Source organism: Dermatophagoides farinae, chromosome 4 (assembly GCF_024713945.1).
Source record: "Dermatophagoides farinae isolate YC_2012a chromosome 4, ASM2471394v1, whole genome shotgun sequence".
In the NCBI taxonomy this organism is placed as follows: Eukaryota; Metazoa; Arthropoda; class Arachnida; order Sarcoptiformes; family Pyroglyphidae; genus Dermatophagoides; species Dermatophagoides farinae.
In genome coordinates this window covers 1,888,829-2,384,040 of record NC_134680.1, presented here as the reverse complement: position 1 = coordinate 2,384,040, position 495,212 = coordinate 1,888,829, and the positions used below count along the sequence as shown (strand labels likewise).

The following is a 495,212-nucleotide window of genomic DNA, read 5'->3' as shown; positions in this document are numbered from 1 at the left end:
GACGACATTTTTTCTCATATTTATTATTAGACATAGTATTTGTATAAAGTTGTTTGGCAAAAAAAAAAAAAAAAAAAATACACAAATGAAATGAAAATGGAAACAAAATAAAAATTGATATTCAATTGAATTATCCATGTATCCATTCATCTATGTACCGTATTTTCAAATGAATTTTCTTATTCACAATATTCACAATATTAATATATACACTTGGTCATCCACATCCATCCATGACATTAATGTCCATAACTAATCATCAACATGTTATTTCTTTTGTTTGTTAGTTTGTTTGTTTGTTTGTTTGTTCATACACCCAAACCAACTTGGAGAATTCTTTCTGAATACTACACAAATGGATTTTTTTTTCATTCATTCAAAAAAAAAAGTTGCATCAAAAAATGATGAATAGAACATTTTATATTTACATAGGAATATGTGAAAAAAAAATGCAGAATAATTTCCATTTTTTTTCACATCTCTTTTCATTCATATCAAAGATACATTCGTAAAATAATGGCAAATGAATGAATGAATTGAATGGTGATGAGAAAAAAATTCTTTTTTTTTCTCTCATAAACATATTTCTATTTCTATAGAAAATACGTCGTCTGGATTGAATTGAATGTGATTTGTGAGGAAAATTTCCAGACATCACATATATATCATCATCATCATTCATCAATCAATTTTTATGTGATCATCGGATAAAACAAAACAAACGTAACAAATTCGGGTTATTTTCATATTTATACGTTATGATTAGATTAGATTTGCCCGCTAGTATATAATTTTTTTTGTTTTGTTTTGTTTTTCCTAATGCTAAATGTGGATGTTTATGTTTATCAATCTAAAACAAAAATTGTAGAAAGAATACAAATCAAAATATTTTACATAGAAATCTTCTTGATGATTTCAGAGAAAAAAAAAAATTCAAATTCAATAATAATGATTGTGTATGGTTGTTTGTATGCATTTGTCTGACAAAACAAAAAAAATTGATAATTTTCAATTGAATATTTGAATAAAAAGAAAAAGATTGCTTCTTATTTTTTTTTTTGTTCATTTTCTGTCCAATTTGTTTGTAACAAAAAAAAAAAGAAATTGTTGCCATTGGTGATGATGAAGAATCAGATATCAAGTACCAAATGGTTGTTAATAATAATAATGATGATGATGATGATGAAAAAAACCAACCACATTACGAATTCAAGTGTGCACCTGTATACCGGAAATTTATTTTTTCTTTTTTTTTGAAAATTCACATCCAAAAATAGATAAAACATTGAATGTTTCATTTGTTTTTACTATAAAAAAAAAATTTAATTCAATTTTTGTTCCATTTAAAAAAAAAGAAAAAAAAATTAAAAATTATCATCATGTTTATGTGATGATGGACGATGGAAAAATTCTTTTTCATTTCTTTCGATTCTATCTTTTTTTTATAACCATGTTTGTAATTTTTTTTATTGAAAGCAAAAAAGAAAAAAAAATTCGAAATTACCAACAAAAATTCAATGTACAAAATGAAAACGAAACAAAAAAAAATCCAATAAAAAACAAACCAGATTAGCTTTTGGAACAAAAAGAAAAACCCAGAAAAAAAATGCAGTGGAAAAAAAATTTAAAACTCACAAGTTCATATCCTATATATCATGTATGTATGTCATACAAAATTAATGAATCCAAAAATTGGATGTATCCAACACACACACACAGATATAGCTCCCACCTAAAATATATCGACACAAAAACACACACAACGAATGTAATAAATGAATGGATAAATTCTTTATGAAATAAAATAAAATGATAGATATAAGTTGTAGTAATATGAAGCCATATATTACGTAAACAAACAAAAACGCCCTCAACAACAATAATATGATCTAAATAAGATCCTAATAAAGAGGATATAATAAATGATTCATTGTCATTGATGGGATGTTACATAAATGTACTAATTCAGGTTCCGGTCAACAGTGAAGAAAAAATCGATGATTTTGAATTACAACAACAAAATTAAATTGATTCGTTTAAAAATTGTCTTTGTATGTATGTACGAATATAATAGGTAGCAAAAATAGTTTTGTATCGTTGAATTTCGAAACAAACCAAAGATAAAGAAAAACTCAGCTAGATAGCTAAAATGAATGAAAAAATAAACAAAAGATTGAATGCTATTGAGGATTCAGTTGAATAAACGAAACGAAACGAAAAAAAAATGTTTCCATTACAATCTCAAGAGATTCAATGAGATGTGATGGATAACAAAATAAAAAAAAGATAGTACAAGAAAAAAAAATAAAATAATAAAATAGCAGTGGGGGATGGCGGTGATTCTGTAGGTGTAACATAGGTTAACATATTGAATTTAGCAATAGACAATTTTGGCAAAATAACAAAACAACAATTTGTTCATCAAATTGAAATTCAGCGAAATATATCCAGCCAACGTCGAAGCCTTAATGTATACATCAATCAAGATCTTACCTCACCATTTTACTATTAGTGATGGTAGTGGACAATTTACTTTTTTATATTTATTTTCTTTTTTATTTATTGTTGTTGTTGTTGCTGTTGTTGTTGATTCTGATTTTTATTACATCATTTCTTCCCTCTTTCTTTTCCCTTCACTTCATTCAATTGTTCAAAATGTTCATTTGTAATTGCAATGGTAATGGGATCGGGTCTATAATCAGTTTTTATTATTTTTTTTCATTATTACTAATGATGAAGATGATGTTTGCCATGATTGAATAGATGGATGGTATCTCCCCCCAAAAAAAAATTGAAAGTACATAATGTTTACACACACTTTCATGAATGTGATTGTAATCTGATTATAAAAGGTTATGCCATATATATGAACCTGACAGATTCTTAAATCGATGAGAGTACCATCTTTTTTATTGATCCATTTCTTTGGTTAAATTCTTTTCTTACATCAAAATAAAACAACAACAGTCAAGACAACAATCATTAAGTTGTTGATTATGATTTAATGATGATTCAAAGATTATAACCATTAACATTTTGTTTCCACTATTTTGTATTGAAAGTGGTAACAATTTTTTTGACATTTTCATTATGTTTGAAAACAAAAATATTCTTTACTTTGAAAGTTTTGACCATGAACAAAATTACACATTGATGATAATTATAGTTACAAAAAATCAATAAAACAACAAAATAGTGACAAAAATTATCAAGAATATGAACAATGTAAAAATGTGAAAAAATTCTTAAATGTCGTTCACAGAAAGAGAGAGAAAGAGAGAAAAAATTAAAAAAGAATTCCTAAAAAGTTATGGGCGGTGAAGATGTTTGTTTGATGATCATGATGATGATGATGATGACGAATGATGAATTCTAGATGAAAAATTTTATCATATTTCACACGCACACACCCCTCCACCCAGCCAAAGCGAAAGAGAAAGAGAGAAATAGAGAATAGGAGAGAATAAAAAACCATCATCTACAGATATATATTGTATATATATAGACAATGTCGGCGCAACTTTTTTTGAAATAGTTTAGTGTTACACCTATTCATGGATTAATAATAATGATGATAATAATATATAACGCAATCGCGATAAAAGTACAAACAAGTGGTCAGGTTTTTTTCATCACATTTTTATATAAAGGAATGGTGAAAAAAGAATTCTTTGTTTTTCATTCATTCTACGAATAATCATCGTCATTGAATATAATCGTGGTTGATGAATCGAGAAAAAAAAAATCATCATCATCATTCAAGCCAGAATTTATATCAATGTTTATTCGAATTCAACAACATACAACAACAACAAACAAACAAAAAATTGGTGACCCGATCATATTATTATCGTATCATCATTATCATTAATTGTTAACCGGAATTGTATGTTTTTCTTGTTGTATAATCATTTGATTGAATAGTTAATTTTTAAGAAAATCTAAATTATTATCATCATCAACGAATAATTACATTGATTTTATTGTCTTGATTGTTTGATCGACATATATGTACACTATATATATCATTTGACTTCCGTTTTTTTTTTGAATGCAATAAATAATTCATTTATGATAGCCTTGTGAGGGAAAAAAATTTGAAATAGTGAAAAATATAATAAACAAACAAGCAAAAAAAAACAGTAAGTTTATTTGAATTTCAAGTATCCGATTCTGAATATGTGATCTAAATATAAACGCAAAATGAAAAATGAAAAATGAAAAATTATTTGAATTGAATTGAAATGAATATTCAAGTATATTTATTTTGTTTCTCTGAATTACTATTTATCAATTTCAAGTGTTTTTTTTTCTTTTCGATAATTTTCTATTAGTTCGAATAACCAAAAAAAAAAAAAAAAATTTGCTTTCATTCGTCCATGCCGTCCATCCACAAAAAGTCGATGATGAGAGTTTTTTGTTTCCTTTTTCTCATTTTCAGATGTATTCCAAAATTGAAATGAATATATAATTATGTAAATTTCAGGAGACAAACATTTTTGAAAGAAAATAGTGAACAATAAAAAAGGTTAATGAATATATTATATGATGAATTTGTTTGGTAAGCACAGCAAGGATCAAGTTACTTTTTATTTTATTTTATTTCATTTTTTTTTTGTTGTGAATAATAATGATAATAATAGAAAAATTTGGGAATTTTCATTTAAATAATGACAAATAACCAGGAACTGTATCATTATTTATTTTTTTTGTTGGAATTCAAGCCCTGATTTAATGCCTTTTATTGCCACCCAACCATTCATCATAATCATCATTTTGAAAAATAATGATGACGATGATGATGATATTGGCTACTATAAGGGGTTTTTTTTGAATCATTATCAAATGTATGTTGCAGTTAGGAAGATAGATAGGTAAATGGTACAAATACATTATTATAATTATCACCATGATGATCATTAACATATTTTTTCAATCACATCCATCAATCCAACCATCATGATGATGATCATAGGGATAAAATAGTTGGATTCTGGATTTTTTTTGTGAAGCGAAATTTAAATTTTTTCAATTCGAATTCTTTTTCTTCATCTTTCGTCTTTCTGTCTTGTTTTTCTCCTTGATAACTTTCATTTGTTGAATACAAAGAATGCTTGAAAAATTAATTCAAGAATATTTGTATTTCCAAATTGAATTTCATGATTGTTTGATGATTAGAATCGATTAAACGGGAAGCGGGGTATGAGTGTTTGTTTTTTTTTTTTGTTTGTTATTTTTTTTTGGTATTTTCTGTTTTGAATGGATGACTGAATGAATGAATAAAAAATTTGATCGTTCACAGTGAATTTGATAAAAAAAAATCAAACATTTTTTGCTAAATAAATTTAACTGAATTATTCTGATGAAAGAAATCGTTCGTCCATTCATCCAAATAGTATATCATCAATATGTATTATATAAATAGACATGTTACATATATTATTTGATATTTTTACTTTACTTTATTATCATTCATACATATGGACGTCATCAAAAAAAAAAAAAAAATTTGTCCGTTGATCTCTTCCGATTTCATTTTGAAAATAAATAGATTCAAATCAAGATGACCCATATATTATTATATAGAGCGAAATGTGAATGGGAAAACTGGTGAATTAAAAAAAAAGTTTCCTGTTATACATCATCATAAGAAATTACTTGAATAACTTAATCAATTTATTCCATTAATAGCAATTTAATTTAGAATCAAATCAGATAAAATACATAAGGAAATTGAAATACTTAAAAGTTTCTCTATATATTCCGGAAATTGAATTGAGTGATGAAGATAAAAAACAAGTGAAAGGAAAGAGAACGAGAGAGAGAGAGGGTAGAGAGAGACAGTAACTTTATTCTGATAGTTTTCTGTTATGAGAAAAATTTTTAATTAATTAACATCAAATTCTAATTAATTTCCAATTAGATCATAATCATCATTTTATGCGAAATTGGATATGGCAAATTATTATTCAAATTTTTTTTTCTTTTTGCCAACCCCCAAAACTTTTGTTTTTTCATTAAATGATGGATTTGATGGTCAACATCATCATCATCATATTCTATGGAATATTTATTCCATGGAATATTACACAATCTATAAAAAAAAATTCCGTTTTTTTCAATTTTTAATGAGTTACAGAAGAATAGATGTGTTGGCTATGGGCAATTAATTTTCAATTCTCTCTTTTTTTTCGTTTTGTTATTATCCGATATATGCGAATTTATATATGTTTAACACAATTTGTTGTCCATCCCATCTCATTCTATCCATTTATTTATTTTCGATTACTGCTGCTGCTGCTGCTGTTTATTCACGTTTTATGTTCTCTGGTGATTATTATTATTGTTGTTGGTTGTTTTAATACCAAATTTTATACTGCCTTTCATCATCATCATCATCATCATTATTTCAAACTAAAATAAACTAATGATGAAATATAATATGAATTTTTATTATTATCATCATCATCATCATTATTATCCACACACACACACACACAAACAATACACAAATGACGTAGAAACAACAAAAAAAAAATTCGGAATCATTTTCATCATTATTGGAATATTATTTTCATTTTTTATTATTCATTCATTCATTCAGTTTCATCATAATCATAATAGTAATAATAATAATTTTGATCAAAATGATGATGATTTTTTTTTTGTTATTTTGCTGAAACAAAAACGGTAAAATTTATGTAAATTATTGCCATTTTTTTTCTCCACCTTCTTGAATGTTATTCAATTTCCGTTTGTTATTTATTTATTTTTTTTTCGAAAAAAAATTACCGTTTACCATTTGTATTATTCCGTTGGTTTCATCATCATCATAATACCTTATGGAATAGTGTGAACAATCAACAACAACAACAACAACAATAACAACAACAGAACGAAAAGAAAAGTAGAAAAAAAAATCTTGATGATCCATCCATCCATCCATTCAATGATGATGATCATTAACCATAAATGTTTTTTTTGTTTGTTTGTTTTTTTTCAAAATTGAAATTTTTCATTTTCTTTTCGCTCGGGAACTATTACATAATATTAATTGTTTTTTTTTTCGTTTTCGCCGAATATTTTCAAATTAGATATATAGATTCTGATAATATTATGTGTGCATTTGTGTTTGTGTAGACAAATATTTTATATCGATTGAAAAGATAGATTTTTTTTCCTTTGAAATAATCTTCTGTGAATGACCTGTGATTTTTTTTTCTATTTATTCTTATTATAAAATTTTCATTTTCCTCCCTCTTTCCTTTAGTTTTTTTGTTTGGTCCATGGACACCTACTAGGTTCATTGTTTATTTTTTGTTTTATTCAGACATTTTTCTTATCGTTTTTTTTTAATTTGGTGGTAAAATAAAAAACTAAATAATATACCAGATTAACAATACAGTTAAACGAAATTTACACAAAGGCGAAATGAAAAAATTACCAAAATTCAAACAAAAGAAAACTAAGAATTTTCCTACACCCACCAAGCTATGTGTATTCCCCAAACTCTGTATGTGGTAATCGAACGCTGATTTTTTTTAAAGAAAAAAAAACAACGCCCATCGATATGAATAGAAGTTAGAAAAAAAAATTAAAAATGAATGCATAAAAAAAGAATAAGAGGATTAATGAAATTTAACAAAAGTGTGAATAGACCGGAAGGCAACCGTAACAAAGAAACTTTGATGAATGAAATAAAATGAAATGAAATGAATGGAGGTAGTCACATTAATCCAATTGTAAATCCAAAATGAATCGTAACCTCATTTCTTGGTTTTTTTGGTTTATCTAAGAAAAACAAATAATAATTAAAAAAAAAACAAAAATAAACCAAACTTTAAATTCTAATCTCCAATGCAACACTGTAATACTCAATTTTCAGTAGGAAAAAAAACTAACAAAAAGTTCAGCTACACCCTAAAAAATAATATTATGAAATTGTTAATCAATTTTTCACATTAAAACCTAGTAGACGACGTACAGAGAAAGAAAGTTCAAAAGATGACATTATCATTTAAAATATAAAAATTATGATCTATTCGTATTTGGTGTTTGTTATTATATGTGAGAGAAAAACAAAAAAAAAAATCGACCAAATAAAACAGGAAAATGTTCCAAGAAGTAGTTCATCATCTTGTTCATCATCAATAATTTTCAATTAACTTTTTTTTATTTCTTCTTTCATTACACAATATTTATTAGCTTTCATTCGTAACATACAAACAAACAGGAAAAAAATATGACAAAAAAAACGATGACAAAAGACAGAACTCTCACATTTATTTCTTGCAGACATTAGACATTTTTCAAAAAAAAAAAAAATATCGATTTCGAGTGAAACACACACACACACACACACCAAGAGACAACATTCAAGATTCATCTTACATGTTGTTTATAACCAGTTGTTGTTGTTGTTCAATATTTATTCAATTCAATAATGATTCTTTCAATTCTGGTTTTATTTTTTCTCGTTCTTATTATTCTTTGGTTTAGATATTTTCAAATTTGAATTATTATATACGTGTTTATTATTCATTCATTCATTAATGAAATGTAAAAGGAGAAACCACCATTGTGAATACGATGATCGTCATCAAAATGATAATAACTCATTTTTTTTCTCGAGAAAAAAGCAAAAAAAAAATTTCATATTTTTTTCCATTTATCGTTTGTTGTCTGTGTACTGGTGCGCCCATATTTGTTTATATTATAAATGATTCTTTTTCTTTTGGTTGGCTTGGTTGCTTCGATATTCTTCAATAGTTGGTTGGTTGATTGGTAATATGATTCTTGAAATTGATCCAAAAAAAATAAAAATATCCAAGCATTGAATTGATTGGTTGATTATTGGCATTATTATTTACAGCAACAAAAAATTCTTGAGTTTTTTGTTTTGTTTCACAAGAATTTCAAGCCATCATACTCATATAATCATGACAAAAACAACGAATATGTAATATATGTGTAAGCGATCGATAAATTCATTTTTATATGGAATGAATTTCGATTTCAATTTGAAGTGAAATGAATTGAATTCTGGGTTTCCATTCAATGACGGCAAGAAAATCTTGGTTGGAAATCTAATATTTTTCAAACAGACCAAAAACTTCATGTTCTTTTTGTTCTTGTTGAATGAAGAAAAAATTTTTTAATTTTTATTTCATTTTTTTTTTTTTTTTTTTGGTCATAAAGCTTTTTATCATCATCATAATTTGACACTAATGATATGAACATGAACAAGAGAATTGTGAATCTTTGCAGATAAAACAAATGTGTTTTATTATTTTTTCATAATTTTGTTGGAAAAAAAATTCAGATTCCTGTATTCTTTATCAATCAGTCTGTATGATAAGCAAAAGAATTTCAAACTTGTGAAGAATGAAAAAATTTTTCGTCCGTTGCAGTTGTTGTTGAATTCAGTTATCTGGTTTCTCATTTGTTTGGTTTTTGCTTGGATTACATTAGGTGTGAGTGTATTTATCACATTTTTCGATTATTTATTCTTCATTTTTTATTTTTGGAAAGATTTTTTTTTGCTATCTTTTATTCATCATAATAGACAATCATATACAACAGGATGATTCCATTTGATAAAATGTAAGTTGATTCAATCACAAACACGTCTATCATATTTATCATTTTTCACAGTAAAACGAGAATGCAATACAACAAAAAAAAACTGTGGCGCAGTGCCCAACGTAACCAAACCTTTATTTTAATAAGATTTTTTTTTGTCTATTCAGTCTTTTTTAATCAATTAATCTATACCGCCTATCTATCTATCTATCTATCTAATTGAATAAATATTCTGTGAATACAATTGAATAAACGAAAGAATCATTGAAGGTATAACTTCATCATTATGATGATTTTATCATTGATTTATTGATTTTTCTGCCAAAAAAAAGAAAAAAGAAAAATTCATTCCACCTAAAAGCCAATGAATCTTTATACCTACGGGATATTTCCGTTCCTTTCAATGGTTTTCTTTTATTGGGACATTTATAATTATAATAATGATAATGAAAAAAAAACAATGTCTTCAGGGACCACATATATATTGTCAAATAGCCAAATGGCGTTTGTTTGTATGCGTTAACATCGTATATAAGAAAATATCTATAACAACAACAACAACAACATTTATTCTGGATCAAAAATTGACAATTATTTATTATTAAAGATTCTGTGCATTATTTGTTGTGATCAAAATGTATTTTTTTTTCACACATCATTCCCTTGTTTTTTATTCATCGACTATCATTCAATCTGTTTGATTATAATCATCTGCTGCTGATGATGATGCCTGTTTAAACATTTGTTTGTGAATGTTTTTTTTATATTTAGGTTTGATAAAGAAAACAGATATGTGCCTGGTTTGTTTTGTAAGAATGAGAGGGAGAGAGAGAGAGATAGATAGATAGATAAAAAAAAGTGTGGGGAAAAGGTTCGTTTTGTTTGTTTTTTTCTTTCGTTCCGTTTATCCAATAGATTTCATTACATAACATCTTTGTTTTTATCTTTGGGTTATTTTTTTCACTTTTGATCCAATAATATTGACTCATGTCATACATTACAAACACACATCAAACAGTATAATGTATTGACAAACAAAATTCTTTACATGAACATGTGTCATTGGATCATCGTTTTTTAGTTATCCGGTAATGATAATTTCGGTTTTTGTTGTTGGATATAATAATTTTATTTATTTATCCCATCAATTATATTATTATTAAAGAGGATTATTCTGTCTATATTGTTTATGAAATGAAAATGAATATATAAAAAAAATTAATTAATTTACTAATAGAGATATCACTTTACAAACTTGGTCATTGCAAAAGTTATTTTTTGTTTATTTGTTGCATTCATAAATGATGTTTGTTACCGGATATTGATGACAACTGTGTGTGTTTATAATTGTTTCCAGTCATTTTCATTCATCCATCAATTCTGTACATATATCTATCTTGTGTATATTCCATATATGATGATGATAGATGATTATCGTCATTTGTTAAATACATCTGGTTTTATCACAAAAAAAACGGTTGTCATCACTATGATATTTTTATATATTCATTTTTCTTTATTTCTTTTCACAGAAATTCTTTCTTTTTTTTTGGGGGGGGGGCTTTTAATATATATGTTCCGTTTTAGTATGTAGTCGCTAAATGATATATTTGTTTTCTTGTAGAAAAAAAATGGATTATTGTAATTGAATAATTTGCAATTTTTTTCTCTTTCGTATTTCGGGAATAAAATTGTTTCCACAATGAAAAAATTATTTTCTTTTGCTTATGCTGTAACAGGTGTTTAATTATTTTATATTTTTTTGTATTCAGTAGTGGATGAACACAATTCCAATCAATGAACAAATTATTAATAAAATCAACGAATCAGTGAATGTTGAACACGTGGTTTAGAATTTCGTACAACAACAACAACAACGAAGGACAAACCGAGAATTAATTTAACAATAAAATTTATCGAAAAAATTCTTTATTTGAAATCACAATTATCATCATATACAAAATAAAGATGTATCAATTAAGTATCAACAATAATAATAATAATAATAATAATAAACAAAAACATCAATCAATCATTCCAATGTCATCCAATTATTCTTATCATCATCATTATCATCCGATAACAATGTCCATATTGTTTGTAACATTATTCATTGGATGTTCATTGGCAAATATGTTAACACCATTCTCATCATCATCATCATTGAAACATAAACAACAACAACAACAATTGCCATCATCATCATCATCATCAATTCGTAATAATAATAATGGACAACAACAACAACAACAGCAGCAGCAACAAGCACAAATTTCAGCCGCATCATCATCATTGTTGGTACCACCACCAATGTCGGCATCGTTCATTCCATCACCATTATCATCATCATTATTAGGTTTGTTTGTTTGTTTGTTTTAACATTTCATTTCTGATCAATTTCAATTATTTTTGTTTTTAATATTCTTTTTTTTGTCATTTTTTGGATTTGGTTTATTCTTCAATAATTGTTATATTTTCTTTCGCTTTTGTCGTTTTTATTTATCTTTTTTAATTAATGGTTTTATAATTAATAATAATTTTAGCTGAAAAACGAGCCAATCAGCGAATGCAATATAATTTTGGTCTTGGTAAACGTACACCATATAGATCTGATATGGCTGAAATCATTGAAATCGTTCCATCGTCATCATTGAATTTTTTTGAAAATCCCACATCATCATCAAATATCCAAGATCTACAATCATACTATTACCCAAATATGGCAAATATTGCTAATGATGTAGAATCATCATCATCGACATTATCATCTGCCACCAATCAAGATGGTAATGATTTTGAATTCCGTGTTATACCAGCATTTGCACCGGCATTACAAAAACCATTCATACCAATGTCTGTTTCATTTATTGATTCCACTAAACGTTCACGACCACAACGATTTTCATTTGGACTAGGTAAACGTTCGAAAGAACAGGTTATGTTCAATGATATTATTGATGATGATAATAATGATCAAACAATTGATAATGGTGATGATGTTTTGATGAATGTAGCTGAAAAACGAAAAATACAACCATATGGATTTGGACTTGGTAAACGAATGATAACCAATTATAATGAAAATTATAATAACAAACAAAAAATTAATGGTAAAAAAATTAAAAAACTAACAAATTTCGAAGATTTCATCAAACGTCGTTATTCATTTGGTCTGGGTAAACGTTCCGTTTGAAATGGATATCCTGTCCTAAACAAAACAACTCAAATAATAATCGAAAACAACGATCAAAGTATCGATACAATCATCAAATAGTACAATCGATATCTATAAAAAAAACATTTGAAACAAAAAAAAATATTTTCGATCAAAAACATATTTCAATATTGAATTTTATCATCTCATTTTTTTTGTTTGTTTGTTTTGCAATTTATATTTTCATCATGAAAAAACAAAAATTATACAGAACGAAAAAAAATTGTGAATTCTCATAAAATTGAATAACAAAATCATCTTTTCTTTTTCGATATAGTTGTTGTAGCGGTCAAAATGTTTAACATTCCTTGCTGGTCTCCTTTTCCTCTCATTTTATCATTCTCTCTTTCTCTATTCTTCTTACTATCATTCATTCATTCATTCATTCATTCATTCAATCATTCATCATATTCAACTAATAACGAATAAAATCAATGTTTGATCCCGATAATGATGACGACGATGATGATTATGACGATTACAACGATAAAAGAATGGCAATTTCCATTACCAAACATTGATTTATGAGAAAAAAATTAAATATTTTATAATTTTTTTTGTTTTTTTTGGCTGAAATTATTTTTCAAAAAAAAAAAAAAAAATTCCTTTTTCAATCTATCATCATCATTATCATCATATATTGTGATGGATTTTATGGATGGCGCCACTAATGGTATCGAACACATCGACACACCCACTCACACACACACACTCACAAATACAATATCTATGTTTTTTCTTTGTCTTTATTCTCAAAATAATAATAATAACTAATATATTATGTTATTCTAATAAAATTGTGTAATTTTCGAATATTTCCATAGTTTTATTGGTGTTCGATCAAACAAAATTTTTTTTTTGGTTTTATAAAAAAAGATGAAAAATTCCCAACTTAAATTAAATGGAAAGATTTTTGTTGTTGTTATTTTCCATATATGAAAATGAACGATTCATTTGGATTTGCTGGTCACGTTTTGTTGTATTTTTTTTTTATTCGTTTAAATTTTTCTTTTCTCCAAACAAAAAGAATCGAAACAAATCGATCGATCGATTGTGTGTGTGTGTGTGTGTAAGTATTGTTCCAATGTTCGATGGTATTATTTATATATTATGATTATGATGATAAATGCAAACAAAATGACAAAAAAATTTTTCCTATAACAATAATTTCATGTTTAGATAGTGATGATATATTCCAAGAATTTTCATTTGGTTTCGAACAATGTTTATCATGTTTAACATATCACTATGAGATAACGAGATTGTGGCAAGATTTTCTTGATTTGTCTACGATTCGATTCGATTTGACAACCAAAAAAAAAAAACAAACAAAAACAATCATATCGTTTTCCATTGTCCATTCTATTCATTTTTCGTTTACGTTTTTCTTTTTTGCAGGCTTTTTTTTGTGTCGTACACACTCACAAACATTCCAGTGATAACAAGATTATTAAAATGGACATATGTTTTCAGGAATAAAGACGAAAATTAAATCCAGAAAATTTCGAAATTGTTCCATTCATTATTGATATTCTCATTAAGAACGACGACGTCAAACATACAAAATAATCACATTTTCAATTGAAACATTCCAATCAGGGAATGAATTCAGAACAATGATTTTCGAAAAACTAAACAACAATCATTCATCGGAATAAGAGTTTGTTTTGGAATTTTTCTTTTTTTTCGTTTCTTTTCCAAACATTTAAATCCCATATGTTACATTTCAATTTTAATTTATCCAATTGTCCGCGGACATTATTTTGGCTGCATATTTTTCAAGGCGCACACACACACAATGTTGATTTGTGTGTGAGTGTCTGTGAGTGTGTGTGTGTGTGTGTGTGTGTGGGCGTATTGTACATCTTAATAATAATTTTTGAATTGAATCAGAAATCTAAACGAATGACAAAGAATAAAAAAATGAAACCCACTTATTATTTGAATGAATAGTCATAATAAGAAAAATAAAATCGTTGGTTAGTTATTATTTTTTTATGATGATCAACAGGAGCCATTTATAATGTTTTACTGCTACTACCACCACTAACACCATCACCATGATGATGATGATGGTGATCACCATCATCATCATCATCGTCATTATTATCGTTCACATTTAATCATTCCGCCAGTACATTTATTTTTTTTTTTTTTTGTTGTTATTGATGCAATGTCATTCATAAAAACTACCTCTTTGATTTTAATGATGATGATGATGGTTGTGGTTTTGGCATTAGAACCATGGATTTAAGCTTAAACGATTTTCTTCTGTTTTTGTTATGACTTGTTGGCAATGCTGATGTATATGCGTGTGTGTGTTTATGTGCGTTTGTTGACGATCAAAATGAACAACAACAAATCACGAAACTAAACGAGCCGAATCAAATGTGAATGTAAAATAAAATCTCATATATGATATAAAAATCATCATATCTCAATAAATTACGGTAATATTTAAAAAAAAAAATAATAAATGGTAATTAATGGTGTTTTTTTTTTTTAATTTCAATGTCTTTCTAATTTATTTAATGATGATTTTCCATTGTTTTTTTTTCTCTTAATTATAAGATTTGTCCTCTTGTCATCACAGTATATAAAATGTCGCCATAAAATTTTTTAATGAATAATGTCAATACACACATCGGTCGCCAAATCAACAAAACACATCAACAATAATAAGAATTATGATAACAAACACATTCTACAAGTCTAAAACATTCATTTCCAATCCAATACCATCATCACCATTACCAACAACAATTCGATTAGAAATTGCTATCATAATCAACCGTTTCAATGATCTAAACAACAACGATAAAAACGAGAAAAGAAAAGAGAAAAATTGACACAGCTTATTTGCTGTTTTTTTATTAACTTCTTCTTATTGTATTACTTGTAAGCCATTATCTATTTATATTGGATCCAGATTATTGTCGCATTGAAGTATAGATGATGTTTTTGTTGATGATGATGGTGAAAGTATTAAGGTTGTGAACATTTTATTCTTTTTCCTACAACGAAACGCATCTATCTATCCATCCGAATTTTTTTTTATATTCTTGTATCTCTCTCACTCTCATTATCATCATCATCATCACTAGTCGATTTGATAATTCAATAATTTATTATTCATCATCTATATTAATACATGGATCAAATTGATGGTTATTAATTTAAACAAATTAAATTTTTGATACATAATGAATAATGATAATAATAATAATGTAAACGTTTCTCGTAAACGTTTTACACAATTAAAAAATCCTGATAGAATCATTCGTAAATCAGCGAATACAAAGATTAATGAAACATCATCACGATCATATGGTTCAAATGGTAATAATTGTCAAGAAAAAGATTTGATTAAAATAGTCGTTATCGGTGAATCTGGTTCGGGAAAATCAAATCTTATTCAACGTTTAGTGAATGATCGTTTTGATGAACGTTCACCATCAACAATCGGTATCGATTTTGCACTATTTGAATTTGAATCAAATTCATTATATGATTCGAAACAAAATCAAACTTATCATGCACAAATATGGGATACTGCCGGAATGGAAAGGTTAGTGTTTTGTTTTATTTTGAAAAAACAAAATTGCATTTCGAATAATCGATTTTGAAATTGCTAAAAACACGCCCTACCATTTATGATATGAATTTTCTTTTTTGTTGAATAGATATCGATCATCAATAACGAAAATATTTTATCGTGATGTAAATGGTGCTTTACTTGTATTCGATCTAACTAGACGTGATCATTTTCAGGCATTACCGCGATGGTTACAAGAAATTCGCAGTAATGTACATAAACACCAGACAGATCATTATGATGATGATGATGATGGTGGTGGCGATAGCGATTGTGGTGGTGATAACGGTGATATACCAATCATATTGGTAGGCAATAAAATTGATCTATTCCAAGCACGTGAAATTGATCGTAATGAAGCGATAAAATTTGCTCAAAAATATCATCTTGCTAGCTATGTAGAAACATCGGCAAAAAATTCTACAAACGTACGTGAAGCATTTCAACAATTATTTGGTAATATTTTAGAACAAAAGCAGCTACATTATTATCGGCAACAACAAAAACAACAACAACAACAACAGAATGCAGCTAAAAATTCTAGATCAAAATATTCAACAAAATCTAAATCACAGCAACAAAAATCTCTTATACATCAAAGTTCGATACGATTAACACGTGATCCAAATTATCTTGAACAACGAGCTAGAAATAAGGAGAAGAAAAAATCTGGTTGTAGTTGTTGATCAAAAGAAACAAAATTGTAATTTATTTATATTCTATTTATTTAATTTGTTATTAATTTTCGTTTTTTTTATTTGAAAAAATTTATTCTTTTTTTTCAAAGGCATTGTTCACATAACATCATTGTCATAATTGCACACATTCATCATTATAATATTATTTCAAAATATTTTTAAATAAAAATACAATAATAATAATAATAAGAATTAATTTTTACACTCAATTACACAGTATTTGATTGTGGTGGTTGACCAAATAATTCACGTAACATTAATAATGCCGTATCTTCGGAAAACCAATAATAACCATGTGATGTAATGGCAAATACATATTCATTGACAATTTCAAATGGCCTTTCCTGTAATACATAATCTAAACGACGTCCACGATTTAATTGACCAAAATCCAATGATAAAATTCGATTCAATTCAGTTTCCGTCATATCGGGTTTTATGGCTAATTCGGATAATGAATTTGTTATCGATGTTGATGATGGTAATGATGGCTCTTGTAGCTGTTGTGGCTGTTGATTAACAATTTCCGGTTGTTCTCGTTTTATTTCTATATTATCCATTGATGTGTGAGTTTGTAATTGTACATGCTGCTGTTGTTGTTGAATTTCCGCTGTTGGTTCTTCAACGTGAGCTTTAGCGAAACCATACAATGAATCTAATGCGCCTCGTATTCCGGACATAAATTTCTGTTTCAAATCAGTACCGACTCTTTGTAATGAATCTTTTAGTTCCAGATGGAATCGTTTACGGCCTTTATGATGTGGAACGAGTACTGGTTTAATTTTGGCAAATTCTCGATTAATCAACGGTTCCAAACGATAAGCAATTGGATCATAGGGATGAAATATATTGAAAAATGCCGGACATGTGGGTAAACGAAAATCCGGTGCCAAATCCAAACCACGAATCGTAATGAATGCGGCTAATGGTGAACCCAATGCAAAAAGGCATTCAGGTCTGAAATGAAGTTGTTCAATTTGATTTGAATGTTCAGTATTATGATGATCATCTTGTGATTGTTGTGGCTCGTTACTGGCTGAAGTTGGTGGTGTTTGATATGATAATAAATCGAATAAGATCAACGAACCGAGCGAATGTCCAGCCAAGGCAATTCTACCACCAAAATATGGATTTCGTTGGAGGAAGATCGCAAACAATCGATTAAGTTCATTGGCAACATAATTCAATAGTAATTTCGAATGTACAGGTGATGTATAGAACAATGCATCAAGAATCGTATCGTTTGTGAATGAACGTAACTTTTGAATCGATGGTAAGGTAATCTCACGAAGACGTTCATCCAAAGATTTTGTATGCAATGCTTGATGCCAAGTAACTGGCAATACTTCAACACGACCTTGTTCATGACCATAATGTGTAAGCAATAGATCATGAGTGATCATACGAAAATCATCGACAACATCTTTCAATGGTCGAAAACTGAAATCACAAAATTCACCGATACCATGAACGAAAAAGATTAAATGTGTCACGGACGTGGCCGATTCATCACGTTCCGGTTGTGTTTGAATCATCCATGGTCCACGGTAACAATAACGAGGCTGTGATCCTGGATCAGATGTCATCAATGTTTGCCAACCAGTCGATGGTGATGATTGAACTGGATCATTAAAATAATGATATACGGAATTATGAGCATAGAAAACAACAAATTCCGTATCGGTTAGATCTAATCGACGATTCCATTGATGTGTTAAGAAACAATCTCTATAGATTTTTGAGAATAATTTCAATTATGATAATTATTATGAAATTCATACTAACCGATATGTAGCTTCCAACATTTCGGCAATATATTCCGGATATGGTACATAACGATAGTCGGTTTCACGTTTATAAAACCATGAACAACGAGAAACCATACTTGACGAACCTTGCCAATAAACCGGACAACGTAATCGATCTCGTATGCGAACATCATATCGTGTACCATTCGTAGGAATCAGCTCATCCATACGACATTGTTGAAATGCATTTTCTAATTGATAGCTGTCCAACATTGAAAATGCCTGCCAATCATCGGGATTATTTTCCGGATTTTTTTGATAAAACCAATGATGATCAACTTCTTTATAAGTTTCGGGTTCCGGTGTTGTTGCTGATTGTGGTGTTGGATTTGATAATTCTGATGGTTCAGGTTGCGAAGTTTCAGATTTGAAATATGATTCAATTGACGATTCGACAGTGCTGGTATTCGTAGCAGGTGGACTTTCTTGTGTTTCCTGCATCGTCGTCTGTACATCGACGGTAGACTCTGTGGTGGTTAATAATTGATCATTGGCCAATGTAGCCATCGTCGATTGTGATGGTTGAGAAGCTGGTGCAGGTGATGCCAACATAAATCCAGCTGGTTGTGACCAAGCTAAATTCGTTTGATTCAACAATATGGAATCGGATTGATTCTTGTTCAATGATTCATTCGATTGTTTATTCGGCTGTGCCATAATGAATGCTATATCAATCAAATCTGCATTCACAATTTATAAGGGAAAAAATGATGAGAAATTATCGAAAGATTTTAGGTACTCAGATTCAATAGAAACAATTGAGTTATTATTTAGCCATACAAAATTTATATCCTCAGTGAGTCATAATTTCTTTTTGTATAATAATAATGAAATTTATTTATCATCACAACGGTTACATATAGGTTGAACAAAATTCAAGAAGATATAAAGAGGGAAAAGATAAATTCCTGTATGAATGTAATGAACAAAATAAATGATAAAAAAAAGTATGATGTGATTGTCGTAAATATCAATGTTGATCAGATGAAAATCAAAACAACATATGTAGCCTAAAATTTAGTTATCAATTTGTATGTGGCGATATCTGACGACGAAAATTTTAAATTATTCAGTGAAAGAAATTAAAATTAAAAATCATCATTTTATTTATTTTTTTAATAACAAAATTAATAAATGTATGAGGGAAAATGTTTCCGACAATTCGACGACTGGCCAATTCAAATGTTGGATTTTTCGTTAGACAAGCATTGACTAGATATTTAAAAAAAAAATGAAAAACAATTTAATTAAATTTAAAAAAAATGATAGAATAATTTAACAAATATACCTTGAGTGCGGAATCTTGAATTTTAGATGAAACCGAAAACAATCGATTACGTTGTTCGGCATCCAATAGCATTTGTTTCCAAATTGGTGCTCGTGAAAATGTTCTGCTATGCAAACAGACACACAGCAAACAACGAGCCCTAGTTAATGCTACATTCATTCGTTGTTGGCTACGTACGAAACCAATCGATCCGAAACGGCCTTTGTCGTCAGGGGCTCGAACACAGGATAAGATGACAATATCACATTCTTGTCCCTGAAATGCGTCCACTGTGTCTATCTTGATAATGTTTACCAATTCAGAGCTGAATTGCTCTGATAATTCCGCGATAAGAGCTTGTTTCTGCTCCTGATAGAATGTTATAATACCGATAGAAGCCGGAAGAGGCTGCCATGGTTTATAGCAAATTTTGTCGAGTATTTGACGAAATAGTTTGCATATAAACATCACTTCAGTTGGATTTGATTTAGAACTTTGAGAGCTGGATTCTTGTGAGTCAAGAATGTCGAAAATAAAGTATGGATTAATTGTGACAGAGGTATGAAAACCGCTACCGTTAGCGGTTTCTAATGTGGAATTATAAAATTGTTTCGATGGAAAGGAACAAATATCCTTGTGCATACGAAACTGTTGCGTAAGACGTATGATTGGCGATTGTTTATCACTTTTGATATCACTGAAATACGTGTCGAAACGTTCGAACAAAGAGCGACCATAATTGGCATTTTTAGCCGTACTAGATATGACTGTTGCAGGTAATTGCAATGGATCACCGATCATAATCACTTTTGTTATGGATTCATAAACTAAAGGCATAAGGATTTCTGGCTCTATACATTGTGAGGCTTCATCAATGATGAGACAGTTTATAACGTTATTGCTTATGCGTATTGTTTCTTGTTTAGTGGATCGAAATATGTCAAGTGCTGAATTTTGGCAACTTGACAATGTTGTCAGAATGATGTCAGCATTGGATATGATTTCTTGGCGTACACTGGCACGTTTATAACCGAGTTTCTTTTCTTCTTCGCCAAGAACAGCATCGATCATTGTTTCCAGTTCATATTGGACCAAATCTGTGTGCATTCGTGATTTCATTCCTATTCGTACCATTTTAATCAATCGGCCATGAAGTAATTGTGTTTTCTCAGAAGCTATTCGCAGTCCAATTTCATCGATAGCACCATTGCTTGGCGCACAAATCATGATGCGAAATGGAACCATTTGAAACTTGGTTATTGAGTCAGCCATGATATTCCTGATGATGCCAAGCAATATGTGAGTCTTACCGGTGCCAGGGGGACCTTGTACCATAAGAATTCGGAGTGTTGATGTTGATAAATTGATAAGGTCACATGCTGCTACAATGGCAGCCTGTTGCTTCTCATTATATTGTTTCTGGTTATGTAATGGTTTACACGCCAATGTCATTATTTTATTTTGATTATGACAAAGATTCGGATCTAGACGAATGAGCGATTGAAACGATTGGGATCGATACTGCTCTAAATAGGCAAGCGTTTCGATTAATCGAACAGCAGGTCGCAAATAAAATAACGGCTTGATTATCCATTCTTTGTTTGAAAAACGTGATAACTTTTGATGAAAGGACGAAGTCATGATTACCGAGAAAAACAATCTACCTGTACTATGGCGTCTAGGTATGTCCCATACAGAATTGGCGATGTATCCTATATTTAACAAGTAGGAATCCGAATTGGCATCTCCATTGAGACGAATACTAACAATATGATTAATGAATTTCCGTCTCTTCTCAAAGATTGCTTCACGTGACAATCGACAATCGAATATTACATGGACTAGATGTGAATTATGATTGATGGTTGATGTAAGCAAACTCATGTTGAGATAGTCATTAGGTAATTTTGTAGTCATTTCCTTTTCGATTTGAGCCATCGTATTGATGATGATCATTGCCATGTTTGAATATTTATAATGACTGATGCAATCGTATTGTAATTTAATATCAGATTTTAACAAAGGAATTAGTTCACGACAACTTTGTTCAATACAATGAAAGTAAAATTCTTCACCACTTTGGTCTTGGTTTGACTTAGTAATAAAAACGGTCCAATCAATCGACAATATTGGTAATAACAGAATATTAATGCCATTTTTGAACATTTTATCATTAAATTCATTAAATTCATGGAAAAATGAGAGGAGTTTTTGCTTAGAAGGTCGGGATTCATATCCATAGTTATTTTCCAATTCAAGATCGATCAATAGATAACTCGGCATAGGCATTGATTGACATTTAATGTCAAGTAAATGTCTATAGTGTGATTTTTTAACATTATCATCTGGTTTAAATTCAGATGATAAATCTGGCTTAAATTCATCATCATAATGGTTTTGGTTTGATACAGTATAATTATTATGAGGAATGTAAGAGATGGGATTTGGGTAATCTGGGGTGTCCCACTCATCTCTATTGGTTGTTGCTGTCTTGTTATTTTTCTCAGCGGGAGAAAAAAATTTCTAAATGAAAAGAAAAAATTTACGAAGTATTGTAAACAGATTATAATAATTGTAATTTTTTACATACCAAACAGGTCCAAAAAAATTTATCAATGCTATTCCAAAACATTTCGAGGAACTTTTTAATTTGGTTTTGTTCAATTAATGTGTCGCGTGTCCATATGTCATAAAAAAGTATATGAAATCTAATGATCAATCATCAAAAGTTGTTATATTAACAGAGAATATTGCTTGATTTTGTACTCGTGCGCACATTGCAAAAAGTTTCATCATAGTTTTCGAAGCCAGCGGTTATTGCATTCCACAGGCATATTTTTTTACCATAATTTATTTAGCTATCTTTTATATTTTGACTGAAATCAATGGTCGCTAAAAGGATTTCGGTCATGAGAAGGGCCTTTTGAATTATCGAATAGAATTCGATCCATAAATTGTTGATCAAGAAAAAATTTTTATTGATTAACAAGAAAAAGCTAAAAAAATTAAACATTTATGACGTTCACGTATACAATTATATGTTCAAGAATACATTTCATCATTCATGATTTAAATCAATTATTATTCTCATTGTAGTTATTTTTGTTGGGTTTTTCATACCAACAATGATCCGGTGTCGCTAACAACAATTGAACCAGTCATGTTACGAGCATCATCAGATGCTAAGAATGAAGCTAGATTTGCAATTTCATCAGGTTGTGCTAAGAATTTCAACAAGGTATGATTAATCATAGTATCTGCTAAATCCGTATAGGCTGTAGCTGACATTCCGACCGAACGGAGGAAACCAGTTGCAACAGGTCCGGGGCTAAAATATTTTTTGAAACAAAAACGAAGTTAGTATAAATGACGAAGTGAATAGTCAATAAACTCGCTTACTTAATCGAATTGACTCGGACACCTTTTAGTCCTAGCTCTTTAGCTAATGTTTTGGTAATCATATCCAGTGCTGCTTTCGATGAACTATATACATGTCCATACTAGAACATATTCATGAAATTATTAAGATATTCACAGTAATAAAAAAAATAATCTTACCGGCTTCATAGAAACAATACTTGAAATGTTGATGATATTACCCTTGGATTTCTCCAAATGTATTGCAGCTAATTGACTTAATTGAAGGACAGCACGAACATTTAGAGCGAAAACTTTATCAAAAGCTTCCATCAATTTTTCATCGTTGAGTTCGCGATGAGCTGTACTACCACCGGCATTGTTTACAAGAAAATCCAAACGTCCAAACTTGGAAACAGTTTCATTAATCAATTTGGCTGGCAAAGATTGATCAAGAAGATCACCGACAATTTGCAATGGTTGATGTCCACTTTCAATTTCGATTTTTTTGGCCACCGATTCCAAAGCTGCACCATCACGACCGGTAATTGTTAGTTTAGCACCATATTGTGCAAATTGTACAGCAATTGCAGCACCGATCCCAGAACTGGAACCTGTAACCAGAGCAACTTTACCGCTGAAATCGTATTTTTTACCACTTGATGAAGACATGTTTGTTTTCAATGTATAGTTTTGATTTGATTGTCAAATTGTCTGCTTTAAATTTGATTCATTGTCTATTTATATGTCATGTGCGAAACTATGGTTGACTTTGAGCCGCCGCCTAGACCGATCCACTGGATGGAAATAGTAGACCGGAAGCCCAAATGATATCTGGCCTTCCGAAAATAATCAACTCAACAACGAAAAGAAAAGGATTTTATTTACACAATTTAGTAAGCACACACAAATTATATTAATACACGACGTTTAGCACTTATAATAAAATTATAAGACGTTGTTACTGCAATAATGATGATGATGATCTTAATTGGTGGTTTTATTCCAACTGTCTACCGATCGGGTTTCTACCTCTTTATCGGGATTCGGTAGTGGAGGTTCTTCTTACTCCACACACTTCTTCTTTGACAACAGGTCAAATCTATGACTGTGTCGGCAACGAACTTCTTCATCCGCTTTCTGTCTTACGGATGCTGCTTGCAATGGGAATCTTTGTCTTCTATCTAATTCCCACGCGGTTGTTGGAACACCAATTCTTTCTTCTTCTGAATCACTTCTTACTGTCTTACGTCGTTACTTCACCAATCGTTCGACTCTAATCTCCTTCTGCCTTTTTGACCGACTGCCCCTGATTCTCCGTTTTCCATTCGTTTTTATAATTTCGGCTATGTTGGTTGTCCTTCCATCCTTAATGGTCCTTAGGAGGGAGTATGTCCTCTCCTGCTTTCTACGCGGGGTATCGTTGCTCGATTGTCCATTTGACAATTCTCGACTTCAACCCTGTTTTATGACTGGCCAGATGTGGTCCTTTCCTAATGAATCGTTCTTATCTGGCATTCCAATCCCAAGGTTTCTCTGCCATGGCTCATTTCTTTGGTCCTTGGTTCGTCTTAACAAGCCTGACCAAACGATTTATGGTCAGTTCCATAAAAGGACAATAATCAATTTCAGCCATTCGTCGGTCTTCGGTTCTTTGATCTCGTATCGAATTGGTACAATCGGTTGACAAATCTTGATCGATTCTTGATCGATTTGCAAGCCAATCCTTTATTTTATGGCCACATTCCCACTCCCACGACATAAACAAAAATCTTTTAGGTGCCCAACTGGTCACAAAATGTCGAATTCGGGCACTCCCTGGTCATAAAACTTTGGCAGCTTTCTCACGTGATCTCCTCCAGTCCAAAATCTTGGCTGGTCCCCTTCATAAAGGACGAACATATGTTTCCAACATCACATATATATACTAAGAAAAAAACTTCTTGAATAAGAAAAACGTCCGGATTTAGTGTATTTCAACAGTTACAAGGCTCTTTTGCACTGTGGAAAAATGTCTTGAAAATGTCTTCAAGTTCATATATTGATAAGATGTACAATCATTGATAATAATTGCTACTATGATAAATTCCATACAAATAAACAATAATAAATCGAGTTTAAAGAAGACGATTTGACAAATCATCATATCATCATATCCATTAAAACATGTCTTGTTGATCAAATGGCAAAAAATACGATAAAGTTGCTCTGGTTATAGGTTCCTGTTTAGTTCAATTGATCGGTGCTGCGATTGCTGTACAATTTGCACAATATGTAGCTAAAGTAACAATTATCGGTTGCGATGGTGCAGCTTTGGAATCGGTGGCCAAACAAATCGAAATGTTTGTATCAAATATCTACAATGAGAATAATTGATTTTAATTAAAAATCATGTAATATGTTCTTGAAAAAGAAGTGTATACATGTGATTTTTAATAAAAATTATAATCAATGATTAAAAATTTATTTAGACATAATGAGAAGAAAAAAAAAATTTCTTACAATTCTTTTACAAGCATACTCTTCATTTAGTTGCAACCCATACATGGTATATACTATATAGTAATAATAAATACACACTGAAGATATCAATCCAAAAGTTAAAATTGAATGATAAAATTAATGATGATTATGATAAATAAATTATTGTCGTATAAATTGGTTGCACATCAACATAATTTAATTTATTTATTGTATTTGTGTATGTTTTCGTACTCTTAGTGATTTAATAATGTTTGGAATATTCTTGTTGACTGTTATCATTTTGACGTTTTCGTCAATTTTTCTTTATTTTCGCCATAAATCGAGAATGGCAATTTCGAATCTACAAAATCGTAATATTCCTGTGGGAAAGCAGCCATCATTTTTCAATGCTTTATTGAATAATATACGTATTGAATTGATATCTCAAGAAAACATAAAAAAGATTGGTAAAGTTTATGGATGGGAGATGTTTGGAGGAATAAATTTGACCATTGCTGAACCCGAATTGATTCAATTAATATTGAGCAAAGAATTCACCAATTTTCCTAATAGACGAGTAAGAATTATAATTTGAGAATTTATATTCTAAATGCTAAATTGATTTTTTTTTCGAAGAAACTAAATACCGATGATCCATTCTTTTCTAACTTTCTGTCTACAGTCGAATTGGATAAATGGAAACGTATTCGAGCAATTGTAGCGCCTACATTTGCTACTGGAAAACTTCGCCGAATGAAACCATGTATGGATTCAATTTGTCAGACATTAATCCAGAATATTAATAATGAATTGGCTAATTCGAATGACAGCATATTGAATATTAAACGATTCGCCGGTGCATTCACAATGGACACTGTTCTACAGGTAGCATTTGGTTGTAAAATTGATTCATTAATCGAACCGAATAATCAGATTATCGTTATGGCCAGACGACTATTCAATACGGATTTATCATTGAAAAACATTATTGCATTTGTATTCGCTTTTTTTCTCCCACCATTTTTTTCAAAGATATTCAATATACGGATAAATGGCGATGTAACGGATTTTTTCGGAAAATTTGCAATCGATTTAATTGAACGTAAACGAAAAGAATTTGCAAAGAAAGATTTTTCAAAAGCATCAACATTCCTTGAATTTTTACTTGAAGCTGAACATGAATTGGAAAATCAACAACAGAAAATTGATAATAATACGAATAATAATATTTCATTGGAAAATGGCGATAATGATAAAAAAGCAATCAAATATATGAACAATGATGAAATCATTGCACAATGTGTATTATTCTTTTTGGCCGGTTATGATACGACGGCAACGACAATCACAATGGCGTTATATTATCTTGCCCTGAATCCGGATAAACAACAGCTAGCTTATGAAGAAGTTGAACGAATTGTTTCGGAATTTGAAAATGGTCAACAAAATGATGACAAATTACAATCATTATCATTTGAAACTATAGGTAAAAAATTCGATTATATTAATGGTGTTGTTAATGAAACGTTACGTATGACACCACCGGCGCCATTCACTGAACGTCGTTGTATGAATGATTGTTTGCTTTCCACTGAAGATGGTCAATTTTCGGTTTCGATTCGTAAAGATGATATCATACAGATTCCTATATGGTGTCTACATTATAATGAAGAATATTTTCCTGAATCGGAAAAATTTTGTCCCGAACGATTCGGTCCGGATAATGATCATAAATATCCAAATTATGCCTATCTACCATTCGGATCTGGACCACGAGCTTGTGTTGCCAAAAGTTTAGCATTGATGGAAGCAAAATTAGCATTGATTTGGTTGATTAAAAATTTTAAATTCAATAAATGTGATAAAACCAAAGTAAGTGATGCTGTTTGGTACTTGATTGATGTTTTTTTTCCACTTATCATATTCTTTTTTTTCTATTGCTTTCTTTTGATTAGATTCCAGTTGAATTTTATAATCAAGGCGGTCTTCTTTCTCCACGTGATATCTTTCTAAAAGTTGAAAGACGATAATGTTGATGTTTGTTGCAAATGTGACCTTGATCATATTTTTCTCCTTTCTTCAATCAATAGCGGTTTTTTTTTATATTAAAAAAGCACTTTTATTTTTGGCATATTTATCAAACTTTTATTTATATTTGATTAAATTCGATGACAGCAATGATAATTGTTGCTGTTAAAGTAACTATTTTGAGAATAAAAATCAATGATCATTCATCACCGGAAAAATTTATTTTTACTGTACCTTAAATTCTTTGTTATTAATTATTTCGATCAGTTCTTCTTGTTTCTTCAATTTTTAGGATTCATTGTTTTTCACAAAATCTACTATTTGATTTGAAAATCGAATATCATCACAATACACACACACAAACAAAATGTTTCATGGCTCCATCCATCGGTTATCGAATCAAAATTTGAACCTAATCATCATCACAATAAAACATGCATGTACTCTTATTGATGCCATTCTTGCAAGATTATTCATTATCAAATGATGAAATTTGTTAACAAGAAGATTGATGTGATAATTATTTACCAATGTTTGAGAGGTACTTCTGTTTCCATTTTTTTTGATTGATTGATTGATTGATTCATTGTTCAATATATTCTAAAATATAGGCAAATTAATTATTATTACAAAAAAACAACAACATAATTTGACAACAACAACCAAATTTTGTTTATGATGATGATGATGATCAATGTCTAAAGTTCAGATTCTTGATAAAACGACTACAATCAACGACGAATAGAGGAAAAAACAAATCTTTTTTTTGTGTCAAAAAAAAGATGTTCATTTTATCATTTTCAATGACAATTGATAATGTTCAAAGTATAATCATCAGCATCAACAATCATTCATCAATCGTCGTTGACTTTAGCGATTATCATAACGTAACGATCATTGGTCCAACCAACATAGAAAGAAAGAAAAACTGAAAATGAATTTAGTCATGTTTATTACATTGGTACATTGGTGTGTTTGGCCAAATAAATAAAATCAATATATGATGATGGTACGTATTATGGCTGGTTGTTTGTTTGTTGATTATTTAGCCAACTAGCTGAATAGTGAGAAAAAAAATATCTCTATTGATAATTCATTGATGGCGTCCGATCATCATCATCATCATCATCATTATTATTATTCATTATTCATTATTTGGTTGACAAATGTTGATACATTTGTGTGTGTGTTCGTGTGCGATGTTTAATTTATTTTATTCGCAAAAAAAAAATATATACGATTTTATTGAAAATTAATTTCTTTTTCCGTGTATACTCTTTTCTCTTTTGTTTTGATTTATTCTTTGTTATTGTTTGTTTGTGTGTTGAATAATAATAATAAAAAAAAATGTCGGAATTATCCTGGTCACAACAATTCCTAACACGAAATGGGCCACAATTATTGGCTAATTGGGAAAAATATTACATACGTTTAATCGTATTTATTGATTATGTACCATTATTGGGTCCATTATACAATGCTGGCCATGCATTGAATCTATTATGGTTAATATGGCGTGGATCATTTTTTCCAAATCGAAGACAATTATTAAGACATCGAACATTGAATAATGAAAATATTAATGATGAATTTAATGATAATGTTGGTGATGATGATTATGATGATGATGATGAAAATGATCTGCTGAAAAATCGTGAAAAATATCGTCAAGTTCGTGAACGTGGTCTGACGGCCATCGTAACGGCATTGATCGATATATTCACCATATGTTTAGCATTGGCTGTTATAGCATTCATTTGTGATTGTCTATTACGTATACAAACATTTGCATTCGTAAGACAATTATGCATATTGTTCATTATGATCAATATATTGGCATTAACAATTGGTGCAAAAATTATTGCCGGACAAGCAGTCATCAATGTTACTCGACAATTAGAAGATGTTAATCATGTCGGTATTAGTATGGTTAAATCGGCACATATAACTGCAACAGCAATCGAACGTATTGTTGAAACAACGGAAACAACGACAAATATTTTCGTTCGTACATGTCAATATATTTGGTCAAGAATAGTGTTCTATACGATAAAAACGATAACATTTCCACGACGATCATGGAATTGGTTTATCACACGGATACGATCATTATTTCGTCAATGGATAGCTAATATTAAAATGTTTATCAAACGTAATCTAACATGGATGGCCATGATGAATTTGTTCACATTAGGATTCAGTGGTTGGCTAATGGGTGTAATAAAAAGACGTCGTCTTCGTCAGCATTCAGAGTGAAGATAATTTTGGTACTCCTGTCGTTTTTTTTCGTTACTATTTCGATAATAATATTTAAAACATCAAAAAACCATTCAAATGTGTGTATCGTATATTCATTCATCGAATTTGTTCATTATCAAGATTAATATTTTCGTCTCGTTTCGTTTATTTTGGATGGACAAATAATATTTAATTTTCATATATTCAATACTTGATTCATTTGGGATACATTTTAAAAAATATTCATCATTCATTCAATCATATTGGCAAGACAATTTTTTTTTTTTGATCAAGATTCGTTTCATGATTTATTAATTGGTTCGAATCATCATCATAATATATATCATCATTGGTCTATGGCTTGGAAATTTTATTCTTAAATTCCGGTAAAGTTTCTTATTCGATTTTTTTTATTTAATCTTTATATTTTTTCTCTTTTTCCTAAAGAAAATTTCGGTCTATTGGGCTACGCGATTCGGATTTCGTTTTGGATTTTTTTACTTGCAGGTGCTAGAATGCTGGAATGTTATTGTTGATACAATTTTTTTTTCCTTTTTTTGCTATTGTTGTCTAGCACTGTGTTTCAAGTATCAAACAATCAGATTTTCATATTCTAAATTTTATATTCATGTGTTATAATAAACGTTTTATGATTATCAGATTAATAAAAAAAATTGTTTATTTTGTTGGGTTTTAAATTTTTTTTTTGTTGTTAAATTAAATTTTTAAATTTTGAAACTTGATTATATGTACTAAATGAACGGGATTCAAAGTACTGCTGTGGTAGTGGCAGTTCCAGAAGAAGAAACGAAACTAATTTGTATGCTACTATAATAAACGTTATTCATGTACACATGCATCAAAACAAAAACTCGATATTGGATTTGAATTCAATGTTTTTTTTATCGAAAAAAAATGATAAATATCTAATGTTATGATTTAAATTTGAATCGAATTATTTATTGATTATGAATCTACGTTCAAATCGTTATTATCCATCCGGAGCTGATCATCATTATCATCAATCGACAGCTGTCGAAATTTTCGACAATAATGTTGATCCAAAATTTTCACCTGTAAGATTAACAAAAATGTTTAATTTTTAACTTTAAAAATAATAATAAATTAATTCATATAATCTGATTTAAGCTTCAAACACCACCATATGTTGTCGAAGTACAAACGGCTGGTGGCCAAAATCAAAATTCCTATGATAATAATATTGATTCGAATGTTGATTTGACAAAAAATGAACAACATCCGATGGGACCACCAACATCAACAATTTTAATAGTAACCGAACAAGAAATGAATGAAACAATGGATATTGATACTATTGCAATCGCTGAACAAGTGAATAAAGAATTGGAAACAATGAATATTCAACGACAATTATTTGGTCGTCATATATTACATTGTGGTTCGACAAAAATGTTTAATCTATTACGAAAACCACGACCATGGTCTATGATGTTAAAACATCCGAAACAATATTCGGAAAAAATGCAATCATATTTACGATTGAAAAAATGGTTAGAACTACCGCGACAACAACGACATGATGAACTGATTGCATTGAATGAATGGTATTGTATGTAGTCCCGAATTGTTTGATCATTTTCCATTTGATGATAATTTATTGTTTCTATTTTAGCACATTTGGCTGCCAATCGTGAACAAGAACTTGGACAACCACGCCCATCATTAGATCGTATACGTGGTGAACGAACAAAATTTACACAAATGCAATTGACAATTTTGGAAGAATATTTCAATGAAAATCCATATCTAACATCGGATAAAATAACCGAATTGGTGGAAAAATTGAATCTAGCTCCACCGAAAATTAATGTAAGAAATTTGGTTGAAACAAATTTTTTCTTTAAAAGACCTTTATCATTTTAAACAAACAGGAATGGTTCCATGGACGTCGAAAAAAATGGTGTCAACAGCATAGTGATAATAAAGAGATGATTGAAAATTTTCGAAAGAAAGGACGACAATATCGTAATCGCAGCAAACAGATGGCGTTTAATGATGAACAAGTTGAATTTCTGGAACGAACATTTCAGGAAAATCCATGGTTAGATTATGAACGACGGCGAGATTTAGCTAAGAAATTAGATACAACCGAGCAAAGGATACGAGTGAGTAGTAATCAAAAATTTTAAATTATTTTTTAACCTTTTTTCTCAAATAATTTGACAATTAATATTCATCAATGCACACAACATCATCGAAATGATTAGAATTGGTTCAATACTCGACGAAATAAATTCAAACATGATCAATTATATGTACCAACTAAGTCGGCAACAACCGCAGTGAAATTACCGAAAGAAAAGAAAGCACCAACTAGGATTCAATTGAAACGTGAACAATGTGTCACAACGATACAGGTATGGCCCAATTATTTTTCTCAAAAACTTTTGTTAATGATTTACAATTCTTCATTGCAATGATATGGTATAGAGTTGGTGGCGTGGACATTGTGTTCGGAAAATTTTGCAACAACAATCACCAAAATTTACAATCATTCGTGAACGATTACGTTTTATACGACAAAATTTGGCTGAAAATAGTGATTTAATTCGCCAATTTTTAAATGTTTCAAAATTGATTGAAAAAAATTTTTCCACATTGGATGATCAACAACAACAACAATCAGATGTTGATGATAATCATCAAATGAAAAAAACTAATTCACCCAGTTTAACTATCATTAATGATCAAATACAAAAAGGTTGTCAACTATCTATGCAGATATTCGAAATATTCAATGATTTCGATCGTCAAAAACAACAGGATAAACAGAAAGAAACGGAAAAATTATTACGAAATCGTTTAACAATGATGGGCCGACAGCAACAAACAATGTTGATGGCATTCCAACGACGTAATAACAATATTACTAATAATAATAATAAAAATAATGTTCGACGATCAAATCGGAGATTGGCTAAATGTTCGATGACAAAAAATGATTCTAATAATGTCAATGTTGATGATGGCGGTGATGGTGAAGATGATGTTACAGAAATGCCATCACAATCCAACACATGAAGCATCTATATCTTCATTGATAATGATTTTCCTTTCGTCATCGGATTAAAGTGATATTTTTTTTCTGTCTTTATTTGCAAATTTCATATCATCTTAATTCATTCATTCATTATAATGATTGTTGATTAATTTATTTTATTTACAAATTTTTGTATTTATATTTCTTTCAATTGTCATATATTTTTTTTTTTTTTGTTGTTCTCACCGAAAGGAGCAAGGAAGACAATTTGATGATTTACTAGATTTTCATTTGGAACATTTTTTTTTTTTTTTTTTGATTAAAATTTCAGAAAAATTTTAAATTTTTTTTTTAAATAAATATTTTCAATAAAATAGGTTATAACAATGAATTTGTTATTTAAAACAAAAAAAAAATTAAAAAACAAAATTTCATAGTTGTGAAGACTGTGTATGGGTGTGAGTGTATATTGTACAGTGAAATAATAGTGTGATGTTGTTAATGATGATGATGATGATAATAATGGAACGAAATTTTCGAATATTATTTTTTCGGTAAAAAAGAATTTTTCTCTTGGTACTTGATGATAATGATAATCATACGTAAAGATCATAATGTAAAAATATTATCGTTGACATAAACACACACACACACACAGACACACAATAAGATAGCCAATGGCGACAATGATTATTATGATGATAATGGCTGTTTTGTTTCATTCTTTCTCAATTGATGTTTGATGTGTATTTTTTTTTTTTTGTTTACCAGGAGCATCATAATAAGTGAACAACAAACAGAACAAACAAATGAGACAGAAAAAAAATAAAATAAAAATGTTTGTCCATAATCATCATCATTATGTGATTCGAATGATATTTGTGTTGAGATTTTAAACATTCCAAGAGATGCAAAATATATGAAAAAAAACATTCGAATCATTTACGCTGCAGTTAATGATAATGTCCGATATATGTGGCGATGGCCAATGATAATGATTCTTGTTTGTTTGTTGTCGATTCGATAATGGTGGTGCAATTACAATTTTATTATTCCTTTTTTTTCTGTTGGTCATCTCATAAATAACAATAACGATGATGGCCGATGGCTGATGTTTGAAATTATCATCAATAACGATAATGGGCCCGCAAGGTTCATAAAATTGATTTCCGATATTTATGTGTTTTTAGTGAAATTCTTCGATACGATTCTTTTAGTTTTATGAAATTTTCTTTTTTTGATCATATTTACCGGAATTATTTTTTTTTTTATTAACATTCATCATTTTTTGTGTTCGATAAACATCATATATAATGAAAATTTTTCAAATTCCAAAATTGTTGATATTGTTGTTTTTGTGTATGCCTGAGTGTGTTTGAGATATGATAACCATTCGTGGCCAATCAATTACTAAATACACACACACACACACGCACACACATTCACCATAATATTATCCATTATAACAGAAAAATTATTATGTTGATGAATGAATGAATTATTTAATCTTTGTTTTATTTGAGAATTTCATCAACATCATCATCATCATCATCATGGTTTTTTGATGTAGCAATAATAATGATATATTCATTTCGCGCGTTCATACTGTTATCAAGATGGATTATTACTGTTGAAAGAAACAAAAAAAAAATTCAACAACGAATATAAAAATGGGAGTTGTTGTTTGCATGAACAGAATGGTAAATGATCATCATCATCATTTTTCATAATTCGTTTCAGAATTCTATTATAAGAATGTTTATCACTCATGATGATGATGGCCGTATTCATTTTTTTTTTTTTTTGATGGATTCCAATAATAATAATAATAACAATGATAATGGATATTTTTTTCGGCAATTTTTTTTTTATTTTCGTTCCACCATATTCATAATAATCACAATCATCATCTCATTTGTCGTTTGTTTATTTATTCATTTTTCTTTTTGTTTTGTTTTTGGATGGCCATTTATTTATTTATTTATTTTATCATCATCTTTTCATTATGATTCTGTCATTTTATTTCTTTTTTTTTTTTTGGTTTCCGTTTTTATGGTGATGATTTTAAATTAGAAAAAAGAGAGTGAGAGAGTGAGCATATCTTTTCACATTTAAATGGTGAATATCATCATCATCATCATCACTAAAATGGTGGAAGTGTATCAATGTATGGGTGAATTTCGTGTGAATTTAAAACAAATGAACTAAGTTGGCATAAATAACAACAACAACAACAACAACAACAACAAAAAGAAAACAGGAAAAACAGAAAAGTTTTTTTGTTTTGTTTTTCTTTAGATTCGTGCTTGATTTGACTTTTGTCGAATTTGTTATGTATATTGTCAATGACATTTTTTTTCCTATTCTATTCTACAGAAAAAAACAGCACCAGAAAAAAAACAGAAAAAAATCGGTTCCAGAAACAACAAGGAAACACATAGTAGAAAAGAGTATTTGAATGGAAGAAAATCAAACACCGCAAACAAATATAAACACACACACACACACACATGAAAATGTAGTGAAAAACCGGACAAAAAAAGTTTCGAATGTGATTCCGGTTTGGTTTTTTTTTTTGGAAAAAAAACAATTTGTCTTTGAAAAATTTCGCCAATGCACACATTATTTTTTTTCGTTCTAGCCACAATGATAGTTCGAATGTTATCATTATTATCGGTTTTTTTCATCGATTTCGTAATTCAAATCCATTTGCTTTTCTGGAAGACTTCTTAATTGTAAAATTTCAAGCCCAAAACCAAATCCACATTGGCTATCACATTGATAAATTCATTTCATAACGATATTTAAAAATCAAATTCAAAATATCATCAATCAATCATACATGCTGAACAAATTCTGGATTAAGATAACTAAATCCAAGAAATTCCGTTTGATCCAGATTCATCATGAACAGACGATCGGTAGGTGTAAGATCCGTACGTTCAGATGTAAATTGTTTATCAAAATTGCTAACATCTTTGCGATGTTTAATTTTCGGTTTGAATGGTGGCTGTACTTCACGTTTAGCAATTTTATCCCAATCAATACGACGAAAAAATGGATGTGACCGAACATCTTCTTCACCGGATTCTAGCGAATATCCAAGACGTTTATCTGGATTTTTCACCAATAATGTACGACATATATCTTTTGCTTCTTTAGATAATGATTTTGGATAGGATACACTATGATCAGTAATGGCAGCAAATAATTCTTCTTCATCTTCACCATCGAATGGTGGCTGTCCAACTAACATTTCATATAATAATACACCATATGCCCACCAATCGACCTATTGAATAATAATAATAATAAATAATAAGGAAATGTTACAAATAAAATCAAATTGTAAACAAATCAAAAATAAAAAAGAATCTAAATTCGTAAAAAATATATTCAAAAAACAATAAGTGAAAAAATAAGGTTATGCAAGCCATGCAGAGACAAGAAAAATATATTTTCCATACACCCACACACACACACACTCTCTATTTTTTCATCATTTCCTCATTTCAAAAACAGAAAATGTCAGAATTGGTGAAACCACCAATCACTACACATAAAAAATGGAACAATAAGAAAACAGCAAATTGGTATATCGACAACAAACAAAAAATAATATAAAATTCTGAGAATGAAAAAAAATGCACAAAATATGTAAATTGATGCTTATACTCATACCCACACACACACACACACACACTCACTTAATGCCGTGAAATATAAATGCAAAAAACTATCAAATTTTGCCTACTTGAATATTTTTATTTTGCATCAATTTTTTCTTCCAGATTCTTGAGATTTCAACTTTCGAGCTTTCTCTTTCTCTCTGGCATTCTAAGTAAAATTTGATTCATTCAATATGCTTATATGAAATATCAAGGTCGTCATTTGTTATTGTTGTTTTACATATTTGAAATTTGATGTGTGTTTGTGTGTGTACATTTTGGATGGTAGGTGGTCGGTAATTCATGTATGTGTGTGTTTGAAGGTTATGTAAAAAAAAATATGAATATTACTACAAAATACATACCGATTTACCATATGGTTGATATAGTATAATTTCTGGTGCTATATAATCCGGTGTACCGCAGAATGTTTTTGTACGTTTATCACCAAATATACCTTCTTTACACATACCAAAATCGGCAATTTTTATATGTCCATCTTGATCTAATAATACATTATCAAGTTTTAGATCACGATAAACAATACCTCTTGAATGTAGAAAAAATAGACCGATTGCAATTTCAGCAGCATAAAAAACGGCAATTGGTTCCTTAAATTTACCACATTGTTGTATCTGAAACATTAGATCACCACCATTAACATATTCCATGACAAAATATAAACGATCCATTGTTTGAAAACAAGAATGAAGTTGTACAAGAAATGGTGGTTTATCCGCTAATGCTAGTACACGTTTTTCAACCATTGCACATTCAACATCATCATCTTGTATAATAATATCTTTTTTCAATATTTTCACTGCATATAATTCATCGGTTCCTTTACGTTCGGCCAACATTACTTTACCGAATGAACCTTTTCCAAGTACCATAATATAATTGAAATCTGTTGAACGTATCACATCTTGTTTACTCATATTATGTGGTAGATTTGTTAGTATCGAAGATGAATGATGATCAGTATGTTGTAATGGATGATGATGATGACCAAGATTATTCATGGCAACAGTAACATGGTCTAATGTTGAACAATAACTAATATTATCACCAGTACCAGTATCATTATCACCTTTTTGCCATGATGTTACATTCGATGTAACAGATCGTAGACGCATATCTAATAATACACGAACATCTTCGCCAGCAGCCGGTACAGGTACATTATAATATTCACCTTCTTCTTGTGTTAATAATTTAAACCAACCATCAGCAGGATTTTTCAATAATTCAGACACACCAAATGATAGGGCACCCATAAAATCATTACGTGTTGTGCGATCCCAATCCCATATTTCAATCAACAAACGACGATCTTTATCATCCGATTTGAGATCAAAAACAAGTGTTTCATTCCATTCTGGATTCAATGATGCTTTTATTGTACGTGTTTTCCGTTTTACACTATGACCATTATCAGGCACTAATTTACATTTTACATATGGATCTGATAGACCATTCGGATCCATTGGTATTAGATTACGTGCTTGTTTAATTTCACAAATCAATTTATTCTGTTCATCATTTGAATAGATTTTTAATAATATACGACCACGACGTTCAGTATGATCACAGCCACATAGGTTTGGTACCTAATAATAATAATAAATAATTAATAATTAGTTCCATTCAAAAATTAATCAATTCCAAATATTACCAAATCTTGACATTTTTTATGTACATTCATATCGCATGATTTACATTTAAAACCTTGATGTATTAAACCATATAATAATGATCCACAATGATCACAAAATGCAGGTGATGTATATGTATGTACTTGAAATTGATGTCTAGTACGATCACCACGATCACTTCCTGACCGTTGTTGTTGTTGTTGTTGTTGTTGTCCACCGCGGACCGTAGCCATAAGACCTTTATCAACACCTGGACATTTGAATGCAACAAATTCATGGCAACGTTTATGTACTACATATGAACAGATCTGAAAATAAAATAAATGAATAGATGAATGAATGGTGGATAAATAAACATAAAAATTAAAAAAAACGAAGAGAAAAAATAGATAAAAAAATTGACAAACACACACACAGAAGCATAGCATATACACATATAGACAGTATGTTGACATAAAAATTAATTGAATTTAAATTTAGATTTTTTTTTTGTTTAACAATTTTCATGGATTTCCACATTGATTGAGAATGGATGACGATGATGATGATGATCACGGGTTTCAATGAGTAATCATTGTTGATACATGAACGATCCCAAAAGGGAAATAAATATAGAATAGGAAAACAGTGTTCAAAACGAAAATTCAACTCAATTCTGGAAACTCTAGCAGATCTAAAAAAAAAGAATCAACAAAACCCCAGATCAGACAAGACAGATAAAAAGGATATTTTAGGCTGGCTGGCTAATCTGCATAGAATGATGATGAGAATTTTTTTTCGTAAAAAAAAGTTTCCGAATAAATTTTGTTTTTTCGGTTCGTTTGTGTTTATTCAATAAAAAAAATTTTTTATTCAAATTAGTGGTTGAAGGATTGAATGGAGAAAAAAAATTTCATTTTTTTAGAACATTTTTTTTCTTTCTACCACCAAAAAAATGTCATACTCCAAAATGTGAAAATGTTGACATCAATTTAGTTGATTACATTCAATGAATTCAGCAAAAAAAACTGAAGGAATGTTATCATTATTCTATTGGCCTCATATATCATATGGATTAGTTTTTTGTTCGGATATTTTTTCTGTTGACTGTTGTTGTTATTGTTGTTTTATTTGTTCTGTTTCTCATTAACCGAAAGCCAGTCGATCAATTTTATATTATACAATATGAGCTCGGTACAGGCTCGCCCTGCGGGGCAGAGTTTGGGGCGGCGCCGTTTCGTTGATGATGGTGAAAATTTTCTTTTTTTTCTGGGAGAAAACAAATTTTCACAGAATTTATTATGGCCATTTTTCATCATCAAAATGATAAAGATTGGTGCACTTAATATGAGCAGCATGTGTAATGTATTTGGCTGAATACATTTTTCGATTGGACTCATTTTTAGATTAGTTTGGTTTAGAATGGTTAGTTAAAATAAAGTCATCATTATATTTTCATATCAAAGTTGGACTAAGTCTTGTAGTGTGTTTGCATGGATGAAAAAAAAACAAACACATCCAAATAGAAAACTAGAAAAAATCAACTAGAATTTGTCTTGATTCAAACACACACACATAGAGGATTAGATTTTTTTTATAGTGCTATTCAAACATTCAAAATTCGAATAATTTGTAGGCGTCATCAATAAATAACATAGAATATACCGTTGTGTAATGAATTTTTCATTTAAAAAAATGAAGAGAAAAAACTCATTCATCATCAAAAGGATGAAAGAAAAAAGTCGTTTTTTATTTTCTTCATTTCAAGATTCGCTTCGTTTGATTTTTCATTCAGAAATCTCGATGATGATGATGAAAAAAAAATAACCCACATTATTTTTTTCTATCTATCTCAAAAATTTGTTCCAGAATTCTTGTCCAGAATCTCTCTCTGTGTGTGTGTGTGTGTGTGTGTTTTTTTTTTTTCCTTTTATTTCCACCAACCACATCACATGCAATGGAAAGTGTGTGTGTGTGTGTGTGTGTATGTATGTGATTGTTGTATGTGACGGATTAATTTTTAGCATCTTGGTTGTTCGTTTGATTAAAATTTTGTTTTTTTCTGATCATTTAGATCCCGAATGACGGTGATTAAAATGGAAATAATGTTGACAATAACATGCAAACCAAAAGAGAAAAAAAACTATTTTGTAGTAAAAAAACCAAAAAAAAAAAAAAAAATAGAACAAACAAAAAAAAAACATGTAAAATTCAAAATCCAGTCTGTCCAAGTGGTCTGTATCAACAAAAACAACTAACGAAAACAACAACAACAAAGTTTTAAATGGCCAGAGCATAACTTTTGTTTTTATGATGATTTTTTTCACGTTTATTCATACAGATTCTTTCATAATTCGTATACCATAAATTGTTTTCAAAAAAAAAAATTCTGAAAAACTTTTAATGGATCTCATAATCATTATCCTCATTATCTTCGTCAACAACAACAACAACAACAACTTTGACATCAAACTCAATTTTTAAATATTACAGTTATTCCAATTTAGTAAATGTTTTTCTTTTTTTTCAAAGATCCAATTTGTTGTTGTCGTTTCGAAATCCCATATGTAGATGTTAATTACACACACACACACACAGAACCTTTGGTAACCGAAATTCTCTCAAGTCCATTCATTCATTCATATGAGACATCTGCATTTTTCCGTTGTCATTCAATTCAATAATTCATTCAAATGTCTTTTTTTTTGGCTGTTGTTATTTTGCTGATGATGAATTTTAATTTATTCAAACTAGACGAATGAATAACACGAAAAAGATTCAAGAAAATCAAAACATAAATTCAATTATCTTAGAGTTGTCAGATTGGCCAATGGGTCGAGGAGGACAAAAATTTTCTTATTAAAAAAAACTTACTTAAAAATACAGTTTTACATCGGTTAAAAAATTTTTTTTTTGTTAAGTGAAAAAGTTTTTGAAAGGAAAACATGTCCTCCTGCCTGGTAACCCTGATCATTGGATGTCGAATGTCGAAACAAAATGCCAACAATGTATGTATGAATAAAAATTTTCAATTAGAAGTAAACTTTTTTTTTTGTTTTGAATCAATCGAAAAAAAAACATTTCGGCAGCTGAAGCTGTTCTGTGGATACAATGGCCTATAGACTGTATTGATGGCTATTATTGGTGCTATCCGAGATTCGAACCGAACATAAAACCAAAAAAAAAACAGTGATAGTAATGTAAGAAAAAAAACAAAAGAAATCAATTCTTAAATTGAAATTCTATGAAAAAAAAACATACAATTCGATAATTTAATCTATCGAAGATTTTGGGAAGAAGAAAAAAATGTGAATTAGATTTACACTTGAATGAATGAATCGTTAGATTTTGTTTTTGTTTCCAATTATCAATTGATTACGTTTAATTTTGAAGTTTCTGGAGAATTTAGAGTAAAAAAAAACCCACATCATTATCAACTAACACATGAAAAAAAGTTTAGTACAAAAAAATCAAATCAAATTACCACTGATGTCTAACTATTGAATAAATGAATTAAAATGAATGTCGAAAATTCTTATCAAAAAAAAAAAAAAAAAAAAAAAAAATACAACAAATCGACAAAATTCTCAATTCATTGATAGATTTCATATCAAACTATCAAAAAAATTTAATTTAAATTTTCTCAATTCGGTTTTCTATTCAGAACACATATTGATCCATTGTAAATTGAATGCTCATGAAATTTGATCATCGTCATGGATGCATGAATATTTTTGGTGATTTTTTTTTTGAAAATCAAATGTTTGCCAATGTAAGCAATGTCGAAAATTGTTAGTTGAATTTTTTTGAAAAAAATTTAATTCATTTTTTTTCATTCTTCTGTCCGATTGTTCGTTTTCTATTTTTTCTCACAGTTTTTTTTCCGGAAATAATGTTGACGATGATTTATTTTTTCGCTCTCATATCATCAACGTCTTTTATTCTAAACAAAATCTTTTTCTGCTGAATCAGTTATGTTTCCAAAATGAAAATAATATAATATTAATAGTAACAGGAAATTTGAAAAAAATAACTGTCCGGAAATGAGAATAAAAACATTAAATCGATTGTATCAAATCGATGGAATCGATTGTGACAGAAAATTTTTTTTTTGTAATCACTTCCGATTTATCAATAGATATATAAAATCCTGTTTTAATTTTTTTTTTTTTTGTAAGTTTTTTATTTTCTCTCAGTTTTTTTTTTGCTTCTATTCTATCTTCTAAGAATGTTCCAATATTTTGAAAAGATCCAGATTTGTTTATAATATTAATTATCACTTTCATGGACAAATGAATGACCAATGATATTCTTCAGGAAAAAAAAGAAACCTGGATTCTGATTGTTTAGTAGTATGAACCATTAGTAGATGGAATCAAAAAGTGATATTCACATAAAATTTGGATTTTTTTTTCTGTTTTTGTTTCGTTTTGTTCATCAATGATGTTCAATTTGGTTGATGTTTCTATTCATTCCATTTTTTTTTTTTTTTTTTTGCTTTCATCAATCTTAATTTCACTTTTTTATTTTGTTTTCATGTTCCAAATTTCAAAAATGCAAACAAACAACACCAAACACAATACACATTTATATTTATAGACCAACCACTGTTTGTGAAAATGACACGAATGAAAAAAAAAAATTTTTTTGAGAAAACACCTGCACATTTTATTTTATATTTTTTGAGAAATTGTGTATCAAGTTGCCTATGTTTTTTGTTTTGTGTCTGCCTTTCTGTCAATTTCATTCATATTACATATTCAGTATTCGGCGATATTCTTGAAGTGCACTTGATGTGCAAAGAAAAAATATATAATTAATATTAATAGCTGTTTGCTTGACATGTGTTTGGTATGATTATTTTGATGATGATGGTGGTGGTGGTGGTGTAAAAAACGTCTTCATTTTATTATTTATTTATACAATCAATTTTTTTGTTCATCATTCACATATGAAGAAAAATCTTTTTGTTGTTTCGTTTATTTTTATTTTTTTTTTAAATAGCAATCAACATAAATCAGATAAAAATGATTTTATTATATTCAACAAAATGGAAAAATATAAAAAATTCATATATAATGATCTTCGATAATTTTGTTTCTTGTTAATTAATCATTATCATTAATTTTAATTTAGTTTTTTTTTAGTGGACGATTTTTTAATCAATTTCAGTATTAGATGTTCATAAATAATGTGATCGAAATTCTCTCTTTTTCAACAACAACAACCACCAATAGAAACGATAGAATTGTTTCGGAATCATCAAGAAAAAAAAACACACAAACATAAAACAAACACAAATAACCAGGACAAACAAATAAAAAAAATGAACCAAAAAAAAAACGTTCCTGTATCACTTAATGATGTTTTATTTGTTTTGATTAATGAATCATCGGAGACCACTAAATGAATTTTTTGTTTCAATTTCTTTAGATATATCATATTAACACACACACACCCACACCGACAAACACACATTCAAGAATAAATATGGAAACTATATATGATCCATGAATGGGTCTCTCTCTCTCTCTCTCTCTCTCTCTGACTCTGTGGGTGTGTGTTTATTTGTATTATAATGGATTTTTCTGTCTGATATGGAATCAGTATTGCGTAACTCATATCTTTGTAGTTATTATATAATATTGACAATACAATATTATTCGAACAATGAAAGAATAACGGATTATCAATATTGATTAAATTGAATATAATTTTCATAATAAATTGAATTATTAAAATCATATCAATATCCAATACCACAAACATATGCCAAAAATATATATCATTAATAATGAACAAAGGACGATCTAATGTAAAATACAGTAATACCCCGCTTAACGCGGGGGTTACGTTCCAAAAATTCTGAGCGTTAAGCGAAACAGCGCTAAGCGGGGCTATCTTTACATAATGCATTTTTACCCTTCATATACAATGTAACAATGTAATGCAATGTAGGGTAATTATACAGCGTTATATCGAATCAGCGCTAAACGGGGCAGCGTTAAGCGGGGTATGAGTGTATATATAAAATTTAGACCGTGAAGCTCACATTTCAGGGTAAATTTTTTTGTATTTTTTTTTAAATTTATAAATTCAATTTCATTTATTCATTCATTTCTCTATAATATAGAGTCTATATAGTCATTGCCAGGAGGAAATGATTCATTCATTTTTTTTCATCTAACATATTCATCATTATAGCAACATCATGAGAGTTGGAAGAAAAAAAAAATTCATGATATATATAGAAATGGATTCTAATGATAAATAGATAATAATAATAACAATAGCGATATTCATAATAAAAAATAATATAATAACCCTAATGGACGAACAGAATGAATTTTTGTTTTTCTCTTTTTTGTTCTTATCTCATATATGGAACAAACATTAAATGAATAGGAAATTCAATGAATTTGATTCATTCACGATCAATCAAATTAAACTACAACCAATGACAACGACGATAAACATTATCATTATTTTCATCAAAAAAATAGAAACAAAACAAAAAATATCTAGATTGACAATCATCAATGTCATCATTCTCTATAGGCCATCATTTTTTTTTTTTTAGTTTTGTTTTGTTGGAGACAAAAAAAATGGAAAATAAATCACATTTCAAAGAATGGTGAACAACCAAAAAAAAATTAAAAACGGTCAAACTTTATCAATCATTCATTCAATGAAACAAACAAACAAAAAAATCTTAAACATAACAAAAACGGGAGGAAAAAGCAATCAATTTCTTATAATGATGTCAATGTTAATGATGATTGAAATATATTAGAAACTTAGATTTATCAAAAATTATTACTGGGTGGCAATTGTGATATAGTAAATTATAGTTCAACTATCTGTTTTTGACGAAATCTCAATCTCACTGCTTCATCGCATCATCAAGCAATGAATCAAGTGAATTTTCGAAACTTAACTACTCCCATAGGATACATGTTACTGTTGTGTGTGTGATTGAATGTCTGTATAACAATAACAATAATAACAACAAATATCAGCATGAAAAAAATATGGAAAAAAACCTGATAACACATGAAACAAATGACCAATATGTTTATCGAAACGGACAAACAACAACAAAAAAAACGACAGCAAAAATAGACAGGACACGTTTGTTTTTTCTATTTTTTTTTCTAAAACAACAACAACAACAACAACGACTTAATGAATCAAAAATTACGAAACAATTATTATTATATATGACGACGTGACTTCAAATATTTTCGGAGAGAAAAAGAATGAATTTTTTTTCATCCAAATGCTAGTCATCATCATCATCATCATCATCATGTCCAAATCATATGAGGCTAATAATGCTAAACGGAAGCGAATATTTTTTTATTTTTTTTTTATTTCAATACATCATAAAAATGATGGACAAATTCGTCATTGATCAACTGACCAACATAATCACGACACTACTGTATTTTAACATGTTCATGATAACATTGGAATTTTTTTTTATAATCAAATGTAAACATGATTCAAGTATGGCAATTTGATTTATAAAAAAAATAGTAGTGATGTCCATAATAATGATAATAAAAAAGTGATGTGTGCAAAGCAAATTTATTATTATTATTATTATGGACATCAAACACATGTATTGAACATTTAGAATGTAGATTCTAGAATATAATTTTCTATTACAGATGAAAAAAAAACATCAATTTATTAGATCCGAATTTTTTTTTTAGTAAAGTTTTTTTCCCTTTTATATATACTATATATATAGTTTATTATACAAGTTCACTACAACAATAACTACATGTTTGGGCGACCATAATCATGGTGACAATGGTCATGATAATGTAACAACTTTCATTACTTATATCATTGCTCTTTGTCAGATATGGTAGCGGAAAAAAAAGAAACGACATAAAAGTGGCTAAAAAAAAAAAAAAAGAAAGAGGAATAGTAATAAAACAAAAACAAAAATCAAACTGAAAAAAAAATAAATGAGAAATTACTTTAATGATGATGACACAGAATAGACAGAATGAAAATTATATATTACACACAAACCAACATGATAACAAACACAGAATATTATTATTATTATCATACGAATTCTGTACTGTATACAATAGTTGTAAAAGACACACACACACAGAGAACATTGTACAAAGAATATAAATGGGAGTGGTAATACTTTGACATTCTATCAGAATATTGATTGACAAGTGCATTTTTCTCATGATTGTTTAAAAAAAATGAAATCAATCTTTAGAAAGAAATAAAAAAAAGAATGAAAACAAAATGGCAACAAAATTGTATAATAATAAATAAATCATAAGAATATCAATTGAATGACAATAAATGAGAATGAAAATCAGAAGAATGAAAAAATTCCCACAGGCAGTGATTTATTCGGAAAAAAAACAAAAGAGAAAATTGTTGAGTAAATAAAAAAAAGAAATTATAGAACCCAAAGAAACAAAATGACTATTTGGTATTATTTTGACTATTTTTCTTATTATTACTCAAATTGAAGAAGCCAATTATTTGTCGTTGTTGTTATCGTTATCGTTATTCAAAGAAACACAAAAATGGAAATCCAGAAAAATACAGAAATCAGAATAATGGATTTCATCATGATAGAGATAAATAAACGAAACGCCGGAATAATCAAGTCAATCAATTCATTGATGTATTGAGATTCACTTTGAAATAATGATCAAAATGTTTCAAATTTTTTTTATTTCACTATTATTCGGAACGATTTAATGATGATGATTCAGCAACAATTTAATTTTTAAATGCCATCATCCAATTAGCTAAATTTGGAGGAAAATTCTCGCATTTTTCTTGAAAACAGATTACAGAATAAATTCAATGGATACATTCTATTCCAATGATGAACAATCAAATAATAAAAATAACAATAACGGTGAGTATCTATACTTTTTATTAGATTTCTTCTATGGATTGACTGATGAAATAGATATGCAAATGAATGGAAACAAAACAAGTGAAAACAACAACAACTGAAACTTTTTACTTTCAATTTAGATTAGATTAATAATAACGTAATGAATATGCAGAAAGAAAGAAAAACTATTTATGAATAAAATGATCAAGAAAAACTTCCCTCACCATCACCATCCTTTCAAACAGAGAAAATGTAATTTGATGAATGATTTATTACCATCACCATCATGGGCAACAACTACAACACGGGAAAAATTTTATCCATAAGATTATTAAATAGCTATAGTATAGTATATTGATACGAAAATTCGATATAAAAATAATAAACTTTATGTCCAGATAAAAACATTGTGGACATCTGCTGCTGCTGCTGCTGCTGCTGCAGTGGTGTGTGTGTGTGTGTGTGTGTGTGCAATGTGGTCTACATTGTCAATCACATTAAATAAAAAAAGATAAATATAAATAAAAATTCATTTTTTTTGGCCGTTTCAATGAAATCAGAATATAACATACAAACATTAGAAATTTCTTGGCATTTTCAAAATAATTTTCTGTTTGACTATGTGTGTGCATGTGTGTGTGTGTGCATTTATTGTAATTTTATGGATTAAATTCAAAGAACAGATTCTGTTGTTGTTGTTGTTGTTGACTTTGAGACTATCATCAACATTTTTATCATAATCATGGTTATGAACATAATAATAATAACAATGATGATAAGACGATTAACAATTTCAAATGAAACGAAACATATTGAGAAAAAAGTATGAAAAGAAAATGGAAAAATATTCATCATGATTTTCTCCTTTGTATTAATAATAATTCTCTTCAATGATTAATCTGATTCTGATTCATGTATTGTTATTATACTAGATTGATTTTTATCAATCTACCAATATTATCAATGTATGTTTTTTTTTTTTTGGTTATTGAATAGAATATCATTCTTTGCAAAAAAAAAAAAAAGAAATCATGATAACATAACACAAACAAAAAATGTTGAATACATAAATACCTTGCACAAGAAAAAAAAACAGAAGATGTCTGCAATCATATTGATAAGAAAAATTGTGAGAACATAAAAAAAAACAAGAATAATAAAAAAAATCCTATATCCAATTCCTATCTATATATATATATAAAAATGTTGATCACGTTTTTCATCATTGGAAATTGCCAAAAAAAAAAAAAAAAATAAAAAAAAATTACCCAAAATAAAAGAATCTGAAAAATAATTTTCTTTTCACAAATTTTCGATTGTCTATTAATTCAATAATATATAATAATGGAACAAAAAATAATGAAATTTTATTACAGATGATGATTGAAAATACAAATAATCATTGTGCGTGTGTTTAGACAATGAATGAAAAAAAAAAATCTAGTCCAATCATTATGGAATTGACATTGACACAATCGAATGAATAGTATGGACAAAATGAAAAACATCATTACAATCATATTATGGGTTTGTCCATAAATGAACCAAGAATAATTCATTTATTAATTAAAAACACAATGGACGTAAAGGTTTTTGTTTGTGTTTTCAATTTATACAACGAGAATAAAACAATAATAATAATTGATTGAAAAGAAGGGGTAATCAAAGATTTTATAAATTGAAATTAAAATGAAAAAAAAACTAAGAAAACAAAGAAAATGGAAACGGATAGTTTTTTGACCAGAATAATTCCATATGGAATTCAATTCATGTATGAATGATCCAATCATTAATATGAAAATAAATTGAATGATTCTAATGAAAATAAAATCAATTCGATCTGATTTGGTTGCTTACAATATTCCCGAAAGTATCTTTGAAATGAAAACACACAAACACACATATAGAATTTTATCATTGAAAAATAAATGAACAAAATGATAATATGGAATGAAAAGAAACGCAAAACAAATCAAATCTTCCAAGTGTTTAGAATAATAACAACAACAGCAACAACAATTGGAAATTCAGTAAAAGAGAGAGAGAGAGAGAGAAATACTAGATAAATTGATTAAGAAGCTCAAAGTTCTTCACAAACAAACAAACAAACAAACATAAACATTGGATATAAACAAATATATATACTCACATCTTACATCTATGTGTGTAAAGAGGATTTGTGTGTGTTTTTCTGTTTGTTCCAGAATGTTTCATCATCATGCCAAGAAATACTTTTAAAGAGACATAGATAATATATATATGGAATAGAAAATGCAAAACACTTTTTTATGAAAAAAAATATGATTCATGTCAGTACATACAAAATTCTATATATATATGAATAAACCCATGGAATTTTGTTTATTTTTTTCATATTCTTTTTTTCCGTTTTTGGATGGATTCGATTCACAAATTCTTGAATCAGATTTGATTCAATTTCAACTGTCAATGTATTTTTTGATTTATTTTTTCTGATATGTTTTACAAGTGACAACTAAAAAAAAAAAAAAAAAAATTGTTTCTCTCGTTATGATTCATTGCCATTGGTTTGTTATTCGAATATCAATTTTTGACGTTCATTTTTTATTTTTTAGTTCTGGAAAAATTTTCTGATAAAAAACCATCAAATTCCATAACAAAGACACAACCAAAAAAAAAACTAGAAAAACAAACTGATTGGCTATTTTTGTTTTCGTAATCTAAATAATGGCTGGCTAGCCACACAAATAAACAAACAAAAATCGACAGATTAGATATTCGATTCTGGTGTTTGTGGTTGAAGCGAAAAAAAAATTCCGAAATAACTTGCACAAATATAACATAAATAGATTGGTAAATCTAACGAACTGGAAAAATACTAAAGATTTTGAAACAAAGAGAAAAAATAAAACCAAGAAAACCAGAAAAAAAACAAATCAAATCAAAAAAATCCAAGAATATGATTATATTTCAAAATCGGATCCATTCATAAATGAAGCATATTATAATCCTTAGAATTTCCAATTGATTTTCCATTTTTCATTCTTTTTTTTTGCTGAATTTAAATTTTTTCTTTTGAAACCTATAATTATCACAATGAATGTCATCAAATCAAATTTTTTTTTTGTTTTATTTCTTCACATTTGTTGGCGAGTTCCAGATGCGACACAATTTCTCCCTTTCTCTCTCTCTCTCTCATTTGGCGTGTTTCGATTTGTCGTTGTGTTTGTTTTTTTTTTTATTCACCATCATCTCACAATTCATTCATTCATATTGAATGAAACTCAAATGTTTGAAATGTTGAAAGCAATATCCATTGAACAGAAAAGACATTCAGTCAGACAGTCAAGCAAAGCAAAGAAAAAAATTCATTAAACATCGATGACAGCGATTCGATGAAGAGTGAAAGAAAAGAAAAAAGAAAAAAAAACCAACGAAAAACATAAATGTTTGATGTGTACACACACCCACTCATACACGATATTTTTCTATATATTCTATTATTATTCAAAATATATTTGGCATTCTTTAATGAAATAAAATAGAAAAAAAATCATTGTCATTGATTATGATGATGATGATGAAAATGATGATACAAATGTCAAAAAAAAAAAAATAAATACACAGATATCAACAATCGGGCAAAGGAAAAAAACCAAAGACACAAACACACACACACACACACACACACACTGAATAAACATAAACATTGTAAGAATTTCAAAAACAATGACATAAAAAATGTAGTGAAAAAAAATTCAACAGAAAAAAAATAAAAATAAAAAATAGTCGCACATTTCTTTCTTCGCGCTGGTATTAGTGTTATGGTGTCAAAATTTGTTATTGACAAATAATAATTAATGAATTAATTCTTAGATGGACTAATACTACGTTTTTTCAACAATGATAATGATGTAATATGAGATGTTACAATCGTTATATTCTTTCATCATAATCATCATAATTTTGAAAACTTTGGAAATTTCAATCAATTGACAAAACCATTACATAAGATGCACTATATACAAACAAAGAGACCTGAAAAAAGCAAAGTTTCAAATTACCATGAAAAAAATCATAAACTTTAAAACTTTTTGAATTAAGAAAATGTGAAAAAACAATAGAATTTAGAGAGAGTGAGAGAGAGAAAGAGATATAAAAAAAAAATTAGTATACTAACTTGACATTGAAAGCCTTGTTTACCAAATCCCCAGATAAAATCTTTACAATGTGAACAAAAAGTTGGCTGTTTAAAGAAACGTGGAAGAAATTTATGATCCTGTACAGCGAATATGGTTTTCTTTTTCAATGCACCTTTACGTGCACGTGCTGCTAGACCACGAGAACGTGTGAAACCAGCACCACTACTGATACTACTTCCGCTTCCAGCTGTAAATAATGATTGGCCATCATTTTCTATTGATTGTTGTTGCTGTTGTTGTTGCGTTATTGATGATGATGATATTGAACAAGTGGATGACGATGTTGTCGATGATGTTGATGATGTGAGCATTGTTGAATTAGATCTTGAACGATTATTTTTTGGTGATTTTGTTTCATTTGTAGCAGTGATTATTGTTGTTGGAATCGATGTTGATATTGATGATGATGATGATGGTAGTGGTGGTGGTGGTGGTGGTGGTGGTGAAACACATTGTATTGATTGATTCGATTCAATTGGTGATGATATTTTGTCTTCATTGTTGTTATAATTCGTGTTGGTCGCATTTAAAATTGTTGTCGACGATGATGGTGATGATGACATTTTTGATGAATTCATTTTTGCTGCTAATTAATATAATACACTTGTAGAATTATTATTATCTTCATGGATAAACAATGTTGACGGTGGTAGTAGTGGTGGTATAACGATTATTGAATCATCATCATTAGATAAATTTTTCAATGTTTTTCTATTAATTATTAATTTATTTGTTGAATATTTCTATCATTAGAATCACTGATTTTAAAACATTTAATTTGATCGTATCAATTAAATTGTCCAAAATCATCATCATCGATTAATGATGATGATGATGATGATGATGATGATGATGATGATGATAATTGATGTGAACGACCACAATTTGATTGTATGAATTCATCATCGTTGATGAATTAATGTTGATGTTTAGAATGTTTGTTGTTGTTATTGTTGTTGTTGTTGTTGTCTTTGTCATCGTAGCCACAGTTATAATGTTTTTGTTGTCGTCATATATCTGTTTGAATTTCCATTTATCCTTATTATTTATATATTCGATTTTAGCTTCTGCTCCATGATGATGATGTCGGTTATTTAAAATGCTGCTGCTGCTGCTGATTTTGCTTCAACTGTTGTTGTTGCTGCTTCTATAATCATCTACTAACAGCATATATTCTGAATTGAATATTTCAATCCTTGAACTTTGTATATGATCATTATGATGATGAATAAAAGGAAGTGGAATGATTCTATGATGATGATGATGATATTGCTATTATAATCTAACGGTTTATATGTTGTACAGAATCGATTGCTACCTACAAAATATATACATACTATGCTGCTAGCATATTTTGAATCGAACATATATTATTCTTTATGATGAATTCCACTATTATTCTTGTTGTTGTGGCTGTTTTTTTTCAGTCATTCTTTGAATGAAAAATTTTTTTTTTTTTTGTATTTTTCAAAAAAAAACTTTAATTTTTTCTAATGGCTTAACGACCAACAAATAAAAAAAAAAAAACAAAACCACGCACTTGAATGTTGGCAATTATTATGATATATAGTAACGCACAACGGATCTAATGGATCGATGTAAGTATTCGTGTTTTTTTTTTGGCCAAGAAAAATAACTGTCATGAAAAAAAAGAATCCAAATTAAAACCAATTACAAATGAATTATCAGTGTTAGCTAATGTTTTCAACAAATTCAGTGAATGTAAAAAAGAAGATAAAAATCATTCAATGAATATATGGTGATGATGATCGTGGCCAAAATTAATTTGAACAGAAAAAAAAATTTTCCACGCCCGAATTATTCTGGTTTCCTATCTCTCTCTCGCATTCAGTATACAGGTTTTGTCTTTTCTCTTCGATTTCGATCTTTATTCCAGGTCGTCATTATATTTTTGTGCCGGAATCTCAATTTTTTTTATGACATTCTACTCTTGTAATTTAGCATTGAAATTCTATGAATAAAAGTTTCATAGGCAATGTTTACTTATACAATTCAATCCATCCATTCATTTATTTATTTATTTATTTATTCATTCATTATTGAAAACACTCAAAATAAATGATGAAAATGAGAAAAAAAATGACAAAATTCCGAGAAAATGCAACTCTTTTCTTTTTCTTTATTATTCACACACAGTCACATTCTATTATTATTATTCCAGAATCGATTATTTTTCATGGTTGATTACTAAGTTATGCTCTAGGTAATAGGTGGTAGGAGTGTGTGTGTGTGTGTGTGTGGGTATTGTGATCATAATTATCGAATACTTCATATTCACACAGACACCGTCATTATCATTGTTGTTACTATTGAAAATGACGATAATCATAATGATGATGATGATGATGATGATGATAGAAAAAAAGCTTTTTTTTCATTCATTTATTCATTCAAAATGAAGTGAAATAAAAGAAAATTACTTGAAAACAAAAAGAAATTAGCTAGAATTAATCACACACATTCACAAAAGCAAATGAGCATGAATGGAATTTACGTCATAAAAAGGTCTGAGATACCATTTAAAAAAAAAATAGATATCGTCCTTTTTAATATCATCATCATCATCATCATTATCATTATATTTTTCATTATTATTATTGTTGTTGTTGTTGGTTTAGTCATTTCAAGTCAATATATTCGATGTTATAAATCATATTGAAATATTGGTGTTTTTATTATTTTTCTGGTTATCATCTGCATCTTGTTGAACATTTTCAAACATACCCACACCTATACCATAGATTCCATTGGAAATTGATACAAAATATTTTGAGTTCTATGTACAAAAATCAAGAAAAAAGGAAAATTTCCACATCAAGCTATTGTTTTCCTAATGAATTTTTTTTCATGCCTTTTCAAAGTTTGTAGAAATTTCTCGAATATTTTTTTTAAATTCTGTTCAAGAGATCCTAGATCAGAGATTTTATTTTTATTTTTTGTATTCGGTTTAATATCAAAATAATGGATACAATATGGAGAAAATAGACAACTAGATCACAACAGAAAAAAAGTTTTATGTGGTAAATTTTACGCTCAAATTGTAGCCTTGTCATTGTGTTTTTGTGTCAGTATTGTGTGTGCATCGATGATTGGTCCATTTATTCATGTGAAATTTCGTTTCACAATCTTCTGCATCGCTTAACACGCACATATGAACAAAACAAAACTGAGATCCTGGAACAACTCGAAATGATGATGATGATGAAATGTAATAAAAAAAAGCGAAAAAAACAAATAAAACAACAGAATGAATCCACTGTATAACATTGAAATTAACCCGAGAACCAATATAATATAAAACTAGGAACAACGACAATAATAAGAGAAAAAAAAAACGACAGGAATTTGTTTCATTTATTTTTATGATGACCATTATGAATATGGGTTAATGGTGTATCATGAATGTATGTGTGTGTGTGTGTGTTTGCAACGAAAAAAAAATCCAAAAAATAAAATAATCTGGTCCGAAAAAAAAAATTACCGGACCAAAAAAACAAAAACAACAACAAAAACAAAAACAAAAACGACAAGATAAATCTGAATCGATTTGATCATTAGAAGTTTTATTCTAGCCATAGAATTCGATTCGAATATCCAGGATTATTTCTCACATTTAATTAACCAATAATTACCGCGATTATTGGTAATAATAATTATTATAATAAATTAAAATCTACAGGCCCGTTATGATTCGATATCATCAATAATAATAATAATCATCATCATTAAGAAAACAAAAAATATCGATTGTTATTATATAACGATACAGTAATTTGGGTTACGTTCCAAAATTTTGTACCGTAAAGCGAAACAGCGTTAATCTAGGCACTAGATTCTAGGGTGTTTTACTGTATATTGATTCAAAAAAAAAAGAAATCGAATACCAATTTTTTTGGTTGTTTTTTTCATTTATTTTTGAAAAAAAATTCAATTACACAATGATGAAATTGTTTTGAGCAAACGAAAAAATTGTTTTTTTTTCGTTTCATTGTTCCGTATCATATATGTAGTTAATATTAATACGGTTCCCATTATTGATAAAAAATTGAATCGAAATATAAATTCCTGGCGTATATATCGGGTTCATATTTCGATTAGGTATTTTTTTTTCTTTGAAAAAAAAATAATCAAAAAAAAGAGGAGAGAGATGAAGTTAAATAACTATGGGATGGGATTTTATTCAGGCTAAAAAACAAAACTCCGGAATAAAATGGTCATCTACAACAACAACAAATGGTGTCAAGGTCGTTTGTTCGCATACAAACACACACACACACACACGTATATGAGAATTATAATTATGAATTATTCGAATATCTTTTGGTTATATGGAAAAAAAATTTCCTGTGAAAAAAAATGAAAATAAACGGAACAAAAAAAAAGAAGAAATTTCCTCCGGAAATGATGAATAGTATTCTTTTCAAAGTAAAAACACTCATTTCTCAATTTCATTTTATTAAGAATCTATCTACATACAGATCCAGAACAAGAAGCGATCATGATGAGTAGATAGATGAATGAATAAATAAATAAATAAACATTTTTTTTTATCATGATGATGGATGTATACACACACACACACACACACACGCAAAGACACAATAATTGAATCTAAAAAAAAAATATTAGATTCGAAGCATTGATGATTGTGTGTGTGTTGACTGTCAACGATAATTCGATTGACAAGGTTCTGTGAAAATGTATTTCTTGTATTCATGATGATGATTGCACGCTAAACGACAATAAACATCTTTTAAGAATTTTTTTTTTGAATTTATTGAGATGCGAAAGAGAGAGAGAGAACCAGAAAAAAATGAAATGGTTAATGGTTTGCTATCACCACCAACATCCATGATGATGACAACGATCAAATCTCCATTAAATGATTGATCAAAAAAAATCTGTTTTTTTTGGAGGGCATACAAACACAGTAGAAACGTTCGATTAGAATTTTTTTCTTCTTCAGAATATTCAAAACAAAAAAAAATTTGAATTTAAATTGGAGTTTTTTTACGTTTTGAATTATAACGTTGATGGCATATGTTAATCGACTTCGATGAATGTTTATTTCATTGATTCTTTTCATAAAGATTTTTTTTCTCACTTTCTCCACGGTTGAAATAGTATTTGTATCGATTTATTTTAATGATCATTATCATAGTGAAGTTTTCTGTGTGTTAAAAAGTCTGATTCGATTTTTGTTGTTGTTGTTGTTGTTGTTGATGCTGTTGTAAAGAATCCAAATCGAATTTCAGTGCGGATAATGACTATACATCAATGAATTACCAAAAAAAAGGGAAGAATTTTTATCAAGATAGCAAAAAAAAAAAAGAATAACGGAATCAAGATTGAAACAAATTGACATTATTGGTTGTTGTCATTGACACACAAACACATTATATTCATACCTGAAATCTGATCAAATACTAGCTTGTGAAACTGTGAAATAAAAACGAACAAACAAAAAAAAAATAAATCGATTCTTTAAATGGGGAAAAAAAACTTTTTGGGTTTTTTTGGACAAACTTTTTTTTTTGGAAAAAAAAACTAATCGATCCTTGACAAAAATGAAACAAAATTGAAGCTAGAATGAGATGGAACTGTGGTAAAAGTCAAATAAATTACCATAGCCAATTTTTAAATTATTTTTTTTGTCATTCATCCAGAAAAACCAAAAACGAATTATCATATACAATCATCAAGAACTTTTACCATAAAAAAACAACGAAAATAATTCGACAATTCAGCAAGAATAATCATGTGTTAATCATCATGTGAATGAATGTATGAAAATAGAAATTCTATTAACAATGTGAATTGTAAACAAAGAAAAAAAAATTTCTTTTTTTTTTGCTGTAATAAGATACTGTTAGATCATCATTATTAAATTATGTGTCAACTGTCAATCGTGGTGAATGCGTGGGAGATGATAATTTCTTTTAAAAATTCTTTTGAAATTCTTCTGACCTACTAATGTGTATGTTCATCATTCATTCATTTATTCATTCGATTTTCGATTTCCATTAAACATACACACGCACGCACACACACACACACCAAGTTAATAATTATCGAAGCTTGAGGCTTAAACAAAAGTTTTCCTTATTTTTCCTTTCTAGTCATCATCATCATCAATAAAAATAAAAATAAAAATTCTTTGCCAAAAATAAATTTATTCCGAAATGAAAAAAAAATAAAAATTCCATTCGACAACCAAACGATAATGATGATGATGATGAGGATCGACAAGAAAGAATAATAATTGGAATCTTCTTTGTCATCGTTTTCATCATCCAATTATAATTTCTATTTGATCACAGAAAAATAAAAAGACAATAATGGCCACATGAATTTTTGCCACATATCCATTGAACAATGTAGTTTGTCTGTGGCTGTGGTAACATTGATGATGGTGGTTAGAAAGAAGATATTAAGCCTCTGGGCCTAGTGATGATGGCATAATGTTGGTTCGTGGAATCAATAATAATAATAATAATGATAATAAAGTTTCGAAAATTGAATCAACCAGAATTTATGATTAGACATATAATCAATCGAATAACTTATGAACGGAAGTTTTTTTTTTTTGGAAATTATAGTGAGTTGACATTTTCAAAAAAAAAATGTTTTTTACATTGTCATCTGAGAAAGAGTTTACTTTGGGTTTAAAATGATTGAATTGAATTTAGTGTGTGTGTGTGTGTTGGCAAAAAAAAACCGAGAACAATGGAATCAACTGATAATGTGAATGAGGGATGGGGACTGGAAAATCTATTTTTCAAATTAAATGGATTTCAAAAGAAAAAAAAATTCTGCTTGTTTCCATTCAGATCAATGGAAAATATTTTTCTTTTGGTTCTGTGGATTTTTATCTTTTTCTCTCTAATATTTTACCCAGATTTTATGTGTAGGCGTATCAACTTGATAGCCTGATGGTCCTATGATTGGGGGAGCAAAATGTGTAGTTGAAGCAGCGGCTGGAAAATGGTTCCATGAAGCTGGTGCTGGCGCTGGTGCATGGAATGCCGGAACAGCAGCAGCAGGGGGTGGTGATGCAATTAATTTATCAAAGGCTTGAAATGAAGGTTTAGATAATGGTGCCCATGATGATGTTGATGATACTGGTCCTTTTGGTGCTAATGCAGCCATTGCAGCAGCAGTTTCAGCTGTACGACGATCAACACCGATATCGCCTTCAGGTCGATAACCATGTTCATCAGCTGTATATTTAACCTATGATTGAAAATAAATTAAAATTAAATTCGTAGAACGTGAGGAAGAAGGAAAAAAATCAAAGTCAAACCTGTCGTAGATCACCATTAGCATCGGTATAGCTAAACGAACCGGTAATAACACCATTTTGACTACCTTGTTCCTGTCTGGTTTGACCATCGGCTGTTTGATAACCAAATGCATATGGTAGATAATGTATTGGTTGTTCCAATGGAAACGCTATTATCATAGCAAAACTATTGATGAACAATATTGTGACAAACTAAGTCAAAGAAACCGGAAAAACGAAACAAAAAATAAATTAAACACCAGAATATGATCACAAAATTCACGAACCGATTTCATTTTCGTTTTTTTGTTATTTATGATGATGACGATAAAACACATACACTACACGCAAACACTGACACTGTAAATAATGAAGTTTTGTACGAAACTTTTTTGATGAAAAATATGGACATTTTATAGCCATAGGCTTCTCACCTACAACAACATCATCCTGATGATCAATGGATTGTGGATATGAATGGGGGATATAATCGTTGTTTAGTTAGTTAATAAGGGGGATCAACCCTAAAAAGGCTTGTTTGGAAACGAAAACAAGTGAAAAACGAACGGAGCGACATTGAATTTGTTGTTGTTGATTTACTGAAAATATAACGAGATAAAGAGAAAAAAAAAGTTAGATTTTAATAAATTTTTCAATGGATCCATTTTTGTTTACTATGGGAAAGTTGATGTGATGCATGTGTGTTGTATGTCAGTGAAATGGCCATTTTTTTCATTTGGTCTGTTTGTTTGTTCCATATTAAGCGAATAAACATAAAAATATGTGAATGATGATGAATCATTTTTTTTTCTTCAAAAATTCATTCAAAACATATAATTATTTTTTTTTTTTTTTTTGGAATAGAGCAAAACGATGGAAAATGAATTCGAATAATATAGGGGGCCGAAATAGACATAATAGAATCATTGCAGGTGAGAATAGTCGTATGATGATTGTTATGATTTCCATTTTATCAATTATTTTTTTCGTGGAAAGAATTCGTACTTTTTATTGTTGTTGCTAAATGATGATATGATGATGACCATCATTGATATCATTATTTCAATGTTTTTAGGATAACAATGATTATCATCATCATCATCATGAATAAAATTAAAACCACCTTTTACCATTTTGATTATAATTTTGGCCAAAATAATCATAATCATATTTTTTTTCTCTGTTTTGTAAATTATGATTATTTTAATAATGATGATGATCATCATCATGATAATGAACATCCTTGTGGTATTTTTCTCATCTATAAAAAAACAATTATTTTCCTTCAACAAAAATGTTTTATTTTAAATCATCATCAAAAAAAAATCATCGATTTCACAACTTATCAACCGACCAACACACACACACACACACAGCTCATTCGATTGACAAATATATTCGATCCACAATGATAATGATGATGATGATGCTGATGATTCAATGACATTAATATCTCCGTTATTAATATAATCAAATATTCAAATATATGAAAAATGGTGGAATGTCTCAATAATAATTTTATTTCTTCTAAATTCTAATAAAAAAAAACAACAGTTTCAACAGAGAAATAAAAGAAAAGAATGGCCAAAAAAATAAATAAAGATGCCAAAAACAACAACAAAACAAAACAAAACAAAACACACATATGATCATATATTGTCCTGTCAAATCAATCAATGTTTTTAGTGCCATCTAAACGAAGGAGACGAACAAACGAACGAACGAAAACAATTGTTTCCTTTTTCGGTGATTTTTGTTTTGTTTTTTTTTCATTATTTTTTTTCCCAATAATACACATTAGCCATTGTTGTTGTTGTTATTATGAATATATAATCTACTATTCTATGACGCTAAGGATGTCTGTAAACTGCGGCGAAGCTGAGCCGGCCATTCCTACTTATTTTCAGTACAAACATAACTATTTGGTATGAGCTACTAAGTGTGTGTTGTGTGTGTGTGTGTCTGAGCATGCGGGAAAACTTTTGAATGCCTCTGAACAGTTCGTCCAGCTCAGAAGTAGAAGTCGCTTCCAAAGAAACGCATTCTGTGGTATGTAGCTTTGACAAAGCATTTTTTCATTGTTCTAGCTCCGCACACTTTGCTGCAGATTTTGCATCCCATAGATGGTGCAGTCATTCAATAGAACATAGAAAGAGTTCGAATCGTCGAATTCGAATTTTGATAGCGACCACGTGATTTTCATTTTGTGTGAATGTATATGAGTATTTGATGAGTATGTTTGTATTATTATAAGTATTGAAAAGTGAGTATTGTATTGTTATAGTGATGTCGATTCATGTGATTAACATAATTGACTTATTGCTCAAAGATCTCATGCATTTTCAAAAAAAAAAAAAAAAAAATCGCAAGAAGTTTTTGGTGGTAAATTAATCATCTTTGGGGGAGATTTTCGTCAAATATTTTTGGTGTAGATGCTGCGATCGTTGTTGACCTATTTTGCTGAAGGTCAACAACGATCGCAGCATCTACACCAAAAATATCGTATTCCGCCAACTTATCGATATCGATGAACAATAATAAGTATGCTGTTTGATCGATAAGTTGATGTTGGATTTACGTAACATTTTCAAAGGTGTCAGGTACAATACAAAAGTCATGGCTGAGCCTGCGGTTCCAAACCGAAAGCCGGAAGCAAAACGCCGTGCATAGAAATCCACCGTCAGGCACGAAGCGTTAAAATTGACACCTTTGGCTGGATGCCAAGCAGGGGGGCGGCGCAGCCGTCCCCACCTGCGGGCATCCAGTTATATTGACCGTCAAGGATTGATACCTTTGGCTGGGTACCAAGCAGGGGGGGCGGCGCAGCCGCCACACCTGCGGGTATCCAGCTATATTGACTGTCAGGAGTCAGCCCCGCAGGGCCAGCCTGGGGCAGGCGCGAAGCGCCTGTACCGGGCTGGTAATAATATTATTATTGTATTCAACAACAATGTAAACATCGACATGATATGATGATAATCGTCGGCCTTAACAATCAATAAATTAGATCCCATCCATTGATGATGTTAATCGCATCATCATCATCATTATTATCATTTGAATTTGAATAAATTATTAATTTGAATTTTTTTTTTATTATATTCTTAGGTCAATTTGAATATTATAACGGTCCATCATTCACACCCATCTAGTATACTATGATTATTGTCATTGCCAATTTTATTCACGCCCAATCAATTTACATATATCAAAGGATAATAACAGAAAAGCAACAAAGAAAAAATTGTGATGGATGAAAACATCCAACATAGCCAATCATCTTATCGGATCGAAAACTGTGTGTTCCAAGAAAATTCAATCAAATTCAAATGGGTGGGCTGATTAAATGGCTTTTTTCCGAGGCAAAATTTTCAACAAAAAAAATTTAAACACCTTTTATCGACAACAACAACAGAAAATTTCAAGAAAAAAAAACAGAAATTCTTTTTTTTCATTGTCAAAAAAGTATGATATATCATATAGTTGATCGAAGAAAATATTGAGAAAAAAAACTAAGATGGCCCGCCATATTTTCTCACAATAATCGAACAATGATTGATCGATTTTTTTCATTACTTTTTCATAACTGATTCAAACGGCAAAAATTCTCTTATAGATTTAGCTTCTGAATAGAATGAAATGGATGAATGACTGAGTTAGACCCGAAAAAAATGAAAAAAAAACTTTATTATGTACCGCCAATAAACATTGAAACGAAACGTCATCATCGTCATATCATCATTATTAATGAAAGTGCAAACCTTATTCTTATATTGAAATAACCGAAGAATGAGAAAGAGAAAGAGAGAAAATAAAATCAAAACATTTCCGATCCATTTTTCAATGATGGATATATGATGATAAACTACTTACTATCTTCTTTTTTTTAAAAATCTTGTCATCTGTGTATGTGAATGTGAATGTATACATGTAAGTATAATGATGCGAAACGGATGTTTTCATCGTCATCAAATGTTTTTTTTATTGATTCATTGATTGATGCATAATTCCACTTTGTGTGCGTGTGTGTGTTTGTGTTGGTTAAAAATTGTTCAGGTCACCAACAACTAACAAACGATTCTTCATTTTATTTATTATAAATTTTTTTCGGTTATTGAAAATTAAAATACGGAATCCATCTAAAATAATGATAACCGAACCGGTTTGTGTTTGTTTTTCGGATTCCGTTTGAAACATCGTTTCATTTTGTGCCAAAAACTTTTACAAAACAAACATGAAAATATTTAAAAAAAAACAATTTTATCAACTTAACGAGCCATGGAAAAAAATATTCAACATTCATGATTGCTTTGCCATTCATATTATAGTATTGGGTAAAGAATCTTCATGAATGAATGTTGATTTCAATGGCAAACAATAACATATTTCCATTCCATTACTCTCGATTATACATGTTATTAACATCTACATTTTGGACCAGAATAAAAATCTTTGAAGAAGAAGAAATTTCATTTTCAACTTGGCCATTATCATTATTATTATCGTTTGTTGATTTGACATCGAAAAACCTTTTTTCTTTTTTTTTGGTCATAATAAACAACAACAACAACTGTATAAAATGATGATTACTCGATGGTGGTAATCATCATCATGATCATCATTAGAATGAATGAATGAATAAGACAAGTAATTTGGGCAGACGGAAAAATTCAGGGTTACCTTTTTTTTCTTACTCGTTTCCCATTAGATTGTATGTACACCCACGCACATACATTGTTCCAGAATTTTACCAAAAAAAAAGAAAATTCTAACGGAAATTGACCAAGGGACTTGAGTGATAAATGAAAATAAAATGTTTTTGCAAAAAAATGACCATTCTATCAACAACAAACTTCTCATTCCCTATCTAAACAAATAAGAAATGCACAAAAATGAAATGGTCCATCATCATTATAAACAACATGAATGATAACGAAAAAAAAAAAATTAATTTCAATTATGTTGATGATGATGACAAATTCAATTCCACCACACATACAACTATAACAATGGTATTTAATAATTTAACAATCTAAAATTATTTAGTGGCGAAAATTTTGGTCTTTCGGAATTTTTCTGGGCAGTTCTGAAGATGTAAACATCAATTTATTTCTGGTTCGCCTTGACGATTTATTATCTAAGAATTTAATACTAACGGTTACTAATTACAAGTAATTCAATGAAACGAAAATTTTACCGTTTCGAGTTTTGAAATTCAGCCATCCAATATGGATGTTGTCATTTACAATTAACAATACTATCCATCCGGAAACACACATATTGAAATCCATAGATTTATTTGATGGTTGGTTGACATTGATGGATTACCATACTTATGATTAGGATGATGATGATGATGTATCAATTATACAAATGATCCATTCACTTATTGATTCTAATGAATTTGTTGCGGGTGATGATGATGGTTAATGACATCAAGCATCATCATTGATGGAAATTAAATAATGACACACAAACGTCCACCTACATTAATGACAATTTGTTTTGATGCATACCATAAATAGCAAATTTTAATTTTTCTCGTTCATTCGAATAATTTGATGACAAATCGTTGTTTTTCTTTTGGATTTTTCTAATTCCACTTTCTGTTGTTTAATTTGAATTTTCGATTCATTAACGATTGACAATGTTGTTTATGATTTAAATAATGATAATATATTTTTTTATTAGTTCTCTTTGAATATTTTCTATCGTCATTACCGTATTTTACACTATGATATATATAATAATTTTTAAATGATGATAATCCTCTTTGTGTAAATTTTTTATCATCATGACAGAATATAATTTTTTTTTTGTTTCAATATCAAATTTCAATCAAATCCGATTTTCGAAAAACGTTCTATTCGTTTTTCGACATTGACATTCGAAAAAAAATTTTGCAAAATAAAATCGCGATACAATCGATTCGAACTCTTTTTTTGTTTTGTTTTGTTCTTTTTCCTCTGATCATATATGATATTTCAATGTGATATGTTTCACCAATAATTCAAAAATGATTTCGTGATTATTCATGCTGTGAATATGATTATTTTGAATATACAATAATGATATGTTAAAAGACCATCATCATGAATGAGATGAATACAAACAATGTAACAACGGTAACAATAATATTGATCATTCGATCACGATAAGATTCGAAGGTAAATATTTGATAGATGAAATAGGTATCATGATGAACATTATCATTTTGTGAATAAATTTAATCCAATATTCATTGACATTTATTGAAATCTGTTGCATCAAGTTGACTATAACACTATGACACCATGAGTGGCTGGTTTTTTGTCATGGTCATTCAATGTTGTTTTTCATGTTTGTTTGTTAATATGCTTATATATAAATGTTTTTTCATTGAATAAAATTGTGATGATTATTAAAATCTACAATTGGTAGCAGAGCGTGGTTACGATTGAACATCAACACGTCTCTTGTCTATTTTTCAATTTGTGTTTTTTAATTTTTTTTTTTCGCTCTTCAACATGTCGAATAATAAAGCCAAGAGTGATGGTGATCTTTCTGCAGTATTGCTCCAATTATCGAATGCGATAACGAACATGAATGCAGCGTCAATCAGAACACCAGTTGAGACAGAAACCAAAGTTACTGAAACATTTGTTTTCGGACAAGTGGTGAAGTATGATGGGAGTAATGTCAAAGCTTGGATAAGTACGGTTCGTTCAGCATTCAATGCTTGCGGAAAATCACACTTTCTTGAGAGAGAAATCCAACCGACGGAAGCTGAGTATGCTGAATATTGTCGGTACTTCGGTCTGATGATTTTCACGTTTGCTCCGAAAACAATCGAACTGATCCAACATTGTAAGTCTGTCTTTTCCATATGGACTTACATGGTGAGGTTTGAAAAAGATTCATTCGCATCTTCTGTTCGAAAATTCACCCAGATGTTGAATACATCTTATACTGGTGGTGAACTTAGACAGTGGATCGAGAAATTAAACGCTCGGTTTGAGGACCTCGAGTCCGAGTGGATTACTCTCAACGAAAGTTCACGTTGTGTCATCACAATTGCTTTACTTCCACGTCCGAAGTTTGATCGGTTGGCGGATCGCTTGGCATCCCGTGATAAGGTCACGATGAAAGATATCGTCAATGCGTTTGTGGAAGAAGACGAGAAGGCGAAAGCTGATTTATTGTCGAATAAATCAGTTGACATCTCGATGCCTCAGACGGCAAAAATGGCTACCACAACGAAGAAGTCTCAACGGAAATCGTTTCCTAAGCAGACTAATTTGAAGTGCTCGTATTGTCAAATGACTGGTCATACGGTGGATGACTGCAGAAAAAAATTCTGGGATGATAATCATTCATCATCAACTGCATCATCTAGTACCAATGCTTCATCGAGCAGCAGCAGCAATACTGAAAACAGTCAGCCTAGCAGAAGAATGGCTAAATCAGCTGTTCTCAAGCCTAGTTCATCGGAATTCACTAACATCGATTCCAATTCCTGGGTGTTGAATTGTAGTTCACCAACACATGGCACTGTTGATGAATCCAATCTCATCAATGTTCGATCTGAACATAATGTGTTTACTGATCCTGATGGTAGACCGATCGCGTCCAACAAAATTGGTGATGTCATTTTTCACCGTGATTCGAAACATCAGCTGATACTGAAGAATGTTGCTGTCGGAAAATTCCAATGTAATCTGATCTCAGTCCAGCAATTGTTGGCCGATGGTTTTCATGTCAATTTTGATACTGATTCTACCAATCCAGTTGCACACATCCGCAAGGATGATGTATCGATCACTGCCTACCAGAATTCGAATGGTTTGTGGATTTTCCACCAACGTCCCAAACTGATGTCGTTCAGTCTTCGGCAAAAACGCCTGGACCACTGTGGAAAGAGCACCAGTCAACAGGTCAACCATCGTTTTCCTCATGTCCAGGGGAGCAATGATCGATGTGACAATCATGTGTCTGCTCCATCATCAAAACAACGACCCAAGTCATGTGTGAATGATCAATCGTTTAATCATCTCCATATTGAACTCTGGGAATGTCCATATCCGACTTGTGGTGATTATCAGCTTGGTATGCTTATCGTTGATCATTATTCTCAGTTTTGCTTTAGCATTCCGTTGAAATCAAAATCTGACGCTACCAATGCTTTAATCCGATTCATCCGTCGACGACAAGCTCGGTATCGGAAATCCATTCGTCAAATATCAACCGTTAGTGGTGATCCCTTCGACAATGGTGTAATGCGTTTGTTTTGTTTACAAAATGACATTGATCACATGGTCAATCGCTCATCTCATTCACACAGTGTGTGTACTTCAGTTTGTCACGCTGTTTGTATGCTTGAATCGACCAACACGCCCCACCATCTTTGGGTTGAGACTATGGGAGCCGCCATATATTTGAATAATATATCGGTGAAGGATGGCGATACTTCCCCATATGAATTATTCTTTGGTCGTTCACCATCACAGTATCACTATCGATCGTCAGGTTGTGTCGTCAATCATCAAAAACCATCATCGAAGTGTTTATCAAATCGTATTTACCGTAATAGAAGTGTTGATCATTTGCCATCATCATCTTCATCATCATCATCATCTACATTCATTCGATCTGTCGTTAGTGATAGCGAATTGAATCGTATTGATTCCTTCAATTGTATTGATCGTCATGATCTTGGAAATAGTGAGTGGATTGCAGTTAATCGTAAATCTCGAAAAAAACAATCGTCGTATTATCATTCTCGGAAATGTCTCTAGAACATCAAGGCTGATGCATATTGCTTATTCATTTGTTTGCTCACCTTGTTTGTCTCTCATCTTTGTCATTTACTGTCGTCATACAAATCTTTAATGGTATTGTTTTTGTTTTCTAAACTCATTTCTTAAAAATTGTATCTTAGTGATCTTTAACGTGTCATAGTAAACAGGGGAGATTGTTGCATCAAGTTGACTATAACACTATGACACCATGAGTGGCTGGTTTTTTGTCATGGTCATTCAATGTTGTTTTTCATGTTTGTTTGTTAATATGCTTATATATAAATGTTTTTTCATTGAATAAAATTGTGATGATTATTAAAATCTACAAAATCATCATCAACCACCTACACACGACTTCCTACAAAATCTTAAAGTCTAATTATGAATTTCTTTCTCCCGCTGCTACTGAAAATGATACCGAAAAGTAAGTATGAAAAAGCACTAAATTAAACAGTCATTTATAGTCTAAATTTTCATTAGATCCATACCATCATCGACAGAATGGCCCATGGTCATCGTCATCATCATCAACGATAATGAACTTCATATCCATTTTTGGCTAATAATAGAGAAAAAAAAAATGCACAGGAAGCAAAATACATTTACAAAATGACGTATCATCGTCGAACTTTGAGAATTTCATTTATTGCTAAAAAAAATTTATCGCCTTTAATGGCGTTCACATAAAACTTGATTGTCAAATAACATGAAAATTTGTTCATTTTTTCTATTATTTAAATTCGATTATCCATAATAATGATAATAATCCCTGTTGTTGTTGGATAATGTTTCGGAATCGAGTATATTCAATCATATTCAACATTAATGATGATGATGAAAACTATGAAAAGAAAAATAAATAAAATAAAAAAAATTGAAAAAAAATCAATTCAAGCGTGTTCGGATCCTTAACCCATTCACGACCAAGCGTCACATATAAAATTTTCCACAATAGACCAGCGGCTCATATATGAGCCACAAAATCCTTTTTTTGTTTGGCTATAACTCAGTTTTATTCCGAATGTTTCATACTTTGTGCATTTGAAGAAGAATGCATCTGGGCCAACTGGTCTCTGTTGTTTTTGAGACAAGGTCATGTCAAATACAGACATATCATAAGTCAGTTGTTGAAATTTTTATAGAATATTAATTTGCTCCATGTTTGCTTCACATTATTTAAAAAAAATCAGAACGCAAAAAAAAATTGAATTTAAAATTTAAATTTCTTTTTTTCCTCTTTTAGAATTTTTGTAAAAAAAAGATCCGGCTCATATGTGAGCCATCTGGTCTATTTTGTCAAAGAGCTATCCATAGACCAGTGGCTCAATATCGGGAGGAAAATAACAAGAATTAAATCAGTTTAGAAATCTGATTCTATCTTCAACAAACTCATCGTATAAAAACAAAATGTCGAAACAAACATTAACTGTTTGTATTGAAATTTCTCCCGAACGCAAAAAAAAATTGAATTTAAATTTAAATTTCTTTTTTTCCTCTAGAATTTATCTAGCCAATGGCCACGAAAGATTTATATGGTCGATGAATTTTGTTTTCTTTAGAAATCTATTCTATCTTCAACAAACAAATATTCAACGATAAAAAAATCAGTGGAATCATCATCAGCATTGTTGTTGTTGCTTGATTTACAGATGTGTAGAATCGAATTCAAAATTATCGATGTGATTGACGAAACATTATGATCAATAATAATATGAATCTTGGCCCCCATACACGAATGTATTATAGAAAAATTAGCTTCATATACAAATCGACAACCATAAACAACAGCGATATAACAACGTCATACTTTTTTTATGAATGAATGAAATACTATGACAGCAAGAGATTTATTTCATTCATTCGAAAACAAAAAATTCTTATCACATGAACACAAAAATTGACAGATGAGATGAATTCAAGGATCATCATCATCACCCATTGACCATCATGATGATGATGATTATTCTAGAAAAATTGGGCGTTGAAATATGGCAACGTTTTTTTTTGTTTTGGTTTGACGTCAAAACATTTTGGGTGTTTTTTTTCTTTGTTCCGTAACAAATATCTTTTTTTTTCAACCCACCACTCCCTCAATGATTGTGACAATTTTTTTTTTTTTACTTTGATTTTAATTTTTTTCGCTGTTATCGCCAATCATTGGTTTCATTTTGCTGTGTGTGTGTGTGTGTGTTAATTTCACCACCACCAACAACAACAGCAACAACGATGAATATAAAGCATAAATAGCCGAAATCAATCAAGAAATATATAAACCACCCGAAACGGAAAACTAAAATATATTTGGACGGATAAATCATTTTTGTTGTTGTTTATCTCGAAAAAATATTATTATTATTATTATCATATTGTTGAATGAATTGAATTCATTCAACAACAACAACAACTCAACTAGATCATCTTCAATATATTCCTCTTTCCAATAACTGGAGTAGAGTGGTAGTATATCATCAACGTTTTTAATACGACTATTATTATATTCGATTTGAAATTATCATGATCATGATCATCATCATCAAAAAAAAAGAAAAAGAAAAATCAATAACTGATATGGATGAACAAAACAAAGAAATTTCATTCATTTTTACATCAACTTCGATAATGAAAAACAAAAAAAAAACAAAATTTTAATCATTATGGAAAGAAAAAATGAAATCAAAATCTTCATTCAAATATAATCATATCGAATCAATTCATTGTTCGAAATGATGCCCATCCTTTCGATGATGATGATGATGATTGATCCATGATAATTTTAGTGATTGATTTTTTAAACTCCCACGTTTCAAAATATATCCGTTATTATTATAAGCAAAAGAGTGCAAAAAATGTCCATATTTGAATCGGATACGATTGATTCCATAATTTCGAAAATTATGCTATATCTCAATGAAATCCTTGCCATACTTGGATTAATTCTTTTGCTAATTTTATTGGTTCGAATATCACTTTGGTTATTACATTGTAATCTATGTAATAAATCAGCAGATCATTCGGATCCAGAATCCATTATCATGGAATCCAGCAATAATGGTGGGAAATCAAAATCTTCGATCAATATTAAAGATGAGAATAATAAAGATAAGAAGAAATGTGAAAAAACAAAACGAAAACAAAAAGTGAATGAAGAAGAAACATCAGCATCGTCGCCACCACCACCTGTACCGAAACCAGATTTTCTTAAAGATGATGATCATTCTAATGAACAAGATTTGAATCATAAGAATGATTTACCATTAGAACCGGGTCAGCCTAAATTTCGTATTATATCCGAATCACAATTACCTGAACATGGTGATGGTCAAGATCCACAACATTCATTCGGAAATGAAAATGATCAACAAGCCGATATACAGGTAAGATGAGTGTTTTTTTTGCTTCCACAAAAAATATTGATTTAATTATTTTTTATTCATTCTCCCGTGAAGAAATCAGTAATCCAAAGCGAAGAAATTTCTCCGGATTCGAGTGAAACAGCCAACAATTCCGAGACGGTGATTGATCCGATAGTATCGGGTGTGTCAACAAAATTGATAATTAATGATGATAAAGATGATGGGAAAATCACTGAGCAACAACAACAGGTAACTTTCGAATTTCGACTACCAAATTCTTATAGCGTATCATCTCATTAGGAACCACATACATATGCACAAATAATACGACGACAAAATATTGTTGAAAATGATAAATCCAGCAATCAACAGCCGACAAATGATGATGGAAAAGAGGCAAAAGATGAAGAAAATGTTGTCGTAACTATTGATGAAAACACATCGGGAACGGTGGTGGCAAATGCCGGACAACAATCAGATTCAAATATTGAAATGCCTGTATCTGAATATGCTGTCGTTGATATTGAAATGATAAAACCACTAGAACAGAAACAACAACAACAAGCCGAAAAGGTAGAAATCCTAAATGAAATTGAGAAAAAAATGATTGTGACCGAACAGATTGAAACGGTGGAAATGAATTCGAATTCACCGGAAAAAGAACCGTCAGAACCTACAGAAGTTGATGAACCATTAACGGCGTCTATCCAATCGAAACGATTAGAATCACTGCCCGATGTGGAATCCGAACCACAAATCGTTAAACGCGTTCCAGCACATCGTTGTATCTGTCCATATTGTTCATCGAATAATAATCGAACATCATCAACAACAAGTCAACGATCATCAATGATTGATAGTGAAGAACGTGAAGTACTAAAACGATTGGATGAGACATTGGAAGAAATGGAACGTCTCAATGAATCATTGGCTCCATTATCAAGGCAACAGAATAATGAAGAGGATTACACAGATGAATTGGAAGCAGAATTGTTAAAAATTGCTCAGGAAATTCATGAACGAAAACAGAACCAACAAAGAAAACAAGAACTGATCATTGAGAATAAAGACGATAATCAACAGCCACAACAACAACAGGAACGAACAAATAATGTTAATGAATCGGAAAAATCAAACAACGATTATCTATTACAATCATCGGATAATAATAATGTTCGTATTTTGGAACCTAAACAACTGGATGCATATTCTACATTGATCAGGAATCGAATACGTGTATATGAACCGGAACATACATACCACCCTAGAATTGTGCCGAATTGGATATCGATGAAATTAAGACAGAAATTAAATCTTTCACAAATGACATCTTCACCACAATTATCATCATTATCATTAGATAAATTAAATCGTCCACAACTTCCACCAAAACCGATGATAATTGAAACAATTTTGAAAGAACAGTCTTCATTATCAATGAGTGATAATGTACAAACTAAACAAAAACCCGAACATAATCGAATAATCGATCGTCGTCGTGCATTCGCTGACAATGATGATGATGATAATGATAATGATAATGATGACGATCAAGAGCCACAATGCGCCATCTATGCAAAAGTAATTGATCAAATTAAACAGAGAGGAAATTTAAATTATCATAACCATAATAATCATTATACTAATAATCATCAAAATCATCAACCATTATTGGTACAACAGGAACAATGAAAAAAATAGAGAAAGAAAAAATTGTTGATGAATAGTGGAATCAATCAAATTGTTAATTGATTAATTTTTTTTATTGGTTAAAATTTTAAAATTAAATCGAGAAAAAAATTTACAACTTTAGAATTGCTCATTGAATTATTCATTGAAACCATTCAAAATCATGTGATTTATTCGAATGACGTTTGCGAATCTCTATATCATGAATCATCATCAACAATCGATGATGAGGATAATGACGCCTTTTACCTTGTTGTTGTACTTGATAAATATTTAAATAATTGTATAATTTGAATTTAATTTTTTTTTTATTTCTAAAATTATCCTCTTTCAATCATTTTGTTGATCACGATAATAGTAATGGTGGTGGTGGTGGTGGTGGTCTTGATCATTGATGCCTGTTTACGGTGGTGGTGGTGATGGTGAGAAATACGCTTACGTAGATCTATCGGATGATTGGACCGGTTATCGTTTGTTGTTGTTGTTGTTGATAATGACGAAGGCAAATGTAATTATATTTTATTATATTAAGATGATTGCAAGTTTTATTTATTTCTAAATTTGATTGATTCTTTCTATTTTTTTTTGGTCTAATCATTATCATCATTCAATAGAAAACGAACACAGTGACAACTTTACACAAACACACCTCGATTGATTGACAATTTGATTTGATTTTCTCATATTTGAAACCTGAAAAACATTGAAAAATGAAAAACTCTGGCATGATCATGTTATCATTAACATTGACCTTGATCGTAGCAACATCTATCAATCCATTCATGGTCAATGGTCAACTTTATAAGAAAACAGATAAAGGTTTCGATATTGATATTGGGTAAGTTTTTGATTTGTTATTTTGATGATATATCATCCAGTAATCGTTTTTGTTTGTTTGATTAATTGAATAGACCAATATTTCAGATGAAATATGATCGAAATGAAGGTAAATTCATCGATCTAAGTGCAGTACTTGGCCTAGTAAAATTTGGTTATGATAAAAAACCTGGTGATAGCAAAGCTAAAATCGACGTCGATGTATTCGGTCGTAGTAATCGTGATAAATCGGCTAAACCAAATCCTGATTATCTTTATGATATCGATCCGGACGATTTAAAAGATGTGCCCAAAGATATCTGAATGAGAAGAATCGTCTCTAGAAAAACAACAAAAACAGAATTGAAATCAAACACTTTCTCAATCCTTTACATCAATGAATAATAATAATAATAATATAATCACTCTGTAATCAATACTACTACTGATAAACATTCTAATGAAATGAAAAACGAATGACAAAAAAACCCAAATCAAATGATTGATTATTATGTAATGGCGATTGATTGACAGATGCCATCTCGCTGTCATCATCATCATTTCAATATTGAAGTTATTAACGTCGTACCATTTGTGTCATGATTGTTGTTGTTGTCATAAAATTATCAAATATTTAAAAATTATACTCGATGCTCAATACTCGATTGCAATCATAAATACCATGAACAAAACAAACCAAAAATTGGCGAGAATAAAAATTGATGAAAGTGAAATTTTCAAGTTAAATTTAAATTGATTGAAATTTTTTAGATAAAAGGAAAACAATTTTTTTGTGAATATTTAAATATTTGGGAAATTCCAGTTTCATTCAAAGAATTCAAGTTTATCAATTTATTCATTCTTTTTTTAGAAACTTTATATCAATCGATCCAATCGTTTTTTGTTTCTGAAGTTGACCAAGTGATACCCAGACCATCATACCATAAGATCATGGATTGACATTTAAATATTCTTTCAATGTTGACCATCATCATTTTAGTATTGATTTTATCTTTTGAAGTGAAAATGAATTCTACACAAATCTTTCGTCAAACATCGGATAGTTTCCATGTTGATGTTGGGTAATTAATTATTTTTGTTCTTTTTTTTCTGGTAAATCTCTGATAAATCAAAATGCATACATGCATATAGTGATTTTGTCAATCTAAATTATAGCGGTAGCCGTAGTGGCCGCGGCCGTGATATCGATCTACGAGCATTAAGTGGCCTTGTCAATTCCGACCTAGAAAGACGTGAAATAGGACGACGATAAAACATTAATGTCAATGAATTCAGTTTTGGTGGAAATCGTGATCATTCGTAATATTTCGAACAAATTAAAAAAAAAACAAAAAAAAAAGAAGAAATCATCAAATTTAAAATAGACAAAAATTATCAACAATCATTGATCGAATCCTTTTCATAAAAATATACTCAAAACAAAACAAAAAATCGATTCATTCAAAAAAGAAGAAAACGTTCGGCCTAGATTTTGTTCACAATTGCGAATGAAACATCTAAACAAATCGAAATCCAAAACTTGCAATTTGGATAAATAAATGTTTATGTTGATATAATTTTGGATATCAAAAAATAAAAATTGCGCGTTAGATTTTTTTTTTATTGATTGCAAACATTTAATGAAATAAAGATTTTAATCAATTTGCCAATAATGAGAACAAAAACAACAACAAATTTTTTTTCTGAAATCTCAATGCAATATTAGAGAAAGAAAAAACAGGAATGAAGCAAACCAAATTAAAAAAAAACTACATGATGAATGAATTATGGAACCTAAGAATGATATTGCGTTTGAGATATGTATTGTTTGTAGATGTAAATGTGGATGTGGATTGTTTCTGGATCATCGTCATCATTAACACCAATCAATTCCTTCATGAATTTCATTCACATGTGAATAAATTTGCTGTAGATATTTGCATTGTGTGAATGGAATACAACGTTGTCGTTGTTGATCATCATGACCGTAACCACTGGGTAGATAACCTTGTGGACATTGATTTAATCGTATTGGACATTGGCCACTTTTTTCCATAATCATATGACGATAAAATCGTCGATATTGATCTTTATTCGAGAATTGTATATGAAACGGTTGATTTGCCACACAATTATACAATGAACCGGTTTGACAATGATCCATTTGTTCGGCTAACATTTGGATCAATTTTTTGCACGTATGAGCATTGCGGCAAATTTGTTGACAAGCCCAATTAATTGGTTCAGGTTCGGGTTCGGGTTCTGGTGCTGGCCTTGGTGGACGATAATGTGGATCAAAACGATAATCTTCAAGAAATGCCCATGATTGATTGATGAAAACGATTGCTGTAAACAACAAAACAATCGATATGATCAGATTTGGATGCTGACGATTCATGATTGCACAAGATTCCAAAAAACAAATTCGTTTTAAACAAGAACAATGAGACAAACAAAAAAAAACCAAAGTAATTAATCAATCAATGAATTTGTTGATGACAAAATTGCAACTGATTTGAAATAATTTTTTGTTATTGGTCGAGGATCCGAATTTACTATTTTAATTTGAGCGTTGAACATCATATATCATCGATGCGATCGATTGCGTCCACTAAACAAAATAAACCATTAATAAATTTGATTTATAATATTTGGCCAACAAAATAAATGCGTATATGCAATTTGGTTTTTGATTCGCCTCATTTTCACGGCCAATTTACAATTCGATTGATTCCATTCGACGATGACGATTGTCCACATAATCATCATAAAGTTGATGATGATGATAAAACCATAATCACAGAAAACGTAATAGACAAACCGAAAAAAAATATGAAAGCGAAAATGTTTTGATTGATTGAAATGAATCATAATTGATTATTATAATCACAATCATAATATTTGAGATAAATAATAAAATGAATTTAAGCCTGAAATCGGCATTTTTTTTTTTTTTTTTTGTTAAATTTTTCTGATGAATTCCATTATCATCTTCATCATCAATTTATCTTGATCGATTGATTAAAATTATGAACAATTATATTATATTGCAATAAATAATTATCGAAAAAAAAATTCGTATCCGATTTCAATTTCATTCATTCATTCATTCATTTCACATCTACTGTGTTTGTTTTCGATTTTTCATCATTCGATTTGATTAAAATTTATAAACACACATATATATTACAGCTATCGTGTGGATATTTTTCCTGAGAATGAAAACAAAATTTAGACTTTATTGTTACGATTTTTTGGATTTGAAATTATCATTTAAAAAAAATTTATAAATTATAAATATTTCATGAATTTTCTACATTCGATTTTCAAAAAGGTTAGGCATTTGATTTGGATTCCAATTTCGTAGATGATAATGATCGAAAATAGCCGATAACTAATACAATCGATATTAATGTATAAAGAATGACCGGTGCTGTAAGCCATGAATTATTCAAAGCTAAAAATGAATGTAACCAATTCAATGATTTAATCAATGTAGGCCATGAACGATCACGACTAGCAATGTTTAATGCTGGTGCCATTTGTTTTTTTAATTCAACTAATTTTAATGCACTTTCCAATGTTTCTTTTGTTACCATTGGTAGATAGGCATGACGATTAGTTATTTTACGCCACCATGAACGATCTTTCCATGAATCTGAGAAACAGAAATTGAAAAAACAAATATGATAAATCAAAATTGTTAATTTCAAATTTGTCAATTATCATACCCGTATATTTATAAAGATAACGACTAATACGCAAAAACTTTGGAGGTTTATCAAACGGTAATCTTGTCGTATCTAATAGATTGAGTACATCCGATTCGCCAGTCAATATTCGATAACAAAGATTTAAAAGCCATGGATTATTCTGATAGCTATCCAATGCTGCAAACCACATTTGCCAATCTAATCTTGGTTGATGTGGTGCTATGTTTCATGAGAGCAGATTAGAAAAAAAATTGTTAATTGAAAACAAACAACATATGGTTATATGATTAGCACGTATAAACATCTTACCTAGAAACGTAGGTGCCCGATATAAATCAACAGGTTTATAACGGAAATAATATGGACGCCAATCACCGACACTGCCATCGGCTGCATTTGCATTATTCGATCCTTCAATAATCAATTCAGGACGACCACCATCACCGGTCATTGTACGAAATAAACCATATGATGATACAAGATGATAATGTTGAGCATTATGATACCAATGGCGAATTTCTATTGGAACTGACGATTTCATATGATAACCAGTTGTATCCAATTCGGCCAACGGTACGATGGATATCGCCAATATGGCAGCACAAATAATAATATAGAACATTGTCATCATCGAATGAATGATACGTCCAATGATTGATCCATATGAAAAACATTTATACAATGCAATCGATGCCATACATATGAATGATATGATTCCCAATACGATCGTGGCGGTCACCATTTGTATGACAAACAAATTGAATTGATCATAGGTAAAATTGACTTTGGTTGTTGGTCCGAGGAGTAGATCATTCCATCGAAACGTAACATCAAAATAATAGACTGTATAATAGGCTAAAATTCCGATGATTGCACCGAATAAACAGATTTCCATTGAATTTTTCCCCATAGTTGATTTCGATTGAATACCATGTTGTTGTCGACTTTGTCTAAACATATCATCATCCAGTAATGTCAAACATAATACCATGGTTAACAAATTAAAAAAGTTATAATTCCCACTTAAAGCGATAGCAATCTGTAGGAAAATCTGTGTGTAGAATGAGAATAATTTCAATGTTCGAAACGGTGTGAAGAACATGAATGGAACGGCAATTTCGATGACAAAATGTATGATAACAGCTAAATGAAGCCAATTCTGTGGTATATGATGAAAATACCAGGCTAATGATGTCGGCAACGGTTGAGATTCAAAATGTACATCTAATGATCGTAATGACCACCATAACGGGCAGCGCGCGCTGAACTTTACGATACCGGATGATAGCATAAATTTGAATAAAAGCCACTTGACAGTCCAAATCACCAATGGAGGATATGGACGAAAACGATTCCAAAATGAACGACTTCCATGTTGTGTACAACGTATCGAAACCAATACTGTTAATGCACCGCATTCCAATAAAAACGCATCCCATTGAAAGTAGAGAAATGTTTGACCAACCTTTTTTGAAAATTATCATTTAGTACAATTAACAAATTACAAAGAAAAAAATTTCACAGGAGAAAAAACTTACATTGACACACGAATAATAGAGTACAAATAGCAATAGATAAATGATGGGCGTACGAAATGAATTCGATAATAGCTGAATGAATGAAATCAATGATCCCGCTAGGCTAATCAATTCTAGCGATGATGTCAATGAAAGGCCTTGAGTAGACGCCAAATACCATACTAATGATGGTGCCGCACGATTAATCGAATCCAATGATACAGTTTCATTCGGATCAACATATTTTACGGCAAAATATCGCAATGGCAATACACCTTTATTACCGTAAAGGCCACGAACTTGCATGTAGAACGAGACGAATGCAAACATATAAATTGCTGATATTGACCAAATGAAATAATTCTGTATGGGAGAAATCCATTCATCATGATAATCAATCTTTATGTCGTCTATTTCGCCAGAAATGTCACATTTTTCGATTGTAGAGCTAGATGAATTCGATTTGAATTCACTTTTTGGTGATCGATTTTTAGGTGAATTTTTCACTCTAATTTGTGCAACATTATGACCATTGGATGATTCATCATCTTCACTTATCAAATTTTCTTTCATCGGAGAATTTATTGTTGATCCCAAATCACCACCATCACTGGTTACTTTTTTCTTTTTTTTCTTCGATTTTTGATCATCATTATTTTTTGTTACTGGACTTTTAACAGCCACTGGTATTTTTGATTTAGCCATCGTTGTCTTTCTTAAATCGATGAGTATCAATAAAAAAAATTGAATCAAGCAGCTCGATCAATAACCATTAAGAATGAATGGCTTCAAAATTGGAATCAAATTAAAATCAATCAAAAATTGCCAAATAAGCCGGTTGTCTTTATATTTTCATCCATCAATCTCGATGCATGATTTGGATGAAAGAAAAGCCCAAACTGGTTTATTTTTTCACTATTACCGAAAAGTTTACTAATAATGGAATGCAAATTTATTTCCGAAAAGTATTCCAAAGAAAAATTTTAAAAATTTTAATTGAAAAATATTTCATGATATGATAAAAATAAATTTTTCTTTTTAAAATAGATCAATTTCGAAATTGTTTGATTGTGTATTGATGATCACAAGTCAATCCTGGTATCATTATATTCAATGATTGTTTCCGATTATGAATTGATTGTTGAATTTTTTCCGTTCGTCGTCGAAGATTGAAATCTTTACGTTGATAATAAAGCAATGCAAATGCAATCGAGTGATAGATGATTATGTTGATTATGATACGTAATATACATTCATAATAATATTCATCATGTTTTATGCCCAATTTATATAGAATGACTTGAATTTCACGTGGACCACAACGACCAAAACCATATTGTAACATAACGGATGCTTCGGTAAGATAACGAATCGGATTAAATCGTATAAATGGTTGATAAATTGTTAATGATTTCGAATATGGCGACAATATGACCATTATCGATATGAGAAATAAACTTGGCAATGATATACATAGATAGGTAAGATTGAAACCGAAAAGAATTCCACAAATATAACCAAGACCTTGTGATGCAATAGCCGCCAATATACAAACAAACATTAATGAATAAAACATCCCTGGTCGTATTGGATCATAGATATCTGTGATATAGTAATGCAGGAATACAATGGGTAAAATGATGATCACATGCGATGACCAACGAACCAGATAAACAATGCCCGTACTATACCAACCTAATAAAATAATTAAAAGATTAATTATTAGAATCTGATTGATTTTATGCATTATACTTACCATTACGATGTTCATTGATCATATATTTCAATTCAAAATAATACAATAATGCACTAATACTGATTGGATAGAAAATCATTACACTATAAATGTAATAACTATAACGATAATTTAAAATTAATTCCACTTTTTCCTCTTTCGAACGATTACATGTTTCAATGAAATCCTCATCAAAACTAATACAGCCATCACGTTCAGCAATTTTGGGATTCAATAGTAAACGATAATTGAGACTAACTACCAAAGAAACTGCATAGAAAAACAATAATACTGTCCATAGATAATTACGATAAAAATGATATTGTCGTTGAAGGAGGATACCAATGGAATTTAATGAAAAACGCGTACGATTTACTGATAATCCCTCCGGAACCAATTGTGTATTATCGAATAATGTTTTTTCATCATTAGTTATTGCTTCATTGGTTGCTTGTACCAAACGTTTAACTTGTTGATCACGATGATTTAGACAAGAATATCGCATCATTTCTTCAATGGGAAAATCAACAGAAGAAGCTCCAACTAATCGAACATGTTGATGAATCCGATCAGGTGTCCCAGAATAGATACATACACCACCACGTGCAAGTAAATAAACGTGATCAAACATCATCAATATATCGGTATTTGGTTGATGAATAGCAACGACAAGTGTTATATTATGACGATGACTCATACGCCTTAAACATGATACAAGTATTTCAGCTGAATTTGAATCCAAACCACTTGTTGGTTCATCAATACAGATAAAATTTGGCATTCTTTTAGAGGTTAATTCCAATGCTAATGCAATACGTTTACGTTCACCACCCGAACATTTTGTTACTAATGTATTGGCTATATAAACAATGTCCAATTCATTTAACATTGTCATTGCCATTTTTTCATGATCAACATTAGTATCATTAATATTTTTCAATCGAGATGAATATATTAGACTTTGTTTAGCTGTTAATCCTGGCAAAAGATGACCGGAAATCTCTTGTGTTATGAAACAAGTTCGTATTGGTGTATATTTACTAAGATAAAATTGGCTTTCCAAACTTAAACGTGTTTTATTCTGGCCATTCAATATACGTAATAAGGATGTCTTACCAGCACCCGATGTACCCATCAATGCATTCAATGTACCGAAACGAAATTGTCCATTAAGATTTCTTAAAATTAATTCTGATGAATCTGGATGGAAGGTTTTAATAGATCGTATTCCATATAGAGAATCTGTTGTAAATAAACTTAATGAACGCCAACCAATAATGAATTTATCTTGACAGAATTTTTCAAATTCAATTTCTTTTTTCGTTTTTATTCGTTGTTGATTATTGTTATTATTCACATCAATTATGGTATGTGATTTTGAATAATTTTGTCTGGATTCGGCATCGAAATCAATTGGTTCAATATGATTCAAATTATATGAACGTTTAAATGAATGATTAAATATGGTCCATTGTTGAAATCTTATAACAAAACCAATCATTGTCATTAAACGAATTACGATAGAAATAACCAATAATTGTATGACATCGGTAAATATTTGTTCCGGTTGAACATTATAATCGAGTAGAACGGTTGAAATTTCTGTGGACGGATCACAACGATCAAGATCATAGAATGAATATAATAGGCCATGTGTAATAAATTTGCTTGCAAACAATTGTGCCAACATTCGAGTGAATGGTAGATAAAGATAATCAGCCATAAACATATAACCATCATAAGAATTGATTATAAAATAAATCGATATGCTTCCTATAATAGATGCTTCAATTGGTCCATTATTAATCACACAACTAATCCCATGTCCAAGTGATTGTATATAGAATGCAAAAAGACAGAAAAACAATGTAAAATGACCAAAACGATTCCAATTAAAATGACCATTATCAACATAATTATGATCGACAAGACAATAAACCATCGTAATTGTCAACAAGGTTAGTATAGCCAATTCTAATAACCGTATCAATGTAATTGAACAATAAAACACACCAATACTATACCAGCCTATGAATAATACACAAGAAAAAAGATTGATTCGTATAAATCAATTAATTAATTTTACTTTACCATTACGATGTTCATTATTGATGACTTTGATTAATTCACCAAATGCAATTGAACTAAGTGAAATCAATATATAACCGAAAAATGCAATGGCAAAACTTTGATAATGCATATATGAATCGATCAAAAAATCATCATTAACTCGTTGTGGACATGTACGATTCAGCCAGATTTGATCATGATCAAAAATTGATGTACATACATTTGGTTCAACCATTTTCGGATCAAACATTGTTGAATGAATATAGAATAGAGTGATGAATATTAGGATTGTACAGATGCGAGCCTTAATTTGTTTGATAAAAATTAGATAAAACATTCGAATCAATTGGTATATGAAATCTTTGAAATTGAATGATTTATATTGAATTGAAAGGCCATTATCGAGAAATTGCATACGATCGATCCATGGTTGTAGTAATTCATTTTCGTTTTTCAAACATTTCGTAGCTAATTTACGTACATTATCATCATCGATACCTTTACAAGCGATGCGCATATATTCTTCAATCGGTGATCGGTGATTATTATTGTCATCTATTTCATCATCATTATTCTTGTCCAATTGTTTACGAAGATTTGAACGTAATAATTTTGGTGCACCAGAATAGATACATACACCATCACGTGCAAGAATGTAGATTTTATCGAATAAATTCATCATATCCGAATTTGGTGCATGAATGGTTGCAAGAATTGTTAATCGATACTGATTTTGATGATTATCGACAAGATTACGAAGACAACGCATCATAAGTAATGCAGCATGGCTATCTAAACCGGTAGTAGGTTCATCGACAAACAAAAATGATGGCATACGAATGGACATTAATTCCTGTGCAATGGCAATACGTTTCTGTTCACCACCACTACAATGATCAAAACGACGATTAAGAATAGATTTATCCAGAAGAAGATTCACAAGAATCTTTCCAATATGTTCATTTATTAATGTTTGTTGTCGTGATGATGATGAATTTTTAAGACGAAATGCATATCGTAAAATTTCACCAACAGTCATAATACCGATAATTGTTTCATGAACATGTTGTTCAACGAATCGTATGATTGGCCTTTCATTGACATATTGTCGATTCAGATATAATTCAGTATTGATGCTAAGACCAGATCTTAGTGTACCATTCAAACAATTCAATAATGTACTTTTACCAGCACCACTAGGACCGAGAAAACCATTTAATGTATTGAATAAAAGATGGCCATTCAAACGTTTTAAAATCACTTTTCCGGTGAAGATATTTTTTAAACCAAATGGATAAGCTTCATAATGAAGATTTCTCCATGCAATAGATACCATATTTTCTGTTTCTTTTTCGTCGGATACATTCTTATCATTAGGGCCAATTTCAATCGATTTAATCATCTTTTTAAAAATGAAATTGAATTCAAAAAATAACAACAACAACAACAAACAAAAATTGAATATCCTATGCACCGACAAACACAAACAACAAACTAAAAAGTTGATAAAATTAATGTGTTATTTAAAACCAGAGGAAAAAAACCAATAAATGGCCAAAATTGAAAAGAAAAATTAAATTTATATAATAAATTTTTTTTTTCTGATCGCACCCTTGTTCACATCATGACTATATCACATTGATAAAATCGTTATGAATGATGATAATATGTGCATAAATTTCTTACGAATTAACTTGATAAATCAAAACAATGATGAAATATATTTAAAAAAAAAAATAGAAAGAGGTGTTGTTATTATTGTCCTTGTACGATATGCAGAACAAGAAACACAGATGCAAATAAAAATGAACATGTGTATTCAATAAATTCCAAAAAGATTTATGACAATTTTATAATAAAAAAAATTCAAATGAATAAATAAATTTACGATGAAACATTGGGTGATGGGAACGGAAGAGTGAATTCAGCAAACCGCCAAGAGAACAGACAAAAATAAAATTTATATAAATTTTTCTAATTGATTCCATAGATAATGATTAACGAATTCTCCAGAAACAAATATGATAATTTCTCTCTCTCTCTCTCTCTCTCTCTCTCTCTCTCTCTCTCTCTCTCTCTCTCTCTCTCTCTCTCTCTCTCTCTCTCTCTCTCTCTCTCTCTCTCTCTCTCTCTCTCTCTCTCTCTCTCTCTCTCTCTCTCTCTCTCTCTCTCTCTCTCTCTCTCTCTCTCTCTCTCTCTCTCTCTCTCTCTCTCTCTCTCTCTCTCTCTCTCTCTCTCTCTCTCTCTCTCTCTCTCTCTCTCTCTCTCTCTCTCTCTTTATTTTTCAATCAAACATATCATTTAATCATAGATTTATTTATATGGAAAAATTACCATCATTATTAATTGTCAACTTTTTTTCTGTTGTTCGTACGGTTTTCCATCGATTGCATATTTGTGATTTGGAAAAAACTTTAATGAAAAAATTGTTATTACCAATCGAATAGCAGTTTTTTTTAAATTATAATTATAATATATATAAATAATCATTAAGGAGAAAAAAAATTACAATTTATTGTTCGATGGCAATTTACATCAAACAACGCAAACACAGACAGGATGCAACCAGTGAAAGACCTATGGTTTGACATAATAAATTATCAAACAAAATGAAAAATTGTTCGCTAATGTGTCATCATTGGCCAATATCATTTCGAATTTCAATACAACGATAATGACTATAATCATAATGACCATGATGATCATCGTCATAGTTTAAATCCAAATTGAAAAGGTGATTTTATTATCTTGTAATGTCTTCTTCAAATACATTTACAACCACAATCTGTTTTTTATCTTTGAATCTAAAAAATTAACATTGCCAAAGCTGCTGATTTGACATACATACAAAATACACTTAACAGTTACAAGTGTTTCCAATCATCGTCATAGTTTAAATCCAAATTGAAAAGGTGATTTTATTATCTTGTAATGTCTTCTTCAAATACATTTACAACCACAATCTGTTTTTTATCTTTGAATCTAAAAAATTAACATTGCCAAAGCTGCTGATTTGACATACATACAAAATACACTTAACAGTTACAAGTGTTTCCAATCAGAATGTCATATGTTTTAAGTATTAATTAATAATAATCAAGGGCATCAAAAATATTTTAAACATAAAAAGGAACAAAAGAGAATCAAAAAAGAAAAATTTAATCATCTTCAGAAAAATTTTTCAAAAAAAAGGAAATTTTTTTCATGGTTAAAGGATGAACGGGAATTTTTTTTTGCAGTAATATGTAGGAAATAGAATGAAAAAAGTACGACCTTCTAGCAGAAAGTTGTTTCGTGATTCAAAGATGATGATAATGATCTAATGCTATCTATCTATCTATCTAAATTAGAGCTAAAAAAAATTTGATTAGTAATTGTGTGGGATATGAAATCATAGGATTGTTATCAATGTATGTGTGCGAAAAGTTCATGTTATCATGTGGATTGTGTACGGAAGGGATTGATCGATATAAAGATTGAAATACAAAAATTAGAAAAAAATGTTGTTTTGAGATTAATAGGACGTTGGCATCTTATATTAAATCCTTATCCATCATCTGATGATAATGATCTATATGTGTGTGATTAAACTATGAAAATGACAAATATGATGATGGTGTGTGAATGTTTGTTTTGGTGACAATGATAATGGTTGATGATCATAATTTTCAATCACAACACACATACACGATCAATGGCGGTGATACTTTTTAAAGATGGTCATCTGTTATGAAAAAAAACAAAAAGAAAACAATTAATTTAGATTATGAACAATTATGAATTTTAAGAAATTCATTTATATCAGATAGATAGAATTGGAAATGTAAACAAAGCAATAATTTTTTTAAGAAAAAATGGGATAAATTATTAAAATCAATCAAATAGGAAAAGAGATTGGAAATTAAAAAAAAATGCGTGAATTTTTCCATGAAAGAAAAATACCTCAATCAATAAAAGAAAATTTGAATTGAGAGACAGGGCAAACGAAAAAAATTGTAATAATCAAAATGAAAAGAACATCCACAAATTCGAATATATTTGATTGACATTTTGTATATTTTTTTTTTTTGAATGGTTAAATGATTTTTTTTTGTTTTGTTTTGATTTCTTTTCAATACACACCATAACGATCGGATAACGGCGATTTCGGTATTGGTGAACGTGATCGTGATCTTGATGGTGGTGTTCGTGGCCTGCCACGAACAATCGGTGATGGTGAACGGCTTCGACTTCTATTTGAAAAATTGTTGTCGGTCGATGAATGTGGTTTGATTTTTGAAAATCGATGATAATTAATAAGATGAAAGAAGATAAAATAAGATGATTATTATTAGAATAAATATGATTATCATTTTAAAAACAAAAGCAATAAATTTGCTTTTTTCTATAATAAACAATATCACACCCACACATAGAGTCACACACACTTACAGAAACGAAGTTAAGTCAACAATAAAAAAAAATGGCTGGCTTGAAGACAAGCTGGAAAATAATGGCTGATGACCATAGATGAATGAATGAATAAATGATAATATTATCAGACCTAACAAGCTGAGCTGAGATGATTATATATATTTTTTCTACAAGGTTGATTGATGTAAACAATTTCAGGGATGAAAAAAATGACCTATCCCCTCTTATCCTATTTTAGATGACCAAAAAAAAGTAACCTAACCAACTAAAATAGATGGGCTGTCTTGCTCAGTTGAGGGTCGACTGATGCTGATTGCCGTCGACAGTTGACAGGGAGAGAGATGAAATGAATGAAACCCAATGTGAATATTAAATTCAAAAAAAAAAAAAAAAAAATTATGGTGGTGTGTATGTTGGTTGAAATTTTATTAAATTATTTAAAAAATAATACTTCTTAAAAATATGGATTCTCAAGAAGAAATGGTTGCTTTTAAGATGAGCTGAGCTGCTTTTTAGTTGTTGTTGTTGCTGTATTGTTGAATTTCTTTTCTCTAAAAAAAAATCTTTAAATTTTTATTTCTAGCTGATGCAGCAGATGTTGATCAAAAAGGGATGATGAGGATGATGAAATAATCTCGAAAAAAAAACTGTGATGATTTCAATGATGATGATGATGATGTAATTTTTATAATGATGAATAATTTGTTTTTTTATATATATTTGAAATGAATCAAAAGCGTTTGTTGACCATTTGAAAATTGTTGTCTTTTTTCATTCTGTTGAATAATTGTCGCTTTAACTGTTGTGGTCGCTGTTTTTTTTTTTTTTTTTTTTGATCAAAGGTTGTATTGTGTGTTGGATCTGTAAAATCTGATCATCATCATTTACCATCATCACCACAGCAAACATTTCCATCATCATCATGAATGAATTTATTTTTCATTATCATCATTTTTGCATTTTTTGTTTAAATATATAAAGATCGCAAAGCCAAATCTTGGACTTGGGTTTATTATTCGTTTCTCATTTAAAATTCCAAATTTCAAAGGAATATCGAGAAAGATATTATGAATATAAAAAAAATCAGAAAATTAGCTCAAACATCATTATCAGTATTCATCATATATAATCATAATATAAATGGATACACACCACCCGTTATGTTGATTATTTTATAGATCAAATTCCGGCTCAAAATCATCGAAAGAAGAGCCATTACCATAATCATCATGATCATTCATGAATCAATCAAAAATTTGATCGATTGTGGTAAAAATTTTTTTTACCAGAACAAAGATATAATGATTATCATTGTTGAATGGTAATAATTTTTCATCAAATGAAATGAACAAAATACTTACCGTGAATAACCACGGCCACGATGAGCATATCGATCATCATAACGGCCACCAGCTGGACCATTAGGTGGTGGACCACGATCAGGCATACCACGTCCATATGGATCACCACGTGGTCGTCTTGGTGATCCATCACGTGGACCACCAGGCCCACCATAACCCCCTCCACGTGGACCACCAGGTCCATCACGCATACGAAAACCACGTTTTTCATGACGTGATTTACCAGTTGACAATTCTACACGTACACGGCGATTACAGATCAATCTGGAATTTATTTATTTTTTTGGGAGAAATCAAAATTGATTAATTAATTTAAGGTTTTCATAAGTTATCAAAAATATCGCTTACTTTCCATCCAAAGCACGGACAGCATCACGTGCATCACGAGCATCCTGAAACATGACGAATGCAAAACCCGGTGGATTACGGGCAACCCAAACTTCACGTAATGGGCCATAATAACCGAATGCATCTTCAAGTTCATGTCTATTACCGCTGTTACCTAATTCACCAACATATACTTTACAATCCAATGGAACGGATTCACGTCGTCCCATCATTTTTTTTCTGTTTTATTTGTTAATCAGATTAACGAAAAAAAATCGATTAAATGATGATGATGTTTTTGTTTTATTTTTGTCGATTTTCAATCCTTGAAAAAAAAATGAAATTGAAATGTGGAAAATTCAAAATATTTTAATGGATTAACACAACATTCAACGAATCGAATGACATGAGCACGAACGTAACGAACACAAACAATGAAATAAAGAAACGAACAAAAGCTTTTCGTGAGCACAACACACACACACACATCTCGGTGAAAAATGTCAGCGCCACCTTGTTTTTCGGCTCAAATTAGAAATATCCAGTTTATATAGTGTAAGTAACTGTAAAGTTCGATATATTCGAATTGAAACTGGATTTGATGATATTTTCTTTGGAACAGAAAATTTTTGTTTTGATCACCAAACATGCAAACCATACGAACATCGTTACAATGTCGTTCATCATCACTAGATATTCGTCAAGATAATCTTTGTCAACTTGAACAAGAATTCAATCAATATGATCGAAATTTGACCACAATCACTCAACAAAATCGATTGTCAATATTGTCGGTATGTATTGAATTTTTAACAAAAAAAAAAATTAATTCATTTTCTATTACTGATTAAATAGATGTTGAAAACTTTGAAAATATTTTTGGATCGATTGGATAATGTTAAATTACGATTACAACAATTACGGCAACGATTAATTCAATGTCAATCGTGTTTTCAATTTGATAATGATCACATTAGCCAATTATGGATCAAACTTATCGAAGAACGTTCCTTATTACATCTTTTAAATGAATGAACAATTTTGTTACAATTATTCGAATTCGAAAATGTTTTTTGTTTCAATAATAATAATGAGATTGTTTTTTAATATAAATATATGATACACGTATTTTATTAAAGAATCATCATGATTCAATCAAAATTCATCAACACCAAATATTTTAATCAATTTTTCACGTACAATTGGCACTAATTGATCATACCATTTCCATGCTGTTCGATCATTTACAGTACACTCATGAAGAATTTGTTCAATTGTTTTATTCATCATACACGTTTTTTCTGGTTGTCGATTTGGCCGATAATGCATTAACATTGATTCATTGTGATCATCCAATTGTATACCATTACAATTATGATGAAAACCGGTACGATTCAAACAACGAATTGGAAAATGTGTATGCAATGCATAAACTTTATCTGTACGATGAAAACATTTAGTATTTGTACCATCTTGAAATGGTTGTGCACGATATGTATGACGCATTAGATGCATATATGATGGTATTGTTTCACCATTCCGTTCATTTTCTTCATACATTTCATAAACATAAGAATGTTTATGTGAATAGAATGCATATTGTTGTTGCTGTTGATCGGACGAAATTCGATGCTCAATCTGATTGAATACATCATACCAATTTTTTAATTGTTTTTGTGGCATCAATATTTCATCAACATCGAATAATCCAATATATTTATGACGATACATATTACGATAGAAACATTCATTTTGTTCCAACATTTCTTGTGGCCAAAATTTTCCACCCAATTGTTCATAATAATATTGATACATTGATTCAATGTTTGGTTGCCAACCCGGAAATGTTAATCGTCGCCATTCGATTAGACCCTTGGTAAAATATCGATGGTGGTTGAATTAAAAATTTTGAAAAAAAAAATTATTTTTTTACCTCATAAGCATAATGTCGCAAAACACGATAAACCGATTCGGTTGCATCATAAACATAGAAATAGATTTTCGATGCACCCAACAATCGTATCATTTCTAGCCATTCGACTAATCGTACACTAAAATCATATGTTCGATAACGAAATGCATGTACACAAACACCGATTGTGAAATTTTGATTTTGTCGTCGATTTTCATCATTGATTATTAGATCACTTGTATAATTTCGATGAATAACACGTACAACATTTTCAATTGACGATGATTCAACATCATCACAGCTGGACATAGGTTTCGATGTTAATGTTATGGCACGTGGAACTATCATTTTTAATGAATCTGGTATTTGACAAGTAATAATTTGTGGTCCATAAACAGTAGGTTTAACACCAAAATCCCAATATTCAGGCCAAATTGTATACACTTCGGTTATATTACCAATAACTGGTGCCTTTTGATCATCGAACCAAAGTAAACACCTGTAACATTTTTATCAAAATTAAATTTTTTTTTTAAATTTAACTAAATCCACAAATGAAAATTCACTCACCCAAATTTCAATCTTTCAACAACAACCTGTTGATCACATGCAGTGAGAATTTTCACTTCCGATCGTCCTGATCGATTATCATAATATGCATTGTAAATGTATATTATAAATGGTTCACGTGCTTCCAATGGATTTGAAGTTGTTATATTCGAATCGATGGTAGGTGATAAAATTGTTTGCCAATAACTATTCATCTGTTTAATTTGATGTATAGGTTTCAATGAAATATTATCACAGTATTTAACTAGTGGTAATTTTCGATTTGACCATCGTTTTTGGCCATCTTGTTGCCATTCATATGTATACAAAGCAGCCAAATTGGATGCCGATTCAATCAATGATAATGTTGTCATTTTATCCAATGCTTTTCGTTCGGGTAGAATCCGTTTGAGAATCATATCTATTTTATAATCTTCATCATCATCATCTTTAGAATCTTTATCCATTTCAGTATTATTGTTAATTTTTTCATCATTTTTATGAATAAATTCTTTATCATTATTGAATGGAATTTTAATTGAAAAATTAAATCGTTTCATAAAGTAATTGTCATCATTATTCAACACAAGAATATAAGATTCGAATATAATGATGAATAAAAATATAAATAGAAAAAATTTCGTTGGATTCATTATGATTTTCCAAAAGGATAATGTAAAACATTGTGATATATAACAGAATGTTGATAATGATGGCGGATGTTTTCGATCCATACCATCAACGTCAAAGATAATATCATCAACATCACCACCATCAATATCATCATTAGAATTATTTAATAATTTAGAATATTCTACATTTATGGATTGTTCCATATTTTTTGTTGTTGTTGTTGCAAATGAATACAAAGAAAAAAAAATAATGGAACAAATCAATGCGAGGTAGTGCTATGTAGACATCTTTTGTTGATTAATGTTGTAGTTTTAATGTACAATCATCAATGATGATGATGATGATCAATTGATAAAGAAAATCTCAATAACTAATAGGTTTTTTTTTTCGTTGTAATCCAAAATCCAGGTATATTTTTGATACAAATTAATTATTTTGCACATGGCAATTTTGACAGAAACATTACGAAAAAAAACAAACCGGATCAATTCAATATTGTTGATAATGGCCATAGTTACCAATTATCATTATCATCATCATTATTATTATTGGTAAAACAATGGTGATAGGGCCATAATTTTGTTTCATTTATGAGTGATATTTTTTTGAACTAGGTTATCAGATACCATGTGTGTGTGTGTGTGTATCGGATATTTTATCAATATTATTGCCATCGTTTCGATGTCGTTTATGTGATATTTCCGGGTGAAAAAATTTTTCTTTGTCAAAACAATCAATACCATTGATGATAGATGGCGATACTTTACTTATTATTTTAAAAAATTTAAAGAAAGTTTTAATTTAAAAATTCTTAAAATCATTAACCGGCTTAAATTTTGATTTACCTGTTATGTTGAATACAAAATAATTGTCTTTTTAGTTTTCATTGTCTTTGTTCATTTGATTAAAAGCAAATCCTTTTTTATTCGGAGTATGTTTCTCTCTCTCTGTGTGTGTATTTGTGTCGTAATGTGCATTGTATACCAAACATATCGATTATCGATAGATCTTTTTGGAACAAACAAGATAAATTAGCTTGCAATAAGTTTTTTTTCAGACGTTCTAACGTGATAGAAACAAAAAAAAACACTTCAATACAATGTCTGGGCAATGATCCGGAAATTTTTTTTTTTTAACAAAACAAATTGGCATCCAACAATAACAACAACAACAACAACAACAACAATATTGACAACAACAACAACAAAATGATCTTTTGTTTTGATTTAAATCGAATCGATTTGAATCCCATCATTTTTTGAACATCTTCTTCGAAGAAAGAAAAAAAAACCATTATTGAAAATTATTATCCTATAATCATCACCTTCAAAATATGATTAATCAATCATCATTTTCCATAATTTTTAAATGAAAAAAAACACGTTTCGATTAAACATAAATCATTGAAATCCTATGAATCAATATATGAATGATGAAAATTGAAATTGTTCAATCGAATTAAAATGGACAATGTAATTGTGATGATTGGGAAAACATGTAATTGTGATGACAATAAATTGTAAGATTTCTTTTTGTCCAAAAAAAAAATCCTTAAATATTCTTTTTTCTTTTGTTGAATGTACAAAAAAAAAATTTTTTTTTTTTTGAATTTTTCAACAAAAAATGAAATAACTATAAAACGTTATAATAAATGTATTGCACACGCGTCTACACGTGCCATGAAAAAATTCAAAAGAAAAACAATTGAATTCAAAGAATTCAGATGGTTTTTCAACAATCATTTGAAAGAATGAATGAAAAAAAAATAGTTTGACCCCAATAAAATCAAAATACCCGTAAATTCAAATCTCAGCACAATCATCATCATCATCATCATCATCATCACTGTCAACGATTTGTCGACAAAATCGACATAGTAATTCAATTGTTCATTTTATTTTGGATCGATCAATCAATCATCATGAGCATCCTTCAACCAATGTTTGTTGTTGAAACAAAAAAAAAGTCATCGTTATTTAAATGTTGAGGTTTGAGGTCGATGGTTATATGTATACATGTGTAGGCGTTAGCCATTGTAATGTGTGTGTGTGTGTGTGTGTGATGTGTTTGATTGTGATTCATAATTCGTTTCAAGCAATGGGGATGATGATGATGATGATGAACGACAACTTTTTTCTATCTCTAAAAAAGCCTTGATGTGAGCTTTCGTTGTTGATGATGATTTGTTTGTTCTTCACACAAGTGTCGCAAATTTATTTGTTCCATGTGTTTTTTTTTTTTTTTTTTTTTTTTTTTTTTTTTTTTTGGTTAGTTCGAATAATGTTGATGAATGAGGCAAAATGTTTTTTTTTCGATTTGAATTTTTTTCGCATCAAAATGTCCAACCGTGAAACGAAATTTGTTCAATTTGGATTCATCAAAATTAAAAAATGATTTTTATGTTCGATATCTTTTCTACTTATTTCATTCATTTCCATTTTTTTTTTTTTTTGAAATGTAGATAATGGAATTTTTCGATTAAAAAAAACTTTTTCTCTTGTTTTGTTTATTTTGAAAATTTGAAAAATGAAATCTTTCTGCTGAATTCAACGGGCAATTCCGTATATCAAATCTGTTGATATTGATACTTTCACGGAAATTTAATTAAAAATTTTATCAAAAGAGGGAAAATTACCGAAGAAAGAAATTAAAAAAAATAATAATAAGCAACCCACAAAATTGTATAATATGGGGTGGGATCAGGGCCGGCCCAGGCGCCTGTGCAGACTGTGCACCGCACAAGGCCTCGCGCTACTGAAGGCCTCGCGCTGCCTCCGGCAGCGCGGTTCCGGAAACAGCTCGCAGTCCCAAAAGCTTCGCAGTCCCAAAAGCCTCGCAGTTCCAAGAGCCTCGTAGTACTAAGAGCCTCGCAGTTCCAAGAGCCTCGTAGTACTAAGAGCCTCGCGGTTCCAAAAGCCTCGCGGTTCCAAAAGCCTCGCGGTTCCGAATTTCGGATGATTTAATAAAATGAAAATGTTTTTTGTTTTGATACATTTGAATATTATGGTAATCCTGAATCAAAAACATGTACTTCATCTAGTCAAATATCTATTAATAGTTGTGCGAATTGTTTGTAGTGGAACCAATATAGGAAAAATAAATAAACAAACAATGTCGATGGCTAAATATCTAACCTAGTAAGTGATAAATGATCAAAGAAAAATGAATAATGAATGCATTGCCTGACTTCTTTAAGATGGATTTATCAATAATTCCAAATTAAACCGATTTTCAATGGATCATGGATCATTTATCCCAAAAATTTGGTGACGAATAGGGTATGCACAATCCCGTTTGTTCACCAGTCGCCTCATAATTTAAATTCTTGTCTAAAATTCTAAAATCACAAATCAAAAAATTGACTGATTGATTGATTATTTAAATTGGAGAAACAATTAAATGAAAAAAATGTTGTGTCGACAAATTTCCAACAATCAACATCATAAGCGATTCCAGAAAAAAGAAGTACAGTTGATTCTGTTGAATCAATATTCAAACAATTGGAATATATAAAACAACTTTCAGAAGAAATACTGGAAATCTTAGAAAAAGATTATTCGTTGGCGAAGCAAAAATATCCAAAGGATGATGATCCTTTTAAAGCTGAAAGCCAAAGAGAGATAAATGAAATGACCAGTTCAAAATCGAGAAAATAACAAGTCCAAACTAACACGACCAGTTCAGAATCGAGAAAATAACAAGTCCAAACTAACACGACCAGTTCAGAATCAAGAAAATAACAAGTCCAAACTAACACGACCAGTTCAGAATCGAGAAAATAACAAGTCCAAACTAACACGACCAGTTCAGAATCGAAAAAATGACAAATGTCCAAACTAACACGACCAGTTCAGAATCAAGAAAATGACAAATGTCCCAACTAACACGACCTGTTGAGAATCGAGAAAATGACAAATGTCCAAACTAACACGACCAGTTCAGAATCGAGAAAATAACATGTCCAACCTAACACGACCTGTTCAGAATTGGGAAAGTAATCAATAAAGCATTGTCAACCAATTCTGAACTGGTCGTGTTAGGTTGGATTTGCCATTTTCTCGATTCTGAACTGGTCGTGTTAGTTTGGACATTTGTCATTTTCTCGATTCTAGTAAATCTTTGAAAGAACAACTCTTTTGCTATGCACTGGTGAAATATGTGTGTATGTATTTTTGATTTAAATGAAATAAAAAGATTAAATGTACGTATACGTATTTAACCCATTCACGACCAAGCGTCACACATGTGTGAGGCTCAAATTTTCCACCATCTCAAATACATTTATCGAGAGCCACAAATAATCTTTTAAAGAGCCGCAGGTTGGCCGTTGGTTGCGGTTGGTTGGTTGGTTATAGTGATTTAGAATCAAAAATGACACAAAAATCTTAATGCACTTCAGAATAGAGATTGAAAAATTCTTAAAACAATTTCCTTTGTTGAACGATCATGGCAATAGTTTTACTTGGATTGAATGATTGGTAATGTTATTAATTTCATGAATCTGAAATTTTCAACGCATTTTATAATCAATTTATAGAAAGTCCAAATAAAATCTAAAATAACCAAAATAGAGTCGAGGTGACATTACTGATTCGAATGACGTTGATGATTTGATGATCATTAGAAAAAATTTAAATTGATTGATACAAGCTTTTGGAAATTTTTTCGGTCATAAATTGCTGCACAGACTTTATGAACGATCGCAGTTTTTTGCCAGTTGTTTTTTAGCGCGCTTCAAATTAACAATCAAGATTTTTAACGCTTCAAATTTTTTTTAAGCAATCATTTTTTGAAAATTCCTTAATTTTTTTAAGGCCTCGCGTTTTTCAAGTTGACTTTGCACAAGGCCTCGCGATTTTCCGGGCCGGCCCTGGGTGGGATAATTGATTTTTTTTGTGGATAGATCGATTGATTGACTGATTGCAGAAAAAATGGAAAATTACTGAAGAATAAAAAAAAAAGAAATCAAAGTCCATTGTTAATGATTACTTTTTTCACTGATCATAACGCAATCATCAGATAACAATTTTTTTGTTATTTCTCTAGCAACTTTCAATTATCGAATTACTAGAAATAGAGAGAGAGAGAGAGAGAGAGAGAGAGAGAGAGAGAGAGAGAGAGAGAGAGAGAGAGAGAGAGAGAGAGAGAGAGAGAGAGAGAGAGAGAGAGAGAGAGAGAGAGAGAGAGAGAGAGAGAGAGAGAGAGAGAGAGAGAGAGAGAGAGAGAGAGAGAGAGATAGGATTCTCCCAAATGCAACTGAAATTTGAAATTTTGATAATTTTTTTTTTTCACTTTCATCATCATTTCATTGAGTTTATGCAACAAATACCATGAAAAAATTCTAATTGAAAATTCTATTGTTTAAACGATGTAAAACTGTGTGTTTTTGTGGTTGCTAATCAATTCAATGATCACAATTATTACGATTCTACGAATTATCATATGATGATAAAATTTTTTTTTATCATCATCATCATCATATTAAATGACATCCGATATGATGATCTAATGGTTAATGACGTAACCACTAGTAAAAAATAATGAAAATAAAAAAAAAGCATAAGAAAAATTTCAAAAAAACATCATACGTATACCAGGTTTTTTCTCATTTCTCTCTCTCTCTTTTTTTCAAGCTAATCGCAGCTATGTATGCAGACAGAAATGCGAAAAAAAAAATCCAACAACAACAACAAAATAAAAATGAACAAAAGAAAAAAAAAGAGAGAAAATCCCGAAAAAGGTATTGTTCATTTATTGTTCATATATATGGCCATACAGATCTAAGTATACCGATGTGAACAATATATAAATGTACAACAAAATGAAAATTTCGAAAGAGTCGTCAGTGAAAAAAAAAACCTAGTTACTGTTTTGAAAATAACACAAATTACATCAGTCAGTATGGTTATTATAAATGTGAAATGTGGCCGTTTCGAATGAATCACCGGATTCGTTTTGTCTTTTATGGAACGAAATTTTTTTTTGTGCAAAAAAAAAATTGTGTCAAGCGTGTTTGTTAGGTCGATGGATTGGATCAAAAAAAAAATCCCAAGTTAATTAATTTACAACAATACGTGCTACTTCTGACGATGATAATGATTTTCATTTAGTTTTTCTTTTTACATCAATAATATATTGTTTCATCGATCAATTCGTAGGTGAGTATGTTTTTGTTTTGATAAAATTTCATTTTCCAAGAAACAATAAACAAAAAAAACGTGATAATTTTTTTCAAGAGTTATCCAAGAGTTAAGGTGAACACTTTTGAAAATAATGATAATCTATCAATCGACAAATTGATTCTAATCAAATTTAAATGTAATCATATTATTGATTCGATTTATTTATAACTTCAAAATGCGAAATGCCCAATGACATTATATTTTTTTTTTAATAAATAATCAATTAATGAAAAAAATTATTAATTCGAAGTAAATGATCAAAATGATGAAGTAGAGATAATGTTAAAGGATGAGAATATAATGATAAATTATAAAAACAAATAAAAAAAAATTCAGATAACTAGAAGAAATTTTCTGCAAATATTAATGTTCCAAATGAAATTGATAGTAGTGGTTTCTTTTTTTTTTTTGAATTTTGGTTTCTATTGTGTTTGCGAGACTGTGTGTGTGTGTGTGTGTGTTTGTAAATTGCCGTTTAAAAATGAGAGAAACCAGTTTTTTTATATTTTTTTTATATATTTTCCACCCGCGCAATATTCATCATCATTATTATTATGATGATAAATAAAGAAATTTCGGTTATTTTTGGTATCAAAAACCTAAAGATGTTTACAAAATAACAATGGATGGATGTTTGGATGTTTGTACCGATTAAGTGAGAACAAATAAGACACAACAACAACAACAACAAAATGAAAATTGAGTGTATTTTCTCTTGGTTTTGGTCATTTGAGTCGGAAAAAGTATGAGTGAACAAAAAAAAACAACACGACTTTCTTCTATAGAACAAACTATATTTATATGATGAATATTTGTTTTTTTTAATATTTCATCAAACAAATATATGAATCACAAACAACAACAACAAAACAAAAGAAAAACCGACTACTAAAGTGATCGCCATTATTGATGATGATGATGATGATGATGATGTATTGCACAATGAAGATGAAATGAAAATATAATAAATATATAAACAAACAAAAATAGTCATTGTTCATTGTTGTTTGTTTGTTGTTCCAGCCACGATTTTTGTTGTTGTTGTTTCACATTCATTTTATTATGTTTTGTGATTGAGTTCAAAGTTTTATTTTTTTTTTTTCGTACATTCGAATCATTGAATAACATGGTGTTGATGTGATATGATATACAATCGATTGTATTATTATTATTATTATTATTATCGATTGTTGTTTATGTATGAATAATCGATAATAATAATATTCATTATTTATCGTTCTTCATTGGCTTCCGGTTTTTTCTTCTGTTTGGTGTATTGTGTTTTCTTTTTTCTTTTATTTTTTTTTGTTATTGTTATTGAATCACTATGCAACGATGTACCAATAACAACAACAACAACAACAACATCATCATCATTTATAATCGTGAATAATTGAATTTGTGTTGAAAATTGAATTTTTTCTCGTTTTGTTTGCCTGTCGGGTAAATGGAACCAAAAAAAAAAAAAAAAAAAACTGGAACAAACCAGAAAAACATTTCTATTCAAATTGATGGTAAGTATTTAAATGTTTTTGTTGATGATGAAATTTTCACAAATATATATCCGGGTACCGTATACATAAATTCTGAGAATCATAATTCATATTTTAAGGTAACAAGAGAAAGAAAGAGTAGGAGAGAGAGAGGTAAAAGAGGGAAAAAATTCTGGGACACACAAACACAACAAAAAAAAAAACATGACCAGATGTTGAATTTTGATTTCATTTTTTTTTGTCAATAAAATTTATGAGCAAAAAAATAAATAAATAAATATAGGTAGAATAAATTCCAAATATCAAATGGGAAAAAAACCGGTTGTCGATTCTAAAAAAAAAATGAAAATGAAAATGAAAATATTTTTTCTCCAACATGGTAATGTAAAAATGGTTTTTCTCATTACCATTTGGTGAATAAACATGAAAGAGACCTTGGCATTAATTTTTCATTCAATTTTGGATCGGAACTTTTTTCCACTCGATCGTCATTCGATCAAATAAGCAAATGAATTGATGAAACAAAAAAAAAAAGAATTTTTCTGCCGAATCGATTTGATTTTTTTTTTCGTTTTGATTCGATCCTATATCCATACACACACAGACACACAAACACACACACGAACGAACTGTGGATGCACAATTTAATTGGTTGATGAGTAGTGAAAAAAAACCAAAAAAAAAAAAAAAAAAAATTTAGCAATTATTTCGACGAAATTCATTATCGGTCACACAATTTCTAAGATTTTGGCTATATATTATAAATAATAACTAAATCCGGACGAATTCAAATATTAAAATTTTCGATTTCAATCGAATTTTCACAATTTTCTCTTCTAATACATTTCAATACATTTTACATCGCTTTTGCACATTACATGTACTAATGAGTAATGTGTAAATTATAAACAAAATTGTTTGTTTTTTTTCTATTTCAATCCATTTTTGCTAAACATTTTCTTGTTGCCAGTTATTTTAATGCATTTTTTATGATTTTATTATAAATGAAGGTTAAACCTGAATATTAGTTGTGTCGGGAATCAGCTTGTGTTATCATAAGAAAAAAAAATTCGCATTTTAATCTAGAATTTTTTTTTTGTTGTTGTTTTGTTTTGTTTTTCGTAGAATTCAATTTTTTAATGTCATTTATTATCATTGGAAAAAAAAGATTGATTTTCGTGATTTGATTTTATGCATCCATATGGGCAGTTATTTTTTTTTTTTTTTTTTTTTTTTTTTTTTTTTTTTTTTTTTTTTTTGAAAGAAAACTTATTTTAAATGAGAATTTCATTTTCTCTAAAAAAAAGTTTTCAAATTGAATTTTTCTCTTCTTACCATCATCATCATCATCATCGAATAGAGACGAAGAGCTCTCAAGTTTTGAACGATAAGAACAATATTGTTGAAATTGTTCGATTGGGGCATGCGTTCGAAATAATAATTATAAAAAAAAATAATGAAAATTCAAAAATAAAGTTAAACATTCTAATTTTATCATTTGCTTTTTTTCATTTCAATTTTTTCTTCTCCTTTTCATCTTAGGTTTTTCTTTCTCATCTTCAATTCAATTAAATTCAACATTTGTGTTTTTTTATAATTACATTTTTTATCAAATTCAATTTTTAACCAAATAAAAGAAAAAAATGTCTCCAAATAATCATCCAAATGATAAACAACAACAAAACGAAATTATGATGAATTTTATGCATCCATCATCATCATCATCATCATTATCATCATCATCATCATCATCATCATCTGATCCATCGGCTTCAATCATGTCGAAACCTGGTTTGATTAAATTGAAAAATAATAATCACCAAAATGATTATGGTGATGATGACTACAAAGAACATACAGCTACAATTACATCGGAATCCGGTATCGATGATGATTATGAATCATCATCTTCAGAACAATGTCCAACCCTCGTGCCTACATTAGAAGAATTTTATGATGGACAATCCGTATTCATTACAGGTGGTACCGGATTTGTTGGTAAAGTTTTGATTGAAAAATTACTTTATGAATTTCCAACAATGGGTAATATTTATGTCATGTTACGGCCAAAATCTGGTCAACTAATACGACGACGACTGGAAAAATTGACCGAATGTCAAGTATTTGATCGTATACGTCAACAATATCCAGAACGGTTACAAAAACTTAAGGCTATTAGTGGTGATATTCGCTATCCAGGATTGGGTATCAATCCAATCGATCTACAAACAATACGTGATAATGTTTCAATTATTTTTCATTCGGCTGCAACGATTCGTTTTGATGAACCATTAAAATATGCTTTATTAATCAATACATTGGGCACAAAACGTGTGGTACAATTGGCGAAAAAATTAACAAATCTTCGTTCATTCGTACATGTTTCAACGGCATATTGTACGGTAGATAAACGAAAAATCGATGAATGTGTGTATTTTGAACCGATTTCACCGGATAAAATTCTTGAAATGGCTGAGTAAGTTTGATTTATAATCAATCAAAGAAAATAATTTCTAAATATATTAATTTTCTCTTCGGAATAGTTGGATGAATGACGACACTATGAATCGATTGACCAAAACGCTATATCGTGGTCGGCCATGTTCATATCATTACACAAAATCATTGGCCGAACATTTATTGGCCGAAGAAGTGGCAAATGGTTGTTTTTATCAATCAAAAACAAAAAACACTACCACGACCACAATAATGGATGATGATAACATTGAATCAAATGATACAAAATGGCGTCCATTTCCAGCAGCAATTGTTCGACCATCAATAATAACACCATCATGGAATGAACCATTTCCCGGTTGGGTTGATAATTATAATGGATTTACCGGATTTTTAGTTGTCAGTGGTAAAGGTATTCTACGTTCAATGAATGTACAAAAAGATTATCTGTGTGATCTAATACCAGTGGATGTGGTCATCAATACATGTATATTATCGGCATGGTATATTGCCGTTCATCATTATAAACATTCAAAATTTCCACGAACATTAACAACATCGGCAACAACAATGTCCGATAATCGTCAATGTTCAGATAATAATGAAATATTTGTTGTTAATTGTGTGACAGGTGCACACAATCCAATCACATGGAATCAATTACGTAATATTTCAATGCCATTAATGTGCCGTTATCCATCGATGGAAATGTTTCGTGTGCCGAATGTACGATTTCATCGTTCCAAAATGATAAATCAAATCAATGTATATCTTGAACATACTATACCAGCATTCGTTGTGGATTTCCTATTCAAATTCATGGGTTTCTCACCAATGTAAGTTTGTGAACAAGAAAGAAAATATTTTCTAGAATCTCATTTAAAAGTAAAAGAAACAAAATTTATTCATCAATGAAAACAATGAAGAATGAAATTCTTCTTACCCGTTTGTTTCTTTCATTGGTCATTGTCTATTCATTAGTTTTATTTATTTTTGATGAAATTTTCTGCTGCCCCATCACACAATTATCATTATCATCATCTTATGACCAGAATAAAATTCGAACATAGAAAAAGGATATAGCCATTATAATCTAAATCTACACACTAATTTCATATGAAGTAATAATAATCATAAAATGGTAGTGTAAACAAGAAACAAAGAGATAATCATAATAGTAATGAACTGGACAACAGTGCAATGTCTGTTTTGTTTTGTGTCCGTGTGTGTGTGTGTTTCGAATTGCTAAAATTCTTTAATTTTGATGGAAAATTTTCTTTCCAAAGAATTCTAATTTATTCTATTTTATTTATTTATTTACTTTCTAGCTTAAAATTAATTTCATTCATAATAGTGAAGAGAAATTCGTGTGTGTTTGAATGAAAAAGTGTTTAGTGTATTGCATCTACATTAAATCCTTTAGAAATGTACATTTAACGGTAATTTTTAATGGGTTTTCTCTTTCGTTTTTAGAAATTACCAGAACATTATATCTCGTATTCAATAATGTTGTTGGATCAATCTATTCTGGATCGATTTAGAAACAAATTGAAACTTTTATCCTTTTTTTTTCTTCATCTAAAATTCTTTGTTATCATTATTATTATTATAGATTGAATCAAGTTTATCAAAAAGTACACCGTGTTACAGATGCATTAGAATTTTTCACCACAAATGAATGGACATATACCGGCATGAATATGTTACGTTTGATTGAAGCAGCTGATTATGCATATCGTAATAATCAACGTAAAGAACTGATTAATAAAACATTATATGTTGATGGTGAAAAACACTTACAGAAACTACATGAACATCAACAACAGCAACAATCTATCATGGATGTATCGGAAAGATTTCCGATTGACATACGAAAATTGAATTGGCCAGATTATTTTCGTGATTATGTATTGGGTGTACGACGATTCCTATTGAAAGAAGATCCAGCTACTATACCACGTGCACAGAATCAATTATTTTTGTATGTTTTTGTTAAATATAATATATAATGATAATCATAATGATGATAATAACTTATAATTTAATTTTTTTCCAACAAATTTAGAATCTATATTGGTACAATGATGACAAAAATTTTGATTACTGGTACAATTTGTTATCAGCTTGTTTATCCACGTTCAATTGCACGGCAATCATTTAAAATGCTAAACACAACGACAACGATGACAATGACGAATAATCGAAAGCGTTTACCATTTACATACAACATTCTATCATCGATTCAATCATTGTTTTCATCCAAGTAATTGTTGTCAACGTCGGTGGTGGCAGACAAATGAAAGAACGGAAAATACTACAATAACGAAATTCCGGACATTTTCATATTTCATACATACATACATACATACAATCAATCAATCATCTAGTCGACAAACACTTTTTGAATTTTGGGCTAAATTCTTGTGACAAAAAAAAGGGAATGGAAAACAAAAACAATTCAATTAAACCAAAACAGCGTTGAATGGTTTCTCTCTTTTTCTCTCGCTCACATTCTGTCAACGTGTCTCAAAAAAAAAATTTTGTTGGGAAAAATAATTTTTTTTTGCATGAAATTTACAAATTTTATTTGCTTTATTCATTTCGAATTTGTTTTTTTCATATTCCGAATATATATATTTAAATTATGTCTGTCAACACGTATTGTCTTTTGTGCAGATTCCTTGGAAACATTGATTTTTTTTCAGCCAAATTTTCCTGTTTTTTTTTCTCTCTACTTTTTATTCATTTACTTCTTCAATTTGTGAATTTTCTTAAAATTTTTCCATCCATTGTTTTTGACGATGAATGAAGAATTGAAACCGAAACAAAATTTTTCTCTAAAATTATTTCTATTTATTTGAAGTTTTGTCTTTTAAAAAAAAATAAATAAATAAAAGTTCAAATTTCAACGTCTAAGTCTATTTTGAATTGATAACACTTTTTTTTGCTGTTGTTTCTCTCGTTTTCAAATTTTCGAATGTCAATTCTGTGAAAATTCCTTTTCATCATCTTTAATCTAATAACTGTTTTTGTGGTTAATGAGTCTAGAATTGATTTATGAATCGTGGTTGGGCGACAAAAAAAGAAACTATTATTAATTTATTTTCATGTAATATTAGGATTGAATTCAGAACAGCTTCTGAAATAGCGAAATATAATACTATTTCTATACTATATTTTGTGGTTCGTTTCATTCGTTTGATTGTTCTTCTCTGAATGATTGCACAAATTCACACCTCCTTATCATTATTGTAATCATGTCGAAAAAATTTTCTTCAATTACCAAAAAAAACGGAAATAGAAAAAAACAAGAGAAAGAGAAAATTCTTTGAAAAACTCTTGAACTCATCATTTTGGTTTCAAATTTCTTTGTATTTGTCCAGAGCAAAGAACCGAAACATGTTTGGCATTTAATCACTACAGAATTTAGCAAATATAAAATAATAATAATAATAATAATGATGGACCAAAGAATGTCCGAATCCGAAAAAGAGAATGGAGAAAACTAAAACTTGACGGCGACAACCGACCGACCGACTTTTAGAGTTTTTTCTTTGTACGATTATGACGAAAATTAAATTAAAAAGCAACAATGATGATGAATCAACGATGATGATGATGATAATAATAATGATAAACAAATAGAAAGAATATAAAAAAAAATAAAAATGACAGCAGCATTGAAAATAATCAACTTTCGATTTTTTTTCTTCAAATAACAAAAAAGACCTTCGTTTTATTTCTGAAGATGAAACAGAAAAGTTTTTTTTTTTGCTATTGGAACAACAACAACAACAACTTGAACAATATATTAAAACATCCACCCTCATGTCATATCTATGTACCCCATTTTTTTCATCATCATCATCATCATCTATCTTTTGATGATCATAAATAAATTCAATTATTTCATCATCATAAGAACTAAACGAAAAAAAAACCTGAACAATCATACAAATGACGTAGTTGCACTAACTTCGAGATAATTTGTCCAGATGTTTTGAATTTTTTCACCAAATTCATACATTTCTATGGTTTCTCATCATTTTTTTTTATATAACAATAGTTTGTTTTTTCATAAATGAAAAACAATGCTGCTGTTGATAATGTCAATATATATATTTTTTTTCTATCATCATTTGTCCATAGAACAAGTTCACATCATAGAGAATCTATTTTTCAAACTATTCATCAGAATCGTCACACCTTAATACAAATAAATAAGAATCTCTAAATGAAAAAAAAACTGAATATATCATATTCCTTTGTTTACTATGACAAAATAATGATAACATTCCAATTATAATAATAAAGAATATATATAAATCCTCTTCGAACATTTCGCAGATATATATACAGAAAAATTGACAATGATAATGAAGATGAAAATGAAAATATCCATATCAAATATCGGAAAACTTTTTATTCAGCTAGATTATTATAAGCTATGAAAATAATAATGTTATCTTTAATTCAAGCTTAAGTCATATTCATGATAGATGTGATAGTCATCAACATCATCATTTTTTTACTGTCATTTTATTTATTTTAGTTGGCTACATTTCAACCAATTTTTTTTGTTTTGTTTGACCAAAACAAAGTCATCCGGTTTAATGGATGTTGATGGTGAACGACATTTTTAGTGTGCAAACAAACCGACAAACCAACTAACCAACCAACCAACCGAAAGGTATGAAACAAGGATTTTGGCTAGATTTTTTTTTCCATTCCATTCACTTTGTTTTGTTTGATTTGTAAGAAGAAAAAGAAAATTTTTCCTTTGTCCAACTTGTATGTGTGTGTGTGTGTGTGTGTATTTGGCGAGAACAATAAGAATCCGGATAAGGTTTATTTAGAGTGGAATAAGCTCTTTTGAGTTACAATATAACAGTTACCGTTAGTTTATTTCGCTTACCCTTATTCCATTATATTATTACTTTTTGTTTTCTTATATAATTCTTTGCTATTGTCATCATTGTGCATTGGTCTAGTCTACTATTCTCGTATTGTTGTTGTTTTAGTTTTTAAGCCGATTTCGGTTCATTAATTTGCATCTTGTGTTTGTGTGTGTGTGTGTGTCGAAGCAAAGTCTGTATATTTATGCTATCACTTCATAATTCTATTCTATTCTGTTTCTATAAATTGGCTTTTATGGAGTGCAGGAATTTTTTTTTGCACCATTTTCTTTATTTATTTAATTTTTTTTTCATTCTATTTAGCGTTCCTGTGTTATCTTGCCAAAAAACATTCATTTATTCATTCATTTTGGTTTGATAGAATATTCTGTTCTGTTTTTTGTTGTTGTTGTTGTTTTTCGTTAAATTTGTGCATTTGTGATGGTGTAATGTCCCAAACACTGCATACATTACGATACCTGTGTGTCTGTTTGTCTGCCTACAGGGGAAATGATTGTACAATGGACGAAGAAAATTTTTATTTTCCACCATATATGCTTCTCCTTGAAAATTTTGGTGTCCATTTTTTATTCTTTGTTCTCTGGTGATGGATAAATTTTCTTGAAGATTCTTTGTCAAATCATATTTTATTTGAATTTATTCCATTCTATTTTCCATTTTAATTCTGGAATATCTATTTTTCATTTATGTTTTTTTTTATCCAGCCTAATAAAATTGAAACTTTTTTGTTTTTCCACTCATTTTGATCATGTTTGATGATTTGCTTAAGTGATGATGACACCCAGAATTATTGTTATTGTGAGACGGGAAAAAAACTTTTATTTTATCCTAAATACTCAATCAAATAGTAGATGTAGCAATAATGTTTTTTTTTTTACTTTGGTCATTTGACTGATTTCCTTACTGTCTGTGTGTGGTTGAGTTTTCAATGTCTGTCGTACACACTGTTTTTTTTTGTATATAACGAACTGATGGTTTGCGAATCGATTGACAATTCTCGATGGACCATAAAGGTTTTAGAACTGTATATTGAAAATAGATTTTTCACCATGATCAAGATCATCGATGGATTCGAAAGATTCGAATATTTTATATCGTCACTGACTCGTTGGTAGATGGCGATACATGTCTCAATTTTTTTTATTATGATTATCAAAATAATTATTTTTGTGTGATGTTTGTGTAAGATAAATAAAGGTGATGTTGATGATTCTATATTTAGATATAGATTCTAATAAAGTTCATCATTTTCTTGTTTTTCGATGAAAGGAATTGATTTTTTTTTTTTTGGAGTTTTACTCTGGTTCGAATTCAAATCGATTCAGTTCGGTTGGTCCCATTACCAACTTCATCATCATCATCATCATCAATAACAAAAGAATAGTCATCGAAGCGTTAAGAAATGTTAATAATCTTTTTCATTATCATTATCAATAGTGGCTATATCCGAATTACATCAGCCCGTAGAAATCCTAAAGAGAATTTGATGACATCGATTATTATTATATCAAATATATCTGATGTATGTGTGTTTTTTGTTTTTGTTTCGGATCCACAACATCATTATCCGAGAAGAAAAAGGAAAAGAATTATGTTTCTATTTTTCTATTGAAAAATAATAATAATGATGACGATGATTCATTCATTATTAAAAAAGAAAAAAAATATTCATTATTACTGTCTTGTTTACGGTTATTTTGTTGTTGATTTTATTCTCTAATTCTGTTTCTCAAAAAATGGGGTGTGGTCATGGTCATAGTTGTTTGATGATTTTTGGGATGAAAATAATAATATTTTATTTATTTGTTTGTTTCAATTTTAGTAGTCAGATAGATAGATATATAGAAAAAATAACAATAGACAAAAAATAGCCGACTAAACTTTTTTGTTTCTGTTATTGTTTTGAATGTGAAAAGAAAATTAACGAACAAAAATTTCATGATGATGATGATGGTGATGATAATGATCATGATAAAAATAATGGATACAAGCAATTTTCACCATTTATTGAAAACAGTGAACACACACAAACACACACACATACTCACTTAACGAATTTTTCAAGACTCAAAAACAACAACCAACAGAATGCAAGATTTGAAATAATCAATTTGATGATATACAATTTATTTAACTACAAGATTCTGGTTCTTATATCCATCATCATCATCATCATCATCATCATCATCAGCCATAATGAGAGCAAATAAAAAAAAAATCAAGCTATAAAATTAACCCAGAAGGTCCATCCATCCATTTGGATGATTTTCATTCTGATAATGATTACGATGATGATGATGATGAAAATTCTGCTGGTTGTGGTTTTTAAGTCTTGGAAATTTGAGATAATTCTCGTTCTTTTTTTTTCTTTCTCTCTTCGGACTTTTTAATAAATAATGGTGAAAAAAGAGCCTGTGTTCATTATATTTTATATCATCAAAAAAAAAAAAGAAAAGAAAAGAATTTTTTCTTTGCATCAAGAATTTTCATCATCTTCATTAACGAACAAAAACATTCATTAGGCAAACGTTTTCTTTTTCTCATTACTTTTACTATATTCTTTGAAAATTGACTCAATTTTCATTTTTTTTTTTTTCGTTTTGGTTGTTGTTTCGAAAATCTTTTTTTAGGCAAAAAAAATTCTATAAAAAAATGATGATGATGACAATAATAAATCCTTTATTTTTAAAAAAAATTTTGATGAAATCTATTGTTTCTATAGAATTTAAAATTATTAATACAATCTTCTCGAAAAGTTAGGTTAGGTTAGGTTAGGTTAGGTTAGGTTAGGTGAAAAATCTTGTTGTGAAGATTTTCAAAGAAATCATTGACATTCGAGATTTTCTTTTGTAATTTTTTTTTAGAAAAAAGATCAGAATTATTTTTGTTTTGCTTTTCCATCAAATATAATATCATCATCTTGTGACAGCTAAACACATAAGGTAAAAATATTTTTTTTTTAATCTCCAATATCAATGACGTTTGTACGTACCAAATGAAATTTGAATGAACAAACAAAATTTATGCCATTACCTAAGAAATCATCATCTTATATCGTTGAAACTTTATTTCAAAGTTCATTTCAAATCAACTGATAATAATGATCATCAGGCAAGTCAAATTCAAATCAATTTGTAAATTAAATTTTGTTTTTCTTACCGAATGATCAAAAACAATAAAAAATGATATATTTTCCACACAAACAAACATTGGAAAAAAATTGGGTCGTTCACTTGGATTATTCGTGAATTTTTCTTTCTCTATTAAATTCTCTAATGACATTTATTTTTTCGACTTTTTTATCCGCATATATTCTCAATAATAACAAAAAAAACATTGTTTACTGTGGTTCGTTCTTAACCATCATCGTCATCATCATCATTAAATTTAGGTTGATGATGGTAATTAAAATGTGAAATGAATGTAGAAATAATAATGAAAATAATAGAATAATGGGAAAGCGAAAAAAAATTAAATCCAAAAGGAAAAACACAAATGAGCAAATGAACAGATTGAAAAAATATTAGTTCAATGTCAAATTGTAAATTGGGATCTTTTTTGTAATGGTTATGATGGAACCTATCTATAATCAGAACTGATGATGATGATAATGATTTTTGATGCTTGTTGTTGTTCTGCTGTTTTGGATCAATAAAAAATCAATCGTTTCTATTTCTCCACATTGATTCCCACTATTTATTTTATTTTCAACTGTTGTTTTCGCTATAATTTCGGTAGCTTGAATCATCTTGAATGTTTTGATCATGAACGCAATCGAAAATTGAAATAATAATAAATAAAAACATGCAATTTGATATCAATAATTTATGTGAGCGGTTGTAGAAAAAAAAATATGAAAAATATATTATTGATCAATATAACACTATATACAAAAGAAATATATTAATTGAATCAAAACAAACACTCTTCACGAATATAAACACATAAAAAAATTTAGGTATAGAATCTGTATCTGGTTCATATTGATGATGGTGGCAATTAACCTAAGAAAAAGAGAGAGAGAGAATGGTACTTTATAAGATATTCTACATAATGATAATAATCTCACATATGTGTCTGTGTGTGTGTGTGGTTCCTTCATGTGTATTAGAATCGATTTAAAGAATTTTTCACATTTTCTTTCTTTATCGGTGTTTGGTTCTGGTTTCATTTCATGTGAAATTGCATTATTATTATGATTGCTATTGTCGTGATGAATCCAATCTGGTTTTTTTCAATAATAATGATAAAAAATAAGAATTCTTAATATTTTTTATCACGATTATGATGATGATGATCTTTATTAATTATGACGATCATGTTGATGATGAAATTCACTAATGTACCCATGATGATGATGATGATCAAGGCCGATTCTGTTATTTGAAAGAAAACAGCTACCCTAAAAGAACAAAAAAACAAAACTTATATACTCCGAACGAATTGGAATTCCAATTTTTTTTTTTTTGATTTCATCATCATCGAATATTTTTTTTTCTCAATTCTTTTTATTCCATGATTCTTTCTTGTTGTTTTTCCTTTCCTTCTTTTATTAATGAAAATCGATTAAATGTGTATGTGTGAAGATGGGATTGAATTTTACTTTCCCATAGTATTATACATAACTATTACAGTGGAATTGACTGAGTTCATACTTATCATTTTTGCACTAATCATATATCAAAAAATAGCTGTCGAAAAATTGGTAGTGAGAATCAATAAAAATAATTTTCGCTTTTTTTCTTATTATGATGATGATGTTGATGTTGTTGATGGTTCATGGAAAAAAAAATCTAATGGAATTTTTTTAATAATCAAAAAAAACCAAAAGAAAAAACACAATGAAACAACAAAAAAAACATGTAATGGAAATAAATTAGAAAAAAGAAATAATGAAAAATTTTTAATATTCTGGATCGATTTTTTGAATTATTTTTTTTTTGACGATGATCGAGTGAAACTCACCTGAATCACCATGTGTGCATGTAATCAATTCTGGTAATTTGTGATTTCAGAATTTTCTTTTATAGAAAGTTTTTCATTTTTTTCTGTTAAAATTTTCAAAAAAAAAAAAAAATTTCATCCATCCAAAGCAATCATTTGTCAATCCTCATCCACTAATCATTGACTAAATTAATGATATTTGATTGAAAATACGAAAATCAAAAAAAAAAAAAAAAAAAATTTCTCCTCGAAATTTTGCTAATTATTGAATGAATAAATATCGTCGTTTTTTCCACTGAGTACAAAGATTAACATATGAAAATGAAATTTAGATTTTGCGAAACAGGAATAAAAATTTTTGGTGAATTCCGAAAATAGAATTCTCATGTTTAAAATCGTACAATTTTCCTGTTTATATTTTTACGTAGTATTCACATCGATATTCATCGACATGAATTCAATTCTATAAATCATCATTATTTTGTTTCGCTTACAATTGAAGAATTTTTTCAATTATTGATTTCATATTCCATCACACGGCAGGAAAATTTTACAAAAATTAAGATTTGAATAAAGATATCGCTTGCTGTGATCATCATCACAAATATTTTCATCATCGGTAATGGTGTGGGTTGCTTTCCCTCCAGTTTTTTGTTTTGATTCGAGAATAAAATTTTCAAACACCGACATGAATTTCATAGAGTGTTTACATTTTGAAAAAAATTGTTCCTTGCATAAATACCACTTTTTTGAATGTCTATGCTTAAGCTTCTTCTTTTCCCTTTCCATTCATCATCATTCTAATTTTTCAGTTGCTGTATTAGACGAATCTTCATTCTTAAAATCTTTAATTAATTTGTACAGGTACAGTTGTCCATGAACTTGAAAAAAATTTGTTTGTTTGTTTTTTTTTTTTTTTTGAAAATAGTTTCCATCATCCTACATTGAATTTCCTTTTCTTTTCTTTTACTTTTCATTTCGTTTGTTTGTTTGTTCATGGATTTTCTTAATGAAAAAATATTCATAGTTATTTTTTTGTTGAATTTGATAAATATTGATGATGCTTGTGTATGTGACAAGGTCATAGAACATCATTGCATTCAAACTCGTTCAATCGTATTTTTTTTCTCTCTTTCTTGAGCGATGTAACCAACCTCAACAGAAAAAAAACAGACAAACAGAAGAAGAAAAAACCGAAAAAGAAAAAAGTTTTAAGTCAATTTGCAATTTTTTTTTTACACAACAAACTTGTCCATGAAAGAAAAAATTAATTCAATCCAATGCATTGATAAAAGTGGAAAGAAAAATTATGGAAATTTTTTTACTACTCTTTTGAGGATGATATAGTTGTCATTTACATAAATTAATCGCTTGTCATTCTGTTGTGCACATGATAATGATGATGACGATGTCTTTCATTAACAAACGACAAGAATCTTGAAAAAAATCCTGGTTCATCATTATCATCAATGTTTTCTTGGATATTAGATTAGATTATTTTCTTCTTTTTTTTTTTTTTTTTTGGTAATATGTATGTGTGGGCAAAAGGGTATGAAAAACAGAATAGTTGAAAACATGTTGAAATGTTTCACAATCAACAAATATGACATACGAACAACAACAACAACAACACTGAAAATTCTAAGATTAATTGCCATGATTTACATAAAAACCCATACACACACACACACACACATAGGCTCACTGGAACTAAAAGTGAAAACAAAATTATCAACATTCAAAGATTCGAAAGTTCCGTATTACGTATTTTATGTATGGTAGACATATATCAGTTCATCGTTTTTTGAATTGTTTTTTGTTGTTGCTGGTAACATATTGTATAAGTTATTGCTGTAGTTTTTTTTTTTTTTTGGTTAACTTTTGGTTTAATATTTGGAACGTTTATACATGGAAATTTTTTTCCCATTAGTATGCAGATGATAACATCCAAACATGATGATAAATTTTTGGAAAAATATGGTAACACTAACTTCGGATGTATGATAACCCTATGTGCAAGTTTGACAAGGGGGGCATTATTTTTGATGGATAAATTGGATTGCATAGTTCGATGGTAATCATCATCATTTGATAATAGACAAAGATTATATGATTATGATGACACAATGGTTAGAATAACTTAATATGTCAATTTCAATTTGATTAAACATTAAACATGATTTTTTCTTGATTATAATACCAAAATGAATGCATTTAACAAGGATAAATTCTTTCTACCTCTATTTGCAGGTGTATGTATTTATTCTAATCGAAACATACATACACCTGCAGATAGTTGTTTGCGTGACTTTTCTTTTCTATTAACGAACATGGTTTAGTTTGAAGTTATTCAAGTTAATTGCACACACACACACACACACACACACACACAAGCACACACACATTCGTTGTTTGTTAACTTTGTTTCAAACTGAATAACCTTTCACTTTGTAACAAATGACAATAATGGAACAACATTTGATTACGTAATTCATAAATAGACATAGATGTAGTTCATTTGAAAGGCAACGAACATAAAAATAATCAAAGTTAATAATGATAAATTGAATGCAAAAGTTTGTCATCTAAATACTACTCGGAAGTTAATCTGATTTACTACTGCTCTTTCGTAGTAACTGAGGTCCTCGGATGACCATACGGTTTTTTCAATCTCAATGTCAATTCACATCGGATGTCCATCTTTTTGCAGCCGTTTTTACAGCCTAAATATAAGCAATTAAACATTGAAAAATAAGAATCGAAAATAAGCCAAGAAAAGAAAAGATGCTTTACAAAAAAATTCAATGCGTTTGTGATAATAGATTCATCGAATTGGAAAAAAGATCCAGTTAGCGAATAAAATATTTGAATTCTCAAAAAAAAACATTCACATTCATTTTGGTTTTTTCTACCATCATCACCAGCAATCACACCCATTTATCCCAACCATTACTTGCAACTATTAAATACAACACATACACACACATCGAAATCGACACCTGGAAAGAATTCTTTTACCGGGACAGCATTTATCGATAATTTTTTTCTTTGTTTTCTTCAAAAATACTAATTCAAGGCATTGTCATCACCGAATCGAACCAAAAAAAAAAACATCAAAATTACATTAGCATTAGACATTTTGCACACCAGATAATGGGAAAAAACTAAAAAAAAAAAAAAATATCTAGCATTGGTTTATTACTATTATATCGACATCTGTGACAGTCACTAACCAATCAACTATCTAACCAAAAAAAAAAAGAACGGCAAGATTTCTATGAATATTCTCTCTGGTGGGTAGTACAAGTCGAAATAGATTGTCATCATTTATCGAATGTTTATAATAAATAGGGATATGATATTCATCTAGCCAACGGCAAATGGGCACTATAATAACACTATGAAAATAAAAATCGAAAACAATAAATGGTGAGATAAAGAAAAAAAAACAACATTAATAATGAAATTGGAATCGTGAAAATTGTAATAAACAATCCTGATCATCAGTATGATGGAAACGACAATTCTATTCAACTATCTCAGTATATTGGTATGTGTGTGTGTGTGTGTGTGTTTATGTCAAATCTAGATATTCATTGCATTTGATCGTTTTTTTTTCATTGTTTTTTATCACCAAATTGTTAGGTTATTCTAATTATAATATAATAAATAAATAATTCTATGGAAACACTATAGTTGTTGTCCTTGTCGTCGTTATCATCATCAGTCACTGTCTGTGTTGCAAACAAAAAAAAAACATTCAATTCCCCTTTTCGTTGTTATTTACAATTGCAATTATTATTATTTGTGGTCTACGAAATAGAAAAAAAATAGAATAGTAACAATTGAGAAACAAAAAAATTGAATGAAATTCAGTTTCACAATATTTGTGAAATGTGAAACAATTGATGGTGGCAAAACAAAACAAAACAAAACAAAAAAAAAACAAACCACATCGGTTTCCAACAACCACTTGAAATGAAAATAAAAAGTAATCAACCTGAACCTCTTAAACCATCGCCATCGTCATTATAATTCATGAATTTTTTTTTCTCGATAAAATACCATCTGGTTTACCATGATGATGATGATAATCATTTATTCATTGAAGAATCCATTTATTCTCGCAATCATGTTGATGATGATTAAATGTGGCAAGTTTTTTTTTAATTTTGTTTTATGTGTATAATCCTCATCCAAAAAAAAGTAGAATATTATCATTTGTTTCGAATTTCTGCCGGCTATTTTCATTGAATGTATTTTCCCAAAATGTTGATATTAATAATTATTGATCATTTTTCATTCTACCGATTTGATTATAGGTTAGTGTGTTTCAATGTTTATGAAAAAATAAAATATAAATGACGTGAATGATAATTAATTATTAATAGTGAATGAAGCAATGATGATGTAAGATGACAACAACATCGACAACAACAACAACAACAACAACAACAACAACTTTACGAATGGGATACATATTTAACCAGCCAAACAGCCACCAAACCAACATTTGTCATAAAATGATCGAAATGATAAAATAGATAAGAAAAAAAAAATTCAAAATATGATTCTATTTCATCTTTCGATTCTTTCTAGAATTTTACATTTCAAAAACATCACATTCTATTCACTTTGATTCATTTTGATTTTTAATTCGATTAGTTCAATATAATTCAAATGATAAAAAAAAATCCTATACATGATTATAACCATCATCATCATTATCACAAAATAAATATGTGCAACACTTTATTTATTTATTTTTTTTTCTGAACATTTTATGAATTAATCATCATCATCATTTTTTTTTCTTTGATTTCGTATGGATGAATAAATTCATTTGAACTGAAAAATATTAATCATTTAGAATATGAAAGAAAATTGCTGTTGTTGTTGCTGTTGCTGTTGCATAATTATTAACCAGAAGATTCCATTTATCAATGACAAAAAAAAATTTTTTTTTATTTGATTGACATTTAATTAATAATTATTGGAAAAAACACACACGTACATGCACAACAACAAACAAACAAACAAAAAAAAGAGGCCCAACATTAAACATCCAGAAAGGATTTTCAATTTGGATTCTGATGAAATTATTCAATTTTTTTTTTCTTTTTGCTGCTTTCTTATTATTATGTGAGAAATGTGATATCATACAACATTCAATTCGTCATGATCATCAAATATCATACTAATCACATTAATTGATAAAGAAAAAGCCAAAAATTAAAAGATATAAAAAATGAAAAAAAAATTTTGTTGGCCGGCGGCTGGGGTTTTTTCCTTGATTATCATCATCATTATCATTATGCTATCACCAGAGATAGCCATCATCATCGTCGTCTATTCACATCGTCAGCCACCAATCACCAATCATCGTTTGTAACATCAGTAAAAGTCTGGTATGTGTATGTGTGTGTGTGTGCGTGTGACGATAATCACGTCCATCACAAAAAAAAAACTAAAACGACAAAAAAAATGATTTTTTTTTCTTTTGCTTTCTTTCATTCCTCATCCTCAATTTGTCTTTGATGATTTTTTTTTTATTTTTTATTTGAATGACAACAACAACGGCTGGCTGGATGTCAAGTTTATCGAACTTTTTCATTTCCTTTTCAACTTATAAAAACAAACTGGACAAGAGTTTTTTTTCTGTTTTTGTCTGTTTTGTAAAAGCTAGGAAATACTATGAATGAAAAAAATGTTTTCGCTTATTTTTTTTATACATTTAAACGCTTGAATTCTTTTCGGGAATCGTTTTTTTCAATTATTTTACGAAAAAAATTCTTGTCAGTATAAACAGCCACACATAGAAAATGTTGAATGTTTGAATGAAATAAATTGGCCAGAAAGGAGAGAGAAAGGCAACAAAGCTTCAAACACAATCAAACGAAAATGAGACACGTTCATCTTGAATTCCGTACACGATTCGGTTACGGTATAAGGTAACAACAACAACAATTCATTTGGAACAACAAAAATATTTTGCCTATATATATAGAATATATAAAGTCAGAATGAGAAAAAAAAATTCATTCAACTTTTATTTTTACAAAATTCTTGAACAACAATTTACTCTTGAATTAAATGACACTTGAACTGCATACATACACTTCTACATATGAAATAGATTTATTTTTGTTTACTCTCTATTTATGTGTTTGATAAAAAGAGAGATAGAGATTAACATGCCTTTTTGGTACAATTCATCACAATCATAGTATTTGAGCACGATTATTTGAGAAGAGAAACAAAACAAAAAGGTAAGGTAAACAGTCAGGTACATTATATTGTGAAGTTGAAAAAAAAACAAAATAATAATAAATGAATGTGAATAAGTAATATGTGTGAAATGGCAAAAAAAATTTTTTTTTTTTTTTGAAAATGCTTAGAATCATAGAATCATGTGTGTGTATGAAATGAATGAGACAAAAAAACATTGAATGATGGAACAATGACCGGTGAATATAATTGTTTTTTTTTGGGCATAAATTATATCTCGTTCATAGGTAATATATAGACATATACATCAACATGATTGCAGAAAAAAAAAATTTCATTCTAATCAGCATATTGATTATTATTATGGGATCAGAATAATAAATCCATTTAATCTTCGATCTTTATTAATTGATGATCATCATCAAAACTTGACGATCAAATGACAATATCATTAAGCTAGCTATTTTCAATCAAGATTATCTCATTATCAATGAATCTATTTCTAGGTTCATATTTGTTTTTTGTTTATCATTAATAATCCAAGACGTCATCATTTATCAGTGACGATGATGACGATGACAACGATAAATCGTCATCAAAAAAAAAAAAAAAAAAAATTATTAATTATCCATCAAGGTAAACAAGGTGTATGTCATTCGATTTTATTTCGAAATCCAACTCCTTTCCCTCCCCTCCCCCACACTCACAAAAAAAATGTCTTTAATACCGATGTAAAATGGAAAAAAAATAAAAGAAAAGAAAATAATAACAAAAAAATAACAACAGTGAATGAACAAACTGAACATAAACACAATGATGATGATGATAATGTATGTGTGAAATGATGTGTGTGTGTGTGTGTTTGAAAGATGAAAAATTTTTTCTGTTAATGTTTAAAAACACGCATGATTCATTCTTATTTTTGTTTTTTGCTATACAACTACATGTATTATTCTTCAATATATTCATCATTGAATATACAGAAAAAAAGTGGTTGTTGTGTTATACACCACTGTATTGTATACACACACGTTGAATTCTTCAATTATGACACATACGAAAAAAAAAATAGTTTCTATGCTGTTTCTTCGATACATGTGAATAGTGAGTAGAGTGAATATTTTGAATTACAGTAAAAGAGTGTGAATGTTTTGGAATGAGAATTTGCAATAATAATGATGATGAAACACATACTAAAAAATACACACCTGAATAAATGAAATTTTCATTTCATATATATATATATATGCTATATTATACTATAGTATAGTATAGTAAGATAGAAAAAATCTATCACATTTACAACGACGACTCTGAATTTTGTATATTGCCGCGATTGAAATTGTATTGAATGAATGAGAAATTACAGTTTGTTTTTTTTTGCGGCTAGAAGTTTTTCTTCATCGTCGTTGTCGTCGTCGTGGTCGTCGGCTTTCAGTTTAAATTTAGACGTCGATAAGTGTACAATGTGATGTGTATAACCAGCCATTATCATTGAATAAACTAAAATTGTTTAAATCAACCAACAAAGAATCAAGGAATTTGAGATTAAAGAGAGAAACAAAATAAATTCAACCGATTTTTTGGGTTCATTACAATTTCGTTTGATTTTCTATTCTATCTATTCGAATCTGACCTGTGTAGTGACACTGAATGACTGACCACTTGTTGTTTTTGTTGTTGACCCAACTATATTTAAATTTTTTCCAATTTGTGTGTGTGTGTCTGTCTGTGTGTTTTTTTTTCTGTTTTTGTGATTATTTTTGTTCTGTGTTTTTGATTTAATCGATTTTTGTTTTTTTTTTTTTTTTTTTTTTTTTGGTTGAACATTGACAACCACAACATTAAAAAAAGTTACTTGTTTTTTTCCCATTCATTCACATTAAATATCAAGGTAAGATAATTTACATGACATTTTTTTTTAGATTTTTGTTTCGTTTGAATCAAAACAAAATTGTTTTCTTAGATTTCCCAAAATTTTTTCATGCCACTAAAATATATTGAATATTATGGTGCGTTTGTATGTTTGTGTGTGTGTGCGTGTGTTTTTGACAATAAATTGAAAATGTTGATTTTTTGAATTTTTTTTTCCCAAAATTCATTCCATTTTCTTTTCCATTTCATTCAGAATCAATCATGGTTTTTTTTTTTTTTTTGGTTCAGACAAAGTTGAAAATGTTTTTTTTTTCATTTCGCTTTTCACATCACATCGAATTTGATTTTGAATATTTTTTTTTCTCAGTTTTTCAATATTGCAAAAAAAAACTATAGTTTCTATAGAATTTTGTTGAAAAAGTGAATAGTGGATAAACAATTTCTGTTGATCTTTACTGGAAGAATATTCTGAAGATTGACATGAAAAGAAAAAACAACAACAACAACAGCAACAACAATTTCCATTGAAAATGTAACGAAACGATTTTTTCTTGATTTTTCTGAAAAATACTCAGTCGATTAAACATTGAAGTATATAGTGTGCATTTGGTGTGTGTGTGTGTGTTATTGTTTTTTGTGGTGTTAAACTTGAAATCATTGTCACCGGAGTTTTTTTTTTTTTAATTTTCTATTCTAGACCTTGAAATGAAATGAAACAGACAAACAATTGAAAAACCCTTATTGAATTTTTATTATCATACAACTTTACGATTCTTATTATTTTTCTACTTTCTTTTTTCATCATCAAAATGAATAGATGATAGAACAGTAGAATTTCCGCTAGAATGAATAAAAGAATACGATAATTTTACCGATAATATATTAGTGAAATGGTGGTTGTTGTTTTTTTTCTCTTTTTCAAAAAAAAGCAAACGGAAATTTTACAATTGAACAATTCCATTTCAATTTTTATGCCCGTGTATGTGTGTGTGTGTGTGTGTGTGTGTGTGTGGTTTCATGGTATTCAACTGTTTTCTCCTTTTTTCCAATTTAAATTCAGCCAATTAGATTCAGCATCGGATTTGAAAAAAAAATTCAATTGTAATTTCAGGCAATCTTCTTAATTAAATAAATAAGAAAGTATTGATTAATAAATAGATAGGTAGAATTCATTTCAAACACTATTTTTTTTTTTGATTAATAAAAGTATCAAACAATCTGTAGAAAAACGTTGTTGTTGTTGTTGTTGTTATTGTTGTTGGGAAAAGTAAAGTTTTAACATCATCATCATCATCATCATCATTGTCAATGGGTTAATGAAAAATAAAAGTTTTCAAGGATATCAAATAACAAGAAATAAAATAATGGAGAAAACTTATCATCATCATCATCATTATCATTAATGGTTGTTGTTAATCGGTTATCATATTGGCTTCTATTATTATCATATGAAAAAGAATTTGATTGTGCAAACTTTTCATTTTCAAATGAATGAATGAAAAGAATGTTCAGAAAAAAAGACGAAGAAAAACTTGAAAATTGATTGAATTTGAATTCGAATGTTGATGATGGTGAAAAGTAAATAGATTCTTATCAAAATTGAAAATTTTTTTTCTCTCATCATCGGTTTTCAATGATTCTGGTATTCACATATCAGCAATAGGCCACTTGGCTATACTAATTTCTTGATAATATTTTTCTGATTTTCTTTTTACCAACAAAACAAAACAAAAAAACGTTTAACCTTTTTAACCTTTGTTATTTGGTTATTAGAATCCGGAATAATGTAATAATCACAATCAATAAAACTAAAGCCAGGTCTAGGGGACAAATGCAAATTGACAATTTTTTTTTACCAATTTTTATCCATTTTAAAATAAACAGGATATAAAAACACCCAATCATAGAAGTAGCAACAACAACAACAACAACAACAAAAATTGAAATGAAATGAAAATCCTCAAAATTCAATCTTATGTCAAATTTATATTTTGTTGTTGTTGTTGTTGATTTTTTGAAACAACAAAGAAAACAAAATGTCAAAAAGAAACAAACAGAAAAAAAAACTTGTTCCAAGATAAAATCGAACGATAGACGTTTGCTATTCTCGCAATACCCACGAACAAATTGTTTGAATCTTTCTAGAATTTTAAACCACTCAATACAATTTTTTTTTCATGCAAATTTAATGTCTATGTGTGTCTGTACGAGAATGTATGATTTCAAACATTGATTTCAGAAAATTTTTTACAAACAGAACAACAACAACAACAACAACAAAAAATCCTGATATTAAACGATCATCGTTCACAGTTTTTGTCTAGAATTTTTTTTTTCGTTTATGTTTTCATTTCTTCCATGAGAAAATATCGTAGCCTAAAATAAATGTATATATATACAAACACATAAATATCATCAAATTTAATCTAAACAAAAAAACGAAACAAAATTCTGTTTATAATTAACCATTATTATTTATATTGAAAATGTTTGATACAAAAAAAAAATTCTTATATACCGTCATCATGTAGTAGGTAGAAAAGAAATGATGAATTTACTTGTGATTTTTTTTTTGTTCATGTGTTTTGTTTTCGCCATACGCTGATCCATTCCTTCCTTGATTCATTTCATTGATCGTAAATTTAAACTATACAATTCACAACAACAACACATCATGAACATGTACAATGTTTTTTTTTTTTTGGTTACATTTGATTCTTCCATTCTATTCTATTCGATGATGATGATGAAGTGTATTTATTCCTTATTCTTCACTTGATATAGCCTATTTATAAAAGTAAAAAAAAAACAAAACAAAACAAGAAACAAGTTTAATAATAATAAAACAAAAAAAAGCGCAAGAAAATTAGCACATTTTTTTCCAATATGTTAAACAAATGAGAATGATGATGATGAACAACAACATCCATAAGAAACATAAGGTTTGAAAGAATTTTTTTTTCATGTTTTTATTTCATTGTAATTTTCCAACGACAACAACAAACCAGATGGTTATGAATTTTTTTTTTTGCTGTCGTCGTCGTCGTCATTATTATTATCCTCAATCAATGTTTTGATCAACTTATACTAAATCTTTCAAGTAACAATTTTGTGAATGTTTATTTTTTGTTGTTGTTGTTGTTGTTGTTGTTTTATTCTCAATTCAATTCGATCGATCGATCGATAATGTTTGATGATGATGATTAAAACTGAATTTCGATACAACATACACAATTTTGTTCATCATCATATATAAATAACATTAAAATTCTTCATTTCGAAAGAATTTGTTTGTCAGCATTAATTCAGAAAAAAAAATTTCTTAATGTTTATTTTGATCGAACCGAAACGAATTGAACTGATTTTTTTTTGTTAAAAAAAAATTCTTCTCTTAACGGTTATTTATATGAAATAAACAGATATTTTTTTTCTGAATTTTAAATTAAGATCAATCACCAAAAAACGTGCCGATTATCATGTGCGAAAGCTGAAAAGAAAACAAAAAAAATAAACCCACATACGCATATATGCGCGCGTATATTCATCATGATGGCTAAAATTATCAATTTGAAATTCAAAATTCAAGTACACACACATGTACAACATTCTTAGTTCATTAATGTGAAAAAAAAAATTTTTTTTTTATGCATCGAATATGCAATTCATGTATGCATGTGTCCAACTCATGCATAGAAGAATTTCGATTGATTTCATCATTATGATCAAGATTGATCAGCTACCATTTACATTCGTACTAATACCTTTTTTTGATGATTTGTTTCAATATCTCGATGGTGGCCTGTTGCTTGCTGAATCTTTTTTTTTTTTTTTTTTGCTTTCTTTACTTTTATTCAAAAATTTGTTGATTACAAATTTCATTTCGATTTTCATGCAAGATAATGATTTTAAATGTTCATTTTCTCTTTTCATTTGATGACAACTGAAACACAAGTATCGATATAGTATAATTGAATGTGTTAATGATGATAAACTTAAATTCACCACTTTTATGATGATGATTATCATGGTTAATAATGATTATTATATATCTGAAAAAAAATTTGATGATTCCGATCATGATAAGTTATAAGAAAAAAAAAAATTCGATTCGATTCGAAAAATACCTGAACATTTATGGAAACTAAACAGGAAAGATATTTTTCTTCTTTGCAAAAAAAAAACATTCAATCGATAAAACTATCGATAGTTTCGTCTATCATCATAAAATTCGAATATCCTTTTTTTTATTATAAATCAGAATATATTAATATTATTACCCTGTGAAAACAAATGAAAACAAAATCCAGAAAACAAAAGCACAAATGCTGAATTGTCAATTTTGCCATTTTTTTTTGTTTTGTTTTGGTCATCTGATCATCATGAATAATTCAACAAGATATCAACAACATGAAAAAAAATATTGCCTCTAAATCAGTATTGTTATTTTTCATTTACAAAAAAAAATTATTTGATCCAAAAACAAAAAAAAATTTCATTTTTTTCAAAAAGATATTTTTATAACAATTCTTTGTCATCATCTTTCAACCAAAAGCAATCAAATTGAAACTATTTTTCCAGGAATTTTTTTCGTCAAAAAAATTTTTTTTTTTTCATAAAAAAATCGACTACTGGATCAAACGATCCTGAAAATAAATGAAAAATAAAAATCAAGCCTATAACTGAATTCGAATGTGATGAACGAATATATACTGTATATATAAATAGACTTTTTTGATTGTTCGATGTCGATGTTGATGATCGTAAAATCTGAGTCATAAAACGCCTACATCTCCACTGATCCAATTGACATATTTTTTTTTATTTTAAAAAAATAAAAATTGTATATATTGTCATCGTTATCTCTTTCTTTTTTGTCAATGTGTGTTTCCTATTGATTTTTAAAGATTTTATTTTTAATATTTTTTTTCAACTGTTTTTTTTCGCAATTGGTTTTTATTACCCTCACTCAACACAAAACCTCAAAATGGTTATTGTACGAACCCATTAATTTTCTATGTTTGATTTAGATTTTTGTTCCAAGTCGTTTTATTTCTATTGTTTCTTCATTTATGTTGTTAAAAAATAAAATTTTCCATTTTCATTACACTCAAAGGATTTGTGATATTATTTCTGGGGACCCATGATGTCCACACCATCAGGTTCATCATCGATGGAATTTTTCTCATCATAATGATTCTGGTTTCTGTTGATGAGTGAAAGGAAATTTTTTTAGGAGAAAAATAAGGAAATTGAAAAAAAAACATTATCACAACAACAAATCATGGACAAATTTGGTACCGAAGAAAAAAAAATTCATTAGAAACAGAATAAAACCTATTCCAGTCGAAATAGAATTCGAATGTTTTTCTCTCCTAAAATGGTTTTTGTGTGTGTGTGTTTGATTTTTTTTTGGATCATCATCAATCATTAACGGTGAAAAAAAACTCAAATTACAAACCACATATGAATGCGATAACCGAACCCTATAGCTTGAATTAACAATTAATTTTTTTTTTTTTTTGGTTTTGTTTTATTTTTTGTCGGTTTCTCTTCATTTGTTCATTGTTTGTTGTTTTGTGGTCAAAGTTTTGATTTTCAAATCTGATCTGAAAACTTTTTTTTTATGTTTGTTGTTTGATTATTACATATTGTAGTATTTTTATTTTTCAACCATTCAATTCATTCATCATCATGATTTAGTTATTACTCGGCTATTTTTTTTTCCAGTCCACATCCAAATGTTTTTAGGCTGGCTGTGTGCATTAATATATTTCTTATTAAAAATTCATTGTTATTCGATTTTGTTTTCATCTTTTTTTTATTGTTTTTGAATATTATTCATTCATAATTTGTTTGTCTATCAACTTCCATCACTATATATATTAAGTTTATTATAAAATTTTAAACAACACAAACAAACAACAAAATGTTTTCCAATGAATAAAGTACCAAAAACAACAGCTCGAATAAATTTTAAAATAAAAAAATAAACTCTATATTTGATAAAAAGCCGAAATATGAAAAAAAGAAATTTGCATGAAATACGATGCTGAATATATAAAAAAAAAATTTAAAGAAAAAATGCATCGTTGATGTTGTTGTCGAAATAGTTTCGAATGATGGTGATTTTTATTTTTTTTTTTTAAACATTCTCAAGAATGAAATCAAGTCTGTGAAGTGAAATTCTTTTTTCATATTTAATCTCAAAAAGATTGAGATGTTCATAATTTAGAATCTAAATTTTAGATGAAGAAAAAAAGCAATTACCATCACGCTTTGAAGTCAATGAATGAATTTTTGTTTTTGTTTTTTTTTTTTGCTTAATTTCAACTTAACTCAGATCCTTTTTCATTTTCATGGAACGTCATGATGATGACTAAATTTAATGTGATTATAATGATGTTGACGATGATGACGATGATGATGATGATGATGATAATGGAACTGTAGTTTATTTTCTTTTGCCCAGAATATAAAATTTTTTTCTATTTTGTTAGTACTAATTTCCGGCACGTCGTATCTTGCATTTATACCTTGAAAAATAAAAATGGGCTGACACGCAAGGTCTATATATTCATTTCTGACATATCGATATATCGAATCGATCCAAATCAATTAGTTTGATTGAGAAATATAACCAAAAAAAAAAAAAAAAAAACACGAATACACACTCACAATGTATGTATGCATGCATGCATGAATGTTGAATGTGTGTTTATAATAGAAAAAAAACGTCGTGTTTATATTGAATTTATGTCAAATAAAGATAAAAAAAAATTGAAAGTTTTTTCCCAAAATAAAAAAAAAACCTATACAAAATAATGAATAAATTAGGATAAATAAAATCTGACTCCTTTTTTTTCACTATCTATCTATGATATCGTGATCGTTTCAAGCCACAAACGACAACTTTGTTTGATTTTTCATACACTTTTTTTTAAATGTATATAGAGTCTGATATATATTAGGTTGAATCTCAATCAAAATACCTGAATTGAAAAAAGAAAAAATCTTTAGAATGTTAAACTATTGATGATAAGAACGACTGAACTTTTGAATATAAATAATAAATAAGAAAAAAAAATTCGAATGAATGATTCATCGAAAAAATAATCGATATAATTGCCCATTACTTTTTGGTTTTTAGTTACTATTTTAACCTACTTGACCTGTAGAATAATAATATGCTGTATATAATATATATATATTCAAAAACAAAACACTCGAATTCATCATCAGAATTTTATGTTTCAAAAATTTTTTTTTTGTTGTTCAAAACATGATTTTATTATTTATGGCTTGTAACAAACACGATGAAGATTTTTAAAATGTGTACGAAATTTTCTTTCTTTTTTCTATTTTTTTTATAAAAATTTATCTTCTGACACTCAATCAACAGCAACAACAATTGTTGTTTGTATAGAAATTTTTCAATTTGACATTGTAGATACTAACTAATATATTTTTTTTCATATCTCATTTTTACCAGGCATCCATTTCGTCGTCGTTGTTCCAATAGGAACGGAAAAAAATTTATCAGATACAGTAAACATTTTTTGTGATAGTTTGGACTACACGCTGTTTTGCTATGTTTGTTTGTTTGTCGTATTTACGTGCACTGGAAGATTACCGTATTTTATTTTCTCTTTTTTCATCGACATTTTGCCCTGTATAAAACAATAACAACGACAACAACAACAAACAATCAATTTTCATTTTTTCTCAATTTTTCTGAATTTTTGATCCTAGATTCCAATTTCATTGGATGCATTCTATTTCACTCATTTTTGTTCATGATCATCATACGATTGAACCAAAAATCGATCCAAAACAAAATTAATTTCGATGAACTTAAGTTATGATGACGATGATGATGACGTCCGAACAATGCAACAATCAACAAAATTCGGACGTTGTTATTGGTCACAACAACAACGACAACAGAAACGGAAATCAAATTGTTGTTGGTGGCCTCTATATCGATCAAACATCATTGTTAAATCCCTTGCCATCATCAACAACAACGATAGCTGATACATCATCATCATCATCAGTGGCTACATCCATTTCAACAATTATTGATGGAAATGTTAGCCGCAATAGTGGCTTGGGTGGTGGTGGTGGTGGTCATAATAATGATACAGATGATATGAATATTGATGGACAATTTCGATTATTAATTGATACAAATAATGACAAACATAATCATTGTGATTATAATATTATAAATCAATCATCATTGCCAATAATGGATAATAATAGTAATAATGATCGTGAAGATAATCTTCATCACCATTATGATAGTCATAATGAAGATGATGAATCAACTGAACCATTCCTAAAAAAACAAAAAATTGGACATCAACAACATTCAAAAATTATAAATCATCAAAATAACAATAATAGTAATGGTGGTGGTAAAAATCTTAAAATTGTCATTGTTAAAGCTGATGAAATGGATAATAATAGCAAGAATAGAATCAAAACACCATCGCCACCGCCAACAAAAACAACATCGATTTTGATGCCTGTTGATCAACCACCAAAATCGCTATCATCTACAACTAATACCGTTATTGTTCCAAATCATTGTACAATACAATCATCATCAAATCGTCGTAAATCAAAATTTTCTGTTATGATGGGTATTACACAATCTGGTGGTATTAATAATCATCAACAACAACAGGCAAAGAAAAAACGTTCGGAAGATTTTGGCATACCATCATCCGTTTCCTGTAGTGATATACTTGATCTTGAATTGCTCAATCGTCGTTATACGATACGTCGTAAAATACAGATATTAGGCATAATGACATTTGCAACGAATGTATTTGCATTATTATATTATATGATCATTATGTCTATTGATTCCTCATTTTTTTCACCATTATATCAAGATGATAAAAATAATGGTAATCATACAACAAACGTTAGTGATATAGTAACATCTATTCTTGTTACTATTTCTACAACAACTACTTCATCCGGTGATAATCAATCATCAATAATAGATGTAATCGTATTGATAATAACAACAATAATGGTCATCATATCATCATCATTATTATTTCCATTAGTAATCTGTACATTGACTAGTCATTTTTGTGATGTTAAATATTCACGAACAAATTTTTTTGCTGCTAATTCCGCCTCCGCCACTATGACCATGAATATCAATGCAAATTGTTTTACTTCTTCTTTTATGGCTAATCCAAAAACAACAACAACAACAATCATTGGTAATAATGATAAATTATTATCGTCGTGTGCCAATAATAATAACAATAATTCAAATAATGGATCGCCACCATATCGACAATATATATTGGCAACCGTGTTTCTTATATTTTGGTTATGGTGTACATTTCTTGTACATCGTATATTATCCGATATATTCTATCATGAAAATTATTGGAGCCGTTCACATCATTTTCATATTGAATCAATGGATATTGACCTATTGGTTGCTGTATTTTCAATTATTTACATACAATCAGTATTACCATTCAATCCATATATTAATCTGGCTATACAATTTATTTGTTTTGCATTATATATCCTTATGGAAATTATGCAAATAATTACCGTATTTAATGATGATCGATTACGTATGATTATTCAACAACAGCAACAACGTTCCATAATAAACAATAATGAAACATCGTCATCATCATCATCATGGCAACAATCGCATCAACAACAACAATCATTGAATGATTCACATGGATTTAATGAATATATTGTTAAGAAAATTCTAACAGATATTCTGATATTATTAGCATTCATAACCTATACAACCGATTCACGACGACGTATGGAACAGGAAAATTGTGATACATTTGCCGGTGCACGAAAAATCATTGATGATCGAATATTACTTGAATTCGAACGTGAACAACAGGAACAATTATTATTATCAGTTATACCGGCATATATTGCTGCTGAAGTTAAACGTCGTATAATGGATAAAATGGATGTTGATCGTAAAGGTGCACGTGCTGAAATGGAAAAACAAAATAATAATAATAATCAAAAATCGACAAAAACTGCAACAACAGCTAATGTTACAAATATTAAAACAAATTTCAATCAAATGAATTCTGGTGGAAAAAATCGTCGTGAATCACATGCAATATCCGGTTCAAATCAAATATTATCGGGTAATCATCGATTAGCTGGTCCAGGTGATCTATTGCCGAAAACACCACAAAAACAACGATTTCATGAACTATATGTACAACGTCATAATAATGTTAGGTATGTGAAAAAATGAATGATTTATCTATTTGCATTATTAGACAGAAAATTATATTCATTGATCCTATTATTTTTTGTTTTTTCTTCCATTTTTTTGAAATATATGATTCATTGGTGCGCGTTATTGGATCGGATATTTATCTGGATTATCATCGATTCCATAAACATTATATTCATTATCATAAATTATCTATGTTGTTGTCGTATTTTTTCCTGCATTTTTTCTGTCTCGGCATTAACGACTGGGAATTTGCGACCCGAAAAATCTATATTTATTTAAAGCCTATTATATGCCGATATCGTCAATTTTACACCATTATCAGAACAATTATCCGCTTCAGAGCTGGTACGAACATTGAATGATCTATTTGGACGTTTTGATGAATTAGCTCAGGTATGTTTCGAGTACATAATCTGTTTTCGTTTTCACAAGAAGTAGTTGTGTGTGTGTGTGTGTTTCAGCAAACAAAGAGAAAATAATTCATACAATAATAATGATATTATTATTATCATCATTTTGTTTTCTTCAAAATTTTCAGTTTTAAAATTTCAAAACTGTCACAATTATATTCCGTTCGCTTACACAACATAAATAATGTTGGGTAACATAATTAGAATGAATTATTCCTTGCAGGGTGGTAATGATTCAATTTTTTCGTCTAGAACTCGATATAAAAAGAGGGAAAAGTAGTGACCATTATCATCATTACTACAATAAAAAATATAGTCGAATGAAAGAACAAATTGACAATTCAATTTCATTTCATGGTTGATAATGATTGTAATAATTTTTTGAACAAAAAAAAGTTAGCAAATTTTTTTCATATTGTTATGCTTCTTTATAGAATCATCATCATTATTGTTTTCGTTGTTGTTGTTGTTATTATTGTTCCAAATGGAACCCTGACAAGTTTTTCTAATTTTGTTTTCTTTGGTTTGTGGTTCGCTTTCGATCGATTTTTTTTCTATTCGATTGCTTTTCTGGTTCATTGTTTTATTCAATGTTTGTCTTATTGCACAAACACACAAAAACAAATGAATCATCATTGCATGATACATGATTCTAGCATTTCATTTTTTTGTGTAAAACTTGCAACTTTTTTCGGTCGATTCTGTTGAATTTTTTCGAAATGAACATATATTTTATTTTACTTCAACTTTGTTTTTCCCTCTATATCCCCACACCGCCAATTTCAACACGTTATTGTGTCAATTAACACAAAAACACAGTGAGTGAGGCAATCATTCATTTGAATTGTGTATTTTTAAGATGATAATGATCATCATCATCAACAACATCAAATATTTGATAGAAATTGATCATTTGATCAAATCGAATTTTTATTGTATTATGAACCAAAAGTAATTGATGACATTCAAGAAATAACGTGTGTGTGTGTGTGTGTGTGCGGCCAGTGCACACAAAGTTTAGAAAATGAGAATAATATTCTAAATTTATCTTTACCTATCGATTTTATCGATTATTTTGTTCATTTCGACATTAGCAGAACAATTTTCGTTTTTATTCTTTTTTTTTATCAAAAAAAAAAAAAATCATTCGAATCATAATGGTAATAAATCATGATCAAAAATAAGAACCAAAATAAAAATAAAATACTCGCTCAATTCTGCTCACCGCATACAATCATCGTTCTATGATTCTGTATATGTAAGATGCATAGCAACGATGGCAAAATGAAAGATGATGATGAACGTAAAAAGAAAACGAAGATTCTGATTCATATATTACTGACCTTCATTTCGTTATTAATTCTCATTATTTATATACAACAAATACATGTTCAATTTAGAAATAATCAATATATGACCACCACCGCCACAATCACCAACACGTCAATATCAACAACATTATTGTCATTTTGTGTGTGTGTGTGTGTGTGTTTGTATTTGTGTGATCAAATGATCAATGACCACGATTGTCGCATTGAAATTGGTTTTCTTTTTTCGATTCACATATATAGAATTATATTGGGCCATTTATTGTCATGACAAAAAAAAATATTGCGCCATTACATCACGATCCAAATTTTTTTTCCATATTATTTATTTCTTAGAAATAGGACTCTATTTTTTATTCGATTTAGCTTTTATTAATTAAAATATGAGAGAGTATGAATGCTGTTTGTTGTATGGAAAAAAAATAAACAAACAATTTTGTTAGGTATGTATGTGACTTGTTCATAATCAAGCATCCACACCAATACCAATTATTCCATACATGAACATGTTCCACATCACACATTCTAAAACTTTTTTGGTTCTAGGAACATTTTTTTTTGTTTTTCATTCATATATTCATTCTATATTTATTTTTATTTTTATTTTTAAATTGTCCATCCAGGTATATGAAAAAACTCTTGGATAATAATGATGATTATCGTCATCGGTAGCAGCAGTATCCAAACATAACAGCTTCACTATTCTAATTATTTTTTTTTTTGGAATTATTCTGCTTGAAAGAATTTTTCTTCATTCTTGATTTCTTCTTCGTTTCTAAGATTATTTGAATTTCATAAACAGTGAATTCTTACTGAAATAAGAATGAAAGAGAGAGAAAAAAGTTCTAAATAATTAACATTTGTCGTTTTTTTCCGTTGTTGTTGTCACAGTAATATTTTCTGTAAAGGTAGTATATTTGAAGATTCTCATTCCGGTCCAATTCTCGATGATTATGATGATGATGATGATGATGATGATGAGTTTCGATTCGAAGAATTCATTCATTGAGTGATGTTTGTAATAATAATAATAATCAATGATCATAATGCATTGAAGCGTTTATAATACCAAAAATAAAAAGATGCTATTCGAATGTTTATCATCATCATCAACATAGTTTTTGCAGTTCAATGTTCAATTATTTCCAAATGTTTGAATCCAAATGATAATCATAATAATGTTGATGTTGAAATTCCAGAATTCCTTTGTGTATATAATAATAAGAATAATAATAATAATCAAATCAGAATCGTTTCGCGTTGAATCTAATCATGATGATGATGATAAGCCGTTATAATAATGTTTTTAAATGGTATATTTACATTTGGGATTTCAAAAATTTCGTTGCTCTTTTTCAAACAAATTTTTCTGGTGATGATTTGATCTGGATTTTCCAGAGATTTCAGTACAATGACGATGTAATATTTATGCTATCCATGCAAATGTCATTATCATCATTATTATCGGTTCGTATTGATTTTTGTCCAGAAATTCTGTTTTTTTTTCTTTTCTTTTTGTTGTTGTTGTCAAAATTCGCTTTCACCTGGTTTTTTTCCATCGTTCGTTTCATTCGTTCTAAGCGATCTGGATAATGGAAATTTGATTTTCGCTTTTTCATTTGACTGAAAAAAGCTTACTTTTAGTTTGATATTATGTTTGTTTGTTCCATTTTGAATAGAAAAATAGGTTATTTGATTGAACATTTTCGAATATATCGAATTCTTTTCAAACGTTTTCTTCTTTTTTTTCAGTCAGTCGATTCATTGTTGATTATTGTTAGCTTCACTATTTTGTTGACAATGATGATGATGATTTCATGATAATTTCACTGTAGATTTTTTCTCATCACAATATACATCGAATAATGGTGTGAATGGTGATGAACAGCAGCAGCAACAATAACAGCAAAAATGAGTGAAAGAATTCAAAAAGAAAAAAAAATAATATTTCATAGTCGCAGGTGTTCGATTTAATGATGATAATGACCATTGAGAATATGTTTTGAATGATCGAGATTAGAGAAAAATTTGTATCTATTTCTATCAGTTTTGTTTATATGTATCCAAATGGTCAATTTCCAAAATCTATTTATCCATGATGTTGTGGTGGTCACCATATTATATTATATGAATAATGATGATGGCAATATGTGTCGAATGAAATGATCCATTGGAATCAAATTCTCAATTTCACATCGGACTTTAATCTAATTTTTCTGATGAATTTCATCATGTGATTCAATCACTGTATTTCATTCATTCATTTTGAGTATTATCACTACCATCATCACAATATTAATAATGATAATGTTCTGCTAGAGAATTCAGAATCATCATTACAATTTTAGCATCACATTTTCTTTCTCTTACCTATTCTTTTCTTATGAACCTTTTTTTGGATACTACACAATAGGAGAATCAATGTATGCGTATCAAAATTCTGGGCGATTGTTATTATTGTGTATCCGGTTTGCCTGTATCACGTCCAAATCATGCCATCAATTGTGTACAAATGGGACTACGAATGATCAAAGCAATCAAGTAAGTAGAATTATTATATAATATAATAAAGTATATGATATATATGATGAGAATGATTTTTATTTTTTTTATTATCCGGTATACACATCATCATCTTTAGAATATTCATTCTTATCATTTGACTTTTTTTTGTGTATGTGTGATTGGAATTTGTAATTTCAATTGATTTCTTGTATATGATTCAATATGATCATTGATAATTGATTGTTTTTTTCGTTTTTATATTTTCTGTTACTCCGTTATAAATATAGAATGGTCCGTGATGCTACCGGTGTTAATGTTGATATGCGTATCGGTGTTCATAGTGGTAATGTTTTATGCGGTGTTATTGGACTACGTAAATGGCAATATGATGTATGGTCGGATGATGTTACACTTGCAAATCATATGGAATCCGGGGGTGTTCCTGGGTATGTATGACATTTTTTTGGTTCCGATGTGTGTGTGTGTGTGTATGAAATTTTACTTAATATAATTGAAATTTTTCTTTCGTTTTGTTAGACGTGTACATATAACGGAAGATACATTAGATCGATTGGATAATCGTTTCGAAGTTGAACCTGGTAATGGACATCTAAGAGATTCTTATCTTGCACAACATGCAATTAAAACTTATCTTATTATTGATCCAACGGTATGTTGTGAAAAATCAATGTAATGTTATCGAAAGAATTTTTTTTGTTTCATCAAATTTTTTTTTTTGTTTGTTTGATACAGAAATCTAAACAAGATACATTGGATACAAAAAGTATCGCTGATACTGGTAATAATACATCAAATGATTGTGCATTATCATCAAAACGACGATCATCATTGCAAGTGGATGGATCAATCATTCACAATGATTTGATCAATTGCAAAAATAATGATAATCAATCATCACAAACAAATTCATCGTTAACAAACGTATCGAAAGTACAACGTAAAATGGGTCCAGGTGTTGGTAGTAAACGAAATTTTTCTAAATGGACTGAATGTGGTTCATCCGGATGGGCGGTTGATAAACCATTTTCAAATATTTCCGAATCTGTTATAGCTAAAAATGTTACACAAACGGTAAATATATAAACATGAAAAAAAATTCATTCATTGATGGTATTTTTGTTAGAGTATTGCATTAGTTGAAGCCGTCTTAACACCTACACCACAATCATTGATGGATACATTACGTTCATGGTTTTCCTGTTGTCTACCTGCATCCGAACTACAACATTATCATCCGCGTAAAGCGGAAATCAATTCCATTTTTCTTCATTTTAAAGATAGTTCATTGGAAAATCCATATGAACGACATGCATTTGTGGGCAATTTTCCCACAAATTCCTTAAATGTAACCATTTTAATGTCTGTATTGGCCATCATTGAATTCATTTTGCTTCCAATGTATGTTGTTCGTGACACATTTAGAAAGAATATATTTAAGAAAAAATTTATCTTAATTGATTTTCTTCAATCCAATAATTTTATTTTGCAGAAATATTTTTACACTTACATTGATTATATCGATGATAATCATCGCATTAACATTTACCATATCGATACTAATACAATCAATTCGCAATCATCAGGTACCATTGACCATGTTACCAACACGATTTTCAACAACATTTGATCAATATAATAATAATGGTGCGAATAATACCAATAATATCGGTACGAATATCTGTGATGATTTGGAAACCGGATCAAACATTGGAAATACATCAATTACACATCATAATACATTACAACAACAACAAAAACGAATGAAAATATTCGAATGGTATCAACGATTAGGTATGGTGATGGGTGAAAAATTGGATTTCATACATGTATCGATTAGAAATTATACGGAAAATTTTCTAAGTTGTCATCAACAAAGTATAATGCTATTTTCATTAAGTATTTGTTCGGCATTAACAATCATAATGATCACTATTGAACATTGTCTTACATTTGTTCCATCCATTGTTAATTGTGATGATGTACCAATTCCAATCATGATGATAATGACTACTGCTACTGGTAGTGGCGATACTATTCCTACGATCACAACTACATTGAATGAACATCAAAAATGTCAACTTGAATTACGACATTACTTTCGCGTTTCATCCGTCATTGTTTTGATGCTCATCTCAACATCATTGTCACATTTGAAACATACATATCGTATACTTGTGCAGATATTCTATTTTGGTATATTAGCCATATTGAACATTTTGGCTGTTGGAAATTCCGGTACAAATGCTCCATCTATGATTCATTCTACAAATATTTCATTAGATAATCAAAATATAAATGATGATCATAATATTATGGATACGACAACGGAAGAAGCGACACCAACCGGTGTTTATGGTGCTACAATATTGTTTGCCCTATTCTTTTCATTAATCCTTTATGTACGTGATCGTCATATTGAATTCTCATCTCGTCTGCATCAATTATGGAAGGCAAAACTTCAAGTTGAACAGGAAGATGTTGAAACTATTGGCGGTATCAATAAAATTTTGTTAGAAAACATTCTACCACAACATGTTGCACAACATTTTCTATTGAATAATTATGGTCCAAATCGAACATTATATCACGAACGTTATAATTCAGTTGCCGTAATGTTTGCATCAATACCAAATTATCATGAATTTTATGATGAAAATGATGTCAACAAACAAGGACTAGAATGTTTACGACTACTGAATGAAATAATCTGTGATTTTGATAAATTATTATTGAAACCAAAATTTAGCTGTATTGAAAAAATTAAAACTATTGGTAGTACTTATATGGCAGCGGCAGGTTTACAACCCGGACGAGAAAGTTTTGAAGCCGGTGCTAAAGAAGGTAGTTTTAAACTACATCGTGAAGAACATAACGTCATTTCCTTGGTGGAATTTTCCATTGCATTGAATAATGTCCTACAACAGATTAATCGTGAATCATTTCAACGATTTCGTCTTCGTGTTGGAAGTAAGTTTATCATTTTTTGGTTCTTTTTGTTTACTTGAATCTTTTTGATTTATAAATATATAATAGTAAATCATGGACCAGTGATTGCCGGTGTTGTCGGTGCACATAAACCACAATATGATATATGGGGCAATACGGTTAATGTTGCATCACGTATGGATTCACATGGTATGATGGGTAAAATACAGATACCTGTGGCAACAGCAAAATTACTTATGGAACATGGTTATGATTGTGAATGTCGTGGCCGTATACATGTAAAAGGTAAAGGTGAATTGGAAACATATTTCATTAAATCACCTGCATTGAAAGATGAATTATGATCGAAAATAAAACAAAAAAAGAAGAAAAAATCGAACAACAAATTTTTCAGTTCATTTCTAAATTCCTATCGAAAGTGAAAACCTTCATTCTATAATCCAGCCAAAAATGACCAGAAAAAATCTTCTTGATTCCATTATGTAAATGGATTTTCATTGTAAAACCGCGTAACACAAACTATACATGCACACAAAATCAAATTGGAATCGATTCAACAAACAAAATTTTCCTTTTGTGTGTGTATGTTTCATTCATTCATTTGAAAAATTTCCTCATTTTTTTGTTATGCCGAAACCACAACTTTTTTTTATTTGTATAATACGACGACGGTGACAATGAATTGATTATCACTATCAATCATCATTCAATTTTTTTTGTGTGTCTTTTGTTAAAGTTTTTTTTCATTATTCAGTTTTGTAAATGTACAAAAAAAGGCAATGAAAACAATTTGATTAAATCACAAATGAAATCAAATGAAGAAAAAAAAATTCCATTTCGAATAATGGAGAAAATAAAATTCATAAATCTAAACATGCATCCAAAAATACACACACACACACACACACAATGATGTATGAAACCAGAAACGCTCAACACTTGAACAAACACAAAGTTACACAAAAATTGATACCAATTATAAATAGAAAAATAATAATATATGACATGTATTCCGTGTACATAGAATCAAACAAATCTCTGTTTGTTTACATTTTATTTTGTTATCATTATCATCATCATTTTAGAAATTCTCATTTTAGTTTTGTATACATACATGGTTTGAGGTTTTTTGTTTCATGTGTAGTTTTGTATATCATCCATCATGTATAACATGTAATTGTAAACAAAAACAAAACAAAAAAAAAAACACAAATTTATCCATTGAAAATATCATCTGTGATAATGAACAGATAATTCTGTTTCCGGTGTCCAATAATAACAACTACAACAAAAATTCAAATATCAATCCTCAACACCATAATCCTATTTCGATTGAATGAATCCAAAAAAAAAAAAAAAAAAAAAAAATGATTTGGCACAGAACGATAAAAATCTATAGTTTTCACATTCAATATCATTTATTATTTTAATTCAAATTAATATAAATGTCATTTTCTTTTCTAAATTCACGTTATTCATTTATTATTGTATTGATTTTAATCAATTAATTGATTAATTGATTGATTGTTTCAGATTTTATTCAAATTATTGTTGTCTATCTTGTGTAACAAATTTTTAATATTATAAATACACATATATATTTTCACCTTCAAATTGGTTTTAAAATCATTATTGATTATATATTTTTTTTCATTGAATTTTAATTGATTGTTGATTGATTTTTTCTAAAAAAAAAATGATTAAATTTAATTTTTTGTGAAATGAATTTAGAAAATTTGTGCAAGAATTTTTTTTTTATATGAAATCTTATTTCGAAGAGAAATAGTTTCATTCTAAATGGGGGGAACAACGGGAGCAACGATGATGTGTTTAATCAATTTTTTTTCAGTTCATTATCGTAGTTGAGAATTTTTTTTTTACCTGAAAAATTCCACAATCTATGAACGAAAAACTTCAACTGTTGTCACTAGATTTGGTGCACAAATTTTTTGAAATTTTTCACGCAATACATTTTCACGGCAATCCAATTTTTCGGAATCCTGACAACAATTTTCCATTAAATTTTGTGATTCAATAGCTATGATTGAATATTGTTGATTAAAATGATGATGATGATTACGACGTTTACGTATGATCGGTAATTCTAATGATGGATTTGATGATGGTGATGAAGCAGACGAAGATATAGCCGATGTTCTTCTAATTAAATCCAATATTTGTTCAGCATGTTGTTGTTGTTCATCTGAATTATCCATCGTTTCCATTGTCAGTGATAATTCATCCGTATCCGGTGTCAACATTGATGATTGTTTTGAATGAAAATATGATGATTCAGGAAAAAATGGTGATATATTGCGTTTACGACGTCCAACGATATTACCACCACATAATAACCGCATTGATTCCACACAAGAATCCAAAAATAATTGATTCAAATACATACGATATGTACGATTACAATAATGGCCATCGATACCTTCGATTGAATAAACGGATAATAGACCGCTGACATTGTAAACGGGAAATTTTGAACGAAATAAATTTCGATGATGATGATGAGCAGAAGCGGCAGCGGCAGCTGCAGCCGCTGCCTGTACATAATCATCTTCTAATTTAATATCATTAATTTTCAATGATGGTTGTGTTTGTACCAATAAACGATGTTGTTGCCAAACATTTATGATTAAAAACATAATGGCCAACGATATTGGTGATAACCAGCTACAATTACCTTTGTTAGACATCATTTTTATCAATCTTTTTGTTTCAAATGATGATGATGATGATGATTGACGTATCAATGATGTTTTTGAATTATCTTCCAAGATTCGTACAATTTTTGTTGATAACTTAACGACAATAACGAGTTCAAAATTAATCAATATGATTGTTTTTTTTCTTGATGAAGTGATTTTTCTGTTTTTGGTTTCAATGATGATTGATGATATCAAATCTTGAATATATATCGACTTTATATACCCGATTTTGATTTTCTTTTCTTTTTCTAATTCCATCATCATCATCATCATTCAGTCACAACAACCGCCACTATCGATAATAATAATCATGGATCATGGCCAGAATATTCTGGTTGATTGAAATTGGAAAACAAAAAATTCCAATAATAAAATGATTTAATGAATTATGAATATATAAATATATCTCATCCCACATGATATAATCGATTTATAGGGAAAAATGACTCATAAACACAATCAGAAAACGTCCATGAAAGGAGATCTAAGAATTTGTTCATTTTCAGCTTTTTTTTTTGATAAGGCTTATTATTATTATTGTTATTATTTCGTCATTCATTTTACACACACACACAAACAACAAATCCGAATAAAATTCAAAATAATTAATCCATAATGTCTGCAAATGTCATATGTGTACAAAATTATTAAAGAACGGCACAGAACCAAGAATGAAACACATATATATGTTCCGGTGCCCGGTAATAGCATGATATGCATATATACGGTCAAATTATTCTTGATCGAATCGAATGTTTCTGTCATCGTCATGATGATGACGACAAAAATTACAGATTATCATCTCTCTCTCTCTCTCACTCTAACCTTTTGTTTATTCTTTTCTTTCATTAGATTAAGATTTAAGTCAAAAAAAAAAAGGATTTTCAATATAGAAATGTTAGAAAGAAAAAGATTATGAAATCGAATTTGAACTGTTGTCCAATTACGTTTGTCGTCGAAATCTTTTCTCGAAACAATTTTCTCTCTGTTTCTTTTTTTCGATATATATATATTTTTTTGTTGTTGACAATGAACTTGAATTTATTTATTTCATATGCTTCAATTTGAATTTATTCATTCAATTTGTTATTTTGTATTTTATAATGAATATTTTAATATATATCAAATTCTGTCCAAAGATCTGAACCACATGAGAAAATCTTTTTTTTTTTTTATTTCATTCTGTTGATGGCAGTTTTTTTTTGTCGTTGGGTATATTGTTCATTCATTCGTTCGTTCGTTCGTTCGTCATCATCATTGCCATTTCTTTATTGGTCGTATTTGACATCATTTTTTTTCAATATCATTCTATTGCCACATCCATAAATCAATTATATTTAGTTTACACACACACAGTTGCTAACACAACGCCAATTTTGCAGCCGGAATTGTTGAATTTTCATTTTTGCCATTTTTTTGTCATCATAATCATGATCAAATGACATTAGAGTGGATATTTATAAGCTTTATTAAATGACATCATCATTCCAATAATGATGAACATTATTACAATCGTAATTTAAATTAATTAAAAATTTCAAAAATGACATGATCATATTGAATTTTGACAACAACAAATAATATCTTAATGATTATGATCATTGATTTTTTTTTTTTCGTTGAAACCTTAATGACATTTCAAGGTTAATTTTACAAATAAATTTTATGATGATCATGATAATCTCTTCCAATGATTCACAATGAAAATATTGTTTTTATTCTTTTGAATAAAAAATTTTCAGAATTTTCCCATTTTAGCCAGATTGATTTGTTTGGCTAATTGTTTTTTGTTTTGTTCGTTGACCATAATTCAATCAAATCAATTAATTAGGAATCACCCTCCAACAACAACAATGACAATGACGACAGCAGAAAAAAGTCGTTAAACTTTTAGAAAAATTGTTTGTAATTTTTTTTGTTATTTCGTGATATCCGAATTGAAATCAATTGTCAATCAATATTTAATCAATATTCAATCGACATTCAATATTGCATATATGCATCATTACATCGATTAATTGGGTTTTTGGTATGTATGTGTGCAATATAATAAATAAAAAATAATAATGAAAAACATGGATGGAAATAAAATCCATCAAGACCACGATTCAGCCAGTGATAATGATGATGATGATGATGATGGTAATAAATTTTTTTTTATTAGCAATTGATTGTATCCGATGGGTGATCATTGAAATTCACGGAATAGAAAAAAAAACACATCAAATAATCAATTTTCAATATTTTTAAATAAATACATTCCAGGTCCAACCTGTTGTGCGCACCCAAAACCATCAGAAAATCGTTATTGAGAATGATCTTGGATTGTTTTTCAAAAATGAATAATGTTTGATTGTGAAATTTGTTTTTCATTTTCAATTCACATTTTTCGACAAACAAAATCAAACAAACAAACTAAACATGAATGAAATGGAAACAAAACAAAAAAATATAACTTGATTCCAATTCACTCTGTGAACAACAATGACAGAAAAACAGAAATTTATTTGTTCAATCAGTGAATGAAAAATTTGAATTTGCAAAAAAAAACCGGGCCAAACATTTTTTAAAAAAAAATTGACATCTTTTTTTCATGATTGTCCTCGATTCGGAATATGAAAAAAAAGTACGCAGGTGTAAATGTTTTTGAATGTGCACAATCCATATTTGTGATCAAACAAAATTTGAGGGGGGAGAAAGAAAAAAAAACATTGAAATTTGCCACAACCTTTTTTTTCCATTTGAAAAACTGAATTTATATTTCTCTTGTCGATCTGATTTGTTTTTTTTTTGTTTTTTTTTGTTTTGATCGGTTAACAAATTCGTTCCAAATTTCATGTTTTTTTTTCACATTCCAATTCGAATGAACTTTTTATACAAATGATGATCTTGAAACCAAACCAACAATCGATACTATCGATAAACATGTGAATTGTGTATGCGAACTTTTAAACGACGCAACAAAAATTAATAAATTCATCATCATTTTTTTTATATTATTTACCTAAACGATAAATTTTTTGTTTTCTTTACAATGTCAAATTAAAATCCTAAAATGACGATAATGATGACGATGATGATGAAATTATTTTGATTTGTGATCAAACTTTTTATTTTTATTTTTAAATGTTGTTACTACTTGCTACTGCTGCTGCACATTATTACGATAAAACAAACAAAACAAAAGAAAACAAGAAAAAAAAATCAAATATTCACAAGTTTTTGTTCATCATTCATCCATCCATCTATCATTTGTTTATTCAGAAAGAAGCTATTCCTGGAAATGTACCCAAAAATATACACACACACAGTTATTCGATAAGTATGTTTCAAATGGTCGATGATGATGATGATGATAATCAATAATGAACAAGATGGCCATGAGATAGGATTGTTCGATTCGATTCGATATGTAAATGTTCGAAATTGCACACACACACACACACACACACACACACACACACATCCCAAATCTTTGTATGTAACAAATTTGATAAATGTGTCAAAAAAAAAAATTTAATTTTTTGTTTTATTTGACAATCAGCTCCCGATTTGGATCGAATGAATAATAATTATTATCTATGAATTCAAGACACACAACCAAACATACAATCAACCATACATTCATTCATTCATTCAGAAGTAAAATGAATCCATTCAACCAGTGCATAAAAAGTTAACAACAACAAGAATCAATCAAAAGTACGACAACATATCCATTATTATCGTTTGAATATTTCTTGTTTGAAGAGAGAGAGAGAGAGAGAGAGAATTCTAAAAACAACAAATTGAATGAACAATAATGATGATAATAATATCTTTATCGAATCAACGGCGATCATATATCGTTTTTTTTTCTAGTTTTTGGTCGTTTTGTCGATGTCCATGGAACAAAAACAACAACAATAATGAAATATAATATAGACATAGCCTGCCTTTTTTCCATTCATTTTTTTTCCTGTGTTTTGATGGCCAATGTCATACACAAATTCGTTCGTACAATGTCAATTTCATTACGATTTTAAGTAGTATTTTTTTGTTGTTGTTGATTTTCAAATTGAGTATTTATTTTTATTGTTTGAGGTAGTTGATATTTTTTTTTAAATTTTTAAATTCTCTTAAAATTTTTCCGCACTCACTACAACCATCATCGACTATATATAATGAATAATAAAGATAATGACAGACAACAACAACAGGAAACATAAACATCCATACATATTGATTGTAGATTTGTCTGATGATGATGACAATTCATTTTCGATGATTTTTACTTTTTTTTTGTTTTGATGATAAATCAAAATTTCTTATGGCTAATTTTTCTTCTGTTTTTAATTAAATTCTATTGACATTATGAATGATGGTCAGAGAAAAGGGGTGATGGTGGTGAAAAAGTAGATAATGAGTTGATGATGATGAAGATTGTGAGAGTGAGAGAGAGAGCCATTATGAAGATAGTTTTTTCATTTAAATTTTTTCATTAAAAAAATTTGTTCGTAATTGTTTTTCCACTTATCATGATCATCATCATCAATTGATTGATTGATTGATTCACGTGCTTTTTAAATGACTATTTTTTCTATATGAAATGTTTGTTGATTCTCTCTATGTGTTACTGCGTGTTGTTCAAAATTTCAGATCAAATTGATTGATTGATCTGTTTGAATCATTATGAATCGTATCTATTATAAATACTTGAAACATTAAAAAAAAATGTGAATTATAATTTATCCATCATTTTTTTTTTATCATCATCGAATGAATGTATGAACGAATCCTTTATCGAATACAGAATCGATATGTTCAGTCAAATGTTTCACATTCAATTAATCAACCAATTCGATGATCATGATATATTATTGACGATGACATCGTCGATTATTCAGGAGAAAAAAATTTTTTTTTCTCTCTTTGCTAATTGATTTAAAGTTATCAATTCATTATGGTCAATAATAAATTATTATTGATGAATTGGTGGAATTTTTTCCCATTTCTTATCTATTAAATAACGAATAATATTTATGAATTTTCACCATAAATGTTGATTACATCAATTTTCTATTTTTTTCAAAATCGTTTCGTTTCAATCGAATTTCATCATCATCATCATCATCATCATTATCTTTTCATCATATACAAACATTCGATTCAATTTCGGTTAGTTCCAGGTACACGTTATTATCATTAGATATCTTAGGTAAATTATTTTACCTTGAAACATCAAGGTAAAATATTCATTCAAACATCTTACACATTAAACACACACACACACACCTCTTACAACATTTGTTCAAAAAAAACCTTGGTTACCATACCGGATAGCACACTTATTGATGATGATTATTTATAAATGTGAAAGAAGAAACAAAAAAAAACGAAACGGAAAACCTCTCTCTTTCTCTCCATTCATTAAGGAATAAACAGATTCTAACCTTTTTCGTTGTTGTTTTTTACTTAAAATTTCATTGATCTCACCATTTCGTTTTCTCTATATTCATTCATCATTGACTCTCACCAACTGATTGATTGATTGATTATCAACAAACATCATTCAATCTAACTAATCAATTGAATGAATGTGATTGAACAATTGAAAAGTTTAAAAAAAAATAAATTCAATTTGTATCGCATACAGGTTTCATTCGTTTACAAATTCCAATTTTTTTCAATTTCATTCAAATGATTTTTCAAACAGCAGCCAGCCAGTCAGCAAGCACCAATGAACAAAACCAGAAATACAGTGATAGTAAGAGTGAAAGGAAGATAGAAAGAGAGAAAGAGAAATATTGGTTTTGAAAAGAGACCTGTTGCTGTTGCTGCTGTTGATGCTTTGACGACAAACAAACACACTCCCCATTATAGATGATTATAACAATTTTTCCATTATTCACAATTTAAACATCAACGATGTTGTCGTCATCTTTGTCGTCTTCGTCGTTTTATTCAATGTTGATTCAGCCAATAATAATCGGTTTGGTAGAATCATTCTATTTGATCGATCGATCGAATGAATGGAAAGCGACTGTATTGTATGACTTTACTTCATTGATCTGAATCTATTTTGAATCAACATTTATCCCATCTATCCATCAATCAATCACGCACAGACACAGTGTCACCGGATGATGGACATAACCAATTTGATTCGGTTTAGATAGAAATCAATGAAAACAGAACAAAAAAAATGTTGTTTTCGATTATCGATGATGATGAAATATCCATATTGTTTTCTTATTTGATTTGATAATCGATTCACTTTTTTTTTCTTGTTCTTCTCATTCTTCTTGTTTCATTCTTGGTCACATCAATCAATCAAATGGAATCAACAAAAATCAAACAACAACTTTTTTGTCATTTGTCACCGTGTTTGTTTGTGTGTCTTTGAACAACGGATAGGCCAATTTATCTGATGTCGATCTTGTCCAATAATATTTGTGTTTTGTTTTAATTTCGTTGTTTCACAATGAAATTATCCATCATACTCATCATTCATTTTGTATTATCGATTTTTCGAACATAAAAGTTTTAGTGCTGTTCTCGTAAAATAGTGAACGAATGAGTGTGGAACAAATTTTTTTTCACGATCCAATACGGGTTGATTTTTTTTCTTCTTGTTGAAAATTCAAATTCATCAAACGATGTGAATTGGTGATGGTGATGGTGGTGGTGATGGTGATGACATTTGAATGTTTGACGGCGATGATTACTTTCTCTCATTCTTACTTTCACTTCACTTTCACTCTCACATTCTTCCTGTGTGTTTAATTAATTATTCAATCCTGTTTGATCATCATTGCCATTTGTGAATCTTAATTTTTATATATATGATGATCACACACACAAACATACACACACAGAGTCGTTCAATGTAATGAATGAATAAATACAAAATTGAATTTTGAAAAAAAAATCATTCAAATATTTTGTGTGTATTCAAGTGAAAAAATATTTCCAAAAAAAAAATCAAAATCAAAATCAGATTTTTTTTTTGATTTTTTGTTTGAAGGTAATTTCAATTCACATAACTTGATTTATATATTATTATTATTATTACATACAAAATAAGAAAAATAAAACACTCACCTGATGAAAATGAAGTAATCGACACTAATGAAATTGGATTGAATTTTTTTTGTTTTGTTAAAAAGGTGGTGTATAAATCGAACGTTCTTTTTTTTCGTAATAACATCGTGTGTTGTGTGTGTGTGTGAGTGTGTATAACAAACACACAATACACATACAACGTAATAAATAACGATGGCGACATTTATAATCGCCAACAATCTTATTCGATCATCACTATCGTCGTCATCATTAATAAAATGGTTATCGACAGCGACGACAATATCATCAATCATAATTTTATCCATAATCATTGATTCGATTGAATGTATAAATGATGATGTGAGATATTATCATTATTCTATTGATCATCATCAACAACCACAATCAAATTTAAATCCATATTCATCATTATCGTATCAAACATTACCTGGACAGATACAAAATTTAACAAATCAAACATTTATTTTACGGAAAAAAACTCGTAAACCAAAAAATAATCAAACATTATCATCATTACAACAACAATATCCATTAAAACAATGGCAATCATCAACTTCACTCAATCGGAATAACAACAATTCAACAATAATACATCCATATCATGTACTTATTGGAGAAGGTCGTAGTCCCTTACCATCATCGGATAATAATGAAACTGTTACAGCATCCGGTTCGAATATTCAACCAATTAGTATTATACGTACAAATAGTTTTCAGCGGCAACCATTAATGGATTCACAACAATATCCTGTTCAAGAAGCAATGATCGATATACAAGAACAGCCATTACCAAATTATCAATGTGATTCAATCATACATGATTATCATTTTATTATTGAATCACCTGAATATCCGGCACAATATCCAGTAAATAGAATATGTTCATATTATATTGGTAAAAATCGTACTGATGTTTGTCAGGTGAGATCGATTTTCAAATTTGAAACAAATTCAATTTACAAACCAAAATTATTTCAATTTTCTGAAATAGGAAAATCTCCATTTTAAAACACTAATATTAGATAGTTCAATCTGATTTTTGACTTTTAAAATTACATTTGAAAATTTGAAATTTTTGTTCTCTTTTTCTTCGTTGCATTTCAAGGTTACTATTATTGTCTTTGTTTCGATGATGATGATAATGTGATGAAATCATTCATGAAAATTTACAATATCGATTGATTGATTGAAAAAAAATCAACAATTGAACAGTAATGATAATTCATGTAATTAGCCATTAATGATAATTAACAATCATTCATTTGAATTCATTGAAATCAATTATCAATCATCGTTGTTTATATTTATGGTTTTTTTCCATTCAAAATAGTAGTTTTATCGATTGATTGATTTAGGGAAAATTTCATTTCATTTTCATTCTCATTTTTGTTTTATTTTATTTAAATTTTTAAAATATATTCAGATTGAGCTTACCATCTCTGATATGGACATTGAAGATACGGCTCAATGCACCGGTGATTATCTTGATCTTGGTATCACAAGTATCCAACCATTGAATCAAACTACTAAACAACTACGGCCACAACCGCAACAAGGAGAACGTCTTTGTGGTCTAATGTTACGAAATACAAGACGTATGGATTGAATTTCTTTTTCATTTTTTTTTGTTTATCATTATTGTTGTTTTTAAAAAAAATTTTACTTTAATTTTTTTTTTACATAGGTATTTTAAATTTTCCTCCGAACGCTTCACATATTCGTCTAACATTTCATTCGGATTCAAAAAATAATCGTCCATATCGCGGATTTTCGGCAGAAATTCAACAGATACCCGGTAGTTGTTCATATGTAAATCATTCGTATACGACCAGTTGGAATCCACAATATCCGTTTGGCAGTTCAAAAGGTCCTGTTTATCAACCGGGTAGTAGTAGTGGTGGTGGTTCATATCCAACATCACAAATACCAATCAATATTGGTTCCAGTTCTTATAATCCTGCTTATGGTTATAAATATCCTGCCATTGGTGGTAATCACTATTCACCGCAACAACCTGTTCCTGGAACAGCAGGTGTTAGTTATTATCCACAACAACAACCATATCCAATGTCTGGACAATATCCGATGAATACGGCTGGACAATATCCAGGATATCATGGACAACAACAACCATATCCAACAACAGGCATTAATACTGGATATGGTCAACGATTATATCCACCACAACATCCACTTTATAATAATCGTCCATCCATTCAAGATCCTAGTGGTGTCATCTATCAGAATGCAGATAAAATACCCGGATCTCGACCTGCAATATATCCCGGTAGTGGTGGTGGTGACATGAAATCACCATATGATCGAAATCGCCCATCTTCTATATATCCACATAGCAATACAACAGTTGGACCAATCTATTTGCTATCATATTGCGATGTGTATTTGGGTGAATATCAAGGTGAAATTCGTTCACCGGGTTATCCATTTGGTTATCCAGTAAATCATACATGCATGTATACGATAAAAAAAGCCAAAGATGATGTTTGCGGATTAGAATTAATATTTCATCATTTCGATGTTCAAACACCAAATACTCAAAAAGATTTGACAGATAATTGTCATGGTGATTACCTTCTATTACCTGATGGTGAACGTCTTTGTGGTTATTATACACAATCAATGAGTGGTGATTATAAATTGAAAAAATACTTTGAATTTCCCGAAACATCGGAATATGTATTCATGCAATTCATAAGTGATGGACAACAAATACCGGATGGCAGTGGTTTCTGGATCGAAGTTAAACAGTTATCGAATAGTTGTAAAACCAGCGTAGATTATCCATCTATACGTTGTGATCGTATTATTTCCGGCAAATATTCACAAGTTGATCGAATTTATTCACCTGGCTTTCCACAATATTATGGTAAAAGACAACAATGTGTCTATTTCGTACAACCAATGGATGATAAAACATGTGAATTTGAATTGGATCTTGTACAATTTAGTCTGGAACAGCCATTAAATAATCCACAGGAAGAATGTCGAAAAGATTATCTACAACTACCGGATCGAAAACGCATCTGTGGTCATCATAAATTTCGACGAATATTTCAATTTCCTAAATACCATGATCGTACCAGTATGTTTTATTTTCATTCAGATGATCAAATCGAAGATCGTGGATATGAAATTGTTGTTCGTCAATCGCCAAATAGTTGTGATAATTATAATTACAATATTAGTGGTCAATCACCAACAACACAGCCATGGAATACAAATGTTTATGTTCCATCGAATGATCCGAATATACCACCTGGTTATGTACCGCCTACACCGGTTTTCACATTTGATAACAGTACCGGTGGTTTACAGCCATATCAGCCACCATTACGTCCGGGTAACACCAATATATATCCTGGTGGTCCTAATGTTATTAAAATTGGACCCGGTGAATTCGGTCGTAAAAATCTTTTACCATCAGCTGTAAATATTCCTGGTTATCCAACACCACCACCATATTGGATGAATACAAACATACCGAATAATTTGAACGATCCAAGAAATGTTGATTCTTCTGGTACGATACCATTATTCTATGCAAATGGAACTTTGGCAACACGAATACCACCGATGAAACCGGTGGATATGATACCGTATTTGAAAAAAGGAAAAACAATTATCCAAAAAGATTCTATTGGTCGATCATTCACTATTCACACACCACAAGATATGAATGCTGTCACATTCAATCGCATACCGAATGTTCAACCGGATGAACCTGAATTTCAATCTAGTGCTCGAATACAACAATCGCCAAAAATCGAACGTTTACGTTCATTCGATCAGATGCCAGCTGCTGCAGTCGATACTATGAATATTATGCCCGTATATAATTGTGATCAATCCATTACCAGGCCAGTGGAATATATTCGTAGTCCAAATTTTCCAAATAATTATCCGGTCGTAACACGTTGTATTTATTCAATACTTAAATCCGATACAAGTGTCTGTCAAATTCGTTTACATCTATTGTCATTAGATTTAGAATATACATCTGGATGTCGTAATGATTATCTTCATATTGAACCAACAGGTGAAAAACTTTGTGGTCGTTTTAGCCAGCCGGAAGTTCGTGGTAAGTTTCATGACAAACCATCATTTTAATTCACCATTTTCATAATTTTTTTTCTTGATCCATTAAAAAAAGTTATAAATTATTATGGCTATTCACGTGATATTCGATTGATATTCAATTCGGATCGTGAAATTACAAGCACTGGTTTTGAAGTTCGCATTGAACAGATACCAAATTCCTGTAATGAACAACGACCAAATGTTACTACATTGAATGCTATGGTCATTACACTTGGCAGACAATTTCAACAGAAACAGCAACAACAACAACAACAAAATCAACCATCAACATTGACTACATTACCATTATTGTCAGCTGTTACATCATCACCAATGTCGACACCATCTTTGGATCGATTACGAACAAGTGAACCAGTTTTTGCAAGTTCAATTGGATCACAAGATATTTCACCACAAGCATTGATTAATATGAATCAAACGACAAGTACTACATTGACTCCTGGTATGCTTTCAACAAATAGTCGTGTATGCAAAACAACAACAGCAATAGAAACCTATTTTGAAAGCGATAATTTTCCCCTTGAATATCCAAGTAATTTGGATTGTTCTTATCGAATATTTCGTGCAAATCGTAATGTTTGCCGATTAGAAATTGATTTTGAAGAATTTAATGTTGGCGATGAAAATTATTACGGTCCTGATGGTAATCAACGATCATCGGTTCGTTTCGATGATGATCTGAATGATGATATGACTCAACGACGAGAACTACAACGTAATCGTCCTATTGGTGAATGTCTAAATGATTTCATTGAAATCGATGGTATCCGTTATTGTGGACAACGATCTGGTCAACAGGTGGCAATAAATTTTCCAAAATTTTTAAATGAAATTCCCATACGATTTATATCGGTCAATTCACCACATGTATCCAGTTTTAATGGATTCCGTTTGAAAGTACGACAAATTGATCAAAATTGTCGTACATTATCATCATTAACGAGTCGTTCGAATAATAATAATGATGTTGAAATGGAAGATGAATTTGGTCCAGCCATTGTTGAATCATGTCCAAAATTATCAACGAAAAATTCAAGTTCAACATTGCTACAATCATCATCATCGGCACCAATGATAATGGTTATTGGTTTAGATGGTACAACTAATTATATTGATCCATCATCAACAATCAATGAAGAATTAGTTAAAATACAGAGTCCACAATTTAGTCTACCATCACAGTTACAATATGAACCATTTTTGGATTGCAATTATGTCATACAAAAAGTGAATAAAAATATCTGTGCATTGGAGATACGATTCGAATTATTTTCATTAGAACAATCATTTTCCTGTGAAAAAGATTATCTGCAAATTAATCGATTAAAACTTTGTGGTAAAATACCAATGGATACGACACGTATGTTTCATTTTTCTTTTTCATTTAAAAAAAAATTAAATTTTCATTTTTTTTCATTCAGGTGTATTCGAATTTCTTGATGATCAAATGATTATAAATTTTCATACGGATTCTGATCAACAGGAAAAAGGTTTCGCAATGATACTCAAACAGATTCGATGTTGACCATTCTGAATTCTGGACCAACGATAATTCAATCGATCCATCTTATCATTATGAAAAACAAACAAAGAAAAAAAAATCTAAACAAATCACAGCCACTTTTTTTTCTATCATACACAGTCATCAATAAATTTTGATTAATTTACATATATGTGGTATTATTATATAATTAATATTCTGGACATGTATAACGCCTGTGACGCACATTTATACATAGTGAAAACAAAACAAAACAAAACAAAAAAACTGAACATGAACATTTTTCAATCATCATGATCTTGAACATTAAAATTTTTATTATTGTTATTTTTTTCACGATAAAAATTTATTAATTATAATTATTTAGCACTGATGATGATAAGTGGATGCTTCAATTTTTTTTTTGATTTTGATTTTGATTTTTTTTTTTGAATGTAACAATTTTTTCCTCTTTCTTACACTTTAAATTGTTCATTCTCTTATCATAAATAAAAAATAACCAGCCCGGTACAGGCGCTTCGCGCCTGCCCCAGGCTGGCCCGCGGGGCTGAACAGTCAATATAGCTGGATACCCGCAGGTGTGGCGGCTGCGCCGCCCCCCTGCTTGGTATCCAGAACATTTTTCAATCATCATGATCTTGAACATTAAAATTTTTATTATTGTTATTTTTTTCACGATAAAAATTTATTAATTATAATTATTTAGCAGATGATGGATTTTTGCAGATAAGTATCATTGTTGCAATACTGGTGTAGGAAGGTACTTCAATTTTTTTTTTGATTTTGATTTTGATTTTGTTTTTTTTTACAAATAAACGCGTGCCATTGAATGTAACAATTTTTTCCTCTTTCTTACACTTTAAATTGTTCATTAAATCTTATCATAAATAAAAAATAATGGAATAACTTACCAAGCGATGATGATAATAAATCATGAAAACAAAAACACAGAACAAATAATCTTCAGGCATTTCATCATCAAATACACACTCACACAGGCACACAAAATGAAAATCAATGGTAATTAATACAATTCGAAAAATTCGAACTCTTTCTATGTTCTATTGAATTACTGCACCATCTATTGGATGCAAAAGCTGCAGCAACGTTGCTTTGAAAAAAAGCTTTGTCGAAGCTACATACCACAGAATGCGTTTCTTTGGAAGCGACTTCTACTTCTGAGCTGGGCGAACTGTTCAGCGGCATTCAAAAGTTTTTCCGCATGCTCAGACACACACACACAACACACACTGAGTAGCTCATACTAAATAGTTATGTTTGTACTGAAAATAATTAGGAATGTCCAGCTCGGCTTCCCCGCATCAAATGCCAAGTTAATACAGTTTTTTATACTTGCAGAGTGTAAAAATTGCAGTTTACAGTGGAAATTTAAGCGACATAGAATAGTAGATGATGATGATGATAATAATAATAATAATGGTAATTAATACACTAGAGGTTAATTTTCTTTCTTTTTTTTCTCTCTCATTTTCAAATTTAAACTCCCATTATTTGTTACTATGAGGCTGTTTTTTTTGATTGTAAATTGTTAAAAAAAAAAAGAAAAATTGTACATTAATTGATTGTATTATAAATGTGTGTGTGTGTGATGTACATAAACACAATTCACTATCATCATCATCATCATCATCAACGGCAATAATAAGTACTTTTTTGGGATTGCCTTTTTGAAAAATTTTCATCATTGAATGAATCGAATGTTTTCCAACAAACAAGCAAAGAAAAAAATCGATCAATTGATCATATTCAATACATTGGCGTTATTTTTGGATTATTTAAATCAGATTGATTTTTTTATCGATTCTCATTATGTTTAAACCATTGACTTAAAGATTTTATTTGATTTATTGTTGGTTTGATTGTTTTTTTTTGGTTTTCCTAGTTATAACCACCATCATCATCATCATCATCATCATCATCATGAAATTGGGATATCGACATTTGCGTGCCTTATTGATTATGTTATCAACAATGATGGCATATCTCGGCCGTATGAATCTATCGACGGCTATTGTTGAAATGGCTAAACATCATAAGAAAACTACAACAGGCAATACAACAGACAATACAACGACAACAACGACAGCTAAACATTTTGATTGGAATGAAAAAACCCAAGGTGTTATATTGGGAGCATTTTTCTATGGTTATTTTGCTCTGCAATTAATAACTGGTCGTTTAACAGAAATTATTGGTCCACGATTACTTGGAACGATCGGTTTGGCATCTACTGCATTGATTAATCTTCTAACACCATTTTTAGCCGAATATTATGGATATTTTGTTGCATCACGTGTATTAATGGGTACATTACAAGCTGGTATATTTCCATGTGCATTTGCATTGGCTGCACATTGGATACCGGATCATGAACGTTCAACAGTTACATCGATGGCATATATTGGTGGTAATCTTGGTACAATCATTGCTTCCGGTTTATCTGGTTGGCTATGTAAACATGGTTTTGCTGGTGGTTGGCCATCAGTTTTCTATGTTACAGGTATTATTGCAGCGATTATTACCATATTATATTGGTTATTCATTTCGAATAATCCAGAAGAAAATAGTAAAATCAGTCAAAAAGAAATTGATTTTATTCGAAACAATATAAATACGATAAATGCAGATCGTAAAAAATTACCCGTTCCATGGATGCATTTTCTTCGTAGTCCAGCTATTTATGCAGGAATTTTTTCCCAATTTTCAATGATGTGGGCCATAACTGTAATGATGACAAAATTACCCGATTATATGCATAATGTGATGAAAATTTCGATTGAATCAACTGGTTTTTTCGGTTCAGCATTGTATACGGCCGAGAGTTTAAGCCTATTTTTCGGTGGTATCTTGGCTGATACAATCATAAAACGTGGCAAATATTCAAAGAATCAAATTCGTAAAACATTTCAAGCATTAGCTGCATTCGGTTCAAGTATTGGCCTATTTATCGTTCCATCGCTTGGTCCAAATGCCGGAATGTTTTTATTTGTAATGATCACATCAATGTCATTATTAGGTTTACAATCTGGTGGTATCGTACCATTACCGGCTGATTTAACCACAGAATTTACGGCCACAATATTTGGCCTATTTAATACGATTGCCATGACAAATGGATTTATTGGTCCTTATGTTATTGGTGCAATGTTGGATTCTGATCCTAAACGCCCGCATCATCAATGGATGATTGTTTGGTATTTCACTGCTGCCTTACGTATTGCATCCGGTCTTGTTTTCATTTTTATCGGTTCAGCTGAAAATCAAGGCTGGGATATGCTACATTTACAATAATTAATTATACTTGATTTTGATTAATTTAATTTTTAGACAAAAAAAAATCATTATTCAATCCAATTAAATATGTACAAAACAATTACGTTTTTGTGAAAATGTTAGTGTGTTCTTGCGTGCTGTTGGTTTTTTTAAAAAAAATGAGAGCATAACTCTCTTTAAATTTATTCTTAATTAAAATAAAAAAAAATTATATTTGGAGGGAAACGGGGGCAATGTTTACTGTGTCGACATAGACAATCAATACAAGATGATTATTGAAATTCCTGACATTAATCAACGGAAATTGTTTTAGTTTTAATAGTAATGAACTTACAGTAATTTACACAAATACAAAGCGACTTAATTAATGAAAAAAAATAGGATTATCTATAAATATGACCCGGGAATGGGTCATACAAAAAAATAAAAGGTCCTTTGTTTGTTAATAATAATCACCTTTAACAAAAAAAAAATGTCATATTTAAATTTTTTATTGTCGTTGATTCTACTTTTGTGATTATGAAATTTTTTTTTTTATTGAATAGAAAAAAATAAAAATCGCAAAGAATAATAATGAATCTCCTATTTTCAAAATTGTTTGTTTTATTTAATCATTTGTTGTTGGTGGTGTGTGTTTTGGCCAAATACAACAACAAACCAACTGGATTCAGATAAAAATACATAAGGTGAAATTGAATTGGTATTAGTTTATTTATTTTTTTTTTGTTTGAAGTAGTTTATATTTTTTTAAATTTTTTTTTTCGTAAAATTTTTCCGTACTTATTACAAAAACGTCATCGTCTATAATGAATGATAACGATAATGGTGGACAACAACAGCAATTAGTTGAACGTTTTCGTTCGGCAATTATGGCTTGTTTGGAAAATTTTCACATCGATTTACGACGACCAAATTGTGTTCATTACCAAAATGGTTCGAAACGATTATTATTCAGTGATCTTTATGATATGGTCGTACAAATGACAAGATTACTTTCTATGGATGAAAATTCCAGTGAATATATCTATGAAATCTATGCTGAATGTGCAACAAAAGCGTTCGAAAAATTTGCCGAAAATCTTGAACATGATCTACAATCATCAAATAATAGTGGACGACAGACATTATGGACACTTGGTTCATATCAATCGAATAATAATCAATCAATAATTCAAATGGCTAAAATATTGATTGAATTTTGGTCGAAATTCAAACGAAATGTATTACCATTTTTAATGTTAACATTTCAATACGTTGAACGAATACGACACCAACAACAACAACAACAATGTCGTCGAATGATGCTTGAAGAACTTACACGAACAATTTTTATTGAAATTTTTTTCGAACAATCATCATCGATTGTATCAGAATGTTGGAAACAATTAATCATTGATTATGTATTGGATAAACATCGACAAATTCAACAATATCTTTGGTATCGAAAACCATCACAACGATTACCATTGGAAACGGATTCAATAATTCAATGGCCACTATTTCAACAGAATCGTTGCATAAAAATGCTTCAAGATAAAAATTATATGGTGATCAGAAATCTAATTCAAGTACTATTGGATATTGGTACGAATCAGGCGATTTATTATAAAGTATTTTTGATACCATTTTTAGAAACATTTCTGGACACATTTCTTGTTCGAATGTCCGATCAATTGTTGAATGAATTTGTATCATTGGAATATTTGAATTTTTCAACAAATTTCATACAAATGCAATCTTGGTTTTTTAGCTCCATTTTGTCATTACCTGAAGAATCGTTAAAACAAATCAATTTGTTTACAATTGAATTTCTTATTGTACGATATGCTAGCCGATTAATCAATGGCAATAATGAACAAGATGATAATAATAATGATGGATCATTTAAATCAATGTTAAATCATAAACATTATGATCGTATGACACAATTCTATTCATTAATGATGAATATAACTGCGGACAAATTTTTGGCTTCAAAACAAAATATATTGATTAGCCGATTTGTAGATTTTCTAATCAAATATCACAATGAACGTATCAATTGGTTTGCCAGTCAATATCGATGCATAGGACGAAGTGAAGCGATCGAATTTGTTCAAGCAATACTTCAGGAACATGATCATTGGGATAGTGTATTGAATAAAGTTTTTAAGAGTAATAATAATAATGGTGATGGAAATCGAAATGGTGACCAAAAAGTAATCGATTCGATGAAACCATTTTCAACATTGATTGATAAATATCATTATGAATTAATGAAAATTGATTCAAATGTATCACAAGCATTAGCTTTTTATATGCATGATCTTTTATCTAAAGATTCGATGATAATGTCATTACAACAACAACAACAACAACAACAAACAAAGGCGGTAGAATTTGAAACTCGTATCGAACTATTGAATCGTATCAATTTCATTATTGTTTATATAAAGGATATAAATCAATTTTTTGATTTTGCCAAACATTATTTTGCACAACGTTTGTTAACGAATTTATCACATTTCACCAATGAACAAGAAATGGACATGATGAATGACATGAATCATGTGATCCGTTTGAATTTTATGTCCAATGGTCAATCACGAAGTTTTTTACAGAATCTAAATGATTTTAAAAATATTGCCGATGATTATCTACATTCATTCATAAAAGTCAATATCAGTAATAATAATAATCGACGACGAAGAATGGTAAGAAATTTGCCTGATTCTTCAGCCATAGTAAATGCAGGAACATGGAAATTAACAGAATTTGATCGCTGTTGGATATCATCACGATTATCACGATCATTCGAATCATTGGAATATTTATTTCGACAACAATATGATAATCAAAAATTATTTCTTAATACAAAATATTCAACAGCTGAAGTATCAATGAAAATGTTCAATCATGATGCTGTTGTTGGTGATTCATTGAAACAATCATTAATATTATGGATGTCATTACATCAATTTGCCATCATCGAACAATTCAATCGACAATACCAACGATTATCATATGAAATGATCGACAAAGAAACAGAATTTCAAAAGAAAAATAATCTTCGTATTGCTTTATTATCATTGATTTATTGTGGTCTAATTCGACCAATCATTATTATTGGTCATAATCAACAGCATCAGCAACAACCATCAAACAAGCCAACAACATTAGAATCAATACAATTTGAATTGAATGATGAGAAAAGATTTTTACAATTAATCGAAACGAATCGTTGCTCAAATCGATTAATACGTTATGAATATGTTGATTTCATTAATCATCAACCGCTTGATCCGGAAATGGCAAAAATTTTTCCAACAATTGTACATATATTGACCGATGGTGTTGATTTAGTTTATTCAATGTCATCGACATCGGTTGAAGATTGGAATCTTACAAACATTCTAAATTCGCGTACAAATACAACAGTAACACCATCAGATGATAATAATCGACTATTACATCACCGATCACGATCATTTCGACGACATCAACCACCACCACCACCTAATTCATCCATTGAATCAATAGTATATCGACGACTAATATCATCATCAAGAAGATTATCATCTCAACAGCATTCAACACCATCACAATTACCAGCAGCACGTACATCATCATCAACGACAGCAATTGAAAGTCCAAATCATCTAGATTCAAGCATCAAAATCGATGCAGCCATTGTACGTGTCTTGAAACGTTTGCGTTATCTACCGAATATTTCGGCCATTTATCATGCCGTACGAGTCGAAATGTCAAATGCATCCCGTAAACATTTACCACCGACACCTTCGATTGCTAACATTCAAGAATCAACACGGCCATCAAATCGACCATCGAAAATTAATTATCATCAATCAACGTCATCAACATCATCATCACAGCCAATGCCACCGACACCATCATTACAGAATACCAACATTTCAATGAACGATATACAAACACGATTAATTCAACTGATTGATAAACGTTATGTTCGCCGTAGTAATGATGGTGGTTTTGAATATAATATCGAATGAGATGAGATTATGAATGGAATGTTTGTCGTGTGAATGTTATATTTTAATCAACGAATTTTGAGAAAAAAATTTTAATTAAATTTTGAATTTTGTTTTGAGAAAAAATGCAGTAAAAATATCTTTATTGATCATCACTATCAACATTATTGATGTTGTCATTGTTGTTATTTGGTTTAAAATTGGCACCAAAAATATCTTTCTGATAAACATTGTTAAATTCATTTTGTATAGATTCCAATGTGATCAATGAATCGTTATTGATTTCGACTATCGGCTGCTGTATTGATTGTGCACCGTCATCAATCGATATAAGTGAATCACAGGAATTCTGTTCAACGAATTTAATCGAATCAACATAATAATCATCTTCATCATTGATCCAATTATAAGGAATATGGCGAAACATTAATGATGAATAGACGACATCAGTTTTGGGTCGAAAATTCGATTCGGTTACCAAATGTAAATGTGTTAAATCTCTAGATTTAGCATTACGTAAATTTCGTTTCAAATGTTTTCGTCTTGTTTTTGTTTGTGATCGTCGATTCTGTTGTGATTGCGTAGATTTTGTTGTCGATTTTGTCGAAGTGGTTGTCGAATCATTATTTGAAATTCGATTTTTAGATGATGATGATTTCGGTGATTTCACTATCGATGATTTTCGTCGTGTTAATGTTGATGGTTGTGGTAATTTTATCACCGATCTACCTAATCTTGATTTCGATGTTTTCAAAAAATTTTTAATGAAATTCATTCTACGTTTTTTTAATGTTCGCTTGTTTGGATGTTGTTTATGATCTTCGATAGTATCCAATAATTCGATTGATTCTTGATCCATATCATTTGTTGTTTCGTATTTTTGTTTCGGCATTTGTCTTCGTTTTGTTTATTGTTCTTAAAACTGTTTCTGCTGCTACAAAAAAAAAAAAAAAAAATTACACACGTCAACTAAATTTAAAAACTGAGTTACAAATAAAAAAAAATTGTCAACGTTTTTTAAAATGAAAAACACAAAAAAAGTTTTTATTCAATTGTTTCCAATTGAATTTATTAATATAATATTTTATTTAATCAACTTTGTAGAGCCATTTTTTCGAACAATTTCGGATCTATACCTTGAATATCACCCATAAATCGTCGTTGTAATTGACTAAATGATGCATCCAATTCGAAACGACCCGTGTGAAGATAACGAAGATATGCATGTGCAAAATTTATTGGATATTCGGAGAAAATTTCTGTGAATCTTTCAGGTGGCCATTTTCTTGCTAGATCGATGCGAAGTTGATCCACATAGAATGCACGATTATGTATAGAAATTATTTCATTATTCGGATTATTTGGATTCTGAAATCCTTGACATTGTTCCTGTAATTTTTGTAAACTTATTGTTGTTGGTATTGTTGTTAGCATTGGTGTTTCTCCATTGATCCACAATGAATAAGCATCAGGTATTGAACGGCCATATGTTTCCACAAAGCTACATTCAGGAAATTCTAAATTCTGTTCTGATTGTCGACTTAAAAACACTAGAATACGAGTACGATTTTTATGATATTTATCCGTCATTGTGGCAAGAAAACTATAACAATCATTAGTGGCAAATACATCGGTAACACGCATACGTTGATCACTCATGATCGGCAATAATGGTGGATGAGCTTTAGGCAATCGATATGTATTCGGATTCTGTCCATCGAATAAATCAACCTGTAGGTAATAAAGTTGACCATCTTCACTTAGCAACAGTAAACGATTCCGAGTTGCGAAAATTCGAGCAAATTTTAACGGTTCATTCACCGTTTTTTGTTCATTCACATTTATCATTCGCTCAAATGTATCACGTATAATGATAGGAAGATAATCTTTTCCAAAGTCAAGTCGTGGACTAATACGTCCGAATAGAAATATTAATGTTGATGTTAGTAATGCAAATCCATGTTGAAAACAGGCAATATCGATTAATTGTCGATCGTCATCACTATCTTCTACAGTGAATAATGTGGGCATAAATTCTTCGTGTATAAGAAATCCTTCCCATACACGTAATTTTTCAGGATTCGATATAATCGAATGATTAAATAACCATTTCCATAAAAATAATTCATTTGATTTAGTTAATAATAATGTATAACTTTCACCTGTAGAACATCGTTTAATATCGGGCCATTCTTCTTCACCCATCAATGGAAATAATTTTCGAAAACGTTCCACACAATCATTTTCATTTTTTGCCGGTATTGAAGTAAAACTTGGTACAAAAATATTTCTACATCGAAGACAATTTTGATTATCCATTGTAAATAACCATCCATTATCATAGGTTATCCATACAATACGTCGTGATTGATCAAGATGATCCAAATTAATCCATGGTACCATTGGACTACGTTCATATACATATGTCGCAAACCATGCTACATATCGATAGCTGAGATAATTATTTTCTGCCATTAAACTCAATGGTTTTATTGATTGATGATGTTGTTGGCCTTCAGTCATCATTCCAAAATTTCGGATGAATAATTGTTGAATAATAGCTATACGACCATTATCACATATGAATATTTGTTCTAAATTTTCTGTCAAAAATCTTGAATCATAATGACAAATATCATTCAAAATGGGCCATTGAGTATAATCCTCAATTCGATTCAAAAGTGGTTGTATAGGTTGAACTATCGTTGTTGTTGTGGGTTCATGTTTTTCCTGTGGTAAAATACGTTGTCGAATTGGTGCTTTTCGAACGGTTGTTGCTGCCACCATTGGTGAGGTTTTTGCTGATGATAATGTTGGATTGAAATATGTTACCGGATTTTGATTCGGTATTTCAACCTTGACCGGTGTGAACAATGTTGGCGGTATTTCTGTTTGTTGTGTATTTATATCAGATAATTTTTCTATGACTAAATATTTTCCATGTTGTTGTTTTTGTTTCTGTTGTTCAAGATTACTGGATACAGCAGAATGATAAAATAATTGATCAAAACTTTGTATCGAATCAATGAAACGTCGTACCCAAAGGAAGTAATCATAATCGACGTTAAAAATACCATTATTATGTAGATAACGTAAGTATGCATGAATAATATTCGGTGGAAAATTTGCCAAAAATTTTTGCAATGATTCTGAATTCCATTTATTGAGGCATAAAGTAGAATCGATAAAATAAATTCGATTTTTTAATCGATAATCGGATCGAACCATCATTGGTTGGATCATTAAATCGGTGTTGTTCACGGCAAATAATTAGATTATTGTCAATGGTAGCAAATGTTTCGACAAAATTAGGCGTTTCACCATTCACAAACATTGCATATGCATCGGATATCGATTGAAATAATGTTGTTTTTCGTAGAAAAATTGATTGATGATTGGCCGATTGTGATTCAATAGTAGCCAACCATGTTTGCCATTCATCTTTTTTGTCATTATCATGACCAATGATAACGAAATCATTGTTAGAATAATGAGCATAAATTTGTCGAAAATTTCGATGATCATTTAGGAACGAAATTGAAAATTGATGCTGTGTATTCATCGTTGTTGGAATTTGTTCATATTGTCGATCAAGATTGATAACAAACATTTTATGATTATTCGATAGAAGAATTAATTGATTTTTCGATGCAAACATTCGATCCATATGAAATGATTCATGAAATGTACGAAAAAACATAATTTTTAAATCGATACGTAAAAATTCTGATGGAAATGATAATCGTACTTGATTCGAACAATGACCATATAGAAAGATCAATTGTTTTTCGGTTAAAATGGCGAAACCATCACGAAAGCCAGCAATATCAACGAATCGATCTTCAAGATTACCATTCTGAACAAGAAATTTACTTGATTCAAATAAAAAAAGATTTCTGTAATTATTTGGGCTAAAATTAATCGGCAATGTTGATGATGAATTATTAATTTGTTGATAATGATGAACAAAAACTATCGGATTTAGATGATTAGTATTTAATGCAATTAGAAAGCCATTGCCTACGATAAATTTTCGAAAATGATCATTCATCATTTCGATTGGTAATTGTATTTGATGAGATTCAGTAAATATATTCAGACAGAAAATCTTCAGCTTTCGATTCAATATAAATAGAAATGGCGAATCAAATTGTATAGAAATGATTTGATCAAATTGCAAAATTGATTCATTCAATTCGATCCAATGATTCGAACGTAATGATGATGTTGATAATGGATAGGCAAAATTGGCTAACCAAACAATCGCTGTCGGAATAGATGATGATGTTGTCATTGATTTTCGTGGAAACATTATGGCAATTTGCCCTCGATCCATAATAAAAATTCCATTTAAATTTCGCCAATATTGGGATGGACATCGTGAATAAATTTCATAAACTATTGGAAAACAATCAATTTCTTTAATTTGATAATCGGGATTCGATTGAAACCGCATCTGTTGTTGTTGTTGTTGTTGATGTTGTGATGTTTTCAGCGATGGCTGCTGCAGATGATGTTGTGGATTTTGTTGTTGTTGTCGTACTATTATCTGATGCTTGAATATTGGAGATCTAGCTTTTACACCGATTCGTATTAGATTCTCTTTCGTTATTATTTCCGGTTCAATTTGTTGCCATGAAATTGAATTAGGTGGATGTGAATTAAATTTAAGAATCAAATCCATTTCGGATAATGGAAAATTACCCGAAGCTGCTAGTTGGAGTGGTATTGGTGGTGGTTGTTGTGGTTGTGGTTGTATAGATTTGTTAATCAAAAACGATTCGGGCCATTTTCCATCAACATGATTTGGTTGTTTCATTACAACTTTGTCTTTGTCGTAAAAAAAAAATTACAATCTCAAATTTTACAAATTAATACCTGATGATATATTTATTTTCTCCAGTGTATTTAATTTAATATTTGATATCAATTCAATTTTCAACAATATCAAAATTCAATTTATATATTATTATTATGAAATTAACTATTCACATCATTTTTTTTTCATTTTCAGATTATAAATAAAAAACACACACATACACTAAAGCCATCTGACGATTTAAATATAAAATTCATTTTTTTTTTTGTCACTGTCAATATATATATTGAAAATCAAAACAAAAAAATCCAGAATGTGAAATGAATGAAAAAATGAATCTATATGAACAACTTGAATCGTATAAACAAAATAATCAAATCATATGATTGGATTCTTATTTTATTTTGGGAGGATTTTTTAATTTATTTTTTTGATAATAATAATAATAATCATCATAATCATCATCATCATCATCATTATTATTATCAATCCTTGATTATAGCTCAAAAACAAATCTTAACTTATATATATCCTCTCTAATAATAATTATCGAGCATTAGAAATTTCGTCTTTTTCGGTAATCCTTTGAGATGAAACAATAAATTGATCAATAATCAACCAGTTATCACCACCACCACCACCACCACCATTAATCACCAAAACCAACAAAAAATTTTTTCTATGAAACTCAAAAATATGAATTGGGCGTATAAATAAATATGACTATCATCATAATCATATCCATGTGATGTGAGAATGGAATACCATTTGCTTGCCAATCAAATGAATAATTACAACACGATGAAACCTTGACAAATGATCAACGATCGATGTTTGTATGTGTGATTATAAGATCAACAACAACAAAAACATCAACTACGACGACGACAACAAACCACAGAACGTAATGTATTTTTTTTCTAATAAATATAAAATAGATGTACAATTAAGAAATGGTGAACAAGTTGTTCGGAACAACTACGAAAAAAAACCAGAACGAAAAATCTTTTGATTTCATCGATTAAATTTGATACGAATTCGATGATACTCTAACACACACACACACACAATATGTTTGTAATCCCAACAAAAAAAAATCCCCATCATAAAAATGGATACAAATATCATAATGATGATGATGATGATTGATTGATTGAATTGAATTAGATTTGATTCGATTCAAAACTATTATCATTATGATCATCGGATATACCACCACACAAAAATATACACAATAAATGTGTGGAAGAAGCAGGGCCAATAACAAGTGTATGTTATTTTTCTAATAATTGTGAAGAAAAGAAAAATTGTTTCTATCCAATTTGCTTTGTGTGTGTGTGTGTGTGTGTGTGTGTGTGTGTATGTGTGTTTGATGTTTATGTGGCATGGCATCCATTAAATGATATATTGTTTTTTTTCTCGTTGCCATTCCTGATGTGTGATATGATTTTATAATAAAATTAATATGATGATGATATTGGATAATATAATATAATGAACAGGTACATTTATACTCTTGTTTTCATCATCATTATAGTGACAATCATTTTATTGTTGTTTTTACAGCAACAACAAAAACAACAACAACAACAACAACAATCATTTGATCTTCATCAGAAAGTAAAAAAAATAAATATTAATTTTAATCAATCATTGGTGACAGACGATTACGACAACGACGAAGACAAAGACAGCGAACATCATCACCATAAATTAATGATCCAAATGGATCCATTTAAACGTGCTGTTCATCGTCGTTATATTGGTTTAGAAAAAGGTTTGTAGAGAGGTGATCAATTAGATTTTTTTGGATTTTGTTTGTTTCTTTTTTTTTTGAATAATTTGCCTATTTTTATCCGTGATTTTTGTTGTTGTTGTTCTTTCAGAAAATAATTGTGAATGGAAAGGACCATTTCGTTTTATACAAGCTGCCGATACACAATATGGAATGATACATCAATTTCAAACAATTAGCTATAATCAAGCATCATATGATGAATCACGTCCACGTATTGATGAATATAAACGTTCAGCGATTGGTGAATGGCATGAAGAAATGCGTCTATCAACATTGGCAATAGAACAATGGAATCAAATGAAACCTAAACCACGATTTGTTGTCATTTGTGGTGATCTTGTTAATGATTTTCCTGGTGAAGCATTACGACGACGACAATTGAATGATTTTAAAGAAACATTTGCCAAACATCTTGATCAATCAATACCATTAATATTATTGCCAGGTAATCATGATATACTTGATCGACCAACAGTAGATAGTATTGAAAAATATCGGCAAGAATTCGGTGATGATTATTTTGCATTCTGGGTGGATGGTGTTATGTTTCTAGTGATAAATGCACAATACTATAAAGATAATACGATGACCAAAGAGATGGCCGCACATCATGAACGTTGGATTGATTCGAAATTATCCGAAGCAAATGAACATGATTATAAACATATTATTGTTTTTCAACATATACCTTGGTTTATACATGATCCAGATGAACCTGATGATGAGATTGTAAGTGAATTTTTCTGTTTTCTTTGTTTTGAAAAGTTTAATTTTTTTTCTCTTTTTTCAATTTAATCTATGAAATTATTTCAACAATCTCAATATAATAATAATAATTGTAGTTTAATATTGCCATCGATGAACGTAAACGAATGTTGAAAAAATTCAATGATAATGGTATACGTGCCATATTTTGTGGCCATTATCATCGTAATGCTGGTGGACATTTTGAACAAATGGAATTAATAGTCACATCGGCTATGGGTGCACAGATTCCGCCCATAGATCGTAGAGAAATTGCTCGAAAATCTGGTTATCGCATCGTTCATGTTGATGAACATCGGCTTCAACATGAATATGTTGAAATCGAGCCCACGATATCATCGACAACGGCGACAACATGAAAAATAATCTTAAAGAAAAGAAAACAACAACAAAGAAGAAAATCTAATAGAAATAAATAAATAAAAATTGAAAATCTTTTCATATACTATCCGTTTCATCATTCAAATATAATCACATATTTGCCATTAATTTTCGAACAGATCAATTACAATCATTCATCGAAAACGAGATCAACAATGAAAGAGAGATAGTTTTTTTTTAGTTTGGCACAATCAAATAAACATGTACAATTTCACCATCATCACCAGTTAAATTATATTTGAAGAAAACTATGAAGCAATCGAAAATCGATAAATCAATCATTCAAAATCAAAAAAAAAAAAAATTTAAGAGAAAACAAAATTTCCCGTGAACTTATCTCTTTCATTATTGAGCTGTGTAGGAGAACGATGTTCATGTCCAAAAAATATTTTTGTTTATCATTGAATTTCTTAAAGATTTTTGTTTTTTTTTATATCATCTTCAATCAATTCTAATCGTACACCAGCCAACCAAAACCATTATCAATTTCACAAAATGAATAATTTGTCGATGAAATTTTTGCTTCAAATTTTTCACTTGATTAATGTTTTTTTTTATTTCACTAATGACACATAAAAAATGCAAACAAACGAAAAAAAAATAAACAGAAAAGGAAATTGGCACAACCCAAAAAAAAAACCATAAAATGTTTTTTCATTTGCTCTAACCACAAAATTTCCCGTCATATATTTCATGTTTGTCCATTCAATATTATTGATTTAAATGTCCACACAGAATTTTGATATTTAGACAATTATTGTTTTTAAAATTAATTTATTAATTATTGTTGATTATTATTCTTATTTGTGCATGTGAACAAATTTTTTTTTTTTTTTTTTTTTTTAACAACAAAAAACAATAATTTCATTTCAAATTCAAACATTTATTTACATCGGACAGTTATATCGATTGTATCGATTGAATTTTTTTGAAAAACGGTTCATTTGTTTTTTTTTACACACTCAATTATCATTTGTATTCTTTATTTTTTATTTTAATTTTTTTTTTTTTTGATGAATTTTCAACCGAATTTTCTTTCTGTTATCATTCTTGATTAAAATGTGAATGTTTTTTTTTTTTTTTTGCTTTCAAATGATTTGTTTCACCGAATCTTCTTTTCTTTTTTTTCATTCTTTTCGATAATGAATTCATCATCGCTTTGTTTGTTGTGATGATGTTTATGTATGTTTATGTTGATCATTGATGAATGAATGAATGAATAGATGAATTGAATCGAAATAAGAAAAACCAAAGACATTAATCTAATCATTTCATAAATCTGATTTGTTTTCTCATTGTAATCGAATAATATAGCCTCGAGATGGATGAGTTTTAAAATTAGTTAACTAATCGAAATTGAATGAATTTTTCGTGATAATCAGAAAAAAAATGAAAACAAAACAATTGTAATTCAGATATATTTATATAATACAACCATGATCATGATGATCAAATAATGATCCTTCAGCAAAATGAAGGATTGAACGAAAAAAAAAAATATAAAATTGGCCAATTGACCAATTTTCGAATTTGAAAAAGGAAAATATCGAATCGGATCTGTAAACTAAATATTTACACCACCATCACCACCAAAATGATCATCGAAAGAATTGACGTAATTTTTTTTGAATAAACAGTAAACAAAAAAAATCTTGACAGGAAACCAAATTCGAGGTCAACAATTTTTTTGACATTCGTAACCAAAAACAGCAAATTATTTCCGAAATGGCTACGATGGTGGTCTTTTAACACAATCACAAGCGAATTATTCAAGGGCTATTCAAAAGTTCCATCATCATCATCATCATCATCATTCGAATTCTATCGACCTAATTATTATTTGTAAGTAGAAGAAAAAAAAATTCCAATTCATATTTTTATTCATCGATAACGGTTACAGATTACATAACAACAAAAGAAAAAAGGTCAGACAAATATTGTTTTTTGTTTTATTTTGTTTCAAAATGTGTATGTGTGTGTGTGTGTTTGTATTTACATTTAACACTTCATTGATAAAGTTTTCATTTTATACAGATGATTGAATTGGAAAATGAATTCCTCATCCATACATTTTCATTCACTAAACGCATCGATGGAGAAAGAAAAAATTGTTTTTTTTTGCCTTCTAATTTACTCCCTGTGTGTATACATAGATATAACTGTTATAATCAAGTTAGCATGGATTTTTTTTCTATCTAATGTTCATCATTTTTAATGATAAAAAAACAAAATAAATTCAAATTGCTAATATCTGTGTGTGCGTGTGTGTTGAATAAGTGGGGGTACCGATCGGTACCAACCAAGCAACCAACCAACCAACTAAACGAATCTTTGGCGGCTAGTTGTTATTCGTTTGTGAAAAAAAATATTTTTATCCGTTCGAAGCCGAGCAATGATACCAACCAACGACAAACGATAGCTTGATGATTTTTTTTTGATCAAATCAAACAGTAAACACCGTTAATAAAATAGCAAAAAAAAACCTTATCAAATACGACATAAAATCCAATAACCCATCGACTGACCCATCACCTATCATCATCATCATCACTATCAACGACAACAACAACAACAACAACACCCTGAGCATTGGAGAGAAATGGGAGGGGGAGACATATATCCGAAAGGCACAAGCAAGTATACACATAGTAAGTAAGTATTTTACATATTGACCTTAACCTTGATTCGAATTGCTGAAAGATGTTGTTAGATTCGATTACCGGAATATTTGTCTGTCTGTGTGTGTTAATATATACGTGTGTGTGTGTGTGTGTGTGTGTGTGTGTGTATAAATGGTACGAATATTATTTATTTGACCCACATTTTTTTTAACTTTGTTTGTTGTCGATTTGATTTTCAGTCATATATCAATGAGGGAATTTTAATCCTCTTTTTTCCTGTATTTTTATATTTATAAATATATCCGTAAAAAAGAGAAAAAGGATCAAGATTTTTGTTGGTTTTGGAAAAAATTTAAAATATTTTTTTTTCAAACACACACACACACACATTCACATAGTGATATCAAGATTTATAAATTTTCTGTATAGGAAATGAATGATTATTTTTTTGCTGTAAAAAATATATTTTAAACAAAAAAATTTTGTTTTATTTCAAAAATGTATACACATACGTTGATTTTACATTTCATTTGTGGATGGCTCGCATGAAACATTCGATCAGCAGCGGCGTGATGAGAATGAATCCGAAATTATTCCACTGGATTTGGAAAAAAGGAATCAACTGAAACATTGGAAATGAAATCTATTGAAAATGATTCAGAAGCTATTCAAGATATTGGCCAGACATGGAATAATATAGAAAACGAAAATGAGCAAAATAATAATGATGGTACATCATCATCAATGATAAATAATGATCAACAGCAATCGATTAATATAGTGGATAATAACGATGTGAAAGCCGATAATGAAATGAACGATGATCAACAACAATTTTTACAAACATTGAATATGACCGAATGGTCGAAATTGAATAAAAATCAACGACAAAAATTGAAAAAAAACATCGAAATAAAATCAAACGTAAAGAACGTGATGAAATTGAACGAAGACGTGAAGAGGAACGCCGAAAACAACGAAAACAAATGGAAGCTGAATGTAATCGTAAACAGGAACTAGAAAAGGCTGTTGAAGAAGCGATGAAACAAGAAGATGAAGATGATGATAGAATGGATATTGATGAAGAGGATGCACCTGAAGAAGAAAAAGAACGTAAACGTATGCATGTTTGCGATTTTGCTTTGTTATCAAAAACTGGCAATTCAACATCATCCAAATCATCATCGAATAATGGAGTAGAAGTGGCTTTGGATTCAAGCGATCATGAATCCGGAATTGGTTTGTATTCATCAACAATGGCAGCCAAATATGAACAAACATCTTCATCAAAGATCTTCATCTGGATCAAAAAATCTACATGAAGATCTTTCCGATATGGTCGCTGAACATGCATCGAAACAAAAACGTAGAAAACATGATCATCAAAAACAACAGGAAACGTCAAAATCATCAAAAAAATATCAATTTAAATTCTAAAATTGTTCACATCATCATGATCATATTGTAAAATTATCAATTTTTTTCTATTACAATAAAATGAATTAATGATTAGATATAAAATACATATTACCTTAGTCCATCAGACCATTTCCCACGTGGAATATGAGAATATTAAGCCGGGTCCATTGGATCTAGTTGATTTCGATTTTCGACCATCTTTTTCATTTCTCATCGACAAATTTTCTCTCTGTTATATAAAACAATAAATTTTCTACGAAGAAATTGCAATTCGTGTTTATTGTAAGGGTTAATAATCATTAATTTAACAATAATGTTGTTAACCACAACAAACAAATAAAAAAATAAATGAAAAAAAAATCAATTAAAAGAAAGAAAATCTCAATTTGTTTTGTGACTTGTTTATATGTAATGTGTCCTCGTTTTTTTCACATCGATAACATTAATCAGTCGAAATGGGTTTCATCGTCATGAGAAAAGGAGTATTGATGGAATGGGATAGAAAAAAAAACAAATCTAAACTTTTTCTGCAACCCCCTCCCCCACACCACACACTACCAAAAGGACAAAGTTGACATGTTCATCAAGTAAATAAATTTAAGTGGGTAATATTTTTTTTTTCTTTAAATTTTTTTTTTAAACTAATCTTTAGTTATATTATAGGGATCTATCTAAATCGTTCACCTGAATATATATGGAATGGAATGTTCAACAATTATTACCCCTCTAATACTGCCGTCTCATCATTGTCGAGAAAAAGAAAAAAAGATAAAAACGAAGATGATGCTGTTATTCATTTAAAATCATGGATTTGATTGCATGAAAAAAGGATGGATCATTAACCGACGATATTAATTACAAATCTATCCATCCATCCATCCTAACTACCTACCTTCAATCATCATCATCATCATCAAGATCTTGATGATATTTGATGACATTTTTTTCTGCTTTTCTCAACATCGTCACCGTTACTACAACAATCATCATCATATCATTACTTCCTTCTTCATCAATTTACCATTCGAAATAATATTTGTTTCGTTCAAAGGAAATTTTGTTTTTCTTGTTTTTTTTTGTTGCAAGTTTTATCGGTCAAAAACCAACCAACAAGCGCGCATACACAAATCAGTCAAAGGTTAAATTTGAAAAAATATCCATGCGAAGGCAAGTTTGATTAACAAGATCATATCGGAGTAGTATATAGTATAAAATTTAAATGGCGAAAAAAAACTATCCTATCCGTGACCATCACCACTACAAATATTGGACAAAATAACTGAATTCTTCCTTAATTCCAATCATCATTGTGGTTGACCTTTTTTTTCTCTGAAAAATATGATAACTACTAAAAGTATAACAACAACAACAACAACAACAATTTCATTATTTCAACGAAACAAAAACTTTCGAAATATAATAACAATACATTATTAAATCGAATTCAATCAAATGAAAATGAAAAAAAATGATGAAAAGTGAAAAATGTAAACAAACCACCACCACCATCACCCACCAAACCATAATGATGATTATTGTCAAATTGTCGAATCAACAATAAATGACAATGTCATTATCATTTACACATAATGAACAAAAAAACCACAAACTGCACCCATTTTTTCTCTCTATTCCTGATGTTGAAATCATGATTATTATGATGTTGCATTGTTATATGATTATCCTCTTGGTTGTATAATTTGGAATATTTCTAAATCATTTGTGTTTGCATGTCACATTTTAAATGCTATGGAATTTTTTTTTTGCTTTTTCTGATTACTACATTTGTCCAATGACTATATTTTATTTAACTTTATTTGTTCGTTTGTTTCCTACAGAGAATTCACTCTCGTTGTTGAACCAAAAAAAAAAAAAAAAACATGAAAACACTCACACGCTTCATGTATCCCATTGGAATATACCATTCATTAAAAATTTATAAATAATTTATCCTAGTGATAATTTTTTTACGTTTTTGATTTGGAAATCTCCAAAAAAAAAATTCAATGGAAAAAACTTGTAATAAAAGAGTATCATCGATCTGGGATGATTGTTGTTGTTGTTGTTGTTATTGGTACTAATATTTATTGCATCGTTTTTCTTCAGAATGAGGTCAGCATGAAAAAAAAATTTGAAAAAGAATGCATGTGATTCAAGTTGTTAGGTAGGTAGTTATATATATCAAACGATAGATAGATAGATACGAATCGGTAAGAAGGAAAATATTTCAATGAAATGGTAAGAAAAACAAAAATCAAAGACAAATCGTTTTGTTCTTAAACATTCTTTTTTTTCTTTTTCAACGAATCCACTTAATTCACACACTCACTAGCCATCGGATAAGTGCAGATGTGTTGTGTGTGTGTGTGTGTATGTGTAAAAGATGACCATCGATAAATGCTGATATAGGTTCTTGAGAAGAAAAGAAAATTTGTTTAAAATAAAAGAGAAGATTTAGAGCTGTTAAAGTCGGTCGATTATCATCATTATCATCATCAACAACAATAATGATAACAAAGAACAGATCGGACAATATAACAAATCGACTGATCTTGAGAGTGATTTCATTCATCCATTCATCTTATTTATTTCCTCGGGTAAGTGAGAGATATATTCCAGATGACCATATATTATAAAGAATGATGAAAAAATAGCCAAAAAAAGGGGGTGATTATACTCATACAGGGACCTGTTGATCAGATTTATTTTTTCGGTTCAAATAACAGAAAAAAAAATTACCACTACTGACCGATATAGACAATATATATATAGCTTCTGAATAGCAACAACAACAACAACAACAATTGAACATTTTAACTCTCGCTTCTGTGTTCGTGTGTGTGTGTGTGTGTGTGTATGTTCTGATTTTATTAGTTATGTTTATTATTATTATAACCACACCATTATTTTCTTCTGATAATGATCGAAAGATATTTTATTCTAGCGAATCAAATTGATCATGAATGAGATTTGTGTTTGATTAAAGATTTGGGGTTTTCAAACATTCATTTTTGTTTTGTTTTGATGAAAAAAAAATTGAATAAAATTCAAATTGGAATTATTCGTGTCAATAATCAATGTTTTTTTTTTAGATTTAAAACACGATTTTTTATTAATACAAGATTATTATTTATTATTATTATCTAATAAGAACCAATCACGAGAATGTGATGATAATGACGATTATTTGAAAATCTATTTCTTTGTTTTCAAACAACCACCACCAACAACAACAACAATAACAATAACAATAACAACAAGGACAAATGACGATCAAAAACAATTGTGTGTTCAGATAGGATTTAAAAAAAGAACAAAAAAATCAAAAATTTAAAAATCGATCAAAACTTTTTCCGTTCATTATCATCAACAATCAAGATGATGGTGATTGAAGGCGAAAAAATTAATTTAAATTTTAAATTGAGTTAACCATACATACACACATGAGATTTTTTTTTTGTTGATGCAACCACAATGACCACATGACACACGAATGAATGAATGGAAGCTATCAGATATATTGTTTCGAGAAAAAAAATGATGATTTAAATTTAAATTATCTTCAATACGATCAATCAATTGATCCGATCGATTGTATTGATTGATGTGGAAATGTTAATAATAATAATAATAGGTATGTTCTATTCGTGAGTGATCGATATTCAAAAAGAAAGATTTTGCCTACCAATATTGTGTGTGTGTGTGTATCACCATCGGATTTCGTACAGGTAGATGGATTTCTATCCATCCATGAAGAGATTATCGAAAAATTACTTTTGCTTGAATTTACTTCTATTAACAGTTATCTAATTTTAGTAACGTCATCATCCCCGAAACTCCCTCCCCCCGATTTTTTTTTGTTGCATTCGCCTACAGGAATCTAAATGACCAAAGAATGAATTGAATTGTACATGATCGTGTCGATTCGATTTACATCAATCATCATTATATCATTGTGAATAAAAACAAAAAGAAAAATAAAACGGATGGATGGATGTATAGATGGATAAGCAACAACAACAACAACAACAACAACCAATCGGTTAATAATCATTTAATTTATGTGAGTACATGGATGTATGAACTGAATTTCATTTTGTTTTTTTTTCTTTTTCTTCATCATCATCATCATCCACTTAATATTCCAAATTTCTAGCTTCTTCATTTTTCTTTTTTACTTCGAAATCGATTCGTTTCAAGATGCTATAACAACTACTACTATCTGTAGAGTATCACACCTATATCAATCAAATGTTTTTGTATATGTGTATCATTTGGATTATTAACCTAGAAAAAAAAATTCACCAATCGTCATCAACAACATTTGTTGACCTCATATAAATTTGATAATTTTTTTGTGTTGAAGCCACCACAGATTGGATTTGAAATGAAATAAAATGATCGATTTATTAGTTAACTGAAGTGGGTTGTAAAGAAAAAATTGGTTCAACCATGGCGTCAATGATTACCAACACAACTAGAATTGGAATGTGATGATGATAATCATCATGATCATTTTCAACAAAAAGAGATCGATAGATCATCCATGATGATCAATGATGATGATGATGATGATGATGATGATTACAACCACAAATATATGTTGACCGGAATATTTTTTTTTTCGTTATTTTTTTATTTGAAATGTTAGTGAGTCAGTCAGTCAGTCATTCTGTCAATCGGTCTGTCGGTCACTCTAAGTTCGAAAAAATAGTCTGAAAGCCACAGAAAAAAATGGTCAGATTGAATATTCAAAAATTCCGATCAAATATCAATCGATCAATGATCATGCCGATGTTGTTATTGGTGATGATAATTATAATGGTTGACTTTATATAGAGAAAAATCTGACGAATGATAATCACGAAAAAAAAATCAAAACTCCTTTTTAAAAATCTGATCAACATCACAACAGTTCCCGTTTGATCATTATTGACCATCATGGGTGATGATTATCATTATTTTTATTATTGATATCCGATTACATTCGATGCATTGTAACAATGATTTCTTTTCTTCTGTTACATTTGTGTTACCATTTATTTTATTCGATGATGATGATGATGATAGGATTGCTCTTATTTATGTGTTTAATTTTGGTGGTGCTGATGGTGGTGGTGCTGGTCAATCATTATCATCAATGGGTGCACAATCAATAATCATCGCTTGAAACTAACTGATCAAAAACTGATCGAACTACTTCATGATGCTGCCGACGGTTTCAATCAATATGTTTTAGATATTTCTAAATATTAATATTCATCACAATTAGAGGAATCCGGTTTGTTTTGAAAATGAATTTTTATCATTGATCATGTTCAAGGCTTTTTATTATTCATAAAACCCAATAATTTTACTTAAGAAAAAGCGTATCGATTCATAGAAAAAAAAATTCATTCAGTGCACATTCATTAGAAACTAGAACACACACACAAGCATGCATCAGATTTAATCATCATTATTGAATCAATTTTGTTTTAATTCACTTTGATTTGATTGATAATGATATGTATCACCAATGCATACTTATTCTATTCATTCTAATTTTTTTTCTTACATAAAAGATATCTCTCATTAATGATTAATTAAGTTTTGAAACTTTGTTACAATTTTTTTTTTTGATTGCGATGGAGAAAAGAATGGATTGCTGTAGCAAGAATTTTAACCAAAAATTCTCAACCAATCCAAAAAAAAAACGAGAAAGAAAAAGCCCAATTCCATATGGTAACATCTAATGAGGAATTGTTACAAACTTATTCAGAAATTTTGATCTTCTTTTCGGAAAAAAAATGTTTTACGCGATTATCAAGCTAGCCAAACCTCTTTTTCGTTTCTTTCTCCTAATTTTTTTTCTCATACTTTTTCATCTTATACCTGATTCAGTGAAAAAAAATAGTGAGTGTTAAACCATCCTGACCTGGTGGCACATCAAATTAAAAAAAAACTGGTGGTTGTTGTTTTTGTTGTTGTTGTTGTTCCGTTATCCATATCGCTGATGAACGAATGATGAAAACTTGATTATGCCCCTCTTATTATCAATGAAAGAATGTCGAGTTTTTTTTTTGGATGGTCGTCGTCGTCTCTTTAGTTTTTCATTTATTCTACTCATTTTCATTCAATCTTATTTGTTTCGATTTTTTATTCAACATCTCAAAATTTGTAAACAAAGAAAGAAGAAGAAGAAGAAAAAAAATACTTACTGACCACACATTCTGACTTGTTGCTGTAACATTTTCTTTTTTACTGCTTTCTTTTCATAGCATTTGACCAGTTTCTCTTTGGGTTTGTTGTTTCATTTTTATTTCTGGTTGTTGATGATGGTCGGTATTTGATATGCGTGTTGTTTGGATATTTAGTCAATCCTTTTTTTTCTATTTCTCTTGTTTGTTGGCCTCCACTGTTCATGAAATGATTATCACATTTTGTGTTAACATATTTCGTTATCTCGATACAGTTGCCGGATGATGATAATGAAGAAAAAAAAGAAGATCAAGAAGAGGGAGCAAAGAAAAAAGTGACCAAAAGTCAAATAAAATCAGTAAAGTAAAAAAAATGTTATGAAGAGAGTATGGTATAAAAACTTATATTCAAAAAAAATTTTTCATATCAAATGTTGTTGAAATAATTTGAATCATCATCATCACATATAACGTTGGTTCGCGGTCAATGTCGAAATATTTCACGAGCACTAAATGTGATCTGTTTTTTTTTCTGTTTTTGTTTTGTTCAATTGTTTTTGAATTGAAAAATTTGCTCAACAAATATTTTGAATTTCATCATTTAAAATGAATTAAAACAATTCATGATTTGTTAATCATTATTAATTAATATTGTTGACAATAATTAACATTATTTTTTTTTTTTGCGACCACCACCGCTCATCATCATCATCATCATTATCAGCTAATCATCATACACGTGTGTATATATGTGTGCGTGTGCGTGTGTGTGTGTGTGTATTTTGTGCATTTGCATCTTTTGATGTGCGAGTGTGTCTGGTTTACCAACTACAGATTTTTGCCAAACCAAGTGCCATAAATTCTTATTTAATTTAAAAATATTTAAATTGTAAAATTCCTCACAGAAGACACACATACACACACACAAACAACAAAAAATGATTCGAAAATATTCATTTTTCTTTCTTTTTCTTTCATCGGTAAGTTATTGATTGATTATTTTTTTTCTTGTTAGTTTTTCAATAATTATCGAACTTAATTATCAAAATGAAAAAAAAATTTTGTGTGAAATGTATGCATGTATGTAGTTGATGATAGTTAATGATTTGAAAGCTGAATTTTTTTTTTGTCCCATAACAACTACCCACCCGGTGTTGATGATGATGATGATGATGATAATTTCCGAATATGAATATCGTTCTAGGTCATCATCATCATACTTGTCATAGGCTAGCAATGTTGATAATTGTAATAAAAAAAAACAATGTGCATCAAAACAAAACACTTTGAATAACATGACAATATCAACCAAACAACCTGTTGATTTGTTTAATGAACGAACCAAAAAAAAAAAAAAAAAAAAAAAAAAAAAAAAAAAAAAAATAACAACAAGAGCCAACTTGAAAGTAGAATGATGTTTATAACAATAACCTTTAGACAAATGATAAAAATGTTGATAATGTTTAAAAGAAGAGAATTTCTTTCAACTTTTATTTATGATTAAATTAACGGTTATATCCTTCATCTAAAGAGATAGAGTGAGAGAAGAAAAGAAAGATAAAAATCTTAAAAAAATGCAAAATCTGATGATTTTATGGTACAATTTTTCTTCTTTTTTTTTATCAAAATCATCATCGTTGTTGTTGTTGTTGTTGTTGATGATGATGTTGAAGATTTTACCATTGCATATCTAAATGACATCTGGTCATTCTAAATTATTATTATTATTATTTTTAAGGATATTAATTCAAGGTAAACATCCATAATGGACAACGATGAAAATGATGACAATGGAAATTTCTTTTTTAGTAGTTTTTAATTTTTTTTTTCAATTTCTACATCTGGCATCCTAATCATCATCGTCATTATTATTGATCATTTTGTAACTTACTTTAAGTTGTATCTAGATAGTATTAGATCTACCTAACTGAAATGAAATGACCCTGAAAACTGTAACTGACTGACTGATTGACTGACAAAGTGAATGAATGGTCTTCATCATCATCATCATCATTATCAAGGATAATATTTGGGTCAAATTCATTCATTCATTTCACGTTGAAAAACAAAGTAAAGGGAAAGAAGAAAAAAAATTCTCCAAAGTCTGCGAAAATTTTTTTTTCTTCTTTTTTTTCATTCCTCATAATCATCATCGTCATTTGTAAAGCCAATGTTGATGAGAATCCGTGACTTGATTGGTGATTGGTGAATGTGAATATATATCGGACATATGGGCAAAGAGAAAAAAAAATGGATTTGTATTTGGAGATCGTGTGTGTGTGTGTGTTAATTAATTGTGCGGCAAAACACAAAACAAATCGTTTCCTTTTTCATCATCATCATCATCTATTTCGACCATATGTTCCATCGAAACATCATTTATGATGATGACCATCATTTAGTCTTTTCGTTATTATAATTTATTTTCTTTGAAATGTTGAGCTTCATCATTCATTGTATTTGATCGTAAAATAAAATTTTGAATAAATAAATAGATAACATTCAAATAATAAATACCATACTGGTAATAATATCAAGAAAAAAAATGACCGGCTATTTCTAATTTTTATTTCGAATAAAAAGATTCTTTATTCTTGCACTTTTTTTCTATTCAATAATCAAGTCCATTATTTGAAGAAAGAAAAAAAAAATGCAAAGTTCCGTTATCATCACCGTTTTGTTCACGAATTGAATGAATGAAAATTCATAAAAAAAAACATCAACAAACGATGATGATCAAATGACAACAATAATACTGCTGATGATGATAAATAAAATGATAATACCCGGTAGCCTATTTAGTTATGTCTCGACTTATCAGGATTTTTATTTTCGATCAAATCACAAAGCTGAAATAAATGAATGAATGAATGAATGAAAAAAGAAAAATTCAAGTGAGTAAACATTACACCACATTGTATTAAAAACAGAGAAAAAAAAATAAATTTCCTCTGACCAGATTAGAACAAGCCATTATTATTCAACTGTAAAATACAATATGCACCCACACCTAATTCATCATCATCGTAGCAAAGAAATCTGGATCATATTATCGTTGATAAATTGTTGTTGTTCGCATTCATTCATGTTGTTGTTATCATCTGTATGAGAGTATATGATTATAATAATAATAATAATAACCACAAAAAAATGAACCACAATTTACCTACCTACCTAGAAAAAAATGTTCGTTTAGTGCTTGTTGAACAACAATGTTAAGTAGAAACTGAATCCCAATTAGCATAAGCATCATCATCGTATTCAATTTACATATTTCATAATAATAATAATGATGATGATAATCTGTAACAAAACAAGATATTTTTTTTGTGTATAAAATATTGAATCGTGTCATCGGGTCGTCAGTTATTATCATTATTATATCTATAACAGAATAATTTACTTAGAGATTTAGCGACTGAGAGAAAGAGAGAAAAAACAAATCATACAAACTTACATTATATCCATAAATCCATTCTGTTGTTGATTCTTTTGTTGTTTGGTAAAAAAACGTGACCTTCGGTCGTTTATGTTTGAATCCGATCATCGACGAATTGATGATGCATTCAACATACACATACAATTTACATTCAACAATAAAATGATCGGTTATATGATTTGAAGAGAACCCTTCTTGCTTTAAATGAGGATACGACAAAAAAAAATTATGGCGATTATGGCGATCCGAATAATAATTTTGATCAAAAAAAAAAAATTATCTTCACAAATTTTGAATTCAGATATTTTTTTTTAGATGAAAGTTTTTTTCCACGTTTATTGGCTTCAGCACCCATCAAAAATGTATGGCAATTCAAATTGAGTGAGTGATGATGATAATAAATGGTTCGAGATAAGAATGAATAGACACACAATCTTTTTTTTTTTTTTTTTGCTTGTTTGTTTGTTATGATCATCACGATAATGTCGATTATGATGATGATGATGATGATGATGATTATGATTATAATGATAAAGGTAAATCATAATCGTTACATATGGTAATAATAATCCATTGATTTTGACCGACTAAGTTGACCCATAGCTTTTTTTGTATGTTTCTTGATATTCATCGAATATTTTTTTTTTTGCTATAATATAAATGAGGAAAAAGAATGTTTTCGATTATTATTATTTCTGCATTGATTGTCTTTTTTTTTGAGTAATAATAGCCCTCTATTTACACACACACACACATACACAAACAAACACAAAAGAGAATTATTATTTCCTGAAAATTTCGTATATCAAAAGGCTAGACATCATCTGCAAAAAAAAGAAGAAAAACTCAATTGACCAAACGAAACAAGAAAATAAGAAAAATTCGGGAATTGGGTGCGAAAAAAAAAATTATCAAGGTCAAGAGAGGGAACAGAAACAGGCTGTATAATATCAATCGTGTCGAATAAGATTTGATTTGATTTGATTCGATTGGATCGGATTGGCCTATGTGTTTTATATGAATGAATTTTGGAGGTAAAAAAAACGCCAACCAAAACCAAATCCATCGACTTAGAATATTGACCTCGAAACAACAACAACACCAAAAATCTTTAACATTTGCATTTTCATCATCCATTATCATCACAATCATCACAAGTATTCTTGTCAGTCGATGTGGATGATGTGAAATTTGAAAATTTGCATATATACAAATTCGAATACATATCATTGAAATGGATATGATGATGTTGATTCTGGGTGTGAGTGAAGTATTCAAATATTATTAGTCTGTGGTCGTCGGTCGATCACAAAGTTTTTCTCTTCACCAAATACCAATTCAATTTTTTTTTATAATCAGAAGAAAAATTTGGCCAAGTACCTTTTAGAATATTGGTCGATAAGTAATGGATGAGGTTAGAGTGGAAGAAAAAATTATCGATTGCATTCGATAATTTTTGTTGTTGTTGTTTTTTTTTATACAAAAAAAACTAGTTTCTATTTGGTCATCGTTGAATTGGATGACTAGATGGATGAGTGGTTAGTATGAAAATCCTTTTGACTTACCTCTTCATTGAAATAATCATATCATATCACATGTTCATAAATATTTAGCTTAAAACATCCATATATGAATGAAAATAACTCAACATTTCAGGTTCAAGGATTCAGATTTATGTTGCTGTTATTGTTGTTTGTTGCTTGAAGAAATTATTAATTGTTTACAACCCGAATAGAAACAACTAGGCCATCAGAATATGGATCATGAGGAGAATCTAATCTGATCATATAATAATTATCATGAAAATAGCCAAAATTCGAATCGATAATTTAATCGATCCGAATTTGGAACCAACAAACAAAAAGAAAAAATGAATGGCCAAACTAAATTTTCTATTCAGGTTGTTCAAAAAAAACAAAAACAAAATGTTTCGATGATAAATGAAGACATTGAATTTCAATTTCATAATCGATGGCCGATGATAATCAATGATGGCCATAATATTAATAATAATAACCATCGATTTGATGGTCGGCCAACTTGTTGCTCACCAATGATGATGATGATGATGATGATTATGATTTGGATTCCAAAAATATCTTTAAAAAAAAAATGCTAAAAGGCAAGAAAAACAAAACAAAAATTTTATGATTCCAATGGAATTTGACTTATTTTTAGACAATGAATGATGGTGGTGATGATGATGATAATAATAATAATTTTTTATGACACCAAACCACCATTGATGACATGTGTTACGAATCGTCGGAAAATTTTCCTGGCCATTTGGGTCAATGCAATCCATGGTCATCAAACACCTACACACATATATATGCACACAATATTTTGAATGATTGATTGATTAAACCATTAGACATTGTGTTCAAGAAACGAAAGCGAAACATTTTTGTTGTTGTTGTTGTTGTTGTTTGGACGGACGAATCACAAATTTGAAGCAACAATAATGTATGATAATTGTTTCCATTTCTTTTTGGTTTTTGTTTTGTTTTGTTAGTTTAAAAATTTGAAAACAAAATTCATCTTCAAAATTTGACGAAGAGATTTGATGCCATAATTATCTTTTTTTTCATCCATCCATCCATCTCGAATCAAATCGAATCGAATCGATCATCAATAAAAACAGCAGCAGCAACAACAACAACGATAACAAAATCGGCCATCCATCATATGTCGATCAATTTGATTCGATTTGTTTGTTATTGAATTGTTTGGTCTGATTATTTGTTTGTTTGTTACAATTCGATTCGAATGATCGATGACTGAATAATTTGATTTTTTCATTTCTCTTTTGATGATGATATTAAATTTTTACTTGAAAATTATCGTTTTTTTTTTGAAAAAAAATTCCATTTCAAAAATAACCAATTTTCTAATTCCTACTATAGTGTTTGTTAAATGGATAATCTTTCTATCAATTTATATTATGGTTAATATCGATCGATAGTCGATAGAAAATTATCACCATCAAATATATTCTTTGTACTCATTGATAATGATCATGATGAACAAATGAATGTGGTCATGTGTCATGTTGATATGTGTCGATAATCATCATCATCATCGACCATCATGTTGTTGATCATCAAGAAGAAAGAAAAAAAAATGGCTTGAAGACAAATGAATTTACAACAACAACAACAAAAGGTATCAAAACAGAATGTCTTCATAATAATTGTGTTTTTGAATCGGTTAAATCATTGGATATCAAATCGATGGCAGATCATCATCATCATCATCAACAACAACAATAAATTCAAATTCCCATGACGATAAATTATAATGACAAGAAATCGAAAAATTCCTCCGTTATATACGAATGACATTTGACATAATATCAAATTTAGAATTCAAAAATAAATCATCATAAAAAAAATTGAAACCAGAAAATGATGATCAAACAAACAAGACGTCATAAATTTGTCAGTTGCTTGTTAACCTCGATGACATTTTCGTGTGTGTTTGCGACATCTAAGTAATTTGTATATTGTTTTTATGTTCATACAAAAAATATCCGGTTTTTTTCCCTGCCGAAAAGAAGAAAAATCAAATTTAAATATCTGTTTAAGCATTTTGTATATTATTATGATTTTTATACCTGGTGATGTTGTTGTTTTTTTTTTTTTTGGCTGGTGACCCAAAGCCAAGTGTGTTCTCATATGATGATTATGATTTGCTGTATTTATATGGACGCATTTATACGACATAATGAGAATGATGATGATAAAGATGAACGTTAAAAAAATGCCATGGCTGTCGGTAGTTTATAAACTGGATTATCGATGTTCTTTTTTTTCTACCAACCATCTTATGTGTTTGTGTGTGTGTTTGATGGGCAACTGATGTAAACATCTTCACATTTTTATGGAATGGAATTTTCTGTTAACCCCAAAAAAAAGAAACAAATGATTATTACCTTGATGATGATAGAAGAGACGAAGACATTTTTAGTATTTTTCTTCTTGTTCATATTTTTCATGACTGGATAATGCATGTGCAGTCTTATTTAACGAACGACATGATGGATTTTGGAAGAAAGAAAAAAGGGTAATTCGTATTTACCCATTATAAAAAAAATTCAAAATCAAGATCAAATCATTAAGATAAATGAGCCGATTAAATTGAAAAAACAAACAAAAATTGAACAGAAATTAAAGTTAATTATGAATTATTTTTTCTTCAATTTAGGGGCCAAATTTATTACCTATCTATTTATATAGCAAGGCAAGAGGTTTTTGCTGTAATTTTTTGTTTGGATTTTGTCCATTTTTTCCAAAAAAAAACCAGACAGATTTAATTCACAGTTTGATGATACTATTAATGATTTTAAGTAATTCTTTTCACTGGAATATTTTCTTTCAAGTCAATTTTTTTCGTCGACTAAATTCATGTTCAAATGAAAAAATCTTGTCGATCAGTGGCTAATGATCCAGAAAAAAAACAAAAGAAAAAAATTAGATCATTTAAAAATTGAATCAAAAAAATCGAATTTGATTTGGATCATCATCATCATTATGTAGATCACGCGATAACATTGATCACGAAAACATAATAATGTTAATGATGTGGACGATTATGATGATTGAAAATTGATTGATTGATTGAAAGAATATATGATCCGTTGTCGAAACTGGTTGGATAATTCGAACTCGAATTTTTTTTTTGGATTTATGAGGAAAAAATCGGGCTATTTCGACCTGTTCATGTCAATAACAGAATGAAAAATTTTTTTTTGCGTGAAAACTGATTGTCACTTTGTTTGACAAGAAGAAGACGAAAAAAAAAATATTTGGTGAATGGCATTACCATTATCCCGAATTTATTTCCCTTCAACGAAGATGACGATCATGACCATCATCATCCACATCAATGGGTAAACCGAAATGAAGATCAAATACTAATACATGGACATAAATAATCGATTTATTTTATCTTTATTTTCCAAGCTATTAATAGCATTTGGAAAGAGAAAAAATATTTAATTCATTTGAATTTTTTGTTTCTCGTCGATCAATTTCCTACTTCATCATCATTATCAATAGAGGAATAAAATGAGGATATCGATATCGAAGTTATCCTAACCGCCGATTCATCTTGAATCTTATACATTGGCATGAAATGCTGCTAGATTTATAAAAATGATAATTAAGATCCCGGTAAATGAATGGTGGAAAAAAATTTTTTTTTCTTCCAACCAACTATCAAAAAAATAATTGTCGGTCAGTCGGTCTAAACATCTACCACCAACAAATTCGTTGACCGAATTTACCGATTATCAACATCATCATCATCATCATCCATAGATAGCCGGGAAATAGAAAAATGAACGATTAAAAAAACCGGTCGATATAATCGTGATTTCAACAGCCGAATTTTTTTCTCTTCTCCATAATTTATCGGCTACATTTGACCGATTCGGATTGGAATTCGGAAACACATCGAACATGCATACAAACATTGCAAACATTACTTCGTTCGAAAGAATGCAAAACAAAATATAAAAAAAAACGGGAATTAATTTATCGCATATCAGCTTGATATTAATGATGACCGATAGTAGTGGTATGACTAACCCTCAACAACCGCTTTGTGGTACCATTACAACTATCATTCGAATCATTGATATAATTGAGCACCTGAATTTTAATATCTTGAACCATCGGAACATGTATCATTCATGAATGGATATCTGACGATAGTTATGGTGATGATAAATATTTTTGTTTATGTGAAACAAATAACTTGATCATCTCATCATCGATCGATAGGAGGGAAAAAGACAAGAGAGAAACAGGGTCAGTAATCAAAGTGAAGGTCAAAGTCGAATATTTTTCTCCGATTTTTTTTTTTTTTTTTTTTTTTGGTTACCGTTCCCGTGTGTAAGAGATATTTTTCGTATAATAATTTCAATAATATTAATCAAATGCAAATAGGTTAATCTTTGATTGAATATAAATGACTTTGATATATTCAATTTTATTGTTTTTGTTCGTTACTATAATTTTAAATTAGAAATTGATGATTTTGAAATTGAAATTTTTCAAAATTTTATTTTTTTTTTTCTTCACAGGCTTGTCTATTGTTTGCCATTGCCGATCATTCCATTGATTCACCGACACATAAAAGTGATGATTCTATTGATGTTAGTTCATCGATTGGTGTTAGTAGCCATCATCATGATGGTAGTAATGGTGGTGGTGGATCCGATGGATCCTCGAATAGTGGTAACAGCCCACAACATCTGATACCCGGTATGGTTGAAGATCTACTTGCAAATGAATCAACAATGGATGGATCGATACGTATACCAAGTCCGATTGGACCGGCATCATTATCACATGCAGCCGTCGTTGATTCTGAATCCGATCTTATGGGGGCTGAATCGGATTCAAAATTTTCTCTTTCCAAATTGAAAAGACCGGTATGATTTTGATCATTGTTGATTTAAGAATAGTTTGTTATTATAATTAATCATTTTAGTTTGCTCGACTTCCGTTTGATCTCCGATTTAATACACGATTTTTAAATGGCCCATTAATGACATCCAGTTCGAATATGTTACGACAAGTTCATCATTCACATCCTCCACCGCCGCAACCAATGCGTGGTCCAGGACCACAAATGATGCGTCAACCAGGTCCACAAAATATGCGACCATCATTTCCACCAAATGGACCAAATCCAGGTCATCGAGGACCGCCACCACCACAATTTCAACAACACCCACCACCCCCAGGATATGGTAGTCATCAACCAATCTTTAAATCATTACCACCACATGGTTCAAATGGAATTATGCAACCAGGACCAAAATCATTGATGCCTCCTCAACCACAATCACAAATGATGCATCATCAAGGTCCACCACCACCACCACCACAGCAACAACAACAACAACAAGGTCCACCTGGATCACCAGCTCATATCGATATTGAACCAGTAGGTATGAGTGGTATTGATCCAATGGTCCACACTATTGCCGAATATATCGATTCAGGTGATGATAGACACAATGAATTGATCAACGGTAATATATGATATATAGTTTCCAAACTCAATCTCATTCTAATTTGTATCTTTTACATCCAGATTACGATCGTCAAACATCATCTAATGAAATATGGCCTATTGCTCAGCCTGAATTAGCTAAAATTGTTCATTTAGATGTTAAATGTGAAAAGAATTTCATGAAAGTATCAGTTGAATTTGATCGTCCATTCAATGGTATCATCTTCAGTAAAGGACATTTTAGTCAACCGAATTGTATCCATTTGCCATCCGGTTCTGGTCGTTCATCAATTTATTTCGATATACGAATCGATAGTTGTGGTACCACCGGTAATATGGGACCAAATTCATTGACAGCCTATGGCAATGTTAATGCTGGAAACTTTTTCGAAAACACCGTTATATTTCAATATGATCCATTCGTACAAGAAGCCTGGGATCAGGCGCGGAAACTTCGATGCACATGGCATGATCAATATGAAAAATCCGTATCATTCCGTCCATTCCCAGTCGATATGGTCGATGTAGTTCGAGCCGATTTCGCTGGTGATAATGTCGGTTGTTGGATGCAGATTCAAGTTGGTCGTGGTCCATGGGCAAGTGAAGTAGCCGGTATTGTAAAAATTGGCCAAACAATGACAATGGTATTAGCTATCAAAGATGAGGAGAATAAATTCGATATGTTGGTCAGAAATTGTGTAGCTCATGATGGCAAACGAGCACCAATCGAATTAGTCGACACCAACGGTTGTATTGTACGATCGAAACTTATGTCTAAATTTACGAAAATCAAAAACTTTGGCTCAAGTGCATCGGTGTTGAGCTACGCACATTTCCAGGCATTCAAATTTCCCGATTCAATGGAAGTACATTTTCAATGTACCATTCAGATCTGTAAAAATAGCTGTCCGGAACAATGTGATCAATCGGGTCAATCGAATATTCATTATATTAATCATCAGATCACTGGTACAATGCAAAATCTACAAAACCATCGAGATATTATGGGCGGTAGTAGCGGTGGTGACATTTATCTTAGTTCGGATTTGCCATCAGCGGCAGCACAAATCGGTGAACTACCTGGACGATCGGATAATAGTGTATTGGCTCGACCTCGTGAAGTTCGTGATGTAAGTGGTGAATTGAAAGAAATCCTTCAAGAAACAAATGTAACCGCAGCTAAAGAGGTTGGTGTAGAAAAAGTTATACGTGTCATATCGACTGGTGATCTTAGTTTTGCTACATCGGATAAATTAACTGCCGAACAACAATCGATTATAGAAACGAATGAAACATCTAATGGAACATTCAGTAGTCATCCTCATTATCGAATTGGGCCGAAATCTTGGCTCTCGGAAAAGATAAATGAAAAAATTTGCATGTCATCGATTAATTTTCTCGTATGTTTCGTAACATTATCGACTTTGGCATTATTTTTCTGCACTTGTTCAGTGGTTATGTGTTGCCGTAAACGTTCAATTTATGGTGATCATGCGGCTGCAGCTGCCATGTTACATGGTGCCGTACATTTAAATGGCAAATCTTCAAGTAAAAAAACTTCGGCCAAAGAAGCACAGTTGATTAAAAATGGTAAACGTAGTAAACATGAACAGAATAGCCATGATAGTAGCTATGGATCACAACAGACGGTCATACCGGTCATGTCGGGTAATGGTACAAATGGTGGTTATCTAAGTAGCTCATCGATATTATCACCACGGGTACAAGCAACAGCCGGAGGTACAAATGGCTATGTTATGTATCATTAAAAACTGAACCGATTTCAACCAAATCAAAAAAAAAAAAATTTTTTTTCTCCAATTATAATCAATCAATTTTATATGGTGATCATCTTTGGACATTATGAATGACCTATATGCATATATCCATAACAAAGTCCATAAAAACCTTTGACCTTTTTTTTCGATGCAAAAATCAAGCAAAAAAAGCCCTCATCATCATCATCATCATCATTATCATCAACATCATTTTAATTTATTTATTAATCTTTCATTCATAACACACACAAATCTACTTCATATATTGACGACAAAATCCAAATCCACACATACATACATATACAGAAATCCTGCAGCTAAAAAAATTTCCGATTTTTTCTTTCATTTTCACTTATTCATCCCTTTTTTTCAATCTCATTTTTTTTTTCATTGTATAGAATTTTATTTTATATTTTTTTTACGTTTAACATTCATTCCTTGATGAATGATTGAATTTTTTCTCATCATCATCCTCATTATGATTTTTTTCCCACTTCTTAATCATCATCATCACTTGCTTTTATTTTCCTTATTATTATTTAAAATAAAATATGAATAAATTTTGGATCTATATCAGAAATATCAGATCAATTTTTTCCCTCCACGGTAAATAGATGAATGATTCTAACGGGAAAAAATTTTAAATTTTTTTACATAATTCGAGTTCATTTCATGATTATAAGGAATTTATGCATTTTTATCTGTTATGTGTGCTGGTTTTTTTTTCTGCTAAATGTTCATTTGAATATGAATTCATGCGAAATTAATCTTATCTTCATATACGGCAACCAATATCATGAAACAATAACCAGAAATTATTCCAATATTTTTCATAAGAAATGATGTCCACCATTGTCGAGTGGAAATTGAATTGGTCATCTCTTTAAGCTCAGGTAACTATAGGTTGGTAAAATGGAATGTAAAAAAAAATTCCATTGTTTTTTTGTCAGTTTAGTATTTGCATAACATTACTTACCATATCACAGAGTGCGATGTAAAGGAAAAGACCAGCACATATGGCCAAAGCCCATCGATTAGCCTGATCCGAACTGCCCAACAATAGGCCAATATAAAGTCCAATGAAACAAGTCAATGCGGAAACAAAATTGATTGTTGCTGCACGTCGTACAGACATTCCGGTCGATAACATCACAGCAAAATCACCAAATTCATGCGGTAATTCATGACAAAACACAGCAATAGATGTGGATAATCCACGTGAAATACTATTTGAGAATGAAATTCCGATTGCAACACCATCCAGAAGATTGTGTATGGAATCGCTAAGCGTAATAATTAATGCTAATGATGTCATTCCCAAACAGATGATACCACCATCATTTTTACTATCATCATCATCATCATCATTTTTAGTAGATATTTTATCAACGATCAATGTTGTATTTGAATTTGATGATGACAATATTGATGGACTTAACGTGTTGGCTGAATCTTCGATTTTATTATTAGAAGATATTAACATATTCGTAATTGCCATTGCTGTCGGTGGCATTTTTGATGAATCACATGAAGACTAATAATAAGAAAAAATCTTATAATCTTAGCATTCGATTATATGGGTGATAGATATTTACCTGAATCGATAATGTTGAATCTTTCATTCGATTATTGTTTGAACGTGTAGCATCACTTGTGAAATGTCCATGATGATGATCATGATGATGTTCCTGATGATGATGATGATGTGGATAATGTTGTTGATGATGATGAGAATGGCCGGATTCTTTAGCGGATTTTTTTCCATCCTCTTTCAATTTGGCTAATGCATTTGAGATCACTTCGAAAAGAAATAGTACATAAATTGATGCAGAGATGGCAACCATAAACCAAAGAAATTCGAAATGATTTTCATCATTATGATCATCATGGGGATTGGTTGAATTTTTTTCATCATGTTTATCATGTGAATGAATACCAAGAACGGCTGGAATCAGATGAAATAATGCATCACCAGACATTGAACTAAATGCTAAGCCAATCAACAGCTGTATGGTCAATGTAAATGCACGACTTTTCAGTATTGGTATGAGCAATATACCGGCCAAAGATGATAGACTTATGATGAGAACAGAAATATTGCCATATAGGATAGCTAATAATTAATTGTTTGAATTTATTTCAAATTCAATGTAATGAAATATATGAAACAAAGTAAAGTGTAAAAAAATTTAAATTCCAAACATAAAATTGAGCTTACCATTACTAATGTTGTTGACATTTTCCATCTTTTCAACCAATTTATCGTCAGCATGATTAAAATGATGACTAGATTCAGACTGAAGTCTTTCATGTGATATTTTTCTTTTTATAACACCATTATCATCATTGCCGCTATCGATCATTATACGTTCACAGGCTTTCGAAAGAATTTGCTGTAGAAAAATTGGCGCTAAATATTCAAGTTCTTTTTCAGTTAATAAATTCACTTCCGAAGAATTTTTAGCATCGTTTCGATGTTTCATATGATGTTGAATTTGTCTGATTCTTTCCACATAGAAATCATATTCATAGCATTCAATATTCTTTTCAATTGGATCATCATTATTTTCAATCGAATTCATAAGAAATTTAACCTGATGATTGTGGTGATTCTCGTGTGGTGCAGATCGATGTTCACGATGTCGAGTTACGGTTGATTCATGATTCGATTGATTGATTAGACCACCAATATGTAGATCATTGAGTAATCTGGCCAATCCATATTGATCAATGATTACGAGATTTTCGTTTGAAAATGATGAATGTATAGCAGATTCAGATGTAGAACGTTTTATACCATATCTATCGATTATATCACGCAAAAATCTTGATTCAAATAATTCAATTCTTTCACCTTTGACCAATCGATTAACAATGATTAATGCCATCGTTTCGATAATTAAACCAGGATCATTATTATTCAAATTATGGATACGATTCAGATCATCGATAATATTTTCACGTCCAAACCATTTTTCCAATTTCATCGATATATTTGATGATGATGTGATCGGTGGTAATGAAATTAGATTACGATTTAAATGTCGTAATAGATTATCAAGATTTTGTATGAATTCAAATGAAAACATTGATAATGATTTTTCACTTTTATTCATTGTACGTTGTGATTCGGCCAAAAAATCCGGCATTAATAATGATAATAATTGTTGTCGATTTTTTTCATAATAATTAATATGATGATTTGATAATGAATCAGGACAAATCGATTCTTCTTTAATGATAGTGATGAGAAAAAGTGAAGAAAGACAAAAAAAACAACATTAATAAATCTGTATCAATAACTGCTGCTATTGTTGTTGTTGTTGTTGTTGTTGTTGTGGTAATTGAATTATCTAAATTATTATTTTTACTTTTCCTACCAATTGGAAATGTTTGGATGATGAAATTTTTTTTTTTTTTTGTTTGGAACAAGCAAACGAAAAAAACAAACATTTTTGTTTTTATTTCTCATAATGAAACAAAAACAATGATACAATAACAACAATTTCGATGATGATGATGTAATCGATGTTTGTTTGTGTGTGTGTGTGTGTGTGTGTGTGTGTGTATGAGAGATTTTCTTGTTTTTTTTCACTAACAAAAATCTATGATTAAAAATTTGACATTTTGTTCTTGTCAGATGTTATATCATTGTTGTTTATTTTAAATTTTTTTTTTCTGTCATGCTTGCTTTATTATTTTAACTGTTTAACATTTTGGTTCACTTCAATTCATTCAATCATTGATATTTCATCACAATACAATTGTTCAATACACATGTACTATCTATTTATCTTTTTTTTTTTTTTTTTTTTTGGTTATCCTTGAAACTTATCTTATGAGATTTATTAGTCTATCACCATCATCATCAATCTGTGGTTATGGTGATGATGATGATTATGAAATTTCCATTACATTTTTCAACAAACAATTATGATGACATTGAATGAAAATGAAACAAAACATTAATTTTCGTTTCTATTTCTCTCTCATACACACATTGTTATACTAATAAAATATCAAATGAATAACAATAACTTACTCGATAATCGACATTCAAACCATGAATCTAGATGATGTTGTTCCACCATCTTACCTTGATCTTGATTTTCATCGTCATCAATCAACGAATTTTCTTCCGTCCATTTTTCACGAAAACGATCTAAACGTATTATATTTGTTAATAATATGGTTGCCATACGACGTCGTTGGTTTGATGTAAGATTAATTTGTTTGGAATGATCATTTTGTTCTATCATAATACGTACATTGGCCATTGTGGCCAGATTATCTAGATTGGCTAGACACTAGTTCAAAAAAAAAAATCAATCAATCAAACGAATTACGACATTTTGTAATGACAATCGGAATGAAAAAAATGAAAAAAAGAGTTATTATAAAAGATAATGACATTCAAATTTCAAATTAAATTGTCATTTGTAGATAAGATTTGAAATTATATAATAGATAATTTCCATAATAATGAAAGAAAAAAAATGGCCATTGGCATAACAATTTAGATTTCGTGAATTGAAAAAAAATTATCATTATCATTATCATCATATATATAATGATAATGATTACTTTTACGCAATCTTCATCAGAAAAAAGGAAACAATGATAAGGAGAGTGCAACAGCAACAACAACATCCGTATCGATGAGAAAAACAAAATTTCTGCCATCAATTCGTTCGATTTGTGTGTGTTTTTACTTGGTTAGTCACAAATGCACACACACACACACACACATTTTAATTTTGGGATTTACCTGACAAGTTGATTGTAAACAATGTTTCAATAATGGTTGAAATCTTGAATTAAATCGTTTCATCCATATTTCAGCTTTTGTGTAGTTCGATATTTTTGGATGACGTTGATGTTTTTCCGTTATGGTTGAATGATGATGGTGATGATGATTTTCCGCCGATGTCGATGATAATGGCAATGAATCATCAATAATTGATGATGTTAATAATGGTTGCCAAACAATGGCTAAAATTATAATGATGATAATCAAATTAATCGTTGATAATGACCAGATTCGATGATCCATTATTGATATGTGTATTGTAGATGATAAATTGATTTTTTAAAAAAAAGGATTCAATAAAGAAGACAAATTTTGAATGACACAAAAATTATCACATAAAATTAGCAATATGACATCCACACACACACACACCAAATAAAATAAAATGTTATTAAGGCCAAGAATGTTTTAAATTTTCGAATGTCAAAAATCACGTCTGTTCATTTTCATTTGATAACAAAATATAACTGATGATGATGATGTTCGATTCATGTTTGATGGATGAAATATCGATATCGATAAAAGAGAGAAAAAACTGTTTTTTCTGTTTTTTTTTTTTTTTTGATTTTGAATCAGAATGCAACACAAACAAACAAACACACACACACACACACATGAAATGCAATCATCACCGGATTTCAAAAATCAAATTTTCGAACAAGAAAAAATGAAAAGAAATAATAAACAGAAAAAAACGGAAAAAAATGAGTGATTCAAGAATCGATTCGATTCGATTTCGAATCATAAAATTATCGACAATTCAATTAAACATTGAATAATAATCGATGATGTATTATCGATTCAATTGTGTTGATTATTTATTATATCGATGATTATTAATTAATTTGATCCAATCGAATTAATAGATCAATACTAAATCGTTTGTCGATTTGTAACGATAATGATAATGTGGCAATCAACGTTCGCATCAAATAACTGAAAAAAAACAGGCCGTTATAGATATATATTGACTACTTATATATGGTGGATATAAAATGAAATGGACAATTTTCATTTCATTTACAACCAACACACGAACATACAGTATAAGAAGATAATAATAATAATAATAGGATCTACGTATTTTTCGTAAATGTTTTCATTTTCATTGAGAGAAAAAAACCAATTAACATGCGCCGGCCAATTGGATTTTTGTGATTGTTTTCTACTGTTTGTGTGTTTGTGTGTGTGTGTATGTATACAATACATTTCATTAGAGACAAATAGATATACGGTGATGGAAATTTATAGTCAAATAACATTTCAATGACTCCTGTCTATAATGATGATGATTATGTTGATAATGACAACAACGGTAAAGAGAGAGAGAGAAATGTTAAAACAACAAAATCTTTTCTACGTTTTTCATCATCATTAAATTGAATTTTATTTAAAAAAAAAAATGACAACGACACCATCTTTTTTCTACATCATCGATAGCGATGATAATTTTTTTCTCGAATAAAAGGATGAATGATGAATTTTATGAGATTTAATTTGTTGAATGATAAGTGTGCATTGCATCCGGAAAAACAAAAATACAAAACAAAAAAAAAAACAATGAAATAAAATTTCGATTAAATCAGTAAAAGAATCTTACCACGATGATGATGGTGAAGATGATAATTTGGTGATTTCAATATGATGATGGTTGTTCAATTTCTTCAATTCATAGAATTTTCACACGCACACACACATACACACATGGATAAATTCGAATACAATCAATCGATTAATAATATCGGTTGTATCGAACGGATATGAAAAAAATCGAATTTTCTCAAATGGCCAAACAATTTTGTAAAACTTCAGTCACTGCTGTTTTTTTATAGTAGCTAAAGATTCTAACTAATTTGTCGTCTTTTATTTGTTTCAATATGTTCATGAAGAATTTTTCCACTTCAAATTATCAATAAAATTGGCCATTATCAAATGTGTTGGAAATGGCCAATTTATTTTGGGTGATAACGATAATGACACATTCAAGGTTATCCAGTTTTTTTTTCTTCAAAAAAAAAAAAAATGACCACTAGTAGTATAGTGTGAAATGAAGAATGAAAATAATAATAATAATCGCTATATGATTAAATTTGATTATCCATCCATCCATCAATCCATTGGGCTGTCTTGAAAATGAACTTTTTTTTCAAAAAAAAAAAAAAAATTTCACAAAATGAAGAATTTACTTCAAGCACATAACCTTTGGATAATAATGAGAATTATAATTAAAATGGTGGCAATGTGTACATGCAAAACTTGTATTCAATATTTCCGATTAGGAACAAATTATTTACTCGGTGACCACAATGTTCATGTATGGTGATCATCATTCATACATTCTAATTATTAGAGCTACATAATTTAATAATTTTTTTTTTAATGAAAATTCTTTTTCCATCGTTATAACAACAACAACAAAAAAAAAATCACACACAATTCATGAAAAAAAACGAATAATTAATTAGGTCATAAAAAAATAATAGTTTCAACAATGGATTATGACTAAAAAAAAAAAATTTACAGCATTTTGCGAAAAAAAATCACCACCACCACCATCAACAGTAATAATGATTTTCAAATTAAAATATCACTGTCATCATTTTGAATTGGAAAAATTAAAAAGTCAACAAATAAAAAAAAATCATAAAATGAAAATGATTATTACAACCACGATAAACAACAATCTGTCAAGGTTATCCGTGTATGTTTCTTTATTGAATTCAATTTGTACGAAAATTTCAGAATTTGAATTTGAAACACCAGCGGTACAAAAACCACCACCATTATCAGTAATATAATGTATAATATTCATTCAAATACAACGTACGTATACAACTAATTACTTATTGGTTATCATTTTTTTTATGATAAGCTCATTATTAATCCAATTCACGTATCGAATATGATGATGATGATGATGATGGGCGTAACAATGAATACGAAACCCATTTTTTGGGTCTTATGATCATTCATTGTATTCCATTGTGTTTGTATGTCTTGTATAAAAAAAAATTGACCATTTTTATCGAAATTTGAATTAAAATGCATAAATGAATGATGATCCTGTTATTATTAATATATTAGATCAGAATTGTAAATTCTCAGAATTATTATTATTTTATGTTTTTTTTTGTTTTTATCCTAAAACATTGGCAATAATGATCATGGTCATCATCATTATGATTGATGATGATCATGTCGAATAGTCATGATAATGAAAATCCTTTGGTGTTTTCTCTCCACACTCAATCACACTGTTCCAATGTCAATTCGGGAACATTTTTGGCCTATTAATTCTCATTTGAAACTTTCAATCACATAGAAAATAATCCAAGAAACATAATTGTGAATGAAACCCATTTTAATTTATGTATAAAAAATTGTTTTCATTTTCGCACTATTGGTTTGTATAAAATTGTTATTTTGAATTGAAAAAAATTTTCTGAGGTATCCATAATATTGATTGAAAAGAAAATTTATCAAATGGATTTTGAATTCATCATTTGATAATAAAATTAACGATATCGACCTCTGCTACGATAATTTTTTTCTCGAGTTGTTGGTGGTGGTCCATCATATGGATATCCATAATCCATAGGTGGATCAGGCGGACTTGTAGCTACCTGATAATCATCATAATATGGCCCTGGTGGTGATGGACCAGGATATTGATGACTATGTGTTAATGATGTTGATGGCATATATGGTGGACAATCATAAGGAGTAAAATGAGGATCATAAATGGGCTGTTGAGATTGTGGTGGTGGTGGTGGCATTGATAATATCGCATTATTATTATAATGATGATCATATGGTGATCCAGCTGGATATGGCTGCATTGATGGTGGTGGCGACAGTAACATAGAATGTTCCGGAAATTCGTTATAACGATCATGATGATTATAGCCGTAACGATTATCATTGTCAACTAACAATTTTTTATCAAAATGTGGATTATAATCGGAATCTGAATCATAATGACGTCGATAACGCCGTAATCGAGCAACAATTTTTTCATGATCTTTTCTTGAATTCGAATATTTTTTTACAATGGATTTTCGTTCATTATGTTGTTTAGCGGATAAAAATTGATCAAGAAATTTTTTATCTGTATGGCATTTTTGTTCAAATGTTTGAAGAGAATCCAGATAACGATAATAGTATGATTCGGATGAAAGTTTTGGCGAGAGATTTAGACGTCGACCATGTAGACTGATTCCCCACATCATTGCTCTGTGAGAATAGAAAAAATGATAAATTTACAAAAATACAATTAATTTACTTTAAAAACTTACAAAGCATAGGCAACCGATTCTGGCTTAGTGTAGCCAATAAAGGCAAAATCACGTTTAAGAACAACATTATTGATCGGTCCAAAATTGGAGAATAATTCTTCCAACAATTCTTTAGTTGTTAGATTGGGATCAAAATTTCGAACTACCAATGTTCGTTCTTCAAGTTTTTGAAAACTTTTATCCTTTTCCGACATCAAAATTGCTGAATGATGATTAAAAAAAGTGAAAAAAAATTGATTAGAAAAAAGAATAAATATTCCTGAAACAAACAAATAAAAAACATGTTAGAACAAACAAAAACAACAACTGCTCAAATACAATGATTCTAATGCTGCCATCTGAAGGCGGTTTAAAGTATTTTTTTTTCCAAATCATAAAAAAATTCGAATTTGAAGAAAAAAACTTTTTATTCAACAAAAGTCTTTTAGCAAATAAAAAGAATGATGATGTTTGGCCCAATCAAATGATGTCCGTCCGCTGCGTGTGTGAATGTGATTCGGAGACATTATGAATGGTTAAATTATACATTTGTGGCGATTTATATTTGATGATTATGAATTATAAAAATTAAAAAAAAAAATTTTGTTTTTTTTATGTTTTCCAACAAAATTGTCATTTAGGTTTTTGTTGTTGTATATAAGCGACAAGTTCGTTCTGTGTTTGTGGAATGATGGTGGATTGGATTTGGAAGCAAATGAAAAAAAAGGAAAAAAAACAAACAAAATTTTTAAGCAATGAAATTATCCAAGAAAAAAAATTATCCATCCATCACCAAAAGTTGCTGTAGTTATTGTTTGAAAAAATATATTCTCTCCCGGAAGTATAAATGATTTGTTTTTTAATGCATGTGTGCAATCTGTCAATGAATATGGTTTGATTTTGTTTGTTTCAAAACGGTTCATCATGAATAGTGTCATTTGATGATGAAGATGATGATGATGGAGACAAAAATGATGATTTTTAATGATGGTAAAATGATAATGATAAGAAATATGTTAATTCTTCTGGACATTTTTGTTGTTGTTACGTTTTTAATTTCGTCGTTCTTTTTCAAAATTATTGCTTGGTAGTCGTCGTTGTTATTGTTGCTGCTACTGCTGCTGCTGCTGATTCAATCACTTCAATTTCATCGGATGATTCGGACAATTTCTTTTCATCATCATCATCGTTGTGTTTGGCATCTAAAAATGAAACTTTTTTACCAATCGTTTCTGTAATACCCATATTACCATTATTTGATTCTTGTTCACTGCTATTGATGACTTCAATTTCATCATCATCGGTTATTGTTGATGATTGTTGTTGTTTATGAGTTTTTGTTGATGATTTCTGCTGCTGTTGTTGTTGTTGTGCTCCATTATGGACATCTAAATCTTCTTCAAAATCGGCACGTTCTAATATCTCCTCTTTGGATCGTACTAGACGGCCAACATAATCATATTTTTCCTGAAATTGTTCATTCCATTCCATAACGGATGATAATTCATTCTGATCTAAATCGGTAATATCATCCCATTCATCTTTGACGGCCATCACATCAAATTTAGCCAATGCACGACTTGCATCACGACCGGCAAATGTAGAATAAGCACCACCGGGGCCATAATAATCATAACCTTTTGTACAATCATAAACACGACCTAATATAGCGATGCATACACGTTTATCCGGTGCAGTGCCATCATAACGTCGTAATTCATCCAATGTCATATCATGTTTAGGTAATGGATCCGGTAATCGAAATCGTTCACGTTCATCATTTTCTGTTTTGTTTAACAATAATAATAAAAAAAAATTCATTAAACTCGAAACACTCCGAAATAATTATTGACAATTCAATTCTAGCAAATACTTTTTTTCGTTCCAAATAATTTATACAAAACATAAACAATCAAAATGGCCAATATGGTATTTGTAAAATTCAATACATCCATTGCTGAACCACTTTGTTGTTGCTGTTGTTTTGGTTGTTGTTGTTGTTGTTGTTGTTGAGGCTGTTCTGTACGAACATCAGCTTTCGATTCGGTTGACATGTTGTTCACAATTGTTTATTTATTTCAATTTTTTTTGTTGCTTCAAATGATCTATTGGAAAAAATTGAAAATTGTCTGCGTTTGGTACAAAATAAAAAAGATAAAGAAAGCAAAAAAAAGACAAAATTAGTGATTATTGTTCATAAATAATTATTATTATTATGAATGATCAATATTATCAATTGGTACGACAAAAAAAAAATGAAAGTTTAAAACAAACGAAAAAATAAACAAAAAAAAAACTTTAATTAAAACAAACAAGAGAGAAAAAAAATGAACTTAAATTTTTGTACCGTTAATGAATGAATGGGTAAAACAGAAAAAAAAAATTTTTCTTTCCTCACTGCTAAATGGAAATCTTATCAAACTCAAAACACTCAAAGTGATATGAGCAAGCGAAAAAAAAAATTGAAAACAACCAACCAACCAAAAAAAAAAAACTTATGGCTAGTTATATTGATAATGATTTTTACATTTCTTTTTTTTTCTCTGACTGACAATTGAAAATCAACTTGTCATCATCGTTGTTTCACAATCATCAATGTGAAACACTAATTTATCTTATCAAATATACACAGTTGTGCTTCTTATTATCATCAATTTTTCATATATGAGAAAGTAATAAAAAAAATCGAATCGAATCGATTAACATTTAATCAATGAACATAAGAGAGAGAGAGAGAAAAAAACGAATATCTTCCGAAGCCAAAAAATAAAATTAATTTTCAAATTGAAAATTCAGAAATAAATTTTTTTTTCTTAAAAACCTAACCTCATTAGAAACAAACTGTAAAGTAAAAAATAAAATAAAATAAATTCACATAAACAATTTCCTCAATGCAAAGGGAAAAAATTTAAAAATTTTTTCAGGTACATCATCATCATCAATCGTTAAAAAACATCATCATTTTCTTTTTATATTGGTACATCGATCATTATATATGGTGTTGTATGTTTGGTGTCTTGATTTATGTAAACAAAACACGATTGATGATGATGACAACAACAATGATGATGATAATCGTATTGATCAAATCATCGAAATAAAAAAAAACAGAAAAATAAGATTGAATACCCGAAAAAGAAATGAAATAAGAAAATGAAAATTTTTTATTATTCTTACACACACACAAAATACAAACCTTAATAAACGTGATGATGATGATTATGGATTGATTGAAAATCGTCAAGATATGATTATAAATCGTTGTCAAAATACTTATTGATTGAATATAAATCTTTTTATTATTCACTATTCGATTGATGAATCAATACACATACACATACACACACACAAGCACACATGAATAATTATAATATTCGAAAATAAAAAATAATCGGGAATGTTGTTTGTTGAACAACAGTGATGTAAATGTGCTTTGTACACAAAAAAAAAATTTTTTTCTTATAGCTCAAATATCAATTATCGCTTAAAAATTAATATATTTATAACACAACACATAGGAACATATATGCAGAAGTAGCAGGAGCAGTAGTAATAATAATAATAATATTGATAATGATGATAGCTAAAAATCGAAATGACAAAGAAACAAAATGAGAAAAAAAACTAAATCATTCAACAAACAAAATATATGAATGAATAAATAAAATACATACATTTGTGTAGTTTTTCTCTTGCCAAACTATATATATACTAAATGATGATTCGTAATATCAAGGCAAATCGAAGGAATGATGTTGATGATGATCAATCAAGAATCATTATGATGATGATGATGATGATGATGATTATGATATCATGGTATGATCATCACATAACACGTAACCATATTAGTTAGACACTGATTTTCAGAAAATATAAAAACAAACGCAAAAAAATTTCTTAAATTGTCTTGAAAATGAAAATAATAACAACAAAAATGTTGGAATATGCGCAATATGAAACCATTTGCAATATATTGAATTACAAAGGGAATGCACAAAATACATGTGCATCAATTGGATACCATTTTTTTGTTTCTCACTCTTTTCCAATTTTGATGATGGATTTTTTTTTGATTTATAACAAAATAACAACATTCACATAATACAGTGGTACCTAGATTGATATAAAGACTTATGGCTGCTGTTAAACATTTAATCGAGTGGATATCTTCATTGTTAAGACATTTTTTTCATGTATAAATCGAAGCATAACTGTAAATCAAATACATTCAATATAATTGACTATATCTACAATGTTGACATCGTCCAGGTGGCAACAGTTTATATTCCATATATTGAGGTAAACAAATTCTACTGACATCTATCGATGTGAAATATGAACAATGAAACCAAATGAAATAAAAAACAAAATGAAAAATTCATCAATTTATCATCATTTCATGGATGAAAAGAAAAAATGTGGTCAAGGGATTCTCGATTTTTATTGGTGAAAAATCACAAGTAAAATTGATGAATAATAAGAGATAGATAGAGTTGTATTGTTGTGAACAAAAAAAAAAAAAAAAAAAGAAAGAAGAATTTAAGCAACTCATTCGTAAAATATTTTGTGTTGTATGTGAATTGAAACAAAAAAAAAAAAAAAATAGAGTTATTGCGATGATAAATATAAATAAAAATTCAAAATAAAAATTAAATCACATTTTTTTTCAATTCATATTAAAATAATAATCATTGATAATGGTAGTATTGATTTTATTTTATAAAATCAACAAATCTACCACCACCACCACCACTGGCAAAATTATTGTCCATTTTTTCTTTGAAATTTGTACCGGTTAAACGTTCACGTTCAAATATGTCACGAAAATTAGCCACCTGTGTAATACTAAATGATAATCGGCTAACAGCATTCAATAGACATGTAATTTCATGATGACTTAAACGTAATTTTTCAATATCTTTTGTTAACATTATTTTGAATGCTGTACCAAGACCATTCGTTTGTACTTTACCCCAAAGACGACATTTGTCACAGGATATACAATCCATTATATTGAATGTTATATTATTGAATACATAACCTAGTTGTTCAGCAATTGGTTGACGTTTAAATAATAATTTTTCATCAAAATGCCATCGAAATAATCTAGAGGGTGTGAAACAAAACAATTGTAATTATTGTTAGACAAATAACAAATTCACATTTACCTTTCAGTGCTAAACAAAGCATTAATGGCATCTTTAGCCTGTACCTGATCACCAATTAAATTCCATTGAATTTTATTCAATAAATATGGTTGAATTCGAAATAATGCACGTAATTCAATCAGATATGTAAGGAATAGATTTTTAAGGTAATCATTATGACCTTTTTTTAAAAAGAAAAATAATTCAAATTAATTAAAAATTGAATAAAAGCATACTCATTATTCACATTATTATTACCATAGAAACGTTTAAAATAATCTTTTGGATTTGGACCAAAATGATTTTCAAATTTATGATGTATAGCTGTTAGATGTATTGTAATGGATGTATGTAAACCGGAGATGATACGATAGAAAAAACGTTCTTCATAGCAACCAATATTATTATTATTCGAATTCATCAATGTTAATATATTATTTTGTTGCTGTTTTTTCATTGAAAAACAATTCTCTTCATAAATAGCTCTCCATATTTGATTACCATCATATCCTATAGGATTTTTTATGGTCAATAAATGAAAAAAAATAATGATTGATTATAAAAACATACCTGTAAAACGTTCAGGATTCAATACAAGATCATAATATTGTGATTGTTCACTATCATCACGACTACATTCGAAAAGACGGTTTAACTCATGTACATTATTCTGTTGTAATGTTTGATCTAATTTCGATAATTCTTTTGGTGAATTAGTTGGACAATTTTCATCTAAAACTATTTGGAAAAAAATAATTTCGAATTTGTTAAAACAAGAATTCGAATCGAATGAAACAGGTCAAACTTACCAAGATATTCTTTGGGCAATTCCGATCGGTCACAGAATTTAATATTACATCCACTAATAAGAAAAAAGTGAAAATGATTAAATTCTAAATGAATCATAGAATAATAACAAAAACATACATTTTTGTACAGGAAAATGTATCCGGCCATAGAAAACAATGTCGTTTCAGATTAAATTTAACAAATTTGAATGGATTCAATTTAACTAATGATAATATTCTTGGTGCAAAATGATTATTATTAAATCTTGATAATTCCGTCAAATTAACCGTAATGTTTTCGATGGTCGCAAAATCATCCAATGTGGAATTGAGAACATTATCAATGAATCGTACCATAGCATCGGGATCATAATCATCTTGAATGGTTCTTTTTGTTGCACTTGTCGCCTGACTATGTTGTTGTTGCGGTTTTTGTTTTTTTCTTGAATTTTTTATCATTGACTCAGTAGTGGGAATTTTTTTGATAATTTGATCATCATTTGTTTGTTGAACATTCGTGAATAATAATAGATCATAATAATGGAATAATAATGCACAGATTAAAATCACTGATGATATAAGTAAAATTTTCCAGGGAATTTTTGTCGAATAATTTTTCATTTTAGTACAGAAAGATTTCACCACATTCACACCATCTTTTTTTGTTGTGGTCATTGTTGTTGTCGTGGTATTTGATGAAAATCCGTTTGTCGTTTTATTTTTCATTGTTTTTTTTTCATTACCATTATATGTGGCCATATACATTTAATAAATTTTAAAAATAATTTCAATACTTTAGCACCGTAAATGCAAATAAGAAATATATGACATTTGAAAAATCCGGTTATTATTATGATGATATGCTTGAATGAATTACGATGACAATGATGATGATTATGTGTACAGATAATAAGTTAGTTTTTTGTTATAATTATGAACAAAAAAATAGGTGACATTTATTTAAATTGCTGATGCAATAATCTATTGAAAGATGGCTGTTTTTTTTCTCTCCTTATGATAACGTGTACTTTGTATGATTGTTCAATTGTTGATCACCATCACTACATCATCATCATCATTTTTCTTTAATATGATAATAATGTAAACGTTTTAAATTGATTTGTTTGTACATTATTTTTAATATTTAAATTGATTTTATCAGAGAAAGAGACAGAGAGAAAAAATTCTTAAATCTTAAATTTATTTATGGTTGTTGGAGGAGTAGAATGTGTTTGAAAATTAAATTCAAATGTCTGATGTCATCTGTGTGTTTAATCACATACAACACATACACAAACAGTGAGAGAAAGAGAGAGAAAAATAAAATAAAATTCTCTTTAAAAAATATTACGACACAACCATACTCAGTAATGTGTATGTAGCCGATTATAAATTTTTTTCCAGGCGCATTCGAAAATTGTCTTCGAAATTCATCCGAAAAAAAATAAATAAAGCAAAAAAATCTAACGAAATCAAATTTCTATAATCCTTATATTTATTGCGATTTTAATTCTGTTGTTGTTGTTGTTTTTGTTATTGTTGTTCTTGATTATGTTATCGGAAAAAAATAGCACAGAAGAAAATTCACAAATCCAATCAAAGTAGTTTGTGTTGTTCACACATGACACATTCGAATAAAACTTGATCCAAACAAATCTTTGTTTTTTCACCATCATCATCATCATCATCGAATCAAATCGGAAAGAATATTGTCGTTGTTGTTAGAACTTAGTGCATCACTCTCCCAAGAAGCAACGAAAATAGGCATGAGTTCATTGATAAAATTATCATCAATCAAAAGTTTTTCCAGTGAAAGTCATGTATGTTAAGTTTAGTATTTATATTTTTCTTTCTATCTCTTTTTTTATTCACTTCTGGTCTCCAAAAATAGTGTAAAACTCAACAATTCTTGATTCTTATCATGACAATAATTTGTTTTTTTTTTGACATTCAAACTATTTTCTTTTTTTCACTTACAGAAATATCCATCTCGTAATTTATTGAACATCGTTGATGATAACAACGATTCATCACCATCATCATGGAAATGTAAGCATTGGTCAGATTATTGTTGGATAATCATTGAACTATGTGAACAAGCAATAATTGATATGATTGAAATAAAAAATGATTGTTCAGCATTTATCGAAATATTTTCATCAACAACGGGCGATTCAAATGATTTTAAGGTATTCATCACCAATAATAATAATAATATAATGATGTATTCGTAATCGATATTAGCCAAAATCATTATTGTGAAAGAAAATCTAAACTATTAATCAAAAAAAAAAAAAAAAAAAACGAAAAATTAGCTTCGTTATAATGAATATAATAATAACCAGCATCACCAACGGAAAAAAATAGCAATTCTCATTCCATTTCATTATTCTTTGAATTTTTTTTCATTTTTCTGCTTTCATGGTTATTATTAACAGGTCCTGTTACCAGTATTTTCTTCACAATTACCATCAAATTGTCGGAAACAATCATTCAACAATCAAAATGAACGATTCAAATTTACAACTAAACAATTCATGTCCACCTCACGATCATTACCATGTAAATTTATCAAATGTGTCTGTTCACAGCCATACAATAAGGTATTTGATCTTTTTTATTGAGAAAATTTTTAAAATTTCATCGATAAAGTGATATATATTTTTTAATGTTTCATTCTTTTGATATTTATGTAGAATATCTGTTATGGTATAGCCAGTATAAAAATTTATGGTCAACAATTTCAAGAACATAAAAATAGTGATAGTGCTGATGCTGTTCATGATGTTGATGATGATGATGATGATGGAAAAAAGAAACCATTATGGATGAAGAAATTTAAATTTTTTGACAACAAATTGACCATGGTTGATGATGAATATTTTGCAATGAATTTCGATCATTCAAAATTGAAACAACAACATCAGAAGCAACAACAACAATCTAATTCAAACGTTACGACGATCGATTCAAATAAACAAAATATTGATAGCAAAATGTCATCATTATCAAAATTATCGGCAGAAATTAAGCCAAATCTCAAAACATTACCATTAAATGATGATGATGGTAATAATAAAAATGTTAATGTCATTGAACAATTATCTAAACCATCGACATCAACATCATCAACAAAAGCAGGCAAAAAACGTAATCATAATGATGATGATGTTCAACAACAACAATCATCGATAAAGATAAAGCCAACGAAAAAGATTAAAAAACCATTTGAAAAATTATTCGATAATGTTGTTTTTGTATTGAGTGGATATCAGAATCCAATTCGTATGGAATTAAAACAGAAAGCATTAGCAATGGGTGCTCATTATAAACCGGAATGGAATTCAAATTGTACGCATTTAATGTAAGTATTTCTTTTAATGAGATTTTACTTTCTTTCATCGTTTACGACGTGATCTTGTTGTTTTCATTATATTTTTCTTAATTATCATTGTATATTGAATCAAGAATCGACTTTTTCAATTTATTTAAATTTGGTTCTTAATTCATTTTGTTTTGTTTTTTTTGTTCTTATTTTTTCACCCTTCTATTATTTCCTGAAATAATATAATATCTTAATTTAAATCGACTATATCGTAGATGTGCATTTGAAAATACACCAAAATATCGACAAGTTAATCATCTTGGTGGAAAAATTGTTCGAGAACAATGGATTAATGATTCATATGATCAACGTAAACGTTTATCATGGCGAAAGTAAGTAAGCTGTCATTATAATGATTTGTTTAAAAAAGGATTTTTTAAATTATTATTCTTGAGAAAGAATTGATGTTTTTTTGTGATTTTTTATCTCTCTATTTATTATCCACTTTTTTCTCACTGAGTAATTGATCATTCGATTTGTATTTGATCGTTTTTTTTGTCTGTTTCTGTGTTTGTATTATTCTTTGATTTTGTTCATTTCATTTCATTTTTTCTTTCTTAAATTGTACAAAAGGCACAAATATTCTAGCACTATATTTTATGTTATTATTGTTTTTTTTTCAATATATATTAGCTATTTGTTGGGAAAGTTTATTGGAAATGATGACGATAACGATAGTGATGATGTTGATGATAAAGATTTCAATGGCCGTAACAATAAAGCTACCCATAATAATAATACAAATAGTATTAATATTAACAGAACAAAGAACCGAAAAGATGATGGTCAAAATTTTACTGATGAACAACGGCCGTACATCAATAACAAACAAACTGCTGCTACATCAATGAAAATGGTGATGGAGACGAATAAGAAAAATATTGTGGCAAATGCTGATTATGATAGCGATATTATTTATGATCTTGAAACTGAAGATGATGATGATGATGATGGCGAAGAGTAAATGAAATGAAAAAACACTGGATGAGTTTTTTTCCACCGAAAAAAAAAAATAAAATCCATTGATGATAGTGATGGTCATTTTTTTCTCATCACAAAACTAATGGACCTAAAGACTTTATGATTAGTGATTAATTGACAATTGTACCATGGAACAAAATCATCATCATCATCATCATCAAACAACGCAAATTTCGTAATATTGACCGGAAAAATTTTCGACAAATTTCTTTCATCCATTCTTTATTATTTATTTTTTTTCTTTTATTGTCATTGTTTTTATTTATCGGATAGATAAAAATCCAATCGATTCAAAGATAAAAAGTAATATTTCTATTTCTATTTTTTTTTTACTTTTGATATCATATATTTTCATCATTTTGTTCATCATCATTGAAATTAAAAATCCTAATTCAATGCTAATAATTATATGGTTATGGTTATTATTACTAAAGAAAAAAAAATAGGAATTATTGATTATTGGAATTCTTTCTTTGATTTTTATTTAGCTCGTTCATAATCTACACAATGATGACCATATATATATATTGATATTAATACAGTTATATATATATTTATCGGCTAGGCGTTCATCATCATTCGGTTATATATTATGTTATGTGTACATAGTTCAATCGATCGGTCGATCTCAATCCACAAGGATGTATGATTTTTTTTTCTCATCTAATATTTCTATTATCATCGATCCATCAATACCCTACCACCAAATCGATGATGATGATGATGATGATGATAATGAAAAAAAAAGAAAAATTTGAGCCCATCCTTACTGTCTGTAAATTTTCTAAATAAATATGATAAAGTTACATATTGCAGATCATCATTGTTGCTATTGCCAAATATTTTCACAATTGTCATATACGATGATCTGGATGATTTCGATTTTATTGTTGGCTATATTGATTCTATGTACTTAAACCACGTTAAAAAGTGTATGTATGTAATGTGTGTGTGTGTCTGTGTGATCGATTTGAATGTCCATTGTATGATGTGCAATATGTTTTTCATCAAACATTCATCATTACCATCGCCATCATCAGAAATGGGAAATGCAAATTTGTTGACACATGACCTTCAAAAAAAAAACATCGTATGCATTATAATTCAAATTGAATGTCAATGTTAGTAATCATAAAGTATACTGAAGATGATGATTTTCGATAATGATATTAAAAATTTGAAATTTTTCTCTCTTTTTTTTGTTGTTATTTTATCAATTCATTGATGTTATTATACATTTTTTTGTTAACTAAAAAAAAAAACAAAAACAAATGATGATGATTGAATTCCATTAGCCGTCCATCAGAAAACTTTTTGCATTGCTATGACTCACTATGGTTGCTTTTGTGTCCAGCAGAAGGCGCGATTATCCAAAAACAAAACTGTTTTTTTTTATCTCTTACTGGTATGTTATCCATAGATAATCTCTAATTTGTGTCTATATTCTTTCCATTCAATTCGTATACAACGTTGGATGAAAATTTCAAATCAATCGGTCCAATAGTTTTGGAGATTTTAGTCATTAAACACAAAAAACGTTTTACATTTTTATATACGTGTTGACCATATATATTTGATTTATTGATTGATTGATTCGATTTTTTTTTTCTCTTTCTTTTCACAATTGTATTTTGAGATTATTTTGATTTTGTTTGTCTTGCCACGTAGTAGTAGTATTGATGGTGGTGGTGGTGGTGGTGGTAGGTTGTGTTCTCATTATCTTTACACAATTTGTCCTTTTTACGATTCCAATCAATTATTATCATTTAATTATTTATGAAAATGAATGGGATTTTTCCTTCCCTTCACTTTCACTCGCACTAGCATTGGTGATAAAATGGTAACAAAAAAAAAAAAATTCCGTGCAAGAATATTGACGAATACTGTCGGTTATGGTCTACTGATAATGATTGTGTAGCAATTGAAGCCGGGCATTTTTTTAAAGGTAATTTTTTTTCCAGCAAATCGATTGTTTTTCTTCGATATACGTCACACATACACATTGTTACAGATACAGAATAACCGTATTCGTTGTTAATGTCGGTATCGGTCAAGGTTGATTGATTGTGTGTGTGTGTGTGTGTGTCTGCAACGAGGAAACCAGGTTTTTTTTCTACCGGTGTTATACTCAATAATATTAATTGATTTTTTTCTTTTTGTTCTTTGATGTTTTTTTTCTGTTCACCTATGATCTATGATTATATCGTGTATATTTGTGTGTATTTGTTCATATAAAATTCAAATTATTAAATGAAAATCAAAGATTAATTAGATTAACTTGAATTAAAAATGATTGATTCAGTAATTCCATCGAATCATATCATTTATAAATCTAGATTCTATAGAACAACAACAAAAAAAAATTTGAATTCTACAATTCTTCATAATTCATGGAAAAAATGTGCAATTTTGTTCAGTTGAATACATGGAAAAAAGTCAATTAACAACCATTCGCGGATGGAGTTATTGGAAATTGACGACGACGACGACGAAGAAAAAAAAATTGCTTACTGAAAACTCATTTATTACCTAATGAATTCCACTATGGTTTGGTTAAAGGTTGTATAAAGGTTTTTTGTTTGTTTGTTTGTTTGTTTCGTTGTTTTCAAACAACCAATGACCAAATAGAAATTCTCTATTCTTGGTCTCTTGATAGCCATTATAGACATAATATTTTCTTTTCATTCTCTCTTTGAGTATAAAGCTCAAAAATTGTGTTCACTGGTTTCAATGTAATGGTGGCTGCTGTTGATTATAATTATAGTTTTTGTTTCCTGTTTACTACTAAAATTCATTCATTGGATGAGATTTTTTTTTCTCTTTAATTTCATGTAATTCGTAGGTTGTTTGTTGTTTTTCTTTTTTTTAATTAGGCGAGAGAAAAAAAAATAACAACGAAATTAATTTTATTCTTTTTTTTTCTCAGTCAACAGAACCAAAAAGATTTACCATCGATGTGTGTTGTTTTTTTTTCCAATGAATGACATCATTATTTAAATTTAAAATTTGAAATGAAAGAAAAAAAAATCGACAAATACACACACACACACACACAAACATTGTAAACAACTACAGAATAATGTTGATAATGATGATAATGACGGAACATACACACGTACACACGTTGAAGTTTTAAATGCAAAAAAAAAGAGTTAATTTTTTCAGTGACAATTTTTGCATACAATTCAGCAATGGAAATCGAATTTTATGCTATAGGCCAAATTATTATTGTAGTTTTGTTGTTGTTGTTGTTGTTGTTGAAAGATAAAATTCGTCAAATTAATTTCATTTCCAAAACATATTTTTGACATACATTGTTCATATACATCATATATGGATGAGGATGCAAGAATTTTTTTTTTTTTTTTTTTGGCATTCTGTTCCAACTTTTTGGAGTAAACATTTTTTTTCTCTATTCTATTTTATTTTATTCTATTTTTAAAAATAATTGAATCTCTTGGAAATGAAATGAATTTATAATAAAATGTGATGATGAACGTGCCGAATAAATAAATTTTTTTAAAATTTTTTTTTCCAAAATAAATAAACATAAACATAATTTTCTTTTTTTTCAATTCTAATGATGATGATGATGATGATTCGAATAATTTTGTATTCATTATGAATAATCGAATAATAATAACATGAGGTTAGTGTGGTTAGTGTTTCCACATTTCATTGAACGAAATTTTTGTTTTGGTGAACAGAAAACAAAAAAATTTAGATAATAAAATGAATATAAGAATTATTTTAACAAGAATTTTAAATTTGTTTTATCTTTTTGTTTCATTCAATGAACAAAAAAAAACATCGTCATAATCATAAGTGAATTGATTTTACAACAGGAATTTCCTTTGCCTTTGTGTGTGTGTGTGTGTGTGTGTGTGTGTGTGTGTGTGTGTGTGTGTGTGTGTGTGTGTGTGGTGTGTGTGTGTGTGTGTGTGTGTGTGTGTGTGTGTGTGAAAACCACAAACTCTGGAATTCATCAGAATTAGTATCGAAAAAAAATATTGAAAAAATTGATTAGATTGCACTTCAGATTCTTTTCTGAACTTTTAATTTCAAGAGAGAATTTTTGATGATGATGATGATGAAAGAGAAAAAATTGGAAAACTTTGAATTTTTAATAATCCAAGCACTTTTTTTGAATTAAAAAACGTAATAAAAAACCAAAAAAATAAAAATAAAAGTTAAAAGTTCGATGAGATTTTCATCATCATCATATGATTAAATTGCTGTTGCTCAACATTCAAAATCATATATGATCAACATCACCCTTGCTTTGATCTGAATTTTAACTTATTTGGATTCATAAATCGATTCGAATCACTGAAAACAATGAGAGAGTAGTATATTATGAATGTTTTTATAAACTTTTATAAAATGTCAAACATTCCACACATACACACAAAAATTGGAATGAAATGTGTAATGATAGAATAGAATTTCTATTATAAATGTTATTTTATGTAAACTGAGTGTTAAAATAACAATTAACGATTTCGTGGGAAAAAAAAGAAAACATGATGATAATCGAATTGGAATTTTTTTTCTCCTAATAAAATCGTAATGTTGATTTGCTCTTTGTGTAATAATAATAATAATAATTGATTATACGAATCGATAAATAGCATTTTTTTTTTTGTTATCATCATGATCATCAAGCCTTTATTGAATTCCAGGAACAGTGTCCCTTTTTTTTGGCTTTTAATTATACCAACGTTTTTTTTCCTATCTCAATATAAACAATCAATAATTGTTCGATGGCAATAAAATCCACGTTTGAAATGTTTATCGATTTTTTTACTCCTTGTGTTCTATCCATGATTTTTGTTGTTGTTCTTTGCAATGATTTAAATTTTTTTTTTCTACTTTTCACATTTTTTTTTTTTGATGATTATGACAAATTGTTTCCACGGAAAAGAGAAAGTGAAAATGAAAATAATTTTCATTTTAACTTTTTTTTAACGGTCATATATATCGAATATAATAGATTGAATTTCGCCTTGATGTGTCCATTTACAAAAAAAAAAAATTTTTAATTTTAAAAATAGAAATTCTATGGAAAAAAATCCATGTCCATTCAATCCATTACTAGACCTATTAGTGATGAGCTATAAAAAAAAATACGTAACAGGAAAATAAATAAAGGTCTCTTTTTTTTTGAAAGAAAACATCTCAATTCATCTTTTTCCTTTTTCTTTTCATTCGTTTGTTCATTGATGGATTCTATTTTAACAAATAACAACAACGACAACGAGTAAAGAATCAAAAAGTTCATAGATCAAATCGAACAAATAAAAACACACACACACACACACAAAGATAGAGATTGTAATTCGATATAGTAACTAATATTTGTTTTTTGTTCTGTTTCATAAGTTCCATTTGAAATTTTTCATTATTGTTTTGTTGTAGTTATTGATACTGTTCTGTTATTGTTCCATGATGATGATGATAAAACTACTCACACGGACTACTGCTATAATTTAAAATCAAAATCAATTAATGGCAAAAAAATGAATTGAAGTCATTTCAGAATTGGACAAAATGATGGAAATCTGAGAATCTCAATGGTTAAATTTGTCATTTGATCATTCAATCATCGTCTTTGGTCTTTGGTCATTGATCATCATCATTATTATTATTGCTGATTCTTATGGCTGATAACAAATAAAGTATCGATCATAGGAATAAATGAATGGAAAAAAAAGTGAATGAAAACAGGAAATTTAATTAAAAACCAAACCAATTTTTTTCCAAGAAAATAAATTCTGTATATGATTGATGTTTTTTTTCTCTCTCTCTCTTTTTTATCTTCATCCGCTTGATGTTCAATGGTTAGATGATGATGTATTAAATGCAAAAGAAGATTGAGATTTTTTTTCCTTCTAGAATATCAATTAGTTAGGATTTTGTTTTTATATATTTTGACTGATATTTTATATTCAGATTTGGATAACTCAAAACTCAAAATTTTTTTTTTATATCATTCATTGAAGACATCGATCAAATTAATGAATGATAAATTAAATTGAAATACAGAAAAGAGATAGAGAGAGAGAATTACCGATCTAATCGATCAAAACTTGATAATAATAATAATATTGATGATGATGATCGAAATGATTAATCGGGAATTTTTTTTTTTTTGGTTGGAAATAAAATTCCTGTAGTCAAGTAGTCAAGTAGTGGGTGTGTACTAACAAAAAATATTTGCGAGAGAGAGAGAGAGATAAAAAATCAATATCATTATGACATCCGTCACTGATAAATCATCATTTGACATTCGAAATTGAAGATAATTTCAAAATACAATGACCAATTGTACGATGACAAAGATGGCGGCAATTGGACAAACCAAAAACAATAGACAATGTTCTTGAATGTTGCCGGGCAATTCTTTGTTTTTGTTCATTGTTCTTTTTTTTTAAATATTTTATGAATCACATTTGTACAAATTTGAAATGACTACAAATAAACATTCTGTTGTTGTTGTTGTTGTGTTGGTTTAGATAATAGAAATTATTATTATTATTATCATCATCATTATTATTACTAAGAATCACAACAGTAACACAAACAGAATTTTGATAATGCGCAGATAAAAAAAAGTATTCAAAAAACAATTATTTTGATTCTGTACCAAGTGTTCTAGAATTTTTTTTTTTTTACATTGTGCAGACGCACAATTCTACCGGCTTGTATTTTTTTCTTCTACCCAGTTAACATATACATCTATGCTTCTACTATCACTATTGTTTGATCTTTTTGCTTTCTTCATCTATTTTGACCACTTCTTTTTTATCTAACTGTAACGTAAAGTAAAAAAAAAATAGGAAAACAGAATATGTTGAAACACATACAAATACAACTGACGGACTGTTTCATTCATTTGTTTGTCCCGTTATAGATAAACGTTTGATTGACAAATTTTTTTCCAGTTAAGTTTAGTTTAGTTTTCGTTATGATGATCATCAAAAAATATTTTTTTTTCATAAGTGTTTGTGTGTGTGTTTAACAAAAAAAAAATTCTCGTCGTAAAGAATCATCCTGTACGTGTGTGTGTGTGTGAATCTTGTTGTTGCTTTTTTTTTGGCCACATGTTCACAATCCAGAAAAAAAACAAACAATTAATCATTTCATCATCTTGTATACGTTGAAAACGCAGTAATCATATAATTATCTTCATAAATAATGAGATATAATGAAATGATAATCAAACAAGTCAGAAAAAAGTGAAATGAAAAAAAAACAAAATTTATTCAAAATTAATAATAACCATCCGAAAAAAAGTTTCTTACAAACAACAAAACATTTGCTCTGATCGTTTGCTGTTGATAATATGCAATTTTATTCAAAAAAAAAAAAAAAAAAAAATAATTTCATAAAACTTTTCAGACAACAGTAAAAAAAACAAACAAAATAGCTAATTATAATTTTTTATTAAAAAAAAATTAATGATTTTTCATTCCTATCCGTGTGTACTACCGGAAGGAATCGATAGGAATTCCGGCCCGTTTTGACAAAATCATCATCATCATCATCATCATCATCATCATCAGTTTTTTTTCTGGATTTATCCATCCATTCATCTATCTATTCTTGACCAAATTCTAATCACACAATCATGAATCAACTACCAGCATTGAGAAAAAACTTTTTTCTTTATTCTTTATTCACGTCTATTATTTTCCGACATTTTTTTCCCGTGGAATTTAACTCAAACGATTATTATTGTTTTTTTTTTGTGTCTTGTTGCACATCTACATTCACATCCACATCCACATCCACACCCACACACACACACACACAGCACATCCGTGCATCGTCATCGTTGTTGTTTATTATAAAACTTTCGTTTTATTTTCTCTTCACCGTTATTTTTGATTTTGATTGTTTTTTTTTTTGGTGGGGGGAAGCAAATATTAAATTCAAATCCATTCAATTCCATCACCATCAACCATCAAACAAGAAATGAATTCTCTGAGTTTAAAATACGATGTATTTTATTTTCTTTTCCATTCTCACTTGACGTGTTACATGTTCTATGTGTGTGTTGCATGGGTGTTTAAATTTTTTTTTGTTTTGATTAAAAAAATTTTTCAATTTTAAGAATATCAAAAAAAAAAAAAAATCAAGTTTGTTCATTCTGTGTATCCATGTGTGTTTGTTTTTTGGATTAAGCTCAGTTATTATTTGCTTTTTGTTTCATTATTTCATCTCATTCGGTGTGTTCATTATATATAATAATAACAAGTAAGTTATTTGATTGAAAATGAATTTTATTTGAAAAAATTGACCTTTTCCTATCTATTATCAATAAATCTTTCGATGAATGATGTATTTATCATCAGGTTTTTCTTCAGAAAAAAATACCAAGAAATGAATTTTAAAATTTTTTTTTTTTTTGAAAATTGACTATTGATGGCCATGAAAAAGTTTCTGTTTCTTTAGAATAACAGAAAAAAAAATTTCAAATGTCAATTTGTATATGATCCATTCGATTGTATGCGTGTGTGTGTGTGTGTGTGTTTTGTAGATTGAATATATACCAATTAAGAGAAATGGCAAAGTTTTATTCATTTTTTTCAGTTGTTCATATTCATAGTTATTATTCTATTTTATTCTCAAACAAAACAAAAAAAATTCTATTTTCTATATTACAATTTTTCATTCATTTCTGTTGCTACCACTAATATTTTTTTTTATTCCACCTAAAATATGACGATCATGATGAATATGAACAAAATGGTAAATTTTTAATGACATGTACCCGCTATCATTAGTCAGGTGTACGGTGATTTTGATTTTGATCATGCATTTTAAATTTTTTTCATTTTTTTACGTATACGTCTCTCTCACACACTCTTCATTCATTTATTATGAATTTTTCTCGATAAATTATCAATTTTTCTTCACGTATCCAATCAAATATGTCAAATGTCACATACATGGATAAGAATTCAGTTGGATACATTTGAAATTTTTGTTCATTTCCAGTTTGGGTAGGTTTTTTCTACGTTTCAATCATTCAAAAATGATTTGTTCAATATCTTGAGATTCTCTTGAGATATTAAAAAACGAGTTACAAATGAAGAGTAAGTACAAAAAAAAAATCAAAAATCAAAAATCTGTCAATCTCGAAGAATTTAAAACCACCACCAACACCAACAATCACTAAAGAATAAAAGATCCCATAACGTTTTTTTTTCATTTTTATTTTCTAGTCGATCAATCTGAAGAAAAATATTGATTATTGTTCACTTCTTGGCTGTCGTTGTTGGTTGGTTGGTTGGTTGGTTATTGACGTTGTGATATGCAGTATACACGCAAGCAAGCACGCACGTATTCAATGGAATCAAATATTTTTTTTTCTTCATTTACTTGAAATTTGAATGATTTTCAATTTATTTATACTTTATATATTTTTCAATACAAGCTCAAACCTGGATATTGATGAAAAAAAAAATGAAATGAGAAAAAAACAAATCGACCTATATCTTAGAGACTTGAAAAATAAAACATAATATTACTGTGAAAACAGTGAAAACAGAAGCAGCAGCAGCAGGAATTCATCATCAATGATGAATCAAATGTGAAAACAAATTCAATGGTGTAATTTTGACAATTTTTTTTTCGCTTTTAGAACCATATTTGCAATCCAATTCTGTTTCAATTTTTTTTTTCGTATACAAATAAAATGACATGATTCGTTACTGTTTGTTTGTTTGTTGGTATAAAAATGTCCCGGCTGTTACCATAGTTTATATATATATTTGTATATATCTGTTGTTACTGTAACCATTTCAAATCGTATATTCACATTTCTATAATTATGATTAATAGATTTTTTTTCCCGTCAACTTTCTCGCTATTTTGTATTCTCTCTATTTTTTTTTTTCATTCATTCATTTCAAATGTCGTTTGTTTTTCACAACATTTCATTTTTTAACCCTCAAAAAAAAAAACGAAACAAAACAAAACTAATCGAAACAAAACATAACGATTTATGGATTTCAAATAACATGAAACAAAAAAAAAACGAAAACTTTTTCTATTTAGAAAATGTTTCAAGAATCAATTGTTTTTTTTTTTTTTTTTTTTTTGAAAAAAATCCAATAGAAAAACCACCGTTTTTATTTTGAATTCCATATAAACAAACCAAAAAATTAAGATTAAGTGAGGTCTAGAAATACACACACACACACACACACACATAGACAATGCATTACTACAACCGATAAGGGTGTAGTAATCACAGTCTAGACTAGTTTAAATGAAATCCTATTATGAAATATATCCAACAATATGTATGTGAATTCTGATTCATCAACTTGTAATTCTGGATTGTTGCTATTGGAATTTTTTTTTGTTTTGTTTTATTCGAATTCTTTTTCATGTCTATTTCTGCATTAAATTTTTATGTGATTTTTTTTCTACCCTTCCTCTTTTCCAATCGGACCGGAAATTCTTCAAACTTTTTTGTTTTTGTTTCACAAAAAAAAATTCTTCAACAAATGACGATGTTGATGATGACTCAATCTTTTTTTTTGCTGTTTCTGTTGCTGTTGTCGTTACTGTTACTGTCATTTAGCTAATAAAAAAAATGTGATAAAAATAGAAACAATAGATGATTTGATTTGATTTTTTTTTGGGTAAAACTTTTGAAATATTTTTTTTTTCATTACCGAGCAGAAAAAAAGTGAAAAGACAAATAGACAAAAAAAAACATTTTCAAATATTAATGATGATGATGATGATGATGATGGGTGAAGAATTCTGCAACACTTGAACAAAAGAAAAAAAAAATCTCAATGATCATTGTTGTTGTTGTTGCTGCTGTTTCTTTGACGAACTCGATTTTCCATCAATGATATTCTTTATACTATTCTTTTGTCATACTGGTTCCAGATTGTTTTCCTATTTTTTTTTAATTTGAATTCATTGAATTGAATTGAATTTTGGTTAGAGAAAAAAAATATCTCTCTCTCACACACACACACACACTCTTGTTCATTATTATTAGGTTTTGGATTTTATTTTTTTTTTCACAATGACAAATTCACATAATAATAATAATAATAATATGTACCGATTCGTTTATGAAGAACGAATCAATGAAATGAATCGAATGGATGACTGAATTCAATTCAATTTTTTCTAGCGGTTTTTTTTTCATTATTATTTTGCTTTTGTTTGCTTTGCACTAGATTTGAATCAATGGATTTGTGTGTTCGTGTGGGTTTTTTTTCTAGCTGAGTGCAATAATATATTTATTCAATATGATCGATAGTTTTGTTTTGTTTTCATACAGAAAAAAAAACAAAAATAAATTTTGAAAAATATTCATGAATTGTACATTGAATGTACAATGATTGGTTTTTTTTCTCTTGTTGTTCAGATCATTTCAATCTAATCAATCATTCGAATGAAATGGATTAATTATCAGGAGCAAAAAAAAAAATGATCAATTTTTTAATCGAAAAAAAAATCAAATCACAACAACAATTCCTAACACACACACACAGTTGAATCAGTTGTTTGCAATATTTTGCATTCATTATTTTTTTTTCGCCAAATTGTAAGCACATAACGGCAACGATGTTTATGTCGTTATTCTATGTTTGCAAATCCAAATTTTAATTTTTAATATATGAATAATAGTAACAACACAATATAAATGTTCATTAGGATGTTTTGAATATATAAAAAAGAGTGCAAAAAAAAATATGAAACAAAAATCAAAGCACATAGGAACGTCGAGAATAATAATCTAATCAGGTTCTATCATCATCATCATCATCATAACGATAACGATAATGATGATGATGAACGTTGAAAACAAAACAAAAAACTAATTATATATTGAGATTTGGAAAAAAAAACAAAGCAACCGAAAAAGACAAAGAGAGAGAGAGGATGGATTTATATTTTGTCGAATGAATAGTTGTTGTTGTTGTTGTTGTTGTTGGATAAAGTTGATCATTTCATATTTTATGCAATTTTCTCTTCTTCTCCTTGTTTGTTTGTTTGTTTGTTTGTTTATTCAATCTATTTTTATCATCATCATCAACCTAATTATTTCCATATACATGGTTCATCATATATATACATGCATACATGATGGTGAATATAAAGAATGCTACTTTATGATCAATAGATTGGATTGTGATTGTGATAGGGTTGTATCTCTATGATTTGTTTCTCAAAAAAATAAAATCATTTTTCTCTTTTCATTGTTATGATAAACTTTTTTTTCCATTTTTTTACATTTATTTAAGAACATTGATGCAAAAAAAAAAAAAAAAAATTCTAAAGATTTTCACCATCTATCTATCTATTATCATTATCAAGCATGAATGAACAAATCAATAAATAATTGTTGTTGTTGTTGTTTTTGTCATTATTATTATCTCAATGTATATATGTCATAACATATTCCACTGCATTATTTGTTGTTGTTGTTGTTGATGATCTATATGAAAACAAGACTTCATATTAGATAAACTAACTATTAAATATTATTAATTTCATAATGACACAATACATGTGATATAAATCGATGTGAAAATGTTAGTCAATATGTATGCATGTTGCCATTGATGATGATGATGATGATGATGATGATGGGGTGTAGACAATCAATGATTATTATTGTTATGTATAATTCTAGTCTGTCATCGAAAGTTGTTGCTGTTGTTAGTATGTGTGTGTGTGTGTCATTGAATGTGAACAGAATTAAACAGAATCATATAACATAACATAGTTGACATCGATTCTCGACAACAGAAAAAATGATTCTACATCATGAATGAGAATGAGAATGAGAATAAAACATGGATCATCAGCAAAGGGAAAGAATATTTTGTTGTTGTTTAAGTTAGTTGGGTTCGTTTTTTTTTGTTTCGATTTTTTTTGCCAGTTTGTTTCTTGCATGTTTGCCTTATGGCAAATATTTTTTTTCCCCTGGTTGTTTGATCCCCAATCATAATGATGATGATGATAGCGACAACGTCATTGAAACAATGAAAAAAAAATTCAGTAACAGAAAAAAATGAATATATTCCTTCCCTCAAATAAAAGCGACAACGATGAAAACAATATTACTTTTTTTTCAACCGTCTAAACTAAAAAACGTTGTTATTTTATTTATTGAATAACCATGATTAGTAAATATACTATAATATTTATTGTTGTTATGGATCTTAGTGAAAATCAGATTCTGGTTACAGAATCTGATTTTTTTTTCTCACTACTTCAATACTACTACTACTACTACTGCCATCAATTCGAAGAATTTATTCCATAAGCTGATATTTATCTATTCATTTCTTTCTTTTTTTTCTGGTTCTATCAAACCTTGTTGTTGTTGTTGTTGTCGTTATTCAATGGCCATTGTCCATCAGTTGTTGTGTTGCCCATACAAATACGTATATTTTTTTCTCTTTTTCTCATATAATCATTATTATTATTATTATTATTCTAAGAAATAGCATTAGTATTCTATGAACATCATCATCTTGCGTTCATATGCGTGAAGCAAACATACGAACATTGTAAGCTTATGGAAAATGATTGGAAAAGATTTCCGAAAAACAAATCATTGTAATAGAAATGGAAAAACAAACTAAGCACATTGAATTTGGGAAAATAAACTCGACACTACTACTCGACTGCTTTTACTCTATATTTTACATTTACACGTTTTTAGTTTGTTCTTATTCGTTCAATTTGTTCGAATTCTTTCATTGATTATAATAACAACAACAACCATATCACTAACAAAATAAATGAATTGAATTCACAGATTATAGATGTGAAAATAAAAAAAAAATTCAAGTGGATTTTCTTTCGTAGAAATAGAACTGTAATCATATATGTTAAACACTTGAATAAATCAAGAAACTTTTGCGATTTTTGTAATTTAAACTACAGAAAAAAAAATTCTAAATAATCATCTGTGGTGACGTCACCATGCATCAAATAAAAACAACATACAATAATCATCAATGATTAAAGAATTTTCGAATCATCGATTCATTAATTTGATGAATCGATTTGTTTAGATTCAAAATGATCACTGACTGGACTTTCTGAACGAATCAGTATTTTTTTTTTATTACTATCTCTACATGATGTAATGAATTTGCATTGAAAAAATTGGCAATTAATCAATGTTTCAATCATTGAACAGAAAAATAACAAGAAAAAAATTGATTAATTGAAAAAAAACGACAACATCATGAGATGAGAGATGTTATTGAAATCAAATTTATCAGGGAGCTCTTTGCAATCGTTAATGATCATTTCCTTTTTTTTTGAATTCATTTTAATTCTCTATTGCGTATGCAAAATAATAGGAAAAAAGACTTAAAAAAAAAATATTAATTCTTTTTTTCTTGTGGATAAAAAAAAGAAAAGATGACAGCTGGTAAAAATTAGCTTGACTTTTTTTTCTGTCGTCGAATAAATCGGTCGATTGATCGATCGATCAATGTTTTTTTTATTATCTTGTTGTTATAGATAAAATCAATAAATACATATCATGTATTATGAATATTATTCAAACTAATTTGAATATGAACAACAACAAAAAAAAATGAATGAATGAATTGGATTGAATTGAATTGAATTGAATTATGGAATGAAATAAGAATTTTTTTTTCTGTATCATCATTATCATCATCAGGATTTGAGAATAATTTGACAAACGACAATAATAATGATGATGATGATGATGATGTTTAAACAAATGAAATAAAAAATTGCTTCTTTCAATGTGTGTGTGTGTGTGTGTTTACATTGGAAATAAACTTGGATTTGTTTACAAATTCACATCAAATAATAATGTGACAATCTATTTCATGAATAAATGTGTGATGAATGGATGAATGGAAATGGAAATAAAAATGAAATACGAAACCTGAATTTTGGTTACCATTGTAATCATTTGTAAAAAAAAAGAAAACAAAATCATCATAATGTATAATAATCAATCAGGTATTGATTTTTGTTCCTTTGAATTTAATTTATGGAAATCAAAAAAAAAAAAATTTCAACATTTCAAAATGGTTGTGGAAATATGAACAAAAGAATAAAAAATTGAAATTGAAATTGAAAAATTTCCAAAGCCGCAACAAGAAAGACAAAAAAGACAATAAAAAATAAATTACAACAATCTCAACACATCCAAAATATTAGATTCACCTCAGGCCTTTTCCAAATAATAAAAAAAAAACGTTACAATTTTATTTCATTCGAAATTGAAATAATTGAAAAGCAAAAAAAAAAAATGTTCACAAATATTTGAACAAAACAAAACAAAAAAAAGATTCATGGACATTTTTTTTGTCATTAATTTCGTGATATTTTTCATATTGCTTGAATTATTTTTCACTTGACAAAACAAAAAAAATGATTTGATTATCAAATAATTGCCCCCAATTTTTCCATTAAGTCAAATCAATCATCGAAACCATCGACAATGTCAAATCTTATATTATGTGCTACACATATTTTCTACTTGTATCAAAAGATGAAAATTTTGGCCATTAATGTTGTTCGTGAAACGTGAAAATTCCATTTTCAAATCAAACAAAAAAAATTGTGTGCTGTTGTGTTATTCTTCAGTGCACAGGAAAACTAAAATGGAGAAAAAAAAACATCAAATTCTTCTTCATCTTCTTTCTCATCATTCATCGTTCAATGGAATGGAATCAAAGAAACGAAAATATTTCCATGAATTGGTCGTCATCATATTGAGATTGAACGATGATAATGATGATGGAGAATGAAGAACGAATAATTCATCCATATGGAACACATTCATTATTTTATTTATGTTTGTTTACTTTTTTTTCATTTCCATTTTTTATTTACTATATTCACCTGAATATATACACACATTTATGTTGTATATGATGATCATTATACGATGATCTATTACTTTGATTTTCTCTCTCTCTCTCTCTACTTTTCAACCAAAAAGTAGAAAAGTCTATATTTTGCGTGTCTTACTGTGTGTGTGTGTCATTTGCCAAGTCAATTTTTCTCCGTTTCCTTCATTATCATCATCATCATTTTTTTTGCATTTCGGAATAATGTTTCCAAAAAAAAAATTCTTTTCATCAATCTTATTCCATTCATTTTTTTTCTACTAACATCCATTTTCTCCTGTTGTTGTTTTTTGTTGCTCATTTTTTTTTCTTAGTTCAATGTTGTTTCATTGTTCAACAGTATTTTCATTTCGATTGAAAACCTTGAAAAAAAACCAATTAAGAATATTATGTATATCATATATATATATATCTATTTTATGATTATTTTTGTAATTTAAATGAAAAACTTTTGATTCATTTACATTGTTTTAAAGTTTTTTTTTCATTCGTATTGTCAACAATGAATAAATAAAATATTGAATGAAATGATCATCATCCATATATATTTATTATAATCATCATCATTTATAAATTGGAAAAAATGGATTACAAAATTTGAAATGAATAAAAATCCATATATATATAGCAGATAACCCTTAAATATTGATGATGATAGAGTAGACAGTCTTGAAAAGCATTATACATTTTTTTTATTACTGACATTATCATCGATGATGATGATGATGATGATGAATATATACATATTGATCACATTTACAATGACATTATCAATATTATTATCGATAAAAAATGTATGTGGAGAGAGAGAGAGAAAAAAAAAGCTTTTTACTCATCACATCACATCATCATCAATTCATTGTTCTACAATGATGACATCGAAATACAATTTTTTTTTCTCTCACAATGATTGATGCGTTATAATCGATGATGATAATGTCGATATCGATTGATCATTCAATGATGATGGTAATGATCCATTACTTTTTTTTTTGCTAATAACTTATATTGTTGACTTGTTTGTCATCATCATCCATAATAATTTATACTGATTTTTTCTTTATTTTGTTTTTGTTTTCTCTTTATGGAAATTATACCAAAAAATGAAATGTGGAAAAAAACATGTTTGGCTCCTCCATTGTTTTGTAATGATAACAAAAAAAAAAAAAAAAAAAAATATTTCATCATCCTGAAAAGTTGGCTTTACTGTCTTGCATTTTTTTTTTCGTTTTTGAATGTCAAAGTAATATGAATGGCGATTGTGTAAACGAAAATTGTTTCTTAGGAAATTTTCATTTCACCAATCATTTCATTATTCATTGCATAGATTTTTAATTATTATGATGATCATAACTTGATTGGAAAATGATGAAAAAAAAACAACTTTTGCATTAATTGTCATATATACAATGTTTCCAAGTTTGTAATAACCAATAAGTTACACTCGTCGATCACACAAAAAAACAACAGAGGATTGATTAAATCTTTATTTTTTCATTATTATTCAGTAAAATGAAATCTATTTCATTATTCATTTTGGATTGCATTTTTCCAATATATTTGTTTATTTTTTCACAACATTGTATATCATTTCACGATATATTGAAATTAAATCCCTAATGATGTAAAAAAAAACCTGCTCGCAAACGGATATCGATACAAAAAAAAACCAAATAAGATTCATTTGATAATTCATTCCAATTTTTCTTCTTCGTATAATCTTTATCGAAATATTTCATTACATTCTTATATGCTCATTTTATTGACATTTTAGTTTTCCCCGTTCGGTTTAATCCAATTCACAATTTATTACACATTGATATCATCATTTACGTTTAATGAGAAAAGAGTTTCTTTATTTTGTGTTTTTTTTTCTTGTATCATTGTTTTCATAACAACACAAAACAAAAGTGTCATGACCAAATCATTAACAAATACATTGAATATGAATGAATGAATGGATGATGAAAATTCCCAACTGGACCAGAAACACACAAAAAAATGGGAAAAAGGAAATGTTTAGGCAAAAAAAATGACTATGAAAAACTAGTTTTTATTGTTGTTTTTTCTCATCAATAGAAAGAAAATAAACTAAACAATAGAATACAATGAAATGGAAAAAAAGAGAATAATTGGAATGAGAATCACATTAACCGAAAAAAAAACAAAAAACAAAAAAAGAAAGGTGATTTCAATCTTGCATGAATAGGCGTGTTTTTTTGTGTTTGTTTGTGTTTTCTATTGAAAACACATTATTTCTAATGAAAAATGATAATAATAATATTAATTTCGATTCAATTCAGCTAATTAGATTTGATGAAAAAAAAATCATGAAATAGCATGACTTTTGGTAACAAAAAAAAATCAAAAAATATTTGGTCGAAAAATTTCTTGACTTTTAAGATTATTCCCATTATTTTTAACATTACATTTCAAATGTTCAACTGTTGGATTGTTTTTTTTTCAAAAATCATCAAAACTATGTTCGTTGTTGTCAGATTATTATCGTTTTTCCAATGAAATAAAAACAAATGAAAAAAAAATTCTTCAAAACTTGCAAAATGCATATTGTTTGACATTTAGAATATTTTTTTTTTTTTTGTATTCCCATTTCATTCCTAGCTAATAATTCATCTATTCAGTATCAATATTCTCTCTTTTTTTATTCACTTGAATCCGAACAAAATGATTTTCATATGAATTTATTTTTTCGATGTCACAGAAATAAATTCTTCAGAATGATTGCAATATTAATTTTCCGGTTAATTCTCTTCTCACTAAATTGAAATGTATTTGTATAATCATAAAGGAAAAAAAACGAAGAGAATTTTTTTCTGAATCAAAAAAAAAAATTCATTCTTGTAGAAAGGAAGAATGTGTTTTTTTTCAATAATTTAAAACAGGATGCACACAATATTTGAATATCATTCATTGAATTGTGCGCGTTTGTTATCATCGAATCAATTATTCATTATTTCTTTAAATTCCAATTCTTTCTCACTCAAATCATCACTTCAACATTGAAAATTATTCATCATTATTAATGTAATATAATTAAATTTGAGTTTTAAGTTTTTTTTCTTGTTGTCGTTTCTGTTGTTGGTTTTATTTTATATTAATTTAATTCAATTATTGTGTTTTTTGTTTGTTTTTAACTTTATTTTTCATTTGATTAATATATATTGACTGTTGTTTTTAGTGATTTTTGATTCAATTTTTAATGAATAATACACACACAAACAAGCATCTACATATATCATAATTTAATTTTTTTTTTTTTGATGAAAAAAAAGAAACAATAATAATGATGTCTTGACAAAAATTTCATTTTTTTTTCTCTACCCAGAAAACCGGAACCAAAATAAAAATACTGGAAAAATACCCCATCACTGTTATGTTGGTAACAAAATAGCAAATTGATTGAAAAAAAGTACTTAATGTAAAGAAAAAAGTACTTTCATATGGTTTACATCAAAAAATTGATTACACATGTTTCATATTTCCATATTAATAATAAAATAATGATGATGATGATGATCATTATGATCGAAAATTCGGATAAATAAATCAAATTACTATTATAGTAATGATGATGATCAGTGTATGTATTAGTAATAGTTCCAGATGAATAAATGTTTTCTTTATAAATGTCCACTTTTCTGTTGTTGTTGTTGTTTGTTGTTTTTCTTATTCATCTTTAATTATCCATGGTTTTTTTCTGGTCATTAGGTGTGTGTGTGTGTGTTTGTTTGAAATATTGTATATTCTCAAAAACCGTTCAAAATATACAGAAAACAAAACATAAAACAGTTTTTTTTTGGAAAGTAATTTTGTTTTGTTTACATAAAATTTGTCATTGATGTGTGTGTGTGTGTCCACAAACAATGTAACAAACAAAACAATTCAAATATAAAACAAACAAACAAAATTCCAATGTAAGCCACGCATTTTACGGACACTTTTCCATCCCCTGCCTTACTGTTGCTGTACAAAATTTGCCATTTTTTCCCGCTAGGATTTTTTTCAATGTATTTAAAAAAAAATGTGAATGAAAAGAACAAGCAAATAGTTTGGATAGAAACAAAAAACCAATTTAGATAATGATAAATGTTGAACAAAAAAAAAACACATAAGACAAAAAAAAAGATCACAAAATGACCATAATATCCGGTATACATCGGAACAAAACAAAAAACAGCAACATCAACGTCAATAACAATATAGGAATAGTAATGTCATAAAAGTAATAGAAGATATAAAGTCAATTTAAATTTATTACAAACAAAAATCATTGCCGTATTCGATCTCTCAAAGGATTTTTTTTTTTTTTTTGAATACTTTTTTTTGTTACAGTGAAATATGGTTATTTGAATGTTATACACTGAAAAAAAAACAGAATTCTCAATTCGTTTCACACGTTTTCATGGTTATAAAAATATATATCATATATTTCTTTTGATACTATTTTACTATCAACATTTTGATTCTTTCACTTTTTTTTCTCCATATATCTGTTATTGTATTATTCATTTCAAGCATGTATTTGATTGATTTCCGTTTTTTAATTTTAGTTGATTCTTTTTTTCGTGTTTGCGTGCATTCTTTATGTGTTTGTTTGTGTGTGTGTGTGTGTGTGTGAAACAATCTAATCTAATCCATCATTTGATCAATGTTTGATTACAACCACATAACCACAAACACACACACACACATACACAAAATCTAATGTTTAATCAAAATGATCTAGAATTGATTGTATGTGTGGTTTTTTTTTGCTTGATTCTCATTTTCTATATATATGTATATAAACATTTGTTGTTTCATTTATTCATATCCCTTTCTTTGTTGTTGTCAATCAATTAATCGTTGATCTTGTTTTTTTTCTTTCTAAAAAAAATTTGTTAATTGAATTCCATTAATTTTTTTTTCTCTTGTATATACTAATTAATTACCTTGTGTCAATGACAAACAAGCAAGCAAACCATAACATTTTTGTATGCTTTGATCATAGTTGACAACACACAACAAATACAAATTGTTATCCATTTATTTTGTCAAATGTTCAACGAATGTTAAGAATTAAGAGATGCACAAAAAAAAGAGAGAAAGAGAAAAAAAATTCTTGAAATCAATTGACAGTATAAGGATAAGGAAGATGAGATTGAGAAAGATGAAAATGAGGAAAAATATAGAAAAAGTAAATGGATTCTACAAACACAGAAATACACTCGAATATAGAATACGGTCATCATCTTTTATTCAGTTTAGAAACTAGAATCCAAATCAAACATCAAACAACAACAAAGAATATTCTATATATATAGATTCTATTGATTTTAATCGTATTTGAATCATCGTTGTTGCTGTTGTTGTAGTAGTAGTAGTAGTTATTATTTATTGTTTGCTTGAATATTTATTATTTAAATTTTACAATGAAAAAATAAAGAAAGAGAGAGAGAGAAGAGGTCCCTAGCCGATGTTTCTTCTTTTTCCATTCTTCATTTATTCAGTTCTCTTGTTGTTGTTGATGTATAATCGGGTTACACATCTTCATTCATTTGTTGTTGTTGCTTAGGAATATGATTTCCATTGATGGTGATGATGATGATGATATCCGATATGTATTGTACCAGTGTACCAGTCATTCGTTGTTTGTTTGGCTGTTTTTTTTTATTCAAATTTCATATTTTTTTTTTTCGTTGTTTAAAATTTGAAAAAAAAATTTAAATTTTGAACAACGAAAATATTCTTGTAAAGTATAGTCAATGTTTGTATTGGGTGAATGTGTGTTTGAAGGTGTGTATTGTAGTCAATAAATCATATTGATCTTTACGATGATTATATCGTGAATGGAAAAATTCCTCCTATGTTTTTTTCTCATTATAATGAGTAGGTGTGTGTGTGTGTGTGTCAAACGTGTGGAAAAAAATTTTTAAGAATTATCTCATTCATTTGATTCATTATTGTTAAGGATCAGGAGATAATAATCACGTTTAAAAATGGTTTTATTTTTTAATAATCAAGAAAGAATTTATGAATGAAACTGAATCAACCTTTCCATCATCTGCTTTGCAGTCTCACAACTGGATATACGATGAAAATTCGTCTCATTAACCGTTCTAACGATAAAAGCCATTGCCATATACTTTCTCGAATCTTCTGCGTCGTTTACGTTGTTATCGACGACATGCTTCCAAAGACCTTTGCCTTTCATCGTCAACATGATCTCCAAAGACCATCGATGAAAATTTGTATCGTCCAAAATACAAATATCTGGCAGCTCTTGCGTAGATGAGCCCATAACCTATTAGAATTTGCAAGTGGCTTGAAAGTATATGATTCAATAATAATAATGGATTCAATAGTTTGGCTTTAAACGGTTTTTAATAATGATAAATAACTGCTAATCATGCTTAATTTATAGAACTTGTTCACTATTGATCGTACTAATCAAATACGCTCAACAGTGACATTAATCAGTAATTCAATCTTTCTTTCAACAATTCCAACATTTTGTGATCCATTCGATTTATTATTTACTGAAGATGATATTATTGATTTTTACAAATCAAACGAAATTATTTCCATACGAAAAGAAGATCTACAACAACCAAGCAAAGAATTTGTTATTGAACTTTACATGCTAATTTTAGAAAAATTTGACAAGTCTATTAATATTTATCAACCAGATATTTTGGCTTGTATCAACGGTCTGAATGATCATATGGAACAAACATATTTGGCGATTAATGTCTTTCACTGCATCAATTATTTTGTTTCAAGTATTGGCATGAATGATATGAAAATGATTGACATTTTAGAACCGAAACGTGATCGAACGATTCGTATTCTTCATTCATTGGCTACTTTTTATGTTCGATATAATGATTTGAATGACTCTTGGTTTAAATATAAAGAAAAATATTCCAATATTTATCGTGAACGCAAAGAATTGGAAAAACGTAATGCAAATCTTAAACGTTCGATTAAAGATAAATCATCACCATCTACATCTTCATCAGTGCCATCATCATCCAAATCTGCATCATCATCTTCATCAAATAATAAATCGAATGGATAACAAAAACAAGATGCAAAGTCAATTATGACAAAAAATATTGATAAATCCTCAAATTTGTGGATTCTCGATTCAGGCTGTACCACACATACCACAATTAATGATAAAGATCTTATTGATCCTGAATTTAAGAAAATTCAATTTGAAACAGCTAGTGGTGAAACAGTTGAATCTGAAAAAATTGGTGATGTCATTATTAAACCAAAAGCCAATCAACAATTGATTCTTAAAAATGTTGCCTTTGGTAAATTTAACTCGAACTTGATTTCCATTCGACAATTGCCTTTGGATTATTTCCAATTTATTTGACTCGAACATCAAACGGATGGTACCGAGACAATTTTCATATGAATTGTATTGAGGATCATTAGGTAGAATTTCACTTTCAAGAAATTTACTATAGCCACAGGATCGAAAAGCAGATTTAACCGTTGATAGCCATATTTTGATGTTCGAACCATTGTATTTGACAACTTGATTCAAAGCAAAATTTTCATGATTATTTTTTACAATATTATTACCATTATTATTTGATCGACTATTAGTCGATTCAATTGTTTCTAGTCTTGAAGTCAATAGTCTTGCTCCAATGCCCGAACAATATTTTCCGTAAATTTATTATCACCCATGATAGACCGTCGTTAACCACGAAGCTCAGCTACCAAATGTTAAGGATCAGAAGATAATAATCACGTTTAAAAATGGTTTTATTTTTTAATAATCAAGAAAGAAATTTTTAATCATAACACAAAAAAATCAATACAACAAAAAACACGTTGTTTTTCAAAGTTGTAAATCTTATTCAGATATAACGTTATATCCACAATATTTTTAACAATTATTATTCAATTCTTTAAAAGTGAGTATAAAAATCAAATCAAATCAAATTTCAATTTAATGAAAATTCTGAATATTGAAAAACATCAAATAAAGCGTGTGTGTGTGTGTGTGTGTGTGTGTGTTGCCTTGGCCTGAATGTTTTTTGGTGTCCAATATAATAATAATTTCATTGAAACGGAAATTAAATTGTTTTTTTTCTGCCTTTCTTCTTTTTTTCCCGAATCTCTAAAACGACACGTCATCTATGCATGTGACATTCTACAGATTGTTTTAAAATTCTTTTCGCACATGATAATAATAATAATAATGATAATGATAATATAACAGCATCATTGGATTTAATTGAAATCAACCAACCGGATAAATAAATTGAATTGAAGGATTTAGCTTTGAAAAGAAAGGAAAAAAAACACAAACGAAACTGTATCATTTATAATAATGATGATCTTCATGATGATAATGATAATCAAAATCAGTGACTATTAATAATGATAATAACGGCCATTTTAAAAGTATGTTTTTTTTTGTTTTTGGCCATCCTGATGTGAATACATTACATTACCATGGTATTCATATAGGTCCTATAGCCATTGTCATTATCATTATGATAATGACTATCATTTCATCTTCATTAAAAATAAACACATAATATTGTAACGAACATTTGTTTTTTTTTTCAATTTGTCAACAAGTTTATTCTATTTTATTAAATTTTTTTCCCCACCTTTTTCAACTAAATAAATATACTGATTTTACGATAAAACTCGTCAACCGTCAGAAAAAAAATGAAATAAAATAAAAAACAAAACTGAATTATTTCTCATTTGAATAAAAACATTTTTTGAATGTATGTTTGTGAATTGTGATGATGGTAAACTCACACACACACACACACACACCCACAAATTAAATATTGAAATTTTTTCCATTACATTTACCAATTATGAAATGGTGATAATAATAATAATAAAATTTAAAATTAAAAATTTTCTCATCCACACCATTAACAACAATTTATGTCAATTTCATGTTAATGTTTATTGTGTGGGCGTGTGTCAGATTTATCTCTCTTTTTTTGATACTAGTTTTGAATTACAATTTGAAATATTTTTTTGCAAAAAATTTTCCCATTATAATGCACATACAGTAATACCCCGCTTAACGCTGGGGTTATGTTCCGAAAATTCTGAGCGTTAAGCGAAACAGCGCAAAGCGGGGATATCTTTACATAATGCATTTTTACCCTTCATATACAATGTAACAATGTAATGCAATGTAGGGTAATTATACAGCGTTATATCGAATCAGCGCTAAACGGGGCAGCGTTAAGCGGGGTATGAGTGTATATTATTATTATATATGTATATATGGTTAATGGCTAGTTTTTTCTCACTTTTGTTTCTGAAAATTATTATCATTATGATCGATCATTTATGTTTGTTTTTCCTATATTTGTTACACAAATAAATCACCATTTTTTTTCTTGGGTGTAAATATGATTTTCAATCAACCGTTACGCAATTATTGACTGAATTATCAACAAATTATATCTCGTTTGTTCCAGAAACTCTTAAAACCAAATAGACTGAGTACAAAAAATTTATAGTTAATAGATTTTTTCTCTTCTTTTAATAAACATTAAAACAAACAACAAAAAGAGAACATTCACACCCATTTTACTATCAAATTATTGCCAACACCAGCAAGTCATTCACCAATTTATTTAATTTCAATTTATTTGCGGCCATTTTGTTTCCAAATTTTTATTTCCGATATTTATGCATGCCACATGCATACACACACACACACGTGAAACCACAATGCAGACATTTTTTTTAAGAAAAAAAAAATTAACTATCATTATGAAATACTAGGAAGTTTTCCTTTAACATAACTCTATACAGTAAGAATTGAGTATAAGAAAAGAATGGAAAAATTTTTTCTTTTATTCCAAATTCATAAATGTGTGTTTGACATTTTTTTTTATTTTTTTACGACGACGACAACGACGACTATGATGATGATGATGGGCCAAATAAATTGTTGTTGTGGTTGAACCCCCATCCCCCCACTTTGCCACCACAACCACCATAGAATGGGAGAAAATTTATTTCAATTTAAAAAAAAATATTTTTGCTTTTTTTCTACTCTACTCTTTTTTTTCTTGCCAGCACATTCATTGCAATTAAAATATGAGAATTTTTTCTGCTTTGCCGTGAAAATAAATCGAAGAATTTCGTCTTTTTCTTTAATTTTTGGTCAAAAAAAAAGAGAATTGAATTTTGTTAGTTGAATGATTATATGGTGGCAGACAACCAACCAACCAGACACTCACATGATAATGATAAAATGAATCAAGATAAAATTCAAAAATTCTTTTCGAATAAGTTATTGGCAGTGGTTTTTTGAATTGAAGAAATATGAAAAAAGTAAAAAAAAAATTAAAATGAAAATTTCCGTTTTTTCAGCAAAAAAAAAAAAAAAAAAAAAATTCACTTCCCATCAACTATGTGCAAAAAAACTTTTCAAAATGAAATCATTATTTTCGTCTTTTTTTTTTTTTTGGTTGGTTGGAACACTTCTGGTATCAAAATCAATGTCGCTTACCATCATATTGTCGTCATATTTTCTTCCTCTTCTTCCATTGATCTATACCAATTCCCGATCACGAATAAATTATTATTATTATTATAGATCATCATCATTCAAATAACCACGGACGCAAACACAGTGTGAAACCCACAAAAACCGTTTATATTTTTTTTTTAAGTACCAAGCCTTACGATGATACAATTTTTTCTCCAATATCTACGATTTCAGTAATTTTATCGATTTTTTCATCATTGAATTCGAAATTTTTGTTTATTTGTTTGTTTCATTTCATTGGAATAAATTAAAATGGTTGACAATCAAACTTGAAAAACAATAAAATTCTTCCATTTTTTCCAATGAATTTATTGTCGATTATTCAGGTGGCCAAAGTAAAAAAAAACTGATGATGAATTCACTTTTTTTCTTCTTTTGGTTTTTTTTCATTTTGGAAAAAAAAATTTCTGACAAAATTAAATAATATCAAATGAAAAAAAAATTCGACATCCTCATTGTTTTACTGGTTGACTGGTTGGTTGAATGGTTTTTTCTTTCATTCATTTGCTTCGTTGCCTTTGTTTTCTGATTCGCCAAAAGGTATTAATATGAAATTTTGTTTTCTGTTTGGTTGAATATTGTCTCTTTAGTCGTTTTGGTCGTCTCAAATTTAACTTTTTTTTCTGCTTTAGAGTTCTATATGTTGTTGTGTTGTTGGTGTTGTTTTTTTCCATTTTTCTTTTTCTCATTTCAACATTTGAAAAATTTCAAATTGAATGAAATGAAAAAAAAAGAAGAAAGTTTGCCCGATTTATGTGAATCATATTTTTTTTCTTTACTTCAGGAAATTTAATTTTAATTTTTTTTTCTCTTGTTTCATTTCATAGTATTTTCCATATTTTTAAATTGAATTTTCACTTCTTTTTTTTTGTTCATTCAAAATATCCAAATTGCTTGTAGATGTTTTTGGATCAATATCAGGCTTTTTTACAATTTTTGTGTTGCATTTTCTTTTGTTGTTGTTGAAAATGAAACTTTTGTTTTTTTTTTTTTTTTGACCATTCTGATTAGTGAATACAATGATGATGATGATGATGGAAATAAACTAACCGGCAAAAAAGCATGAAAAAAATCAGAAAATTTGATAAACTTTTTTTTAGTGAATAAAAGTTAAAAATGTCTGTGGTCAGTTGTCTAACTTTTTCGTTTCAAATTTTATAAAATTTGTATTTATACCAACAACATCTGTAAAAGTGTGTATTTTATATGAATTATATAATATGATGGAACATAGTTCAAGTAAAATGAATCTAAATCAAATTTAATCAAGATTTTGACCAAAGAAAAATGAATTTCATTTTTTTTTCACACATACAAAACTCATTCACAATGAAAACACACATATAATGAAATCAATACTGGAAATTTTCGATAAATAGACTAATTGTTACGACAAGCATCACATCGATCCCGATAGATAATTTGATTAATTAATCGAATGATTTTCTATGAATGGAAAAAAAACTGCGATCTGTGTTTGTGATCGAAAAAAAATATCATTTCAATTATCATTATTAGTATTCATTTAGTGTTATCTTGAATGAGAAAAAAAAAGTGAAAATACAGATAGTTAGCGGGAGTGTGTGTGTGTGTGTGTGTGTGTGCGGGTGTATGAGTTTCTTATTCACACTTGATTCTTTGCACGGTTTCTATACTTGAAAAAAATATGGCTATCTGAGTGTCCCGTATATCCGATTGGTGTCCACCATTATACACAAAAGTGTGCCATGATCAAAAGTATTTATTTGCCAATCATTTTTGGTTTCTTTTTTCTGATTCTTTATTCTCATTGTATGTTTTCCAGTAATGTGTGTGTGTGTGTGTGTACATACGTTTCACATTTTTATATATTGGTCTTTCGGTTATTAATACCAGAAATAAACAAAATATATATTGTTAAATGTTATGTAACAATCAATTAGACAAAAAAAAAATTTTTTTTTTGTCTGTGTGTGTGTGTGCGTGTGTTTCATATGGTTCTATGTGTTTTTTTTTTGTTGTCTTTCATTTCATTTCATTCACTACATCCATTTACAATTGATGTTGATATTATTTTCCATAATCATTGTCGTTGTTATATAAATAGCAATATGTATCCATTGAATTATTATTTTTCATAACAACAATACTAACTAATAATAATAAATTGATTGAATAAAAACCTATCCATTCGTTTTATTCCATATATTTATATAGTATATTTATAGCTCAAAATCGATAATGGTAGATATGGTATAAGTCGATTATGATGATTCGGTTTTTGTTTTCATTCTCTTTTTTTTACCAAATTTTATTCCATCATTCATTTAAGCTTTTAAAGACATTATAATCAATTCAAAATTTTTTTTTCTTCAATAAACCATTGATTTTAAACAACAACAACAACGACAACAGCAAAGAACATCAATTTTTTGATTCGATGAATCTCAGTCTGTTTGTATTTGTTTGTTTAGGTCTGTAAATGAAATGATGATTTTATACCACAATTTTTTTCAATGTATCAATTTCATTATCATCACTCACTCTCACTCTCTCTGTCTGTGTATGGGTTTTTTATTTTTTTCTATTTGGGTTTTTGAGTAAACATTATTGTTATTGATACAGAAACCATCATCAGCATATCTTTAACAGCAACAGCAACAGCAACAACAACATTGTCATTGTCATTATATCAATATATTATACACATTGTACGTAAATTTTCTATACATTTCCAAACACATGTATCTAAAACAAAACAAAAAAAAACAGAAGAATTTTCTCAATATTTGATTGTATCAAATGATGAAGGATGAATGAATGAACGATTCCATAGAATATTCGTGAATATAAAAGAAAATAAAAAAAACACACTATACTCTAGTAATAAAAACAACAACAACAACAACATGCATCATCGAACATGAATGATATGATTTACTAAACAACAAAAAATACCAAAGGAAAAAAAACAAAAATCATTGTACAATTGGTCAATTGAACATGCTAAATATCTCTAGAATAGTAATGATAATCACTGTGAAACGAATTCAATTGAATTTTTTTGATTTCGATTTTTTTTTCTATGCATTACGCAACAATCAGTTGTTTGTTTGCATGCAAAGTTTGTTTTTCATCAGTTTTTTTCCCTGTCTCAGACATTTCAATATTAATCAATTTTTTCTTTCCTTCTTTTTTTTTGGTTGGTTTATTTGTCAAGATCATATTCAAATATGCAAACAAACAAAAAAAAAACGAAAGAAAAACGATAGAGAATTATAAATAACACACACACACACACACCCATCTGACACGTCAAACCAATCGGAGCGAACCAAAAAAAAAAAAAATTGTTTCATTTCCTTTTTTTTCATGCGTTTCTGATTCCCAAAAGTTATGTGAAACGTGAAACACTCATATCACACATATCACTACCGGATATGACAAGAACGAAGCCAAAGAAAAAAAAAACAAAACAAAAACAACAAAAAAAAAGATCGATTCGAAATGGTCATCAATTGATGCTGATGGAATATTGTTTCAGAAACTAAAAAAAAAAAAAAAGTTTTTCGGTTCATAAAGCGAGAAAAAGAGAGAGAGAGAGAAAAAAAATGATCATGTTGACAACGATGATCAATTGTGATTCTCATTATTATTGTTATTATTGTAGCTATTGTCGTTGATTTCATCATCATATGCAATAAATAAATATTCTGTATCTTTAGTTGAGATTTTATTTTTGCTTTTTTTTTTTGGTTTCCTAATCAACAAAATAAAGAAAGTTATTATTATAAATGATAATAATGAGGAATAATAATTTTTCCTACAGTTTTTTTTTCTATTTTACAACCATATATATTATGATGATTCAATTCTAATTCAAATTCAATAAAGAGAGCGAGAGAGAGAGAGAGAGAGAGTGTGTGTGTGTATATTTGCATATTATTATGGATTCTATAATGATAATAAATTCTTTCATCCATATTGTTCACATTAGTCAGTTGACGTTATTATCATCATCATCATCATCATCGTCGTTGTTGTTGTTGTTGTCGCCATTGATATTGCCAAAATAAAATTGATGCTTTTGCTGTTGTTGTTGTTGTCGTCGTTGTTGTTCGTGTGTGATAGATAGGCCAGAAAAGATTTCCGATTTTTTATTTGGAAACTTTTTTTTGTTGATGAAAAGAATTTGAACTTTTGAACACACCCAATAGTTTTGATAGCGATTGTGGCAAAACAAATGGCTTTTTGATTCAATTTTTCTTTTTTTTTCTTGGATTTCAATATTTTTGGATAAAACTATGAACAAAATAAATTTTCTTGAAAATGAAAAAACTTTTCATCGTCAATAATTTTCTATTGAATTCAACGTGTAATAGTTAAATGGGGTGGAGTGAAAAAAAGTTACATTAATCGACTTCATTATATATGATGATGATGATGATGTAAAGAACACCATTTATTAAGTGCGTGTGTGTGTGTGTCTTGCATCATTATCATCATTTTTTTTTCATTTAATGACAAATAATCGATCAGATTTCTGTGTGTGTGTTTGTGTGTGTGTGGTGACTTTAACTTGATTGTTTTTATTTTCTTCTCAAAACTTTTTTTTTTGTTCTCATTTTCCACCTCATTTGATTATTCACATGAATATAATGATTGCATATTAATAATTAGCAATCGGTGATTGAATACCGTTTTCATTTTTTTTTTTTGAATATATAATCAAATTAATTCATTTTCATAGGGAATAAATAATTTGAAATTGAATTTGATGAAAATTCATGAATCCTAATAACTTAAACTGAATGTGCATGCGTTTATTCAAATTGCAAAAAAAAATGAATGAATATTCCATCATCTAATGATGATCGTTAAGTAATGAAAATTAGTTAAAAGCGAAAAAAAACGCAAAGAATTTATTCATAAATTTATGTTGATGATGATGATGATGATGATGATGATATATGTTTTTTTTCTTAATTATTTAAAAAGAAATAAGATTTGTTTTTCTCTTCATACTTTGCCATTTGAATGAAATTCAAGTAGAAGATGCACATGAATTTTTTGGACTACATTTTATTCAAAAAAAAAAAAAAATGAAAATTTAAAAAATTAATAATAATAATGATGATGATGATAATGAAAAATGAATATTTTTCATTCACATTTCTGTTTGCATTGAAAAATTATTATTATTATTATAAGAGAAGAAAAAAATGTTCAAATTCTTAACTAAAGAATGTCATGACATACATACACACACAAAAAAAAAAATAAAAGAAAATTCTGTCATAAAATGACTTTAATGGTGTTTAGTTTCTTTTCTATTACGTTTAAAATGATGACAATGATGGATAAGGTATATATACAAGCTCTAGCACACGCAAACAATGATAACGACGTTGGCTTTGTGTGTTTGTGTTTCTACACTCAAACCAACCCCTCCCCCCGGTTTAGAATCAGGAATAGGTTTTTTTTCTTGCATTTTTTTGTGGTTTTTTTTTCTTGATAAACCAAACAAAAAAAAATGTTTGAACTTTACTTTTTTGTATTTGTTTTTTTTTCACTTCCATTTTGTTTGAAAGAGCATCGCGTGCTTAGTCACTGCCATGAAAAAAGTTACTATCAATTTATACGGCAATATCTGGGTTTACACCATTGGACATCATATTTTCACTAATGAATTGTGTTATTCTTGTGAAAAAAAAAACGAAAAACGAGCTATCACTGTTTACTATATATGAAACGATAAATGATTGGAAAAGCAGAAAAAAAATTTATTCTTGTTCCAAAGAATTTCATAATATAAAAATTATTATTCATGGTCAAAATGAGAAAAATATTCCATACACACACACACACACACACTCAAAACAATACGAGACGACCTTGTGATGATAATAATAATAATAATAACTTGAAATGAATTTTTTTTCGTGTTTTGTGCTTCAAATTCTATGAAATTCTATGCAAATTGAATGTCATTTATTTATTTATTCATTCATTCATTCATTCATCGATATTTGGCATTCAAAAACAACAACAATAGAAAATGGATAACTGCAGAAAATCATTGAACATTATTTTAAGTGAATGAAAAGCAATAGGAAAAAAATGTCAATCCAATCAATGACAGGTACTTGTGTATAATATTTGAAACACATTTGTATATGACAAATGAAATTATTTTTTTTTCTGTTCTATGAACATAAATGAATTGAATGTAAAAAATTATTGTTGATTCATTCATTTTGAATGGGATTGATAAAGTTCAAAGTTCATCAAAACATTGTGTGTTTGTGCAAATTCTTAATGAAGTAAGCAGCGCCGTTTGAATTTCAAATAGATAAAATGATGTTTATTGTATAATTTTCTCATTATCCGTTGAAGAATGAAACAAATTCAAACAAACGGAACAAAAAAAGCCGTATTTTAATTTAAGAATTTTAAATTTAGAAAAAAAATTTGGTATTTTAATTCAGAAAAAAAACAATTCAAATCTAGATTTACTATGATATAATGTCTACTGTCTTCATTTATTTATTCATAAGTGGATGTTGTTTATCATCAATGATCATGAATCAAATTCGTATTGTAATGTGTTCATGAAAAAGTAGAAATCTTTTATGCGATCAAATCATTATAATCAAAAACACTTTTATACTTGAAGAAAGATTTTCATTAACCAATTAATAACATAGTGAAACGAATCCCATCAGCTCAGAATGAGTTGATCTTTTTCAATAAATAAAGCGTAAACAATAAAGAATTTCTGCTTAAAGAAAAAAAAGAATAGACTCACTTAAACCTTTTTTCCATCCATTTTTGTTTTCAAATTCCTAACAGAATAATACAGACCAGAATTCAAATTTTAACTAGACTTTACTTTCAATGTGGAAACACACACACACACACAAACACAATGAATGATTGAATGTCAAAGTCAAACTAAATCTAAATTATTCACAACATTTTTTTTTTCATTGATGGAACAAGTGAAAAAAAAATCTTTGCAAAACAGACAGAGAATTAATTGGATTATCGAATTATTTCTGAAAAAAAAGAAATATGAAAATCATACAGAGTTATATCGAAACCGACAGCAAAGTATTACTGTACAGTAAAGAATTTATTGATAAAGAAAGAAAATTTGTCAAAATATGCCGGTCTATTTTGTTTTTGTTTTTGTTTTTGTTTTTGTTTTTGTTTTTGTTTTTGTCTGTCTGTTTATTTCTGTTTTTTTTTTGTTCATTTCAATTGGGACGACAATCACAACCATAATATACTGGATGAATAAATTAATAATGATGATGATCAAAAGTTGTTTTTCTTTTTTTCCAATATCACAAAATACCAAGCTAAAAAAATGGATAAAAAAATATTGACACAGAGTGTATTTATACGACCAATATCAATTTGTTGCTGTTATTTAATGTTTTTATCAATTTATCAATGTTGTAAAGCGATTCTCAAAGGATTTTTGAAAAATTCTAAACACATACACACACACACCGAAATCTAAACAAGAAAAATCACTCCAATTTTCTTGGATGTGTGCGTATATTTTAAAGATTTGAACCAGAAATAAATAAATAAATCTTCTTAGCCTTTGATTTTTTTTTGTTGTTATTGTCGCTGAGTTCTGTTTTACTTATATATGGTTATTATTATTGTTTTTTTTCTCTTTTTTTACAGATTTTTTTTGTTCCATAAATGGAAAGTAAACGTACCATGAACATCACAAACACACATGACATCCGTCCTGTTCATATACAATGCAATTTTCATAAAAATTCATGTTTCTACGATTATTGTGAATAGAAAATCATGAAACAAATGAATTGGAAAACAATAAATTTTGTTTAATTATCAATTTCATTGAATCAATTAATTTATTGACAACAACACCTGAAAAATAATCATGGAAGGTCATAATATATTTCAGAATATAACATTATCATTTTGGACAAAACCAAAATCATTATCATTGATTAATAGTAATAATGATCATGATGATAATGGTACAAATGAATCATCTATTCATAGTGATCATTGGTCATCAATGGCCAATGATAATAATAATAATGATAATATTACGAATGATAAAAATATTCATACCACTGTTGATGAACATAATGGTGGCAACATAATGAATACGATAAGTATAAATCTATGGCAGCCATTCAATAATAATAATATCGAAAAAGTTGTAACTACAACAACAACAACAAAGCCAATGACAACAAAGAACAATTTTCCAATTAGTTTTATTACAAAAAATTATCGAACAAACAATGATGATAATAATAATGGAACTGTCCAAACAACGATGATGTCGGATAAAATATTGATCGAAATGAATAAATCTAAACAACAACAGAATATTGCTCAAAATGATAATCTATTCCGAATGATTGTAGATAATGATGATAATGAAACGATAATATCAACGACGACGACGGAAATACCGGAAACGTTATCATCATCATATTCGAAAAATTTATTAAAAGAATTATATCAATCATCAATGATTAATGGTCAACAAAACAGTAGTATACATTATTCATCATCAAAATCAATTGTATCACATAATCACAATGATCGTCTTATTATCCATGATAATAATGATGATAATGGATTTCAACGAACATGGAAATCAAATTTCCACAATTCAACAACAACAACCACAACAGAAGAAACATTGACGTTGATGACGACAACGGAATCAATATTAAATAAAAATAATAATGATAATGATAATGATAATTTTATTGATTATGAATGGTCAACGTTGCGACCATCTACGACAATATCACTGAAAAATGATTCAAATAATAATGATAATAATGATTGGCCAAATTTTGGATTTAATCACAGTAGTGATAATGATTTATGGAAAAATTATTGTACAAATTTAGCGACAAATACCGATACAAATATCGAAACATCAGCAGCAGCATGTTTATTAAGAATGTCTGCGTTTGATAATGTTAATAATAATGCTACAACAATGGCAACAACATCCGGTATGAATTTAACGGCAACAACAATGATGATAATCAATGATCATCATCAAATTGATCTTGAACATGAACGTGTTTATTGGGCATTAATATTGATTATATTACCAATATTGGCATTGTTTGGAAATTTTCTCGTCATTTTAAGGTATTTTTCTGGTGTTTGTTTTGCGTTTTTTTTTCTAAATTTCAACAATTTTCAATACATAAAAAAAACAGTGTTTATCGTGAACGAAGCCTACAGACTGTTACGAATTGGTTTATTGTAAGTCTTGCATTTGCCGATCTATTTGTTGCTATACCGATGCTATTTTCAACGTATGTTATGGTAAGTTTTCTATTATAGTTTTTTTTTATCCATTGTGACATCTTGATGAAAATCTATTAGATAAATGTTATATTCGACTTGAATTTCATTTTTTTTATACACAAATTCCTGTTCATTATTATTTCAAGTGAATGTGAATACATTTCACACAAAGCCAATACAATTATTTTAACGAGAACGATAATAATAACTAACCAACCACAAATAACTATGGATTATATGTTGTATATAATGTAATGTCAAGTAACCATAAACGAAAAAAAATGAACAGAAATCTTCAATAAGGATTGATGATCAAAGTTATATGAAAAAAAACTGAAAAAATTTGATCGTTTTTTTTTAAATAAAAAAGACAAAGACCAACCAAGTCGTTATTTTTTCAGCGTATATCACACGCTCAATAGTTGAACTAGACTTTACAGAACTAGAATTATGGACATTGTGCTCTTTTACACACACAAAAAAAATCAATCGGTAATTGTTCAATAAATTCACACAGAAGCAAAATTGATGTGTTTATAAAATATTTAGTCTTTCACACAAAGACATTTGTTGTCAAAAAAAAGAGCAAGATTATTATTTTTTTTCTGTTTGTTTTCGAGAATCTTCTGAATTCTTTTTTTTCATAAAAATTCAATTTCAGATCAAATGTCATTATGGGGTATATTTCGACATTTAAAACAAAACAAAACAAAAACAAAACAAAAAAAATTTCTCACTGTTTGTATATTGAAAACAAAAGTAAGTGAAAATGCGAAAAACAAATTCAGAAAATAAAATAAAATAAAATAAAACAGAATGAATATAGATAGAGAGAAAGAGAAAAGATCAACAACAAGAAAATGTTTCAGGAAAAAAAAAACTTTGATGATGATACCCAAGAGATTTAAGCCAGGATTTTGTTTGTTTAGTTTTTGAAAAATTTCTGAACCATGAAACAAAACAAAGAAAAATCCTTTTTATTCTGTACTTTTGTTTTAGCTCTCTTTTTCATTGTGTGTGTGTGTGTTTTTTTTTGATGATGAAAATTTTATATGATTAAATAATTGAATTAACGTGAGAAAATAGATGAATATTCGTTTTTTTTGCACAGAATAATAAACAATAATAATAATTATGACAATGATGAAAGAAACTTGGTTTTGTTGAAAAAATCTATTTTTTTTTTGTTTAGGTTAGGTTAGTAAATATAGTAAATTCTCTTTTCATTTGAAAATTCCTTTTGTTTTTTCAGTCCGCTCATGGAATTATTTACCTAGGATACCTTAAATTAGGATTTTCATTTCAATTTGCATCTTTTCTGGCTGATGTTTAATGTTTTTTTTCTTGGCACCAAGTAATCTTATCTTTTTTTTATTATTTGAATATTCATGTGGAATTACATTAGCTTTTATTTTGGAGATTTCATGTCAATTGAATTTTTTCTTTTTAATTTCATTTAGAATGAATGGATTTTTTTCTGGTTCTTTTCATTCCTATCACTTGTGTAATGTGAAACCTTGATAAAATAGATTATTTGATGATGATGATGAAACCAAACAAAGAAAAATATGAAATAAAACAATGAAATTTTGATTAATAATTCAACTGAATAAAATGGACATTATGACGGCTAAAATTAGATGAATAGATTCGTACCGAACCAAACAAATCGACGGAAATTATTTTTGTCAATGTTCATCGCGAAAAGCATACAAAGAAAGGAAGAGAGAATGCCAAAAAAATAAATGAATTCGAATCACCATCCCGTAACGTCCAGGAAATTATCATCAAATTCATTCATTCATTATCCGGTTATTTCTGTTTGTAATAATAATGATAATAATTTTATTGATCATTATCATTTTGGGAATACTACACACATATATATAGATGGACAATGCGATCATCAATAAAAAAAATGAGAAACTGAAAAAAAAGTAGAAATTTTCTCATCACAAAATACACACATACACACACCCACACACACACATAATGGCTATGGGCATCTACTGTGGAACAAATAACAAGAAAAAAAATATTTATATGTAGAGATGAACAAGTGAAAAATATATAAATCAATCATCATCATTATTTAACCATTAATTGAATGTTGATGTTAATGATGATGATGATGATAATGATGATGGTCATCCTTAACGATAATGAATGAATTGTGTGTGTGTGTGTGTGAGCATTCAAAGAATGGGACCGAAAAAAAATGACAATGAAAAATGATGATAGTAATAAAGTTTTCTGTTCTATTTCTTTGTAAGAAAAATGAAATGAATTGAATGTATAATAAATAAATAAAAAAACAAAATGAAGAATATCAAATATGGATAAGAAATATATAATTGAATATAATCAAGAATAATAATAATTTGTTTGTGTGTGAACAAAAGAAAATATTATGATGTTGATGATGATAAATAATGACCATTGATAATGATGATGATGATGATGATGATGATTGAATTTAGATGTATAAATGGTGGTGACATTTATTCGAATGGACTGGACAAATGATGAATGGGAATTGTTCATGAATTCTTATATATAAATTTGAACAGGAAAAAGAAATTAGTGATAGACAAAAAAAAATGGAAAATTCTTATGTGCCTTATTATGGCCGTAGGTGTATGGTTATGAAATAAAAAACAAAATTTATTTATATTTTTATTTCTTAAGCTTTGAATTCATTTTCATTTCATTTTTTTTTGTAGTGAAAATAATTTCGGTTTTTCTAAGATAAAAAAAAAGAAACCGAATTGCAAAAACCATTGATTACATGTATAGCCGCAAGGTGTCTTATGATGATGATGACCAGTGCTGATGATGGTGAAATTTACAGAAATATAATAGACATAATAATACTAGATGATTGTTGTGTCGACTCAAATAGAAAAACATAACAAAACCATGTTTCCTGAAAATGATGATTTACCCATCATCATCATCATCATCATCATCAATCTCATCAATTTTGATACCAATTGGACCATTCTTTTTTTCCAATAAAATCAATTTCATGTTTTGAGGAAAAAAAAAATTTTCCCATAATTTCACTGTTCATCAAGTTTGTGTGTGTGTGTGCAAAATGTTGATAAAAAAAAATAAATAAAATACTTTAATAAAAAAATTTACAATTATCGATTTATAATAAATTTTTATCGATTACATTTCATTTTCAAAACAAATTCTAGGTGAATGTCGATTGGCAATTAAGCGAAACAATATGCGATCTTTATATTGCCACGGATGTTATCTGTAGTACAGCATCCATATTCAATTTGGTTGCCATCAGTTTTGATCGGTATGTATTTTTTTTTTGTTTCTATTTCCATTTTCCAAATTCACCGAAATAAATGCTACAACCATTACATTGAAATGAAAAAAAATTATATAAAAAAATTTAAATTGCACAATTTTTTTTTCATCGAGAAAATCGACATTGAACGTATGTACATTTTGGTTGTCAACAACAACAACAACAACAACAATAAAATAATGATAATGATAACGACAAAATGTATTGATGAGAAATTGGGCAATAAAAAAAAAAAATTGAATTTGAAAAAAATGTTAACCAACTAGTGAGAGAAAAAACGACCAAATTCAAGACTAATTTTCAACGAAAAAAAAAATTTAACGGCTATTTTTTCTTTGATTAAAATTCATTTCCATATATATATATACCGCGAATAACTATACAAATAGTAAAATATCCGATAGTCAATATAATAAATTCTGTAGGATACAATATTGGATTGCACACACATACACATGTAGAAATTGTTTTTTTTTAATTTCCTTTAAAGCTTTTTTTTTATCTCGAGTCTCACACACTAGCCACATTATATGATCATCATTGAAAACAGTGGTACTTTTTTTTCTGAATTTTTGTTCATGAAAAAAAAGTTTGGCTTCCGCTTTGATTTCTTCTTGTTATTATTTGAACATGGAAAAAAGTTTTTTTTTTATTCACTATTTACATACAACTTGATCGATAACATTTTTTTTTATATATGTGAATGGTTGTTGTTACTGTTCTGGTTTTTTTTCAGAATGAAAATGACAACCAAAAAAAAAAAAAAAAAAAAAAAAAAAATAATAACCTTATTTGTTGTTGTTGTTGTTGTTGTTGTAAGATTTTGAAAATTACACCATCATTTTGGCCAATGGCCATTTAGCCGAAATTCCGGTATTACATTAATCGTGTGTATGTATGTATGTATGTGTGTATAAATCAATTGAATGACAAACAAACAAATCTAGGAAAAAAAAAGTTTTCATTGGTTTTCAAGTGTAAATCGGAAAAAAACAAAATTATTCTGCAGTATCGAATAAATAAAAAAAATTCTTTTCGATTCTATTATTGCCAATTATTTTTACAATATATACAAAATTGAAGTTTTCACAATAAACACACATGAAACTTGTGCAAATGATCAATTCTATTTGTATCTTCATTCTATTTGTTTTTAAATTATTTTATCAAATTTAAATTTTTTAATTTCATGATTGCTTTTTCTATCTGTCTGTTTTGTTTTGTTTTATCATTTTCATAGATATATTGCCGTTACACATCCAATATTTTATTCAAAACATAAAAACGATAAACGTGTTATAATTACAATCATTTTAGTATGGATGGCATCATTCGGTGTTGGATTACCAATCATGCTTGGTGCAAATACATCACCAGAACGTATACCTGAATTATGTATATTTTATAATTCAAATTTTATTATATATTCATCATTATGGTCATTCTATGTACCTTGTGTTATGATGGTTATATTATATTATAAAATTTTCAAAGCAATACATGATCGTGCCAAGAAAAAAATGGATCATATTGGTAGTAGTTCCGGTGATGGTGTTGGTGGTCATCAGAAAAAATCAATCACAACCGGAAATAATCAAAATAATAAACTTTATACAGCTGTAACAATGAATAATAATACAAAAAATAATAATAATAATATGATGTTGATGATGAATCAAACGAATAAGGCAAAAAATATACTTGGTATTGAATCAACAAAAACATTGGAATCAATTTCATTGAGTAAACAATTACAGATTTGTCCAACAACAACAGTAACAACAAAATTAGATAAACGACATCAACAACAACAACAACAATCACCGCAGCTACAGATTCATATACCAAATCAAGATCTGAATATTAAAAATCATATTTCAACAACAGCAACTACAACAACAACATTACCAACTGTATCGATTATATTAACGAATACAACAAATTTAACAAATTCAAATAATGATAATTGTATTGAAACAAGTAATAGTGATAATATTGAAAGTCGATTAGATGACGATGATGATGAAGACGATGAAGATGATGATGATGATGAGGATGATGACGATGATGACGATGACGATGACGATGACGATGACGATGATAATTGTAAAAAAAATTCAACGATAAAAACATTGAATGATAAAGGTGATAATTTCATTTGATTTGTTTGATTATTATTGAATTTTAATTGATCTTTTTTTTATCTCTCTCACTTGTATGTTTCAAATGGATGTATGGCTTCAGATAAATCAGAGAATCCAATAAAATGTGATATGTTTTTAGTAGAAAATGCTGTAGCAGCAGCATTAAATACAACAACAACAACAACAAAACATTGTGATAGTGATAGCAGTTCAACAACATTTGATTCTATATCCGGTAAAGAAAAAAAAGATTATGATGATGATGGTAATCAAAAGGAAAAAGATGATGAAAATGAAAATGAAAATAATAATAATAAATTGAAAAAACAACAACAAAATCGACAAAAACGAATCCAAAAAAATTCACGAATGGCACATACATCGGATCATCATACAACAACGACAACAGCAATAGCGACAACAACATCAACAACGGCAACGACAACAACAAATATAGATAATAATATTCGACGTAAAAAAATGACAAAAATTCGAATAAATATTGATAATAATGATGATGAAGATGATGATGATGATCATGGAAAATTAGTTGATCCATCAACCAATGGACCAAATTGTGGTGGTAGTAGTGAGGGTGTTATAGGAACAAATATAAATGATGGTGGTACAACAACCGGTGATGGTAGTGGCGGTAGTGGTAATACCGGTGGTATTAATGATATCACAATTCATAATAATAATAACAACAATAGCAGCAATATTATCGATGATGATGGTTATCCAAAGAAAAAATCTCGTTTTAATCTGGGTAGAAAACATAAATCAAGTCGTAAAAAAAGGGAAAAAGTATCGGCACGCCGTGAACGTAAAGCAACAAAAACATTGGCCATTGTTTTAGGTAAGTGAATGGAGAATTTTGCCATGATAGAAAAAAACTTTTGCGAAAAAAAAATTTGAAAATTCTTAATTTATTCCAATTTTTTTCGCCTATAATAATAATAATAATAATAATATTTGATTGCTGCTTGCTGCTGTTTGTTGTTGTTGTTGTTGTTGCAGAATATTCTGAATTCTGTATTTTTTCTGAAATGCTGACACATAATAATTTCATTCCTTTGTTTGTAAAATATTACTTTGTTGTCGATCAAGTTTTTTTTAGAAATAGAAAGTTTCTTTTGGACAACAACAACAACAACAACAACATCGACAAGAAAACTGGCATTTGAATGGACAAAACTTTGCTTTTTTTCTTTCTCTTTTTTTTGCTGTCATTTTGTTTCAATCTTATGCTAGGTATGCAAACAGACGTAGATTATTCTAAAATTATTGTTTTTTTTTTTTTTTGGTAATCAGATTTGATGCAATAAATAAAGGTGTGGAATGTCAGACAGGTGCTGTGTGTGTGTTTGCTAAGAAAAAATGACAAGCAACTTCTTCTCACTATTATTAAAATGATCATTTTTGTTTCAAATCCAATCACATCGTATGAAAGAAAAAAAAACATCAAATCAATGCTAAGAGAAAAAAAATCATACATTTTCGTGACCAATCCAGATTTTTGATCAATGAATCGTGTCCAATATTCAAACAGCGAATAAAGAATGAAAAAAAATTCCCAATAAATTCAAAGCTCTTCAACGAAAAAGATTTTGATTTTTTTTGATCAATTTGAATCTCATTCATGATTTCGCATTCATTTTTTAAAATTATTTTTTTTCTCTCAAGTAATTCGAACATTTATTTCATCGATCAACATTGAAATTTTTTGAATTCTTGTTTGCCAACAAGAAAAAAAATCGTGATAATAACAAGAATTCATTCTGGTATTTGATTTAGACACATTATGCCATGCCATACGAGTAACAAAAGAAAAAAAAATACAACATTTGGAATAAATTAGATTGAAAATAATGCATAATGTTGTGAATAAATAAAAAACAAACAGACACACGCAAAGCAAAGCATCAACAACAGCAGCGGCAGCAGCAGCAATCTCATTGATTAACAAATATTATTACATAACATTTTCAATTTATGTTCATTACAATTAACATAAAATTTATTATTTTCTCTTGTTTTGTTTTGTTTTTTTTTCATTACCATGATGAATTCCAGGTGTTTTTCTACTTTGTTGGACACCATTCTTTAGGTATGTAACAAAAAAAAAATCAACTGATTGATATTGATTTATATATAATTTAATGATTGATCATCTATATTTAGATTTTCATGGATGGTGATTTGATTTGATATTTATTGTTTTTATTCTTTATTTTATTATTTTTGTTGTTTTCTGGAATTTTGATGCATGTTTGATTACAATTCTGTGTTCGTGTGTTTATATAGGTGCGTGTGTTTGTGTGTAAACAAACGAATTCAAGCTTATCGGCTTGTTCAAAAAAAAACTCAGAGAAAAAAATTAAAATTCTGCAAAACAATTGGCAAATGCTGTGCCATTAGAGAAAAATGAAAACAAAAACATCAAACACAACTAAACTAAACAAAAATTTAATTTAATTTTAAAAAATGAAATATTTGTCTAGCAAAGCATTTTTTGAGAATATTTTCATCTTTATTGTGTGTGTGTGTTTGTGTGAGGTTATCTAACCAATAATTTGTAGATTTGAAATTTTTTTTTCTTCTGATTTTCATGCTTCTTGACAAGAAAGGTCGTGTGTGTGTGTATGTGTTTTCCAAGTAATTCTAATCTCACGATATTTAAATGGTCTATTGTGTGGTTAGCCGCTTGGTGTGTATACAAAAATACACCTACCTATTTGATTATACATTAATGATGATGATGGGTTAACCGTTAACCCATTATTGCTCACCATTATCAGCGTATTAACGTTGTGAAATGAAGATTTTTTTCATTTTATTTATTAGCCAGATTTTTTTTGGCCATCAATTTTCTTTCTCTACAAATTTAACATAAAAACAAAAATAAATGGATGCCTTTTTCTATTTAAAAAACAAAAACAAAAAAATTTAATTTTCATATTAAATTTGGTCATATTTCGAAAAAATTATTTTTTTTTCTTCATAAAATAAAACAAAACAAAACCAAAAAAAAATTCAATTCATTTTCAGCAATAAATTGTGGCTTTTCTCATAAACACCATTTGAATTATGGAATTCGTTTACTTTTGTTGATGCTGCTGATGATGATGATGATGATGATGAACATCAACCCGAAATGAAAATGCCAGATTTTGTTTGCATTTTTTTCTATTTTTTTTCTTGAGTTAAAAAAAACAGAGAGAAACCGAAAAATAATGATTTTCTTCTGCCATATATAAATTATTTAAATCTTTATTTCATTAGTTGATTATGGAAACTTTATTTATATGGGAAAAAAATATTTTGGCTGCAATTTCTATATAATAATAATAATTAAGATCATGAAAATCATAAGATAACATTCGTTTGATTGTGTAATTTTCATATTAGGTTCATCATAATGTTAGCCATTCAATGATTTTTTTTTCTTGCATAATCAAAATAAATATTAATAATAATAATAATAATAACCACAGGAAATAAAACTGAAGTTTTTTCTGAACCATCAGATCAAATTATTCACTATGCATGTATCTTTTTCGTCTATTTTAAAGAAACATGAAAAATATTTTTTCGTCCTGTTCAATTTCTAGTTTATCCGTGGTTGTTTGTTTGTTTGTTTGTTTTTAAGATTATCATCATCATCGTTTTTTTTTCAACGACAACGAATATAACGATTTTGAGAATATTTTTTTTTGCTTGTTTATCAAATTCATCATCATCATATACTACTATTCCCTGAAACTACACACACACACAAACTAACATGATCACAATGATTATGTTGATAATAATATTATTATTGTTATTATCATTGCTTTTTTTCTACTTCTTCTTCTTCACTTTCATCATTTTCTTATTGTCATTTACTGTTACTATACTGCTATGATGATGATGATGATGATGATGAAACTAGATTCGGAAACACTTTTTTTCCACGTCAACCTATTTAGACAATCATAATATTCAGTATTTGGAACATATATGTAGGAATATAGCTACTGACCAGATAAGCAACATAACATAGCCATAATAATAATAAAAAAAAAGAATATAAATGATAATAAAAAGTGTCTAGTATTTGTGTGTCGAGTTTTTTTTCAAGTGAATTTTTTTTTCGTCTTCTTCTTCTTCTTCAGGGGTTATTGGTGTTTTTTTTTGTTTGTTTGTTAGCACAAAAATGTAATTTTCTTTCACTTTTTTTTCTTTATTTATACATCTTTTTTTTCATTTGGTCTCGATTTTCAATCAAGAATTCCATACACAAACACACACTTGAACACTCACACACACACACATTCACAGCTCAGATACATTTGGAAAGGAATGTTTTCATTTAAAAGTTTATTTCTCTCTTTAACAGTTATTTTAAACGAAAAGAGAGAGAGAGAAAAAAAAACACGATTCGTAATAATGATAAAAACTTTATGTATAAGATGATGACGTTGAAAATGACAATGATACAAACAATGACAATGACCATCGACAACTAACAACTTTGTTCTGGTAATATCATCTAATCGATTCTAAAATGGACAAAATCCAAAAAATAAAATCATTGTATCGTTGTTTTATTTTTTTGTTCCATTTATATTCATTCATTTCATTTATTTTTTTCAAGTATTTTACGGTAATCGTTTCATTGTTTATTTCTGGTATTTTTCAGTTTATTTGTTTGTTTGTTTTTTTCCGCTACTGTTCACAACGATGAATGAAATAAGAATTTTATTCTTTTTCCGTGCGTCTTTGTATTTGTATTTGTGTGATGATGAAATGAAATGAAATGAAATGGAAAAATAAATGTCTTGAAAACGTTTTTTATTGTTTTTCATGATGATGATGATGATAATGATGATGATTTCTTTTGATAATGATCAAACAACAACAACAACAACAACAAAAACAATTTGATCATACAATTCTTTATTCATTTCTTTTTTAATTTTAAAATTTTCCATTTGTTTTCACGTTTTTCTCTTTCTATCTCGCTCTTGCTCTGACAAACGCTATTAATTTTGATACCATATTTGATACATTCAAAATTGAAATTTAATTATCCATAGAAATTGAATCATTTTATTCTATTTTCTTTTTATTTTTTTGTTTTGTTTTCAAATAATAAATTGTTTTGGCTCATTAACGCATATGTTTTTGGTTGACAACGACGACTACGATAACAACAACAACAACAACAAAAATCAATAATAACACACACACACACACACACACTGAAATCATCCAAAATATCAACAATCACATGATGATGGATAATTTATTTGAATTGTAAATGAAACAATTTTTTTCTTGGAACTGTTTTCTTGCTTATAACATTCATTCATCTCTCTACATTATTATTGATCAAAAACAACAACAACAACAACAACAACAACAACAACGACATCATCAAAACAAAAAAAAAATAATACAAATTCTTATTGCTCATCTATTTAGCTGTAATATTTTGGATGCAATTTGTATAAAATTACATGAAAATCATTTTATACAATCAGATTGTCGCCCTGGTATGACGGCATTTTTGTTGACCACTTGGCTTGGATACATGAATAGCTGTAAGTAACATTTTCCATTTTTTCCTTTTTATTTCTGATATTTTTCCTGTTTCCGTCCATATATTAATCGTACGATATGTATGATAATGTTGTTGTCATTATTTTGATTTTTAAAATCAAACAAAATTTATCTGTGTAATCATTTTTTTTCCTGTGGAATAAAATTCATTCGTATAGGAATTTTCAATCGTTTCTCGATTGTGTATGTGTCATTTTTTTTTTTTGAATGACGGAAAGAAATTTGTTTTTTTTCAATCTTTAAATTCGTATTCTATTCTTTTCTGGGGGGAAAAAAAAGGAAATGAAATTCAATTATTACAAATTAAACACTCTACCTATACTAAGACGTACACATAAAAGTCAGAGAAAAAGTACACAAACAAACAAAAAGAAAATAATTAACAAATGCTTAGATGAAACTTTGTCTTTCTCTCTCCCTATCTCTCGTTTTTTTTACACTTGAATGATGATAAAAATATGATGCCTGTGCTTATATTCTTGAATTTATTTTCTTACTTCACACACATGATAAAAAACTACAATTACAAACATTTAATGACTATAATTATTATGAACTAAGTAAGAAAAAAAAAATAAATTAATTCAATTCCTGTATGTGTTAGTGTTTGTGTTAAATGTGTTTGTAGCCCTTTTTTTTGACAATATTATTTTCTTTCTATCTCTTTTTCTATTTTTTCTATATTCATTAAACCTTACGACAAAAATCCATTAACAACAACAACAACAAAAAAAACTACTGACTACTGATCATCACTATATATTCGCTATTTTTGTTTTGATGACAATAATAATGACGACAAACTGAATATTAATATATATGGTGGTGGTTAAATCATTCATTGGTTATTATTATTGTGAACGAAATAAAAAATGAATAAATTCTCAAAATACACACGCACGCACATATATAAATAGGTGCCAATCCTCTCATCTATACAATTTTCAATACAGGTGAGCTTATTTTTATTTCTTACCATTTCTTGTCATTATTCACTTTTTTTTCCCAAATTTCCAATTAATTCATAATAACAATAATAATAATCATCTCATCATTTTCTCTCTCTCTCTCTCTCTTTTGCTTTGTTGCTTATACTTTGTTTCATTTCATTTCGCCCATTGCAAACATTTGCTACACATCAAACATATACAAAAGAATTTCGAAAAGCATTCCGTAAAATATTATGTAATTCATAGCCTGTAGCAAAATATTGTGGATGCTGTTGGTAGTTTAAATAATAATGATCAACAACAACAACAACAACAACGGTGGTGATGGTAGAAACAAAACAAAAAAAAAACGATTATATTGATGACATAAAAAAACAGTAAAAAAATGATTATGTCACCAGCCACTGAGGAAACGAAAAAAAACCAATGTAAGTGTTTCTTTCTTTTTCATTTGTTCATTTCAAAGATCTTTTTTTTTTTGTTTGGTTTTTTTCCATTTCCATTTCCATTTTTTTTCTCATCTTTCGGTTTCTTATTATTATCTCTTGTTGTTGTATTTTTTCTCTTATTATCATCATTGAAATTATATTCTCATTTTTTTACATAATCATCACAACGAAAAAATAAATGAAAATCTTTTCCTTCTTTTATGTTTTTTTTTCTATTTTCTTCACCTTTTTTCCACCTTAAATTGCCGCAATAGGGAATGGATTTTCGTCGAATAAAAAAAACCTTCACAAGTCGAGAAATATGAAGAGAAAAATACAAAAAAATGGATTAAATATTGAATTCTAAATGTCAACTATTTGTCATGTGTGTCAACAAATGCTTGTAGGCGATATCCGTGTATGCCAGTGTCATCTATTTATGAAATCTTTCTATTCAAGAATGTAGAAATAAACACAGTGAAAACAAACAATGGAATGAACGAATGAATTATAATGATACAGCACTGAAAAAAAAATACTAAACTTGGAAAAAATCAACGACAACGACAACAAAATGAATTAATTATATCTACATTGAAAGAAACAAAACAAAAAAAAAACTAGTGAGACAAAGAAAAACAACAATTCAATTGAATTTATCGAGAAGAAGAAGAAAAAAAAAGTTTCATAGAATATTCTCATCATGTGTTGTGATACGTTCGTTGAATCCGAACACTGATTACTGATGATCGTGGGAAATGATTTTGAAATCATTCATATATTCTGATTACATTAATGAGAATGTATATGTATGTATTGTTGGCAATGTTGTTGAAAATGTAAATTTTCGACAAAATCAAAATCCGGATTTATCAGAATAATTTTCATCGTTTTCAGAATACAATGGAGAGACAACAACAACAACAAAAAAAAAACAATCAATAATTAAACAGTGAACAATATATATATACAATATTTATTACTCTTCAGTATTCAGTTCACAAGTTTCTATCGAGATTTTTTAACAAAAAAAAAAAAAAAAAAAAATAATCCACAATGAAACTTTATCGACAAAACAATTTTCACATCGATTCCAAAACATTTGATTTTGTCTCACCTTGTTAAATTTTTTCACACGTTTTTCCTTTTTGTTTTGTTTTGTTCTTCCTCTTTTTTTTTGGTTTCCGGTTAAAACGATTGAATTTTGCTGCTGTTGAATTTCAATTACAATTCAATGTATATAAATTATTTATGTGAATAAAACAGAAATTTCAATATTTTAATGATAAATATTGTTTTTTTTTGTTTGTAAATTCTTGAATTTTTGTCACTGAAAAACTTTCATTTTACCATTTTTTTTGTTGCATTTCATATGTTTCATGACTATGTTATTCAATATTGATAAAGAATTTGTTTTGTTTTTTGTTTTTTTCAACTCCCAATCTTTGTATCTTTGTTGCTGTTATAAATATTAATAAAATTGAATTTTTAAAATTTTTCTTCAGAAAGTTTCCGGAAATTTTTTTTTTTAACACAGAAAAATTTTTCATTCATATTATCGGTGGATGGTGAACAAAAATCTGTTGTTATTTAGCAACTTTTACATTATTTTTTATGTCAACAAAACAAGTGTTGTTTGGTGAAAGAGAAAAAAAATTCAGTTTCCCTTTTTTTTTGTCAATATCGATCGAAAACGATATGATGATGATGATGTTGATGTAAATAGATTGTTATTTTACTTTAGTTTCAATCAAAGTTTTTTCAACAGCCTGAAAAAAAACGATTTCCGTTTGTAGATCTTGCAACATCATTATGATTTGTTTGAATAAATTTACATTTCTATAAAACATCAGTCATCAGCCATCATCGTTATCATCATCATCATGTGAATCGTAAGCGCAATTGACGAAATGATTTAAAAATTTTTGAGAAAAAAAAACTTTTTAAATTTTGCTTCAATTTTAAATTTTTTTTTTTTTTACACATTATTCACTATATTTTTTCCCTACTTCTTTGTATTGAATGTGTGTGTGTGTGTGTGTGTGTGGGTGGGTGAAATATAAAAATATTGAACCACATTGACTATCTCTGTTTTTTATTGCTAATACCCACAAATAAATTGACTTTGAATATTAGCAAACCAAGAAAAAAAAACTCTGAGAAATAAATGAATGTCTCTTATGGCCGACCAATGTTTGAAAGATTCAGAGATTCATTTTTTTCACTGAAATAGATGATGTTAAACTTAGATTTTTTTCTTGCGAAAACAAAATTCAAAAAAAATGAATATATAATGGCCACAATATGTGTATGATGTATGTTATGGACAAACATTATTGGCCAGAAAATAAAGAAACCAAAAAAAAGACAAATTTTACATCTATACAGCCTTGAGGCTTTTAAGTAAACTTTCTCTATATTTTTTTTTCTTTCTAGAATTTGAAATAAAACTATGTAAATAAATATTCATCATCAGAATTTGATAAACAAACGAACAAACAAACAAACAAACCAGACAAATCGTGTTCAATGAATTCTCATCTTATTCTCTTTCGATATCGAATATGTAAAAAATAATAATAATAATAAAAAACTAAACCTAATGCCTAGGATCAATGTGCAAAGGAATTATCTGGTTGTGTTCAATTCAAGAATAAATTTTAAATTTTTTTTCTATCCACTACTCTGCCAAATTCTGAATTCTATCGCTCGGATTGTTTGTTCAAAAACATGAAACAAAAAGAAAATTTATTCCAATATAAATTCAATGTAATGAAAAAAAAAACTTTTCATGGACTATATTTTTGATAAAGCATTAATGGCTCTGAAAAGTTTTCGTCATTTCTTCATTGAATTTTTTTTTCACCTTCTAATTCAAGGTACTTATATTTTAGTTACAGGATTTATTTATTTTATCAAGTTTATTTCATTCTCACTTGATTGTTTTCAGTATACTTGAATATGAAACAAAACAAAAACTATGAAATAATCACATCAAAAAAAAAAAAAAACTTTTGTTGTCTATGATATGTGGGTTATGTAGAATAAATCCTGTAATAATAAACAGAGAGTTTGGCTAGAGGAATATTTACAAGAAAAAAAAAATCATTCAAAATGCAATTTTGTTTTTCATCAACAAGAGATTTTATATTTCGAAAATAATCATTATGGCCGTAGCTACTTTTCTTCCGATATCCGGTTTGTTTAGTTCTGTTTTTACTGTTAAATATTCGATCGAATTGAAATTCGAAATCGAAAAACTAAAACTTGTGCAATGGATGAACGAAAAAAAAATGGTCCAATCATCATCATTGGTGATATATAATTGACGATTACAATTTTAACATTCCGCAGATTTTTTTTTTTTTTATTTCATTCCAGATAAATCAAATTGTACGCGAGCAGAATAAAAGTTCGACAACTGTTCTTTTTGCTTTTTTTTATCACTTAAATCTTTGAGAGTTTGGGAAAAAAGAACTTCATTTATATTAATAAATATTATTTGATTTGATTTGATTTGATTTTGTCTTTGATTTGAACAACAACAGAAACAAACAAAACGATTTTCTGTAATGTTTACGGGTATGTGTGTGTAGTTGTGGACACTTAAAAAAAATAATATATATAAAATCAAATAAGATTCGAAAAAAATTTCTATCGCACACAGAAAAAAATGATTTGAAAAATCATGAGCTTTTCATATACACTGTGTGTGTGTTGTGTTGATGTTTGTTTAATAAATCAATAAATTCGAGTTGATTCGATTTTTGTTTTTTTTGTGATAGATGAAATCAAAATGAAAAAAAATGATGATAATGATGATTTGTTAAATGGGAAAAAAACAATTCGACAATCAATTCAAAATTTTAAATGACTTTCAATTTGTGTTTCGTTTGGGTTTTTTTTTCTTTGTGGATTCAACGTGTACGAATCGAATTGTGATGAAAATTTTTCACTATTCATTTTATATTCAGGTATTTTACTTTTTTATAATGATAGAAATTTCTATATTTGGATTCTCAATAATATTTGCTCAAGAATTTTTATTTTTTCTACTTCATTCTCAGTTGGAATCCAAAATTATTATTTGAAAAACATTCAAACGAACACAAGGACACACACCGGGTATCCATCTGTGAAAGAAAAAAAAACCGAAAAGTGAATTGAATTCAACAACAAGAACGACAAAGATGATGACGACGACGACTACTACAATGGCAACATGCCTTTGAATTGTCAATTGAAAAGGAGAAAAATGAAAAAATTTAATAACAAAAAAAAATTTCCCCTTTTTTTTATCAATTGCTTCCACTGATTTAACCAGCGGTAAATAGGTAACCATTATGTTTGAACCAAAAGTGAAGAGTGAAAAAATACATTCGATTTTTTTTTGTGTTATTTTTTTCAACCATTATAAATATGAATGGTTTCAAAATTCATTAAAACATCGATTAGTGCTGACATCTATCGATGAATCAGTATTACTTACATTTTCATTAAAAATGTTTTTTTTCTATTGAATAGAGAAGATAAATAAATAGATATTTTGGATTTTAAAATAAACCAACCGGGAATTAATCATCATCAGAATCGGATAATAGGAAAAAATTCGTGCATAATCTTTACAATCTATTTATCTATGTTATTATGATATTCATTGAAAAAAAGATTTTGTTGTTGCTGAATTTATTTTTATTTATTTTTTTTTTTTTTTTGATTCTACCCACCCGCTACAACACCGTCACCGTTTTTTACTTTTTGATTGAATTTTTTTTCCGTAACTGGTACATATAATTTAAATGGTAAGTTTTTTTCACCGGCTTTAACGATGCTTATATTTATGATTTTTTTTTCTTTTCCATCTTTTTTGGTACAGGTTTTGATGGAAAGAAAAAAAAATGTACTAAACACATAATCATCAATGGCCGTGGTGGTGGTAGTTGTGGAGAGAAGAGGACATCTTTTTCTGTTATTATATTCGAACGGTTAGGATTTTTCTTTTATTTTCATCATCATCATTTTTTTCTTTGATCGGCTTTTTTTGTTGCACAATAGATAGTACACCATGATGATATTATTCATCGGGACCCGAATATTGTCGTCATCGTTTTTTATTCTTGGTTTTGGAATGCAAAATGTATATATGTGCGTGTGTGTGATGTGTACACAAATGTCCTAAATTTATATTTTGTCTTTTGTGAACGAAAAAAATTTTTTTTTTCTAAATTCGGATATAACCGGATTCTATATATGATGTATTCATTAAATATATAGAAACGATACAAAATAATATATCGAAATATCGTATCGACGAATGCCAAATACAAATAAATTGATAGATAAATAGATAGGATAGGTAAGTTGCTAAAGGTAACATAATTCTATATGCAACATTTACTAATATATTGGTACAAGTTTCTTTCTTTTTCTTCCCTGTTGTACCGTCAAGTATGATGATGGAAAGAAAAAAAAGAACTTTATTCTCAACGAAAAAATTTTTTTTTTCATTATTATTAATCTCATGTATCATGAGTGATATGGAGATAGAGAGAGAGAGAGAGAGAGAGAGAGAGAGAGAGAGAGAGAGAGAGAGAGAGAGAGAGAGAGAGAGAGAGAGAGAGAGAGAGAGAGAGAGAGAGAGAGAGAGAGAGAGAGAGAGAGAGAGAGAGAGAGAGAGAGAGAGAGAGAGAGAGAGAGAGAGAGAGAGAGAGAGAGAGAGAGAGAGAGAGAGAGAGAGAGAGAGAGAGAGAGAGAGAGAGAGAGAGAGAGAGAGAGAGAGAGAGAGAGAGAGAGAGAGAGAGAGAGAGAGAGAGAGAGAGAGAGAGAGAGAGAGAGAGAGAGAGAGAGAGAGAGAGAGAGAGAGAGAGAGAGAGAGAGAGAGAGAGAGAGAGAGAGAGAGAGAGAGAGAGAGAGAGAGAGAGAGAGAGAGAGAGAGAGAGAGAGAAGAAATTGGATGGATATGGAATGGGATAATGAAAGAATTGAATAACTAGATATGATTATGTTGATGATGATGAGGCGGAGAAATATATATGCTGAACATGGGAAATACGATGACAAACATACAACATACAAACATCATATCAAACAAACAATCATTGAATGAATTGAAAATATTCTGTCAGTACATAACAACAACAACAACAAAAATTTTATTTTTGGAGTACAGAATTATATTGCCTTATAAGCAATGAGAAGATTCATGGAAATAAAGAAGTTTTTTTCCCACACACAATTCTTCGGAAATTTTTTTCCGGAATATTTCCAAATGTTCCGGACAATGAATATGTAGTGTATTTGTTAACTACAGTCTATAAGATTTCGAATGTTTATTGAACAAAAATGATGATTTAGATTGTTAATCGATTGTATCGAACGTCAAATTGACCAGGAATAACAAATCGAACGATAATAAACGATGGTCATTGTTTTTTTTTATTTTTTCTGTTCCAAATTCGTTCGATCGAACAACAACAGATCGATATCAATCGTATAAAAAACTGTCAACCTTAATTATTGTGATCTTTGTGCGAGTGTTACACTTTGAAAGGAATAAAAATTTTTAATGATAATGATCAGTGAGAATATTATGTCATTTTGTTTGTATCACACATGGGTTTACTGGAGGAATTTCCCAAATGTTTCATTCTATTCTTATTATTTTAGATTGTTGTGATCATCATCATCATCATCATCATTTATATTAATATTATAAGGAAATGATTTTATATTTTGTGGTTTATTTATTTGGTATGTAATGTTTTATTTTCATTTTTTGTTTGTTTTGTTTCATTGTAATTTTCATTTATAACAATAATTGTTATAAATTGTTTTCACATGTTTTTTCCGTCCAAACAACAGAAAAAAAACAAGATTTTCCTATCAAGCAAATGATCAAGAAAGCAAAAAAAAAACACTGAAAACATCTGTGCCTGAATTTGTTGATGAAAGACTAAACTAAAACTCTAAATATCATATAATGATAATAATCAAGAGAATGAGATCGAGAAAATAATCATCATTTCATATGAATAATTGTCCAATTTGGATCACATTTCTCGAACGGGCTTGTCACTATAATGTTAATTCAATTCAATGGTTTTTGATCCTAATTTTGTTTTTTTTTCTGTGGTTAACGTTTAGCACATTAACCACAGAAAAAAAATATCTGAATATTCATCATCATGTTCAGCTGAATCGATTTGATTTAATTTGTAAATATTTTTTTTTCGCCATCATCAAATTTGATCAATATATTAACATCAATGACAGTTATGATCATCATCATCATTATTATTAGCGATATATGACGAAAGAAATTCTTTTGACTTTGTGCGTGTATGTTTATATATCATTAATTGAACGAGACATGATGGCCATCATCAATGTTGTTGTTCCATCGGATAATTTTTTGTTTTCACACACTAAGATAGAAAAAGAAAGAATTTTTCTTGATGATCAAATTCTCTTGTGATGACGAAACAACACATACTAATGATGAACAATCAACAAAAAAAAAAAAAATTTTTTCCCAAAAAAATAAGAGATGATCGTATGAATAACCAATAATCATCATGATGGATACCATGTATTGCTGATCTTTTTTTTGTAAGAAAATCTTTGAAACTTCAGCCAAATTCCATCATAATCACCATTCACATTGGCATATACTGGATAATTCTATATCGGATTCGTTGTTATTTGTGGTTTTCATAAAAGAAAAAAACTAAATAGACTTCAATTTTCTTCACAAGAAAAAAACAAATCACAATTTATTATATTTCATCTAGATTATTTTAAAATAATTATAATTGATAATGGAATGATGAACTTCAAAAAAAAAAAAAAAAAAAACAAAAGCAAACGATCGAATTGATTTTTTTTTTGGTTTCTTCGGGTTTTGGTTATTTGAGACAAATGTTTGATGACTACAATTGTGTGTGTGTGTGTGTATGTGTGGTAGATGAACAGAATATAATATCAAGAAAATGAAAACATAGAAAATTTATAGGAAAAACCGTGTTACTCATCTAGAATATACATGCGTTTAAATAGAAATAAAAACAAAATGAAGATGGATAATGAAAAAAAAAGAAAACAAAATTTAAGAAAAAGAAAAGAACAAAACATGTGACTATTAATAAACATGCAATGTAATATAATGTAAAATTGAAGATAAATCTGGTTTTATCCGATTATCGTATGATAAAATAATTTACAAATATTTTTTTTTCAAAGGAAACAAACGAAAAAAAACAACAGAAACATCGAATAAATATAAAATTGGCTAGAATTTAGAATTTTTTTTTGAAATGATTTCTTTTTTCTCAGTCTCTTTCCATATGTTTGGTTTGTTGTGGTTTGTGTGTTGATTTTAATCTTCAAGATTTCTAAATGCTTGTTGCATATTTTCATAAAGTTCTTCAAAATCTTTTTTAATTTTTGCTTCACCCAATTTAACCGGATCCTAATGAATAACAATGGAAAAAAAGGATTGAAATTAATAAATTGATTAAACAAAAATCAATTAATAATTCATGATTGTGAGCAAATAATAATTAATTATAAATACAATAATTAGCTCGTTTATAGCTAATTAATTATTAATTACTTACTTTAAATTTCATTGAACTTAATTGATACATAATTTCACCCATTGCTTCTTTAATCATTGAATATGTGACACGATTATCGCCTTTATTTGCATCGACAGCATTTTTAGCTAAATCAAAGAAACCGATCATATTTTTCATCATGCCAACCGTTTTATAGAATGGACAGAAACGATCATATTGTGTATAACCATTTTGTTGTAGAAGATCTTCTTTAATAATTTTGGCAATTTCTAATGTAATTTTATCAGTTTCAGCTAATGATGCTTTACCGACTAGCTGTACGATTTCGGATAAATCTTCTTCTTCTTGCAAAATTTGTGAACACTAACAAAAATTAATTTTAATTGATTTAAAATTGATAAATATTTAACCTTTGAAATAGATAAAACTTACTTTTGTACGTAATGGAACAAATTCTGGATAATTACGATCATAGAAATCATCTAATGCACGCATATATTTTGAATATGAAATTAGCCAATTAATCGATGGAAAATGTTTGCGTTGAGCCAATTTTTTATCTAGACCCCAAAATACTTGAACAATACCGAGTGTAGCCGTTGTAACGGGATCAGAGAAATCACCACCGGGTGGTGATACAGCACCAACAATCGATACTGAACCTTCACGTAATGGATTACCAATACATTTAACACGGCCAGCACGTTCATAGAATGAAGCTAAACGAGCCGAAAGATATGCTGGATAACCAGAATCGGCAGGCATTTCAGCTAAACGACCAGAAATTTCACGAAGAGCTTCAGCCCAACGTGATGTTGAATCGGCCATCATCGATACATTATAGCCCATATCACGAAAATATTCAGCTAATGTGATACCAGTATAAATGGATGCTTCACGAGCAGCTACAGGCATGTTCGATGTATTGGCAACCAATGTTGTTCGCTTCATGATTGATTCAGTTTTACCACCAATTTCAACGGTTAATTGTGGAAAATCTCTCAATACTTCAGCCATTTCATTACCACGTTCACCACAACCAACATAGATGATGACATCACTATTTGAATATTTAGATAATGCTTGTGAGATGACCGTTTTACCACAACCGAATGCACCAGGTATGGCAGTGGTACCACCTTGAACACATGGAAATAATGCATCAAGTACACGTTGGCCAGTCAAAAGTGGATGATTTGCGGCCAATTTTTCGGCTGTTGGACGCATTTGACGTACGGGCCATATTTGTAGCATAGTATATTTAGTTTTTTGGCCATCAAAATCGGTTTCCAGAACCACATCCTTATCAATAATTAATCAAATTTGTTTCCATTAGAAAAATTTCCATTAGCATCGTCCTGATGATAATACTTACATTTAAATCATAGCTACCAGGTTCGGCAATATAGGTAACAATACCACGTGCTTTAGGTGGTAGAATAATTTTGTGGTTAATCAAAGTATTTTCTGGTACACTACCAAAAATATCACCACCAGTAATATTCGAACCGATACGAACATTTTGTGGCATAAAATCCCATTTAACCGTACGGCTTAGAGCAGTTGTATTTACACCTTTAGGAATGTAGATACTATCTGTGACCACATGAATTTCATGAAGTGGTCGTTGGATACCATCAAATATACTGCCCATAATACCGGGACCCAATTCAACGGATAATGGTTTACCGGTTCGTAATACAGGATCACCTACAGTGACACCAGCTAAATTAAAAAAAATCCAATAATAAAATTAAAGAAACGAAAAAATAACTTGTGTCATTCACATACATGTCTCTTCATACACCTGAATGGTAGCCATATCGCCTTCTAAACGAATAATTTCTCCCACCAATTCATCATAACCAACACGAACCAATTCATACATGGCAGCACCGGACATTTTTTCTGCCGTAACCACAGGACCGGATACGGCAAATACATAGCCAAATTGCGATTCTTTAGCATCGGCAATTTTCGGTAAACCGCTTGCTAAATCAATTTCTGTTGTCTAATAATTTGTTTGAGAAAAATAATAAAAAAAAACGAGAAAAAAATAACAATATTACAATCATTCAGACCAAACAAACAAAAAAGAAATGGGCGTAACAAATTGATAATCGATAAATGTTTTATTAATGAAATCGATTTCGAAATGTAAAGCAAATTCAAAGAAATTTGCCCATTCAAATGGTTGCTGATTCATTCAATTCATATTTACCATGATGAATTGTTTAAAATGTTTCAATTAAAAAAATCAACACAAACGAAACTTGTGTGGATGGATTGATTGATGTGAAATAACTTATGGAATCAAAATGATTATGAATATTTTTTTTGCACGAACCAATGATTTCAAAATCAGAGGAATGTTTTTCAGGTGTGTTTCAAAAATTAATTTCGAAAAGAAAAAAATCAAAATATAAAGATTTATTTATTTTTCAATAGTCAGCTCTTTGGGATGATGATGGTGATGATGATGATGATGATGATGATCAAGTACAAAATTGGGAGTTATTGGTGTGATATAGAAATTTTTTTTTCTTGGTTTCTTTGGTCGATATGAGGATTGAATGATGTGATGTTAATGGGGGAGCCTAACAGACATAATATATTGTGTGTGTGTGTGTCAGCGTCCGTTTTTTTGCCGATAGATTCTTTATCGACGGTAGTGGTATCCAATTGTTAAAACAATTTTCATAATCATCATAATCTTGCACATTGGAAGATTGGAAGCAAAGTTAAATGTATGTTTTGTTGTTGTATACAGTGGGTGGAGTTTGGAGCATTGTGTATTTATCGGCTACGATCGGTTAAATTGTTTCAATATTTGTCAATAGATGGCTGAATTGAATTTTGGAATCTTTTGGAATATTAAAAAAAATTTCAAGATTGTCATATTTTTATATTTACAGAATTTTTTTTAATTAAATAAAAAATTACAAATAAAATATGTTTGACATGATAATGATGAATGTTACATATCTTGTACACTCCAATGATAGGCTTCTTCTTGTAAAGCTTCACGATCGGCTTTTTTGGCAAAATATTTTGCTTCATAACCATTGGAACGATCAACACCATCCCAACGATATCCTGGTTGTATATTGAAACGATTCGGTGGTGGTGGTGGACCATGATATTTTGGATATTTTTTATATTCAGGATTTTTACTTTTTTCCTCTTCACGTTTTTTACGTATATTAGCCAACATTGGATCATCTTCACGATCTTTATCCCGTAATAATTTATCCAGATCATCATCATCTTTGTAACGTGCTAATGGTTTTGACATTTCATGTAATTCATTTTCCAATTGTTCTAATTGTTCTTCACGTTGTACTAGGCCTTTCGACCATCGATCATATACGGCTTGTTTTTCCGCCTGTTTGATAGCTTCTTGTTCATCCTTTTCTTGTTTTTCTTTCAGTTCTTTTTCAATTTCACGTATTTTACCAGTTTTTCGGTCACGAATTACTGTTTTAGCATTCCTGCCCAATATACTATCATCTATTTTGCTCATCGCTTTTTCATTTTTCCTTTTTAATTCAGCTAGTTCTTTTTTTATTTCTTTTGCATCGGAAAGACCGGCTTTTTTACCGGCCAATGTTTTTCGCCCCGATGGTTGTTCCAATGATTCTGGTGATTTTATTTGAGCCGAATTTGAATCATCATCTGGACGGTCACCAATCGCTTTCCATTTGGATCGATCAGTAGAATCGGTACGCATATGAATTGGACGTTCATCGATCACAGCCGTAACGATTGGTTTTTCTTCTTTGGTTCCAAAATATAATTCTTCTTCATCACTATCATATCGTTTCAGTTGTCTAAAATCAACATCTTCATCGATGATGGCAACACTAAAAATTAATGATGAAAAGCTTTACATCAAATAACTTTGATTTGTAAACAAAAAAAAACTTACGTTGGTTGTTTGACATTTGAAGCTTTCTTCAATTTCTTTTTGGCAGGTTTATGATCATAATCATCCTGTGATGAATATTTCATTTTCAAATATTCTTGATGTGTCATCGGACGATCATATGATCGTGACATTTTGAACGTTTTCTAAGATTATTAGTAAGAAAAAAAATGATTTTAAAAATGAAATTTTGAAAAAAAACAAACCAAATTGATGCATGCATGAAAATAAAATCAATATATAGATTCTGTCAATAGATATCGTTACGTTACAAAAATGAAAATCATTTCATCATCATGATAATTATTTAAATGAGAATGATGAAATGATTTAATTTCACGAATCAATCAATCGATTAAACGATGAAACGATCACAGTCATACTTTGTCCAGGATTTGAATATCAACAACAACAACAACAACGACAGTGCGAAGAAAACGAAATCAGATCCATCTAATACGAAACGTTTACAACAAGAATTTTTCACACAATATTCAACAATTGAATTGGCTAAAAACTTACTTGGTAAATTATTATGCCGTCAATTTGATAATGGTGTACAGATAAAAGGAATGATTGTCGAAACGGAAGCCTATATTGGACCAGAAGATCATGCTTCATATACATTCGGTGGCCGTCGAACTGTCGCTAATGAACCAATGTATATGACACCCGGTACATGTTTCATACGACTTATATATGGAATGTATTATTGTTTCAATCTATCTAGTCAGGATTATGGCGGAGCCGTTCTCATACGAGCTGTTGAACCTTTGGTTGATTCTATTGATAAAATGATTGAATTACGGCTGCGACATCCGAAAGCATCCAGCAATTCACAACAATTCAAATCAAAACCATATTTATTAGCTAATGGTCCATCCAAATTATGTATTGCATTCAATATTGATCAATTTATGAATCGAAAAAATATCATAACCGATCATTCAATTTGGTTAGAACACAATGATGATGATAATGATCCACTAGAAATAAAACCGGAAAATATTGTTGAATCAACACGAATAGGTATTAGTTCGAAAAATCCATGGTCCAATCGATTGTTGAGATTTTATTTACGACAAAACAGATCTGTGAGCAAATTTTAAAATTTATAAAAATAAAGAAATATAAATTGAATTTTTTTTTCTGTTCAAAGTTCTGATTTAGCATCATCGAATTTTTCAAAATAAATCAATTTTTCTTTCGGATCAGGAATGATTGTTTCTGAACCAGGTTTCCAATTTGCTGGACATACTTCACCATGTTGATCAGTATATTGGAATGCTTGTACCAGACGTAATGTTTCATCAACAGATCGACCAACTGGTAGATCATTCATAGTAATCTGACGTAATATGCCATTCTTATCGATAATAAATAGTCCTCTACAAATCAGATCAAATTATGATTTTTTCACATTAATTGATTTGCTTTAATTATTACCTAAGGCTGTGGCCCAAATCTTCAACATAGACACCATAATCTTTGGAAATTTGATGCGTTTGATCCGATAGCAATGGAATGTTTAAATGTCCAAGTCCACCTTGTTTACGAGATGTTTTTATCCAAGCTAAATGTGTATAAGGTGAATCAACGGAACATGCGACAACTTCGGTATTGATGGCTTTAAATTCTTTGATACGATCACTGAATGCAATTATTTCGGTTGGACATACGAACGTGCTTTTTGACCAAATGAATAAAATGTTAAACATGACTTTTTTAGGAAATACAATTTGATCAACTTACAAATCTAATGGATAGAAAAAGAATACAAGATATTTGCCACGAAATTGTGTGAGATTCATCTCTTTAAGATCACCCGAAACGACGGCAGTTCCTTCCCAATACGGTGCAGGTTTCATAACTGAAAAGAAATTTTTTTTTTTAATTTTCACGAGACAATCAATCCAATAATAATATCATTTTATATACTTTGTGCCTTTGACCAATGAAGGCGATGTGAACTTTCACCCGAATGAAGACGACCTTCTCGGGGATAAACATCAAGACCGCTGCCACCGAAATTTTGACATTGTTCAGCAGCCTGTCCGATTATAATGGTCAGCATTGAATTGACGATGAATATGGCGAATATTGTGTTGACAATCATCATTGTATTGGCCATGGCAACAGAATCAAAACAATAAATTGTTTAGCTACTAATTGGTAATTGGTAACTTGGTAATTAAAATGGAAAAAATTAAATGATAGTCATCAATCAATAAATTAAAAAAAAACTAAATCTAATGACGTGTTGGCGTTTTTAAAAATGATGATTAAAAACACATGAGATTGAATCGAATGATATAGTTTTTGACCATTTGGCGCCATCTAATGGACAAATCGGTGAAAAAAATTAATTTTTCAATCTCAAATTATATCAACACAAACCCAATAAATTTAATTTCAATAACGGTCAGAATAAAACAATGACAAAAAGAAAAAAGAACATATTTTATACAAAATTAAAATTTCAAATCAAAATTCAGTTATTTTGTAGTGTTTGTTTTGGAAAAATCCGTAATTGTCGTCGTTGTATCGGTCGATGTCGATAGTAATGATTTTTGATCTGTATCTTTTCCATCATTATCATCATAGGCAATTGTATCGATTGTCCACGATGAATCTGAACTTATAACTGTCATTGTTTCGCTTATATTTGTTATATTTGTAACCGAATCAGATGATAATATTGTTGAATCATAAAATAAACGAAACGAAAAGAATAGATAGGCATTTTTATTACCAAAACGATTAACAAGAAATGTATCATCATTTGCTGCACGTTCAATATCTGAACGATTTGTTGGTAAATCTTTCATAAATATCTCCACGGTTTCAGCAGATAAAATTGGATTGCTGTTTGAAGATGAATTGAATGGTTTTATTGTTATTGGCGTGGCCATTATTTCATCAGTATCACTATCGATTGTTTTTTGCCGTAATCGTAATTTTTCTACAATAATGAAGATGATTAGAATCGAATTGGAATGATATAAGAGCGATATGGAATACCTGTATAATGTTTAATCCAATCATGTAATCGTTGTACAATATCAGCGATAGTATCAGTTCGTCTAGTCGGTGTAAATAATCGACTACCAAAATTAATCAACGGTAATTGTGTTGATTCAAATTCCAGAAAACATATACGAAATATACGCATATAAGCACCATGTTCAGTGAATGCCATTGATCGGCTATCACTTTTTGAATTGGCTATTTTTTTTCAATGGACATAAAAATAAAAATGAATTGATCATAAATTAAATGAAAAATAACATACTGGATTTCATTTTAACATCAATCGATTGAGCATTTAGAAATTGTTTCTGTGGATTTTGTCGTAACCATGATGAACCACGTTCAATAACCTGATCAAAACATTCATATTTGGGACGACGAAAAAATGTTGGTCTTGTCAATTGTATTGGATGAAAATCTTCAATACCAATTTTTGTTATGATTTTTTCATTACTAAATTCATAAAATATTCTCAATATGAATATATTTTTTGTCGATAACATTGATAATGTTTGTTCAGTATTGATTTCCCATTCAAGATTTGCATCATATGCTGCACTTTCAATTGATATAATACGGCCATCAAAACCATTATTATCGATAATATCCTTATTAAAACGTTTTATAACATCATCAAGATCTTCAAATTCACATGTAATATCATTTTTCATTTTTGGTATTATATCCTTGAAGCTATTTATTGTTAAGTGATAAATTTTTTTTTTCAAATATCATTAAAGAAAGAATCAAATTGTAATTAAGAATATTATTATTATATATGATCAAAAATGAATTTTTTCTCTTTACCATATAGTCTGTGATTCTATTTGTTGTTGTTGTTGTTGTTGTTGAATGGTTTGTTGTTGTCGTCGTCGTCGTATCCAAAGTCTATTTCAGTTTAGTTTTAGTTTTTGTTGTTGTTGTTGTTGTGTTGAACAGAAAAATTCATTATGTTGATTAAAAAAAATACGTGTTACACAATTATTCAGTAAAATAACAATAATATAATCGTTCATTTTTTTTCATTGTAACAAAATCTGTTTACCTGAATGCCCGTAAAACATTATTCTTTTCTGAACCATAAATGTAGTAACAACAATCATTTGTTTTCAATTCATAACATTGACTTTGATCATTATATTTGAATGGTATAATAATTGTTTCACCATTTATACATTCCCATTCATTGCCATGATTTTGTAACCATTGATTGGCCACTTCAATCATTGTACTTTTTGTTGTTGTTGTTGTTGTTTTCATGAAAGCCAACCGAAAAACAGAAAAAAAAAACAAAAAAAAATTTGTCAAGATTTATTTTTTTTATTGAAATTCTTTTCTTTTGAAATTGAAGTTTACTGTGATTTTTAAATTAAAAAAAAAATTGTATAACACACCCACAGCATGTCCAGGTTAATACTGCTATATACATACTATACTAAAACAGTAAGTGTAGAGTAAAAAAAACCTGAAGTTTCCGTTTTATTGGTTGAATGAGAATGTCTAACTGACTTATTACTAAAATGAATGACTGACTGACTGATTGATTGATCGACTAACTGGCAAAAATATATAAATGAGAATAATATTCAAATGTTCATAGGTGTGTGTAACCAATAACTTTGTCCAGTACCGATATCTAGGTGGCTTAATTGAATGTTTTTTGTTTTTGGCTGCCTCTCCCATCTAATCACCTAATCTACCTTCATCATTGCTTTTGTTTCAAACAATTTTGCTTCAACAAAATATCCACAATTTATGTTGTTTTTTGTTTTGTTTTGTAAGTAAAAACAATCTGATATGTTTATTTGAATAATATGTTTGTATGTTGTTTTTGAAATACTGTAATGTTTTGCATAGGAATTCTGTTTGATGATTTACGTCATTAGAATTAGGAATATGGTTTTTTTTAGGTGCAATAAAACAACGATGATGATAAGAATATTTCGTCATTTTTTTATCATATCATTACTAGAAAAAAAATCAAGCTAACATTAACGCCCCTGCTGTTTTGTTGACGAAAGCCAAACCTGCACCATTTCTACCACCCCAGACCACAAAATGAATGAAAAGAAAAGTATATAATTTTTTCCAATTCTTGTTTTATCGTTCATTATATTCAGGTATCAATTATTTATATAATGAATACTTTCGAATATCATAGAGAGAAAAAAGAAAAAGAGTAGCATTATACTTTTTTTTCATTTCTAGGTCATCAGAAACCATTTTCATTTGATTCAGAATATTCCTGAGAACAATTTTTTTTTCGCTATGAGGATTCAAATAAAGATAAATTCACACATCCACCCACCAACACAATAACTCAAGAAAAGAAAAGGAAAAGAATTTGGAAATTTGTCGATGAAAATGAATGAATTTTGAAAGAGAAAAAAATACAATTCTGACATCTTAACAATAGTGACCAATAGCAAATTGATGTGGCCATAGAATTTTATTTTTTATGTCCATGTCTGTCTGGTTTGAAAAGAGATGCTATCGTAATGGCTATTAATTTGTGAAAGAATTCTAGTTTCTGGTCTAATTTAGTTTTATAGAATTTGTTATTCATGATTTATGGATTGCATGAATTTTGGTAGATATTTTTTGTTTGTTTGTTGAATTAAATTTTTTTTTTAATAAAACAAGTCCAAAATACATACCTGAATGAATGATATTCAACCTGTGATTGTGACATAACAGCACAGGCACGTTTAATAACACCAGGTATAAAATCAACAAACGTAAATCGTACATTTGGATCATTAATATTTTTATCTAAAATTTGTGGTTGTTCTGGTTGAAAATCACGTTGATAACGTAGATATATTGCAAATGCCATTCTTGATGCTTGAATTGTTAACATTCAAATGATTAATGGAAAGCAACCATTCGATAGATATATTAAGAGCGCGCGCTTTGTCCAAATTCAACAAATGATGCGACGATGCTGAACTACCTTTTTCGGGGTTTGGATCATCGCCAACCAGGACTGAGTAAGAGAAAATAAATCTAACAATAACAATAGCAAATGCAGCAAAACTACCCGAAAATGTGTTATGGAAGCGAATTGCATAACACAGCAACTAATCAGACAAAAATATATAATAAAAATATCTATACCAGAAATTCGGCCACAATAATATTCTTACACCATTTGGGATAGTAGTAGTAGCAATTATTCTGGAATTTTGAAATCAAAAAACCAGAATAATTGCTACCACTAGTACTACTGCTACTACTACAACTACTAAAAAATATGTCGCATTCCAGAATAATAATTGAAATTATGGTAAGAAAAAAAAGTATTCAAATTCTATATAAACATTAATGGAATAATGGGAAGAAAATTAACTTTGAAAGACTTTTTTCTTCTGATCGATATTGAATATTGATAGGATTCAAATTCAATTCGGAAGAAAAAGAAGAAAATTTCCATGTAAAATGACAGCTATTCATTTTCTTTTAATTGCATTATAAATTCTTTATTTTTATTTTTTTTTGTCTAACCAAAATTGATGAAGAAAAATTTACAATTTTGATTACAATTACATTTTTAAAACAGATGGCTATTGATTTTCACTATAATGATATTATCATTCAAACATATCGATTGTTTAGACATCATAACCGATTAGATTTCGTTTTCCAATGACTTCACCGACAAAAAACCAGCACATAACTTCAATACCGATCAATGTATTGATCCATGCTTCTTTGACCGGTAATCGTGTCCAACGCATCGAAACTGTTCCGCTTATAAGATTGGAAAAACCTTTTATAATTGCCGGTATATCAGCTGGTGTTGGTGGATATAATTCCGTTTTAGCAAAACGATTAAATTCACGAAGTTTTGGCTTTGCGGCTATACCAATGATGATTAAATAATTAGATCATGTGCAAATATATAATAGAATAAAATCTTACCAGCCATAAGAACGGGAATTTTAGCAGCTAATTTCGACATTTTTTCAATTTGGAATTTTTTTATTTTATTTCTTATCTATAGATAATTATTAACAAAACGAAACTCGAAAACAAACCGAGAAACCAAAACACATACACAGAATGAACAAGACAACTTAACCTCGCTTTCGATCAAAAGGACTTTAAGGATCCTATTCATAAATGATAGTATCGACTTGATATGAATTTTATGTTAAATCGAAAAAAACTCTTTTTTACAAAAAATCGATTTCAGAAAATTTATTCTAATTGTAATTATTATTATAAGATTTTTTGCTGAAAAAAATTCCATGAAATTGGAATAAAAAATAGTGATGAGAAATTATAGAATTTCAAAAAAAACAAAAAATAGCGTATCGTTTTATTTGAACTGAACCGATCGAGTGTTTGTGTGTGTGTGTGTGTGTGATATAACAACAACTAAAACTTTAGGCATGATGGCGCCAAGTGAAAATTGACAAGCTGCAAAATATACACAGCTTGTAAGCTCGTGGTACTCTCTCTCTCTCTCTCTCTCTGTCTCTGTGCATCAAGTATATGCACAAAACACAATCAACCGAAACTTAACTCTTCACAACCTAACCAGAATCAAGACACAAAAAAAAATCCAGCCAGCTCCATCATCACACAGACATCCGACGCATCATTGCACACTTGAATAACAACTACGAAAAAAAAAAATTTAAACAATGTAAAACAAAAAAAAAATTCATTGTCGACATTGAATAATATAACTTACGTAACAAACAAAAAGCGGGGAGCAGCTACCGCAGCATGTTATCCTTTCATAATAATAAAATTTTACAATATTGATCCGGCACGTGCCGAAAAAAAAACATTTTTGTTTTTTTTATTATTATTGATTTCAAAGTGTTTTTTTTTCTACTCGGAACAATAAAATATTCATCATCATTCAAAATCAATCAATTGACATTCTTGGTGTGTGATTTAAAAATTTTGAAATTCAATTGAAATAATGAAATTTTTTTCAAATTTTTAAAGGTTTGTAAATTCTCTTCCTAACTATTATTTCACTATCATCATAAGCATCATCAATGATATAAAAAAGATTAGCGCATGATCTACATAGGTTGTCCATAGATTCTCCAAATAACCCCGAACAACAACAACAACAACATCCACATAATTTTCATTTATTTTTTTTGTTTTGTTTTGTTATTATTATTCACTATGTGATGATTAGGAGCTCAATCTTTGAATGATTATTGCTTGTTATTTTAATGATGATATTTTATATACCGTTGTATATAGTTTCACAGTATGTGCAATTTGTATACAGCAACAACAACAACAACAAAAATGAATCCTTTATATACATCGAATACTAATTATTATTATCATTTAACATCAGCATACGATTACATTCGATAAATATTTGAATTGAAATTTTTTTTTCATATATTACACACATACATTTTTCTTGTATAATAATCAATGAAAAAGTAAGCTCATCATTCATTCATTCGTTTTGTTTTGTTTGTTGGCTATATTAGTAACGTTTTCTCCCCTCTCTTTCTCTCGTTTCGACTAAAACTCTATTTGGTGTGAATATAAAAAAATAAATGCCGTAACATTAGCAGCAATTTTTATCAGTAGAAAATTTTGTAACATCTGTAGGCAGAGTGAGAGAATGAGAGAAAGAGTTACATAGATGATGTTTTTGATAATTTTTTTTTATTATTTGTCGAATGGAACAGATTTGGATCGTTTGATCCAAATGTTTTTCATGTTTTTGTTGTTGTTTTTGTTCTAAAAAAATAATATATTTTTTTTGAAACATTACATTTTCAATTACAACAGTTATATATAATCTTTATTATTCCATTTATCGAATTCGATTTTATCGAATTTCAAATGTTCTTTTTTTCCTCTTCTTTGTTGTTGTGTGGTATATGTAATTTTTAATCAATTATTTTATTTTCCAGATTCAAATGAATTTTGTTTTTTCTTTCATCTGAATTGTTATTCTGTTTATAACAAACAATTTTCATCACAGAATTATGATTTGATTCAACAATTCGTGATTTTTGAAATCATTTTTTTTTCATTTATTAATTTTCATCCCATGTTTTCTACTTTTACTTAGGATTGTTTGTCCATATTCTACATTTTTTTTTGTTGTTACTGTTTTTGTTCATCCATCAAACATCATCACTTGACTGGATCCAGAAACAAAGTACAAAACGATTAACTCCAGAAGGATAAGAAAAAAAATACTGAAATAAACTTCATGAATGCCATAAATTGCAGTAATAGTCAAAATTAAAAGTTAGTTTTTTTACACTATTCAAATTTTATTTGATTATTGAAATTATTGTTTTTTTTTTATAGAAATTTTCGGCCATGGAACAGAATGGTAATGATGGCCATGTGTCCAATGTTGATGCTGCTGTAGGCGGTAATAATAATGGAGTCAAAATGACATCCACAACAACAACACCAGCGAAAAAAAATATTCGAGTAATTCGTAGCCTAGATTGGGATGATTATCTAAAAGTTTGCCAGGGACGACCAGCGCCAGCTGAATATTTTAATCATCATCTGGAACCGCCTGATAATGAATTTAAAATATATCAAAAACTTGAAGTATCTAGTCCGGATAGTCACGATTTCGTACATTTAGCAACCGTTGTCGGTTATATGGGTCCACGTTTGCAGCTACGACTGGATGGTTGTGACAATGCAAATGATTTTTTCGAACTAGTCGATTCTGAAGCAATAAGTCCAATTGGTACTTATAAATCAAAAAACCGTTTTTTCGCTGCACCATTACGTTTTCGTAGAGATGCGGTGACATATGCCAGTTTCTGTAGACAGGTCCTTAAAAATTCGGTACATGCACCGGAAAAATGTTTCAAACCACCACCAAAACGTCCGGATAGAAATTATTTTGAACCCGGTATGAAATTGGAAGCGGTCGATAAGAAACATCAATCAAATATTTGTCCAGCAACAATAAAAAGTGTTGATAACTCTGAAGTAGAGATACATCTGGATGGTTGGGATAATAATAATGATTATAAGTGTTCTTATTATTCACGACATATATTTCCAGTTGGTTGGTGTAAAAAAACTGGCCATATACTTCAATTACCCGGACCTAGAGGTATTATTGTTTTTTCTATATTCTTTTGAAATTTTTCTCAAAAAATTTTATTTCCATTTTTCAGTTGAATATGAAATTGATGTTAAAAAGCAGCAACACCAACAACAACGATTGCAATCCGATACAAGTATTACACAAATTGATTCAAAGTCTTCACAATCGAATAATGATAATTATCATCCAGTTAATAATAAAGGTCAAAATCACAATCGCAATCATCATATTGATCCATCATCATCAAATGAAGCGATCAAAATTAAATCGACCGTCTTTAATGATAATGAACGGAAAAAAATATCCATTTATCATCCTCATCATAATCACAATCAAAACAATAATAATGAACAGAAAATGGAATCACCATCAAATTTTCATTCATCAACAATTGATTTGATGGAACAAAAAAAACTAATTGGTGATCATTCAATAACCAAGGATATTAAACCAGTGATGGAAAGTTTAAAAAAACAAAACATTAATCGCAAATCTTTGATTAATTCCATTTCATCGGATCATCATTCAGCAACGATAACGACATTGACATCGACAGCTTCCAAAGCATCATCATCATCATCATTAGCATCAGATTCTTCCATTAATTCATCGAAAAATATTGATATAAATAAACGTAAACATAGTGAGAATAATATTAATTATAATCATCATCAACAGCATCAGAAATCTAATAATCAACTAAAACATGGTACTAATACACAAACATTAGTAAATTCCAGTGCCTCTCCCACAACAGCAATGACAATAAATCAGAAATCAATGGAAATTCCATTAATGAATGTTACGAAACGTCCACAGGAAAACAAAGATGTATCCACATCGGTAAAGATTGATAGAAAATCTATTGTTGGAAATAGCCATAATCAAAATCAAAATAATCATCATCAACAACAACAACCCATTCAAAATAGTAGAAAGAAACGGATAAAATTAACACCACCGGTGATAAATAAATTACCAACATTTGTTAATGGTAAAAACAACAACAACAACAACAACAATGAAAATATAAATGATGCTGATAATATTAATGTAATAAATCAATCATCATTGATAATGATAAAATATAAAACTGATTTGCCAACAAGAGAATCGGTTCATCAATGGTCAGTGGATGAATTGATAGAATTTTTGAACATGCGTTTTCCAGAGTTTCATAAATTTGAACAAAATTTTCGATCTCATGTAAGTTTTTTTTTTTCATTTGTGAATGGTTTTTTCATCAATCATTGAATTAATTACAAAATTTTTAGGAAATTGATGGCTATGCTTTCCTACTATTAACTAATCATGATTTAATGATGAAATTTTTGGGCGTTAAATTGGGCTATTCACTTAAGATTATTGATCTAATTGAAAAGATTAATAATGGTGATGGAAATAATTTGGATACAGCAAGCAGTTCGTCGAATTAATGGAATGGAATGGAAACGAGATTTTTTATCATCTTCCACATACATACACACACACACACACACACAAACAACTACCCACCCATACACATATACGCAGAGATAATATAAAAATGCACCGGGTCGAATACGCCTACCATCCACTAACATAAATCTACATTTATCTTATTACGGATCTGTTATTAATTTACTATAAATTCTATATGTGTAACTTTTTCTGAAAATTCTTTATCTCATCATCATCATTGTCATCAATTTTTTTTTGTGGGAAAAAATGATAATGTTTTTCGGCCACTTTTTTTCATAATCTCACCCAATCATTATTATCGTTGTTTATTAGCCAAATTCAAATTTGGCTTAATTTTGAATCAAGAAACTTTTTATTCACTAATTTAGGTACCCAGTACGAAACAAAACTCTTATTTCTTTTTTTTCTGGCGTTTTTTTCTTGTTTGAATTTATTCAACTGCAACAAATCAATTTTTGATCATCGAAATTCTCTATATATTATGGTGGGCACGAGAAAAGAAAAATTCAAAAAACTTTTTCTTCCTTGGTGCGAAATATTTTGTTTTTGTTTTTAAATGTTTATCATGATCAAAAAAAATGCTAATTTTTCAGAAGAAAAATAAAAACCGAAAGTATATTCAATTCAATGTTTAATGATTGTTGAAATTGTTCGAATGTGGCAATTTAAATTTCGATGTTTAAAAATATCGATTGTATCGTTTTGCAATACACGTGATAAGAATTATTTTTTTTTTTTTTTGGATGAAAACAAGAATTTAAAAAAAAAAAAAATATTCAAAACAAAATGACATCGGAAATTATCGATGGTGATTCATTGACAAAAATCATAACAAAAGAATTGGATATCGGTCTTTATCCACAATTTATGGGCCGTGAAGAATCTTGTGTAAATAAATTGTTAAAACAACGAAAATTCAAATATAATCCCGAGTAAGATTTTTTTTTTTTTTTTTGATGTTGGCTAACAACGAATTTTAATTCGATTTAAATTGATTAATAATTTTGATTTGTTTTGTTTTCAAATTATTAAGTCTAAATGGTATACTAATACGGTTTGATGATCTGGAATTTTTAACCGATACCGGACGAATAATCGATGATAGTCCATTGATATTCTGGAAAATTAGAGGGAAATTTCATATATTCAATGTACAACCGAATCAAATATTGAAAAGTTTTATCAACAGGTTTGTTATTTTTAAAATTTTCATAATTTTCTTTTAAAAATAATATTCTTCATTCATTCATTATAGAATCGGCAAAGAATATATTGGCTGTTCATTTGCAGGCTGTATTGATGTAACAATAAAATTTGAATGTCAAACATTCGATCATGAACAGATTGATGATATTTGTTCCAGTCTAAATATTAGTGATTCGATTACTTTCAAAGTGAAACGTTTCATACCGACACAACGTTATATTGAAGGTATTATTGATGATGAAATATTTCGAATCATTCTCAATGACAATAATGATAATAAAAATAGAATAAAAAGATGAATATTTTGTTTGTTTGATTTACTGTGCCATTTAATCTATAATTCATACACAAAGAAAAAAAAACATTCTTTTTATTCAAATTTGATTCCCTGTGCCAATGGTAGCTCTTTAGAATAATTGATTGTACATGTTGACCTTCGCATATATTGTTTCCATGAATCTGAACCAGATTCTCTTCCACCTCCTGTTGCCTATAAATAATGAATTTCATTAAAATTCATCATAAAAAATAATCAATGAATAAATTATTAAAGTGGTTATAAAATAAAAGTTCTATGAATCTAGAATAAAATATGTATCTAATATAATCGAAATCATATTCATACCTTTTCACCACCAAACGCTCCACCAATTTCGGCACCATTTGTCGGAATATTAACATTGACAATACCACAATCAGAACCTTTGGGTCCAGTCCACTGTATGATTATTATAATGATAATTAAAATAATTATAACTTGGATAAAATAAATATTTACCTTGAATATGCTGTTAAGATTCGATGTAAAAATGCTACTGGATAGTCCTTGTTCGACTTCATTATTCCAAGCAATTGCATCGTTCAATTGCTTGAATGGTATGATGTAAACAATCGGAGCAAATGTTTCCGTATGTACCATTGTTGAATCATGAGATAATCCGGTAATGATTGTTGGTTCAACATATAAACCTGGCCGATTCATACGTTTACCACCGCAAATGATTTTACCACCCGATTCAATTGCAGCTTTGATTGTTTTTTCATAATTATTGACAGCTTGTTCTGAATGTAATGGGCCATAAAGTGTATCCGTATCTAATGGATCACCGACTCGTACTCGACCATAAGCATCGGATAAACGTTCGACAATTTTATCATGAATATTTTCATGAACAAATAGCCGTCTTGTAGTCGTACATCGTTGTCCGGCCGTACCAACACATGCGAACAATGAAGCACGAATAACCATATCAATATCGGCATCATGATCAACAATAATTGCATTATTGCCGCCCAATTCAAGAATGTGTTTACCAAATCTTTGTTGTACGGCAACGCCTACTTCACGACCAATTTGACAACTTCCGGTGAACGATACTAATGGTAAACGTTTATCATTGGCAATAGCTTTACCGATATCTGCATCACCACTAACTAAAGTGCACAACGATGCTGGTAAATTATTATTTTTGAAAACTTTTTCCAAAATTTTTGTTACAGCAACCGCACATAACGAAGTTGTTGGTGCCGGTTTCCAAAGTGTTGTATTACCACAGACCAATGAGATGGCATTGTTCCAACCGAAAACAGCAACTGTTTGAAAAGAAATATTGTTATTATAATTTTTAAATTCTAAATGTTCATCTACCTGGAAAATTGAATGCCGAAATAACGCCAACTGTGCCCAGCGGATTCCAATTCTCCATGAGTACATGATTCGGACGTTCAGATGGTATGATTTTTCCATTCAACATTCGTGATAATCCAACTGCATAATCACAGATATCAATATATTCTTGAACTTCACCTTCACCTTCGCTCAGGATTTTGCCCATTTCCAAAGAAATTAATTTTCCTAGGTCGGATTTCTTTTCTCGTAATGCATTACCAATTTGACGAACAATTTCACCACGTTGTGGTGCAGGCATTTCGGCCCATTGTTGCCATGCTTTTCCAGATTCCTGTACAGCTTCATTATAATCATCATGATTTCCGGTCACAATTTCAGCAATAACACGGCCATCCGATGGATTTATCGATGTTATTGTCTATCCATATAAGTTATTAAAAAGAAATTCATTGAAAAATGATACTGACCTTTCCATGAGCATTCCAACCGTTCGTAAAGACACCGATATTAGTACGTTCTATGCTAAGATTTCGAAGAAAATCATATTTCGGTTCTTCAATCAAATATTTTGATGTTGTCGCCATCATACGATAGTTGATGATGGAATTTTTCGAAACCAATAATGAATTGGTCAATAACGATGAAAAATTCACCAATGACATTCGCATCATTATTTTTGATATTAAAACTTTCAATGTTGCCAATTCGATGTGTATACAACAACAAACAAACAAACATATTAAAGTGTTTTTCCATTTTTCTTCCACTATCATCATCACATATCATATCATATTATAATGGATAGAAACAGAAAAAAATCAATCATATCATCATTCAAATTTGAATGATCATCAAATCATTCGATTCGAATTCAAATGTAATGAGTGCACAAATGAAAAACAGAACTAATCCAATTCATTATGATGCTTGTCTTTTAACTAATTATTTCAACTAATCTTTCAATATGATAATTCATAAATATCGTTTTCGTTTTATTTCAATAAATAATTTTTTTTTTGAATATTTTTTTACAATTACAATCATCATTATCATCATATTATATAATAATCATCTGAGAGCAAGGCACACATGCACACACTTAAAGATATTTAAGTAAATTTTTTTCATTTGATTCAAAAGGCTCAAAAAAAAACATTTTGATAATCTGTTTAAGCTGCTGTTTCAACAAAGGCTTATCGTATGAATGTCACGTTTCTGGCCATAACGTAATGAATCTATTTGATTGAATGAAATAGAAACAAAAAAAAATTTAAACAAAAATTATCATTTTCATTCTTTTTTGTGGGTTTTTTTTTAAACAACAAACTTTTAATAAAAACGATTCCCCACATAATAGACCAGACCCAACCGAAAACCAATATGGCCGTTATAAATTGTAATAATGATGATAGAAAACAGATTAAAAATGCTTGATAACCATAACCGGGTCCATATTCGGTTTGTGAACCAAAAACAATTGCAAACGATGCTAAAAATGTTCCTGTTTTTGCAACAAACAAACAGTTTACGATATGAAAACAAAAAACCAAATGAACATACCTGAACCGGGTAGTAAAAGATTTAGCATACAAAACATGACAGCAATAGCTAATGGTAATGTAGGTACGGCTTTACGAAAAAAACCATGTTTTTCAGCATCATTAATGAAATATAAACGATAATCCAATTGTGTCAATTGAATTGGATGATTTAGCTGATTTGGTTTAAATAATGGTTGAATAATAGATGATGAAGAATTATTCGTTTTATTGTTATTATTAGAATGATTATGATTATGATGATGATGATTAATATCCGGTGTATTACATATTTCCGTATATTCAGTATTTGACGAATTATTACCAAATGGTGATGATGATGATATTTCTGGACTTAATGGTATATTATTATTAATATCCGTATGGCCATTATTATTATTATTATTATTATTAGACAATGATTTTAATTTCAATTTTTTATAATTAATATCTTTTACAATCTTTGTTGTCGTTGTTGTTGTTGTTTGTGCTGCTGCTGTTGTTGTTGATGATGATGTTTTTATTTCATTTTTGCCAATGCCAGCACCCCCATATTTAAAGATTAAATTAGATTCTTCTGGCTGTTGTTGTTGTTGAAATGTATCAGCCCATAAAATTCTTTGATTTTTTGTTTGTTGTTGTTTATTGTTATTATTACTTAATATTATTGATGATGATCGACATAATTCACAACAATCTATACTATCATCCGTTTGATAATGTTGATTATTATCCATTATAAGAGTGGCCGATTGATTAGATGATGTTGAATGTTTTTTCTTCTTGTCAATACATTTTCTATCATTATTATTATTACCATTTAACAATGAATTTGTCATTGATAAATCATCATTATTTATTGTTAAACAACAATTTTCCGATTCACAACACGTGACCGTACAAAGATAATATGGTGATGATGATTTCATTTCATTATTATTATCATGTCGCTGTTGTTGTTGTTGTTGTTGTTTAACTATGGATGCTGTATTACTGTTATTTATATTAATTGTACGCATCGAATTTAATGCATATATTAATGGATCTTCATTACAATAACCACAATTCGTATTGATTGTATTACCATCGGTAATTGTGGATGTTAATGATTGAAATGGTAATGATGATGATGATGATGTTATGGGCATTTTTGGACGAATCAATCAACAAGTTTTGATGATCATTTGTATCGTTCATTATAGAACATTGTTTCAAATTTTACAATTTGTTTACTAACGAAACTTACACACCTGAACACACACACACAGGCCACAAACCACCAAAATGAAAGCCAAAAGAAATTATTATTTCAAAATTGAATTTTTTTTTTGGCTTTCAATTGTTTAAACAGTTTTAGTAGTATTGTGGTTTTTTTCTGATTTATGGCTATTGAAAATCAACTACGAAAAAAAAACAATGATGATTTCCGATTGGTTTATCTTGATCATCAAGAATTGTAGCAGTAGCAATAGCAGTTGTAACTGTTGTCATTGTTACATGACAACCAGACACATTTATACAAACGAATACACACACACACACACACATAAACTAAATGCCCTGAACCTGAATTCAGTAGCCATGAATTAGATAGATAATAATGAGAAAAATGAATAGAATGACCATGAAAAAAAATCATGAATTACAATTTCAATTATAATATAATCATAGAATATGATTTACCTTTACTGGTTCTATTCTGGTTTTTTTTTGATTTCGTGGTCACGGTTATCATTGTTGTTGTTATTGGACGTCGTTGTCGTGGTCACCATATTAACATAGCAGAATGACCATCCTCATCATCATCAACGTAAATCACGTACATATACGTATTCACTGTTGTATACATAAATAATATTGACCATTGCAATGGCATATTCATACGCCATATCTATTGTATGTATTTGTTTGGGTTGTTCATATGATCATACCCTTTTTTTGGTCCTTTTATTTTTTTTACATTTGAATTTCATGAATTACTTTCGATTTATCTTATATACATCAATATTTTATTAATAACAAACACAAAAAAAACAAAACAAACAACCACAATAACAATAACATTGATATGACAAACGAATAAACGATTATTATTAGACTAGGGTATATGATAATTGGCTGGAAAGAAAGCATAGATATAATCGCTTGGGTACAAAAAGATTAAACATTCAAAAAAAAAATGATCATTACCAAGACGATCACCACCACCGATGGTCAGAAAAACGAAAAAAAAGGTTTCAACATTGACATTTTATATGGTGTGTATTTTTTTTCATGTTTTTCATGTTAATATAATAGCCATGGTGGTATTTGGTCTTTATCGAAGGTTAACACACACACACACAGACAAACAGGTAAAACAGAAAGACAGACAGGGAGAAATATTACGGGTAAAAAATGAGAATAATGATTATTATTATTATTTCGAAAAAAGGATTGTTTTAATCATGTGTACCGGTAATGAAAATACAATTTCAATCAGTATTCAGATCATGTGTTCATGTGTTCATGTGTGTGTGTGTGTGATATTGATTCATATTGAATGATTATGAAATGTTGTCATTTGATGATGGCCATCAGAATTTAAATCAACCTTACCGACCGGCTAAACATTGCGGATTTTTGTTGTAAATCTCATAATCAAAATTTCAATAACGACAAAAAAAAACAATAATGATGTACAGAAATTAGAGATAATGTGAAAATAACTTTTGTAAAAATAAACAATAAAAAGGTTAAAAATTGAACACAATTTTATTATATAACTGCAAACTTCTTTTTCATCATCATTCAAAATAATGAAAAAAGAATTTCAAGGTAAAATGAAATTCTCATTGGAAAAAATTAAAAAAAAAAAAAAAATTTAGGTATCGCCATCTGACGGTCGAAAAAATTATCATTATCATCGATTAATTGATTGATGATCAAAATAATAACAAACTATGACAACGATGAAAACGAAAACAAATCTCAATTGTGAAATTTGATTTTTTCGCTTTTTCATTACTCGAATATAATTAATAATAATAATTCGAAAGAAAATTGTCAATATTTTTGTCTCACTCTCTCTCTCTCTCTCTCTCTTTCTCTATTGGTGGCCTCACATTTTGTTTTTAGTTTTTATTGAAGGGCGGTATTTTTCATTCAAATGTTCATCACCACCACTATTCAACGTCGATCTTCATTATTGATTGTAGTTATTTTACGTAGTGTTCATTATCATTATTATCAACAACAACCACAACAAAAAAAGCCACAATACCGACAACAACGACGACGGAATTTTCAATTATCATCAATCAATCATTGCCACCATCATCGTAATCATTATCATAAGTGCCATAATAATTTTTATTTTAATCAAAAATTTAACCATTTTTCCAAATTCACTATGTCGGCAAAAACGACCAAGGTGATGGATATAACGAACAATAACAATAATGTGGATGAAGAACGAAATTCATCATCAGAAATGCCTCGAATAACACATGTAATATTCGATCTGGATGGTCTACTATTGGATACTGAATTTGCCTATGAACAGGCTACACAACAAATTGTTCAAAGATATGGTCGTTCATTTACATTGGAAGATAAATTGAAAATTCTTGGACGACCAGGTTCGGTTGTAGCACGTATGATTGTCGATGATCTTAAACTGCCCATAAGTGTTTCAGAATTTATGCAACAATTCGATGAAGAATATTGTAATCTTGTCAATGTACAACCAGTGCCTTTAATGCCTGGTGCTGAACGTCTAATACGACATTTGAATCGTTTCCAAATACCTACAGCTATAGCTACGGGTAGCCGTCGTTTTACATATGAATTGAATACAAAATTTCACAAAAATCTGTTCCAATCATTTCATCATGTACTCATGACACCTGAAGATCCAGAAGTGACACGTGGAAAACCAGATCCACAACCTTATTTAATATGTGCCAAACGTTTTGAAAATGTTCCAACAACAATGATTGATAATAATCGTTCCATATTGGTTTTCGAAGATTCATTAGTCGGTATTGAATCAGCAAATCGTGCCGGTATGACAACCGTATGGATACCGGATTATCGTTTTGATCGACATAAACATCAACATCAAAAACAGCAACATTCATCATCATTATCATCATCATGGTCGAAACCATGCTTGGTGTTGGATTCATTGAAATTATTTCAACCAGAATTATTTGGTCTGCCACAATTTCTAGATGATTAACCAAAAAAAATTTTTTTTTTTTAAATAATAAGCATAATATTCTGCCTTGTATGCTCAAATTATTCTTATCAAGAAAACTTGATTGTTTTCTTATAGAAATTTCTTTTTTGGAATATTTTTTTTTCTTTTGCTACAATTTCAATTCATTTAAATAAAGAAAAATTGATTTATGATTATTTATGAACGTCTGTTGTAGTTGATTGATTGTGTTTAGGCACCAGTATTTTTAGTCTGTGTATTACTGCAGTTATTTGACCAATATTTCCGTCGTAATTCAGCAATTTTATCCTCTGTATTCAGCTGTTTAATTGCATTGTTAAAATGTTGCAAATATTGGGAATCTTTTGGCAATGCGAATGCATATTTTCTTGGGTAAAGATTACGCCAATCCAATAACATTGTCAGTTTACAATTATTAGCAATTTCATGTTCGGCCGATGATGATTCCATAATGAATGCATAGCCACCTTGCTTATCCACACGTTCGATACCTTTTGATATGCTTGTAGTGGCTGATTGATCATTAGCTTTTATTTGTTCATACATTTTCTTAGCAAGTGGATCATCACTTTTGGAAAGGAAATGATTCGTGGCACCATTACGTAATGTTCCCAATATAATTGGTTTATGATTTGGCTGTGTTTTACCTGCATTAACTAAATCTTCCAATGTATTCATTCCTTCTGCATCTTCACGTCGTATGAGCGCTGCCAATTGATTAATCATAAATGGTTCGGTAAATGTAATATAATTTTCACGTGCTTCGGTCATTGTCAGATCAGCAGCGGCAAAATCTGCTTTCTATGTAAAAATAATAATAATATATCAATCATTATAATCATCATGATATGGATGATTTAACATTAACAAACCTTATTATAGACTTCACCAATCATGCCGGTGACATTACCCTCTTTATCGGCATTACCATATCGGCCATCTGGAGATAAATATAATGTATAATCAAAACCAGCTTTTTCGGCAATCGCATCCATTAGATCAGGAATGAATCCTTTAAATTTGCCATCGATTTCTTCCAAAAATGGAGCATTCTGTCAAATGAAAAAACATCAACATTATAATAGAACAAAAATTGTTTTGATTGATACACGAATGCTTACACGAATAGTAACACCTCGAAGTGATGGTCGCTGTGCTGGAGAAGCATTGACCATTAAAATGCAAATGGCAATCGATGATAATGTCCGTGCAATCATAATTCTGTTGTCAATGTTTAGTAAAAAAAAGATGAATAACTTACCAAAAACAAAATGAATGCATCAATTGGCCAGAGAATCGTATCTTATATACATGAGATTTATGATTGACAATCTGGATAATTGCAATTCAATGAAAAAAAAACCAAAAAATAAAAAACAACGAAAATTGCAATGGCAAAAAAAAAACGAAGTCAAGGTTATCAAAAACCAGCACCCAACACTCAATTATCATTCATCATTCGATTTGTTCATCATTATTGATTAATTGATGGATTTATGAATTGATTAATTAAAGAGGATAATAATAATAAATAATAATAACGAACATTCGATTTTTGTATTTCGATCATTTTCAATTTTTTTTTCTTACACATCGAATCGATTATGTATCATCATCTCCATCAATAATTGTCGCTAATCATATAATTGATAAAATGATAAAATTAGATGGACATCAAAATCCGCTATGCTTTATGTTTGACTGTCTGTCTATTCGTCTGTCTGTCCATCCGACCGAATGATTCGAATCGAACAAAGTTCGATAATTTTTTTTTCTTCATTTTTGTTTGTTATTTTCTTTGGCAAAATTATTATTCATACGTCAACATACTCACATAACAATTTTATCATCAAACATTTGATAAATGAAGAAAATTTTATTTGAAGAATTAATTTTTTTTTATTATCAAAAGCAACAACAACCAACCAAAAGGAATGATGATGAGGTTTGTTTTGTATATTTTTGATTTTTTTATCTCGTTAATGGAATGATTTTTTTTTCTCTGATTACTTTTAGACAAAACAACAACAACAACAATCTTGACATATCAATTTCAAGTTGTTGCATTCGATATAATTTATTTCTGGAACTAAGAAAATTTCTGAATTCAGTGTTGGAAAAAAACTTTCAATCAACTTTGACACATTTGATAATGATGATATATGATGATTTGTAAACATCAACACACAGGATTAATTTACAAATGATGATTTTGATGATCGGTCGAATCGAACGGATCAACTATGATAATAATATGATGGGGGAAAATTTCAGTATATCGAATAGCTAGACTATTTTCTTAGATAATTTAAATTACCATTATAAACAAAAATGTATCAACTTAAGGATGCCGCCAATGACTGATATGGCGAAAGTCGGTATTTGAAAAATTTTTTTTTTTTGGCCTCAATTTCGTTTTAATGAATGAATGAATGGAATCAATGTAAATGAAAACGAAAAAGTTCAAATTGTATTTGTCTGGTGGGAAGGCTGGAAGAATTGATTTTTTTTCAATTAATTAATTAATTTTTTTGCAAGATTCAGCAAAATTAAATTTGAACTAAATCTCCGAAAGAAGAATCCTTGAAGAAAAAACCTTATCCTTATTGGAAGAAAAAAAATGTCTCTACATTCTTATTTTCGATATCATCATTGGTCATGTATGATGATGATATGTTTGTTAGTAATGATAATATTACCAAACAAACATGAACGATTAATTTTAGCAAAACCTAGTAATCTACTCAAAGGTGTCATTATTCGTGTAAGTGTCATCAATTGATAAATATATGAATTAAATTGTTATCGTTTGTTTGAATTGATTTATATATAGAATTGGCCATATGCCGATCAATTCGGTCAACAATATACAGGTTTTGCTGTCGATCTACTCGATTTAATTGCCGAACGTCTTGGTTTTGAATATTGTCTGCATCAACCAAATGATGGTAAATATGGTTCAGTGAATCCGGATGGAACCGTTACTGGTATGATTGGTGAAGTTTATACAAACGTATGTCATATTTTTTGAGTATGAAAATTATTTTTATTTATAAATCTTCATTGTAATTTGATGTGATATTAGGAAGCTGATTTTGCTACTGGTGATCTTGAAGTGACTGAATCACGACGTAAATATGTTGATTTTACCGAACCATTCATTGAGAATCAATTATCGGCAATCATACGTCGTGATCTGAATAGTGAATTATTGTCACAATCGAATCAACAAAATCGTACGAAATATATGTCGTTACAAGATTTGGTTCAAGCTAATAATGAAATTAAAACCACGGATCCACAACAGCAACAATCAAATGGACCAATAATTTTCGGTGTAGTACGTAATAGTGCCATTTTTGATTATCTTTCCCGCAGTCAAAATCCAACTGCAAGACAGATTTATGAATCAATTATGAATAATCAGGATAAATCATCATTAGTCAATACGGCCAATGAAGGTGTTGATCATGTTTATCGTAATCCACGTTATGCATTTCTTGTTGAATCAACATTTGCCGAAGATGTTATCGGACAGAATTGTAATCTAACAATGATCATGGACCGACAATCGATGTATCCTAGAAATTTTGCCATTGCTTTGGTACGAGGTTCACCATATCTTGAACGATTTAATCAAGCTATTCGTGAACTGAAAGCCCGTGGTCAAGTGGAACTTTTACGGCAAAAATATTGGACGAAATTTTGCGATAAACAAGGACAAATTCGTGATGCTGATATCGGTATTCGATTGCCTAGTCCACCAAGTTCACCACCACAATCACCGCCATGGAATGATCCATATCGTTATCAACGACCTCGATGGCCACAACCATCACCAGGTTATGAATCAAGACAATATGTCTATCCATATGGTGTGGGCGATGCTAGATACAGTCAGCAGCCAGTAACATTACAAGGTGATGGTCAACCACAATCACCATATCCACAACAGAACTACCCAGGAAGTTCACAACAACAACAACAACGAACTGATCTGAGACAATATAGAACAGAATATCCACAAGGATCATCATGGTCATCACAACAACGTCCTGATTCAAGGCAAGATCAACAACAACAACAACAATGATCATTATCAACACAGGAAACTTTGAATAAAGGAAACAAAATTACAATGATTTTTTTATGAAAATATATAATTTTCAAACAAACAAAAAACATAAATTAACGAAACATATAAATTGGCACATAACATAGACAAATTGGAACAAACAAGAAAGAAAAATGAATATTCAAAAAAAAAAATAATCAAATATCAATGGGCACATAATTTTTCCAATAAATTATGAGCATATTTTAGGTTATAGCTCCATAATTTTTGTATTACATTACGATGTAAATAGTAGACTTGTTGTATGAGATCAAAAAGACGAACAAAATGTGAACGTGCTAGCCATTGGGCATTCGGTTCGCCAACAAATCGATTATGGAGATAACGTTGTAATAGATGCATATTACGATAATGTTCTTGTCTATTAGTAATTGAAAAGAAAAAATTTAGATTATCTTGCAAAAAAAATGGATGAAAAATGATATTTACCTAATTTTATCAACATTTTCAAGATTATTAATTGTCGAATGATTATGATGATTGGATGGTTGAAACAAAACGATCACAAATAATAAATAGAAGATATATTTATCTTTGATCCAATAATCATCAATTGATTGGAATAATTTTTGATATAAAATTTGAAAACGTTTCTCATATTCTAATGCCATTATATAATGATGATGATGATGATGATGATGTGATTCATTGTTTTTATCATTAATCAATGATGATGAATTATCCGCTTGATTCTCAGAAATTTTAATTGTTGTTGATTTAATTATACATGATGGACGTATATTTGTCGATGATTGTGATCCATTCGATCGAACGGCATCCAGACATATTCGTTTCAATAGTGTTTTTGTTGTTTTTGCTTTGATTATTGTATCATTATCATCGTGATCATCGTTGATCATGGTTGTGGTAACATTAATATCATCATAATCGGACATTGAACATTGACGTTTTAAATTATTCAATGGTGGTGATGGTCGTTGTTGTGGTGGAGGTGATTTACGGTTCTGTATCAATAATGACCGTAAAGTCATTATAGGCATTACACTTTGTTGTAATAAACAAATCTGATCATTACTACTTTGTTCAGTGAATGGTTCAATTTGTTTGGCCAATGTTATCAACATATTAATGGTAATTTCACAGGCACGATAAAGATTTTCCCCCAATTCTTCTCTATTCATCAACTGTTGCTGTTTATGATGATCGTAGCCATTATCAATCATTTGATCATGATTAAATGATTGAAAAATACAATGATTTAGATAACCACGAAGAACTTCTTTACAACGATGTCCACCCATAATTTTATAACGTAATGGATCCAATACTTTATCCAATCGTTCCAGTTGTAAACGTTCATGATCGGTGAGTAATTTATTTGAATCATGTGGATTATAAAGATTTTCTGGAAAAAATTTCTGACATTCTGTTTTAAAGTGTTGAAAAATTTCTTTATTTTCTTCCGATATTCGATATTGTTTGAATATCTGTTCATCTTGTTTATTATTATTAGTCATTTGTTGTTGTCGTTGTTCATCATCATCAATTATTGTTTGATGATTATTATCATCTTTATTATCAATCGATTTGAATACATTCGATATGATTTGTCCTAACATTTCCATAAATGAACAGGATTTTTTATTAATCTGTTTTAATGGACAAGATGATGATGACGAAGTTTTTGAAATATTAAGATTATTATTATATGATTCATTTATATTATTATCGTAAAGAATCGATTTTAAATATTCATTATTATTATTATTCGATGATTTAATTGTCATTGTTTCCAATGATGATTGTTGATCTTTTTCACATTGGTTATCGATTTTCATTATCGTTGTTGTCGATGATGATTTTTGTGTTGCTTGTGGTGGTCTTGGTGGCGATGTCACATTATTATTTTCATACATATTTGATGAATTTATCAAATGAAATTTTCTATTTTTATTTTTGCATTGGTTCACATATTAAAAACGCAGTGAAATTTGATTGAAAACTATAATGGAAAATCAAATAGAAACAATAAACATTGATAAATGTGTGTGTGTGTGTGTGTGTATGTGTTTATATTGATTGATATATTATTTTATAGAGAAATGAAATAAACAGAAAAAAAAATTTTTAAATGGTGAAAATTTGGCAATAATAAAAAATTTTCCATTTAAAACTTGCATTGAAAACACACAAATACAGTTAATCTTGATGATGATGATGATGATGTGAATACAAACAAACAAATAAACAAACGGCGATGAATCGATATCGATAAATCGATGTCTATAATGTGTCTGTGTGTATATGGATGGATAATATGAAAATGATGCTGCATGCAATCTATCTATCAATCGATCTCTCGAATAAAAGATACTATATTCATCAAACAAACAAACAGATGTTTATGGCAAAAAAAACGGAACAATTTTTCTGGAAAAAAAATGAATTTAACTAATTAACTATTTTATACACACACACAAATTCACAAGAAAAACTTCACATTCGAATGTCGTTAATATACATCATCATCATTGTCGTCGTCGTAGTCGTTATTGTTTATGGAAATAATATAAATGAACGTATTTCACACTAAGCTGATGATGATATAATTAATTGGATGATGATAATTGATTGAATGATAAATCTTATCGGTTGGCATGCAACTGCAACCAAAAAAAAAAAAAAAAAAAGAAAAAAAAGTGCAAATCTATTAAAATCAAACATTATATGTTAAAACATTTGATTGATTTATATTCAAAAATTATGATGACCCGATTTTGATTGATAGCCAAATTAATTTCACATTTCATTTTTTTTTCTATCAAATTTGTCTCTATGTACAATCTATCAATCTATCTATCCATTAATCTATGATTTACTTGTACTTGGATCTTGATTTTATTTGATCATCATCATCATCAACAAACAAACAAACAAACAAGAAACAAGAAAATGAAATCCATATATAATTTGAACATGAATAATATGCGTGTAATTTACAGAGTGGTGGTGGTGGTGGTGGTGGTGGTGTTGGTATCGTTGTTGTTTTGAATGAGGATGGAAAAAACATAAAATACAAACTGATGTATATTTTCCTTCCACTTCACAATATGAGTAATATATCATTATAAATTGGATTATCATGGATGTGCAAAAAAAAAAAAAAAATACATGTCATTGATATATTTCCAGAGAAAAAAATATATGTATAATAATTGGGGCGTGTGTGCGTGTGAGTACATTATTGCACTTTGCATTTTTTTTACGTACATTTGTACGATTTATTTATAATTTTTATCACACAAACACACACACATACACATCATTATCATCATCATTTTTTTTACTATGGAAAATAAAGAAACTGAGAAGAAAAAAAAATACGATTTTCTCTATTATATATTACGATTATAATCATATTTACTGATTGCATTTGATTATTATTATAAAGTGCAAAAAAAAAAATTTTTTTTTTTTTTTTTTGTTAAGAACCAATATCATTTCATTGGATGGTGATAATGATGATGATAATAATATTTTGAATCTGATCACATTTTTTCTGGTAGTCGTTAGATTTTATGAAATAAATAACGATACGATACGATACGATATAGCAAACAATAATTGATTTGATTTGATTTTTTTTTTACACAGCACAAATATATACGATACGATACGATATAGCAAACAATAATTGATTTGATTTGATTTTTTTTTTACACAGCACAAATATATACATTTAAAAACTAAACAAATTATCCGGTTAAAATAGATCATGTTGTATCCTGTGTGTGTGTGATATATACTTACGAGATCAGTGGAGGGTAATGAAATTCTTTTTATCACTGAAAAAAACACCATATACAAACATTAAACATATTTTGTAACTGATGATAATGATGTTTGATGAGATGAAACAAATCAACAACAACAATGACGATGTCGAAATACCGTTATGAATAAATGGAACCGTTTTGTATCGGTTGTTATTAATGGTGATAATGATTATATATGCACAAGAATGCACAATAAAAAAAATATATCGACAATGATTTGATGATAATCTTTTCTATATATATGAAATAATATTAATAGAATAATATAAAAGAAATATTCTCCGGAAAGAAATAGAAAAAAAAAATTATTTGAAAAAAATTGAACTACTGAGTGCAAAAGCACCTCAATATAAAACTAATGTATGCGCGCATGCATGAATGCATGCATGCACACACTCAAAAGGTATAAGGTACAACTTTTTTTGTTGTTCACATATACGTTCAATTACAGTGCATATTTTTCTGGATGTATTGGCTGCTTGAATGTTCTTGAATGGACTATAGTGAATGAATGATAAATACCACATTCTATAGAATCAAAATCGAATGTGTACTTGGATGAGAAAAAAAAAATTTAAAAAGAAAATGACAAACAAACATATATAATAGGGAAAAAAAGGCGGAGGAGAAGGAAAAAAAATCAAAATATTTTTTTTCCATTAACATTATGTGTGTAGGTTTTTTCGATGATAGTGTGTTTGCTGAATGAAAAAGTGGTGAGAAATATTTTTGAATTGAATTGAATTCACCATTTTGGTTATTGTTTTGGTTGTTGTTAAATTTGAAATTCAAAATAAATTCTATATTCGAACAAAATTATTTTTTGATTTTGAATGAAAAATTCGATAATGATTGGTAGTGGTATTATAATTTGTTGTTATACAATCGAATCGTCATGGCCAATCAATAACCAAGGTACCACTGTATCAAACGAAAAAAAAATCAAGTGCATTCGTTGGAATTTTTTTTTAAATACTTAGTCGTAGTTGTTTTTTTTTCATTAAACTCAAATTGCTAACAAAAGTTTTGTAATCCATTTTTTCCAAACGAAAAAAATAATTTTTAATTAACAGATTATAACGAACGAATGAGTAAAATTCCTTGAAAGCCAAATATTTTAAGAAGATTCATTGTCATACGTCAAACATACCATTTTCAATGATCAATGAAATTTTTTTTTTCAAAAGTTTCAAACAATTTGAATATAAAGAAAAATATCGACATAAATTTTTTTTTTAAATGAAAAACGTTTTTCTTTTACCATTGGGTTCCTAAGATTCCTTATAATGGCCCAAAAAACACAATGAATGAATACAGAACTTTATAATGGATCGATGATATTGAATTGCTGAAATTCTTGATTGTCATTGGTGTTTCATGAAAGCAAATCATAATGATAATAATGTATGGACAAACGATGGCAATTTTAAAAAGACAAAATGCAAAGAAAATTTTTTTTCTCTCTTTACACAATTTAAATCAATATAAAAAAAAGTGAGAAAAAAATGTTTTTTTTCAAGTTCAAGCCATTTAATCATTTGAAATTTTTCATGGTCAAATGAACGAACGAATAAAATTAACAACAACAACAACAACAACAATCATTTCCATATATATTCAATGTGTGTGTATGTGCAACGCATTGAATATTCATCTATTTTTTTCGTGAATAAAATTTCAAATCTGAAATTTGAATTGAATGAAAAAAATTTTGTCCAAAATGTAAATAAACAGAAAAAAAATGGATAATTCATCAAAAGTATTGAGTCATAATCTTAAAAATCGTCTATATAATTTTAATGAAAATCGAATACAATCTATATTCAATAAAAAAAATTAATAATGATAAATCATCATTTATTAATTCGAATCAAAATAATGATTCTGATGTTGATTATAATGATGATCAACGCCACTATGAATTGATTCGTCGTCCACCTGATTATATGGCAATGATGACCAATAATGATGGTTCGAATTTTAATCTTCAACAACAACAACGACCACCACTATATGGTGATGAGCAACAAAATCAAATGATGATTACATTACAACCACAAGAATTGGCAATGATGAACTCGAATTATCAACAGCCATCTATAATGATTATGGATAATCATATTCAAAATGATAATAATAATCATCATTATGGATCGAAAAAGACATTAATTGGATCAGAATTATCATTGGATAAAAATGGCAGAAAAAAGAAGTCCATTTTTATTCGATTATTATGGCCAATATTTGCCATTTTCGGATTAATTACATTATTGATTAGTCAATCAATTTTACTTTCATCTGAAAGTGTTGTATTGGATGGTTTCGCTAAACAATTGGATGTAAATGATGCTAGTGCTATTTTGCCAGCCTGGTAAGTCTAATTATTTAAAAAACTGGAGTATTAGTAAAATAAAATAAAAAATAGCTAACAGATTTTTGTCTGTTTGTTTATCTATTGAAGGAAAAATATTGCCCTAGATTCGGAATATTATATGTTTGGTATTAAAAATCCTGATGAATTTCTGCGTGGATCAAAACCTGAATTTGTCGAGATTGGCCCATTTAAATATCGTGAATTTCGTAGGCGTAAAATTTTGGAATATAAACAGGATAAAGTTGTATTCACTGAACGTACACATTTTCAATTCAAAGAACATGAATCTCGATCAATGATGGAAACGATCACTGTCGTGAACACTCCATTATTGGTATGGTAGAAAAAAAATGTGAAACTAATTGGAAATTTTTTTTTTAGCTCAAAGTAATAATTTTTTTTTTTTGGTTTCGTTTTGTTCCATCCACCATTTTTTATTCAAAGGCGATATTATATGGAGTGAAAGCAACGATTAAAAAAATGTCACTAAACTTTCTTGATCCAATCGTAAAGAATATAATGGCCAGTATTTTAGCTGCAACCGGTGAACAAATAATTGAAAGACGAACTATTTATGAATTGTTGGAAGGACGACAAATAAATTTGTTAATACTCACAGAGAAATTATCTAAACCATTGCGTTCGATTGGCCTGGCAATCCCAGATCTGGGTGAATTATCCGAAGGTTCGGGTAATAAAATCCGTAATCAAACATTTGGATTTATTTGGCAACGTGCCGATATTGATGTTGGTCCATACGAGTATTGGAGACGTACAGAAAATGGTCATATATTTAGCCATGTATATATGATTGAAGGAAGAACGTAAGTGTTTCTCTCTTTTTTGATTAAATTTTGAATTTTAATTTGACGATTTTTTTTGTTATTTCAATTATGAATATAGATTATTTCCTGAATTTCGTAGTCCATGTAATGTAATTCGTGGTTCAGATGGTATGCATTTTGGAACAAAAATTCAACGAGATATTATTGAAGTATTTAATCCACAAACATGTCGTCCATTACGATTTTTACGTAATCAAAGTAATTCGTATGTTTCTGGTATAGAAACCATACGTTATGATCTAGATGTACATCAAATTGATATGCGTATAAAAAATAATCGTTGTTTTTGTTTACAAACATCATTGGCTAAATGTGATGGTTGGCAAGATTTATCACCATGTACAAGTGGTATACCATTAGCTATTTCATGGCCACATTTTCTTGATTGTCCAACAAGAGCTACTCAAGTATTAGGCCTAAAACCGGATCGTCAACGTCATTCATCTCATCTAAATATTGAACCAAATACTGGTCTTACGTTAGAGGCAAAAGTTAGCATACAATTAGGTATAAAAATTGATTCAACAATACCCGGTTTTAGTTCTGTTCCACATATGATTCTTCCAATTTTTTGGACAACTCAGGTAATGAAATTTTTTTTCGTTTTGTTTAATCATTTGATCCAATTTCATTCATTGATTTTTTTTCCATTTTCCTCACGTAGTCTGGTGGTCCAAACGAAACAGAAATGATGCAATTCAAAGCATTAGTATTTCTTATACATTTTGGAAATATAATTTTCGGCACTATCGCTTTGGCCATATCGATCATGTTGTTTTTCTGTTCTTGTTATAGCTATAAACGACAACATAAAATTAAACCAATTTTGTAAATTTTTGTCTAGATTTTTTTTTGTTTAATTTTAAATTTTTTTAAAACCAAATTTCAGAATTATGATGACTATCTGCGCATTATTCGAATTTGATTTTTTTTTTTAAATCAACATTGAAAAAATTCCTGAAAAATTTCCCGTCCAATTAAAAATTTATTTCGGTAAATTTTCACATCGAATTTTATCGCTCATGATAACCATTGATCATATTATCATATTATCATTTCAAGTACTCATCATAGTACAATTGATTTGTTTGATTTATTTTTTTTTTGCTCTCTCTCTCAACATTTTATATATGCCATAATAATTATATATGACAATCATCATTATCGATGGTAAATATCCTCTCTCTCTTGTTTTAATGTTCTAATCATTCGTTAAAAATATTTGGGTACCTTTTTCCTCGAATATTCGATCATTTTTCAGTTATTATTGGTCTGTGAATAATATTTCATTTTGACATTGTCCAGCATTGACATTGTATCATTGAAATATCAAGAAAAATGGGTTGTTGTTGTAAAGTTACAACATTATTTCTGTTGATCGTTGCCGGTTTTAGCCTATATCAATTCTATCCATGTCTCTTCAAATGTCATGACAAGCCAAATTTTGATACTTTTAAAGTTGATGATTGGTTTGGCCGTGTTATGCTTAAAGGTTTGGTATCCTAATAATTATCGAATTATATAATTGCTGACATTTGAATTTTTCTTTACCATATGAAAAATTAGCCAATCAAAAAATTCCAAAAGATCCGGTTGATATTAAATCATTCCGTTTGAATGTTTCCGATGCCGATCTAAATGATCTTCATGATCGTCTTAAACGTTCACGTTTTATTGATCATTTACAGGATACACATTTTCAATATGGATTTAATTCCGATTATCTACGGGTTGTACAACAATATTGGCAAAATAGTTATCAATGGCGTAAACATGAGCAACAGATTAATTCATATCCACAATTCACCACACAAATCGAAGGTTTGAACATACATTTTTTCCATGTTAAACCGAAAACAACGGCTAAAGTGAAAACAATCTTTCCGATTCTATTGGTTCATGGATGGCCTGGAAGTTTTTATGAATATCTGAAATCGATACCGATGCTTACCGAACCAGATTCCAATGGTTATGCATATGAAATCATATTACCATCGATACCTGGCTATGGTTATTCTGAACAACCACATAAACCTGGATTCAATATTCCAGCTGCTGCAAGAATTTTCGTTAAACTGATGAAACGTTTAGGACATGAAAAATTCATTACACATGGTGGTGATTGGGGTTCAGCCATTTCATTGGCCATCTCGACAATCTATCCGGAAAAGTATTTTTTGTATGTTGTAAATTCAATTTCTAAATGTTTCGTTTGTATAGTGTTCGTGGCCTACATTTAGTTGGTAATTTTTTCCAACCATCAACTTTTGGTGATTTTCGACGAATGTTAATGGCATACCTGATGCCTAAATATTATTTCGGTACTGATGATTGGCAAAGGCAATGGGAGAAAACGTTTCCATTTTGTCAAAAATTTAAATCTATGCTTCTTGAAACTGGTTATATGCATATTCAGGCTACAAAACCGGATACAGTAGCTGCCGGTTTAGCTGATAGTCCAATCGGAATGGCTGCATATTTATTGGAGAAATTTTCGGCTTGGACACATGCTAACTATATGGAACTATCGGATGGTGGCCTAGTGGATAAATTCACGATGGATGAATTGTTAACAAATGTTATGATCTATTGGACAAGTGGTAATATTGCTGCATCACAACGATTTTATCTGGAAAATATGCAAAATTTCAAATTTATGCAAACCTTAACGCAGTAAGTGATTGTTATTGTTAATTTTATTAAAATTTTAATCAATTTTTTCAAACGCACAGAGCACAAGTCAAAGTTCCATCAGCAATTATTGAACCTACACATGATCTAATGAGAGCACCAAGGAAATTTATCGAGCATTTACATGAAAATCTTCTTCAATTTACCGATTCGAATGTTGGTGGACATTTTCTGGCATTTGAAGAGCCTAATATCGTTGTCAAAGATATAAGACAATTTTCAAAAAAATTACTAGAATTTGAACAACAAAAACGAAAAGAGGAAGAACAAGAACAGCAACAGAAAAAACATGATGAAGTCTAAGCGATGATTAATCCCGATGAAAATAACGTTCATATCAATGTCAATAAAATTTTTCCAAAAGTGTTATTTGATATTCAAAATTTTTAAACTTCAATAAAAATTCAATACAAAGAATCTGGTTTATATTTGTTTTTATTTTACAATAAATCTTTTAACTAGAATTTTTAATTGGCAATTAAAATTTTGCAATTTTTATCTGAATTCATTTAAGTTGCGGTTGCTGTGATGATGATGTTTGACTTGGCTGCCAGCTTTGAATTTTCGGCGGTGTTGTTGAATACGGTACATATTGATAACGTGTACCGGTCATGTTTTCTTGATGATCAATCATCCATCGATGTCGAGAATATTGTGCTTTTGTTGGTGGTATATCGGTCATATAATGTAGCCAACCATGCCATTCGGCCGGTATCTGACTTGCATCATAATCCAAATGTACACGATCAGCATATTCAATCCAACGATTTGCACCATGCATAAATTCATTATTTTCATAATAACGATTACCATATTTATCTGTACCAATTAATGTACCGATTTTAACGACATCATAACTAATTATAAAATAAAAGAATTTTTTTTAATAAAAAAAAAACGAGTGAATCATATCAATAAAATTACCGATAAAGTTTTTTAATCGAATTAATCACTCCACCATTATGTTGAATGGTACGAAAAAATCGTTGCAATTTATCCAATGCTAATAATTCTTTGATCGACATTTTTTTTAATCCAGAAAAAAATAAATTTCGTTTTGGATTAGAATTTTTTTCTTTCGTTGTTGTTGTCAATTTTTTATGCTTAAAATACAGGCCAACAGTTTCACCTTCGATGAAAATATTGCCCAATTCATACATTGTTATAAAGAACGTTCCACCTATAAACAAAATTCAGGAGGTCCTTCTTATTTTTTGCTTTGTCCATTTCCCAAAGCTAAAAATATATTTAGTTTGCCTTTTAATTTCTTTGATGATGATGAAAATATTCACATTTCAACAATCAAGGACGATCACTATCGATTATGATGATTGAAATTTCATTTCAAAAACACAAGTTTTTTACGCAATGTGAAAAATCATTTTTTAAAATAATGATTGTCTTTTTTATTTGATTTAAATTTGACTACTATCTATCTGTTTACAGTATTGATAAACGTATTAAATAATCTAACTAATAATAATGATGATTGTTAATTTAATCACCTATTTCAATATGAATTATTGGCGACCACTTTTATTGTATTTAATTACATTTGAAATGATCATTTTAAGTATTACAATATTAATCCATATGAATGTCATCCGATGTCGTCCATTTATATGGATATATCGCTGAATTATTATAAACAACAACAACAATCATCGATTCAATTTATACAAAATATTCGTATCCGTTTAAAATTACTAAATCATCTAGATGAACGTTTAAACAATAATCACATGGTTATCGGAATCTATATTATACAATGTGTTCATTTTGGAAGTTTTTAATTCTTTATTTTGGATATTTTTCACGTATTAATAATACATTTCAAGCATCACATGAAACTTTAATTGATGATTATCAATCAACAATGTGAAAATCGAAGGCCATCCATTTATTTATTCATTTGGCGATTGAAGATGAAGAAAATCTTATTATTCAATGACAAAAAAAAACCACTGCAAAAATTAATCGCATCAAAAAAAAAGAAAAATTGTGGAAAAAAAGATAATTGATGTTATGTTTGATTCGAAAATGTTATCGTCATTGTCGTTTTCGGAGCATTTGAGAAAAAGAGAGAAAAATTTTATCTTTAAAAAATACATTTCCATCAACATAACTAAAAAAAAAATCGAATCAAATCTCGTTCAATCTGTTGATGTTGTATTCAATTCTGGTTACTCAATATCATTCATGATGATCGATCAAAAAAAAGAGAAAACATAATTCATTGGAGAGAAACATTGATGTCAACATTTTCAATTTATTTACTTAATATTTTTATTCATCAATGGAAAGTTCATTTCTCTTTTTCACTCGGACTTGTGTGAATTTCATTCTACAATAAACAACGTTTCTTCAAATTTTATTGTTCGACAGTAATATCAAGATTGATGAATTTTTTCATTGTTACTTGTTTTTTGCTAAATTTTTCCTGATAGTTTTTGATAAATTGTCATAAATTCTGGTTAGCAGTAGTGTTGGTGGTGCAGAATTGGTTTGTTGATTTATTATTGATTTTTCTCATATAATCATATAAAATTTACATTTTCATTCGCAGAATTCGTAAAAATCAATTCTACTGTGGGAATTATAATGAAATCCGATATAAAAAATAAAATAACGAATGACGAAAACGAATCAATTCAAAATGTTGAAGATGAAGATGAAGATGATGATTCACTTGTTTATTGTAATGATAATGTTGGTGATCCAAAAATTTGTCTAGTGATATCATATGATGACAAAATCACCAATAATAATGATAATCAGAATGATGATGATATGATTTCAATCGGCGCAATTGAATTACAATGGCAAAATTTAACCTTTGAAATTATTAATAAATCAGTGGGAAAATTCAAAACTAATGTACCAGATAGTGGTACGGCAAATCATCAATATTATCGTGATCATCGTCGACGACGCTTATTACAATCATTGAATGGATCGATTCGTACAGGGGAAATGACCGCTTTAATTGGTCCAAGTGGTTCGGGAAAAACAACACTTTTAGAATGTATTTCCGGCCGTAATAAATTATCTCAAGGAATGATAAATGTTTGCACAACAACAACAATCGTTAATAAAAAATTAACGGAATCAATTCGTTTGGCATATCTATCACATTCGGATACAATGATGATGATATTAACCGTCCAGGAAACCTTATTGTTTGCATCGAAATTGATGACCAGCCATGATGATTGTAAACAATTGGAAGCAAAACAAATAACGAATAATTTAATTACGAAATTAGGACTAGAGTCTTGTAAAAATATCTATGTTGGTCGATGTTCAAATGGCCAACAAAAACGTCTTAGTATTGCATTGGAATTATTATTTTCACCAACAATACTGTTGTTGGATGAACCAACCAGTGGCCTGGATTCGGTTGCATGTTTTCAAACCATACGGTTATTGCGTGAATTAGCCGATGATCATCAACAACCAATCGCTATCATGTTGTCCATACATCAACCGACAGCATCAATGTTGAAATATTTTGATAATCTTTATGTAATGGCTATGGATGGTCATTGTTTATATCGTGGTCCAAGCAATCAAATGGTTGATTATTTAGCCGCAAACAATTTACAATGTCCTACATATCATAATCCAGCGGATTTTATTGTTGAAATTGGCGTTGGAAATCTATGTGATATGAATACTGTTGAACGATTAATAATGGCTGCAAAAGCTCAACAACAACCACAAGAATCAATGGTGGGTGGTAAAATGATTCCAATCAAAAAAATTATACAACAATCACGTTCAATAACAAATGAATTCAACATACGGCAATCAATGCAGCAATTTTTTCAACTATGGTTACGTTCGGTAATGTTACAATATCGTAATCCATCAGAAATACTTACCCGTGTATTCGGTACCGGAATCGTCATATTTATCATATGGTTAATTTACAAAGATATGCGATTAGGTGAAAATGATAGCTGTTATCGTCCGCTTATACGTAATATGATACGTGATCGATTGGAAAATAATAAAACATCTATATCGAACGATTTTGAATGGTCAAAACAAATGTTGGAGGAAAGCCATAATCAATTTAATTATGCATTCTTATTTTTCATTGAAATGTTCATTGCATTCATTTCAACATTACCTGTATTGCTCACATTTCCAATGGAAATCATTGTTATACGACGTGAATTATCACATGGTTGGTATCGATTACCAATTTATTTTCTAGCTAAAAATATGGTTACCATTCTACCATCATTGATCATTTCAATTTCATTCGCAACAACAATCTATTTTATTACCGATCAACCATTGGATCAACATTGGCGTTTCATATATTTTAACATCATTCTGATGTTAATGGCCTTGGTTGGTGGTGGTGTCGGTCAATTAATATCTGCATTGTTTGTTAAACAAGCAAATCAAGCATTAATATTTGCTGCATTATCACAGATGGGATTGATACTGTTTTCTGGTTTATTCGTACCGAATTCATCGTTACCTGTACCATTAAAACATATGACTTATGTTTCACAATATAGACTTGGTTTTGAATCATTAATAATTAGCATTTATGGCTATGATCGTTGCCGTATTTTCAATGATCTCGATGATGATTATCAATTTTTAACAAACGATGCATTATTAATACGATTATTTAGACATCAATTTCCAAACAACGATACAATGCTGACCATTAAAAAATGTTTACGAAATCAAATGCATGATGATGAACAGGAAACATTTTATTCAATTTATAATGAAATATTCGATTCATTCGATATGATCGCGGGTAAGTCGGAAACATTTTCCATTGCAATCCGTGCATTCAATATTGTTGATGAACAACTTTATTTCAATATAAAAATGTTAATATTCTATGCAATTATATATCGTATATTAGCTTATATTGTATTATATCGAAAAGTTCGATTCTAAAATTGAAAATCAATCAAAATTGATCAATAAATTAAATGAATCAATTTGTTTGTCTGAAAAATAAATAAATAATTATTTTGTGAAAAAAAATTGACACTAATTGTTATGACCGACCTTGTATGTCGTTCGAATCATATAATAACTATATAGGTATTGACGACTGGAACTTGAAAATCGAAAATCGATCAATATACCATCATCATCATGATGGTGATTCACATTTTATATTTCCAATACCAGTGCAACAGACATTCGTTTATTGTAATGAATTCAATCATATGTATGTATTTCTTAATTTTAAAGAATTGAATTTGTTTTTTTAATTCTCAAAATTTTTTTACATCATTTAGAATGTTGTATCATCATGATGCTAATGTTATGGTATGACGAAGATGATAATAATTCAAGTCAAATGAAACAAATTCGTCATGTACATTCATTTTCAATGAATAATCTACGTGATATATTTAAATTATATTCATTACATTCATTGTCGCCATCATCATTGTCTATGAGTGAGTAATCATTCAAGATTTTTATGTATCCAAATGTCATAAAATACAAAATACAGATCAGAAATTTGACGGATTTGTTGTTTTGATGATGATGAAAAAAAGAATCAACTAATTGGATTGGATTAACTTATCTAACCTAATGTATGTGGATTGAGCAACAAATCTTTTGGTGGCCGATTAACATGTTGTGATGATTTCGATAATGATAATGATGATGATCTACATTAATCAATTGTAAAGAATCAAAGGTCGTCCCAGGTGGTATGATTATGTGATTCATTCTTTTCCTATAATGATATGGAAAAAGGATTATTTTTCACGTGTTTTTATGTGATTTTCAGTTCATTTGTTGGGCAAGTGCTTTTTTCGATAGCAACATTGGAATACTGATCTTGTGTTTTTGGAGAACATTTTGATTCAACCATCATTAGGTATAAATATGGATCAACCAATCGATGATTGTCATCACTCTAGATCAAACAGTCAAACAAACAACCATCAGCAAACAAGCAAATTGAATTCATCAGTTTTGAAAAGTAAAAAATCTAAATCCAATCATCATTATGAAATTATTCATCTGTTTGGCATTGTTTCCATTATTGATGGTGGCAGCAATCGATGTCGAACCACAACAACAACTAGAAGAAGAATTGATCAATATATTTGAATCTGATGAACAACAACAAAATGAAGAAGCAGAGAAAAACGAAATTGATACCGATCGTCGTCCAGTATTCCGTTGTCCACGACGATTTGGTTATTATCCGGCACGAAGATGTTATCAATTTATTCAATGTTCAAATTATCGCCCGTATACAATGAATTGTGCACGTGGTACACAATGGGATCAACGTCAACTAACCTGTGTCCATCAAACCGATTGTCGTCGACCACGAAACTTGGATGAGAAAGATACCGATGATGAAAATAATGAACGTCGTCCACCAAAACAATTCCGTTGTCCAAGACGATCTGGTTATTATCGTGCCCGTAACTGTTATCAATTTATTCAATGTTCAAACGGCCGTCCATATGTAATGGATTGTGCACCAGGTACACAATGGAATCAACGTAAACAGACCTGTGTACATGCAACCAATTGTAAACGACCACAATCAAATGATGAAGTGGATGAAATTGAACGTCGTCCAGCTCAATTCAAATGCCCAAAACCGTCCGGTTATTATCGTTATCGGGATTGTAATCGCTTTATTCAATGTTCAAATGGCCGACCATATGTAATGGATTGTGCACCAGGTACCCAATGGAATCAACGAATGCAAACATGTGTTATGCTTCGTGATTGTCGTCCACGAATGGCAGAAGAATCGGATGTTTCAGATGAACAACAAGAAGAATAAATCTTGGTACGACATTTCATTCGAAAATATTTAAAATAATTAATCAATTATTATTTCTTAATTCTCGCGAGTTAATTTAAAAAAAAAAATTTAAGTTCATGACAGAAAAAATCGAATAAAAATAAAAATTTGAAATTTCAAAAACAAAACAATTACTTTGTTTGGTTAGCCATGGATAGATGGCGATATTTGACCAACTCGTTATCGTTAATTATTTGATGCAATTCTTCACATTCAAACATCTGTATTCGTGTTATTTTTGTGCTGAATGTGGATTCTAAATGATGTTCCAATGAATCTGGTTTTACTCCCTCTCTTTTGAACTCGAGTAATGAAATCCTAACAACAACAACAACAACAACAATAAGAATTCTGAAATGACTACAAATCGTCAGCTATAACGGTCTAAAAGTTTTAGCAATTTTCGTTTTCATTCTCCTGTTACTCCCACACAATCACTCAATTGCTATAAAAATTGGCATTCAATTATAATTGTTGTCGATTGTGCTCGTAACCGGAATTTTCGATAAATTTTATTTCATTATCCAAAGAAGAATAAGAATAAGAAAGTCAATCGTCAAATACATTCTAACTGATTGCATCTATATATGGCCAATTAACATTATCATTTATCGAATTCGTTATTGGTATTCTTTGCTTACATCATGCTCTGTTCTGATTCATGTATTGTGTCTGTTTTTGTGTGTGATATTTGTTTGAATAAAACTTTTTTTCAAGTCATCATCATCATTGATTCGATTTTGGTGATAATAATTTGTCCGAATATGAATGGCTACATTTCTGTATTCCAAAAAAAAGAGGATATTTTCACTTATGGTTTCGGAATTCGAGTTTGATCGATAAAAACAAAAAATAGAATAATTTAAATAAAGTTTGTGTTTAATATCTTAGTGTGACAAGTGTGAACGAAATGAAAACGATGATCCAGATCAATTCATTCCCACACACACACACACACCATCCATTTGCCTATTACACGAGGAAATATCAGTCAATCTGGAATCGTCATCAATGATTATAATGTTATTATTGGCTACAATTTTCACAATCACAACTTTGACAATGAGCCAGTAGAGAAAAGAATAATTGTGAATAAGATTAAGACAAAAATTTTTCTCCCGAATTCTTCCGAACAACAAGAAGAAAAACTTTTTAAAAACGATACACACACACACACACAAACACATGGTGATGATGATGAGATTTATTGTCATCATTGCTACCATTATAGCAACAAAAATATTTCAACTTTTATTTTTTGTATGAAATTTTCGTTGTCATCGTGATAATAATGGTTGTATAACATATACACATTCGAAAATCAACGATAAATTTAATGATGATTCCATTCTTGAGAATTGTTTTATTTTTTTCAGATTATTTACATCGATGAAAGTAAATTTGTATGATATTCGGATACAAGTTTTTAGATGCGAAAATTTATTATTATTTGAAACTTAAATGTTTATCGAACACATTTTACTACTACTGTTTTTTTTTTCTTTCTTTCTTTCTTTTCGTTTTTCCCTAATATTCCTGAATCAGAAATGTTGTTGATGAAAACTTTGCCATTTTATTATTGTGAATTCAATGTTGAATACACATAGTAAAACACATTTTACATGTCATAATTTTTAATTATCATCAATAAAATTAAACGATTATTATGGTTCGTCATTGTTGTTGTCGTTGTTGTGAAAGAATATGTTAATGTCGATGTTTTCAATGTTGTTGTTGTTGTTATTGTTTTTTTTTGGCAATCAGAATTTCTCTGTTTTAATAAATGATAAAGTTGATGAAATTTGAGCGTATAAAGAATAATGGCAATGGATATTTTGTTTAATTTTTTTTCTATTTTCTCTGAATCCAGTTAATTTCTTTTTTTTGTCTATTTTTAAAATTGAAATTTTTGTTTTTTTTTTAAACTATAAATCCCAAAATAAGATTGCTGTGCCACTATAGTTGTTATTGTTGTATGTTTGTTTGTTTGTTTGTTTTTTTATTTCTATTCATTCTTGTTATGAATCATTTCATTCTGTTTCATTTCATGTTGATATTTTTGGTGATTAATGATTGTCCCGTTGGTTGTCAAATCTCTTGTTATCCATATATATACATGTATATCGAAATACATAACATTATATATTATATAATATCCGATATGTGATACAAATTTTGTTGTTATTGTTGTTGTTGTTGTCGTGTGGTTAATATATGAAAATGTGTGATTTTATTTTGGTTCAATTTACCAATATTATTATCTGATGATCATCATCATGATCATTGGCCATTCACCCAGAAATATTTATTATTTGATTCTTGTTTGTTGTATGTTGTCTTCATAAATGTTTCATTCGTTTCTTATGAATGGAAATCATATTTAAATATTATGAATATTGAATGAATCTAATTCTCGTTTTTTTTTATCCATTTTTTTCAAACGATGATGATGATCATCATTGAATGATTCACTATAGAATGAATTTTGGATTTTTTTTTTTGATTTTGTCGTTTTTCTTTCTCTCATACTGTGTGTGTGTGTTTTGAATGAATGGTACAAATAGAATGAAAAAAATCTAATTAAACATATACGGCGTGTCTCTGTCCTGTGTGCATGTGTATGTTCATTGGAGATAATTAATTAATTAATCAAACTAAATTTTATTCATACTATTATGGTGGAAATACGATAAAAATTTTGGCATTTGTTGGGCACGTGACTTTTTTTTCCTGTTTATAACTGACTTTTGGACTAACTTACTGAATACACTACTAACTAGAGTATATATACTATTATTGTGATAGGATTCTTTTTTCGTTGTGTAAATGTGTTTTGTTTGGTCAAGAAAAAAAAACACATTTCATTTGTTATCCTTGCCGGGCCTTGAAATGACATCCATAAAATATATACACTCAGAGAACGATTCCAATGAGCGAATCTATTTTGTCATTTTTTTTTTTTTTTTTTTTGGATTTTTCACATTTCATTGAATTTTTTCACTGAATGAACTGATTCCATAAAAAAAGTGTTTTATCAGCGTTCTTAGTGTATAGAATCTAGATTTTTTTTTCGAGAAAAAATTGATTATGCCTGTCTGTAATGTTGGATATGAATTTCTTTTTCTGATAAAAAATTTTTTTTTTTTTAAGAATTCTGCTATTATAACAGTACAGGTGAATTTGGCTAGAAAATTTGACAAAAAAAAAATTTGAAATGTAAATTTTCTTTTTTTTTACGCAAAAACTACATACATTTCTTTGAAAATCTTATCTCATCTTTTTTCGTTTCTCGTTTTTTTTTGCCATTCTATCATTTGGATTCCACATTTATTCTTGATCCATTAACCAAATTGTTCTGTCTATATTTTTTCTTTTTGTCCTGTCGTTTCGTTTATCAGATTTTTCTTTCGTTTTTTTTTGTTTTTTTTATTTAATCGCAAACATTTACATTCATTGTTCATCGAAGTGATAATCTAATCTCATATCATTCTTTCGTTTTTTTCCACCATTTCATTCATTCATTCATTCATTTTGTTCGCAATGTAAACACCAATTTAGTTAATTTGATTTTGTTTTTTTTTCAAATATGAACTAAGAGCAAAAAAAATATATCAATCTGAATGATTCCTATTTAATTTTTATTTTTATTTTGTGTAGTTATATTCAACCAGATGGAAAAAAAATCATATCATATTCATGTTTGAGATTTTAGTTTATTAAACAGAACAAGAAAAGATGGATGTGGATAAAAGAAACAATGTAAATATCATAATAATAATAATAATGTGTAGCCAGAGATGTGTGTAACGAATGAGAGTGTATGTGTCACTATGTACATCTGCTTTTATAAGCATGTTCAATCTAAAATGATTAGGGTTCAATCAAAGATGTTAGAAGACATAGTTCAAACATGAGACATCGTCTATCGTTTTCTCTAACACTTCCACCCGATTGACGAATGGTCATGCAGCTCCTGGAAATAAAAATGTGATCAAAAACAAATTGAATGTTGTAACGATGGATATGATGAATGAATATGTCCACAAATGAAAGGACCAATAATTTAAATGCCATGGAAATGGGCTTCAATGATACCAAGTAATCCATCGATAATAAATCCAGAAGTTCGATTGAAATCCAATCAAAATATCGATATAATCGTTTTACCGTTTTGATATTGACCAATGTGTTGAGCAGAAAATGAGCGAGTAAAACGATGCGTGCGAATATCAATCGCTTGATGAACAATAAATATAACTTAATACGGATATTTTCAAAATCCAAGTTATTTTGTAATCGGTTTCGTCCAATCGAAGTAGATTTGTAGAAATTGATCAATACGTCCAAATAAGAGATAAAATTGTACCATTTTGGTTTGTTCATTGTTTGTAGGACAGATACGATATGATCAAATGAAACTAAATACAAACGTAAATCTACTTCGTAGGTTAAATTCAACCAATAAAAGGTTTCGTCTAAAGGATCAAATAAATATTTGAGATATGATCAAATCATCAAATCGTATGGTTCGATACAATCGAATCTTCAAGTCAACCCGTTTACGTGATACAATAATTTCATTTGGTGGTGGGTCAACCAATCTTGGTTTTGCGATTTTACCAGCTATGTCGAATAGTAATGGTGAATAATTTGACAATACATGATCGGTGGTCAGTAGACTTCTTTCAAATGATGCTAAAAATATGTCGTTTTGTCTACGGAAAAACTTAGCAGCTGCTGGTAAACGTCTATAAGACTGTTCATAAATAATTTGAGCAATGATCAAATTGCCAGTACCAGAAAACTTTTCGAAAATTAAAGATATGCTGCTTCCACCACAATTTGTGTCGAGAAAATTCAAAACGTTTCCACCGGAATCGATGGTGATAATCTTTACGTTGTATTGATCATATTTACCTTAAAACGATGGATTGATAGCTGTAAAAATCTTTAAATACGATCATTTCATGAGATTTTTCATAAATAGTGATAGGATCGGATAGCTCAATGCGTCGATAATAACGATAACATAAATAATTTTCGATAAAATATCCGATCATTAGAAACTTGATTTTCACTGATTTAACAATGTTTTCATCACGATTGTTCGTGGAATATTCAATAAATGTGAAAATATGGAAATTTGTTAAATAAATTCGTCGTCCAAAATTGATAGAAAAATAATAATTTGAAATGATCATATGATTGTTGATTGTTATACCATGAATTTTGATAATAATGGTTGGCTCGCAATTTTTCGTAGATTGCAATGGCAATTCATTATTGTGACACAAAACAGCATCCTTGGCAAATATCACAGATGATGGTCTGTCCGGGTAGATGAAACATCATAGTCGGTATCGACTACGGAGATATTTTTGATACGTTCAAAATCGTATGTGTCATTTATTTGGATCCATAAAATCATCGTCCATAATCATCTTAACGAGACAAGAAATTGTTTCAGGTAAAAACTTACGATATGGTTCCTGTTGGTGTATTAAGACGTTTGCTCAAACAATAAAGAGCATAACCATATCATTGTATGATCGATCATAGATTTAACAACGTGATCATGATTGTGTCAAATCCCCGTACCATTTAATAATCAGAAATAAGAAATGAAAATCAAATTTTGAGGTATTTTGGGGGTATAAATGATATTCATAAATAATGTAATAAAAGAGCTTCGAATCAGATGATGCCAAAGTGAATAATTAAATCCAGAAAATTCATCAGGAAAAGAATGGGAAAACATCTGATGATTGACGAAATGAAAATTCGATTCACTTTTGTTAAAAATTGATAAACGATTCAAATCGGGATATTTGTCAGGAATTAAACATTTGAAAATAGGCTGATAATTCAAAAGAAAATTGTCATCCGATTCAATTTTGGTAACAATACGAGAAAATTTATATTTGAGATCGGGAATATCATAGCCAATACGGTACATCTTCATCTGACAATTGTACAAAATTTCATCCGATTTAATCAATAGAGGCAAATCGTTGATTCGATAAACATCATCAGATTCAGTTCGTTTCGAACCAGACTGATGGTAAGCCATGACACTATGAGCAATATGCTGCATGTTGATATAATGATAATTGAAATCATAAAAATTACGTGGCGGATCGATAATATGGCCGATTTCATTAAAAATACCACGATTTGAAAACGATGATTTAAAAACATCAATAGGAAATGATCCAAAACTTTTCAATAAAATCTCGGCTTCTCTGGAAACACTTGTCCAGGATAAAATATCATTGTTGCCGGTAAGAACATAATGTTCGTTCACGATTCGTTTAAAACCAAAGAAGGGAATTTTGTTGTTTACGCCGATGTTCATCATCTTTTCGGATGGAAATTGTGTCGTATCACCGTTAAAATTTGATTCATAGATGCCAATATGTCGGTTTGGAAGCTGTTGATCATCAGCAACCCTTCTGGAAATACCAGGTAAACAAGAAATAATAGATTCATCGACGATATTGCGGCCAACTTCATCAACCTCTGATTCAATAGTTGAGGTGATGGTATCTGGTGATGATTCAGCAGCACACATTTGTTTTGAAACGTATTCGTTTTGATTAGAAGCAATAGTTTGTGGCGCTGTATTTTGCTCGACACGTAAACGAAGCTCAAACATGTTGACATATTGATCGCTCCAATCGGCTATCATCATTGGTTGATCATGGCGGTAAAGGATCATGCCTTCACTATCAGTTTCGCCATTAAAACCCTTCTCGCGGCAAAGTTGACCGATTGAAATGACATTAAATGGTTGATCTGGGATGAACAATACATCGCTAATTACACTTTTGATCCACTGTTTGCCATTGAAAACTTCACAAGGAAGATCGCCGATGATGGTATTTCGAACAGATCCATTCATTGATTGAATTGATTGTTCAGTACGACGCTGATTAATCAATAGATTTTGGTCGTTCACCATGTGATTACTTGTACCATATCCAGCATAAAATTTTGGCGTTGGTGGTGTTGACAGATCAGCTGACTCAATCGTTGACACTGCTGCAATCAGAGAAACTTTTCTCTTTTAGTTTCTTTTCATCATCGTACCGTTGTTGTTCATCAATCGAATCGATTTATCAACATGTTGAAAACGCCTTTTCGGGCTTAAGACTTTTGTCTTCTTCGCAAACACCATCGATGTACCATTAGATTGATTCTTCATTGATGAAGTATTGGTGATGCGGGATGATGATGATTGAGCAAAACGTTTGGCTTTCTTTCTTAAGCACAAATCCATTTTTCATATATCGCAGATTTTAAAAATTGATGAAATTCAAAAAATTGATATCACAAAAATAAAATAAATCTGGATATATCACAGCGTTAAGCATGTGGACCCATAACCTGTTTGAGATTTTAGTTTATTAAACAGAACAAGAAAAGATGGATGTGGATAAAAGAAACAATGTAAATATCATAATAATAATAATAATGTGTAGCCAGAGATGTGTGTAACGAATGAGAGTGTATGTGTCACTATGTACATCTGCTTTTATAAGCATGTTCAATCTAAAATGATTAGGGTTCAATCAAAGATGTTAGAAGACATAGTTCAAACATGAGACATCGTCTATCGTTTTCTCTAACAATTCATGTCATCAATAAATATATACGTCGATAATCGATCGTATAGTATTTATTTGTTTAAAACCATAATTATAATGTAGATTATTATTGTGTTGATTGGCTAAATTCGTAATTTTTTTTTTCGTTGTTCGTTTGTGTCATTTATTTGGATCAAGATCCATCATTATGAATAATAAACTTATCTTTGATATCGTATTGACAAACCATAACCATCATCATCATAATCATTTTTCGATGATTCAAATGATAATACACGAGAGTTAACCACCATTGTAAATAACATGAAAAAAAATAATCAAACAAAATAAATGTAATTTATGGATCGATTCATTTATCATTTCTCGAAAAAGAAAATGATCACCATGATTTATCCATAATACAAAAAATACTTATAAATGCAATAGAAGCGAGGCGTTACTGTATGTTCCAAAACGTGTGAGTGTGACTTTTATTTTGTTTTAATTTTCGATACAAATTTTTTTTTTGACATTTATCGATAAAATAATGATGAGAAAAATTTGCATTTTATCTTGATCTCATCATTTTTGTTGTTTAATTTTGCTGAAATATGTTTGTTTTCATCTCTTGTTTGTCGTTCAATTTTTTTCCTTTTATTATCATTAAAATACATCCTACCATCGTGTTTTTCCGTCAAAAAAAAAAAGTAAATAAGCCCTGTCTTATTTTTGTTTTGCATAATCGATAATAATTATCATCATCATCATCAATATTAATGTTCAATATCAACAGGATGTATCAAGGTTCATCAATCTTATCAATTCCGAAAGAAGTATGTCTGTTTCTATTTAGAGTAAATATTTTTTTTTTATTTATCATTGTTTCACAACTTTTTGTTGAAACCTGATAATCCGCACACACACACACATTGAAATTGTCGTTGATGACAACAACAACAACAACAAAGAATAAAATGTTTTCAGTGGAAAAAAAACCTGATATAAACACTATATGATTTTCCCGGTTCAAAAAAATCGGTTTGTTTTCCGACATTTGAACAAATTCAATGAATTAACGATGGGGTGAAAAAAAATCACATAAAAATGATGATGATTTCATATATATATATATATAGATCAGATAAAGATAATCGACAAACAGCCACATGTTCCAAAAAATTTTTTTTTTTCGAAAATCAGTCTTTCATACTTGAAACACAATAATATACGTGATTAGCCATTCAATATTTTTTTTTGTTTTGTTTTGTTTTCGGCCATTATAATAATTGAACATTTCACCGGATGTGAACGATTGTCAATGTTGGTGATGATTTTTTTGCCATGAGAAAAAAAAACTATTTTTTCCTGTTGTTTGTTTCCAATGAACTTGAAAAATTTATGAAAAAACTTTTCAATAGGAAAATCATCTGAAATCATTTGGGACTAAAAAAAAATGCAATAAACGCTATATCCATTTATCGGCTAGATATATAGATGGCATAAATGCACATCTTTGATCTTGATTTTTTTTGTTTGTTATGAATTCAAACTGACAAACAGCCAAACACAATAATATTGATCAAAAGAATTGAACGACAAAAAAAAATATTTCGTGACAAGAATTCGTGGCACCAAAAAAAAAAAAAAAAAAAAAAAAAAATTCCGCCAGCCATTTTATGATGATGATCAAATTAACTTCTAAAACTTTACACAACTTTATATTTCCAGTTTGTACTGAATTTAATGTTCCAAAAGAACAATTTCATCTCCATCTCGGAATGACCCATCGATGTTGTCATCATCATTTACACGAGCGAAAAAAAGTTTTTTGTTATTGTTATTAGTGAGATAATTCATGTGTATCTAGTGTTTAACCCTTTCGTTACCACCATAGACAAAAAAAACGTCTAAAAATAAACCAACTTATTTTATTGCGTGATTTGCTGTTATTAGCTTCAGTTATTATTTCAGTCATACATTCATTTGCATTGAAACTGATTCTTTGGATTAGTAGAAAATGAAATGAGAAAAAATTTTAAATTCTACTTGACCAGTGACATGGAATTTTTTTCTGAAGGATGAGAGGTTTCTAAAAAATTGTTGCACCAATTTTATCCTCTCCACGTACTAATCGTGAACGCATACGCCATAAATCCTGTGAAAATTTTTCGAAAAATTTTTCATTATTTCTCATTAAGTCTTGTGAATGAATGTTTTCACTTGAAATTATTCAATTGATGAACACAAAATCCACTTACTTTATAGGTAATTGTATCTGAATCTCCGCCTATGATTGTACGTGCACGTTTATGATAAACATCAACGATTTCTTTAGCCAATTTTTCCTGTATAGTGCCTTCGATTTCAATATAATGACAATCGATTGATGATGCATAATGGCATGATATTGCTTTACGAAAACCATTCGTACGATTCATTCCAGAACCATGAATAAGTAATGGATGAAAGAATAGACAATCACCACGTTCCATTTCGATATGTACACGATTATCGACCACATTTGACATGTCTTTAATTCCATAATATAATTTATTAACACCACCCTGTTAATATATGAGAATATATCCAAAATAAGATTTTAATAATTTTTTTCTTTGCTGCTATGGCTTTTGAAACTTACCTCCCATTCGGGATAATCATGTTCCAAGTGTTCACCTTTATGTGATCCAGGAACAGCCGAAAGGCATCCATTTTCTTTCGTAATTTTTTCCATTGCTGTCCATGTACCTACAATACGATCGGCTGGTCGCATTGGAAAATAATGTAGATCCTGGTGTAATGGATGTCGAGAAGATTTTGTACCCAAATCTGGTGGTTTATTGATTAACATTGAATGAATGGCTAGAATATTTGGACTACCAACAAATGCTTCAACAATATCCAATACTGATGGATGACAACAATATTCGAATAGGACATCATCAGCATAAAGTTCTTGCACTTTATAAAGACTTCTTTCATGTATGGCTTGTTTAGCCGTTGCTAATTCTCGTTGCAATAATAATAATGGATTCGGTTGAACTTTACCAGTGGCTAGATCTTGAAATCGTTGCCTTTTTTCAAATATAAAAATGAATATGTTGTGTTTTGAAACCCAAAAAAATTGTCAAAAAAACTTACCAATAACGATCGATATCTTGATCGGTTAACAATTTTTTGACGAGAATATAACCATTTTCTTCATAAAAATCACGTTGTTCATTGGTTATTTTTCCATTCGCACCGTTTGTAAATGAAAAACGATATTTTTCATTACTATTAGCCATTGATTTTGCTGTGGATAGAAATTTTCGTTGATTCAATGATTGTATCATTGTCATTTTCAACAATGTTGGTGGACATTGTTGTTGAATTGAACGAAAACCAAAAAACGTCAAAGGTAAACGATTCATAAGCATTATTGTTTTTTCAAGTTTTTTCTTTTTTAATAATGAAATCAAATAAACAAATATAGTGTGGCGACGTTACATACGTAGAGAATAAATCATCCAACGAGTCCATGAAACAATGATTAATGATCATTGATCATTTCAAAAATGATGAATATTTGTAGCGATTGAACAGTTTTGAGTGCGAAAGAAACTCGAGTTTTTTGATTTGTTTTTGTTGTTGTTTTTATTTTGAGTGTTTACAATTTTTTTTTCTATTGCTAAAACACATAGGGTACATATGTTACAAAACTCAATTCACAGATTCATTCAATCAAATATGGATTGCCAAGTTATGATGATGTAAGTGATTGAGGATTTTTCAACTTTGAAGCCAGATGTGTTTCTTGGCACAAAGTGCACACAGATTTTTTTTCCAACTCATCCGATTTATCATGGGATTGATAGACAATCATTATGATGATTATCAACGGCAGCAGCCATTTAGCACACTTTGGTTTCGTTCACTGATTGATGATGGTAGCCAATTGGAGATGGCTTACAGATTACAATTGAACAATTTGTTTTTTTTATGTCAAAGTCGAAAATTGATAATTTTTACGGCATCGAACATGCGATGAAAATATTCATTTTATATTATTCTTTACTTTATTCATTGATGGCTGACTTTTACGTTGTTTTTTTTTGTTCGTTTAAAATGCCGTTTTTTCATACTTAATGAAAATTTTGTCCAATAATTCATTAATGGTCGTTGTTCCTATTCGATTTCGAGGTTTATGATCTCTCTCTCTCTCTCTCTCTCTCTCTCTCTCTCTCTCTCTCTCTCTCTCTCTCTCTCTCTCTCTCTCTCTCTCTCTCTCTCTCTCTCTCTCTCTCTCTCTCTCTCTCTCTCTCTCTCTCTCTCTCTCTCTCTCTCTCTCTCTCTCTCTCTATATATATATATATATATATATATATATATATATGTGTGTGTATGTTTTCGGTGGAAATTTTGTTGTTGTTTTTTAATGATAAAAATTTCATTTCATTTTTTTGCCAGATTTTATAGTCGAAACAAAAAAAAAACAGGAAATAAACAGAAAATACATAAAACAATCATTTTTTAAGAACCCATTATTTGTTATCACTAGATATTGTTATTGACGTATATATTTATATAATCACATGGTTCATCGTTTTTGTAATTTCTTTTTTTCTTGATAAATTTTCAATTTTTTTGTTGTTCATATATGAACAATCGATCCATTATAATGATGATGATGATGATGATGATAATCGAAAATGTTTTCGACAATTTTTTAATTTCTATTTTATTTACTTTTTTAAAAATATTTTTTCAATGATCAATTACATTATTTATCATCAATATATGTCGATCATGTATATAAGGGTGTTTGTCTAAAGTACAAGAACAAGAATAGATATGGTAAATTATTCAGTCACAAGGCAATGAAAAAACATCACGGTTGCCTTTCTGTTAGTAGTTGGAAAATTTCGAATCATAAAAAATTAAAAAAAAATTATATAAAAAAAATGATATAAAAATATTCAACTAGTCGAAAGATGATCAATCAATCAATTATGAGCCAATCATTCGAAAACGACGACAAAGACATAGAATGAATATGGCGAATGTAAATATCATAATCCATTCAAATGTTGTGGCAGTTACATGTACATAATAGGATTCTTTATCCGTTTGTGGCCAATGCATACGAAATTGATTATTATTTTCAAATTTTTCATTACCAACCTGGTAACGATTTATACTTTCAAATATTAAAACCATTACCATTGATATTGATGTTATAATTGCACAAAACATCATTGTAATTGGTTGTGATTCAATACCATATTCTCGATACAATATTCGGGCTAAATGTGTACTATAACATGCATAAATACATGCACTTATAAAAACTGTTAAAGCATTGACGACATGTAATGGATAAAATTCAGTCGTACGAATATTTCCCACACCAATAGCACCTATTCCAGAAATGATCATCAACCAAAATGAATGTCTATTCATACGATGTAAACGATTGAGGTAATCAAGATTTTTTCCAATAAAATTATTATTCAAATAGAATTTTATCTGTTTATAACGTATCCAGCATGTAATGAATACTAATTTAAATGAAAAAGAAATTTTTTTTTTAATGACACAATCATAACCAGAAATTATTAATTAACACTTACTTAAAATGGCAATAAAATCGATAATTTGTGAGAATACCATTGAACCCGGTGATAAACCACCAGTATCACTTACATATGGTAATAATGGATCAACATTACCATAATGGATTGACATAATATACGGTATAATACAGAGTATAATCAATAATGTGCTAAGAATTAATGGAAAAATCCATAAATGCCGTTTAATCCATGCATAGAATTGTCGATGTCGTTTTAGATGTTGTTTTTGTTGTTGTTGTTGTTGTTCTTGTCCAATCGATTGAATTGTCTTCTGGTCACTTTCATCATTATTAATTTGAGGTTTTTCTTCATCAACATTGATGACATTATTATTGGCGATTATTAAATTATTATTAAGGTTTTTTTCAATGTCCATTCTTTTTGTTTTGTTTTGTTTTTTGACCACTTGTTGATTGATTTTAATAGAAACGTTGAATAAAATTTTAATCGACAAATACTTAGATGTTAAGTTTGTCTTTTTACAATGTGTGAACGATGATGATTATTGTCGATGGAACAAATCAATCGAATGGATCAATAAATGATGATATCAATTTCTATCTTCTATATATTTGAACACATATACAATTTCAAACACGATGATGAAGAAGTGAAAGCCATTCAAGTTTTAATTTTCATGCCTTTTTTAAACATATCGATTGATCGATCAGTTGATTGATTGATATCGATATTTTCGCACCAATTTTTTTTTCTTTATTAATCTTACACATACACATCCAAATAAATAAATCTAACACAAACAAACAAAATCGATTGTGCGTGATATGTGTGTCAAACTTAGTGATGATGTACAAAAAAAAAAAAATCAATCAATCGGTTTTTTTGTCTTTCATTGATGATGATAATTTGATTCTGAAGACATGAAATGAAAAAAAAGTAGACAAAAAAAATGATGATTAGTTATTGTTGAAATTAGTGATTTATCAATATATAATTCGACGATTACCCAGTTTTTTTAACAAAAAAAAAAAACTTCAGAAAAACATTACTTTTTTGGGTCCAAATGAATCCAAGTAAAAAAAAAAAAATTCAAGTTGAATGAGAGAATCAAATGCAAACAAAATATTTTCTTTTCTTTTTTTTTCTTATTTCAAAATTTACAAATGACAACAATAACAACGGAAAAAATTGCTTACATTTGTTTTTGTTGTTGTTGTTGTTGTTGTATATTCATTTTTTCGTCTTTGTCAATGTTTTTTTTTTTTATTTGCAATAAATATTTTTTGCATTCATTTAATTTCTGTTTACGGCATAGATAATCATTTCCTTTCTCTCATGGACATATGATGATCATACAAACACACAAACATATACAAAATACACATAACGTACATTATAAGCGATGATGGTGATGATTGTGAATTTTGGCTGAATACAAACATACCCACACACACACAAGCAACAAGTGGAAAAATAAAAATTGTACAGCTGTAATTGTTTTTGATGTAAATGAAAATCAATATATGACAAATTGTCTAATGAAAGAAAATAATATTATCACATATATCAAACAGGCTGCAAAATATATGAATGATGATGATGATGATGATGATGATGATGCTTTGTGCATTATTGAACAAAAAAAAAAAAAAATAATCGCCAGACAAAATGATTTAAATTTGGAAAAATTTGATTTCAATTTTGAATTAATCAAAATGATTATCATTTCTTTAAATAATCACAATGATAATGTCTTCATCGTCTTCGAATGGTAGAATTGAAAGCAAATTTCATGATCATGTGATCAAAAATGAACGTAATCACATTACATTCTTATCATCATCAGCATCTTTCACAATATATTTTGGTTGTATCAAGTTTTTATGATTTGATCTTGAGTTGATCGAGATTCATTGAAGATGTTGTCAAAATCAGTGGATTCATTTTAATCGATTTCTTTTTTTTTTGTTTAAGTAACATGATTTATTTACAATGTATGTGAAAAATTTAAATGAAATGAGAAAAAAATCTAGAATCTAAATAAATGAATAGGTTTGACTATGATGTTGGGTACATTCGATTGAATCATATCCGATTCGATCGTCACAAAATGGTTGCTGACAAATCTTTACACACACACACACACACACACACACACACACACATAAACACATATACCTGTGTTTAGATGTCATTTTTTTTCTCTTTCTCACTTTTTCCTTTTCTCTATCCCTTCGCATTTTGGTAACCTTGATAAACATTTACATTTCAAGTTTTTTTTCTATTAGTTGTAATAATAAGAAACAATTTACATTAATTCATTCATTCAATCACAAGTTTTCAATTTCCTTTTTTTCAATTTTCACATGTCTATGACAAATAATTATTTTCAGAGACAGTTCCAGCAAACAAACAAACAAAAAAATAGTCAAATTCATCATTCAATAACTAATTTAATCTAAATAGACAGTCAACAATAATTTCATTGAATGATATAATCATGATTATGATGATGAAATTTGTATGAAATTTTTATTTTTACCAATAAATATTGATTACGAAAAAAAATGACAAACAAAAAAAACAAGTTTTCCTATTATTATTCGTCTTTTTTTTGTCATTAATTTTATTGTATTACATAATCTTAATTCAAAATTGTCATGTGTAAATGGTATTTGGTTAATTAATTAATTGATTGATTGATTTTTTTTCCTTTGTATAAATCAACTGACTACTCGATGCTGTCTTATTATTCAATTTTTTTGTTTTGTTTTGTTTTGTTTATGAATTGAAGTAATATTTGGCATAAAATATTCATTGAAAAAAACTTACAAAACAATATGTAATGGTCATTTCTTTTTTTACGTTTACATTGTAGATGCATTATCCATTATTCAATCGAACACAATCTATCTGACATATAATCCTTGATGGTGATGATTCTATCATTTTTGTTATTGAAATTTTTCCAAATTCTTTAGTGAAACAGTAGTAGCTTAAATTTTTCTATTTTTTGTTTTTTTTTTTTTTTTTTGATATTCGAAGATACTCGAAACACAAATAAAAATAGGAGTACGAGCCATTTTTACTCGAACATTCTAAAGTGTAAAGTTTCAAAAAGCCTCAAGTTTTTTTTTGTTGTCGTTTTGTTACAAAAGCTTTATCATTTTTGGTTCGATTCTTTTTTATGGTCATTTTTTTCGGTCGATTTTTTAGACAAAACAATGAAATATTAAAGTTTGTTTTCGTGTTGATCAATCAAAACTAAAAAAAAATGGTTTAAAATTCCGTTTTGTTGATGTTTTTCTTGGGTCGAATTTCATTGAATCAAGTTTTTTTTAAAGAAATTTTGTTTTTCAAAAATAAGAATTCATTTATATCATTTCTACGAAAATAAGTCTATTTAATTGAGTCGACTCCATTGTGTTGAAAAACAAAATTTCCAATGAAAAAAAAATTACACCACTAGCATTTCGATTCTTGGAATTCTTGTGTATGTGTGTTTGGTGTATTATGAAAATGATGAAAAATAACCCGCTACGGTTTACGCATTACGAGAATAATGCTGCTACCATTATTGTGCGATTCTGATCAGACTAGAGAAAAACATTTGGTTCAAACACAGAATCAGACAAATGTAGATCCAGATTCATAGACATATGTACATTCACTTATAATCTTATCAACAAAGCGACGGCGGAATTTTTTTTTTTTTTTGTTGATTTGAATTTGACATCCCCATAACCACCAGCCATCATCATCATTATCATTATTATGCGAATAATAATTTTGTGAAAAAGACTATCGATTCTTTGAGATTTTTTTTAAATTTTTCTAAAGTTTTTTTTTCATTTTAAATTATTTCTTTTGGTTTGCACATAGTGTATGATGTTTGTGAATTGCAAAATTATTTATCCGTGTGTGTGTGTGTTTTGTTTTTGTTTATTGTGATGGTTAATGATTTTGTAACAACGAAAAAAAACATCGCTGTCATACAATCATTCATTATTTATTTATTAATTAAAATTGAAATTGAAATTTCTTGTCACAAATATAAGGTAAGGTGGATTTTCGATTCCAATATTTTACTTTTATTTTCGATTTTAAGTGAAAAAATATGACTTTCAAAACCATAAACTCAATATTGGTAATTTTCGCCGTCGTTTACCGTCGAAATTCAATTGATAGAGTAGAAAAAGTTCATAATGATGACTTTCATTTCCGGCTATTTGATGAATATTTTTTTGTTCCGCTTCTGTTCCATTTTATTTGTCATCATCATTATATTATGTTGGTCATCCAGATCTAATAAGTTTGATTCGTTATTTATAATTATTATTATGTTCTATTTTTGTTTGTGTATAGTTAGGCTAGCTGGCTAGAATCATCATCATTTGTATTACAAAAAAAAAATAGAAGATCTTATCCCCATAAAAAAACTAAATGACACACAGAAATAAATAAATAAATAACGAGAATAGCCTCGAGTAAAATTTAGTTGTTGTTTTTTTCTTATAGTTTATTTTTTTTTCCTAAAGAAAATTCATTTTTTCTTCGATTATTACCGAAAACAATTCTGTTTGGTTTTTTCATTATTGTGTGGTTTGGTGGGTGAAATCAACAAAAAAAAAAAAAATTTCTTCCACCCACACACAAATTGTCATTGATGTTTTTTTTTCACTTTCTTTCTCCGTATATTCTACGAGAACGTATGTCATTGAGTTATTTCTCCCGTTTGGTCGTTGGATCATCATCATTATCCAGAAGCCCGAGGATGTTGGATTTCATTTCATTCATAATTTATTCATTGATTGGAAAAGAAATAACAATTGTTACAATATGAGAAAGAAAAAATACAACATTCATTATTGTCACCCTATACACAGAATTGATCAAAATTAATTCAAGAATTTCAAATTTTCTTTTTTTTTCTTGGGTTATTCTGAATTAAAATCTTTGACATTTGTACTGCATCAATAAGAAAAAAATTCTTCACTCCTTTCAAATAGATAGAATTCCATGAATTCAATTAGAATTTCAAATGAAGATTTGTATTAAAATTGATTCATTGATGATGATGATGATGATGATAATTATCATGGTGAAATCCTAATACAAAATTCGCTGATGATGATAAGCTGAGCGTAGAGAAAATCACTATTTTTTGAATAATAATTTATGAATTCTAATTTCTTATTTCATCAAATAGTGAAGAAAAAGGAAAAAAATTTTGAAAAAATTAAATTTCAACCCGAATAGATAGCATATTTGTATGATCCATAGTCATAGTTAATTTTTTTATGGCCAATCTTTCAAAGTTTTTTAAACTTATTAAAAATGGAAATTTTTGTTTTTTGTCGTATTTTTTTCATATTGGTCGTTTATAGACGTTGATCATCTTCTTTACTTTGGTACTTGGGCTTTATTGAAACTAGTTTTTTTTCGAAATATTTATTAATACTATATGTGAGATTGGTTTGGCTTTCTGGTTATTTGGCTGTTGTTTGTTGTTGTTATTTAAACTTTCTTTATATTCAGTTGGTACCCGGAATAAGAATGATGATGAACGAATAGAAAAAACGGTAAGGAACAGGACAAAAAAAAGATTTCCCATAGGAGATTCTTCAATATATATTTTTTTATGAATGGCGAAAAAAGACAATCGTCAATGTTTTTTTTTTTGTTTCTCTTAAGATATATGATTCATTCAAGATGATGATGAAGAGATGTGTTTTCCAAGTAGCAAACACGCACACACACACACACACACATCAAAATCTTATCTTCATTCTCGTAACTTTGGTCCATTATTTTCAGAATTTTTTCCCGTGAAAATTTTCTTAGTTTGACAAGCATATTTATTTATTTGGAACGAAACACACACACAGAAATGAATCGTTCCATTTTCATCTTATGGTTTTAGAATTTTTTTTTTTTTGTTTTTTTTTATAGACATTTTTCTTCATATTCAATGGCTAATGATGATGATGATGATGAATATAATGAAATTATGTCAAAAATGAAAAAAGTCAACTTGTTCTTGTGCAGATAATAATAATAACCATTAGGATTCACAATGATGATGATCGTCATCAGCATTGAATTTTCATTGATTCAAATGAAATTCGTGACATTTTGTTCTGAATTAAGAATTTAAAATGACTTGAAATTTTTTTCTTTTTTTTCATTTTTCTTTATTTCATTTCATCAAAGAAGTTATCAGTATTGGAATGAATTTTTTTTCGTCTCGTTTTTTTTCTTTGCTTTAAACAATGGCTCAATAGATTTTTAAATTGTCATAAATTCTTATTAATTAATAATGGTCATTTTCAAACATACATGTCATATTGCCTTTAAGCTAAAATGAAAATTCTTCTATTTTGTTTCTGTTTTTTCTTCATTGTTTACCGGTTATTTTAACCGGTAAAGATCGGTTCATACTCACTTTTCCTTACTATTTTTGATGACCAACCAATAATTGATTCTTAATGGTGGAATAAAAAGTGATTATCAATTCTTTATTGCCAAGTTGAACCAATTGATTTCATTCGAACAAAAATGACCGAAAATAACAAAAACAAAAAAAAAATTCCGACCATTAAGTATCGAATTAATTGAACGAAAAATGAACCGACTCGCGACAACAAACAAAAACCTCAACTAAACTTGAAAGAACTTTGGAAAAATTTATTTATACACAATACGAATCTTGTGAAATTATTTTTTTCCAATGAAAAATGTAACGATTGTCCATCCAAATAACCAACATCATACGATATCAAAAAAAAAAAAATCTTTAGCTACGACAAAGGATTTACGATCATGAATAATATGTTTTGGCTTGCAAAGAACAAAGTCAACCAAAAAAAAAACAAAACCAACAAAAAAGCCAAGATTTTCATTTGAAGAATAGACCTCATAGAACTAGATTAGCAGACACATCATTTGTGATCAACCACTTCATTGTTTTTTGTTTCAGATTCCTTTATTTTTTTTTGGTGATGGTTGTCACATTTTTTTACGATACAATATTGTCAAAAGAAAAAGAGAAAAAAAGAAAAAAAAATGATCACCATCATCTATAACAATGATCCAGAAAAAGGAGATCGTGGATAAAGGATGAGGAAAGTGAATGAAATAGTGATAAAGAGAGAAAATAATGAGACAAGAAAATCTTTCTTTCACATATATTTTTATCTATCTCTTTCTGAATAATCTTTTTCTCATCTGGTTTTCATTATTATAATCTTGATGTGTTTGGTTGAAACTTTGGAATTCTTGGTTAGTTTATTTTTTTCATCGAACCTTGGTCGATTCATCCATAGAATTGATCCACATAGATACATGAAATTTTCCATTATATTTTTCTTTATTCTTATGAATTCATTATTATTCGTTGGTTATTGTAATTTATAAGTAAATTCTTCGAAAGAAATTATCGTTATCAATTATCTTCGATTTACAATAATCAATCTATTGGTTAGGTCGTTTGATGGTGAAACAAACAAACAAACAAACGAAAAAAAAACCTCAACCATTGTATGAACATATAATAATAACCCGCATCACAAAGAAAACCAATGCTTTTTTAAACTATAATCATAACGAACCAAAACAATAATGGCTAGTTCTTTTCACATTCTTCGTTTGCTTTCGTTGTTGAACCAATTTTATTTTTGTTATTTGCAGAACAATTGTAAATTTTTGAACAAATAAAACAAACGAGAAAAATTGCATTCCATTTTGATTTATTCAGAACCGGAAAAAAAGAAAATATTTACCAAAGAAACTGGGGAAAAAAATATGAATCGAAAAAAAATTGAATGTATTGTTTTTGTTGTTGTTGTAGCCGGAAGGCAAAAAAACCGTGAAAAAACATCAAATTCCCTGGATGAATAAAAAAACAATAAAGTAATCAAACAGTTGTGGAATCACTGTCGTCGTTGTTTTACATATGATCACATCAACATTGAATTGATTGAATGAATCAAAACTTTCTCAAATTTTTTTTTCACTTTTGGAAATGTGAAGAAAAAAAGAAATTTCCATCCTTTTATCATCATCATCATCGTCTAATTTGTGTGTGTGTGTGTGTGTATGTGTTCCAGATCAAAGATGGTGCAAACATGCAACAACAACTATATTCGTCCACAATTTTCTCTTTTTGGTTTGATGATAACAACATTGTTATTATTGTTGTTTGTACCGAACTAACGAAACGAAAAAAAAACGAATCGAAACCCATAAGACAACAGTAGTTGGCAAATAAAAGTCCAATTTTCCAATGTTTTTGTTGTTTTCAATCATTATTCATTTTATTCTTGTATCTTTTATAACGGTTTTCCATTTAATTCTTATTGTATTCAAGTATTGTTTATGTGTCTATGTTTTCTATATCCGGTTATGTTTTATACCAACTTGTTTAGTTGTTTTTTTTCTATTTTCCAAGTTGATTTATATAATAATAATAATAATGTTGTTGTGTGCAATGGTGGCCGTAACATTCAATCAATGTTTTTTTTTGTTTTCCTATTTTGTTTCTGGAAATTGGAAAACGATTCTAACATTGATCACTAGTGTATGTGTGTATGTGTGTGTGTGTGTGAATGGAAAATATTCGCCAGAAAACAATTACATAAGCATCTAAAATCGACTATTTTTTTTATGAAAGTAATCAACATTTGGAACGTCTTGGCAATGATGATGATGATGAAAGACCATTTGTTTTAAAACAAAAAAAAAATATGTTTTATTTTCCTTGGAAAAATTCTTTGTTTTTTATCATTTTATTTGTTTTGTTTACTTTAAATCGTATTTATTTATTTATTTTTTTTTGTAACCGAAAAATTGTCAATAAAAAAAAATATGAATCTAACAAACACCTGAGATCCTTTTTATAGTCGGTGGTTTTTTTTGGCTGTGTTGCTATACGATTGGTAGCAATTTTTTTTCATCTATTTAATCATATCTAAAATTCCTGTTTCAATTTGAAATTCAGACTTTGAACTTGTTTCTTCAAATTTCTTTCTTTTTCTCTTATTCTTGGTTAAATTTTTCATGGAATAATATCTATTGGAAAATTGAATTTTATCGCTTTTAATCTTTTCAGTTTACAAAAAGATTCCATTATTATTATTATCGTTGTTTTTTTTTGGTTTTAACTGTATAAAAATATTAGTGAAATATAGAACTTCTCTGGTACGAATACGATGATGATGACAAAATTGAATTTTTTTTTCTTCGCATTCAAACCAAATCGGAAATACAAAGATTTCATTTTTGCCATGGTCTTGAAAAAAATGTTTCAGGTTTTTTTGTTTTGTTTTGTTCAGACACTGAAACTTCAAATGATATTTCGTTTGTTCGATATATCGTTGTTGTTATTATTATTGTTGTGGATTTTGTTGATTTATTTGTATGTGTGTGTGTGTTTGTGGATGTGGGCGTAAACTTGGTTCGAAACCCGTTTATTATTATATCGTTTCGTTTGAAATTTTTTTTTCATTTTCTATTCCTGATGCGATCATCACTACTGAGATTATTTTTTTTTCATTTTTCTCTTCATTTTAAGAACTAATACAAAATTCAGTTTGAAAATAATAAATTTCATTCATCTTTTTCTTGCTATTTGCAGCTTTCAAAGCAAAAAAAAAATTCTTTCTTCTTTTTTTTGGCCTGAATTCTTTTCTTCATTTTTTTTGTATTTGATTCAGTTTCAGTGTCGATGATTTCTGTGCTCATTTTTATTTATTTATTTCGTTTCATTTCTGTCCTGTTTTTTTTTTCTTTCGTTTTCTTAATTCTTATTTCTCATTTCAAGAATGGCTTTGATTTTTTTTTTTGGTTTTTTGGTTTTTGTTCTTGCACACAAATTGGATCAATTTTTCTTTTGGTTCAATTCGATGGTCATTGGATTTTGTTTTTTTTTATACTCAAAAAAATCATTGGCAAAAAGATTTAAAAATAGTCTTGTCTCTCTCTCTCTCTCTCTCTCTCTCTCTCTCTCTTTGTGTGTGTTTGTGCAAGTTAATTCTGTTTAATAATTGAAAATAAGTGTGTTTGTGTGTGTGTGTGTGTGTGTGTGTGTGTGTGTGCATGTGTTTGTGTATAAAACTGATGATAATTTCTATTTCAATTCAATCAATGAATTGTATCGATTCGTCTAGGGAATGATTCTTTGATTCAAGCGATGATATATCTATCTATCTATCTATTGTTATTAATGTTATCAGATTTGATTTATTTAAGAAGCTTTGTTTGTTTTTCGAAACAAAAACCAATTGAATTGTTTGTTTCGTTCATTTATATTGGCGATTCGAATGGAAATATGTTGTCCAGATATATTTAATTTTTCAATCAACCAATCAATCAATCTGTTAATCAATCTCATTGCTATTTAATCAAATTTTTTTTCACAAAAAATATTTAAAAGAAAAAAAAACATTTATTCATGATTCTTGTTGTTCATTTATCATTTATCCGTTTGCATTGTTGTCTTTTTACATGCTTCAATAAATCTTTTTAAAAATGTGATTTTTGTTTGTTTATTTGTTCCAAATTCCGGGACAACTTGTTTTTTCTTTTGTTTGTTTTTTTTCACTTTGCCTACATCTCTTCAATTTTTAACCAAAAAAAAAAAAAAAAAAAAGAAAAAAAACAGCGAAAAAACGTATTAAAGTTAATTAAAACTTTTGTATCATAGAATCGTTTCAATGGATCATAATAATTGTTTATTTTTCTAGCCATTTTGTGGTCACTGATTTTCATCATCATCATCACAATGAATGAATGAATCTCACAACAAAAAAGTGGACAAGATGTTGTCGATGATTGAGAAAGAAAAAAAAAACATGTTTTCAATGATCACCACGACAATAACCACGACAATAACGAAAAAAAAACCATTCATAATATGTTGAGTAGAAACTACTGTACACAACTGCTACACAGAATTCTAATTTCGGTTTCTGGTTTTTTCGCTTCAAAACTTTTCACATTTTAAACAAAATATGTTGTCGCAAATTTTTTTTTCACTATTTTTAATGTTTTGTTGGTCAATAATGATAATGACAAACATTGACTACAAAGAAAAACCTGCTACATCCGTATAAAGAATTTTTTTTTTTTTGGTTTGAATCTTTTCAACTTTAACGGCGGTTAGAATTATTTTTTCATATTTTTTTAGAGTTAAAAAATAATTCCCGACTTGGAAAAAAAGCCGACCTCTATCATCATCATCATTGGAATAATTTTTACCGATGAAAACGACATCATTTTCGGATCATTAATCATCGAAAAGAAAGTTTTTTATGTAATATAGAAAAGTTTGTTTGTTCGTTTGTTTTTTTTTTTTTCATTTGTTCCATTGTTTTGGCTTAATGTTCAATGTTTTTCATGCAAACACACACACACACACATACACACACACATAGCAATGCAATAGATGTGTCATCGAATTTCCTGCCTTTAACTAAAAGAAAATTTATTTATTAAAAATGATTCATGATGAAATACAACGGGAAAAAAAAGAAAAATTACCGTTACTAGTAGTGAAACAAACTATATTTCTTCATCCATCTATTCATTCTGATCACACACACACACATACCAACACAAATACTAATGATGTTTTTCGTGATTAGAAAAGAAAACTGAATATAAATTAAATTACCTTTGGCCTAAAGATATAGATTACAACAACAATAATAATAATGTTGATGATGATTCTAAAATCAATTCTTTGAAAAAAAAAATAAAGAAAGGAATGAAAATCTTATTTGACATTGATGATGATATTATCCAATGAGTTGTTGTTGAATTTTTCATTTAACGTACGATAATCAAATTTTTTTTTTTGTAATACACTGAGTTTTTATGATAATTTTTTCCTTGGGGTTACTTTGTCTTACATTTGCCATCGTGTGTGTTGGTTGGTTGTTTCTAATGTGTTTTGATATATTATGTAAATTTTTTTTTTTCATTTGGGCAACTTTTTTTTGTCATTTGATCATCATGTAATTTGCCCGAAAGGTTTTATTTTGAATTCAAATCTAGACTTTGAAAAAAAAAATTCAATAGTGGAATATCAAACAGAAGAACATAGGATACTAATAATAATAATAATGACGAATGACTGAATGAAATTCGATCGATCCAAAAAGAATGAAAAGAAAAAACATCAATTTATATTGTCTGATGGACAGTCCAGCTGTTTGATGTAGTTTTGAATATCGGATGAAAAAAAGAATTTGATTCATTTTTTTAAATTTATATTTTTTACATTCGATAATGGACTAAATCAATGAGAAATAGATTTATTTTTTGTTTTGTAAAAAAAAAATGAAAATTTTTCCATTTTCATCGACCATCTATCTAGGTTATTTGATACATTTTTCTCCTTCTTCAACGCAATGTTTGTGTGAAATGATACAAAAAAAAAACAAACATGAAAACAAATTGTAAAGAAAAATATTTTATTTATCAATGAAAATGATCATCATTGGAAAAAACGATTTTTTCCGAAAAAAAATATACAAAAATAACTTTTTTTTCTAGGCCTCGTAAACAATGCAGAATTTTTTAAAATGTTGTTATTCAAAGTATCTAAGCCCATATAATGGTTGAATGGGAATTAGAATTCTTAAATTCTAGTTTAGATTCCGATTATATATTTTGATTGTATTTGTTGATGATGATGATAGAATTTTTTCTTTTCAAAAAACATTTTGTCATTTTTTCATACGAAAATATCACGGCTATTTTGACTGGTAAACTTTTAATTTTTACAATTATTTTTAATTTATTTCTTTTTGATTTTTGTGTTTTTGATCTCTCATAACCATGATTCAAATAATTTTGTTCACTATTCTGTTTTCCTATGAGGCAAAAATAACGATAATATTTTTTTTTTTTTGGTGTGAATATTGATAGATTTCATTTTGTATTCGATTTTCTTTTTTTTTCATGCACGTTTTCTTATATTGTTCATATGTGTATGTTTGTCTGCATCTGGAACTTTTTGTTCCGGAACGATGATGTATATCTATCTTGAATGGATCGATTCTATCTCTCAATTTATCTAATACATACATGTCTGTGTTTGTGTGTGCGTGTATGTGTGTCTGCGATTACGGATAAAACTTATTCACATTCACATTTTCTTCATTTCGCCTTTATTCATGATTCATTCATTTTCTATTGAATTTTCTACTCTTTTACTTTATCATCTTTTTCCTGTGAAAAAAAAAGATTTTTTTTTCTTCTGGTGTTAGAAACACTATTTTCGTTTACACACTTTATTTCCATTTTATATTATTATTTCGGCTGATGTTTGAAGAAATGAAGAAAAAAAAATGAAATGAAAATATTCTCGAAAAAATATACAATCGTTGAACATTTCATAATACACACACACAAATATATTGCCGGGAAACGAACAAAATGAACTCGAAATGGAAAATTATTTTCATTCTGGGCATTATTCATCATTGTTGTTGTTGTTGTATAACAGAATTTTATTTCCATTTTTCAATGATTGAGGTTTTTTTTTATTTCACTCATTCACATCGCCCGTATTCTGAAAAAAAAGATAAAGACAATTGTTTTCGATTTGAAAATAAAGATTTTTTTTTTGCTTTGTTTCTTATTTTGCCGTGTTTGTTGATTTGTGATTGTTTTTGTTGATATCGTTTTGTCAGGAATTTCCAGTCATTTCATTGAATAAATAAATAAAACGGTTTTTTTTATTTTGCACTGAATGTCCTAAATCGGTGTAAAATAGCTTTGCCAATATTATAAATTATTCACAATTTGCTGAATCTGTTTATTTTGGTTATTCTGTTTACTGTTGGTTGCTTTATAGTTCCTTTTTATCTATCCATTCATTTTTTATTAGTCCAACAATAATGATTTTCATCGATTTACTAGACTTCTGACTGAATTTTATTGACGATGATGATGATGATGATGATGTGTTAAAAATGGATATAATGGATTTAATTTAATTTAATAAATTATCATGATAATAACTTTTGTTGTTGTTGTTGTTGTTGTTGTTTCATTTGGTGTATATAAACATCCCATCATCATAATCATTAGAAGTTCATCAAAATTAAAACCATAAACTATGAGAATGAATTGAAAATTTTCAAATGAGAAAAACAACAAAACAAAAACGACCTTGAAACGGTTGATTGCATCGCTTTGGATGAATTCAATGTACAATCGATTCCGGAACTGACAAAGTTTGATAAAAATGGTCTCAAACAATTGTGATTTTTGTGTTCATCATTGCCATTACACTATTAATATTAGTGTTTTTCTATTACAATTTTTGGTCTTATCTTATGACGGCAAAAATTGAAGGGAACAAAATTCTTTAAATGAATCTATGTTCAGATCGACAATAATTCACAGATTCACCGATCGCGTAGTAGTCAAATTCATTGACTTGGACTGATCGTTTAGCGTTTTTTCACCATCACAGTGTGATTTTGCCAAAAGTTAATTTTTTTTCTTCTTAATTTTGTTAGATAACACTCCACACTGCATAAACAATCAACAGATAAACGAGAGATTTTTTTTTTTGGTCTTGATACATTATTAAATGAATGATTGATTCATTTTTAATCGTTTTATCGAATCAGAAATTGGGAAAGAAATTTTCATTCTGTGAATTGAATTTTTATTTTTGGTATTTTTGATTTTTTTTTTTTTTGTTCGCCCACATAATCTTGTGAAAATTTTCCCTGCAGTATGTTTATTGCTAATTATAATCCACATATGAGGATTGTGCAAGGAAACCTGATAATCATCATTCCTCTATGTCTACATTTGATGATGTTCATCAAACAAATAGACAGTCTTTTTTTTATTCTTTGTGTTTTATCGTTGTAGAAACGTGTGCTCATCATCATTGCTTTACATTATCTAATCAATTTTTATTTATTTTTCACCATTAACAATAGATGTTTGTGTGTGTGTGTGTGTGTGTGTGTATGAATGTAAATGATGCTTGTAGAGATTCATATATGGAATTCCATCATGATCATCATCATCAAAATCATATGAATAACTAAAGGATCCAATGAAAATTAACCCGAAAAAAAAATTGCTAATTTGAAAGCAATGTAAAAACTAATATATACGATATATAATGATGAAATGAAACATGACGAATATATGGTATCTATTTTCATTTCAATGAAGCACTCGATATGATTAACAAAAAAAAAAAAAAAAAAAAACAATATCAGCTACAACAATGGCATTTCAATCAACAATATTTTGCAAGATGCTAATAATAATAATAATGATGATGATGATGATGCCATACAATTTTTTTTTTTTTTTGAATGAAAAAGCAAAAAAAATCTAATCTATGAAATACTTTGACTATTATTATAATTTATTTATCCAAAAAAAAGTTACTGTTTTCAATTGACAGTTATTATTGGACAAATTTTTCTACGATGTGATTATTTCTATTATTATTATTATTATTAGCAACATAGAGATAAAAAAAACAACAAGGTCAACCCATTCAATGTATACAATGTATGTGAATATATATATGTTATTATTATCAATAGTTGAATTGAAATCAAATATATTTATATCTGTGTTGTTGTATAATAATAATAATAATAATTGAATTGGATGATAATCACGAATATTGGACATATATAGTAATTTACGATTCTTATATCTGTCTAGAATCTAATATAGATAATATGACACACACATACACACATAGTGAGTGAGAGACATGAAATGTTGTTGTTATTAGATTCAGATGACCAGCCATTCACCATCATCATCGGTAGTAACAAGCCTAACATGAAAAAATAGCCTCTAGGTTCAGCCCACTAAAAACGAAAAAAAAGCATTGAAAAAAAAAATCTCAGAATTAATGAAGAAAAAGAAATCCCGAAAACTATATGTGTTTGATTAGACGTGTAAGACATTTGATGTTACCAACAAAAAAAAGCGAAAGAAAAAAACTTGTCGCCTAAGATTTAATTATCAATATTGAAAATCATCGAACAAATCGAGAAAATAGAAAAAAAATAAGAGGAAAAACCAAAGATTTCTTTTTCGGGTCAACGTTTTGGATGTCGCAATATAAATGATATAACAAATAATAACACAGAAAATTAGTATCGAATCTAATTGAATATAATGTGTTTTTCCAACCAAAATACACGGGTTATATACATTGGTTATTCAGGAACCAAGATAATACTGCACTCTGCAAGTGAAAAGTATTTTTTCCATCTTGTTCTATTCTGTTCTATATTAATCACACAAACACACACACACAGACAATCATATTAATTAACCGTATGAATAATTCCATCATCATCATCATCGACAGCAAAGTTGATTAGTAAGAAACTTTTTCACATTCATTTATTCATTCAAACTATGAATTTGGAAAAATGATCAGGAAAAAAAACTGCCGGGTCCCATAAGAATATTCGCACATACACACACACACACACACACACATGGCGAGATTTTAAGAAGATTATTATATTTACACTGTCATCATCATGTACTCTAATATCTCTTGTTTAGTGAATGAGATTGAACGAAAGTAAAGTAGAAAAAACTAACAAACGACTTTACCAATTGAATATTCTTTCTAGTAGTGATCATTGAATAACATATTTTTATATGACCAAATCTTTATTTTCTTGTGTTTTGATCATCAGATGGTGAAGAATGACTTTCATCATCATCATCATCATCATCATCAATAAATGATCTAGTGTCCATTTTCCCATGCTGATACTCTGTTATGTTGGTGGTTGTTACAGAATTCAAAGAATTACGAAAAAAAAATCAGGAAGTAATAATACAGTAATAATGGACGAGAAAGTTAGAATCCATTGAAGTTATTTATGAATGTGTATATGAAACATTCAGACACACATTGGACATTGAAGACGTTGTCGTTATCGTCAATGTTGATGTTGATGTTGTAACAAGTATCCGAAGAAGAAAAAAGTAAAGCGAAAAAAAATAAAACTTCAAAGTTGATTCAAGAACGATCATCATCGTTTCATTTCGTGATCCAACGTCATTCATTTTATTCAATGTAAACTTTTACTTTTACTTTATTCATTTGCTTTTAATTCCATTCGATTTAAACCTTGATAGAGAATAATGTATCCTTAAACATTATTATCATCATCATCATCATCAAAGTAGATTTTCATCATTGTTCATATGTATACATATATATAGTGTTAAGACCAATGATTGTTCAGTGAACTAAACATGAATCTCTCTCTCTCTTTCTCTCTCACTCTTTCTCTCATCTCTATAAAAATCAAGTTTTTCATCTTTATAATTTTTATCTAATTCTTAATGTGTGTTTGTATATGTGAAAGAAAGAAAGAAAGAGAGTAACCTACACAAAAACAACTTTTTTTTACAATAATAATAACAATATATATATATGGACTTTATGTGACTAGATTATAATCTCATTTTAACATATATATATGATATATATTCATTGTAAATTAAAAAAAAAACTTTTCATTTACTTTCTACGATAATAATCTTTTCATGGATAAATTTCACGAAAAGATTTCCTGGACCAAGGTTAAAGGTAGATTTGATTTGGAGCAAGGTTTCGTAATATGTTTTCTGTGAATAAATGGCCTGATGGTTTGACTTGTTTTTTTTCTTAAAAAATTTTATTTTGATGTACCCGAATGAATTTCTTTTCTCGAAAATAGTTGATTCATTCATTCATTCATTTTTTTTATGTTGCCAGAAAATATGATGAATGAAACGGTAAAGTCAAGTGAAGAATCAAGCAAAAAAAAATGAACCGGAAATTCCCATGTTTTTTTTATATATTTATATTTATATAAAGACCATACATCAAAGTCAATTTTATCCATTTTTTGTTGTTGTTGCTGTTGTTGTTGATAACATTATTTCCGTTTTATTCCATCATCATACACAACAGTAAGCAAAACACCAAGATGAAAGAATGAAAGTATTTATATGATGAACACCTTTGAATCGATGAAATTATTATCAATATGTTTTGATCACATTTGTATATGATCGATGTCATCAATCAATATGAATGTGATGAATTACCATAATAATGATGATAATAATTTTCTGAAACTTTTTTGATGGGAAAAAAATCCTATTGATTCAACCATTCAACTTTGACATCATTTGAGGTCATTTATTCAGTTTTGAGTCAAAACTGAATAAATGAATCTCAGAATTGAATTGAAATACAAAATCTATTGAATGTTCTGTATTAGAATGAATCTTATGAAAATATATGAAATTATAATTTTCATCATCAATGTTAACTTTTTGTTGTTGTTGTTGTTGATGTTGTCGTTGATCATACTTCTTTTATTCTTTATCGTCTACGTATACATTTTTTTCCACCCACTATAGAAAAATGTATGTTTTTTGATCTCGCTATTATGATTATCATCGTTTGCTGCAACTACTGTTGATGATGATGATGATGGAACGATATGGATCGCTTACAATGATGATGATGATATCACATCAGTTATAATAATTCGAATGAATTGTGTGTGCGAACATTATTGTCATTTGTGATGATGATGATGATGATGATAATGGCAATAACCAACTCAAACAATGAACTGAACTTTTTTTTTGTTAGCAAAAAAAAAAAGAAGAAGAATTCGATATTGGATGAAATGAAAGTGAATCCACACCATATTGCCATATATTGGATATATATTCTGACCTCATAAAATGAATGAATGAATGGCCATATATGGTTTGTTGTTGTCGATGGTGGTGGTGGTGGTGGTGGTGAATGGATGATTCGAAAATGATATTTCACAGTGAGAGAATTATGTTTCGGGTTACACTGCAATAGATCATTTTTAGATTGTCTGAAAAAAAAATTTCATCTTTTTCCATCACAGACACACACACACACAGTTTTTGTCGCATATGATTCATTGATTCATTCATTAATCTAAGATGTCTAGATAATGGTCAATGGACAACTACTAGGCATCGTTGGTTTTTTTCCAAAATTTCCATTCCAACAGATATAGGAAAAAAAACGAAATTTTTTTCCATGTTTTAATTCAATTCTGTATCGAAGAATCGTATTAGAAATTTTTCAATTATAATTTGTGACATTAATGTCTACTATTATTGATTGATTTTTCATCTGTTTTTTTTCCTGTTTCATTGTTTCATTTAAATATAGGTCAGATCAACGATTAAAATCCACCAAATCAAATTGAATGGAAATGTTTATGGGGATGGACAACAACAACAACAACAACAAAAATCATCAATAATTTGGCAGTCAATTAATCGAATTTGATTGACAAAATAACAAACATATTCGAAAACCATCAAGCACCGAACATCATTATCGTTGTCAAACAAAAAAAAAATAAACTTAAATTTCAAAATTCATAAGCATAATAAATAATTGATTGATTGATGACAACAACCAGATAAATATTATGAAATATAAATTTCCTTGAATTTAGTTTCATCATCACAGCATAACATCATTTATGAATAATTTAGTCTCAATTTATTTTGTGAAAGTAAAAAAAAATTGTTGAAATGATTTGTTTGTTTTGTGGCTCAGAAAGTCGAATCAAGATTCCACAAATTGTGTGTGTGTGTGTGTGTGTTTTTTTGTGATTTTTTCCATCATCATCAACAACAACAAAATCGTGTAAATTCATTTACTGTGATTATCAATTTAGAAACAAACGTTAGCAATAAAAAACAACCATAAATAAAAAATTTCATCAAATTCTTTTTTTTTCTATGTTTCATTTTTGTTGTGTGCCAAATTCCCACAAAAAATAACCATCAAAACATTCATCATGATCATCGTTTTGGAGAAAAAAACCATATAGAATTGTGTTGTTTGTGTGGTGATGTCCAATTTTTTTTCCATCTATCATCTTTTTCATTCAAATTGTATCTGTGTGAATGAATGCGTGTGAATGTTTTTTCGGTTTTGATAGTTGGTTTCGATTAGAACCATACTCAATTGATATGATATGATTCATGTTTTATTAATAAATCAAAAAAACCTTCGAATAACTAATAAGAAAAATTACGAAAAATTCTCGAATCGAATCAACCACCAATGCGCCGACACATACATTAGTATGAACATTGTTCCAAGAAATCAAATCGTCAATTATGTTTGCGAATTTTCATTTTCATTTTTTCGGAAATTATTTCTTTTCGCTTTCTCATCCAGATTAATCGAATGACAAACATAATTTCAATCAGTCTATTCGAATAAATTGATTATGATGATGTCCACGCTCATGCCCGTCATAAATACTGTTATCATTTCAGCCCAAGATTTTCATCATCACAATCATCATCAACATCATCATCGTCATCGACATCGAAATCATTCCAGGAAAAATGTGGCCTTATTTCTAATACAAATGAAAAATTTATTAATATTTTTATCATTTACAATTGTGTTTATTGATTATTCATTCCAATATGGTAATTTAATTAAATTATTCTTTTTTTTCAATTGGCAATTTCTTTCAAACAAAAATTCTCATTCTCTGTTTATTTATTTGTTTTGAATCTAATTAGGATACTGTGATGCAAAACAATTGATCTCATCATCATCATCATCATCATCATCATCAATGAATCCATCACGATTTTTTTCACAACAACAACAAAAACTACCATCGATACTATTGTTGCCATCAACGATACCATCCACGATGACAACGACGACAAAGACGACGACATTAGCACCAAAACCTGAACATAAAAGTAAGTGTCCAACGATGGCTGTTTTATTTCATTTCATTTTATTCAATGAAAAAAAACAGAAAAATATGAATGAAACAAAACAGAGAATAAATTTGTCAAATGTAAATTTGACAATTGATAAATGGCATTGCATTTGAGAAAAGAAAAGAAAAAACTTTTGAATGTCCAATGAAGAAAATAAAATATTCAAGTCAAACTGTCGAAATTTCTTTGGGTTTTTGGATTGTGTTTTCGTTTTTTTTTTCGTTTGTTTGTTTCGGCACTGGAATTCCATGAGAAAGCAAAAAAAAACGGGAAAAAACTTTTTAATAAGCACAAAATGTTTCCGCTGGTACACCCACACACACATACACAAATGCATGATTCCATCAATATTTCGGCGTGCTTCACTCGTGTGTTTGTGTGTTGAAATAAACGAAATTTTCGTTCTTTTTTTTTGTTGAAACAAATGTTTTCATTTTGTTCGATCTATTTTTTTACATTTTCATTAATTTTAATTTTGTTGACTAATTACTCAGGTCTCGCTTGGTCACGAATTCGACGATGCAGACGAATCTTTTACTGTTACGAAAATTTAAGCAAAAAGTTTTCGTTTTCTATAATAATCTGTTTTTCCAGGAAATGATTTGCCGTCTTTTTATCATCATCGAGTTCAATGTTTCTATTGATAATTCTGATGAAAGAAAGAAAAACGAGCACTTCAAAAAAAAAAAATTCTCCAGAATTTTTGCAATACATTGCTTAAAGTTCTTTTTTTTCTTTTGAAAAAGAATCCCGAGTTCAAAATCTTATCGTTTATCAAAAAGATGATGATCATGATATCACGATTCATGTCAAAAGCTAAAGATTCTATATTGAAAATGAGAGGAAGAAAAAAAATTCTTGAATTTTTTGAAAAAAAGATTTGCCATTCCTAATACAAATAGAGCAATATGTTAACAATGAAATTCACCTCTATTCTGAAAAAAAGACCCATTTAAATGACATTTCAAATTCCACAAATGAATAATATAACATGTTCTGTGTTTTGGTTGTCATCACCATCAACATCATATTTGAATAGACATTGAATGTCCAATGTTGAAATTCATAGGAAAAAAATTCTGGTTGGTGTTTCAATTTTCTCTCCTTTTTTTTCATCTGAAAAAAATCTTGTTTTTTTATGAATCAATTTTTCGATTATCTATGTTCCGGCATATTGGATGGTTTCAATTTCAAAGTCTATTTATCCGAGTTTTTTTCGTTTTATGTTGATCGAAACATTGAATAAAAATTGAACAATATCATGTCATCATCATCATAATCAACCATCAAATTGTAGAAAATTGTAATTTCCAATTTCATTTAATCTCATATAATAGATTTATGAATGATGACAACAGCGGCAGCAACAACAACAACAACAATGCAAATCGTATTTCGCAAGATTCATATGACAATAACACAAACAATATAAATTCAATTTGATTTTCAATTCTAAAATTGATGAAAATTTGCTTATCATGTGTGTGTGTGTGTGTGTCCTATAGCCAGATAGAGAAAAAAACAAAAGGCGACGAAGGAAATCGGCCAAATCAAATCGTGAAATGGTGATGAAATGAAATGAATTAAAAATTCTAATTTATTATTTCATTTATATCGTATTAAATTAATATTTTTTCACATTTCTCATCTTTTGTTCCATTGGTGTTTATTTTGTTTTCCGTTTTGGAAATTGTCTTTATAGAATTTTTTTTTTTTGTTTTCGAAAACAAATTCTCGAAAATAGCTTGTTCACATTTCATTTCATCCATTTAGTGGTGGGTGAGTATCCGGTCGGATTGTTGTGTTATCTGTTTGATTCAATGAGGATGTGCTGCTGGTGAACAAACGGGCTCAAACAAGAAAACTTTTCAATTTAGATGATTTTTTTCTGCTGTTTATTCATGAATTATCATTATCGAACGTTTTTATCGATTTAAAAGAAAAAAATGAAAATTTTACTTAGTGTCAATCATTATCCATGTTATGATCAGTGTTACAAAATTGAAATTTGTCCACTTTATTTCCATTCTATGTATTGATTATATTAACTTTTTTTCTTTTTCACTATTTTTCCAATTTAGCATATCCTGATCAAAATGTACTTGTCGGTCGTATAGCACATTTACCATGTCATTTGGCTGGACATCAATTTTTCGATGATAAAGAACCTGTACAAGAATCGGAAGATGATCCACCACCTGAAATATTATTACAGCAACAGCAGCAGCAAAAACAACAGTCACAAACAAATATACAATCATCACAGCCATTAGATATGATACAATTGATACTTTGGTATCATGGTGATGATATATCCGGTTCACCATTCTATAGTGTTGATGCCCGTTTACAGCAACAGCCATCATCATCATCATCATTGATGAATAATCAGAATGATTCATTCAATACTAATCAACAACAACAGAATCCAATTACAAATCAATGGAAACATTTTCTAATGGATCCATATAATGAACGTGCCAAATTTGTTGTTAATCATCATACTATTTATAGTAATCAACAACAACAAGAACAAACAACAAAAAAAATATTTGACAATTTTCAACAACAACAACAACAATCAGGAAATATTTTAATCAATCCATTTATGTTGATTATTGATCCGGTACAGGAACAAGATCAAGGCCTTTATTGGTGTCGTGTTGATTATCGTTGGACCCGTACAACTATCTCAAAAGTAAAGCTCAATGTATATGGTATGTGTTTTTTTCCACATTCAAGTCAATACTGATGATGGAAACCATAAAGAATCTTTATGTTTGAATTCAACATTATCATTATGATTCACATTAAAAATATCGTCAAATTCACAAACATATATTTAGATATAAAGCATGAGAAATCCAGATTGAGAATCGAAACCAAAAAAAAAAAAAAAAAAAAACAATAGAACAGCAGTACATTACACATTGAATGAAAAAAAAATTATTTAAATGTCAGTTGAGCTGGTTGTGGTGGTGGTTCTCTTCCTTTTTCTACATAATCACACACACACACACACACAATCATTATTCATTCATATAACCACAATCATTGTGTGTGTTTGTATCACAGGGAATCACCAATGTTGATGATGAGAATCTTCTTTATTATTAGCATTATCATTATATACGGATGTTATTTTGTTGTTTTTTTTTGTTCAGATCTAAATCCATTCATATGATGATGATGGTGATGGTGTTGGTTTTCGTTTTCGTTTTCCTTCCTTTTTTTCTTGTTTGTTTGGTTAGAACGAATGTGAAACAAAAATGAACAGAATTTACTCATTTATTTCATTTTTATAGCTTAGAATATTTTTGCAAATAATAACAATAATAATGATGATGATGATGATAACCCATAATTATAATAAACCCAATGAACAGTGTTTTGTTTTTCTCTCGTTTCTTTCAAACAATATTTCTGCTGATGTTCTATGATGAAAAATTTTATTTTCCTATTTGAAATCAAACAAACAAACAATTGTATTTTGTTTTTGATCTCTTTTGTGTTTGTGCTTGGAATAAGGGTATATTTCTGGGTTAGTAATTTTTTTTTGAACATAAAAAGATATACTATGAAAAATTAATTATTGAACTACATAATTGAATTTAATTCATCATTCAATTCTAATTGATGATAACAAAAAAAAAACATAATAAATTTTTTGTTTTGATTTTTTCCGTTTTCTTATTTCTTTTTTTTTCATCACATTTTTAATTTAGTTCCACCAAAAACGTTGACAATCTATTACTGGTCATTTACATCGATTATTCATCATCAATCATCATCACCAACATTATCATCAGAATTTCTTAATAATAAAAACAATACGGAAATTGATTTATTTGAACAATTTAAACTTGAATTACAACAAATTCTTTATCAACAACAAACATTATTGTTGAATCAAAGTCATAATAAGAATCATCATTATCAAACATTATTTAACCACCATCGTTGGCAATCATTATCATCATTTTTTCCATTGAAAGTGATTGAAATTAAATCAATTAATGTTATGATTGATTCAAGTGCCCCTAATAAACAACAACAACAACAACAATCTTCATATCAACAACAACGTACACAATATATACCGATTATCAATGTTGATGAACATTTGGATGCAATATTCGTATGTGAATCATTGGGTGGTGAGTAGAATTAAAAATTTGATTTTTTAAAGAATTTATAAAATTTTATTTATAATAAATACGAACATAAAAAAAACATTTATATGAAAATGAGTGACATTCACGATTAAAAATTCATTCAATGAAAACCAAACGACATATTCGATCCATACATATAAATACGGGTAAAGAAGATTGTAATATGCACGAAAACAATGATAAAATAACTCAATAATCCAACACCGATTACAATTGCCAACACTTTCAATAAATCAGTAATGATAACAAACCAACAAACAATAATGGCCATGAGTAATTTTAATGCCAGAAAACTTTTAAATGAGAACAAAGTTCTTGGAAAATAACGTCGATCATTTTGTTCAGGAATTTCTTCATCTTCTTCTTCATCATCATCTTCTTGTTCTTCATTTTTATCTTCTTCTTTTTCTTCATCATCTTTTTTTTTCTTTTTTTTTTCTTTTTCTTTTTCTTTTTTGTCTTTTTCTTCTTCTTCCTTTTCTTTTTCTGGTTCTTCATGTATTGTATCTAATGACATGCCAAAGTATCCCCAATCTTCATCTGGTTTACCCATTGTTTTTTTTTTTTTTTGATTAGAAAATTTACTTTTGTTTATAAAAAATGATTCAATAGTTTTAATAAATTTGCTTTCAATTCAGTTGTGTTGTGAATGTGATTTTAATGTAACGATTCAATGTTTATATTTATACAAAATCACATTGATTCTAAGCTGGCCAAACAAATTAATCAACAATAACATAATGAAAAATATGAATTTTCAATGAATAATAATAATAATAAATTTATTTGATTTGAATAATTTTATACAATCAAGAATTGAATTTCATTTTCAAACAATTCTTACTTTTTCCCATTGTTATTGTTGCTATTCATTTGTTGTTTGAAAACTCGAGAGCCCAAAGTAATTTTTTTGTTTTGTTTTGTTTTGTTTTATTGCAAATAAAATGATAATAAATTCATTCATTTTGCTTTTACTACACATCTCTTTATTTGGAACATTGGTTGGGAAAAGTCAAAATTTTTGATATTTTGTATTAGAAAACATGTCTTGGTCTGTGTAAATATCTTGATAAACAATCCAAACACAAACACACACACACACACACACACACATACTTAAAACTTTCAAAAATATTATGATGTACTACTTCAGGGCCTAGTTGGCCCAAATGTTTGAATGGTGCATGGTTGTCCATTTCATATCGATTCTTTTGCCAGAAAAATAATTCAAAAATTCTCTCTCTTTCTCGATCTCAATAATTCAGATATACTTTTCAGCATCTCGAACCATTTTTTTTCGTTGAAAAAATTAAAGAAAATAAAATTTTATATTTTCTTTATATTCACATTTGTAAATTGAAATTTATTTCAACAGAGAAAAAAATCTGAATCTGAATCCAAAATCAAAATCAAAATCGATTCGTTCGTTCATTCATTTTCGATCATGGCTGTTTGTTGTTGTTGTTGTTGTTGTTTTTCATCGAATCCAAATTCAATTCCATTCAATTTGATGATGATGATGATGAGGATGGAATTTATTTTTCTTGGTTCCATTTTTTTTTTATTCTCCAAATTCATTTCATCTCAATTTTTGGTCAAAAATTTGAGTGGTGAAGTGAATAGTTTGTATACAAAATTGTTGTGTGTGTGCATAGTATTTGTGTTCATTGAGATATGAAAAATATACAGATAAAAATTTCAAGTTTTATTTTTGGTATCCAAATGTTATATATTTTTTTATGATTTAGAAAAACTTTGTTGAATGCTCAATAAAAAAAATTCTCTCATATCTGATATATAACATGTGATATATTTGTCCAGATAAACAACAACAACAACAACAACAACATCAAAGGATGATTGACCATCATATAAAAATTGATGATGATGATGATGAGTTCAATGTTTGTTTGTTCAAATTCAATTCAATTTATTCAATTGAGCATTTTGAAAATTTTTTTTTTTAAATTTTGTTATTGTAACTAAACAACACGAAGTAAGGTAATAGAAAATGTTTGTTTGTTTGTTTCCTTAAGTGTTTCACTCTTGTGAATGAGAGATCGATCCGGTGATCGAGTAACCGAGATGAAAAAAAAAATTCCATTTGTGTGTGTGTGTGGCTCAAACAACAATCTTCAATAAATGTCTATTTTTCTCGTTCCATTTTTTTTCAGAGTGAGTAAAACTTGAACAAAAGAATTCTGGAAATTTTTATATTTAAAAAGTTTTCGTTTCGAATAAGAGAGACAGAAAAAAAAACATTTCAGTTTTAGTATTTTTTTGAGCATCTTGTTATTCTTGAATTGCTTTGACAATTTTTCTTTTTTAATGTTCACTCACTCTAAATATTTTTTCCTTTGCTTGGTTTTTCTTTGTTGACATTTTTTTTTATTTTTCTCTCCCTTCCCCCCCACATTTCTCTCTTTTACATTGTTCAGTCAAGTTGTTTTCGGTCGTATTTTATGGACAAAATTTTTTTTTTGTTTTCAAAAATTGTCCATCCATGTCCATATCCTGAGATGTTTTTTAATGTTCCATAACCATGTTTCCATCAATTGTCAGTAAGAAATTTCGTTTTCTGTATACATTTTTTTTCTTTATCTCTTTCCCGGTTTTCTAATCATCATCATTGAATGAATGAATGACGATCGTCATCTTATTTTTCGGATTATTAAATCTTTCATCAGATCGGTTTCTGGTATTTTCCGTATGGAAATGGAGTTTTTTCACTTTTTTTCTCAACAATTGTTGGTGTTGAATGTAACAAGATACTTGTTGTAATAAGAAAATTATTATCAAAAAAATTTTTGTGGAAGAAATACGAAAAAAAAATTTGGTTTGAAAAGTTTTTTTTTCTTTTGTGCAGACCAATGTCATCATTGCAAATAATGATGATGATGACAAGCAGACAGAAAAAAAAATTTCTACATCGTCTAAATGTTTCGATGACCCTATGTTCATATGTGGATGGAAAATTTCTTTTTCACTTTATACATACGCCACCAGTATCTTTTTCCATTTACCCTCACACTCCCCCACCCCCCCAAAAAAAAACAACAGGAAAAAATAGGAAAATTCATATAATCATCAAGTCAACACCAAACATTTGGAATCGGAATCTTTTTTTTTTCTTCATTTTCGGTAATTTTTTTTCCCCACTGTTACACATGTATTTTAATCGAACACGAAAATAAAATAAAATTCATTACATCACGTATTAAACATTAGAATGGTGTATAAACTTGCTTGAACATACACAAGTCCTTTCCAAGTTTCACATTCATTCATTTATTTTGATTTCAACATCAAAACTTGAACAAAATGGAATGAAATAAAAACAGAAAAAGGACATCTCGAAACATTTTGCTTGTTTCAAATATGAAGACATTCATTTTTCTTTCATCACATCTTGTTTTGTGTAAATTGGTCATCTGTTCAGCTGTTTTATTTTCTATTTGGCTATTTTTTTTTATTTGGAATTTTGGTTGTTTTATTTTTTTTAGCTCTTATTTCCTCTATGTTGTATATATATAACAAATATAAAAGACACAAAACTCGTCCATCGTGTGTTTATCATCATCCAGATTTACGTTGAATAATATATCCCTTGAGATCAATTATCCGACCTTATTATTATTAACCAGATTTATCTTTTTCGGATTCATTTTCCATCATCCTCTTTAAACATTGATAATGAGTGTTTTATATGTGTTTTTTTTCCACACGTAAACCCGTGAGACAACGAACGTAAAGTTATATGGTTATTTTTTCATTTGTTTGTTTCTAGCTGATGTTGTCGTTGCTTTTTTATTTGAACATTTTTTTTTGATTCTATTCCATGTAATTCTCAATGTGAATGAATGAAAATCATGTAATGGAATTATTCATGAATTATTTAATCGGTTGTGTTATACATACTCCTGTGTAAGAGATTTGTAACGACGAAATAAAACGTATAATAATATTTTGTAACAAAATTCTTGTTTTGTTTTGTTTTGTTTTTTGCCATGCATGACATCGACTAATGTCATGTCCGTAAAAAAAACGCAATGAGTAAAAAAAACAAATTAGTGTTATGGGAAAACAAATGGAAAAACAAATTAGTAAAATTGTTTAACGAGAATAAAAAATATATATTTGGCTTCATTCATTCATAACCTAGAAATCTGGTTGTGAATAACTTGAATGAACCGGAACTTGTATATTCATATAATACGTGATTTTGTTCAGTGATATATATGTGTGTGTGTAGTAAAATAAATGTTGTTTTTCTGACCATTTCTCTGACCAAATGCCCTACCCCCTCACTCACCACTATAATTATTTCAAGAGAAAACATTCAAACACTATACTTGATAAATTTCGTTAACCAAAACCAATTGCTTATGCTATGTTGTTGTTGTTGTTGTTGTTGTTGTAAAATCTAATCTAATTTACAATCTTATAAACATTACAATAATAATGGAATAATTTTCTTTTGCAACAACATCACAGTGGTAGATTCTATCACTAAAAACAATACTAAAACAGTAAAAAGTGTTGAGTAAAAATTCTCGTACAATAATTGTGTGAAATGAAGATTTATATTGTAAATAATGTTATTATAACGAATAACAATCAACCAAGTTGATTTTTGATTTTTTTTTTTTTTGGTTTCTCAATTACTGTGTTGTGTTTATATATGTGTTGTAAATGTCTAATTCAAATGAATAAATTTTTCACTTTTGAACCAAGGATGTGTGTAATTCTATATACTTGAGACAAGTATCATCATCGTATGTGATCCATGAGTGATACACGAATATAGTAGTAATATTATTTTTTTTTTGTTAGTTTAAATGGACAATACATGACCAAGTGGATTGATGATGCCAAACACTCACACACACACACACATATAATATACATACACTTATGAACATTATGATTATGATGATGATTCATAATGTGGCCTAAAATATTATTAAATATTTACCTTTTTCTAAATTATTATTATTATTATTATTACCGTTTGACCTTTGCATTTGTCGAAAGTTCATTGTACTTTAAATTAATATATTGTGTTATTATTGGTGGTATTCAATTGCATTTCCGAAGAAAATTGAATGAAAAAATGAATTTCAAGAATTTTTTTTTTTTTTTTTTTGGTTCATAAACCCAAACAAAATGGATTTATATGAAACGGATAAGTTGCCATAAATTTTGGTATCGGTATCAAAAAACAACAACAAAATCATCATCTTTGAAGTATAATTATTTTAATTGACTATTTCCATTTTTATGATGATCATCAATTTTTTTTATCCAGTTTTTAGTTCCATTTCATGTTTGGACCATTGCTCCATTGCTAACCTTGCTTCGTTTACAGCGTGAACACTGTGAGAAAATGAAAACAACGAAAAAAAAGATGCCATTATCATCATTCCCTGTTTATTTTTTTCTGAATGAGATTTTGAAAGCATTGTTTGGAAAAGATAGTGGATAGGTGGACTTTGGGATTTCCTTTTTTTTCCACACAATCAGCCATTTTTTCTCTTTGTTTGGAGAAATTAACGATGAATTTCTTTGAAAATAAAACAATTTAGCTGACCAGGTCTGATCATTTATTAGGATTTAGCATTTGTTCAACAAGCTTTCATATAACCTGGTTATCCATTTTTTCAATGGTCGGTTGTTTTTTTTTTCAAAACCAGGAAAACACATCTGCACACAGCTATTTCAATAATGATCGGTAATTTTCTTTTTGTTTTTTTTTATTATTTTTTCCCTTTTCTATTGTTGTTTTTACTATTCAGGAATTTTTTTTTTCATTCAACATTTTTTTCCGTGAAATAAATAAATTTTTTTTTAAATTCAAATTTGTTTCCTGCCAAATACAACAACGACAACAACAACAAAAAAAATGATAATCAACGAATGAAAAAAAAGCGAAAGTGAGAGAATATTTATTTCATTAAATTTCATTACACACATACATTGTGTCAAAACTTTTTTTTTGAAATAAACAAACAAACCAAAAATATAAGAATAAATAACAAATGATAAACGACAGAGATATATACCTATATAATACAGAAATGGACAAAAAAAATGCATTTTCCACCATCTAATTCTGGCTTTTTTCTTTCATTTTTCACTGCTATTGTTGTTGTTGTTGTTGTTGTCGCCTTATCGACTATGAGAAGATCCTATAGGATTCTGGAACTTTTTTTTTCTTTGTTTTTGTTACAAACAAACAGAACCTATTGGAGATGAAACGATTGTGAACCAACAACAACAACAACAACCAGTGTGTTTCGGGTATTTTTTTTTCGATTCGCTATCTGGCACTTATTTGTTTTTTTTTTTTTGGTTATGTGATGAAATTTTATTTTTTGTTTTTTTTTTTTTTGGTCATAAAAATAATAATAACAAATAGCTTTGACAAAGGGTGTGTTGTGTGTATTGACAAACTTTTTTTTTGGCTTTATAAAAAGATGAAAAAAAAAATTTTTTAAGTCTGAAAATAATGCCAAAAAAACTGTGAATTCTGTTTCTAAACAAAACAGAATAAACAAAAAAAAATACAATAGAACAAATCGTAATACCTCGACACACATACAATGAACATAAAACCAACCTAATATTGAGCTCAACATCAACAACAACAACAACAACAACGATATTAAATTGGATTGAATTAAATTAATTTTTTTTCTGTTTCACGTTTCCATCCAATACACACATTGTATCCATTGTGTATGTGTGACTGGCTGAATTTTGAAACAAATGATATGATGATTATATAAGCTCTCTCTCTCTCTCTCTCTCTCTCTCTCTCTCTCTCTCTCTCTCTTGCCATTTATAACAAATATGAAACGTGTATGTGGGGGAAGGGTGGGGAGGATTTATTTATCTTTAGTTGAGTTTGGTCAGGAGGAGCTGAAAAGAGATTAGGTTATATTTTTCATATTTTATGAAAACGTTTTTTCGTCTTGATCTTTTTTGGGATTTTTTTCCTTTTTTGTTTTGTTTTTGTCGATCGGTGTGTGTGTGTGTGTGTGTGTGAGTGTGGAAAACAGAACAAATTCTGAAAACATAATCCACTTATAAGCGATCTTTTGCTATATATCGAATAAGAATTTGATTCACGATTTTTTTTTCGTTTTGTTCTTTGGTTCAAAAACAAATTGAACTTGAAATCAACAACAACAACAGTAACACAAATAATCAATAACAAAACTTGATAGCAAAAAAAAAAATGAATTGAAATTTATTATCATCATCATCATTTTTAGATGAAAAACCAAATGAAATTTTTCTCTGAATAAAGTGATGAAAATATTAATGTTTTTTTTTTGTTGTTTTTGTTTTTTGTTTAAAAAATCTGAATATTTTTTGTTATATATTGGATTATTATTATAATAAACTTTCTGTTTTCGTCGCATCGCATTTCTACGGTTAGATCACCTGTAGTGTTGAATGTTTCATTTAACGTTGTTGTTTTTAAAATCATTGTCTAGTGCAGGGAAAAGATAATAATGTATCCAAGTGAGAATCAAATAAATCTTTTTGTCTTTTTTTTCTATTCATCCATAAGGTACAAGATTTTCCTTTTTATTCCAATTATTGTAAGTTAGTGTGATGGAACGATAACATTTACCGGTTTGTATTATGTGTATGTTTGCGGGTATATATATATTCTTTGGTGTTCTATGTCAACCTAAACGAAATCAAACATAAACATGTTTTCGGTTATTTTAGATATTCCACCATATATCCAATAGACCAGATCGATCCATATATTATATCCAAATGAGTCAATGTTTTTTTTTCTTCTGATATTTTATTCCATGACATTCAAGAGTCTTTGATGTTTATCGTTTTCGTTTTCTTTTCTGTTTTTTCATCATTTGATTATTATTCTAACATAATTGGATGATGTTATTGTTTATGCGATGACCATCATCGAACAACAGTGACAAAAACACCGGTTTGTCATTGTTATTGTTCAATCATCAATATGACCTGTGTCAATATTCAGTCTAGCTATTTTTTTTCACTATAGTACATCACTTGCACACACACACAAATATAAAGCCCCGAGCTTTGATGTATAAAAAACTTTTTCATAAAAATTTTTGTATTTTCTTCTGGCATTTTCATCATTGTTGTTGTTGATAAGATGATGAACACCAGATGTATATAATTTTATTTTTTTTCAAAAAAAAAAACCAGAAAAAAATGTATCGAAACAACAGCAATAATAAAATGATAACAACAACAACAACAACAACAAAACAAATGTATAGCAATGAAAAAGCAGCCAGGAAACATAATAAGGAAAATATTTCACAAATATATGTCTTGGGACATTGTCTTTGAACAATACAAGCCTAGTCAACACTATTTCTCTCTCTCTCTCTCTCTCTCTTTCACTTTTACTAATGATTATTGATGAAATATAACAAAACCATTGATGAAAAGCGCCAAAGAAATTATCCCGATTAATATATAACACCCACAAACATACAGAATGAATGAATAGATGAATTTTCAGATTATGATCATCATATATATAGCCGTTTACTTGTCGCAATTGTTAATATATCATAGCAAAATTTTCATAAACCAAAGTTTTTCAACAATAAAACAAAACTTTACTATCAACAACAACTCTTTTTACAGGTGATTCAAACATTTTTCGAATTTTTTTTTTTCTCTTAAATAATGATTCTGATTCTGATTACATCTATATTCTTTTTTTTTCTCTTTACGATCATTACCTCATTCATTTTGGTAACATTGTAATATTTACAACATTACCAGCAGGATTTTTTTTTGTTCTAAAGATGAATCGTTTTTTCTGTCGTCGTCGTCGTTGTTGTGTATATGTTGTGATCTAATTTATTTTCATTTAGGCTTGATTTATTTTCCATTGATACGATGATATGTTTTGTGTGTTTACTTACTTGCATGTTTGAATTTATTTGTCGTGAATGTTTTTGTTGTTGTTGTTGTTGTTGTTGTTATTGTCATCATTCATTACATATAGTTTGATTTGGTTTTCGTTTCTGGTGTTTCACAAAACAAGAATCTATTCTTAATGAAGACAGACCTATTGTTATTGTTGTTGTTGTTGTTGTTGTTTGGTTTTTGATAATGATGATCTTGATGATCACACCTACGTGCATTATAGACACACATTTTATAGTTGTAAAAGAATTTCTTAATTGCTGCAGTTTGTTTTGCTTTTTTTTCTGATTTTTGGCATTCACAAATTCATTTATATATTGGTGTGGAATAGTATGATGTTTTTTCTTGTTCCTATTCCATTGAATCAATTTTCATTTTTTGCTTGAGGCATTGTTGAAATGGGCAAAAATCAAAACAATTCGCCGAGAAATTCGTGAAAAAATCTAAAGAAACTTGAACATCTTTCTGATTTAATCTTTTTTTTCCCATTCATTTAATGTTTTTAAACTGGGAATTCGATTCAAACATTCACGCGATGGGCATTTATACGAATATTTAAGTTTTTTTTTCTGAAGCAAATTTTTTTCTCATTCTTGAATTCTCGATGATTACATCACGAATTTTTTTCCATCATTGAATTTTGTGAATTTTACGATTTTTTTTTTTGTTTTCGGAAAATTTTCAATTCAAAAAAAAAATCAATTTTTTAAATGTACAAAAAAAACCAAATGCACGCAATCATCATGAGAAAAAAAATCAACTGGAAGAAGATCGATCCAATTGGATCATAATCATAATCATTATTTGTTTATTCTATTAGATATTCTGTAGATGATGATGATGAGAGAACGAATATTCTAAAAGTAAAAGTCTTATTTACTTTGGCCTCTTTCTCGTGCTCAGATTCTTATCATATCCAAACAAACAAACTGAAAATATTCAAATTCTGATTTTTTTTATTGATTTTCGACCATTTTTCTTCAGATATTCATATCTTTGCTTCATTATGAGATCGTCATTTGTAACAACAAATTGAAATAATATAATATAATGGAAATTAATGAATTTTCATTTTTTTGATCATTTTTTTCAATAATAATAACCATCATCAATAATTCATCAATCGGATTGATCAATGATGATCAATACGATTGAAGTCCCGTCCAATGAAATGTGAGTAGTGAAAAAAGTGAGAAAAAAAAACAAAACTCCCACCTATTGTGAGCACACTCACACACAGCATTGATGGTTTTTTCCGAATTTCTTACCAATTTTCAAATCGTTTTTTTTCTTTTTTTTTGAGAAATGGTTCGATACGAAAAAAAAGTAAAATATATTCCCTAGATTCAAAACACTAAATTCAAACTTATATGAATGATATCCAAACTGACTGATATTCTTTAAGAAACAAACAGAATTTCAAGCTAAAAAAAATATATATATAAAAAAACCGAAATGAAACGATCGAATCCAATCGATTTCACAATGATAAATGATGAATCGAAATTCGAATCCCGAATCTTGAATGGTTGGCCATCAGCTCAAATAAAATTTTACTTCCACCCGAATTTTTTTTCACCACATCTCCCTCCGTGTAAAAAAATGACATCATCAGAATCGAAAAAAGAATTTTCTCTCCTGTTCACGTTTCACGGTACAAGATTTTAGTGATCTAGTGACGAAAGAAAAATGGAATTGATCCATACACACACACACACACACGCACAAACGATGACACACACAGAAAACATAATTATATGTGCGGACAATTTCAACACCGTTATTTTGGTGTATGTGTGTGTATGGGTAATAAATAATGTCTGTGTTTTTCTTATCCATATAAAAAACGAATGAAAAATTTTATCCAGCTGATTGATGTTTTTCTTCGTTTTTTATTTATTGATTTTTTTTGTTTTTGCAGTTTTTTTTTTGTTTTTCAAAATTGCTTAGTTTTTTTTATGGCTTCAATTTTTTTTAATCTATGATTTTTTTTCATTAAATTTTATTCATCGCTAGGTAATCCATCACCAACAATACATTGGTATTGGAATAATCGTCGATTAGATACAATGGGAATGACTTCAACGATATTTCAATGGCAAAATTTTACATTGAGATCAACATCATCATCATCAATGGAAAATAATGATTCACGATTCAATGTGATCAATATTGGCCTTGTTAAGAATCAAACGATTTATGATCATATTATTATTCGACATTCATCATCATCATCATTATTTAATGTTACAAAAAAATTACCAACATCTGAAAATAATTCAAAACATCGAATACTAAGCATATTATTTATACGACATATAGAACGTATGGATCAAGGTACAATCATTCGTTGTCAATCAACAAATTCACCACAAGTGCCTCAATCAAAATCATTGAATAAATTATTCAAAATTAATGTTAATTGTATGTATCTCTTTATCTATGATGATGATGCTGAATTCCATATTGAATTTGAATTTATTTTTTTAGTGAATCCAACAAAAGCACAGATTGTTGATGTAAGACGTGATGGTATGACCATTGGTAGTATGGTACATGCTACATGTCTTACATGGGGATCGAAACCACCAGCTAAAATATTCTGGTTCATACATGATCGGCCATTATCGGATATTAGGTAAATCATTACCATGATTATTATTCAAATTTTCATTCATTCATAAATTACATGGCAAGAAGAAAAATGTAGATTAAAAAAACTGCGAATTTTCAACTACAATTGCAATATAGACTAATTTCATCTGTAATTAGTATACAATAATTGCCGGAAATTCTTTGGGAGAAAAAAATTCCGCAAATTTCCGTTTCACACGCCCATTATGTTTACATTTTTGTTATCTTCGGTTCTTGAATTGAGTCTGGAAAAAAATTCAGAACAGATAATTGAGATATTTAGGACTTTTATGCATGAATATTCTGTTGCTATTAATTAATTGACTTTTTTTAAAAAAAAAATGTTTAATTATTGAATTAATTTTAATGTTTTTTCTGCCTACAATTTTTATTAGTGAAATTATATTCGATACAAATATGACGACAAAATCACAGGTTCATTTTCAATTACAATCAATTGATAATGGTCGTCAATTAACTTGTATTGCCTTACGTTTACGGAATTCATACGATTTTGAGCCCGAATTAAATCTGGAACAGCAACAACAACAAAATGATCATCAACGTCCGAATACAAATAAAATCGAAACGATAATCATTGCAGAAATTCTTCAACAACAACAATCATCATCATATCGTATGAATAGTAAAAAAAATTCGTGGATCAATATAGAACAACGAGAAAAATTGTCCACAGAATCTCAACAACAAACAAAAAAATTTATCAAAAAACGTAGAAAACAACAACAACAACTTGAAAATCAAAATAATACTCAAAATGGTGGTGATGGTGATGAGGATGTGAACAACATTGTTATTGGCAATATCAATAATAATCATGGCAATAACATGAATCGATCCAAAACAACGATCGATATCAATGGTAAATTTTATCGATAATAACAATCTGAATTCTATATGATAATGATGGTCATTATAATTTTTTTTATTGTATTATAGACAATTCTTCTGATGGTGATATTGATAATAATAGTAGTGGCAATAATATTGATGATGATGATGATGGTAATGATTATCAACTTGTTCAAAATAATAATTATCATCATATACCACGTTTTTTATCGTCAACGAAATCGATGACAACGAAAACAACAACGTCCATCACCTCAATGATTCATAATTATCGTTTTAATTTCTATGTTTATGATCAAATTACATTGACTGTTGAATGTAAGTTTAGTGTTTTTTCTTTTGATTATATGAAAGAAAAATCAATTCTTTTTTCGGTTGTTTTTTTTTCGAGTGAGAAAACTTAACAAGAATCATAGAATTTTGTAACTTTAAAAATGATTTTCATTTTTAAACATCAAAAAGATTTGTTACAAATTTTGATTCTGTTTCGGTACATGAATACTCTTAAACTAAAAAGCTAATTGAAACTAATATTTTTTCTTCTAAAACATCAACGATAAATATGGATTCTCAATCATCTTAATCTGGATTCATTCATATTGATAGATTTTTTTTTTTACTTTCACTTCGAAGATGACAACTTTGTTTAAAAATTTTATTTTCGAATCATTTATCTTAATAATCGATTCGATACTGAATATTGAATCACTCATACATAGTCACGAATCCGGAAAGTGTCAGAAACGAGAGAGAGAGAGAAAAAAAAAATTCCAGCCGCTTTAAGTATATCACCATCAATCTAGAATTACAGAATCGAAAAAAATCCAGGAAAATTTTTTCAAAACATAAATGTTTAGTAGTTGTTTATATACCGCACATGCATTTTTAAGATGATTCTTATTAAGACGCTCATGAGAACTTATAAATGTTTTTGTTTTTGTTGTTATTTGATTCCTTATTACTCATTTTTCTTAGACACACACACACACACACACACACTGAAAATCAACTGAGAAATCGTTGCCAAACAATATTTGATGATTTCTCTATAAAATAAAGATTGTGAACAAATTCGAATGAAAATGAATGAATGAAACGTGCAAATGTACAATATTGAAGGATATTATTATGATTTCGAAACTTTTTTTCCTGAACGATGAACAGATTTTTTTTTGAGCTAATAAAGTGTGTGCATGTATGTGTATGTGTATGGAAAAAATAATTTTAAAGTTTGGCAAGATTTCCGTTTTTTTTTGTTTTATCATCATCAATTTGATTGAAATTTTTTTTCTTTTTTTTTCTTTTTGGTTTTCTTGTCACTATTTTTTTTTTTTTTTTTTGATCGTCTTTGGAACGTCTTTTGCCGATGCTGATGTTGTTGTGGTTATGGATACGTGATATATCGATGTTTTCTTCCTTTTTTTTCTGGATCGACATAACTTGATGGTTATTGGTTTCTGTGGTTGTTGTTGTTGTTGTTGTTGTTATGGTGTATTACTCAATATCGATTATAGATTTACCAAACATAACAATCGATATAATGGAAATATACGATGGAAATTCAATGATGATGATGATGACTATCCAGGAACATCATAAACATCAACATCATCATCAGAATAGAATAGTCAACGTTGATAATAATGATATTAAAACAATGAATTCAAATACAACAACATTCGATCAACAGAAATTGAACAATCGAACATTGTATGATAAAAAAACAGCAACTACTACTACTACTACTACTACCGGAACTACATTCCACAATAATAATAAACGTAATAACAGGAACCGGAAAGTATTTGTCAAAAATCGTATAAAATTACGTTGTATTATTGATTCGAATCCGGAACCATATCGTATTCGTTGGCTATTGAATCATCGTGATATCACCTTGTTGTTCGTATCGAATGGTAAGAGAAAAGAGAATTGCAAAAAAAAAACAAAACGAAAACCACACATTTTTATTCAGAAATTAATTTCATCATTTTTGCTTTATAGAATATCAATTATTGGATAAAAATCGTACACTTTTAATCGATGGCGGCGGCGGTGGTGGCGGTGGTGGTAGTCTAGGTCGAAAACATGAAGGAAAATATCAATGTTCAGCATATAATAAACTTGGCCGTGGTGATTCATCCGAGCTAATCATTTCTGTTCTACGTAAGTTGTTTGTGTAAAAGAAAAAATCAACCATTGTTTTTTTTTGTTCACACACATAGAATTTTCAAACTTTTTTTTGCATTGAATTTTTTCCGGTATTGTTTTTACAAAATTCTAGAATTTGTTTAATTGTGTGTGTGTGTGTGAGTAGTGGATATTTAGTAGAAAGTTTTCATAAAAAAAATTCCAATTATTTTCATCCATTGTTGGTTGGTTGTAATTTTTAAAACTTTTTTTTTTGTTTTAATTTTGATTTATTCCAGGTATTTCTAAAGAAAAAAAACGACAAAATTCCAGGTGTTTTTTTTCATAATTATTTTTTTTCACCTTTTTCATTCAGTTTTAATGAATGAACGAAACGTTCCCACCTCTGCTTCATTGAAACAATTAAAACAAAATTTATATTTTCAAGTCGATTTATCACACTGGAAACAGTGGATAAAAGTGCCACAAAACATTGTTTTCGTGTTTTTTTTGTCATTGAAAGAAAAATGAATTATTTTATCATTATTTTTTTTCAACAAAGGTTTTTTTCGGTTACATTCAATTCAAATCCTTTTTGTTGATGTCGCGCATGTGCCCATCATCATAGTTTTATTGATATTGATTGATTTGATGAATGATGATGATGGTGATGTTTTACAATAAACAAATGCATTGTCATCGTTAGTAGTTGGTGGTAGTAGTTGGTTTCCAATGTTTTCACAAAATACTGATGCTGATGACTAATTGTTGTTTTTCGATCCTTTCGAGATGGGAAAAAAAGTTACAGAAATAAAATGAAAAAAAAATTCGATCGAACTACGACAACAAAGATTTGTTCTACGGCTAACGAATAACTGAAAGAAAAAAAAATGAATCGATTTCTTATACAAGTTTTTATATATTGTGTGTGTGTGTGTGTGAATGTATGTGTGTTTAGAATTTGGACCGATGTTTTTGTCACATTTAATTCTTTCTTTCTCTCTCTCTCTGTGTTTTTTAATGTTTCGAGAATTTCTGTCTCATTACTTGGTAATGGTTCTGACGTTAAGCTTCAAAAGATTTAATTCGATCACCAAGACAAAATTCAAATTTATTTTTCGCATTTGATTCTTTATTTTTTTCCAGATGATGAAAAATCGTATCAAAAAAAAAAAATAAATAAAAAAAAATTGCAGAATCCATCTATTCGAGAAAAATCAAATTATAATTATCATTGGAAAAATTGTGATTTTCCTTTGAAAAAAAAAAATTTCTGGCGATTTTCCTATTTTTCAATTTCACTTTCACACCTTATGTATGTTTAATTTGTTGTTGCTGTGTTGATAATAACTTGAACATGTAATTGACTGATTTTGGATTCTCACACCAATTGTGTATTGTCAATAATAAATAATAATTTGTTACGGAGTGAAAAAAAGAGAAAAAAGTTTTCTCAACAACCAATCGATGATAATTTCACGATAATTGACCATAATTGTGGCTATTTGAATCAATGATACAAAATGAAGAATACTTTTTTCTTGAAGAAAATCTTATTATACTTACTCGATTCTCTGAATTCTCAGATACTTTCTTCTATGATTTTTTTTTAGACGAAAAGAAAATTAGTTACCTGTTATGATTTATGATGCTTTTTATCTCAGGAATTTCTTTCTTCTTTTTATTCCTATGATTAAAATAATATACCCTGTAATGTTTAGGTATCTCATATAACAATTTCCGTGTACATTTGACTTATTATCTCTAATGATAATTAATTTTTTCATTATCATTATCATCATCAGTCTGATTTTCATTTTCATTGGATTTGTACAAGTCAAGTATGTGTATCTTGAAACCACCAGATAATAATGATTATGATGATATATCATGGGAATCCTAATCATCATCACAAATTGTTACTATTTTTTTCTAGTTGAAAGAATGATATCATATATAATTATCATTACTTTGTTTTAAATTATAATTCTGTTTTTGTTCAAAGTAAGAAAAAAAATTCAGAAATTTAATTATATTAAATCTTAAAAATGATAAAGAAATTTTTTTTTGTAATATGAAATAAATAGACTAACTATAACGAATCTGGAGCCAGAATGAGGCAATGATGTTTGACCAAAAAATTTTTTTTTTTACTAAATTCTCTCCATAATCTTTCTCTGATCAAAATGTCACATTTGATGTATGTATGTTGGTGTCTGTTTGATCTGAAAAGAAGAAGAAGAAGAAGAATTAATAGAATTGAGTATCTATCCAAGAAAAAAAGGTCGTATTATAATGTTGTTCAAATAAAAAAAAAATCCCAAGAGAAAGCATCTTCAATGATTATGATAATAAATCCTGTGCATATGTATAAATGAATCCAGAATCCTATTCCTATTTCCTATTTGATTAAATTGCTTATTTGTTGCCAAATTTACACCAAGCAAAAGTACTTGCATTATATAATCATAATACTAATAACAAAAAATCCGAAATTCATATATATTATGCAATATATATGACGGCGTCGAACGAAGCAAAAAAATGATGATGATGATGAAATTGAAATCAAATTGAATTGAAATGGATTCATTCACAGACACAAAGCAAATACAAATACATTGAGAGAACAAAGAATATATTATATTTATTCGAATAAAAGCGGAAAAAGAATTAAGGAAATGCAAACGAAAATGATTATTATGATGATGATGATGAAAATTGGAATTATTAATGAATTTCATTTTTTTTCTCATTTCTGGTTTATTGCTTGAATTTATTTTTCCCTCACCAATAAACCAATATTTATATTCCATTTGGAACACATATTGGCTAATTATATATGATGATGATGATGATGATGACAAATGGCGTGGGCGTTTTGTTTCTCAATATCCAAAATGTGTGTATGTTGTGTGCGAATTTTTTTTCCTTACTCTTTCTGTTTCAACATATATACTGAACAAAGGATTTATGTTTTAATTGAATAAATTTTTTCTTCATCTTTTAACGAAAAAAAAAGATTTTTTTCCTGTTTCTGGTTCGTCGATCCAAAAAAAAATTCTTATTCGTTATAAGTCGTAGTTGTCGGTTTTTATTTTTTTTTTTTTTTTTTTTTGGTGTTGTTGGTAAAACAAATTATGAATTCAAATGGGCGTCATTATTGTCGCCATTGTCGTTTTTGTTGCATGTTTGGTGATGACGTGTCTATGCGGTTTGTTGCTGCCGCGTGCGGTTATATAATTTGTGATAATTTGTTTTAGAAAAAAAAGAAAAAACAAATTGTGAAAAAAAATTCACACTAAGATCATATTACTTTCTTTAAAACTTGCAATGAATAAGATGATGGCAAATGAAAAAAAAATTTATAATAATGACAACGGCAAGAATAAATAAATGAACAGAATATTCTACAAAAATTTGCATGAATGAAAAAAAAGAAAATTTATATGCAGAAAACAAAATTCGTCCATTTCATTCATCATTCTACATTTTTCCTCCCCATTATTTAACAATTTTAACTCTTTTCTTTTTTATTTTTTTTCCGGTTTATTGATTCGATATATCATTTCATCATCATTATCATTATCATCATCGTTATGAATTTTGGATAAAATATATTTTGTAATATTAAAAATAGGACCACCAAAATGTGCCTTTAAATCACCATCAACGAAGAATCTATCGTCATCTACTACGACGATGAGTTTATCATCAACAACAACATCAACACATGTGACAAAGATTGATTCGGTAATCAATTATCCGGCAAATTTATTCTGTCAAGTTGATGCTACAATGCCATCATCATCATCATCATCATCGATGATGATTGATGATCGATTATGGATTTATTGGCAATTACCAAATAATCATTATATATTGACAATAGATCATCATGGAAAATTATTACGAATACCAATGAAACGTTTTGATCAATTCCGGAAATTACGGGAAAAATTTTCACCACCAATATTGTCATCATATACAAATGATGATGAAAATCGTTTATTTGATGAACAAGTTGCCGATCTACTTGATCTGCATGATCTTAATGATGATGATAATAATAATGATAATGTTGGCTATGATGAACAACAACAACCAGATATTAATGATTATCGTCGTATAACATTAGCATCGAATGATGTACGATCACGATTGACGATCATACCACGTTCAAATATAGATTTTGGTTTATATCAATGTTGGGCAGAAAATATTTTCGGTTCAAATCGTTATGAACCATGTTTATTTAATCTGACAAACAATGATTTCGATGTTGATGGTAACCAACAACAACGTAATCATCAAAAATCAGTTTGGAAAAATACAACCACCAACATACGTAATGTATTGAAACAAAAATCAAAACTTCCACATCCGGTTACAAATTGTACGACAACATTCCTGATCGCATCATTACTATCGATTCGTTGTCGACATTATAATTATTCCAGTTATTCATCGATATTTCATCGAACTACGACAAAGATTAATCATCAATCATCGATTGGCCATGAAGTTGATACTGATGATGATGATATTGCCGATCGTAATCTACAATTTCATCTGATTTTAAAAGAATTATCATCATCACACGATTCAAATCAATTGAAAAAAGATATGAAAACTCGAATCTCTAAGAACCGATGGCCAATTTTCATATCCAATCAATCAAATCCTATTGAACCGATATTTTTATTATCAAATCTACGGGCGAATTCTGTTTACGAAGCTATTATTTATGTTTCAAATGATTTTGGTTTTAGTGATCAAGTAAGTGTGTATATAATTCTGATTTTTGAAAAGAAAACTTTTTAAAAATGAATTCTTTTTTTTTTGATTCAAACAAAAATCGTAGACCAGAATAATTATCAAAATGACCGCCAATACGACGACGACAAAAACTTTGAAGATGAGCAAAACATCCGGAATGAATGGCTTTTATAGTAATGATGTTGATGATTATAATCATCATAATACGTTTGAATGGCCTTCACCATATTCACCTTCATTATCATCATACGATGATTGGCCGGATATGAATAGTTTTGATTATCCGGAATATGACGACGCTGATGGTGATGATGATGTTGATGATGATTCATTGATATCATCACCATCAATGACAATGGGTAAAGCAGACCTACATCAACAACAAAATTCACATCATAATCCATTTAATGGTCCATTTTCTACAACAGTATCATTGTCATCATCATCGAATCATCATCATGATAAACATCATCATCATCATAATGATCATCATTCGAATATCGATGATGATATCCTTAATAATGAATTTGGCCTAGGTATTGGTCAGAATTCTACAACTAGCCAGAATCGTTTCGTATTGATTATCATCATCATATTCACTATTGTTTTGATAGCATTTTCAACATTATTATCGATTGCAATCGGTTTATGTTTATATCGTCGTAAACGTAATAAATTAATTGAATTACATCAAAGACAATTACAAGAACAGCAACAACAACAACAACAACAGAATCAATCATTATTTGATCAAGGAAAATTGAATGATAATTTCAGTGATGATGATGATGGTAATTGTAATAATGGCAGCGATAATGAAAATAAAATCGATGGTGAAAAGGCGAGAATTCTTGATTCAGGTAAAGTCTTTAATGTTTATTATTTTTTTTTGAGAAAAATTCTCTCATTATTCATGAATCAGGTTTTACGGAAACATTTCCATTGGACGATTATTCTACCGGTGTTTTCATATTGGATACAACCCGTTCCAATACTTCCAATAATAATAATCATCATCATCCAACAGATTCAATTTTATCGAATAATCCAATACATCATCATTATCAACAACAACCAACAAGACATCAAATGATGATTTATCGTGATTTTGTATCATCACCACCATCATCATCAACATCACCGGCAACATCAATGATACAACAACAAACGACAACAATGAATCTTTTAAATCCATTAATTCAACAACAACAACAACAACAACCGCCAATGACTACTGAATTTCTATATCAACCGGCTACTCCGGGTACATCCGGGTTTCTTGATCTTGCTGTCGATCGTGGTAATGTACAACTAATACCATCATCAACATCACCACCATTACCACAATCATCAATGGCATCATATTTAACATTTTCCAATATTGAACAACAACAATCGGGAACAACATCACCATCATTAATGTTGACCACCACCGATACAGCAACATTCAGCAACAATTTAGCCGGTATTAATCATCATCAATCTATTTCAGAAGTCTGAAAACACAAGAATCCAACATACAAGTGTATCACGCAACTAATAATAATAATAATATGGAAATGAACATTACAGTTATGATGCATTCACGATTATTTTACTTTGAAAAGTACCTACAGTCAACATTCTGATTTATAAATCAAGTGGTTGCCGACGCTATCATCATCATTCATAATGAAAAAAAAGGAATTACATCACGCCATCATTACTGAAATGGTGAAGAATTTTATTCTATCATATTTTGTTTGCACAGACAAAAATACTGATGATGATGATGATGATGACGATGATACTTGAAAAATATCATCATCATCACCAACAAGGCCTTTGTGATGATTACGATGATGTTGATGATCATGGTAGGTTTATTTCTAGTTTCATTTAACTTAGTAGTTAATTTTCTTTTCTTCTCTTTTTAGAAACAACAACAATAATGATAATAATAATGAACGATACTGGAAAAAATAAGGTCAAATATAAATAAATTCAATTCTTTATTTTTCTACGATTCTACCAGAAAAAAAACGCTAATTGATATCCTTTTGGGATTTTCTTTTTTGTCGCACCCAAAAAAAAAAATTTTCACCATCCTCATTATTGTCATTGAAATTTTTCATTGTTTCCTGCTGTCTAGTTGATAAAGAAATGGCAAAAAACCAAAATGTACCATATAAAACCAAAAAAAAAGTCAATGTCCATCACAGGCTGAATTTCAGTGACTTGAAATTCCAGTGAATGAATCATGACCATATTATTTGTTGGCAGATGAAGAAAAAAAAAATACCACACTGTATTTCACCAGAAAGACGGAACAAAAAACAGATCAAATCGACTTAAAAATAAAGAAAAACATCAACAACAACAACAACAACAACAAAAAATCAATTAAAAACACATTTCTGTAAATTGAAATCGATTAGCCTAATGTTTGTGTATATAGCAAAATGGGCCAAAATAAAATGAAAACAAACACAACTAATTGATAACAGCAGCCAAAATGAATTTCTGAATAAAAATTTGATTTGATAATAATGAAAATATGACAATTGTGTATCATTACAAAAAAAACCAAACAAAAATTGGCTAATGGAATGAAAAAAACTTAAAACAAAAAAAAATTGAAAAAAATTAAATGAATTCTCTTTAAAAAAACAAAGAAAAAACAATTATTTTTTCAATCGAATAAATCTCATGAGCAATGAATGAATATCGAAATTTTGAAAAATTCATTTTTTTCGCTAAAAAATTGAAACTTTTTTAGCGAAAAAAAAAATTTATCAGTTACACACTTGGTTAACCACCGATTATTTTAGAGTTTTTCTCTCATTCTCTCTATAGAGGGGTAATTTCTGGTCTTTGTTTCTGGTGAAAAATATCACTCTCTGTGTGTTTAGAATGTTTGAATGAATTCTGTGTGATTTTTCCCTTTCTTTTTTCTTTGGAACACAAAAACAAAAATACAAAATATTTATTTCTTTCTCTCATTATGGTATCGCGCGAACTAACTCAAACTTTTTTTTGATTGTTTTTTTTTCTCTCTCTCTCTCTCTCTCTCTCTCTCTCTCTCTCTCTCTCTCTCTCTCTCTCTCTCTCTCTCTCTCTCTCTCTCTCTCTCTCTCTCTCTCTCTCTCTCTCTCTCTCTCTCTCTCTCTCGAAAAAAAAACTTTCGATTCATTGTCACTCTAGAAATATGACACACACACACACACACACACTTGAATGTCGTATGTGTGTATAAATGTTTTCGACCCGAAATATAAAAAAAAACTCATCTACCGAATCTAGAAAAAATTCATTGATATAATAAATGGAAAAAATGAAATGAAATGAATGAATGAAAAAAAAAATCAACGATGCGGCAAAGGTTTTTCTATTTTATTGTTTTTTTTGTTCTCTTTACATCATCTTCATGATGATGATCATTTCAGCTCGACAAGAATCTCATCATCATCATCATCATTGTTGTTGTTGTTATTATTATTATTATTATTATTACGATTGAAATATGGATAATTCTTTTTTGGAATTGTATGTTTGTGAATACCATTTATATTCATTCTCTGTTGGCTAGAAATAGAAGAAAAAAAATATCCAGTGATAAATTCGAGTCAACAACGACAAAAAAAAAAAAAAAACAAACTCCAGTCATTCAGAAAGTGACTATAACACTACTACTTATCTATTATTCCACTTATTACAAGTACATCTTATTATACGAACAGAATGGAAACAGGAAGTATGAAGAATGGTGATCATTTTATGTTTGGATTTTTTTTTTGTTTATCATTTCAATTGTTTTCATATCACACATAAATATATTTACCACTTTCAACACACACACACACACACTGGCATCACACCACGAAGATAAAATAATAATATCATAATCTGATATGATGATGATATGATTAAACAAACATTTAAACACGCACGCACACACACACACACACAGTCAAAGGCAATATGAATTTATTTTTGATTAATGGAATAGTAATTTTCGGTCCATTATGGCATATATATGATTCTGTATAATTTATGAAACAAAATCACGAAACATATTTCTGTTTAAAGTTTCATTCGGATAATTCTGTTTTTTTGTTTTGTTTTGTTTTGTTTTTCAACACATTTATTCATATCGTATGGTTTAGATCAAATATATAGTATAGATAGATTTAAATTGATTTTGTGATTTTTGAAAAATTTTCAATAAAAAAAAATAATGATTTACGTGGCACCATCTATAGTTTGAAAATGAATTCATTCAATTTCATCATCACAAATGGTGATGATGTAACTGAAAGAAAAAATGAAATGAAATGAAACACTTTGTTCGAACATTTAACAAGCAAAAAAAAAAAAAAAAAAAAAAGAAAAGATTAATTATCAACAATGAGCATTAAATTTTCCAAATTGTGATCATGGGTTTATTAGTGGGTCAACAACTGCCGTTCACAATAATAAAGACGATAGTGATGCTGAAAAGAATTTCGATCGAAATTTTGTGGAAAATTAATTGAATGTAATAAATTATCAACACTCTTTTACTTGTACATTGTATATCTTGTTTATTGTTCATTTGTTTTTGCTATATTGATGATGTTGACAAATGTTTTGTCACAATCTCATAATATTTACAATCGAAAAAAGTAAGGAAAATTGAATTATAACAACGAAAATTTATTTCGAATTTCCCAAAACTGAATTAATTTTCATTCAAACTAGAATTTTTTTCCATTTAATATACTGATGATTATACAAGGTCAATTTGGGTTTTTTTCTCTTTCTTTATCCATTTCAAATATTCAAACATTGATTGCAAGCTTCTGTCAGAAAAAATAAAATACATTTCCAAGAAAAATATTAGATTATCAATCAACCATTTTTTTAATTTTTTTTTTTACTTTTCTTCCAATTTCATTTCCAATTAGTAATTCCTGAGAAATTTCTGATATTTTTTTTTTTTAGTTCATCATAGATTGATAGTATGTAGATTAAAAAAAATGTAACGATTTAATTCAGGAGGAAATCCATCCACTTCAATTGAAGTATTGCAAACTTGTGATGATGATATATTTTCATCGTAGTAATTTTCTTGCAATAAGCAATAATTATTCTCATTTTAAAGTATAAATTTTTCAGGTTGTACCAGTACACAATGTTTTTTTTTTGTTTCTTTACATTTACGAACTTGATTTATACCGTTTATTTTTTTTTTAAATTAATATATTCATTGTCATTATATTCATTATTATCGCCAATAGCAATCAACTAAGTCAGATAAAATTTCATGTTTTACTCACACACACACACACACACATACCAAAAAAAAACCTGTTTAGAATATTTTGCTTTCTATGTTTTTTGAAAGGATTCTTATTTATTTGTATATATCGAAAAAAGAAATGCTTGTGTTTGGATCGAATTCTATTGAATTTGAATTATTTTTTTTGGCTTGATTTTATATCCATTCACCATCATCATCATCGTATGAAAATGTCAACGTTTATCATGTTTCGTGTTATTTATTTAATAATTATCATCATAGATTTTATTAATTGTAAACATCATTTATTAAATAAACAAAAATCCAATTGTAATGATCAAAATCTATTGAAATTTGATCGAAATATTATGAAAATAATGACCATAGGTAAAATGGGACGAAAATTTCCAGCCAATATTGATGAAGTACGATCATATTGTCGGTGAGTTTATTGTTTTTATCATGTTTTTTTTTCTAATTATTTGTAATCTATTTAAATCTACACATATATATTGTATATATATAGTGAAACAACTGAAATGACCAGATATGTGGAAAAAGTTACAAATGAATGTTTTTCAATTGAAAATGGTAATATTGCTAAATTGTTTATATTTGGTTTGAAACGTATGACTAGACAAATGTGTTCAAAACGTAAAAATCGTCGTTTAACATTGATGTTGGCAAATGCTGCCTGTCATAATCGAATCGTTTCCAATGATAAATGTTTAGCTATTGTTACTAATCAAACAAAAAATTTAATACCATTAAATATTGGTAAAGATAAAATAAATTTTATGTGTTGGTAAGGTTTTTAAATTTTTTTTTTAAATTTTGAAAATTTAAAATTTTAAAAATTTTTCAAATTCTTTTTCTCATTATTATCTAATCGAATCATCAATATTTATAGCTATTATGTAGAAATGTTACGATGTGAAGAACGTTTCTATAGTCAATTACCGTGTTCACAACAGGAAGGTCGTAATGCATGGATTGATTTAATACGTTCAATGAATGAAGATTCATTAAATTTTGCTTGTGGTGATTATAATGAACAAACGGATCGTTGTGATACAATCAATGAACCAGATTTTAATCGTCGAAATGCATCAATTAAAATAGATAAACGATTTAATTCATTCATGATTGCAGCATTAGAATTATTCGATTCATTAGCCTGAGATTGGATTTTTTTTTTCTTGTCCAAAAAAAACGAATAAATTTTTTTTTTCACACATCCCAATTATTGATAATAAACTTGTTTGAATGCAATAATGGAATTTCGAAATCAAAAAAAAAAAAAAAAAATTGGCAATTTTAAAAGGAAAAAACCGGATCTTTGATAATAAATATTTACTTTGCGTTTAATCAATTCATTTTTCAATTAAAATAATTTCCACTAAATTGTTCTAGCACTTCTCCCTCTCTCTTTCTTTGGTAGATTCAGTAAAAAAAAATATTGAAAAATTTGAAGGTTTAAAATGATCACTTTTTCAGGATGTGTGTGTGTGTGTGTGTTTGTGAATAAAAAAAAAAAAAAAAAAAAAAAAAGAAGAAATGCACACTACACTACCTGTGCGTGTTTGCGTGTGATATCGATCCACAAAAAACATTATCGATGAGAGTTGATTGGAATCAGAGAACATTGATATAAAATCATTGCAAACAACCCTTGAATTATTAAATTTTTTCATACTTGAATCGATATATTTGTGTGTTCGAAAATGAAAATGTTTGGATATGGATCGAATCCGATGAATACAAAATTTTTACATCATATGATTATTGTATTTATGATAATTTCATTCAATTCATCGAATCATCAAACTCAAGCAGCTTGTATTTCGAATGAAACCAAATCAAAATGTTCAATGAAATATGCACAACAAATTGATCTTTATGCATCACGTTTAGCAAACGTTGGTAAACGTGGCCGTTTTCTACCGACAAACAATGCTGAATTGGAACAATTTTGCAAGTATGTTTAAATCATTTTTTTTTCTATTTTTGAAAAATCAATTCAATTTTTAATTTTTTCTATTCTACTTTTATTCATTATTAAGTGAAACAAAAAATATGACAATTTCAATGGAAAATTTTATGAAACAATGCTGTGAACGTGAACTAGGACATGTAGCAAAAATCTATCTATATAGTTTAAGAAAAAATTCAAAATTACTTTGTTCCAAACGTAATAATAAACGTTTAACAATGATAACAAAACTATTTGCCACCGCTCCTTGTATTAATCGACGAATACGTGATTTTCAATGTTTGGCCATATTTAAAAATCAAACTAAACATATAATGCAATATCGTGATGATAAGGAAAAAATTCGTCGTGGTTGTTGGTTAGTGTTTTTTTTTTCGAATGATTTTTTTACAAAAATAAATTTGAATTTAATTTAATGATCATACTACCTACCTTCCATAGTCATTATGGTGATTGGATTGAATGCGAAGAGAAATTCATCAATGATTTACCATGTATCAATAATGATCAACAACGTGAATTTGCTGTTGATCTATTACGATCATCACGTGGTGATACACAAAGATTTTTATGTGGCGATTTTGATGACACATCCGATCAATGTAATCATTTAAAAAAATTGGATCCATTATTATTTGATACAAAAATGCGTATGGATTCACGGCTACAATCATTAGTGTTTATTGGTCTTCATCTACTTGAAACAATTGGAAAGAATACTAAATAATCTATATTATACTTAATGATCATACCATGACCATATATATTATATATATATTTTTTTAGTCATTATTAAGAAAAACAAAAATTGAAATTAAAATCAATTTTTTTTAAATAAAAATTTTTTTTTTGACAATGGAAAAAATCAATGATTACAGAACATCATCATGAATGTTTAATCCATTACTATACAGTAGTATCTCCACTCCCAAAAGGCTGGTTTGTATGCAAGCACGTGTGTTGTTTTATTCTCATTGAAATTGATGATGATTATTATCATAATGATAATTACAGCGGTACATTGTTCTGGTGGTGCGAACATGTATTAATTTAATTGTATATATACAATGGAAGGTGAATAATAAAACAATTCTATGTCGATGGCAATGTCCTTTAAAAAAAAAATAAAGGTGTGTGGTGACGTACAGGTGAAAAATTTTTTTCTCTTATTTTTAAAAATAACATGCACAGATTTTTGCCCTATATGCTTCAGATTCTGTGTCTGTGTGTGTGTGTGTTAAATAAATTTCCATGTATGAATCATCCAATAATAATTCAATTATTGAACTTGATTGTGAATCAATGACTTTTATTTCAAATTGATGAATGATGATGACAAAAACCTTTGAAAAAAGAAAAAAATTTTTAATATTAAGATCATTAACACTAGATTATAGTTTTTCTTAATTTGAATTAAATTGAGGAAAAAAAATTCTTTTTCACACACACACACACACAAAAAAAATATTCCTTGACATTGGTCGAATTTATCCATTTTTAATGATCATGATGAATGAATGACAGTACAATTGTCAGTTTTAATTGTATGTATAATTTGCATTGTAATTTGATTCTTTTTTTTTGCATTATCGTGTTCCAAAACATTCATGGCCAATAATATATCGATATGTATAAAAAAAAAAAATTTATATTTTTTTTTTTTGTACGCTTTCAACGATGATGACGATGATGGCCACGATTTTTTTTTCACTGTTAATTATTTGATTCAACAACAACAACCACCGCATTAGCCATTCATTCATTCATTTGGCTAACATCATTGAATTTCTCTTTTTTCCAATCTTAATCACATACACACACACACACACTTATAATTACCCAATAACAATATCACGAATCTGTCAATACATTTTTGAATTTAATTCAGGATATCATTCTCATCAGATTGCAAAAAAAAAAAAAAAATGAAGGCTATTTTTTTTGTTTACCAAGTGAATATAAAATGATTTTTTTTTGTAATTTTGAAAATTAAAAAAAATTTATTTATTTATTTTTTTTTTTTTTGGAAAGGTCATCGATAATGATAATGATGATTATATACGTGACGAAAAAAAAACAAATTTGTCATATACGATTAATGGTGGTAGTAGTGTGGCGATGATAACGATGATGTTGTTGATGATGTTGGTATATACAGTGTACTTAAATGTCAAAACATTTTCATTTGGTTGTCGTTGATGTTTATTTTATTCTGATGATCATTTTGATTGAATCAACACTTTACATGTCAAAAGATTTTTTTTCTTACATTGACGTTATCATTTTTATTTTATTTTATTTTTTTTTATTTTTTTTTTTTTTGCAAAACAATTTTCTCCCCTTCAGAATTCATTCTGTGTGCATATTTTGAGCATCGTACTAGTACATTTGTTATCGCAAAATAAACAGCATATATAGTGGATGAATAGAATGATTTGATTGAATTTTTGATCATTTTATTTGATTTATTCATTGAATAAAAATTGTTGCTATTACCTGATTTCTTAATTTTTTCAAAATAAAAATTCGTTTTTTCGTTTTTTTTTATTTTTTCATTTAAAAATTGTTCATTCATTTCATATCCAGTTTTCTTTTTTGCATCACTAAATAATAATAAAGTTATATCAATATGAATGTGATTTATCAAAGAAATTTATCATTATCCATTTCGGTCATTATCATTTCAACAATGTCAATGGTGACGATTGCGAAATTTTTGGCCGAAAAACCTGAATGTAATGAAAAACGTGTCAATCAGGTTGATCATTCATCAATTGCTTTGAATATGTTTGGTTCAAATCGTCGATATCCTGTTAAACGTGAAGATGTGAAAAAATTTTGCGAGTAAGTTTTATTGACCTTTTGTAATTTAAATTTTAAATAATAAATTTATCATCAATTGTTTTTTTTAATACAACAGCGATACTGCACGTCATTTAGATAATTTGGATAAATTTACAAAAGAATGTTATACATCCGATGTACAGAATATGGCCAAAATATTTGTCTATAGTAATAAACGTACAATGAAAATGTATTGTGGTAACGTTGGTGGTGGTGGTGGTGGCCGTCGTAAAACAAAACGTTTACAAAAATTATTATCAATTGCACCATGTTTAAATATATATCTACCACAAGATAAATGTTTATCACAATTTATAATGAAAGTTCGTAATCTTGTTCAATATCAGATGAATAGTGAAAAAATCTATCATACTTGTTGGTATGTATTCACATTTGACTAATTTCCAATTTTTTTTCTGGTAAACTCATTTTTTTTATTCAATTTATAATAGCTATTTTGTCGATCTAATGAAATGTTTTGATAATCAATTATCGAAATTATCTTGTGCAACCGAAGAACGTCGTGAAGAATTTGCCAAACTTGTTCGATCATTGAATGGTGATATGATTAATGTTTCTTGTGGTGATTACAATGAACAAACCGATCGTTGTGATTATTTGAAGCCATTAAATCAATTTAAAACCAATGCAAACACTTCACAACGATTATTAGATCCAAAATTACGTTCATTTTTTTTCACAAGTATTGCCATGTTTGAATCGATTGGTAATAATACTGGTAGTACATAATCATTATAATAGAACATTAATGAAATGATGATTCAATGAAATTCTGAAATTTGAATATTTCTGACAACATTATTTGTATTTATTGAAAAAACAACAACAAAAAAAATACTCTACTCATTATTGATCTGTAAATCTATTTCCATAACTATCATTCATATCGCTTTTATTTGAAATTGTTTTTTCTCTATATAAAAGAAAGCCCATAAACAAACATTATATAAAAAAGTAATTGGCGGAATTATTATTATTCTTATAAAATTGATTGATTGATTTTCTGTAAACAATTCAAGGTTGCATACGTAAAGCACCATCCAATCGGATAACCTCACCGTTTAACATTGGATTTTCAATGATTGCCTGTACAAGATGTGCATATTCATCAACATGACCCAAACGTGATGGACATGGAATTGTTGCTGCTAATGCTTTACGAGCTGGTTCAGGTAATGCAGCCAATAATGGTGTATCGAATAAACCGGGTGCAATAGTCATTACACGTATACCATGTGGTGCAAAATCACGTGCCATCGGTAATGTCATAGCAACGATACCACCTTTACTAGCCGAATATGCAATCTGACCGATTTGACCGTCGAATGCAGCAACCGATGCTGTATTGATGATGACACCACGTAAACCATTCACTGGTTCATTTGCACCGATCATACCGGCAGCCAATCGTGATACATTGAATGTACCGATCATATTGATTTCAATAACCATTTGAAATTCATCCAATGAATGTGGTTGATTTTTACGGAAATCATAAGTACGTCGAGCGATGCCAACACCAGCACAATTGACAACGGCATCAAGACGTCCGAATTTTTCTTTACAAGCATCCAATGCTTTTTGTATTTCACTTTCTTCGGTTACACTTGCTGTTATTGGCAATACATTTGGATTATCGTATTTGGATTCTTCGTGATTACGATCCAAAGCTACGACACCTTTTGCACCTTGTCGAATTAAACGATCAACAACACCACGTCCAAGACCTAAACCAAAAAAAGAACAATGACATATATAATTAAAATATTTAGTAATGAATCAGTTAATCACATACCCGATGCACCACCGGTTACTAATGCAACCATTCCTTTAATAGCTTGTACTCCACTCATTTTTATTATTATAATTTTCAATTTCAAAAAGTTTCTCAAAAACAATTCAAGTGAAAATGTTCACAGACAACTGCTCATCAGGGTACATGTATACTATAATAGTATCAATAATAAATGAGAGAATCAATCGCAAATTTGATGATACGAAGATAATTTTTTTTTCTTTAAAAAGTTTTTTTTTATAACAAACATCTGTAGTGCGCGTGGCTTTCAAATGTTATTGGAAATAGAAGCCATAAAGGTCGAAATAGACATTGCAGCTGTGTATGTTTTGCACATGTCACATTGTTATGATCATTGATGATGATGATGATGAGTTCTTTTGGAGAAGACTACGACCACAATTTTTTTTTTAAATTTTTTAATTATAAACGCTGTCCACAGATTTTTAATATTCGATATAAAAATCAAGGAGAAGGAGGAGCCTTAATTTTTTGAATAATAATCACCGCCAATCAATTTAAATTTTTTTTGTTGTTGTTGTTGTTGATTGATTTCAATTATTTCTTTTGTCATTAAATGGAATTCCATGATACATGTTTTTTTTTAAATCATCACCAATGTTATCATTATCAAATGTTTGATTTCTTCTCGTTAATTACTATGGTAACCTATATTGTGTATTAAAAAAAAATTAAATTAAATCATTTTTTATCTTATCTGTTTTTAGAATAATCAGAAAAAAACACCATTTAACATAACTCAATTTCTCTTTAATTAAATTAAATTAGCGGCATCATTGTTTGATTATGTTTCATTTAAAAAAATCATTTAAAGTGATAAAAATAAAAACCAAGTTTAGTCATCATCAATCAATTTATTTAGTCAACAAAAAAATCTACCCACCACTAAATGACAACAACAAAAATAAAAAACACCTTTTTGACAATGAATAGAAAAACTTTTCGTTATCGTCTAACACATCTTCGATCACAACGACAATTCTGGGTTGTTAATGTGGATAAAATGGCAATGAAAGAAGCAAACATAGTATTCAATGATCATTATGTATTTATATCAATGTCTAATCACAGAATTCGTATCCCATTATTGAAGATTGAAGAAATACGTATCGGACAAACAACAGATAACTGGATAACATTTCGTATGAAATTAAAGGGTAAAACAAATAAAACTGAACGTGATGTACAAATGATCGAATTATTGGATATTGAAAATTCACAATCATTTTCATTGATTATCAAACGTGATGATCATCCATTACTATGTTATAGTTGGGATTTCTATACAAAAAATATTCATTTATTTCAACAACTTATAATGGATGAAATGCAGAAAAAGATTGCCAAATGTAAGCAATTACATAGTTTTGAAACTCATCATGAGTAAGTTTCTATAATTTTGTTTTGATTAATAAGATTTTTAAACGATTATTTGTTAGAATGCTAAAATTCTTATATCGACGATATCTAGTCAAAGAAGGCAAAATCCTCATGCACATGATTGACCAAAAAGTGGATGAAGAAGAGACCGTTGCCACCAATCATCGGCGATTACAGCGGCGATTTCAGAAATTTCTTTATCGTTTAAATCTAGATATCGATAAACGTTATTTTCAACTAATTATGGTATGTTGATAATCAATTAGCTTAATCATTAATGATTGTTTGTTTTGGTTTTTCCGTCCGGAAAAAAATAGCGAATAAATGGCCGATTAAAGTCGAAAAATCAATCCGAACTACTCGATCTTATTAATCAATTTGATCGGAGACCATATTTTAATTTTTTATTCAACAAGTACGAATTTTGAATATCTGAATTTTCGTTCAATTTTTTTCGAAAAAAAACTTTTGTCAATTTCATACAACATAGATACTCAATTTCCGGTCGCGATATGATATCTCGTGAAGGATTGAGCCTTTTCTTTATTGAAGAACAAAATGAACGACTCACTGAAGATGAATTAAACGAATTAATGAGTGAATTCAGTGAAGAATTTCAGGGACAGCAATTTATTACGCGTAGAGCATTCTATTACATAATGGAAACACCAAAATGGTCTGAATTATTTGATTATGATCAACGAGAAATTTGTCAGGATATGACAAGACCAATGACCGATTATTTTATTGCATCATCACATAATTCTTATCTAAGTGGTAATCAATTATCATCGGAAAGTAGTTATGAAATGTATCGAAAAATTCTATTAACCGGTTGTCGATGCATAGAAATTGATCTTTGGGATGATGTTGGTAATGGTGGCCTGGGTACGACACGTCCCGTTATCTATCATGGCTATACATTGACAACAAAAATTGAATTACAAGGTGTATTGGAAACGATTAATAGTGTTGCATTTGAAAAATCTGATTATCCATTGATTATATCTATAGAAAATCGTTGTAAACAAACTGAAAATCATCGTTGCATTGCCAATTTAATGCATGCCATTTTCAAAGATCGTTTATACATTGAACCAATTTCGGATGATTGTCTACGATTTCCATCACCAGAACAGATGCGTGGAAAAATTTTTATAAAATGTTCAAAAAATCAATCATTAAATAAACATTTTTTATCAGAAACTGATTTTGATAGACGATTACCATTAGGAATTATGGATATCTATTTGGTATCTGGTGATCGTCGACGTGATCATCTGGAACAAATACAACAGCAAAAATATTCAAAACGTGAACGTCATGAACCAGTTGTTATCATTAAAAATGATGTTGAAGAAGATGATGAAAGTTATCTGGATAAACGATATGGATTTCCTATCATCCGGATACGGCCACCGAATCTTATGAATCAAAGAATCATTTCTAATTATGATGATTTCAATGTTCAAGATGAATACGATGAGGGTGATAATATTATAGCGGCAAAAAGCTCTGTAAGAATCCTGTCACTGATAAAATCTATTGATATTTAATTGATTGATTAATTTTTGTTTCAGGGCCATCATTGGGATGAATCATTTTCATCATTAATTAATTATTTTGAAACAAGAAAATTTCATTCCATGAGTGAATGTCTCAGTGATTGTAAGTTATTTTGTAATCAATTGATTTATAATGTATCAAACTCATTCCTTTTTGTACATTAGTCAAATTTCATCATATGATATCACGTGATGAACGCCAATCATTAGAATTAATAGAATTAAAAGTGGATGAATATCGTGAATTTACAAAAAATCATATGGTACGTGTTTATCCAAGTGGTTGGAGACAAAATTCCAGTAATTATTGGCCATTGGATCATTGGAATTCTGGTGCACAGCTAGTCGCATTAAATTATCAACGTTCTACATTACCAATGTTTCTAAATAATGCATTATTTGCATTAAATGGTCAATGTGGTTATGTGCTGAAACCAACTCATCTTCGTTATGATTCCAATGATGATGATGAATCATTAATGAAACAACAACCATTGATAAAATTACGTGTAAAAGTTTTATGTGGTCAATTTTGGAACACTTTTGACAATATGTTTGCATGTCAAAAAGTACATCTGAAAATTATTATTCGTGTTTATTGTGGCCACCGAAAATATCGTCAAGTAACCGAAAAAAATCATAATGGTTTCAATCCTGTATGGAATGAAACATTTGATTTCCCGATCGATCAACCTGAACTTACATTCGTACATTTTACATTGACAAATCATGATAATTTTTTTGCTCATTATCTCATATCATTCAATGCTATTCGTAAAGGTTATCGTTTTGTACCACTTTATGATAAACATTATCGTTTGATTAGTTTTACAAAATTATTTTTACATATCGATTATTAAAAGTTCATATCATACACAAAGCTTTTTACATAGTTCAAAAAAAAAACATTTTAATTTTTCCAATCAAATTTATTCTAAATCTTCACTACTTTCAGAATGTTTATTTGAATTTTCATCAACATTTGTTTCGAGTTCTGATCGCAATTGTCGTAAACGTTTTTCATCATCATCTTCTGGACGTTCAGTTAGCCATAAACCGGCATCAATACAACGTTTCATATGATATTCAACTTCATCACTATTCATTTGTTCTAATGTTTCTTTCAACATTTGTATATCACGTTTTATGAAACATTCTTGCAATGGTTCTGGCAGTGAATCAAAAACTTCCTGTACATCTAAACCACCTGGACCAATAAGCTTTTCTTCTGGTTTTTCCGATTGTTCCTTTATGGCACGTTCTATACGCATATCAGCTGCTGTTTGTATACGTTTATGAAAATCAGCAATTTCTTGTTCCCATAATTGTTCAAATTTTAGCCAATTTTCACGTGCCTTACTAAAAAATGTTGGCAAACAATCACGTGGATCAGTACCACGTACCGTTTTAGATAGATCAAGAATTAATTGTATCAATACAGCTTGGCGAACAATATGTTCCAATAGGGCTGTACGTTCTTCAATCTTCAATTGAATACACCATAGTGATAGATAATCTAATGAATGTTGGCATACAATATTTGCGTTTTCCAACAAAAATCGCCGTGAATCATCAAAACGTGAATGGAATGCAAAATCACGTATAACTGTTTCATATTGTTCCAAGTGTTTAGCATATTGATCCATTTGTACATCATTTATTTCATCTATATCGTCATCATCACTATTATTAGATTGATGAATTTCATTATTATTTGATTCGATAACATTTCGGTTAATAATTGTTTTACTCCATGAATCATGGCTAATGGTATCAACATTCCATGGTTGTAATCGGTCAATACGTTTCCATTCGGAAAGATCCTGATCAATTTTACATTTATCTTCCAAAATTTTCTCTTTTTCTTTCTTCTTTTCATCGTCATCATCATTATGATTGAATTCGGATAATTTCTTTTCAATTTCTTGTAATCGACCTTCAATATCCATTTTAGTTTGACGATGTTTCTCCATCCGTTCTAGACGGGCCTGATGTCGCCAACGAAATAATGATCCAGTATCAATATTTGGATGTGTATCATCTTCATCATCGGATATTTCAATACGATTCCAACGACTATAATCAACCATTTTTATTTTTATTTTAATTGTTCGACGTGTCACACATACAGAGCAAGAAAGGCAAAAAAAAATTAACGAATAAAATACCGAATCATCGGATATTTCAATAAAACGAGTTTAGAAAATTAAATTTTGAATTTTACAAGAAAAAAAAAGAAAAAAATTTTATTGTTTTTAATATTTTCCCCTATAATATAATTATTATATAGAACATGGTGTGTTGTGTGTGTGTATGTATGTGTGTTTGATGTTTTTTTCTGATTGATGATTTAACACACACAACATACATTGGATTTGCCCGATCGATTATTGTAATTAATAATACCTGTGTGTGTGTGTGTGAATGTAATTCCCTAATTTCAAGAATCCATCGTTTTTGTTTTGTAATCGATGGTAATGATGATGATGGTGAAAATGTTGATACAATTTTCGTTATCTCGATGATATACTATTATTATGGATCCTTTTCATTTGGGAAAAAAAGTTTTTCATTTTTTTTCAGAAATAATGATATCAATTTAATAATAGTTTGAATGAATAAATGATGATGATAATGATGATGAAATGAGCAACCGGAAACATATAGGAAAATTTGTATGTGTGTGTGTGTGTGTGTGTGAAATTGATTGATTGATTTTGTTTCAATGAGGTTGGGCAGACAGAATTTTAGTTTTTGTTTGTTTGTTTGAAAACTAAATATATTATGTTAAATATTGTCTAAAATATATAGAGGCCACAAATTATTATCAATTTAATAGAAAAAAAACAACAATAATAAAAGAAACATAAACAGAAAAATTTACCATTATCATCTGAAACGAAATTAGATTTTAGGCATTAATATCCTCTGTACGTGCGTGCGTGTGTGTGTATGTGTGTTTGTATATTTAATTATTCAGCTGTGTAAAAATTATTTAAATTTTTTTTTTAAACGGAAGTCATATATATTGTCGATGATGATGATAATTATGATCGTAATGAGAAATGAATTGAATGAATTTTTTTTTCTTCATTTGTAATGGAACGGATGATAATGATGTTATGAGCTGATCGAATCGAATCGAATCGAATTCAATCAGATGAATGAATGAACCATAGTAGAATCATTCACTAGATGAATTTTTTTTTTGTGATGATGGCTTATGATGGTGATGGTAGTTGTTGATGAATGAAAATGATGAAATGAAATGAAATTATTCAAATTATTTGTTATTTTTGCGTAAGTGTGTTTGTGGATTTGAAATTACAATAATTATCACTTGAGAATTTTATATTTAAACATTTTTTTTGCCGGTGACATGGTGATTTTCATGTTTTTTTTTGCTTCAAAAAAATTTTTTTCAATAAACAATTTATGCATGATGAATAAATTTTGCATTGGAATTGATGTGTGTGAAATGGAGTGGGTGTGGGTTTTTTTCCCATTTGAATGTCATTCACAATAATTCTGTATGTGTGTTTTTTTTTGCCAAAAGAAATTCAATAAAACATTATGGGCGTATAACAAGATGAATAATAAATTTTTTACTGTTAAAATTCTCTCATTGTATGAATAATAATGATAATCTAATGTGTGTTGTGTGTCTGTAAATATTTTAGATATTTTAAACAAGTGAAAAAAAAATTGACCACAGTGAAACAGAAAAGGATGATTAACTGATTTTCATATAAATATAACAAATGTGTGTGTGTGTGTGTTTGTCACAAGAATTGTTATTGATAAATTCAAATTTTTTCAAGTTATGTTGTCTATAATTTTTATCAATAATGTTTATGATGATATTGAAATTCAATTTATTTGCGAATGATGATGATGATGTTGATGATGTCACAATGTGCATAATTGAATTGGTTGATTATGTGAGATTAAAATTTTTTTTTTTTAAATTTTCAATTAACAATAATTTTGTTTGATTAATTTATGTTCCATAAGCCATGTATATGTATGTGGGTGTTGGTGGTGGTATATTCATTTGGTTATTATTATTATTATTATTAATACATGGATCAATCATCAATGAATATATATGTGCAATGTGTGTCATTCTTATTCATTGATTTATTCCTCTTCTTCTTCTTCTTATTATTATTATTATTAAAATTCAAATAACAACAATGAATGATAATTTTCTTTTCTTTTGATAATTGGTGGAAGGCGTTTATGTTATTATGTCTATACAATGCTGCTTGTGTGTGTGTGTGTGTTTATAATGATTTTGTAATTCATTCACATTACATGAATTACCTTTATATGAAAAATGAAATTAATAAAACAAAACAAAACGAAAAAACACAATAACGTAAAAGAAATTTCAAATGTTTTGTTTTGTATTGTAACAACAACAAGAAGAACGAGAACAATATATTCCAGTAAATAATAATTAATAATAATAATAATGAATGATGATAATGTGATAATAATAATAAAATTGATAAGTTTTTCTTTCTGTTTGCAATCTTTCTGTTGGTTTATGTATTCTGTGATGATGAATGTTGAATGACTAGTGATGATGTTTACTTATACTTAATGTGTTTTGTATAGTTCTAATTTCCGGAATTTTTTCTATATTTTTTTTTAAATATAAATCTATAGTTTAGATAGGTGTGTCTGTGTAAGTTTCTGGTTGTAATAAATGGTTTTCAATTGATTGATTGATAAGAACAATGATAATAATAATAATAATAATTCAATCCACAGAATTAAGAATCGAGTTGAAACAATAATATAGTATATATCTGTGGAGTAATAATAATAATGGCATTGAGATGTTTTGATTTGATTTGATTTAAATCGATTCAATTGATTTGTTTATCAATTTTTTTTTGTTGCAGAATAAATTTTTTGCTCTTTTTTTCTAAATCAATTAATAATTTGAATCGAGAAAAATTAAGTTAATAATTAATTGCCATTATAAAATTCATCAATTACGAATATATTCTTGTGTGTTTTTTTGTTTTTGCTTCATCATTGTTTAAGATGATGATGATAAAAACAACATTGCATAAATTTCACAATAATCAATTGGGCTGTTGTTGATTTATTATTATTATTATTATTTTCATCATAATTATTATTGAAATATGACAGGTAACTGTTTTTTTCTGATCTGAATTTTGTAATTGATTGATAGGTGTGAATGGTGTGTGTGTGTGTACAAATATGGATTAAGTGGATTTTTGTATTGTATTTGTATTTGTATTGAAAAATGTCTAATAATAAGTCTCTTTTTCGACCCAACCACCTGGATTGCGACGTAAAATGAAACGACGAATTTCATCATAGACAAAAATCAATAAAGAGAATGGAATCGGCACTAGCCACCAGGTAAATCTATTTTTAAAAGTAGAAAACATTGATAATTAATTTGAATTCATAAGGATTGTGAGAATGCTTTTTCATGAAAAATTTATTGTTTTTTTTTCTTATTTTTGATCACTTACTTGAGAGGATATAGTCGAAGTAGGATAGGCATGCCTGGGCAGTATGAAAGGAAAGCAGCCAATGCAGTTTCGAAACAAAGGCCAAAGTTGAGCACATGATTTCTTTATTTATTTTTTTTGAGATTGAAAAGAATGGTGATAAAAATGTATTAGAGTTAAAGAATAAAGGAAACTTGAACATTTCTTACTTCATTTTTTGATGAACAAGTGAATTTCTTCGTGTTTTGCAGATAATCAAATCGGCCCATTGTACAACGACGATGGCCACAAAGAAAGCGGTATGACAAGTGTATTCCAACTTTTTACGGGCATGATAAGTCTGTTTTTTAAAATAAATTTTATATATTGAAAATATTGATGAGATCAGTGTCACAAAACAAAAACATTACCCATTCTTGACCAGCAGCATCTTCAAGATCATTAACACCTTGTGAATCCCATTTTTCACGTAAACCGAAAAGCATCCAACCCCAGAAACCATGTTCAGCCATAATGACGAAATATGAGAAGAAACCGGCAGCTGCTTGAATCATACCGATTTGGCCATATGATACCGAAATAAGACGTTCATTTACCAATTTATCATGTTGTGGATCACGTGGTTGTCGTTTCATAATATCCGATTCAGCCTTAATATTTTTTCAAAAATTAGAATTATCCATTAGATCATGTTCCATTATGAAAAACAATGAAATACATTACCTGTTCATAAGCAAGTGAAATAGCGGGAACCATGTCGGTACCTAAATCGATGCAAAGAATAGTGACCGTACCCAATGGCAATGGTGTATTGAAGATGATAAAGAATAGGAAAGGTGAAATTTCCGGAATATTTGATGTCAATGTGTATGCAATCGATTTTTTAAGATTGTCAAAAATCAAACGACCTTCTTCAACACCGGTAACGATTGAAGCGAAATTATCATCCAACAATATCATGTCGGCAGCTTGTTTCGAAACATCAGAACCAGCAATACCCATAGCAACCCCGATATCGGCTTTTTTCAATGCAGGTGAATCATTGACACCATCACCAGTTACGGCTACAATAGCACCTTGTCGTTGACAACCTTCAACAATAATCAATTTTTGTTGTGGTGATGTTCGAGCGAATACGATTTCAGAATGATGTCGTAATACTTCATCGATTTCTTCCGATGTCATATCTTTCAATTCTTGACCATGAATAACTGCTGCTTTAGCATCACGTGGATTAACATTTTCAACCGGGATGTTCAAACGATTGGCAATATCTTCAACAGTTTCGGTACCTTTTTAGAAACAGAAAAAAATGCCATTAAAATTATGATCATAATAGTCAAGCGAACAATAAATTACCTTCTGAAATAATTCCAACAGCTTTAGCAATAGCTTTAGCAGTGATAGGATGATCACCAGTAACCATAATAACTTTAATACCAGCTGAACGGCATTTAGCTACAGCATCCGGCACAGCCGCACGTGGCGGATCAATCATAGAGATTAAACCTAAGAAACGAAGATTATCCAATGGGAAATTAGCTTCATCAGCATCAAATGGATATCCTTTTGGAAATTTATCCAATGGCAATGCTAGATCGCAGAAACCGATAACACGTTCACCAAGACCACCCAATTCCAGATAAGCAGTGTTGAATGCATCTTTCAATTCATCATTCAATACTTTTTCTTCACCATTAATGAAAATAGTACTACATCGGTCCAAAATACGTTCCGGTGCACCTTTCATACATAACAAGTAGCTTTTAGTTTCAGGACAATCATGAATGGTAACATGATATTTGTTGGTCGAATTGAATGGAATTTCACAAATTTTTTGATTTTTTCGTCTAAAATCCATTACATTGCCCAAAGCAATTTCCATACATTTAAGGATGGCGCTTTCCGAGGCATCACCAGCACATTCACTGTGAATAAGAAAAAAAATTTCTCATTAATTAATCATGTAAAGAAATCGGTAAAAAAAATAATTATTCAATTACCGTTTCAAAATTGGTATATTATCTTGATTAGCTTTGAATTCAGCACGACTACATAATGATGCTGTTCGTGATAATGCTTTCCATCCAGGTGAACTTTTATCATATTGTACACCACTTTGATCTTCAGTAGTATCAGCTTCAATAATATGATTATCGAACCACATGTGAGCAACGGTCATACGATTCTGTGTCAATGTACCGGTTTTATCCGAACAAATAGTAGATGTTGAACCCAATGTTTCGACAGCTTCCAGATTTTTAACCAAACAATTTTTACTTGCCATACGTTTAGCGGTCAATGTTAAACATACTGTTACGGTAGCCAATAAACCTTCAGGTACATTAGCGACAATAATACCGATTAAAAAGATGACAGCATCCAACCAATGATAACCCAAAATAAATGCAATAATAAAGAATGTTACACCCAAAAATACAGCCACACCGGTAATAATATGGATGAAATGAGCGATTTCCTTGGCGATTGGTGTTTCACCCATTTCTAAACCGGAAGCCAGATTAGCAATACGACCCATAATTGTTCGATCACCAGTATTGATGACGACACCGGTTGCGGCACCTTCAACACAATTAGTCGAAAAGAAAGCCAAATTTCTTGTTTCCAAAGGATTGTCACTAGTCAATTCGGGCGATCGTGTTTGTGGTTCAGATTCACCGGTCAATGATGAATTATCTACTTTACAGCCATGACTTTTGAAGACACGAATATCAGCCGGAATACGATCACCACCTTTCACTTCAACAACATCACCGACAACAACTTCTTCGGCCGGTATTGTATGTTTCTGTCCTTCACGAACAACCGTTGCATATTGTGGCACCAATGATTTGAATGATTCCATAATGGCCGATGATTTTGACTCCTGATAATAGGAGAAAATACCGGTAATAATGACGACAACGGCCAATACAATACCAAGATAAAGATTATCCGGTGCCGGTTCTTCTTCAGACGTTGATTGAATTGCATAGGCGAAGAAACAAAGGAAAGCACCGATCCATAGCAGTAATGCGAAACCACCGAATAATTGTTTACAGAATTTTACCCATTCTGGTGTTGTCTTTGGCGGTGTCAATGCATTTGGACCGTCACGTAATAGTACTTCCTTGGCTCGGGATGGTGTAAGGCCATGATCAGGATGTGTGCCTAGACGACTGTACAGTTCACCCAAACTGATACGATGTTCGTCCATCGACACTTCCTGTTTCAATTCATCGAGATTCGTATCCTTTTTTGAGGATTTATTTCCCTGTTATTGATGAAAAAACAGTAAAAAAAAAATTAATATCAATTTAAAAATAGAAAAAAGCTTTAAAGAAAAAACTTTGAATCCCGAATAAAAGCTAAATTAAGAAAAATTACCATTTTGAATGATTATTTTTTGAATTTTGCTCTATCACAATAATGAAAACAAATAACGGAACAATCAAGACATAAAAAAAAATATGAAAAGATGCTGTAGATTTTGGCGGATTTTTAGTTGAGTTCTCTACTAACAAGAATAAGAATAAATATTTGGATATATGTTGAATCGATCCAAAATTATTGGATTCACACACACACACACACACACACAAACACAGGCACACACACACACTTTGTTTTTCTTTTCGCACAAAAAAAAAAATTCAATCGAACGCTATATTCAAAAACAAAGATAGAAATAAATTCAATTAGAAGTGAAAATATAAGTGAAAAAATACAAAAAAAAAGTTTTGACAATAAAATAAGAGAAATTAATCTGTCATTTCAATTACAATTTGAATTTTAAATTTTCTTTATTATTATTTAATTATAAGATTGACCTGAAATGATTAATATATTAGAGATGACATTTATTATCATCACATTGTTACTCTATTATGGTTAGATAGATATTTTGAAAATAACACAATAAGGTTTACCAATCGTTTTGCTTAGGTTACCTGGTAAAAAAGTTTTATAGAGTAACAGTATAATAATCAAAAAAAAATTTTTTTTTATTAGCTAATAAGCTATTTATTGATTTTATTATTTCAAATGTTACTTAATATATATAGAACACAAGTTTGTGTATGGCAACCAAAAATGAAATGAAATGATTAAATAGTTATGGCTATAGAAAAAAAAATGAATATGGATCACGAATGCTTTTGTTTTTTTTTTTTTTTTGTTAGCAAATTTTTCAATGCTTATCATTAACTACTGTGTATATGGTTATTGTTATGGTAAATAGAGTTAATACAAACGGTTTTTGAATTTTTTTTTTATTCACAGGACACACGATTCCTCTGTGCGTGTGTGTGTTGTTTTGTATATATAAATATTATTATTATTATTAGGCTGAAATATATAGGATTGGTTGATTACAAACTAATAATGGCATTAACATTATCAAATGTAGGAATTATCATCATTTGCAAGCTATGTGAATATTAAAAAAAAAACATTTAAAACACAAACACAGATTAATGAAAAACAAACAGTAAACACATCAAAAAAACACACACACACACCTACAGATGACGATGATGACAACAACAACAAGTGTTCGAGATCATATTCTCAAACCATCATCGTTTTTATATCGACCAAAATTCGAATCGATCATGACGATGACGATGATGATGATGATGATGATGATGATAGTGGCGAAAAAAAATGATAATTCATAGATGCATTTTACAGTAATAACGAAGCAGTAACCAAAATAAAACATTCATTTCCACCCCTCTCCCCACACATATACATCCTTCCCGTTATATTGTGATATCCCGTTTTTAATTTTTTTTTTCATTCAATTTCTAGCTGTGTGCGTGTGTATGTGTGCGTGTATGTTTCAGAAATTATTAGTTCTGATTATCATCATGCTTATGGATTCGTGTATTGGCATGAAATTATTACAGATCATAGAATATAGTTATTATTAAAATACATCCATTCAGTTTATCAATTTTTCTTCATTAGACATGGTTACACATATTCACATATATAGAAACATTGCATTGGCTTGTGTTTAAATCGAAAAAAAGTGTAAAATATACTGATGCTACTACTACAGCAACTTATTCATTATGATGATGCTACTGGATTTGATTGATTGAAACGATAAACTGTTTTTACCGTTATTTATTATGGTGAATTGAATTTTATTTTTTTTTCGTTCATCCAATTCCATATCCGCCGTTCATAGATTGATTGTTCAGTAATCCATATATACATTTGTGTTGAACAAACAAAAAGAGAATGACATGACAAAAAAAAACACTGAAAGAAATTAGAGTAGCAATAATTTTTGTTTCTCATCTCACTGATCTTGTTCGATGTCAAATTGTGTCATTAAATAAAAACAAAACAGAAAAAAAAAATTTGATTCGTTGGATACTGATGTCTGGACGCCAATAGATCTAGTAAAATTATTATTATTATCATCATTATTTATTTTTTTTTTGTAGGGGATGTGAATATTGTAACCAGGGACACAAACTACTACAACATTAATAAATTGTATATTGCTGCTACTAGTTATTATAGCTAATTATGTCTAATATATATATTCATGAAGCAATAATCCAATATGTATTTGAATAACCTTGATAAGAATAGATTATTTTCAATTTATAAATTCTCATAAAGAATCAAAGAATAATTGACAAAAAAAAAATTCAAGTAAAATAAGAAATATATTAAATATATATCACATCACATTTATCATAATATTAATGAACTGAAAATTCAAATATTCAATGATAAAAAAAAAGTATTTTTAAAAAATGAATGTCATCATCATCATTGTAATTATTATCATCGTCATTGATTGCCAAACAGTAACATAGATGAGAAAAAAAAATAAAAATCTTCGAGTTCATATCACTGATAATGATCATGACGGACAAACAACGGACGGAAGGATAATTTGATATTAGGTAGACAGACAGATATGTGTGTGTGTGTGTGTGTGTGTGACACCGGTGTCCTCTAATCACACTACATACTGAGTAGCAACAATCAGAAAAAAAAATCATGACACTACCTGGCATAATTTTAGTTCATTAATAATTTTTGTTCAAGTTTAAAAAATTCTACAAAATAATAAACAATGTACAAAATATACCATTTCAAAATATAGAACAAAACTATGATAATAGTGAGAAAATCATTGAGGAAAAAAAATCATTTCAACCGGATCCGGTTGCTTGTATCATTCATTCATTCATTCATTCAAAATTAATTCAGCAGCAGAAGCAGTAGCAGGTAATATATATGAGTTTTATTTTGTTAAAAAATTTCAATTTTATTTTAAAGTTGAGTTGATAAAATGAAAATTAGTTTTTCTTCTTTTGAAAAATAAGTCAATTTTTTTTCATAACTTTCAATTAATATAATGAAATGTTAGGGGATATAAATAACCGACATTCAAAATTTTAGCCTTTTTCTCATTATGAATTATGATTTTCTTTCATAGCTATGCAATGAAATAAAATGATTTACGACAATAAAGCACAAAATGATAATAACTAGGATGATTCACAACTGCAATAATAATGATAACAACAACAACAACAACAGCAAAATTACCAATGAAAGAATTTCTTAGAAAAAGAAAATTCTCGTCAAAAGCAAAAAAAAAGAAGGAAATATGAATAACGAACGAACATAACATAACAACAAAGCGGAAACAATGGCAAAAAATATAAGAAAAGAAAGAGCAACCAAAATAAATAGTATAACTACTATTACAAAGAACCTGAAAAGAATAAATAATAATAAGCCATAGAATAAACAAAATGTAAAGAAAAAATAATGAGAAGAAATAACTTTGATTCTTGGTGAAATGAAAAAAAAGATCAGCCAATAATAATAGTGCTCATAGAATATTCTCTGAATTCATTTCGATCCAATCGAATCATGGATTGTTGTTGCGAAACAATTACAGAGAAAATCCAAAGCATCATGATTGATTGATTGATTGAACAATTCAGTTAGGCTAGCTTTTTTTTCGCTGATTGAGGTATGTTTGTATTTGTTTGTTTTATTTCCATTGGAATGGTCCATATGATTAATTTTTACATTTTTTCTTTTTGAATATGGTAAAATATGAAAGATAACTAAAAATTTAGATTCTTAAGGCTATGAATATCAATTTCTTAGAAGCTTAAACACAAACAAACTTGGCAAACAACAACAATCGATAGACAATGAATGAATTCAGGAAAATTCTAGACAAAAATTCACAGCAAAAACAGTTTTTTATCAAACGATTCTTGAATCTATACACACACACACACACGATTTATTTTGATTTTTTTCGCTATAGTCAATAATAATTTAAAGTTCTTTTGTAATACGATGATGAACAAGAAAGATTCGAATGAATAAATTAATTGAATGGATGAATAGAATGAATATCTGAATATACAGCATTGTGTCTGTGTGTGCATCTAAGAAAGGATTCGTGAATTCTTTTGATTTCATTTCATGGATGAATAGAAAAAATGAATTTTCCTACACACACACACACAAAGAAAAAAAATGATAACAAATAATTCATATAGTTAAATCATCAACTACAATAACAAACAACGTAAAAAAAATAATAATTCCTCTATGCTTGCCTAATAATGCAAAACTTTCACATGACGGTTTTTTTATATATTTCTCAGAAATACAGTCATTATTATTGAAGAAAATATCAAAGGTTGACATTATTAATTGTCCAAACAAACGAACAAACAAATGACAAAAATGTTTGAATAATCTAAATAAATAACAACAGAATTTACTCAGTAAACACAATCAGCATTCTTTAACAAAAGGTAAAAACAGATTTATAATGAACTGCTTCAAATTATTTTACCCGCATTGTTTTATAGAGAAAATCCAAAAAGAATTGGCGTAAAACAACAACAAAAAAAAAATGTAGACTTTTTTCCATCGTTTTTCATCATCAAATCTTAGAGAAACACAACATTTTCAAAGAAAGCTTTAAACAGAAAAATATTGGGAAAAAAAATCATCACAACAAAAACCGTTAGATAATCAAACGTGAAAGAGAAAAAAAAATTAATAACAATAACAAACAAAACAAAACAACAACAAAAAAAAAACGAAACGAATTTGACAGAAAATAAACAATGAAAAAAAGCGATTCAGAATGTGAAATTCATTCAACCAAAAATGCGAAAAGAATATGGTGGCGCAAAATTCGTTCTTTAAGTGAAAAAATAATTTAAATAATTTCATAGAAAAAAAAGTCGACCCATCATCATCATCATCATCTTGCCCAGACTTGTGTGTGTGTGCCACATTATTTGTTTGCATAATAATCATAATGACGATGACGATGACGATGATGATCATAATTTAATGTTATTTCCAGTTGTGCCATTTTCAATTTTATTTCCAGCTTTTTTTTTGTTTTGTTTCATCTGGATCTTTTTGGCTGTCTGTCTGTCTGTTTTTACGATTATTGAATTTTTTCTTTACATTTTCTTTACACGTCTTGGATCATTTCATTTGTGCAGTATTTTTCTGACAGTCTTTTTTTTCGGGCTGTTGTCGTTACAGTTCGTTCCATTTCGTTTGATTCGTTCATTCATTGAAATTACTATCAAAGTGTATGTGTGTGCTTAATTCGTTAACCAAATGTCAACACTGGTTTTAGAGAACGCATTTCAAATTGAATCAAATTGAAATTCAATTGAATCGTGAATATATCGAAGTGTTACGTAGAATGTCAACTATTCGAGTAAGCAGATCATGTGTAACCAGATTCACATATGTGTCATGTTAATCACATTCATTTATTTATTCATTCATGTGAATAATAAATCGATCAATCAATCAATCAATCAATCAAATGAAATCAAATCAAAATGGAAAAGATTTTTTTTTTTGTCTACCAAATTCAAACAAAGAGAAATTGAATGTCAAAGTTAAATAAAACACTGTCGTCTGATAGAGCTGCCATCTTGTGGTGTTTCATCCAGCTGTTAAGGGGTTATTTTTGTTTGACATTCAGAATTTCATTTTGTTGTTATTATAGATATATATTCCCATTATGAAATTTTTTTTGTTTCATGGTTGTTATTATTATTGGATGAATGAATTTGATATGGAATATATAGAAAAATCCAGAATGAAAAAGTATCATAACCAAAAGACTAAAGGTTAAAAAAAAAAATTGGAAACATTTCTTCTACATTTTTTTTTAACACACACCTTACGGGCAAAATTTGTGTTAATTATAAACATTGGAAAAAAAAATTCAACAGAAACTGAACGAAAGAAAAATTAAAAGGAAAAAGTTTCAAGAAAATTCAAACCGAATTGAAAAAAAAACTTTAAAACTTAAACAAAAAAAAATATTGAAATATCAAAAACAAATTCATTATCATTATCGTATTGAATGGCAGAAAAAAATCACCATTTCAATGATTGGCAAACGCATAGCTAAAAGCGAACAAAAAAAAAATTGCCATTCAAGAACATATCGATGATCATCATTATGTACTGTGATAACTGAACAAACAAACTGTCAAATGATTGTTTCTTTTTTCATTTATCATCGTTAATGATTATCATCATCATATTCAATTCTTATTATTCATCAATCATAATTCAAATATTATAAAAAAAAATTCTTGAAACTGATGTTTATGCTTTGTAATAATTCTTTATTTTTTTTTCTATTGTATGCACCGAAATTCCAATTGTGTGGCCTAATAAGCCTAATCTAAACTTAACCCTCTTTCTCTTTTCCAATGTATGGATTTATCACACAATTGTTGTTTGTAATAATATTTATACAAACCAAACCAAACCAAACCAAACAAAATAAAGACATTGAATCAACAAAACATATGTGTATTCTAACCAATTCCGAGCAATTCAAAGGCATTCTTTACGTATGTAATGAATAAATAAATAAATATATTCGTCATCATTATTTCAGTGTATCTAGGTCTTGTTTAGCCTAATTCAATGTAGGTTTTTTTTTGTATTGTTATGAAAACAAAAATCTAAATTTAGTCTTTTTTCATTTTATTTTTTTTATATTTTTTGGATTTCAGAATAAAATACCAAATCAAGATGATCTCAAATTATTATAGTAAGTAGGATTTTTTTTTAAATATACATCGTAAAAGCTAAAAATAAATTTCGATCAAATGCTTGCAACAAACAAGAATTGACATTTGGAAAAAAAAGAAAGACATTTTTATCATCAATTCAAACGTTCCTTTAGAGCGAGAGAGAGAGAAAGAGCCGGTTCGGTTTTTATTAAATTATATTTATATTTTTTGCATAAAAGATATGTGATTAAGAAATTCATATTTTCATTTAATTATCATCATCATTGTGATGATGATGATGATGATGATGATAATTGTTTATACATATACATCATTGTATTGTTGGATGCACATTTTTTTTAACTAGTATTCATTTAAATGTTTAATGAGAATCAAACAAAACAAAAAAAAAATAGACTTGGAATAAAAAAAAAACATTGAAAAATGCAAAACAACAAACATAATGGGTGTGTATTCACTATTTAAATGTTCCAAAATGGCTAAATTCTTGATTATTTTGTTATTCCAGTCACAATGTTGCAATTTTGAAAAAAAACACTACAACTAAATAATAATAACATGATAATACAAATGTCATTATTATAATGTTTATGACGATAATCATTGACATGTATAATGAACCATTATATATAAGTGAAACTTTTGACAACCGATAATCATCATCCATGTTTCTCACCATCATCATCATCATCATCATCATTGTTTCTGAATACAACAACATGAACAATGTGAGAATCAAGGTGATTAAAGTTTTTTTTTTTTGAAAATGGCAAAATTTCAAAATCATTTTATTATAAAAACTAGAAAGAGAGAAACAAATTGGACAAGGAGATATGCATGATTGAATCGAATAAGAAACAAATTGAATTGAATTGCTTGTGATAATAATCATTGATGATTGATATACAAAGTGGTTATTTGAACAAAAGAGAAAAAAACCTTGACAACTATTGAAATGATCAATTCAATTCGCATGATTCAAAATTGAGAATTATAAATGATTGAAAGAATTGTATCCGCATACACACACACACACAAATTAAATTCTCAATTGAAGCTTTGACAATTTGGGATATTTTTGGAATCGAATTAATTTTTTTTTGTCTCGATTAAATCAAATCAAACATACAAAAAAAATTGATAAAACTTATTTTAATTATCAGATCAATGGATTACGTGAGCGATTCTTATTTCATTTCATAAATTGTAATCAATAAGATGACAATGAATCAGAATTTTAATCATAATGAATCGGTTGCTTGCTGCCTATGGCTATAGGCCAAGAATCTAAAATTAATGAGGAAAGAATTTCGAAATCATTTCATTTCCAACAATAATAATGAATTTCTATCAATAAACGTAATTCCTATATATAAATGAATGACAATCTTATTAACAAAAATTATTCATTAATATTTTGATTTCAAATCACATCCACAAACAAACAAACAAACAAACGAAAATCAGAAGAATTTTTTCATCAAAATTGTGAAATGAACGATGATTTTGATCATAATCATGATCGGATTTTGTTTCATCGTGTTTCAATTTTTCAAAATTTCCAAAAACGAAAAATTCCTCCATATATAAACATGACAGAGTGAACAACGAAAACAAAAACAAAAAAAAAAAGACAAAGAATGAAAACTTTTACGATTTTCGAATCAAATCACGCATTTCATACATATATAATCCGGAGACAAATAAAATCAACAAAAAAAAATCTTAGAAATACAATGGGAAAAAAATGTGTCAAATCAATCCGTGCCGTCGGCAAAGCAATGAGAAAAAAAAATCGGAAATTCAAAGACTAGAAAAAACAACAACCAAATTCTATTTACAATTGTTGGAAATTTTCACATTTTGACAAAAAAAAGACTACGACGACGACAAACCATACACACATATACAAAGATCATTCATTCATTCAATGATTTCAAAAATCATTACAAATCATTAAGTAAATCAAAAGATATATAAAAGTGATCAACGTTTTCCTCTGGTTGTGATGATAAATTTATAATTAGGCGATAATTAAAAAAATGAATGAATGAATGAATGAGATCAAAAAATAAAATAAATTGGAAAAAAATTGTTGATTTCCCACATAATCAAATTGTCGGCATTTGTTTTACTAGGTTGAATATGATGCTCAGTGCAAAATGTTATAAATGTCAAATGCCATTTCCATATGATGATGATAATGGTGGATGGATAAAAATGTCTGTTTGTTTGTTTGTATGAGCAATTCTTCTAAATGGTAACAAAACAAAATTAATGCAATCAATCAACGATTGTTTACAATGACTGAATCCAATAAAAGAAAATGATGTTAGTGGTTGGTTGGTTGGTTGGTTTGTTTAGATTAAAACATACAAACAAATGACAAAAAAAAGTGTTTTCAAGAGCCAAAATCGATCGAAAATAACCGGAACATCACCAGACAAACAAATAAAGTGGCTTTAAACGATCCATAATGGAATTTTTTCATTATATGTATTTGTCTTAAAATTCTTACAAAAACAAAAGTATTAAGAGAATTTTTTGTTGCTGGTTTGTTGTTTGTTTGTTGAAATTGAAATTTGAGAAGAAACTTTGTTCCAAAAAAAAAAACCAAAAACAAATATTAAGAAAAAAACACACTGAACATCATAACACCATTATTATTGATGAATCAACTGAGTGAGTAGGAAAATCTGTTAGAATCAATTTTTAGTATAAAAAAATTGTTGACAACGAATTCAATACAAAGCAAAATTCATAGTTTTTTTAAACAGAAAATGTCAAATTCAATTAAATAAATCGGAGAAGTTCAAATTAATGATGTGAAGAATCAAAATTTCAAAAATAATCTCATGTAACTATAGGTGCGTGAGCGTGTTTGTGTGTTAGTGTAGGCGGTAAAATTTGTGTTTTTCTTGACACAACAAACAAAATTCCGGAAATAAAAAAACACTAATAATTCGGGATTCTAAAGAAACAAAATAGTAATAATAACTGGAAACTTACGTTTACTTTGGCCATTTTTGTTTATTTATTTATTTTTCGACAATTTCTTCAATTAATGTTGACCAATATGGATGATGAAACAAAAGAAGAAAAATGAAGAAATTCAAATTATAATTTGATCGTTGGTATTTTGTTGATATTCTAATGATGATGTTGAATTCTGGATGATACAAATCATACAAAAACAAAAACAAACACTTGAGACACAATTAGATCAAACAAATTTATAACAAAATTTGATGATTAAAATGTATCGATCGATAATGATGATGATATAATGATTGGATGCTCAATTCAGTTCAAATGTGTGTGTGTTTGATTGTGTGTCAAATGTGTTTTCGGGTTGCTGTCTTTAGGTCACCAAAGAATTTTCGTTTTTCTTTCCTTTTTCCACTGTACTTACTGACACACACACACACACAGAGACACGGAAAGAGAGACCGAAACCAAGAACACCACACACACACACACACACACACACGTCACACCAAACACACACACACAGTGTAAGCAAAAATACACAAACACACACAGACACTGATACGAAGAATATTCTTGGATAGAAATATTTAGGAAGAAGCTCGTTGAAAAACTATGAACACAAAAAAAAACACACACACAGAGAGAGAGAAGACTTGATGAACAGACAAAAAAACGAGAAAGAATTTGTTAGGTTATTGCTAAATTTTTATTTCGTTTTTTCTATTCTGTATTTATTTATATAGCAGCTATATCCGAAGCCGATATTTCAATGCTGAGCCGATAGTCCAGATTCACCAAAAAAAAAAAAAAAAAAACAACAACGAAATAGATTCGATACAATGAGACCAGAAAAAAATGATGATTATGATGGTTATTGGAAAAATTATTGTTTTTTAAATGCATCACATTTTTTCAAAGAAAAACAGTTAATTTAAAAACAAAAATATGAAAAATAATAATAATAAATAAAAACAAAATGAAATAAAATCCATTGAGATCAATAGAATAGAATGATGATGATCTATCACTGTTGTAGAATTGTTTGGTAGATGTTAAATAATTCAGTGATGAATGTGTTGAAAATGTGCAAATGAAAAAAAAAGAAAAAATAAAAAATTCACATTGAAATAATTTTTTACATTTGAAACAAACAAATGACAACAACAACAACAAAAAAAATGAGACGAAAATTTTTTTTCTTTCTTTCTCCCTCTTTACAAATATTTCGATGTCAAACGCCGATTATTTGTGATTGATGATTATTGATTATTGATGATGATGATGATGATGATGATGTCAATGTGTTGTCGGTATTTTGTTCTGTTTTTTGATCATTCAATGATTAAGTGTGTGTCTGTTTGTAAAATGTATGATGATAACATCCAATCAACAGAGAAATGAAAAGAAAGGGAAAAAAATCACTTGAAAAGAAATTTTTTTTTGTTGTTGTTGTTGTTAATGACAATTAGTCAAAGATTTTGCACACACACTCATAAGTCATGACATTTATCAATCTTCATAATGTTTTTTTGTGTTTTTTTTTTGACAATAAATACACAGAGACATGTGAGATAGCGAAAAAAAAAATTTAAATGATGTAGTGGTCAGAAATGAAGAATTAAAATTTTGTTTAAACAACAGATATGATTCAAATCATAAACAAAATGATGATGAAAATGAGAAAACACGTGCAAATACGCTTTTTTTTCTGACGATGAACACCACAATCACGATATGAACACAGGCGCCACAAACTATTACCACAATTCACAACGCAAGAAAGAAAGAGAACCAACAACAAGCCACAAGTTTTTTTTTTTTTTGATTTTTTTTCTCTGTTTGTTTCAGTTGTTGTCTCTCATATAATCATTATATATATAGATGAATCACAAAGAGGCAAGATGAAAATCAAAAAATGTTGTTTATTTGTGAGAAAAAAATTTTCTGATTGAAAAAAATAAAACAAAAGAAAAACCGGTCAAAACAGGAAATGACAATAAATAATAAACAGCCAACACGCACGCACGAACACAAACATACACACAAAAAAAAATTTGGAATTAATCTAAAAACAGAGAAAATGAGAATTTTTCTTTGAAAAATGCTTACATTTTTTTAATTTAATTAACAATTTTGAAAATTATGATTTTTATTTGATTCTTTGATTTTCATTTTTTATAAAATTCAATTAAAAATTTGATTGATTTTAAAATGAATGAATTAAATGCAAATGTTTGTATGTCTTTATGTTAAACTATGGTGGTAAATGAAAATGAATAAATAAGAATTTCAATTTTTAAAAATTCATATTCGGTTCTTTGATAAAAGTGATAGAAAAAAAAATTATAATTCAACAAAATTTTTTCTGCATGCTTTTGTCTGTATCTTTTTCTCTTTCTCTCTCTCTCTTACTTTCTCTCACTCTTTTTCACTCAACAGACGCACATCCTCAATATATTCATCGTGGTGGTGGTGGTGGTGGTCGTCGTCGTCGTGGTAATGATGGTAATGTTGTCCACAGAAATCCAATGTCGATGTCGATGTGTTTGTGTTTAATGAGAATGAGAATGAGAATGATATGTGTGTATAGTGTTTGTATGACAAAATGAAAAGATTGCCAACAGAAATCAAGAATCTTTATGTAAATGTTATTGCTGTTGTTGTTGTTGTGTGTGTGTTTGTGAACCGATCCAACAGAAAAAAAAATTGTATAACGAGAAAGAAACTAAAAAACCTAAAGCTTCAAACGTGTATATATTCATCTCATCGTTCTCTTTTCGTTTTGCAATGACGGCAAACGAAAGAAGAAAATTTCCCAAAATGAAAATAGACTCTGCATACATAAACACAAGCCTTACAGATATTTTGGCCACCACCACCATCATCATCGTGGCTACAAATGATACCGCTATCATTATCATTATCATTGAAAACATAGAAAAAGAGCAGGCGCCCAATTTAAAAAATCAAATGATGATGATGATCATCATCATCATCATGACGATGAGAATGGTGGTAAAAGCAATAGAAAAAGAGTAACGAAAATGGAATAAAATGATCTGTCTTTGACGATGGTGGTGGTGGTGGTGGTGGTGGTAGTATTAGCGGCACTCTATAGAGTCCTTGATGAAAAAAATTTTTTTTTTACGAATCGTAAATTGCCAATTGAAACGCAACGGATATAATAATGACGAGTGAGAAAAAGGAAGTGGTGAGTGTTCAATATATATATTCAACAAACCATGAAAATTGAATTTCATCATTTCGTTTTGAAAATGTCATATCATAAGTCAGTATCACGAATTTGGATCAAAAAAAAAAAAAAAAATCATCATACTAGTGGTAATAGTAGTGGGATATTATTATTGATCAAGAATGATAGAATAATTCTGCGTATGTGCAATGCGCAGAATTATAAATAAACCAAAGAAAAAAATTTTGATTTTTATCCATGATAATATGATTGAGGAACAGAAAAACCATCAAATATGAATACCCAAAATGTGTAATATATGGTCATTAATGATGAATATTTGGGCTATTTTTTTTTTTGAAAAAAAAACATTAAAAATCGTGATTAGATTTAATTATTATTTATACCGGACACAAACAAAAATAGAGAAAAAACATTATCGATATAATTATTTAATGGAATTTGAGCAAAATATATTATTTTTACTTGTGTTTCAAAACATTCATTAAATATTACCGGTTTTTATCATTTTACCATTAATTAGTTGACATTATCATCATGAATATATATTGATTGAAGAATTAAAGCACAGAAAAAAAACTAACAACCCACCTTCCACAGAAAAAATCGAGCGACTTTATCTAACTTTTTGTATTTTGCCATATATTAATAATAAGGCAGTAAACAAAATAATAATTTTCTCTCTCTCTCTCTCTCTCTCATCTTTTTCTCAAATGCCGTTAATTGCATTTTTGTGTTGTTTTTCTTGTTCAGTTCAGTTCAGTTATTATTATTATTATGAGATTATGGATAAAAAGAATCCTTAATTCTGGGTATCATTATCATTATCATCATCATAAAAATATAATACAAGTTTACTTTATCCAACATAAAATATATATTGTTCTTGTTTTTAAATTTTTTGATTGCTTGCCCTCCATACAGATACACAAATATAGATCTATTAGAATCTAGTCATTTATTTTCATTGCATTTGTTTCGTGTGTATTACAATTTAATTTATTATTATTATCATTTATCATTGTTGTTGTTTATATATTTAATAAATAAAGACAAACAAACAACATTTATATTAGGAAAATGTGAATAAATGAAAATTAATTCAAACTAATGATAATTATAATTATAATTATGATAATGATCCAAAAATCAAGCAAGCAAAAATTACATGGAAATGAACCAGAATCAAACCTACACATAAACAACCACACACACACACAAATTATCGATATATCGATCGAATGTTTTTTGTTTTTGCTTTTGTTTTAGAATTCAATAAATATTCAGGTATATATTGGTAGTGTGTTTCGGAAGTTTAGAAATTTTCTTTTTTTTCTGTTCTCTTGAACAAAAAAAAAAAAAAATCCATTTATCTAATTGTTGTAATCGCACACACGCAAACAGTTTCTGTTTGCAAATGATGATCATCATTAATATTTAATCATTTGTTTCATTCATTATATGGAACAATATTGTATTTTTTTTCTGGCGCTACCGTATTTCCATTTGAATATATGAATTGAGACAAAAAAAAAATCCTAAAAATAATCCTGTCATCATCATCATCATCATCATAATGGGCGGTTATATCACATAATATTATCTTGAAATTTATGATTATTTTTGGTAAAAATGTAAAACTTTTCATCAATTCAAATTCGATAATAGTGATATTGGTGGCCCTATCAGTCAAACAAAATAAAATAAATCAGATCATCATCATTGCCGAAAATTGAACAGAAATCTTTAAAAAAAAAAACATTAATCGAAAACACATATCATTAGCGAATGAAATGACATAAAATTTTGATATATCAAATACTAAATAGACAGAAATTATGATGATGATGTCAATGAAAATGTAGACAAATGATGTATGATTTTGGTTCAATATTCATCAATGATTATTCGCATATGGACAATATCGGTATCAATATAATCAATGTCATCATCATTAACAAAAACTACTGCAGCAGCAATAGCAATTTGAAATGCTAAATTGTTTTAGGATTTTTTACGATATAAACAATTTATATATTTTTTTTCAGCATCATTCATATATATACGATATTCAGTGCTAATAATAACGAGTATTTATTTATTTTTTATTTTATTTTGCCATTGAAATCAATCATCGATGATTATCGATGATGTTGATGATGTTGATGATGATGATGATGATCACGATGACGACAAAGCATATATATTTCGAATAAAAAACGTATTTTACAAAAAGTGTAGCGGTACATATGGCTTTTATTTATCATTCACAAATTCTATATGTGGTATGTTGGTGAACGTAAAAAAAAGAAGAAGAAGAAAATAATAGAATCTATATATAAGACACAAAAAGAATCGACATGTCTATATAATAACGGATTCTGCTATGAGAAAAATGAAATAAAAATAACCGGAATTTTTTTTCGTACCATTATTGAATATGAATGAACGGAAAACTGAAATGAAGAATGACCTCATTTTGACCGTTCAATTCCGTTCAGTTCAGTTTTGTTGCTTGGTATGTATTTTTTTTTTTTTTTTGCTGAATCTTATTATTTCAAAAAACTAATACTACTACTACTACTACTGATACTACTACATTCTATTCAACTATCATATTTAACTACTTCTACTTTGATGTAGAAAATTCTGTATTTGTTAAATTCTTGGTATGATTCTCAAGCATGAAATTCATGAAGCATATTCCATGGTTTCTTATGATATCATCATCATCATCATCATTATTTTGTCCAATGTCAATGATAGGACACACAAAACACAGACACATAAAACATATCCAACAAAAAAAAAAAAAAAAAATAGGCGCAGTATCCACCACCATTATCAACAATGAACATTTTCTTTGAAAAAACATACAACCACTGTATTGCAGCATTGTGCGCGTATGTGTTTATATACTGAATTGATACATATATATAATGGATAGATAAAATGGTAAAAAAAAACGGGACCCAAAAAAAAGTCCAAGTATTGTTTTTTTTGTCCCCTTTCTTTTTCTCATATCTCATCTTCGATCCTTAGAGAATTCCAAACATACACACATTTGGATTTATTGTGTACAGAATGTATTGCGACACCATACCATACACTAACATCACGGCCAACACATACACACAAACACAAGGACAATCGACAGCTGAAAAGAAAAATTAGTTTCTATAAATTCTGTTTTTAGTATTTCTTTTTAATACAGAATGGGTGTATTTTGGGCGTTTACAGATACAATGACTTTTTTTTTGTTTGAGTTTTGTAGCTTATTTAAATGAAATGAAATGGAAGAAAGAAAGCAAGTGGTTCATATCATGGTTATATTATCATTTAATAGCGGTGTTTTTCTTGGTTCCTATGTCGATGACGACCGACAGACCAAAATACACACACACACACACACACACACACAGACACATTGATCGATAATGCAAAAAAAACCAAAAAAAAAAAAAATATTTTAACCACACATTTTACCAGATATATACCCAAAAAAAATGATCGTCATATTCAACCATATCATATCATGATGATGATCATGATAAACAACAGAATTTCATTGACAATTGGAACCTAAAAAGTTTTCCCTCTTATTCTTGAGTTTGGTCAAATGTACAGCAACATAGAGAATGGAATATTATATATTTTTTATGACTGACTGTTCCAGAAACAACAACAACATTTTTTTTGACATTCGATTATGACTGACAGGACACGATGATACAAGTCAGAATATAATAATATCATTTATAAAGAAAAATTTATTCTATGACTTGGTAAATAAATATGGATTGGGTGTGTTTACACATTTCGTTTTTTGTTGTTTTGAAATTATTCATATTTAAAACCTTGAACGCCCAGTATTTGATCTGGTTTATTTTGTTTTTTTCTATTTTTTCTATTTTTTTTTTGTTTCGAAATAAAAACATTACAAAAGTTTCAATGTAAACATACATTAGAGCCATTATTTATTTGAAAATAGAACCAATTTTCGTTCTTCTAATAGTTTTACAGTTGAGTGATCCAGAGATATGCATGAAAAAAATTTTTAAAAAAAATGTCCAGAAATGTAAATTTACTATGTGGATTTCGTTGTTGTGCATGTTTGAAGAAAAAAAAAATATCAACCTGAAATTCAAATAATAATCCAAGAAAAGTTTCCATAGACAAGTTTCTTTCTCCATGAATAACATAAAAACAAAACCGAAAAAAAACAACTTTTTTCTACGTTAATGGATGGAAATATCGTCAAAAAGATTAGCATTAATCATTATCATTATTTTGTTGCTTCATAATCTTGCTATCAATAATCAATAATCGATAATACAAATGTCTTGTACTTAAAAAAGATTGACAGGAGCAACAAAATGATAACAATTTTATATAAAGCCATATTTCCGTCCACAATCATCATCATCATCATCATCATCGATTTTAACTTCAATAAACTAAACTGAATTCTTATTCACAATTAAATAATTATTTCCAAAAGAAAAACCATGCCATTTGACAATAAACGTTGTCCTCATAAATACATTTTCATCATAAAAATAGCCATACACATAACATAAACGGTTATGATTATAATCAAAACAATTTTTCATTGATTTTTGTCGTTGCCGTCTGGCTGTCGATCGGTAATTTACAGATTTTTTTTTTTGCTGGCCGGTAAAATTGGTTTGTTGTTGTTGGCGATCCATTTCTGTATCCATATCGGTTAGTATGTGTGCCCAAGGTGCCCTTGTCGTTGTCGACGTTGTCGATTTTTTTTTCCTAAAATTTTCGATAAATATAATTTTTTTCTGTCATTTTTTTTGATATTATGTACATTGTATATATATATAGTGTTGATAACGATGATGTATAGAATAACCATGATTCATAATAAAGGTGCCTGCTGGGCTTTTTTTTCTCCACTACTCATATATAGTTATAAAGTTTATTTATCGATATTCAATCAGCAAACAGCAACAAAAAAAAATCCATTGATTGAATAATGAACATAAATAATGAATAGATAGGATGGGAAGAGAAAATTTTCTCAGTCCATGGTCAATTCCTTTTGAAGTAATTATTACAATGAAAAGAAAACTTTTCTTTCAAATATCTGGTCAAAATGTTCATTTTTTTTTGGCTGTTCATCACCATCAACACATATACTTCTGGACACAGATAAAACTTTGACCCAGCAACTAATTAGTAAGTTTAGTAACTTTTGGGTTAGAAAAACATTTTTCCCCATTAATAAACTAATAATAACAAAGAATAACTTGACAGAATCAAAATGACATCAACAATAATAATAATAATATAAATATGAATTTGTCATTTATTCTTGATTCCCAAGATGATGATGATGATTGAATAATAATAATGAGAATTCTACAAGAATAAATTATTTTCATCAGTTTTTTTTGTTCATTTTCATTTTAAATGAATACTGAAAATCAATGATAATGAATTTTTTTTTTGATTTGAATGAAAATATCTACAGAAAAAATGTATTTTTAGAAGTGTCATCATCATAATTGTTGTTGTTGTTGTTGTTGATGACATTCATTCATTCATTCATTCTATCTTTTATCACATGTTTGCGCTATGTATATTCTGACAATGAAAATATTCTACAAAGAAAAAAAAATCGATCCAAAATTGAAAATTTTTCCTTTTGTTTTTACGTGGAAATGTGTTGTCATTTTTTTTTCTTGCCCATTCTTAACATTTTCTCTTTTTTTCGAATAAGAGAGAATGTTGATTGATTTTTTTCAACAACAACAACAACAACAAGGATAACAATACTAGTGCAAGCCGCCACCGTTTTATTTGAAATAGTCTCTATGAATATATATATATTTTTTTTTTGCATTTGGAACATTGACAACAACAAAACGAAAAAGTTTTTAGTGGACTTTTTTTTCTACTTCATGAATTTCTATTGTTAGATTTCTGAAAAAAACGAAATAAAGAAATGTTACGTTCGTTTGCATACATAGTTATTTTGCAACTATATTACTGTTGTATTTATACAAATATAAAATGAATTTTCAATTCTTCTCAATCCACAATATTCTAAATAGTGGTTGACTGGCTGAAATTGACTATGAAAGTAAGAAATAACGGAAAAAAAATTCTACACGAAATTAAATTAGATAAGAATCACGTAAAAAAAATTTAAGAAAAGAAATGGAAAAAAACCTTGAATGAAATAAATTGTTTGTTGTTGTTGTTGTTGTTGTTGAAAATGGTTTTTAAGCCAATCAAAAATCGTTATAAAAAAAAACAATGACAAACTCTGGCTATCATTGAAATGAATGAAACCAGAAAAAAAGAAATAAAAATTGCCGCATTGTCAGCATTCGATTGAAAAGTAACAAGGCAAGTAGCAAGAGAAAAAATAATGAAATAAAACTTATGAACACACACACACACACACAGACAGAATATTCTGTGACTGAAACACAGTAACACAATATATTATCATTTCATTCAGCAATTGAATGATGATTCTAATTGCGTGTCTAGTATTATGTTCCATATCATGGATCATTGTGTTGTTGTCATTGATTTTTTTTAGCGGTGGTTATTTCTTGTTTTAGGTTGTCATTGTTCATTCTAGTTTCATCTGCAAAATCTTTATTTTAAATTATATGGACTTTAGAAACACAAAAGGACATATAGATTTTGTTTGTAACCAAAAAAAAACCATAAATCCATTTACGTTGGTTGCTATGGATTCCAAAATATCAATTAATCAAATCAATCAATCACATATCAGCCACAAACGATTAAATTGAATCAGTCAAATGAACACGAAATAATTTTTTTTTCAAAAATGAAAAGATGAAAATTTTCAATAAAAAACAACTTTAAATAAGATTTAAAATTTTTAAAAATTTCAATTTTAAATTCTGATAAAACATTGGTGGTTATGGTCGATCGATTTCAATAGTTAAAATAATCATTGTTATCTGGCAACAACAACAACAACACTCATCACGGCGAATGAAAAAACAAGTCATTTTTTTTGTTTCCCATTTCTATTATTATTATTATTTCGGACAAATATTCGGTCGGTTAGTCAGCTGTAAAAAAAAGAATAACCGAATAGCTGAAACAACGACAAATTTTTTTTCGGTTATTATGCAATAATAATAATAAAATGAGAACATTCAGTACAAAAAGTTTTGATCCGGTTGTGGACCATTTGATTATTACTATTATCATAAAGTAGTGACAGTATACTGTAAGTAATGACCGTAAAAATTTCTTCGTCTTTTTTTCAAAGCAATTTTTGTTCCAGAAACTCTCCTAAACCTCAATATTTTGGGAAAAAAAACGAAGAAAAAAAAAACATTTGAAATGAATTGAGACTTATGGATCTTTATGATGATAATGATGGCCATTGTTGTTGTTGTTGTTGTTGTTGTTGTTATGATATTTCGGATATTATTATTTATTGTGGGCAAGTTTTTTTTTGTTTTGCAATGGCTAAATACAACCATATGAATCATTATTTAATGGTTAAAAACAACAACAACAACAACAAAAACAGCAAAATGTTCAACAAAAAGGATGAAACAGTGAATGAAGTGGCAAAAAAAAGAGAAAAAGATATCCGTGAACAAAAAATAAAAAGCTAAAAATGTCTGATGGTGAAGAATAAATTTTAAAAGTTGAAATTTAAAATTTTCAACTAAAAAATCTAAAATAAAGTTTAATCCACTGGAAGAACTATCCACACACACACACACATTAAATCTTAGACCATGATCCATGATAATGATGATGATCCTGGCAGGAAAAACAACTAAAGCTAGATTTACTTCATTAACTGTTTCTTTTATTTCCATTTGAACAAAACAAAAAGTTTCAGACAACAAAAAAAATCTTGTTTCTTGATTATTAATCGTCATATATGTGTGAATTGGAAATGGTAAAATTACACAACCAACCAAATGGATTGCAAAAAAAACATACAAAAATTATTAATTCAATCCATTCTTTCATCATCATTGATCAATGATTTTCTCGCAATCAATCATTATTATGTCAAATTCAATTGGTCAGTACATTATCATCATCATCATCATCGTAATCATTGGGTACACACACTGTTATTGCAATAATGGACAAAAAAAATGAAAACGATTGATCTTCATGGCCATCTGTGTTATTCAAATCAGACATAAGAATTAATTATTGCATAAAATAAATTTAAATAATCGATTGGAGATGATCTTGAAGGGTGTGGATGGTGGAAAAACGTACAATTTTTTTTATCAAACAATCAATCAGTAATGAATAAATATTGCAATCTAATTGCTGACGACATGTGTACCAGAAAATAATTACAATTCTGGAATTATGGTGAAAAATTTAAGAAAAATAAACTTATGATCTTGAGTTTAGTTCATTTCATGTTGAATTACAAATTGATGATGATGATCATCAACATCACATTTCTAATTCATTATTATTTTACATTTGTTAATAATTGAATTCAATAAATGAATTCATTGAATCACAAAACAAATTCCTTTTTATGATTTTATGAAAATAATCGAATATCTCTTGAGAGAATGAAAAAGGAAATTTCTTTCATTTTTATTTTTGTTGTTGTTGCTGCCGCTGTCGCTGCTATTACTGATGTTATTTTTTTTTCTTTGACTTGATTCAAACTGATAAATTATATATCTAGTAAATCGATTAAATGACCTTGGTTCGATGATGATGGTATGGTGAAAAAATGTCATTATTATTGTTGTTGGAATTTTTTCATTCATTTTGTTGTAATTGTACCACAATTCAGTATCAAATGACATCAAAAAAAAACTCTGTTCTTCTAAAGTTCATCTCCATTACATCTCCTTCTATGTGATTAATAATACATGGACCATACACACATTGTTCCCAGAACCTAACATTGTCCATCTTGAAATAAATTATTATTATATGATAAGCAAATTAAGAGGGAAAAAATCCGTACCTGATTGATTTAATGGCCAATTAAATGGGAAAATATAGAAAGAAAATGATTTTTGACTTTAGCTTCTGTTCATTCATTCTTTCAACGATGGCAAAAACTTAATGATTATCAAAATAATCTTAATCATAAATGTTTTATTGATTTTTTTCTTTGACTTGATTCAAACTGATAAATTATATACATCTAGTAGAAAAAATGAATTTTTTCTCGCGATTTTTTTTCAAAATGACCTTAGATTTTCTCATTCGATATTGATTTGTTTTCGCATTTTGTGTATGGTGAAGATATAATGTGCATTATCAAAAGAAAAAAAATGTTTCCTTGGAATTTTTTCATTCAATTTTGTTGTAATTGTACCACAATTCAGTATCAAATGACATCAAAAAAAAACTCTGTTCTTCTAAAGTTCATTTTTCTTTGTCCACGTTTATCATCTGTGTGTGTGTGTGTATGTGTTGAGGTTGTTATTTTAACCTTCTATGTGATTAATAATACATGGACCATACACACATTGTTCCCAGAACCTAACATTGTCCATCTTGAAATAAATTATTATTATATGATAAGCAAATTAAGAGGGAAAAAAATCCGTACCTGATTGATTTAATGGCCACAATTCGCCGATTAAATGGGAAAATATAGAAAGAAAATGATTTTTGACTTTAGCTTCTGTTCATTCATTCTTTCAACGATGGCAAAAACTTAATGATTATCAAAATAATCTTAATCATAAATGTTTTATAATGATGATGACGATGATGATAATTGATAATGTTTTGGAACATTGAAAAAAAGTCAAAGCTTATCAAAAATTCATCTGTACACAACAATTTGTAATTGTAATTATTGTGGTGTTAAGGTCCCGGATATTGAAAAATCGTTTGCCGAAAGAAAATGAACGATTCTAAAAGTGGTCAACAGAACAATGAAGCCAAACCGAGCAATGAAAATAAACTTGCAAGTTTGAGTGCTGTTCCTGATATGGTAGAATCAAAATGAATTTTTTCTCGCAAATTTTTAGCTTTCATCATATTGTGAATTTTTTTCTAATATTCGTACATTTCTTCAAATTAGATTTTCTCAACAAGGTGAATAAAAATGAATATTGAATGGTTGAGATTTATCGTAGCAAGAATTTTCGTGATGGTAAAATTTGTGGGTGTAGTTGAAAGGTGAGAAGATATAAACGGATAGTGATTATTGGTGAATGGAGCACAGAATACCTGTTATTGAACGATCAAAAGAAAAAAAATGTGTTCCTATTTTCACACATACAAATTGAAATTCCAATTTTCCCGGGGTGACAAATTACAATTTCGGCAAAAATATCATTACCGATCCAATAAAAGAACTTTGTGACAAACATGCCAAAAAAAAAAGAAATGTACAAGAGAATTATGTCAGCGGTTTTTTTTTGACTGAGGCTTTCAATAGTCAAAAGTTGAATCTTAATATTAAAAAACAGTAAAAAAAAAAATAGAAGCGAAAATTGTCGAATGTCTCCAATGTCCCCGGGAATCTGTTTTTTCTTTCAGGAACAACTACACACACACACACAACAAGAGAATTTTTCTTTGTCAACGTTTATCACTTTCGTGTGTGTGTGTGTGTGTGTGTGTGTGTGTGTGTGTATGTTTGCTACCGATAATACCAGCAGCAACAGAAGCCAGTAAAAAAGCTAAATTTTTCTCTCTCTTTCCTTATTCAAAAGAGGAACATTTTTCTGTATTTTCAGAATCATGATGATGATAGTGATGATCCATATGAATGATAAAAAGTCAAAAGAAAAAACGACGACAAACAAATAAAAGAAAGATTCAAGACATTTTCTTTCATCTTTCTGCTCACAAACACACAACATTCTTTTCCTTTTTTATATTTTCCTTAAAAAATGTAGTTTTCCCATTATTCAAGTAGTTTTTGCTATTATCGTTGTTTTTGATTGTCGCGTTTTTGTTGTTGTTGTTGTTGTTGTTGTGGGAACACATCACCATCATTATATATTGGCCACTATATACATACTTCGTATGTGTGTGTATTCGACGTCATTCTGTTCCTTGAAAACAAAACAGAAAAAAAATTCTGACTACGTCAGAGAGTTAGTTAAAAAAAAATGTCAGAGTTCTATGTCAGGATTCCAGATCCCAGATCTTTACAATTCGTCGTAGTCGTGTGTAGTCATCGTTACCCGAGATCGGCAAAAAAAAAGGATTTACTGTCCGAATCACACATACACAAAGCGAATTGATAGGACGGAAACTCCCCCCATAAACACGCCCAAATATCGAATAAATTTAATAATAAGGTTTCGACCATTTAAACAAGGGAATTGTGTGTGTGTGTGTGTGTGGTTATTTTTGCTAATTTAGATCTTTGACGAAATTTTCACTAAACCCCTGACCACCTCTAAATGAGACAGTATACGAATTTTATTTTTCAAAATATCTGACATACTTGAGCTTTTTTAATTTGATCCTGACCATCAAATCACCAAGGGCACAATTGTTAAAACAATTAAAACCTGAAATAATACCAAAATGAATTAAAAACCTAGTGATAAAACACAAAAAAAAAAAATAATTGAAGACAATCAAGAGACCAATTCAATTTGAATTAATTCTAATTGCTATTTGCAAAAAAAAAACGACTGAACAAATTAAACGAAACGGAATGTGAAAAAATATTTTTTCTTTTTTTTCACAAAAATATCCAGTCTTTCAGTAATTTTCCATTTATATTGGTATTGTTGTTATGTTGTACCAGGTCCCGGATATTTTTCACCAATCGTTTTTTCGATGATGTTTATTTCTTCTTCGTTTTCATCGGTATTATCTTTTCTTGATTCACAGTTTTCATTCATTCATTCATTCATTCATTTATTCATTCATCCATTCCATTTTATGAAGTCGCCGTTTTTATATGCTAGTTATGTTTACCGTATTGAATTAACAATGAATGTACATGTGTGTGTGTGTGTGTGTCTTGGATTTTTAGTGAAAAAAAATTTATTATCCCGGATCTTGGATATATAGATTCATTAAACAAAGAAAGACAAATATCAAACAACATTCTACACATCGATGGCGACAACTATAAAACATTCTGGAAAACAAAACATTTCTCTTTTTGGAATTTCTTGAACACACACACACACACAAACACACAACTATATCATAGCAATATAATTTTAGTATATTAAAAATGGATGCAAAAAAGATTTGCTTTAATCTAATTAAGTTTTTCTGAACCAGAAAATAATAACAATTGCGGTTGCTTTGTGTATATATAAAACACAATGAAAGCAATGGATGTTTGTTTGGCCCATATCATGAATAATCAACAATATTTTATAGAACAAATTGTTGTTTGATTATGACAATTGAAGAGATTCGCAACCAGAATTATTTAAAAATTTTTAATGAATTTTTATACAATGAATTCAACATTAACACTCTTGAAAATCGCAGGAAATTATGATGATTATTATTATGGCCATCAAACACAATACCATATATTTGTTTAATTAACAAGCATTATTTCCGTTGTTTTATATTTGAAAATTTGCATTTAAAATTAGCTTTGAAAATGTTGGTATTTGAATTTTTTTTTGTTTTTGTTGGAATTCCGATGAAATTTATTTGTTTTTTTTGTGGTAGTTTTTCATTCAATTCATCATCATTGGATTATTTCTAAAAATCAAAAAAAAAATATCGAATGCGACATGACTGTCATCTGGTGGTGATAAATCAAAATAATCAATGTACAATTTCATTTTGTAACAATTTTTTCATTTTCAACAGTAAAATTCAGATTAAAAGAATAGAATAAACCATAATCGATGAGAAAAGAAAAATTTATTGGAAACAAATCAGTCATATTTATTGATTTTATAAGATAGTGATGATTATATTTTATTAATTATTATATATGAATAACGAAACCAATGAAACACTAATGTTATGCTTAAATGGCGAAGTATTGAAACAAAAAAAAAATCGAATGGGATGTGAATGGATGAAAATAAATCGAGATCGAAATTTTGAAAAAAATGGATAAGTAAAAAAATGATAATATGTGTGATTTGTACGTTTTTTTTTCTTTGATAACAATTCTTGATGGAAGCCTTTGTTGCATGTTGTCTCATATTTGATCACATTACCGTACAGCTTAACCAACTGCTCCATTTATCAGCAACGTTATTATTATTGTTATTACTATTATTCGATTGACCATTTATAGATTGATTTGTATCATTTTTATATTCATTGGATTGTTCTTCCATTATTGAATTTAATGCCGATACATGTTGATGATGATGTTGTCGAATACGTTTTGAACGTCGTACCAATGATGATGGTGTCGATAGTCCAGTATTCGAATCATGTTTTTCATATAGATGTTCTTCATAAACATCATTATCATCATCATTGAATTCAATAACCGGTGATATAATACTTTTATTATCCGTTGTTTTTTTTGTCTTTGATGGAGTTTTTTTGGCAGATTTTTTTGATGGCCGATATTCATCCAAATCATTATCCATATCCACATCATCATCGACAACAACGATTGATTTTCGTTTTTTTACTTGTGGTTTTTTATTACTTTTTTTCTGTGCTGATCCAATAATATCGGATTTTTTATACGGTGTTTTTGTCCATTCTTTTTTGGTACTAGATTTTGATTTTTTCTTTGTCTGCTTCATTTGTATAGGTGTCGATGTCATCATTATAGAATATTTGGATTTTTTTATAGCCGGTGTCGGTATACGTGATGGTGTTCGACTACGTGTTGATCCTTTGTTGGAGAAATGAATTAAAAAAAAAATTCAACGATAATGAAAAGAAAAAAACTTACTTGCAACCGATGGTTTTGGTGTACTTGTTGAAACCATTATTGAATTTTTGTTGAATTTCGAATGATTTTGAATTCGAACGAATGTTTTTGGTTGTGAAAAAAAACCAAATTATAACCAGAAAAAAGGTACACAATAATGAGAAGCAAAAAAAAAAATCCAAAGAAGCGCCAAATTGTTATAAACAACAAAAATCATATAAACACGCACAACTAAACACCATCATCAATGGATATATATAGAACTAGGACATAGCAAATGTAATGTAATATATGTATATTGCTGCTTGAATTCAACGTTTCGTTTACTGTGTCCAAAGATGGCGTCGATTGTATTGATATGTATGGCAAAGTCACAATGCTAAGTATAAAGAAAGAAGGTGGCAAATGTACAACGACCGTTGTTGTTGTTGTGGTCGCGTGAAATGTGTGTATTGTAACCAATAATTATTAATGGCGGGAGGATATTTACGATCGAAAAGAGCATGCGTGAAATGTGGCAAATTTTTTCTCAATTTCTCTATTTCGACCATCGTATGCATATGCAATGTGAAAATAGTTTTTAAGGTGTTTAAAAAAAAAATTTTTTTTAATTGGCAATTTTTAATTTTATTCATTTATTTTGGTAGCTTATTCAATAATTAAGGCCACAGTTTTGGTTCATCAATAAAAGCATACAATAAGTGAATAGCATTCATGATAAATGATTGATCGAATAAACATTGTTTTAAGATGTACCAAAATAAAAATTTATCACACAATGACAATTAATAAATGGAAAAAATCATTACCATTGATAAATCACAATGAAAACTGTTTTTTTTATAAGGAAATATTGTTAGCCAATCAAAAACAAATTTATCAAGAGAAAATGTGATAGGGGTCATAAATTTTCCTGTAATAAAGGTTGTAATGATTGTGACATATTGTGCGATTGTTGAAGCGGTTGATGTTTTTGATGGTGATGGTGATGATGATGGTGTGGGTGATATTCTTGAAACGTTGATGGCGTCATCGATATCGATGATGATGGTCCAGAAAATAATGTTGTTGTTCGCATTTGGCTAAAATTGAAAGCCAAATTATTATCCATTAATAATTGAGCTGCTGGTGATGGTATCTTCGGACAGATATTTATACGAACAAAAAAATTATAAATTAAATTACATGGTATGGCGACTAGTGGACGTAAAACATTTGGGAAAAATGTTTCGAATGCAAATGTATCGGATAGATCGCCACGTGTAATCGTCGTATCACTTGTATCCGATGTATAAAGATGTCGTGTATGTGGCTGTAAGAATCGAAGATATAGCCATGATGTTAATATACCATAAATTAATAGAATCACTTGGACACCATCAAGTAAATTCAATGCATACAATATGGTGGCAATCACTGTGTTTTTCAAATGAATGTAAAATTAAGTTGAAAAAAATTGAAGTGAATAAAATCTACCTGTTATGGTGAATGCAATGTGATCATTTTTTAAACGTCCGAAAGCTGTTGCAAATAATATGGATTGTGGTAACAATTGTTTAACGGTAACAGATATTGCAGCATAGAAACCAAAAAATCCATGAATACGAACATTGAATAAATAGCTACCATCATATGTAAGACAATATAAGATTACATAATGTATTGATGTTAATATGGCGGTTGGAATTAATGTTATCACCATAAAACGTAATACCTATTTGTTTATAAATCAAATTTAGAATCAGTAAATAATGAATCGATCTCTAATAAATAAAAAACGAACCTCTTTATGACCCCAAAGTGGTTCGATTAATGTACCACAAAATGATAATACCAATAGATCTAATATAATCCATGCTAAACGTGTTTCAAGAAATGCGTGTGACCATAATGCAATAACGGTGTGATACCATTGACCGGGCGATATAATTTCACCAGGTATTAATGCAAAAAAATCAACAGTTATTTCACCACCAAATTGAATTAGATATAATAATATGATTAATCCGGAAAATGATTGCACAATCGGTGATAATTGTGATAATAATATGATTAAATGTGAAAAAATATAATTCATTGTACGACGAAATTTTTGCCAATAACTGGTCTTTTGATGGATGGCCAGACCACCGCTACCAATATCGCTGTTGGAGGCCTGTATTTTCAATTGTACCGATGACTGACGATCATGACGGGTTGAATATCCAGATGCAGATGATGTTGTTGAAGAGTTTGGACATTTTTTTAATGGAATTTGACCAGCATTTATTGTAATGGCTAATGATGATGATGATGAGGGAATCGTTAATGATTCGTTTGTATTTGTTGGCAATATCGATATGGTTGTTGATGGCGGTGGTAATGGTGATGTTGATGATTGCATCGAAGTGATTAATAAAAATTCATTTAACGTTAAACGAAAATAATAAAAATTGATTGATTGATGATTCAAGAAAATTTTAAACACATTCAATATAACCTGCTAGCTGGCTGTTTTGGTGCATCTGGGTCGTTTGTTTGTTTATTAGTGTGACACATCAAAATCAATACAAAAAAAAAATCATTCGATTCTCGATTGTCCATCCATAGACATTGTTACCGAAATTATTTTTTTTTCAAAAATTCAATTAATTTTTTTTCAACAAAAAAAACTAAACATTATTTTTACAATAAATTTTCCTTTAATTATCATAAGATTTGAAAAAAAATCCTTACAAATTCATATTATTTAGATTTTTTAAATCAAGAAGAATAAAGAATAGCCAGAGAGAGAGAGAGAAAGATAATTATTCTGCTTCATAATATAAATTGCTATACAGCACAGAAAATACTACAAACATCATGATGATAATAAAATAATATTGATAGAGAGAGAGAGAGAAAAAAAAGTGAAAAAGAATATGGATGAATAAAATATTTAGGAAGCAATCATTCGATAGTGAAATAAAAAGGAAAAGAATATTCTAATAAGATTATTGAAAAATCGATGAATGTATTCTATACCATGAGAAATAAAGAAAGAAATTCTGCAATTTTTTCACTGGTTTTTTCCAATTTGATAAACTCTGAAACTAAATGTTTTTTCTTCGAAAAAAATTGATCCCGTAGCATATTATTATAATGGATCGGATAGCAATAGTAATTGTTATAATTTTAAATTCATCAATCAGGTGATAAAATTATTAAATCGATCAAATGAATCAATATCGATAAAGATGATGATGATGATGATAGTTTCATATTTATAAAGAGAAGATTCATGAATTCAATAAAAAAAATGTCTGGGTGGGTGGTTGTATAAAGAAGATTTACAACACTGAAAAATTTTTCTAGGACAAAATTGTGTTTTGTTTGGTCATCGGAATCTGGGAAAATGTTTAAGAGCTGCTGAATGATGACCGAATGGTGATAATGATCAAAAGAATGTCGTTTGGAAGATATTTTTTTCAGGAATTAAAATGAATCTGGTCGTTACCAGTGCTTATGTTGGTGGTTTAGTCAATTATGCTGGGTGGATGAATCGTATATTCTTTTCCTTATTCTCTTGTCCATTTTATAGGTTAGGATAGATTAAGGTTATGTTGAGCATTTTGATGACGCATCAAACTATATTTTGAACTAAAAACTTTTCCACAATCCGGATACGTACACATGTTTGGATTAACGGATGAATGTAATTTTTGATGTTCAGCAAGATTATATTTACGAACGAAAGATTTTCCACAATTTGGCCAATCACAAATAAATCGTCTTCCGGTGTGTATGTTACGATGTGCTTCAAGATGCGGTTTCTGTCGGAAACGTTTGCCGCAATTCACCCAATCGCAAATATATGGTTTATCCACATCACAACAACATTGACAATTATTTCCACTTGAGGAATTATTCTTTTTTTTACTACCGGCATGTCCTTTTGATTTGGTATTTTTTGTTTTCGTTATACCGTCACCATTTGTATGGCTACTGATTGTAGATAGATTCACTGTAATCAGATAACAGAAAAAAAGAACAATTAATTAATTGAAAAAATTTAACAATTACTGTTTGAGAAAAACAATTCAAAATCACTAACAACCAAAAGATTGCGATGCACCACCGGTAGTGACTAGTTTAAATGGGGAACGTGCGGCAGCATTAGCCAAAACGGCCATTACATTGGCACTTGTCGCATTTGAACCTTGCGTTACGGCTGCAGCAGCAGCCGCACCTAATGCTAATGTTGGAAATAAATTCGTAGCTGCCGCCGCTGTTTGATTATGTTGTTGTTGATGATGATGATGATGATTGTGTTGTTGTTGTTGAATTTGATTCTGATGTTGTTGTTGTTGATTATGATGATGATGATGACCAACATTACCCATCATCATTGCAGCACCAATATGCCTGAGATTTGAATGTGAAGATGATGATGTATTCATCATCGTTTTAGAATATTTTTGTTTGCACAAATTACGAAAAATGTATCAAATAAAATTATATCAATCAAAATCAGGTGACTAAAAAGAATTATATTAATTTTGATTCTAAATGTTTATTATTCTTTTGCCCCTTCATATAAGAAACAAAAATACAAAATCTTCAAAGAGACAGAGAGGGAAAGAGATGATAAAAGTAACATCCACAACAAACAAACAAACCATTCAAAGTTGAATAAGAAAGAAAATTTACTCAAACTAAGAGAAAAAATCTCTTGAAACTTAAAAGCTTTTACTACTACTCCTCCGCCTCTTATTTTTCTTCTTCCTCACCATCATCATCATCATCATCATCATCACAGCATAAAAACACGACCAAACCATTCATACCATACTTTCAAATAGGATCCATTCATTCAAATTCAAGCCAAGACCTAACAACAACAATGTGTATTACATCTCATACATTCACAAAAACATATATACACCACAAGGGGACATATAAACAAGTTAAAGTTAGGGTATAGTATATTCTCCCTCTCAATCACACCCTCAAACACATATACAGACATCATCTATAACACACTACATCTTTTCTTGCTATTTTTTTTGTTCTCTCCCTATCTTTCGTCCTCATTTAAATCAAATGGGGAAATTCAGAGGATTCTGAGTTTGCTCATTCAGTATCATTTGTATTTGTGTTTGCTTTACGTATGGGGAGAAGTTGTTCCAATCTCTCTCTCTTTTCGTTCGTTTATTAATTTTGTGAATTTTTTTCATTCACATAGATATTTCGTTCACAAGTTTTTCATTTCTATCTATGTAAGTAGACAATGATGATGAAAAACTTTTAAAAAACAGTTTTCCCCAACAACCCTACTGTTTGAAAAAAAAACTAAAAATGTGAGATGAAAACTGTGATATTCATTCTATAAATGGACAAAATAATTCATCAAGAATTCTAGGCATATAGATGATGATGATGATAAAGGCATTTATTTTTTTAACGATTCCATCTCTCTTTCTCTTACACAATTTGGTAAAAGCAAAAGGATATTTTGGTACAGACGAAGAGAGAGAGAGAGAGAGATGGCAGACAAATAACATTTGTATTCAATCTTCCACATATATTCATTCAACGTAATACAGGGAAAACTCTTTGAATTCAATGGGGGGGAACAAAAGAAAAAAATCATTGACCAATTACATGAACAAATCTATCATCGATTATATAATTGAATAAGTAAATTTGAAATTTCATAAAATTCATCATCATCATAATGACAATATTAAATTCGGTGGTTATTATTATGTTCCATATGATGATGAGCTTTTCGGTGAAGTTTTACTGTATACAAAAAAGCCGTTATATGTTGGGCGCCAAAAAAAAAACTTACCCAGTGTGTGTATACGAGTATACTGTGTCTGTATTCAATCTTGTATTTCAAAAAACCGTCTCTCTCCAAGAAAAACCACTGTATGTGTGTGTATTTGTGCATTAGAAAGACCAAGGAGAGGGAAAAAGATGGTTTTGGGGGGCCAAAATGGCGGCAATGGCAACTTGAATATTTCGTGAACATAGTCTGTGTAGCAATGTAGCTTATTCGAAACAATACTCATATATGCAAGCGATTGATAGGGAAAAAACCAATTACCCTGAAGTGTCTGTCGTTTATAATGCGCGGCTTATACAAACTAAAAAGTGATTTTTGTAGAAAAAACGGCATGCGCGGTATAAACGAGATTTTAGGGTAGTATTAAGATAGCGTTTAACTTGGCTGGCTGAATGATTCAGCGAAGGAAACGGAAAAAGATTTTTGTTGATGGAAGGAACTAATCTATTCTCACGGAATTCAATGATAATACACAAAACATACACATGGTTAATTTTCAAACTTACCAGATAATAATTCATTTGGATTAAGATTATTATTATTAGCCGATGTTCCATGATTTTGTGTAAAACTTGATAAAATTTGTTTATATTGTTCCAATTCCGTTGAATATTGTTTCAATTGTTGGCGTAGTTTATTACATTCATATGTTTTCGAATGCAATTTATTTTTAGTTTGTTCCAATTCAATACGCATTGATTGTAGATCCAATGATTGATTCATGTCCATTTTTTGTTGATTATTATTACTGTTATTTGTATTATTAGTGTTATTAAAAGTGGTTGATGATGATCCAGATGACATTAACATTATATCCGATGAGGGTTGTGATGATATTGTAGCACAATTTGAAATAACATATGACATTGGCAATGTATTCGTGACCAAATGATAACCAGATGATGATGGATTATAATGTTGTTGATGACCAATAATACTTTGCATATTCAAACTTCATACTTGCATCCGTAATATTTTGGATGTTTGTTTGTCCGGGTAAATTATTGTACAAATGGGATAAGATTCTTTAATCACAAATCAATGAAAAATAGATGATTCGGTTTTCCGGGATTTCAAACAAAAAAAAATCAAAACAAAACGTATTTACGTCGACAACGAATGTGGTTCGAGAGATGGAAAAAAATGTGAGTAGAGAGAGAGAGAGAGAAAGAGAGAGAAACTCACTCTCTTTGTCTCTCTCGCTCTCTCTCTCTCGCTCTCTCTCTCTCTCTCTCTCTCGCTCTCTCTCTCTCTCTCTCTCTCTCTCTCTCTCTCTCTCTCTCTCTCTCTCTCTCTCTCTCTCTCTCTCTCTCTCTCTCTCTCTCTCGCTCTCTCTCTCTTTCTCTCTCGCTCTCTCTCTCTCTTTCTCTCTCGCTCTCTCTCTCGCTTACATTTTTTCCAACTTCGAGAACAAATTTCTTGTTTCTGGATCCATTTGAATTGGGTTGTTACATATTTATTCAATGGATATAATTCGAAATAATTAAAAAAAATTACGGAAGGAATTTTAGATTCGAAATATGGAAAAAAAAACAAAACAAAAATTCAATTCGAATTGATGTGTGATTGTGTGACATTCACAAATATCGAATATAGAATTTCATAACAATACGAGTAGTAACGCCATCTATTAGTTAGATAAGTATTTACCATTGTTTTGATGACTTTGTTTTACCCCGAAAGAATTTTTCTCAATAAAAAATGAACCAAAATCATGATAATAATAATGATGAAACGAAAATTCAAATTTACCGCAGTCAGATGATGATATTCATCATCCTATTCATAAGCTATGCATTTTATTATCTAATGAGAAAAGCATTTTCATTAATTTTGCCCGAATTATTAATCACATCGATTATTGATCAAAATGATGCCGGTATAATTATATCGGCACAAAGCATTTCCTATACGATTTCAAAATTTATTGGTGGTTTACTTTCGGATCGTATTTCGGCAAAAATTCTTTTCATCAATGGTTTATTCCTATCAAGTTTGACAACAGTTTTTTTTGCATTTGTACCACCAAAAACAACATCATTTACTACGCTATGGTTTCTAAATGGTCTAGCTCAAGGATTTGGTTGGCCATCATTAGTAAAAATTCTTCAACAATGGACATCATCCAAACAATTCGGTACATACTATAGTGTATTAAGCGCATCAGCAAATGTTTCCGGTGGTCTATCACCTTTACTTGCTACATTGATGACAATGAATTTTGGTTGGCAAAATACCCTAATATCGTTCGGTATTGTTTCCATTTTCATAGCCATGTTATCATCGTTGATGTTATCTAATCGACCCGAAGATATTGGTCTGGCTGCTATCAATCACGACGATGAAACAGTGCGAATGCAAAAATCGTTATCATCATCAATAACGTTGAAAGAATTATTAAAAAGTCCATTCATATGGTTATTATCAATATCATACCTGGTTGTATTTGCAGCCAAAACAACTGCCTGTGATTGGGGACAACTTTACTTAATGAATGAAAGACAAAAATCACAACTGATTGCATCAAGTTTTACATCAAGCGTTGAATCTGGTGGTTTTTTTGGCGCCATCATAGCCGGTTATCTTAGCGATCGAATGATTGCCGCAAAAAAGACGACAACAAAAACATCAAATTCTTGTGATCGTTTACCGGTTGCAACGGCAATGATGACATTGTCTGCGCTTGCAATACATTCATTATGTTTTCATGTTGGCCCATCAACATCACATATATTCATTGCCATATTAGGTTTCATTCTTGGTCTTACATTTTATGGTCCAATCATCATATTCGGTATGGTTGCAACTGAAGCTGTTCCAACAAATCTTAGCGGTACATCACATGCCATCGTTGCATTGGCTGCTAATGGTAAGGTTTACTTGATTTTTGGTTCAAAATTTAATTTAATTTTTTTTTTGACACAGTTGGTGCCATCATATCTGGTTTACCATTTACAATGCTTGCACAGACATATAGTTGGAAAATGGTATTTTTCCTGTTGGAAGTATCGACTGTTTCAATCATACTATTATTGACCATTTTTGGAAATCGTTTACGACCCGATTTTGTTCCAAAGAAAATTGATTAATAATCGTGATCTATAGATCCATACTTGATGAACTGTGATTCCATATAATCGAAAATGAAATACTCTTTAATATAAACTCGTTTGTTATATTTTTAATAGATAAATCTATCTATCTATCTATCTATGTATTTTATTTTTTTATTTATTTGACGCTTAGGATGTGTGTAACTGCAGTTTTTACACTCGCCAAGTGCTCGCACTGTGTATTAACTTGGCATTTGATGCGGGGAAGCCGAGCCGGCCATTCTTACTTATTTTCAGTATAAACATAACTATTTGGTATGAGCTACTCAGTGTGTGTCTGAGCATGCGGGAAAACTTTTGAATGCCGCTGAACAGTTTGTCCAGCTCAGAAGTAGAAGTCGCTTCCAAAGAAACGCATTCTGTGGTATGTAGCTTTGACAAAGCTTTTTTTCATTGTTCTAGCTCAGCACACGTTGCTGCAGCTTTTGCATCCAATAGATGGTGCAGTCATTCAATAGAACATAGAAAGAGTTCGAATTCGAATTTTTCGAATTGATTATTGTGATAATACATGTGTCACACGTGATTTTCATTTTGTGTGCCTGTGTGAGTGTGTATTTGATGATGAAATAGTGCACACTACCATACATTGAAAAAATGGGGAAAAAAGTCTATGTAAGCCACGCATTTTTTATACCAATATTTCAAAACAATATAACTGTTACTGTACAAAGTTTGCCCTCTTTTCCCGGTAGGATTTTTTTCAATGTACATTTGATTGACAAACCAAAGAAACTATGACATTTTGGAGAGTAAATATTTTGGCTCCGAATGTGCACCAAGTAAAAAGTTTTTCGAATCCATCATGAAAATCGGTATTATTGATTCATTCGTTAACTGGAATTGTTTCAAACAACAATTTGAAATGGACGCCGAAATATGTTCAAAAAAAATCACTAACTTTCAACATTTACCGAATCTTGAAGACGCAAAAAAAGCGGGAACATGCAATTCACTGTATTGTTCATTAATTGTGACAGAAGGTCAATCAGCTACATCATCGGTTACTGCAAGATTAGGTGTTGAACGTGATAAATTTGGCATATTTTCATTGCGTGGTAATATGTTGAATGTCCGTGAGGCATCGGATAATCATATTATGGCAAACGCCGAGATTAATAATTTGGTGAAAATTCTGGGTTTAGAATTCAATAAAAAATATACATCTATTGATGATTTGAATACACTCAGATATGGAAAGGTTCTAATTATGAAGGACCAGGACCTAGATGGTTCCCACATTGCTGGGCTAATTATCAATTTTTTTCATAAATATTGGCCATCATTAATTAATCTGCAATATCTTGAACGAATTATCACACCAATTGTAATGGTCAGCAAAAAAAATTTTTTTCAAACGTCTATTCTATTCTCTTCCCGAATTCAATGACTGGAAAGATGAAATTCCCAACATTGAATGCTACAACATCAAATACAACAAAGGTATTTTTTTATTGATTTTTATTTTCTATTTGAAAATTCTAATTTTTTATTATCATTTGTTTGTTCAAAGGTTTAGCTATTAGTTTGTCATCGGAAGAGGCAAGGGAATATTTTTCGAACATGAAACGTATCAAAATCCGTTATTGTTGATGTTTTGTGATAATTAGAATGATTATTTTATTGATTATTTTAATGATAAATTTAATAAGAATACATGGAATAAAGAAGATCAATTAATCGAACATAAACGTTGACTCGTTCAGAGTTATATTTTTTTTTTTATTAGAACAAACATCAAGGCACTGAAAAACGTGCTCTCTTATATGTCATTCATAAACTATGTATATTCATGAACAGGACTGAGGGAGAAACCATTGATTTATTAACAGTTATGATGGTGATGATGATGATAAAGCCATAGAATTGGCATTTAGTTCAAAAATGATTGAAGCAAGAAAAGAGTGGATCCAAAAAGAAATTAAAGAACGTCGCCAAAAACGAAATAATGGTGAAAAAGATTCCTATTCTCTATGAACATGATACACATGAAGTAACAATCAGAGTGCTGCAAAATATTCTGACACGTAGTCTATGAGTGGACCACGACACAGCAAACCTCGTGTATGACCGCGCGCGCTTTGTTGATCCCTCCCCGGATCTTTGACACACACATTATCCTTTGTCCACACACACATTGTCCTTTGACACACACACACTTTTCGTCTTTCGTCACAAAACCACGTTTTTCCAAAAAACACTAAAAAACCACGTTTTTGCACACAACACACACTCATGTTCTTGCTTTCGACCAGATCGGTCATCTCCATTTCTTTTTTATTGTCTTAATAAAATTATTATTATTATTCGTTTTTTCAACAGACATTCTCGAGTTTATTCAACACAGAGATTTTATTTATAAAGATTTAATTCATTATTTAATTATGAATAATGAACGTTCGATACCAAAATTAGTGGATGGATTTAAATCTTGCCAACGAAAAATAATCATTACTTTTTTCAAAGGTTATGATAAACATGAAGTACAAGTGGAACAATTAACCCGATCGGTTTGTGAAATGACAACTTATCATCATGGACAAATGTCATTGATGTTGGAAACAATTATTCTGGCCAAGAATTATGTTGGCACAAATAACATAAATTTACTCGAACCAGTTGGACTGTATGGTACAAGATTGGAAAGCGGTAAAGACGTTGGCAATCCTCGATACCTATCCACCAAGCTCAGTCCATTGGCCAGGAAATTGTTTCACACCAAAATTCAAATGAAACATTTAAACAATTTTTTCCTACCCCAAACATCCCCAAATTCACCAATATAAATTTCATCACCACACAATTTTACACAGGACACGGATATCACACTCTCCAATACAGACAAATGTACATGCACAGACATAACACAAGACACAATACACCTCCTAATACACTGCACAAACTACAACAACATCAGACAACAATTAAATCTAGAATACATAATTTCACCTCAACAATTCACACAGAACAAACAGACACACACCAAATTCATTATATTATGTAAACACATCTACAACCACCTAAAGGCAAACTAGCCGTATAAATAATTACATAATTACAATTGTTTTATTTTCCTTTTCGTTACTTATTTGGCGCCAATATCCTTATGGATAAGCGCAGTAATAAAATTATTATTATTATTATTACGTATCCGGATTGTGGAAAAGTTTTTAGTTGCAAATATAGTTTGATGCGTCATCAAAATACTCAACATAACCTTAATCTATCCTAACCTGTAAAATGGACAAGAGAATAAGGAAAAGAATATACGATTCATTCATCCACCCAGCATAATTGACTAAACCACCACCATACGCACTCGTAGTTTATTGTAAATAATATCCATGTTATCATCGTTGATGTTATCGAATTCAATCATACTATTATTGACCATTTTTGGAAATCGTTTACGACCCGATTTTGTTCCAAAGAAAATTGATTAATAATCGTGATCTATAGATCCATACTTGATGAACTGTGATTCCATATAATCGAAAATGAAATACTCTTTAATATAAACTCGTTTGTTATATTTTGAATAGATAAATAAATTATTATTATCATCATTTTAAATTAAATGTTGATACAATCGATTCGATGCGATATCTCATTCGATAAGCCAATATCGATGCTATCGATTGTTTACGTTTTTTTCCATTCGTTCGATAGAATGTTTGATTTCCTGTTGATGACAACATTTCATTTGGTACCGAATTATCTGCTTCGACATTGTCACCATCAACATTATTGTGATCAATAATTTTTGTTAAAGGTTCCATTGTTTGCATTTCGATTAGATCAAATCCACTATTGATATGTATACATCTGCATTGTGATAAGATTATCATTGTAATTGTAATAATTAATATAATAGCTATGTTTAAGTAATAAATCACTTCGATTCTGGCTAAATTTTCAATGAAATAATAATGAACGAATGACATTAATGATTGAAAAATGATTGTCATGAGAATCGTATTACGTATCCAATGACCAGTGATGGATAAATGATTGATAATTGCATGACAAATTTCATCCAACATTTGTGACACCGACATTCCGAAAGCTATATTTGCCATTATAATCAATAAAAAATGATGTTGACCATATTGGTCATTGAATAATTGTATGATGTTTGCCACGATGTAAAGAAATGCAACGGTAATGTATGAGAAACATTTGGGAATTCGTAATTGTTCACGAATGATTCGAATACAATTCGTTTGACATAATAAGTAAATTCGTATGAAAAATATCATGACTGCCATGATAATAAATAATGAAAATTTTTGATTTCCTATAGGAAAAAAAGAAACAATTCGAATATTAAAAAATTCTTCATAGATTCATTCATTTACCGGATAGAAATCTGGGATAATATTTTTGTGGCCAAATTGAACATCCAACCGGATATGAAATACACAAATGAAAAGCCAAAGCAAATTGTATAGTACCAATGATAGCGAATCCAGTTTTTTGCCATCCTTCTACTGTACGTATACTGAAATTATCTTCATCTAAATGATTATCGACATTTATTCCCGGACGCATTTGACACGCAAGTACAACACAATTCAACGTTATATAGCGCGTACAATCGTTTTCGATAGCATAATTTGCAAGAAATTCTTCAAAATCTACACCACGTACGACATTCTGTTCATGAATGGATGCAACACCATGCCATATAAGATAAGAAAATGTTGACCAATTTAATGATAAAAATATTCGACATCCAATTATTGATCGAATGAATGAATGAATAGCTGAAATATCGTTGTTTATGAAAAGATCAGAATAAAAATATAATGATAATGATAGTGCCGATAGTAAACCAGTCATAAACATGATCAAATATAATTGAACATAACGTTTGGCTTCTTTTTCTTCCAAAGGATCAATTTTTATATCAAATAATGCATAAAGTAACAGAAACAATTGTATACCACAGATTGAACTTCTTATTACATTGATAAACATTGCGATGAATGGTAAATTTAATGGCATTATAATCATCGAAATCGTATCCAATACGGTAATGACAAGAAATGCCAACCAATTCAAATGAAATATATTCAAACGATTAAACATAAATAGATGTCGTTCCGGTTCAATCAAGCAGCCGATAATCATTCCGAAAACTAATCCTATCAATCGAAGTGTAAATGTGGATATTATCGCCAATGTTTCGAATTCAATGATACCGGAGTCATTTCTGTGAATCGTTTTCGATTCTACAGGGAATAACAATGATTTTTTTATCATTGTAAAATCCGATGTAATTACAAATGCCTATATTGTCAATAAAAGAAAAGAATTTCTTAATTATCGCGATCAACAACGATTTAAAATTATTTTCAAATAATTTAATCAATAAGACAAAATTTACCAGATGAAAAATGCAACCAGCACAAACAATCAATTTTATTTGATTAATTTTAGCAAGCATACGATCAAAATGGATACGATAACGATAAATATCATCAAGATGAACATTATCGAGGGATCGATAGAATCGTTGTCTACTAGTCGATGATGATGGTGAACTTTGATTACCTGACGACCTTACGGCACCATTATTATAATAACATAATGATGATGGTTGACGTAATTCAAGAAACGATCGTTTTTTTGATGGCCACAATGTTGTTGATGATGATGGTCGATGTCGACAAATGGATTCTCGTGGACGATCCATACGATTAGAAATTTGGTAAATTCCAAACAATCACATACAGAGTTTACATAAAGCTTAAAATGACATTGAAAAATAATCGGTGAGAATTGATGTGATTTATGATTGTGTGATTGATATAATAATAATTTCTTTATATCTTAAAAATAGGATTAATATTAACACAGGGTGGCAATAAAAAAAACCCAAATGTTAAAATGATAAGACAGAGAGAAAGTGAATGTTTGGATCCATCATCAATGGACACCATCGCGACCATATTTTTGGTTCTGTCACAAAATGTCGAAAACAAAAATGTCGAATACAAAATGATCGAAAATATTTGATCGAAAATAATAAAGTCGAAACGACAAAAACGTCGAAAAGACAAAAATGTCGAAAATAAAAAAGTCGAAAATTGAAATGTCGAAAATGGCTTGAGCCCTTATCCCTTAAAATTATCACTAACGAAAAAGACTCTGTTGAGGATGAATGATAACGAAATGATTGTGGGTTAAAATAGCCAAATTGAAAATAGCCAAGGCAGAAAATATCCAAGGCAGAAAACAGCCAAGGCAGAAAACAGCCAAAACTGAAAACAGACAAGACTGAAAACAGCCAATACTGAAAATTGTCAAATCGGAAATAAACTGTTTGTCAATACAATAGTTTTATCCAAACCTCAACTTTTTTCCTTTACTAATGAACCGAGACCACCTAACCTAACCTAACCTAACCTAACCTGAATTTTTACAATGTTCAGTTTATCACAGGCCATGGTTTTTTCATGAGCTATCTTCATCGATTCAATATCAACCCATCACCCGCATGTGAATGCGGTTATGTTTACCAAGACCCGTTACACATCTTATTTAATTGTGCTCACCACCGGCTAATCCAACATCATATAATCAACCCATGTGATTTCATGTCCAATAAATCCAATTTAGCATTATTTAATAACATTTGCAAAGGATACATTGTATCCAGAAATAATTAATGTTAATATTGTAATATGATTTCTTTTTATTCTTAGCTGACACAAGTGCCGTTGAGGCAGAGTGTCTTTATAATTATAATAAATAAAATAAATCATCGACACCATCATCGACATCATCATCGAGATCATCATTGACACCATCATTGACACCATCATCGACACCATCATCATTATTAAATTCTGATTTTTTGTTTCTCTTTAATCGTTGATTAAGGATGTTTTTTTGATTTCTGAATTTCGAAATTATGTATTCCTTTATTAAAAGTTCGAAATATATATTAAAAAATATATTTTAAAAAACATAAAAAAATATACTCACGAATATGGATCTTTTATCATCAAAATTCACTGTTTGATATCTTGTCATTAAATTCGGATATTTTTCGACTAAATTATAAACTAGTAGCAAACGTATCTTTTTCTATTTTAGCCATATATGACCAAACTTCGTAGACAGTTTTGCAGTGTTCGATTATTTCCAATTTATTTGACTCGAACATCAAACGGATAGTACCGAGACAATTTTCATATGATCGATATTGAGGATCATCAGGTAGAATTTCACTTTCGAGAAATCTACTATAACCACATGAACAAAATGCGGATTTAAGGTGTAATCAGGTTAAATAACCGAAATAACTTACCAAACTATGAGTAAATCATAGATCACGGGAACAAAAACAGAAAAAATCATTCCAATGAATGCAGTCTTCAGGCAAGATTTCATCAAATACACACTCACACAGGCACACAAAATGAAAATCACGTGTGACACATTATCACAATAATCAATTCGAAAAATTCGAATTCGAACTCTTTCTATGTTCTATTGAATGACTGCACCATCTATTGGATGCAAAATCTGCAGCAAAGTGTGCTGAGCTAGAACAATGAAAAAAAGCTTTGTCAAAGCTACATACCACAGAATCCGTTTCTTTGGAAGCGACTTCTACTTCTGAGCTGGACGAACTGTTCAGCGGCATTCAAAAGTTTTCCCGCATGCTCAGACACACACACACAACACACACTGAGTAGCTCATACCAAATAGTTAGGTTTGTACTGAAAATAAGTAGGAATGTCCAGCTCGGCTTTGCCGCATTAAATGCCAAGTTAATACACAGTGCTAGTACACAGTGCAAGCGAGTGTAAAAGTTGCAGTTACACACAAACGTTAGCCTCATAGACTAGTAGATTTACCCGTTAATCCTAACAAGTGTACGTGTCCAGATTGTGGCAAAGTTTTCAGTAGAAAAAGAAATCTCATTGAACATCAAAAAACACATATTGCATATGGCATCTCTGCAAAACTATATATTAAAAATTTATTAAAAAATTACACAATGAAAAAAATCAAAAAAGAAGGAAAAACATCATTATGAATTATCACATTTTTTTGGCATTTTTTGTTTGTTTTTTTTTTGATTTTGATTTTCAATTTTTGAATTTTAATTTTTGATTTATGATTAATGATAATAATTAACTTTATTTTTGAAAATAAAATGATCAAAATACAGTAATACCCCGCTTAACGCTGCCCCGTTTAGCGCTGATTCGATATAACGCTGTACAATTACCCTACATTACATTACATTGTTACGTTGTATATGAAGGGTAAAAATGCATTATGTAAAAATAGCCCCGCTTAGCGCTGTTTCGCTTAACGCTCAGAATTTTTGTAACGTAACCCCCGCGTTAAGCGGGGTATTACTGTATGAAGCAGCGGATATGCAGAATATGAGAATAATTTTGGAAATTTATTTCATTCAGGTGAAAAATTCCCTGTGAATTGTGATCACGTGATGGGCTGCAATGGTTCTATTTTTCTGCTTAAAGCGCGCTGAAGATCTTTTATTTTCGTTCTAAAATCGATCGATTTCAGAACATTCTAATCACATTGTAAGACTGCGCTTTTAGAACCAAAATATCACATTTGTAGCCCACAAATTTCTCCATGGGCAATCTTGTTTTTGCTTTGTTTTATGTTTTTCTGTCAGATACTTTTTTGAAATAAACAAAAGTTATTTTTTCAACTTAACCCTAGAAAGGTAACCTACGTAAAATTTATGCTTTTTGCACTTCAAAATGTTCCAAAAAAACACTCACGATGCTAAGACAGCTGGAACCCCTTTCTATTCCTCAAGAATATATTTCTACACATTTGGAAATAGAAAAGATCCAGTTTTCGCCTTTTATCTGTTATCTATAAGCTCAGGCGTAAAAGCTTGTACGTAAAATTTACGTATGGTTGCCTGAATCAGCATAGAAAAATCTTAGAAAATTTTGCTGAGAGCGATAGTTTCGGAAATTTTTCCCAAAAAACGTCATTTATGAATAAAAATAATTTTATTTTTTTCTTTTTTTTATCTTTTCACTTGTCAAAAACGTTTTTTGTCGCAATATTTTTTGAAATAAACGTCTTTTCTGTTCATTTGTTTATGTTTTTCACTTTATTCAAAATTAAAATGCTTGCAAAAAGCGTTTAACAACGACCGGATGTAAACGTTGTGGCACCGCCCCCGTGGCGAATATCAGATAAAAATTTGTCAATCATGTTTCGAAACACAATCATCGATTGATTAATCATATTTACAGGATCATTTTTCATTTTTTCTTGACGCTGTGATAATTTCAAAATTGACAATAAAAAAAAAATTCAAAATTTACACCATATCTTTAATTTGATATTTTTGAACTTTCCACTTTTGAAAAATGATTTTTTCTTCTTTAATATAAAATAGAGGTGTGATTCAATGAATAAACGTTAAAATTTAACATAAGTAATCAGATAAATAATTTTTATAGTGGAAATAAGTTAGGCATATCAACTACGTAAAATTTACGTAGGTTACCTTTCCCGCAATATCGATAAGGTTACCTTTCTAGGGTTAATAATCGGTATTTTGTTGACGATTTCACTACAGACGTAATTCAAGAAACGATCGTTTTTTTTTTGATGGCCACAATGTTGATGATGATGATGGTCGATATCGACAAATGGATTCTCGTGGACGATCCATACGATTAGAAATTTGGTAAATTCCAAACAATCACATACAGAGTTTACATAAAGCTTAAAATGACATTGAAAAATAATCGGTGAGAATTGATGTGATTTATGATTGTGTGATTGATATAATAATAATTTCTTTATATCTTAAAAATAGGATTAATATTAACACAGGGTGGCAATAAAAAAAAAACCCAAATGTTAAAATGATAAGACAGAGAGAAAGTGAATGTTTGGATCCATCATCAATGGACACGATTTTTTTTGTTATTTAAAAACATACAAAAATACAAAAAAATTATATTATATCAAAAAATATTACATTCAATATTCCATAGATGTCGCATGCTTCATTCGGTTAAAGATTGGAAAATTTTGGAACAAATTCAACCTCTTCAGCAAGGAATGGATCCTGAAATGATGTTCGTGGTCGATTTGATCTAGATCGATAAATAAAATTACGTGGTCTACGAGTAGTAGCTGTCGGAATGGTTTGAAATTTAGAATTTTTGTTGTCATTCATAAACACCGATAATATGCCATAACGACGGAAAAATGAATCAACATAATTGGTACGTATAAATTCGCCATCATCATCATCATTATTATTGTTATTAACATTTTTATTTTTGTTACCATTATTAGTTGATTCATAATTATTGGTCAATCTTCGATTTAATCGATCCAATAGGGCACTAAGTAGTCCATTATTACCGAAAAATAAGCTACCATCATTGGAGTTATTGTCAGCCATTGTATTAGTTGACCATAGAAGAATCAAGATGATCATGATCATCAAGAATGTCACCAAAGAAAAATGTTTTGACATTTTGTAGTTTGATCAAAACTCGAATATGAATGCAAATGTTGAAATTAACCACCAGAACCAATGATTTACTGAAATTACAATTAATTTTTGTTTAATTATTTCCAAAAACAAAATTCATCGATGTGAAATCACAGATGTTTAATCATGCATTTCATTCACAAACATTCCGGTTTGATTAATTTTGAAAATGTGAAATTTAATTTGAAATTCTTTTCTCTCAAGGATTTGAACTTGAAAAAAACAAGTAATCAAAACAAAACAATTTCTTGATGTGGCGTGATAATCATTTATTGCACTCTAAATTAGATGATTGAATGAAGACAAAATCAGATGAAATTATTGATTATTTAACAATGTAGACAAATAAATTGGCCATGATCACAGAAAATCAAAAACATTGACAAAACTAATAAAATATAAAATATCACCAAGAGGATAGGTATGAATTGTCTGATGATGATGGTGGAGAAAACAAAATTTTTGTAAGAAAATTATTCTCATTATGATCGATTAATAATTTCGAATAATTGCCATTTTTACTAATTACCATCATTCTACTAGGTTTAAATAAAAGAAAAATCATGGTCCAGACATGAACAGAATTGATTCAAACAATAAGATCGATTTCAACTCCATTAATTTGAACTTAGTTAATGTTGTATTGATCAATCAAGACAAGAATTTTGTTTCATTATTTTCATCTCCGTTTCTCTTGGTTACGATCAAGATTTGAATCAAAATCATATCATATTTCAACACTTATTATTCATTAAAGCAACGGTTTGGTTTTCACCAAACCGAATTCTGTTATCGTTTGTTTGTTTTTCATCTGGATTCAACATTTACAATGAGAAAGCAATTTTTTCAAAATTCATTCATCATTCAACAGCATAACTTCACACGTACACTAAACGATTATTGTGATGATTCCAATGATGATGGCATCCGAATGATTGACGAGTTGTGGGCGAGAATAGTCAAGTGAAAAAAAGAAAGAAATCTGTATATTACATTTGCTACGATGGCTATGTTCAGCTCAATTGAATCTTTAATTCTTAGAAAGAAAAAATTCATTCAGAGATGATATCTGAGATTGCAATTTGTTTGATGTCTGTCTAAGAGAAATATTCTCATCCAATTTGTGTTAATGTCGGCTGAAATTATGATGATTGAAACAAAGCAAGAAAGAAAGAAAGTAAACTAAGCGAATAATAATAATAAAAACGGTTACACTTGACTGTCCTCAAGATATTCTAACATTGTCAACTCATTGAATTTTAAGAATTTAGAAATTATGTTTCGTCATGAACTTTGGCGAACAGTTTCTACCAGAATAAACATTGTACTAATTTGTTACACAACAAAACATTCACAAATTCTTTTTTTTATGAAAAGAATTTAAAATTTTTTATCATCTTTTTTAAAATTTTTACGACAGCATTGATATAATAATGAATATATTTGTGTTTGTGTCTTAACGGTATAATCAACAATATTTTCCACAAAATCATTGCTTAATAAGTTTTTCGTAAAAAGTTTCTTGGCAACAAATTTATCATTCTGTTTTATTCTATTTTTCATAACAAACATTAATCAACAAAAGAGTCTTTATCCATTTGTGTATAATCGTTGTTTGAATTTTGTCTGACATATATTTCATTTGTTTTTTCTTCTGGATTCATGAATTCATCACTACAGATCATGAATTCATTTTCGACTGTGATATTGCTAGTGTTGTTATTATTTGGCCTTCAATATGGAAAGATTATCGTGGTGAATGCTACTTGTTTGGATCATATCACCGTTGATAATGATGAACAACATTCAATTCATAAACGATCCATCGATCATGATTTTGGCATACTACCAGATGTTTATTATCAAAATATTGCACCAATGCAGAATGGTCAACCTGTTCAAGTGAAAGTGTCTGTCATTATATTGAATCTGAAAATTGGTTCCATTTCTACACAGGTAAACTTTTTGGATTTAAATCAAAATCAAACAGTTTTAGATTTAATCAATTAGGGCAAGTGTCATTCAAATTAAGTTTATTTTCAATTTTTTTACTTTGATTTAACTAGGATTTTGAAGTAGACATTTTCTATCATCAACAATGGAATGATCATCGTTTGCAACCACCGACAAATATCGAGGCAATGACAAAGATGAAAACACATGATTCAAATATTGTACAATATCGCTTGACGGACAGATGGAAAAATCGTCTTTGGATACCGAATGTTTATTTTCGAAATGCCGTTTCTGGTTCCATATCGAATATTCTGACACCAACATATTATTTTACTGTTACGAACTATACTGAAGTATTTATGGCTGTACGTTTAAGCCTTAAACTTACATGTCATATGAATTTCTATAAATTTCCATTTGATACACAAATTTGTTACATTAATCTTACATCAAGTAAGTATAGATGAAATAGTTTCATTTTCATTCGACTAATTATTTTTCTCATTAAAATAGCTTCAGATGATGCAAATACAATGCTTCTATCATGGCATATATTTCGTATTGGCAGTCATGTTGATGAATCAGAATTTACTGTTACTCAGGTGGATCATGAATCTGATTGTATAAAACGATATAAATTTGGCTCCTATTCATGTCTATATGGAAGTATTATATTTAAACGAAATATTGGTAAATATGTTATCAAACGTCTTGTTCCATCATTTATTATTGTTGTCATAACATTTATTGGTTTTTGGATACCAACAAACATATCACCAGCAAGGACCGCTCTGCCGATCACTGCATTGCTGGCACTAATCACACAACAAATTCAATCCGATTTAAATGTATCATATGTTTATGCATTACAAATATGGAATATTGTCTGCATTATATTTGTATTTGCAAATCTATTGGAGTTTGCAATTGCATTATATATGATACATTGTGATCAAGAACAGAAATCAAAAAAACATGATCCACCACCATCACTTAGCATCTGGAATGATGGTAAAGAAAATGTTAATAATCAACAACAACAACGGCAGCGGTCAACATTAAAACGACGAATGTCACAACATTTTCAGACTACAACAAGACATGCACAGATTGATGTTTATGCCCGTTATATTTTTCCATTATTATTTTTCTTATTCATTTTGGCATTTGCATTTTATGTATCTACAGAATAAACGAAAATTTTAAAAATTTTTTGTACTTGGAAAATCAAACAACTTAAATTTATTTAGCAAGCAATTTCGTTTCGTGATTCCTTAACCTCTTCATACAATACATTTGAAAACGAAACAATAAAACACTTAAGAATCGATTCATTGATCAATCGTTAAATTTATTGCTAACAAAAAATGAAAAGTTTCCAACAATTTTCGAAGTAAATGATATGAACCTCGTTATTCTGTCACATTATTGGATAAAAATGATTTCTCCCGCGTTTTTTTTTTCAAGACCAATTGAGAGAGAATGTTTTATTCAAAATCATCATCATCATCATCGATTTGTCAATTACGAAATGAATGATATTCAAATGTGATAATGTTGTGGGTTTCCACCATATTCATTTTATGAATTTGTCGATTCTTTTTTTTTACATTTGAATTGAACAAAACGATAATGATAATATATACGATATAACACTATTATTTACATGCTAACAACAAAATGGCATTCAAATAATGTTTACCCTTTCAATGAATTTTTTTTTTTTGAAAATTTGTTCCAAATTTCCAAACGGAACATTTCACACACACACACATGATGATGATGAGTTGAATGTAAAAAAAATTGTTTTTTTTTCTACTGCTTTTAACAATTTCAAGTGCCACTGAATAGAATGAACAAAAAAAAGGGAAAACTGTATTGAATCGATTGAATGAAAAAAAAGAGAGAAAAAGTGAGCGAGATAAATTCATTCATTCATAATTATAGAAATGTAGTGAATGAACGAATGAATGAATAAATGAATGTTATTCACAAAACATCAAGCATCCAATCAAGCATAGAGGTTCGAGATAAAAATGTCATTTAATAGCTTGTGTGCAATACGATCAGTACGATTTTTTACTTTTATTTCCATTCATTCATTCATTCATTTATTTTGAGTGTCGATTACTGGCCGATTTCAAATTGAATAATTCTCTGGTTAATGGTTAACTAATGGTTGTCGTCCGTCTTTTTTTTTATCATCATTACATTATGATCATTTAAACTTTTAAAAAACTAGTTTATCCAATAATGTTGTTTCCATGATTTTTTTTTCTTGATTTTTAACATTGTTCGAATATAATTACTTTGGGTTTTGAGTAGATGGTTTTTTTCACTCAATTTCCTTCCGGCTATATCGATCCAATTGTGATGGCATTAATTTATGACAATGAATATAAGAGAATATCCAATTTGTCCAAAAAAAATGAAGTATGGATGATCATAATTGTCGTTTAAGAATTTCACGATGAGAAAAAAATTTCAAAATCGATTTTTTTTTAAATTCTTCAAATGTATAGAAACAGAAAAATGATTGATAAATTTAATTTGAAAACTTTTGGATTTGAAAAAAAATTTTGTTTCTATTATTGGACGGATACAGGAAATGTAACGATAATTGAATGATCGATTTGTCATCATCATTGTCAGAAATCAGAAACAATTGATGTTTCAAATGTTGAAATTAATTCATGCATGATGAGTGATTCTACCAAGTGAAAATTGATTTTCGCAGACATTATCATTTCGTTTTATGAAAATTTCATTTGATTCTATGCTGTGGTCAGTGTATATATTGAATATAATTTTTGTTTTATTTTTGACAAGATTAGACCGGATGTCATAACAAACACACACACACGCACGAAAAAAACCATAATCCTAGAGTGTGGGTCAAATAACGTAACAATTGAAAATTTTCTCATTCTGATGACAACAACAATAATAATCTTATTATATATTTATTTGTGAAAGAAAAAAGATTTCAATTTTTTCAAATTTATTTTTCGCAAAGATTCTATTAAATGATAAGATAGAAAAAAAAACGAATACAACAACAACAACAATAAAGTCTTTATATATTGTAAATGAAAAAGATAAAAAAAATTCAATTTTTAAATGTCCCAAAAAAAAATTTGAAATTTTCTATATATTCCCAAACAATTTGAGAAAATGAATTAGGATCGGGAATAGTTTTTTTTTTGAAATAGGTTTTTGCAAACTATCTTTTCGTATATATATATGCAAAATAGGAACGGTCATATATCAGAAATGTTTATCCCGATTTTTTGGATAAACATTTCAGGACTTGTCGTCGGTTTTTTTTGGGTTGAAAATTTACCCAAAAAAAATGAAATTTTTTTTTACAAAATTGAAACTATTGTTCGCCAACGTTTCCGATCACTGATTATAGATCATCAATTTACATGATCAGTGTGTTTGCGTGTGTGTGTGTGGTCGACGGGGCCAAAGTTTATTTTTTCACATAAAATTTTAGACTTGTTTTTTGTTGTTGTTGTTTACATTATTTAAACGATTCAGGATAATCGATTGTTTTCCTAAACAACAAACAACCAATGATGATGGCTTGATTTGCTGTTGTTGTTGTTGTTGTTGTTGTTAAAATTGATTATTGAAAAGTTTTTTTTTGTGATTTTTTATCACAATCATCGACATAATAATAATAATAATGTTATTGATGGTGATGATGATGGTGGTAAAAAATTGTGTTATTTGAATATTGAAAAAAATGATGATGATGAAAATATTGGATCATTTTGCTTTGAATGGTGATAATAAAAATAATAATAAATAGCGGTAATAGTTGATTAACTTTTTAAAAAATAATGAGTTATTGATTGCAAATCGATACGATTAATATTATCATCTCTTGGTCGTCTCCATTGTCAATGATTATGCGATTTTATTTTGATGGTTGTCATCTTCATTATCATCATCATCATCATCAATCTATCGTCAATATTAATTCATTGTTGTTGATTCATTGAAAGTTGCATCTGATTTTATCCATTTTCTGATCGATTATGATGCGAACAATTTTTATTCATTCGATTTTATTTTTCATACTATTTATTTAGATGTTGTTTTGTCATTGATTTTCTTTGAAATTTTTCTTCTCTCTCTCTCTCTCTAAACGCAAACAACAACAAAGTCAATAAACAATGCAAATGACTTCATTTTTGTTTGGTTCATTGAACAATGTTGTTGATGATGATGAATCCTGGATCGGTCCATAATATTTGTTAGCCGAATCTTATTTGCATGTATTAAAATCTTAGTTTAGTGTTCAAAAGAACGAGGCAACATTGTAATCAACCAGAGAATGATGGTGAAAAAAAATCTCATTTACAAAAAAAAAAAAAAATAAAATCTAAACCCAAGATAAGCAATCCATTTTTTTGGAACATAAACCAAGTTTACTGTTTATTGTTTTGTTCTGTTGTTTTTTCGTTTTGTTTTGTTCCAAATACAAACAAAACAAACTATTTAGAATTTGTTGTTTGATGATGATGAAAATTATTATTACAAAAGAAAAAAAAATGTTACACGAATCTACTATAATGAAAATGATGATAAATTTTTTTTCAGTTCAACTTTTCCGATTTATATACATATTAAATAAGGGTTGTAAGTTAATTAATTTTATGTCGCCATTAATTGATGATGATGACATGGTATGTTGCAATGAGTTGGTTGATTCATTCATTTTGTATGGTTGTTGTTTCAAGTGTTTCAAATGATTATTATCGTTCTTTCTGTTTATATATAAATGTACACGACTGGTATTTGTTACGTTTAAAATACAAATACTATTATCTATTATTTTTGGGTAACCGATAATATATACCTTTTACACGAGTTTTATTATTATATATAACGATGATGTTCATGCAAATACTTAGTGTTCCAAATCAAACGAAGAATACACCCGTAAACCCGCCTTTTTTAACAACAATAATGGATCTGTAAATGAAAATATATATGCTTTGTTTGATGTTCATCATTATATACAAAGGGAGTACCGCCTTGGAAATTCGGATCAATATGCGCGTGAATCATAACGACAGAAGGCGACATTATCTGAAAATAAAACACATCTTTATCACTATGGTCCAATCAAAAAATGGTATAAAATGAAAGATTTTCCCATAATAATAATAATAATAATAATAATCATAGAGATTCTCAGGATCGTTAACATAACATTTTCATCTTATATTTCTTGACAAGAAAGAAAAAAAAATTGCTTACATTACAATATCATCATCAATCGGTTTGTGTGCATCCTATATCACGATATGGACGATATGGATAACAATAATAAAAATAATAATAATAAATGATTCTGAAACGCGCACACGCGTTTTATAATTTACACTATTGAATCTACTATTCTAATAGATATGTCAAAGTATTTTGAACAGAATTTTTTTTTCTCTTTACATAATATTTTCTATGTATAATATGCAAAATAAATCACTTCTATTGTATAGGAGATGAGATGGAATCCCAAACAAACACCAAAAATATTTTTTAAGGGTATATATAATAATGGAAAACCTGTAATACTCATCCATTGATTTCATTTTCATTCAAACACGATAAATGGACAAAATTATGGAAAATGAATCGAATCAAACATTAACCGATGTTGATGATTGTATGGTTCATGCAAAATCAACGAATGGTTCATCATCATCATCATCATCATCGTTTTTAATTCGTGACATTCTTGCTAATAATAATAAAAATCAAACAATAAATACTCATCTGATTCAACAACCACAACAATATAAACGAGATCAATTATTCAATTGGCTTTTATCATCTAATCAACAGCAGCAACAGCAGCAGCAGCAACAGCTACAGCAACAATTAACATTGACCGATGGCTATAATCAATGGATAAGGAGATCATTTGTTGATTTGGATGATGATCAAAAACAGCAATTGATTGATCATCAATTATTGTTGAACGATCCAATTGTACAGCAACGATTCTATCAGAATCTCTGTTATTATGCTTTACAACAGAAAATGGTCAATACTACTACGGATGGTCAAATATCATCATCATCATCATCATCATCCTCGTCATCGATATCATGTCAGCCGTGCAATTCGAAATTGCAACAAAAATCTTTGGTAAAATCTAAAACGGAGATGGCAATAATTAGCACAAAAGCTAAATCAAAAAATTTAAAACGAATAAATAATAAATCGAAACCATCATTGATTCGTGGACGAACAACAGCAATTAGCAAATCGTATCGAATGAAAAATGAATGTGCAAAAACAACAACAGCGATTGTAAAGTCATCTGATTTTGATGATAATAATAATAATGGTAAAAGAGATGATAAATTAACCAGTTTGGAAATGATAATCAATATGTCAAATGATATAATACAACAACAGCAGCAACAGCAAGATTCGAATTGTCCATTGAAATTGTTATGTTCTTCTGATTCGAATATCGATCAGGATCCAGATATGGCCATTACGTCATCGATAAATTGTAGCCGACAAAAATATCGTAAAATTCGTCGTAATCGTACCGTATTTACTGAGCTTCAATTGATGGGCTTAGAACGTAGATTTGATAGCCAAAAATATCTTTCCACACCCGATAGGTAATCTGATGATTCTTTTTTCCTCATTAAATTAATTAAGATAATGTGATTGGATTAGAACCGATTTGGCACGTGCATTAGGATTAACTCAATTACAAGTAAAAACATGGTATCAAAATCGTCGTATGAAATGGAAAAAACAGGTTAGTGTCAAATCAAGTTTATTTTATAAATCGATTGATTTAATAAATTTATCATTAATAAAAGGTAATGCAAAATGGATGTCCATTTCCGCCAACCAAACCAAAAGGACGGCCAAAAAAAGATTCTATTCCAACGTATGGCCTGGAATTTACCAAATCGATTCTTTGTCCAATAATTACTAATGTCGATGATGACGCCATCTAACGAGGAATATTTAATTTTTTTCATTCTTGATTCTAAAATATTGTCAATTTGATTTGATTTTTTTTTTTTTATTAAATCAAATTATTATTATGCTATTTAATTTGTCACCAAAATAAATGAATCAAATTAATCAATCATCATCGGAATAAGGAAAGAGTAAAATAGTTTAAAACTGAAATGAAATAAAATATATATTATTCATTTAATTACGAAACTGTTGTGTCATGTGTCGTTTGTTTTTTTTTTGAAATTAGTATTATTGTTAGTTTTAGATTTAGATGATGTTTATTATATATGTACAAACAAACAAAAAAAAGGCAAAATCAATCGATTAGATAAAAATATGAATAGCAGCAGCAAATGATGATGGCTTTATTATTATATTTTTCGGATGTGTGTGTGTGTGTGTTTCTCATATAATTTATAAATCTGTATTGGAATATGACAAATTATAATGAAGATAATGACAATGAAAATATAATGATGGTCATTTTTATATATCCAGTTAATGTTTGTGTGTGTGTGTGTGTGTCTGTGTGTAATGTATTAGGCCACTGGTGACTTAGCCATGAGAACTGCATTATGTGTTTGTGTATTATTATGAGATGTGTTTGATGTTTATGTTTTCAAAAAAAAAATTTTTTATCAATTCTATTAGTATGTTTCTGTACAAACAAAAAAAAATGCAAAATCAATCGATTCGACAAAAATATCAATTTAAATCATCGAAATTAGTGAACAGAGCAGGAAAATTGTTAAAAAGAAAAAATAAATTGTATTGGTTATATGAAATTTATTTATGGTAGAAAAAATTTTCAATTTTGCAAAATATGAATCGGTGTGTGTGTGTGTGTATGTGTGAAGCGAAGGTGAGATAAAAGTTAATACAAATTATAGGCAAATTAATAATAAGGATGATATAAAATTATTCTTGTTTTGGACACAAAAATTTTGTGATTGAATTTTTTTGTTTAGAATATTGGAATTCAAATCCGACAAGTTTTTTCAAATACCATTTTGTTTGGGGGTACTTGTAACTTTTATTACATCGTTATCTTTGATGGAATCGTGATTTAGATCATATTTTTGCGGATATCAGTAACCAGCACATCATCAGATTTTTATCGATAAACGATATATCGATATTATAATACTATAGTGAGCGTCTTCCTTCAGCTCAAGGCTACCGGCAGATGAGCAAACTGATTTAATTATTTGATTTTATTTTTCAATCAATGTTAATAGTTTCGAAAAATAAAAATTAAAGTATAAGAAAAATTTCGGAAAACAAAACTATTCAGAAGACCGGCTTTTTTTCGTGTATCAAATGCTTTTTATTTATGACAAACTAAGCCAAATCAGGGGTTCTAAAATATTTTCAGTGTAATGATGATAAATGGTGTATGTGTGTGTGTGTGTGTGTGTATAGATGACAAATAAAGTTTGGGCGTGAAATTCAATAATAATAATCAGAAATTAAAGTAATAAAAGATTCTTGGATGGATTAATCAATCAATCAATAAAATGGATCGACAAATGACAAAGAGAGAGAGAAAAGAATGAAGAGAAACGAAGCAAGAAATTAAGCAATCACCGAGATCAACAATACGAATATCATCATTGTGAAGCTCATTCCTAATGTTGTAGCATCAGCACTGGTAAAATCTATAAAGAGAAAAGAAAATCGATGAATGGGAAAAAATTTAATTTTAAAAAACAAACATACCGGATGTAGAGAATACAAAAACATCGCTTTTTGTACTACCAAATTCATTAGCCACAACGACATCAACTTCATAGCTTTTATCTTGTGATAAATTTTCCAATAGGTATGTCTGTCGGCGATGTGGTTCTTTAGTTTTAAGTGCTGTTCCATCGGAAACTGTCGGTTCAACATTTATTATTTGCCAATTACCTGGTTGTCCATTTACATGATCAATCTATGTAATAATAATATTTGATAATTGTTAAATGAAGGAATTTTCTCTCTTCACGATATCTGATGAACTTACCTCTCGAACTCTCAATGTTGTGTTTTTGATTGGTGGCTGTGAAAAAGTGACCCATTCCAATTGATAACTGTTGACATAAGAAAAGAAATGCCAAATTATTAAATGTCAAATCAGTTCGACGCCTTGTTCTCACGCCTGATCAATCAATCGACTGATCATTGACACCAAACAAACAAAACTGATTGCCAACACAAATCAATACTTACGTATCACCATTGTTGCTGACTTTTGGACTAGTAAATTTCGGTTTAGATGGTCGGCCAGTCACTAATAAATTATATGAAGAAATATCAAAAAAGTCAGTGAAAGAATAACAAAAATAATTGAAAAAACTGTTGATCAGAAACAGGAACAACAATTTTTGGCTAATAGCTTACCGGCAAAATATGCTTTAGCTTCACCCAAAGAATTAGCCGATAAACAGAAATATTCTTGATGATCTTTGGTTCCAACATTAAAAATGGTCAATGTTGATGAATGTTCATTCATATTACTAAAACCATAACAATGAAAATAATATCATTTAACTAAAAACAACAACAAGGACACATACTTGACAATTTTATGTTTAGTTGAAACATGAATCGGGTTATTAGATGAATAATACCATTCAATTTTGGCTGCTGGATATGCTTCAGCCATACATTTTACTTCAACATCAGTACCCACCGGTCCATGTACAATTTGTTCCGAAAGTGTTATGACTGGTTTGGCTATGAATAAAAACAAAGAAAAAATTAAACAAAATTAGGCCAAATATAATAATAATTAACAAGGGGTGATGGTTAATTGTAATCACAAACCTTGAACAATCACTTTAAATGTATGGGAACGACTACCAATTTCATTACGAGCTTCACCTTTTTGTTAAGTAATGAATTTTTATGAACATTCAAGATTTTTTTTCATGATGGATTATTATAATGCACGAACACACACACACAAACCACAGTCATATGAGAATTAATTCAACGATGACAACAAAGATGATGATGATGATGATGATGAGGATCATGATTCGGATTAAATTTCAAACATTCATCAAATGTTTGAATGAGATAATGTCACATTCAAGAGAAAAAAAATGAAAAAATGTGATGACAAGCGAAAAAAGAAAATCATACGAAAATTAGTGTCAATCAAATAAACGAAAAAAATGGAAAAAAAATTAATCCATTATGACAACAACAACAAAAAAAACTTACAAGTAACATCACCAGCATCGGATAATTGTATAGTTTCAACAACGAATTCCGTTCGATTCAATTCTATCACTTTTGACTGAGAAAATAACGAAATAGATATAGATAAATTATTGTTATTATTGTTATTTCTCAAAGAAAGAAAAAAGTGGAAAATATTTCCACTGTGGAACTAAATTCTCATTTCAATTCAATCGCATACACACACATTCACACTCACATTATGTTTCCATTGAAATGTTGTTGGTAATAATGATGATGATGTAGCAATGTTACATTGTAATACCAATGGTTGATCCTGTGATACGACCACCTGTGTGAGTGTTATTTTGTGACATGATCAGATGACCAAAAGATTATCGATTAATAAGATAAAAGATGATTGGATATGACAAATATTCTTGTATATACCTTATTATCTTTGTTGGCCGGATTCGGTATAATCACTGGTGCAGCTATAAAAATGATTGGATATTCATATGAAAAAAAAATCATAGAAATAAATAGAAAAACTTACTATGCATCGATACATTGTATTGAACCATTCTTGGCGGATTCGAGCTAATCTCACATCTATGTTTGTATCAATGGAAAAGAAAATAAAAAAATTCATCAGTACAATCATAATCATCATCACTATTTTCATATGTTATTATTTACCTATAAATACCGGTAAGATCATTGGTCAATCGTTTAATTATAATACCATTGGACATCATATCCTTTTCAACGCCATTTAATTGTAATACAGTTAGATTACCGACATATAAAAATTTTGTATTGAATTTCCACATGAATGCATGTTCACCGAGATCTTTAATCTCACAAGGCAAACCTAAAAATAGACACATGATGATGATGATGATGATGATGACAATTGATATTCATGATATGAAATGTTGATGAATGATGATGATGATGTGAATTGTGAAAAAATGAATCCGGAAATATAGTAATAATTAATTAGTTAATTAATTAAATGAAAAACAAACAAAAAAAGGAATAGCAAAACAAAAACAATTTGTTAGTGTTGCCATTCTCATCATCATCATCAATGACAATTCATGACTTACGTATTTCAGCATTTTCTCGCTCAACAATATTTCCCTATTTAAATCAAAAAAAAAAGAAAAAAAGATTTAATCACGAATTTTGTAATAGCGAATGTATGAGAACAATAAAAATGAAAGAAAACCAATGAGAAATGAGTAAGATTCAAAGACAACTAAAGTTGTGGCTGATTGGATGAATAAATAAATGTACTTACGCCTTTACTAATGAATACTGGCACTAGGGTAGATATTTTTTCCATATTTTCATCTTCAGCAGCTATAAATAATTGAAAAAAAAACAAAAAATTAATTTTCTTGTCAAATCAAACTAAGAGAAAGCAAAGAAATTGAAAAGCAACATGTGTCAACAATGTCAACCAATGATAACAAAAAATAAACTTGAATCTAAAAAAAAATGTTAAGCTCATGTTAACAAATCAAGAATGATCATCAATGTAAAATGAAACTTGAAAAAAAAGAAAAAAAATTATTCATCCAAATTCAAAGGTGTGGTATGCATAGATTCAATTCATTCATTATTTTCACTTAATTCATATATGATTATTATTCTGTTCTTAATTGATATTCACACACAAACACACCCACCACACATAAACACGCACAATAGAATTAAAATCAAGTGGAACAAAAATAAGAAAAAAAGTCATAAATTATAATGAAAACACAATCTCACAATAGTTGGTATCATCATCATTATCATGATGTCATCCGCAACATCGATGAACAGATGGTCACATGTATAAGGTAATAAAATTTGTTTTTCCGAAAAAAAACTGGTGGTCACACGAACATCGTCATCATCGACGACGACGACGACGATTATCACGATCCATACGAAAAAAGAACCTTCATATTATTATCGTTTTATAGTAAAAAATTACAAAATGAAATTCCGAAAAAAAGACCTAATTTCTCCGTGTAGGTTTTACTAATTGTATAGTGGAAATTGTTGTTGGCTATTAGTTTTTCAGTTTTGTTCATCCAGTCCCGTTTAGTTTCCTTATTTCTATTTGCCAACTCTTTTCAGGCATATAAATAGCAATCATTTTTATTTGTTCAAAACGAATTGAAATTGACGATTATTATTATGATGATATAATGATGACCATAATTGTCATTTGTATCATTACATTATAATCATGATCATAGAATCCAATACATCTTTTTCTCGACATATTCGTTCTAAAGATTGTAACAAGATTAGAGCATGTTGTGAATTGGCAACAACAACAAGGAAAAAGAGTTTTATGTATGGTATGTCCGCATATTACAAACAATTTTTAACAATCGATGCTTGAAGCAAAGTGTGTTTGAAGCCTAAAAACACAGTTAATCAATGCATTAAACATAATTTGCTGGGATAAAATTGAAACCTAGATCAACAAAACAATGAATCAATTCAATCAAACGAACAAACCACTGATAAGAAATTAAAATTCATGAGAAAAAAGAGATATATGATATGATAATTCAAAACAGAAGGTGTTTCTGACTAAAATTACATCAAGTATAATGAATGATAATATCATTATCGATGATCATCATGGCATACTAATTTAATGAATATTATAAATCACGAGGAATTTATTTATTCACCGATCACTATTATTTGATAATTAATCGTTGAGAAAAAAAAGGAATAAACCTTGATCATTATCATTGAATAACCGGAACTCTACACACATAATAATATTGATAATGTAACAACAACAGATGTTAATTTCAAAACATTAATCGTGATTTCATAAATTGAATGTAAAATTCAATATGAATTATTCAGATGTGAAATGTAATCAAAAGGAAAAAAAATAGTGATTCGATACGATCAACAAACAAACAAACAAACAAACAGAAGTACAGTACATGTTCAAATACTTGTTTTGGCCAGATGTGTGTTTGTTTGTTTTCATCATCATCAACAGAAAACCGAAACGAAAAACAAAATTCGTAAAGAAATGACACATACACACATAAACACAGGTACATGATACATATAAATCAATCAATCATCATAAATTTTGTTCATCTTGTTTTCCTACGGTTATTGTTCAGGTTCATTATTCGGTTGTCAGGGATTAATCTCATAATTTTTTTTTTTTTTTTTTTTTTGATCAACACGGATGCTATTTGTAATGGCAAAAATTGTAAAAAAATGATAGAAATTCACACTGATTGGAATAAAAATTAGAATTTCGGTTTCATCGTTAATGAAATATCAATTACAATTTATAAAGAAAGAAATCCAATAAGTAATAACTTTTGACAAACAATAAATGATACAGGATAAGTAACGTGACAACATTATTATATGAGACAAAAATGGAATAACATCAGCATAATAATGATGATGATGATGAACAATCAGAATTGATTTTGATTGATAAACATATCTTGGATCTGACATTGATCATAATGATTACAATTGATAATCGATGAATGAATGATCGATTTTTTCCGATTTCAATTCACCAATCAATACCAAAACAAGCAGATATCATTATCATCATAATCATCATTATGTCTAATGATTGGGGATTTTTCATTTCAAACAAAATTTTACAAAACAGAAAATAAAACTTGAATTCGAACGATCAAATTATTATCATCATTCATTCAGGGTTTGGTCCGAAACAAAATCAGTATAAATGCAAATCATTATCATTTTGAAATTAAATTCAAATAAAACCATGAAAAGAATTTTATGAAAAAAAAATCATAAGTAATCATTTAGCGGATAATTTTCCCCATAACAAACAAACAGCAATACAAAAAAAAGAAAGAGAGAAAAAAAACATAATAATCAATCAAATTGATGAGATCATCGAATCAAAGAGATCGAATTTACAATTGTTCATCATAAATGAGCAACAACAACAACAACAACAACAACACATAAAACACACGAATGAAATGTGCGTGTGTATTTTCTTGATTTCTCAACAAATTCATGATGATAATGATTAAAAGTAATCATTCGATGATGATGATGGCAATAATCAAGATTCGATCAGGATCTGATGATGATGAAAATAATAATAATAAAGTTATTAAACCTTAACAGCAAAAAAAAATGATTATGATGATGATGAGAAAATGTTATAGGAAATAATAATCCGAGCAACAACAATTATGTGGTCGATAATATTTTTTATTTTCGAGAAAGCAACAACAAAGTGTTGGAAACAAGCTAAGAAAAATAAAACAAAAAAAAAATGATTTACGACCGGGTGAAATAAACAGAGATGAATTTAAGCGAGAAAAAAAATCGTTTCCAATTTTTTTCTTTTACAGATTTTTTTTGTGGGAAAATCGTACGAAAAAAAAATTCAAAGATTAATAATATTGATTGAAATAAAATCTATCAATCAATTGATCGATAGTGTATCAATACGTAGATAATTAAGCAGACACGAAAATAAAAAACGATTCATAGAACAACACAAAAGTTTTAATCTAGAAATTGTTTTACACGAGGTTTTTCGAGGAAAGAAAAAGAATGAAAAATTAACTTTTATAGACACGACACAAAAAACTAAAGAACAAAAAACAGAAAACCATCCGAAATGACTAATAGGCCAAAAAGACATGAACGCATGCGTAGTTTAACAATCCTGCGCCCGCGAAATGGGAACTAAACCGGAAACTGGTCGCCAAAGGGACGAACCACCAAACTCGATACGTGCCGAACGTGCTAATCCATCGCGACCCATTGACAGCTCCAAAATTCGTCCTGTAGGCCAAAGCTCACGGTGTGATTTATCCGGAATGAGGACGAAATCACCTACGTTGATCGATACGGATTTAGTTTTCGGACGGAACCTATATAGATTGAAATAACGGAGACGGAGAAGTTTGACAAAACGTTTTTTCAGATCCAAATTAAAACGGTATAGTCGATCGAGATCGATAGGTTTGAAATCAGTTTTTTCAGGTATGATATGAAACGGACGTTGGAAACAAAATTCAAAAGCCGAGATAGGACGATCGTTGGCGATAATTGGTCGGGCATTAATTATGGATTCGACTTCCCGAAATCTTAACATTACATCATAGAAAGAACGGCATTTCTTGTCGTAAATAGACAAGCATGACTTAACCATCTGAACAAAACGCTCAGCCGTTCCGTTCTGCCAAGGAGCAGATGGAGCTGTCGTCCACCATACAACGGACATTTTCGCCTTTTCAAGGGCTAATTTGATCGGTTTGAAATTGGTACCATTATCTGAAATGATGAACTTGGGGAATCCAACTTCGTGGAAAATAGACTTCAAAGCTCGTCCAGCGGAAATTGGTGTCAGATCTTCCAAAACTCCGATTCGAAGACACCGTGTAGATAAGCACGCGACTATCAATCCCCAGTATTTACGACCATTTAATAACTTAAAAGGGCCAAAACCGTCAATGGCAATGCGAGCAAACGGACCACTGAACACGTCCACTTCATGGTACGTTGGCCCAAAAGGAACGGATATTCCTTTTCCGCGTCGTTTCCGACAAAGAACACATCGGTAAATTAAACGCGCCATTGTTCGGTTGGCGTCGCCAATAGCAAATTCCACCGGGATTTGAGCCAAAGATAATTTAACACCGTTATGTTTAGCTAAGCGATGCGCTTCGTACAATAAAGCTCGTGATAAAGCGGTACGTGGTGGGATCCAGATTGAGTTTACGCCATCTCTCATGCGATAAACAATTAAACCCCGAGCGTCAATAAAATGATCATGTGAGCTGACGAAAGGAGAATTAGCTTGGAAACATCGTATCAGAATAAACAAAGAATCGATCATTCGATCTTGCTTGTGCTTCGGAAGCCAGCTACGAAACCGATTTATCCATCGTAACATGCTCTTAATTGATGAAAAGCGATTCAAAAAATTGATGAAAGTTGGATCTATTTCTTCTTTTTTAATGGCACAGACTGAAACGATTGGACAAGATTCATTTGGCAGAATTGTTGTTTGAAGAAACCAAGGTTTTTGTTGTAAGAATTTAGAGACAGAGATCGGACGGCTAAACAAATCCGCGGGATTCAAATTACCGGAAATATAAATGACTGATGCTCGGCAATCGGAAATTATTTGAAGAATACGAAGCAATTTTTTACCAAGATGACACTTAAAACGATTCGGTGATGCGTTTAATCGATCAAGATTTATTTTTGAATCTGAGAAAATTCTGATTGATGGATTGACTTGCGATTGTAACAATATTTTACGAATTCGATAGACCATTTTTACCAATTCAAGCAACGCTAAAAGCTCTTTTTCGACAATAGTTTTCGTTTTCGATGCAACTTTACTTTTTCCGAACAAAAATTGAGATCCAAGATAAATGCAATAACCGAGACCAACTTCACTAGCGTCAGCGAAACAATACATAATCGATGTGTCCGGTATAAAACGATTAAACTTAATTTGATCTAGGTTTGGCCAATCGGTGATAGCTTTATTCCATTCACGAACGAAATCATCATCTACAATCGGAGTATCCCATTCATTGGAAACGATACAAGAAAACATGATTCGTAAACGAAGCTTCAAAGGGTCAATAATACCCAACGGATCAAAGATACGGCCAATTGTGGACAAAACAATACGTTTAGTTAAAGAAGGCGAGACTAAATCTCGATTTTTCAAACTGATTGTATCTTCTGACATATTCCACAATAAACCTAGCAAACCAGAATCATCGCCAGTCGAACCATCCGGAATCATACCATTGGAGCATATCTTGTGCATCTCAAAACCAGAAGCAGAAAACGCTTGCTTAGCGTCAATCACACATTGCCGAAGATCATCGATACTATTCGAACCGATAAGAAGATCGTCCATATACGTAACACCAGAAAGTAGATTGCGAGAAGATTCGTTGCTAATTGACTGAACGATTTTATCAACTACTTGGGTAAGAATGGCCGGAGACGAGATAACACCGAACGGAAGGACAGTCATTTGATATTTTTTAATTTGATTATCATTTTCTTTCCATAAAAGACGGAGATATTTTTGGTGTTCAGGATAAATGGCAATTTGTAGGAAGGCTTTTCTCAAATCGGCCGTACAAAAATACTTAAATAATCGAATTCGTATCAAATGCGGCAAGACATCTAGTCCCATTACTGAACCTTTCCATAACAGGTTATTCAACGAAGATTCGCGTCCGAACGAAGCATTAAAAACAATACGGATTGGAGATGACGAAGATTCAGAACGAAGGACGGCATGATGGGGAATAAAAAACCCATCAGTATCATTGATTTCCACTGCTTGTCCTGATGACACATACTTCATAAATTCATCGCGATAAACATCATAGAAATTTCGAGATTGTAAGCGAGCAACCAATTTGTTCAACAAAGATAACGCTTTTTGAAAATTAGGTGGAGGACGTGAATGAGTCAGAAAGGGAAGCTTCGCTTCAAAACGTCCATTATCAAGACGAGTAACATGCATGTCGAAATTATCTTCATCATCGTCATCATCATCAACGATATTAAAATGTTCAATAGCAGCCACGGGACCATAATGGATATCTCCAAACTTAGATTCCCATTTAAGAGATTTTAGTGGATCAATACGAGTGATACGTGAAAGCATATCTGTCCCGATAATGAGATCACAGTGGTGAAGATTCGTAATCACGTACGCATCAATCGAGACACGAGTTACATTAGATTCAAGAATGACGGAGATCTTCTTATTAGTAATGGTGGCTGAACCACCCGAGAACCCAGAAAGACAAATCGATGGGGCAGACACACAATCATTCATATTAACTAGATCGCTTCGGATTAATGTAAACGGTGAACACGTGTCAAGCCATACCATGCACTTTCGACCACACAAATTGATTACGAACGCTGGACGTTCGATTGTGATCGATGGAGAAGCGACACCGTCATAACGTGCAACCAGCGAATTTTCGGATGAAGAACTGATACCAGCAACAGATGATGATTCGGACGATGAAACATAAGCTAACGAATTGGAAGACGATAAAGAAACCATAGGAGACGGCGATGATGGAATTGAAGATGAAGATGAAGGAATCATGGACAGATCAGAAGAATTTGAAAGAACGGAAATCGCAGCAACGCCCGATGTAGAAGATGAAGTTGATGGGACTGAAGCAGCAGTAGATGCAGAAGTGGATGAAGCAGCAACAGAAGGAGACGATGAAACAGAGGTAGAAGGATGAACAGAGTTGTTGTTATTGCTGGAATTTGAATGATTGTTCAAGCGAACTTGATGGAGCACTGTCGGATGACTCAAACGACAAACTCGACATCTGATAGAAGCCGCTCGAGAACAAGTACTGGCGCGATGACCAGGCGATAAACATTTGAAACACAAACTGTTCGAATTGATAATACGACGCTTCTCATCTACTGATATTGAAGACTGGCAATCTGCTGATTGATGATTAGATCGATTACAAAACACACAACGAGCAACAGACATAGCAGCAACTGGATGCGACGAACGTGATGGTCTGGCTGATTCTCGTCGATCGAAAGAGTCCAAACACAAGGCTGACTTATACAGCTTTTCCAATTCCTTTTCCAGTTGTGATAGCGACTCCACATGACACAATTTTTCCCGAAGGGGGCGGCCACATTTCCACAGAATTTCCTTCACCAATGAGTTGGATCGGGCAAGATAAGCCGCACCAAGGCTAACACACGTGCTAGACAAACGGCGAATTTCCCGGAGCATAATTTCAAGCTTAGCCGATTCGAACGGAGAATTAACAAAAGCCAGAGAACGAATTTGCTTTGTTAAATGTTCATCGATTTTCGATGGACTGTTGTAATAGTCATTAAGAGAAGACCAGATTGACTGAAGTGTTTTTCCTTGACGGACTAGATCCATAGCTCTGTCCAAAGCGCTACCATGCAAAACTTTCAACAATAAGTTCCGCTTCTTTGTATCCAATAAATTCGGATTGCTCAGGACTTCGTCGTCGAAAGATGTTTTGAACGGTATCCAATTGATTACATTACCATCGAAAGTCAAAAGATCCGAAGCGCGAACAGATGTAGGATAAACATTCAAAGATAAATTCGATACCGCCGGTTGATGCTGAATCGTAGACGAGAAATTATTATTCGAAACATGAGAAGTAGAAGGTATCGACACCGGAATAGCAGACAAATTAGGAATTAGATCATCTTCATCAATTGTAATAGCTTGTAGTTGATTCACGGAACGTTCGCAGCTTATCAAAGCTTCGATCTGCTGTTTATACAAATCGTCCTTCGCTTTTTGTTCATCAAAGTCTTCAGGATTACTTTCGAGACAAACAGCACTGATGTTATCATAATCTCTTTGTAAATTCAACAGCTCATCCAATGACAATGCGATTTGACGACGAGACGCCTTAGTTATTCTGCTTCTCAGATTTTTGCGAATGTTCAAATTATCGGCCATAACGTCGGACATCAGAAACAGATACAATACTGACAAAAATTACGATAGGGAAACGATACATAAGCGAGATAGAACAGAGAAAATCGAGCAAAAAACCCCCAATTTTCTAGATTAAAAAGATTTGTATCAATACGTAGATAATTGACACGAAAAATAAAATAAAAAACGATTCATAGAACAACACAAAAGTTTTAATCTAGAAATTGTTTTACACGAGGTTTTTCGAGGAAAGAAAAAGAATGAAAAATTAACTTTTATAGACACGACACAAAAAACTAAAGAACAAAAAACAGAAAACCATCCGAAATGACTAATAGGCCAAAAAGACATGAACGCATGCGTAGTTTAACACGATAGAGATCCAAAAATTTTACGATGATGATAAGGATTATGGGCACCACTACCATGCCAAATTGGTAAACAAAAACATCAATTTGATACAGAGAAATTTGAAACATCAAATATCAGGTATGAAAAATTAATTTTCATAAACAGAAAAAAAAATCATAACCACAATAAAGAAGAGAGGCCTTTAAAAAAAATATGAATATAACATGAAAATAAAATGATAAATGAATCGATAGAGGAATGATCAGTTAAGAAAAGCAAGTTATATTTTGTATTTTGTATAATTCTAAAAAATTTGTAGCCAAATAAGTGCAACAAACTGATGACAAATTAACAATCATCTACCATAACCACCTATGGTATGGCGTCATCATGGGTTACTTGAAGGTAATTTTTTTTCGAAAATTTCAACCAATTAATTTCTGACAAACATAAACAATCATTTTGTTTTTTTTTGAATATTCAAAATGTCTTCATTATAATAATCATAAATATTTTTTTTTTTAGAATTAAACCTGTCAACCATTTTGTTGAAAACATTATTTGTTTATCGTAACAGGTCATAGGTCAATAAAACATGTACATCATTCATATTTATTTTTTGTAAAGAATTACCATAATAAATAACCTTTGGTATGGAAGTTAGGAGCAGAAGCCAATGACATTCGACAATAACAGTTACGACAACAACAAGTCAATAATCGATCATGATTTTTTTTCCTATCAAATGTTGACATACACAAACAACCTGTCAAATTGTATTTTTGTTTGTTTTTATATTCATCATAAAAATCATGTAAGGTGTCTATCACAAGGTGCTCCCAAAATACAGATGACAACTGACGAATTCAATACCAATGAAAGATGATGACATAAGCCATATGCAAAAGAAAAAAAAAATGACAAAAAAAACCAGTCACCTCAACTATGTTGACCAAAAATAAGATGAGTAAATTCAAATCCAAAGACAATGTGGAAAGAAGAATGAAATGTCGTGACACAACAACTATGTTTACAAAGACTTACAACCATCCTGGCCGTAATCATAAAGATGATAATTATTGAAATGAAATTGTAAAATAAATAATGGGAAACAACGACATGAATCTTGGCAATTTTTTTCATCTTTATTCCAACCGTTTTTCGACTTAATCAACATGTAATGTTTTATTCTAAATGTTTTTAAGGCAAATTCATAGCTCAATCACATCGCGTGTCACACTTAAGAGATAATAATAATAATAATATATTAAAAAAATACAGAAAAAACATTTAGCCAAGTCAGCTTATTAATATTAATCCATCAACCAAAAAAAAAATCAAAAAGAGAAAGAATAATTATTTTCATATTTTTTTCGCCTCCTGATCATGATGATGATGATGATGATGCGGATGTAAATTAATTCTAACTATAATTCTAATACATTGGAATATTCATCACACACATACATTGAAAAAATGGCTTGAAAAAACGGGAAAATTTTAAACACGACAAATCAACAACAACAACAACAACAACATAGACAGGGTTATAAATACACACACACAATCTATGGATCTAACTCTTATTTTGATTATTATATTTGTTTCCATTTCATTAGATTCATCCATAATTTCATCATTTGATGACGATACAGATGAATGAATCATTAAAGGCATCATCATCAATATATAACCGAGTAAGTAGATGGCCGCTAAAGTGCTACGGTAGAAAAGATATATTATGATGATATGAACTAAAATGCACTGAACCAAGCCATACATGATCAGATGTTGAAATGAATCGAGTCGACGTCGTCGTCTTCGTCTTGTATACAAGGTTAATGACCAATTCACATAGAGAATAATCAAGTTGTTTTAACTTTTGCAAGGTTAGCTTAGGAAAGCAAAGAAAAAAGACTTTCCTTCAAATCAAAATTTTTTTTACCAATTCTTTTTTCCCTTCGAGGCAAATTACGGGAAAATTATTATTTCAAAAGAAGATGTAAAAAAACTAACCAGAAGAAATTTAAAAATTAAAGAAAAATTTTAAAAATCGTATTAATTGTAAACTTTGTTGCAATGTTGTTTTATCAGCATTTCAAAACGAAAATCAAAGATCAAAATTCTATGAACAAAAAGAACACACAGAACCGAATTTGGTCAATGATGATAATGATGATGATTACAAATACATGAACATCAATTATATCTGTTTAAATCATGTTTTTTTTCGGAACAATTAGCTAGCCCATTAACTACCTAACTAATCGGGCCACCACCATCAACTATCATATGAACATTATCAGCTGGCCATAAAAAAAGGCCAAGCTGCAAAGAAAACTTCGAAAGGAATTGAATCAAGAATTAAAATTCAGCCAAACATATGAAATGATCAGACCACAATAATAGTAACCATTATCATTATGGAAATGATGATAATCATCATCAAGCGGTAATTATTGGATGAAAGAGAAAAAATCTTGATGATATCAAGATCATATCTCACCGTTGAATTCTATGAATGCCTTGATGATTTATATGAATTATACTAATGAAAATAAAATTTTTTTTTTTCATTGAATACCACATTTGTCACCTACGCATCTTCTATATTCCAAGTATAATGGAATTTACATCACAACCATCACCAATAAACCAACATTACATTGCCATGTATGTATGTATCAATGCTGAATCAATGAATGAAATTTGTTTTTGAGATGCCAAAACCGGAATCAAAATTCTTTTATTTTGATGATTTATTATTATTACTCAAATGAAAAAAAGGAATTCAATCATCATCATCATCATCATCAAGATTGTTATAATCATCAACACCATTGAAATGGCCATTATCATCATCAAATAAAATTCCAAATGTGAATGAAAAAAAAAATGTAAAAAAAATCATTCACCAGGTGTATATCTATGAATGAATGAAAATGGACTGTTTGTTTGTTTATTTGTGTAGGCGCCGACAACAACGCTATGATGATCCTGGAAAAGGTGAAAATTGTTATTTCTTATTATTTTTTTTTTATAAAACACAATATTCTTTTATTATTGTTGTTGTTTTCATCATCATCATAAATTTTTTTTCTTATTTAGCATGATGGAAAAAAAACTACGATGAAAAGATGAAAGATATATCGTTATAAAGACACGACAAAATGAATATATTTGTGAAAAGATTCATTTCGTACAGAAAAATTCATTTGAATATCAAGATGGAAAATCTTTGATTCAGAATTGTGTGTGTGTGTGTTCACACTCTATCGATAATCGTAGCACAGACAACTATCATCACCTTATTCACAGAATAAAATGCACAAAAAAAAACAAAACTCTGAAGAACAAAGACTTTATATTGGCATGCATCAGAGAAAAAAAATTTTCATTTCTTGTCAATGAGAAATCGGTAATCACATAAATCAAATGATCAACAATGAAAACAATGAAAAAACATTCAGAATTAACAAAAAAAAAACAAGAATGACCATAATGAAATACATAAGTAACCAGGATTATTGAACTAAAAAGAAAGCACCCATACATCTCCATCTATCCACATGATGTTTGAAATTTAAAAAAAAAAACACACACACAAATACATATTGTTTGACTATCATGACATCATTTTTTACCTGTGTTGTAGTGTCCAACAACCAAATTAGTTTTTAAATTTTTTTTTATAGCTATATAAAAGATAGGTAGATATCCAAAATGATATCGAATGTATTATAAATCTGATGTATGTATGGGGATTTATTTATAAATCAAAAAAAATATTTTTTTTTTTTTTGAAATGAAAAAATCCATTGGTTGGTTCTCACGCAGTTTTCAATTGCAATGAATAGTCAATTGGTAACATCGTGTATTTATATATATATTTTAAGATTATTATAAAGAAAAACATAGAAGAAAATAATCTATTTGAACAACAAACGATTGTTGTTGTTCGAAAAAAAATAGACAAAACAAAAAATCGATTCATTTTGTTCATCTTATTTTTACAGGCCAAAAGATGAAGAAACTAAAGAAATTGAATGGATGATGAAAATAATAATGAAAAACCGGTAATGTACAAAAACAAGATTTATCGAGCTAGAAAAAAATCGTTTCTATCCCACACACACACACACACACACATACAGATAGGTTTGTTATTGATTTTTCATCATCATGTCAAACTAATAAATAAACAGAAATTCAATTCCAATTCCATAAAAAAAACTGTACGAATTTAAAGTAAATTGAAATCAACAAAAAAAAATTATTACAAACAAACTAACGATCAAAAAAAAAAGTATAAAATAAAGTAAATAAATAAATAAACGATTGCAATCATCATTTTGTTGTTGTTGTTGTTGTTGTTCAAAAAAATATACTTTCTCTTCAACTCATTGAAAAGAAATTCCAAATAAAAACTAGAAAAATTGACGGATGATTTTTAGCCAAAAATTGTGTGTGTGTGTGTGTGTGTGAATGTGTCGGCGTATACGGTAATTGCTTTCTTCTATGTCTACTTTTTTTCGTCTAGAATGATCATTTTTTTTCTTTTTGATGGCATGTATGATTTGTTATTTTTTCGATTTTCATCATTAATTGAATCGGGAAATAAGAAAACATAACGGAACTAAATTGACAAATTTCACCATTCACCATTTATTGACTGTTGTTACTAAATGAAGCCAATCAATGCATTGAATTCATTTTTATTAAATAAAAATAGACGAAAAAATGCCGATTGATTGATCTAATGAGAGAAAAAACAAAATTTTTTTTTTTCATTTCTTTTAAAAATAAAATCCAATTCAAATCCGAATGGAAAACATATGTGATGAGGAGTAACAAGTGAAAAGTTTTTTTTATTATTATTTTTATTCAAATTCAATTGACATTCATTGAGCATTTAATAACAAGTCAATGATCACATTTGATCATAATGCACACACACACACACACACACACATGTTGAACATTTACCATGTGTGGGTGTGTGTGACATGATAAAATTCCATGCATTAAAAAAAAAATCGATACAAATAACAATAACAAACAAAACAATGAGAAACGATTTGATCAGAATAAATGAATATATATTCAAACACATACACATTCGCACAAGATTAATGAATATTTTTTCCATTCAAACAAACAAATGATGATGATGGTTTTAATGAAAAAAAAACATACATGCAAACAATCAAAATTCATTCATAATAATATAATATAATCATCGGAAAGAGAGATTCAATTATTTAAATCAAAACAAACAACAAACGATTAATGATCTAAATCAAAACAAACAACAAACAACAGATGATTCAGTTGTAATTTTGAATTTTTAATTTTTTTTTTAAACTAAAATGGTGTTTGAGAGAAATCAGAAAAAAAAACTGAATTATGTAACTTGATGTAGAAAGACGAGACAAGATGATTGAAAAAAAAAGAAAATCGATTAATCATATTCAACAAGTTTATTCATAGATTTTTTTTTTTGGTTGAATAATAATGATGATGAAAAAAATATATATAATTTTTAAAACTCAACAACAACGGGAGCCATTTCTTCGTGTATTTCAAATTTCGAAATGTTAATATAAAAAAAAGAAACATAAAATCAATGCCGAAAATTATTATTATTATTATTATTATCGAATGAATAAAAATGTATCGATTTTCTCATCATCCACCGAATTTTTCCTTGTATTATATATTTATGAATGAGAAAAAATTCATAGGCTGGTATTTCATCGATTTATTCAATTTTGAATTGACACTTGAGTATCACACACACACACACACACACACACACACACACACACACATACATAATAATACGATGATAGTGATACAGATACATCATGATTTTCGTGTGCATGTCTAGAAAAGAAAAATTGATTTGATTTGATTGATTATCAATTATTATTATTTAAATGTGGGTTGTGTTCATGTGAACTGATGTTTCTTTTTCCAGTGTGTGCTGGCCATCATACAATTCATTCATTCATTCATCATTGAATACAACAACAACCAATCATCAAAAGGTGTATGATATGAAAACCAACAACTAGAGGAAATTCACAAATTTAATTTATTGAATAAAATTCAATGAAATTCGATACAATCGATGAATGAATGAATGCTCACACAAACGGTATCATTATCACAATTGACCATTGATTTTGATCGATGGAAATGGATGGGCCCCCAGTACAATCTCTTTCCTTCCCCACAATAGATCGATCAATAGAAATTGATTGAACGAGACGCCCAATCGATTTGAATTCAATGACATACTATTCGAATGATGATTTGATGTGAAGATATATCGCAACCTCAATGATTACAAATAAAAAATTGATGACATGTCATTGATACCTACAGGTGTAAGTTCATGTTTATGTGGACAGATAATTATCGTTCAGAAAAATCCTGAAATTTTAAATTTAATTTTTCTTCACATCTAATTTCATTCATGATGATGATGGATAATTCATTCAGGATTTTGTAATTTTCAAAATTTCACAATCAATTCAACAAAAAAGACTGAAATGAAGAAACAGGATCGACATAGGATGCTACTCGACACTTTTATTTCGGTGAATAATAACCAACCAACAAACAAAGCTTGAAGCATTAATGTATGGGTATCAAAAAAAAAAATCCGACATTTCTCACATCACACAATAACAACAATAATGAAAAGAAAAAAAATTCAATAACAAATAATGTTTTATCAAGCGGGGAAAAAAAACAGTGCGAAAAAAAATTAGTAGCAAAAATCAGGGAAAAAAATTAAAGAGAAAAAAATTTGGATAATAATTTTCAACTAGTCAGCCAGCCATGAACTTGATCTTGATCATGATGATCGACCACATGCACATCATCATCTTCATCATTGGTTGGATGAATGAATGAATTTACAGAAAATTCATAATAGGCCATCATCATCATCATCATCATCATTATAATAATGAAAATGTATGAAAAAAATATCTATTTATCACATAACCTGCAACATCATACATACCGTATATCTTTCAAAAAAAAAAAAAATCCGAAATTATCAAGTTAAACTACACTAGGCCAATGACCTAGTGTTTGTGTGCGTGTGTTAATTAGTACAAACACGGCTTGTGTGTGTGTGTTTGTGTGCTAATCTCAAGTTTACTTTGTACATTGGTTATAAGTGGATAGTAGAATGTAAGTAAAAAACAAAAAACAAAAAAAAAATATACCCTCCTAATCTCATTGCATATAATAATATCCATCTGGTCATTTAGAGATTTTTTCATTCATTTTCACATCCAACCATTCGAAAAACAGAATTCGTTGAATGCATGCATGACAACGAAAACAACGACGAAGATAAAATAAAAATTCATGAGCGACACAAAAAAAATAAATAAGATAAAAGACAATAAAAAACAGAAGAAGCTTGAATATACTTAGGTCATCATCATCATAAACATCATAAAATATGAAAAAATAAATTCAATGATGAAAAAAATGACCGAAAAAGACCGCAAAAGCGTGCTCAAAACAGGGTCTCATCATCATCATTTCATGATCATCATTGGGTGTTGTTGTTTAGATGTTGTTGTTTCAAGAATCATAACAAATTGTTGTTGTGGTTATCATAATAATGATGATGGAAAAAAGCCGAAACAACGAACAAACAAACAACCATCCATTTATTCATCGGCGAAACGAAACATAGAAAAGTATGAAAGGAAACAAACGAGAAAAAAAATGAAAACTACCTAACTAACTTATGAAAAAAGACTACAAAATTGAAGTAGAAAAAGAAGCAAATATAGAATAGTAAACATTTGACAGACATTTGATATAATTTACCGTGAAGATATCGTTATAGCCGATTATGTATGTGGAAACATTCAATGATAGTTATAAGATATGCATGTATGAAGACTTATATGTGTACGACCCATCTGACATATCATCTGCTCAAGAAATATTGCTCAACATTATTCATTCAAAAAAGACTTGGACAAAAGATTTATAATTATGAATAATAATAATCAGACAGACAAACAAACAAACAAAAAACGAAAAGAAAGAGAAAAAACAAAACGATAATGATGATGAGAACAACAACAACAACAACAAAATGGTTAAAGAAAAGAGAGAAAAAAAATTCATTCCGATGTGACCCGTATCATACATACATGCTACATGATAATGAAAGGTCAATATAGTCATCATTATCATCATCCAGGATCCGGAAATAACAGAAATTTTTTGAATCATCTTAAAAAAACACAAAAGCAAGGAAAGAAAAAAATAAGATCAATAGTAGAATAGAAAAAGGTGCGACAACAAATACATAGAATCATTTTTGTTTGTTTGAAAAATTTGCAACTATGAAAGCAAAAGTTACCATTAAACCATTAACATCATCATTATTAAACTTTGTCTTTGAAAAATAAACGTGGTAAAGAGGGAAAAAACACCACCCATATCATTCTTTGAGAAATCGATAACTACATCATCATCATCAGAGTGGTCATCATCTATGAAATATATTTTCATGCTAATCAAACAACAACAAAAAAAAAATTGCTGGGTAATCTCAATCCAATCTCTAACGATTTATTCATTCAACAACAACCCTCTAAATGTTTGTAAAATAAAAATCTTTTGAATATCATTACGTAATAATAATAATAATCATCACCATCATTATCGGTCATTATTCATCATCATTATTATTGTTGTGTCATTGTTGATGATGTTGATGATCATTATGATATCACTGTGTGCGTGTGTATGAGTAAACTTGAATGCAACAAACAAAACCAGAAAAAAAGGTAAGAAGGAAGGCCACCCAAGCGATGATGACGATCATTATCATTAACAATACCATTTTAGTAAAAAAAAGAAATAAATTGCTTTTTTTTTTTTTTTTTTTTTTTTTTTTTTTTTTTTTTTTTTTTTTTTTTTTTTTTTTTGTTTCTTTTTTTTTTAGTAAAAAAAAGAAATAAATTGCTTCTAAACTAAACAGAGTTTCTGGTACAAATAATTCATCATGTAGTAAAAGGATTAGTCATCGTTAAAATGTTTCAAAAGATTCATTCGAATATGACATACATCTTTACAGACAATATTCTTGATAAATTCTTGATGGAAATTCAGTAAAGTGAATACAAATACTACAAACTGTCAACGCAATTTTTTTTTTGGTTGGTTGGCCAAATTGAATTAGAATAACAATTTTTTCGTTTTTTTTTTGTTGTTGAACAAATTCGTGAAACGAAATGAAAAATAGAAATTGAAATGATAATTTTGGATAACTTTTTTTAAAAATAGAATCATTATGATGGCTTTTAAAAGAGCAAAAAAAAAATTAATGTCGAACCATCTTTACACACTCCATATATGGATCACAGCAATTGAAAACATCTGCAAATATCGAGACCCATACCACGACGATGATGATGACAAATCTAAACTTTTGAAAAAACTAGGAAAAATTTCGGACTAAAAATGATGTGAAACGAGAATCATCGTTTCCATAAATTTCATTGGAACTTAAAGCAACGAAAAAAAAATTCACAAGATTTACAAAGATTTACAAGATAGAAATAAATATACACGCGAATCACAGAGAAGGAGAGAGAGAAAAAGAGAAAGCCACACACATAGAGTATAAATAACATTTTCGTGGTTCATGGATCAATTTCATTCATTCATCAAAGGAACAGATGTGTGTGTGTATCATTTTACCATTCGAATTCAATACACTTCCAACTATTAGAGTTCAACCAAAAAACCACATTCTTTTTCTTTTTCATCCCACTGCATGATAATGTTAAATACAATTACCATCATGAAAGAACGTGCCATATATTTTCCAAAAACAAAATGACAAGGCCAATGAAAACCAAGTGTTCTTGTTGTCACATTATCAAATGTCACCAAACAGTAAAGAACATGTATACAAACAAAATGTGTCAAATGTGAAATAAACAATAACCAACAGTCCATAAATAACCACCATAAATGAATGATCGATTTGAATGAATAGATATTTCTATCTCTACACATCATAGATTGAGAATTGATGATTATTTATGAAAATTATCAATTATCAAAAGAATGAGCATCGAGCATATTGTCGACGCGAAAAGAAAAAATATGACACTTTTTCATCACAATCATTATACGATAATAGAAAAAGAAACAGTTAGGAATTCTATTTTCATCAATCATATTCAGTTTATTATGAAAAATTCATTTTTCATTCATTCATTTCATAAAGAAGAATCATACATGAAAGAATCGTGTGAATTTGCAAAAAAAGTTTTATAATTTTGTAAATTAATTTTGATGAATAATAATATACAGTAGTTATAGGTTTGCTCTAATGTCATCTGGCAGTTGTACACATGGGATCAATGGTTATTTTTCTAGGTCATCAGGGAATATTGATCCTGTTATATTAATATATGATCCGATGGGAGATACTTTTCTTTAAATGTCATTATAATGGATCAATATTGAAAAAAAAATCACAAACTAATCGACCAAATTGTAATTGTGATAATAATTTGAACAATAAAGCAGCTAACTTGGAACAATATCGAGGGGAAAACAAACAGCACAAACCACTGGATAATCAAATTTCAATCGAAACATATTGTTCATAGTGATCATAACAATAGAATTCGGATACACACACCCAAAAAACGTTCAAATGAACAACAACCAGATTCAATTTACATATTTATAAACTAAATAAGCCGTGGTCAGGCCTGAATTGCAAGCAGGGCCATGTTTTTTATGTCTTCGGCCAACCCTTGCTCGGTTTTCAATTAACGTTTGACGTAGTCAAATAAAACAGCTCAGTAGATGTGTATACAAAGATATTCTTTTTGCTTCTCATGCCATTGCGATTTCCCTTTTCCCCTCAACTTTTGCAAAGAAAATGTTATTCAACATGAATTTTATAGTCCACAAAAGAAATTTACTTTTGTTCCTTTGATTTTATAAAAATAATCAATAATAATCATTATTGACCAATCAAACAACAAAATTTTTATAAGTGGGATGCTGTGTTTAATACACCAAAATTGGAAAGATATTTTCATTAACCACGAAAAAAACGAATAAATTAAAAAAAGGATTAATTGACAATTCAAAGTGATTTCAATTAATGAATTACTGAATGAGGAAAAAATTTTAATCTGCAAATAACAACAAAAGCAACGATCATTTACGATGAAACTCAAAAACAGTAATTCAATTATTTTTTTTTATTTCATTTATGGGCATTTTTGTACATCAAATTCAGCAAATTTCGATGGCCACATTGCTATATAATTAATCCAATGTTTTTTTTCAGCTGAAAATGCTCAAAAAAATAAGAAACATCAAACGATTCGACAATTTATTCAATATATTGATAATGATTGTGTGTACATTGATCGAGGTATCGTGGTGGCAATGTGTGAAGAAAAAAAAATAAAATAAAAAACCAAACCCGAAAATATGGGAAAAAATTACTTAGCAAAACCGGAGAATGAAAATTACAGAAGGCTACAAAATATATGAATTATTTTGGGCCATTATGATCAATCATAATGATAATGAATGGTTTACGTATCGAACAGAGAAAAAAATTATGGAGAAAAAACTTTTTTTTAATGATAATAAAGGACAACATGACCATATGTTTCTCTAGATCAGTGATTCCCAACCGGTGGTTCGCGAACCCCTGGGGGTTCGTGGGATATGCAAAAGGATAACTTTGTATGTACTAGAATTTTGTAAAGAAAAAACCCCCGGGGGTACGCGAAGAAAAAAAGGTTGGGAAACACTGCTCTAGATAAATCAGTCACACGATATAATTATCAACATAATAGCCATTGATAATGATCAATGATTAGAGATTCGGATCATCATTAAGGTCAAAGGTTGGAGAGATTCATGTTATTTATTAGATAAGACTAAGCAATGTAATGAGGATTGGATAACATTTTATTGGAAATTAATTATGGCTAAAAAAAACAACAACAGCACTTAGACAATAATCTTGTTTCATTATTAAGCTTTTGGATTATATATTTGGATCCAAATTATATATATGACATTCGATGACCGGACACTAGATGATAGTGACTTTAAACATTAATAATAAACACTTAACAGAGGGTGATAAACAAACAAATTGACTTAAATTATAGTCTAAATTGAACAAAATTGATCTTAAATGACACGTGTGTCTGTATTTCAAAGCTATCCGCTTTGATAACATGCATCATTGTCAATTGGATCGAGTGAAGAGGAGGGTTAATTGGATCTGTTGATCCCGAGAGAATGATAAAAATTGGCAATCGGAAACCGAGATCCGATTCGAAACTACTGAATGATCGAAAACAGCAACAATTATGAAAAACCAGCAGCTAGATTTAAATCACCCAAAAAAAGGTAGCATTTATCATGGACAATCACCCATTGGATTAATCAAATGAACTTTATCCAATAAATCTTGATCTTAAATCAATTAAAATCACAATGTAAAAAGGGGCAGAAGAATCGATCAATCAAAATTGAATTAAAAGGGAATGGTTACTACTATTAACATTAATACATTATTATTCAATGACAAATGAGCTCGTAAAATATCAATTTTTCCAGTTTGATTAATTGGAAAAATATTAGATCAATCTATTGATCTATAGCAATCACGAATTTAAAAAAAAAATGATTCACCCGAATTTAATTTACAAATAGAATGAATGAATGGATGATAAATGATTGATTGATCATCGAAATTGATGGAAAATTCAATTCATTACAATTCACGATTCTCTCATCTATAATAGTATCAACATTCATCAATGAGGATGTTGTATGTAAGCATGCTGTGTGTGTGATTTGTATGTCTCTAGACAACAATTAGATCCAAGTAAAAACAATGAAAACAAAATAATATGCCAGATGAATAAACCGGGAAATGAAAAACAATGATGAACAAAACCAAGATACAACAAACAAACAATCGTTCAATATAATATCCATTATAGATAATGGCAAAAATGGGTGAAATGACCATTATATCTTCAATGGTGACCACAACTATCCTGATATGACGACAGAGGTCATCATCCGGTCATCATCATGATGACTGATGGTTGTCCGGATGAACAAAAAAAAATCGTACAATCAATTGGACAGCCATATTTATCAATGATGATAGTGTTTCACCATTTAAAAAGAAAGATGAAGAGATGTATACGAAAGAAAAATATTTCGAAAATTGTTGATTTATTTTTCGATTTACCGATAAAAACCGTACATTATATTTTTTATAAACAACAACAACAACAACAACAGATTGATAGATATGATGACCATAAGCCACCACCACCGGTGATAATGTTATAACCGTATAAAAACCGATTTTCTTCTCTGTCATTTTTTTCATTCTTGAATCAAATTCATACAAAAAAACTCCATAGACATCGTTTGTTGTAGTTTGAGTGGATGTTTGATAATGATGAAATTGTATCCATTCGTCATGGATAATTTAGATTAGATGCTACTGATGATTATAAAATAAAAATAAATGAAAATATTTTCGATATGGTCATCATCTATTGATCATTTTAAACAAGGTCATTTAATCTCATATCATTAAAGAATCGATTCATCAATGTAAAATAAAGGGCAATAGAAGTGTGTAAACACAAACAGGGATTATCCAAACTTTTGTGAATATAGATTTTTTTCGCGGTTTTTTCCGACAAACACCACAAAGTATAAAAACAAACACAGAAGGTAATTATTTATCAAAAAAAAAAATCATAAATCATGCTATAGATCTATAATTCATTTGGATCATAATAAAAACCAAGATCAAGGCCCTCAAGCAAGGAAAAACTTCAAAAATAAATTGACCATCCAAAGTCTAAAGCTTATCAATAGCAATATAATAGTAAAATGGCTTTCACAAGCCTCAATTGCAAAAATGGATCATTGGAAATATGAAGTGGATTCATAAATTGCACAGACATACACATACCCTCCTCTATTATATTTGGTTTAATCCAAAAATAAAACTACCATACATACGAGCACAACACATGTGAAACAACGCATAATTGTGGATTATTGAACAAAACAAACTTTCATTTTTTTTCGTACCGCATATTCAACCAACTCAGACTACTAGATTTATGAGATATGCAATTTTTTCTCACAAAACTAACATACAGACAATATGGATAATATTGATGGGCCCATATGTGAGTGTGTGTGTATAGGCCTTGCGAACGATGGAGAATAGAATGAAAACCCAAACAACAGATTTTCAACGGAACCATAAATCAAACCTGATATGTATTCTATGTGTACAATTTTATGAAATAATAAATGTGAGAATTAAACAACATTCAAACAACATTGCGAATGAATTTCAAGGTTCAAACTGTTCATTTGATGATTAAACTGTTTTCCAAAGCATAGTTTTTCATACTATTCCAGGAAAGAATGATTTCACTAACTAAATGATAGAAAAAATACACAAAATTGAATTTTTTCGATAACTGAAAACAAAAAAAAATCGTCCCATTTCCCAAAACGGTTATTGATATAGACGAAATGGAAAAACAAAAACAAACAAACCAAATGTAAAAAAAATACGGCTACTAGCATATATGATCCGATCATTAAATAGTATGGCTATTGAATGTACATTCAACACCACCTGGGTAAAGTCCAAATCCAATTTTGAATTCATTATCTTTTTTCTATAATATAGAGAAATTTATGGATAAATGAATTGAAAACGAATCATCATACAACGTTTAGTCGATTATCATCATTGGATCATCATTTTATGGGCAAGAAAAAAAAAGATTAATTCCATCTGTGCAAGATTTATTTTGTTGTTGTTATTGTTCAATTTGTGAAAGCTTTGTATAACAAAAAACGAGAAAGAGAGAGAGAGAACTAAAAGCGAAATCGGATGATGAGTCATAGAAATTGAAAATTTCCGAAAAAAAATTTTTTTTTTTGTACCAAAATCATCTTTATAGATGGTACCATTTTGGTTCGATAGAGAAACATGATCGAATAAAAATGACGAATGACTGTGTGTGTTACGACAATTTGGAATTTATGTTGTTTTTTTTTGTTAGCAACCGGAATTCACCAATAAATCATCATCAACAATTAACATTGTTGTCAATAGAAAAAATTTAAATACTTTTTCCGAAAAAGTGGGCAATAAAAATTCGTTTAGAAAGTCTTTGAACCACAAAAACTCACAGCAAAACAATCAATTCTTATTGTAAATAAATGATGCTGATTATTCTAATTCTCACAAAACAGCGAAAACAATCATTTCATTCAGCAAAAAAAAAAAAACAAAAAGTTAATGAGCCTTAAAAACAATCCAATGTTTTTTTCCAAATGTTTAATTGACATAATCAAGAAGAAATTTATAAACTTTAAAAAATAAGTATCCTTGCGAAAAAATGAGAAATTCTGAAATGTATCAGGAACACACACAACAAAAAGTCAAAAAGTCAAAAAAAAAATTTTCAACAAAAAACTATGCCATCATCATTCACGAAAATTTGTTTTTGATGTCAACAGAGTTTTGCTCTCTTTTTTTTCTCGTTTATGATATCTCTATTTTTGGCCGATCAAATAATCGTGATAAACACTATACCGTCGACAACAATAATGATGATGACAATGTTGCAATCATTCATACGCAAGTTATCCGAACAACAACAATAATAACCACAAAAAAAACGGGACCCGAATGACAACCATTCGGATGGACTGGTCTAAATCGAATAGATGATAGAGAATCTGAGAAATGGAAATTTTCACTATTTTTATTTTATACTATTGTCATCTACGGCATGTCAACATTTTTTAAATATCAAAAAATAATGGAAATAACATTGACAAAACATGAATGTGTGTGACACATCTATGTGGAATGTACCGTATTATCTCTTGAATATCGGGATCTACTCTATATCGAATCAACTTGAAATTTGATAACAATCAATCCAGTAGATCGTAGATTCATGATTGTTATGAAATTATTATTATTATCGACAAAATAAAATTGAAATAGGATGCTGATTTCCTACCAAACGTTCCGTTCATTACATGAAAATAATAAAGAATATCATCATCATCATCATAACATCTGTCATGTCATATCATTATTTTGATGATTGTCAATCTAACAAACAAAAAAATCATGATGATGATGACAATCATCTTCAATATCCATCTGTATCTTTTTTTCTCTTTCCATATCATTCATTCATAGCCATCATCAATTGAACCATTTCCCATTTGGAAATGTTCTCGTTTTTTTTTCGTTTGATACTTTCAATAAAGATTGTAATATCATCATCACTACATAGAAAGAATAAAATGAAATGAAAATCATTACTTGTTGACATCAATAATGATGATGGTCATTATGATGATGATCATCATGAACATTATTATAACCAAAATGTGCATATAATAGAAAAAACAATAAAAAAAACAACAACCCTGGATTGGATTGAATTTCTGTTGGTTTGTTTATTTAGATGTAATGAAATGTTTTTAGTTATGACTCATACAATGATGTTGATATTTTCATGATGAATCTCACAATCTGAATGAATTGGCCATTAAACATCACAATTCATTTGCAGTAGTAGCAATAGTAGTGAAGATGCATTGAAAATGATCATTCCATTGATAATGATCGTTTTTTAGTTATTTGTTTGTTTGTTTTCCAGAATGAAACAAGTGAAAAAAAAAATCAAAATCATTGGCTTTGGATGAGACTTTTTTTTATGAACAAGCAACTTTCAATATGGAAAACGACAAATATAAACGGGCATTCGTTGTTCATAGACAAAAGCAATTGTAATCTGTCTATTTTTTTTTCACCAAAAACTATGATGAAATTAATCGGCTTAAGTGTAGCTGTTTTTCTTTCCCTCTCGCTCTCTCTCTCTCTCTCTCTCTTTATTGTTTGGATGACATTCGAAAACTATTTGATTCGTTTGTTTCGTTGAATGAATTGAATTGCTCTGAAAGTTTACTTCTGGAACAAATGGAGAGTTTGGTTGAACGCTTTCATTTTTTTTTGTTTTTGTTAAATCTGAAATTGATCTATTGAGCTAGCAATGTTGTTGTAGACTGAGTTTAGAATGGCTTTTTAGGGTAGTAATGTTTGAAATTGCGATTCTCAAAATGGCCATATATAATAATATATAAAGTTAATGAATTGAATGTTAATGATGATTATTATGATATTTTTTTCCATTGAAAATCATCAGAATCAAATAAGGGAAAGAATTTTCACATCAATTCACAAGGTTAGTCACAACTTTATAGCTTTAGAAAACATTGTTGAACTAAAAATGTTTGTGTTTGTGTTTGTGATCTGCACAAAGGTCCAAGACCAACGTTAGACACGTGTTTGCTTCAAAACATACAATACACTTATACGCATAAACAATTGATGTGAAGATCGTAAATAAAAATTTAATTGGATCGAAAAATAATTCCATTCAGATGATGACGATCAACGTAAATCATGAATTCGTAGAACTGAAACGTCAAACGGGAATGTATGATAATAAAATTCTTATAACAGGATCCATTCTGTTTTTTGTTTTTATTTTTTGTCTACCTCAGTATGTCGACAACCAATTTACATAATTAACATGTTTTTCGATATCATAAAAACCTTGTTTTTGCTATTAAATTTAATATTCAAAAAAATCGGTTGAATGAACCGAAATAGGGTATAAAGAAGAAAAAACAGTTATCAAAAAAAACTGTACTGAAAAAATAGGATGAATCCAATTTTCGACAATCGTAATTTCATTGCATGCTATCCACAAATCAAATCTAAATATATAAAAAAAAAATCGAAATAATCAATTTGACATATCTATCCTTTCTCTATACATTCTTGGTAGCTATTATAAGCAAATGGTCAATACAAACAGCCGGTTAGTAACAGCTACTGTACAGAAATAAAATTGCCGACCAAAACAAGGACTGCCATGGAACAATTGAACAATGTCGCATCCATAAACGAAACTATCGAACCATAGAATGCTGCATTACTCATCATCATCAACTACATAACTGCTACTACCAATAATCAAGGCCGATGACATTCAACAACAATAGTTGTTAATTTCTGCCAGAGACAGACATCCATACATACACCCGCCGAATTGACAGCATGGAACAATGTTCCATCAATCCAGATTTACAATAATAGGGTTTCAAATGTAATGAATGAATGAAATGAATAGAAAAAAAAGACATGGTTAAAATGAATTCGTTCCAAGATATATATATTTTTTTCTCATTCAAATAAATACAATAAATGAAATTAAAGTTGAAATTGAATTTGAATAAAAACTTTGAATGATGACAACAATGATGATGATGATAACGATCCACTTATGATGTGAACTTTAGAACTATTGGAACAATTCAATTCAGATTTGACAGTCATACATGAATGAGATAAAAACCGATTTATGAATAGTGAATGGAAAGAGAATTGAAAAAAAATTGGATCAATCCTAGATTAAAATGATATGAGCAATGTAAATAAAAAAAAGGTAAAATATAATGCGAATTTATCTCAAACTAATAAAAAGTTGATTAGTTGTCATATTAAAATAAATATTGATCTTTTATTTGATCACTGAAAAACATATTGCAGAATATACAAGAATGATATAAAATTTTTAATACACACATGATAATAAATAGAGCAAAGCAAAATTGCCATGTTAGACAAATCGGATATAAAAAGTCAACAGATTTCTAAATCAACAACAACATATAATAATCACACATCAGAAACACATTTCAAAGGCCTCATATGATATGAATAAATTCTAAATATCAATAAAAAATCATATCGAAAGAAAAAAATGCTTTTGCTTTACTTTCATAAATGAAGCCTCATTTATATAATAAAGAAAATGAAAGAAAACATTCATAAAAAAACTTACCTGATGTAATGATGAAACAAATATTGGCCAAAATGATTAAACCAAAAAGGCAATAAATATGATACATTATGTTATTTATTTGACGCATAAATGATGAGCGATGTTGCCAATGATGAAAGTTGTTGTATTGTGAATTATAATCTTTTTGCTGGCTATTTTTGTGATGGTGATGATGGTGATCATCTTGATCATAGCTTTTAAAGCCACCACCATAAATTGATGATGATAAAGTTGTTGTCGATTTCATTTTTTTTTTTTTGATTGATTGGTCGATCAAAATCGATTGTTTTACGAATCAAAAGTAGGAAAAAAACGGTATTGTCGAACGTTGATGTGATTGATAAGAAGAGGAAAAAGGTATTTTAAGATAAAAATAGATTGATGGCAATGATGCTAAAAAAGAAATGCGAGAAAACACATAAAATACCATCTAAACACAACAATGACAAATTGGAAGCTGAAAGAAAAAAGAAATTGAAAAAAAAGAATTAAAACATTAATCAATCTTTTTTCCTTCGGATAATTAAATTGAATCCATGATACATAAAACACATTCATCAAAAAGGATGATGAGGATAAATGAATGAAGACAAAATATGTCACAATGTCTTTTCATTTGGTTTTTAATTATAAAACTATACCGGAACAACGTAATGTAGTGTGTGTGTGTTAACTAAACACCGGATTGAATTCATTCATTGTTAATTCTATTTTTTCAGGTTACTCGGATGATACCATACATCAAAACCGAAAAATCAATAATCGAAGATCTGAAATTATCTATGATGGACTAGAAATGAGAAAATTTCCATTTAAAGAAAATAAATGGAAAACAGCAAAAAACCGGTCGGTTATTCATCTTTGATGACACTTGCATGACTTAATTTACCATTATCATCATCATCATCATCATCATCATCATCCTCACAACTTTCCATTTTCATTTCAGTTATTTTAGTCACTGATTAAAACCTAGAAAAAAAACTGATTGCTGATTACCTGTCAAAATGTAGTTTCTAATTATTCTTTATATTGAAGTCCAAATAAGAAAAAAATGTTTATTTTTGGCTATATCTCACTACTACTACTACACATAATAATGATAAGCAAAAATTGTTTATATCAACAACAAAAAGAGTGTATATCATCTGTCATTCACTATATATATTTTTTTTGTGATTGGTCAAAAGAGAAAACAAAAACAAATTAATGAATCATTATTCATTCATTTATTGGTTATTGATTGATTGATTGATACAAATCATATATATTCAAATCATTCATATGTATGTGAATCAGAGCATGAAAAAACAAAAACAAAACTGTTAATAATTGTTATATAATCATCATCATCATTGTTTATAGGTTAATTATAATGATGATCAATATGAGAAACGAAATCGAAAATTGAATCTTCGATCATCAGGGAAAACAAAATTGGAAAAAAAAATTTCAAGATCTTGTGCATCATCCTCAATAGGATTGCTTGGTTTTGTTTGATTTCACAACAGATTTTAGGGCATTTAGAATTAAATAAATAAATTTCCCATGCAAATCTATAGGGGACCAACTTACTTGTTTTTTTACCTTGCAAATTTTTTATTTTTCTCCAGTAATTTCTTCTCAATCTTTGTATTTTTTTCGGTATGTCATTCGCTACAACATAGACATGGCTGTTGTACACTTTTAGAGTAGAAAAAAAACTAAAAACAAAATGGCAGAACTATCTTTATTTCTATCTGTCCATGTCCTATGTGTATATATTGTTTATGTATACTGGAATTAAGTCACCTGGCAATGATGGCCACGATGCTGTTTGTGTGTCTAGTAGCAATGGTCTGTTTAAATTTTCTACCTGAAACCTGTCGGTTTTTTCAATTGTTTGACTCTATAGTGATAGTCCACCAAACAACACAACACAACACAGCACAACACAAGCAAGCCAACCAACCAACCAACCATAACCAGGGGTAATTTCGAAGGAAATTTTTTTTTTCATTTTGAAATTTACAATTCAAGGTGGGTATGTATGGTCGTTGTTTATGATGGTGGTAATTTTGGTGTCGGTTGTATTTGTATAATAAGGTCCACACATAGCAATTCAGTATGACAATTTTGAATTTGATTTGCAAAAAAAAAGAAAAAAATAATTTTTCCATTGTCCTGTGGACTTTGTGGATCAATCAATTGTTACGTTGGAATTTAAGATTTTCTATTTTCTTTTTGCTTGTCCATACAATTGTTATTCAGATTTGACAAAAATGTTTTTCTTAAAAAGAACTAATATTGGAATATTCACAAAGGCAGGAAGGAAGAGTCAAAAAACGATATTTTCTTTGACAATAAAAGTTATGAACTAAATCTATGGTCCATTGAATAAACAACCGAACGAAAAAAAAATCATAAAATTGTACCATATTGCAATGGTCAAATGCGTGGCAAAATGGCAAACTTAAAGTTGTAAAAAATAAAAATATTCAATTTCTGTTTCAAGCCGAATTGTTTGTTGCATGTACCTTTTAGAAACAAAAAAAAAGTATGATAAAACCTTTCACACATAGAATATTCTATTCTCCAGGGGAGATTCCTGTATTAATAATGAGATTTTAATGTAAATTTTTTTTTTCATTAGCAATCAAAAGGATATCCGAAAATTAATGCGCGGTTGATACACAAACCAGCATATGACTTGAGAAATCATTTTGAATGAATGGCTTTTTGCTCATGAAATCGACGGTTTATACAGCACCCAATATATTTTCTACTGATAAAAACATGAATGTTTCTGGAATAACAAACTAAGTTGGAAAAGAGGATCCATGTTTTTTCTGGAAATTTGAAATGGACAGGCGCAAATCGAAAAAAAATTTCGAAGACCAAAGAAATGAAAGGGAAACGCCAAACACAAACAACAACAATGATGATGATGATAATGACAAGAATAATGGCAAGATAATAAAATAGTAGTGACTAGAGAAAATGGGACTAGCGGACACGAATAGCAAAGAGAAATGTGAAAAAAACACCAGATCCGTTCGAAAAGGAAATAACAACATAAAAAGAAGGGACGGAGAACTACTCTGACGAAAATTCTTGACATGCATGCAAAATATATGAATTTTCTGGTCATGACATGTATTTACAGACTAACCAACCAGACTATCTTTTTCATATACGCCCAACATTTCACAAGATATCATAAAAAAAAACCAAAATTTGGAACAAACTTACATTTGTGTTTTTTTTCGACGGGTGGATCGGGTAAATATAATTCGCAATAAAAATAAACACAGACACAGTTGGGAAAAAATTTGAAAAACCAAAATAAATTAAAGATGGATGTGTTGAAATAATTTTCTATTTTAAACACTTACACACACAAATACACGACATTAGAGACACTATTTCACAATCAATAATGAATCATAATTACAAAAAAAACATTGATTCCAAATGAAGAATTTTGAAAGATTTTTTTTTCACTTTTTGACACACTCGTACAGATAGCGAAGAAGCGGTACACAATAATTAAATAATAAGAGATCTTCTAGCGATGGAACGATTCTTTTTTCTGTATTTGTTTAAATATTGATCAAAGTTTTTTTCGAAATTTGAAGAATTTTTTTTTTGTCGAAATTCCAATTCCAAAATAGAACGTTTTCAAATTGAAATGATTATACAACTATGAGATGAGAATGATCATCGATGATTAAATCGTAATGAAATATAATAGAGAGAAATAGAATTGAATGAATGAATGAATGAATGAAAAGACATTCGTAATGGGAAAAAAAGCTAGTAGCATGTAAATCTGTTACTATTGAAAATTGGCCATCCCTTTTTTACGTTTTTACGTTTTCATTTGAACGTCTTCGATAGATATCACTGCTTTGATTCAGGTTTTTTTTTACAACCACCAACTTTTGAATTTGCTTCGCCTCCATTCATTGTCTCTCTGCATCTGTATTTATTTGTATACAACTGCATGATATATATAGAGAGGGTAGCAGCATGATTCGATGTTGAAAATAAACCGTGTCTTCAATTTTAAGTTCAAATTGCAATTAAATGTGGCACCCACTAGCGGTGTTGATTGGAAATACGATGAAGTGAAATTCGATTTGCGTCATTAATTCATGAATGAATGAAAATGGTTAATTTATTTTATTGAAAACAATCGATCGATCAATCGATCATAAATGATACAATTTAAAATAGTTTTTCGATTTTGATTATTCAAATCAACATATTCGTATCAATCGAAAAACATTTTCGAATCATCAATTTGTTTATTTTATTTGGAATTTGATTTCAGATCATTTCGTCAATTGATGATTGATTGATGAATTGATTAATGTTAGAAATCGAATACAAATAACGACTAACAAAACAAAAACAGGTATTGTGATGTTATCATTATTTTGTCCTTGATTTTAATAAATTCACTTTTCACTCAATTCTTTTTCATGGAATCTTAAAATAAATTCCATTTCAATTTCATTATGAATTGTTTCGATTCTAACATTAATTTCATTTTATTTTTGTCATTTTAGTTAAGCTTTAAGCTTTTCCGGTTAAAACGTTACCCAGATTTCAATCGATTGAATCATCCTGATGATTCATTGGAAATCCATCAACTAAAAAACGTTATGGTCATTCAGAAAAACAGAAAAAAATCAACAAGAAGAAAACAACAAATCTCAAAAAATAAATTGATTCATCATATATCTTTGACATTGAAAAATGTGTGTGCATGGCAAGTTTTTTTTAGCAACAAGTTTTCTTCACATCATTATCATCATCATAATCAATTCAAGCCCTTCAATTTCAATTTGATTTGGAAAAAAATAAATTTAAGTAGTCATTCAATCGGTCAGTAGTAACGGTGACTGATCAACATCAAAATTTTAGTAGTATACCTTGAAACATTTATATGCCATTAAAATGATTCAATTCGATTTACAATATAAACGATGAATAAAAGGATTGCAATGATAATAATAATGCAATTGGTTTCGGAAACAGACATTCTTTTCATTCTTCATTAAACAAACTTCTTTTCTCTGATTGAATAAATGAAAGAATATATGGTAATGTCGATTACGATGATCATCATATAAATGAAGATGTTGATGATGATGATGATGATGATACCGGTTAACCTTGAAAAAAGCCAAGAGGGAGCCGTCGCCACACTTCTACACTTCATCTAACAATGGCTATAAATATTCTATACTAAGTATTAGAAATCAAGTAAAAGAAACACCCTGCCATTATTTCTTTTATTAGTGTACTACGTCGATGAAATTGTCAAATTTAGTCTTTTTGGATTTAATTTTTTCAATTCAATCAGATATATTGTAAACAATGATGTGTGTGTGTGTTAGGTTAGGTGTGAATCAGCCATTTTATCATCTTTGTCATTGTATAATTCATTCATCAGATCAGACAAGGAAATCTAATTTGAATAAGAAAACTTTTTTGATAAATAATTCCAATCTCTGGTCGTAGATAATTTTTCCAGCATGTGCTGCAATCTAGTAATTACATTCGATAGCTTCTGTCAAGTTTTTTTACAGCTAGATGGCAGAGTTTTATTTTAGTGTTTATGTTTTTTTTTGTAAATGCAATTCACAGAAAAAAAAGTAACTTGGAGACTGGTCTCCAAATTTGGCGTAATGCGTAAATCGTCAAATTTGGAGACCAGTCTCCAAATTTGGAGACCCGTATTTTTGAGTAAACGACTAAACGATTTGACTATCGATAGTGTCGTTCATCACGATTGTTGCAGCAATTTTGACCCCCTTTTATTCCCTTTACCCCCCATATTAATTTAATCCATATATATTGAAATTTAATTGATTTTATTGAAATATTAATTTAATAAAAATTGGAAATAATAAAATACATCCATATTTCACATCCCAATTGCGCCATACAACGTTAATTGTCCCGTTTGAAATAGATCCATAATTCGCTGTCCATGTTCCAAGACAATGTTCAAATTTTATCCGTGGTTCGAGAATCAATTTCCAAATTGTTCGCCGGCGATCCTAAGTGAAGATAAATATTAGTTGTTTGTTCAATTAATCTATTCATTTGCTTACCATGATCATTTGAAATAGGTCCAATATTCGATGTCCATGTTTCAAGACAATGTCCAAATTCTATCCATGGTTCGAAATTCAATTTCCAAATTGTTCGCCGGCGATCCTAAGTGAAGATAAATATTAGTTGCTTGTTCAATTAATCTATTCATTTGCTTACCATGATCATTTTCAAGTATGTGTTCCATCCCATGAATCTTCGACTTATAATCATGTTTTCGATCGCTTCATTGATTCCAAAGATTCAATCAGCATCAAATTCAATAGGAAATAGCTCAGATCATGTTCCTAAGCCTAATCTAACCCTAGCCTAACCTGTTATCATGTGTTGAACATGGCCAAACTATTCTTGAATTGAATGCTGATGAACAATGGAACCGTCGAATTGATCTCGAACATAATCATCAATCGAATTTCAATTTGATGATTGTAAAATTTCAGGAACAAACCTAATAAAAAAAGATAGACCAATCTTTATTAGATATGAAGAATGAATATGTCGACTTACCGAATAAGTTGCTCCAACAATTCAATTCAATGCAGGCCTTTGAGAAATTTAAGTGTTAGAATCATTGATAGCGAAATTAGAAAGTTACCTGATGATGACCAGATATCCACCAATAAATTTGCAATGTTCGGCATCATTACCATGATCGTTTTTATAAAGACGGCACCAATTTTATGTCTAATGATGATCATTGATCATCAATGAAAATTTTATGCTTCAAAAGACAAGGAAAATTGTTAGCATTTTCAATCTAAGGCAAAATGTAAATTACCTCATTGACCATGTTTTCATATATTAATCCGAATTCCAATTATTATACATCAAGTATAATGGACTCTGAAAAAGAAAACTTGAAAAGGATTTGATTGAATACAATTTGATGAAAAACAAAATGTCATAAATACATTTGAAAGTCATCGAAAATTGGATTTGTTCGCCAACTTGAATCATGATTACATGATGACCAAACCAAACGATCTTCATCGATTTCGTGGCCAATTTTTGATCTTAGACCACAATAACTTTGAACAAAGATAATCTTGAATCGATTAAATTCTTTGTTCCAAAATTTACTGCAAAAAACGAAGATTAAAATAGAGAAAAATGAAAAAAATACCACGACATGATCACGAACATAGCGCAAAGTCGAATGAGGACAACCGTCTTTGACAATCGTTGAGTTTTGTTCGATTTTTTCAACGGTCAAATTCAAATTTGTATGGGAATAGAAGGGGAAAAGAAGCGCGCAGAATTTGCATTGAAAATAGTTACATCTATATGACTATGCGCAGTTGCTCATTAGTTGGACTTTAGAATTTTAGGCGGCAAAATGAATGCATTGTTTTTGCCATAGATTTAGCATGAAAAATGAATAAAAAATCAACTTATATGATAGATATTATCATATCAGCTACATAATTGGTGAAAAAAATTATGATGTAATTTCAATGGAACGTAAAAATTGACCTTTATCACATGTTGATGATTAGTGATTTGAGCCAAAGAATTTTCACCACTGTTTGATAAATTGGTGTCAATTTGTCAGATTGATTGATTGATGGACTTAATTTCATTCAAAGTCGAGCTATTTATTTATTTATTCAATAAAAACCCCTGTACCTCAAAGATGGGGGAAGAAAATAAATTATAAATTTTTAAAATCATATTTAAAGAATTATAGCCAAATACATAAATTCTCTTTATGTAGATTTACACAACATTGATTTTCAATTAAAGTTCGTTCAGCAACAAATCTTGGACCAGTATTACCACAAAAACAAGACGACTTATAACGATAACCAATTATATGCAGGTAAACATTGAATTTTCCTTGTCCCGATAAAAACTGAGGGAATACAAAATGTAGATCAATAAGAATTATTTTACGATCATATACAGATGGAAAATTTTTTTAGTAACTTTGCCATCTTCACTCATTATCCATCTTATATTATAAATCATGATATTTTTCAAAAGATATTAAGCCAAAGAAATTGGACGAAGATTGTAAGAAAAATAAGAAAAATTTGTCGCATCTTTTATATATTGGTCAGCCAATTCATTGCCAATAATACCAGAATGAGATGGTACTCAGTGAAAAAAATATATCAATTCTGAAAAATGTTTGATTTTTATGCGACCGAAATAATGACCAACAAAATTTAATCAAAGTTGAATGATATTCTCGTCACAAAATTAAATTCAAAAACAATAACGTTACTACTATTGTCAATCTGCATATATTTGATTATTCAATTCGAGTTCAATTCAGATTTTGCTGACATGTTAACTTCAATAGTTTGATTATCTCAATGATATGATGGTGGTGGAATATTTGCATTCATGGATGTTTGATTACAGATTAAAAAACTTGGTGGCACATGTACAATATTCCGTTGTTGTTGTTAATGGTGTTGAAAATTATGATGTTGTAATTGTGGTGAAATTATCATCATATTTGGTGAATCGTTTTATAAAAGAATTGATGATGATGAATCAATCATTATAGCAGGCTTGACGATTCATGATGGCCATTTTTGTAGCCATTGATTGTTGAATTGGATGACCATCTTGATCATTATCGATATCATCATCGTTTTAGTGAATTGTTTCTCCTAAGTTATATCTTTGTAAAAATCCAATTAAATTTAAAATTTTTAACGAACAATTGAAAAACAATTTTTAGTGAATTGTTTCTTCTAAGTTATGAATTTATTTTTGTAAAAATCCAATTAAATTTACAATTTTTAACTAACAATCGAAAAACAATCGAAATTTATCAATCATTGAAGACGAATCTTCAATATTGAAGACCAGTCTCCAAATTTGATGTTTTTGGTCTCCAAATTTGGCGATCACTCTTCAATAATGGAGACCAGTCTCCACTTCTCTTCATTTTTGGAGTCAGGTCTCCAAATTTGCAGATTTTTCCCTCCAAATTTGGAGACTAGTCTCCACACTTTTTTTTCTGTGATTATTAACGAATTTATATTCGAAATGGAAAACAACAAAAAAAAAGGATAAGATTATGCTGAATAGATTCCTTATCGAGTAAGGATAATTTTTCGTACTTCAGGATTATTGTATGAGCCTAAATACAGTAAACGTTCATCTGGATTAGTGGATGGGATTTCACGTATTTCGGTCATTTGTGTACATTTGTCATCGATAAAACTATTGAGGAATTGACCATTCTGATCAATTTCAAGCATCAAGCAGCCTGGTTTGGCCACAATAGTAAGTATTCTGAGTGTTTTAAAAAGGTTGGCTAAATGCTCAAACACTTCGAGCGGTATGATTTGATTGAAAAATTCTAATGTTGCACCAAGCAAATAAACCGATCTCACAATGAACCGTCTAATCGATGGATATTTCATCAAAATATCCGACAAATCTGGATTGGCTTCGCTTCGAGGTTTTAACATGGCCAGCCAAAACGTTTGACCATTCGCACTTAGACGAAGATTGTCCGTCTCGGATGCCATATGGCTGATAATTTTGGTCATTCGAGGTTTTTCATTGCTTTCAAATGTACATTTCCAAATGGAACGCGAACCAATGTCCGAGAAGAGGAAACCATAGTTATTGTTGGGAAGAATTTCGATACCATTTGGAAATATTAGACCATCAGCAAGGACATCCAGCTTACCGGTATCAGTATCGTAACGTAAAATTCTTCCCGTTCTGTCCGGTTCTAGAACGCTTTTGACAAATTCTTCAAGAGCATATTTAGTGCTTACATCTGTAATGTAAAGAATATGGCCGCCGGTTGATTTCTCCTGGACGGCAATATCGTCTAAGAAGCGACTTGTAGCACCAAGTTGACCTGTCTGATCGATATCAAACACATGATCGATAATTGGCGATGACGTAAAAACATTTGCAACACGGTAAACACCAAAATAAGGTTCCACTATCCATAAATTACTTTTGGAATCAAATTTCATTCCTAATGGCCGTGAAATTCGTGTACCATTACTTGCGGCCAATTGCTTTTCATTGACCAAACTAAACAAACGTTTAGCCGTAGTTGGATCGTTCAGATTGAATTCATAGAGAAAACCATCCATGGCACCTGTCACCATTCGACCATTTTGATAACCAATCGATTCAGGACCAGGAATAGAAGCCACTATCGATAAATATTTCATACGTAACGTTGGTTTATAATCATCAAGCGTTGGCGGTAACGGAACATTCATAGCTTCGGTATTCATATCAAACATTATGGATTCAGGTACGAACATTATGAATGCTACAAATAACGTTACTATCACAATTAATTTGAATAATAAGCTTGCCAAATATCTGACTACCATGATGGATCTGGATTTGTTGATGATAAAAGTTTTTCATCGGATTAGCATAAAGTTATTATTAATCAATATTCATTACCAATTCACCTGTGTGTGTGTGTTGAAATTAATTGACACGTCCTTGTGATTTAAACTTCAATATTGTTGGCCGTATTTTATATTTACTTTTGATGATGATGATGATGACAAATTTGTCCCTTTCGTTTTCGGAACCACAAACGAATGAATTCAAATAGATTATGTCAGTGAATTCGAAAATCAACCAAACGCTGTCACATTTTAATCAAAAAAAAAAGAAAGAAAACGTTTTGTTGAAGGTTCCTTTTTTGCACATCATATCGACCGAAATGTGTTACTTTTAGATACGACCAAATCGATTCACTCATCAAAAACGTCTTATAATTTTCTTTTTCGTCTTCATCGTTGGTTGCTAGGCTTCATTTACATTTATTACGTTGATAGTATGATAATTGAATCTATCATTTTTATTTTTTTTTTTTTTTTTGGGTACTCGCCAATCATATACATCACTAAATGAATGATGACGAATGGTGGCGAATGGCTGTTGTTCAGCTAATGATTACAATGTTTACAATATATATATTATATTATTATTATCATCAACCAATTTGAAACGACAAATAACATCCACATATAGGATACATTGGATAGGATAATGATTATTTTCACTATAGTAAAAGGCACAACCAAATAGGTTTCCAAATAACGATATATGTATGTTGTATTGTCGACTTTGATAAAACATAAAAGCTATGAAATAAAATTTATCAGGATATAAAGCCATTGTAAGTGAATGAAAAATTTTGTTCAAAATACACACACACACACACACACACACACGATACATACGTACATTAACGATTCGATTATCAATGTGAACAAAATTAATGTATACCACATTTGTCTCGTGTTTCAATTTTCCAGAAATTTATTATTATTATTTTTTTTTGTCTTGTTCATTCGTCGTCGTTGTCTTTTTTTTTTTTTTTTTTTTTTTTTTTTTTGGAAAACGTATATTTTTATTCGGTTTCTAGATGTGTGTGTGGGTGTGTGTTCTTTCCTAATTGTAATCGATTTTAATCAAAACTTTTATAAAGATTTAAAGTTTGATAATAGTTTTTTGTGGTTGGTTTTTTTTCTAATCATGATGAATCTATCCGGATCGAGATAAAGTTTTCTTTTTTTTCTGATACTTTTTCTTAGATGATAACATTCAGACTGAGATAGCTTAATATTAGAGCAATTGTCTCCATATTATGACGATAATGGTAGCGGTAGCATCAGACAATGTAGACATTGATGTTTACCATATATCCAACAACATAAAAACAATCGAAATATTGAAATTAATTGTTTTGTATAAATCAGATTCAATCGAATTCGAATGGAAAACATTCATTTATCTTGATCGATCGATCGATTCATGAATCATGATGATGATTTTGATTCAAAAACATCGTGTCGATCGATTGTTCATTATCGTTTGCTGTTAATTCAATTTGTTTTCGATTATCCCGTCATCATCATCATCATCAACAATAACAACAACATGAGATTGATTCCAATCGATGCAAAATTCTCTTAAATCTGAACAATAAACAATCGAAACATCAATGATGTTGAATCGTAGAAATAATGGCTATGAATAGGTCATTCATATCGATTGATTGATGGTCAGTTTGTTATTGGCTCAATATACGCCAACAATGTGTGTCAGTAGTCACTCATTTCTTCATAGAATTCTGGCTAATTGTCGTTCAAGTATAATTCCTTATTATAGTGGCACAGCTTTACTATCCATATGTTTATGTTCCATTAAAGGCCATAATAATAATCATCTTGTCCATATGTGCCATCAACATCCATTTTTTTTTGTTGCCAGCCAACTGAATACATGGCTTTCCCTGCCTTCATTCATTTGACCAGTTGATTTAAAATGAATGACATTCATGATGACATTGATTCGATAATTGGATCTTTTGCTCTTTTGAACAACAAAAACAACAACACTATTTTATATCCATACTAAACAAAGTTGGTGGATACTACTAATTGTTAAGCTGAAATTTGGTTTCATTTTCTTTTTTCAAAAGTTTACCATTGTCATCGTTGGAAGGAAGAGAGAGAGAGTTGAAACAAATAACCAGAAAAAAGTGAACGTGTCATCATGTGTCATTATACATTGTATGTTTATGTTTGGATTTTTTTGAAAACAGAATTTCAAATATGTTACAACTTTCAAATACACGATGTAGGAGTTTGTTACAAGTTTTTCTTTTCTTAGTTTGGTTCATTATCAAACTAAAAACAATAACAACAACAACAACTACGACAACAATACGGCCAAATGCAAACAAAGAAGAATATACAGAATTCAAATAATAGATAGATATTTGCCAAAGAGAATAAACCAATGCCTTGAAGGCATTCTAACTTTCATTTTTATTTTTTTTCTAGGATTCTCACACAATGTTCAGATAATGTCTTTTTTTTGTTTGCTTTTGTTGTGTATTTGGTGTGTGTTCAAAGACAAAATTCATTTGATGTGATACTAGAACTCATCTCATCATGATCATACATTTATGAAACTATGAAGAAAGATAGGGTGTGTGTGTGTATGTGTGTGTGTATAGGAGGTGGGGGTAGTTAGTCATTATACAGTTATATTGTGAAAATAGTCAAGACAATTACGAGTTGAAAAAAAAGCATAAGAAAAAGAAAGAAAAATGAAAGTCTTTTTTTTATTTTGTTTCGTTTTGTTTGATGCTACAAGTTTATACATCAATGTATGTGTATCATTATCTATTTATCTATATATATCTATCCATCTGTTTTAAGTTTACAAATACAAAAAGCTAAAAGTTTTATTTTCTCTCTCTAACTCTCTGAATTCTTTTGATTTTGATGCTGATCATTTCTTAAATGCGATAATGTCGAAAAAGATATTGGGATAAGAAACAAGTAGAAAAAAAATGGTTTATATAGAATTTGATGTTGATGTTGATGTTGATGTTGATTATTATTGTTATTATTATCATTTATCTCCAGAGACTATTCTCAATTTTTTGTTACTCAACAAATGAACATGGATATATCAAACACACACACACACACGGAATCAACTAAAGCCGCCATCGTCATCATCATCATCATTATCATCATCATGACTGACTTAATGAGAGTATGTATGGCCAACATCTGAAGACATTTTTGTCCACCCCCCTTACCCACAGAAACCAATTCATAAAAATAAAGCTTTTTTTGACGATGATGATGATGATGAGTGAACAACAACGACCATGGTGATAAGTGAACATCGAATTTTTATATGCTCCATATAATTTAACAATTTTAAAATGGATATATATCTTCACACACCCATTCCATATTCAATGGACAAAAAAAAACATTTTATTCGATTCTTTGCCCATTCATTTATTCATTATATTATCCAATTGTCATTGGTTAGTTGAATCTGAAAAATGTTTCTTATTTTTGATACATTAAGGACATCGAAAGCAAGAATTTTTATAACAAAATTCAATCAATGAATGTGTGTGTGTGTGTGTATCATTTTGTTGAGATCTACATGATTTTAGCTGGATAATTTCTCATGATTGAATGTTTGGTATGTGGCAACAACATAAAAAAACTTTAGCTATTTGTATCATTCGAGTTTTTTTTTCGTTAAATGATTAAAATTACTAGAACGATTAATCATTGAGATTTGGATAATGGAATAAAATCAACATATCAAATGAAAAGCGGGAAAAAAATGATTCTGTATTGTGATGAAATCAATATATCGATATGACTATCAATCGATTTTTCGTTGTCATCATCATCATTGAATATATATATATATATATGGTAATGATGAAATGAACCTAAATGAATCTATCCATTTGGATCAATGGTAAGCTAAAATATGAATATTGATATGGTTGGAAAGCCAAATCAGAAAAAAAAATACATATTCATCATGAGAAAAAGAGTGAGAGAGAATGAATGAGATGGTATGAGTTTGCAATCTGATCCCAAAAACAAACGAAAGGCTTAGATTCTATTTGGATAATATGCAAATATTATATCACCACAAACAATGACAAAATATTTTTCAATAAATTAATCATTTAGGTTCGTTTTCAATGTGCAATGGATTTTTTTTCATTACAAAATCATCGCAGCAAAATCCATAGTTTCTTTTTCAAGCCATCTGACTGGGTGTGTGTGTGTGTGTGTGTGTGTATTCAGTTTGGCAACAACAAATCTGATAGATCATTTTTTCTGGCTTCTTATGGAATATTTTCAGATATCTACATGAATTGATTGAATTTTGCTTTCATCAAATTTAATCTTATTTTCAATTTTCAATATATAAAAAAAATGTTCCACTTTTTCAAACTAATGAACAAAGAATTTTTTTCTTTGGGCTGCTGCTGCTGCTGCTGTTATTGTTATCGGAAAAATCCTCTTAATTTAATAATAGAATATATTTTACATTTTAAAACTGTTAATTGAAAAAAAATTTAAATAATAAATTCACCCGCTGATTACTCGTGATTCGGCAAATAACTGTTTTTATCAAACAAACAAGCAAACCAGCCAGAATAAATAAATAAAAAATGCAACCGATCAAATTCATTCGTTTGAAATGATTAGTTCAATATTGTTTTTTCCTGTGCTCATCAAATTTGTCGAAAGGAAAAAAAATTTCAAATAATAAATCCGAATCTTAACAAGCTTCTTCATCTAATTTTCTTCTTTTTTTTTTGCTGATACAAATGCAAGTTTTGGCTATTTATTCCGCTCATATACCAGTGATTTGATTAATTTGATACATAACAAAATCATTGACATATCATTCATGTTAATCGTATAAATAACTAACTAACTAACTAACTAACTGATACAACATGTGACTATGAAACTGTCAAGTTATAG

General features: G+C 29.0%; 72 protein-coding genes, 1 long non-coding RNA gene and 3 pseudogenes across 129 annotated transcripts; 37 read left to right on the top strand and 39 right to left on the bottom strand.

Moving 5' to 3' along the window:
- Positions 1-3,674: 3,674 nt before the first annotated feature.
- Positions 3,675-13,617, top strand: LOC124500449 (uncharacterized). 3 transcript variants are annotated; one of them, XM_075730005.1, is made up of 3 exons: positions 3,675-3,886; positions 11,355-11,938; positions 12,126-13,617. In XM_075730005.1, exons 2-3 carry the CDS (start codon positions 11,551-11,553, stop codon positions 12,773-12,775), a joined length of 1,038 nt encoding a protein of 345 aa, XP_075586120.1. In that variant the 5' UTR covers positions 3,675-3,886; positions 11,355-11,550; the 3' UTR covers positions 12,776-13,617. The 3 variants fall into 3 exon arrangements, with proteins under 3 accessions (XP_075586120.1, XP_075586121.1, XP_075586122.1); XM_075730006.1 differs by having other exon boundaries at positions 3,681-4,142; XM_075730007.1 differs by having other exon boundaries at positions 3,700-3,886; positions 11,358-11,938.
- Positions 13,618-14,266: 649 nt separating this feature from the next.
- LOC124500571 (uncharacterized) lies at positions 14,267-17,275 on the top strand. Of its 2 annotated transcripts, XM_047064658.2 has the most exons (4): positions 14,267-15,275; positions 15,368-16,364; positions 16,480-17,094; positions 17,179-17,275. In XM_047064658.2, the coding sequence occupies exons 2-3, from the start codon at positions 16,000-16,002 to the stop codon at positions 17,075-17,077; spliced, it is 963 nt and encodes a 320-aa protein (XP_046920614.2). In that variant the 5' UTR covers positions 14,267-15,275; positions 15,368-15,999; the 3' UTR covers positions 17,078-17,094; positions 17,179-17,275. The 2 variants fall into 2 exon arrangements, with proteins under 2 accessions (XP_046920614.2, XP_046920613.2); XM_047064657.2 differs by having other exon boundaries at positions 14,268-15,246; positions 16,480-17,275.
- On the bottom strand, positions 17,114-19,904 carry PAPLA1 (Phosphatidic Acid Phospholipase A1). Its single transcript, XM_047064652.2, has 3 exons — positions 19,678-19,904; positions 18,875-19,577; positions 17,114-18,817 (listed from the first exon to the last, which is right to left on the bottom strand). The coding sequence occupies exons 2-3, from the start codon at positions 19,552-19,554 to the stop codon at positions 17,299-17,301; spliced, it is 2,199 nt and encodes a 732-aa protein (XP_046920608.1). The 5' UTR covers positions 19,555-19,577; positions 19,678-19,904; the 3' UTR covers positions 17,114-17,298.
- A 75-nt stretch (positions 19,905-19,979) lies between these two features.
- LOC124500565 (putative helicase senataxin) lies at positions 19,980-23,006 on the bottom strand. Of its 2 annotated transcripts, XM_047064650.2 has the most exons (4): positions 22,755-23,006; positions 21,829-22,687; positions 20,186-21,759; positions 19,980-20,109 (listed from the first exon to the last, which is right to left on the bottom strand). In XM_047064650.2, exons 1-4 carry the CDS (start codon positions 22,794-22,796, stop codon positions 20,095-20,097), a joined length of 2,490 nt encoding a protein of 829 aa, XP_046920606.1. In that variant the 5' UTR covers positions 22,797-23,006; the 3' UTR covers positions 19,980-20,094. The 2 variants fall into 2 exon arrangements, with proteins under 2 accessions (XP_046920606.1, XP_046920605.1); XM_047064649.2 differs by having other exon boundaries at positions 20,186-22,687.
- Positions 23,007-23,120: 114 nt separating this feature from the next.
- On the bottom strand, positions 23,121-25,569 carry LOC124500573 (putative oxidoreductase MexAM1_META1p0182). Its single transcript, XM_075730003.1, has 4 exons — positions 25,440-25,569; positions 23,723-24,258; positions 23,564-23,664; positions 23,121-23,492 (listed from the first exon to the last, which is right to left on the bottom strand). Exons 2-4 carry the CDS (start codon positions 24,191-24,193, stop codon positions 23,279-23,281), a joined length of 786 nt encoding a protein of 261 aa, XP_075586118.1. The 5' UTR covers positions 24,194-24,258; positions 25,440-25,569; the 3' UTR covers positions 23,121-23,278.
- A 544-nt stretch (positions 25,570-26,113) lies between these two features.
- Positions 26,114-28,230, top strand: LOC124500570 (cytochrome P450 3A24). The gene is made up of 3 exons (XM_047064655.2): positions 26,114-26,561; positions 26,621-27,856; positions 27,940-28,230. Exons 1-3 carry the CDS (start codon positions 26,253-26,255, stop codon positions 28,012-28,014), a joined length of 1,620 nt encoding a protein of 539 aa, XP_046920611.1. The 5' UTR covers positions 26,114-26,252; the 3' UTR covers positions 28,015-28,230.
- Positions 28,231-28,410: 180 nt separating this feature from the next.
- Positions 28,411-30,948, top strand: LOC124500572 (uncharacterized). Its single transcript, XM_047064659.2, has 3 exons — positions 28,411-28,553; positions 28,624-30,636; positions 30,698-30,948. The coding sequence occupies exon 2, from the start codon at positions 29,360-29,362 to the stop codon at positions 30,266-30,268; it is 909 nt and encodes a 302-aa protein (XP_046920615.1). The 5' UTR covers positions 28,411-28,553; positions 28,624-29,359; the 3' UTR covers positions 30,269-30,636; positions 30,698-30,948.
- Positions 30,949-31,091: 143 nt separating this feature from the next.
- On the top strand, positions 31,092-33,646 carry LOC124500569 (uncharacterized). Its single transcript, XM_047064654.2, has 6 exons — positions 31,092-31,326; positions 31,400-31,841; positions 31,905-32,101; positions 32,164-32,397; positions 32,500-32,649; positions 32,723-33,646. The coding sequence occupies exons 1-6, from the start codon at positions 31,219-31,221 to the stop codon at positions 33,311-33,313; spliced, it is 1,722 nt and encodes a 573-aa protein (XP_046920610.1). The 5' UTR covers positions 31,092-31,218; the 3' UTR covers positions 33,314-33,646.
- Positions 33,647-33,769: 123 nt separating this feature from the next.
- On the bottom strand, positions 33,770-52,667 carry Pkc53E (Protein C kinase 53E). The gene is made up of 4 exons (XM_047064651.2): positions 51,627-52,667; positions 38,616-38,903; positions 37,306-38,550; positions 33,770-36,564 (listed from the first exon to the last, which is right to left on the bottom strand). Exons 1-4 carry the CDS (start codon positions 52,224-52,226, stop codon positions 36,109-36,111), a joined length of 2,589 nt encoding a protein of 862 aa, XP_046920607.2. The 5' UTR covers positions 52,227-52,667; the 3' UTR covers positions 33,770-36,108.
- Positions 52,668-58,177: 5,510 nt separating this feature from the next.
- Positions 58,178-59,758, bottom strand: LOC124500283 (uncharacterized). 3 transcript variants are annotated; one of them, XM_047064339.2, is made up of 5 exons: positions 59,627-59,758; positions 59,386-59,550; positions 59,239-59,311; positions 58,973-59,164; positions 58,178-58,902 (listed from the first exon to the last, which is right to left on the bottom strand). In XM_047064339.2, exons 3-5 carry the CDS (start codon positions 59,287-59,289, stop codon positions 58,552-58,554), a joined length of 594 nt encoding a protein of 197 aa, XP_046920295.1. In that variant the 5' UTR covers positions 59,290-59,311; positions 59,386-59,550; positions 59,627-59,758; the 3' UTR covers positions 58,178-58,551. The 3 variants fall into 3 exon arrangements, with proteins under 3 accessions (XP_046920295.1, XP_075586116.1, XP_075586115.1); XM_075730001.1 differs by having other exon boundaries at positions 59,386-59,758; XM_075730000.1 differs by lacking the exons at positions 59,386-59,550; positions 59,627-59,758 and having other exon boundaries at positions 59,239-59,370.
- A 5,029-nt stretch (positions 59,759-64,787) lies between these two features.
- Positions 64,788-74,331, top strand: LOC124500487 (uncharacterized). Of its 2 annotated transcripts, XM_075729999.1 has the most exons (4): positions 64,788-65,118; positions 73,129-73,278; positions 73,385-73,608; positions 73,682-74,331. In XM_075729999.1, exons 3-4 carry the CDS (start codon positions 73,481-73,483, stop codon positions 73,908-73,910), a joined length of 357 nt encoding a protein of 118 aa, XP_075586114.1. In that variant the 5' UTR covers positions 64,788-65,118; positions 73,129-73,278; positions 73,385-73,480; the 3' UTR covers positions 73,911-74,331. The 2 variants fall into 2 exon arrangements, with proteins under 2 accessions (XP_075586114.1, XP_046920522.1); XM_047064566.2 differs by lacking the exons at positions 64,788-65,118; positions 73,129-73,278 and having other exon boundaries at positions 73,290-73,608.
- On the top strand, positions 70,427-72,977 carry LOC124500445 (uncharacterized). Of its 2 annotated transcripts, XM_075729998.1 has the most exons (4): positions 70,427-71,102; positions 71,175-71,330; positions 71,382-72,054; positions 72,169-72,977. In XM_075729998.1, exons 1-4 carry the CDS (start codon positions 70,575-70,577, stop codon positions 72,771-72,773), a joined length of 1,962 nt encoding a protein of 653 aa, XP_075586113.1. In that variant the 5' UTR covers positions 70,427-70,574; the 3' UTR covers positions 72,774-72,977. The 2 variants fall into 2 exon arrangements, with proteins under 2 accessions (XP_075586113.1, XP_046920476.2); XM_047064520.2 differs by having other exon boundaries at positions 70,428-71,102; positions 71,382-72,967.
- An 855-nt stretch (positions 74,332-75,186) lies between the features above and the next one.
- On the bottom strand, positions 75,187-76,258 carry LOC124500628 (uncharacterized). Its single transcript, XM_047064721.2, has one exon. The coding sequence runs from the start codon at positions 75,982-75,984 to the stop codon at positions 75,463-75,465; it is 522 nt and encodes a 173-aa protein (XP_046920677.1). The 5' UTR covers positions 75,985-76,258; the 3' UTR covers positions 75,187-75,462.
- A 534-nt stretch (positions 76,259-76,792) lies between these two features.
- Positions 76,793-79,722, bottom strand: LOC124500537 (lipase maturation factor 2). Its single transcript, XM_047064622.2, has 4 exons — positions 78,838-79,722; positions 77,609-78,764; positions 77,318-77,518; positions 76,793-77,244 (listed from the first exon to the last, which is right to left on the bottom strand). Exons 1-4 carry the CDS (start codon positions 79,519-79,521, stop codon positions 76,922-76,924), a joined length of 2,364 nt encoding a protein of 787 aa, XP_046920578.1. The 5' UTR covers positions 79,522-79,722; the 3' UTR covers positions 76,793-76,921.
- A 45-nt stretch (positions 79,723-79,767) lies between these two features.
- LOC124500536 (uncharacterized) lies at positions 79,768-84,644 on the bottom strand. The gene is made up of 3 exons (XM_047064621.2): positions 82,643-84,644; positions 80,573-82,579; positions 79,768-80,511 (listed from the first exon to the last, which is right to left on the bottom strand). Exons 1-3 carry the CDS (start codon positions 84,021-84,023, stop codon positions 79,865-79,867), a joined length of 4,035 nt encoding a protein of 1,344 aa, XP_046920577.2. The 5' UTR covers positions 84,024-84,644; the 3' UTR covers positions 79,768-79,864.
- Positions 84,645-85,764: 1,120 nt separating this feature from the next.
- Positions 85,765-89,207, bottom strand: LOC124500618 (uncharacterized). Of its 2 annotated transcripts, none has more exons than XR_012832172.1 (4): positions 88,744-89,205; positions 88,396-88,659; positions 86,564-86,853; positions 85,765-86,345 (listed from the first exon to the last, which is right to left on the bottom strand). XR_012832172.1 is itself a non-coding variant. In XM_047064711.2 (4 exons), exons 1-4 carry the CDS (start codon positions 88,953-88,955, stop codon positions 86,332-86,334), a joined length of 600 nt encoding a protein of 199 aa, XP_046920667.1. In that variant the 5' UTR covers positions 88,956-89,207; the 3' UTR covers positions 85,765-86,331. The 2 variants fall into 2 exon arrangements, 1 of the variants encoding a protein (XP_046920667.1); XM_047064711.2 differs by having other exon boundaries at positions 86,744-86,853; positions 88,744-89,207.
- Positions 89,208-89,303: 96 nt separating this feature from the next.
- On the top strand, positions 89,304-89,757 carry LOC124500619 (exocyst complex component 4). The gene is made up of 2 exons (XM_047064712.2): positions 89,304-89,516; positions 89,578-89,757. The coding sequence occupies exons 1-2, from the start codon at positions 89,370-89,372 to the stop codon at positions 89,755-89,757; spliced, it is 327 nt and encodes a 108-aa protein (XP_046920668.1). The 5' UTR covers positions 89,304-89,369.
- Positions 89,758-89,821: 64 nt separating this feature from the next.
- LOC124500617 (uncharacterized) lies at positions 89,822-92,184 on the bottom strand. The gene is made up of 3 exons (XM_047064710.2): positions 91,205-92,184; positions 90,656-91,133; positions 89,822-90,594 (listed from the first exon to the last, which is right to left on the bottom strand). Exons 1-3 carry the CDS (start codon positions 92,017-92,019, stop codon positions 89,878-89,880), a joined length of 2,010 nt encoding a protein of 669 aa, XP_046920666.2. The 5' UTR covers positions 92,020-92,184; the 3' UTR covers positions 89,822-89,877.
- Positions 92,185-97,648: 5,464 nt separating this feature from the next.
- Positions 97,649-104,859, top strand: LOC124491303 (fatty acyl-CoA reductase 1). 4 transcript variants are annotated; one of them, XM_047053949.2, is made up of 5 exons: positions 97,649-97,974; positions 101,129-101,967; positions 102,035-102,784; positions 103,561-103,929; positions 104,014-104,859. In XM_047053949.2, exons 2-5 carry the CDS (start codon positions 101,135-101,137, stop codon positions 104,213-104,215), a joined length of 2,154 nt encoding a protein of 717 aa, XP_046909905.2. In that variant the 5' UTR covers positions 97,649-97,974; positions 101,129-101,134; the 3' UTR covers positions 104,216-104,859. The 4 variants fall into 4 exon arrangements, with proteins under 4 accessions (XP_046909905.2, XP_075586343.1, XP_075586344.1 ...); XM_075730228.1 differs by having other exon boundaries at positions 97,674-97,974; positions 101,034-101,967; XM_075730229.1 differs by lacking the exon at positions 97,649-97,974 and adding an exon at positions 99,366-99,512 and having other exon boundaries at positions 101,034-101,967.
- Positions 104,860-119,313: 14,454 nt separating this feature from the next.
- On the top strand, positions 119,314-138,985 carry LOC124490750 (adenylate cyclase type 2). Of its 4 annotated transcripts, XM_075730221.1 has the most exons (11): positions 119,375-119,930; positions 127,401-127,580; positions 127,661-130,171; positions 130,454-130,565; positions 134,324-134,451; positions 134,703-134,861; positions 134,953-135,085; positions 135,169-135,507; positions 135,560-135,834; positions 135,926-137,403; positions 137,470-138,985. In XM_075730221.1, exons 3-11 carry the CDS (start codon positions 127,770-127,772, stop codon positions 137,724-137,726), a joined length of 5,283 nt encoding a protein of 1,760 aa, XP_075586336.1. In that variant the 5' UTR covers positions 119,375-119,930; positions 127,401-127,580; positions 127,661-127,769; the 3' UTR covers positions 137,727-138,985. The 4 variants fall into 4 exon arrangements, with proteins under 4 accessions (XP_075586337.1, XP_075586336.1, XP_075586334.1 ...); XM_075730222.1 differs by having other exon boundaries at positions 119,314-119,930; positions 127,401-130,171; XM_075730219.1 differs by lacking the exon at positions 119,375-119,930 and adding an exon at positions 127,134-127,243 and having other exon boundaries at positions 127,401-130,171.
- LOC124490752 (uncharacterized) lies at positions 138,873-140,283 on the bottom strand. The gene has a single exon (XM_047053303.2). The coding sequence runs from the start codon at positions 140,088-140,090 to the stop codon at positions 139,281-139,283; it is 810 nt and encodes a 269-aa protein (XP_046909259.1). The 5' UTR covers positions 140,091-140,283; the 3' UTR covers positions 138,873-139,280.
- Positions 140,284-143,112: 2,829 nt separating this feature from the next.
- On the top strand, positions 143,113-153,179 carry LOC124490751 (uncharacterized). Of its 4 annotated transcripts, none has more exons than XM_075730225.1 (7): positions 143,113-143,576; positions 143,644-143,801; positions 147,248-148,085; positions 148,588-148,759; positions 148,849-151,263; positions 151,336-152,643; positions 152,705-153,179. In XM_075730225.1, the coding sequence occupies exons 3-7, from the start codon at positions 147,357-147,359 to the stop codon at positions 152,806-152,808; spliced, it is 4,728 nt and encodes a 1,575-aa protein (XP_075586340.1). In that variant the 5' UTR covers positions 143,113-143,576; positions 143,644-143,801; positions 147,248-147,356; the 3' UTR covers positions 152,809-153,179. The 4 variants fall into 4 exon arrangements, with proteins under 4 accessions (XP_075586340.1, XP_075586341.1, XP_046909258.2 ...); XM_075730226.1 differs by having other exon boundaries at positions 143,172-143,421; XM_075730223.1 differs by lacking the exons at positions 143,113-143,576; positions 143,644-143,801 and adding an exon at positions 146,015-147,105.
- Positions 153,180-154,396: 1,217 nt separating this feature from the next.
- On the top strand, positions 154,397-156,195 carry LOC124490780 (putative transporter slc-17.2). The gene has a single exon (XM_047053332.2). It carries the CDS (start codon positions 154,726-154,728, stop codon positions 156,094-156,096), a length of 1,371 nt encoding a protein of 456 aa, XP_046909288.2. The 5' UTR covers positions 154,397-154,725; the 3' UTR covers positions 156,097-156,195.
- Positions 156,196-156,870: 675 nt separating this feature from the next.
- Positions 156,871-160,085, top strand: LOC124490188 (uncharacterized). Its single transcript, XM_047052648.2, has 2 exons — positions 156,871-157,662; positions 157,711-160,085. The coding sequence occupies exons 1-2, from the start codon at positions 156,885-156,887 to the stop codon at positions 160,083-160,085; spliced, it is 3,153 nt and encodes a 1,050-aa protein (XP_046908604.1). The 5' UTR covers positions 156,871-156,884.
- A 365-nt stretch (positions 160,086-160,450) lies between these two features.
- On the bottom strand, positions 160,451-163,292 carry LOC124490189 (uncharacterized). The gene is made up of 2 exons (XM_047052649.2): positions 161,201-163,292; positions 160,451-160,998 (listed from the first exon to the last, which is right to left on the bottom strand). The coding sequence occupies exons 1-2, from the start codon at positions 163,290-163,292 to the stop codon at positions 160,925-160,927; spliced, it is 2,166 nt and encodes a 721-aa protein (XP_046908605.2). The 3' UTR covers positions 160,451-160,924.
- A 1,960-nt stretch (positions 163,293-165,252) lies between these two features.
- LOC124491253 (serine/threonine-protein phosphatase CPPED1) lies at positions 165,253-167,933 on the top strand. 5 transcript variants are annotated; one of them, XM_075730215.1, is made up of 4 exons: positions 165,253-165,787; positions 166,450-166,660; positions 166,770-167,410; positions 167,524-167,933. In XM_075730215.1, the coding sequence occupies exons 1-4, from the start codon at positions 165,722-165,724 to the stop codon at positions 167,803-167,805; spliced, it is 1,200 nt and encodes a 399-aa protein (XP_075586330.1). In that variant the 5' UTR covers positions 165,253-165,721; the 3' UTR covers positions 167,806-167,933. The 5 variants fall into 5 exon arrangements, with proteins under 5 accessions (XP_075586330.1, XP_075586328.1, XP_075586331.1 ...); XM_075730213.1 differs by having other exon boundaries at positions 165,259-165,787; positions 166,421-166,660; XM_075730216.1 differs by having other exon boundaries at positions 165,268-165,787; positions 166,547-166,660.
- A 970-nt stretch (positions 167,934-168,903) lies between these two features.
- Positions 168,904-172,107, top strand: LOC142597461 (uncharacterized). Its single transcript, XM_075730217.1, has 3 exons — positions 168,904-169,669; positions 169,862-170,475; positions 171,014-172,107. Exon 3 carries the CDS (start codon positions 171,435-171,437, stop codon positions 171,768-171,770), a length of 336 nt encoding a protein of 111 aa, XP_075586332.1. The 5' UTR covers positions 168,904-169,669; positions 169,862-170,475; positions 171,014-171,434; the 3' UTR covers positions 171,771-172,107.
- Positions 172,108-174,297: 2,190 nt separating this feature from the next.
- LOC124500444 (uncharacterized) lies at positions 174,298-190,856 on the top strand. Of its 2 annotated transcripts, XM_075730211.1 has the most exons (6): positions 174,298-174,464; positions 175,744-175,930; positions 176,024-179,026; positions 187,574-187,924; positions 187,984-188,530; positions 188,593-190,856. In XM_075730211.1, the coding sequence occupies exons 3-6, from the start codon at positions 178,985-178,987 to the stop codon at positions 190,278-190,280; spliced, it is 2,628 nt and encodes an 875-aa protein (XP_075586326.1). In that variant the 5' UTR covers positions 174,298-174,464; positions 175,744-175,930; positions 176,024-178,984; the 3' UTR covers positions 190,281-190,856. The 2 variants fall into 2 exon arrangements, with proteins under 2 accessions (XP_075586326.1, XP_075586327.1); XM_075730212.1 differs by lacking the exons at positions 174,298-174,464; positions 175,744-175,930; positions 176,024-179,026 and adding an exon at positions 186,249-187,298.
- On the bottom strand, positions 190,135-196,742 carry LOC124489820 (uncharacterized). Of its 2 annotated transcripts, XM_075730210.1 has the most exons (7): positions 196,700-196,742; positions 195,058-195,643; positions 194,332-194,596; positions 192,508-193,521; positions 191,885-192,402; positions 191,266-191,823; positions 190,135-191,186 (listed from the first exon to the last, which is right to left on the bottom strand). In XM_075730210.1, exons 2-7 carry the CDS (start codon positions 195,340-195,342, stop codon positions 191,043-191,045), a joined length of 2,784 nt encoding a protein of 927 aa, XP_075586325.1. In that variant the 5' UTR covers positions 195,343-195,643; positions 196,700-196,742; the 3' UTR covers positions 190,135-191,042. The 2 variants fall into 2 exon arrangements, with proteins under 2 accessions (XP_075586325.1, XP_046908168.1); XM_047052212.2 differs by lacking the exon at positions 196,700-196,742 and having other exon boundaries at positions 195,058-196,330.
- Positions 196,743-198,442: 1,700 nt separating this feature from the next.
- LOC124490103 (uncharacterized) lies at positions 198,443-199,715 on the bottom strand. The gene is made up of 2 exons (XM_047052567.2): positions 199,395-199,715; positions 198,443-199,332 (listed from the first exon to the last, which is right to left on the bottom strand). Exons 1-2 carry the CDS (start codon positions 199,586-199,588, stop codon positions 198,615-198,617), a joined length of 912 nt encoding a protein of 303 aa, XP_046908523.2. The 5' UTR covers positions 199,589-199,715; the 3' UTR covers positions 198,443-198,614.
- Positions 199,716-199,782: 67 nt separating this feature from the next.
- On the bottom strand, positions 199,783-203,609 carry LOC124490104 (membrane-associated progesterone receptor component 1-like). Of its 4 annotated transcripts, XM_075730209.1 has the most exons (5): positions 203,048-203,609; positions 202,570-202,956; positions 201,247-201,502; positions 200,624-201,157; positions 199,783-200,575 (listed from the first exon to the last, which is right to left on the bottom strand). In XM_075730209.1, the coding sequence occupies exons 3-5, from the start codon at positions 201,425-201,427 to the stop codon at positions 200,451-200,453; spliced, it is 840 nt and encodes a 279-aa protein (XP_075586324.1). In that variant the 5' UTR covers positions 201,428-201,502; positions 202,570-202,956; positions 203,048-203,609; the 3' UTR covers positions 199,783-200,450. The 4 variants fall into 4 exon arrangements, with proteins under 4 accessions (XP_075586324.1, XP_046908524.1, XP_075586322.1 ...); XM_047052568.2 differs by having other exon boundaries at positions 199,783-201,157; XM_075730207.1 differs by lacking the exon at positions 202,570-202,956 and having other exon boundaries at positions 199,783-201,157; positions 203,048-203,596.
- A 189-nt stretch (positions 203,610-203,798) lies between these two features.
- Ero1L (endoplasmic reticulum oxidoreductin-1-like protein) lies at positions 203,799-206,612 on the bottom strand. 2 transcript variants are annotated; one of them, XM_047053380.2, is made up of 6 exons: positions 205,451-206,612; positions 205,333-205,385; positions 205,094-205,261; positions 204,782-205,033; positions 204,545-204,704; positions 203,799-204,482 (listed from the first exon to the last, which is right to left on the bottom strand). In XM_047053380.2, the coding sequence occupies exons 1-6, from the start codon at positions 206,074-206,076 to the stop codon at positions 204,089-204,091; spliced, it is 1,653 nt and encodes a 550-aa protein (XP_046909336.2). In that variant the 5' UTR covers positions 206,077-206,612; the 3' UTR covers positions 203,799-204,088. The 2 variants fall into 2 exon arrangements, with proteins under 2 accessions (XP_046909336.2, XP_075586321.1); XM_075730206.1 differs by having other exon boundaries at positions 204,791-205,033.
- An 80-nt stretch (positions 206,613-206,692) lies between these two features.
- XRCC1 (DNA repair protein XRCC1) lies at positions 206,693-210,074 on the top strand. 2 transcript variants are annotated; one of them, XM_047052636.2, is made up of 6 exons: positions 206,693-207,131; positions 207,291-207,500; positions 207,750-207,914; positions 208,008-208,675; positions 208,912-209,028; positions 209,330-210,074. In XM_047052636.2, exons 1-6 carry the CDS (start codon positions 207,078-207,080, stop codon positions 209,658-209,660), a joined length of 1,545 nt encoding a protein of 514 aa, XP_046908592.1. In that variant the 5' UTR covers positions 206,693-207,077; the 3' UTR covers positions 209,661-210,074. The 2 variants fall into 2 exon arrangements, with proteins under 2 accessions (XP_046908592.1, XP_075586320.1); XM_075730205.1 differs by having other exon boundaries at positions 206,720-207,131; positions 207,291-207,360.
- A 6,874-nt stretch (positions 210,075-216,948) lies between these two features.
- On the top strand, positions 216,949-258,536 carry LOC124500437 (uncharacterized). Its single transcript, XM_075730204.1, has 11 exons — positions 216,949-217,936; positions 243,821-245,293; positions 245,365-245,473; positions 248,659-248,768; positions 250,024-250,928; positions 251,028-251,786; positions 253,004-253,037; positions 256,400-256,518; positions 257,455-257,490; positions 257,693-257,915; positions 258,191-258,536. The coding sequence occupies exons 2-10, from the start codon at positions 244,047-244,049 to the stop codon at positions 257,731-257,733; spliced, it is 3,360 nt and encodes a 1,119-aa protein (XP_075586319.1). The 5' UTR covers positions 216,949-217,936; positions 243,821-244,046; the 3' UTR covers positions 257,734-257,915; positions 258,191-258,536.
- On the top strand, positions 231,929-233,369 carry LOC124500443 (uncharacterized). Its single transcript, XM_047064517.2, has 2 exons — positions 231,929-231,940; positions 232,001-233,369. Exons 1-2 carry the CDS (start codon positions 231,929-231,931, stop codon positions 232,655-232,657), a joined length of 669 nt encoding a protein of 222 aa, XP_046920473.2. The 3' UTR covers positions 232,658-233,369.
- Positions 258,537-265,656: 7,120 nt separating the features above from the next.
- On the bottom strand, positions 265,657-271,188 carry LOC124490497 (V-type proton ATPase catalytic subunit A-like). The gene is made up of 8 exons (XM_075730189.1): positions 270,939-271,188; positions 270,420-270,562; positions 269,666-270,354; positions 268,283-268,450; positions 267,867-268,216; positions 266,924-267,793; positions 266,531-266,854; positions 265,657-266,382 (listed from the first exon to the last, which is right to left on the bottom strand). The coding sequence occupies exons 1-8, from the start codon at positions 271,041-271,043 to the stop codon at positions 266,290-266,292; spliced, it is 2,742 nt and encodes a 913-aa protein (XP_075586304.1). The 5' UTR covers positions 271,044-271,188; the 3' UTR covers positions 265,657-266,289.
- A 273-nt stretch (positions 271,189-271,461) lies between these two features.
- Positions 271,462-272,725, bottom strand: LOC124490500 (peroxiredoxin). Its single transcript, XM_047053019.2, has 4 exons — positions 272,355-272,725; positions 272,169-272,286; positions 271,863-272,102; positions 271,462-271,804 (listed from the first exon to the last, which is right to left on the bottom strand). Exons 1-4 carry the CDS (start codon positions 272,545-272,547, stop codon positions 271,570-271,572), a joined length of 786 nt encoding a protein of 261 aa, XP_046908975.2. The 5' UTR covers positions 272,548-272,725; the 3' UTR covers positions 271,462-271,569.
- A 3-nt stretch (positions 272,726-272,728) lies between these two features.
- On the bottom strand, positions 272,729-276,502 carry LOC124490498 (uncharacterized). Its single transcript, XM_047053017.2, has 6 exons — positions 276,104-276,502; positions 274,492-274,677; positions 274,254-274,334; positions 273,709-274,139; positions 273,438-273,641; positions 272,729-273,378 (listed from the first exon to the last, which is right to left on the bottom strand). Exons 1-6 carry the CDS (start codon positions 276,304-276,306, stop codon positions 272,912-272,914), a joined length of 1,572 nt encoding a protein of 523 aa, XP_046908973.1. The 5' UTR covers positions 276,307-276,502; the 3' UTR covers positions 272,729-272,911.
- A 396-nt stretch (positions 276,503-276,898) lies between these two features.
- On the bottom strand, positions 276,899-277,509 carry LOC124490502 (ATP synthase F(0) complex subunit g, mitochondrial). Its single transcript, XM_047053022.2, has 2 exons — positions 277,368-277,509; positions 276,899-277,305 (listed from the first exon to the last, which is right to left on the bottom strand). Exons 1-2 carry the CDS (start codon positions 277,405-277,407, stop codon positions 277,058-277,060), a joined length of 288 nt encoding a protein of 95 aa, XP_046908978.1. The 5' UTR covers positions 277,408-277,509; the 3' UTR covers positions 276,899-277,057.
- Positions 277,510-278,240: 731 nt separating this feature from the next.
- Positions 278,241-282,611, top strand: LOC124500435 (uncharacterized). Of its 8 annotated transcripts, XM_075730198.1 has the most exons (6): positions 278,277-278,408; positions 279,514-279,695; positions 279,759-280,533; positions 280,598-280,660; positions 280,718-281,733; positions 281,802-282,611. In XM_075730198.1, exons 3-6 carry the CDS (start codon positions 279,771-279,773, stop codon positions 281,961-281,963), a joined length of 2,004 nt encoding a protein of 667 aa, XP_075586313.1. In that variant the 5' UTR covers positions 278,277-278,408; positions 279,514-279,695; positions 279,759-279,770; the 3' UTR covers positions 281,964-282,611. The 8 variants fall into 8 exon arrangements, with proteins under 8 accessions (XP_075586312.1, XP_075586313.1, XP_075586306.1 ...); XM_075730197.1 differs by having other exon boundaries at positions 278,241-278,345; positions 280,598-281,733; XM_075730191.1 differs by having other exon boundaries at positions 280,598-281,733.
- A 108-nt stretch (positions 282,612-282,719) lies between these two features.
- On the top strand, positions 282,720-283,508 carry LOC124490225 (DNA-directed RNA polymerase I subunit RPA43). Its single transcript, XM_047052690.2, has 3 exons — positions 282,720-282,920; positions 283,022-283,177; positions 283,244-283,508. Exons 1-3 carry the CDS (start codon positions 282,775-282,777, stop codon positions 283,491-283,493), a joined length of 552 nt encoding a protein of 183 aa, XP_046908646.1. The 5' UTR covers positions 282,720-282,774; the 3' UTR covers positions 283,494-283,508.
- On the bottom strand, positions 283,497-285,560 carry Aldh7A1 (aldehyde dehydrogenase 7 family member A1). Its single transcript, XM_047052682.2, has 5 exons — positions 285,292-285,560; positions 284,843-285,242; positions 283,973-284,787; positions 283,820-283,912; positions 283,497-283,684 (listed from the first exon to the last, which is right to left on the bottom strand). The coding sequence occupies exons 1-5, from the start codon at positions 285,493-285,495 to the stop codon at positions 283,565-283,567; spliced, it is 1,632 nt and encodes a 543-aa protein (XP_046908638.1). The 5' UTR covers positions 285,496-285,560; the 3' UTR covers positions 283,497-283,564.
- Positions 285,561-285,801: 241 nt separating this feature from the next.
- Positions 285,802-289,340, bottom strand: LOC124490226 (uncharacterized). Its single transcript, XM_075730202.1, has 4 exons — positions 288,046-289,340; positions 286,385-287,928; positions 286,152-286,325; positions 285,802-286,059 (listed from the first exon to the last, which is right to left on the bottom strand). The coding sequence occupies exons 2-4, from the start codon at positions 287,508-287,510 to the stop codon at positions 286,007-286,009; spliced, it is 1,353 nt and encodes a 450-aa protein (XP_075586317.1). The 5' UTR covers positions 287,511-287,928; positions 288,046-289,340; the 3' UTR covers positions 285,802-286,006.
- Positions 289,333-290,768, top strand: LOC124490221 (pseudouridine-5'-phosphatase). The gene is made up of 2 exons (XM_075730203.1): positions 289,333-289,682; positions 289,775-290,768. The coding sequence occupies exon 2, from the start codon at positions 289,778-289,780 to the stop codon at positions 290,582-290,584; it is 807 nt and encodes a 268-aa protein (XP_075586318.1). The 5' UTR covers positions 289,333-289,682; positions 289,775-289,777; the 3' UTR covers positions 290,585-290,768.
- On the bottom strand, positions 290,684-291,906 carry LOC124490220 (putative glutamate receptor). The gene is made up of 3 exons (XM_047052686.2): positions 291,706-291,906; positions 291,457-291,636; positions 290,684-291,385 (listed from the first exon to the last, which is right to left on the bottom strand). Exons 1-3 carry the CDS (start codon positions 291,799-291,801, stop codon positions 290,795-290,797), a joined length of 867 nt encoding a protein of 288 aa, XP_046908642.1. The 5' UTR covers positions 291,802-291,906; the 3' UTR covers positions 290,684-290,794.
- A 1,068-nt stretch (positions 291,907-292,974) lies between these two features.
- Positions 292,975-299,972, bottom strand: LOC124490227 (uncharacterized). 3 transcript variants are annotated; one of them, XM_075730200.1, is made up of 4 exons: positions 299,667-299,972; positions 298,491-298,525; positions 295,149-296,682; positions 292,975-295,080 (listed from the first exon to the last, which is right to left on the bottom strand). In XM_075730200.1, exons 3-4 carry the CDS (start codon positions 296,594-296,596, stop codon positions 294,864-294,866), a joined length of 1,665 nt encoding a protein of 554 aa, XP_075586315.1. In that variant the 5' UTR covers positions 296,597-296,682; positions 298,491-298,525; positions 299,667-299,972; the 3' UTR covers positions 292,975-294,863. The 3 variants fall into 3 exon arrangements, with proteins under 3 accessions (XP_075586315.1, XP_046908640.2, XP_075586314.1); XM_047052684.2 differs by lacking the exons at positions 298,491-298,525; positions 299,667-299,972 and adding an exon at positions 296,859-297,879; XM_075730199.1 differs by lacking the exons at positions 298,491-298,525; positions 299,667-299,972 and adding an exon at positions 297,560-297,878 and having other exon boundaries at positions 295,149-297,343.
- Positions 292,993-294,934, top strand: LOC124490219 (putative glutamate receptor). The gene is made up of 3 exons (XM_047052685.2): positions 292,993-293,348; positions 293,418-293,597; positions 293,670-294,934. The coding sequence occupies exons 1-3, from the start codon at positions 293,205-293,207 to the stop codon at positions 294,675-294,677; spliced, it is 1,332 nt and encodes a 443-aa protein (XP_046908641.2). The 5' UTR covers positions 292,993-293,204; the 3' UTR covers positions 294,678-294,934.
- A 162-nt stretch (positions 299,973-300,134) lies between the features above and the next one.
- Positions 300,135-302,733, top strand: LOC124490215 (scavenger receptor class B member 1). Its single transcript, XM_047052680.2, has 5 exons — positions 300,135-300,887; positions 300,978-301,224; positions 301,335-301,714; positions 301,794-302,319; positions 302,400-302,733. The coding sequence occupies exons 1-5, from the start codon at positions 300,316-300,318 to the stop codon at positions 302,565-302,567; spliced, it is 1,893 nt and encodes a 630-aa protein (XP_046908636.2). The 5' UTR covers positions 300,135-300,315; the 3' UTR covers positions 302,568-302,733.
- Positions 302,734-302,738: 5 nt separating this feature from the next.
- LOC124490217 (epoxide hydrolase 1) lies at positions 302,739-304,843 on the top strand. Its single transcript, XM_047052683.2, has 5 exons — positions 302,739-302,905; positions 302,997-303,227; positions 303,302-303,905; positions 303,956-304,408; positions 304,468-304,843. Exons 2-5 carry the CDS (start codon positions 303,074-303,076, stop codon positions 304,727-304,729), a joined length of 1,473 nt encoding a protein of 490 aa, XP_046908639.2. The 5' UTR covers positions 302,739-302,905; positions 302,997-303,073; the 3' UTR covers positions 304,730-304,843.
- On the bottom strand, positions 304,844-305,537 carry ND-B17.2 (NADH dehydrogenase (ubiquinone) B17.2 subunit). The gene is made up of 2 exons (XM_047052689.2): positions 305,351-305,537; positions 304,844-305,283 (listed from the first exon to the last, which is right to left on the bottom strand). The coding sequence occupies exons 1-2, from the start codon at positions 305,449-305,451 to the stop codon at positions 304,932-304,934; spliced, it is 453 nt and encodes a 150-aa protein (XP_046908645.2). The 5' UTR covers positions 305,452-305,537; the 3' UTR covers positions 304,844-304,931.
- Positions 305,538-305,935: 398 nt separating this feature from the next.
- Positions 305,936-311,383, top strand: LOC124500434 (ATP-binding cassette sub-family G member 1). Its single transcript, XM_075730190.1, has 4 exons — positions 305,936-306,929; positions 306,993-309,212; positions 309,509-309,638; positions 309,709-311,383. The coding sequence occupies exons 2-4, from the start codon at positions 307,028-307,030 to the stop codon at positions 309,743-309,745; spliced, it is 2,352 nt and encodes a 783-aa protein (XP_075586305.1). The 5' UTR covers positions 305,936-306,929; positions 306,993-307,027; the 3' UTR covers positions 309,746-311,383.
- Positions 310,285-311,383, top strand: LOC124490222 (uncharacterized). Its single transcript, XM_047052688.2, has one exon. The coding sequence runs from the start codon at positions 310,437-310,439 to the stop codon at positions 311,232-311,234; it is 798 nt and encodes a 265-aa protein (XP_046908644.1). The 5' UTR covers positions 310,285-310,436; the 3' UTR covers positions 311,235-311,383.
- Positions 311,384-320,749: 9,366 nt separating this feature from the next.
- On the bottom strand, positions 320,750-322,639 carry LOC124500431 (putative phytanoyl-CoA dioxygenase). Its single transcript, XM_075730188.1, has 4 exons — positions 321,983-322,639; positions 321,483-321,915; positions 321,100-321,405; positions 320,750-320,996 (listed from the first exon to the last, which is right to left on the bottom strand). Exons 1-4 carry the CDS (start codon positions 322,258-322,260, stop codon positions 320,931-320,933), a joined length of 1,083 nt encoding a protein of 360 aa, XP_075586303.1. The 5' UTR covers positions 322,261-322,639; the 3' UTR covers positions 320,750-320,930.
- An 896-nt stretch (positions 322,640-323,535) lies between these two features.
- On the bottom strand, positions 323,536-326,014 carry LOC124500428 (DNA damage-regulated autophagy modulator protein 2). The gene is made up of 3 exons (XM_075730187.1): positions 325,614-326,014; positions 324,454-325,329; positions 323,536-324,381 (listed from the first exon to the last, which is right to left on the bottom strand). Exons 2-3 carry the CDS (start codon positions 324,830-324,832, stop codon positions 323,831-323,833), a joined length of 930 nt encoding a protein of 309 aa, XP_075586302.1. The 5' UTR covers positions 324,833-325,329; positions 325,614-326,014; the 3' UTR covers positions 323,536-323,830.
- A 2,032-nt stretch (positions 326,015-328,046) lies between these two features.
- Positions 328,047-371,103, top strand: LOC124491082 (uncharacterized). 2 transcript variants are annotated; one of them, XR_012832192.1, is made up of 15 exons: positions 328,047-328,475; positions 343,661-344,946; positions 345,043-345,231; positions 347,337-347,972; positions 348,981-349,412; positions 360,402-360,809; positions 360,876-361,023; positions 361,415-361,902; positions 361,980-362,210; positions 363,407-363,808; positions 363,897-364,058; positions 367,663-368,801; positions 368,887-369,661; positions 369,724-370,657; positions 370,718-371,103. XR_012832192.1 is itself a non-coding variant. In XM_047053690.2 (14 exons), the coding sequence occupies exons 1-14, from the start codon at positions 344,739-344,741 to the stop codon at positions 370,299-370,301; spliced, it is 5,229 nt and encodes a 1,742-aa protein (XP_046909646.2). In that variant the 5' UTR covers positions 344,594-344,738; the 3' UTR covers positions 370,302-370,441. The 2 variants fall into 2 exon arrangements, 1 of the variants encoding a protein (XP_046909646.2); XM_047053690.2 differs by lacking the exons at positions 328,047-328,475; positions 370,718-371,103 and having other exon boundaries at positions 344,594-344,946; positions 367,663-368,805; positions 369,416-369,661; positions 369,724-369,786; positions 369,829-370,441.
- Positions 371,104-374,183: 3,080 nt separating this feature from the next.
- Positions 374,184-375,426, top strand: LOC124500420 (uncharacterized). The gene is made up of 3 exons (XM_047064492.2): positions 374,184-374,503; positions 374,588-374,866; positions 374,972-375,426. The coding sequence occupies exons 1-3, from the start codon at positions 374,286-374,288 to the stop codon at positions 375,240-375,242; spliced, it is 768 nt and encodes a 255-aa protein (XP_046920448.2). The 5' UTR covers positions 374,184-374,285; the 3' UTR covers positions 375,243-375,426.
- Positions 375,427-375,672: 246 nt separating this feature from the next.
- LOC124500422 (uncharacterized) lies at positions 375,673-376,854 on the top strand. Its single transcript, XM_047064493.2, has 3 exons — positions 375,673-376,039; positions 376,125-376,412; positions 376,496-376,854. Exons 1-3 carry the CDS (start codon positions 375,786-375,788, stop codon positions 376,779-376,781), a joined length of 828 nt encoding a protein of 275 aa, XP_046920449.1. The 5' UTR covers positions 375,673-375,785; the 3' UTR covers positions 376,782-376,854.
- A 1,298-nt stretch (positions 376,855-378,152) lies between these two features.
- Positions 378,153-379,873, top strand: LOC124490399 (uncharacterized). Its single transcript, XM_047052884.2, has 3 exons — positions 378,153-378,898; positions 378,975-379,277; positions 379,351-379,873. Exons 1-3 carry the CDS (start codon positions 378,684-378,686, stop codon positions 379,646-379,648), a joined length of 816 nt encoding a protein of 271 aa, XP_046908840.2. The 5' UTR covers positions 378,153-378,683; the 3' UTR covers positions 379,649-379,873.
- Positions 379,785-380,929, bottom strand: scu (hydroxysteroid 17-beta dehydrogenase 10). Its single transcript, XM_047052885.2, has 2 exons — positions 380,715-380,929; positions 379,785-380,646 (listed from the first exon to the last, which is right to left on the bottom strand). Exons 1-2 carry the CDS (start codon positions 380,770-380,772, stop codon positions 379,934-379,936), a joined length of 771 nt encoding a protein of 256 aa, XP_046908841.2. The 5' UTR covers positions 380,773-380,929; the 3' UTR covers positions 379,785-379,933.
- A 162-nt stretch (positions 380,930-381,091) lies between these two features.
- On the top strand, positions 381,092-384,560 carry LOC124490397 (1-phosphatidylinositol 4,5-bisphosphate phosphodiesterase zeta-1). 4 transcript variants are annotated; one of them, XM_075730182.1, is made up of 7 exons: positions 381,092-381,378; positions 381,443-382,118; positions 382,175-382,361; positions 382,433-382,530; positions 382,606-383,632; positions 383,696-383,783; positions 383,846-384,560. In XM_075730182.1, the coding sequence occupies exons 2-7, from the start codon at positions 381,625-381,627 to the stop codon at positions 384,538-384,540; spliced, it is 2,589 nt and encodes an 862-aa protein (XP_075586297.1). In that variant the 5' UTR covers positions 381,092-381,378; positions 381,443-381,624; the 3' UTR covers positions 384,541-384,560. The 4 variants fall into 4 exon arrangements, with proteins under 4 accessions (XP_075586297.1, XP_075586298.1, XP_075586300.1 ...); XM_075730183.1 differs by having other exon boundaries at positions 381,124-381,378; positions 381,443-382,084; positions 382,207-382,361; XM_075730185.1 differs by having other exon boundaries at positions 381,124-381,378; positions 381,443-382,084.
- Positions 384,561-384,583: 23 nt separating this feature from the next.
- On the bottom strand, positions 384,584-387,894 carry LOC124490398 (hsp90 co-chaperone Cdc37 pseudogene; annotated as a pseudogene).
- An 874-nt stretch (positions 387,895-388,768) lies between these two features.
- LOC124490396 (sodium/potassium-transporting ATPase subunit alpha) lies at positions 388,769-404,645 on the bottom strand. Of its 9 annotated transcripts, none has more exons than XM_075730174.1 (9): positions 404,379-404,542; positions 402,288-404,213; positions 391,185-392,455; positions 390,541-391,109; positions 389,905-390,473; positions 389,592-389,831; positions 389,391-389,521; positions 389,203-389,304; positions 388,769-389,092 (listed from the first exon to the last, which is right to left on the bottom strand). In XM_075730174.1, exons 2-9 carry the CDS (start codon positions 402,300-402,302, stop codon positions 388,972-388,974), a joined length of 3,018 nt encoding a protein of 1,005 aa, XP_075586289.1. In that variant the 5' UTR covers positions 402,303-404,213; positions 404,379-404,542; the 3' UTR covers positions 388,769-388,971. The 9 variants fall into 9 exon arrangements, with proteins under 9 accessions (XP_075586289.1, XP_075586290.1, XP_075586292.1 ...); XM_075730175.1 differs by lacking the exons at positions 402,288-404,213; positions 404,379-404,542 and adding exons at positions 392,569-392,845; positions 393,702-393,954; XM_075730177.1 differs by lacking the exons at positions 402,288-404,213; positions 404,379-404,542 and adding exons at positions 392,569-392,845; positions 393,435-393,736.
- Positions 404,646-418,317: 13,672 nt separating this feature from the next.
- On the bottom strand, positions 418,318-419,563 carry LOC124500660 (uncharacterized). Its single transcript, XM_047064757.2, has 2 exons — positions 419,336-419,563; positions 418,318-419,275 (listed from the first exon to the last, which is right to left on the bottom strand). The coding sequence occupies exons 1-2, from the start codon at positions 419,370-419,372 to the stop codon at positions 418,629-418,631; spliced, it is 684 nt and encodes a 227-aa protein (XP_046920713.2). The 5' UTR covers positions 419,373-419,563; the 3' UTR covers positions 418,318-418,628.
- A 352-nt stretch (positions 419,564-419,915) lies between these two features.
- Positions 419,916-421,827, bottom strand: LOC124490978 (transmembrane protein 115). The gene is made up of 3 exons (XM_047053564.2): positions 421,098-421,827; positions 420,791-421,028; positions 419,916-420,730 (listed from the first exon to the last, which is right to left on the bottom strand). Exons 1-3 carry the CDS (start codon positions 421,695-421,697, stop codon positions 420,216-420,218), a joined length of 1,353 nt encoding a protein of 450 aa, XP_046909520.1. The 5' UTR covers positions 421,698-421,827; the 3' UTR covers positions 419,916-420,215.
- Positions 421,828-421,975: 148 nt separating this feature from the next.
- On the bottom strand, positions 421,976-426,623 carry LOC124491125 (uncharacterized). Of its 4 annotated transcripts, none has more exons than XM_047053739.2 (3): positions 426,515-426,623; positions 425,630-426,148; positions 421,976-423,296 (listed from the first exon to the last, which is right to left on the bottom strand). In XM_047053739.2, exons 2-3 carry the CDS (start codon positions 426,066-426,068, stop codon positions 422,875-422,877), a joined length of 861 nt encoding a protein of 286 aa, XP_046909695.1. In that variant the 5' UTR covers positions 426,069-426,148; positions 426,515-426,623; the 3' UTR covers positions 421,976-422,874. The 4 variants fall into 4 exon arrangements, with proteins under 4 accessions (XP_046909695.1, XP_075586287.1, XP_075586286.1 ...); XM_075730172.1 differs by lacking the exons at positions 425,630-426,148; positions 426,515-426,623 and adding exons at positions 423,387-423,697; positions 423,952-424,665; XM_075730171.1 differs by lacking the exons at positions 425,630-426,148; positions 426,515-426,623 and adding an exon at positions 423,390-424,670.
- An 80-nt stretch (positions 426,624-426,703) lies between these two features.
- On the top strand, positions 426,704-428,331 carry LOC124491124 (glucose-6-phosphate exchanger SLC37A4). Its single transcript, XM_047053737.2, has 2 exons — positions 426,704-427,992; positions 428,049-428,331. Exons 1-2 carry the CDS (start codon positions 426,825-426,827, stop codon positions 428,210-428,212), a joined length of 1,332 nt encoding a protein of 443 aa, XP_046909693.1. The 5' UTR covers positions 426,704-426,824; the 3' UTR covers positions 428,213-428,331.
- Positions 428,332-428,747: 416 nt separating this feature from the next.
- LOC124500425 (DNA topoisomerase 2-alpha pseudogene) lies at positions 428,748-429,882 on the top strand (annotated as a pseudogene).
- Positions 429,883-430,591: 709 nt separating this feature from the next.
- Positions 430,592-431,325, top strand: LOC142597460 (DNA topoisomerase 2-alpha pseudogene; annotated as a pseudogene).
- A 205-nt stretch (positions 431,326-431,530) lies between these two features.
- LOC124491123 (uncharacterized) lies at positions 431,531-434,202 on the bottom strand. Its single transcript, XM_047053736.2, has 3 exons — positions 433,626-434,202; positions 432,595-433,528; positions 431,531-432,533 (listed from the first exon to the last, which is right to left on the bottom strand). The coding sequence occupies exons 1-3, from the start codon at positions 433,932-433,934 to the stop codon at positions 431,800-431,802; spliced, it is 1,977 nt and encodes a 658-aa protein (XP_046909692.1). The 5' UTR covers positions 433,935-434,202; the 3' UTR covers positions 431,531-431,799.
- A 705-nt stretch (positions 434,203-434,907) lies between these two features.
- LOC142597459 (uncharacterized) lies at positions 434,908-436,051 on the bottom strand. Its single transcript, XR_012832191.1, has 3 exons — positions 435,555-436,051; positions 435,230-435,489; positions 434,908-435,163 (listed from the first exon to the last, which is right to left on the bottom strand). It is a non-coding gene; the product is annotated as an uncharacterized LOC142597459 (long non-coding RNA).
- Positions 436,052-437,254: 1,203 nt separating this feature from the next.
- On the bottom strand, positions 437,255-439,061 carry LOC124491126 (uncharacterized). 2 transcript variants are annotated; one of them, XM_047053741.2, is made up of 2 exons: positions 438,241-439,061; positions 437,255-437,981 (listed from the first exon to the last, which is right to left on the bottom strand). In XM_047053741.2, the coding sequence occupies exon 1, from the start codon at positions 438,745-438,747 to the stop codon at positions 438,277-438,279; it is 471 nt and encodes a 156-aa protein (XP_046909697.1). In that variant the 5' UTR covers positions 438,748-439,061; the 3' UTR covers positions 437,255-437,981; positions 438,241-438,276. The 2 variants fall into 2 exon arrangements, with proteins under 2 accessions (XP_046909697.1, XP_075586285.1); XM_075730170.1 differs by lacking the exon at positions 437,255-437,981 and adding an exon at positions 438,050-438,064.
- A 637-nt stretch (positions 439,062-439,698) lies between these two features.
- On the top strand, positions 439,699-442,048 carry LOC124490960 (glycine receptor subunit alpha-2). Its single transcript, XM_047053548.2, has 3 exons — positions 439,699-440,721; positions 440,832-441,174; positions 441,235-442,048. Exons 1-3 carry the CDS (start codon positions 440,428-440,430, stop codon positions 441,912-441,914), a joined length of 1,317 nt encoding a protein of 438 aa, XP_046909504.1. The 5' UTR covers positions 439,699-440,427; the 3' UTR covers positions 441,915-442,048.
- A 4,440-nt stretch (positions 442,049-446,488) lies between these two features.
- LOC124490961 (uncharacterized) lies at positions 446,489-447,733 on the top strand. The gene is made up of 3 exons (XM_047053549.2): positions 446,489-447,377; positions 447,436-447,520; positions 447,585-447,733. Exons 1-3 carry the CDS (start codon positions 446,782-446,784, stop codon positions 447,723-447,725), a joined length of 822 nt encoding a protein of 273 aa, XP_046909505.2. The 5' UTR covers positions 446,489-446,781; the 3' UTR covers positions 447,726-447,733.
- Positions 447,734-449,035: 1,302 nt separating this feature from the next.
- Positions 449,036-483,548, bottom strand: LOC124490921 (protein amalgam). 2 transcript variants are annotated; one of them, XM_047053504.2, is made up of 16 exons: positions 483,049-483,548; positions 479,818-480,274; positions 452,207-452,268; positions 452,013-452,046; positions 451,600-451,774; positions 451,457-451,512; positions 451,351-451,394; positions 451,160-451,252; positions 450,943-451,018; positions 450,541-450,597; positions 450,291-450,450; positions 450,115-450,230; positions 449,944-450,004; positions 449,738-449,804; positions 449,452-449,665; positions 449,036-449,390 (listed from the first exon to the last, which is right to left on the bottom strand). In XM_047053504.2, the coding sequence occupies exons 2-16, from the start codon at positions 480,062-480,064 to the stop codon at positions 449,308-449,310; spliced, it is 1,545 nt and encodes a 514-aa protein (XP_046909460.1). In that variant the 5' UTR covers positions 480,065-480,274; positions 483,049-483,548; the 3' UTR covers positions 449,036-449,307. The 2 variants fall into 2 exon arrangements, with proteins under 2 accessions (XP_046909460.1, XP_075586284.1); XM_075730169.1 differs by having other exon boundaries at positions 452,009-452,046; positions 483,049-483,532.
- LOC124493901 (uncharacterized) lies at positions 455,443-460,786 on the bottom strand. The gene has a single exon (XM_047057055.2). The coding sequence runs from the start codon at positions 460,451-460,453 to the stop codon at positions 455,615-455,617; it is 4,839 nt and encodes a 1,612-aa protein (XP_046913011.2). The 5' UTR covers positions 460,454-460,786; the 3' UTR covers positions 455,443-455,614.
- A 5,406-nt stretch (positions 483,549-488,954) lies between the features above and the next one.
- LOC124491111 (adipocyte plasma membrane-associated protein) lies at positions 488,955-490,760 on the bottom strand. Of its 2 annotated transcripts, none has more exons than XM_047053725.2 (2): positions 490,335-490,760; positions 488,955-490,257 (listed from the first exon to the last, which is right to left on the bottom strand). In XM_047053725.2, exon 2 carries the CDS (start codon positions 490,248-490,250, stop codon positions 488,976-488,978), a length of 1,275 nt encoding a protein of 424 aa, XP_046909681.1. In that variant the 5' UTR covers positions 490,251-490,257; positions 490,335-490,760; the 3' UTR covers positions 488,955-488,975. The 2 variants fall into 2 exon arrangements, with proteins under 2 accessions (XP_046909681.1, XP_046909680.1); XM_047053724.2 differs by having other exon boundaries at positions 490,327-490,645.
- Between the last annotated feature and the right edge of the window lie 4,452 nt (positions 490,761-495,212).

Bases quoted from the DNA above. Each gene is read 5' to 3' on its own strand.
- scu (XM_047052885.2), bottom strand. From the start codon at position 380,772: ATGAGTGGAGTACAAGCTATTAAAGGAATGGTTGCATTAGTAACCGGT. The intron at 380,647-380,714 runs GTATGTGATTAA...TTTTTGGTTTAG, and splicing joins AGTAACCGGTGGTGCATCGG to GTCTTGGACGTGGTGTTGTT.
- LOC124490498 (XM_047053017.2), bottom strand. From the start codon at position 276,306: ATGTTAACAATTCAAGCATCAAGAATGGCATTTGCAATATATCTACGT. The intron at 274,140-274,253 runs GTAAAGAGAAAA...AACAATAAATAG, and splicing joins ATAGAATCACAGACTATATG to CTTCAAGGATATAATACCAA. The intron at 273,642-273,708 runs GTATGTTATTTT...GAAAAAAAATAG, and splicing joins TGATGTTAAAATGAAATCCA to CCAATTCAAAAAGTGATAGC.
- LOC124500571 (XM_047064658.2), top strand. From the start codon at position 16,000: ATGAATAATGATAATAATAATAATGTAAACGTTTCTCGTAAACGTTTT. The intron at 16,365-16,479 runs GTTAGTGTTTTG...TTTGTTGAATAG, and splicing joins GATACTGCCGGAATGGAAAG to ATATCGATCATCAATAACGA.
- LOC124500434 (XM_075730190.1), top strand. From the start codon at position 307,028: ATGAAATCCGATATAAAAAATAAAATAACGAATGACGAAAACGAATCA. The intron at 309,213-309,508 runs GTAAGTCGGAAA...ATAACTATATAG, and splicing joins TTCATTCGATATGATCGCGG to GTATTGACGACTGGAACTTG. The intron at 309,639-309,708 runs GTATGTATTTCT...TACATCATTTAG, and splicing joins TGTAATGAATTCAATCATAT to AATGTTGTATCATCATGATG.
- LOC124490751 (XM_075730225.1), top strand. From the start codon at position 147,357: ATGGCGACATTTATAATCGCCAACAATCTTATTCGATCATCACTATCG. The intron at 148,086-148,587 runs GTGAGATCGATT...AAATATATTCAG, and splicing joins ATCGTACTGATGTTTGTCAG to ATTGAGCTTACCATCTCTGA. The intron at 151,264-151,335 runs GTAAGTTTCATG...CATTAAAAAAAG, and splicing joins TAGCCAGCCGGAAGTTCGTG to TTATAAATTATTATGGCTAT.
- LOC124490397 (XM_075730182.1), top strand. From the start codon at position 381,625: ATGACAACAACAAAAATAAAAAACACCTTTTTGACAATGAATAGAAAA. The intron at 382,362-382,432 runs GTATGTTGATAA...GGAAAAAAATAG, and splicing joins GTTATTTTCAACTAATTATG to CGAATAAATGGCCGATTAAA. The intron at 383,633-383,695 runs GTAAGAATCCTG...TTTTTGTTTCAG, and splicing joins TTATAGCGGCAAAAAGCTCT to GGCCATCATTGGGATGAATC.
- LOC124500537 (XM_047064622.2), bottom strand. From the start codon at position 79,521: ATGGCTAAATCAAAAATACCAGTGGCTGTTAAAAGTCCAGTAACAAAA. The intron at 78,765-78,837 runs GTAAGTTTTTTC...TTTTCAAAAAAG, and splicing joins TCTATTATTCGTGTGTCAAT to GTTGGTCAAACATTTCTCTA. The intron at 77,245-77,317 runs GTATGATAATTG...TCTGTTTCTCAG, and splicing joins TTATCTTTATAAATATACGG to ATTCATGGAAAGATCGTTCA.
- LOC124490750 (XM_075730222.1), top strand. From the start codon at position 127,770: ATGATGACGATGATGATGACGTCCGAACAATGCAACAATCAACAAAAT. The intron at 135,835-135,925 runs GTATGTTGTTCG...TTTATTTTGCAG, and splicing joins GAATTCATTTTGCTTCCAAT to AAATATTTTTACACTTACAT. The intron at 137,404-137,469 runs GTAAGTTTATCA...AATATATAATAG, and splicing joins ATTTCGTCTTCGTGTTGGAA to TAAATCATGGACCAGTGATT.
- Ero1L (XM_047053380.2), bottom strand. From the start codon at position 206,076: ATGTATATGGCCACATATAATGGTAATGAAAAAAAAACAATGAAAAAT. The intron at 205,262-205,332 runs GTAAGTTTGACC...TTTTCCAAATAG, and splicing joins ATTGCCCAAAGAATATCTTG to TTTTAGATGAAAATTGTCCA. The intron at 204,705-204,781 runs GTAATAATAATG...TTTTAAAAAAAG, and splicing joins TTATTTTAAACGTTTCTATG to GTCATAATGATTACCTTAAA.
- LOC124493901 (XM_047057055.2), bottom strand. From the start codon at position 460,453: ATGTCCGACGTTATGGCCGATAATTTGAACATTCGCAAAAATCTGAGA.
- LOC124500435 (XM_075730197.1), top strand. From the start codon at position 279,771: ATGGAACAGAATGGTAATGATGGCCATGTGTCCAATGTTGATGCTGCT. The intron at 280,534-280,597 runs GTATTATTGTTT...TCCATTTTTCAG, and splicing joins TCAATTACCCGGACCTAGAG to TTGAATATGAAATTGATGTT. The intron at 281,734-281,801 runs GTAAGTTTTTTT...CAAAATTTTTAG, and splicing joins AACAAAATTTTCGATCTCAT to GAAATTGATGGCTATGCTTT.
- LOC124500420 (XM_047064492.2), top strand. From the start codon at position 374,286: ATGAAAATGTCAACGTTTATCATGTTTCGTGTTATTTATTTAATAATT. The intron at 374,504-374,587 runs GTGAGTTTATTG...GTATATATATAG, and splicing joins GAAGTACGATCATATTGTCG to TGAAACAACTGAAATGACCA. The intron at 374,867-374,971 runs GTAAGGTTTTTA...CAATATTTATAG, and splicing joins AAAATAAATTTTATGTGTTG to CTATTATGTAGAAATGTTAC.
- Aldh7A1 (XM_047052682.2), bottom strand. From the start codon at position 285,495: ATGATGCGAATGTCATTGGTGAATTTTTCATCGTTATTGACCAATTCA. The intron at 285,243-285,291 runs GTCAGTATCATT...TTATATGGATAG, and splicing joins GTTGGAATGCTCATGGAAAG to ACAATAACATCGATAAATCC. The intron at 283,685-283,819 runs GTATGAATATGA...CATTATTTATAG, and splicing joins GAGCGTTTGGTGGTGAAAAG to GCAACAGGAGGTGGAAGAGA.
- LOC124489820 (XM_075730210.1), bottom strand. From the start codon at position 195,342: ATGGATCATCGAATCTGGTCATTATCAACGATTAATTTGATTATCATC. The intron at 194,597-195,057 runs GTAAATCCCAAA...TTTTTGAACTAG, and splicing joins GTTTACAATCAACTTGTCAG to TGTCTAGCCAATCTAGATAA. The intron at 192,403-192,507 runs GTAAGCTCAATT...ATTAATTATTAG, and splicing joins TGTCAACAACATTAGTAATG to CTATCCTATATGGCAATATT.
- LOC124491124 (XM_047053737.2), top strand. From the start codon at position 426,825: ATGAACCAAAATCATGATAATAATAATGATGAAACGAAAATTCAAATT. The intron at 427,993-428,048 runs GTAAGGTTTACT...TTTTTGACACAG, and splicing joins CGTTGCATTGGCTGCTAATG to TTGGTGCCATCATATCTGGT.
- LOC124490189 (XM_047052649.2), bottom strand. From the start codon at position 163,292: ATGGTTCGATCCGATTATCGATTAAAAAATCGAATTTATTTTATCGAT. The intron at 160,999-161,200 runs GTATAGATCCGA...TTTTTTTTGTAG, and splicing joins ATTTATGGGTGATATTCAAG to CAGCAGAAACAGTTTTAAGA.
- LOC124500437 (XM_075730204.1), top strand. From the start codon at position 244,047: ATGGAAGGTCATAATATATTTCAGAATATAACATTATCATTTTGGACA. The intron at 245,474-248,658 runs GTAAGTTTTCTA...AACAAATTCTAG, and splicing joins TATTTTCAACGTATGTTATG to GTGAATGTCGATTGGCAATT. The intron at 250,929-251,027 runs GTGATAATTTCA...GTATGGCTTCAG, and splicing joins AAAAACATTGAATGATAAAG to ATAAATCAGAGAATCCAATA.
- ND-B17.2 (XM_047052689.2), bottom strand. From the start codon at position 305,451: ATGTCGATCAAAGAATTATTAGCATTGGATAAATTGCAACGATTTTTT. The intron at 305,284-305,350 runs GTAATTTTATTG...TTTTATAATTAG, and splicing joins TCGATTAAAAAACTTTATCG to TTATGATGTCGTTAAAATCG.
- LOC124490220 (XM_047052686.2), bottom strand. From the start codon at position 291,801: ATGATTGCACGGACATTATCATCGATTGCCATTTGCATTTTAATGGTC. The intron at 291,637-291,705 runs GTAAGCATTCGT...TTCATTTGACAG, and splicing joins TTCGAGGTGTTACTATTCGT to AATGCTCCATTTTTGGAAGA. The intron at 291,386-291,456 runs GTTTGTTAATGT...ATTTTTACATAG, and splicing joins TTGGTGAAGTCTATAATAAG to AAAGCAGATTTTGCCGCTGC.
- LOC124500619 (XM_047064712.2), top strand. From the start codon at position 89,370: ATGCAAACCATACGAACATCGTTACAATGTCGTTCATCATCACTAGAT. The intron at 89,517-89,577 runs GTATGTATTGAA...CTGATTAAATAG, and splicing joins ATCGATTGTCAATATTGTCG to ATGTTGAAAACTTTGAAAAT.
- LOC124490222 (XM_047052688.2), top strand. From the start codon at position 310,437: ATGAAATTATTCATCTGTTTGGCATTGTTTCCATTATTGATGGTGGCA.
- LOC124500569 (XM_047064654.2), top strand. From the start codon at position 31,219: ATGAATCTACGTTCAAATCGTTATTATCCATCCGGAGCTGATCATCAT. The intron at 32,102-32,163 runs GTAAGAAATTTG...TTAAACAAACAG, and splicing joins TAGCTCCACCGAAAATTAAT to GAATGGTTCCATGGACGTCG. The intron at 32,398-32,499 runs GTGAGTAGTAAT...CGAAATGATTAG, and splicing joins CAACCGAGCAAAGGATACGA to AATTGGTTCAATACTCGACG.
- LOC124490104 (XM_047052568.2), bottom strand. From the start codon at position 201,427: ATGTCAACCGAATCGAAAGCTGATGTTCGTACAGAACAGCCTCAACAA. The intron at 201,158-201,246 runs GTATTTGCTAGA...TAAACAAAACAG, and splicing joins ATTATTTGGAACGAAAAAAA to AAAATGATGAACGTGAACGA.
- LOC124500660 (XM_047064757.2), bottom strand. From the start codon at position 419,372: ATGGTTTCAACAAGTACACCAAAACCATCGGTTGCAA. The intron at 419,276-419,335 runs GTAAGTTTTTTT...TCTCCAACAAAG, and splicing joins ACCAAAACCATCGGTTGCAA to GATCAACACGTAGTCGAACA.
- LOC124491082 (XM_047053690.2), top strand. From the start codon at position 344,739: ATGATGATGTCCACGCTCATGCCCGTCATAAATACTGTTATCATTTCA. The intron at 361,903-361,979 runs GTAAATTTTATC...ATTGTATTATAG, and splicing joins AACAACGATCGATATCAATG to ACAATTCTTCTGATGGTGAT. The intron at 362,211-363,406 runs GTAAGTTTAGTG...TATCGATTATAG, and splicing joins AATTACATTGACTGTTGAAT to ATTTACCAAACATAACAATC.
- LOC124490752 (XM_047053303.2), bottom strand. From the start codon at position 140,090: ATGATGTCTAACAAAGGTAATTGTAGCTGGTTATCACCAATATCGTTG.
- LOC124490960 (XM_047053548.2), top strand. From the start codon at position 440,428: ATGAATTCATCACTACAGATCATGAATTCATTTTCGACTGTGATATTG. The intron at 440,722-440,831 runs GTAAACTTTTTG...TGATTTAACTAG, and splicing joins TTGGTTCCATTTCTACACAG to GATTTTGAAGTAGACATTTT. The intron at 441,175-441,234 runs GTAAGTATAGAT...TCATTAAAATAG, and splicing joins TTACATTAATCTTACATCAA to CTTCAGATGATGCAAATACA.
- LOC124491303 (XM_047053949.2), top strand. From the start codon at position 101,135: ATGTCTCCAAATAATCATCCAAATGATAAACAACAACAAAACGAAATT. The intron at 102,785-103,560 runs GTAAGTTTGTGA...TTATTATTATAG, and splicing joins TTCATGGGTTTCTCACCAAT to ATTGAATCAAGTTTATCAAA. The intron at 103,930-104,013 runs GTATGTTTTTGT...CAACAAATTTAG, and splicing joins GCACAGAATCAATTATTTTT to AATCTATATTGGTACAATGA.
- LOC124490497 (XM_075730189.1), bottom strand. From the start codon at position 271,043: ATGTATATGAAGCATGATCTTCTGGTCCAATATAGGCTTCCGTTTCGA. The intron at 270,563-270,938 runs GTAAGTTTTTAG...TAATAATCTTAG, and splicing joins ACGGCATAATAATTTACCAA to AAAACGTTCAAAATGTCACG. The intron at 268,451-269,665 runs GTAAAAATCCTG...CCGATGCTAAAG, and splicing joins AAAACGTGAAGAGGAAAAAA to AATCGCAATTTGGCTATGTA.
- XRCC1 (XM_047052636.2), top strand. From the start codon at position 207,078: ATGAGTTCATTGATAAAATTATCATCAATCAAAAGTTTTTCCAGTGAA. The intron at 207,915-208,007 runs GTATTTGATCTT...ATATTTATGTAG, and splicing joins GTTCACAGCCATACAATAAG to AATATCTGTTATGGTATAGC. The intron at 209,029-209,329 runs GTAAGTAAGCTG...AATATATATTAG, and splicing joins AAACGTTTATCATGGCGAAA to CTATTTGTTGGGAAAGTTTA.
- LOC124500431 (XM_075730188.1), bottom strand. From the start codon at position 322,260: ATGCTTATGAATCGTTTACCTTTGACGTTTTTTGGTTTTCGTTCAATT. The intron at 321,406-321,482 runs GTAAGTTTCAAA...ATATATTAACAG, and splicing joins ATGATTATCCCGAATGGGAG to GGTGGTGTTAATAAATTATA. The intron at 320,997-321,099 runs GTAAGTGGATTT...AAATTTTCACAG, and splicing joins CAGATACAATTACCTATAAA to GATTTATGGCGTATGCGTTC.
- LOC124490215 (XM_047052680.2), top strand. From the start codon at position 300,316: ATGAAAATCGAATACAATCTATATTCAATAAAAAAAATTAATAATGAT. The intron at 300,888-300,977 runs GTAAGTCTAATT...TATCTATTGAAG, and splicing joins AGTGCTATTTTGCCAGCCTG to GAAAAATATTGCCCTAGATT. The intron at 302,320-302,399 runs GTAATGAAATTT...TTCCTCACGTAG, and splicing joins CAATTTTTTGGACAACTCAG to TCTGGTGGTCCAAACGAAAC.
- LOC124490978 (XM_047053564.2), bottom strand. From the start codon at position 421,697: ATGCAATCATCAACATCACCATTACCACCGCCATCAACAACCATATCG. The intron at 421,029-421,097 runs GTTCGTTTTTTA...ATAAACAAATAG, and splicing joins CACTTTGGGGTCATAAAGAG to GTATTACGTTTTATGGTGAT. The intron at 420,731-420,790 runs GTAGATTTTATT...TGAAAAACACAG, and splicing joins CATTGCATTCACCATAACAG to TGATTGCCACCATATTGTAT.
- LOC124500283 (XM_075730001.1), bottom strand. From the start codon at position 59,289: ATGTGTTTTATCGTCATCATCATAAATAACAAAAAAACGAAAATGAAA. The intron at 59,165-59,238 runs GTTCGTGAATTT...TCTTTGACTTAG, and splicing joins AAAAAACGAAAATGAAATCG to TTTGTCACAATATTGTTCAT. The intron at 58,903-58,972 runs GTTTGACTTTGA...TTTCAATCATAG, and splicing joins CTAATGGTGATCTACGACAG to GTTAAATATACAGCTGATGA.
- LOC124490225 (XM_047052690.2), top strand. From the start codon at position 282,775: ATGACATCGGAAATTATCGATGGTGATTCATTGACAAAAATCATAACA. The intron at 282,921-283,021 runs GTAAGATTTTTT...CAAATTATTAAG, and splicing joins AAATTCAAATATAATCCCGA to TCTAAATGGTATACTAATAC. The intron at 283,178-283,243 runs GTTTGTTATTTT...CATTCATTATAG, and splicing joins TTGAAAAGTTTTATCAACAG to AATCGGCAAAGAATATATTG.
- LOC124491111 (XM_047053725.2), bottom strand. From the start codon at position 490,250: ATGGTAGTCAGATATTTGGCAAGCTTATTATTCAAATTAATTGTGATA.
- LOC124500572 (XM_047064659.2), top strand. From the start codon at position 29,360: ATGTCGGAATTATCCTGGTCACAACAATTCCTAACACGAAATGGGCCA.
- LOC124490217 (XM_047052683.2), top strand. From the start codon at position 303,074: ATGGGTTGTTGTTGTAAAGTTACAACATTATTTCTGTTGATCGTTGCC. The intron at 303,228-303,301 runs GTTTGGTATCCT...ATGAAAAATTAG, and splicing joins TGGCCGTGTTATGCTTAAAG to CCAATCAAAAAATTCCAAAA. The intron at 304,409-304,467 runs GTAAGTGATTGT...TCAAACGCACAG, and splicing joins TTTATGCAAACCTTAACGCA to AGCACAAGTCAAAGTTCCAT.
- LOC124490219 (XM_047052685.2), top strand. From the start codon at position 293,205: ATGTCTCTACATTCTTATTTTCGATATCATCATTGGTCATGTATGATG. The intron at 293,349-293,417 runs GTAAGTGTCATC...ATTTATATATAG, and splicing joins TCAAAGGTGTCATTATTCGT to AATTGGCCATATGCCGATCA. The intron at 293,598-293,669 runs GTATGTCATATT...ATGTGATATTAG, and splicing joins TTGGTGAAGTTTATACAAAC to GAAGCTGATTTTGCTACTGG.
- LOC124500445 (XM_047064520.2), top strand. From the start codon at position 70,575: ATGTCCATATTTGAATCGGATACGATTGATTCCATAATTTCGAAAATT. The intron at 71,103-71,174 runs GTAAGATGAGTG...TCTCCCGTGAAG, and splicing joins ATCAACAAGCCGATATACAG to AAATCAGTAATCCAAAGCGA. The intron at 71,331-71,381 runs GTAACTTTCGAA...TCATCTCATTAG, and splicing joins TCACTGAGCAACAACAACAG to GAACCACATACATATGCACA.
- LOC124500570 (XM_047064655.2), top strand. From the start codon at position 26,253: ATGTTTGGAATATTCTTGTTGACTGTTATCATTTTGACGTTTTCGTCA. The intron at 26,562-26,620 runs GTAAGAATTATA...TTTTTTTCGAAG, and splicing joins CCAATTTTCCTAATAGACGA to AAACTAAATACCGATGATCC. The intron at 27,857-27,939 runs GTAAGTGATGCT...TCTTTTGATTAG, and splicing joins ATAAATGTGATAAAACCAAA to ATTCCAGTTGAATTTTATAA.
- LOC124491125 (XM_047053739.2), bottom strand. From the start codon at position 426,068: ATGCAAAGTATTATTGGTCATCAACAACATTATAATCCATCATCATCT. The intron at 423,297-425,629 runs GTAAGTTTGAAA...ATCTGATTACAG, and splicing joins TCCAAATGAATTATTATCTG to TGAATCTATCTACAATCAGT.
- Pkc53E (XM_047064651.2), bottom strand. From the start codon at position 52,226: ATGAATTCATCAAAAATGTCATCATCACCATCATCGTCGACAACAATT. The intron at 38,904-51,626 runs GTTAGTATACTA...TTTTATTTTCAG, and splicing joins AACAAGGCTTTCAATGTCAA to ATCTGTTCATATGTAGTACA. The intron at 38,551-38,615 runs GTAATATTTGGA...TATTATTATTAG, and splicing joins ATAAAAAATGTCAAGATTTG to GTACCAAACCTATGTGGCTG.
- PAPLA1 (XM_047064652.2), bottom strand. From the start codon at position 19,554: ATGGCACAGCCGAATAAACAATCGAATGAATCATTGAACAAGAATCAA. The intron at 18,818-18,874 runs GTTAGTATGAAT...AAAAATCTATAG, and splicing joins ATGTTGGAAGCTACATATCG to AGATTGTTTCTTAACACATC.
- LOC124491126 (XM_047053741.2), bottom strand. From the start codon at position 438,747: ATGTCAAAACATTTTTCTTTGGTGACATTCTTGATGATCATGATCATC.
- LOC124500422 (XM_047064493.2), top strand. From the start codon at position 375,786: ATGAAAATGTTTGGATATGGATCGAATCCGATGAATACAAAATTTTTA. The intron at 376,040-376,124 runs GTATGTTTAAAT...TTCATTATTAAG, and splicing joins GAATTGGAACAATTTTGCAA to TGAAACAAAAAATATGACAA. The intron at 376,413-376,495 runs GTTAGTGTTTTT...TACCTTCCATAG, and splicing joins AAAATTCGTCGTGGTTGTTG to TCATTATGGTGATTGGATTG.
- LOC124490221 (XM_075730203.1), top strand. From the start codon at position 289,778: ATGGATATAACGAACAATAACAATAATGTGGATGAAGAACGAAATTCA.
- LOC124490780 (XM_047053332.2), top strand. From the start codon at position 154,726: ATGAAATTGGGATATCGACATTTGCGTGCCTTATTGATTATGTTATCA.
- LOC124490502 (XM_047053022.2), bottom strand. From the start codon at position 277,407: ATGTCGAAATTAGCTGCTAAAATTCCCGTTCTTATGGCTG. The intron at 277,306-277,367 runs GTAAGATTTTAT...TCATTGGTATAG, and splicing joins AATTCCCGTTCTTATGGCTG to CCGCAAAGCCAAAACTTCGT.
- LOC124500573 (XM_075730003.1), bottom strand. From the start codon at position 24,193: ATGTCTTCATCAAGTGGTAAAAAATACGATTTCAGCGGTAAAGTTGCT. The intron at 23,665-23,722 runs GTAAGATTATTT...AATATGTTCTAG, and splicing joins GTATTGTTTCTATGAAGCCG to TATGGACATGTATATAGTTC. The intron at 23,493-23,563 runs GTAAGCGAGTTT...AAAATATTTTAG, and splicing joins GTCCGAGTCAATTCGATTAA to CCCCGGACCTGTTGCAACTG.
- LOC142597461 (XM_075730217.1), top strand. From the start codon at position 171,435: ATGGAAGCTGAATGTAATCGTAAACAGGAACTAGAAAAGGCTGTTGAA.
- LOC124500617 (XM_047064710.2), bottom strand. From the start codon at position 92,019: ATGGAACAATCCATAAATGTAGAATATTCTAAATTATTAAATAATTCT. The intron at 91,134-91,204 runs GTGAGTGAATTT...AAAATGTTACAG, and splicing joins GTTGAAAGATTGAAATTTGG to GTGTTTACTTTGGTTCGATG. The intron at 90,595-90,655 runs GTAAAAAAATAA...TATTTTACCAAG, and splicing joins TGCGACATTATGCTTATGAG to GGTCTAATCGAATGGCGACG.
- LOC124490227 (XM_075730200.1), bottom strand. From the start codon at position 296,596: ATGTATGAAAATAATAATGTGACATCGCCACCAAGACCACCACAAGCA. The intron at 295,081-295,148 runs GTAAATATCATT...AATTACTAATAG, and splicing joins GAAAATGTTGATAAAATTAG to ACAAGAACATTATCGTAATA.
- LOC124500628 (XM_047064721.2), bottom strand. From the start codon at position 75,984: ATGAATCGTCAGCATCCAAATCTGATCATATCGATTGTTTTGTTGTTT.
- LOC124500565 (XM_047064649.2), bottom strand. From the start codon at position 22,796: ATGTTTTGGAATAGCATTGATAAATTTTTTTGGACCTGTTTG. The intron at 22,688-22,754 runs GTATGTAAAAAA...CTTTTCATTTAG, and splicing joins AATTTTTTTGGACCTGTTTG to AAATTTTTTTCTCCCGCTGA.
- LOC124500536 (XM_047064621.2), bottom strand. From the start codon at position 84,023: ATGATTAAATCGATTGAAATTGGCCCTAATGATAAGAATGTATCCGAC. The intron at 82,580-82,642 runs GTAAAGTAAAAT...TATTATTCATAG, and splicing joins CAATAATGAACATCGTAATG to GCTGGTATAGTATTGGTGTG. The intron at 80,512-80,572 runs GTAAGTATAATG...TTATTTTATTAG, and splicing joins GATCAATGAACATCGTAATG to GTTGGTATAGTACGGGCATT.
- LOC124500449 (XM_075730005.1), top strand. From the start codon at position 11,551: ATGTATCAATTAAGTATCAACAATAATAATAATAATAATAATAATAAA. The intron at 11,939-12,125 runs GTTTGTTTGTTT...TAATAATTTTAG, and splicing joins ATTATCATCATCATTATTAG to CTGAAAAACGAGCCAATCAG.
- LOC124500428 (XM_075730187.1), bottom strand. From the start codon at position 324,832: ATGGACATTGAAAAAAACCTTAATAATAATTTAATAATCGCCAATAAT. The intron at 324,382-324,453 runs GTAAGTGTTAAT...CATTTAAATTAG, and splicing joins CGATTTTATTGCCATTTTAA to TATTCATTACATGCTGGATA.
- LOC124490961 (XM_047053549.2), top strand. From the start codon at position 446,782: ATGGTCAATACTACTACGGATGGTCAAATATCATCATCATCATCATCA. The intron at 447,378-447,435 runs GTAATCTGATGA...TGATTGGATTAG, and splicing joins TATCTTTCCACACCCGATAG to AACCGATTTGGCACGTGCAT. The intron at 447,521-447,584 runs GTTAGTGTCAAA...CATTAATAAAAG, and splicing joins GTATGAAATGGAAAAAACAG to GTAATGCAAAATGGATGTCC.
- LOC124491123 (XM_047053736.2), bottom strand. From the start codon at position 433,934: ATGGATCGTCCACGAGAATCCATTTGTCGACATCGACCATCATCATCA. The intron at 433,529-433,625 runs GTAAATTTTGTC...TTGACAATATAG, and splicing joins CTGGTTGCATTTTTCATCTG to GCATTTGTAATTACATCGGA. The intron at 432,534-432,594 runs GTAAATGAATGA...TTTTTCCTATAG, and splicing joins TTATCCCAGATTTCTATCCG to GAAATCAAAAATTTTCATTA.
- LOC124490396 (XM_047052876.2), bottom strand. The intron at 391,110-391,184 runs GTAATTGAATAA...TCTTATTCACAG, and splicing joins AATATACCAATTTTGAAACG to TGAATGTGCTGGTGATGCCT. The intron at 389,522-389,591 runs GTAATGTTTTTG...TTTAAAAAACAG, and splicing joins ATGCTGCTGGTCAAGAATGG to ACTTATCATGCCCGTAAAAA.
- LOC124490921 (XM_047053504.2), bottom strand. From the start codon at position 480,064: ATGAAATCGACAACAACTTTATCATCATCAATTTATGGTGGTGGCTTT. The intron at 452,047-452,206 runs GTAAGTACATTT...TGATTTAAATAG, and splicing joins CAGTATTCATTAGTAAAGGC to GGAAATATTGTTGAGCGAGA. The intron at 449,805-449,943 runs GTAAGTATTGAT...TTATGTCAACAG, and splicing joins GTCAGCAACAATGGTGATAC to TTATCAATTGGAATGGGTCA.
- LOC124500487 (XM_075729999.1), top strand. From the start codon at position 73,481: ATGAAAAACTCTGGCATGATCATGTTATCATTAACATTGACCTTGATC. The intron at 73,609-73,681 runs GTAAGTTTTTGA...TTAATTGAATAG, and splicing joins GGTTTCGATATTGATATTGG to ACCAATATTTCAGATGAAAT.
- LOC124491253 (XM_047053888.2), top strand. From the start codon at position 166,378: ATGAACAGGTACATTTATACTCTTGTTTTCATCATCATTATAGTGACA. The intron at 166,661-166,769 runs GTTTGTAGAGAG...TTGTTCTTTCAG, and splicing joins TTATATTGGTTTAGAAAAAG to AAAATAATTGTGAATGGAAA. The intron at 167,411-167,523 runs GTAAGTGAATTT...TAATAATTGTAG, and splicing joins ATGAACCTGATGATGAGATT to TTTAATATTGCCATCGATGA.
- LOC124490399 (XM_047052884.2), top strand. From the start codon at position 378,684: ATGAATGTGATTTATCAAAGAAATTTATCATTATCCATTTCGGTCATT. The intron at 378,899-378,974 runs GTAAGTTTTATT...TTAATACAACAG, and splicing joins GATGTGAAAAAATTTTGCGA to CGATACTGCACGTCATTTAG. The intron at 379,278-379,350 runs GTATGTATTCAC...AATTTATAATAG, and splicing joins AAAATCTATCATACTTGTTG to CTATTTTGTCGATCTAATGA.
- LOC124490188 (XM_047052648.2), top strand. From the start codon at position 156,885: ATGAATGATAACGATAATGGTGGACAACAACAGCAATTAGTTGAACGT. The intron at 157,663-157,710 runs GTACGAATCAGG...TACCATTTTTAG, and splicing joins TCAAGTACTATTGGATATTG to AAACATTTCTGGACACATTT.
- LOC124490226 (XM_075730202.1), bottom strand. From the start codon at position 287,510: ATGCCCATAACATCATCATCATCATCATTACCATTTCAATCATTAACA. The intron at 286,326-286,384 runs GTATGTTCATTT...TTGCAAAAACAG, and splicing joins TCTTTTACTACCCGGTTCAG to GAACATTTTTAGCATCGTTT. The intron at 286,060-286,151 runs GTTTGTTGTTTA...TCAATCAAATAG, and splicing joins GGGAATCGTTTTTATTAAAA to ATTCATTACGTTATGGCCAG.
- LOC124490103 (XM_047052567.2), bottom strand. From the start codon at position 199,588: ATGTCGGAAAAGGATAAAAGTTTTCAAAAACTTGAAGAACGAACATTG. The intron at 199,333-199,394 runs GTAAGTTTTTAA...CTATTCTCACAG, and splicing joins GAATCGGTTGCCTATGCTTT to AGCAATGATGTGGGGAATCA.
- LOC124500618 (XM_047064711.2), bottom strand. From the start codon at position 88,955: ATGATGGGACGACGTGAATCCGTTCCATTGGATTGTAAAGTATATGTT. The intron at 88,660-88,743 runs GTAAGCGATATT...AATAAATTCCAG, and splicing joins GTCCGTGCTTTGGATGGAAA to ATTGATCTGTAATCGCCGTG. The intron at 86,854-88,395 runs GTAAGTATTTTG...TTTTTCAAATAG, and splicing joins CGTGGCCGTGGTTATTCACG to AAGTCGAAGCCGTTCACCAT.
- LOC124490500 (XM_047053019.2), bottom strand. From the start codon at position 272,547: ATGGCCAATACAATGATGATTGTCAACACAATATTCGCCATATTCATC. The intron at 272,103-272,168 runs GTAAGTTGATCA...TTGGTCAAAAAG, and splicing joins TTTTTCTATCCATTAGATTT to CACGTTCGTATGTCCAACCG. The intron at 271,805-271,862 runs GTAATAATTAAA...TCTGATTTGTAG, and splicing joins GATTTGGGCCACAGCCTTAG to AGGACTATTTATTATCGATA.
- LOC124500444 (XM_075730211.1), top strand. From the start codon at position 178,985: ATGATTCGAAAATATTCATTTTTCTTTCTTTTTCTTTCATCG. The intron at 187,925-187,983 runs GTATGATTTTGA...TAATCATTTTAG, and splicing joins TTTCCAAATTGAAAAGACCG to TTTGCTCGACTTCCGTTTGA. The intron at 188,531-188,592 runs GTAATATATGAT...TTTTACATCCAG, and splicing joins ACACAATGAATTGATCAACG to ATTACGATCGTCAAACATCA.